This window comes from Esox lucius, chromosome 12, assembly GCF_011004845.1.
Source record: "Esox lucius isolate fEsoLuc1 chromosome 12, fEsoLuc1.pri, whole genome shotgun sequence".
NCBI classification, from domain to species: Eukaryota; Metazoa; Chordata; class Actinopteri; order Esociformes; family Esocidae; genus Esox; species Esox lucius.
The window spans coordinates 33,492,770-33,962,816 of NC_047580.1; the positions used below are offsets into that span (position 1 = coordinate 33,492,770).

The following is a 470,047-nucleotide window of genomic DNA, read 5'->3' on the forward strand; positions in this document are numbered from 1 at the left end:
GGGGCCGTTCCTCCCAATCACGCCCCTCCAGGTGTCACTGTCGTTGCCCACGTGGGCGTTGAAGTCCCCCAGTAGAACAATAGAGTCCCCAGTCGGAGCACTTTCCAGCACCCCTCCCAGAGACTCCAAGAAGGTCGGGTACTCTGCACTGCCGTTCGGCCCGTAGGCACAAACAACAGTGAGAGACCTATCCCTGACCCGTAGGCGCAGGGAAACGACCCTCTCGTTCACCGGGGTAAACTCCAACACATGGCGGCAGAGCTGGGGAGCTATAAGCAAACCCACACCAGCCCGCCGCCTCTCACCATGGGCAACTCCAGAGTGGTGAAGAGTCCATCCTCTCTCAAGGAGTGTGGTTCCAGAGCCCAAGCCGTGTGTAGAGGTGATCCCGATTACCTCTAATCGGAACCTCTCAACCTCACGCACCAACTCAGGCTCCTTCCCCGCCAGCGAGGTGACATTCCACGTCCCTAGAGCCAGTTTCCGTGTCCAGAGATCGGGTTGTCTAGGCCCCTGCCGCCCGATCCTCTTCGCACCGGCCCCTTATGGTCCCTCCTGTGGGTGGTAAGCCCACGGGAGGGCGGCCCCACGTCGCCCGTTCGGGCTGAGCCCGGCCGGGCCCCATGGGGGAAGGCCCGGCCACCAGGCGCTCGCATACGAGCCCCAACCCCGGGCCTGGCTCCAGGGTGGGGCCCCGGCTGCGCCATACCGGGCGACGTCACGGTACTCAAAATGTTTTTCTTCATTAAGGGGGTTTTGAACCGCTCTTAGTCTGATCCGTCGCCTAAGACCTGTTTGCCTTGGGAGACCCTACCAGGGGCATATAGCCCCAGACAACATAGCTCCTAGGGTCACTCGGGTACTCAAACCCCTCCACCACGTTAAGGTGGCAGTTCTTGGAGGGGTTATATGGTTTACACATTTCTGCATTATAACAGTTTCATTTATTAAAATGAAAAACCTATACATCTTGAGCACTTAGCCCTACATGGCATGAACGGTGCCACAAAATCAGTAATAAATAGTTGATATCGGAGGACCAACTACTATATCTAATTATATACTACTAATAAATGCAATTTAGAGGAAATGTATCTAAAAGCACTTACAGTCAGGAAAAATGTCCTTACATATAATTGATCCCAGGAATCAAACCCACTCTCCTGGCCATGCAAGCACCATGCTCTACCCACTGAACTACAGAGGACTGCTAATGTCATATTATTAAGAACAGTGGTCTCTACTAGGTAGTGACCTCAGTTAGCTCTGATACAGGGGAGTTTCCCAGCCCTGTGGAGGTAGAAGAGGGGGTGAACAAACCCACTGATCAGAGTAATGCAGAAACCAATGGAATATGAAATGATTTGCCCATCATAATCGAGGACCAAGTACAAAGCTGCAATTACAATCAGTGGGAGGTAGTTCAACAACATCGACACCAGGATTATCAAAATAATCATGAAGGCCCTCATTTTGAAATGTTTTGACCCCTCCCTGTCTCCTTCCCCAGGCCCGGGCTGTATCAAAACCCTGAGAACTGAGAAGCAGCAGAACAAAATCACAAACAACAGGAGAAGGTTCAAAAGCAGGTAAACTATGTTGGATATTAAACTTTTTGCCAGAAGCACAAAGAAGAAACCATCCCCAAACACCAGCAGCCAGACAGCACCACAACACCCCACTCTGTATCTCAGGGGTTTGTACTTCAGGAAGGTTACAGGATGAACCACTGCCAGGTAGCGTTCCACACAAATACAGCACTGGAACAGGGGTCGACCGGTTAACAAGAAACTCAAACCAAATGTCCCAAGATCAGAGAGTGCAGTACTTGGGATCTGTGTGTTGACTATGAAGAGGACAGAAAACATGCAGAAGAGGATCTCTGACACGGCCATGTTGAGAGTGAAGAACTCTGAGGACATCATCCCTCCTGCTCCGTTCACTATCAGCCACAGGATGTAGCCGTTCGTCGGGACACTCAGGATGAGGTTGAGTGAGAAGGAAGGAACATATATTTCTTCTGTAAGTTGGTAAGCCTCTGAAGTGCTGTTTGTCTCTGAGATGTTCATGTCTGTTCTTCTATACCAGTGTTTGATCTTCAGTGATCTATAATGATGAATAATTATTATGATGTTATCTGTTAGTATTGAACAGTAAAACACAAATCCATAAAAACACAAAATGTAATTATCTACCATCTCAAAACCAAATGTCCCCATTTCACCAATCCTGTGAAATACCACTAGGGGGCATGCCTGCTCCTCTTTCTCATCTCCATTTAGAGACGTGCCTAAAGCAAATCATTTGTAAAATTCTGTTGAAGCCTGCACATCAATATAAGATATGGAGTTGTATCATCTGTGAAAAGTGGGAGAAAAGAACGAAAGGTGTTGCTTCCTGTTTGATTCCAACTGAGACACTGAACCAGCAGCCCTCAAATATCACCCATAAAACACATGATTACTGACATGGTGATTCCAGACACACGTGAACCAGCTAAAACACATGATAACTGACATGATTCCAGACACACGTGAACCAGCTAAAACACACGATAACTGACATGATGATTCCAGACAGTTCCAACCCTAATCAGAACACCTGCTTCAAATCACAACTGGAATTCTTCTTTTTACCTGTTATTAGTTGCAATATGAATGTGGTACCTGAAGGTATTTTTATTCTTCATACTTGGGACTGTTTGGTTTTGAAAATACACTTTATTCCTATTTGTAAATACATGCCAATACATTTCCCTATTTCCAAAAACATCAAATATACATTTTATTATGAATGGTATGTACAAATATGTACCTCCAAATGTCTTGGAAATTAATAAATATGTAATATACAATAATTAACCATAAAGAGTATTTGAAACAAAATACAATACAATACAATACAATAATGAAATACTCTGCATTAGAAATAGTCAGATATAAAAGGAACAAACCTGAATGTTTTGATTTCTCTTCCCGTCTGGAAAGTGTGGATTTGAGGTAACCTTGACAAGATGAAGCTGGAGCGCTCTAAACACACTGCTAAAACCAACACACAGGCTAACCAACACACCCCAGAGTCACCAGGGCCAGTTCTAGGTGCTAATTAACATAAACGGTCACTTAGGGCTCCTGACCACAATTGAGCCCCCAGCTGCAAGGGATCCTGGCACACGACAAGACATGCAGATGACGATATGCTAAATGTAATCAATATCACACCACTGAGTGACTGAATGTGATTGAAGATGCTTTAAAGTGTGCTAAAGACGTGTTTGGGATGTGTTTGGGACATGTTTGGGATATGTTTGGGACGTTTCCAGACATAGTAACATGGTGCAGAAGGTGTTTCAATGTTAGGATCATAGCAAGTAAAAGCTTTTATCAATGAACCATCTTCGTATTTTAAATAAGGTGGCATAATCACTGATTGAGTCTAAGAAGTTGGTTATGTCTTCACACAAAGGCCTTTCTTTAATAAATAAACAAAATAACTTTCAAGTTCACCCATGTTCCCTTTTACATAATATTAGGGTTTGGTTGAAGGTCAAAAACTATGCAAAAATGCAAAAACTCAGATATGAGCAAAATCTTCATGTTTCAACTGACACAGTTCGATGACACGCTTCACCGACACGGTTCACTGATGCAGTTAATTGACAATGTTCACTGACACGGTTCACTGTTATGGTTAACTGACATGGCTTACTGACATGGTTCACTAAAAAAGGGGGACTGACCTAATTGCGCTGGTAATTTATTATAGCAGTAAGGTATCTAAGAGATATGTGATGACCACAAGTATCCAGTCAATCCATATTTCATTGTGCCTAATAATAACTCTTAGTCATAATGTATTAAAGCAAGTAGTCAGAGAGCCCATCCACACACACACAAACACAAACACACTCCCTCACCCCCACACACCCTGCCCCCCCACACCTGTGTCACCTGTTTATAAAGAGATGCTGGCCTGTCATCATTTGATGGGCAACACCTGGCTGACATGCAAATGCTGATATGAAAATTATGATCAGGTCTTCATTCCCAGACCAACAGGCTCCGGAAGATTTTCTTCCCTACAACTTATCCCCTGTTGAACTCTGTAACCATTAATAACCACACCCACCCCATCACTAACCACACCCACCCCACCACTAACCACACCCACCAAATCACTAACCACACCCACCCCATCACTAACCACACCCACCCCATCACTAACCACACCCACCCCACCACTAACAACACCCACCACTTAGTACCGCCTCTCACCCACCCGCCCACCTCTTTGCACCGCCTCTCACCAACCTGCCCACCACTTTGTACCGCCTCTCACCCACCCGCACACCACTTAGTACCGCCTCTCACCCACCAGCCCACCACTTAGTACCGCCTCTCACCCACCCGCCCACCACTTAGTACCGCCTCTCACCCACCCACCCATCACTTAGTACCGCCTCTCACCTACCTGCCCACCACTTAGTACTGCCTCTTACCCATCTAATGTTTTTCAGTTGCTACATGTTCACATCTACCTTGGGACATCATTGCTGCTATTCCTGCATTTCAGTTGCACATGCTACCTTCAATCTGTCTTCTTGCACATTTAGAATTGTACTGCATTTGCCTTCATTACACATCTATACATCACTACTTATAATCACAGTTTATATATTTATTTGTGTTTTGAAAATCCATCACTGGTGGCCATAATAATTGCTGGTTAGTGGTTAGTGAGAGGTGGTTAGTGAGAGGTAGTTAGTGAGAGGTGGTTAGTGAGAGGTGGTGAGTGAGAGGTAGTTAGTGAGAGGTGGTTAGTGAGAGGTAGTTAGTGAGAGTAGGTTAGTGAGAGGTGATTAGTGAGAGGTGGTTAGTGAGAGGTGGGTCTGCAGGGTTGTAGCTGGATGCCTGTCACTCACTGGCTCAAATTACCCCACTCTGGTCCCAGGGCTCAAACCGTTATTCTGGCATTACAAACACAACATCTCATCTCTCATCTTACCTTCATCTGCTTATCCGGTATCGGTCCAGGGGGCAGCAGCTCCAGCAGGGGACCCCAAACTTCCCTTTCCGGAGCCACATTTGCCAGCTCTAACTGGGGGATCCTGAGGCGTTCCCAGGCCAGTGTCGAAATATAATCTTTCCACCTAGTCCTGGGCCTACCACGAGGTCTCCTCCCAGCTGGACTTGCCTGGAACACCTCCCTAGGGAGACATCCTGGGGGCATCCTTACCAGATGCCCGAACCACCTCAACTGGCTCCTTTTGATGCAAGGTAGCAGCGGCTCTACTCCGAGTTCCTCACGGATGACTGAGCTTCTCACCCTATCCCTAAGGGAGAAGCCAGCCACCCTTCTGAGAAAACCCATTTCAGCCGCTTGTACTAGCGATCTTGTTCTTTCAGTCATGACCCAGCCTTCATGATCATAGGTGAGGGTAGGAAGGAAAATTGACCGGTATATCGAGAGCTTTGCCTTCTGGCTCAGCTCTCTTTTCATCAAAACGGTGCGGTAAAGCGAATGCAATACCGCCCACACTGCTCAGATTCTCTGGCCAATCTCTCGCTCCATTGTCCCCTAACATGCGAACAAGAACCCAAAATAATTGAACTCCTTAACTTGGGGTAACGCCTCATTCCCTACCCGGAGGAGGAACTCCATCGGATTCCTGCTGAGAACCATGGCCTCAGATTTAAAGGTGCTAATCCTCATCCCAACCACTTCGCACTCGCCTGCGAACCGGTCCAGTGAGTGCTGATGGTCACAGACCGATGATGCCATCAGGACCACATCATCCGCAAAAAGCAGCAATGAGATCCCCAGCCCACCGAACTGCAACCCCTCCCCACCCCAACTACGCCTCGATATCCTGTCCAAAAAAGTTACAAACAGGTTTAGTGACAAAGCGCAGCCCTGGCGGAGGCCAACCCCCACCTGGAACGAGTCTGACTTACTACCGAGAACCCAAACACAGCTTTCACTTTGGACGCACAGGGATTGGATTGCCCTCAGAAGGGACATCCTCACCCCATACTCCCGCAGCACCTCCCACAGTATCTCCCGTGGGACCCGGTCATACGCCTTCTCCAGATCCACAAAACACATGACTAGGTGGGCATATTCCCAGGCCTCCTCCAGGATCATTGCAAGAGTAAAGAGCTGGTCGGTTGTTCCGCGACCAGGACGGAATCCGCATTGTTCCTCTTCAATCTGAGGTTCAACTATCTGCCGAACCCTCCTTTCCAGTACCTTTGAGTAGACTTTCCCAGGGAGGCTGAGAAGTGTGATACCCCTGTAATTGGCAAACACCCTCTGGTCCCGCTTTTTGAACAGGGGAACCACCACCCCGGTCCGCCACTCCTTAGGCACTTTCCCCGACTCCCACCCAATGTTGAAGAGGCGTGTCATCCAAGACATCCCCTCCAAACCCAAAGCTTTCAACATTTCTGGACGGGTCTCGTCAATCCCCGGAGCTTTGCCACTGTGGAGTTGTTTGACTACCTCAGTGACTTCTGCCATGGAGATTGACGATGCTTCCCCATCAGCCTCCAGCTCTGCCTCCACTATAGAGGGCGTGTTAGTGTAATATCACACTTCAGTGTTAATCCCTATTCACCAACTAAAAACACTGTCGCTCAAACAGACAAAGACCAGACATTAAAATGACTTGACAACCAAAACAAAACAAAATATTTCAGGAAGACAGTCATGAAGTGTAAACATGAAATTGCAAAACAAAGTAAAAAGACCCATGGCAACTTAATATTGAGAGTAATATTGAAATCAATAAACAACTAAACAAGGGAGAGAAAATAGTTTCTTAGACTGAACAACAACATAAACACAACATGCAACAATGTCAAACACTCTACTAAGCTCCTGACTGGTACAGTTGGTCAGTTGGATGTACTACCATATTGGGTAAAAATATGCTGAAGGTGACTTATGAACATTCAACTCTCTGACATCTCATGTGGACCTTCATGTAGTCAACAAGCCAATTGCTCTCTGAAACCTTAAGAAACCTGTAGTATTGTGTTGTGTGACAAAACTGCAGCCTTTTATTGTCCCCATCACAAAGGGTTCCTGTGTAACGATCATGCTGTTTAACTAGATTCTTGATGTGCCACTTGTCAGACTGAAGGATTTATCCTGGCAAATTTGAAATGCAAATGTGAACTAATTTGTGAAAAGAAAATTGAGGGACATACCACGTTTTCGGTGCATAAGGAACATTTTTGGGAATCTGTAAATTCAGCTCATGAAACGTGGGATCAAGAGTATAAATATTGTGTGTTCATAATTTTGTTCAGTGTAACTAAGTGGGAGAAGTTGTTGCTCTCTCTGTTTCATTCCAACTGAACCTTGAGGGACATACCAAGCTTAAGACATAAGATATCTCTGTGAAAACTAAATCACATAACTGTCTAGATTCACTGCCCCCTGTGACGGTGATGTGACGGGCGGCTCTGTCATCTCCTGCTTTTCCCGGTTTCCCATTGTTCACGAACTCACCCCGGACTCCTTCATTGTCTTGTCTCCAGTTGTCACTCACACCAGGTCCCAATTAATTCATCAGTATGTGTTTAAATGTTTCTCCTCTGCTCCCCTCATTTGTCGGTCATTCTTCCCTGTCTCTGCATGTTTTCATGTTCAGTGATGAGTGTTTCGTTTTGTTTAGTTTAAAAATGATGATCTGAATGGTACATACTGTCTTACAAGCTACGACTACATAGCTTATGAGGCAGTATGTACACTTCAGATCAAAATGTTTAAACTAACTGATTTACTCCACGGAAAGGGGAACAATGCAATTGTCTTTGGAAGTGGCAGTTCCATTCAACAATAAAAAAAGAAGAAGTGTTCAAAATGTAGCTGGTGTGGCTTTGATGAGGACAATAAGGTGAGAAATAGTCACAGTCACTGCCTAGGGCCCCCAAATCTATAAAACCTCCACTGCATTTTACAGTGTCAGTTTTCTCTGTCTAACCAGTACTACATATAGGGTTTGGGATTTACAGATTTCATGTAGCCTGAACAAAAAAAGAAACCAGGCAAGCCTAGTTCAGCCGGTCTGTAATAGAAAACATCACCCTCTTGAGATTCAAACTCGGGTCATCCACATTAAAGGCTGTGTCATTAACCACTACACCACAGAGCTGTATATTTGCCAGGTGTCAGTATAGCCTTTTGTCTCTATCCTGAACAAATCCTCTTTTGCCATTGGTCATTTTAACAGTTATATGGCTATTTGTGAATGACATTAATATAGTTAAACTGACTAACGTTTCTTACTAAGTTTACTTCCACCACAAATAGCATCTATGTATGGCGTTTGCCACAGGCTGTTTAACAGCGTATTATCCAGTAATAAGCTTTACCGGTATCTACTAACTTACTGGAATAGTCATATGAATTGAGCAAAAGTCTGCCAAAGCTATTTCATGGCATAAGTGAAAAGACAAGAGAATCGTGGAATCTACCATATATAATAAATAAATGTCTTTGCTCTCAATTGATTAGTACTTATGTCTTCCAAATGAGAGGCACTGTGTTTAACCACTAAGCCATGGCATTACACGTTTCAGTAGTTGCTAGACTCCATTGAGGATTGTGTTAAACTGACTAACGTTTCTTATTAAGTTTACCTCCACCATAGCGTCTATGAACTGTATTGATTTTGCCACTGGCTGTTTTAACATTTTATTAGCCAGTAATAGGCTTACTAGTATCTACAAACTTCATAGGAATAATCAAAAAAATTTAGCAATTTCTAGCAAGACTGAAGATGAACTTTTCCATTCCAGAAACAGTCGCAATATAACCGTATACAGTTTCAGTTAAGGCTTATTGTAACGTACCTACTGTATGTTGTAGCCAGCATATGTGTTTGTCTATCCTGACCCAAAATGCATGCACGGATGCGTACTTTGAAAATCCCCCAGAAACAGTCGCATTATAAACTGTTTTATTCCAGGCTTACGATAATGTAGTCACTGGAGGTTTTATCCAGCAAAGTTTTCATCTATACGAACAAATGATAATGCGTACTTGGCTTCGCCTGCGAGGAGATACGAACTCGGGATCGATAGTTTGCAGGTCTGCTTCTCTAAGCGCTACGCAATGTAACAAGGTATACTCAGTCAGTCAGTCAGTCAGTCTTTCACGTGGGCGACCCGGGTTAGATTCTTGAGAGGGGAGCCACGATCAACACATTCTATTGCAGGCTGGCTAAACTAGGCTTGCCAGGTTTCTTGTTTTTAAATCTGTTCATTCTAGGACAGGCAGCAGATGTACACATTCTCTGTGATGAAGCCTGACGTATTTGTGCCAGTAAAACTTCAGTTTTGAACGTGAAGCACATGCCCTTGACTCAAGCAACTTTGTGATTTCAACAACAGTTAAATGACCACATTTCAAAGTTATTATTAACCACGTTCAATCAAGTGCTGGTAAGACAAAGCAAGTGTGTCACAGCAAGAAAGTCACATATGCCAATAAGTTGTGAGAATTTCAACAAAAACATTCCTTGCTTGATTAAATTCACATGATTTATTTCATTCTCTACATTGTATGGTTTACACATTTCTGCATTATAACAGTTTCATTTATTAAAATGAGCATCTTGAGCATTTAGCCTACATGGCATGAACTGTGCCACAAAATCAGTAATCAATAGTTGATATCGGAGGACCAACTACTAAATCTAATTAAATGCTACTAATAAATGCAATTTAGATGAAAAGTAACTAAAAGCACTGTCAGTCAGGCATGAAAACATTTCCTTACATATAATTGATCCCAGGAATCAAACCCACCCTCCTGGCCTTGCAAGCACCATGCACTACCCACTGAACTATAGAGGACTGCTAATGTCATATTTTTAAGAACAGTGGTCTCTACTAGGTAATGACCTCAGTTAGCTCTGATACAGGGGAGTTTCCCAGCCCTGTGGAGGTAGAAGAGGGGCTGAACAAACCCACTGATCAGAAGAATGCAGAAACCAATGCAATATGACATTATTTTGCCATCATTATCGAGGACCACGTACAAAGCTGCAATTACAATCATTGGGAGGTAGTTCAACAACATCGACACCAGGATTATCAAAATTACCATGAAGGCCCTCATTTTGAAATGTTTTGACCCCTCCCTGTCTCCTTCCCCAGGCCCGGGCTGTTTCAAAGCCCTGAGAACTGAGAGGCAGCAGAACAAAATCACAAACAACAGGAGAAAGCTCAGAATCATGTAAACTATGTTGGATATTAACATGTTAGCCAGAAGCACAGTGAACAAACCATCCCCAAACACCATCAGACAGACAACACCACAACACCCCACTCTGTATCTCAGGGGTTTGTACTTCAGGAAGGTGACAGGATGGACCACCGCCAGGTAGCGTTCCACACAAATACAGCATTGGAACAGGGGTCGACCAGTTAACAAGAAACTGAAACCAAATATATAAAGGTTGTAGAGTGCAGTACTTGGGATCTTTGTGTTGACTATGAAGAGGACAGAAAACAGGCAGAAGGAGATCTCTGACACGGCCATGTTGAGAGTGAAGAACTCTGAGGCCATCATCCCTCCTGCTCCGTTCACTATCAGCCACAGGATGTAGCCATTGGTGGGGACACTCAGGATGATGTTGAGTGAGAAGGAAGCAACATATATTTTTTCTGTAAGTTGGTAAGCCTCTGAAGTGCTGTTTGTCTCTGAGATGTTCATGTCTGTTCTTCTATACCGGTGTTTGATCTTCAGTGATCTATAATGATGAATAATTATTATGATGTTATCTGTTGCTATTGAACAGTAAAACACAAATCCATAAAAACACAACACTGAGTTATCTACCATCTCAAAACCAAATGTCCTCATTTCACCAATTCTGTGAAATACCACTAGGGGGCATGCCTGCTCCTCTTTCTCATCTCCATTTAGAGATGTGCCTAAAGCGACACCTAAATTTCCTGACATTTAAAAAATTCTGTTGAAGCCTGCACATCAATATAAGATATGGAGTTGTATCATCTGTGAAAAGTGGGAGAAAAGAACGAAAGGTGTTGCTTCCTGTTTGATTCCAACTGAGACACTGAACCAGCAGCCCTCAAATATCCCCCATAAAACACATGATTACTGACATGATGATTCCAGACACACGTGAACAAGCAAAAACACATGATTACTGACCTGATGATTACAGACATCCGTGAACCAGCTAAAACACATGATAACTGACATGATGATTCCAGACAGTTCCAACCCTAATCAGATCACCTGCTTCAAATCACAACTGGAATTCTTCTTTTTACCTGTTATTAGTTGCACTATGAATGTGGCACCTGAAAGTATTTTTATTCTTCGTGCTTGGGACTGTTTGGTTTTGAAAATACAGTTTCTTCCTATTTGTAAATACATGCCAATACTTTTCCCTATTTCCAAAAACCTCAAATATTTTTTTTATCATGAATGATATGTACAAATACGTACCTCCAAATGTCTTGGAAATTAATAAATATGTATATACAATAATCATCCATAAAGAGTATTTGAAACAAAATACAATACAATACAATAATACTCTGCATTAGAAATAGTCAGAGATAAAAGGAACAAACCTGAATGTTTTGATTTCTCCTCCCGTCTGGAACGTGTGGATTTGAGGTAACCTTGACAAGATGAAGCTGGACGCTCTAAACACACTGCTACAACCAACACACAGGCTAACCAACACACCCCAGAGTCACCAGGGCCGGTTCTAGGTGCTAATTAACATAAGCGGTCGCTTAGGGCCCCTGACCACTATTGAGCCCCCAGCCGCTAGGGAACAGGGGGCCCCAAATAGAAAGTCCCCCTGAAGACTACAGCCGACACTGGTCACGGCTTTGGTACCCTGATGCCAGCTGACATCACCCTGGCAATAAACTGACCAATCCTGGCACACGACATGACATGCAAATGACGATATGCTAAATGTAATCAAAATCACACCACTGAGTGACTGAATGTGATTGAAAATGCTTTAAAGTGTGCTAAAGACGTGTTTGGGATGTGTTTGGGACATGTTTGGGATGTGTTTGGGACGTTTTCCAGATACATGGTAAAATGGTGCAGAAGGTGTTTCAATGTTAGGATCATAGCGAGTAAAAGCTTTTATCAATGAACCACCTTCGTATTTTAAATAAGGTGGCGTAATCACTGATTGAGTCTAAGAGGTCGGTTATAACTTCACACAAAGGCCTTTCTTTAATAAATAAACAAAATAACTTTCAAGTTCACCCATGTTTGGTTGAAGGTCAAAAACTATGCAAAAATGCAAAAACTCAGATATGAGCAAAATCTTCATGTTTCAACTGACACAGTTCGATGACACGCTTCACCGACACGGTTCACTGACATGGTTCACTGATACAGTTAACTGACATGGCTCACTGACACGGTTCATTAAAAAAGGGGGACTGACCTAATTGCGCTGGTAATTTATTAAAGCAGTAAGGTATCTAAGAGATATGTGATGACCACAAGAATCCAGTCAATCCATATTTCATTGTGCCTAATAACAACTCTTAGTCATAATGTATTAAAGCAAGTAGTCAGAGAGCCCATCCACACACACACAAACACACACACACTCCCTCACCCCCACACACCATGCCCCCCCACACCTGTGTCACCTGCTTATAAAGAGATGCTGGCCTGTCATCATTTCATGGGCAACACCTGGCTGACATGCAAATGCTGATATGAAAATTATGATCTTCATTCCCTAACCAACAGGCTCCGGAAGAGTTTCGTCCCTACAAATCTGTACCCCATACTAACCACACCCTCCCCATCATTAACGACACCCGCCCCATCACTAACCACCCCCACCCCATCACTAACCACACCCACCCCATCACTAACCACACCCACCCGATCACTAACCACCCCCACCCCATCACTAACCACCCCCACCCCACCACTAACCACACCCACAACTTTGTATCGCCTCTCACCCACCTGCCCACCACTTAGTACCGCCTCTTACCCACCTGCCCACCACTTAGTACCGCCTCTTACCCACCTGCCCACCACTTAGTACCGCCTCTCACCCACCTGCCCACCACTTAGTACCGCCTCTCACCCACCTGCCCACCACTTAGTATCGCCTCTTACCCACCTGATGTTTTTCAGTTGCTTCATGTTCACATCTACCTTGGGAACATCATTGCTGCTATTCCTGCATTTCAGTTGCACATGCTCCCTTCAATCTGTCTTCTTGCACATTTAGAATTGTACTGCATTTGCCTTCATTGCACATCTATACATCACTACTTGTGAATTTCTGCCCTCTTCTATTTGCACTTGTTTTTAGATGCTAACTGCATTTCGGTGTACTGTACTTGTACTGTTGAATGATAATTAAGTTGAATGTAATCTAAACATCACTAAATGATGAGTATGACTGATGATAAAATTTTGTCCGGTCCCCTGTCGTTGTGTTATGAATAAAGGACTGAGTGTTCCAGTCAAAAAAGTGAAAAAGTGCAGAAGGTGTAACGTCTCATGTTAGCGATATAGATCCATTTTGGAGTTTGGTATCCTGTACTAGACAGTCATTGATTCTTGAAGAACTTACAGTTGCCTCATGGGCTTTATTCACTGGTCAGACAACAGGGGCTATTTGTCTGTCTTTTTTGTGTTTTTATTTATCTCCTGAACTCCAAACTGAATGTCAGAAAAAAAAAAGCAATTTTGAGCGTGGCATGGTTGTTGGTGCCAGACGGGCCGGTCTGAGTATTTCACAATCTGCTCAGTTACTGGGATTTTCACGCACAACCATTTCTAGGAATTACAAAGAATGGTGTGAAAAGGGAAAAACATCCAGTATGCGGCAGTCTTGTGGGCGAAAATGCCTTGTTGATGCTAGAGGTCAGAGGAGAATGGGCCGACTTATTCAAGCTGATAGAAGAGCAACTTTGACTGAAATAACCACTTGTTACAACCGCGGTATGCAGCAAAGCATTTGTGAAGACACAACACGCAAAACCTTGAGGCGGATTGGCTACAACAGCAGAAGACCCCACCGGGTACCACTCATCTCCACTACAAATAGGAAAAAGAGGCTACAATTTGCACGAGCTCACCAAAATTGGACAGTTGAAGACTGGAAGAATGTTGCCTGGTCTGATGAGTCTCGATTTCTGTTGAGACATTCAGATGGTAGTCAGAATTTGGCATAAACAGAATGAGAACATGGATCCATCATGCCTTGTTACCACTGTGCAGGCTGCTGGTGGTGGTGTAATGGAGTGGGGGATGTTTTCTTGGCACGCTTTAGGCCCCTTAGTGCCAATTGGGCATCGTTTAAATGCCACTGCCTACCTGAGCATTGTTTCTGACCATGTCCATCCCTTTATGACCACCATGTACCCATCCTCTGATGGTTACTTCCAGCAGGATAATGCACCATGTCACAAAGCTCGAATCATTTCAAATTGGTTTCTTGAACATGACAATGAGTTCACTGTACTGAAATGGCCCCCACAGTCACCAGATCTCAACCCAATAGAGCATCTTTGGGATGTGGTGGAACAGGAGCTTCGTGCCCTGGATGTGCATCCCACAAATCTCCATCAACTGCAAGATGCTATCCTATCAATATGGCCAACATTTCTAATGAATGCTTTCAGCACCTTGTTGAATCAATGCCACGTAGAATTAAGGCAGTTCTGAAGACGAAAAGGGGTCAAACACAGAATTAGTATGGTGTTCCTAATAATCCTTTAGGTGAGTGTATATTATTAGGTGTGATAAAGATTTGATATATAAATACATTTGAAAATGTGTTTACCATTGTGCTCAAAATTTGGCATACCCTTGGAGAATTGGTAATATTTGTACCCACATGAGTGAGCAGGCAAAATACATGTATTTTGTTTCTTATGGGATTCCCATTCAACTGTAGGTCATAACAGAATGGCACAATCATAAAACAAAACATGGCAACAAAGAAAAAAATGAACTGACCCCTGTTCAAAAGTCTGCACACCCTTAGATTTTAATAATGTGTATTGCCTTCTTTAGCATTAATGACAGCATGCAGTCTTTTGCAATAGTTGTCTATGAGGCCCGGAATTTTTGCAGGTGGTATAGCTGCCCATTCGACTTGGCAAAGTGCCTCCTGGTCATGCAAAGTCTTTGGTCATCTTGCTTGAACCGCACGTTTGAGATCTCCCCAGAGTGGCTCGATGATATTAAGGTCAGGAGACTGTGATGGCCACTCCAGGACCTTCTCCTTTTTCTGCTGTAACCACTAGAGCAGACCTGAGCAAACTACGGCCCGCGGGCCACATCCGGCCCGTTGTACGTCCCTGTTCGGCCCGCTGAGGCCAGTCATAAATTATAGGGATGCACCGAAAATTCGGCCACCTAATAATTGACACAATCTTTTCTTTCTGTGTTTCGGTTTTTGGTTTTCGGCCTTTGGAAATTTTATTTTGAAAAGCGTTACGTTTGTATTACTGACGTATGGAGGTATATGCGTGCGTGAGCTGAGAGTGAAGGTGAACAGTGACAAGTGACGCTAGCCAGGTTACCCTCAAGGTGTCGGCTCACGCTAAGAAAAGAAAAGTTGATAACGAATGCCGTGTTTTCAACAAGACATGGACTGCCAAGTATTTCTTCACAGAAATTAAAGGTAAAGCCGTTTGCTTAATCAGTGGTACACAGATGTGTGTTAAAGGATTATAATTTGAAGCGCCACTACACGACCAAGCATGAGGATAAATACAGATATCTGTCTGATGAAGAGCGCGCTGGGAGTCTGATGCATTGCTAGCAAAACTGCAAACCCAACAAGGACTTTTTACGAAACTTCACACCCCCAGAGATGCAGCCATCAGGACAAGGTATGTAATTTCTCACAAAATCGCCAGAAAAAGTAAGGCGTTGCGTTGTTGTGCCCGGAGAAAAAGGGCGCATTTGAGAACGTGTCACTCTCCCGACGCACTGTAACAAGGCGGGTTGAGGACATCGCTGGAAACAGAGCGGCCGACTTTGACTATTTTTCTCTGGCTTTGGATGAGAGCTGCGATGTACGTGACACCGTCCAGCTACTCATCTTCTTACGTGGGATAACTGCCGACTTTCAAATCACGGAGGAGTTGGCAGCCATGCAATCAATGAAAGGGACAACCACTGGTAATGACTTGTTCACAGAGGTAAATCCATGTTTGGACATGTTAGGACTGAAATGGGACAAGCTGGCAGGTGTGACAACAGACGGTTGTCCAAATCTGACGGGAAAAATGTTGGACATTTAAAGAGAATGCAGGATAAAGTGACAGAAATTAAACTTTTGCAGAAATTAACATTTTTGCATTGTATTATACATCAGGAAGTGTTATGTAAGACAGTGTTAAAAATGAACCATGTTGTTGATGCTGTAACTAAAACAGTTAACTTCATCCGAGCGAGAGCATTAAATCACAGACAATTTGTGGTATTTTTGGAGGAAAATGAGATTGAACATGGTGACATAAGCTATCACTGCACTGTCAGGTGGCTCAGCCTTGGCAAAGTACTGAAAAGTGTCTGGGACCTGAGGGACCAGATTCAGGATTTCTGTGTTAAGAAAGGACATAACATCCCAGAGCTTTCAGATAAAGACTGGGTGGCAGACCTCTGGTTCGCTGTTGATGTGACTACACTAATGAACAAACTAAATGTCAAACTGCAGTGCAAGGGCCTTTTTGTGCACGAGATGTACAGTGCAGTGAAGGCTTTCATGAGAAAGTTGCAGCTTATCTCAAGCCAAGTGAAGGACAACATTCTGACCCACTTGCCAACACTAAAGGAAGCCAAAAGATCAGCCGATCACATCCACAAGTACTCAACCATGTTAGAAGCACTGCATGCAGAGTTTTCGAGGTGATTTAAAAATGTCAAAACTCTTGAGAGTGAAATGCACAGGGTTTCTTCTCCCTTCAACTGCAGTGTGGATAATGCATCAAGTGATGTTCAGATGGAACTCATTGACCTGCAAAATATATAATTTAGTGCATTTTACAATGGAAGAAGGTTGAGCAGAATTAAGTTCAAGTTATTGTTGGTGTGGCCCTCTGACACAATTCAGGTTTCTCATGTGGCCCCTTGTGAAAATGTATTGCCCACCCCTGCCCTAGAGGGTCAATTTGGCCTTGTGCTTAAGGTCAACTTGGCCTTGTGCTCGAGTGTCCCATGTGCAGCATTCGTGCAGAAGAATGCACATTTTCTGCCAATATTTTCTTGCCATCAATTTCATTTATCACAAGATTCCCCGTGCCTTTAGAGCTCACACTACCCCAAAACATCAGTGAGCCACCACCATGCTTTACAGTCGGGATGGTATTCTGTCCACTATAGGTCTTGTTGACCAGAAGCTGTGAGGCGTGTCAAGGTGTTGTCGGGTATATTGTAACCAGGCTTTTTTGTGGCATTGGCACTCTAAAGGCTTCTTTCTGGCAACTCGACCATGCAGCTAATTTTTTTCAAGTATCGTCATATTGTGCTCCTTGAAACAACCACACCGTCCTTTTCCAGAGCAGCCTGTATTTCTCCTGAGGTTACCTGTGGATTTTTATTTGCATCCAAAACAATTCTTCTGGCAGTTTGGCTGACATCTTTCTTGGTCTACCTGATCTTGGCTTGGTATCAAGAAATCGTTCAATTTCCCAGTTTTTAATAAGTGATTGAAAAGTACTGACGGGCATTTGCAAGGCTTTGGACATCTTTTTATATCATTTTCCACCTTTATAAAGTTCCATTACCTTGTTACGCAGGTCATTTGACAGTTATTTTCTCCTCCCCATAGCTCATTATCTAGCCTGCTCAGTGCAGCCATGTGAGAGCTAACAAACTCACTGACTATTTATACACAGACGCCAGTTGCTATTTAAAAAGCCACAGAAATTCACCTTAAATTGCTACTTTCACCTGTGTGTGTCACCTTGTGTGTTTGTAACAAGGGTTCGTATATTCAAGGGTATGTAAAGTTTTGATCAGGGTCATTTGGTTGATTTCTGTTATCATTATGATTTAAAAAGGAGACAAAAAACTATGTGATAATAAATGGTATGATCACTATCCTTAAATAAAATACTTTTTGTTTGCATGATCAGTCATATTTTCAAAATCAATGCCAAAAGTTCACTATTTCTGCCAGGGTATTCAAACTTATGAGCACAACTGTAAATGTATTAATATAGCAGCACTTCACATTCACTGAGAGCTTATAATTCAAGTGACCCTTACTTGACCAGACCTCCTAATTTTTAACAACAAAACCTCTGGATTCTGAGCAAAGCCTGATGTTTTAGTGACATTAAGACAATGTCCAAAATACAAAAGTGTATTTTCTGATCCTGTTTGATGTACAGTCTGTGCATTCAACAACAGTAAAATACATACATTGAAGTCCAGTAAAAAACATTAATAAATAATGCAGCTTTTCATGAAAACAGCTAATTTTTCGCTCATCAATCTAAATATAATAGAGCAGAATGGAAAAGCAAATACAGTCATTGAGAAATTTGGGGAAATGTTTAAAACAATACAGAAATATCACATTCACCACATCTAAATCAAAACCAGACTTCAACTTTGGTTGGTTACTCGTCGGCCTGGCTCGTCTGTTCCATCGTGAACGGTGGCAGCCCATTCATCAGTTTGCTTCCGCATATTCTGGACATTCTCCTTGAAACGGGTGAGTGCACTGCTAATCCCAGATGCATCGATGCTCCGTTTTTGCAGAGTTTTGTATAAAACAATGATAGGCCTACCTTGGGGCTATATATTTTTCAAGGTTTATTTGTCAAATGCACAAAACAACACAGCCAGGATGAGTTGCACCGAAGAACGTGACAGGAATTGTTTAATAGATTAGGCAACTATTTAGATAGCTGTAACATGGCGCTGCCTTCAAGATAAAACATTATATGGAATTTACCACGACATTTGAGGAGAAAAGGCATTATTTGCATTTGATTGGCCACATCAACTCTGTCCATACTGGTAGGCCATGTGATTCTGCTTGCTTTTCATCTCTGAAAATTGTGTTGATTGGTTATCATTGGCTGCTGACGTCATTTACTTAAAGCTAAGAATGCAGGTTTATAATCACAGTTTATATATTTATTTGTGTTTTGAAAATCCATCACTGGTGGCCATAATAATCGCTGGTTATGTTTGCGCAGGTAAATCTTATTTCTATGCAGATGTTGACGATTGCAAACGTGCATTTGAGATTTGTGTTTAGTAAGAGTAGGTTAGTGAGAGGTGGTTAGTGAGAGGTAGTTAGTGAGAGTAGGTTAGTGAGAGGTGGTTAGTGAGAGGTGGTTATTGAGAGGTGGGTCTACAGGGTTGTAGCTGGATGCCTGTCACTCACTGGCTCAAATTACCCCACTCTGGTCCCAGGGCTCAAACCGTTATTCTGGCATTACAAACACAACATCTCATCTCTCATCTTATCTTCATACGCTTATCCGGTATCGGGTCGCAGGGGTAGCAGCTCCAGCAGGGGACCCCAAACTTCCCTTTCCCGAGCCACATTTGCCAGCTCTAACTGGGGGATCCCGAGGCATTCCCAGGCCAGTGTCGAAATATAATCTCTCCATCTAGTCATGGGCCAACCACGAGGTCTCCTCCCAGCTGGACGTGCCTGGAACACCTCCCTAGGGAGACATCCTGGGGGCATCCTTACCAAATGCCCGAACCACCTCAACTGGCTCCTTTCGACACAAAGGAGCAGCGGCTCTACTCCGAGTTCCTCACGGATGGCTGAGCTTCTCACCCTATCCCTAAGGGAGAAGCCAGCAAACCTTCTGAGAAAACCAATTTCAGCCGCTTGTACTAGCGATCTTGTTCTTTCGGTCATGACCCAGCATTCATGACCATAGGTGAGGGTAGGAAGGAAAATTGACCGGTATATCGAGAGCTTTGCCTTCTGGCTCAGCTCTCTTTTCATCACAACGGTGTAGTAAAGCGAATGCAATACCGCCCACACTGCTCAGATTCTCTGGCCAATCTCTCGCTCCATTGTCCCCTAATATGCGAACAAGAACCCAAAATAATTTAACTCCTTTACTTGGGGTAACACCTCATTCCCTACCCGGAGGAGGAACTCCATCGGTTTCCTGCTGAGAACCATGGCCTCAGATTTAGAGGTGCTAATCCTCATCTCAACCGCTTCGCACTCGGCTGCGAACCGTTCCCGTGAGTGCATAAGGTCACAGATCAATGATGCCATCAGAACCACATCATCCGCAAAAAGCAGCGATGAGATCCCCAGCCCACCGAACTGCAACCCCTCCCACCCCAACTACGCCTCGATATCCTGTCCATAAAAGTTACAAACAGGATTGGTGACGAAGCTCAGCCCTGGCGGAGGCCAACCCCCCCCTGGAACGAGTCTGACTTACTACCGAGAACCCAAACACAGCTCTCACTTTGGACGTACAGGGATTGGATAGCCCTCAGAAGGGACCTCCTCACCCCATACTCCCGCAGCACCTCCCACAGTATCTCCCGGGGGACCCGGTCATACGCCTTCTCCAGATCCACAAAACACATGTAGACAGGATGGGCATATTCCCAGGCCCTCTCCAGGATCCTCGCAAGAGTAAAGAGCTGGTCAGTTGTTCCGCGACCAGGACGGAATCCGCATTGTTCCTCTTCAATCTGAGGTTCGACTGTCAGCCGAACCCTCCATTCCAGTACCTTTGAGTAGACTTTCCCAGGGAGGCTGAGAAGTGTGATACCCCTGTAATTGGCACACACCCTCTGGTCCCCCTTTTTGAACAGGGGAACCACCACCCCGGTCCGCCACTCCTTAGGCACTTTCCCCGACTCCCACGCAATGTTGAAGAGGCGTGTCATCCAAGACATCCCCTCCACACCCAAAGCTTTCAACATTTCTGGACGGGTCTCGTCAATCCCCGGAGCTTTGCAACTGTGGAGTTGTTTGACTACCTCAGTGACTTCTGCCATGGAGATTGACGATGCTTCCCCATCAGCCTCCAGCTCTGCCTCCACTATAGAGGGTGTGTTAGTGTAATATCACACTTCAGTGTTAATCCCTTTTCACCAACTAAAAACACTGTCGCTCAAACAGACAAAGACCAGACATTAAAATGACTTGACAACCAAAACAAAACAAAATATTTCAGGAAGACAGTCATGAAGTGTAAACATGAAATTGCAAAACAAAGTAAAAAGACCCATGGCAACTTAATATTGAGAGTAATATTGAAATCAATAAAAAACTAAACAAGGGAGAGAAAATAGTTTCTTAGACTGAACAACAACATAAACACAACATGCAACAATGTCAAACACTCTACTAAGCTCCTGACTGGTACAGTTGGTCAGTTGGATGTACTACCATATTGGGTAAAAATATGCTGAAGGTGACTTATGATATTAAAAACACCTTCAGAACATTCAACTCACTGACAACATCTCATGTGGACCTTCATGTAGTCAACAAGCCAATTGCTCTCTGAAACCTTAAGAAACCTGTAGTATTGTGTTGTGTGACAAAACTGCAGCCTTTTATTGTCCCCATCACAAAGGGTTCCTGTGTAACGATCATGCTGTTTAATTAGATTCTTGACGTGCCACTTGTCAGACGGAAGGATTTATCCTGTTAAATTTGAAATGCAAATGTGAACAAATTTGTGAAAAGAAAATTGAGGGACATACCAAGCTTAAGACATAAGATATCTCTGTGAAAACTAAATCACATAACTGTCTAGATTCACTGCCCCCTGTGACGGTGATGTGACGGGCGGCTCTGTCATCTCCTGCTTTTCCCGGTTTCCCATTGTTCACGAACTCACCCCGGACTCCTTCATTGTCTTGTCTCCAGTTGTCACTCACACCAGGTCCCAATTAATTCATCAGTATGTGTTTAAATGTTTCTCCTCTTCTGCCCTCATTTGTCGTCATTGTTCCCTGTCTCCGCATGTTTTCATGTTCAGTGATGAGTGTTTCGTTTTGTTTAGTTTAAAAATTAAGATCTGAATGGTACATACTGTCTTACAAGCTACGACTACATAGCTTATGAGGCAGTATGTACACTTCAGATCAAAATGTTTAAACTAACTGATTTACTCCACGGAAAGGGGAACAATGCAATTGTCTTTGGAAGTGGCAGTTCCATTCAACAATAAAGAAAGAAGAAGTGTTGAAAATGTAGCTGGTGTGGCTTTGATGAGGACAATAAGGTGAGAAATAGTCACAGTCACTGCCTAGGGCCCCCAAATCTATAAAACCTCCACTGCATTTTACAGTGTCAGTTTTCTCTGTCTAACCAGTACTACATATAGGGTTTGGGATTTACAGATTTCATGTAGCCTGAACAAAAAAAGAAACCAGGCAAGCCTAGTTCAGCCGGTCTGTAATAGAAAACATCACCCTCTTGAGATTCAAACTCGGGTCATCCACATTAAAGGCTGTGTCATTAACCACTACACCACAGAGCTGTATATTTGCCAGGTGTCAGTATAGCCTTTTGTCTCTATCCTGAACAAATCCTCTTTTGCCATTGGTCATTTTAACAGTTATATGGCTATTTGTGAATGACGTTAATATAGTTAAACTGACTAACGTTTCTTACTAAGTTTACTTCCACCACAAATAGCATCTATGTATGGCGTTTGCCACAGGCTGTTTAACAGCGTATTATCCAGTAATAAGCTTTACCGGTATCTACTAACTTACTGGAATAGTCATATGAATTGAGCAAAAGTCTGCCAAAGCTATTTCATGGCATAAGTGAAAAGACAAGAGAATCGTGGAATCACCCATATATAATAAATAAATGTCTTTGCTCTCAATTGATTAGTACTTATGTCTTCCAAATGAGAGGCACTGTGTTTAACCACTAAGCCATGGCATTACACGTTTCAGTAGTTGCTAGACTCCATTGAGGATTGTGTTAAACTGACTAACGTTTCTTATTAAGTTTACCTCCACCATAGCGTCTATGAACTGTATTGATTTTGCCACTGGCTGTTTTAACATTTTATTAGCCAGTAATAGGCTTACTATTATCTACTAACTTCATAGGAATAATCAAAAAAATTGAGCAATTTCTAGCAAGACTGAAGATGAACTTTTCCATTCCAGAAACAGTCGCAATATAACCGTATACAGTTTCAGTTAAGGCTTATTGTAACGTACCTACTGTATGTTGTAGCCAGCAAATGTGTTTGTCTATCCTGACCCAAAATGCATGCACGGATGCGTACTTTGAAAATCCCCCAGAAACAGTCGCATTATAAACTGTTTTATTCCAGGCTTACGATAATGTAGTCACTGGAGGTTTTAACCAGCAAAGTTTTCATCTATACGAACAAATGATAATGCGTACTTGGCTTCGCCTGCGAGGAGATACGAACTCGGGATCGATAGTTTGCAGGTCTGCTTCTCTAAGCGCTACGCAATGTAACAAGGTATACTCAGTCAGTCAGTCAGTCTTTCACGTGGGCGACCCGGGTTAGATTCTTGAGAGGGGAGCCACGATCAACACATTCTATTGCAGGCTGGCTGAACTAGGCTTGCCAGGTTTCTTGTTTTTAAATCTGTTCATTCTAGGACAGGCAGCAGATGTACACATTATTCTCTGTGATGAAGCCTGACGTATTTGTGCCAGTAAAACTTCAGTTTTGAACGTGAAGCATATGCCCTTGACTCAAGCAACTTTGTGATTTCAACAACAGTTAAATGACCACATTTCAAAGTTATTATTAACCACGTTCAATCAAGTGCTGGTAAGACAAAGCAAGTGTGTCACAGCAAGAAAGTCACATATGACAATAAGTTGTGAGAATTTCAACAAAAACATTCCTTGCTTGATTAAATTCACATGATTTATTTCATTCTCTACATTGTATGGTTTACACATTTCTGCATTATAACAGTTTCATTTATTAAAATGAGCATCTTGAGCATTTAGCCTACATGGCATGGACTGTGCCACAAAATCAGTAATCAATAGTTGATATCGGAGGACCAACTACTAAATCTAATTAAATGCTACTAATAAATGCAATTTAGATGAAAAGTAACTAAAAGCACTGTCAGTCAGGCATGAAAACATTTCCTTACATATAATTGATCCCAGGAATCAAACCCACCATCCTGGCCTTGCAAGCACCATGCACTACCCACTGAACTATAGAGGACTGCTAATGTCATATTTTTAAGAACAGTGGTCTCTACTAGGTAATGACCTCAGTTAGCTCTGATACAGGGGAGTTTCCCAGCCCTGTGGAGGTAGAAGAGGGGCTGAACAAACCCACTGATCAGAATAATGCAGAAACCAATGCAATATGACATTATTTTGCCACCATTATCGAGGACCACGTACAAAGCTGCAATTACAATCATTGGGAGGTAGCTCAACAACATCGACACCAGGATTATCAAAATTACCATGAAGGCCCTCATTTTGAAATGTTTTGACCCCTCCCTGTCTCCTTCCCCAGGCCCGGGCTGTTTCAAAGCCCTGAGAACTGAGAGGCAGCAGAACAAAATCACAAACAACAGGAGAAGGTTCAGAATCAGGTAAACTATGTTGGATATTAAACTTTTTGCCAAAAGCAAAAGGAACAAACCATCCCCAAACACTATCAGCCAGACAGCACCACAACACCCCACTCTGTATCTCAGGGGTTTGTACTTCAGGAAGGTGACAGGATGGACCACCGCCAGGTAGCGTTCCACACAAATACAGCACTGGAACAGGGGTCGACCAATTAACAAGAAACTCAAACCAAATGTCCCAAGATCAGAGAGTGCAGTACTTGGGATCAGTGTGTTGACTATGAAGAGGACAGAAAACAGGCAGAAGAGGATCTCTGACACGGCCATGTTGAGAGTGAAGAACTCTGAGGACATCGTCCCTCCTGCTCCGTTCACTATCAGCCACAGGATGTAGCCATTGGTGGGGACACTCAGGATGATGTTGAGTGAGAAGGAAGCAACATATATTTTTTCTGTAAGTTGGTAAGCCTCTGAAGTGCTGTTTGTCTCTGAGATGTTCATGTCTGTTCTTCTATACCAGTGTTTGATCTTCAGTGATCTATAATGATGAATAATTATTATGATGTTATCTGTTGCTATTGAACAGTAAAACACAAATCCATAAAAACACAACACTGAGTTATCTACCATCTCAAAACCAAATGTCCTCATTTCACCAATTCTGTGAAATACCACTAGGGGGCATGCCTGCTCCTCTTTCTCATCTCCATTTAGAGATGTGCCTAAAGCGACACCTAAATTTCCTGACATTTAAAAAATTCTGTTGAAGCCTGCATATCAATATAAGATATGGAGTTGTATCATCTGTGAAAAGTGGGAGAAAAGGACCAAAGGTGTTGCTTCCTGTTTGTCTGATTCCAACTGAGACACTGAACCAGCAGCCCTCAAATATCCCCCATAAAACACATGATTACTGACATGATGATTCCAGACACACGTGAACCAGGAAAAACACATGATTACTGACCTGATGATTACAGACATCCGTGAACCAGCTAAAACACACGATAACTGACATGATGATTCCAGACACACGTGAACTTGCTAAAACACACGATAACTGACATGATGATTCCAGACATCCATGAACCAGCTAAAACACATGATAACTGACATGATGATTCCAGACAGTTCCAACCCTAATCAGATCACCTGCTTCAAATCACAACTGGAATTCTTCTTTTTACCTGTTATTAGTTGCACTATGAATGTGGCACCTGAAAGTATTTTAATTCTTCATGCTTGAGACTGTTTGGTTTTGAAAATACACTTTATTCCTATTTGTAAATACATGCCAATACTTTTCCCTATTTCCAAAAACCTCAATTTTTTTTTTTATCATGAATGATATGTACAAATACGTACCTCCAAATGTCTTGGAAATTAATAAATATGTAATATACAATAATCATCCATAAAGAGTATTTGAAACAAAATACAATACAATACAATAATACTCTGCATTAGAAATAGTCAGAGATAAAAGGAACAAACCTGAATGTTTTGATTTCTCCTCCCGTCTGGAACGTGTGGATTTGAGGTAACCTTGACAAGATGAAGCTGGACGCTCTAAACACACTGCTAAAACCAACACACAGGCTAACCAACACACCCCAGAGTCACCAGGGCCGGTTCTAGGTGCTAATTAACATAAGCGGTCGCTTAGGGCCCCTGACCACTATTGAGCCCCCAGCCGCTAGGGAACAGGGGGCCCCAAATAGAAAGTCCCCCTGAAGACTACAGCCGACACTGGTCACGGCTTTGGTACCCTGATGCCAGCTGACATCACCCTGGCAATAAACTGACCAATCCTGGCACAAGACATGACATGCAAATGACGATATGCTAAATGTAATCAAAATCACACCACTGAGTGACTGAATGTGATTGAAAATGCTTTAAAGTGTGCTAAAGACGTGTTTGGGATGTGTTTGGGACATGTTTGGGATGTGTTTGGGACGTTTTCCAGATACATGGTAAAATGGTGCAGAAGGTGTTTCAATGTTAGGATCATAGCGAGTAAAAGCTTTTATCAATGAACCACCTTCGTATTTTAAATAAGGTGGCGTAATCACTGATTGAGTCTAAGAGGTCGGTTATAACTTCACACAAAGGCCTTTCTTTAATAAATAAACAAAATAACTTTCAAGTTCACCCATGTTTGGTTGAAGGTCAAAAACTATGCAAAAATGCAAAAACTCAGATATGAGCAAAATCTTCATGTTTCAACTGACACAGTTCGATGACACGCTTCACCGACACGGTTCACTGACATGGTTCACTGATACAGTTAACTGACATGGCTCACTGACACGGTTCATTAAAAAAGGGGGACTGACCTAATTGCGCTGGTAATTTATTAAAGCAGTAAGGTATCTAAGAGATATGTGATGACCACAAGAATCCAGTCAATCCATATTTCATTGTGCCTAATAACAACTCTTAGTCATAATGTATTAAAGCAAGTAGTCAGAGAGCCCATCCACACACACACAAACACACACACACTCCCTCACCCCCACACACCATGCCCCCCCACACCTGTGTCACCTGCTTATAAAGAGATGCTGGCCTGTCATCATTTCATGGGCAACACCTGGCTGACATGCAAATGCTGATATGAAAATTATGATCTTCATTCCCTAACCAACAGGCTCCGGAAGAGTTTCGTCCCTACAAATCTGTACCCCATACTAACCACACCCTCCCCATCATTAACGACACCCGCCCCATCACTAACCACCCCCACCCCATCACTAACCACACCCACCCCATCACTAACCACACCCACCCGATCACTAACCACCCCCACCCCATCACTAACCACCCCCACCCCACCACTAACCACACCCACAACTTTGTATCGCCTCTCACCCACCTGCCCACCACTTAGTACCGCCTCTTACCCACCTGCCCACCACTTAGTACCGCCTCTTACCCACCTGCCCACCACTTAGTACCGCCTCTCACCCACCTGCCCACCACTTAGTACCGCCTCTCACCCACCTGCCCACCACTTAGTATCGCCTCTTACCCACCTGATGTTTTTCAGTTGCTTCATGTTCACATCTACCTTGGGAACATCATTGCTGCTATTCCTGCATTTCAGTTGCACATGCTCCCTTCAATCTGTCTTCTTGCACATTTAGAATTGTACTGCATTTGCCTTCATTGCACATCTATACATCACTACTTGTGAATTTCTGCCCTCTTCTATTTGCACTTGTTTTTAGATGCTAACTGCATTTCGGTGTACTGTACTTGTACTGTTGAATGATAATTAAGTTGAATGTAATCTAAACATCACTAAATGATGAGTATGACTGATGATAAAATTTTGTCCGGTCCCCTGTCGTTGTGTTATGAATAAAGGACTGAGTGTTCCAGTCAAAAAAGTGAAAAAGTGCAGAAGGTGTAACGTCTCATGTTAGCGATATAGATCCATTTTGGAGTTTGGTATCCTGTACTAGACAGTCATTGATTCTTGAAGAACTTACAGTTGCCTCATGGGCTTTATTCACTGGTCAGACAACAGGGGCTATTTGTCTGTCTTTTTTGTGTTTTTATTTATCTCCTGAACTCCAAACTGAATGTCAGAAAAAAAAAAGCAATTTTGAGCGTGGCATGGTTGTTGGTGCCAGACGGGCCGGTCTGAGTATTTCACAATCTGCTCAGTTACTGGGATTTTCACGCACAACCATTTCTAGGGTTTACAAAGAATGGTGTGAAAAGGGAAAAACATCCAGTATGCGGCAGTCCTGTGGGGGCGAAAATGCCTAGTTGATGCTAGAGGTCAGAGGAGAATGGGCCGACTTATTCAAGCTGATAGAAGAGCAACTTTGACTGAAATAACCACTTGTTACAACCGCGGTATGCAGCAAAGCATTTGTGAAGACACAACACGCAAAACCTTGAGGCGGATGGGCTACAACAGCAGAAGACCCCACCGGGTACCACTCATCTCCACTACAAATAGGAAAAAGAGGCTACAATTTGCACGAGCTCACCAAAATTGGACAGTTGAAGACTGGAAGAATGTTGCCTGGTCTGATGAGTCTCGATTTCTGTTGAGACATTCAGATGGTAGTCAGAATTTGGCATAAACAGAATGAGAACATGGATCCATCATGCCTTGTTACCACTGTGCAGGCTGCTGGTGGTGGTGTAATGGAGTGGGGGATGTTTTCTTGGCACGCTTTAGGCCCCTTAGTGCCAATTGGGCATCGTTTAAATGCCACTGCCTACCTGAGCATTGTTTCTGACCATGTCCATCCCTTTATGACCACCATGTACCCATCCTCTGATGGTTACTTCCAGCAGGATAATGCACCATGTCACAAAGCTCGAATCATTTCAAATTGGTTTCTTGAACATGACAATGAGTTCACTGTACTGAAATGGCCCCCACAGTCACCAGATCTCAACCCAATAGAGCATCTTTGGGATGTGGTGGAACAGGAGCTTCGTGCCCTGGATGTGCATCCCACAAATCTCCATCAACTGCAAGATGCTATCCTATCAATATGGCCAACATTTCTAATGAATGCTTTCAGCACCTTGTTGAATCAATGCCACGTAGAATTAAGGCAGTTCTGAAGACGAAAAGGGGTCAAACACAGAATTAGTATGGTGTTCCTAATAATCCTTTAGGTGAGTGTATATTATTAGGTGTGATAAAGATTTGATATATAAATACATTTGAAAATGTGTTTACCATTGTGCTCAAAATTTGGCATACCCTTGGACAATTGGTAATATTTGTACCCACATGAGTGAGCAGGCAAAATACATGTATTTTGTTTCTTATGGGATTCCCATTCAACTGTAGGTCATAACAGAATGGCACAATCATAAAACAAAACATGGCAACAAAGAAAAAAATGAACTGACCCCTGTTCAAAAGTCTGCACACCCTTAGATTTTAATAATGTGTATTGCCTTCTTTAGCATTAATGACAGCATGCAGTCTTTTGCAATAGTTGTCTATGAGGCCCGGAATTTTTGCAGGTGGTATAGCTGCCCATTCGACTTGGCAAAGTGCCTCCTGGTCATGCAAAGTCTTTGGTCGTCTTGCTTGAACCGCACGTTTGAGATCTCCCCAGAGTGGCTCGATGATATTAAGGTCAGGAGACTGTGATGGCCACTCCAGGACCTTCTCCTTTTTCTGCTGTAACCACTAGAGCAGACCTGAGCAAACTACGGCCCGCGGGCCACATCCGGCCCGTTGTACGTCCCTGTTCGGCCCGCTGAGGCCAGTCATAAATTATAGGGATGCACCGAAAATTCGGCCACCTAATAATTGACACAATCTTTTCTTTCTGTGTTTCGGTTTTTGGTTTTCGGCCTTTGGAAATTTTATTTTGAAAAGCGTTACGTTTGTATTACTGACGTATGGAGGTATATGCGTGCGTGAGCTGAGAGTGAAGGTGAACAGTGACAAGTGACGCTAGCCAGGTTACCCTCAAGGTGTCGGCTCACGCTAAGAAAAGAAAAGTTGATAACGAATGCCGTGTTTTCAACAAGACATGGACTGCCAAGTATTTCTTCACAGAAATTAAAGGTAAAGCCGTTTGCTTAATCAGTGGTACACAGATGTGTGTTAAAGGATTATAATTTGAAGCGCCACTACACGACCAAGCATGAGGATAAATACAGATATCTGTCTGATGAAGAGCGCGCTGGGAGTCTGATGCATTGCTAGCAAAACTGCAAACCCAACAAGGACTTTTTACGAAACTTCACACCCCCAGAGATGCAGCCATCAGGACAAGGTATGTAATTTCTCACAAAATCGCCAGAAAAAGTAAGGCGTTTTCTGACGGAGAGTTTATTTCGGAGTGCCTATTGGACTGTTGCGTTGTTGTGCCCGGAGAAAAAGGGCGCATTTGAGAACGTGTCACTCTCCCGACGCACTGTAACAAGGCGGGTTGAGGACATCGCTGGAAACAGAGCGGCCGACTTTGACTATTTTTCTCTGGCTTTGGATGAGAGCTGCGATGTACGTGACACCGTCCAGCTACTCATCTTCTTACGTGGGATAACTGCCGACTTTCAAATCACGGAGGAGTTGGCAGCCATGCAATCAATGAAAGGGACAACCACTGGTAATGACTTGTTCACAGAGGTAAATCCATGTTTGGACATGTTAGGACTGAAATGGGACAAGCTGGCAGGTGTGACAACAGACGGTTGTCCAAATCTGACGGGAAAAATGTTGGACATTTAAAGAGAATGCAGGATAAAGTGACAGAAATTAAACTTTTGCAGAAATTAACATTTTTGCATTGTATTATACATCAGGAAGTGTTATGTAAGACAGTGTTAAAAATGAACCGTGTTGTTGATGCTGTAACTAAAACAGTTAACTTCATCCGAGCGAGAGCATTAAATCACAGACAATTTGTGGTATTTTTGGAGGAAAATGAGATTGAACATGGTGACATAAGCTATCACTGCACTGTCAGGTGACTCAGCCTTGGCAAAGTACTGAAAAGTGTCTGGGACCTGAGGGACCAGATTCAGGATTTCTGTGTTAAGAAAGGACATAACATCCCAGAGCTTTCTGATAAAGACTGGGTGGCAGACCTCTGGTTCGCTGTTGATGTGACTGCACTAATGAACAAACTAAATGTCAAACTGCAGTGCAAGGGCCTTTTTGTGCACGAGATGTACAGTGCAGTGAAGGCTTTCATGAGAAAGTTGCAGCTTATCTCAAGCCAAGTGAAGGGCAACATTCTGACCCACTTGCCAACACTAAAGGAAGCCAAAAGATCAGCCGATCACATCCACAAGTACTCAACCATGTTAGAAGCACTGCATGCAGAGTTTTCGAGGTGATTTAAAAATGTCAAAACTCTTGAGAGTGAAATGCACAGGGTTTCTTCTCCCTTCAACTGCAGTGTGGATAATGCACCAAGTGATGTTCAGATGGAACTCATTGACCTGCAAAATATATAATTTAGTGCATTTTACAATGGAAGAAGGTTGAGCAGAATTAAGTTCAAGTTATTGTTGGTGTGGCCCTCTGACACAATTCAGGTTTCTCATGTGGCCCCTTGTGAAAATGTATTGCCCACCCCTGCCCTAGAGGGTCAATTTGGCCTTGTGCTTAAGGTCAACTTGGCCTTGTGCTCGAGTGTCCCATGTGCAGCATTCGTGCAGAAGAATGCACATTTTCTGCCAATATTTTCTTGCCATCAATTTCATTTATCACAAGATTCCCCGTGCCTTTAGAGCTCACACTACCCCAAAACATCAGTGAGCCACCACCATGCTTTACAGTCGGGATGGTATTCTGTCCACTATAGGTCTTGTTGACCAGAAGCTGTGAGGCGTGTCAAGGTGTTGTCGGGTATATTGTAACCAGGCTTTTTTGTGGCATTGGCACTCTAAAGGCTTCTTTCTGGCAACTCGACCATGCAGCTAATTTTTTTCAAGTATCGTCATATTGTGCTCCTTGAAACAACCACACCGTCCTTTTCCAGAGCAGCCTGTATTTCTCCTGAGGTTACCTGTGGATTTTTATTTGCATCCAAAACAATTCTTCTGGCAGTTTGGCTGACATCTTTCTTGGTCTACCTGATCTTGGCTTGGTATCAAGAAATCGTTCAATTTCCCAGTTTTTAATAAGTGATTGAAAAGTACTGACGGGCATTTGCAAGGCTTTGGACATCTTTTTATATCATTTTCCACCTTTATAAAGTTCCATTACCTTGTTACGCAGGTCATTTGACAGTTATTTTCTCCTCCCCATAGCTCATTATCTAGCCTGCTCAGTGCAGCCATGTGAGAGCTAACAAACTCACTGACTATTTATACACAGACGCCAGTTGCTATTTAAAAAGCCACAGAAATTCACCTTAAATTGCTACTTTCACCTGTGTGTGTCACCTTGTGTGTTTGTAACAAGGGTTCGTATATTCAAGGGTATGTAAAGTTTTGATCAGGGTCATTTGGTTGATTTCTGTTATCATTATGATTTAAAAAGGAGACAAAAAACAATGTGATAATAAATGGTATGATCACTATCCTTAAATAAAATACTTTTTGTTTGCATGATCAGTCATATTTTCAAAATCAATGCCAAAAGTTCACTATTTCTGCCAGGGTATTCAAACTTATGAGCACAACTGTAAATGTATTAATATAGCAGCACTTCACATTCACTGAGAGCTTATAATTCAAGTGACCCTTACTTGACCAGACCTCCTAATTTTTAACAACAAAACCTCTGGATTCTGAGCAAAGCCTGATGTTTTAGTGACATTAAGACAATGTCCAAAATACAAAAGTGTATTTTCTGATCCTGTTTGATGTACAGTCTGTGCATTCAACAACAGTAAAATACCTACATTGAAGTCCAGTAAAAAACATTAATAAATAATGCAGCTTTTCATGAAAACAGCTAATTTTTCGCTCATCAATCTAAATATAATAGAGCAGAATGGAAAAGCAAATACAGTCATTGAGAAATTTGGGGAAATGTTTAAAACAATACAGAAATATCACATTCACCACACCTAAATCAAAACCAGACTTCAACTTTGGTTGGTTACTCGTCGGCCTGGCTCGTCTGTTCCATCGTGAACGGTGGCAGCCCATTCATCAGTTTGCTTCCGCATTTTCTGGACATTCTCCTTGAAACGGGTGAGTGCACTGCTAATCCCAGATGCATCGATGCTCCGTTTTTGCAGAGTTTTGTATAAAACAATGATAGGCCTACCTTGGGGCTATATATTTTTCAAGGTTTATTTGTCAAATGCACAAAACAACACAGCCAGGATGAGTTGCACCGAAGAACGTGACAGGAATTGTTTAATAGATTAGGCAACTATTTAGATAGCTGTAACATGGCGCTGCCTTCAAGATAAAACATTATATGGAATTTACCACGACATTTGAGGAGAAAAGGCATTATTTGCATTTGATTGGCCACATCAACTCTGTCCATACTGGTAGGCCATGTGATTCTGCTTGCTTTTCATCTCTGAAAATTGTGTTGATTGGTTATCATTGGCTGCTGACGTCATTTACTTTAAGCTAAGAATGCAGGTTTATAATCACAGTTTATATATTTATTTGTGTTTTGAAAATCCATCACTGGTGGCCATAATAATCGCTGGTTATGTTTGCGCGGGTAAATCTTATTTCTATGCAGATGTTGACGATTGCAAACGTGCATTTGAGATTTGTGTTTAGTAAGAGTAGGTTAGTGAGAGGTGGTTAGTGAGAGGTAGTTAGTGAGAGTAGGTTAGTGAGAGGTGGTTAGTGAGAGGTGGTTATTGAGAGGTGGGTCTACAGGGTTGTAGCTGGATGCCTGTCACTCACTGGCTCAAATTACCCCACTCTGGTCCCAGGGCTCAAACCGTTATTCTGGCATTACAAACACAACATCTCATCTCTCATCTTATCTTCATACGCTTATCCGGTATCGGGTCGCAGGGGTAGCAGCTCCAGCAGGGGACCCCAAACTTCCCTTTCCCGAGCCACATTTGCCAGCTCTGACTGGGGGATCCCGAGGCATTCCCAGGCCAGTGTCGAAATATAATCTCTCCATCTAGTCATGGGCCAACCACGAGGTCTCCTCCCAGCTGGACGTGCCTGGAACACCTCCCTAGGGAGACATCCTGGGGGCATCCTTACCAAATGCCCGAACCACCTCAACTGGCTCCTTTCGACACAAAGGAGCAGCGGCTCTACTCCGAGTTCCTCACGGATGGCTGAGCTTCTCACCCTATCCCTAAGGGAGAAGCCAGCAAACCTTCTGAGAAAACCAATTTCAGCCACTTGTACTAGCGATCTTGTTCTTTCGGTCATGACCCAGCATTCATGACCATAGGTGAGGGTAGGAAGGAAAATTGACCGGTATATCGAGAGCTTTGCCTTCTGGCTCAGCTCTCTTTTCATCACAACGGTGTAGTAAAGCGAATGCAATACCGCCCACACTGCTCAGATTCTCTGGCCAATCTCTCGCTCCATTGTCCCCTAATATGCGAACAAGAACCCAAAATAATTTAACTCCTTTACTTGGCGTAACGCCTCATTCCCTACCCGGAGGAGGAACTCCATCGGTTTCCTGCTGAGAACCATGGCCTCAGATTTAGAGGTGCTAATCCTCATCTCAACCGCTTCGCACTCGGCTGCGAACCGTTCCCGTGAGTGCATAAGGTCACAGATCAATGATGCCATCAGAACCACATCATCCGCAAAAAGCAGCGATGAGATCCCCAGCCCACCGAACTGCAACCCCTCCCACCCCAACTACGCCTCGATATCCTGTCCATAAAAGTTACAAACAGGATTGGTGACGAAGCGCAGTCCTGGCGGAGGCCAACCCCCCCCTGGAACGAGTCTGACTTACTACCGAGAACCCAAACACAGCTCTCACTTTGGACGTACAGGGATTGGATAGCCCTCAGAAGGGACCTCCTCACCCCATACTCCCGCAGCACCTCCCACAGTATCTCCCGGGGGACCCGGTCATACGCCTTCTCCAAATCCACAAAACACATGACTAGGTGGGCATATTCCCAGGCCCTCTCCAGGATCCTTGCAAGAGTAAAGAGCTGGTCAGTTGTTCCGCGACCAGGACGGAATCCGCATTGTTCCTCTTCAATCTGAGGTTCGACTATCTGCCGAACCCTCCTTTCCAGTACCTTTGAGTAGACTTTCCCAGGGAGGCTGAGAAGTGTGATACCCCTGTAATTGGCACACACCCTCTGGTCCCCCTTTTTGAACAGGGGAACCACCACCCCGGTCCACCACTCCTTAGGCACTTTCCCTGACTTCCACGCAATGTTGAAGAGGCGTGTCATCTAAGACATCCCCTCCACACCCAAAGCTTTCAACATTTCTGGACGGATCTCGTCAATCGCCGGAGCTTTGCAACTGTGGAGTTGTTTGACTACCTCAGTGACTTCTGCCATGGAGATTGACGATGCTTCCCCATCAGCCTCCAGCTCTGCCTCCACTATAGAGGGCGTGTTAGTGTAATATCACACTTCAGTGTTAATCCCTTTTCACCAACTAAAAACACTGTCGCTCAAACAGACAAAGACCAGACATTAAAATGACTTGACAACCAAAACAAAACAAAAATATTTCAGGAAGACAGTCATGAAGTGTAAACATGCCACAGAAATTGCAAAACAAAGTAAAAAAAAAAAACATGGCAACTTAATATTGAGAGTAATATTGAAATCAATAAACAACTAAACAAGGGAGAGGAAATAGTTTCTTAGACTGAACAACAACATAAACACAACATGCAACAATGTCAAACACTCTACTAAGCTCCTGACTGGTACAGTTGGTCAGTTGGATGTACTACCATATTGGGTAAAAATATGCTGAAGGTGACTTATGAACATTCAACTCTCTGACATCTCATGTGGAACTTCATGTAGTCAACAAGCCAATTGCTCTCTGAAACCTTAAGAAACCTGTAGTATTGTGTTGTGTGACAAAACTGCAGCCTTTTATTGTCCCCATCACAAAGGGTTCCTGTGTAACGATCATGCTGTTTAATTAGATTCTTGACGTGCCACTTGTCAGACTGAAGGATTTATCCTGTTAAATTTGAAATGCAAATATGAACTAATTTGTGAAAAGAAAATTGAGGGACATACCACGTTTTCGGTGCATGAGGAACATTTTTGGGAATCTGTAAATTCAGCTCATGAAACGTGGGATCAAGAGTATAAATATTGTGTGTTCATGATTTTGTTCAGTGTAACTAAGTGGGAGACGTTGTTGCTCTCTCTGTTTCATTCCAACTGAACCTTTATTTCAACAGCTCTTAAATGTTATCTGTTCTTGTCCAGGTGAAACGCATTTGGATCCATTTGGGCTGAGAAGTTAACCAGCAGATGAGAAACTCATGACGACAAAAGAAATGACTCTAAGTAGATCCAACCTTAATCAAGTCACCTGCATCAAAACAAAATAGCATAGCATAGCATAGCATCATCTTCCGCTTATCCGGGGCCGGGTGGCGGGGGCAGCAGTCTAAGCAGGGATGCCCAGACTTCCCTCTCCCCAGACACTTCCTCCAGCTCTTCCGGGGGGACACCGAGGCGTTCCCAGGCCAGCCGGGAGACATAGTCCCTCCAGCGTGTCCTAGGTCTTCCCCGGGGTCTCTTCCCGGTGGGACGGGACCGGAACACCTTCCCAGGAAGGCGTTCCGGAGGCATCCGAAACAGATGCCCAAGCCACCTCAGCTGACCCCTCTCGATGTGGAGGAGCAGCGGCTCTACTCTGAGCTCCTCCTGGGTGACCGAGCTTCTCACCCTATCTCTAAGGGATCGCCCGGCTACCCTGCGGAGAAAGCTCATTTCGGCCGCCTGTATCCGGGATCTTGTCCTTTCGGTCATGACCCAAAGCTCATGACCATAGGTGAGAGTAGGAACGTAGATTGACTGGTAAATCGAGAGCTTCGCCTTGCGGCTCAGCTCTTTCTTCACCACGACAGACCGATACATCGACCGCATTACTGCAGAAGCTGCACCGATCCGTCTGTCAATCTCCCGTTCCATCCTTCCCTCACTCGTGAACAGGACCCCTAGATACTTAAACTCCTCCACTTGAGGCAGGCACTCTCCACCAACCTGAGTTCGGGTTGCCCAAAACAAAATACTGACAGTAAACTTTGTAACGAATATGTTGTTACTACGGTTTTTACTGTTCCTTACATAGAAATGAGGGCTACTTAAGTATATAAAACAATACCTTTTTTAATTATCAATGCACAGGGTATTATTTGTTTTTCAAATTCTTACCAAAACCTGTTTAAGGTTATTTTCTAAACACATCCAATATTCAACTACTTTTTCCAATGGTCTTGGTCGGTATTAAGCTGCCTTTCAATATGCTGTACATCCTTTTAGCAATTTTTTTACGAGCACATCAGATTGGTCATTAGTCTTACACTTTTATTCATAGGACAACATCCCGAAATCAATAACTAAAACATTTAAATTGGTAAATCCAAAACATTTTGTGAATCTATCTGAAAAATAATTGTGAAAACATTACTTAAAAACAACCATTAAATACTCTAAACAAATCTCACCCGAGTGTATGGATTTCTCCTCTTGCCAGCTCCAGCCTGTTGGGGCCTGTTATTTGTTTAGTTCCCTTGGCTAGCGAGGGAAATGTAAGCTTCATAGGTCATTATATATAATTAGACAATTTGCCTTGAGCTGTAGATAAAATGTTGTTTTAAATCAAGTTTTCTGCAGCTGTACACTTTTTTCCCTAGGATGTAGAGAACATTCTGTAATTTCATTACATATTACATGCAATTCCACAAATTTCATGGGCAGAATCCTCTTTTGTTTTAGCAATTCTAAGGCTAATTTCCTACAATTCTACATATTAAGCTAATATGTATTCCACAGACATAAGATATGAAAACTAAATCACATAACTGTCTAGATTCACTGCCCCCTGTGACGGTGAGGTGACGGGCGGCTCTGTCATCTCCCGCTTTTCCCAGTTTCCCATTGTTCACGAACTCACCCCGGACTCCTTCATTGTCTTGTCTCCAGTTGTCACTCACACCAGGTCCCAATTAATTCATCAGTATGTGTTTAAATGTTTCTCCTCTTCTGCCCTCATTTGTCGGTCATTGTTCCCTGTCTCCGCATGTTTTCATATTCAGTGATGAGTGTTTCGTTTTGTTTAGTTTAAAAATTAAGATCTGAATGGTACATACTATCTTACAAGTTACAACTACAGTATGTACACTTCAGGTCAAAATGTTTAAACTAACTGATTTACTCCACGGAAAGGGGAACAATGCAAGTGTCTTTGGAAGTGGCAGTTCCATACAACAATAAAGAAAGAAGAAGTTTTCAAAATGTAGCTGGTGTGGCTTTGATGAGGACAATAAGGTGATAAATAGTCACAGTCACTGCCTAGGGCCCCCAAATCTATAAAACCTCCACTGCATTTTACAGTGACAGTTTTCTGTGTCTAACCAGTACTACATATAGGGTTTGGGAGTAACAGATTTCATGTAGCCTGAACAAAACAAGGACCCAGGCGAGCCTAGTTCAGCTGGTCTGTAATAGAAAACGTCACCCTCTTGAGATTCAAACTCGGGTCATCCACATTAAAGGCTGTGTCATTAACCACTACACCACAGAGCTGTATATTTGCCAGGTGTCAGTATAGCCTTTTGTCTCTATCCTGAACAAATCCTCTTTTGCCACCGGTCGTTTTAACAGTTATATGGCTATTTGTGAATGACATTGATATAGTTAAACTGACTAACGTTTCTTTCTAAGTTTACCTTCACCACAAATAGCGTCTATGTATGGCGTTTGCCACTGGCCGTTTTAACAGCGTAGACAGTAATAAGCTTTACCGGTATCTACTAACTTACTGGAATAGACATAAGATAAGAGCAAAAGTCTGCCAAAGTTATTTCATTTCGTGGCATAAGAACATATTTTTTTATTTCATGTCGAAACAACATACTTTTGTCTTTCATACGTGAATGACATTGATAAAATAACAATCAAATAAGGTGACGGTAACTCACTTTTTCATCAAGTGAAAAGACAAGAGAATCGTGGAATCTACCAGATATAATTAATAAATGTTGTTGCTCTCAATAGATTCAAAGTCAGTCCTTCCACATGAGAGGCACTCTCTTTAACCACTAAGCCATGGCTGTGACAACTGCGCCCTCTGCTGCCTCACCTCCCCCTGCAGCGGACGGGCTCCAGCGTTCGACGTCACCGGCCTTCTGACACCACCGTCCGTCTCATCATGCATTTCACCTGTGTCTTGTTTAGCGCACCTGTTCCTCATCCTCATTATTCCCCCCAGTATATATGTTCCCTCTGCTCCCCCTGTCTTTGTGTGTTATTGTCTCTGACTATGTTGAAAGAGCTGTGCGACGCTTCGTGTCTCTAGATACATATATACGTGTTTACACTGGATAGTAATAAATATCCTTCTACCACGCCGTTCTCCTGCTCCTCCTTGTTCCACCCACCGTGACAATGGCATTACACGTTTCAGCAGTTGCTAAACTCCATTGAGGATTGTGTTAAACTGAAAAACGTTTCTTATTAAGTTTACCTCCACCATAGCGTCTATGAACTGTGGCTTTTGCCACTAGCGGTTTTAACAGCTTATTAGCCAGTAATAGGCTCACTAGTATCTACTAACTTCCTATGAATAATCTTAAAAATTGAGTAAGAAATTACTAGCGAGACTGAAGATGAACTTTTCCATGCCAGAAATAGTCGTAATATCCGTCTACTGTATGTTGTAGCCAGCAAATGTGTTTGTCTATCCTGACCCAACACGCACGCACGGATGCGTACATCAAAAATATCCCAGACACAGTCGAGATATAAACTGTTTCATTTCAGGCTTACTATGATGTTGTTACTGGAGGTTTTAACCAGCAAAGTTTTCGTATATACGGACTAATTCATAATGCGTACTTCGCTTCGCCTGCGAGGAGATACGAACTTGGGATCGACAGTTTGCAGATCTGCTTCTCTAAGCGCTACGCTATTTAACAAGGTATATTCAGTCAGTCAGTCTTTCACGTGGGCGACCCGGGTTAGATTCTTGAGAGGGGAGCCACGACCAACACATTCTATGGCGGGCCGGCTAAACTAGGCTTGCCAGGTTTCTTGTTTTTAAATCTGTGCATTCTAGGACAGGCAGCAGATGTACACATTATTCTCTGTGTTTTAGCCTGACGTATTTGTGATAGTAAAACTTCAGTTTTGAACGTGAAGCAGATGCCCTTGACTCGAGCAACTTTGTGATTTCAGTTAAATGACCACATTTCAAAGTCATTATTAACCACGTTCAATCAAGTGCTGCTAAGACAAAGCAAGTGTGTCACTGCAAGAAAGTCACGCATGACAGTAAGTTGGGAGATTTTCAACAAAAACATTCCTTTCTTGATTACATTCACATGATTTATTTCATTGTCTACATTGTATGGTTTACACATTTCTGCATTATAACAGTTTAATTTATTGAAATGTACTCCTTGAAACCTTTACATCTTGAGCATTTAGCCCTACATGGCATGAACTGTGCCACAAAATCAGTAATCAATAGTTGATATCGGAGGACCAACTACTAAATCTAATTATATACTACTAATGAATACAATTTAGATTAAACGTAACTAAAAGCACTGTCAGTCAGGCATGAAAACCTTTCCTTACATATAATTGGTTCCAGGAATCAAACCCACCCTCCTGGCCTTGCAAGCACCATGCACTACCCATTGAACTATAGAGGACTGCTAATGTCATATTCTTCAGAACAATGGTCTCTACTGGGTAGTGACCTCAGTTAGCTCTGATACAGGGGAGTTTCCCAGCCCTGTGGAGGTAGAAGAGGGGGTGAACAAACCCACTGATCAGAGTAATGCAGAAACCAATGGAATATGACATTATTTTGTCAACAGGATCGAGGACCAAGTACAAAGCTGTAATTACAATCAGTGGGAGGTTGCTCAACAACATAGACACCAGGATTATCAAAATAATCATGAAGGCCTTCATTTTTAAATGTTTTGACCCCTCCCTGTCTCCTTCCCCAGGCCCGGGCTGTTTCAAAAACCTGAGAACTGAGAGGCAGCAGAACAAAATCACAAACAACAGGAGAAGGCTAAGAATCAGGTAAACTTTGTTGGATATTAACATGTTATCCAGAAGCACATTGAACAAACCATCCCCAAAAACTATCAGCCAGACAGCACCACAACACCCCACTCTGTATCTCAGGGGTTTGTACTTCAGGAAGGTGACAGGATGGACCACCGCCAGGTAGCGTTCCACACAAATACAGCACTGGAACAGGGGTCGACCAATTAACAAGAAAATGAAACCAAATGTCCCAAGAAAAGAGAGTGCAGTTCTTGGGATCTGTGTGTTGACTATGAAGAAGACAGAAAACAGGCAGAAGAGGATCTCTGACACAACCATGTTGAGAGTGAAGAACTCTGAGGCCATCGTCCCTCCTGCTCCGTTCACTATCAGCCACAGGATGTAGCCATTGATGGGGACACTCAGGATGAGGTTGAGTGAGAAGGAAGGAACATATATTTTTTCTGTAAGTTGGTCAGCCTCTGAAGTGCTGTTTGTCTCTGAGATGTTCATGTCTGTTCTTCTATACCAGTGTTTGATCTTCAGTGATCTATAATGATGAATAATTATTATGATGATATCTGTTGCTATTGAACAGTAAAACACAAATCCATAAAAACACAACACTGAGTTATCTACCATCTCAAAACCAAATGTCCCCATTTCTCCACCCTGTGAAATACCACTAGGGGGCGTGCCTGCTCCTCTTTATCATCTCCGTTTAGAGACGTTCCTAAAGCGACACCTACATTTGCTGACATTTAAAAAATTCTGTTGAAGCCAGCAAGTCAATATAAGAAATGGAGTTGTATCATCTGTGAAAAGTAGGAGAAAAGGACCAAAGGTGTTGCTTCCTGTTTGTCTGATTCCAACTGAGACACTGAACCAGCAGCCCTCAAATATCCCCCATAAAACACATGATTACTGACATGATGATTCCAGACACACGTGAACAAGCAAAAACACATGATTACTGACCTGATGATTACAGACATCCGTGAACCAGCTAAAACACACGATAACTGACATGATGATTCCAGACAGTTCCAACCCTAATCAGGTCACCTGCTTCAAATCACAACTGGAATTCTTCTTTTTACCTGTTATTAGTTGCACTATGCATGTGGCACCTGAAAGTATTTTTATTCTTCGTGCTTGGGACTGTTTGGTTTTGAAAATACAGTTTCTTCATATTTGTAAATACATGCCAATACTTTTCCCTATTTCCAAAAACATCAAATATTTATTTTAATATGAATGATATGTACAAATATGTACCTCCAAATGTCTTGGAAATTAATAAATATGTAATATACAATAATGATCAATAAAGAATATTTGAAACAAAATAAAATACAATACAATAATCAAATACTCTGCATTAGACATAGTCAGAGATAAAAGGTACAAACCTGAATGTAGTCGAGGTTACCTTGACAAGATGAAGCTGGAGTGCTCTAAACACACTGCTAAAACCAACACACAGGCTAACCAACACACCCCAGAGTCACCAGGGCCGGTTCTAGGTGCTAATTAACATAAACGGTCGCTTAGGGCTCCTGACCACAATTGAGCCCCCAGCTGCAAGGGATCCTGGCACACGACATGACATGCAAATGACGATATGCTAAATGTAATCAATATCACACCACTGAGTGACTGAATGTGATTGAAGATGCTTTAAAGTGTGCTAAAGACGTGTTTGGGATGTGTTTGGGACGTTTTCCAGATACATGGTAAAATGGTGCAGAAGGTGTTTCAATGTTATGATCATAGCGAGTAAAAGCTTTTATCAGTAAACCACCTTCGTATTTTAAATAAGGTGGCATAATCACTAATTGAGTCTAAGAGGTCGGTTATGTCTTCACACAAAGGCCTTTCTTTAATAAATAAACAAAATAACTTTCAAGTTCACCCATGTTCCCTTTTACCTAATATTAGGGTTTGGTTGAAGGTCAAAAACTATGCAAAAATGCAAAAACTCAGATATGAGCAAAACCTTCATGTTTCAACTGACACAGTTCGATGACACGCTTCACTGTTATGGTTAACTGACATGGTTCACTAAAAAAGGGGGACTGACCTAACTGCACTGGTAATTTATTATAGCAGTAAGGTATCTAAGAGATATGTGATGACCACGAGTATCCAGTCAATCCATATTTCATTGTGCCTAATAACAACTCTTAGTCATAATGTATTAAAGCAAGTAGTTAGAGAGCCCATCCACACATACACAAACACACACACACTCCCTCACCCCCACACACCCTGCCCCCCCACACCTGTGTCACCTGTTTATAAAGAGATGCTGGCCTGTCATCATTTGATGGGCAACACCTGGCTGACATGCAAATGCTGATATGAAAATTATGATCAGGTCTTCATTCCCAGACCCACAGGCTCCGGAAGAGTTTCTTCCCTACAACTTACACCCTGTTGAACTCTGTACCCACCACTAACCACACCCACCCCATCACTAACCACACCCACCCCATCACTAACCACACCCACCCCACCACTAACAACACCCACCCCACCACTAACCACACCCACTCCACCACTAACCACACCCACCCCATCACTAACCACCCCCACCCCACCACTAACCACACCCACCCACCCACTATCCACACCCACCCCTTCACTAACCACACCCACCCCATCACTAACCACACCCACCCAAAAATGAACAACACCCTCCACTAACCACACCCACCCCATCACTAACCTCACCCACCCCTCACAAACCACACCCACCACTAAACACACCCACCCCACCACTAACCACACCCACCCCATCACTAACCACACCCAACCACCACTAACCACACCCACCCCATCACTAACCACACCCACCCCATCACTAACCTCACCCACCCCTCACTAACCACACCCACCACTAAACACACCCACCCCACCACTAACCACACCCACCGCATCACTAACCACACCCATCCCACCACTAACAACACCCACCCCATCACTAACCACACCCACCCAAACACTAACAACACCCACCTGCCCACCACTTAGTACCGCCTCTCACCCACCTGCCCACCACTTAGTACCTCCTCTCACCCACCTGCCCAACACTTAGTACCGCCTCTTACCCACCTGATGTTTTTCAGTTGCTACATGTTCACATCTACCTTGGGAACATCATTGCTGCTATTCCTGCATTTCAGTTGCACATGCTCCCTTCAATCTGTCTTCTTGCACATTTAGAATTGTACTGCATTTGCCTTCATTGCACATCAATACATCACTACTTTTGAATTTCTGCCCTCTTCTATTTGCACTTGTTTTTAGATGCTAACTGCATTTCGGTGTACTGTACTTGTACTGTTGAATGATAATTAAGTTGAATGTAATCTAAACATCACTAAATGATGAGTATGACTGATGATAAATTTTTGTCCAGTTACCTGTAGTTGTGTTATGAATAAGGGAGTGAGTGTTCCAGTCAAAAAGTGAAAAAGTGCAGAAGTTGTAAGGTCTCATGTTAGCGATATAGATCCATTTTGGAGTTTGGTTTCCTGTACTAGACAGACATTGATTCATGAAGAACTTACCGTTGCCTCATGGGCTTTATTCAACTGTCAGACAACAGGGGCTATTTGTCCATCTTTTTTGTGTGTTTATTTACCTGTACACAACACACGATTAAATCATATATTATTAGGTGTGATAAAGGTTTGATATATAAATACATTTGAAAATGTGTTTACAGTTGTGCTCAAAATGTTGCATACCCTTGGAGAATTGGTAATATATGTACCCACATGAGTGAGCAGGGAAAACACATGTATTTTATTTCTTATGGGATTCACATTCAACTGTAGGTCATAACAGAATGTGTCATGTCCTTGCTATTCCCCTAGCCATCTCTGCCCTTGGCTGGGGCCATAGTCAGGACAGGATGGAAGGTGGTGCCTCTAGCCACCTCTGATCCTTTTGGTCTCCCCAATTGGGGACCATATTTTTACAACATTAAAACAGTCCAGTATTGAAGTCCAGTAAAAAACATTAATAAATAATGCAGCTTTTCATGAAAACAGCTGGGTTAGGTTTAGGTTAATTCACACTTACAACTTTATTCCTAAACTGATTAAATAAAAAATTTCGCTCATCAATTTAAATACAATAGAGCAGAATGGAAAAGCAAATACAGTTATTGAGAAATTTGGGGAAATGTTTAAAACAATACAAAAATATCACATTCACCACACCTAAATCAAGACCAGAAGGCAAAACATTACAACGAGCTTAATAAGAGAAGTGTTGATAGGTGCCTTTACGTGTGTATTTATGTACAGTGAGCGGTGGTGTTTTTATATGTAATTGGTGGGGCACAAATCATTTCAAAATATAGGATACATACCAGTAAAGCTACAAAACTCCCTTTTGCTACTGATGTGTTTATTTAACACATCAACAAACAGCGTGGCTCCTCAAAACACTTAACGACAGAGCGGCTTGCTTCTACCAGGTGTTGTAGTACACAAACTGGAGAGAGGGAGAGAGAGATAGAGAGAGAGAGAGAGAGACCGACCTTCTTGGGTAATTGCTCTCCGTCTCTCTCACACACACAACTAGCCTCCTCTAGGTTGTTCTTATGGACGGATCTTAACAGAGACAGGGCTCAGTGTGGCGGTATAGAGTGGTCAGCTCAGACTTCAACTTTTCCTCGTTTCCTAGAGGCCATTGTTTCACCGCACAGTCAAGCTCAGATGTAGGGAATGGCAGGACAAATTGTGGGAGAGTAAGCTGTCAACCAACTTGGCAGCGATCAGGTGGTCACTTTGTGAAAACCTCTGCTCCACCTGGGAGATGACTGTGTCGCATGCCTCCTTCATCACCGGCGCTGTGTTGGTTACTCGTTGGCCTGGCTCGTCTGTTCCATCCCGAACGGTGGCAGCCCATTCATCAGTTAGCTTCCGCATATTCGGAGCATTTTCCTTGAAACGGGTGAGCGCACTGCTAATCCAAGATGCATCGATGCTCTGTTTTTGCAGAGTGTTGTATAAAACGTCAACTTCTGTCATAAGGAAGAAAATAAAAATCCAGCAGCCTCAGAAAGGCTCAGTTCCATCATACAGCGGGTGGCCTTGGAATGTGTCTCTGTGTTGCCTCAGCAAGGGCCACAACATGGTGGCAAAAGCAGTTAAATCTGCAAAAAACACCTTCAGGATGTGCTCATCCTTGCTGAACAAAGTTACTGCAAGGTCAGGTTCAGCTGGTGAGCATAGCAGTGAACAAACTGGGCATGTGGGTATGTCTCTTTCATTAGCGTCTGTACCCCTCGGACGTTTCCACTCATCACAGCCGCACCATCATAAGTCTGAGCGATCAGCTTTTCTCCCAGCTTCAGTGGTTCCAGCACACCCTTGATGCTATTAGTGAGACCGAATGCAGTTATATCTTTGACTTCCACAAACTCCAAAAATCTTTCTGTCACTGTATTGTCAGGCAACATGTATCGCAACACAACCATCATTTGTGATTTACAGGAAACATCAGTTGTCTCATCTGCTTGTATGATGACAAATGTCTCGTCCACTTGCTTGGCTATCTCCTCCCTGTACACTTCATACATACAGTCTAACAGTTTGTTTTGTATAGTGCTAGACGTCCCTTTGAAGTGCCTCTGAAGTCTCGAATCGCCCTCACACAGTCTCGAAAATGCATCTGAATATTCCAGGATTCAGGGAGTCCACCGACTAGTCGTGCCCCCGCAGTGCGGTTTCACATTTTCCACACAGTTTAATAAGTTATGATCCAACTGAGAACGTACCTGTTTTCCTCCACCTGTTTGTTATGCTGCTCAATGGAGCCTGTATGCACTGTCAACTTGGGCTGCAACATTTACCCTTCCAAGTAAGCCCCATTTCACAACATTGTCCAGATGACTCCTTCTGCCATCATGTTTTGACATTTTGACAATGTTGTTGGTTGGGGAGCAAAACATCGGACTACTGCAGATTTAGTTTATGCGAGAAATGCAACAAATATGTAAATTTTTATATACAGCAATGTCAAAACTATTTTCAAGTGACTGCCGTTTCTTTTTCAACAATGTTTTGAAGCAATTAAAAACATGAATACAACACAAATAACAAAATAGGCTTAGGCATCATTAGATTTTGGGTTATGTTCAGATAAAAAGTCAGATTCTGGAAGATCGGGGGTTATTGGAATAAATGGAATGACTCAATATCTGACAGACATTTAGCATGTAATGTAGAGATGTAGCCCAATCATATTGAAGTAGAAGCAATGGTTTAGAAACCTTTTCCAATGGCACTGTACATAACCCTTAAGGTAAAATGCTAATTCCATTTTGGCCAGCAATATATACTCTAAAAATGATTGATCCCGCAAAATGTGTTCAATTGGTTATAGGTTTTATTTTTTTAATGCCTCTTAATATGAAATGAATCTTAAATTAATTCAAAGTAATCAGATAATGTTACTGAGTTTAAGTACTACAAAAGTTATGTTACTGATTACAAATGTGTACAGGTAACTTGTAACTCTAACGGATTACATTTAAAAAGTAAACTATATGTATGTAGTCTACATATGTCCTCAATTAAGTTTAGATGATTTTAATGGTTCACTATTGAACAAAAAAAGCTCATATCTGATGAACATGATAACTGCCATACATAGAGAGAACGGCTTTTGGATAATTCAAGATGTCAGAATATTTCAAATGTCATCGAACAATTATTTTTAACCTGCTTAAGAGCGGACAGATATCTTGAGAACAAACAATGTTACAAACTAATAGCCATAGCCCGATAGCTTTACATCTGGATAGTATTGTCCATTTAAACGCTGACATTATCAATACATCCAACAAAAAAGGAATAGTTTTCTTACCGGTGACATCTGATCTATCAATAACCACTGTATGCACAAAAACAAAAAGGAAACAATTACTCTTCAGTTTACGATTGTAAGATACTGCAAGCTGATTAGGCGAGAGGTGGTGTTCAGTGGGAGGAAATTAGTGAGAGGTGGTGTTTAGTGAAAGGTGGTGTTTAGTGAGAGGTGGTTAGTGAGAGGTGGTGGTTAGTGAGAGGTGGTTAGTGAGAGGGGGTTAGTAAGAGTAGGTTAGTGAGAGGTGTTTACTGAATGGTGTTTAGTAAGAGTAGGTTAGTGAGAGGTGGTTAGTGAAAGGTGGTGTTTAGTGAGAGGTGGTTAGTGAGAGGTGGGTCTGCAGGGTTGTAGCTGGATGCCTGTCACTCACTGGGTCAACTTACCCCACTCTCGTCCCAGGACTCAAACCGTTATTCTGGCATTGGCAAACACAACAGTAATTTTTAAATTGGTGATGTCTATTAGGGAGAGAGCCCTGAAACAGGGGAGTTTCCCAGCCCGATGGAGGTGGAGGATGAGCTGAACAAACCCACTGATCAGAGTAATAACAAGACAAACACAATATTAAATATTCTGCTCAACAGGATCAAGGCCGAAGAACAAAGACACAATAACTATTAATGGGAGACAGTTCACCAACATCGACACCAAAGTAATCGATATTATCTTAAAGGCCCTCGTCTTGGGGTTTTTGACCCCTCCCTGTCCCCTTCCCCTGGGCCAGGCTGTGTCAGAGCCCAGAGAACTGAGAGGCAGCAGAACAACATCACAGACAGGATGAGGTTCTGAGTCAAGTAAACTAAGTTGAATATTAACATATTATTAACCAGCAGCCAGACCGCACCACAACACCCCACTCTGTATCTCAGGGGTTTGTACTTCAGGAAGGTGACAGGATGGACCACCGCCAGGTAGCGTTCCACACAAATACAGCACTGGAACAGGGGTCGACCAGTAAACAAGAAACTAAAACCAAAGTAAGCTGGAAGTGTGACTGCAGCACTCTGGATCTGTGAGTAGACAATTAAGAAGACTGAGTACTCTGAGGCCATCGTCCCTCCTGCTCCGTTCACTATCAGCCACAGGATGTAGCCGTTGGTGGGGACACTCAGGATGAGGTTGACTGAGAAGGAAGCAACATACAGGTGCTGGTCATAAAAATAGAATATCATGAAAAAGTTGATTTATTTCAGTAATTCCATTCAAAAAGTGAAAAATGTATACATTACTTCCACACAGACTGATATATTTCAAGTGTTTATTTCTTTTAATTGTGATGATTACAACTGACAAGTAATGAAAATCCCAAATTCAGTATCTCAGAAAATGTGAATATTACTTAAGACCAATACAAAAAAATGATTTTTAGAAATGATGGCCAACTGAAAAGTATGAACATGAAAAGTATGATCATGTACAACACTCAATACTTAGTTGGGGCTCCTTTTGCCTGAATTACTGCAGCAATGCGGCGTGGCATGGAGTCAATCAGTCTGTGGCACTGCTCAGGTGTTATGAGAGCCCAGGTTGCTCTGATAGTGGCCTTCAGCTCTTCTGCATTGTTGGGTCTGGTGTATCACATCTTCTTCTTCACAATACCCCATAGATTTTCTATAGGGTTAAGGTCAGGTGAGTTTGCTGGCCTATTAAGAACAGGGATACCATGGTCCTTAAACCAGGTACTGGTAGCTTTGGCACTGTGTGCAGGTGCCAAGTCCTGTTGGAAAATGAAATCTGCATCTCCATAAAGTTGGTCAGCAGCAGGAAGCATGAAGTGCTCTAAAACTTCCTGGTAGACGGCTGTGTAGACCTTGGACCTCTGAAAACACAGTGGACCAACACCAGCAGATGGCATGGCACCCCAAACCATCACTGACTGTAGGAACTTTACACTGGACTTCAAGCAACATGGATTCTGTGCCTCTCCTTGACCAGGTCCTGCCATGTAGTTCTGGGCGAATCCTTCACCTTCCTCATGATCATTGATGCCCCACAAGGTGAGATTTTGCATGGAGCCCCAGACCGAGGGAGATTGACCCTCATCTTGAACTTCTTCCATTTTCTAATAAATGCGCCAACAGTTGTTGCCTTCTCACCAAGCTGCTTGCCTATTGTCCTGTAGCCCATCCCAGCCTTATGCAGGTCTACAATTTTATCCCTGATGTCCTTACACAGCTCTCTGGTTTTGGCCATTGTGGAGAGGTTGGAGTCTGTTTGATTGTGTGTGGACAGGTGTCTTTTATACAGGTAACGAGTTCAAACAGGTGCAGTTAATAAAGGTAATGAGTGGAGAACAGGAGGGCTTCTTAAAGAAAAACTAACAGGTCTGTGAGAGCCGGAATTCTTACTGGCTGGTAGGTGATCAAATGCAATAAAATGCTAATTCATTATTTAATAATCATTCTGGATTTTTGTTTTAGATTCCATCTTTCACAGTTGAAGTGTTACCTATGATAAAAATTACAGACCTCTCTACATGCTTTGTAAGTAGGAAAACCTGCAAAATCTTCAGTGTATCAAATACTTGTTCTCCTCGCTGTAAATGACCACATTTCAAAGGCATTATTAACCACGTTCAATCAAGTGCTGGTAAGACAAAGCAAGTGTGTCACGGCAAGAAAGTCACGTATGACAGTAAGATGGGAGATTTTCAACAAAAACATTCCTTGCTTGATTAAATTCACATGATTTATTTAATTGTCTACATAGTATGGTTTACATATTTCTGCATTACAAAAGTTTAATTTATTAAAATGTGCTCCTTGAAACCTATACATCCTGAGCACTTAGCCCTACATGGCATGAACTGTGCAACTAAATCAGTAATCAATACAGGGGATCAATCAGTCAATCAGCTCTGATACAGGGGAGTTTCCCAGCCCTGTGGAGGTAGAAGAGGGGGTGAACAAACCCACTGATCAGAATAATGCAGAAACCAATGGAATATGACATTATTTGGTCAACAGGATTGAGGACCAAGTACAAAGCTGCAATTACAATCAATGAGAGGTAGCTCAACAACATCGACACCAGGATTATCAAAATTACCATGAAGGCCCTCATTTTGAAATGTTTTGACCCCTCCCTGTCTCCTTCCCCAGGCCCGGGCTGTTTCAAAACCCTGAGAACTGAGAGGCAGCAGAACAACATCACACACAACAGGAGAAGGCTCAGAATCAGGTAAACTATGTTGGATATTAAACTTTTTGCCAGAAGCACAAAGAAGAAACCATCCCCAAACACTATCAGCCAGACAGCACCACAACACCCCACTCTGTATCTCAGGGGTTTGTACTTCAGGAAGGTTACAGGATGAACCACTGCCAGGTAGCGTTCCACACAAATACAGCACTGGAACAGGGGTCGACCAATTAACAAGAAACTCAAACCAAATGTCCCAAGATCAGAGAGTGCAGTACTTGGGATCAGTGTGTTGACTATGAAGAGGACAGAAAACATGCAGAAGAGGATCTCTGACACAACCATGTTGAGAGTGAAGAACTCTGAGGCCATCGTCCCTCCTGCTCCGTTCACTATCAGCCACAGGATGTAGCCGTTCGTCGGGACACTCAGGATGAGGTTGAGTGAGAAGGAAGGAACATAAATCTCTTCTGTATGTTGGTAAGCCTCTGAAGTGCTGTTTGTCTCTGAGATGTTCATGTCTGTTCTTCTATACCAGTGTTTGATCTTCAGTGATCTATAATGATGAATAATTATTATGATGTTTTCTGTTGCTATTGAACAGTAAAACACAAATCCATAAAAACACAACACTGAGTTATCTACCATCTCAAAACCAAATGTCCCCATTTCACCAATCCTGTGAAATACCACTAGGGGGCATGCCTGCTCCTCTTTCTCATCTCCATTTACAGATGCGCCTAAAGCAAATAATTTGTAAAATTCTGTTGAAGCCTGCACATCAATATAAGATATGGAGTGGTATCATCTGTGAAAAGTGGGAGAAAAGGACCAAAGGTGTTGCTTCCTGTTTGATTCCAACTGGAACACTGTACCAGCAGCCCTCAACCAGAAAAACACATGATTACTGACATGATGATTCCAGACACACGTGAACCAGCTAAAACACATGATAACTGACATGATTCCAGACACACGTGAACCAGCTAAAACACACGATAACTGACATGATGATTCCAGACAGTTCCAACCCTAATCAGATCACCTGCTTCAAATCACAACTGGAATTCTTCTTTTTACCTGTTATTAGTTGCACTATGAATGTGGCACCTGAAATTATTTTTATTCTTCATGCTTGGGACTGTTTGGTTTTGAAAATACAGTTTCTTCCTATTTGTAAATACATGCCAATACTTTTCCCTATTTCCAAAAATATCAAATATAAATTTTTATTATGAATGATATACACAAATATGTACCTCCAAATGTCTTGGAAATTAATAAATATGTAATATACAATAATGATCAATAAAGAGTATTTGAAACAAAATAAAATACAATACAATAATCAAATACTCTGCATTAGACATAGTCAGAGATAAAAGGAACAAACCTGAATGTAGTCGAGGTTACCTTGACAAGATAAATCTGGAGCGCTCTAAACACACTGCTAAAACCAACACACAGGCTAACCAACACACCCCAGAGTCACCAGGGCTGGTTATAGGCACTAATTAACATAAGCGGTTGCTTAGGGCCCCTGACCACTATTGAGCCGCCAGCCGCTAAGGAACAGGGGGCCCCAAATAAAATGTTGCTTAAGTCCCCCAGAAGACTACAGCCGACACTGGTCATGGCTTTCGATACCCTGATGCTAGCAATACTCGCCCCTCATTCAGGGGGGTTGCGGTTGGTGGGTGTCCCTTTGGTTGATGCCTGGCAATGTGGTTGGATTGATTTCCTGCCTGTTGGGCCCTGTCCGGGGCCTCCCCCGGGTAGGGCCACAGTGTCACCGGACCCCCCCGTCTCAGTTCCAAGGTGTTACGCTGCTATATTATTGTGCTGGGGGATATGAGGGATGTACTACTAACTTTTCTCAGTTTCCTCCAGTTTTAAATTTTAGAAGGAGATGAGGTCCTGGTCCACACCTGCGGATTACCTGGTTTGGGGGGCCCGTTGCTGTCCCTGTCCTTGTCCACCTGGTCATACTTCTGACTTAGTTTAAAATCAAATAGACTCTGGATTATCCCAGAGAAATGTATTTATTATTCCAATTGGACTCTTAATATCTCACCCGGCACAGCCAGAAGAGGACTGGTCACCCCTCTGAGCCTGGGTGCTCTCTAGGTTTCTTCCTAAAATTCGACCTTAGGGAGTTTTTCCTAGCCACTGAAATTCAACACTACTGTTGTTTGCCCCTTGGGGTTTAAGGCCAGGTGTCTCTGTAAAGCACTTTGTGAAAACTGCTGTTGTAAAAAGGGCTTTATAAATACATTTGATTGATTGATTGATTGATGCCAGCTGTCATCACCCTGGCGATAAACTGACCAATCCTGGCACACGACATGACATGCAAATGACGATATGCTAAATGTAATCAATATCACACCACTGAGTGACTGAATGTGATTGAAGATGCTTTAAAGTGTGCTAAAGACGTGTTTGGGACATGTTTGGGATGTGTTTGGGACGTTTCCAGATACATGGTAAAATGGTGCAGAAGGTGTTTCAATGTTATGATCATAGCGAGTAAAAGCTTTTATCAATGAATCACCTTCGTATTTTAAATAAGGTGGCGTAATCACTGATTGAGTCTAAGAAGTTGGTTATGTCTTCACACAAAGGCCTTTCTTTAATAAATAAACAAAATAACTTTTAAGTTCACCCATGTTCCCTTTTACCTAATATTAGGGTTTGGTTGAAGGTCAAAAACTATGCAAAAATGCAAAAACTCAGATATGAGCAAAACCTTCATGTTTCAACTGACACAGTTCGATGACACGCTTCACCGACATGGTTCACTGAGACGGTTCACTGACAAGCTTCACCGACACGCTTCACCGACACGGCTCACTGACACGATTCACTGATACAGTTAATTAACAATGCTCACTGAAAATGTTCACGGACACGGTTCACTGTTATGGTTAACTGACATGGTTCACTAAAAAAGGGGGACTGACCTATTTGCGCTGGTAATTTATTATAGCAGTAAGGTATCTAAGAGATATGTGATGACCACGAGTATCCAGTCCATCCATATTTCATTGTGCCTAATAACAACTCTTAGTCATAATGTATTAAAGCAAGTAGTCAGAGAGCCCATCCACACACACACAAACACACACACACTCCCTCACCCCCACACACCCTGCCCCCCCACACCTGTGTCACCTGTTTATAAAGAGATGCTGGCCTGTCATCATTTGATGGGCAACACCTGGCTGACATGCAAATGCTGATTTGAAAATCATATCAGCATTTACTATTACTCTTCAGTGTACGATTGTAAGTTACTGCAAGCTGATTAGGCGAGAGGTGGTGTTCAGTGGGAGGAAATTAGTGAGAGGTGGTGTTTAGTGAGAGTTGGTTAGTGAGAGGTGGTTAGTGAGAGGTGGTGTTTAGTGAGAGGTGGTTAGTGAGAGGTGGTGTTTAGTGAGTGGTAGTGTTTAGTGAGAGGTGGTTAGTGAGAGGTGGTGTTTAGTGAGAGGTGGTTAGTGAGAGGTGGTTTTTAGTGAGAGGTGGTGTTTAGTGAGAGGTGGTGTTTAGTGAGAGGTGGTTAGTGAGAGGTGGTGTTTAGTGAGAGGTGGTTAGTGAGAGGTGGTGGTTAGTGAGAGGTGGTGTTTAGTGAGAGGTGGTTAGTGAGAGGTGGTGTTTAGTGAGAGGTGGTTAGTGAGAGGTGGTGTTTAGTGAGAGGTGATGTTTAGTGAGAGGTGGTTAGTGAGAGGTGGTGTTTAGTGAGAGGTGGTTAGTGAGAGGTGGTGGTGAGTGAGAGGTGGTGTTTAGTGAGAGGTGATTAGTGAGAGGTGGTGTTTAGTGAGAGGTGGTTAGTGAGAGGTGGTGTTTAGTGAGAGGTGGTTAGTGAGAGGTGGTGGTTAGTGAGAGGTGGTGTTTAGTGAGAGGTGATTAGTGAGAGGTGGTGTTTAGTGAGAGGTGGTGTTTAGTGAGAGGTGGTGTTTAGTGAGAGTAGGTTAGTGAGAGGTGGTTAGTGAGAGGTGGGTCTGCAGGGTTGTAGCTGGATGCCTGTTACTCTCTGGGTCAACTTACCCCAATCTCGTCCCAGGACTCAAACCGTTATTCTGGCATTGGCAAACACAACAGTAATTTCTAAATCGGTGGTGTCTATTAGGGAGAGAGCCCTGAAACAGGGGAGTTTCCCAGCCCGATGGAGGTGGAGGATGGGCTGAACAGACCCACTGATCAGAGTAATAATAAGACAAACACAATATTAAATATTCTGCTCAACAGGATCAAGGCTGAAGAACAAAGACGCAATAACTATTAATGGGAGACAGTTCACCAACATCGACACCAAAGTAATCAATATTATCTTAAAGGCCCTCGTCTTGGGGTTTTGGTTCTGCTCCCTGTCCCCTTCCCCTGGGCCAGGCTGTTTCAGAGCCCAGAGAACTGAGAGGCAGCAGAACAACATCACAAACAACAGGAAAAGGCTCAGAATCAGGTAAAGTATGTTGGATACTAACATGTTAGCCAGAAGCACAGGGAACAAACCATCCCCAAACACCATCAGCCAGACAACACCACAACACCTCACTCTGTATCTCAGGGGTTTGTACTTCAGGAAGGTGACAGGATGGACCACCGCCAGGTAGCGTTCCACACAAATACAGCACTGGAACTGGGGTCGACCAGTAAACAAGAAACTGAAACCAAATGTCCAAAGAACATAGAGTGCAGTAATTGGGATCTCTATGTTGACTATGAAGAAGACGGAAAACAGGCAGAAGAGGATCTCTGACACGGCCAGGTTGAGAGTGAAGAACTCATGAGGCCATCATCCCTCCTGCTCCGTTCACTATCAGCCACAGGATGTAGCCATTGGTGGGGACACTCAGGATGAGGTTGAGTGAGCAGGAAGCTGCATATGTTTATTCTTTAAGTTGGTAAGCCTCTGAAGTGCTGTTTGTCTCTGAGATGTTCATGTCTGTTCCTTCTGTACTGGTGTGGGAGCTTTAGAGTTCCTGCAATGATAAAAAGTTGTTATGAGGATTCATGTTGCAAGTGGAACAGAAAAACACAAATTAAAGTTTAAATTCACAGATTTTGCTACAATTATAATATCACACATAGTCTCAGTGTTAATCCCTTACAACCAGCGGTGTTGTGGAGGGTATACGCAGGTATTCTCCGTATACCCACTGTTTTGTCAGTGGGCATAGTGTACACTGACTTCTTACTGATGCGTATGAATGTAGTACAGCGAACATATGTGCAATATACAATATTTTTGTGGTAGACAAAGCATGCAAAAAGTAGCATACAAAAGCCAGCCGCATAATTATTACAAACTCAACATTTTACAAACGACCAATAAATAATGTGCCTCAGACCGACGTATGACATGCTGTATAATTGGATTTTGAGTTTTTTGTTTGGAAGGGTGTTTTTGAAGGTGGGGGAGGTCCTGTACAGGGAGTTTGAGGTTGCTAATGGTACGCCGCAGGGGAGTGTGGTCAGCCCAGTGTTGTTTGTGGTGATGATATGTTTGGGGCAGAGGGTCCAGGGATGGGGGTGGCCTTGTATGCAGATGATGGGGCAATGTGGAAAAGAGGAAGGAATGTGGACTGGGTGATGAAGAAAATACAGGACACAGTTATGGGGTGGAGGTGTGGTCATTGACTTAGGGGTGCAGAATGTCAGTGGCCAAGTCGTGTTTTATGTTGTATTCTAGGAGAATGGTTGAAGGGGTGAGATTAAGTCTATATGGGCAGGAATTGGTGCAGGTGTCAGAATTCAAGTACCTTGGGATGTGGTTTGATGAGAAGTTGACTTGGAGGACCCATGTGCAGTATGTTGCTGTGAGATGTCGAAGGGCTATGAACCTTATGCGGGCAGTGGTTGGGTATGATTGTGGAGTGGATAGATGTACTCTGGTGTGTATGTATCAGACGCTGATTAGGTCAATTTTAGACTATGGGTGTTTTGTGTATGGGTATGCAGCTAAATCTGTGTTGAAATGTCTAGATGTGGTCCAGACGACAGCGTTACGGCGGTGTGTTGAAATGTCTAGACGTGGTCCAGACGACAGCGTTACGGCGGTGTGTTGAAATGTCTAGATGTGGTCCAGACGACAGCGTTACGGCTGTGTGTTGAAATGTCTAGATGTGGTCCAGACGACAGCGTTACGGCTGTGTGTAGGTGCGTTTAGGACAACATCGGCTGCAAGTGGAAGTTGGGGAGAGGCCGCTGGTTCTGAGGCGAGATAAACTGGCACTGGCGTACTGAGTCAGATTAAAGGGGAGTGTGAAGGGACATCCAGCAGCCAAGGCTGTGGTTGACTGCTGGGAGAGGGAAGTGGGCAAGGTAAAGGTGTTTGGGTGGGTGATTGGGAAGTTGGTGGAGGAGTATGGATTAAGTGAGAGGGAAGTGGGGCCTACAGTCGCACTGGGTAATGTTCCGCATTGGTTGTTTCCAAAGCCAGGGGTCGATGTCAGTTTGTTAGAGGGAAGGAAGGAGTGAGATGAGGGGTGTGTGGAAAGTTATGTTGGAGAGGGTTACTACAAGTTTCTCCAGATATATACGGCTCATGTTGGTGTGGAAGGTAACGAAGGGGCTGATAGATTGGCTAGGAGTGTGTGTAGGAAGGAGAGAGTGGGTGTACAGGTATCGTTAGGATGGGGGGAAATTTAAATGTTGATAAAGGGGGTAGGTGTTGACTGTTGGCAGAGGAAGTGGGATGGTAGCAGGAAGGGGAGAGGGTATTATGGGGTGCAGCGGACAGTGAGGGTCGAGGTGAGTAATATGGGGTGTAAGAGAGAAGAGGTGATGTGGTGTCGACTACGGTTAGGGAATACAGGACTGAACGCATCATTGAAGGTCATAGGTAAGCATGAAACAGGGCTGTGTGATGGGTGTCGAGTGGAGGAAACGGTTGGACATCTGTTGATGTATTGAACAGTATGATGTTGAGAGGGGAAGGTTGTATGAGAAGGTTAGAGGGGAGGGGAGGGGAGGAAGTGGGATGTAGAGGGGTTGCCCGGTTTGCTCCTTGGGGTTTAAAGCCGGGTGTCTCTGTAAAGCACTTTGTGACAACTGCTGTTGTAAAAAGGGCTTTATAAATACATTTGATTGATTGATGGTTGCTGGGGGGCAGGAAGGGAAGGGGATGGTAACTAAGGCTGTATGTCGATTTCTCAGGGCTACAGGTCTGAGCGGGAGAAAATAGGAAAGGCAGGCCGTGAGCGGCCTCACACTCCGGTACCTTCAATGGATGCGATCAACCATTCATTTAAGAGAAGAAGAAGAAGACGCATGACATAGCTCAGATTGGCTGGTTATTTAGAACCTCATGTGAATTCACTTCAGTCAAATATTTTTGCCTGTCAGAACATTCAGGGTTTTTTTCCCAGGGGGAAAATTATATTTCAATGGGCTTAACGTTACTTCCGAAATGCAATATGAAACGAACTCATCGAACAACTTTGTCATTTGTCCAACCAAATAAACGTAGTCGATCAGCAGACAAAACTGCCAAATCTGTGGGTGCACTTCCAGATTTTGAAAGATTGTGAAAGCAACCGGATCCTCCATGGTACGGACTTGGTACCTCCATTTGGACAGACTGTACCGTACAGTATATCAGTAAATTATGTATTTTTGCCTTAAATAAACTTTTCCATGTACGCCCTCATTAACTGCCTAAGCTAGCTACATTTTTTTAGCTAACTTTACTGTTGACAAATTCTGAGTTTTGGAAATGGTAGCTAGTTCAGTTGGAAAATGTGGGTAGGGAAGCCGACATCAGGACTAGCCAGTTAGCTAGATCAAACCGTACACAGGTTGCTATTTTATATATTTAAATCCTGTGGTGTAAATTGGTCATCTTACTTTTACTTTCACTGTAAATTACTGAGTATACTTAGTTTTTTGTTCTTCATAGACACCAATGATTGGCCAGACCTGTAGACAGTAAAGTGAAAGATTTACTAAAAAACCTATGGTTAGGATGCAAGAAACTGGGTAGGTTGGGGTAGTTCTTAGGCTTGGTTTCCAATGTATCTACATGGTGTTAGACAGGGATGGGCAGTATTTATGTATTAATATGTGTTTCAAATACAAAATACCAAAAAAAAACATTTGTATTTGATGAAAATGGCTTAATATTTTGTATCAAAATGTGTTAGTGTTTTGTATTTTGTAGCTTAAAAATACTGTAAAATAGTTTGTGAAAAGTCTAAATGATGACATCATAAAAATGCTGCCTCTGATTGGTGCCTACTCAGTATTTTACCCAGACTTGTTGAGATCAGAACAGAAAAAGCCAAGGTCTGTGAAGGTCAAGGTGAGAAAAGTGTACTTGGCATCTTTGGAGCAGGATCCCCTAATCAAGCACCTTTTTGGAGGTTTAACACAATCATACCATCCTCAGTTCCAGTAGAGTGTTTATTTTCTTTTGCTGGACTGATCAACCGGCCCCATAAACGACGTCTAAATGCCAAAATAATTTGTGCTTAAAGGCATCAGTAGCAATTTTCAGGACTTGTGACTTGCTTGATTAAAGTATGAAAATGACTTGACTTGACTTTGACTTGAGAAGTTACTTGAGATTTGACTTGACTTGAAGTGGAAGACTCGACAATGACTTGAACTTATAATAAACAAACAGCAATAAAATTATTTTATATGTTGTGGCATCAGCACCAATAATCAGCGTATGTGCCTTTAACGCTGCACAATTCAAACCGCGCCAAACATGGCAGACAGTAACGTTAGTCGAGCTCCACAAATAGTATCGTTTGGATACAAGGACTTTGAACTGGAACGTGTGAATAAAAAAAGATTTGCCAGATGCAAAATATGCATCAACGTCAAATTTCATTCGTTATTTTAAGAACCCCAAGGAAAGGTAAGAAAGTAATCTCTTTATATTCAGTTTCACTAAGATCTATAACGATTAAGTTACTAATGTATTGAATTAATCTTTTGTTTGTCATAATTTGGCCTTGGTTGCATATTATATATATATTTTTTTCTTGTTAGAAATGTGATCATTATCATTACTGAATACGTCTGGTAAATAGATGTAAGGGAATTTCACTATAACAGTGGTATAGCCTGAATTTTAATGTTGATGGGCATCTTAAAATGAGCGGGAATGTATATTATTACACGTAGGCTATAATGTCTGTATTAAATGTGGGCATTTTCAAGTGTTTGTGGACTGCGTGTGGAAACTAAAAAGCAGTGTGCTTACACCATAACAGTTAACTTTACTGCATGAAAGACTAACATGGAGGCGCCGATGTGATTACTAGCACCTAAACATTTCGAAGAGTTATTTTTTTTTACAGCGTAATTACAGCGTACTTACATATTAGGCAGTTTTTCAGTCACAATAATTAGTTTATAAGGTTGTTATTATTAGCCCTTATTACATGGATTGGCTGAATTCCAGTGCAGAATGCGTTTTATTTCTTGATAACAGACCGTTGCCATGAAAAAAAACAGCGCGTTGCTATGGACGCAGCAGGATTCTAACCAGAGACTGAACGGACTATTTTCTTTAGAGGAAGCAATACAATCGTTTTTAAATCAATAAATTCCTTTTGAAATCAATATTTATTTGGTAGGTAGCCATGTAATAAGCGGGATAAGGTATAGCGTGGCGGTTGTTATAGCGAATACAACCCCTTCAGGCGGATTAAAGATCCCTCCGCTTCGTCCCCCCCAAAAATTGTAGAAAAATATTAGATTTTGAAATCGAGCTTCGCACCGAGCGCACGTAAGAAACAGAGGACAGTGTGTGTGTGTGTGTGTGTGTGTGTGTGTGTGTGTTCATCTCTTTAGTACTGTGACTTTACTTGACTTGAAACTTACAAGGACTCAACTTGACTTGCTTAAGGTGAACCCTTGACTTGACTTGACTTGACTTGCTTGATTTATCTGAACTGTGACTTGAGACTTGACTCCAGACTTGATGGTTAAGACTTGAGACTTGCTTGGACTTGACCATGTGTGACTTGTCCCCATCTCTGCATTCAATACACTCCCTCTCTCACACACACACTCACTCAATCACTCAATGTTTAAGGTTATTTCTAAATACATCCAATATTCAACTACTGGTAATATTTTTTCCAAATGTCTTGGTCGGTATTAAGTTGCCTTTACATATGCTGTACATCCTTTTACAGATATGTTTATGAGCAGATCAGTTTGGTCAATTATTGAAAAACATAATCTGAATTTGATTGCCGGTCTCACCACAAGGCCTTAGAAACAGCCTAGTAAACCTTAGAAATACAGATGCTCTTGAATTCCATGAAACAAACATTTTATTTACAGGGAAACATCCAGTAATCAACTTCAAAACACTTCAATTGGTAAAACCATAACATTTTATGAATTTGTCTGTGCTTTTCCTTCTACTTTGTGTGTCCAAAAAATGTTTTCACAAAGAATTATCAAAACAGTATTTATAAACAGCCATTAAAAACAGGTCTGAATGAGAAACAAGAGGCAAATGGAACCCACCTGAGTGTATGGATTTCTCCTCTTAACAAGAAACTGAAGAGTCACTTTTATCCACCTGAAGCCGGAGCTCTGTATAAACACAATCTCACACAGGGCCAGCTCCAGCCTGTTGGGGCCGTAAGCGAGATTTGGTGGTGTGGCCCAAATTTAAAACATCTAATTTGTTTTAGTTCCCTTGGCTAGCGAGAGTGAAATGTAATTGTACACTTTTTACCCTAGGATGTAGAGACTATTTTATAATTTTATAACACATTCCTTTCACTCATTTAATCATTTGTTTTAACAGTTTTAAGGCTAATTAACAATTCTACATTTTGCTATGATGTGTTCCTCACATATAAGATAACTCTGTGAAAACAAAATCAATGGGGTCGCCCTGGAGATGAAGGCATAGCTGGCTAGTCAGGTATTGAACATGGTTACTAATACTACTAGTACCACCACTAATGTTATATAACTGTCTAGATTCACTACACCCCCTCCAAAAAACATCCATATAATTAGTTATTGTCAACTAATTGAGTACTGACCTAGCAACCTGCTCATGCACTAGAGCTGGCGCTGTCCTCACTGTCACACACAAACACACTCCCCTAACCCACACACCCCAGACTGATGGACACCTGGCCAATATGCTAATGTTGACATGCAAAAACGTGATTAACATCACAAACACAATGTGATTTGGAAGATATTGTTAGTACTGGAGCGGCAGGGCTGCATGCTTTTCACATGCAATCAGTTTGTGATGTAAAAATGTGTCCCTGATTAATGACAGCATTGAGTATAGTTACACACACACACACACACACACAAACTTCCCCTTAACACAGACACAAAATATTTATTTTGGGAATGGTTGCTGTTTGCTGCTAGTTTTGTTCTGTGGGTTGGCACACAGGATAGGCAAGCAGCAGGGCTTGACTTTGGCGGGTGGCATTCTACAGTGGGGAGAACAAGTATTTGAAACACTGCTGATTTTGCAGGTTTTCCCACTTACAAAGCATGTAGAGGTCTGTCATTTTTTTTCATAGGTACACTTTAACTGTGAGAGACAGAATCCAAAACACATATCCAGAAAATCACATTGTTTGCTTTTTAAATAATTAATTTGCATTTTATTGCATGACATAAGTATTTGAAACATCAGAAAAGCAGAACTTAAAATTTGGTACAGAAACCGTTGTTTGCAATTACAGAGATAATATGTTTCCTGTAGTTCTTGACCAGGTTTGCACACACTGCAGCAGGGATTTTGGCCCACTCCTCCATACAGACCTTCTCCAGATCCTTCAGGTATCTGGGCTGTCGCTGGGCATTATGGACTTTCAGCTCCCTCCAAAGATTTTCTATTGGGTTCAGGTCTGGATACTGGCTAGGCCACTCCAGGATCTTGAGAAACTCCTCACGGAGCCACTCCTTAGTTGCCCTGGCTGTGTGTTTTCGGGTCGTTGTCATGCTGGAAGACCCAGCCACGACCCATCTTCAATGCTCTTACAGAGGGAAGGAGGTTGTTGGCCAAGATCTCACAATACATGGCCCAATCCATCATCCCCTTTAATATGGTGCAGTCGTCCCTTTGCAGAAAAGCATCCCCAAAGAATGATGTTTCCACCTCCATGCTTCAAAGTTGGGATGGTGTTCTTGGGGTTGTACTCATTCTTCTTCTTCCTCCAAACAGAGCAAGTGGAGTTTAGACCAAAAAGCTCTATTTTTGTTTCATCAGACCACACGACCTTCTCCCATTCCTCCTCTGGATCATCCAGATGGTCATTGGGAAACTTCAGACGGGCCTGGACATGCGCTGGCTTGAGGAGGGGGACCTTGCGTGCGCTGCAGGATTTTAATCCATGACAGCGTAGTGTGTTACTAATGTGTTACTTCTTTGAGACTGTGGTCCCAGCTCTCTTCAGGTCATTGACCAGGTCCTGTCGTGTAGTTCTGGGCTGATCCCTCACCTTCCTCATGATCACTGATGCCCCACAATGTGAGATTTTGCATGGAGCCCCAGACCGAAGGAGATTGACCGTCATCTTGAATTTCTTCAATTTTCTAAAAATTGCGCCAACAGTTGTTATCTTCTCATCAAGCTGCTTGCCTGTTGTCCTGTAGCCCATCCCAGCCTTGTGCAGGTCTACAATTTTATCCCTGATGTCCTTACACAGCTCTCTGGTGATGGCCATTGTGGAGAGGTTGGAGTCTGTTTGATTGAGTGTGTGGACAGGTCTCTTTTATACAGGTAACAAGTTCAAACAGGTGCAGTTAATATAAGTAATGAGTGGAGAACAGGAGGGCTTCTTAAAGAAAAAGTAACACGTCTGTGAGAGCTGGAATTCTTATTGGTTGGTTGGTGATCAAATACCTATGTCATGCAATAAAATGCAAATGTATTATTTAAAAATCATACAATGTGATTTTCTGGATTTTTGTTTTAGATTCCGTTTCTCACAGTTGAAGTGTACCTATGATAAAAAGTACAGACCTCTACATGCTTTGTAAGTAGGAAAACCTGCAAAATCAGCAGTGTATCAAATACTTGTTCTCCCCACTGTATATTTTTTACACAACTCAATACTTTTCGTGCCTAATATTTGAAGTTAAAAAAACATGTATTTTAAGACTTATACGTCAGCCACCCGAATACAGTTATGTCTGTTAGTTTTAACTTTGTAGAAGTGCCTTTGGCCTTTACCCAGGAAGCTTTCAGTGTACCAACATTGCACACCTGAATTTGGGCAGTTTCATCCATTATTCTTTGCAGATCCTCACCAGTCAGTGAACTGTGACAGAGGCAGGTGACCTCACCAGGTTGTGTTCTGTATCTCCAAGACTCACCAGCCGTGAAGGTTCACCTTGCTTCACAAGAGGCTAAAAAACGTGAATCTCCCAGAGGGACAATGCATATCAAGCACACAACAAAATCTATGAATAATGGTTTAATAGTTTTCGACTGACCACATTAAAATCAACATGTCAGTCCCTAGACTGGAATCCCATTGAAAACCTGTGGTTTGAAGTTCGTTTGCGCATCCAGAAAGATTCTACATGAATAAATTATACAAGATCCCTTCCAGTGTTTTCTCCAATCTCATAATTTCTTTTTTTTAACAAGGACTAACCTTTTGTTTAGTTGTGTCCTGTTGAACCCCAGCCAGGCCTCCTGTACCCCAGGGTGAAATCTCCACTTGGTGCATGTATTTATTATATATTCAACCTCATTTATTCAGATGTCTACCTGAGATAAACCTATCTTTCAAAAGCACAGACCATATGGTCAGATTCCCTTAGGCACCAATCTAAGATGATACTCCCAAATTCTTACCCAAACCTTTAGTGGGAGTAATGCATAACTGACCCTAAATCTGCATTCAAGGACACCTATAGTCTGTCTCCAGCTGCAACCCCCCATAGAGACTCAGAGGGGTGACCCCCCAGCTAAACACATTCCCCCTCAGAGGAACCTTGTTATCGCAGGACCTCTGTTCCCGGATCTCTGCCGCGGTCAACACATAGTCCCACACGTTGATGTCCGTCATGTAGCCCATGAAGGCATCGGCGTCGGAGATCCCCAGGAAGCCGTCCTGGTCCTTCCCCAGGATGAAGACCCCGGCAGGACTGAGTGTGTAGCCCCCGCGGATGTACTGCTCCTCTCCAACCAGTCCGTTGATGGTGAGGTCGGCCCCGCCTGAGTGAGAGGACCAGGTGACACAGTAGTTGGCCCACTCGTGGGAGTGGAAGTTGTGGGGAAGGTTGACGAATTCGTTACCGATCCACAGCCCCACCTAGACGGAAACACGAGCGACAGAGTCAGGAAACGGAATAATGAAAGTTGACATTGTTCACACATTGTGGTTGAGTAAACTGTGCGTGTATTCAGAAAATGTCTAATAAATCCACCCCTCCCTGTCTCCCAAACACAGACCCGCCCACCTCATATCCAATGGAGATCATGAGTTCGTTGTCTTTTCCCTGGCTTGAGTACGAGAGGACAGTGTGGATCCCTACAGGAGGGGTCTTCACATGCATGCAGGCGGTGAAGGAATGCAGGTCCATGGGGTGAGTCAGGTGGGCCATGGCGTAGCTCCTCGTGTTCCTCTCTGGGAAGTGAAGCACCATGGGAGGAGACCACAGTCTGGGCTCTGAAGAGGAACAGGAAAAATGAGGTAATGTAGGGTTACTTTAGTTTTGTGCAGGGACTGTGCACACACACACACACACTGGACTCACTGGAAACGTATACTCTTTTACTTTTTTATTACATTGGTGAGCTTGTCAGTAAGCACTTAACTGGAAATGCCTACACCTACTGCATTAATTTCATGTGATGAATAACATTTGATTTGAGGAAATGTTCAACAATGTGACAAAAGCTGATGTAAAAAGTACTTTATAAATACATTTGATTGATTGAAGACAAACCAACATTATCTTGTTGCCTGTAAACCTCTTCTAACAAATAAATGTGTTAATGTTGCAGTGTCTGGAAGCTCTCACTACCCAATTACAGGCCAGTTCAGTGCAGTGCGTAAGTGACTGACACAGATTTGTGTGACAGCCAATGTGATGAACAAAACAGGAAGCCTGTATTAGAGGGGTTCCCAAACCTTTTTGCCCAAAGACCCCATTTCGATATCTAAAAATTATCACGACCCCAACCATGTGAAGAAAAATTATGTAATTGTTATTTTATCATTTAAGACCATGAGAGTCAATTTCAAAACATTATCCCCTGACCCCATTTTCAAATCTGGTGACCCCACATGGGGTCGCGACCCCTAGTTTGGGAACCTCTGCTCTATCATTTACGCACACAAGATATTCATAACAGGATTGATTATGTTCCTTTGATATGTGGGCATATCTGCATCATTTTTCTGTTGATAAGTGAGGCATCTTTCAGGCAATTTGTGGAGCATCAGATCATTTGAGGAAATGGCAAACTATATCAACGCAAGCCTTTAGGAACATGACACTTAGAAATATTTGAGATGGCTAACGTTAGATTAGACCACACAGTTTATGAGTATTTTCCTACATTCAAAGTTTAATTACAGACTTTCTCACCTGACTGTGTGTGTTTTCCAAGAGTACTAATCATGCCCTCTATCGTCAAAAGCTTTGACGCAATTTCCTCTTGATGACTGAATGCTGAAGAGAGAGAATGTGGTAGAGAGTAGTGGAGAGTGAGAAAAATAGAGCAAGGGACAGAGACAGTAAGTAAACGCGACAGTAAGAAAGAGAGTCTGAAAAAAGGAAGAGATCAGTAAGGAAGAAATACAGTGAGGAAAAGAGACAGTAAGGAAAGGGAGCCAGTAAGAGAGACACAGAGAAAACTTTGATTTTGTTTTGAACTTTGTAATTGTAACAGGAGCTGGATAAAGAGTACATTTACTGGGTTGATGTTAGACTTCTGAAGGTGGTTTCATCATCATGTTTTTCTTACCTGAATGCGTGTGTTTTGCTAGAGTTGTAATCATACCCTCAATCCTCAGAAGCTTTGACTCAATTTCCTCTTGGCGACATAAAGCTGAAGAGAGAGAGAGTGATTTGACTTTTTGTTTTCTCATTATTCTTTCTAATGATCTATCTGTGCTGGCAATTCAAGCAAATTGTTTCCCAAAATAAGAAGCCCTTTAAAACAGAAAATGACCGACAGACTAAACAAGGGAATGACACTGACAGAAAGACGGCAAAGTAGATCAGGAGGCAGAAAAGGGGTTACAGACAGAGGAGGTGTTGGGGGGTTGAGAGAGAGAACGCAAGAGAGAGCGAGAGACAGGGAGGAAGACCCAAAACCAGAGAGATAGTGGTAGAGATGGTGAAGTGGAGAGACAGAGAAGAAGACCCAAAACCAGATAGATAGTGGTAGAGATGGTGAAGTGGAGAGACAGGGAGGAAGACCCAAAACCAGATAGATAGTGGTAGAGATGGTGAAGTGGAGAGACAGGGAGGAAGACCCAAAACCAGATAGATAGTGGTAGAGATGGTGAAGTGGAGAGACAGGGAGGAAGACCCAAAACCAGATAGATAGTGGTAGAGATGGTGAAGTGGAGAGACAGGGAGGAAGACCCAAAACCAGATAGATAGTGGTAGAGATGGTGAAGTGGAGAGACAGGGAGGAAGACCCAAAACCAGATAGATAGTGGTAGAGATGGTGAAGTGGAGAGACAGGGAGGAAGACCCAAAACCAGATAGATAGTGGTAGAGATGGTGAAGTGGAGAGACAGGGAGGAAGACCCAAAACCAGATAGATAGTGGTAGAGATGGTGAAGTGGAGAGACAGGGAGGAAGACCCAAAACCAGATAGATAGTGGTAGAGATGGTGAAGTGGAGAGAGATTGTGACTGTAAGTCTGATGTAGAAAGAGAGAAAACAACAGAGAGTGAAAGTAGCGAGAGCATAGGGACAGCGGGAGAGGGCAAGGAAGGGAGAGAAAGGGAAGAAGTGAGGGAAGGAGGGAAGGAGAGAGAGAAACAAAGAAAAGTACATTATTTAGTGAGTATTGAGATTGTTCCAGGAAAGAGCTATTCCCTCGATTACAGATTAAATATGCGAAAGTGGTGTATTGCAAGCCAAGACCATCGCCATTGTTTAGTGTACTTTGCCAAGCAATCGTCAGCCATTTTCTGTGCCACTTCACAACATTGCTACTTGCTATGCTACTTCAGAGATGTTTAGTCTGTTGCAAGGTTCACTGTGTTAGATTTCCACAGGGACTCCGTAGCAGCACATGCCAGTCATTCCTGATAGGCGATTGTTGTCAGAACGTTTCCCCCTGATAAATGGTTAAAATGGCCTTCCCTATGAAAGCTCTGTTCACTTTGTCTGAGCTCTTGCTCCAAGCTGTAGGTCCCTGTTGCAACTTGAATGAAACAGAGTTGTTATTCCATAAATACTTTTTCCAAGATATTTTGTTGTATTTTATTATTTCTGTTGATAGAGGAGAGCTGTGATGAAGACCTTGTGGCTCATACGTACACAGTTATAAATAAGTGATACATGCTACAACAACGTGCAGGTTTCGTTTTTTCCCTGCAATCTAAATGGACACAAGCCACGATATCATTAAAACCCCACTAACAGGCTTCAGGTTTTACACAGTAATCTCTTTATGTGGCACCAAACTAGTTCAATCTTTTTTTCTTTAGATTTCGTCACTTGTAAGTTTTGTATTCCAAAAACAGAATGGAAATCCCAACGTGCTTGAGCTGGTTTTCTGTACATACTGCCTTTCCTCAGACGCGGCACAAAGGAGGACTCGACCACGCGGTCGTTCAGAGGTTGGACCATGCGGTAGTAGTCCCACATGGTGTTGTTGTTCATCAGAGTGGTTTCCAGCTTCTTGATCTGGATGCCAGGGAATAAATGAACCCTTTAGTCAGTCAACCAAACCATTAATCAGTGAACACTACAAATCAGCATATCGGTCAATTAATATATGAATTAATTTAAAATATGAATCGATCAACAAATCATTTAAACAAATAAACCAATCAATCAGCAGTCACCTGGTTGTGAGAGAGGGTGATGGGCGTGTCGAACACTGTCCACAGGACACTCTCGTAGCAGGGAGGGACGGTGAGAGAACCCTGGTACCGGAAGAAGTGATTGAGGTTCTCAGGAAGCATGGAACGTAAATCAAGGCTGGATATGTTCATGGACTGTCCTGTAGAAAACAGAAGAGATCGAAACAGAAACCAATTAAAGTGGATGCTGAGGCTGTGTCCAAGCAGACAAGCCAACTCTGATCTCTTGATCTAACTAAGTCATGCCATTTACTGGGGAAAAGATCAGAATCAGGCTGACCATCTGAAAAAACAGTTCAAATATATTAAAAGCATTATTTTAAAGAAGAAAATCACCTGCATACTTGACCTTTGCCAGGTTATTGATGAAATCTCTGTAGTAGGTGTTTTCAAAATGTCCGTTCTGGAAATGTTTAAAATACTTGATCATTCTAAGATGCAGTTGACAGTGTTGGCATAGGACTCCTGTTCATGCAGAACCTTTAATATATTGGCCCTTATATGGTGTATTAGCTTGCTAGCTATGTTGGCAGTTGTAAAAGCTAGGTTGGATGGGATGGCAAGACAAGTTAATATATCTATATTGTTTTTCATGCCATATAATATTGTGCTAATAGATGATGTTCTCACCACAAAGAAGAAAGCTAGAACTGCCAGTCCATCAGGTTTATCTTTGGCTTCTTGAAAACTGCTGTACTTATCGGAGTTATAGTGGACAAGATGGAGCTGCAACACAAAACAAGACACATGAAGTTATGCTCATCACAGCAATTTGTATATCACCATTTTATATTTCAAGTTGGAATGCTGGAATAAATGGTCAGAGAGCTCTTTGGATTAAAGGGAACTTGTTCCAGGTGATCTATTTTTTTTATTTGATCAAATCAGAACCACCATGAAATGTTTAAAATTTTTGTTGTAGAATCAAGTGCCCCAAAGAATTCAGGCCACTCTGTTGTCAAAGCAGGTCCAAACCGGTCGTTGATGGAGGTCCCTTATAAACTCACCACTGAGTGCTTCATTTTCTCTGCAGAACACCGGTCTGTCCCACTTCTAACATCTATATTAACAAATTCTAATAGATTGAACATTCTTCATTTTAAACCATTGGCCCTTTGGGGTTTGCAATGTCTATAATGTTGGGTGAATACAGTGTGGGGCGTGGCCTCGGGATCACATTTTGACCAGGGTGTGGTGAGGCTACGACGCGGTGGGGCTTCGGCACCCCCGGCACTGCGAATCACCGCGGCTGTGAGCAGAGGGGGCCGGGCTAGAGTGGAGAGGGCTGGGCTAGAGTGGAGGGGGCCGGGCTAGAGTGGAGGGGGCCGGGGTTAGAGTGGAGGGGGCCGGGCTAGAGTGGAGGGGGCCGGGCTAGAGTGAAGGGGGCTGGGCTAGAGTGAAGTGGGTTGGGCTAGAGTGCATTCAGAAACCTCAGAGAAGCGACACGTGTGTTTCCTGGGTCTAGTGGCATCTGCACTGACCTCTGCGATGTATCTGATGCCGTCCAGTGTGTGCTCCGCACCGCTCGACTCCATTTGCATGCCTCCCCAGTGGAGGTGCATCTGGATGGCCGTGTATTGGCCCGGCAGGCCCCTGGTGATCACCATGCTGGGGGGCAGGTTAATCAAAACTGTCCCACGGAGAAACACATTGCCTTGTTAACTCAAGGTGACCCGGGCTGCATGAGTCAAGGGTTAAAACGAATTTAAAACAATGACCGTGATTTACTTAAAATGCAACGATGATAGAATGCAGACTTACAGCTAATACAGTATAACATGTCTGTAATAAAATAAACACAATTTCAGATATTCGGTGTGAAGACACAGAGGTGACATGAAAGAAACAAAACAAGGAACTAAAGAAACGAAATACTATTTTGAGGGAACAAAATGTAATTTTGATGGAACAAAATTATATAGCTAGCAGCACTTTCTAATCCACATAAGCCAAAGTAGCCTTTGGAGCCAAAGTGTTTTTTGTGTATTGGAATCAATATAGTAGATGGGTTAGAAAGTGTTGCTAGCTCTACCATTTATATTGCACCATGAAATTACACCTTATTTTGATTCTACACACCCTAGTGAGTAATTCTTGAACACCATGTTCCACTACACATAGTCTAGTTTTTTCAATATGTTCAATATATGTTTAACAATCCAGTCTGTACATTGTATTTTTGTCTGTTTAAATATTGTTCTTAAAATATGTGTGTATATATGTATTTATATTAAATAAATACATATATATGTTTCTAATAATTAGTATTTTCATTTGCTCAAACAAACAAAAACCGAAAACTTGCCTTTGACTACAATAAAAAAAGAATCAAACACATCACCATGAATTTGAATAATGGCTTTATTAAAAACAAAATCTGATTTAGTGCTGTCGGTATAATATCCTGCTGCTGGCAGAACAATAATCGTAAAAATGATGTGCGATGCCATTTTGACATGTGCTGTATCCTGTCTAGCATGACCATTGAAAAGAATGTATTGAGTTTGAAGTCTGTTTGACATGAGCTGTATGAATTCTGTCTACTTTGCCATCTACTTTGCCGTAGTTTGAGGCCTCAAAATAGTATTTCACTCCCTCAAAATAGTTTTTTGAAGCCTCAAAATAGTTATTTTGTTGCCTCAGTCTTTTTTGGGCTCAGGGGCCCCTTAATCTGCAACCAACTTCTGTACCTGTGTAGCCATTGTTGTTCATGACAAAATTGCCCTTCTGCGCCGCGTAGCCAGTCAGCACGGGCTCCAACAGGTCCGGGTTGTGTCGTACATTCTGCCGCTGGATGTCAATGGGGGACTGCTTCTGGCCACCGCACGCCGGGAAACCCTCTGCCCAGCGCGTCTGGTCGACGGCCCCATCTGATGGAACCCCGACAGCGCAGTCGAGGATGAGGCAAGAAACAATGTCATCGTCCAACCATATTACCAGGTTTCCAAGCTCAAGTGGACTTTTCCTTAAAGAAGGGGGTTTGGTTAAGCTAGCTCCAGAAGAAAACGAGGAGCAAAAAAAGCAGGGAATGAGGCCGGACCGGAATCTCAGGAGTAGATTTTGAATTTGCGTATTACCAGCAACATCAATTAACCACCCGAGGGAGTCGGCAGAGCACGATAAAATCTGGTGAAGCTGCCCATGTGTATTTCCAGCCCCTCGTTAGCTAGCAACACAATCGAGACCCCAACCTAGACTCTTGGTCAGCCTGGAGCAAACACAGAGCGATTTAATCCATGCTGTTAGCTTATTACTTCTGAGTTGGCTGGTTGGTTGGTTGGTTATAGCAACCCTCATTCTCATAAGGATTTATAAGCATTCCCAGGGCTTGATGTGTTGTTTGCATTAGACAGTTCCATTTGTTTGATGTGTTGTGTGGCAAACTAGGTTATGGTTCAATTTACTGCCTTTCAGGAGTTTGGCCAAATCTGGTCAATCTATTGGAATTCTACATCTAAGCTGTTGTAAATGATGAGTAACATTTGATTACCGTATCCAACTACTAAATTCACAAGGAAGGACATTTTGGAAGGAATGGAACCAAAGTACATTTTTCTCCAGGACCTCTGTCTTATGTCCTTGTTGTGGCGTCTGTTTTGTCTGCTTTTCTATGTCTATGAATTATTCTCATACTCTGAAAGCCAAAGTGACCTTTCTTCATTACCAAGCTTTTAGAGGTTTTGCTTTTATATTTAATTGTTAGTCATTTTATTTATTTTGTATTATTTTGATGTTGTTTTGTAAAGCTCACTTGTGACTGTGACTGTAAATGTGTAAAAAAAGAGGATTTGTGTAATAAATGTAACATTATGGTGTTTTCATTCTTGAGTTATGGGAGAAAACACAACTTTGTGTTCACTGAAAAAAGGAAACTTATTGGTTGTAACATGCAATGTGGGGTTGGTTTTTGCTATCAACTCCAATATAAATAAAACAAATATTGTTTTGAATTTGTAATTTTTTTCTTTTATTCATACTCTATTGTTTGGGGACATTTCCACTGCCTGTACACTCTGGCCAAAATAAATCTGTAGGGAATTTGTAATGTGGAGAGCATTGGGAACATAGAGATATCAGAATAGAAAGCTGATGGGGAAAAAAGAATGAACAGGAACATATTTCGATCAGAAAAAGTGTTTTCTTAAGATTTACTAAATGCTACAATGCCTAATGTCCTTTCATGAAATTAAATAAGCTGATGGCAAACAACTTACGATGCGTCTAGTTGTCACAGGTGCAAAGTCTGAGTTTTCTTCTGAACAATGACACAGATTCATAGTTTTGTAAGAAAAGTAAAATATAATAGAACCCTACCTCCATATGTCCACTGTACTCCAAATACCCCAGCTGAGGTGATACCTATGGACATAAAATAAAGAAACAGACTTAAACACTCCATTTCAATGCAAATCCTCTTGACACAAATGCCTCCCAGCTGACACTTCCATACAACAGTCCAAGTCCTCTGGTTCTCCATACTCTCCCTCTCTCTCTCTCTCTCCCTCTCTCTTTCTCTCTCTCTCTCTGGCTCTCTCTCTCTCTGCCTCTCTCTGTCTCTCTCTCTCTCTTTCTCTCTCTCTGTGTGTCAGGAACTCTGACAAATATTTTACAGTTTCTCTCAATTGCTAAAACACCAAACCCCATTGTCTGAACCAAATGCTCAGTTGCCTGAACCCACTGATTGAATCAATCACTCTTTTGGCAAAACCATAAGCACTTTTCACCTGTTCAGACACAACTTGCCAACACATTTTCATTGTGATGCACCCGTGCTGCATAATGGTGAGCACAGGTGTCACCACTTGAACACAACAACTCAAAATGTATCACACTTGTGGCTAATGATGTGAGGGAACATATACAGTAAGCCAGTTCAGAGAGCACTGGTTTGTGAGGCCCTACAATGGATGGAAATCTGAGAGGAAGAGTTCGTGTGAGAGGAGGTCGAGGTGGTTGAGGTGGCCAGCGAAGACAAAGAACAGTAATATCTGATGAAATCAGAGCTACTGTGATTGACCATGTTCTTGTCCATGGTATGAGCATGATGGAGGCTGGACAAAGGGTCCAACCAAACATCAGTAGATTCACTGTGTCCACCATAATCCGAAGATTTAGAGAAGAGAACAGGTAATTACCTTTTTTTGACATTATAGTCCAGTATGTAAATGTTGACAGCAATTACTGTATGACATACTATATACTGTACCACAGTGTACTGTAAGTAAATATGTTTCAGTACATCACTGTACCAATGTACTGTAGTAATGTAAGGGTTGGTCTAACTGTTCGTAGGCCTAGTATTCCATGTATATTTTTTGTAACTCCATGTTCTCTTTTTGTAGAATTGAAAGACTGCCACATGGGGGTGGGAGGACAGGTATGTTCTCCCCACACCAAGAGACCCTAATTGTTGATATGGTCCGTGAGAACAATGCCATTAAACTGAGTGACATTCAGCAGAAGATCATTGAGGACTATGTATATTTTGAGGGTATCAACAGTGTCAGCCTCTCTACTGTTGATCGTGTCCTCAAGCGCATCTGTTGCGATGTGGAGGACGTAGCAGAATCCATTTGCAGCATTTATTTAGAATAGTCAACAGGCAGGGTAAATCAGGGGCAGACAGAACAACGGAGAAAATCACAGAGCAGAAGTAGATCACAGGCAAGGGTCGAGACAGGCGGCAGGATCTTCCATGATTTCTCTGTATTTTACTGCATTAATTGAGCCATTTATCTCCACAAACTGTGCAGGCCCTGACAGAGTAAAGCATCCCCATAGCATGAAGCTTTCACCACCATTCTTCACGATAGAGATGGTGAGCAGTGTTAGGCCTGTGCCAAACATAGTGCTTAGCACTGTGGCTATATTTTGTTCTCATTAAACCTTGAGAATCTTCTTTCACTTGGTCTTGAGATTTGTTGCTGTATGCACTTGGTCTCCCAGCTCAGCCATGGAAGACTAATTCCTTTAGCGTAGCCATGCAGCAAAAAAATTAAGAGACCACTGCACATTTTTCTTTCCTTTCCAAAAAAGTCTAAAAGGAAGGTTTTGAGTGAGGAACAGAAGGGTTAAAATTAAGAGACCACTGCAAATTGAATGCTTCTGTTCCTCAAACAAAACTTTCCTTTTCAATTTGGAAATTAATCTTTTACAATTTTACCTGATTTCTAGAATTTTTTGACTGTGAGATCAAGGAGATAATCAACAATAACAGTTTTGTAAATACTTTTTTGCATCTTTAAGATATGTAACTGAGACCAGAGCCAGAACGAAAAATCTATTGTGTTACCATCCAAATACTTTAGGTATCTTCTGTAAACAGATAACCAAGACACAATACAGAGAATCACACAGTCTCACAAAATATCACAATATCCTGTGTCCTTGGAACCCACTATCTCACAACAGATTGTGCTACAGACGCTCCTGCCAAGGTCATTGTGGACGTAACAAGATATTGCCAACCCAATAGAAACGTCCTCAACGTTCAAGTCAAGATGACACTTGATCCTCACCAGACAAACACCGACACAACCATGTGTATAACAAACGGTTTAACCCTGAAATTGTCTATATATTCCATCACTGTGTGTATGTGTTTGTGAGTGTGTGCATGCGTGTGTGTGTGTGTGTTTTATTTTGGGTTTTTAATTTGCAGAAGCTTCAATGCAGGCATAGGTATATTATTCAAGAAATGATTCATTTAAAATAATCCATGACAGAAAAAAGATTTACAAAGAGCAGATCACTATTTGGCTATTCATCTTATCTGAGGGAACCACTTGTGTTTTCAAGTTCCCGTTTCAGGCTGAGTGACTAAGTCTGTCTTTAAAGATTACAATACTTCCTGTCAGATGAGATAAAATGACTAGTTATCTTTCTCTGAGGGTGACCGTGATCTTTGAGGTATTAAACCTTGAAAGCCAACACCAGCCTTTAGCTCAATCTAAAAACTGAACGATTAACTCCTTGAGGGTTCTATGTTCATTGCCATTCACAATGAAACCTGAAGTGTTGCAGTACAGAATAATTGGTCATCAGTCTTTTCTAAATACTCTCACTGACGGGCAGAGTACAGCAGGTGGTGCCGTCTTTCCTCTGTTGGTCTCAAGGTGACCTCGGGCGACTGGGTCTGGGTGTCATGGAGGATGGATGCTCATCATCGTGCTCCATGTTAAGCTCTAAAATGGACAACCCTTAACTATATGATTCAATACTTTAATTACATAATAAAATGACCACAGAAGATGCTTAATATAGAACTTTATTGGGGATGTGAAGATGTGAATGTGATAGATAGCGGACACTACGAGCCAGCACAGTCTTTGAGATCTTCTGTGCTTTAGAAGCTGTCCTTTTCAAATCAAACTGTAACAGATATGTCTTGTATACACAATTTATACACCTTTGTTCTGTTCATTAGTCATCAGCAGTGAAGAAAGATTTGATATCTCGGGATATATTCCCGAATCATAATGATGAACCGTACAGCATGATGTTGCGTCGATAGTGGGGAGCCTCGGCTCTGTGGGGTTACATTCAGTAGGGAGAACATTTTAAGAAAATGCGTGATTCACAGAGGTACGGCATTACCATAGCCTGCATTCACAAATCGTCTCGGAATAGGTCCTAGCAAATTAGGACAGTGACCATAAAGATTTGAAGGACTGCCAAGGAAAGACGGTAATCGTTCATTGCTAATGTTTGAAAGGATGGGGGATAAATAACCACTGGTGATTAGGTATAGCCAGCTTGACAACGATATACAGCTCTGTAAAAAATTAAGAGACCACTGTACCTTTTTATTTCTCTTTCCAAAAAAGTTGAAAAGGAAAGTTTTGAGTGAGGAACAGAAGTTTTCAATTTGCAGTGGTCTCTTAATTTGAACCCTTCTTGTTCCTCACTCAAAACCTTCATTTCCAACTTTTTTGGAAAGGAACAAATAAGGTGCAGTGGTCTCTTAATATTTTCCAGAGCTGTATACATAGAACGTGTTGCGGTGGTAAAATATCTCAGCAACATCAGGGCGACTGCATGTCTGTGTCACAGGAACCAAAGACTTACTGCCTTTCTTCTGTTATCAAGACTGTGGCTGGCGACTCTACATGAAGTTTCATGATTAGGGTAAGATGTGGCCGTTCTCAGCAGTGACACCCAGTTTTCTGGTCTGAGACACTGTGGTGATTAGGCCAAGCGATCCAGCAAGCTCATGCGGTCTGATCTATTATGATCTGTTGACTGAAATAGTATGAGTCATCACAAACCTTGCGGCAAAACTGAAAAAAGCGGTTCTTGGCGTTCTTACAACATTCATTTCTTCCAAAGGTCATTTTTATCAATTCTGGCTAAATATAAACAAAGCTATGTTTTAAATTAGCCTAAACAAGGCAATTCAAAAATTCCTTTTGGGATAAATGAATGGTGTAACTTGAAGAGGCTACTTCACACCTCAGGGACACCTATAGTCTGTCTCCAGCTGCACCCCCCCATAGAGACTCAGAGGGGTGACCCCCCAGCTAAACACATTCCCCCTCAGAGGAACCTTGTTATCGCAGGACCTCTGTTCCCGGATCTCTGCCGCGGTCAACACATAGTCCCACACGTTGATGTCCGTCATGTAGCCCATGAAGGCATCGGCGTCGGAGATCCCCAGGAAGCCGTCCTGGTCCTTCCCCAGGATGAAGACCCCGGCAGGACTGAGTGTGTAGCCCCCGCGGATGTACTGCTCCTCTCCAACCAGTCCGTTGATGGTGAGGTCGGCCCCGCCTGAGTGAGAGGACCAGGTGACACAGTAGTTGGCCCACTCGTGGGAGTGGAAGTTGTGGGGAAGGTTGACGAATTCGTTACCGATCCACAGCCCCACCTAGACGGAAACACGAGCGACAGAGTCAGGAAACGGAATAATGAAAGTTGACATTGTTCACACATTGTGGTTGAGTAAACTGTGCGTGTATTCAGAAAATGTCTAATAAATCCACCCCTCCCTGTCTCCCAAACACAGACCCGCCCACCTCATATCCAATGGAGATCATGAGTTCGTTGTCTTTTCCCTGGCTTGAGTACGAGAGGACAGTGTGGATCCCTACAGGAGGGGTCTTCACATGCATGCAGGCGGTGAAGGAATGCAGGTCCATGGGGTGAGCCAGGTGGGCCATGGCGTAGCTCCTCGTGTTCCTCTCTGGGAAGTGAAGCACCATGGGAGACAGCACTCGGCTCACTGTGGGATGACAAGGACAGAAGTAATTAATTCAATTTACTTTGTTACTGGTTATTTTTTTTTGCAGGGACTGTGCATACAAATGACTATTTCCATTACTGGTGCCAGTTTTCCCCCGCTGGTCATTAAAAATTCCATGCAGACAGTGAGAAACTGAACACAGTTTAGATGTTGGCCTTTTGAATAAAAGACGTGTGTTCGCAGACATCATGTTTCCCTCCCAGCTGGGTGGCTCATGATTTCTGAGGCTGTAACTCTGGTCACTTTAACAGGTGGAGCTCTAATGGTCAGTTTGTACCTGGTATAACGACACGCCTGTAAATAACTAGATTAGTTCCTAGTTCAAACAGCATTTCATTTTATACTCCCGTTTTATTTATATAGACATAAACATTGCATTTATAAGCTCCATATAACTAAAGTAGTAACAACTTCATAACATTATCATACCATTTTCCAGAAGATCTAAGCTCAAACAGTTACTTCCTTTTGAAACCAACTGACTGGTTTTACACTTTTAAGCTTAATACCAGAGATCTCATTCATCCCATATATCCCACATCTTTCCTACCTGAGTGCATTTGCTTTCCAAGAGAGTTAATCAGACTCTCGATGCGCAGAAGCTTTGTCTCAATTTCATCTTGGCGGCAGAATGCTGAAAAATGAGACAGCGATTGAGAGAGAAAGAGAGAGAGAGAGAGTAAGACAAGGTGAGAGGAAAGAGACACAGAAAGACAGAAAGTGAGACGGAGAGGCAGTGAACGTGGTGAGAGACAGGCCTTGAGGTTGACCCCATTCATATGAGTTGTATAGCACACAACCAGAGAAAACACATCTCCTTTATTAAATGTACAGGGCGATTTGCCTGTATGGTTCATCCATTCCCTATCCTTGATCCAAGCCTTTCCCTTCCCCCAAATGTTGCACACAAACCACAAATGTGAGATAATAGTGTATCCCCTGCAAATTCAGAATATACAGCAGTTTAAATTCCCTATTGTTTAACATGTAGTGATGAATTTGTACGTAAAGCTCCCTTTAATAAGGAATCTAGAGCCACTACCAGTTGATTGATTGCCTGTCATTCACATCAGAGACTGTATCTATAGTAGTGGTTGATTGAGTCCCTCTCATTCACAACAGAGACTGTATCTATAGTAGTGGTTGATTGATTCTCTGTCATTCACAACAGGGACTGTATCTATAGTAGTGGTTGATTGATTCTCTGTCATTCACAACAGGGACTGTATCTATAGTAGTGGTTGATTGATTCCCTGTCATTCACAACAGAGACTGTATCTATAGTAGTGGTTGATTGAGTCCCTCTCATTCACAACAGGGACTGTATCTATAGTAGTGGTTGATTGATTCTCTGTCATTCACAACAGGGACTGTATCTATAGTAGTGGTTGATTGATTCCCTGTCATTCACAACAGAGACTGTATCTATAGTAGTGGTTGATTGAGTCCCTCTCATTCACAACAGGGACTGTATCTATAGTAGTGGTTGATTGAGTCCCTGTCATTCACAACAGAGACTGTATCTATAGTAGTGGTTGATTGATTCCCTGTCATTCACAACAGGGACTGTATCTATAGTAGTGGTTGATTGATTCCTTGTCATTCACAACAGGGACTGTTTCTATAGTAGTGGTTGATTGATTCCCTGTCATTCACAACAGGGACTGTTTCTATAGTAGTGGTTGATTGATTCCATGTCATTCACAACAGGGACTGTATCTATAGTAGTGGTTGATTGATTCCCTGTCATTCACAACAGGGACTGTATCTATAGTAGTGGTTGATTGATTCCCTGTCATTCACAACAGGGACTGTATCTATAGTAGTGGTTGCAGATTCACTGACTATCCCGACCCTGTCTTGAGCTGTTTTCAATACATACTGCCTTTCCCCAGACGCGGCAGAAAGGAGGACTCCACCACGCGGTCATTCAGAGGTTGGGCCATGCGGTAGTCATTCCACAGGGTCTTGTTGTTCATGTCCATCAGAGTGCTCTCCAACTTCCTGATCTAGGGGATGGAGTCAATCAGTCCAAAAAACTGTAGTAGCACTGGTCAACTAATCATTCAGCAATTTATTAATAATCAAATTAACCAATCAAATAAACAACCAATTTAAACAGTTGGTCAATTAACAGATCAGTAGCAGGGTCACCTGGTTGTGAGAGAGGGTGATGGGCGTGTCGAACACTGTCCACAGGACGCTTTCGTAACACGGAGGCGTGGTGAGAGAACCCTGGTACCGGAAGAATTGATTGAGGTTCTCAGGCAGCATGGAACGTACATTGAGGGTGGATATGTTCATGCTCTGTTCTGTTTAACAAAATTAGATCAAAACAGGAAGTGAGCACAGATCAGTGCTGCCATTGATATGTTTACACAGGGAGAATCATTCTGAAGTACTTGATATGTTGACAAATCATACCGGTAAAAATCTGAATTGGCCTGCCTGTGTAAATATGTGCCGTAATCATCATAGTTTGATTATATTCTATTTAAATAATTGCGACCCAATTCTTTAAGCTAAGCATAAGGTTGTGTTTATGAATGCCTTGGAATTAATTAGAATACAAAAACATTTAAAATATAATCATAGCATTTCATAACTTCATGATAGAATATCTGTTGCTTCATACTTCTAAACATTCTTGACAACACCCATTTGGCCTTCCTCGTGTTAAATAGTGACGCAATGTTTTTCTATCAAAGTCAGACGGCAGTCAATCATCATATCAGAATTTGACATCAAATAGTTTCTTCAGTGTCAGCATGGCACTGAAAAAAAATAATTTCACAATGACACCGAGGAAGTCCTGGTTTGACCTGACCTGTTTCTTCTTTATTGTACTATTACAGATCTTCTTGCAGAACATTTGCACTGCGATGAAGAACTTCCAGATACAGACAACCTCTTCACTGTACCTTTTACAACTTTAGGTTTAGACTTAAAGGAGCTACTTGGATCACAATAAAATATGATAATAACACTAATTACTTGCATACTTGACTTTGGCCAGGTTGTTGATGAAATCGCTGTAGTAGGTATTCTCAAAATGACCATCCTGGAAATAGAGAGGAACGGGTGGTCAGTAGAACAAGAATGTGACGGCCTTTCTGTGATCTCATAACAAAGGGTGTGTTTAAAACTGCTGCCCAATTAATATTCTTTAACTTTTGATACATAATTTTAGCTCTGAAAAAGTGTGAAAAGGTCTGATGTATGTGGTCAAAAGAATCGGGCTGCTTTTATAAATGTCGGCAAGACAGGAAAGATAGATATGTTGTTAACTGAGCTACAGGAATGCTTAGGGACTATGGGGTGCTTTGAGTGCTAATGGAAAGTCTTTTAAGATTTATGATTGATATGAAATATTTGGGATTCTGTAATACATACATTTGATAGCTGATTTCTCAAATTTAACTTTGAGAATCCTAGTTACAGTAAATTAAATATTCAAATGCAGTATTTATATATTAAGTCCAATATTGTTGATAATGCATTTGTTGTCCATGTAGTTTAGTTTATAAACAATAATTTTATGTAAAAAAAAAAAAAACAACAACACCAATATATTGATGAAATCTGTTTAAAAAAAAATCTGATTCAGCATCAGGATTCACCAGGGTAATCTGCCATTCTGGAAAAAGTAAAAGAACAAATATAACATTGAACTCGCTTGCAGTCAAAGGATCTGTAGAATAAGTTCATCAACTTAATTGCAAACAGTTGATGTGAATAGTCTAGTTAGGACACCAATGCAATTTCCTGAAAATTCAACCAGAATTGCATACAGCGTTACAACATACTCTTGATCTTTTGATAACTTCTGGGTATGCTACGGTACATGTAAATCAGTTGAAACACCTATTCTGCTACATTTGAATTTGTTTTGTTAGCTTCTAATATAACAAATTTTAAAGACTTTATTCTGTAAATGTACAAGTTGGTGTTACCAACATTGACACCAGAGAACAAGACTTAAAAATAGACTTTTGACTGACATAGATGCCTCTAACATCTGTCTGTAAATGTATTTGGAAACACTCACACAATATATCTGCCCGGGTTTCTGAGTAACTCAGCCCTTCTGCAATTCAACCACAAGTTGCATCCATTGTTACAACACATAATTTATGCTTTCATACCTATATTTCTGGTTTATTTTCATGCATGAATTGTATTGTTGCTTAGAATATATTTTGGACAATTTCTCAGCTAATTTTGCCGGCATTGCCCCATGCAGACATGAGAGAAATAGAAATGTGTTAACATTTTAGGAAATTTCACGCCGTTTATATTTTGCAGCTGCTCTGTTTTCTCTCATCAACTGGGAGGATTTTGTCTTTAGTCAGTATGAAATGCTGATGTTCAGTTCTACAGTGGACAGAATTCGGCTGTCTTATTGTAGAACCTCAGTTTGCCGGTTGACAACATCTGTTCATCTTGCCAATTAAATGTCATAGAAATATATGTTTTATTCCTTAAAAAATGTCTTTAGCATTGTGAAAAATGTATTAGACACAATATTCAAACAACTGAGCCATAAGCCAATGTTAAGTATTCATAACGTAATAACTCTAAAATCATATGGCACAGAGAAATCAAGTCTTTTTACTCAGATATCAAGATGTCTGACAATTACCTAACTAGTATAAGTCAAATATCAATATCATGAAACAGTAACTTTAATAAATGTTAGATAGAACACAAATAAATTAGGGTTGAGAGGGATGAGAGGGGTGAGGCGGTGAGAGGGATGAGAGGGGTGGGTGAGTCAGAGTGGTGGGAGGGGTGGGGGAGTGAGAGTGGTGGGAGGGGTGGGGGAGTGAGAGGGATGAGAGGGGTGAGGCGGTGAGAGGGGTGAACATGTGAGAGGGATAAGAGGGGTGGGGGAGTGAGAGGGATAAGAGGGGTGGGGGAGTGAGAGGGGTGAGAGGAATGAGGGTTGAGAGGGATGAGAGGGGTGAGGTTTTAGAGGGATGAGAGGGGTGAGGAGGTGAAAGGAGTGAGAGGGGTGAGGAGGTGAAAGGGGTGGGAGGGGTGAGGAGGTGAAAGGGGTGGGGGAGTGAGGGGGTGAGAGGGATGTGATGGGGTGAGAGGGGTGGGGGAGTGAGAGGGGTGAGAGGGGTGAGGAGGTGAAAGGGGTGGGGGAGTGAGGGGGTGAGAGGGGTGGGGGAGTGAGAGGGGTGACAGGGGTGAGAGTTTCTCGCTCTTACAAAGCAGCATCATTCTCACTTTGGTCTCTTTTTTTGACAATTAAGGACTTCTTTTTTTGTGAGTCTGTTTATCTAGGACTATAAAACACATAGAACAGGTTCTGCATTTAAATCGTGTTTAATAAAGGTCTCTAAAAGGTTTAATTTTAATTTTCTGTTGATCTTGAGCTTTGCTTCATCACTTTGTTTTCTTACAAAAGAAAAGACCAGCATGCCTGGGTGCGTACACACACAACATATTAGCAGCTCCGAAGCTGCAGTCCATTAGGCAGCTGGGAAGGATGTATGTGCCCTTTGGCAGCTTTACCACTGAGACTGAATGACTGGATGACTCACTACCTTAATAACTGACTGGGAGACGAACTGATAGACAGACTGTGTAACATACTGACTGACAAGGTAGCGAACTGACTGACTGAGCGGGTAACAAACTGACTGGCTGAGTGAGTGGGTAACAAACTAATTGATTGACTGAGTAATATACTGATTGACTGAGTGTGTAACATCCTGACTGACTGGGTAGCGAACTGACTGACTGAGTGGGTAACAAACTAATTGATTGACTTGATAACCTACTGACAGACAGACTGGGTAACATACTGACTGACTGACTTGTTAACATACTGACTGACTGACTGACTGGTTACATACTGACTGACTTGGTAACATACTGACTGACTTTCAGGGTAACATACTGACTGACTTATCAACATACTTGACTTGCAGGATAACATACTGACTGACTTGGCAACATACTGACTGACCGGTTACATACTGACTGACTTGGCAACATACCGACTGACTGGTTACCCCTGAGCTGGAGGCAGGTCTCTGGTCATTCCACTTTAGAGGCCAACCCCCCTCAGCCAGCAGCACAATTGTTCAATCAATGGCCCATTAACCAAACAGGCCGGATGTCCAACACATCATTATACCTCCAGAAGGAGCGATGGCACCGGGTCAGTTGGCTTACTGCCTCAGTGGATCACAAGGCACCTCTTTGTATGTAGTGAGTTTGGACACTGGAATACAAATAACATCAAACATCTGGGAACGTCCCTGGCTCGGTTATGTACTTACAGTTTTCTCTGTATGAAATTCTCCCTAGTTTCAAAATGTCAAAGACATTAATTTACCAGGATTATTATTATACTTGACTGTGCTCTACTGTACTCTATTAAATTATACTATGCTGTTATGAACAAAAACTAATTGTACTGTCCTTCACTGTATTGTACTCTGCTAAACTGTATTGTACATGACTTTACTGTACTTAACTGTCTTCTACTGTATTGTACATTAACAGTACTTTTTTATACTCTGCTGCAAACAACTGTGCTGACTTAAATTGTACTCTACTATATTCTACTCTACGTTTATTCTTTTGAATCTTGTTTTACACTAATTTAATTATAGTTAAGTTTCACAGTATAGATCAGTACTAGTATAGATCAGTACTACCACTGTATTGTTATGAGCTAACCACTTAATTACACATGTCAACCGCCGCTAAATGTCTCTGATTAAAGTGGAAATTGTGTTCAAATGTCAGGAGAGGTTGTTAAAAAACTTTAAGAAATGTACACCATTTTTAAATGATCCCTTAAAGTGATGTGGTCATATGTCCAAAAGGCAAATTTGGTTACAGAGAAGTCTTTGTAGAGAACAAACTTTGTAGTGAATTTTAAGCCTTACGATTTCAGCATTTGGACCCCGTAACAAGAAGACGCCTGGGGGCCTCGCACATCGTTGCACATATAAAAGAAGAACCATCTGTAGATCTCACCTCGTAGAAGAAGGCCAGAACTGCTAGTCCATCAGTTTTATTTCTGGCTTCGTCAAAGCTGCTGTACTTTTCAGAGTTATAGTGGACAACATGGAGCTGCAACACAAAGCGGTCGTATTCAGTTATGCTCATCACGCAAGGTGTAAATCAAATCTCACAATCCTGCTGGAAGGGAATGAATCATGCATGTTGCCTATGATTTTCTTTCACATACAAATAGCCAGCTAGCATGGACTACAACTAGCATGGACTACAACTAGCATGGACTACAACTAGCATGGACTACAATTCTGCATTTCCTGCTTTTCAGGAAGATTATCCGCAACAACAGAGTGATCAAATTAAGATTGCATTTGTTTTTAGCTGCGTGGTTTTAATTTGTTCCCCGTTTGAGTGTCTCTATGTTTTAGCGTCCGTACCAACCTCTGCCATGTATCTGATGCCGTCCAGAGTGTGCTCAGCGCCGCTCTCCTCAAGGTCCCAGCCTCCCCAGTGGAGGTGCATCTGGACAGCCGTGTATTTGTTAGGGAGACCATTGGTGATGACCATGCTAGGGGGGAGGTCGATTTGAACTGCCCAACAGAGAAACAATTTTTGTTGTTGTTCACGTAAAAAAGTAACCGTGCAAATGTTGGTAAGGTTTTCGTGACTCCGGACTTAGAATTGTGCAGCTGGTCGTCAGAAAGCGCTTGACTTGTACCTGAGTGTCCGTTGTTCGTCATGAGAAAATTGCCCTTCATTGGACCGTAGCCCTTCAACTCCAGCTGCAACATGTTGGGGTTATGTCGCACGTTACGCCGCTGGATGTCAATGGGGGACTGTTTCTGGCCACCGCACGCCGGGAACTCCTTGGCCCAGTGCTTCTGGTCCAGGGCCCCTTCTACGTCACGCAGGGAAACAGAGGGACCAACAATGAGGCGAGGAACAACATGGAATGGGGACCTGTCTCAACACCCTATCGTATGTCCACGCTTCTACTACCGAAAGCGTCTTTCCCACGGACACAGGTATTTGGTTAGAGCGAGATGGAGCCAAAGCGTTTGCCTTTCCGACTGCTAGCAGACTGCATAAAGTTCCTCTGTTCTCTATGCACCTTCACAGCCTCTTGATGTCTAACCACAAAGCCACCGAAGCCAACTGGCTGTTGGTTTGTTGCAGAGTTATTGCAGTGTCTGTCACAAACCAAATGGTGCTGATTAAATCCTTTAGACTGCCTAATCAACATTCACTGTCTTGACAGTCTACTGATGTGATCCATGTAATCTGTTCATTGTGAGCTCTGTGCACTGATTGAAACAAATAGCAAAAAAAACTCACTGAAAACGTTCATCAATGTAAGCATGGAGAGGAAGAAAAAACATTGACTTTCATCACAGTTGTGCAGAGTTACTCATATTCATGAAATGTTTGTTTTGACCCAAGCTTATGAATTATACTTTTTTCCCACAATAGCCCTGGATGAAGAAGATTCTGAGACATTATGGTATTTTAAAGGTCTGAGAATTAATTCCTTCAAAGAAAAAAAAAACATAAATCAAAGAACATAAAATGTCAGATGATTAGACCATACCTGAATATGTCCAGTGTATTCCATCCACACCAGCTGAGGCAACGTTCACCAATAAGAAATGAATAAAAAGACTGAAGCACTCCATTTCAATGGAATTCCTATTGACACACTTCCCACTCTTTCCCTCTCTCCTACTCTCTGTCTCTGTCCCACAGCAACTGACACTGAAAGGTATTTAGGCTGAAATTTAAACTTCTTCGAAACAAACGCCTCCCTGTTGCTTAATCACTGGGTGGAACGTGATTACCATTGGCTGACTATCGATTACCACTGGCTGACTATCGATTACCACAGCTTTTTTGAAATGTTTCAAACATTTAATGGCACATTGCCCCAATTCTGGCACACCACAGTAAGTGTGATAGTGGAACGGGTATAGATTGGAGTATCTGGATGAATTGAGGCGTTGGCTTTTTGTGTAGCTCTTAGGCAGTGCAGCTGTTCATTCATGTTGTAAAATCTACTGGATCATATTGTTTTGTTTAGTTTAAACCAAGGATTTCTGTCATTTGGATTGTGATAATACCCAGGGGAGTATTCTTAGCACGTCTTGTTCTTGTTAACGTTTTAGTTTTTCTCTAAACAGACCAGTAGATGTATTTAGTCTGCTTGGATGATTGAGTAGCGGGATAATGTTAACGACACAGTTTACCAATGATTGATTCATTTGATTGTTGTGATAATGTACCTTGTTAGAGGAGATGTCACAGGGTGTACAATCAGCAGATCACCACACTCATTGCTCTCCTATCATGTTGGAAATAAGTTAATATCCATGGTGGATTTGAGGGTTTTTGGACAAAATACTGATGAACAACTACTGCATAGCTTATTTCTTGGAAAATGTCAGAAAGGTGTTTTACCTGAGAAGTGCTATGTAAGGACAAATTGCTTGTCTATGAAAAAAATGTCATATTTCCACACAAATGTAGATGAAAAAGTCTAAATAAAAGGCTTTTTTTCTTTTCTTGGCCAGGGGAACAGGAAAGAAACAAGCTTCCTGTCTTTCCTTAGACAGAAACATGCAGCAAGTAGAGTCTTGTTGCCACTCTCACTGTAATATGCCAGAGGGGACCGAAGCAGTCTGAGAATGTCTGTGTCTTTCCTATATAGCACAGGGCTCTGCATAATGACACAATGGCCCAGGGGTCCCGGTTAAAAAAGTGGACTATGTTTATATGGATACCCATTAGCTGACGCCATGGCAACTGTTAGTCCTACAGGGCTCGACACAACGAAATACATGCCGTGTACTGTATAACATACAATAACATCGCATGCAAACAAGCTTTGCAGATGACCCGCATTCAACAAAAACATTTACATTCAGACATTGCAGACATGACAGGACACAAACGGGGGACGGCTGGTATTGTCTAACAGATGTGCCATTTACACGTCAGTGCTTCACAACAGCCTTTAGACAGGTCTCAGTGCAGTGGGAGTGGAGTAAAGGATTTCATCTGCTGTGCCACCTGTTACAACACGATCACAACCAGGCTCTAAAGAACCTAAAAAGGACCGCAAGCCCTCTACCTGCGTGCGCGTATGTTTTGCAAATGTGCACACGCCTATTGATTCACTTTTTCTGATTAATTTCAATTCCTTTTCTTGCGCCCCTGAAGGATATCTACCATCTTGATCTTCAGACCGGCCGTGTGGTCGTGGTTTGTTTTCCAGAACACTGTGACCTCGGCCATCTGTCTTCTATGTGATCTTAACACGCGTGGTTTGTTTACATGTTTGTGTTCTGTGTGGCCGAGGTGATGGCAGGCTGTTTAGTGAGTACGTAGCGTCTGAATTATCCCGGGTTCTGTGTCAACTATAATCCTCCTGGATTAAGACTTAAAAAGCAACAGCAGAGTGGGACCACGCTCCAGGATCGACATCTGCTCTGAGATGAGACGGACAGTCACCTGTCAAAGGGAAAAACTTCTGGGATTCCGGTTTCAGTCTTTGTCAGTCTTCCCACCATAATAAATGAAATTGCTACCCATCTTTCTCCAAGGGAGACAGTGATCTTTAAGGTCTTTATGAGGATAATGATGTCACCTTGCAAACCAACCGCAGTCTATAGCACGACCCCAAACCTGTCGCGTTATCTGGTTATGAGTTCAACGCGCAGCGCCCTTTCAGATAATTGGGAGAATGTGAAAGTAGATATTATCTCAAAATTGTCAGTTGTGCTTCCGTGGAGGGAGGCATCGAGAGGACAGTGATGTCACTGTGTCAGTAGACGTCAGCTGTATAATTACATTACACAGTATTGTTAGTTCTAAGCCTGAACAATCACGGTAGGCTACATCAGTAGCATGAGAAAGTGCATTTTACATACACATGTACATGATTTAGCAGACACCGTAAACTTCAGGTCAGTGCACTTGGGCAGACATCTCAGATGGTTTAAGCAGACATTTTAGATGGTTTGAGCAGACATCTCAGATGGTTTGAGCAAATATCTCAGATGGTTTGAGCAAATATCTCAGATAATTTGAGCAAATATCTCAGATGGTTTGATCAGACATCTCAGATAGTTTGAGCAGACATCTCAGATGGTTTGAGCAGACATCTCAGATGGTTTGAACAGACATCTCAGATGGTTTGAGCAGACATCTCAGATGGTTTGAGCAGACATCTCAGATGGTTTGAGCAGACATCTCAGATGGTTTGAGCAGACATCTCAGATGGTTTGCTGTAATGTCTGTCTGGAACAGTCAGCTGGTTGGGCAGTGTATTTGTTGTTGTTAAAACCAAGTTGTAGGGCAGATTTTTTAAATAATTGTAATCATTCCAGTGCATCTCATATTATATGGAATTACTTTTGTCAGACTAAAATAAAATACAACTGAATTTCAACTTCAAAAAGTGGAGTTACTGGGGGCTTGCTTCAAGGTTCTAAATATCAGATCAAAACAGTCTTCAGCAATACAAACTAATATGCTAACAATGAACGTGTGTTATAAAAATAACAGAACCAAAACCAGGAAATGAATTTCATTGAGAGCACAATTGCAATAAAACACTTTCCTCTTTGCCTGGAATAGTTTTTTTTACATTACTATAGACTTTGGTTTTTCTGCCTTTTGGTTTCAGTTACTACGTTTCAGGACACTTCCATGTGGGCACTGTGGAGTTTCTGTTGCTATGGTTACTAAGTATACAAACCTAAAACAATGATCCCAGGATTCTATTTTGTACAGCGTGGTGGAAAAGACAGAAAACCCAAGGGGCAAGGGTTCTACTTATGAAAAATATAGGAACATTTGAATAAATATCGCAATATATAATATGTAGAATTGAAATAAACTGTATTTTATCATTTGTACTTGAAATCTACATGATTTAAATATTTACTTTAGAATTAAGCGAGGTTGAAGATACAAAGTCTGGCATAGGGACAGAGGAAAAACAGTAAAAACCATGCATAAAAGGCCTCCTATTTTATAATAAAAAGAATGATTGAGCCATGATAAAAAAAAATTATAAGTTCCCCTTAGGGTGAAGTAAGTATGACAAAAACAAAAAAGAAGAAATGTTTTTTAGTTTTTATTATTTCATCCAGGGACAAGAAAAGTACCATAGTTAAAGAATCACCCATATACATTTACAAACAAACCAGAACATTTATGTAATAAAAAAATGTTTTATTTATCACCCACCTCACACTCCCAAGTTGGTCAACAGCACATAAATTAAAATCAGAACTGTGTGGGACTTCATAACCATCAAGAAGGATGAAGTAGCAAATCTCATCTAGTTAACTCCAATGAAACAGTAGGTCTTCAGTGGCAATAGCAATGATAAACAGTAGTTTTTCCACTAGTAGGGTTCTATCCTTCTCCAATCATTTACATTTTTGATCCAGCTATCAACTGATCAATTTTAGAAATATTATCATACTGGCCATTTTACAAATAATTTAAATATAAGAACACAAGCCAATATGAATGCTTTACTCTTCATTGGGTTCTTTTCTTTTCAAATGGTGAAAAATTGTGAAATAATGAAGATGAGAAATTGAAACAAACAATATTATCCAAGTGACAAAATACAATCACACAAGCAAAGACAGACACTTTACTCTTCCTTGTTATCAGAAATGAGTCTGAGTGGTCTTCGATTCTATCTTCACCTTCCTCTGCCGTGGACCCGTTGCTGCACCTGGACAATGAAATCCAGTTTAAAAAGTAATAATTTATTTATATAACTTTAAATATATATATATATATATATCTTGTTGAATCGTTATTTGTGGAACTCATAGTAAAAATGTTTACATTTGAGTTCTTGTGAGGTGACTCGATGTTCTTCTGTTTGAAAAAGTTACCAACCAAGCTAGTTAGTAGTACTGTACTGTACCTTGCTAACGTTATTTGGCTAGCTAGACAGTACTGTAATTCGATGGGAACCACCAAACAGATTTTAGCTATATGACAGATTTAGGAGTCAAACTGTATCGAGCAAGAAATGGCGGGACGCTCGCGCTGTGGCACATCTGCGCGTGCACAGTTTACAACGTGTGAATGCGTTCGGTCTGTGTTGTGGGAGATTATGTTTGAATTGGTCTGAATTGCGGTGATTGGGGAATTCTTGTCACTCTAAAGATCTTCACGTGAGCGTTGAAATATTTGGATTACGTGGTTTCCGATGGGGTGGTAGTAATGTCATTGTAAGCAACGAAAATAGGAGTTAATATTTCCCGGTTGTAGTTACGTTAAGATTGTTACCAAACTGGTACGAAAGTTGTTACATTGTCAGTAAGTTCTGTAATTACGTTTCTGCTACATCCTGAGGAGGTAAGGAATATTACCAATTATGTGGTCATGCAATTACCTTCGGATAACTTTGCCGCAAAGTTTTGAGAAGGTAATGACATGTTACCAATCTATTACCTATCCGTAACGTCAAGGTTGGTCGTGGTTACGTAACATGTTAGCTGGGTAACTGGCTATGATGTACGAGGACGAGATAGAATTTAAAGTTTTACTATTGGCTACCGTTTAGAGTTCTCATAACCTCACATAAAACCCGGTTGAGCTCCACCCGGAGAGCCATGCTTGTCAACCGCGGGTGGTTCCGACACGTACCGGCAACAAACCGGCAAAATGTACCAACACATAGGCAACAGACCGGCAAAACTCATAAACAGGGAAACACATAGGGAGTGTCAGGAACAAACACGTATGCAGAAGTCAGTATAGGCGCGGTAAGTGCCCCTTCCTCCCACAGTACAACGTAACTGAACGAACTCGCCCGTGACCGACCATAGGGGATGTATTTAGCCATATCGTTAACCAACTAGAATATTTCCACTGACATTCAGACATGTTCTTCGCAAACACGCTAGCTAACATTTTTATGGCACCAATAATCACAAAACACTGACTTTATCAAATGTAACACTGTAGACGGAAATATATTTTAAAACGTTTTAAACGTTGCTGTACATGCCGATAATAAGGTCTTCCACTCTGTGTATCAGGTTGCTATGTACATCGCGAACCAGTATGTGTCAGTATACAGCAACTTGTCAACAGAGGCTTTTCTAAATACTCTCACTGACGGGCAGAGTACACCAGGTGGCGCCGTCTTTCCTCTGTTGGTCTCAAGGTGACCTCGGCAGACTGGGTCTGGGTGTCATGGAGGATGGATGCTCATCATTGTCCTTCATGTTAAGCTCTAAAATGGACAACCTGACTCATCTGAATCACGGTGACATCATAGCCCTAGCCCTGTCTCAGGTTGTCCTTCTGTGATTCGTTGAATCCTGTCCTCTAGGCTCCTCCTCAATGGTACTGCACGAAAAGGTCTAAGGTCCACTTCTGTTGTGTGTGTGTTTGTACTATATGCATAACTTCTCAACGGGAAAAATGTCACCAGTACAAACGTGTTGTAATGTTAACATTGAGTGAGTGGTTTTGTAACTGTACTAAATGAGCTGGCTGCCTGACATTCATCATACACTGACGGGAAACGTTGAGACAAATGTTTAATTAGCATATTTTCCAGGGGTCCTTTTCAATTTGATTGAATTGAAGACTTTACTGCCCATGCCTGTATTTGCTACAGAGATACGATTGGCTGTTTTAATACAAGGCCTGTGGCTTTCACCAAGTGAGCTCCAGAGGTCAAGTTAACGGTTTTAATGAAACTCTGCGACTACTCCTCACATACATCACAAAGCCTTACTGTAATGGCCTAGTTTTACTTTGACAAAGAGGTTTAAGGAAACCTCCGGATTAATAATCACGTTATGTCTCCACGTCACGGAGCGATGTGCAGTTCCCCATTGGAATCCAGCTAGACATAGGATATCCAACAAATGGATGGCGTATTTAACCCCATCCTGAAATTGATAATGGAGGCTACCCAAACCACTTAAACTGCAACGGCCATTTTAGTAATGGGTGAACTAACTACGTTAATTTAGAAAAATGTATGTTACGTATCTTACTTCAGATTAGTCAAATGACTAATACAACTAGTACAGCCAAGAGCAAATACATTAAAACCATCCCCAAAACGTCTTCTGCGTTCCAGCATGGAGCATTTTATGATGGATGTTGTTTTTGTGGGTCTGTTTTACTCTCCACGTGTTAATAGATTCTGTCCAGCTGCCTTACAGGTGTATTTACAAATACATTTTCCCAAAAGTTGTTGAAAAATAATCGACATACTAGATTGTTCGGTAGCGTTAATAGGAATCCCTCTCTTGAACAAATGCCAGATTTTCAAACATCCCGTCTTTCGTCATAACTGTCGATTAATTGGGGTGGTTGGATAAGAAACGCATGGCGTAGTTTGGAAGAAACGTTTGCCCTCCAAATCATCCACTGTATTAACTGAAATGCCCGGTTTAAAAAAGAAATGCTCTTCTATAATACTAGTCTCATGTGAATTCTGGAAATATAATACACTTTTTTCTTTCTGATGGGCTAATCAGGGACATTTTGTGGAGGACATCACCAAACACCCAGATTGTCAACTGAACAGACGTCTAGAGAAGGCTACACTGAGGAGGGACTGGCCAAGTTGCAGAGCACACACTGCTGTGTGAAGCAAAGAAAAGGTCAAGTTTGACAGGTGCTGCTCTCAGTTTGAACAAGAAAATCATAACTGATGAAAAAAATGAATGTGTGAAAGTTAGGGGAAGGCTTTTTTACAACGAATATTTTCTTTCAATGGACTGAACATTGGTAAATGAGTAATTGAAAGGGAGTCACTGCCTATTGAAACTGAAATATTTAAAGTATGAAGTAGGCTGGCATGACAATATGACGGTGTGTTCATTGTCAGATCAGTGACAAGAATGAGGTAAGTAGTAGAAAAAGCGGCCCTGATCTTTCTGCCCGTATGGATTTCTGTGGCTCCCGATGCTCATGGGAGTATTTTTCGTGGGCCACCCTTCAGGGCTCATTTCACTCAAAAGAGATGATTGAAGGCTCTTGGTTACAGTTGGTTACAATTGAAGACTCATGGTTTCACAGGATCATTTTAAAATGTAACTTCTTTAATGTGAAGACCAATAAATACTGTTAAGTCAGATTGGGGCATGTTCAAATGTGCACCATTAGGTCCAGCTTAATTCTCAAGGGTAATTAAAGTGGAGGAAATGGCAGGTAGGTTACTGTTATAAGCAAATAACCTGTCTCTGGGTTACACCTAAGGGACCCCACAGCTCTTGCCAGGCCCAATATCCTCTAAAACCTGAGCCCTCTAAGGGAATAACACCTGTGTTTAAAGCATTGTGTTTTGTCTTCTATCTGTGATCATCTTGTTGTGTCTGTTCAATGTGTTTTTTTTCTGTTTGTTTTTAATCATTGTACCTAAACTGTATGTGTAAACACGTATGCGCAGGGCCCAGCTGTAATAGAGACCTTGGTCTGAGTCTGTGTTCCTTGCTGAAATAAAGGTATAATAATAAAATGACTAGGCTTTGTGAAGCAAAGCCTTGGTGTGTCTTGGTGCTGATCCCCTTAATGTAACACCTGAGACCTCCGTCCGATTGTGGTAGTGTTTAATGCTTATATTATAACTCTAATGTACATACACACAACAGCCCAAAATGGGAGGTTTAAAAAAGCCTGAGACAGGGAGATCCAGTCAGTGGGAACAGACCTGACGCAGCACATGAAGATGGGCAGGTCTCAGTCTCCTTCACCTCTGAAGCGCTCACGTGTGCGGGATACAGACTTAGGGATGAGATCGCCCATATTCAGGTCTTGCTTCCTTTTGGTCACCAGTAAACCAGGAAGTCGGTGAACCACAGACTTGGGATTGCTCATGTGATGACGGCGTGGTACCCAGACCTAAATGCCACGAACGGCGTCGTTGCCTGTGACTCTGTGGGAAAACTATAACGGGCTCAAGATGGGCGTCAGTTTACAAATGGAAACTGGAACAATTATAGTTTTTGGAAACTGGAACGATGATGGAATATTTGACACAGGAAGCAGCCGTGGTGTAAATGGCAGGCCAGATGATGTCTGCAAAACACCGGGAAGAGCTGCTCGGCTCTGTGTTTAAGGCAGTGAGGCTGGCTGCCTACTTGCCGCTCTGTTTCGGCTAACCTTTGCTGGGAAAACTAGGACCTTCCCAGGATATGTTGTTTTTGTATATCTGTCAACCCACCCTCAACCGATGCCACAATGGCAAAAATGAAAAAGGCACTGAAATCGTTGTAGCAGACAGAGTATAGCTTGGAATACAATCACTCGATCAGTTTACTCCAGGACTCGTCTTATACAACTTGATGTGAAAATCCTACACTATTTACACATATGACACTATTTGAACCGCACAACGTCTTCCCGGTTATCTCTCTTTTATGTGACGAAACTGTTAGAAGGCCCACTGCTCCAATGCTTTTGACCTGTCCTTTAACCTGAATGGTTTCTGTCTGGGGATTGTTGGAGCATCTATGGGACTCCATTTAAACCAGAATTTGTAGATATGTGCTTTTTGGAGCAGTCTAAATAGGCCTTTTAACACTGCATTGTTCTTAGCCCTGGGATAAAGTCTCTCTTAGCCCAGGGCTTAGCTCTTAGCCCTGGGCTAAAATCTCCCTCAGCCCAGTGCTTAGCTCTTAGCCCTGGGCTAAGGTGCAGTGTGAACACGTCTAATGAAGGTCAAAAGGTTTGACAGTTATGCCTTATAAAATGCAGTCAGCTGGAAATATGTTTTTTGATGTACCAATGCCATGACATTGATTATATTATTTGACATATAAAGCAATTATTGACACATCCAACCAAGCCTTTCAATTTGAGATATGATACTTGCTGCAAAATTCATTTGGGCCATGAAATAATAGATAATATATTCTGGTTATTTCCTTCATGGCTAATTTCTGGAGTCAAGTCAGAGCGATGGCTGCCAACCCATAATATCAGGCTGCAATTAGATATAGAAGTCAATAAGAAAAGCTGTGTGCTTGGATAAAATATTAATTTTGTCCAAGCGCACAGTGTGTGCAGATATTAGTTTTTCAAGACATTTTTACACCACACAGTCAAATAGAGGGATGTATTCATTTTATGCAATACAGGGCTCAGTGGAAAAGGTCCTAGGGTCTCAGCATTGATTTGACTGTATAAAGGCAAAATAAATAAAGAAACTTTTAATATATATACATTTTTAATTATCTGCAAAGATGTAGTATTGGACCCAATGAGTAAAACACTTTGCGGAGATTTGTTGTTCCCAAGAACAGAAAAAGACTGAAGCTGAACTGGTCTGTTAAACGAACCACGTTTTGGAGCAGCAGTGATCCGCCGCTGATATTCTGCACGTACTCAACTACGCATCAGTTTCCGCATCGTTACGTCACTCCCTGGCACACTTCTGTCGCATCAATCATTCAATAATGTTATGCCTGTACATTAATGCTGCTTGGTTTTAGTGTATGCTATCGCCTAAGTGTGAATGGCGGGAGGGGCGGGTATTTGAGTATATAAACCCACCGAATCAATTGGGATATATAACAACACCGAATCCTTTTTTTCTGGACCTGGTCGTGATACCGCTGGTGAACGTGCAATCTGCCTCGCACTCCTGCCTGGTGAGTCCGTCCCAGCCAATAAGATCGCGAGCAAGAAAACCCCTGTTCTCTGCCTTCTACGTCAGGTTACTCTCTTCCGGACTCTGCCTCTGCCCATTTATCAGTACCGGGAACTGTCACGAGCGCCTCCTTAGTCGACCGACCAAGAGAAAGCGCACTACTCTTGCACGCAGTTAGGCAAAAATAAGGTAAGGACCATCTTGGCCATTTTCCGGCATTCGTTCACTGAGAACCAATAGCATAGATTATAGTTGTACATCTAAAATAACATCCGCAAAGGTTAGACTATTAGTCTAATGTTTGACATTGTAGGTCACATTTGTTCATTATGATCGAACATGTCTATTGAGCTCTGGGCTTTTAATTAGTGGTTTCTTACCGCTTTCAAGCTTTTAGTTTTCGGGAATGCAATTCATGACAGGATGGTCCCTCGTTAAGGCGTGCTACGTCTATTTTTACCCCCCCCGGTCAGCTGGCGAGATGTCACTCCATATAGAAACGGCTGTGAATCCAATTGGAGAAAAGGGCGTCAAGTTGCTTCTATGTTTCTCCTCCGAGGTGTTTCCTGTATAAGGGAAAAAAACGGCCTCACTTCTTAACAGTTTTTGATCGATTTAACCAGTTCGAAGACATGTTTACGCAACTAGTTATCTTTGCGTACAGTTCAACATTTGTGGCAGTGTGACTGGCTACCAGTTGCTGGTTGGCAGGTTGTGCTAGATGTGGAGTGTGTTCAGGATCTTAATGCTGTCTGTGGTTCCAACATCGTTCATGGAAGTTGAGAAACCAAACAGTTTCCTATGTTGCATAATCAAACATGTAACTGCATCTAGACCCATTGCTGGTTTACTGTAAATTTTAATGTAACCCAATGGTTACATTTCTGTTCCCCAGTGGTTTAGGTACATTAGGTGAAACTGAGGAAGAGGCTTCTCATCAAACCCACAGAGATAGTGAACGGAGGTCGTGCCAAGCAGGTCGATGGAATCCAATGTCAAGCCTTTCATTATTTATTTCATTGAAAGGAAGCCATTTTATAGTAGCAGATTTAACTCTCTGTCTCCCCCTGCCTCATTTGAACAGAGAGAACAAGCATGTTTCGGATTATGCTTTTGTTTCTTAATGTCAGATCTTTTCATTTTTAAATGTTGATTGACCTACAGTGGGATGTTTAATAGCACCATGCTGTAATTACAATCTAACAATACTACAGGTTAAAAAGTGTAAAGTTAGTAACGGATATAGATTTCTCTCTGGCTGTCTGTCTCTCTGGCTGTCTGTCTCTCTGGCTGTCTGTCTCTCTGGCTGTCTGTCTCTCTCTTTGTGAATAGTGGTCATCTCTGCTTCCTCTACTTTCTAGCCAGTGGCAAATTTCCACACTGGACATTTAAGGCCAGACATTTTCCATTTGTCCAGTGCAACTTGGTTGGTGGAATGTCTGTCTGGCTTAAGTGGCTTTGGCCAGGACATGGGCGTTCATTCATGCATTTAAAACAGCGGGGTTGGGCGAGCATGTCAGGGCAAATCCAATTAAGTTATTGAGATAAAATCAATACACTCTTCCATATTGGGGGGGGGGGGGGGCACAGTCTGGGTCAGTCAGGGCCTTGGCTAGCTGACCGGTGAGCTGTCCCTCTTTTATTTGCGCACTACATTCAATATGACGCCTATGTGGGAATAAAGAGCCTCTGTGTTGTCTAAATGATCTCCGCACGCTTGAGACCAGTAATGTGAAGTGGACGGCTAAAGGGCTAGGGCTGTGTCACAGCAAGTGTGTTAGGGAAGTTAATCAGTGGTGACATTCAAGCATCCTTGGCAGCCCTGGTATAATATGCCAGAACGATACGGTTAGTGGTAGAACAATAAGGTTAGCAGTACCCAGGTGGCACTCACCTGGGCACATGTTGGCTGCACCAAAGTTTCTGGCAATAGCTGTCTCATTTCCTGTTTCTGGAGTGTGAGAGACGGGATGGTAGGAGTTGGTACCACAGAGCAGGAGAAGACCACATCTTTCCTGTACGGCTAACCATTTTTATACCAACTTCCCTGGTGTCCCGGGTCTGAAATGGTCCATAATCAGAATCGGATGTAAGACGTGTTTCCCCCCTCCATGAACTGCTGTAGAAGGAGGTTCTCTTATGAAACTCACTTGAATGCGTAGTGGGGTTAAATATCACCCTGGACTACAGTTTTATTTCACAAATTCATGTCCCAAATTTAGCCTGGTAATCTGGGGAATCCCACACCTAGTCTGAGGGCCAGGTGGAAGTATCGTCAGCTCGCTCACGCCTGTCGAACCCTGTCAGATCTCCACAAGGCGTCGGGACTCTGGGTCGATTTGGTATTGGGCCACCGTGCTGCATAATCGATGCCCGGTAGCCCCACCCAGACACATTTATCCAGGGCACGCCCTTGCCTTTGCCAGTCGGACTCTCCACAGCACTTGGCAGTGGGATTTCCGGAGATCTCCTAGCACTTTCAAGCCTTCAGAAGAGGCACCACACGCTTTGATTTTAAGGTTGTTTTATGTATTAAGGTCTGGTTTTTTAGGTGGTGGTATTCCTCCTATATTATTTCAGATATTGTTGACTCCCTGTCCTGACTGACCGATTGAGCGGGCCTTCGAGAGCTACTTGACAACTTCTCTTTTATCCTCTTTCATACATCTTTGCATACTGTTTCTGTCCTCTCTCTGTCCCCTGTTTTCACATTGCTCTTCTTTCCTCTCTACTGTATAGGTCCAGAATCATGTCCATCCTGAAGATTCACGCTCGTGAAATTTTTGACTCCCGTGGGAACCCCACTGTGGAGGTCGACCTGTACACCAAGAAGGGTAAGAGATCGTACTAGAGCAGAACTGTCACTGTGCCATAGAAATATAATGAAAAGAATGTGTATCCTTGTTCAGTGAAATAACAGTCGGTGAACTGGTGGCCCACTCTATTCTTAATGTTATGGTCAGAAAACTTTTTTGTCGCTAGCTTAAACATTCCAGACGCTGTTGGTCTGAAATTGAGACTTGGACATTATTTATGCAGTATAAGCCAAGCGTTGTTCAGACACTGTTCTCAGCCGTATGCCCGTTTTTAACATTTGTATATAATAAATGTAACGTTTTAGTAATGCACATTATCTACAACTATATAGCGAACTGTGAGTAACAAATACAGCTTGCAGGTATATTTTCTGGATGAATCATACTTTTTAGTCACGTGCTGGATTAATGAATACATGACAGAAAGGGTTGAATGTATTTTAAATCATTAATCTGTCTGCCTCTTTGGTGAATGTCCTCAATTTACAAAGTGCCTCATGACAGAATTCGTCAGACGAGTCTTCCCCGGCTGGTGCAGGTCTGGATCTGAAAGTGCCGAGTCACGGAGATTCCATTTGCTGGGATGAAAATGTTGTTACCGTGGCAACCCCTTAAACGTTCCTCTTTCTCGTCTCTCTGCGACATCTAAATCTTTTGCAAGACGCATAACCATATAAGAAATACATCTAATAATTGAAGTGAGAACGTTCAATAGTTAAGCTGTATGATTATGTAAGATTGACTTCTCTGCCGCTTCGCAGTTTATTGGAATACAATGGACTCTGATCGTGAGGTTCCAGATGACAGTTTGATTGCAGTCAGGGACACACAGGCTCATTGCTAGACAGACAGACACCAAGCCCAAATGGTGTCAATCAAAAGTGTCCCCTTCAATGAAAATACTTAAACACTTTAGGGGTACTTGTGCAGGCAACAGTGCAAATATAAAAACAATTGTCAGTTAACAGGGCGAACACTGTAATGTCAATTCCGTTCAGCTCTGGGCTGCTCGGTCTCCGACAAGCAGAGCTCGTCTGCCTCCCGGGTTCAGTTAACCTATAGCCTGCACTCGACCCGGAGGCCAATCAGATCACATGGTGTTGGGGGAGTGAAAATAGCCCCTGTCTGTAAGCAGACACGGCCTGGACGGCTCGGTGGCGCTACTGTAACTGTTACTACTGGGAAACCGTGTCCATCCGCATACAGTGGACCAGATGGGACTGAGTAATTTGGTACTTAGAGGTCAGAGCGATGCCATACGAACTGACACTCTTAACTTCATGTTAAGTATGAAGTCATGTTCTCGGTCATGCTGGCCTTTCGTAACGTTTCGAATATCTTTTTTAATCAATTCCATACAGATTTTTCAGATGATTAAACCCACCAACCTGTTTCTGAGCCTGAATGTGTGACTCGGAGTATGTGTGACTGTGGATTTTCTTTGTCTTTCTGCTCTGAGGGCTCTAACAAAGCAGTTAGTTCAACTAAATTAATGAATGAACATCCAGAATGTTAATGAAGCTCTCTGAATGACCTGACCGAAATGGGGTGAGGGCAGTGGGAGTACAAGAATAGAGTACATGCAGGACATCTAAAATTCACAAATTGCGAGTGTTGAATTCAACCCCAAACAGAAAAAAACTTTCCCTGAGTTTTGCTCTCTTTTCGCAGCTTGTGTGAAGGTTGCTTTGGGCTCTGTGATATCTGTAAACAGCGGCTTTACAGATTCTGGTTCAGGATGATTGGAATCCCAGCATTTTATCTCCCCTTAACCGAGCCCCAGCCTGTTATGTCATTGGCCCCAAATAGCGTTCTATCCCCTTGGTAGTGCGCTACTTTCAATCATGGCTCAAGATAGAAGTAGTGTGCTTGATAGGCTACAGGGTGTCATTTGGAATGCCCAGTGTCATTGTCTGCCATCTAAAAAGAGGATTGTTTGAGCTCACAGGAACCAGTCGCCCCAATCTAACAGATTTATTACATAACAGACTTAAATTACACCTTGTACCAGATCGGTGTGCGGTTTTAGCTCTCGTGTCTATTTTTAGACCCAGTAGTCATCAGACAGGATGAAAGTGACTGTCAGATGCTCTTATCTTTTTATTTTTAACCATAAAATAACACATTTTTCTGTTTTAATAAGATGAAAATTGACCCTGAAAATAAAGTGAAACCATCACATATCGCACCGCATATTTCTTAGGGTAGATTGTGACAGATTTTACTATCAGTATTTACTATCAGTATTGTTATTGAGGTTTGAACTTGAATACCAGTGCCACCACTAAGCCTCTATAAATCTGATTCTGTTCATTCAGATTGAGTATAGCAGGCATTCTGTAGTTGATTTCCTGAAGCAGATGATTTGGTGAGCGTGGCCTACATTTGCCTGTCTGGTTAAGCCCTAAATCCTGCCTGATCGCAGGAACCCCGTCAGTGGTTTTACCAGTTTTTGTTTTCACATCAAATGGCAGCCGCAATTGAATTCGCACGTCCTTTCTTTTATTTCGTGTGGTTGAATCCAAAATGGCCGACTTTGGTATATTCTAGTGGCTGCTGCACTGCATCGTGCTCTCGTTTCGTCGCATCAAAGATGCTGCTGCGTTGCACATGCTCAGTGGAGAGTTTCTGTCCCACCCCTTGGACTTGGCTCGGGTGTCTGTCCTCCTCTCCTCCCCTGGGAGCTGCCTTTCATTACGTCAGGACGGAGGGGAATGCTACTTGCACATTGGATGACTTTTATTTCCTGTTGCTTTTATTATTGGGATTAGTAGTTAGTTACAATTGTTATGTTAAGAGGTCTCCATTCCTTCCATGGATGAGTATAGTTTTTTTTTTTTCTTCTACTTTGTTAATAAAATAATAAATAAATGTAAGCAGATTGGATCCTGTAGCATCAGGACATGAAAATGTCTGTATATAAAATAGCTTTGACCATCTAATAATAATCAAATGGCCTTGATTGATTGATTGATTGATTGTTCCTTCTTCAGGTCTGTTCAGGGCTGCGGTCCCTAGTGGTGCCTCCACTGGAATCTATGAAGCTCTGGAGCTGCGTGACAATGACAAGACCCGCTACATGGGCAAAGGTATGACTTCCTGATCCTACTGGACTAGCCAGATAGACCTCCTGTTCTGATTGGCCTAGCTAGTTAGACCTCCTGCAATGATTGGACTAGCTAGTTAAACTTCCTGTTAGTAGTTTAGCAGAGAACCGTGTAATTTAATGGGGAAATTGGCAACATAGTTGTTCAGCATGTAATATTGACTTCACGTTCGATTTCAAACATCCCTGGCCATAGTACAAAGCTCCCTCTTCATTTTTCTTTCCATCCTCTCTCACCCTTCTTTTCTCTGATACTTCATCCTTCTTTCCTCCTCTGTCAGGGGTGAAAAGGGCCGTTAAATATATTAATGAGTTCTTGGCTCCAGCTTTGTGTAACCAGGTAAATGTGCAGTGTGGAGTGACAACAGACGTGGAGATAGAATGAACGACCCCGATCACCCGGATCTGATGTTGACTAAAGCACGACTTTGTAGTGGCTAACTAATCTCCGTAGCAGGCATTCACAGACAATCGCACGTTTTCTTGGAAGTCATCATTAACACAGCAGCCGACGTTACCACCACCCCAAGTCGTTCTGCGACGGGTGGACTGTGGCAGCCATTTTGTTGCTCTACAGCTGACCCGAGTCTGGCTCTGTGGTGGTATGGTAACGCCTGCTGCCCTTGCATGGTGTTTTTCCCCGTTGGGTCATGATGCTCTGCTTGTCCTTCTGCAGGTGTCTCAAAGGCCGTTGGTCATATCAATAACACTATTGCACCTGCACTTGTTCGGCAGGTAGGACCATTTACTGTTTGACTAACATCGACAGTGTTGTGCTTGTGTCCAGTCAGTGTTGCGGAGTGCAGTGGTTCTCAAACTAGGGACCTGCGGACCACTAGGTACGGCGTGGGACGGGGCGTGTGCATCTTGATCTAACAGGACATTTGGTTATCCATCGAATACATTTAGGAGGTGCTGATCTAAATCGACGCTGAGAAATGTCTCTTTGACGCACGCCACCGTGTTTAAAAGTTTGAGCTTTGAAACGCTCACTAAAAATATGGTGCCCGGAAAACCTGGGGGAACAAACATGTTTTTACACTCTGAATTTTCTCTGAAATTCTGATTTAAATTCGGATGAATTTGCCAGAGTGGTCTTCCGGTCCAAAACATTTGAGAACCACTTGCCCAGTGTATGATTTACCAGACACCTGGTGGGGTACTTTTCCATGTATTACAGTTAGGAGGGTAAAATAACATATCGCTTAAAGGCCACATTTACACCAGCCCAATTCAGATCTTTTGCCCAATTCTTGACAAAATAGTATCAAATACAAAAAATGTGTATTAGTGGCAAAACATGAGAATTGAGTTGGCAGTGGCAAGGTTAACAAGCAGCCAAAGTTCATTAGCAGTGTTGTTGATCCCATGGAGTTTGCTGGATACAGGATACATATTGTCTGGCTTTCGTCTTTTGCAGTCGTCTAAGTTGTTGCAAGGACCGTTATAGGAATAAAACACTGTCACTGATCCCTGTTTCCTCACATTGATCCATAGTTCTTCAAGCTTCAGCCGTAGCACTGTGTAGTGAATGAACCTCAGTGTCCGTGTTTCATGCTAACCTGTTTGTACTTTGAACCAACCCTGTGACTGCTTGTGGCCAGTTTTTATCCTCTCTAATGACTGCTGTCTCTGCTTCCGTCTGTCGGGTGTGTTGTTCAGAATGTCAGTGTCTTGGACCAGGAGAAGGTCGACAAGTTGATGCTGGACATGGACGCCACCGAGAACAAGTGTAAGTTGGCCAACTCTACCCGCAGGACAACTTCAAAAGCTTTAGGATCCTATCATTATTTTTAAACATTGTCGCAGTCTATTTATCACTAAATATTCACCAGGCGGGTTCAAAGGTTATGTTGACATAAGTTGACATTGACCTATGTCATGTTTATTCGGGTATGGGCCCTTACATCCTGGAACCCAGAACCAGAACCCCAATGTGCCTGCTTTGTGTGTAAACATGTCAGAAACACTCACGTCCTCTCACATAGCTGTATTTGGAGCCAAGGGTTAGGGTTAACACTCTGAGCTGGTCTTCCTACTAGCCACTTGGTTTATTTTTATTTTATAAAATGTTTTTGCTTCGCTGTTCAGCTAAGTTTGGCGCCAACGCCATCCTGGGTGTTTCCCTGGCTGTGTGCAAGGCTGGTGCCGCAGAGAAAGGCGTCCCCCTGTACCGTCACATCGCTGACCTCGCTGGGAACCCCAACGTCATCCTGCCCGTCCCCGTAAGTAGACGTCGGGTGTTTGGATGTCAGGCCTCCTGTGTGTATCAGAGCTACTCGTATTACACCAGACGCAGTACACATTGACAAAAAGGGGGAATAAATTGTCTGAACAGGCGCCATAGCGATGGCTGACGCGGTAGATGTGTAACAACGTGTTCAGTAGCTGCTCTTACTGTTTTCATATTTGTCGCTGTCCCAATAAACATTTTCCATATAACTGAAGGTATTTTAAAACGTCCCATTTCTCTAATCTAGGCTAGTTATTGTAATATTTGTGTCAGCCCTGTGCCTGCGGATGGTGGTGGTAATTTTCTGTTCGTGGAACCAGTGCCATGGAACTGTAAATAAGAACCCTCTCGCCCGTCCACAGGCCTTCAACGTGATCAACGGTGGTTCCCACGCTGGCAACAAGCTGGCCATGCAGGAGTTCATGATCCTCCCCGTCGGCGCCAAGACCTTCAAGGAGGCCATGCGCATCGGAGCCGAGGTCTACCACAACCTGAAGAATGTCATCAAGAAGAAGTATGGCCAGGACGCCACCAATGTTGGAGATGAGGGAGGCTTCGCCCCCAACATCCTGGAGAACAAAGAAGGTGGGTGAGCTGGAGGGGGTGGACGAAATAGAGGGCAGCTTCGCCCAAGACATCCTGGTGAACCGGGATGAAGAAGGATGAGCGTCAGTCAGTTTTTCAGTAAATAAGTAGATCAATCAGACATTCAAACTCTCAGTCAGTTATTCAATCAGTAGATTAATCAAAAGGATAGCACTTTACGTCAGTCAGTCAAATTTCCCCAGGGAAATGATCTGTACCCGAGGAAAACTGTTGTATCTGTACCCGAGGAAAACTGTTGTATCTGTACCCGAGGAAAACTGTTGTATCTGTACCCGAGGAACATGTCTAGTTTCTTATTGAATCATTAGCAGTACGGCACCACTTCCCTTTGGGAGGGTAACAATGATGTGTGTTAAAGAGGTCCGCTGACTTTGATGTTCTTCAAACTCTTCAGGACTCCTTTGCCTTCGCATCTTTTTACCCATTCACCCAAATGTCTTTTTCCATGATCTCCTCCATCAGCTCTGGAGCTGCTGAAAGAAGCCATTGCCAACGCCGGCTACACCGACAAGATTGTGATCGGCATGGACGTGGCCGCCTCCGAGTTCTACAAGGATGGGAAGTACGACCTGGATTTCAAATCACCAGACGACCCCAGCCGCTACATCACCCCCGACCAGCTGGGAGACCTCTACAAGAGCTTCGTCAAGGATTACCCAGGTCCGTTACCAAGGGTTACCCAGGTCTGTTACCCAGGTCTGTTACCAAGGGTTACCCAGGTCCATTAACGAGGGTTACCCAGGTCCGTTACCCAGGTCCGTTACCAAGGGTTACCCAGGTCTGTTACCACGCTCACCTCTGATTCTCTTGACACTGTTGTAGCCCTGCCCAGTCAAAATGTTGTTTTCTATTGTACAGATTTTGTAAACAATGTCAGTTGTACTGAAGTATTATGGATTAAGGCTGATCCCCATTAGACTGACCAGACTATATGGCTGATCCCCATTAGACTGACCAGACTATATGGCTGATCCCCATTAGACTGACCAGACTATATGGCTGATCCCCATTAGACTGACCAGACTGTAAGGCTGATCCCCATTAGACTGACCAGACTATATGGCTGATCCCCATTAGACTGACCAGACTATAAAGCTGATCCCCATTAGACTGACCAGACTATAAAGCTGATCCCCATTAGACTGACCAGACTATAAAGCTGATCCCCATTAGACTGACCAGACTGTGCCTGGTTCCTGACACCCAGAATAAGACTGAGCTAATAACACACTAAAGATGTCGGTTTAGACTGTAGCTATGGTGTTTGAAAGACAACCAACAATCTGTTGAAATGCTTTGGATCAGATGTGATCACACAGAGAGCCTGAAGTAAATGAGTTGAACAGTACATGTGGTGGTTTAACACATCCATTGTCCTCCCCAGTGGTTTCCATCGAGGATCCCTTTGACCAGGACGACTGGGCGGCGTGGTCCAAGTTCACGGCCGAGACCAGCATCCAGGTGGTGGGGGACGATCTGACGGTCACCAACCCCAAGCGCATCGCCAAGGGCGTGGCTGAGAAGGCCTGCAACTGCCTGCTGCTCAAGGTCAACCAGATCGGCTCTGTCACCGAGTCTCTGCAGGCGTAAGTACTGGACACAGGCTGGCGTTGGCGTGTTGGTCGGGTTATGGCCCGGGGGGTGTGGCCGCTATAACAAGAATATAGTCTTCTCCTCAAACGCTGGCTGTTCCTCCATTCTGCCTCTTCCAATACGCTTTGAGAAGGAGAGCTGTGACGAGATGTGTGCAATTCACAATCTCCACATGGAAAGCAGAAAATGCCCAAGATGCATGCGGCCCTAGATGACATGTTCTCAACTACAGGCTTAGTTTCCTAGACTTACAAAGACCAAAAAGAAATGGCTAATGAACCTGCTCGTAGTTGATCGTCACAGAGCTTGTAAATCCCAAGAAGGGAATTTAATTAATTACAAAGACATACATCGAGGCTCTACTTGTTTGTTGTTTAGCTGCAAGATGGCCCAGACCAACGGCTGGGGGGTGATGGTCAGTCACCGCTCTGGGGAGACCGAGGACACCTTCATCGCCGACTTGGTCGTCGGACTCTGCACTGGACAGGTACGCCTCACGATGGTTACTGTTTATGCGCCACGGTAATCTAGAAACCTAAATGAGCTGAAATGCGATGTGCAGTTGTTTCTGTGAAGATACTTGCTCCATTCCTTAGTGGTGCAATTGCAATTCTAGAGGCGAGTGATATTTACTGTTTAGAAATACTAGCTTTTTGTGAACTCCGGTAACTGATCCTCCTGTTTCCTTCTACAGATTAAGACTGGGGCCCCATGCAGGTCCGAGCGACTGGCTAAGTACAACCAGCTGCTCAGGTGAGCTGAATTTTGTCTGTTACTAGTAGAAAATTGTTACTTCTTAGGGACTTCTAATAAGGGGCCACAAGGGAAATAAGTGAATTCATACACCTGCATACAATTCCTTCCACATACAAAAATTAATTGTAATAGTATTTAATGAACCTTATGCTTCCGTTGACAGGACATGCATATTTAGGACCATCAAAATATACTGGACAAATATCAATGATTGGTGTATTTTATTTATTTTTTCTTGTGTTGTGGTTCAAGTTTTTTTTACCTACAGACAGTCAAATTAACAGACTTCCTTCTGTAGGATTGAGGAGGAGCTTGGAGACAAGGCAGTCTTCGCCGGACAGAACTTCAGGCACCCAATATAAGGAGGTCCAACTGTTCCTTGGGCCTAAGTGTTTTCATCCTGCATAAATACAGTTAAAACAGCCCCGCACACACACAAAGCCGCGCTAGGTCGCAACACCCTGCTTTGACCAGAAGTAGAAGGATGGAACAGCATTGAAACGAAACCCAAGGTCCAAGTGTGTGGCTCTTTGAGCAAGTTAGGAAACCTTAATCTAACCTTTTCTGCACTGACCAATAGTGCCCCACTAACCCCCCGTCCTCTGCTTCTGGCTCCGGAATAATACTGGTCCCTGTTTGTGTCAGTGTCACATTTATCGTACGAACATAAGATAGCAGTTTTTTTCCGCTACTCGTGAGTGTTAGTGATTCTCAGTTGTCTCCTATGTGTTTATTGTAGTGAAGAGCTACTGTAACTTTAGCTCTGTGCTGTTACTGAAGAGGACAGACGAGTATGTGCAATGTGTTGTCTCTGAGCGGAGTGTTTCTAGTGTTGCTACTGTAAAGCGTCGGCAGAATGACAAGAAATAAACCTTTACATCGGACAGACGTCGGTGCCCCCCGTGTGTTTTCTTGTCACAAGCAAATGTGCTAATTTCTTGCTGCCAATCAATGAATGTGGGTATTGCTGTTGGTTTGATATCATTAGCATTGGTTATTTAGAAACAAGGGACGTCATCGATGTTCCTCAAACTGTTAGTGGCCGTTCTTAGGGCCTAATGTTTATAATAGAAACTGGCTGTGAGAGGCAGTAACATGAGCACACGATGCCAGGGACTCCAGCTGGGTAAACTGATCCAGCGGAGCAGAAATGTCTCCTCAGAAAGGCTGGTGGGATCCAGAATTGGGTATAAAGTATATATGGAAGTCATTGTCCAATTGAAAATCTAAAATGTTTTAGCTTGGTTGGTACAATGGAACTGTGCCAGAAAGTGTCAACTCCCATCGATTGAGCATTTGAAATGTTAATCATTAAGTATCAGTAAGAGTTACTCCAGGGTACGAGATCCTGCGGAAAATTAGGTTCATTCTTTCAGGGAGCTTTAGAGACCTTGTTTCACTCTGTGTTTTAACTATCTTACAGGTAACTGTAAACCGTGGTAAATATTGCCTGGGTTTGACAAATATTTTTCTGTTCAATGTTTAGATTGCGCCGGTAGCTGGTTTATAAGAGCAATCAGGCACCTTGGGTGTTTGTGGTAGATGCCCAGTATCCAGTTCCCATGGTTAAGTGCTTCATTCAGCCACTCCTCACCTTAGCTGTGGTGTATGACCGTATAACACACCACTTGTGCTTCTAGATGATTGCTGTTACTCATTAGGCACACATTTCATTAGAAACTATAAACATTTTAACCAGTGGGAAAATGAACTTGCTACCCATACATGGAAAATGCATGTGTGAAATATATCTGAAATGTCTTTTCCAAAACGCATAAAGCAAATAACATTTCTCAGCATATTTCAAAATGTTTTCTGGAATGCATGAAGAATCTATTTTAAATGTTTTTAGTTTTCCCTCTGGGTATGCTATCCTGGTATAGTGTGATTGGAGAACTACCACAATCAACTCGACACCAACTGCCTCCAGTCCAGTCGCTCAAATATGCCAAAGCTTAGGGCTCGAACATTGTCAATGGTTTAGGGGCTAATTAGACCCTCCTTCCAGTGAGTGCGCAACGATGCAGCCTCCATCAGCGAAGTGGAATCCCATCACGCAGTGACGGAGATTTGCGGATACTCTGCCTCGAGCTCTGGCACCGCCCTTACAGTACATCGCCAGTGAGTCATACGCCATCTAGTGGTTACTGCTGGGATGAACTAGTTTCAAAAACCGATTCAAATAAAAACAGAACACTAGGGGTCACTCTTTCCACTCGCAATGAGAGGTATGTTTTTGTTAAAGCAAACGGGCTACATGCAATATGGTACAATGTGTGGTTTCATTTTTAAGATGTCACATCAAATTTTACGCGTGACTTGGCACGAAATGTGTATGTTATGTTTATACGTCACAGATCCAGGTTCATTTGTTCATTGTATGCAACCAACAATGTGTATAAAAACATGATTGTGTGCAACCTAATACCGACTGAAGGATATTACGAATCCAGAATGCTGATTGCGCTTATAACCGGTTTATAATGGCATTATGACACCTTGGGGGTTTTGTGGTATATTGGAAACTTACAACGGCTAAATGCTGTATCCAGGCACTCATTGATGCGGCATATCTATGAACAGCTCTTAGGCGTGGTATATAATGTAGTGTTTTATTACAATATTATAGGGCCAAGTTATACTATGGGATACATGAGCAGGGTGTGTGTTTTCGTTTCAGGCCAGTGGGCTGACATACTTGATTCCCTTAAATCACCGCATCCTGAAACAGAAATCCCCAGGAAAGCAGTGACCACTGAAGACACATACCTTGTCTAATCTCGTCATTGTAGCCCGCATACTCAGCACTGACATCAAAGAGGACGAACTCTGTGGTCAGGTTCTTGGAATTTCCCGTTTTTCTATACAGTAGGTGGCGGTAATTTACCAGTAGATGTAATACCCATCTCCACATCCAAAGATGAAGAAGAGGAGGTGTCATGCTTAGTGGTCCTCACTCTGTGCCTCTTTAGCCAACTGAAGAGAAATACACCGACACCGATTACTACTTCTTTATTCCATAATCCATCATTTTATGACAGAATTATCAAACGTGGTCAGTTGCGTTTTTATTAAAAAAAAGACCCCCCCCCCTCAGTGGTTCGTAGCTGGCTAGCTAGATTAGCTGTGTAGTAGCAGCAGCAGCACTTGGCTTGCTAGCTAGCTGCCTGGCTATTGTTTTGTTGTTGTTGCAGTCAAACCTCAAACAAATCACAGATGTTGTAGAACAAGCTCACGAAGGTAAGTGTTGCAGTAGATGTTGCTATCGTGGTTCTACTCCTGCTTTGATGTCCACGAATAAAAGAGGGTTTGACGATGGCAAATAAAAGAAGTAATGCTGTCTTGTTAGCTAATGTAGCTAATTTTATCATTAGCTTTTATCACGAATTAGCTTGATGTGCCATTGGAGGGTGTCGTTGTTGTGGTGATGACAACGAAATATTATTAGCCTAACTAGCATCAATCAATGTTTAGCTTTTTGGTAAGGGATTGCCTCAATCGGACATGATCTGATTATCTAGTGTTAATTCAACCACATATAATCTATTTATGATCTAGCTAGATAGCTAACGTCAGCTAGCTAACGTTGCAAAATTACATCTACCAGAGAGACCGACTAGCAAGTGCTGCTAGCTATGTAACCATACTGCACCTGCCAGTGCCAGTAGTTAAGTTGGCTGTTATTAGCAAGCAAGCTAGCCAAGCTAACTAACAGCCACTGAAGCTAGGTACTATAAAAAGGATGCTATCTAGTAAGCATCTAAACTTGATAGTATATATTTGGAAGGTAACTACCTTACTGGCCAGGGTTTTATAGTGTATAAATACGCAAAGTTCTACATTTTCGTTAATTAGTTAACTGTTTTGCCTAACTAAGGTAAGTTAATTAGATGGTTAGCACGCTAACAATGCCCTAATTGTCAGAGATGGCTTGCTAGGTTGTCGCTTTTCCCCCGGAATTATTATTTTACTGTAACTGTTAATGAAATCTGTGATTTATGGCTATACATTCACAGTTATGGCCATCATTACCAAACACTACTACATCAGGGTGAATTGGTACCTTTGACGTCTTTATTTGTTCCAACAAACAACAAGAGTTTATACATTACAGTTAATGGGTGATGTATTATTTCCTAATGAGCATCACCAGAATAGGCACAACTGTGTTGGGTAGTTATGATCAGAGTATACATCTTATTAACACTGGATGTCAGTTACCTATACTGTAACAATGAGTCTTTGCCCCCATGCGTTGGATCTTTAAACCGTCTTAATCCCAATGTATTGATTTGCCTTCCAAAGGCCTTTAGCTCTGACAGACAGGGTTTCTGAGTACAACACTGATGTGATTGTAAAGCCACTGCTGTGTGGTTACTGTAAGACTGTTGGACCTCAACACAAGCATTGAATAATAATTGGGTAATGTTACTGTCTGGCACCATTATGTTGAGTAACACACACACACACGTTGGGATACATATAAGGTTTCCACTGTCTACCGTTGCACGAGGCATTTACTCCGGTTAGCCTAGATGTGTTCTGACAGAATAGGAGTAATCAAATGAGTGTTCTAGGCTGTTTGGAGAGGGGGAACACTTCACGTTCAACCCGAGAGGGTAATTTGGAATTGTTTAAGGACTGATCTGAGAGGGTTGTGGCAGCTGATACATCTGGGAAGGATGTGTGAGGGATGTGTGAAGGATGTGTGTGGCGTGCATCTGGAAGACTTTGCCTATAAACTGTCTGTCAGTGTGATGGAGGGTAGCTTCCCCCGTGTGCGCCTGATTCACTGGGCCTGCGCCCCCAACCACAGACTGCTCCCTGCCTGTCCGTGCACTACTTTGGAGAGCCGTGGTGGCTGGTGGCGCACTATGCAGGGGCAAGGGCGTCATTTGGGGCATGGGCGAGTGTTCACTGTGCTTCTGTGGCACCTCTTTGTTGCTTGATTTGTCAATAGGCAGAGTGAGGGAATTGAGTGTTTTCATGCTGTGTTCGTATTCAGCCGGGCTCTCTCTCTGCGCGCGCGCGTGTGTGTGTGTGTGTTGTTCACCTAGATCCCTCTTCAGAAAACATCCTTGCCTCACATTATTTAGGAAGTGAAGGAGTAGCACAACAGTACACCGTTACGGTCTAAGCTCAGTGGAAGTCAGCAGTCAGTCACTGTGAAAGAGCTAACAGAACATCAGCCACTATCCGTGGGGGTAGCTTTTGAAACTGAAGGATGCATGATATTGCTCGATTGTTTTCTATCTGAATAATCCCCGTACTGTAAATGGTCTTTGCGACCACTGCTGTTCTTAAAAAGGGTTCAGTGAATTGCTTACATTTTGTCTGAGCTTGGCGGTTTTTAAATCGTTGTGTTGGTATGTGTGATTCTGTTGGTTGTGGATCATACGCAGGTGAATGGATGTGAGCCTTCCTAACAGTTCACCTGTCTAAGCGTCCTGTGTGCTCTCTCTTCTTGTATCACTGGTCGGACTGTTAGTTTTGGGCACTGCTCTACGCACAAGAAGGCAGGGGTTGGTCTGTCTGAGTAACATTGCATTGTTAGTTTTTTTTGCCTATCTGGATTTGAAACCCACTTCATTGTTATCTGTTGGTTGCATTGTTACCTTGTTGGACAATGTTCTTTTGTCCAGACAGAGCATTCATTTCCCATGATCCCTCCAAGAGCTCTTGATGGAACGTTCAAGTGCTGAACATTCATTAAATATAACTATCTGTCAGAGCCAGCCTTTACTGGCTGGCAGCACGCAGAATGCTGCTCTGACAACAAGCAAGGCGGGCTACTCTCTCTCCTCTCCTCTCTGTCTTCTCCTCTCTCGTTTTTTTTCCTCTTTTTGTCTTTCTCGCTCATTCTTCTCATCAAAATATGTTTTTCTGTCTGCGGTGCTGCTGCCAACAACCAGAGTAATTGACTGTGGTGTATCTCTTCATGTGTTGTTTTAAGATAGTGGGCCAACAAGGGCTGGGGTGGCAGGAATTGGGGGTGGAGGGGTGGGGACAGATGGGGGGGGGGGCCCCCCCCCCCCCCCCCCCCTCGACAGGCCTAAAATGGTGAAATACATGTCGTGTAGCCTGTCAGTTTTCCTTCACCTTGCATAACAAGATCTCCCTGATCACTGGGTCTTCCTGCCTCATCTCTGTTTGATGGAGCACGTTTGTTTGGGTGTTCATCCCTTGGCTTTCAGACGTTCTCAGAGGCACCCTCACTCCCGCGTTAACAACTCGCTGGCGTCTCCTCGTACTCGCCTCGTTTTTCCTCTTTGTGGGTTGTTTTACGTAGATTCTTATTTCACAGTTCTCTCTACTAATGGGTCAGTATGCCCACCTGTCTCCAGTAGGGCCAAGGGCGGGGGTCAGGGGTCGGGGGTCGGGATAGCTGAGACTGGGCTCCATGTGTTCTCTGGAAGGTTAGTTGCGTTCCGCTAACACCTCGTGGTGCGTAGTTCCCCTTGGTTATCCCTCAGAGGGAACGTGAGACTGAGTCCCACAGACCAGAGAGGTTTTCCCCGACTAATTTTACAAAGCCGGTCTCACGTTGTGACGCGTGTTCAGAACCGCCCCAGGAACGCTGCGTTTAGAATGTAGAGCGGACCTGCTTCTAGTGTGTAGAATAAAGAATCACTTCAGCTCTAGTCGCCACATTTCTATCTGCACATGCCAGAATGTTGTTGTACAGTTTCAGGGGTACGCCCTCTCTTTCGACTCCTGGACCTGCTGTAATGTACCATCACACACACACACACACACAGAGGTTCCTGGTTATCTAATAACTGGTGGTGTATTGTGATGCACCCGAAGATGTTGTAGCTGCTCTTTCTGGTGTCGCTGCCAGCCGAGCGTCTTCCTGTGAGTAAACAGCTTAGTGCTCTGTTAAACACCTCTCTGTCAAGCCTTTGGCTCTGTAATAGCCAGTCCTTTCATTAAAGAGGGGGGGGGGGTGTTTTTCTTTCAACCGAGGCCCTCGTCCCAAACGTCACCCTGCTCCCTACAAGTGCACTACTTTTTCAACCGGAGCACTTGAGACACACACGGTTATGTTTCAAGTCCAGAGGCAGTGGCAGACGGGCACTATGTAGAGTGCAGGGCGGCGTTTGGGACGCATGGCCAGCGGAGCTCTGTATAATGGAGGTCAGATGAAGCCGTTATTGACTTATTGGCGTGTGCGCACAGAAACGCGCACGCACACACAATGAAACGCACACTGATACACCTTATTGTTTCGCCCGTTCCAGTTCTGTGTCACATGGCATGATGTCGTCCTGTTGAAAGGTGTGACTCGTTGGGAGGGGGGTTGTGCTTTGCCCCCACCGACTGCTCACATCGTGATGATAATCAATATCTAATCAGTTGAAAATGATTAGGGGCGCGGTGTGTGTGTGTGTGTGTGTGTGTGTGTGAGTGCGGTGTGTGTTTTTAATTGATATGTTTCATAGAGCGAGCGAGGGAGGCTGATCAATACGAAAGATCACAGCAGACAGTAGCGGTCAGGGGGGTCATGCAAACATTCTGCCCAGCTCCATAGGGTTTCAACACTGCATTTGTTGCCTGGCTACCTAGACCTCCTGGCTCATTGGTTCTCTGATTGGCTGGGGATGATCCAAATGCTGATGACATGGATTTCTACCACACCACTTGTCACCACAAATGACTTGAGTGTTGGCAGATTCAGGCTGAGGTTGGTGGGCGAGGTTGAGGCAGTGGACGACAGAGCGGTGTAATCATTTGTTGCTGGTCGTCAGGGTAGCAGGGGGTTGGTGTTCACCTGGCAAGCAGGAAATAAAGGGAAATGGTCCAAAGCCAGGCGAAATGAGGCCTGGGTGAACTACACACAAAACATTCATTTTAGTTCACGTTGCACAACATTCTGCTCTGATGTTCCCTAACGAATGTGATCCTCTATCAAATCGCTGTTATTCTCTCTCAATCTGCAGCCATAGTGGAATGCCCCTCCCCAGCCAAGCATGCTGACTTTGAACAGATTGCGGAGTACTGAAGCGTACGTGTCCTTTTAAAAGGATGATGTTGGCCGCCGAGCATTCTTGCTTGTGTGTAGGACTGTGTTAGGGGTGATGTGTTGGATGTGGTTATAAAGCAGTGGAGGTTAAAGAAGGTGTGTGTGTGTGCGTGTGTGTGTGTGTGTGTGTGTGCGTGCTTGTGTGTGTGTGTGGGTGGGTGTGTGTGTTTGTGCGTGCGCACGTGCGCTGAAGAGCAGGATGTTGACTGACGTTTGAATGGAGGACATGCAAGTGTCTGTGATGTAGGTCATGGTTTCAATCGGTTAATTGGAATGATACGAACCCAGTGTCAATGTTCGCCGTCTCTTAAAGTCTCTCACCATAGTCCCTCGTTGTAATCCAGCCCGTGTCCCTGCTGCTGACGACCAATCAGCGTGGGACGGTAAGTAACACACACCGTTATGTTGCATAGGGTCAACACACACATCATCTGGTTAAAGGTCCCATTTGTAAGAGTTCACCCGAACCATAGATGAAAGCTGCCACCATATGGATAATGCTCACATACTAGTGTCCCAAACTCGGTTGTCATTGTACCACAGACAGGATAGACCAGTGGTTCCCAACTCCGGTCCTCGAGTACCCCCAACAGTACACATTTTTGTTGTAGCGCTGGACAAGCACACCCAATTCAACTCAATGAGAGCCTGATAATTAGTTGACAAGTTGAATCAGCTGTGCTTGGCTGGGGCTACAATGAAAATGTGTACTGTTGGGGGTACTTGAGGACCGGAGTTGGGAACCACTGGGATAGACTATAGAACAAGTAATACCAAACGTTGTAGCTAGCTAGTTCTCATCCAGTTTGTCACTAAGGCTATCAAGAGGTGTAAAGGGATGTTTTTCTGCTTCCTGTTGCACGCCCAGACTGACTGATGTTTTTTTTCCTCTCCTTACATTTCATTGTATTGGCGAGATTGGTCCCAAAGTTCACTTCATCGCAATAGAAAACCTTTTTTTTTGGTGTATTTAGATAGTTTTCTGTATTGTCATTGCTCAGTCCTATTCGGGAGTGATTCAGTGAGGACTCTTTGTGGTTTCTGTCTCCACCTCCTATTCCAGGCACCGACCACACGCATGTTCTGTCTTCCTTACCGGTCTGTATTGGGTCAGGATTGGTCTGTGTGTTCTGTTCTGAAGATGTGTACTTTATTTTTAGGGTCAAATTGCAGTGTGGTCTGTTGTGTTTTCTCGTTTCATTTCCCCGTTTCGTCAAGTAATCTGCTGAGTTCTGGTCAGACTGAGGCTGGGTAAAAGAAAAAAGATTTTCAGATTATTTCGGATTCTTGTTTGGACTATATGTAATAGACTCTGTGCACCAGCGTAGTGAGGAACTTCTGCTTTTGTCTAGAAGTCTACGTTGCAGTTTCCGGTTTACTTACTAATACTCATCCGCATTAGTAAACACCTAAACACAACAAGATGAGTGATGCTGTTGTACGTTGTTGTATGGAGAAAAAAAAAATATATAATATACGTTACTCATTTAAGTTTCAAGGTACAAGTGGGGCATCATTTTAATCAGGAGAATGTCCTCTTTTTAATAAAATATGGCTTGCGCCATTCAATGACTTCAAACGCTAGACTAGAAATAGTCAGAAAAGGTTTTTTTTATATATATACTTCCACGTAACGCAGGTTTAAGCGCAATTAATACCATATAGGACCAGATGTTTACTTACCATATAGGGCCAGTTGTTATTTTTCAGTTTCGTTGTGAAATGAGGTTACAGTAGTAAAATAAAAGAGGAAACCTGTTTTGGTGCTTTTTTGAGGCTATGGAATTTTAAGCTTCATTCAGGTTTGAAGAGGCTGAAAGAAGGTTTGTTTCAATTCACTTGCTATGACGCGCTAGCGTTCTTTTGCCGTTTTTGAAGCTAGGGTGAATTTTTATGCGTTCTATTGTCCTGCCTAATACTACACTAAAAAGGAACACGTTGCTAACTACCTTAGCCGATAGCCGCCCGGCACACCACAGTAAACTACTTACCCTCGTAGTTGTGCAGATAACTCAATACGTAGAGTTTGAATCCCTTGTTCCGCTTGCTTGTTGGAGCAGGGGACCAGGCATCAGCAATTCGATGGACATCACTAATGCTTATTTTAGGCAGGTCTTGGAGACATCTACTAAAAACTGAAATTTAAAACCGGAAAATGATATGCCGACATCTGGCTAAAGCGGAAGTTCGTCCATACTCTTGTGCACAGAGCCTATTGATTCTTAAAATAAATTTTTTCTGTTTACTCTTTGGATGTGTTGAATGAATGGGAGGTTAGAGTTGAAGAACCAGCCGTCGTAACGGACAACACTGCTAATATGATATGTGTTATGACATTGATGGAGTTGCTATAAGTTGGCTGTTTTGCACACACATTACATTTACCCTCACAGGCTGGTCTCAAACGTCCATTTCCCTAGTAGCACTACGGTGAGCCATGCGCTTTAAAGAGAGGCGGAAGTGGCTGGACCTGCTTTTATGCAAGCTGCTGATTGACGCGATGGAGTTGCTGGATGGAGATCCTAGAAAGTAGAAGTAGCATCAGCCAGCAATCTCAGCAGCTCTGCTGTCACTAGTGATGTGCAGTTTTCATTCCTTTTGAACACCTTTTTACCGACTCGAGAGTACCGGCGTCGTTTTGATGGACTCGTCCGATGGGATTGTTCCGTCGAACGGTTTTCGCAGAGTTCTAAATCATCATTGGTTTCATATGCGGTTCTCCAGCTGAGCGAGCCGACCAACGGCTGCTCATGTCTGCAGATAAAAATAGATTGGGCCTGGCAGAATTATAAATACATGTTTATAACTGATAAATGGACGAAGGTATGCAAGAATGACTGCAGATCATAGATTACTGCTTGTGATGATGCACACGTTTATGTAATAACATACAGGATTTGTTAAAATACAGCTGTATTCTTTTAATTTATTGTAAATGAAAAGCAATTCAATGTAATGTTTGGGGCCTTTAGTAATCTACTATGTTAGTCAAGCTAGAGGGCTTCCTGTGTAGTTCATAATCTTCATCCTGAGAGAATCTCTCATAAGTAATATGGGCATTGTAATTATCACAACATCCAAATAATCCAAGTAATTCTCACTGAATCTTAGTAAGAGTTGAATCGGGACTTAATGAATTGAAACCAAATCGGTAGATCAGTGCCTTACCCAGCTCTGGTAGGCAATATTTCATGATTCTCCCTCTCTATTTCAATTCTCACTCCTCTCTCTCCCTGTTGTTCTCTTATCACTTCAGACATCATGATGTTAGCTTATCACCATGGCCCTCAAGCACTCTGTGTCCTTGTCTCTCCTTGGCCACTAAGGCAAACCTATAGTATTACTCTATACTGTGAGGTTGGGTCTAGCTCACAGGGAGGTAAACCTATAGTATTAGTCTGTACTGTGAGGTTGTGTCTAGCTCACAGGGAGGTAAACCTATAGTATTAGTCTGTACTGTGAGGTTGGGTCTAGCTCACAGGGAGGTAAACCTATAGTATTAGTCTGTACTGTGAGGTTGGGTCTAGCTCACAGGGAGGTAAACCTATAGTATTAGTCTGTACTGTGAGGTTGGGTCTAGCTCACAGGGAGGTAAACCTATAGTATTAGTCTTTACTGTGAGGTTGGGTCTAGCTCACAAGGTAGTAAACCTATAGTATTAGTCTGTACTGTGAGGTTGGGTCTAGCTCACAGGGAGGTAAACCTGTAGTATTAGTCTGTACTGTGAGGTTGTGTCTAGCTCACAGGTAATATATCAACCCAATGTAATTGTCTTGGACTAAGTACATTAATTTAAAACCGCTTCTGGAGTTTCCCAGTTAGTTAATGAGAAAATCTGGCAGCTTTTCCGCTTATCTTACGCTTCTGTGTTAGAGATGAGGTTTCAACAGCAATGACAGCTCCGATTTGGGGCCTGGAGGGAATTTACTGTCTGAAATGGACATCATGGCCTGTATCCCATATGGTGCCCTACTATTAGTCCCTACATCTCTACGTGGTGCCCTATTATTAGTCCCTACATCTCTATGTGGTGCCCTACTATTAGTCCCTACATCTCTACGTGGTGCCCTACTATTAGTCCCTACATCTTTACGTAGTGCCCTACTTTTAGTCCCTACATCTCTATGTGGTGCCCTACTATTAGTCCCTACATCTCTACGTAGTGCCCTACTATTAGTCCCTATATCCCATATGGTGCCCTACTATTAGTCCCTACATCTCTACGTGGTGCCCTACTATTAGTCCCTACATCTCCACGTAGTGCCCTACTATTAGTCCCTACATCTCTATGTGGTGCCCTACTATTAGTCCCTACATCTCTATGTGGTGCCCTACTATTAGTCCCTACATCTCCACGTAGTGCCCTACTATTAGTCCCTACATCTCTACGTGGTGCCCTACTATTAGTCCCTACATCTCTACGTGGTGCCCTACTATTAGTCCCTACATCTCTACGTGGTGCCCTATTATTAGTCCCTACATCTCTACGTGGTGCCCTACTATTAGTCCCTACATCTCTACGTGGTGCCCTACTATTAGTCCTTACATCTCTATGTGGTGCCCTACTATTAGTCCCTACATCTTTACGTAGTGCCCTACTTTTAGTCCCTACATCTCTATGTGGTGCCCTACTATTAGTCCCTACATCTCTACGTAGTGCTCTACTATTAGTCCCAATATCCCATATGGTGCCCTACTATTAGTCCCTACATCTCTATGTGGTGCCCTACTATTAGTCCCTACATCTCCACGTAGTGCCCTACTATTAGTCCCTACATCTCTACGTGGTGCCCTACTATTAGTCCCTACATCTCTATGTGGTGCCCTACTATTAGTCCCTACATCTCTACGTGGTGCCCTACTATTAGTCCCTACATCTCTACGTGGTGCCCTACTATTAGTCCCTACATCTCTACGTGGTGCCCTACTATTAGTCCCTACATCTCTACGTGGTGCCCTACTATTAGTCCCTACATCTCTACGTGGTGCCCTACTATTAGTCCCTACATCTCTACGTGGTGCCCTACTATTAGTCCCTACATCTCTACGTGGTGCCCTACTATTAGTCCCTACATCTTTACGTGGTGCCCTACTATTAGTCCCTACATCTCTACGTGGTGCCCTACTATTAGTCCCTACATCTCTACGTGGTGCCCTACTATTAGTCCCTACATCTCTACGTGGTGCCCTACTATTAGTCCCTACATCTCTACGTGGTGCCCTACTATTAGTCCCTACATCTCTACGTGGTGCCCTACTATTAGTCCCTACATCTCTACGTGGTGCCCTACTATTAGTCCCTACATCTCTACGTGGTGCCCTACTATTAGTCCCTACATCTCTACGTGGTGCCCTACTATTAGTCCCTACATCTCTACGTGGTGCCCTACTATTAGTCCCTACATCTTTACGTGGTGCCCTACTATTAGTCCCTACATCTCTACGTGGTGCCCTACTATTAGTCCCTACATCTCTACGTGGTGCCCTACTATTAGTCCCTACATCTCTACGTGGTGCCCTACTATTAGTCCCTACATCTCCACGTGGTGCCCTACTATTAGTCCCTACATCTCTACGTGGTGCCCTACTATTAGTCCCTACATCTCTACGTGGTGCCCTACTATTAGTCCCTACATCTCTACGTGGTGCCCTACTATTAGTCCCTACATCTCTACGTGGTGCCCTACTATTAGTCCCTACATCTCTACGTGGTGCCCTACTATTAGTCCCTACATCTCTACGTGGTGCCCTACTATTAGTCCCTACATCTCTACGTGGTGCCCTACTATTAGTCCCTACATCTCTACGTGGTGCCCTACTATTAGTCCCTACATCTCTACGTGGTGCCCTACTATTAGTCCCTACATCTCTACGTGGTGCCCTACTATTAGTCCCTACATCTCTACGTGGTGCCCTACTATTAGTCCCTACATCTCTACGTGGTGCCCTACTATTAGTCCCTACATCTCTACGTGGTGCCCTACTATTAGTCCCTACATCTCTACGTGGTGCCCTACTATTAGTCCCTACATCTCTACGTGGTGCCCTACTATTAGTCCCTACATCTCTACGTGGTGCCCTACTATTAGTCCCTACATCTCTACGTGGTGCCCTACTATTAGTCCCTACATCTCTACGTGGTGCCCTACTATTAGTCCCTACATCTCTACGTGGTGCCCTACTATTAGTCCCTACATCTCTACGTGGTGCCCTACTATTAGTCCCTACATCTCTACGTGGTGCCCTACTATTAGTCCCTACATCTCTATGTGGTGCCCTACTATTAGTCCCTACATCTCTACGTGGTGCCCTACTATTAGTCCCTACATCTCTACGTGGTGCCCTACTATTAGTCCCTACATCTCTACGTGGTGCCCTACTATTAGTCCCTACATCTCTACGTGGTGCCCTACTATTAGTCCCTACATCTCTACGTGGTGCCCTACTATTAGTCCCTACATCTCTACGTGGTGCCCTACTATTAGTCCCTACATCTCTACGTGGTGCCCTACTATTAGTCCCTATATCTCTACGTGGTGCCCTACTATTAGTCCCTACATCTCTACGTGGTGCCCTACTATTAGTCCCTACATCTCTACGTGGTGCTCTACTATTAGTCCCTACATCTCTACGTGGTGCCCTACTATTAGTCCCTACATCTCTACGTGGTGCCCTACTATTAGTCCCTGTGTGTGTGTGTGTGTGTGTGTGTGTGTGTGTGTGTGCGTGCGTACTGTGAACCTACTCTCTTTAGTGGGCCTGGATAGGAAATGAGGTTGGTGTATTGGGTGGGTTTTGGCCACTGAAGCACTTTCCTTTTTATACATACTTTCATCTGGGAGAGGTTGTCAAGGAGAGGGAGCGTGGAAGAGACAGACTGAAGGAAAGAGTGAAGGAGAGGCAGAGCGATAGATATAGAACAGAGGGCGAGAACAAGAATGAAAAAGAGGATGAGAATGGGAGAGATGAGAAGAGCGGGAGAGAGAGAAATGGAGGGTGAAATGCAATGATCAGGAGTGATGTGAAGAGAAACAGATAAGAGGCAGAGAAAGAGCAGGAGAGGAGAGAGAGAGAGTTACAGTGATGCACGGCAGTGCTATCTAATGGATCAATTTGTAATATATCTGTTGCCTCAAGCTGTTGTTGTTCTGGAGGCAGCTCTACCCAGTGAAGAGGTGTTGGCGCACCACCTCATCTCTCAGCCTAGGAAGGGATGGTTGTCTCGTCTGAGCTGGGCATATCAATTCCCTATCACTCAGTGAAACGCAGCCAAAGCATCGCAACGTTTGACAGTCCTGTTCACTGGGAGGACAGTTTTTTATTATTGTGTAATGTTGAGAGAAAAAACCTGACCTGCTATATATAATCAGGAATGTAAGTGAAATATTCCAATGTTAATATATCCCTGGAATGTTAAGATGTAACGCGTCGCATTTTCAGAAGTCACATTGTGTGGAATTAAAGCTCGTCAAGTGATAGGGCTGGATTGGTGGATTTGGATGGGTCTTAACCAAGAGGACTAGAACTAATGGGGGGGGGGGGGGCTCTGTTAACACAAATTACAGAATGGAATTAATTATCCACTATTAATCACATTGGTGCTGATGGTGTTTGGGACAGGCAATTTATTTGTCCTGAATCATTGTCGTTTCCTGTGTGCATGGCACTAAGCTAGATGTAGTTAGAAATTGAAAGGGAGTATTATTACTTGAGGTATCACATTCCCAAAGGAGCTCACACCAGTAAAAAAAAGAAAGAAAAGAAAACGTTTTATAAGGCACCCCTGATAATTGCAGTGTGACAAAAGGTCTGACATCCACAGGAACTGTTGGTTCAAGCAATAATGATATATATATATTTATATATATATTATTATACATTTTTTACCATGGCTTATTATCAAGGGTGGATAGATTTGGAGGAAGAAAATGGCAGTTTGCTTACTGTTATCTAGTTTCTTGTGCCTAAATATGTTATATAGGCTATCTAATGAACATACTACTACATATGAAAAGGCGTGTGTATAGTGGACACTGGTAGGCGCTGGTGCAGGCTGGTGCACACCCCCTTTGATTCCGGCGGACAGCCCTCTCTCTGCCCATCTGACATTCATACCAATGTGGACTGAAATCTCATGTCAGTGATTATGTAAAATATTGCATCTTTCCTCCTTTGCTGATTATCTTGCACAGTGCAAAAATGTCCTTTAGCGCGGATGCCGCGGCTTGCTACTTTAATTAGCACATCACGTAGCTACGTGTGGAGGTTCCATCTAGCCGTTTGATGGTGACGGCACTAATTGAACAGTAAGTGGCTCCGGATGAGAGCGTATGATAAAGGACTCAGATGCGAGTCTGTTGCTAGCTCCGTAGCCCCCAAACACACCAACTGGTTTTCTGCATCCGCTAGGCTAATGCTCCCCAGTGCAGCCGGGCTACAATGGAAATGGCAATGTTGTTTTCCGACAGTTTGGTCTTTCCTACGCTAAAGGATATAGAAGACGCTGGGGACTGCTCTCTGCTAGCTACCATATGGGCCACGCTAATGACGCTTTACACCAAGCCCTTCTCACTGATCCCACTGGGGACTTGGTTAAGAGCTGTTAGCCATAATGTCACCAGCAGAACCAAGCTAACTGCTCTCTCACACACACACACACACACACACTCTCAGCACTAACCGTTCTGCTCATGAAAGAAACATTAGCCAGCCAGATGTGGAGATGGGGTGGCAGTGCAGTCTATGTCAACACGGTTATTGATTGTATGAGATTGAAAGCAGCACCTTTACCCGTTGGTGGACGCTGACGTGTTGATCTCCAAGTCTGATCTTCTGCAGTTTGACCGGTGGTCTCAAGCCAACGTTCATGTCTCAGATAAGCCCAGTCTTTGTTCACTGTGGCTGCAAATGTAATGAATATTTCTCCTTTTCTTTGTTTTCTGTCTTCAGGTGACCCTTCACCTTGGGTTTTTCACAAGTGTGAAATATACAAGTGTGGCCACTGTCGGCTCTAATTCCTACCAGAACACGAGGCTTTGTATTGAGCCGTAATATATTTCCTAGGAAGGAATATTATCTCTCATTTGGAAGCCATATTTAACATGTTCTTTAAATTAAAGAGCCTGGTTTTGATCCCATCTGTTCTCTTCTGTGGGGTGACAGACCGCCTCTCTAAGAGACTCCCCATGAAGGGCCTGGTCCAGAGCACTCCAGTCAACAGAAGTGCACTATATGAGGAACGTGGTGCCATTTGAGACTCCGCCATACATTCTATCAAGGTTTTAATTAGGGAAGCCGATGTGACATCCGTGATGTTTGCTGTAGCCTCAGGCCGAGGTCTGTAGTAAATGGTTTGAAGTGCTAAGTGTGAATGAGCCTAAACGTGCGCCTGCGCACATTTCTCTATTGCTTCCGTGTAATCATTAACAATGGCATAATGAGTGTTTCTCCACTGCTCCTCTTGTAGTACACAACCATAAATGGGCACATCTAGCGGTTGTAAATGGGCACATCTAGCGGTTGTAAATGGGCACATCTAGCGGGTGTAAATGGGCACATCTAGCGGGTGTAAATGGGCACATCTAGCGGGTGTAAATGGGCACATCTAGCGGGTGTAAATGGGCACATCTAGCGGGTGTAAATGGGCATATCCAGCGTGTGTAAAGGGCACATCCAGCGTGTGTAAAGGGCACATCCAGCGTGTGTAAAGGGCACATCCAGCGGGTGTAAAGGGCACATCCAGCGGGTGTAAACAGTGTAGCTCTGCCCGCGCCTTGCTGCCAAACCGAGGCATTCTGTTGAAAAGAAAATAGCTTCATTGTGTTCTCGCCAATCGTTTTCTTGTTATGATTGAAATTGATGTTTGCGTGGCTGTTAATCAGCAGGAGCTGGTTCTAATAAAACACAGAGGAAGAAAGAGTGGAGGGAGGTGGGGAAGAGAGAGTGTGGGGGGGGGGGGGGGAGGGAGAGTGGGAGGGGGAGAGAGAGAGTGGGAGGGAGGGAGGTGGGGAAGAGCGAGTGGGGGGGCCGGTAAGGGAGGTGAGGAGAGTGGGAGAGAAAGGAGAAGTATCTGCCTGCAAGCTGGGCATTTTGAAGTGTGGAGCCTGGGGACAGGACTTTGTGAACCACAGTTCACTCATCTTAATGATCGCAAGGTGATCCGATGATTAGCAACCAGTACAAGTTACAGTTATTAACTGACATTTGTTCTCTAAAGTACAGAGATTTGGTTTGTGTTTACTAAATACGAGATGGATTCGCTTACTACCGGTATGCCCCTCCTCCATTTGCCTTGTGTGTAATATATCTTAGTTTTATTTTACAGATTTTATAACATAAAAACATCTGGTCAGAGACTTTTTTTGAAAAACTGAGCAATGTTATTTAAAAAAGTTAAACTTATTGGTAATTGTTAATAAACCAATAAAATTTGATTTATTATAAATTTTTTGCATTGTGACATCTTTACTAAATACACCACTCTGCCCTTACAAAGCCACCGTAGTTAAGCTAGCCTGCTAGCTACTCCACACTGCTATAATGAATCGTTGTAGTTAAGCTAGCCTGCTAGCTACTCCACACTGCTATAATGAATCGTTGTAGTTAAGCTAGCCTGCTAGCTACTCCACACTGCTATAATGAATCGTTGTAGTTAAGCTAGCCTGCTAGCTGCTCCACACTGCTATAATGAATCGTTGTAATTAAGCTAGCCTGCTAGCTACTCCACACTGCTATAATGAATCGTTGTAGTTAAGCTAGCCTGTTAGCTACTCCACACTGCTATAATGAATCGTTGTAGTTAAGCTAGCCTGCTAGCTACTCCACACTGCTATAATGAATTGGCTGTAGTTAAGCTAGCCTGATAGGTACTCCACACTGCTATAATGAAGACACCTTAGCTACAGATGACTTTCCTCTCCACTTCTCTGTTACTATCCCTCCTACCTTCCTCGCCACTGGCACCTCCTCCTGCTCTCATGCTCCTCCTCTATCCTATCTAATCATGCTCCTCCTCTATCCTATCTAATCATGCTCCTCCTCTATCCTATCTAATCTGGGTGGATGATGGATGAATAATGGGTGATGGATGGATGCGTTGTAGTCTGGACAAGGTGAATGCAGTTGCTGTACATTGAATCTACCTGACGGTGAGCCTGACCATTTCTGTGTGTCTGCCTGGATATCCCTGCATGTTGGCCTGCGTGTCTGCCTGGATATCCCTGCATGTTGGCCTGCGTGTCTGCCTGGATATCCCTGCATGTTGGCCTGCGTGTCTGCCTGGATATCCCTGCATGTTGGCCTGCGTGTCTGCCTGGATATCCCTGCATGTTGGCCTGCGTGTCTGCCTGGATATCCCTGCATGTTTGACTGCGTGCGCGAGTCCTGCAATGGCACCGTAAAGCCAATTGGTGAGCAGATAAAGTACAAAAGAAGATGGCCTCTGCTCTGTGACGTTGTCTCATTGTGTCTCATCTCCTCCGACGTGAGTATGGGTTCTCTGGCGAGAGGCTGGGGGCGTGGGGGGGGCGGTCATTGATCTCTCGTCATTGATTTGTTGAATCAGCCCCCTGTGTCTGTTCGGATTTGACACTGGAGCGCTTGTCTGTCTTTGTCGTCTAAAGTGTTTGCTGAAACGGAGTGCCGGAGCAATTACTTCTGTCTCCGCCGTCCGCTACGTAATCATTTAAGAAGCTCTTTTGGTGTAATCGTTTGCAGACCGAAGAGGAGCTCATCGAGTGGTGTTTGTTTCTGTATTTAGAACAAATGCAGAGGAGTCAGGCAATGGCTGCGCTGGGCTTTTTTTCATAGAGATGGGTTGGCTGACAACATCACTAGGATGAATGCCTCTTACCAGTGCTGAAGACTTTTGTTATTATGACTCTGAATGGTCAGGTGGCCATAGCAACCATGATGAGCTGCCATGTGGCCAATCATTGGGGGTCGTTTCAGCTCATAGTAACTGTTTCATTAGTCCCTTGTCTTTTTTTGAGGTGTTTTGACTCATGCCACAGCTTTGCTTGTATTTCTGAAATGAGGTTAGATAGATAACCAAGAGCTGTAACATTTTCTTTGAGAGGAGGAAGGAGGGTCCCTCCTCCATCTCAATTTTGTCCAAGTGTTTCCATAGCTCCCATGAAAACCCAGATTTTACACTCTCCACTTTCCCAACACTCAAAAAACACACAAACTAGTGAATTGTCTAAAGTTAACAAGTCACTTGCAAACTTAATACTTTGCCAGAATAATTTTCTGTAAATGGTGAATAAAACATGGGCTAAAAACGTAACCCTGTTTGTGACATCATGGATTCTACATTCATACCACGTTGACAGATAACATCATAACATACCGTCAAAACATGGTCGTCAATACATTCTAACCCGACCAGACATGACCATCAATACTAGTATAAAGAAATGGCTCAAGTGGGAAGATACAGAATAGTGGAAATTTATATTTCTTTATTTCCTATGGTAACAGTTTACTGGGATTTTCGATTATAATGCTTGTGTGAATTATATATAAATACAAATATAATCATTTAATTTAATTGTACAAATTGCAATTTGTTACAGTTTGATAAACTGAGCTAGCTTGCTTGCTAACTAAATTTGTTACTGTAGCGTAGTAGTTGAAAGACAGAAATAATAATAACTAGGCTACTTTTTTGTGGACAAAAGCTACCCAACCTTGCCATCTGCAGATAATATGCAGTAATAACATTATTTGACGATAACCTTTGTTATTTCATGTGCGTTGTGTACAACAATGATTCATAATTTACCATAGCAAGCTAGCTGAGATGTTAATTAATAAAACTAACAGAAGTTTGGCATGTTTTTGTACCCAGCTACGGTTAGTTTTGTTGTTCATTGACTAAGAAACACGCAATATTAAACTAATTGTTAAAAACGTATCATATTGATATTCTACACTACTACTGTTGCTTAAGAAGTGATACCTCCCTCATATTGTTTTTCCCTTTGTGGAACAAGTTACTGCTGCACAAAACGCCACCATGACCAGGGTTAAATGGCTTGACTTTTCCGAACTGGTCGCGGGGAAGATGGTGGACCTATTGGGCGGTCAGTTAGGACTACAGTTCTGTATCCTTTATATCTATGGTTCCACCTGATTGGAGATTGTCCCACTCCAGACCTCTTGCCGTGGATATCTTGGTCCAAGGCGTTTCTCCACACAAGTTGTGTTCCTACTGTTTCACTATTAATGATGGGTGGATAGAGGGGCTCCATTTAAATTAGGATTGTTGTGTTGATATTTTTGGTGGAAAGTAATTCGCGTGCGCGTGCTCGTGCACATCCATGCAATTACATCCATGCAATTACTGGCCTGGTGCTTTGACAGAAAACATGGTGAGGACCAAGAGGAGTGTACGTACATGCGTGCGTGCGTGCGCGGCGCGCACACGTAGACTCCTCTTGGTCCTCACCACGTTCTCTGTCAAGGCACCAGGCCAGTTAATTGCATGGATGTGTATGAGCCTGTGTTTGGGAGGGGGCAGAGGAGGGGTTGTGACTCTGCAAACAGAACATGCGGTAATAAATGAAGTGGCGTCTCCATCTTGCTCCGCTCGCAGCAGCACTGCAGGCAACAACTCTGTAATGGAAGACAAATAACTCCCCTGAAAGACAAGTGATTCCCTGTGCACGTCTTTAGAAAGGGTGAAAACAACTTTGTCAAAGAGGAACCATGGTTAGAAAACATCCTTAATTTACTCTCTCTATTTTCACTCACTTCTTTCTCTCTCCTAAGCGCTGGCAGACTAAGGCGGGGGGGGGGGCGGTGAGGGGGGGTTGGGTTTGCATCATGAAACACAAAGCTCCTCTCTTGTATTCTCTGCCTTTACTCAGTCTCCCCCAGGCTTCACTCTGCAGCGGCTAAACACCCTGGAACGAGTGATGGGCTACCTGAGAGAGAGGAGAGAGATCAGGGAGGAGGGAAGACCGAGAGACAGACACAGAGAGACAGACACATGCGCAGACAGACAGGGAGAGATGGGCTACATTGTTCTTTCGAGAGGACTGAGATCCAACATAATTTGCAGATTCAGTGTGGTCGTGCGACTGGCTAGTAGCTTAGTTGTTGTCTTTGTCCGCTCGCGGTTCTCTCCTTCACCACGTCTGGGTTGCCTTTTACAACAAGACCTGTCCTTTCTGCTGTCTCAGAGATTAGCCTTTGGCAACCTCCTCAGGGAATTTAGCCTGTAAGAGAAACTGAGAGAGAATGATGAGGAAGAGAGGGAGGCAGGGTTGGAGAGGAAGAGGACGAGAAGGGAAGGATGGATGGAAAGGGAGGGGGCTGCAGAAATCGACAGGCGGGTTTTAATTGTGTGTGACATGTGAAATGAGAAACAATAATGTGTGAACAGGCGTGGGGGAGGGGGGTGGGGGGAGGTTGGGGGGCTGCACCCAGGAGACCAGATGAGATGAGAATCTGCCTCCCTCCTCCTAGCCAATTAAAGGCCTAGCAGTTAGATACCATCTATCTGTGGCTTAATATTCTCCTGACAGCACGGTCGACACAAAGTCATCATTATGGCAAAACCTTGCCCATTTCTACAATGTCAGTCACAAGCCTAACCTTAAAATAACACCAAAAGGCAATCCTTTGAATTCCTAAGTCTTTGTGGAATGGAAACGATATAGCACTTACTAATGTGAAAGGCACGGGTGTGTAATAGGCTTAGTACCAATAGAAGGGGCAGCAGATGCTGGTTCGAGCTTTGGGCCAGTAACCAGTAGGTCGCTGGTTCTAATCCACAGACTGACAAGCAAAGAAAAAATGATTTGTGCCCTTGAGCAAGAATCTTTACTCTAAATGCTTTCTCTTGTAAGTCGCTCAAAAAAACAGTCTGCTAAATTATTTGTGTAAAACGCAAAACCATCGTTCCATTTAAAAGTGGCAAAACAGCCATTAAACAGACTTCTTTTTAGAGGCAATATACAGCTCCGGAAAATATTAAGAGACCCCTGCACTTTTTTCTATACTTTCCAAAGAAGTTGAAAAGGAAAGTTTTGAGTGAGGAACAGAAGCGTTCAGTTTGCAGTGGTCTCTTAATTTTAACCCTTCTGTTCCTCACTCAAAACCTTCCTTTTCAACTTTTTTGGAAAGGAAAGAAAAAGGTGCAGTGTTCTTAAAAAGAAATCTGGAGCTTTCCTCTTGCATCTTGTTCCCAAATCAACGTCAGCTGGGCTTGCTCAGCATTTTTGTACATGCCTTTTAATGCAAATATTTACAAACCACATATCTTTTTTGATTTGGTAATTTACCAGTCCTCATCAAACAGCCATGAACAAAAAGGCTAGTCTACTACCCAACTGTGCTCATCAACAACAGATGAGTGTCAACTAGGAATCTAACGGCAGACAAAACCCATTCAGTTTTTCAGCTGCCTGTCAACATTGCATTCAAAGTTCTGCAGTCACTGTCAATGCATGTTTTCTGTCCCGACCTGGTCCCAATCTACACTCACCTAAAGGATCATTAGGAACACCATACTAATACTGTGTTTGACCCCCATTTGCCTTCAGAACTGCCTTAATTCTACGTGGCATTGATTCAACAAGGTGCTGAAAGCATTCTTTAGAAATGTTGGCCCATATTGATAGGATAGCATCTTGCAGTTGATGGAGATTTGTGGGATGCACATCCAGGGCACGAAGCTCCCGTTCCACCACATCCCAAAGATACTCTATTGTGTTGAGATCTGGTGACTGTGGGGGCCATTTCAGTACAGTGAACTTATTGTCATGTTCAAGAAACCAATTTGAAATTATTCGAGCTTTGTGACATGGTGCATTATCCTGCTGGAAGTAGCCATCAGAGGATGGGTACATGGTGGTCATAAAGGGATGAACATGGTCAGAAACAATGCTCAGGTAGGCCGTGGCATTTAAACGATGCCCAATTGGCACTAAGGGGCCTAAAGTGTGCCAAGAAAACATCCCCAACACCATTACACCACCACCACCAGCCTGCACAGTGGTAACACGGCATGATGGATCCATGTTCTCATTCTGTATATGCCCAATTCTGACTCTACCATCTGAATGTCTCAACAGAAATCGAGACTCATCAGACCAGGCAACATTCTTCCAGTCTTCAACTGTCCAATTTTGGTGAGCTCGTGCAAATTGTAGCCTCTTTTTCCTATTTGTAGTGGAGATGAGTGGTACCCGGTGGGGTCTTCTGCTGTTGTAGCCCATCCGCCTCAAGGTTCTGCGTGTTGTGGCTTCACAAATGCTTTGCTGCATACCTCGGTTGTAACAAGTGGTTATTTCAGTCAAAGTTGCTCTTCAATCAGCTTGAATCAGTCGGCCCATTCTCCTCTGACCTCTAGCATCAACTAGGCATTTTCGCCCCCACAGGACTGCCGCATACTGGATGTTTGTCCCTTTTCACACCATTCTTTGTAAACCCTAGAAATGGTTGTGCGTGAAAATCCCAGTAACTGAGCAGATTGTGAAATACTCAGACCTGCCCGTCTGGCACCAACAACCATGCCACGCTCAAAATTGCTTAAACCACCTTTCTTTCCCATTTTGACATTCAGTTTGGAGTTCATGAGATTGTCTTGACCAGGACAACACCCCTGAATGCATTGAAGCAACTGCCATGTGATTGGTTGATTAGATAATTGCATTAATGAGAAATTGAACAGGTGTTCTTAATAATCCTTTAGGTGAGTGTACATGACAACTAAATGGGAGCAGGGCCGGCTCCAGGCATAAGCCACATAAGTAGTCGCTTAGAGCTGCCGAGCGCAAGGGGGCCTCTGACTTCTAGGGAGCCCTCGACTGAGAGGAGGCCCCGAATAACATTTTGTTTAGGGCCCCCAAAATGCTAATGCCGGCACTAAATAGGATTGTGCATGGCTGAGCGCACATTTTAGATTTATGACCATAACATGCTAACTTTGATAACATTCATTATGTTCAGTATAGCTAGTGAATATAACTTCGATAACATTCATTACGTTCGATATAGCTAGTGAACAGTGGCGTCGTTAGCCCTGGGCGTCCAGGGCTATAGCCACGGATCTTGTATGAATAGCCCCGGATCTCAAATGGCCCCGGATCTCACATGGCAGTTGCTCCCAGTTTAAAGTACTCCCATGTTTTGGACAGAAACTGAAAAAATGTAAATGTCAATATGGTCCAGTGAGGGCAGTCATGACCATAAATCCGTAACATGAGTTGATGTACTTTTTTGGGGAGCTAGCTAGCTCAATTTAGACCGCTATATTATGCTATTATTGAACTGTTACTGTACAGTAATTTAGCTTGCAGCGCTTCATATTTTGCCAATATAGTTTGTTAATTTAGGGAGTTCTGGTTACAGAGCGGGTGACTTGGATCCGAATGGGCACAGGTCTTTCCCTGTTTTTCATGGTTCTTTTCGGAACTGATCTGTTTGTCATCGGGACAAAATTTTTTAAATGTCTTTATTAATGCATATCGGGTTGGGTAGGAAATGTAATGTCGGGAAAGATCCGTGAATTGTACTACGGAGCAATAGGCTACTTGCAGTGAAATAGCTAGCCGAATTATACTCATCGCTCATCTTGTATGCGCCTTTGTAAAATGTTAACACAAATACGTGTAGATTTCACATTTATGATTGAATTCATGCTAGTAAAGTAAAATAATCTGAGAAATGGCCCCTTTAACAAAAGTTAACTAACAATTGAGCCATAACAGCATAATGGAGATGAAGCCTGTATGTTTTATTTGTCTGAGAATATCTCAAAAGTATTTGTGTGAGGATACTGCACAGCTTATATTCATCAACACATTAGCTTAAGCCCTGGTCTGGGTACCAGCCTCTCGCCCTCTTAACCTACCATTCACTTTCACCTCTCTTTTGCTCTTTCTCCTTTCTTTCTCTAATTTCCTGTCTCTCCACCTCCCATCCACTCTACTCTCTTTCATGTGGAGCTGCTGGTGGGAAAGCTAGAGGCTATTTGAATGAGTCATCTAGAATTTGTGTATGTGTGTATGTGTGTGTGTGAGAGTCAGCAGCTCTCTGATTTGACTTGGTAATGGAGCATTGATGAGTCTGGAGGGAAATGGGTCGAAGACCACAAAGTACTGACCACATAACACACACCACTGTCAGGTGGTTCCAGGAGGGATGCTAACAGAGTAGAGAAACGAGATGGGAGGAATGGTTGAAGGAGGGATGGATGAGAGGGGAGGAGGGGAGGAATGGTTGAAGGAGGGATGGATGGATGAGAGGAACAGGAGGGGAGGAATGGTTGAAGGAGGGATGGATGAGAGGAACAGGAGGGGGAGGAAAGGTTGAAGGAGGGATGGATGAGAGGAACAGGAGGGGGAGGAAATGTTGAAGGAGGGATGATGAGAAGAGCGGAATGAGAGGGGAGGAGGGGAGGGAAGGTTGATGGAGGGATGGATGATATAGCTGTCATGTTGTGCTCCCAGCTGGCTGCCGCCTATTACTCCTTAAGGACAGTGGTGTGTCTGTCCCTCTCTGTCTGTCTGTCTCTGCCTGTCTCTCTCTCTCTGTCCCTCTCCCTGCCTGCCTGTCCCTCTCTCTGCCTGTCTCTGTCTCTCTGTCTGCCTGCCTGTCTCTCTGTCTGTCTGTCTCTCTCTGTGTCACTCTCTTAGGGCTAAAAGCCAGGTTGAAATGGGCTTTAGTGTGGGAGTTGATGATAAACCTGTGATTTATTTTGTGCTAACTGCCGCTGAGCAGTCTGAGTTAGATTCACCCCAGACCGTGGATCATTTACATCTTTTGTAGGCTAGCTCGCTCCCTCGATGTTCAACCGAGAATATTGAATTCATTTGGAGCACATAAAAGGCTAGCCAGGAGCCTTTAGACAAGACTAGAGTGACAGTGATGGTGCTCTGTTTTCTGTTGAGATATTACCTGACAGTTCATCAACATTCAACACACCCCCATTCACAAACGCACAGACCGACACACATCTATATATATATATATATATAATATAAGCAATTTATTAGACACTTCATGTCTAATCTCAGTTTACTGTGGAAAAGAGGGGAAAGGAAGGTTGGTACTGGATATATTGGATAACTATGCGCCTGTGAAACGCCTTCTAGTGACTTAAAGGGTGGGGCGCATGATGGGGCGTGGCATATGGGTGGGGCGGGGCTGATGGGTGGGGCGTGGCTGATGGTGGTTGGCTAATGTATGTTATTTTGCTAATTCCTGACCCTGTGCTGCTGCTATTATTATACAGGTACTTTAAACCAGCAGACATCTATATGTGTGTGTGTGTGTGTCTGTCAGGAGTTTACATTATGAACACACACACACACATTCTGTATATGCTATATATCCAGTCATGTGTTGGGGCACCAACAGCAGTTGTATGTCTAGTATGCCCTTATTAGTCTGCATTATGTATGCATGTCCAGAGTCAGTGAGCCGCTAGCTGATTGGCTGAGGAGAGGAATGGGGGCGGGGATGTTGAGAGCGCATCATCTTCGGTGCACGTATCCTCGTCCTCGTCCTCAGACCGAAGATTGTCCAGGTTTTTCTGTTTTGCCCCGAGGTCATCTCTCAGGCAGGCTCATGGAGAGTCGAGCCGTCGGGTGGGAGGGGGGTGAGAGACGGGGAGAGAAGGAAAGAACGGGTGGGAGAAAAAGGGAGGAGGAAGGCAGGGGGTGGGAGCTGAACACTGCAATGAAGTCTCCCTGGAGAACCCTATTATACCACAGATATAAACCATGAATCATTTACACACACACACACACACACACACTACTGCACGCCTCTGCTGCCTGCATGTTTAATGAAGGATTATTGCGTTTCATAAACACAGCTTTAAGAAATTAAAATAATATTGATCCTTCCCACATCGAATCAGAAGCGGGAAACTGGAGGGAGATATAATGTAAGCTTAGAAGTTCCTCTCTTTCCTCCCTCGCTCCCAGTCTCCTCATTTCTCCTCCTCTCCTAATTTCTCCCTCGTTTTGGGCTAATAAGGAGGGACTGTGTCACTTTAGAGCCTCTGTTTCAGCCTGTTATCCACGGACGCGATGCTTCAGCGTTCCTGAGCAGATAGCTGACATTCCTGTCACGCTGGAGGTTGATGGATGCTGTCAAATGAAAAACGTTGCTATCATCAACTGCGCGTGCGTGCGTGCGTGCGTGCGTGCCTGCGTGAGGAAGAGTTACGCTGGTAATGTGGCATAAAAATTGATTTAGGTCGAAAGATGTGTCAACATGGTTGGATGGAGAGAGGAATGTAGCGTTTTAGATAAATAAGAGAAACCTGGATGGACTGTGAGGATGGGATATCTCCGCCAAACGTTCAGCGTTGGTGTCCTGAGCGGCGCTTGATATAAACATAATCACTTTCACCTTCATTTTAGATCACACAGCTCGAACCACTGCAAATAAAACACCCCCTCCCTTTCCATTTCCTCTGGCTCACTCTTGTCTCCTCTCTCTAGCCCTCCCTCCCTCCCTCTTTTCTCAGGACTATATCACAGTATCTGTATAAATATCACACTCAGTGATGAGGTGAAAGTGCTTGCGTCTCCACAGGGGGATTAGGCTGCCATTTTGTTTGTCACTTATTAATGAGTCTATCCTGGCCTCTGTGAGAGTGGAAGGCGTTGTTCTATTGCCAGGGACTCGTCATCTCCCATCTCTCTCCCCTTTATCTTCCGCAGCGGGTTTTTCTAGATAACATTCAGCATTTTAAATTGTTTGAAGTCTCAGCAATGTAATTTATTAGGGCGCAGGTATGTTTTTCCCTTGACAACTGTTACCAGCATTAGAAAAACTGACTGTTTTATGTCAACTGCACTATGAAACCACTGGCTGAACGGCTGCTTATAGACAAATTGTTGAATCTGTATTTTTTTTTTTTTACCGTCAAACAAAACGTTGTACGGTACTGTAAAATGGTATTGTATTTAGTAGCCTTGCTGGCTGTCTTCTCCTGGCAGAATTTAGATTGGTAAAATTGTGATTTATTTCATAACTTCTCCTGACAGTTTTTCTCCTGAAATAAAAAATAAATAAATATTTAGCCTGTTAACATTGTGTTGTACTTCATATGTTCACCTGGTTCACCTGGCAGTATCCAGCCTGGTCCTCTTGTCATGTGACAGTGTGCATGGCAACGGAATCCTCAGTGGCCCCGCCCTGCTGCGCTGTAGGAAGCTGCGTGTGTGCGTGTGCGCCTGTGTGCGCGTGCGTGTGCCTGTGTGCGGGGGGTGCGCTTTGGAAATAGGCAGCTTTTTGTTCTGACCTCACACAGCTGTCACTAGCAGAAGACTCCCCAGTTACCACTTCCCAGCAACACACACACACGCGACCTGTCACCCAGGGTCTGCTGTGTGTGTGTGTGTGTGTGTGTGTCACAGCTGCACCAGGGTTTCATCTGTCATTTCATGTGATGAGCTTCTTCATACACACATACAGATACACATGTAAACAGACAGGCATACACTCTCATACAGACACAGAGCAGGCAAAGTGTATTTATTTCTCTGTTGAACCTAATGCTGAGCATTGTATTGGGGAGAGGTTTCATTTGCTAGGGAGGAGGTGTGTGTGTTTGTGGGGTGGGGGGGGGGGGGCGGGGTGCATGCGTGCGTGCGGGTGCACGGGTGGGGGCGTGCCTGTGCGTGCCTGTGCTTAAGCACGGAAAACTCCAACAAAGTAACGACTTATAATTACAGTGTGTGCTCCTGAATGCATTTGTATGCTCCGACATTATTCAACTCCAAACTGGTGGGCGTCGGCCTGGTGGGCTGCAGGGCCTCGCTACCTCCAGGGGGGTGTTTCTGGCCATGGCTTGGCCCGCCCACATGTTTCCAGCTGTCGTGATGTGATTGGTCCTGACAGCTCCTGCTAGGTGGGATGATCTGGGCGTCCTGAGCCTCCGTGTGCAGCATAATACCAGCTAATGCCTGGAGGAGGAGGGCTATCCGTCTTCTCTCCTTAACACACTGTTTATTTTAAACAGTTTTTTCTTCTCTCTGTCTCTTTCTCTCTCTTTCTTACCCACTCTCTCTCTCAACCCCACTCACTGTCTCTCTCTCTCTCTCTCTCTCTCTCTCTCTCTCCCCCCTCTCTGTCACCTGTCTGGCATTTTGATAAAGGGACTAGTGAACTGGGCCTGCCTGTTTGGTTCTGGTCAGCAGGAGAGCTGTCACGACCTTCCTCCCCAGTAGACCCTATTCCCTACATAGTGGACTACTTGTTACCCTTGTGGACTGTGCAGCGTACTTTGTAGGGACTAAGGTGCCATTTGGGATGTAGCCACACCCTCTATTTACTGTAGTGTCCCCTTCACTGTCTTTAGATAATGGGTGAGGCAGTGAGGAAGGAAGGGATTGAGGGGGTGAGGAGGGAGGGAAGAGAGGCGGAGGGGAGAGAGGGAAAAGCGGAAAGGAAGGATAGCCGTAGTGACATCACTCTCTGCTGACTGGGGGGGGGGGATGTAGGGTGTCAGGAGGAGGAATAGATTCATGACTGAAAAGAGTGAGGGAGGTTACAATGTGTCTTCATGTGTCTGTGTCTTCATGTGTCTGTGTCTTCACGTGTCTGTGTCTTCACGTGTCTGTGTCTTCACGTGTCTGTCTTCACGTGTCTGTGTCTTCACGTGTCTGTGTCTTCACGTGTCTGTGTCTTCACGTGTCTGTCTTCACGTGTCTGTGTCTTCACGTGTCTGTGTCTTCACGTGTCTGTGTCTTCACGTGTCTGTGTCTTCACGTGTCTGTCTTCACGTGTCTGTGTCTTCACGTGTCTGTGTCTTCACGTGTCTGTCTTCACGTGTCTGTCTTCACGTGTCTGTCTTCACGTGTCTGTGTCTTCACGTGTCTGTGTCTTCACGTGTCTGTGTCTTCACGTGTCTGTCTTCATGTGTCTGTGTCTTCACGTGTCTGTCTTCATGTGTCTGTGTCTTCACGTGTCTGTCTTCACGTGTCTGTGTCTTCACGTGTCTGTGTCTTCACGTGCCTGTGTCTTCGCGTGTCTGTGTCTTTGCGTGCCTGTGTCTTTGCGTGTCTGTGTCTTCGCGTGCCTGTGTCTTCGCGTGCGTGCCTGTGTCTTTGCGTGCCTGTGTCTTTGCGTGCCTGTGTCTTTGCGTGCCTGTGTCTTTGCGTGCCTGTGTCTTTGCGTGCCTGTGTCTTTGCGTGCCTGTGTCTTTGCGTGCCTGTGTCTTTGCGTGCCTGTGTCTTTGCGTGTCTGTGTCTTTGCGTGTCTGTGTCTTTGCGTGTCTGTGTCTTTGCGTGCCTGTGTCTTTGCGTGCCTGTGTCTTTGCGTGCCTGTGTCTTCGCGTGCCTGTGTCTTCGCGTGTCTGTGTCTTCGCGTGTCTGTGACTTCCTGTCTCTTTGTGTCTCATCCAGTCTTTGTGTGTCTTCATGTATGTCTTCATGTTTGTCTTTGTATGTCATCAAGTCTTTGTCTTTTTCTTCACGTGTCTGTGTCTTCATGTGACTATCTGTTTTTTTGTCTTCATGTCTTATGGCCATTTATTTTGTAGTAAAGAGGTGTGGACAGCCATACAATGAAGTCATCAATCAGGCTCCTCTGTAGACTAGCCAAGTGGTCAATAATACACTGCAATGTGTTCTGCCTAGTCTGGGCAGTTTTTTGAAAGCCTGTGTAAACAGTCATTGGAGCAGAATAAGACTGAGTAGAGAAAAATGATTCCTCCTTGTCAAACACACTGCCTAATTTCTTTACCTTTGTAACGTGTGTGTACTGGAGACAAAGTCATGAAGCTGGGAAAAAATTGGTGTAGGACACAGAAACAAAATAAATCTGTCAATATATCTATATATTAATGTTGTGTGTGTTCACTGAAGATTTAAAAGTAGGGGATTTGTAGAAACATGTATTTCTTATTTCAGTTTGTATTTAAGAAAACACCTGAGGGTAACTGCTTGCTTTGTTAGTCACCCTGTCAGGTAAGAGACGGACAGACAGACGATGAATGAGATGGGAGCTCTTGTTTCAGTTGGTCAAGCTCTAGAGTGTGTGGGCTGTGTGGCCAAAACACATACACACGCACACACACGTTCCTTTTTCTATTCTTCAGGGGACCAGAAAGATGATTCTGTATTTTCCATCAAATTTTAACCATAATCACCTTTATGCTTAAGAATGAACATATCCCTAATGTCAAACTGCTAATGCCTACACCAAAACAAACCTAATTTCATATTTTAAGTTTTTCTCTTAGGTTTTTCCTTTCTGGGGGTCTGATTTTCTTTGTGGGGACTTTTGGTACAATATAACCAGGATCCCTGACACAGAAAGCCAACAGTGTTAGTGCCAGCTGGAATTATGTATTCAATGTATTACCTGAGAGACATTGCTTTAGCTCGACCTAATTGAGTGGAAATATACAGAACAGCACTAGGCTAGTAACATTAAACTAGCACAGGAGGCAAGGTAGCTTAGCACTGCGCTAGGCTAGCTACTAACATTCGGCTAGCACAGGAGGCCAGGTAGCTTAGCACAGCGCTAGGCTAGCTACTAACATTCGGCTAGCACAGGAGGCTAGGTAGCTTAGCACAGCGCTAGGCTAGCTACTAACATTCGGCTAGCACAGGAGGCTAGGTAGCTTAGCACAGCGCTAGGCTGGCCTGAGGAGAAAACAAGCGAGAAAACAAGCTTCTGAATTGAGGGAGCACCCGGCTGCTAGAGCCTATGTGTAGAGTGGGTTATGAATGCAGACCGAGTCAACAGGGGCAAGTTTAGGGGAGGAGCGGCTCACCAGGCACTGGATGTTCTGAAGGATAGAAGATGGCACCATAGATATGCAGTTCTATTCCTATGCAAAGTACCCGGAGCGTCTGTTTGGCTATCAGACCGAGAGGCCAACCATGTTGTGTGGAGGGGAGGGCGGGGAGGCAGAAGACAGGTGGTTTTTGTTAGTTAGCTTAGCTCAGCCAGTCTGTCAGCATCCTCCTGGGTAGGGGGCAGCCAGTCTGTTGTTAACCATACCATACCCATGAGAAGTTGGGACCAGGGCAGCAAATCTAGTAGTTAGCACTTCGATGAGTTCTCTTCTGTGAGGAATAGATGATGTTCGGTTGGACAATTAAATATATTTTCTGTTGAAGCCTAAACATAATATCCCCTGTGCTTTATGTTGTTAACCTAAGAGGACAGACCTTTACTAATGAGACGCACATGCACGTTGAGCCTAATTATGTAATTTATCAAATTGCCTTAGTTCCAATAAATGACTGCATATTACGGCCCCAGGATCAGGGGATTTGAAGCACCCCGTAATGCTCATTAAGCCTATTGATTAGAACCCAGGCTAGCCGTCCCATAATGCTGGGACATTATTACAGCCCGGTCTGCCTGCAGCCAACAGTAATTTTGTCATGAGGCATTTTAACTGAAGATGTATCTACTGACACGTAGCTGACGCTAGCAGAACGTTAGTTCTAACCTCTCCTTCACACTCCATGCTCTGTACCCTCCCCCACACACACACACACCTCCCCTCTCTCTTGCTCTCTCTCTCTTTTTCTCTCGGTAATATTACACCTCTACCCATGCTGTGTAGTGCTGGTCTCCCTTGGCCCTCCCTCACACACACACCTCTCCCATTTTATCCTCTGTTATAGTCTATGATGATTGTAGGAAATGTTTCTGACCTCTCTGTTGCCTTACATAATGCTGATGTATGGGCTCCCTGCACAAGAGGAGGGGGTGGGGGGTGTGTGTGTGTGTGTGTGTGTCTGTGTGTGTTGGTGTTCTTTGCTCAGACAGGCACTAAGCGTGTGGCATGTTTTTATTTTCCCGGGCGGTGCCAGGTGTCAAGGTGCATAACCGGGCTCATTTCTTGGCGTTGGAACGGTGCAGAGAAGCCGTTCAAGCCGGTGTCCAGCATTCAGCCGTCTCTCTGCGCGCCTTCCCCCCTTCAGCTGCCAGGCCTACGGTTGCTGTGTCCAAGGGAGCGCTAAATGCCGGAGCGTTCTGGAGCTCGTTTTCACTAGGATGGGCAATAAATGGGCGTAGACAGCGTTCTGTCTGCAGGGGACAGGGGCTTTAAAATGGGATCTCATTGGGCCTCATTCACAAATATATCTTCCGAAGTTTTTTCTTAAATTTGTTCTTGAGAAAGGTCCTATGTCAGATTCATGACATATTCTTAAACCACAGAATTGTTCGCACCTATGTTCTTAAAATGATGAATATCATGTCCTCGTATACTGAAAGTGTGTGCCAGTTTTTCCTAATTAGCATAGGGGAACACCCTGCCAATCCCCATAAAAGTGCATGATTCTGCAGGGCTGTGCCCCCACACAGAAACAATACATGGTGGCTGAATCTCTAATCGCGTACTTGCATACTATATAGTATGCCAGATTAGTATGTGAGAAGAGTAGTAAGTTCCAAACCATAGTATGCTGAAAACAGAATGCCAAAAGTTCCCAGATGGTCTAATATTTTCGGTGGATTTTTTGAAGGATGCATCCAAGCATGCTTTTTGGGGTAATATAGACCATAACCCCTTGTGCAGTAAAACTGTAGTTTCCACCATTCGCTCATCTTTTCGCTGGACGATAAAGTTAGTTACTTTCACCTGTATTGATAGTTGTTGCATCAGTGTCATTCACAAATGAACGTTGTTGTGACATGAATTAAAATATCTTTGGCAGTGTAATCATCTTCAGTCTCGCTAGCATGGGGTATCTTACTTCCAAGTAGTAAGATACTAGTATTACTGGCTTGTAAGCTATCAAAAGGGCCAGTGGCAAAAGCCATACAGTTCATAGATGCTATTTGTGGTGGAAGTAAACTTCATAAGAAACGTTAGTCAGTTTAACACAATGCTTAATGGTGTCTAGCTAAATATTCAAACTTGACGAGTTGTTAATGTGCGAAAAAATTATCCAATTATCTAATGTTGAGATGCAATTTTATGACAATAGTAGTATGACACTGTAGATTTGAAGAAGACAAAGTAACTAAATATTTGGCACAAACATGTCAGCACTCAGATGTGCGTAAATGTGCTCTTGAGTGTGTAGATTCTGTTCTTACCTGAGAACAAATCCCAAATAAGAAAACATCGGTGAATGTCAGAATCTTTGTGGAAACTGTATAGGTGGGTTTTAAGAAGCAGTTTCTTGCTAAGAATGGTTGGTGTTGAAGTCTAACACTTCCCCGAGTTGGTTTGTTGGAAAGGAGAATAAAACACCAGGAGTCAGGCCAATTAGCGTAACGCATATTCCGTTTATTACAAAAGCTTTTGGAGACAAGTGTTCGCCGCACAATGTCTAAGGATCAACAGTCAAAACATAATTTTATACTTCAACTACGCCCAAAAGATAGAGGCGTTAAGTTAGCAAAGCCAGTGTGCCATTGGCCCAATCCCAGTTCTATTCCTTATAAGGATAACTGCAAGTATCTCTAACCTGTGTCCTGTTTCTCAAAAGACAGACATACTAAATCTTTCTCTCCCCGGCAACCGCTTGAACAGGGTTTTCTATTCTCCTACTTGCACCTTCAGTTTCAACACAGTTACAAACACTTAATATTTTGTTTCATTTCTTACAACAGTTCACTAACTTATACAATCAATACATCTACTTTGGTGAACGAGGCCCTTTGAGTAGTGAATTGGTGGGTGTGTTGACGTGTCGGCGCGGCACGGTCACCGGCGTTCTGACTCTGCGGTGCCACCGCTGGGAACGATGCAGCCTTTATGTGCGCCCGGGGCTACGAGCGGAGAAAACCCCCCAAAACCCTATGCTATTGGACCTTAAATGATGATTACCTGTATGTAATGTGGCCCTGCTATGAGGGCACGTGATTGGTTGACGGGGATTGGGCCGTGGTGTGTGTGTGTGTGTGTGTGGGTTGGCTGACGCTGTGTTCACTGTCGGGGGGGGGGGAGGGGCTGAGGCTGAGCTCCTGTCAGCTCGGCTCAGTCGTCACATCACCGCTACCACCGCCGAAATGTCCGTTCTCCACTCCTCACAGCGGGGCTTGTTGTAGCACGACCGGCAAACAGCTCAAAATAAAAGTGTCTCCACAGCGCCACTGTAATGGGTCTAATCAGTGGTTCTGTGCCAAACACAGCCTCTCCCAGACAACTGCAGCGGCAGCCCACCTCCGGGTATTAAACAAAAGCTATAATTTGCACTGGTGGACCACCCTAAAAACCATCTAAAGAGGCCTAGGAAGCATTCTCAGTCTGCCCAGAAGGACAGGACGCCATTACCACCAGGGAGGGAGACATGTCTCTGGTCATTAGCCTCTTCTCCCTTCTACATCCTCAGGGCTGCTCTTCTATAGCTGCGGCTCAGCACTGTCTGGGGCAGAAGGAGGGCAAGGGAAGAGAGGACGAGAGGGGAAGGAGGTCTGGGAGAGGAGAGGCTGAGAGGGAAGGAGGTCTGGGAGAGGAGAGGCTGAGAGGGAAGGAGGTCTGGGAGAGGAGAGGCTGAGAGGGAAGGAGGTCTGGGAGAGGAGAGGCTGAGAGGGAAGGAGGACTGGGAGAGGAAAGGCTGAGAGGGAAGGAGGTCTGGGAGAGGAGAGGCTGAGAGGGAAGGAGGTCTGGGAGAGGAGAGGCTGAGAGGGAAGGAGGTCTGGGAGAGGAGAGGCTGAGAGGGAAGGAGGTCTGGGAGAGAGAAGGTGGTCTGGGAGAGGCTGTGGTCTATGACCTGGTGAGCGGCCAGGAAGAAGCTGACAGAGGAGCTGAGAAGGAAGGAGAGGTGCTGCTCATGGGGGCTGAGCTGGTTGATTCATGATCTGAGAGGAGGAGGAGGAGGAGGAGGGAGGTGGGGGGTGGGGTAGCTGTGTTGATAAATGTTCTGGCCTGACGGCTCAATGTGCTTACCTAATGGAAGCTTCAGCTTCAGCCGCTCTATCTTGTCACACTGCAATTTCCCCCGCCCTCCACTCTCTCAGCCCCCCCCCCCCCCTCCTGTTTTCAGTCGAGGTAGACAGGCTACACTTGGCCAGACACGGAGCACAAGGAGCCCACATTCCCTTCCTCAAAGGTTAGTAGAGCTGCCTCACGAAGTCCACTAATCATCTTGTAATGGCTTTCCTTTGCGTTGGTGAGGGCAGCGGTGAGGGCAGCGGTAATGACAACGGCGGCCATTTTGGGGCTGCGGTTTCCTACGCGTTGATATATGAAGCAAGAGCACTGCTGATGGTGGCAGTGGCCATTTTGGATCCCTTGTTTCACCACCATTACGGAGCTGGCCGAGCCATGCCCATTTTGTGTGCCTGGTCCCAGGCTGTACCGCTCTGGTCCTGAAGGGTCAGAGGAACCATTGTGCCGGGTGTCTCAGGTCTGATGTAGTCAAGTGAATAAATGGAGAGGATAAAACCAAAATGTTTACAGCCCTCCAGCGCTGGAGGTTATAGACCTGCTGTATGGCCCACTCACATTGGTGACCTGGCAGCCATTTTGATTCAAGGCTGACTGGATTCAGACGACGGTGTGTAGCCTGCCCCAGAGGGAAACACTGAGCAGGTCACTGTGTAATGTATCAGATGGATTCAAATAGGTTATAGGTTGTCGTCGCATCTTGTCATTTTTTGATTTGTGCTACCAAAGCAATATTGAATTCCCACAGCCGACTAAAGCAAGAAAGCAAACAGACTGCGTGGCACTCATTTGGCACACAATAGCCTCTTAAACCACGCCTGGCTTGTCGCTAGGCCTGGGGAATACCTATAGGAATTCTGTAACATCTCAAAACGTGTTAACCCAGTCAAATGCATTGCTTAGGAGGGGCTTATATGGGTGCTGATGAGAATAATGCTTTCAGTACAACAGTAGCTAGCTAAGAGAAGAGGGCAGCAAAATCGCCAAATAAAACCCCAATCGAAATCTGTGGATGTATGTCGTGTTTGTGGTGAACCATATCAGTCTTTGAGAAACAAACGTAACCTTTTCCTAGGCAAATCACTGTTGTTGCAACCGGACCACGCACTCACATTAGAAGATATAATAGGACAGGTAACGCTCTATGAAGCATTTTGGAACTTTTGTGAGGGAAAAGGATAATTCTAAATGGAACAAAAAGAGGTGGCACAGTCTCAACCCCCAGATGTACCAAAAGATTTTCACTTAACGAATGATAGCCTGTAGGTAGGCACGCCGAAACATCTATTTTTTCAGAAGAGCAGTTAAGTGGGAAAGAAATGTTTTTTTTTTCAGAACAGCAGTTGTAATGGCTTTATTGACTCAATGTTATCAATAGGAACTAAAAACTTTCAGGAAATGTGTTCTATTCAGTTTGTATCCAGAAGAACTTTGAAGGCTAAGCCTGCCTTCAACAAGCCTGTGAGTGGAGGTTTTTTGAAAACTGACATTCAGTAGAAATCCTGCTGAAAGTCAGTGGCAACTTTTTTAAATAGGTTTCCAGACATCCAAAAGGAGGCCAGACGAGTTTGGAGGTGTGGCCTCGCGAGAATAGTCACATAATAACTTTGTGGTTATTCAATATTAAGCTTAGCCTACCCATTTCTAAGATGTTTAGTAGGAAAACAGTCTTTGAAGTGCATCTGGCTCTGTGCTGCATGGTCACTCCAGATTAGCCCGGTGTGACCTTGAAGAATTCCTGGGTACTTTTTGAAGTGTTTGGGATCATTGTCCGGCTGGAAGACTACATGACCTGTGATGGAGACCCCACTTCCTGACACTGGACATCGTGTTCCTGAACACCTTGGCATTCTCACATATTTCATAATACTGTCGTATTATGTTAAGAACGGTGGAAACTTCAAGGTGGACTTGAGTGTGTACGGCAGGAGAACCCGCATGTTTCAGAGCCTTGAATTCCCCGGAAGCCTCTGCGGCGATGTTTAAAACGGTTAGCGCCGTTCTTAAAGCAGGGTCTTTGTAGAGCAGTGACTTGGCTCTACGCTAGGGCCTTTTTAGCATGGCTGGCGGATCCAGAGGCATTCGGGTGGTGGGAGGCTTAGTCATCTGAGCTGGCTGTGAGGCTTTGATGTGACAAGCCACGGAGGGGTGTGCTGTTGCGGGCGGGCGGGCGGGGGGGGGGGTATTGGGGGGGTGCACAGAGGATTAGGGTCCAGCGTGAGATTTTGGGTCGTGGTGTCGAGCCCGTTGTGTGTGTGTGTGTGTGTGTGTGTGTGTGAGAGAGAGGGAAATAATGAGTTAGAGAGTATTGAATAGTAACATTGAGCTGATGGTAGTTGTATTAATCATAAGACATTAGTCCTTCGCCCTTTTCTCTTGCATCAAATGAGCAGAATGAGGAGATGCAGGAGCACAGTCCTGGCTGGGTATGACAGCATACCAACTACAGAGTTAACGGGACAGTTTTGCATTAAAGGGATAGTCCTGTGTTTTTACAGCAAACTTTCCATCTGTTCCTGCATACTTTTAGTCAGGGGTTGACAATAACGATAGCCCCGAGCCAGTAAAAAGTCAGGTCCAGAATAATAGAACTAGCAAGTCACTGTCCCGGGCCACTGCAAAGAAATTATAATTGGATTATTAACTCGACATCCTCCAGTTGTTTCATAATCTGGCACATGCACAAAGAACTACCTTGCAGCTCTTTGTGCACGCTGTTGGCCTTTAAGAGTTGAGCAGTGATGTGACGCGTGGCTGTCCGGTATTGTTTTTCAATAAAACATTTAAAAATCTGCGCGTGTTGCTCAGGTGAAGGCAGCGAAGGATAACTACGAGCTTAAAAGAAAGCACATTTTTATCTGCGAAAAAAAATATTTACCTGTTTTGACTTAAACTGAACTCAGATGTACTGTGTCATCTGTCGTAAGTTCCTGGTTAGAGCGGACAAATGTGGGCCTCTTTACAAAGGCACTGACAACTTTCGCAAACAGTCCCTGACCAGCCATGCCAATAGCAAACAGCACCTGGTTAGCATGACAGCCAAGCAAGTGGCTGACAATCTGTCTTCAGGGCCCTTGACTGTACTGGTCAAGAATTTAAATGCACTTGCCCATTGGGTGACTTCACAACATACAACAACCACATACTGTACCTAGTAACTAAGATGGACCAGCCAGTCTCCTCGTTGCCCCGAGGATGAATGAGTTAGTGTTTTGTTTAAAAGTCAAATGTTTTGTTGACTTATCTTTTTATTCATTTTATCATTACAAATGTGATGAAAGAAATATAAATATTTATATTTTAAAGCTGAGCCCTGCTTTTAATATTTGCAAAAAACAATATAGCTTTTTTTGTTCTCTTTTGCACTAGACTTCACAGTAGGTATATTACAGACCTCCATGTGACATTATTATAGACCTGAGGTCAGGGTCTCCATTCTTAATTATCTTAGGCCCAATAACACTGCTGAAAATCAATTACCTCACGACTCAACCTGAAATCATCTGCTGAATATTTTAGTCTGGGACTCAGGCTGTACATATTGGGCTCTAAACTGGCATTTCTTACAAGAAATGTGCTTCTAAGCTGCAAAAAGTGGAGATTTAACTGTCTATAATGCTGACAAGCACAACAGTTATTGACAATAACAGAGCTGAACAGAGCTGAACTTTTACATAGTTCAAGAGAAAGTATTGTGTTTGACTATGTCAGTATTCTTGGGTATATAAACAACTCATTGAGTCGTGGCCCAATTAATTTAGTTTTCTCAGTTTTATTTTTCCTGGAATATGTTTTAGCGGGGTTATCGCCTAATGTTACAAATACTAATGGCAAAAAAACTAAACGGAATTCCAGTTCTATAATTCAATAACATTTCGCACAAGCAAGCCCTGTTGTTCCTATCAGCTGATAATCAAACGCGTGCACCACAGACAGCGCTTACAACATGCTGAAAATCAGTTTGCCAGACATCTTACGTCTTGCTTTTTTGCCCGTAGTGAATAAACAGGGTTGGCATAATTTCAATGTTGCGTTGATTAGATAGTAACCTGGGGCTTGCAGTGTCTGATACGTGTGATATTTGTTGTGGAACGCTTCAGAATTGTTTCGCGAGCTACGTTACTACTTTACCGCAGTCATGCAATGAAGCGGGCTCAACCAGAGTGGATGACCCCTGTTCACACATAAGCGGCATGCAGTTGTTGAAAGCGGAAGCGCTCCATTGCTAGCCATTCAAAAAATGCTTTCCACCTGCTCCTTGCAGCGGGACGGCAGCGCTTGCCATGGCGAAACGGTAGACGGGAAAAAAAATAGAGCAGTGTTATAATTTTTTCCTTCTCCGTAGCAGAAAGCCAATCAGAGTAAAGCGGAAAAACAATAGGACAGCTTGTAGGAGGTGCTACAATCCTGAACAGTCCATCCATAACCCACATCAACACGTTGGATGAACACCTTATTTCTCCTGTACAAGTACACCCTCAAGGTCTATCGAGACAATTTAAGAAACAAATATAGCCTGGTCAAGGATTGCTCAGTCTCGGGCCTACAGTTGCCCTCGATCTGTTAATACGTAAAATGTATTTAGTAGTGCTAGCTTTTGCAATCAACCAAAACGAAACACTAGCAGCCTGTTAGATTTTTAAAACATATGGCATGCACCCATTTTCGTTAAGAACGCGTTTCTGTGGGGGATTTCGCGGTTCTCTTGAATTGCCAGTAGATTACAACAGAGAAATCCGCTCAAATCCCCTGCGTTTAAAGCGAGTTTCATTTTAATGTTTTTGCTTATGTTCGGCCCGCATTTTTTTCTTCATGGCAATAGGCTACTTTTCCCTAAGTAACTTGTTGGTCAAAACAGCAAAAGGCGGGACAATTTCAGCTGCCTGCCGTTGTCACTAGCGGAACGGCAAGTGATTTCACCGCTTATGTGTGAATAACGGCCGTGTCCACTAGGCGTTATAAAGAAATTCGTCTACCGAAATATCGCTTCCAATAAATTGTCGACGGAGTCACGTGATCGTGGGCGCGAGGCAGTGTGGGATACCTGGCAGCGCGAAGCTGGCGTGAGAGGCGCTGAAGAACGGAGCTCCTCTCTATAATATGCAAATTTGTGACGAATTTCGCCAGCGGTAGCCAATCAGAAAAGGTGTCTTCCTCCTTTCTGCTGCTGTGAAAAGTTCCTTCCATAGCCTACTACAGGCCCGGCGCCACGAGGGGGCCAGAGGGGGCTTAGCCACTTGGCTTAGTTGAATTTCCTGCCCCCCAGGTTGTTTTAAATACTCTATAGAAAAATAGCTGATATTTTATTAATTGGGTTTATCATCATTATCCCTTATCCATACCTCTGCTTTAAAAGGGGTTTTGACATCACAGTACTGCTAGCCACATAAGCTTGTTAATGTTACGTCCTTCATTGATAAAAAAACCATAAACTTTTTCAGAACAGACAGACATACACGCCCAGAAGCGCCCAGGGAACAGCGAAACAAGCTAAAATGCTAAACGTCTAGTGGACACGGACTGTGAGGGTTTAGATGTAGTTGTAGGGTTGAACTCGGTCCTCGCACAGCGAATCATTCATTATATGTTCGCTCACAGTTTTAGTTGCGCGTGCAAGTAAACATTTTCACTCTGCAGAGCCCTGGAGTGTTGTGCAGAGCGATTGTATCATCTATATTTAATCAGAGATCATCTCTAGCTTTTGGCCGGTCGCTGTGAGGCTTGATCACCAGGCAGCGAAGTCAATGGTGTTAAAGACTGGTTGACTGAATACATCACGAAACCACGAGCGCGCATAGATGAGACAAGTGGCGGCGTCTTGGCAGATAGCCAAAGCAACAGTGAACGAGCTACGAAGCAGAAGCCTCTGTTATGATTCTGCAGTGTGTTTATATACATCTGGTTAACATGCTTTCAACAAACCACTGCTTTTGCCTCGTAGTTTTGCAAGCATTTGTTGCTAAATGTCGAATAGCCGACCAGTTTGCTCGTCAAAGAAATGATAATATTTAGTGCCTTTAACGTGTGTGTCTAATGATTTACATCCATTAACAGATGTCTCATGCGCTGCATCTGGTGACATGAAGCACATAGTCGGCACACGTAGAAATAAACACAGGCAGACACACACCCATAAATATAGGATTTCCATTGTGAGAGGCAGATTCATGGGCTGTTTGTCTCCTCTGGCAGTGAGTCCTTCCCAGGTATGTGAGTGCATGTGCTTTCTGTTAATGCTGGAGTCTCTATCCCTCTGTCTCTCCCACTCTCTGTGTGTGTGTGTGTGTGTGGTGGTGTGTGTGTGTGGGTGTGTGTGTGTGGGTGTGTGTGTGTGTGTGGGGGGGGGGGGGGGGGGGGGTGCTGAAAGGGAATGTCGGTGTTAGTGAACAGGCAGTCGGCGTCCCCAGTGGAGACCTATTCCTGTTTTAATGCACTGCTTTTGACCAGGACTCCGAGGGCCGTTGAGATAAAAGGAGTTTGTGTGTGCGCGTGCGCATGCGCATGTTTGTGTGCGCATGCGTGGGGGAAGGAGGGGATGGAGGGATCGAACACCTTTCCCCCCACATTGCTAGCTAAGCTATAACTCCCTGACACCAGCTCGTAAAGGTTTTGTATGTTTTAATCCTCATCACGTTATTTCACAAAAACGCCAATTTGAATGGACGCATTTAAATACACATGCTACGTTACATGCATGGCCGCTCTGCTGTGGTCGCAGCCCCTCTGTTGAGGCCAACTCGACGTGAACGCGTCTCGCTACTTTGGCGTGAAACCTATAAACGTATGTACGTACCAACCAAACACAAACTGCCTTTATTATTCTGTCCTTATTGGTTCTACTCTTCGGTCATGCGAGGGGCTCGTCATTGTTCAGGTCTTCTGCTCCCAGATCCTGTCACGCGTTCTCCTGTCTGCCCGTGTATACTAACGCAGCGGTGTGGCTGGACAGGTTTGTGCCCGCGCCGCCACTAACCAAGCTCTCTGCTATCATCACGGTTCTCTTACACCCCCCTGGTTCAATACCGATTTGTGGTGTGCACACTTACCTCCAGACTTCTCCCCGTCACATGGTCCTTTATGAGAAAATTTCATAACTGAGATATCACACACACACACACACACACACACACACCTTTCTACACAGCAAAGTAGGTTAGAGGATGCATACACTAGCCCTGAACAAAGTAAAGTGATATAACTACTCTGTAGGTTCTGCGGCACAAACAGCACCTTGTGCCCTTCATAGTGGACCACTTGACCAGGGCCCTTTAGAACAAAGTACACCAGGGTGCCATTTGGCCTGACTTGGCTGTTCAAAGCCTGACTAGCTGCTTATTTAACGAGTTTGGTAATTGGCTTTAGCTGGGCCCCCTTCTCCTTTCAGTTTCTCCTCTGCTGCTGGTGTGTGCTCAGTCTGCTTCCATCCGTCCTATTGCTGATAATGTAAAGCTCTGTATCTGTTGCGGGGGAAAACTTCTGTTTCCCTCACATCCACTTCACCCACTTCTGTTTTCCCTCACATCCACTTCTGTTTTCCCTCACATCCACTTCTGTTTTCCCTCACATCCACTTCTGTTTTCCCTCACATCCACTTCTGTTTTCCCTCACATCCACTTCTGTTTTCCCTCACATCTACTTCTGTTTTCCCTCACATCCACTTCTGTTTTCCCTCACATCTACTTCTGTTTCCCTCACATCCAGTTCACCCACTTCTGTTTTCCCTCACATTCACTTGTTTTCCCTCACATCTACTTCTGTTTTCCCTCACATCCACTTCACCCACTTCTGTTTTCCCTCACATCCACTTCTGTTTTCCCTCACATCTACTTCTGTTTTCCCTCACATCCACTTCACCCACTTCTGTCTTCCCCCATTAAACAAAGTGAATCAACAGATGACTTGTTTTCAGCTGTCTAATTGTCCTTCTACCTGGGGAAGCTGGACACATGCACTGTCTCCTCAGACCTCCTTTAGATTTCACAGAGCTACCCCTATATACTGCCAAGCGCCACCTTTCTATTTGCCTATATGCCCCTTCCAGAGTGGCAGTCTATTCTGAGAGCTGTCCAGGTTGGGATATATCCCTGTTAAGTAGCTGCTTTTGAACTCTGCTGTGGTCGCAGCCCATCTGTTGAGGCCGACTCAACGTGAACGCGTCTCCCTACTTTGGCATGAAAAGTCAAAAATGAAAAGGATGTTGTCAGAGCACTTTCTAAGCTGGTTTCTCTATAAACAGGCCAGGCTTGTGCGTCTCTTTCTGGTTTTCTGATTTCGGTCCACTCCCTTCATAACACGATAGTGATGTCCAAACATTTCACACATTCTAATCAAAATATCACCCTGCATTTAAAACACGCAGTTACAGGTTAGTTTTCCTCTGGCAAGTGGAAATGGTGATTAGTGATCACTACCATCATCTTCAGTGGAGTGGCCATCCGTCCAGCCAGTTCATTATCCCTGTGTGGTGGCAGTGGAGCAGAACCAACTGGAGGAGTATTGATTATTGAAAAGGTCCTACGAGTCCAGAGAGTACGTACAGTAACTATTGACCATCGTACGTCTTAAAGGGCCTGCCACTGAAGTACTGGAGTATTGGATTCAGTTAGACGGCGATTCTGTCCAGCCCTTAATGATGATGTGTTGTCTGAGGTTCATTCCATTCTGTGGGTTTTTGCTCAGCAACAGTGTGAGGCTGTAGTTCCTCAGAGTGGCCATCGGGTGGCAGAGTAGGGAAGGTGAGGCGGCCAGGGCATCATGAGCTGTAGTCTCGCTCCTCTCCCTCTTATCTCTCTCTCACAACCCCGCTCTCTCTTATATCTCACTCACAATCCCCCTCTCTGTTTGTCCTTTTCCCCTTCTTTCTCTTCGCCCCTTCTCTCTTTCACTTTGGCGTGTCTGTTTTCAGCCTCGTATCTTTTTTTCTCTCTCCCTATTTTACATGTATCCCTGTCTTTCCTTCTCATCTTTTTCTGTTTTTATTTCTCGCCTCGCTCTCTCTCTCTCTGTGCAATGGAACAGGTCGTGTGTAGCTATCTGAACAGACAAGTTGAGGTAGATATAAGGCAAACCTCTCTCTGGAATCCATCACCAACTGGCACCTTCTCTTCTACATTACTCCTCCGTGTATCTGTCAGTCAGTCGGTTATGTGTTTTGCTGATCTCTGAGTCTCACATTATTCCCTGTGTATTGTACTGCCAACGACGGGACCTGCAGAGGGAAAGGGTTGCCATGGGTTTCAGTTAATAGGATCCAGGGGTTTTGATCAAACCTAGCTGTGTTTATTTCTCTCGGGGGTTATTTTGTTCACAAAGAGCTCTGGCTGAAACATAAACTTCCTGTTGCTCCAGTGTTTGTCCAAATGACACCCTGTTCCCTCTTTAGTTCACTACCTTTGGCCAAAGCTTTACGGCATTGCCTATGGACTGTGGTTAGAGCAGTGTTCTTTTTAGGGAATAGAGTGTCATTTAGTCTCACCCTCTTGGAGAGACTGAAGGGATGAACTGTCTTTTGTGTGTCTGTTTCTGTCTGTGTGTGTCTGTTTCTGTCTGTGTGTGTCTGTTTCTGTCTGTGTGTTTCTGTTTGTCTGTTGTTGACACCAGCACTTTGAGAGCTACTTATTATTATTCTGCTGCTGGGATGAATGTTGGGGCTGTTTTAGCCCGGAGAGAGATTCTCTCACACACACACACACACGACACACTGAGACAGACACACCCAAACACACACACACAGATGGCTGTCATGTGAGAGCAGCTCTAGTCTGACTCAATGGGGAAAATCAGGGGCTTACTGAAGTAGCACCTGGGGGTTGCGAGGGGGGGGGGGGGGGGGGGGGGTTGTATATAAGTGACATTGTTGATTCATTCAAGGCACACAGACATGTATTCTAGGGTGGTTTTTGACCTCATAAATAGTACATTTACAGTATGCCTCTAGGTCTATTTTAACTTCAGCGGCGTGATCGGAAGCCAAAGCTATCTCATATGTATCATATGGTCCAGTCTTGCATCAACAGTGGCGTTGATGATCTGTCCTGGTAATTATCCTTCACAGGTCTGAATGAGCGATGGGCTTCGGTGGTATTTCCGTGGACAAAAAAAACAACCCACAAACGCAAACATTTCCTTACATCGACCTTATGGATTTGTTTCCCGGCGTGGCCTCTGCCGTTCCATCTGGAAACTGTGTTTACTCATCTGCCTCCTTTCACACGCAATAATTTCACCAGGACGGCTTCTGGTGAAGCGAGAGTCCTCTTCTGCGTCAGTCTGTGTGGCTTGGCTGAGAGATGAATAAACATGTGTGAAGATGTGCCTGGGTGCCGGCTCAGTGCTGTACTTTGTGATCCTGCCAAGTACGACTGAAAGTCAAAGTAAACAGGACGAGTGTTCCACGGTGCCCCCCCCCAACCCTGTGTAGATTTAATAAAGAAAAATAATAGTATTTTGTAGGTAGCAGGGTGGCATTTGGTTGGTTGGCCATGTCATCCCCCTCCTATGACGGCCTCAAATATAATAGCATTCCTTGGAATAGGTTCCCCTTAACTCACATTTCTTACAACTGTTAATTACCACACTGTTGAAGGCCTGGTTGGGAACAACAGTAATTAGCGTGTGTGAATGCCTCTGGTCTCAGCCTTTGTCTGCTGGGATCGTCTTGAAGCGTGGCTTGACTCTCAGCACAGCTTTTCTCACCTTCCGTTGTCCAGGGAGTCGCTAGCTGGCGTGTCAAGGTGTTGTTGCCTTATGCTGTGGTACGCTGTTGTTCCATTGACTCCTATTCAGGCTGTGTCCACCATTTTGAATTGGAAATGAGGCCCCCTGCTTATCTCTGACTTCCACCAGCTGGGCAACCTGGCTGACCACATTGTGGGGGGGGTTCATTTTGCATGGAATACCTTTTATTGGAAATGAATACATTTGTTATAGGGTCACGCATGTTTATCTGAATGGTGTATAGGCTAGTATATGTTGCGATTAATTTGGTTTAACTACTTCTCTTTCCTGGTCTCTGTCTCCCACCTTCCCCCTCTGTTTTCCTCTCTCCTCTCTCCTGGATTCCTAAACAAGTGAACTAATGCTCCCTCTTTCTCTCTCTGAAGGCTAACAGAGCAGGATGTAAATTATGAAGTGAAGCTCTTCCTGCCTTGCTAACAGCAGGGGACCTATAAGCCAATACAGCAGTGTGTGTGTGTGTGTGGCTGTGTTTGTTTGCACATATGTGTCAGCGTGGTGTGTGTGTGTTCTGGGTCCGTAGCATAAACGATTCCAACACCAGTCACTCAGGTTCTTTGTTCCTAAAGGAGATATGACCTCTGTTTAGAAAAAGACTAGTGGGGTGGGGGGGGGTGCAATATATAGAACAAAGTAGATTTGTATTTATAGAGTGTGAGAGTCATAGTTGCTCAGCACTTCTGTTTTCCCTTCATTGAGTACTTCAGGGTGAGTACTCTGCCTTCATCATGAGATCTTGAATTGGTGTCGTCGGATTGGGATGTTGAATTGGTGTCGTCGGAATGAGATCTTGAATTGGTGTCGTCGGAATGAGATCTTGAATTGGTGTCGTCGAAATAAGATGTTGAATTGGTGTCGTCGGAATGGGATCTTGAATTGGTGTCGTCGGAATGGGATCTTGAATTGGTGTCGTCGGAATGGGATCTTGAATTGGTGTCGTCGGAATGAGATCTTGAATTGGTGTCGTCGAAATAAGATGTTGAATTGGTGTCGTCGGAATGGGATCTTGAATTGGTGTCGTCGGAATGGGATCTTGAATTGGTGTCGTCGGAATGGGATCTTGAATTGGTGTCGTCGGAATGGGATCTTGAATTGGTGTCGTCGGAATGGGATCTTGAATTGGTGTCGTCGGAATGAGATCTTGAATTGGTGTCGTCGAAATAAGATGTTGAATTGGTGTCGTCGGAATGGGATCTTGAATTGGTGTCGTCGGAATGGGATCTTGAATTGGTGTCGTCGGAATGGGATCTTGAATTTGTGTCGTCGGAATGGGATCTTGAATTTGTGTCGTCGGAATGGGATCTTGAATTTTTCTTGTCGGAATGGGACCTTGAATCTTTCTCGTCGGAATGGGATGTTCCAATATTCATGCCATGCCTGGAACATGTTTTGGTCATCTAGGGCCAGTGTGTAGGACTTGTTCCGGCCCCACTGCCAGTGTCCCAAATGCCTCCACAGGGTTCTGGTTAAAGATGTGCCCTATGCAGGGAATAGGTTGCAATTTGGGACGTGCCCTAACTGTATCGTAGCATCGTTATTGTAGCTACGTGTCAGCTACCAATTCAGGCCTGGACGGTAAACCGTGTAGAATGTAAAGGTGTGAAGTCATGTGCTGGAGGAAAACCCCGCCTGTGAAGCCTCAGATTCCTCCGTTCACGCCGCCTCTTTCCAACTCCTGTCTTCCACTCTTCTTCCGCCTCTCCTCTCTCCGTCTGTCTCGGTCGGATCTCTTGTTGCATCACTGTGCCTGGTCATTCCTAGTGAATGGGTTAAATGGAGTCACTAGATATGACCGGAGCCTCTGAGACGGGCCTGCCAAGTCTGCCCGCATCCCAAATCGAAGCCCGTTCCCTAGAGGGTGTGACCAATCTCACTAGTGTCCTACAGGGACCAGGTCAGAAGTGCTGTATAGTCTAGGGATTAGTGTGCCATTTGGGATGCCAAGTCTCTTTCAAAACCTTGGCCTGCTTAACCATCCTACATTTTCTGTTGTTTCAGCTACTGGTTGACTTATTTGTATTGCCAAGCAGCACATTCTGTCCATGGAGAGAACACACACGAGCTCACCCATATATACACACGTTTGCTTTACAAATATTTGTGGGGACCAAAACTAATATTCCCGATTCACCAAACCCTATAAACCCAAAGCCCCGGCATTATCACTAACCCCTGACGCTAATTCTAACCCTACAGTGCTAGCTTCATGTGGCCACACTTCGTGCTCATTTGTATTTTTGGGATTTGTTATTATTATTGAAAATGCCATATGGTTCTTGTGTTTGCACCAGCCTCTATACTATATATATAGAGAGACTTTTTTTTTCTTCCCCCATGTGGAAATGTAACCGCTCCAGTTTGGTCACCGCTCCAGGCGAAAGCGTTGTGCTGTGGGCGGCAGGACGTCTGAATGGCCGGCGGGCCTGAATAGACACAGCCACCGTCCCAGATGCCCGCCGGGACCAGGAGAATGTGGAGTGGTGTACTTGTAGCTGCACTGCTGGTCTCTTTTCATTACCCAGCGCTTAATGGTGGCCAACTTGACAGAGCCCTGTGATTAACAGAGGGGCTGTGAAATCCTGGAGGCGGACTTCTCAGATGGCTGATAATGGGATCGCAGGGACAGAGGGAGGAGAGGGACAGAGGGGAATGGGGGGGGGGGAGAGGAAGTGGGAGGGAGGGAGAGATGTGATTTGTGTTCATTAGGCAGGAAACAGAAGAAACGAGACTAATATTGACAAATATGAAATGGGAAGTTACCATTACCCTTGTTAATATGTGGAGGGAACTCGGCATCTACCCTCTTTCTGTCAGTCCTTCTCCAGATCACACAAAATTATCAAAAAAGATGCATGTTTTAAACTGCAGCACGGCAGTCTAGGTGTTTCCCCACAGGCGTGAAATCTCACCTAAACAGTGAGACTGAGGGGACTGGGTCTGGTGGAACATTAGCTTGCCAGTTTGAATCGACTTGAGAGGCAACGGGTTTTGGTCTCTGCTTTGTTTTTGAATTTTGCTTTGAAATGTGATCTCGGTCCAGGAGTCTACTGTGTGTGTGTGTGTGTGTGTAATGGGGCAAGACATGAGTCTCCTTGGCTAGGAACTGTTTAACAGGGGTAGGGCCATTCTCCTATTGCACGGGGCCCAGCGACCTGAAGGTTTGTAGCACACTAAAGGAAACACACCTACCTCAGTGGTATTGATTGGTGATGCTGCAGTGTTTCTGGAGTGTCCATTTTGGGCTCAGTGTTTCAAGCAAAGAAGCGGTTGTTTTGTGGAGAACGAATTAATGCGGGTGCGTTTTGGGATTGGTGACATTTTCAGATTCAGATTGCAACCTCAGAAAGGATTTGTTGTTTGTTGATCGGAAGATGACAACAAAGCAGAACGTTGTGTCATTTGGAAGCCAGGCAGGAAAAACGTCATTTGGTTAATTACCGTATTAAATCAAACCAAATGGCCTTGCCAGCCAAACCCACTGATGGATTTGTCGATGGCTGCTTAGCGTTTTAGAAAACATTTCTGCCTGCTTGCCTCTGCCACTCTGAATGGGCTGAAGAGACTGAGAAACTAATTAATTCATTATCTACAAATGTAAATAAGAGAATCGGTGTCAAGCCAAAGAACCCCCCCCCCCACCCCACACACACAGAGTGCATTACCTTCCATGTATTTTACATCTCATATTCACACTGATCGTTAATCAGACACCAATATTGTAATCCTCTATTTAATGTCCCCGCAACGCTCATTACAATAAATCTCAGGCAAAACGTGAAGCCTGTGAGTAGCAGATGTAGTATTTCCAATCCGTACATATATAGTGGTGTAATAATAGTTGATTGTGTTCATTTAGGCAGGGGCATGATGTGAAGGATTTATTGAAGTGCAGATGTGTGTTTCCGTGTGTGTGTGTGTGTAGCGGTGAGACGCTCTCCGGTGTCTTTACATTAATATTCCTTACACACAGACCGAGCGGCCGTGTAAGTGAACGTAAATATTGCCTGTTGGGGATACGTGCCGCACTGGCGGATCGGCCGCGCGTCTTGCTTACGGATGCAGTTTTTCGAACGCACGATAATACCCAACGGTTGGCTATCAATCATCTCACGTCCCCATTGGCGTTCCTCGCCTCCTTTGTCCCTACCGGAACGGCGATCATTAGAATCCAGTCCATGTTTTTGTTTTGCTCGGTGTTTTAATGTGTGTGTGTGGGGGGGAATTCTCCTAAACTAGTGTCTGGATAAAGAAAGACTAGGTCAGCCGTGTGGATGCGTCTGTTGAACAGCTGAAGGGGGGCTACAGGCAGCAGCCTAAAGAGAGACAGAGGGAGCGATAGAGAGAACGTGGAGTGTGTTCATATGAAAGGGGGGGAGGAGGAGGGGGAAGAGCGAGCTAGAGAGAGAGAGAGAGAGAGAGAGAGAGAGAGAGAGAGAGAGAGAGCGCGCGTGTGTGGAAAAAGGAAGCAGAGCCTGTGAACGAACGGCGAACTCAGTGATTTCCTACCCTCCTCGAACAAGCGCTCTTAATCTTACTGATATACTCGCAGAAGATATCAAGCAGCTACTACAAGGCGAAAGGGGTGACTGAGGCAACCGTGTTTTTTTTCGGGAAGGGCTGCCTCGGCGATTCGTACGTGATTACATGAGAGAAGTGATCCCAGGCCGTCTTTTGTTGAGGCAAGTGGCTGTTAGCCTGTGTAGCAACCAGGCTACGCTACGGCCAAGCCTGGCAAAGGCTCCTCAAGGATAAAGTGTCTGCCTGATTATTGTTTCAACTCCGGTTTCTTGGATTTGGCCCAGGCCACGGAGTTCATTCGGCGGGGGTCATTCTTGGCGTGGATCGCGTTTTGAAGTTGTTTGCGGCGGTTACTTTGGAACTCCAGGATCATCAGACTGGCGGGTGAGTAGTTGAATACAAAAAAAGAAAAAGATGGGGGAGGAGGGAGGGAGGGAGCGCGAGGGGGGGGGGGGTGTTCTGGGGATTAAGAGATGGAATGTTGGCCAGTGTTTAAACACCAGTTACGTTAGTCATTTTTTCTTACTGCAAGTGTTGCGATTACTATAATACAGTTAATACAGTTACAGTGGTTGCGAGGGCAGGCTCGTGTCGCCGGGAGTCAAATGTTTTTGTCTGTTGTAGCGAGCTGAAAGTTGGCTGCATTGTTGTAAAACTTCGCCGTTCCCACTGAACACCCTGGAAAGAACAACAGACATGCTAGTAGCCTAAACCCTGTTCTTTTTCTTTTTTTCTTTTTCTTTTTTTGAAATGTTTCTAGCTCGAGTCATTCAGAATAAGATTTTAATCTTGTGGAATGGCTGTGGTAATTATTCATCTGTGGAACTATCTGGTGCTTTTGAAGTTTGAGGTTCTTCAAACGACCGGTAGTCTAATCATCTCTGTTAGAGATTCACAATCATCTAATGTGTAAACACACCACCTATTTGTGTCTTATGTGTGAACAAATGAAACCGAATTCAAAAAAATCCAGCATTCATTTGTGGCTGGGAGGGGGGTGCTGTTGATGTGTAATACCTTGTGTTGTTGATGTGTTAAAGTGGCCACTCTAGCTGATTACAGGTCGTTAAAAGAATGTTTAGGTGCTAATGGTGGTTCTCTGGTCTATTTGTATACTAGTAAACATGGACCACTACATTACACTGACTCTTTCAGGCCTTCTCAAGCCCCCCCCCCCCAAGTCTGTGAACTTTGCCCCAGCACATGCAGGACAGAAAGAAAAGACCTAGACGTTTTTTTGGGGGGTGGGGCTTATATTTGAACCAGAGTACAAGTCCTACAGGTCCTAAACAATGACAAGCAGACGTGCGCTCAGTTTTATCTGATGTTGGTGGGGCCCATTGTTGAGCATGGGATTTCAGCGGGTTCCTGCAACACAACAAAAGTATGTCTCTTGTGCTGTAGCAGACCGGTCATCTGATCTGGTGCTGATGAGCGGGACCACTCCGTACAGGAAGGGATTGTTGGTTTAGAGTGCTGTTAAATTGGTCAAACTGGACCGGATCACGGCGTGGCCGGACTGCCGTTGGCTGTTTGTCACACGGGCCGTTTGGACACTGGTCCAGGAGCGTGCTCAAAGACTGTGCCCAGGTCAGTTAGGGGAAGTGGCTGCCATTTGTGTCCGAAAATCAATGTGTCTAATAAGGAATGTGGGTGTATTAAAGTGGCCCTAGCCCCCCCCCCCCCCCCGTTTTAATGACCTCTCTAATGTTACTGATTTAATACTTAGTAGGCAGCTGTGTCTATGTCTCCAGCTTCATTGTTGCCCAGCAACACTGTTGGACACACTGAGTGGTAAAAGATGGGTTCAAACAGTAGTTATTTCAGCCATCTTTCCTGGAAATCACTGCAATAATTGTTTGTCTATTTTAAGTCGCTGTGTTGATTAGGTAAATTATCTTCTGCCCCCCCCCCCCCCGGCTTGCTTGCCAACTGAGCAGTGACCTCTAGCAGCTTGAGTCTATCTTAATGATCGGCTCCATCCCAAATTCCCCCATAATCCCCCTGGGCACAGTTCTGAACGTGGTGCACTTTGGAGGGAAGATTTATTTGGGAGGCGGGCTCTCTCTATCTTAAGAGGAAAGGGCCCTGGGGCCGTCCCAAATGGCCCCCTCCTGCCTGCGTAGCACCCTACTATTCACCGGGCTAGGTCCGTAGTGCCCTGAACTGTGCATGGGTTGGGGATGTCATTTGGGATGGGCTCCATGCTTAGCTGACTAATGTATGGCACAAGGGTTGAAGTCTTTGGAGATAATGGAGATGGGAAGTCGAGACAACTTTCTGTGCTTCCTGTATCGGGTTGGGCGATGTTTGCAACGTCCCCGTCCCACAGAAAATCCAAACATCCTCTATTTATTCATTTATTTATTGTACTCTGGTGTCGGGGCTAAATGAATGGGCTGCTGTTGCTCTGATTGGTTTGCTAATCAGTTAATAAGAAACAGTACAAATGGAGTTCATATCTTTAGTGAACATTTGTCAGTTATTCACAGTACAAATACTGTTTTAAGCGAATTGCCTTAATGAGACATTAATTTGTAGTCATTATTTGTTTTTCTGTACCTGTAGAATGATTTTGGTAGGGCTGTGTCCCCTGTTGAAGCATTCATAAACGCATATATATATTTAGTAGGCCTCTCTTCATGGAGTGTTTGGTTGGTCACTGTGATCATCTGGTTAAGAGGACTCTTTATTAAGCTCTTCTCTGAAGGTTTGGCCTCTAGGGCAGTATTTACCCGGGACATTGATAATATCTGTCTGGGTTTTCCAAGGCTTTCTCAATAGGAGCCTTAGGTTGAGGGGCGCTGGGTATGACTGGTACTCCACCACGTGGTGATAAAGCCCAGTGATAGAAAGGCGTTGTTACGTTAAAAAGAGTGTTATTAAAAAAAAAAATAGATCTAATTTGTCATTGTTTTGTCTACATAAAACTATTAAAAAAAGAATTATGAAAGCTGCCTCCAGGAGCTTTTCTCAGTTGAAAAATAAAAGGACATTAATAAACATTTGGACAAAAGGTAAAACATATTTTGTAAGTTTAAGTGGTTAAGTATTTACTGTTACCTGTTAATGACTAAAAGATATATCAGGAAATAATGCTGCAGGCTAATTGAATTAGCCTAAGTAGTGGGTAAGTAAACTTTCTTAGCTTTGTTTGACGGGGAGAATGTGCCAGGTAGTGTTATGATGGTGGTAGTGTGATGATGGTGGTAGTGTGATGATGGTGGTAGTGTGATGATGGTGGTAGTGTGATGATGGTGGTAGTGTGATGATGGTGGTAGTGTGATGATGGTGGTAGTGTGATGATGGTGGTATGTTAGCTTGGTTATCGTTCGAAAAGAAGAATTGCCAGAAATGCCTGTTTGGTTAATTTCTGTGAAAGCTCCTTCACCCCGATGGTCAGGCGTCTTCTCTACTTTCCCTATAAAGGAGGAGGGAGAAGTCAATCAAATAGGATACAAGACCCATGGAGTTCTGTTGGATTGTGGGCCTGTGTTCCGAATGGCAGCCTATTCCCTGAAACTAGTGTGCTGTGTAGGGAGAAGTGTGAGTAGTGTAACATATAGGACCCGCTTATGGCCTGTAGTTCAGATGACAGATAATTTTAAATAACTTGTTAGAGACGTTGTTCTCCTTGTTGTCAGTGTGTTTGTTGAGGGCTGTGACAAGTGTCCGGGGGGGGGGGGGGTGTTGTGCGCTGTGATAAGTGTCCGGGCGTGTGGGGGGGGGGGGGGGCGGGGGAATGATTCTCCATCTCTGTTTACATTGTGTTGAGTTGTCTGTTTACACAGCACAACTGCTGCTTAGTAGACCCATGCAAACAGTCCACGAAGCACAGAGGATCATAACACTAATTATAGGCATTGCACGCACGCAGACGCGCACGCACACACACGCCCACGCACGCGCACACACACACAGGTTGGTACACAGAACAAGATGGATGGGAGGACAGAGGGAGAGAAGGGTGGGTGCTTGTCTCCGTAGCTGCTGGGAGGACAGCGGAAGGCCTGACAGGGGGTTGGAGGAACCGCACCCCCCCCCCAACCCCCCCCCCCGCCCCCGGCGTGTCCGCCGCTCCCGGCACGCGTGTCCAGCTCGCCATGTTTGCCTTTTAAAGAGACAATCTGGTATTCCTGACTGAAGCTTCACCACCCAGCCTCATATCCCCTCACTCATGGTTCCTTTTGATCAGTGGCCTTTTATTACAGATTGCCTGGACTGAACCGCTGACATTTGGCACCCAGTTCTCCAGCACCGTGCCTCCTCCTGTCTGCTACGTGTTGATGAGGACAGGGCTTTCTCATCACCGGGCGGATGGAGAGTCTCTGTTCTCAGTCCGTCAGTGTGGGGAATGTCTTTGTGTCTCTGACTGTTGGTTTTTGAACAGCGTGATGCAACTTGTAAAGAATTAGAGAAAGGCCAGCTGTAATTGATGTGACGTTGAGCTCGGCGGCCTCTTACTCTCGCTCGCTCTCTCTCTCTCTCTCTCTCTCCTTTCTGTTGTTTTTCATTTCACTCACTGGCTCATCCGAATAACAAGGGTTTTCCCCTCTTGCCTGTCAGTGGGTTTAGGTCGGCCTAATCTTTATTTTTATTTTTTTGGGTGCTCTGGTCTCTGATTCATTGGACGCCTACTGAATGCCACTCCCAATGCTCCCTCATCCAAGGTAGTGTCCACTGTCTAGGGAATAGAGTGCCATTGGCGACGTCGACGCGCATTCTCGTTTGCCTTTGTTTTCCACAGGTTTGGGATGTAACTTCGTTTGGGTAATAATAGCTCTGGTGGTGTACTTTCTACCATAGTAATATCCCTGGAGCCTGAATCTGATGTGAGAGGTTTTCAATGTTTCTTTCCAGTAAATATTGGCCTGTAGGTCTTCACTGATTTAGAATAATTTCTAACCGGTTAGGCTTCAGTTGGGGTGTTTAAGAATAATTAAATCCTGCTGAAAATAGTGAAGATGGGTTACATTAAGGACATCCTGTTAACGAGGATTCTCCAATGCTGGTGACTTAATCGTTCCTGTCAACGTATATTCACCCACCTACACCAGTAATTCACACAACAGATGCATGAAATCCGAGTCCGTCGTTTGGCGTTCGTGCTGGCGTTGATGCGTTCGATATTCTCCACAGAACCAAACCAAGCTCACGTTTAGAAGACGCTGAAGTTTCGCTTCCAGGGATCGATTTTGAATCCTTACTGGCGAAGCAGGTATGGTTTTACGTTGAGCTCACATAGTGCCCTCTTCCCTGTGTAGTGGGCTTGTGACTGCGTTAAGTAGGGGATGGGAGCCACTGGATGGCCGGTAGGACCTCTTCCCTGTGTAGTGGGCTTGTGACTGCGTTAAGTAGGGGATGGGAGCCACTGGATGGCAGGTAGGACCTCTTCCCTGTGTAGTGGGCTTGTGACTGCGTTAAGTAGGGGATGGGAGCCACTGGAGGGCCGGTAGGACCTCTTCCCCTTTGGCCGTTAACGCTGCTATCAGTCTCTGCCTATCTTGCTGATCCATGTTGAGTATTAACCGCGAATAAAGCCCTGAACTCCAGATGCAGTCTAGTCCGCGGTTGCTCTTATGAAACGGGAAAACATTTAAAGAAGCGTTTGGAGTCATGTCCGTCGACCAGGGGGGGAGGAGAAATGCGTTTTTCAAGCCGAAAGACAAACTGTAGCACGTCTTCGGTTGCAAACGAAGCAGTTCAACTGGTCATAATCGGTCTGACCCCAACAACCCTGGGAAGACTGGGGTCGCAGGTACCCCGACAACCTTCGAGGCACGATCTGTGATATTGACGTCCGTTTTTTTATATTCCAAGTGACTGGCCTGCCCCACGACCATTGATCCGGTTGAAATGGAGGAGTGTGGCTTTAATGGCGCTGAGAACAGAGGAGGCCACTTGGACACGTGTGAGGAGGAGGACATCTGGCTCTGGTTAATTCCACGCCCTCTGACCCGGTCAGGTTCTCCTGCTTACCACCTGCCTTTCTGCTTTGTAGTACGTCGGGGCTGACCGCCTGCTTCCCCAGTCTGACCTGCTGCCTGTTTCTGCGCCTTGCCGGTCGCTTCTTGGCTCTCTTGGGTGACTCAATGTAGCGGTCTGACCGTGTCCCTGGACCAGAGTTGCTCACTGCGTCGGGAACCGGGTGTCGTTTGATGCCCGCCCCCTCCCTTCATTCACTGAGGTGTAAAATGTCAAAGACTTGACGAGCCTCGTGCTTCCTCAATCATCTGACTGAAGTGCCACAGCACTGTGGCTGTGAAATAGAACCGGCCCAGATCAGTACCACCAGACATAGAAAGGAAGAGAGATTAAATGGCTGTGTGTGTGTGTGTGTGTGTGTGTGTGTGTGTGTGTGTGTGTGTGTGTGTGAAGGAAACACTACTGTAATGTTAGTCATCCTCACCGCTGAGCTGGAGAACAAAACGATTGTAAGGTTTTATTGACCATTCTTCATTTTCCTGCAGAGACAAAGCCTGCTCAGGGATTAAAGGATTACATTACATTCATTAAGTTGTCACTCGAATAGTAGGTCCGACCCAAATGTGAGTTCTGCTTTTAACTCGACCGCTTCAAACTGAAGACACATCGTGCTCCCGGGGAACAATTAGGGCCCCCCCCCACCCCCCACCATTATGCAAGCTCAGGGATTTCGTCCAGCCGACTACAGTGTCTGTTCAGACTGCCTGGCTGCACTGCCACCCTGCCAGTCCCACTTCATCTGCCAGCCTACCTGACGTCTGATGAGATTACTGTGTCCAGCAGGCAACCACACCCAAATAGACCGTCATTTGTTGTTATACAACTCCAATGATCTCATTAGCGATGTTGGAGATTACGTGTGTGTGTTTGTCTGTGTTTGTGTGTGTGTGTGTGTGGGGGGGGGGGGGGGGGGGCAGCTCGTAGTGTTTCCTAAAGGAAGAAGGGAAAAGGCTAACAGCCTTTGTACCACAGGGCTGACATCTCGTTTAGTCATGTGTGCCACACGTCATTGAAAACCGGCAACGGCAGCTTCTGACCCAGCGGTGGGGAGACGAGCTACACGACGGCGTACACACACTGTCCTTTCATATCCCGTTTTAGAGAGTAAACATTTAATGTGTATAAATGTATCACAGCTTTATTTATGCATAGAATCTGCTGTTAACTCTGAATTATACATCAGGCTCATGCATTATTTATGTCCTCGGGCTTCTTAATGATTAGTCGCCATGTCGGGTCCTGGCAGAACTGGAATATTTGCTGATAAAATTACTTCATTGATCTTCGCTTCTGTTCAGCCAATTGTGTTGTAAAGCTATGTTTGTCCCAATTAGCCATTTTGGCTTATTTTTGAGTTTTAGGGTGTAATCAAAAGAAGTATAATTAGGCATTTTACTTGTGTGTGTGTTTTATTTTTTTTTGTATTTTGTATATTTTTTTTTTTAGATGGCGTCGTAGAATTAACTCAACCGTACCGTGACAAATCAAACCACTGTGCTCAGAATGGGAGGCGTAGGATTTTATACAGCAATTTGTTTTAGTGTTACATCTTCCTAGGTTTTAGATTTTTTACATTCTGTTCATCTACCATCTGTCTTCGGCTTAGCTAGTAGTCCTATCTTATACTCATCAGTAAATCAGGTTGTAGCTATTGATTTTCTTTTGTCTTGAGTGACAATGGCCGCCTCTGGCCACAGTGAGCTGCGTGCTAGCTTTACAGTGTCTCTGGATCTGTTTCTCTTGTACCGTCGGCATGCTTGGGGAGAGCTTTCAAATGGATGTCTTTCTACTCTCTTTGCCCACTAACCTCAAGACCTTGTTGTGGCTAGTTCTGCTTTTCTTTCGCTAAAGGACGCAGGACGTTTTTTAAACGGAACTGTTCTCCACTCACTGTCCACTGCTGTTGACTGGAGCTCTATGGACCTGGGTCAGAAATGGTGCTCTTCAAAGGCAGTAGGATGCTGCTTAGGAACCAGGTCAAGAAGAAGGTCTGACGTTCTCACAGACCCTAAGAGAAGGTTTAACGGTTCTCACTAACGCTAAGAAGAAGGTCTGACGTTCTCACTGACCCTAAGAGAAGGTTTAACGGTTCTCACTAACGCTAAGAAGGTCTGACGTTCTCACAGACCCTAAGAGAAGGTTTAACGGTTCTCACTAACGCTAAGAAGGTCTGACGTTCTCACAGACCCTAAGAGAAGGTTTAACGGTTCTCACTAACGCTAAGAAGAAGGTCTGACGTTCTCACAGACCCTAAGAGCAGTGTTGATCTGGACTTTCAACACATCAGAGTTGTATTAGTCGTTGCCGCCCCTAATGCTCTTACCAATCGCCGTCTGTAACCGGGGCAGATATTGGTGTTTATTCCTCCTCAGAATGAAACAGTATCGATGCGTTGTCAGTCTCTCATCAGTACCACGTTTTCATGTCTCCTTAATTATGTGTCCCAAGACCTTACAACTCTCAAACCTGTGTGAAAGTCATGGAGGCATCGCTCGATAACGTCTTTATTCAAACCGTTGGCTCTGGCTGCACTGTCCCCTGTGATTGAGTGACTGTGCAGTACAGGGTTGTGTTTGAATTACACTGTGAAGAAGTCATGTTCTCGTCCCATTTCTGTGGCTAGCCTCACACTGCTCACATCATCTGTGAGACTGGACAAATAGCCTGACAGATTTTTTTTTTTTTTGTAGCGTATGATCTATTACATTATAATGTTAAATGGCCAGATTGCATTTGAAGCTATCACTTTTGCTGGCTGTTGTCCAATTTGTGACCAGTGGTGGTTTTGTTGTTTGCTAGCTAGCTACCGTTCTTACACACCCCCAATCCTTTCCAAGGTTTTACTGGCATTGACGCGTTCATTTTGAGGGGCCTGGGTAGCCAGAGGCTAAGCATGAATGGATGGTATACAACCATAGTCTGGGTGCTATAATGTGACCATAGTCTGGGGGTAGAAGTCCTCATCCACACAACTTCTATCAGTAGCAGCTTTATTCACTGCTCTTGTAGTAGCTGGTTATTGGTTTCAAGGTGTTGACAGGTGGGCGTGTTGTTGCCACATGAAGTGACACCCACAATAAACCACACCTCCAAGACATCTCATTTAGGCATGTCGTGGCTCCTGCCATTCTTAATGAGCTGTAGGACAAGGACAGATCAGTTGGTGCCAATCTCTCGATCAGCTATGCCACTAGCACTCTACTGGTTTATCTTACAAAGGAAAGCCTTTCCAGATGCCTGGCTGTTACTGCCTGGCTGCCCTAGGCCTTTGGCTGGCCAATCGTGGCACTTACGCCAGGTGTGTGGATCTCAGTACCTCCGAGATTGTTTTACCGATCAATTTTACACAATGTAAATGCTCTGATTGGTCCCTGAAACTGATGGCTTCCACGTGATTGATCTTTGAAACAGATGGTTTGGGTCAGAGCCAAAAAAAACAAACATGGGGGTTTGATATATGATCCAATTGCTGCGATCATTGTTTTTGACACCAGCCCCACCCACCTTGTTTTCACCAATCAAATGACTGGATTGTAAAAAGTCTCAGACCAATTGTCTCTAACCATAGTGCAGCAGATGAGTTGTCAGGCTATAGCTAGCATCTTCGGCTGTCTGGTAAGCGGAGAATGGCATTCTATTGAAACAACATAGATCCAAAGCCGCTATCTATTTAAATCGTCAAAACACAGCTTCCTGTTTTCCTTCTGCAGTCAGTCTCTAACAGTTTCATTTAGACCTTCCACCCAGCGCTTGCCCTACTTCGTACTCACGGTCAGGCATGTAGGCTATTAAATAAAATAAAACGTTTTGTCTTGTCTCACTGTTTTCCGTAATAGCGGTTTGGATGTGTAGCCTAGTCTATCTTCTGTTGAATCCTGTTCCAGCAGGGCCATGCCTGACTCATCACGGCTAATCAGAATGATGGCAGCCAGGCGATGTCTTTGGTTTTATCCTGTGAGATTCATCAGAGACCTTTCCTCTGTTTATAATGAGCTAAACGGTCGGAGCTGTGGATCTGGCTTGTGTCCTAAATGGGACCCTACTCCCTGTTTAGCCTAAGGGTTCCTCATGAAGTGGTTTACTATATAGAAATAGGGTCCTGTTTGGGACGTGCCCTGGGCTACTTTGTGTGGAGGGCCATGATCTCTCTCAACTGGCAGATCACAAGATTTTTTTTTTTTCTCTCTTTCTCTCGAAGCAAATCTCTACCCCCCCCCCCCCCATCTCTGTTTTTCTCTCATCTTCTCTGCTTCTCTCCAAACGACGTACTAATAGCCACCCTTGATATGTGTCAAATGTTTTTATTTGCCTGGTCTTAATGCTGTAACAAGGGAATTAACTGTATGGAGGGGGGGGGTGCTGTGGCGTTCAGCACAACACTAGAGGTAGTGGAGTTAACTCTGCCCAATCAGACAATGGGGGATAAACAATGGGCCAGCGAGAAAAGCAGTGAGCGAGAGAGAGCGCGAGGGGGAGAGAGAGAGAGACAGTATTTCATTGGGTATTGGCTCAGTTTGTGTCTGTTAAAGGTTGGACTTCCATGGAATATGCTGTGAATAAACAGCCAGGCGGTGTAGGGGTGATTTAAGTTGAACCGTCTGGTCCATCTTGACCTACCACACTGTGGAACCAAGGCTACCTCTTCTGGCATGAGAACACACACACACACACACGCTCCCACCACTGACAGGAAGACTGGTGTCATCAGGGTATTTCTAAACATTTAGACGACATGTTAAAAGCTGTGATTTTAAATGAATCATTAAGTACAACAGGCAGGCAGACAGGCAGGCAGAACAAAGGATAGTATGAAAAGGGTGTGGGCCAAATGGCACATTTTTCTCAGTAGTGCACTACTTTTGAGCCTTGTTGTGCTCCCGTGACAACAGGGCTCTGGTCAAACCTAGTGGGCTACATAGTGAATAGTGTGCCATTCGTGCCTGAGGCAGGGTTCAAACGACAGATGCTGAAGGAGATTAAATGTGTGTGGTGGAGCGTAGCTCCTATTTAGAGAATAGTGATAGGACTGTCACTGGATGGCAGGAGGAAGTCCTGCTCCGTGTCCAGGGCTTGTCAGTCTCTCAGACGCACATTTCACCACCACAGTGGATTTACATATTTGGTTTGGCTTTGGAGACGTACAGTTGGGCAACATAATGTCTGTTAGCTGTGTGTGTGTGTGTGTGTGTGTGTGTTCGTGTTCTGTTTCCAGACTTCACATCTGCCATAGTGTTAAAGCCACTTTGTTTAGCTAACCTTTTCTGTGAAAGCCTTTCAAGTGTTCTACGGGTGTAGTCTCCTCGTTTCAGAGATGGAAGTGGATGAATATAGATGTGGGTATTATTGGTGATATGAAAGACTTCACAGAATATACAGTACATGGTTGGATTTTGCGATTGCTGAATCCTGGAGGGTCTGAACATTATAGCTAATCTTCACAGCGAGCCGGGAGGCCGGTCTTCACAGCGAGCCGGGAGGCCGGTCTTCACAGCGAGCCGGGAGGCCGGTCTTCACAGCGAGCCGGGAGGCCGGTCTTCACAGCGAGCCGGGAGGCCGGTCTTCACAGCGAGCCGGGAGGCCGGTCTTCACAGCGAGCCGGGAGGCCGGTCTTCACAGCGAGCCGGGAGGCCGGTCTTCACAGCGAGCCGGGAGGCCGGTCTTCACAGCGAGCCGGGAGGCCGGTCTTCACAGCGAGCCGGGAGGCCGGTCTTCAGTGTTGGGATCTTTGGGCTGGTTGTTGAGGGATTTCTCCCGTTCTGCCAAGCACTGATTAAAGGCACTCTTATAGATAATCCTACTGAATAAACAACTCTTTGTTGTTTGGGAGGAAGGAGTTGCGGTGTTTGTGTGTGTGTCTGTCTGTGTGTCTGTCTGTTTGTGCGCGCATCTGTGTGTGTGTGTGTGTGTGTGTGTCTGTCTGTCTGTGTTCAGGACAGGGGAGGGGTAGTGTGACTTGGATTCTTAAATGTTTATCACCTCTTCCCCAGTCGCTAGGATCCTTTCCCTGCGCCTCTCTCAACGGGAGAGAGGAAGGATAAATATTTAAAGACAGGCCGTGTTCCCAAGGGCACACTTCTGACTCTGTAGAGCACTTCTTTCCACCGGGCCCCAGTAGGTCTGCCCAGGGGACAGGGTGTTGTTTGGGGAGTTCTGGAGCTGTCTGAAATAGAGCTGTTACAGACTCTGCTGCTTCGTGAAGGATCTATTTATACTCCAGTTCTGTATGCTGGTCTGGTACCGGTCTACTAATGACCCCGCGGTCGTCCCGGCAATGACCCCCACGATGGTCCCGGCGATGGCTGTGGGTGATGTACTCCAGATAACCAGTGTTTTGAATGTCTTGTGTTTAGTGAGTAGCCACCTAGGGTTGCTGGACCTCATTTTGTTTCCAGAGGGGCTTTTAGGGGCATTCTAGACACATTTAGTGGAGTGTGAAGTCCGTGGGCCGGGCGGAACTAGCTGAGTTTGCGTAGCCCGGTGGATGTGACTTTTACCTGGACGGGGTGCTCCATGTCCCAGTGCCTCCTAACCGTCACGCACCCATTGCTCCCGGTCTGTGTTTCTATGTGATCTTCTGCTCTGTGTTCGGCCATTTTCTCAGCCTTACATACTCACTGGGATCGGCTGAGGGAGTTGAAGCAAATTATTTGCAGAGCAGCGTCTGCTGATGTTTAGTGTAAACAGGAAATGCATAAAAATCTGTGGATATATATGTTTACTTAACCAAATGAAGAATGCGGACATCGCTCACAACCTACATTCCTGCTCTTCTGACCAGCTGGCTAATATGAAATCCACTGAATGAGGTTTTCAAAATGTTAGATCGAGGGCGTTGTTTTACACATTATGACGGCAAGGATGCTACTGGACTTTTTGATGCAGCTCGTTTGGGCCCGGTTAGAGTCAACATGTGGGTTCTGGTGCCGGGAGTCGGACAGCGTTGTTGGTCTGCACCTAACAGATCTCAACCAGGGTGCATTGTGGGGAGGGCAGGGCCAGACATGACTGTTATTTTTACTATTTGTAAATATGGTTTGGTCGTGCTGACGGTTTAGGTAACTGCTGACTGCAGCCAGAAAGACTTGTGTGTTCAAGCACATTTCAAAGGGCGTTCGTCTCTCAAATGCACTGTAGCATTCTGTTCTCTAATTCAGAAGCCTCCTGATCTCAGTCATTAGAGTTATGGTGTTGATCTCTTGTTTCTTTTTTAAGTGAATGGTTTTATATAGCCTGGGTTATTTGGGGTTTATATGTCTTGGGTTTTTTTTGTTGGTTTTTTTAATGTAGCCTGGGTATGGGGGTTTTATGTAGAAAGGGTATGGGGGTTTTATGTAGCCTGGGTATGGGGGTTTTATGTAGCCTGGGTATGGGGGTTTTATGTAGCCTGGGTATGGGGGTTTTATTTAGCCTGGGTATGGGGGTTTTATTTAGCCTGGGTATGGGGGTTTTATGTAGCCTGGGTATGGGGGTTTTATGTAGCCTGGGACTGGGGGTTTTATTTAGCCTGGGTATGGGGGTTTTATGTAGCCTGGGTATGGGGGTTTTATTTAGCCTGGGTATGGGGTTTTTATTTAGCCTGGGTATGGGGTTTTTATTTAGCCTGGGTATGGGGGTTTTATGTAGCCTGGGTATGGGGGTTTTATGTAGCCTGGGTATGGGGGTTTTAGTACCCTGGGTATTATTATTTTTTTTTTATGTAGCCTGGGTGTGGGGGTTTTATGTAGCCTGGGTATGGGGGTTTTATGTAGCCTGGGTGTGGGGGTTTTATGTAGCCAGGGTGTGGGGGTTTTATGTAGCCTGGGTATGGGGGTTTTATGTAGCCAGGGTGTGGGGGTTTTATGTAGCCTGGGTGTGGGGGTTTTATGTAGCCTGGGTGTGGGGGTTTTATGTAGCCAGGGTGTGGGGGTTTTATAACAGGCGCAGGAAGTGCTCTGTAAACTGACACTCTCCAGTTGTGCAGAGTGGAGCCCCACATTGTCTCTTCATCATCAATGAACTAACAAGGAAGAGCGAGCCTCTAGTCTCAGCACTTCTTTATTCAGGAAAAATGGGATTGTCTCAGCTAGCCATCTTAAGATGGATGCACAGAGTGTAAATGGCTCCAGAAAGGAACCTCTCCTAAATCACTAAAATGTAAATGTTGTCATACTCTCTCTGATAGTTTGGTCGAAGGGAAAGGAGAGAGGGAGGTGGGAGAGGAATGAAGGGCACCACGTTGACCCTGTTATTGTAGAAAGCAGAGAGCAGATGTGTGTCCAAAATGGCGCCCTAACCCTATGTAGTGCGGTTTATTATACTTTTTTACCCAGGTCCATAGGGGTCAGGTTGGTAAGTAGTGCGCTATCTAGGGAACAAGGGTGGCATTTGGGAGTCTGCCCATGAATGCGGTCCTTGTTCCTCATTAATGACTGTTTGATGCTTCTGGAGCAGGGGGGTGGGGGGTGGGTGTAGCAAACATAATTATTCATGGCAGGATTTGCTTAGATGAGACGTTTGTTTTTCGCATCCCCCCCCCCACTCCCTCACACCGGGCGTACACACACACACACACACGCACGCACACAAGAAGGGGGAGAGGCAGCCTGTCAGTTGGCATTCTGGGTAAAGATGTCCTCTCAACCTTTGAAAAGGGACAAGAGGCCAAGGAGTGGTGTGTGTTCAGGGGGGGGGGGGGGGGGGGGGGCTGTGTGTTCTGACTGGGGAAGGACTGGGGGAGGGGCTGTGTGTTCTGCCTGGGGGAGGGGCTGTGTGTGTGTGTGAGACAGGGATGGGATGGAGGTGAAGGGCGGCCATTTTGCTCCAGTGATAAAGGGGAGAGACGGCAGTGGTTTGGAGGAAGCTGCTGGAAGAAACCTAGGACAAGGTCAATGAACATTTCACTGTAACCGTTTGGTGCGTGCGTGTGAGACTAGCCTAGCCAGCGTACAATCACCGTCTCCACAGCAGCTGTTTGTGTGTGTGCGTGTGTGTGCGTGTGTGTGCGTGTGTGCGTGCGTGTGCGTGCGTGTGCTTGTGTGTGCGTGCGTGTGCGTGCGTGTGCGTGCGTGTCGTCATGTAGATTGAAGTGTGTGTCAGAGGTCTGCTCATCCCTTGGTTGAGGTATTTGGATCTAACAGGCAGAAGCAGATCCTAGACTCTGTGTGATTGTCATTTTTGGTTATGTAATGACATGTTAAAGAAGCGGTTAGGAGCTGGTGATCTTTAAGTGGCGCTGTCCTCAGGTGTTATTCATTCCACTGACCTTTTCAAACGCTAACGCACAAATGTGATGAAAATAAACGGTTCAGTGTTCTAACGTCTGGGAACTTAAAGGGTTCTACCTGTAAACCCAAATGGCAATTAAAAAGTGCTATTCAAAGGCGGCTGTTTAACAGGTCCCTCCACAGGGACAGTTTAAGTACCCCACATCCATAAAGCATCTTATTAGCTTAATTTCTTCCACACGCTGCACTCCCCCTAAGGGATGCTCTGGGGAACACGTTGTGTCTTCGTTGGGACTTTGAAATATCTGCATCTGTTACTTGAGTCGTCGATATGTTAACCCAGCAGTCCTTGCGTCTTGATACTGGCTTTACGCTGTGGACTTATTAAACTGACTCACTGCCAAGCAACCAATCGGCAGTCAGCGCCAGGCCTGTTTAACTGATATACTGATAAGGCATGACCTCAAACACTCCTACTGCCCCAGCCGGCCTGTCAAACAGCCTGTTATTAACGGCCATCTTGTTCTTGCTGCCCAGCGAAGGATGTGGAATGTAATCTAATCTATCACTGTTGTTAGACATTAGGACATTATGAGCTTCATGCAGGTGTGTGTGTGTGTGTGTGTGTGTGTGTTTGCTTGAGGCAGCATTGTGTCCTCCCTTGTAGCCCCTCTTCTCTAATGACCCTGGTGTTAAGTAGTGTGCTACACTGGGCGTAGGATGTGATTGGGTATGCAGAGATATTCAGTTAGGGATCAAGTCTCCATTTCACACTCCCCTGGTCACAGATAATCCGCCCATCTCTAGGCTACTGTACACTACCTCTTAGCAGCGTGTGTTGTGTGTGTGTGTGTGTGTGTGTGTGCTTAAAAACCAGCTTTCCACACAATCGTTCTTCCCCAGACCTAGCTCATTGTTCTGGGGTCTGCCTCCGATGTTTTCTGTCAACAGACGGGTTTTCACACAGACGTGTATTTTAAGGTTGTGTGAGCGTGTCTGTTTGTGGTGTCGATGCGGTTTGAAGGCATGTCACCCCCAACTACACTCATTCATTACAGGGTAGATTTACACTCTACTTCTAAACAAAAACCCTTTTTGGGGTTTCTTATATGCTTCATGTTTTAATTGTAGCTTGAACAATCCATTGTTCAGGCTATAATGTGGAATGCACCCTTGAGTAACGCAAAGTAGATTTGTTATCGTTGTTGTCTCTGTCGGTCTGACACATCTGTGTTGTAACCTCCCGGTTTAACGGATTGTCGTCGTGGGCAGCATTTTCAAACCGAAACGACTCCATAGTCCCCGGCAATGTGTGTTTTGTCAGCTCTCCCCTTAGGGTGAAATGGCTCAGGCACACGCACAATAAAAATGCTAGCTTGTCTTGAAAACCTCACCGTGTCGTTATGGCCTGTGAACAGACTCGGCGTCCCCCTGTTGTAGCCAACCTCCCCTGCATGCTGTTGTCTGAGCCACGCCCCTCTCTCCACAGTGTTACTTCCTGAACCGACGTCTTCCCTCAGCCAGGGGGGTGGTTGGTGTTCTTTTTAGGGACCGTTTTTCGGTGGTTAAGGCAGCCGTCGTCTGGCAGGTATACGATATGGTGTGGAGGCGCTGTGGCCACAGACAGGCAGCGTGTGAAACGAAAGCTGTCTCTAATTGGAGGCCTGGTATTATCATCATGTGGTATATATCTCAGGGCTGTGCTTCTGGTTTTTAATGTGTGGCTTTACAAAGCAGAGTCTCAGGCCCCCACCGTCTGTGAGTTGGTCCTGCTGGTCTACAACCTCGGGGCTCATTTGAAATATGGGGAAACCATTCTTCTAATGTGTTAGCAGTAGGAGTCAGTAAGATTTCAGCACTGTGGTGTTTGGTGGGCACCCTCAGATGTTCTGATTGGACAGGCGAAATTCCCCCGCAACCCTCAACAACACCCAGAAGACGCTCGTCTTTTCTTTGTTGTGTGCGTTGGGCAATAATGTGCTGGTGTTTGATATCTTTGAAGAGTAGGATTTTCTTGCGATTATCTCCTGGTGCACATGACTCACGGTCTCTGTGAGGGTTGTGTGATGTCCTGACAAGCAGCCTGCTGTCTTGGCGGGCGGGGCTTAGATACGTTGCGTTGTGAGGTTATGGCTGTTCTCTACTGCTCGGGTTCTTCAGCCGGTGAATGTCAGGTGAAGGAGAATTTCCTGTCCTGAACCCAGTGTTTACAAAGTCCTTCACACCAGCCGTTCTTAACAGTAAGAATGCAAAAGAAAACGGGGTTCTGTGGTAAAACACAAAACATTTCGATGGGCCATATTCCCTGATCTGCATCCTCTCCTCTGCACTACTTCAGCAGGACCACTGCTTAGTGCGCTACACTGGGAATAGGGGGCTTTTCCTTACTGGGCACAGCCCTTTAGGGCTCATGCAGATAGGAAGTCATTCAGACTGCGCCCCACCGTAACACTGCTCTCAACACACACACACACACACACACACAGCTCCGTCAAGAGCACCTCATTTAAAGGGAATCCCAGCTTGCGGAGAGTTAAACAGCCTTCCATTTCCCTGGGAACCCTGTCAAAACACCAGGCTGAGGTGAGGCGTCTCTAAAAGCTCAAAAGGGGTTCCTGTTGCGTCTGGAAATACTGCGTTAGTTTCAGTTAATTTGTCGGCTACTGTCACGTCTGTTGTGGAAAAAGTGGTTTTCCTCCAACACTGTGGCTCACTATGAACACTGACATCATCCCCGCCTCCATCCACCCTTCAAATGGATGATTGCCGCTACACTGTCAGGGCCTCTCGTCCGAGCTCGGGTATCGCTTGAGGATAGAGACCCTCTGTGGCCACGAAACACCTCGGTTCTGTGTGTTTGAATGTTGAGCAGTGGAGGTGTGAGCGGGGCTGGCTATGACACAGGTAGGATGTCGCTGCTGACGCTTGGTGAGATTGGTGCGTGCGTGTGTGCGCGGGTCAGTGCGTGCGGTTCTGAGGTCTGGGTTGTATACCACCTGAGCCGTCGCACCAATCTAAGGCATGTTAGGCTAATCTATACATCGTATTTCTTGTGGGACATTTTAGCTATTTTTGCAGTGTTTTTTTTCTTTGGTACGTTTTTAAGGGATTAAAAGTTAAGAGTTGATTTTCGATAAACCTGGCCTCTCTTATTACACACTTTGAAGTGGGCTAGCTTCCCCCTTACGGTACAGTCACACTTCGCGAAATTTCGGCTAGCATACATGTGGGCGTGTCTCTGAGCGAACTAGCGTCATAACAGCAGGTGAGCTGTGTATTAAGGTTTGGGCATTGCAAATTGGTATGAAGGAACTTCGGTTTATTACAATGGTTAAAATTGGAATTGAAACATATTTTGTAATACATTTTGACATTTTAATTAATATGCCTCATCGACGTAATTCTTACAACCTGCAATGCTAACTAGCAAACCAGCTTGCTAGATTTAGGTAGCCACCAGTCCGCTAATATAGCCATCTATCTAATATAGACTCTGTGCAGCAGCGTAGTGAGGAACTTCCGCTTTTGTCTAGAAGTCTACGTTGCAGTTTCCGGTTTACTTACTAATACTCATCCGCATTAGTAAACAGCTAAACTCACAACAAGATGAGTGATGCTGTTGTACGGAAAAAAAAGAAATATAATGTACGTGACTCATTTAAGTTTCAAGGTACAAGTGGGGCATCATTTTAATCTGGAGAATGTCCTCTTTTTAATAAAATATGGCTTGCGCCATTCAATGACTTCAAACTAGAAATAGTCAGAAAAGGCGATTTATTATATATATATTTTTTTATATACTTCCACATAACGCAGGTTTAAGCGCAATTAATACCATATAGGACCAGATGTTTACTTACTCCTATGCCAGTTGCTATTTTTCAGTTTCGTTGTGAAATGAGGTTACAGTAATAAAATAAAAGAGGAGACCTGTTTTGGTTCTTTTTGAGGCTATGGAATTTTAAGCTTCATTCAGGTTAGAAGAGGCTGAACGAAGGTTTGTTTCAATTTACTTGCTATGACGCGCTAGCGTTCTTTTGCCGTTTTTGAGGCTAGGGTGAATTTTAATGTGTTCTATTGTCCTGCCTAATACTACACTAAAAAGGAACACGTTGCTAACTAGCTTAGCCGATAGCCGGCCGGCACACCACAGTAAACTACTTACCCTCGTATGCTTATTTTAGGCAGGTTTTGGAGACATCTACTAAAAACTGAAATTTTGGGCGACGCGGGTGATCGCCTTAAGTAAACCGGAAAATTATATGCCGACATCTGGCTAAAGCGGAAGTTCGTCCATACGCTTGTGCACAGAGCCTATTGACACCAGAAGCACAAACTCTGGACCACCTGTCTTCATGCTGCTTTTTTTGTTTGCGTCTCTGTAGGAAAACAACTTGTAATCGGACAGCTCGGGGAATACCATTGCTGCTACTGAAAGTGTTTTTTCTATTATTTTCATAATTTCTTTAAAATGGACTGCCTAAAGCAGACAATGGAACTTTATTATTGTGGAACAAAAGTTTGGTTCTTTTAATTGTACGGATAGCCTTTCACAACTACCTATGTAAAATCCCATGATCAGTCAGTCCCTAGCGATAGGCGCAGGTGATTTGCATTAAGTTGGAAAATCTTAATGCAAATCACCCACAATATTTCGGGTGGTCCAGAGTCGATTAGTTACATTCTCTGCCTTATGTTCATATTTTTCTCTCTTTTTGCGTTGTCTTAATGAAGTTATCAAAGCAAATGCAGACACGATGGGCATCTTGGCCAGCCAGTGTCAAAAGGTCATTAATTGAATCATGGTAGCATAACATTGACCAGGGGGTTGATGTACTGTAACATTATACGCCAGCCAGTGAGAATGAAACGTTTGTAGCTAATCATAGAAATAATGTAAAATTGTCTTGTCATGTTTGTCTGTTTGCCCAGGGTTTAGGAATACAAGTATGAATCCATAGCTCAGGGTTAAATCTTAGCCCAATGTCAACAAACATGCTCAACATGACTGTCCTTTCAGTTTGGGGCTAGTGGATGTTGAGGTTAGCTGTGTGTAAGCTGTTCTAAGAACCTATAATTCATGGTTTACTTACCTTGGTCCATAGGCTCATTCAAGGGTTATGAAACGACTAACATTAGAGGAAAAAAGAAAGGTGAAGCTCTACGTTTGCTCGTCTAGGAGCCCAGTAACATGAGTTTTCCTCCTGATATAAGAGCAATGTCTCTTCCTTCATAGGACTGTATATGTTGGCCCAAGATAGAGATACATAAACAACACTCTGCATTCCAAATGGCACCCTATTCACGATTTAGTGCACTTCTGATCGGAGCCAGTAGGGAATAGCGTCCTCTGAGTCGGCTTTCCTGTATCCATGTTAGTATCGCTGTCTTACACACTGTGTTCGTAGGGTAGTATTTCAGTTTCAAATCTTTCTGAAACTCAATCCCAGCCCAGATCCTTGCCAGTCACATTTTGCCACTTCATCGTTCTCTGTGTGAGACATCCTGGTGACAGAGTCATCCTTTTCTAACCCTCTCAGTGTTTTGCTAAGCGTTATTTTTTGTGGGGGCTCAGTATTGATTTTAGAAACGGGCCACATTAAAATAATTTGAATTCACTGTATTGTTTAATAACAGGCATTTAGCTTCTAAATGCACTTAGCATTTAAATGTTTCACAACCATAAAATAATCAATTTGTAAACGTGATGAAATGCTTCCCAGCTCTGCCCTTCAGTCTAGTGATTCTAGTCATATACAAGTCACTGCCAATTATGGGATGTTTATCCTTTGCCCGGGCTGGATTGAGCGACGAAAGAAGAAGATTAATGTGTGTGTGTGTGTGTAACGTGGGAGTGATTTAGAATGAATAAAACATGATGAAGCCTGAAAAGCCTAAAGGTGTGTGTGTGTGTGTGTGTGTGTAGAGGCAGCAGTGTTTAGTAATAGAGTATGGGAATGGCGTGCTAACCGCTAATAGTAACAGAGTATGGGAATGGCGTGCTAACCGCTAATAGTAACAGAGTATGGGAATGGCGTGCTAACCGCTAATAGTAACAGAGTATGGGAATGGCGTGCTAACCGCTAATAGTAACAGAGTATGGGAATGGCGTGCTAACCGCTAATAGTAACAGAGTATGGGAATGGCGTGCTAACCGCTAATAGTAACAGAGTATGGGAATGGCGTGCTAACCGCTAATAGAGATGCAACCTTGGTTGCCAAGGCTCCGCATCCCAGCTGGAGCCCTATGCCCTATGTAGTGCGCTTCCTCTGATCCTCTGTGTCCTGTTGATAGTCCACTTGGTGGGGCGTCGGCTTCCATCTGGTCCGTGCAGGCCAGAGGTCTCATTTAAAGAGGCGACGCTCTGAAGAAACGGATTGTTTTATTGACACCCGGAGCTACTGGCTGCCTGTTGCCGGCTGATTGGTAGGTTGACTGAATGTGTAGCCTGCTGACGGTTGCCGTCTGGCTGGCTGAATGTGTAGTCTGCGGACTGTTGCCGGCTGATTGGTAGGCTGGCTGGCTGAATGTGTAGCCTGCTGACTGCCTAAGTGGCTGCTGGGTTAGCCTCTTTACTCCATTAAAGTAATGCACAGGAAATGAAGTAGGTTGACCCTGAACCCCCCCCCCCCCCCCCCCTTCTCCAGCCCGTGCCTGGTCCTTCCTCTCAGAAGGTCCTGGTGATTGATGTAGAGTAGCTCCCACTCCTACAACCGCGTTCCTCTGCCCACACACTGTCTGCTCTGCGTTTTCTCTCCAGTCCGTGTGCCTGCGTGAGCTGGTGGTTCATTCACCAGGACAACCGTTTCTGTAATGACTCTGACACCGTGCCATGTCTCTGCCGCCAGTCCCAGAGTCACGGCGGTTAAAAGACGAGTCCAGATTGCAGGATCGTTACGGTTCCTTCTGTTATTTAGGTCCGGCATCCGACAGTGGCCAGGTTATTTGGGCACAACGATTGGGCCCGACCTGGGGGCGTGGTGTGGCCTCGTGTTTGGACCCTGGTTGGTGTGAGTAAGGAGGTTAGCGTTAGTTTGGCCGGTGTGGTGTTGATCCGGTGGCCCTTTTTCCCAGCAGAGCCTTTGGTGAGCTGTGGCATCAGATGACAGCTCCTGTCCCTCACAGCTCCCTGTGTTTATGGACACCCGCGGGGTGAGAGAGGGAATTTGGCAGGCCTGTGTGTGTGTGTGTGTGTGTGTGTGTGTGTGTGTGTCGCTGCGGAGCAGCGGTCGTCGTGGTAACTAATCATTAGGTGATTTATAGTCGGCGTGACGATGGTTGGGTTTAATCAACCCTGGTGTTTGTGTTGAAGACGACGGCTTCACGCACACTTCCTCGCTTTCTTTCTCTGTCTCCTTAAGTCTCTTTCTGTCTTTCTCAGGCTTATGGTATGTTGAGGGACAGTGTCACGTTTCTCTTTTATCTGCCCGTCTCGGTCTCTCCCTCTCTCTCTCCCCCTCATCCCACACTGATTGCCAGCTCTGTTTTGTGGGGCTCTAATATAATGTTATTAGCTACCTATTTCTAGTTCTTGTTGAGTGGGATGAAGTCAACAGTGTCAAACTGTGTGTGTGTGCGCATGTGTGTGAATGTGTGTGAATAGTCCCAACAATGTCAACCCTGCCCACCGTGGCGCCATTTTCAGGCTGACATAAACAGCCACAGTATTTAACAGATTACAAACAGTGTCTGACCCCTGGTCAACCCAACCGAGCCCTGAGCGCCGTGTTTCTCTGCAGAAGGGAAGGGGCTGGCTCTTTATGCTTCAAGCCCTGAGCGCTGTGTTTCTCTGCAGAAGGGAAGGGGCTGGCTCTTTATGCTTCAAGCCTTGAGCACCGTGTTTCTCTGTGGACGGGAGGGGGGGGCTCTTTTTGCTACAAGCCCTGAGATCCATGTTTCTCTGTGGATGGGGGGGGGGCTTTTTACGCCATTATTATGGTTGCAAGTGAAACGGGACAAATACAAGCCAGCTTCAATTTTACCCATTTCTTTTTTTTTCTTTATCATTTACCGTTTCTGTATCTAGGAAGCATTTCTTTACTCAGCCCTAGTTTCCACTTCCCTGGCTGCCCTGTTGACATGAGCGGGGCTTTCTCTCGTTCCCACCTTATCTCTGAATGTAATAAAGACTGTTTGGTGTTATCTTTTTTATAAGGTTTTCTTTCCGGATCAAACAGCGCTTTGACAGAGGGTGTGGCAATGGGCGCAGTCAGATAAAATAAATAGCAATCACAAGCTAGCGAACCTAAGAACGTTTGCCAAAGTGAAATGACTGTCAGAGAAACTATGCACATGTTTACAATTGTGTAGTTACATGTGGATATCCTTGCACCTAAAATAGCCTAGCAAGATGAAATAAGGCATAGAAGCTGAGGTGCTCCTGAAGCATTGGCTAGCATGCTACCAACCAATGTATACTTTTGCAGTCGTTAGCATAGATTAGTTAGGCACAAACCAAACTTAAAATCTAAAATTGCTTGAATCTTTGAGAAAACACTTCTTGAATTAACAAATTGATGTACTTAGGTCTTTATCAGAGTTAGCTGATTTAGCGATTAGCTGCTTACGAGGTCACCACCACTGGGGGGGCAGTGTGACTCATGTCAATAAAGCAATGTTTCACATTGTTCGTACAGCACAGGAATGTTAGTTGTCCAAGACAAACACAAAGATCCAGTATTTTTTATCTGGCTTTTGTTGCTCTAGTTTTAACTAAAAGTGTTATTCCATTCCTAAAATAGTTGCACTGTTTGCACAGTGTATTCACAATAACACAAGGTCCACCTGCCTGGGGATTTTACATGGTAAAAAAGTCCTTTGTCTTTACTGTCTGTCTAGTGTCATGGTAGAAAAGTCCCTTGTCATTACTGTATGTCCAGTGTCATGGTTGAAAAGTCCCTTGTCATTACTGTATGTCCAGTGTCATGGTTGAAAAGTCCCTTGTCGTTACTGTATGGCCAGTGTCATGGTTGAAAAGTCCCTTGTCATTACTGTCTAGTGTCATGTGTGGCTGGTAGCTGAGAAGAACAATAGGTATCAATGAGTGGCAGCAGAGCTCATTAGTCGAAAGAATGAGGTGTTGAATCAATGCGGTGTTAAGGTGATACCTCAGTTAAGTATGTACTGATGTGCTGAAAGTATCTGCTAGTATTGATACCTCAGTTAAATATGTAGTGATGTGCTGAAAGTATCTGTCAGTACTGATACCTCAGTTAAATATGTAGTGATGTGCTGAAAGTGTCTGTCAGTATTGATACCTCAGTTAAATATTTAGTGATGTGCTGAAAGTGTCTGCTAGTATTGATACCTCAGTTAAATATGTAGTGATGTGCTGAAAGTGTCTGTTAGTTTTGATACCTCAGTTAAATATGTACTGATATGCTGAAGGTACAGGCTAGTGTTATTGTGGGAATGTTCAACCCACTCGCAGTTTTGCATATTTCTTCCTTTTGAAATGTCATTATTTATGACTCCTCTCTCTCTCTCCCCTCCACAGCTTTTCTGAAACACTGGGGTTGTTGGTGTGGCCGAATTTTCCCTGGATTTGATTGGTAAATTCAGAAGACTGAAGCCCAGGCTCACAGTCTACCTTTCACGGAGGCCCAGCCGTGAGAGGACTGAGGAAGGCACGTGGCGAATCATGACCGCAGACAAAGAAAAACCGGACAAGGAAAAGGACAGAGACAGGGACAGAGACCGGGAGAGGGACCGGGAAAGGGACCGGGAGAGGGACCGGGACAAGAGAGACAAGGCGTCCAGGGAGAGCGAGAGCTCACGGCCGCGACGGAGCTGCACGCTGGAAGGCGGAGCTAAGAACTACGCAGAGAGTGACCATAGTGAGGACGAGGATAACGAGAACGGGGGAGGGGCCGGGGGAGTGGGCGGAGCCAATATGGGTTTAGGGGAGGAGTCGGGGAAGAAAGGGAAGAAGAAGATGATGAAGAAGAAGTCCAGGTATGAACGGATGGAGAACGGCGAGATCACCTCCTTCATCACTGAAGATGATGTTGTTTACAGACCTGGAGGTATGTTACATTAAGTCTCCTTTGATAGAGCATTTTGTGTGATTCTCTACGAGGGTTTTCTTGAAGGTTCTCCGGAAGGTTGTCTCAGTCCAATAAATAACCTCGATCTCTTACCACCGTTTTTTTTGGTCAACTGTTAATTCAGAATGTATTGCTTGTTTTAGCCTAATTCTTTGGCACCTTTTTGTCAATCGACTGCCAAATGAATCGAATCTATCAGCCTCCCATGGAACAAAACAACACTGTCTTATGATTGGTTTTGTCTATAATTGTATTGCTCTTGATTGTTGATTATAAAACACCTACTACTATAACTAACACAGCAGCTGTTATTTCTGCTGTTACTATTAATAATGTTTCCTCCTTGACTCCTATGATCTCACTTTTTGCTTGTTTTGAAATGAGACAATCGTAATGTTTAACATGGTAATATCTAATATGAAAGACATTGCTATTATTGACCCATTACCAGGATTTATCTTTTTGCACAATATGTCAGTACAATACCACTTCATTTGCTGGGACTTTATTTTGAAGTTGCTTTTATAAAGTTTTTAGTTGGAGTCAGTATTCAAATCTAGACCCGTTCCCAAGAAGGAAAAACCTAACGTCTGTTTTGGCCTCAGGTGGCTGTCTCCTGATATATTTGTGTTCTGATCACTTGGTTGAGACAATTGTAGTGATGTCCATGATTTGGTCAGCTTGGCTCTTCCATCTCCGGGTGTAGTAATCCTAGATAGCTGGGGCTTGTGCTGTTCAAGTTTCTCACACGTGTTAACATGCAATGGAGAAGTGTCTTGGTGCAAAAAACGATTTCTTTTTATTTGCATGCTGACACCCTCACAGATTGGGGTCACAGCCAGGGGTCAGGCATTACACTATCAAAACCCCTTCAGAAACCCCCAGCACACTATCAGAACCCACCAGGACACTTTACCAGAATCTACCGGAATAATTAGCCAGAACTATATTAACTCTGATGGAGCTTCTAGTTCTGAGTTTTATTAGTAATCAGAACTAGTTTTAATAGTAATCAGAACTAGTTTTAATAGTAATCAGAACTAGTTTTAATAGTAATCAGAACTAGGCAGTGATCCTATGATGTAATTTAAGCTAATTTCAAACTCTGTCTGATCAAATACAGTTATTTATGTTTAAGTCTTGAAACAGAACTGAATTAGGCGTACAGTTGCCAGCCTCTAAAGGCATAGCTCGTGAAACTTAATGGAGGGTATTTATTTTGACGTAGACCTGTTTTGTCCTCTTGTGGTCCCTGTTCCGTTCTTTGGTCAAACAGGCAACAGGGGCTGGCCTTGGTCCCAGACCGATGTGTTCTGTGATATAATTATTACTCAGCACGGACTAAATAGACTGAATCAAGACCGTCCGTCCCAAATGGCCTCCTGCACCATGTGTGGAGCCCTGTGTGTAGTGTACTTCATGGGGGGGAAATGATCCAGTCTGACACACAGCTGTAGGTCTGGCAGCCTGGTGCACTGGCTGTTTATGAACCCCTGACTGAGGGGAAATGTCAACATCCTGCTCCGCCGGCGGAGAGAGAGGTGGAGGCTGTGAAGGAGAAAGAGGTGTGGAGACCAGGTTCCGGTGGGCGTGGCCGGCTCTGGCCTGTGCCCGTCGTCCACAGTCCTCTCTGGCTCGTCTTATTGTTACCCAGCAGGAAGGAGAAGGTCAGGTATCTGGCGCAGCGCTTTGGCTGCAACGCTCGGTTATTTAATGTGAACACACAGAATTACTACAGAGTCTAGTGTCATTATTCTAGCACCCCCCCCCCGCTGCTCCTTGTAACAGCTAAATGCTGGAGACGTGTGGATTGCCCTTTAGTGCCATGGAGCACAGACACACACACAGACAGACAGACAGACAGACAGACACACGGACGGACGGACACACAGACACACGCATGGACAGACGGACACACAGACAGACAGACAGACAGACACACACAGACAGACACACGCACACTCTCTCCCCTCCCCCGAGCCTCCTGTGAGTAATAATCTGATTCACAGCATTATCTTTGTTAGTATCAGCCAAGCCCTTGGAAAAGCCATTGCTCAGACATAGTAAGGGAAGCTTTAACATGAACGTGTGTGTGTTGGGTATGTGTGTGTGGTGGGCTACCTGCATGGTAGATCAGGACACAAAGCTGCAGCCCGCCACTTCAACTAAACATTCGCAAAAAAAGAAAAACCAGTCACATTTCTCTTTGATGCCCCAGAAAATATTGATGTATCCAAGACGATAAGACGATGTTACGTGAAGATGAAGGAATATTTCCAAATAACCTAGCATGCTAGAAGCCCCCCCCCGAATCAGGAAACATGTCAGTGCCCTCCTCCCCCCGACCACCAGTCACGACTAATGTCTCAGCCCCCCCCCCCCCCCAAACACCAATCAGAACTAATGTCTCAGCCCCCCCCCCCCCACCCAAACACCAATCAGAACTAATGCCCCTCCCCCCAGAACATGTATTTCTAAAGAATGTCCTTTTGACACCTGATCCTTCACTTATCGCTATGGGAACAAAGCTGTGTGGATCAGGGATGCAGCTGGACGGGCACACACACACACACACACACACACACACACACCCTACCAGTGTGTAATCCCCTATGTGTGTCTGTTGGTTGTAACAGTGGTGAGTTACTGACCTCTGTCTGGTTAGTAGTACAGCAGGAAACACACACACGGCTGTCTATTCCTTGCACCTTTCCACCCGATAGATAATTCTACGTTAATTAACTCGGCATTGCGGTGTGTTTGTGTCCTGGTGGTTCCTGCCGCTGCATTGAGATCAGATGTAATTTGTGTGGCTTAATCAGGCACAGATCCTGGTGTGTGTCAGGCTGCATGTTAAACCACTTTAGGCCAGTTTACTGGCACTCCATGTAGACCTGAGCGCCCCTTGAGAGGGGCTTCAGACAGCATGCGGGGGGGGGGGGGGGGGGGGTTAGGAGTGGGTTTACAGGGCCTGACAGTCATATGACTTTCCACACGGCTGATCCATGTCTGCTTAGCCTTTATATCCCTGAAAGATGGGAGTGTTTTTATCTCTGCAGCGTGGTTTAGTGTGCATTGATTGGATAGAGGGGCTTGAAACGGGGGGGGGGGGGGCGCGCATACGTGGGGGCAGGACACAGACACACGACACACACTGACGCAACCTGCGCTATTGATCAGAGCTCTGAGGAGATCTCCTCCCTGCATCTCCGGAGGTTATGTTCCACACGTATCCTGGACTTATGCTGTTGATCCACCCTGCAGATTACACACACACACCCTGCAGATTACACACACACACCCTGCGGATTACACACACACACCCTGCGGATTACACACACATACCTGTCGCCGGTGTTAGCACGCTAGGCTAACAGAGTTCCACTGCAGCAGTACCAGTGGCGTGTTGGGAGATAACCAGGTGTCATTTCCTCTCAGTGTCAGGGCGTATCCTCACCTGAAACCCCACTGATATGGGTCATGGTGGTGCACTGGCGCCATGCAGTAACATAGGTCAGGGGTCACGTTGGGAGGTTTCGCTGACTCAACGTCTATTCCCACCAATGTCCCGAATGGACAGCGTTAGAGGAAATATCGTCTAGAACCCGACGATGCAGCAACCATGACCCACCATGACCCACCATGACCAGCCTTAATGCCCCACCATGACCCACCATGACCCACCATGACCCACCATGACCAGCCTTAATGCCCCACCATGACCCACCATGACCCACCATGACCCACCATGACCAGCCTTAATGCCCCACCATGACCCACCATGACCCACCATGACCCACCATGACCCACCATGACCCACCATGACCAGCCTTAATGCCCCACCATGACCCACCATGACCCACCATGACCCACCATGACCAGCCTTAATGCCCCACCATGACCAGCCTTAATGCCCCACCATGACCCACCATGACCAGCCTTAAATGCGTTAGGCGCAGTGCGGGGTTGAGTCGCGTTAGGCGCGGTGCAGGGTTGAGTCGCGTTAGGCGCGGTGCGGGGTTGTGTCGCGTTAGGCGCGGTGCGGGGTTGAGTCGCGTTACCTTTCTCCTCCTCCACTCCCCTCCCCCCTTTTCTTTCTTTCTGTGTGCGTGCATGCACGTGCGTGTGCCTATGTGTGTGTGTGTGTACTGCTCTCTTCAGATATGCAGGGGCATGCATGGGGCATTAGCAGGGGCATGCATGGGGCATTAGCAGGGGCATGCATGGGGCATTAGCAGGGGCATGCATGGGGCATTAGCAGGGGCATGCATGGGGCATTAGCAGGGGCATGCATGGGGCATTAGCAGGGGCATTAGCAGGGGCATTAGCAGGGGCATTAGCAGGGGCATTAGCAGGGGCATGCATGGGGCATTAGCAGGGGCATGCATGGGGCATTAGCAGGGGCATGCATGGGGCATTAGCAGGGGCATGCATGGGGCATTAGCAGGGGCATGCATGGGGCATTAGCAGGGGCATGCATGGGGCATTAGCAGGGGCATGCACCCAGCATGGATTTGAATCCTGCCCGCTGCCCTTTCAGATAAAAACGCTTTCCCCACTTTCCAGTCTGTGTATATAAAGAGAATACTATGCACCAATGCAAGTATAATAATGTATGAAAGGTTTAGGACATTAACTGTTGCTAAATGTAAATGAAAAATAATTTAGTGCATTTGCATTGTACGTAACAATGAAGCAGGTTTTTTTTTGTCCACAAAGGAAACATTTTATCCATAGCATCTCGAGGGAACCACTACACATTCTTCTCTGTTCATTTTTTCATTTAATTTTATTTTTTACACAAAGGAAACCTTTCATGCATGCTTGGCATATCTAAACTGACTAGATTTATGTCATGGGAATTATCCCCTATGGCTTCAGAGATGAGCAGGTCTCTTATCAGCATTTGTGTAAAGAACAGCTAAACATTCTTCAATAACAAATGTCTGCTAATGATGAGTGAATTTCCACAGTCGCGTAGTGAAGTATTTTTTTACTTAAATCCGCTAAGAAAATGCTTTTATTTTGAAAAGCAGTCTGTTCTTCCAGTCATATCTAGCGGTGGGCCTCCGGTGCTGTGACGTGTGCTTCAGACAAACCGCCTTGAATCCGTTTTCACCAGATGCCGTAAGCAGTTGCCGTGTGATGGCAGTGATCTGTGGGTATTATCTGGCACAAGGCTGATCTCTGGAGAGCTGCACCAAAGTAGACCACGACGCTCAGGGCGGACGCCTCTTCAAGCAGAATGTGAAACAAGCCACATTGCTAGTTTGCTAACTGGCCCTGCTACTCAGAGAGGCGGACGTAGTGGCGGCGTGTCGTGGAACGCTAGCTTTTCTGGTTCCTACCGGTTCTGTAGTCGCCGCCTGGGGTTAGGGCTGTCGGGATTGTCCAGCTAAAGAGAGGCTTGTCCAAAGCCAGTTTCTGCTGACCCATTGCTCAGGCTGGGTGTTCAGTGGTGATGGTGATGTTGAATCTGAGTTGTAGCGTATCCACTTGGTGTACATAAAAGAAAAATCGAACCTGTTTCTATATAATCTATTCAACTAAAACATGCTACCATCTACCGCCATGGTAGCATCTACCGCCATGGTAACATCTACCGCCATGGTAACATCTACCGCCATGGTAACATCTACCGCCATGTTAGCATCTACCGCCATGTTAGCATCTACCGCCATGTTAGCATCTACCGCCATGTTAGCATCTACCGCCACTGTTATTTTTTGTTTGGCAAAACAACAAGTTTGTTTAACTTGTATAAGGCAGAAATAAATCAGGTTTGTTCAAATGTTTGATTATTCTAGTATGCGATTGTTGATTAACACATTATTTTAAATAGCCTACAGTCAGCTATTTGCATTTGTAACAAATGTGCCTGTTTTTATAGTAATCAGTAAGCCGAAGAGGAAAAATTAAGAGTGCATAATAAGGAATAATTGTGGCTGATCAATCGACATTTAGGGAGGGGCATCAGCCCGTCACTTGTTCTAAGCAAACATCGTCTGATTCCGATGGCTGGCTGGTCGATGGGTGCGTCCTGGGTCATAGTGTGCATCATAACATCGTTTGTGGAAATGATTGCTTGTCAAGTTACGACGGAGACAAATGCCTGTGCAACTGAATCTGAAAGGGTAGCGGTGCAGGAACTTGTCCTTTCAGCTGCTCTGATTGGCTGTACCTATGTTGGGTGGGATCAATTCTAAGCCCCATATTGGCTGTGATTTGTGCCTTTGGAGAATATTTCTGCAAGGTTTTTGCATTGACTTTCGTGTCACGTTTTAATCCTTCATTTTGTTTTAATGTGTTGGTTCTGCGTTGACCTAGGGGTCATTGTACATTGACGGATTGGATCCGGCCCATTTCTGGTGAGCCCCTCTAGTAGATGTGTCCCAGATGGCGCCGTCTTCCGTCATTTGCATGTTCTCCAGGGTCAGACGCAGTGTGCTACCCAGGTTTCCATCGGGACGAGGGCCTGGGTTCTCTACCCCGAGGGGCTGTTCAAGCACTAACTCCTACATATTTCATAAGCTGATAGGAACATCCTAGAAATGTTTGTTTTGCTTTCTGTGTTTTTGCTGAGCTCATTCCAAAGATGGTTTCCGTGTGTGTGTGTGTGTGTGTGTGTGTGTGTTCATGTTTTTACTTTTCAAGACAAAAGCGATTTTACATCATTTTACAATGTTTATGAACACATGATGTATGACTTGCTCATGAACACATGATGCATGGCTATGTCTTTTATAAACATGTGAAGGATGATGTTGTCATTTATAAACCGAGGAAGGATGATGTTGTCATTTATAAACTGAGGAAGGATGATGTTGTCATTTATATACCGAGGAAGGATGATGGTTTCATTTATAAACCGAGGAAGGATGATGGTTTCATTTATAAACCAGAGGAAAGATGATGTTGTCTTTTCTAAACATGTGAGGGATGATGGTGTCATTTCTAAACACGTGAGGGATGATGGTGTCATTTATAAACACAGGAAGGACGATGGTGTCATTGATAAACCGAGGAAGGACGATGGTGTTGTTTATGAACACGGAGGATGATGGTGTTGTTTATAAACACAGGAAGGACGATGGTGTTCATCCATCCAGGGTAAATGTTCTGCGGTCTCCTGTAGAGGTTAAGGGACTCTTCAAACGTCGTCTTCAAATTAACCTATTTTGCTCTCATTCCCTTTCTGTCATTGGGTGTGTGTGGGAGTCGGTCTCTGGGTGTGTGTGTGGGTCGGTCTCTGGGTGTGTGTGTGGGTCGGTCTCTGTGTGTGTGTGTGTGTGTGTGTGTGTGTCGGTTGCTCTGTGTGTGTCGGTCGGTCAGTCTGTCTGTATGTGTCAGAAAATCAGGTTACAGTAGCTGTGATGTAGATTTCCCTTCATCTTGTAAAGGACTTCCAGGTTGGAGCAGGCAGAGGGGCTGGGCTCCCCCTCCCCTGCCCGGCGTTCCCTGTAGTCCTCGCCGCCCTTTTCTGGGTGGTGTTCAGTAGAATGCAGTGTAGACAGAGTTTAAACTGGGAATGGACCTTTCGTTTTGTTAATATTACATCCATGTTTAAGTGGCTTTCCTCTGTGTGGTGCCTAATGAGTTGGTTGGCTCCTCCTCCTTGCTGCAGACCCCACCTCTGCCTTTCAAAAATGGCCGCCATTTTGGACCCATGTACGATAGCTCCTGCTATGTTAGGGATTCCTGAATGCTAACTCAGACTGTGTGCATGCAATTTTTATATTTTGCTGAGCAGAATCACTTGAGCTACATTTGATGAAACATTCAGATAAACCTCTTGTTATTCTACTTAACAAAGAGAAGGGAAAATCAATAGGAATAATTGATGTTTATCCGTCTTTGTGAAGGAGGGAATCACTTTTCTGTATGAATGAAGGGGAGAGGTGGCTACATGCTCACTGGTGAACTGATTTCTGCAGGACTGTAACAGAACCCCCAGTAACAGAAGTATGGTGCTTTTCCACTGCATAGTACCGGCATAGTACCAGCATAGTACCAGCTCGACTCGGCTTGACACGCCTCAGCTCGGTTCGTTTCCCCCTGCAGATAGTACCCTGTACCCGCCCATAGTGACATCACTGGAAAACTGCCAAGACTCCACCTCCAACGCGACACACGGGAACAAATTTTGAGAGATCGTCCACCTAACTCTGGTGAAAAGCCAGCATTTACCGACGAACGTGAAGTGCCAAATCAAAAGTAGACTAAATCTGGATAACACTGTTTTAAAAACAGTAAGAAAGTGGAATAGAATTATCACCCTGCAGTACAAATGATGTAACTGCAATGTTCTGTTAGATTTCAGCGTATACGCCTAACAACTCAACACCAAAACATTTAAAACAGCCTACATAACCCCCCCATCCCGATTAAAAGGTATAAATAATTGCCTCATTAATTGCCAGCTGTAATACCACGCCGACTGACTCGAGAGCAGCCTAATGTACACAAGGCAGCGTTTATACTGGTTGTAGTGAGGAAGCACGCGTGAGCCGTAACTTTGGTCTTAATACACTGCAAAAATGGTTAGAAAGCTTAGTAGGCTGCTTCTGTTTGGCTTGACATTACTACTTTGACCAGTGCAGTGTATACCAGTTAGCATATAGAAAAACCCAGACGATGTCATTTTGTAAGATACAAAAACAGCGCCTCTTTGTGGGTCTCTCCCGGGGATAACGAGTTGATTTCAACGCCAGTGCCTTGGTCCAACCCGAGATCCAAACCGAGAGGGGGAAAATACAATCTCTTAAATTACAAGTCTGGTCCTATGCACTGGCACTGGAATTAACCCCTTTCCATGCAAGGACTCCTGGAACAGACCTGCCAAGAGGCGCCGTTCTCGTAAAACCATTCTCTGAAACTGGACGGCTAAGTGCAGAACAGCGTGTTTTGCATTGCTGCACGCTGTGAGTCACTCTTGTCCAATCAGAAGTCTTGCGTGTTTTCAAGTCTCCTTTTGGTATCGCCTCAGCTCGCTTGGAACCTCGACGGAGCAGGTACCAAAATAAGTATCTGGTACCAGGTACTGATAACTTTTGGCCAGTGGAAAAGCAGGAAAGACCAGCCGTTTAGATTTGTTGGTGTGTGTGTGCGTGGGGTTTGTGTGTGGGGGCGCGGGCTTTGTGTGTGTGTGTGTGTGTGCAGGGTTTGTCCGTTTCTGTAGCTGTTCATTCCCATGATAAACAACTCTGCCATATGGGCTTCCGTCAGGAACGCACGACGTGTCCAGCCGTACGTGTCTTGCCGTTATTGTTTTCAACGCATCGAAACTGTTCTTTCCATGAAAACAAACACGATGGCATTTGCTCTGCCTCAGACGACGCCATTTTCCGGTCCCACTCTAGAATGCACTATGAGCTGTGGTTGGTCAAAACAGACAAGACTTCGAATGCTATTGGTCAGAAAGACGACACTGTGTTGTTGCACATGGGGGTGGGGGGGGGGGCGCCACAGACACATTTTAATGCGAGAACTAGTGAAAATTGAAGTGGGAAGAGTGACAAAGATGACAAGCCGACGTTAGCTCTTACTGGCCCTGGGCCAGCAGGCCAGCATTAATGTCGTACACTGGTGTGCGTGCTCGTGGGTGTGTGTGCACGCAAATAGACTGTAACAAAAGCTTAATGTTGTCTTGAGGGCTTTTTAATTTTTCGGTCTCTGCTGCCATTGGTGCCTTATTCCCTGTTTAGTGCCCTGCCTTTGACTGTGCCCTGTGGGGCGTCGTTTCGACGGAGTGCACTATGGGGCGGAGTGAGGATGCATTTGGAACGTGGCCTTTGTCCTGCTTTTACTAATCCTGTTATTCACGTTCCAATTGAATCTGGCTGGAGGAAAACGTCTTTTTGGACCGCACTTCCGTCTCCCCGGTGTCATGAGACCGCTGGTTTGGCTTCCGGCAACGGCTGTTAATCACAGGCCTGACGAGTGTGCGTGTGTGAACGATCTGCTAACGGTTCCCCTTTCTTTTTCAGACTGTGTATATATCGAGAGTCGCAGGCCCAACACACCCTACTTCATCTGTAGCATACAGGACTTCAAACTGGTGAGTCCCAACCTTATCATTGCTCTGCCTTTCTGTCCCTTTAATGCTGTCCATTTAACACTGTCAATTGGCGCCGTCCCTTTGGCGCTGTCCACAGCAGCACATTGAAACTGTCCCCAGCAGGACTTTAACACTGTCCCTTTAACACTGTCCTCAGCCGGGCTTTAACACTGTCCTCAGCCGGGCTTTAACACTGTCCCCAGCAGGACTTTAACACTGTCCCTTTAACACTGTCCCTTTAACACTGTCCTCAGCCGGGCTTTAACACTGTCCTCAGCCGGGCTTTAACACTGTCCTCAGCCGGGCTTTAACACTGTCCTCAGCCGGGCTTTAACACTGTCCTCAGCAGGACTTTAACACTGTCCTCAGCCGGGCTTTAACACTGTCCTCAGCCGGGCTTTAACCTAGGCCCTCGGGCACCAGTCCCCCTCTGATTGGACGTGCCTCTACACTGTTGTTCTGAGGTATGAAGGTGGTATGTTGTTCTGAGGTATGAAGGTGGTATGTTGTTCTGAGGTATGAAGGTGGTATGTTGTTCTGAGGTATGAAGGTGGTATGTTGTTCTGAGGTATGAAGGTGGTATGTTGTTCTGAGGTATGAAGGTGGTATGTTGTTCTGAGGTATGAAGGTGGTATGTTGTTCTGAGTTGTTAAACAGCCCTTTCATGTGCATGTCAAGTCCTGCATTTGTATTCTTTGTTAAACATGTCAATTTGCAAATAAATTCAAAGTGGCTTGAATGTGAAGTATATTCTTAAATTGCCAAGATGTTAGAATTTAAACTAAACTGATTTGAGAACCATCCCTCATATCAGCTCTTCTCTACATTGTTCAATGTTCTTTGAGCGATGTACTTATATTTGTTTTGGCAAATATGGCTGCCGACAAAACACTGATTCATTTTCACACAGTAGAGAAGCGATCATCTGAATAATCACCATGAGAAGACTTCTAGATTCAGACTTACATTGATTTTTCTTTTTACATTTCCGGGAAAATGTGTGGCTGTGTCCGAGAATTCAGTTTTAAATATCCTCTGGGCCGGTATGACTGTCTGTATCCTTGCCTGCTGATGTCCAGAGATCGATTGATTGATTGTGTTAAATGCAACTGGAGACACTTGTCAGAGAAGCTAATGGATTTGATGAAGCTCTTGCGTGTCTTTCGATTCGCCCGGCTTCAGAGTGGCTTAATTGCTATTTTGTAAAAAGAGAAATCAGATGTCGATTTGATGCTTTAAAGGGGCCAGCTCATCAGACTTCCCTGAAGCCAAGGGCACGCTGCAGCCAATGTGAATCGGCGACAGCTGATTGGATGGAACTGCGTTAACATCACCTCTGCCCCGTTTGTGGACTCTAGTATTGTTTCCACGGAGAACAAAGGCCCACACGAAGCAACCCCTGTCCGTCATCGGGGTGTATTAACAAAAAGGGCCTCTTGGAGCTGTGTCTGGGCCCCAGAGGGAGGCCCCAAGGGGCCAAGCTAGTGGCTCCACACAACCCTGGTGATAATTGGAAGGTCACTGCCGGGTCACAACTAGTGAAGGAGGGTTTGGGTCGGAGGGAGTAGAGGCCTAAGTAGATCCCAGGAGACCCATGTTGGTAGATGCCCCAGTAGATCCCAGGAGACCCATGTTGGTAGATGCACCAGTAGATCCCTGGAGACCCACATTGGGTGTAGAGGCCCCAGTAGACCCATGTTGGTAGAGGCCCCAGTAGATCCCAGTAGACCCACATGGAATATTTTTTTCTTCCGCAGTAATATGCAGTGTGCTCACCCACATCCAGTCTTTCGTTTAAAAAATAAATAAAAAAAGAGGACAGAAAAGGAGGTTGCTTTGATATCACCCCAGGACAAAGAGAGGCGCGCCCCCCTCTGACCAATCGCAGTGTGCCAACGTAAGCAAAATAAATAATGTGAGCGAATTGTCAAACTTCCCTTCCCCCTTCCAACACAAACAAAATGTACACAATCCATGCACACCAGAGAGTACCAACAGACGGACACCACAATGCACAAACACACACACACCTACAGACACACATAGAGACACAGACACACACACACACACCACTGACATACAGGCAGGTGTGGAGCTAATTAACATCCACCTGCATTTGTTTAAAACTTTTATCAGTCACTTGTGCATCCCAGCTGATTTTGTTACACTTGCGGGGACATGATTGTGCTCCAACTCCTAAAACAATGCAGTGGGTCAAATAAAATCAACAGGCCGTGAGTGTGGATATTACCCACAACCTTGCTGCCATTTGGCATTTAAAATACTTCAGCAAAACGTTGGCACCTAATTGCTGCGACCAGCCTGGTTTTATTTGTGAGCACCTGTGCCCAGACCAGATAGCTGTGTGGCTCCTGTCTCAACAAGCCTTTTGTTCAGAGTAGAGCAGGGTCCATTCAACTGATCTCAGATTACCTTTCATGTCCTAGATTAATAGTTGGCCCTGTAGGGAAGAGAGGGAGGTCGAGATTGATATGTGCCCCCCAAAGGTGGTGGAAACTGAGCTGCACTTCACTACCTTCCTGCCAAAATGACCACATTACCATGATAAACCATTGATATCTGTCCTTCTTTTAGACAAGAGGGACAGATATCAATAAGCTGTCTCTGTCATGGTGTTGTATGTGGGAGAATGTCATGGTGTTGTCATGGTGTTGTCTGTGGAAGACTGTCATGGTGTTGTCTGTGGAAGACTGTCATGGTGTTGTCTGTGGAAGACTGTCATGGTGTTGTCTGTGGAAGACTGTCATGGTGTTGTCTGTGGAGGACTGTCATGGTGTTGTCTGTGGAGGACTGTCATGGTGTTGTCTGTGGAGGACTGTCATGGTGTTGTCTGTGGAGGACTGTCATGGTGTTGTCTGTGGAGGACTGTCATGGTGTTGTCTGTGGAGGACTGTATTGGCGCTGTCTCTGTCTTGGCGCTGTCTCTGTCTCAGCCTCACTCTGTGTCATCCTGAAGCAGAATGCACCTTTACCACAGAGATCCATAAAGAGACTGTTAGTTAGCTGTTAGCTTGTCCAGCGCCACTGTCCTCCTCCACCTCACTCACCTTAAGTGTCAGCACCAAAACCAATCCATTCTGTTAAATTGGGCTCCATATTGTCTTGTAATGGTGAAAAATACTTTCAGTGTGTTGTGGATATAACCAATCATTATGTTCTCATATTTCATCTAACAAATCGATCATCATGGTAGGTTGTATTTAGGTTGTATCTAGGGTCCCATCCAGACAGTACAATATAGATGCGCCTTCATCATCCCCAACAGTCTTAGGCAGCAAACCCGTCTTAGCCCATGTATGTCGTGCTGTGTGGCTAATGTACTTTTCAGTGTAACCGCTTCAGATATGCAGGCTACACATTCAGAGACAGGGGGCGCTGTTTCGCCAGCTCCAAGACTTCTCCGATTGACGTCTTTCCACTCGCTCGTCCGTATTTAAAAATGTATTTTCTTGCCACGGTGGATTGTTTTTGGGTTTGGGTTCAAGCGTCAGTCCTGCTGATCAAAGCGTATTCTTTAAATATCGTCATTGCTGTTACCTGAGGAAGGACGGTCTTTTATTTTACCAGCGACGCTGTCATATACAGCGACCACCTGTTCAACGTTAAGGTTAAGTGCCTTGCTCCGGGGCATGCTGGCTCCGGGAATCAATCTAGCAACCTTTTAGTTAGATGTTCTAAGCACTAGGCTATCTGCTGCCCAAGTCAAGATTTTAATTCATAAAGGCCCTTCTAAAGTTCAGCAATTCTAATCGATCAATTAAGTGAGTGCTTGGCCTAATTTAATGATGTGAGCTAAATCACAGAAGCTAGCTTTTGGTCGCAACAACAAAGGCTAACTCGCTGTGTGTTTGTGTGTGTGACTGAACACTGCCAAACTGTTTAGTACATTCCCATAAAATTAGAACAAAGAACGTTTCGGTGTCAAGCTTCAGCAGGCAGATAGAAATGAATCCAGTTACTGAGGGGAATCTCACACACACACACACACACGCACCCACCCAACAGGCTTCCTTTGATGCAGTGAGAGAGCGAGGAAGTGTCTTTAGTATCATTATGGCGTTTACGGTGTAATATGCAGCGACTGAGGCTACAGTAAATCCACTGCCGTGCTATAGGCCCATGAAATCACACTGGAAATTATTTTAGTGGAGTGAGATGGAGGGAAAAACACTTTCTTGCTCTCTCTCTCTTGTTTTTTCTCTCAATTCAATTTAAATTCAATTTAAAGGGCTGTTGGCATGGGAAACAGTGATTTTAAATTGCCAGTTCAAATGGAGAATAATTTCCTTGTGGCAACGTATCAAGCCGTGCTGCTGTCACCTTGCAGTGTTTCACCTAGCAAATGCAGGAGGTTATCAATATTTGATTCGGCTTTGAGTGTTTGTGAGTCTTCATGACCTGTGGGAAACGGGTGTCTCACTTTTAGCTGGCAATTAGGAGGTGCAGCTCAGTTTCCACCTAATTTGGTTTGGCAATGCGCTCAAATATTGTCTACTCTCAAGAGCCGAGTCTGCTTCTGGCCGTCTGTCTCCATAGAAAATCCATGCACACCGAGTGTGAATGGATTCTAGGTATTTCTTAATTTAGAGTCCATCTCAGTGGTCAGGTATTCTGTCGCTGTGTCTATCCTCGGTCTACAGAAAGGAAGGTTGTTTTCAGGAAGCTCTTCTTCAGGGTAATGTCTCTGTAGATGAGGATTATTGTGGAAGGTTGAAAGTTGGTGTCCTTTAGGTGGGCGTATTTAATGTTTTCTAGTTGGATGGTGCTGTCCTAATTCGGCTCTACATGCATTATTTAAGCTTTTGCGTTGGACCCTGATAACATTTATGCAAAATCCTGCCTGCAGAGTCTGTTAGGTGTTACTTTTCTCTCTATCGCTTTCCCTCCCTCTCTGTTTAGTGTTGTCAGATAGGTGCAGACGAAAGTCAAAAGGAAGACAAAAGGGGGGCTTCTCTCTGGAGAGCAAGACGCCACAGTCATGGTGGGGGGAGGACAGATCTGTCTGTTGTAGCTGTAGTCAAAGGAGTTGATTGGATGGGGGACAGATCTTTCGTAGCTCTAGCCACAGATCACTGTTGGGGTGGGGGTAGATCTGTCGTTACTCTAGCCCAAGGTCACTGTTGGGGTGGGCGTAGATCTGTTGTAACTCTAGCCAAAGGTCACTGTTGGGGTGGCTCATCCTTCATGGCTGTCCAGGCCTATCATCCTTCATGGCTGTCCAGGCCTCTCATCCTACATGGCTGTCCAGGTCCTCTCATCCTTCATGGCTGTCCAGGTCCTCTCATCCTTCATGGCTGCCCAGGCCTCTCATCCTTCATGGCTGTCCAGGCTTCTCATCCTTCATGGCTGTCCCAGCCTCTCATCCTTCATGGCTGTCCCAGCCTCTCATCCTTCATGGCTGTCCCAGGCCTCTCATCCTTCATGGCTGTCCCAGGCCTCTCATCCTTCATGGCTGTCCCAGGCCTCTCATCCTTCATGGCTGTCCCAGGCCTCTCATCCTTCATGGCTGTCCCAGGCCTCTCATCCCTCATGGCTGTCCCAGGCCTCTCATCCCTCATGGCTGTCCCAGGCCTCTCATCCTTCATGGCTGTCCCAGGCCTCTCATCCTTCATGGCTCATCCTTCATAGCTGTCCCAGGCCTCTCATCCTTCATAGCTGTCCCAGCCGCTCGTCCTTCATGCCTCATCCTTCATGGTTCATGCTTTATGGCTGTCCCAGGCCTCTCATCCTTCATGGCTCATCCTTCATGGCTCATCCTTCATGGCTGTCCCAGCCTCTCTCCTCTCACCACCAGCTTGTTCACACACTCCTCCACCCACTGGAAGATGGAGCTCTGGGAGGAGTTGATCTACGCCATGTGTTGTTTAATAAAGAGAGAGACACAGCCAGGGAGATGGGGTGTGCTGGGTAGAGACAGACTGGAGGGGGGGGGGGGAGTGAGTGAGGGAGGGAGGGAGGGAGACGGGGGAGGGAAAGTTCTCTGTGAACCTGATACCATTGTAAATCTCCACTTCCACAGAGCAGTTTTTATTGGCATGTCACACTGTAGACAAGCTAGAAATTATACTGCCGCTGCCTCCTGCCACCTCTTCCTGTCCCCCGCTACCTCCCTACACCTGCTCCCTCTGTGGAGCTGAGAAGCTGCAGACACCAGACTATATAAACACTTAGACAGAGAAACAAGAGAGAGGCGGAGGGGCTGATGGAAGAGACGGAGGGATGCTGATGTGTAGCGGACCTTGGACGGAGGGGGTGAAGAAAAGAGGGAGGGGAGTGCGTGAAGGTACCATGTCTGGGGGAGGAGGGGGAGGGGGAGGAGAGGAATGGGGGGGATAAATGAACAGTCCATGTCAGAGCAGGTCCAATCCTATTAAAGCTTGACCAATCCTCGCTAAATGTGTTTGCACTCACCCAGTGGCGTTGTCCTGTAATATGACATCATTATTATATTCTCAACAAGACTGAGAGGGGCGTATTTAATCTCCTCAGAGCCTAATGGTCCCCGACACAGGGAAAGAGGGGGAGAAAGCCAGACTTACCGGGATAACTGTTCATTCCTTAGACTAGAAGGACGTTGAAGACATAACCAAGATGGCTGCTCATTCCTTAGACTAGATAGTTTAAGGAATACAGCACAGTCAATCCCAAATGAACATCTCTGTCCTCATGTACCAGGCCTGGCTCAGCTCCACTATAACGACCTCGTGTACCAGGCCTGGCTCAGCTTCGCTATAACGACCTCATGTACCAGGCCTGGCTCAGCTCCGCTATAACGACCTGGCTCAGCTCCGTTATAACGACCTCGTGTACCAGGCCTGGCTCAGCTCCGCTATAACGACCTTGTGTATCAGGCCTGGCTCAGCTCCGCTATAACGACCTCATGTACCAGGCCTGGCACAGCTCTGGGGCAAGAAATGTTATTGTTAGACTAGAAGGACGTTGAAGACATAACCAAGATGGCTGCTCATTCCTTAGACTAGATAGTTTAAGGAATACAGCACAGTCAATCCCAAATGAACATCTCTGTCCTCATGTACCAGGCCTGGCTCAGCTCCACTATAACGACCTCGTGTACCAGGCCTGGCTCAGCTTCGCTATAACGACCTCATGTACCAGGCCTGGCTCAGCTCCGCTATAACGACCTTGTGTACCAGGCCTGGCTCAGCTCCGTTATAACGACCTCGTGTACCAGGCCTGGCTCAGCTCCGCTATAACGACCTTGTGTACCAGGCCTGGCTCAGCTTCGCTATAACGACCTCATGTACCAGGCCTGGCTCAGCTCCGCTATAACGACCTTGTGTACCAGGCCTGGCTCAGCTCCGTTATAACGACCTCGTGTACCAGGCCTGGCTCAGCTCCGCTATAACGACCTTGTGTACCAGGCCTGGCTCAGCTCCGCTATAACGACCTTGTGTACCAGGCCTGGCTCAGCTCCGCTATAACGACCTCGTGTACCAGGCCTGGCTCAGCTCCGCTATAACGACCTTATGTACCAGGCCTGGCTCAGCTCCGTTATAACGACCTCATGTACCAGGCCTGGCACAGCTCTGGGGCAAGAAATGTGGGGTAGGGGTAGGGGCAAGAGATGTGGGGGGTAGGGGCAAGAGATGTGGGGGGTAGGGGCAAGAGATGTGGGGGGTAGGGGCAAGCGATGTGGGGGGTAGGGGCAAGCGATGTGGGGGATAGGGGCAAGCGATGTGGGGGGTAGGGGCAAGCGATGTGGGGCTGTGAAGGGAGGTGTGGGGGGAGATTGCTTTTTGTTCTTGTCTTGTTTATTCATGTTTTATTTTTATTTATTGTTCTTTTTAACATTTCTTTGCTTGCTTTGGCGGCATCAACACATTTTCCACGCCAGTAAAGCAGCTTCGACCCGAGAGGACTATACAGTCATTTTCTGTTGAATAATTTAGCTTTGTGTCAAGGAAGCAGTTATAAAAGCTTTATCAGAATGTTAAGGTTGATTCCCCTCCATACACACAAACACCTCCATTTTGATCTTACTCCTCCCCCTTCATCCCTTCATCCTCCCGTCCCAGAGAGAGGGAGCGAGATGGATGAAAGCAGAGCGAGACAGTCCTGCTGCCTGCACCAGCGGTTTCCATGGCAGCGTTTAGAGAATGCGAATGGAGGGTCCTGTCTAAGAGGACAAGCGGACACTCTACTAGTCCAATCAGCAGGGGCTTTACTGGGATTCTTCTCCTTCCTGTCCAGTCGGGAGTGGTTTTACTGCCTGCAAGTGTGTGTGTGTGTGGTGGGTGGGGGGGGCGGCATCTGAGGGGGGTGGGTGAGGCTGTGGGGGGGCGTCTGTGGGGAGGATGACAGGAGGGATGGCGGCAAGCAGCTAGCCGGAGGAAGAATGGATGATGTCTGTCTTTAAAAATGCATCAACATGCAGACAGAGCTGATTCCCGGACCTGGGTCTTATGGTCGAAGGATGTATGTCACATGTTCATTAAAATCAAGTCAAACAGTGAAGTGTTTACCCCCCCTCGACACAGCTCTCACCCACAAACCTGTTTATTGAACAGAACACTACTAGCTAATAACGTCATGTCATTAGAAAAACTGGCAGTAATGCTACCCCCCCTCCAGTGGCTTTCCAGTATGTGTGGGTGTGTACTGGAGCTGGGTGGGGGGGGGGGGGGTTCTTCATACCACAGACCTTATTGAGTAACATTAATCATAACGGCCATCACAGGAGGCAGGCTGATTGGGTAGTAAAAGGCTCTCTGCCTGCACAGTTCACTCAGCCACACGGCTGCTGTAATGTATTGCCGGGGGGGGGGCGGTTATTTGGTCAAATTAACACAGAGTAATCTAAATCCAGCCAGTATTCATTTACCAAATTGAAAATGATTCCATTACGTTTCCTATTAGCAGTGTTGCTGGCTGGGTGAAACACCGCCTCCCCTCGGCTACTCTGTCCAATCAGGTTCTGTCCAATCAGGTTCTGTCCAATCAGGTTCTGTCCGTCTCTCATTAGGCAGTTTCACGTTTCTGTTTAGTGTCAGTGCTCGTGCCCCCGAGTGCCCCCCTCCTCCCGAATGCCCCCCCCTACCCACCTCCCGAGTGCCCCCCTCCTCCCGAGTGCCCCTCCCCCTCCCGAGTGCCCCTCCCCCCTTCCCATGTGTCGTCCCCCCTCCCTGAGACGGGGCTTCAGTCACCTAACCAATGCAGCAGAATGCCTCCTTCAGCCACCTCCTCCTTCAGCCACCTCCTCCCTCCCTGCATAGAAGCCCTTGGCGGCACCATGTTCTCTTGGAGCACAAAGTGTGTCTGTGTGTGTCTGTGTGTGTCTGTGTGTGTCTGTGTGTGTCTGTGTGTGTCTGTGTGTGTCTGTGTGTGTCTGTGTGTGTCTGTGTGTGTCTGTGTGTGTCTGTGTGTCTGTGTGTCTGTGTGTGTCTGTGTCTGTGTCTGTGTGTGTCTGTGTCTGTGTGTCTGTGTGTCTGTGTGTCTGTGTGTGTCTGTGTGTGTCTGTGTGTGTGTGTGTGTGTGTGTCTGTGTGTGTGTGTGTCTGTGTCTGTGTCTGTGTGTGTGTGCGCGCGCGCGTATGGCGACAAGCAGATACTTATGGGAGCTGAAGTACAATAGCCGGGGCCACTTGTCAGCGTCGACACCTCAGCATGTTCATGGCTGCGAATATGCCAGATCGCTTACGCTCACGGAGGCGACCCTGGAATAAAGATGGTAGAGCTCAGCGCACACACACACACACACTCATGCAAACGCAGTCGCCAAGCCTCCCGTGCTCTGGTGAAGATTGCGGTGGCTCGCCTGGCGCTCCACTCTGTCAATCTGAACCAGAAGATGATGCTACTGATGGCCCTGTTCACTGATCTGTAATTACATTTCAAAATGTCCCGGGAGGGGGGGGGGGGGGGGGTTATGGGAGGAAGGGGGGAGAGGGAGGGTAATATGGAGAGAGAAAGGTGGTCAGAATAACTTTGTCATTTCCTCTCAGAACTCGCCTTTAATTAAGGTGACAGCTAGATCACGTCCAATAGTAGTGACATCTAGCTGGATTGCCTCTAGTCAAGCTGACACCTAGCTAGATTGCCTCTAATCACGCTGACACCTAGCTAGATTGCCTCTAGTCACGCTGACACCTAGCTAGATTGCCTCTAGTCACGCTGACACCTAGCTAGATTGCCTCTAGTCACGCTGACACCTAGCTAGATTGCCTCTAGTCACGCTGACACCTAGCTAGATTGCCTCTAGTCACGCTGACACCTAGCTAGATTGCCTCTAGTCACGCTGACACCTAGCTAGATTGCCTCTAGTCACGCTGACACCTAGCTAGATTGCCTCTAGTCACGCTGACGCCTAGCTAGATTGCCTCTAATCACGCTGAAACCTAGCTAGATTGCCTCTAGTCACGCTGACGCCTAGCTAGATTGCCTCTAGTCACGCTGACGCCTAGCTAGATTGCCTCTAGTCACGCTGACGCCTAGCTAGATTGCCTCTAGTCACGCTGACGCCTAGCTAGATTGCCTCTAGTCACGCTGACGCCTAGCTAGATTGCCTCTAGTCACGCTGACGCCTAGCTAGATTGCCTCTAGTCACGCTGAAGCCTAGCTAGATTGCCTCTAGTCACGCTCACGCCTAGCTAGATTGCCTCTAGTCACGCTCACGCCTGGCTAGATTGCCTCTAGTCACGCTCACGCCTGGCTAGATTGCCTCTAGTCACGCTCACGCCTGGCTAGATTGCCTCTAGTCACGCTCACACCTAGCCAGATTGCCTCTAGTCACACTTGTTTCCAGTATCCTGAATGTGTCCCAACATAGAGAATGAAAACACCTAATGGTGCCATGTCTTTGGTTTTAAAAAAAAAAGCCAAGGTCATCATCTTCCCCCTGAGTGGTCGGTGGAGGAAGAGGGTCTTGCTTAGCCGGTCCCGGTCTGTTAGAGGGAACCTCTGGGAATTGCAGTTCTGGCTAAGTCAAGAGAACCATAACAGAATCATCCCCTTTATACGAAGTGTTAACCGTCCAGATGTATTAGCTAAAGAAACGCCTCATCCCTTAAGCGGAATGGCAGGAAGCGCCTGGTAGTCCAAGCAGATAATTGTATTATACATGGCATCTAATTAAATGTCTATAAGCAGACATCCTTCTGAGAAGTGTGTGTGCGCCCAAGCGTTTGCGTGTGCGGACGGTCTCTCCTCCAGCGTGAACCCCTAGAGGAGGAACTGAATTCTCTCTATTAGAGGGATCGGCAGTGGCATGGGGAGACGGGAGTGTAGAGGGAAGGAGCGAGACGGGAGTGTAGAGGGGAGGAGCGAGGCGGGAGTGTAGAGGGGAGGAGCGAGACGGGAGTGCAGAGGGGAGGAGCGAGACGGGAGTGCAGAGGGGAGGAGCAAGGCGGGAGTGCAGAGGGAAGGAGCGAGGCGGGAGTGCAGAGGGAAGGAGCGAGACGGGAAGGAGCGAGGGGGGCAGGGGAAAGAAAGGCAGTAGATGGACAGATGAGAGTGTGGAGGGGAGAGAGAGAGAGAGAGAGAGAGAGTGTGTGTGCGCGTGTGTGTGTGTGCGCGTGTGTGTGTGTGCGCGTGTGTGTGTGTGTGTGGGTGGGTGTGTGTGTGTGTGTGTGTGTGTGTGCGCGCGTGTGTGTGTGTATGTTCACTTTATCCTTTAAAACCTCTTCAGTGTTGACTACATTTTACAAGTTTTTGTACATTTAAAAATATATATTTCTTCTGGTGTTGTTTTTTTTCAACGGCTTTGGTAATAAAAACATGTTTTCTATGCGAGTGAGAGATATGATAGATGTTACAGAGGGGGAGATGGATGTGGGGGGGGTGTGATGGAAGGTGATGTGTGTGTTGTGATCTCTGCTGGGTAGACAGTCGTGGTGTGTGATGTCATACTGTATTGTCTTAGCTGTTCAGCCCTGCTGCTCAGATCTGTCTCTCTCCCTCAGTCTTCAACTCCCTTTCCCTCGTCTCATTTCTCTCCTGTTTCGCTCGTCTCATTTCTCTCCCCCTCTTCCCGTCTCATTGCTCTACCTCTTCTCATTTCTCTTACCCTATTTCCCTCTTGTCGTTTCTCTCCCCCTCGTCTCGTTTCTCTCCCCCTCTTCCCTCATCTCGTTTCTCTCCCCCTCTTCCCTCGTCTCGTTTCTCTCCCCCTGTTTTCCTCGTCTCATTTCTCTCCCCTTCTTCCCTCGTCTCATTTCTCTCCCCCTCTTCCCTCGTCTCGTTTCTCTCCCCCTCTTCCCTCGTCTCGTTTCTCTCCCCCTCTTCCCTCGTCTCGTTTCTCTCCCCCTCTTCCCTCGTCTCGTTTCTCTCCCCCTCTTCCCTCGTCTCGTTTCTCTCCCCCTCTTCCCTCGTCTCGTTTCTCTCCCCCTCTTCCTAATATTACAAATGCTCATCTGTTTTCAATGATTCAGTCGCATCAGAATAAAAAGGTATGCCTGAGTGATTATATATTTTTGGTTTAATTGCAAATCGTTCCCTTTCATTGCATTTTTAGCAGGAGGATTGTTTAGTTTTTGAAATATCTGCCGCTGCTATTATTAGCAAATAATCAATAGTATCAGGTACCATTGCTGCACTGAGGTAATGTTTATGGATTGAGAAAAAGCAGGACGGGTATTTTCTATCATCTGATGATTAAACACCCAAGGTCTGTGTGTATACGACGGTATTACAGGGGAAGGTCTGTGTGTATACGGCGGTATTACAGGGGAAGGTCTGTGTGTATACGGCGGTATTACAGGGGAAGGTCTGTGTGTATACGACGGTATTACAGGGGAAGGTCTGTGTGTATACGACGGTATTACAGGGGAAGGTCTGTGTGTATACGACGGTATTACAGGGGAAGGTCTGTGTGTATACGGCGGTATTACAGGGGAAGGTCTGTGTGTATACGGCGGTATTACAGGGGAAGGTCTGTGTGTATACGGCGGTATTACAGGGGAAGGTCTGTGTGTATACGGCGGTATTACAGGGGAAGGTCTGTGTGTATACGGCGGTATTACAGGGGAAGGTCTGTGTGTATACGGCGGTATTACAGGGGAAGGTCTGTGTGTATACGGCGGTATTACAGGGGAAGGTCTGTGTGTATACGACGGTATTACAGGGGAAGGTCTGTGTGTATACGACGGTATTACAGGGGAAGGTCTGTGTGTATACGACGGTATTACAGGGGAAGGTCTGTGTGTATACGGCGGTATTACAGGGGAAGGTCTGTGTGTATACGACGGTATTACAGGGGAAGGTCTGTGTGTATACGACGGTATTACAGGGGAAGGTCTGTGTGTATACGGCGGTATTACAGGGGAAGGTCTGTGTGTATACGGCGGTATTACAGGGGAAGGTCTGTGTGTATACGACGGTATTACAGGGGAAGGTCTGTGTGTATACGGCGGTATTACAGGGGAAGGTCTGTGTGTATACGGCGGTATTACAGGGGAAGGTCTGTGTGTATACGGCGGTATTACAGGGGAAGGTCTGTGTGTATACGGCGGTATTACAGGGGAAGGTCTGTGTGTATACGGCGGTATTACAGGGGAAGGTCTGTGTGTATACGGCGGTATTACAGGGGAAGGTCTGTGTGTATACGGCGGTATTACAGGGGAAGGTCTGTGTGTATACGACGGTATTACAGGGGAAGGTCTGTGTGTATACGACGGTATTACAGGGGAAGGTCTGTGTGTATACGACGGTATTACAGGGGAAGGTCTGTGTGTATACGGCGGTATTACAGGGGAAGGTCTGTGTGTATACGGCGGTATTACAGGGGAAGGTCTGTGTGTATACGGCGGTATTACCGGGGAAGGTCTGTGTGTATACGGCGGTATTACAGGGGAAGGTCTGTGTGTATACGACGGTATTACAGGGGAAGGTCTGTGTGTATACGACGGTATTACAGGGGAAGGTCTGTGTGTATACGACGGTATTACAGGGGAAGGTCTGTGTGTATACGACGGTATTACCGGGGAAGGTCTGTGTGTATACGACGGTATTACAGGGGAAGGTCTGTGTGTATACGGCGGTATTACAGGGGAAGGTCTGTGTGTATACGGCGGTATTACAGGGGAAGGTCTGTGTGTATACGGCGGTATTACAGGGGAAGGTCTGTGTGTATACGGCGGTATTACGGGGGAAGGTCTGTGTGTATACGGCGGTATTACAGGGGAAGGTCTGTGTGTATACGGCGGTATTACAGGGGAAGGTCTGTGTGTATACGGCGGTATTACGGGGGAAGGTCTGTGTGTATACGGCGGTATTACGGGGGAAGGTCTGTGTGTATACGGCGGTATTACGGGGGAAGGTCTGTGTGTATACGGCGGTATTACAGGGGAAGGTCTGTGTGTATACGGCGGTATTACAGGGGAAGGTCTGTGTGTATACGGCGGTATTACAGGGGAAGGTCTGTGTGTATACGGCGGTATTACAGGGGAAGGTCTGTGTGTATACGACGGTATTACAGGGGAAGGTCTGTGTGTATACGGCGGTATTACAGGGGAAGGTCTGTGTGTATACGGCGGTATTACAGGGGAAGGTCTGTGTGTATACGGCGGTATTACAGGGGAAGGTCTGTGTGTATACGGCGGTATTACAGGGGAAGGTCTGTGTGTATACGGCGGTATTACAGGGGAAGGTCTGTGTGTATACGACGGTATTACAGGGGAAGGTCTGTGTGTATACGGCGGTATTACAGGGGAAGGTCTGTGTGTATACGGCGGTATTACAGGGGAAGGTCTGTGTGTATACGGCGGTATTACAGGGGAAGGTCTGTGTGTATACGACGGTATTACAGGGGAAGGTCTGTGTGTATACGACGGTATTACAGGGGAAGGTCTGTGTGTATACGACGGTATTACAGGGGAAGGTCTGTGTGTATACGGCGGTATTACAGGGGAAGGTCTGTGTGTATACGACGGTATTACAGGGGAAGGTCTGTGTGTATACGGCGGTATTACAGGGGAAGGTCTGTGTGTATACGGCGGTATTACGGGGGAAGGTCTGTGTGTATACGGCGGTATTACGGGGGAAGGTTCAGTTGCTGTAGCTGGACACCATGACCTTGGTGGTCACCAATGCTGACTGGGTAGACATTTAATGAGATTGCCTGTACTGAACTTAGCAGTGATCACGGACCAGCAGAGTGATAAACAGCCTGGTTCAGTAATGTCTACAGCTGTTATAATGGCCGTATATCACCCCCTCTTCTGTCTGAATGCTTATCTGTGTTGTGTAACATCAAATAGGGTCCCTTGGGAAACAATTGACCACAATGTTTGTTCCTATCTCACTAGGTCCTACCATATTTCTAAATGCATGGTGAATTAGATGGTGGGAGGTGGGCGAGATGGGAGCGGGGCTGGGGGAGGCGTCCATTTTGTGACAAAGGCAGCCTGATCAATAATCTGTGTTGCAACGCGTGAAACGTGGGGCCTGTAGAAGAGAAAGGAGGAGGAGGAAAGAGGGAGAGGAGGAGGAGGAAAGAGGGAGAGGGGAGGGGGAGAGGGGAGGGATGATAACAGGAAGGGATGATAACAGGAAGGGATGAAGGTATAACGGCTTGAAGGATTCAAAGCTTTGATGAGCGTCTCCGTTGTCTCTGTGTGGAGTCATTTCAAAACACTGTGCTCTGAAAAACCGAGAGGGAGTTGGGGGGGGGGGGGGCAGCCGGTGACTGGTGTCTGTTGGACAGAAACCAGTGACAGAGACCAGGTCCTAAATGACACACTACTCCCTGCCTAGTGCACTTGATTTAACCGGAGCCTTGTGGCGCCTGTAGTGTTCTGCATAAGGAACGGGGTTTCATTTAGGATGCGTTTTGTCCCAGGCAGACGGCTGTTTTCCAGTCATGATACACTGTGGTAACCCCAGCAGTTACATCACACACCACTGTTCCTGTTCCTTTGGTAGTAATTAGGCTGAAAGGAGCGCCTGAGACTAGATGTCCCACATCATGGTCTCGACAAGAGCCTGTACATTCCCCCTGAACACCAGCGCAGGGTTCAGGTTCTGTTTTTCAGGCAAATGTTCTCGGTCTCGTGCCTCCCTCCTACTGTTTTTAAACATGTGATTTATGTCTGGGGGCGTGGCCGCTTTGAGAATGGAAACGGCTCCACCAGAATACTCACAATTTGAAATGAAACTCTTATTGTTCTCTGGGTGACAAAGGATTGAGGATGGGATCTAGGATGAACTTTCTGTTTCTCATTCACTTGGTCAGGTCCCTCTATCCCTGTAAAATCAGCTGAACTGTTCCTGTCGTGGTTATGCATAATGGGAGGGCAACACACTGTCCCCAAGAACACACACACTACACACACACTACACACACTCACACTACACACACACACTGTCCCCAAGCACACACTACACACACACACTACACACACACTACACAGTTCCTCCTCCCTTGGTAGCCGGCTCACTGTGTGCTGATTGGTCCTGGTGTGTGAGGAGGTGGAGCTATGGAGAGGATGTATGGGCTACCATGTTGCTAAATGTGCATGTATGACAACGAGGTGTGAGGCCACTGACAGCTGTTATAATGAACTCATAGAGGAGAGATGTGGTAGAGAGCAGCCTTCTGAAGGTGTTGGCGTTTCATTACTTTATTATTGTCGAGGAACACAGACTGAGACTGGGTCTGTTTTCTAGCTGGGCCCTGTACATACAGGAACCATGATTAAAAACCAAACGGAAAACACAGAGAAAACAGACCAGAGGACGACCACAGAGAACACAGGACAGAGTACAGTGCTTTAAACGCTCAGGTTTCTAGTGGATGTTGGGGCTGCCGAGGTCTGCAGTGTCACTTAGGGTTAGTCAACTGAACTAATGCAGTGCTCTTGTCCTCACACAGCGGAAACCGTGTCCGAAACATAGGTAGATATCAAATACATGTAACATACAAGACATCTAATACTCTGGAGGTTCACATACAAGTCATGTACGATCACAACATGCCTGACATGCCAGTCTAGAGGGTTACCGGACTGGACACCCAGTTTTAAAATAGTTACACAATGTGTGTCAGTATGACAAAATGTACTCTGTTCAATGTATGCCGGTACCTTTGAAGCCCTTCAACACATTAATACACGGAGATTCTTCGAAGTCTTATACCTTTGACAAGACACACAAAAATTCAAATCAGTTTAGGTAAAGCGATCACAGTTAATAGAAAGACATCAGTAGATTGTTACATTTACACAGAGGTAATTCATCTGACAGCACAGGAACATGCATTCCCCCGAAGCAGTTACAAGCAACGCAAAAATAAAATCCTCCAATAAATGTTTAAAATGGGCAAGAGGGACAATAGTCCCTCAGACTATTGCGTAAGCAAGGACCCGGAAAAGGCCATCACACCCAATTCTTTGGAGATTGCAGGGACCTCAAGTGTAATCCAGGCTTAAGATTTGGTTTTCTGAGTTGTGTTTCTAACGTTGATAAGTGATGATGAAAAAGGTAGTTTATTTAGAAGTGCTTTATAGACGAACACAAGCATGTTGTTCTCATCTCAAGGACAACAAAGCCCATCCCACACCTTTATATAAACTACAATGGTTCTGGTCTGTAGCTAGCACCCGTAAAAAACACCCAATGTTAAGTAGCATCCAGTGGTTTAAGAGAAGCATGCATGTAGATAATATCCCCATAGTCTATAACAGACAAAGTAGTTGGCACAATTTTTCTATTTGTGGAGGACAAACACGTTCTGTTTCGCCTTCAACAGAGATCATCAACACGTATTTTAAAAGACAGTTGATCATCCAGCCAAATCCCTAAGTATTTATTTGCAGAGTCTTGATTCATTCGAGAGCCATTTAAGCACGTGAGTGTATTTTCAACCAACTTTTTGGACAAGCAGGAAGTCTCTGTTTTGCGGCCATGGGTCTGTAGGCAATATGCTCATGCTAGCTGGGTGTTGATTATTTCATCACAGCAACGATAACTCGTCCCCTTGTGGAGAGGGAGGGGGTGAGGGAGTTGGGTCATAAATAATCTAATCATCTTTGCTTGGCTGTGTGAGGAAAGTCAACACACCTCTAACAACAGCAGAGCAATTCTTCCCCTCTCATCAGCTTCCAGCCGCTGCTCCAATGTCAATGTTTGTCTATTTGTGTTTGTATTTGTAGTTGTGTGTTTGTGTGTTTGTATTTGTGTTTTCATGTATGTGCACGTGTGTGTGTGGTTAGAACAGTTTCATATAGCCTGGTACCTTGGAGGGAGTAGTTCCAGCCTCTCTTACAAACGTGCGTGCGCGCACACACACCAGATCAATTTGTCCTTTTCATTTCCTGTCTTCTGTGCTACAGCTGAATCGTGTGTGTGTGTGTGTGTGTGTGTGTGTGTGTGTGTGTGTGTGTGTGTGTGTGTTCTGTCAGAGAGCTGTTTCAGCTTAGCTGTGGGGTAAACTGACCTGTAAACTGACTGATACATGCCTGGTTTTACTGACCGATACAGGTCTAATGTCAGTGTGTCAACACACCTGGTTTTACTGACCGATACAGGTCTAATGTCAGTGTGTCAACACACCTGGTTTTACTGACCGATACAGGTCTAATGTCAGTGTGTCAACACACCTGGTTTTACTGACCGATACAGGTCTAATGTCAGTGTGTCAACACACCTGGTTTTACTGACCGATACAGGTCTAATGTCAGTGTGTCAACACACCTGGTTTTACTGACCGATACAGGTCTAATGTCAGTGTGTCAACACACCTGGTTTTACTGACCGATAACAGGTCTAATGTCAGTATTTCAACACACCTGGTTTTCTACCCCCTCTTGTAGCGCCCCAGTTTGACAAGCATTTCAGTCACAAAGTGATCAGTCATCATTTGGTGAGCTGTGACTATTAAATGAGTGATCGTGGCTCACCATCATTTGGTACATAACAGACACACACACACACTCTCTCTCTCTCTCTCTCTCTCTCTCTCTCTCTCTCTCTCTCTCTCTCTCTCTCTCTCTCTCTCTCTCTCTCTCTCTCTCTCTCTCTCTGTTGTCTCTAATGGATTCAGAGAAACAGGAAGCAGATCTTAATTAGTATTAGCGAGCTCCCCAGGATGACTCACCCCCTCCCCACTCCACTGGCTGATAGAGGGCTGGTAGACAGCGTGCGCCCATACAGCCACGTTTAATAATGTGTTTCTACATTCAAATGAAACTAGTGGTTTCAACTTCTGGTACCGCAGAACGTCTCCGTCTATGGTCCTCTGGTCCCGATGTAGTGGCGCGAATATTGGTGTATTTGGTGTGTTCTGTGGAGGAGAACGTTGGTGTGTTCTGTGGAGGAGAACGTTGGTGTGTTCTGTGGAGGAGAACGTTGGTGTGTTCTGTGGAGGAGAACGTTGGTGTGTTCTGTGGAGGAGAACTTTGGTGTGTTCTGTGGAGGAGAACGTTGGTGTGTTCTGTGGAGGAGAACGTTGGTGTGTTCTGTGGAGGAGAACGTTGGTGTGTTCTGTGGAGGAGAACTTTGGTGTGTTCTGTGGTGGAGAACATTAGTGTGTTCTATGGAGGAGAACGTTAGTGTGTTCTGTGGAGTACGTTGGTTGACCTGTATTTGGTGTGTTCTGTGGAGTACGTTGGTTGACCTGTATTTGGTGTGTTCTGTGGAGGAGAACGTTGGTGTGTTCTGTGGAGGAGAACGTTGGTGTGTTCTGTGGAGGAGAACGTTGGTGTGTTCTGTGGAGGAGAACGTTGGTGTGTTCTGTGGAGGAGAACGTTGGTGTGTTCTGTGGAGGAGAACTTTGGTGTGTTCTGTGGAGGAGAACGTTGGTGTGTTCTGTGGAGGAGAACGTTGGTGTGTTCTGTGGAGGAGAACTTTGGTGTGTTCTGTGGTGGAGAACTTTGGTGTGTTCTGTGGTGGAGAACATTAGTGTGTTCTGTGGTGGAGAACATTAGTGTGTTCTGTGGTGGAGAACATTAGTGTGTTCTATGGAGGAGAACGTTGGTGTGTTCTGTGGAGTACGTTGGTTGACCTGTATTTGGTGTGTTCTGTGGAGTACGTTGGTTGACCTGTATTTGGTGTGTTCTGTGGAGGAGAACGTTGGTGTGTTCTGTGGAGGAGAACGTTGGTGTGTTCTGTGGAGGAGAACGTTGGTGTGTTCTGTGGAGGAGAACGTTGGTGTGTTCTGTGGAGGAGAACTTTGGTGTGTTCTGTGGAGGAGAACGTTGGTGTGTTCTGTGGAGGAGAACTTTGGTGTGTTCTGTGGTGGAGAACATTAGTGTGTTCTGTGGTGGAGAACATTAGTGTGTTCTATGGAGGAGAACGTTAGTGTGTTCTGTGGAGTACGTTGGTTGACCTGTATTTGGTGTGTTCTGTGGAGTACGTTGGTTGACCTGTATTTGGTGTGTTCTGTGGAGGAGAACGTTGGTGTGTTCTTTGGGGAACGTTGTGTGTCCCTGACCAGGTGTTGGCTGTAGAGGATGGGCTGGAGGTGTGAGCCATGTGTTGGTGTGAATCAGAGTAGATCCCAGTCCGTTGGTCTCTCTGTCCTGGCTGGTCTGGTTCAGATGGAGCCAGATCACTGCTGGGTGACAGACTGGCTGGCCGGGTTCATAATGACACCAGGTTTCATATCTAAATAGCTCTGTTAGAGACACACAGTAATATGTACTCCGAGTGGAAAAGTGCAAAGGTCAGGACTGTGCTGCCTACATCCCAGCTGGGGCTCGGTTCCCCTCCCTTCTGCCCTGTCTCCCCGTTTCTCTCCTCTCTCCTACACCTCCTCTTGTTTGTTGAAAAGGTTGCGCATTGGGCAGGAGCCCAGGGAAAGTCTTTTCAACACACTTAGTTGTAACTGTGAATTTATTTCTGAACTACTGAAACCGCTTTTCCAGTCCAAATCCCTGATCACAATGTCATTGATGTCGAGTTGTTTTTGACAAACGTCATTTTTATATTTGTGGTAATGACGGTTTATGTGATTGTGGTAATGGCAGTTTTACATTGTTGTGGTAATGGCAGTTTTACATTGTTGTAGTAATGGCAGTTTTACATTGTTGTAGTAATGGCAGTTTTACATTGTTGTGGTAATGGCAGTTTTACATTGTCGTGGTAATGGCAGTTTTACATTGTCGTGGTAATGGCAGTTTTACATTGTCGTGGTAATGGCAGTTTTACATTGTTATAGTAATGGCAGTTTTACATTGTTATAGTAATGGCAGTTTTACATTGTTATAGTAATGGCAGTTTTACATTGTTATAGTAATGGCAGTTTTACATTGTTGTAGTAATGGCAGTTTTACATGGTTGTAGTAATGGCAGTTTTACATGGTTGTAGTAATGGCAGTTTTACATGGTTGTAGTAATGGCAGTTTTACATGGTTGTAGTAATGGCAGTTTTACATGGTTGTAGTAATGGCAGTTTTATGTGGTTGTGGTAATTCCGGTTTTATGTGGTTGTGGTAATTCCGGTTTTATGTGGTTGTGGTAATTCCGGTTTTATGTGGTTGTGGTAATTCCGGTTTTATGTGGTTGTGGTAATTCCGGTTTTATGTGGTTGTGGTAATTCCGGTTTTATGTGGTTGTGGTAATTCCGGTTTTATGTGGTTGTGGTAATTCCTGTTTTATGTGGTTGTGGTAATGGCGGTTTTACGTGGCTGTGGTAATGGCAGTTTTGCATGGCTTTTGTAATGACAGTTTTATGTGGTTGTGGTAATGACTCTTGGATCTCCTTAAAACTTTGACTTTGGTGTCATTTTTTTGTAAAACATTTTTTAGGAACATTGACAACTAAGTATATATTTTTCTGTTCACAAATTGTCTAGTAGAACCCCAAACCCCAATCTGAAATGTTAAGCCTTTCGTAAATGTTCCCAGAATTCTTGATGTGTGTCTGTTCTGTTTAAAACATTACACCTCTGTGATTAAACTGGTTCAGTTAGCTGTTGTCTTTTCAGCCTCTGTGATTAAACTGGTTCAGTTAGCTGTTGTCTTTTCAGCCTCTGTGATTAAACTGGTTCAGTTAGCTGTTGTCTTTTCAGCCTCTGTGATTAAACTGGTTCAGTTCTCTTGCCCCCACAGAGGAAGAGCAGAGTGCTAGACAGTGGAAAATAAACACACACTTCCTGTGGCAGTGAGGGACAAGGTCTGCTGCTGGTCTGCTCCATATACACACACACACACACACACACAGACACACATACACACACAGACAGACACATGCACAGACATACACACACACACACACACACACAGACAGTTGTATCCTCCTCTATGACCTGACAGCCACCATGTTACATTCAGTGTTACTCCAACCGAGGGATTGAATCATTACTCTTGTTCTGTAATGGCCATGCGTCTGAAAGCACCTTTCCTTCCTGCTGCAGCCATATGTATGAGAAGAGTTCTGCCCACACAACAGCTGATTGAATGGTGTCCATTTGAAACCAGACTCTGTATGCTGTGATAACAGCTGCCAGCGAAGTACCAGACAGTACACTACAACAGATGAACTACCAGACAGTACACTACAACAGATGAACTACAAGACAGTACACTACAACAGATGAACTACAAGACAGTACACTACAACAGATGAACTACCAGACAGTACACTACAACAGATGAACTACCAGACAGTACACTACAACAGATGAACTACCAGACAGTACACTACAACAGATGAACTACCAGACAGTACACTACAACAGATGAACTACCAGACAGTACACTACAACAGATGAACTACCAGACAGTACACTACAACAGATGAACTACCAGACAGTACACTACAACAGATGAACTACCAGACAGTACACTACAACAGATGAACTACCAGACAGTACACTACAACAGATGAACTACAAGACAGTACACTACAACAGATGAACTACAAGACAGTACACTACAACAGATGAACTACCAGACAGTACACTACAACAGATGAACTACCAGACAGTACACTACAACAGATGAACTACAAGACAGTACACTACAACAGATGAACTACCAGACAGTACACTATAACAGATGAACTACCAGACAGTACACTATAACAGATGAACTACCAGACAGTACACTACAACAGATGAACTACCAGACAGTACACTACAACAGATGAACTACAAGACAGTACACTACAACAGATGAACTACAAGACAGTACACTACAACAGATGAACTACCAGACAGTACACTACAACAGATGAACTACCAGACAGTACACTACAACAGATGAACTACCAGACAGTACACTACAACAGATGAACTACCAGACAGTACACTACAACAGATGAACTACCAGACAGTACACTACAACAGATGAACTACCAGACCGTACACTACAACAGGAAATTAATTTACAGACCTGTATGCTTGGCAAGTTTACTGTATTTTCAGCTGCTAACCGATGAATGATTAGCATGGTCACTGATTCATTAACCATGCAAAAAAAATTTGGAGAGGACATTACGGAGTTGTTCTTTATGGCGGTGTGGGTCTGTCATCAGCAGTCTGTCTACCTGGATGGCTCAGATCACTGGATTCACAGTGGAGTGTTAGACCAGCCTTCAGAGAAAGAAAGCTGCACGCCCATCAGAGGGCCAATAGACAACCCTGCACAGTGGTCTGTCTATCTGCCTGCCTGTATGTGTGTTTTGGGGGAGTCACATTAGTGATCAGTTGACCAACACATTGCCAGCCAGATGCCCCTTCCTCTCCCATTGCATTCTTCTTCTCCCATTGCATTCTTCTTCTCCCATTGCATTCTTCTTCTCTTTCATCAGTTCCTCCGTATCTGTCGTTCTTCCTCCCAGTCAGGCTGGGAGGCCAGGGCAGCTTGTGTAGGACGTTTTGGCTGTTCTGCTCTACAGAGAGGGCTGTTATCTCCTAGCTTATGTGTTATCATATCTCACACACCTCTCCTGACAGAGGCTGTGTCCCAGGAAGGGGGGGGGGGCAGGGATGGAGAGAGAGGAAGAGTGACAGAGAGGGGAGACTTTTTTGTTCGATTTTTATGTTAATCTTCAATATGACATCTTTATAACACTAAGAAATCCTTCCCCAGCCACCACCCTCCCCCACCCCAGACCCATCATCTTAACACCTCAACACAACACACACACACTACACCGCAAACAGGCATATCACCGTACAACACACACACACACTACACACCTCACTATATACCAGAGATGGACCCAAACCCTGGAGGCCCAGACCAAGAGAACGTCTGTGGTCTTGTGACTCTGCTTTATTCAGACCCTTATTACTAAACACCACCATGTTCTTTTGCATCCAAACATAAACAGTCGTATACCACAACCAACAACACTCCAGCACCAATTTACAGTCTCTCCAGCACCCGGGGGGGGACGGAGGGGACAGAGACATGGGGACGGGAATGCCTGAAATGTCCTTAATTCAGCATAGTGGCCGTGTCTCTCTCTGTCTGTCTCTGTCTCTCTGTCTGTCTCTGTCTCGCTGTCTGTCTGTCTCTGTCTCGCTGTCTGTCTGTCTCTGTCTCGCTGTCTGTCTGTCTCTGTCTCGCTGTCTGTCTCTCTCTCTCTCGCTGTCTGTCTCTCTCTCTCTCGCTGTCTGTCTCTCTCTCTCTCGCTGTCTGTCTCTCTCTCTCTCTCGCTGTCTGTCTCTCTCTCTCTCTCGCTGTTTGTCTCTCTCTCTCTCTCGCTGTCTGTCTGTCTCTCGCTCGCTCCCTCGCTGTCTGTCTCTCGCTCGCTCACTGTCTGTCTCTCGCTCGCTCCCTCGCTGTCTGTCTCGCTCGCTCGCTGTCTGTCTCGCTCGCTCGCTGTGTGTGTCTGTGTCTGTGTCTGTGTCTGTGTCTGTGTCTGTGTCTGTGTCTGTGTCTGTGTCTGTGTGTGTGTGTGTGTGTGTGTGTGTGTGTGTGTGTGTTGTGTGGTGGGGGGCAGAACAGTATACCCAACAGGCATTAAATATCTGTACACTGACCTCATGCTGCTTGGTGTGTTGAAGGCACACAGTCCCCCCCCCCCTTGGTGGGGGCCTGCGTTAGCAGGAGTAGTGCTTCTGCATGAAAGATGGCTCTGATAGCTGACATTTCCCCGAGGACCTGGTGTAAGTGTGTGTGTGTGTGTGTGTGTGTGTTTAGATGTGTGTCATTGTAGCGTAGCTTTGAGCTGTGGCCTCCTGAATGTTCTCTTAAACCCGCTCCAGGATCGGCACTGCCAGTGTGAAGGCACAATAAATATTGGATGTCTGTCGGGGGAATAGAGACGTTGTTGTGCCACTTTCATCCGCTCCCTCTCGGCTTTCCCGCGGCTTGGTTTATTTGCCTCTGGGAAGCGCTCCGACTCAGTGCTGCCACTCAGTGGTGGTCCAGTGGTACTGCGCATGAGTGGGGGCTGTAGTTCCACAGATGACCAGTGGGAGGCAGGCCACTAGAGGGACTGTGGCTGAATGTCTGTACAGGGTGACCCTGACTAACGACCCGTGCGCTGTGTCGTTGTTTTAGCATTCTCTGTTATTTCAATGTAATACGTTACAAGATGTCCAGGGGAAAATTTATGTTTTTTTTCCATTGCCGGGAGCAGAGCTAGGCCTGTAACTTGATTAATCTGCTTGTCCCGTCCAATATCCTCTCCTCTCCGTCCACACATGCAGGTTTGAATTATGTGGCCGTGTACTTTATTAAAGCGGCTAAACGCTCTCCAATCCCTCTTTTAATGGCCCTGGCTCCGCCGTGGGGGGTTTCTGGCACCGGGAAGCCGGCAACCAGGTCCAATAACAAACAACCATCTGGAAACAGCAGCACCAGTCTGCGTGTGGCCCAAATAAGCCCCTAATCCTTGTGTAGGGCACCGCTCCTGACCGTGGTTGCTGGGTTATGGTTCCCAGTAGTGCGCTGGGTGGGGAGTGGGGTGTGGTTTGGGACACGGCCTCTCTGCCTGCCAGCATGCCAGTTCGTGACACTGCTAACTAACAAATGTCTGTTTATTTTATTGGAGCCTGTTTTTTCTGACTCTCTCCTCTCTCTCTCTCCCCTCTCTTCAATCTCTCCCCCTCTCTCTTCCACTTCTCCCATGTCCCACTCTTCGATCTATCCCTCCTTTGTCTTACCCCTCTTCCTCTTTTTTCTCTCCCCTCCCTCTCTCTCCCCCCTCCCCTCTCTCTTCTCTCTTCCCCATCTCCTTCCTCCCTCTCGCAGAGTAAGCGCGACCATCTGTTAATGAGTGTGAAGTGGTATTATCGCCAGTCAGAGGTCCCTGACTCAGTCTACCAACACCTGGTTCAGGACCGCAACAATGAGAACGGTAGGCTTGATATTATGCACCCCCCCCCCCCCCCCCCCCCCCGATGCACACAACCCCCTGATGCACACAACCCCCTGATGCACACAACCCCCTGATGCACACAACCCCCTGATGCACACAACCCCCTGATGCACACAACCCCCTGATGCACACAACCCCCTGATGCACGCAACCCCCTGATGCACACAACCCCCTGATGCACGCAACCCCCTGATGCACGCAACCCCCTGATGCACGCAACCCCCTGATGCACGCAACCCCCTGATGCACGCAACCCCCTGATGCACGCAACCCCCTGATGCGTGCACACCTTCTACATCAACAAAGACGCACAGTGTGACGACATCTAGTCATTTTAACACACCAGAGTGTGTCAAATGCTGACTGAGCAGGTGATCTTTTAGGATCCATTCGGTTAAAGGTCTTCCTCAAACAAAAACACAAAGTTGTGTGTTGTCTGACTTTGTGTGTGTTCTCTTCTATCCGGTCAGATTCTGGTCGGGAGTTGGTCATCACGGACCCAGTGGTCAAAAGCAGGGAACTCTTCATCTCTGACTATGTAGACACTTACCACGCTGCAGCCCTCAGGTGAGACGAGACAGCCCGCCGTTTACCTTTCTTATTTGAATTCAGAGATCACAAGGTGTCTTCGCTGTCATTTATTTTGTCCCTGTCAGTTGTATGAACGGCTCCGCTTAAGTGCAACTCTCACTGGATTCGGGAGATCATAGCAAGTCTTCCACATAGACCTCTGGGCCAAGATATATACATGTAGGGCATTTCCCCTTGAAGGATGTTATAACACCACTTGTAACATTTCAGAATTATTACAATCAGAATCTTATTCAGGAAAATATCTTAGCAGTTTTAATTACACATGTCCCCACTGTGCACAGATATTACCCAGAGTGCAATTCTGATATTTGAGTTGGAGCGCTTAAGGTAATTTCATTACATGCTTCCAAACATTGTTATATTGTGTTTCAGTCAGTAGGAAGGGAATACTCAGTGGTGGTGTCGCCAACTGACTTTCTTTATAACCAAACAAAATGTATTGCTCTTTTTTGATCCCATAACAGTTTTCTTAAATTATCGTTTTGTGTGTGTATGTCAGTGATTCCGTTGTGTTCATTTTACCGTGGCGTCCCTTCATGGCAAAATCTTTCCAGCCACGTCAAGAAAAATAGAATTTTACAAAATAATAAAAACGTTTTGTTTGACAAATTTGTCAGGGTACCACATCTTTCTTAAGGGTACTTTTTTCTGCGTACGATTTGAGGAACACAGATCGCGTTGTCGTAGTGTTTGGAGTCACCAAAACGCTCTATGCTGACGATCTGTGCGAGAAGCACTGACGTCCACCGCGTTTGGAAAAAAAATAGTTTTTCTCCCGGTGAGCATCGCTCGCGAAACAACTCCAACTGAGATTCAGCCCATGCCTCCATAGAATGAAGGTCACCATAGGAACGCACAGTGAAGGTAACAGTCGTTTGTTTCCTTGACTACATTAACTTTTCAGTTAAAACACAAATTATTCTCACCTCGTTTAGAGGTAGCGATCAATATTGCTGCCACAGTTGTATCCCCAGTTTTATTGAGAAACAAAGGCAAAGCATGTTTATGTAGCTAACCGTACCATTTTGCCATACTAGCTGTTTCAACTTTAATTGTGACGTTAAGTGGATTCGTTTTTCTTAAGTTGTTTGCTGAAATATTTTTATCCCTTGCAGCAAAAGGGAAAGGGGGTCTGAATTGAATAGTCATTTTCTGAATCTAAATAACCGTATTAATTAGGAGAAACAGATTAGTACCAAGGCAGAGAGGAGAGGAAAAAAAGATATGAAGATAATAGAAGGGGACTAGAGGAGGAAGGTAAAGGAGGGATGGAGGAGAAAAGAGGAGAGAATAGATGGGGAGGAGGGTAGAGGAAGAAAGGAGAGAAGAGATGGAGATCACCCCCCCCCCGAACAACAACCGCAACCCCTCTCTTTCATTTGGAATGAAAGCATGCACTAAGAGAGAAGTAATAATGGCCTACTACTACAAAATACAAAAAACCACCTTCCCCACATAGCCAGGGGGCCCAGAACGCCTGAGACAGACTGCTGTATATCCTATGCTTGTGTCCCACAATCCGAAGGCCACATACTGTAGTCAGTATGCAAATATCTCTTCCACCAACTTATTGTGACGCTGGTATTTTAGCCTGTCTGTCAGTTCAACTGTGTCCCACGTTAAATTGAAGGAGCACTTCCACAAATGAACACATCCCTCTGGCCTTCTCCTGCAACAGTGACTAAACGTACCAACAAACAGCAATATCTGGCTTACAAACACACATACTACCTAAATGTACAAGCTGTCTGTTTGACAGAAGAACTGTGTAACCCTCTGTCTCTCCTGCACACACACACACACACACACGCGCGCGCGCACACTGCATGCTAATCTGATAGGCATCACGACTTAACATCTAACTCCACGCCAGGAACAGAAGGACAGACATGGTTATTGTGGCTGTCTGAAACCAGATGGTCTTCTCATTCTCATGTGATTCTGTCCTCCGTCTCCACACTCCCCCTTTAATGCAAACCATCTGGGAATGTACAACAGCTCGCTCTTCTCCACCTCTTTCTCTCACCCCATGTCCTACCTATCTCTCAGCCACGTCTCATGGAAGCCAGGGATTTCAGGTTAAATTCTCAGCCTGCATTTATGCGCGCACGCACACACAAGCGATTTGATTTCACTTGATAAACACAGGCCTGGAATTCCAGCGGGATGCTGTAATGTAATGCGGCCTGGTGGACACGCGCGCGCACACACACTCTGACCCAAGGAGACAGATGTAGTGAGTCTCACCCTCACACACATATAGAGACAAGGAGATTGATGTAGTGAGTCTCACCCACACACACACACATATAGAGACAAGGAGACTGATGTAGTGAGTCTCACCCACACACACACACATATAGAGACAAGGAGACTGATGTAGTGAGTCTCACCCACACACACATATAGAGACAAGGAGACTGATGTAGTGAGTCTCACCCACACACACATATAGAGACAAGGAGACTGATGTAGTGAGTCTCACACACACACATATATAGAGACAAGGAAACAGATGTAGTGAGTCTCACCCACACACACATATAGAGACAAGGAGACTGATGTAGTGAGTCTCACCCACACACACACATATAGAGACAAGGAGACTGATGTAGTGAGTCTCACCCACACACACACATATAGAGACAAGGAGACTGATGTAGTGAGTCTCACACACACACACACACATATAGAGACAAGGAGACTGATGTAGTGAGTCTCACACACACACACATACCGCAGAGAAAAAGTCACAAACACGTAGACACTTGTCTTCTGGTCTCTCTGATGGTATCATCTGGTGTGGAAGGTGTTGCTCTGTTTGGGTGTGTGAGGAAGAGAAGACAGGGAAATTAAAGGGGAAATACACCCATTTTGACATGACCTTATTTTCACTCATTCTCTGCTTGTAGATCCTGTTTCCTTAGAGAGACTGGTTGCGGAGTCAAGACAGTTTTACAAAAGCTCTGTCGAGTCATTTGTCTTCACACACGCACGCCCGCGCTCCCGCCCATCTGTCCTGCTGCCACACCGTGATCTAGCTGTATGTTGCCCAGTTAGCAACCTGAGATGACCTCTGTTGTATCATAGCAACAATGAAATAATCCCATTATGTTTTCCAAGACATGGGACTTGTAATAATGGAACGTTTGTAATATAATTTCTACCCCAGAATGTCCGGGACCGGCAGGTCCGGGAAAGGCAGGAAAAGTTTTTTCCAAACTGCCCCCTTGGCTGCAATTATTGCTCTCCAATAACAACTGGAGGTTTTTATTCATAATTGATTTCACCGTGTCCGGACAATACCGGGCTACACTAAAATCTCCAGATTGGCTCTCATGTCTATCACTATTTGATCTTCTTTTTAAATGTTTTAATTAAACACACTGAAATAAATCATGGATTTATACTGAATGGCTGTGTGTACAGGACCAGGAAAGTTTAGAGACACTCATGCGAGGATATATTTAATTTTTTTTACTATTTTCCACATTATAGAGTAATAGTGAATACATCTAAACTATGAAATAACACAAAAGGAAACGTGTAGTTAACAAAAAGGTAACAAAAGGGGTGTGGAAATGCATTTGTATTAGATTTGTTGAAGTAGCCAGCCTTTGCCTTGGTGACGGCTTTGCACAGTCTTTGGATTCTCTCAACCAGCTTTGTGAGGCGGTCATCTTGAATACTTTTCCAGCAGTCGAGAAAGAGTTCTTACTTATGATGAGCACCCTGTTGGCAGCTTTTTCATCACTCTTCGGTCCAACTCATCCCAAACCGTCTCTGTTGGGAATGAGGTCGGATGATTGTGGAGCCTGAGTCATCTGATGCGACACCATCACTCTCATTCTTGGTCAAATAGCCCTTTGACAGCCTGGAGGTGTTTTTCGAGTCATTGTCCTTTTGAAAAACAAATTACAGTCCCACTAAGCGCAAACCAGATGGGATGGCATGTCATTATGCTATGGTATCATTGCTGGTTGAGTGTGCCTTGTATTTCTAAATAAATCACAGTAGGGTCACCAGCAAAGCACCCCCACACCATTGCACCTCCTCCTCCAAGCTTCACTGTGGGAACCATATATGTAGAGATTATCCATTCACCCACTCTGCATCTCTCAAAGTCACATGGTTGGAACCAAATATTAAAAATGTCGATTAAATGTATTTATAAAGCCCTTATTACATCAGCAGTTGTCAAAAGTGCTTTTACAAAACACCCAGCCAGAAAACCCAAGGAGCAAGCAACAACAGTGTTGAAGCACAGTGGCTAGAAAATAAAAAGAGGGGCAGAAATTTAGGAAGAAACCTAGAGAGGAACTAGGCTCAGGGATGACCAGTCCTTTTCTGGTTGTGCCGGGTGAACATTTTAAGTTGTCATAATTAGTAAATGCATTTTGGTTCTGTCCAGAGTCTATAAAACTTAGTGGCACTGGAATCGTCAGGTATCGTCTTGATCTTCAACACGGCCAGAAGACTTTGGACAGTGGCAGCAACAAGTCTTTATAGCCTGGTACTCAGGAGGTGTGGGTCAAGACCTCATATCATATAAGTTTGAACAGAGCAGGAGAAAATACAATTTTGAGAGTGCTTTCCTTAGGTTTGCAAGGATTTACACTGTCGAAGGAGAACGGACTCTGCTCCCCCCGGCAGATTAATGTAGCAGCCTAAAACCTTGGGGCTCAGACGGGGGGGGTCCAGTGACACTGTGGCCCAACAGGCAGGAAGTCAATCCACTTACATTGCCAAGCATCAACCAAAGGGACAGCAACCATCCGCAACCACCCTGAAATGGGGCAGAGTATTACCAGCATTGTTCACCCCAAAAATTTGGACTCATCAGATCAAAGATCAGATTTCCATTGGTCTAATATCCATTTGTAGTGTTTTTTGGCCCCAAGCAAGTTTCTTCTTATTGATGACTTTCAGTAGGGGTTTCTTGCACTGCAATTTAACCATAAAAGCCTGATTCACAAAGTCTCCTCAGAACAATTGATCTTAAGATGTGTCTGTTACTTAAACTATGTGAAGCATTTATTTGGGCTTAAAGACATTTATGCAATTGAAATGCACAAAAAATATCTTATGCTGAAAAAGTTCTCCCCTACCTTTACCATCACTTAAAATGGCTAACATGAGTCATATGCAGCAAGATAGGTCTAATGATTACAACAATAATTGGAGAGTTACTTGGGAGGTTCCAACCCGGACGGCTCTGCAGTTATTGGGGCCATGAAACATGTATTTATTTTATTTACTTAAACTGTAAATCTTTTGGATTTCAAAAAACATCTGAGGTTAAAATATATATATTCAGCTTTTATTTTAGGATACTTGTGCACATATTGGCTCTCATTCATGAAACGTGCGTATGATCAAATTTGATCTTAAAATGATCGTACGATAATTTCACAGACCGAGCTGGTATTCATCAATATTATCTTTGTTGTATCCTTATGATGAAACTCACGTCTGGTCGGAGACCGTATTAACCAACGACAAAAATATAAGGTCATGCTTGATTCACAATGAGACCATCTTTATCACGAATAACGTGATAACGTGTTTGTAAGGTTTGAAATGCCTTTGTGTTTGTAATGTGTTAGACAAATGAACTTGCTTTGCCTTGCATTTCCTAAGTCACTCAGGCCGTATCGACATACTTGGAGATCATAAACGGTCGTTATAATTTCGGTGGCTGGCATCTTGATTAGCTAACAGGTCTTAAATTGACTAGTGAGAGGATAAGTAAACCAGTGGTTCTGGGTCGAGCAGTTCCCCTAATAATGGCAGAGTATATACTCTTTTAAAGGACGTCGGCGCTGGGCTGAGACGCAAAAGTGTTCTGTAACTGTGCTGATTTCGTCGTGGAGGATGACGAATGGTTAATTAGCCGTTTCAGGCTTTAATTTATGTTGAAATCTGTCAAATAGACGCGCCAAAAATGAGGAAGTCATCCACCTTAGGTAACCTTGTGTGTTCTGTTATAGACGTGGCAAAAATGAGGAAGTCATCCACCTTAGGTAACCTTGTGTGTTCTGTTATAGACGTGGCAAAAATTAGGAAATCATCCGCATTCGGTAACCTTGTGTGTTCTGTTATAGACACGCCAAAAAGGAGGAAATCATCCACATTCTGTAACCTTGTGTGTTCTGTTATAGACATGCCAAAAATGAGGAAATCATTGTAGGGATGAAACCAGTCTGATCCAAATGTTCTTTTTCACCCAGTATCAAACTGAGCTAGCTAATCTTCTTTGATCTATTGAGAGCAACTTAGTCATTCCAAATCCCTTGCTTTCTTAATATAACTGTAATAACAGCCGTATCCCTTCCTTTCTTAATGTCCTTATAGAAACAACCTCATCGATTCCTTTATGTACTTAGAAAATCATTGTCCCTTCCTTTCTTAGTATAACTATAATAACAGCCTCATCCCTCCCTTTCTTAGTATAACTGTAATAACAGACTCATCCCTTCCTTTCTTAATATAACTATAGAAACTCTTATCCCTTTCTTAATGTGCCTATAATAACAGCTCTCTCTACCTTTGTTATTGTAACCATAATAACATCTCTTCCTTAATGTAACTAAAGTAACAGCTTCATCTCTTCCTTAATGTAACTAAAGTAACAGCTTCATCTCTTCCTTAATGTAACTATAGTAACAGCCTCATCTCTTCCTTAATGTAACTGTAGTAACAGCCTCATCCAGAGTAGGTGTGAATGCTCCAACAGCACTGACCTGGCTAAACGTTTAGTTCAAGTAAGAAGAGAACATTGCTTAATTGGATCTAGTTTCTTTCATGTTTTATGTTCTCCTTTTTAACCCAGAGATTTCCTCATTCAGAAAGTCCTCTTCATTCTGAGACAGGTGATTGTACTTCCCAAGAAAGTTGTGTGTATTTAAGGGCTTAGCATCTGCTTTAGGTTTGTGTATGTATGGATTCATGAAACAGACGTTATTTATGTCTTTAGGGGATGAAAGTACTCCCCCAATCATGATGTCATCTACATGCATGTTTCTTGTCAGTCCTTACATGCTCTGGATACTGTTTAACATGGTGCTTTAAGATTCATCAATTGTAGAGTGATCACTCACCACTGTGTTCTGTACAACACAGTGGACTGGCCCTCACTGTCAACACGGAGGTCCCCTCATTGCTGCTTTTGAATTTATAAAGTTGTTCTTGGTTTGACACCATACTACCTATGTGAACTTATCAGCAAAAAAGTTCTAAAAGCTACTACTTACAACCACAGCATCTCTATTTACTGGCAGTTCTCTCTGTCCACACAGAGATGGGTAGAAAAGCCTTAACATCACAGGATCTCTATTTACTGTCATTTTCCACTGTCCACACAGAGATTGGTGGAAAAGCCTTACCATCACAAAATCTCGCTCTACTGTCAGTTCCCACTGTCCACACAGAGATGGGTGGAAAAGCCTTACCATCACAGGATCTCTGTCTACTGTCAGTTCCCACTGTCCACACAGAGATGGGTAGAAAAGCCTTTAGGGTTTCTGCTCCTAAAGCCTGGAAGGGTCTTCAATCTGACCTGAAAATGCAGGACCTTGTTAGCACTGGGTGTGTTTAAAGGCAACATGAGAATATCTGGTTGTCACGCATCTTTTTGAATTGCTGTTGTATTCATTTGGTTATTCATTAGCATTGGATGGTATGGTTGCTCTATTTTGATTTCCCTGTGTTGTGTGTTTCAAATTAGTTTTTGTTTGTTGGTGCCTGTCTTGGTCAGTAAATCATGGGGTTTCTGTTTTTATTTTGTGACAAAGATTTATACATTCTTTCCATCATCTTTATTTTGGTAAATACCTTCTAAGTTTTGGAGGCCTGCTGATGAGAACCAAACCACCCACTTCCTGGATCAAGGAAGAGTAAATAATGTGTCTTTCCTCTAGCTCATTGAGAATCCTTTTTGACCTGCTAACAGCAACGGTTTCATTAAATCTGTCCAGTAGTTCTTAGTAACGCGTTTGACAATTCTCAATTCCTTGACACAGTGTAAAATGGGACCAAAAGCATTTACTACAAAGGTTAAGTTACACGCGCTGTTTATATGCGCTCGCACTTTCTATTAGAAATCTGCATCTCTCTTCTGATTCAAATCCCTGTCAAATTCAGAAATTTACCTCAGAGTGGTAGGGTGTTAGTTTGGATGTGACCAGTAATATATTAGAGGATGTTGGAATTTGTCTGTTGTCGTTTTCCCCGTGGAATTTCTATTGTCCATATAAGTAAACAGTACCGGCATTGCAAATTGAAACTGCATTCAAATTATTGATGTGGGGATTTCTTGTAAATGTCATTACATCGCCTGCCTTGGTGAAAATGAATCCTGTGCGAATAGGTCTTTATTTACCTTCTGGTAACAACATTTGCCTTTGTGGAGGTGCGTGTTGACCACATCGTAAATTTGAGAAAAAAAATTTTAAACCCGGTTTTTCCTCCTCTCCCAATTCTGTGAAGTTCGATTCGCGAAGCACGTCTGACCTACCCATTCTGCTTGTCATCACACTGCTCCCTCAGACAGGAAGTACTAGTGTGAACCTGCACGCGTGGAGATGAACTCACTCACCTGTTGACCACCATGATAAAGGCCGACCGACCACAAGGTGTCGCTAGGGCCAGACTAGGCGTGGCCACCCTTTGTCCAACTGACCCCACCAAACCTGGACATTTCTGAGCCGATTGGCACAGCTTCACTCCAAGGCCCCTGGGCGTTGTCAGTACGCCGTGACAAGGACTTGACCAGGATTTAACCAGGGTTGACTTCACCGCTGTGTGTAATTAGTAAGCGCCCTTAAAAACTGAATAACGTTGTCCGTCTTGTGTTTCAGGGGAAAATGTAACATCGCCCATTTCTCCGACATCTTCTCTGCGAGGGAGTTCAAAGCTCGCATCGACTCCTTCTTCTACATCTTGGGGTACAACCCGGAGACACGGTAAGACATTCTCATTTCAGTCTTCCAGAAGACGCCCCAAACGCCCCAGTTCAGAGCCTCCGAACCCTGAGTGACTTCAGCCCACTGTGGTGTGTACTGGTTGGTGTGGTTGGTGTGGTTGGTGTGGTTGGTGTGGTTGGTGTGGTTGGTGTGGTTAATGTGGTTGGTGTGGTTGGTGTGGTTGGTGTGGTTAATGTGGTTAGTGTGGTTGGTGTGGTTGGTGTGGTTAATGTGGTTAATGTGGTTAATGTGGTTAATGTGGTTGGTGTGGTTAATGTGGTTAATGTGGTTAATGTGGTTGATGTGGTGGGTTGATGTGATATGTGCTGTTATTTATCTTGCCTGCTCACTTGGTCGCATGGAGAAAACAGACACCTAAATACATTCCATAATGGCGTCCTCAGTCAACTGCCCTGGTGAAACAGGTGTTACATAAACGCCCTTTACGCCATCCTGGGAAAACCATGCAAGGAGAATCTCCAAAGGGCTCAGCTGTTATTGTACAGGACGATGGATACGAAACGATGTTTCAGAGAGATTCAATTCGGTTCATTCATTGGTACGTTGGTGTTTAACTTGATGAACGTTTGATAAACGGAAGGTTACAAGTTTGCGCATTAAATTTACATTTACTAATTTGGTGGTGTTGGGTGGTGAGAAATTCTGCCCCAGAAAACTGGGTCCGTGGACATTCTGGCAGCAGTGTGTGCATAAGACTGGTTCTGAAGAGGATGTGGAAAGAAATAGGAACATGCTGAAGTCGTCCGAGAAGCCGTGACCGGGTTGCTGCTAACACTGCTTCAGTTATTACCATAGTGACCATTGAACGCTGGGTGACGCACAGTGGAGACCGTATTATGGAAGCCCCAAGGCCCTCAAACCTAGAAAACAAATCATATTTGTTATAATATTGTCAAATTTGAAGGAAAATGTAAGGGCCCGTACTGTCACAATTTTTTTGTTTGTTTTTGTTTAACACAGTCTTATGTGGGGTCCTGTTGGTGTAGGATAGATTAACCAAGCTTGTGAGGTCAAATTTTAACTTTTCAATCTGTTGTGCAAAACAAAATGTATCTGGAGACTGCCGATGGTCCTGGAATCTCTGTTTGACCGGACTCATTAGTTACTTAGGATGTTTGGCATCAGATAATGTAATCTAACTATGGTCGAGGCTGTGTGTTCATATAGGCCACTGCTCTACTGGGATGAACCATGGTTCTAGAGATATTCTAACCACAGCACCGCTTGCTGTTTTCATGTAACGGCCTGACACCGCTTGCTATTTTCATGTAACGGCCTGACACCGCTTGCTATTTTCATGTAACGGCCTGACACCGCTTGCTGTTTTCATGTAACGGCCTGACACCGCTTGCTGTTTTCATGTAACGGCCTGACACCGCTTGCTGTTTTCATGTAACGGCCTGACACCGCTTGCTGTTTTCATGTAACGGCCTGACACCGCTTGCTGTTTTCATGTAACGGCCTGACACCGCTTGCTGTTTGCATGTAACGGCCTGACACCGCTTGCTGTTTTCATGTAACGGCCTGACACCGCTTGCTGTTTTCATGTAACGGCCTGACACCGCTTACTGTTTTCATGTAACGGCCTGACACCTCTTGCTGTTTTCATGTAACGGCCTGACACCGCTTGCTGTTTTCATGTAACGGCCTGACACCGCTTGCTGTTTTCATGTAACGGCCTGACACCGCTTGTGATCAAACTAAACATTTGGAAGGAAGTGTATTCATTCTGTAAATGTTTTGGCCTGAATTTCAAACTGTTTTGTCATGAATTGTTTATGCAGCTTAATCCCTGAAGGTTCTAAAGGTTCAGTTTTCTCGGTGGTTGGACTTAAATCTTTTCATAACCAACAGATTGTACCGACATTTTCTTTAGCCCATAAAGGTCATGCAGTGTAAACACACACACACACACACGCTACTTCCATCCCCAAAGGACACGGCTTGGTTGATTCAAGGTTGACACTTTCAATACATTTTAGTTTTCTACCAAAAAAAACAAAAGGAACTGCTGCCTGTACAATCCAGTACAAACAATGGAATAAATATATTGTCAATTATTCTGAAGCTGTCACCGGAGAGAAGGGAATTGCTCAGAAACGTCAATAATATTCATAAACACACCATACAATAAAGATATTATGTTCAGATATTATATGAATATGTGATAATGTAATACTCATACAGATGTCATTATCTCTGTAGACCATTGCACACAGACTAATCCAGTGGTTGTCAATTGACTTGCTGTAAGGTCCAGGAACGACCAAATACAGGCACCACCCAAAATGCAGCATGTGACACTCTACCGAGAACTGGGTGCCAGCCCCCTCTGTCCGCAGCACCCCCTGAAATACAGGAATATACGTTCCTTAAACAACGTTGAATCTTCCTCAGGCATTACTGGAGGTATTAGCCACCCAAACAAGTCTTGTCTGTAGTATTAGAATGAAACGTGTGACCTCCAGGTGACCTGTAGACTGCCATTCTGGCAACCTGCATCCCCAGTAGAATTCCTGGCTGTGTTTTATATGGATAATATATGCAAAAGCTGTTTGTTTTTACCAGGGAGAACTTGAAAATCTTCCTTTTTTTATTTGCTGAACTGCAAATCAATTATATTCTTAGCTGACTTTCCTGGAAAAGTGAAGGTAGCCTTTAATCATTGTTATATTTTTTAAGCACCCTGATTGGCCCAGATGCCTGGCAGTAAGCCACATCATTGCAAGGTTGGCTTTTGAATCCTGCTTGCAGATCAGCCAAGGGGTTCAGGGTTTGTAGTCTATTTTGTCTGCCTTGCCTCTAGTGAGTCTTAGAGGCGTCTTCCTCTAGAGCAGTGTTTCTCAACCCCGCTCCTGGGCCCTGCATGTTCTAGATCTCTCCCTGCTCTGTCACACCTGATTCAAATGATCAGCTGATTATCAAGTCCTTCATGAGCTACATCAGGTATGTTAGGGCAGGGAGAGATCTAAAACATGCAGGGCAGGGGGGCGTCCAGGAGCAGGGTTGAGAAACACAACTCTAGAGGCTGCCTTGCCTCTAGTGAGTCTGAGGCGCAATCCAGGTAGAAGGCAGGGGAATCCGTTGCCTCTGGCGCATAGGGACGCTGGTTTGAACTTCCTAGTTAAGAGAGCAGCGTGGTAAGAACCTAATTGAACGTGCGTCGTAAGGCACATATCTCAACATCAACTGTCTCGTGTCTAGTGAGAGTGGAAGCAGGCCTTAATGACGAATTGAATCTCATGAAATTGGGAGGGGGAAAGTGGGGTTAACTGATCATTTGGTTTTATAAGCTAATGGTCATCATCAAACAACAATGGAGATTAGCATTTTTTTATTTTTATTTTGTGAAAGATTTAACAGTTGACTTTAATACATATCCACGTTTTTGTTGAACAGCATTGTAAGGTCAGTACTGTCCCCTGGAAATCACGAGGAGAATAGAAAACTAGAAACCCTGAGTACTGTTCTATGCGGTCTTCGTCACTTCTGTTTCTGTATAGAACCCCCAGTTCAGAGCCAGGGCCCCATTCAATCACAGGCTACCTCCTCCCGCTCCCCCCTCCCTTCCGTTCCCCCCTCCCTTCCTCTCCCCTGCATGTTTGGTATGCTGCGCATTGTGTCTGTCTGTCTGCAGCCTCCCTTTCCTTCAATTCCAGTGGCCTTGTTTTACTATAGATCAGCCAGACATTAGGAAGGGGAGGTGGATTCCGTATCCTGCCTCGTCTGTCTCTCTCTCTCTCTCTGTGTGTGTGCGTGTGCGTGTGTGCGCGTGTGTGCGCGCCCGCGCGCGCAAGGTCGTAGCACATGCTCAGTGGGGTTCGTGGTAGAAACTGGAGCTCGAGCTCGCTACGCTGTGAGGTCACAGCACAAGCTCAGTGGAAACCACTCGGAGCGATTTTGCGTGGTCGTCCATTTTGAGCACCTAAGCGATAGGTGGGAAGGGGAGTGAGTCGATTCGCGTTCGCGACGACCATCACAGTTCTAGGCAAACTGTCAACATCCGACCGTTAGAGGTTGGTGTCCGAAATGGATGACTTGTTCGCTCCACGGAGGTAGGTTGATAAATATATTCACATGTTACGGCTTAAATCCGCGAGTAGTTTTCTTAAGACAAGTCTGATTAGTCGCGACACGCATTACATCTGTCTTAGTAGTAGTATACCAGACGTGTTAACCCGAATTACTGTCGTTATACATTTAGTGCCGCTTGTTGCGGGTATCAACATAACATGCATGTCTTTCAGTTATTTCATTTTGGCGAGAGCTGATTATCGGTTGCATTGAAGCCGTTCTAGACGTATCCCTGCCAGTTCGACCCGTCTGTAAATGTATAACGCGAGCCGAACGTGATACATTTTAACACATTTGTGTAACGCTGTAGCGTAACACAAAATTTTGCAACCTGTATTATAATTGAGCAGGTTAACTTTTCATCTCCTTTATTTGTGTTGCCATAGGAAAAATAGCAACAGAAGCAAGGCTTGTCCTGACTCCATTTTGCAGTACACTGTCTGTGTTCTCGTGTTTACAATCGAGACGAGATGGCAGCCCGGAGAAGCTTTGTGCGCTCTCTTTCTGCCGCTCTGACCGATGAATGTACCGTGATGTCCAATAAAGAGAGTTATAGGTTTGTAAGACATTTAGTTAGGTTGATGAGAAAAGTTGCCTCTTTCGTTGTATATTTATAATTATGACAGCGTTACAATCGTGCTAGGATTGGTTGGAATTGATAGAAGGGGCGGGGTTTGCGTTGATTGCGGTGGTACTCAATAAGGAGACTCACCACGCTGGATCCGGACAGTTTGTTGTTGTTTTGGTTCATGAGGTAAATCTTCAGAAACGTTATCCAAAGACACACATACGCTTTGTTTGTCTATACAAAGCGGGATATTTATTTATCCCCCTTTTTTGTATGTTTGACTACAAAATAACTGATTTAATATATTAATTTTAAAAGGTTAAATAAAATTAAAACTTTTTTTTTAATATGTAGGTTCAAGTGTAAAAAACAAATTAAATACATTTAAAAAAATGAACCTCTGAATTCTCTAGAATATTACTAATTGCATGCATATAGAAATGCGCCCCTCATAACTAATTAAATTAATCAACTGATTGGTTGCTAAATTAGTAACATAAAAGTTTCAGCTTTTGATGTTTTCTGAGTCCTCCTTTGCCAAAGTATAAAGGGTATTGGGTTAAATATAAACTGGGAACCAAATTATACTGTATTGTTTTAACAGTGTAAATATTATCACTGAACACGTCTTCATCGAATATAATGCCACGTGTTGAGTCAGAACTTTGTATTGCGGCCCTGTTCGTTTTGCTTCGCATCACGGTGGACCATTTTCTCTCCAAAGTCTGACCGACTCTGTCATCTGTCTTGGTCCTGTCCTGACAGCTGCGTGGCCCCACCGGCCTTCTGTCTACCCACTGGGGGTCTGGTCCCAGTCTGCCCGACTGTTGCACACACACAAAACCCTTCCCAGACGTCCTCAGTAGACCGTCACCTCACGTCCAATGTCTCTGAGCTGTGGAGCAGTCACGGGTTGTGTTTGAAAACCTTCCAACGACACTCCTCCCTGCTCGTTGACGTGGTTGTCACGATACGTGCTCTGCTTGCCTTTTTAACAATGTCATCTAATTAACCATCTATAAGGCCACAATGATCCGAGCTGTCAAAAGCTGGTGAGTGCTCACACCTTCCTGCCCCATGGTCAGGGCCTGGACCCAACATCCTTCCAAGGTCACTGAATACATTCCCTGTTAGGTTAGGCCTTCAACGTTCAATCCGAGTCTCAATCCCGCACTGATTGTCTGAGTGAAAGTGTGCGTACGTTTTCGTTCCTACCCTGCGCTAAAACCCCAGACACGACTTCTCAAGTGGTTGACAAACCACGTGTTTGTCAAAGAGGATGCTGGGACGGAAAACAAAAACCTGCCACACAGCTGGCGTCCAGAAGGAGCTGTTGGCCAGCTCATCAAGTGTGTTGTTCAGTTGTTGCTGTCTCTCACACTCTGTCGGTCTTCTCTGTCTCCCGGCTGTGGGTCTCTGATGTACATTTTGGTTATATAACAGACACTCCCGTCCTGAGCAACTTACTGGGGGGAATTGGGGTGGAGTGCCTTGCTCCGTGGTCCAACAGTCTTTTGCCTTGTTTGCCTGTGGATTATAACCGGCAATTATTTCGGATACTGGCCCAGTGATCTGACCACTAAGTCAATCCACGTGATAGCTCTCAACTCTGCTCTCCAGGCATTTGTTCTCTCAACTCTTTTTGTCAGCTCTCTGTCTGGAGTGTGTGTGTGTGAGAGAGAGAGAGTCATTCTGGTGAAGTCTGTTGGAGGCTCCAGGAGAAGGTGGTGAAGGGGTGGTTGAGTGCGAGGTAATCGGACGGATCCCTCGCTCTGAGTTTTGCTCGGGTTTCAGCCCGGATCAGCCAGACCCTCTCCGCCAGTGGCGGACACAGGAAGACGAAGAGAAAAAGACAGGGAGTGAGAGTACGAAAGAGAGAAAAATGGAAGGAAAAAGAGGGAGTGGGAGTACGAAAGAGAGAGAAATGGAAGGAAAAAGAGAACGGGGGTGTGCACGCTCTGCAAATCACTCTGACAGTTTCTGGGCTACCTCAGCCACGCAGCGGCTAGACGGAGATTTTACTGTAGGAAAAATCTTAGCGGCGTTACCTAGGCAACCGAAACGGAGAGCAACGGAAGGGGGATTTTGAAAAAGAACATCTTGTCATTTTCTTTAATCCACTGCAGCTGGAGGGAGATCGCCCGGCGGAGCAACACTGTTATTATTATTAAATTGCTAGGCAGTTTGTTGCTATGGTTACCAGCGTGCCGTTTCGTTTAGTGTGTGTGTGTCCCACAAGCAGCCATTTCGTGGCCAGGCATTCCCCCCCTCCCACACACACACACACACTCATCCCTTTTTAAGGGGGATGTGTTTTTCTTCCTTTCCTGAATGTGTCTCAGACATATCTGCTGGGGTTTTTTATTCAGCTAAGAGGTCTTCTGAATTGCGCAAGAGAACAACATTCCCTTCATCTTCTGAGTTTGTTTCTTGTCTAAATCATACAAACAAGCAACAGAAATATATCGATGTATTGATTCATTTTAATTTGATGTTTAGATTGTAGCACTTATTTGCTAGTCTATATAGTTATACTTGTTTATGTATTTGTCCACTGATTTGGATGAACAATAAGCTCTTTAAGTAGTCATCAACTGCAAAAGATATTCAGCACTTTGGATTTAAAATCAGGTTAAAGTACAGACTCGGCTTTACCGTGAGCGTCTTTGCGTTTATAAACGATGAACTGTGTAGTGATTACAGCAAATGTGTATTGTGTGATTTGAAATCCTAAATGCCATAGCCAGAACAACATGTCTCTGTCCAGATACTTGTACATTTTCTGTTGTGGTGTAACTTTCCTGTGTCTGTCTTCCAGGCGACTCAACAGCACCCAGGGAGAGATCAGAGTGGGGCCCAGTCACCAGGTATGTTGGGCAATGTGGGTTAAAAGAGCTGTTCTGTGCTTCCAGGTTTCCATGAAACATTGCTGTGTGTTAGTTACTGTACTGTAACATTTTCTGAGGGTTTCAAACCCACTGGGCCAGAAACTTACTGGCCCCGAAAAATGTTTTACTGTCCCTCCTTCCAAAAGTAGAAATGTATCAGTGTTACAACATAGAACCAAATACTTTTGTTACTTAACATGATTAATCATTTATGAAATGCATTCTGGATATTTAAAACAAAATATTTTTTATTTCATTTATAACATTTCTGATTTATAAAAATGAATAAAAAGATGAGTAAAAAAAGCCTGACTTTCAAACAAAACACTGACTCGTTCACCCCAGGGCTGGTCTGTCAGTTACTAGATATGTGGTTGTTATGTCATGCAATCACCCAATGGGCATCTGCATTTAAATTCCTGATACAACCAAGGGCCCTGAAGACAGATTGTCAGCCACCCGCTTGGCTGTCATGCTGACCAGGTGCTGTTTCCTATTGGCATGGCTGGTCAGGGACTGTTTGCGAAAGTTATCAGTGCCTTTTTAAAAAGACCCACATTAGTCCACTGTAGCCAGTAACTTACGACAGACGACAGTGCATCTGAGTTCCATTGATGTCGAAACAAGTAAATTATTTTTTGCACTGAGGTAAACATTTTCACTTTCTTTTGAACTCGTTATCCTTCACTGACTTCATCAATTGAGCGACTCGCGTACGTTTTTAAATGTTTTATTGACAAACAATAACAGACAGCCACGCGTCACATCTCTGCTCAACTCTTGACTCATATTACGAAACCGCAACAAAGGATGTCGAGTTTATAATGCGATTATTATTTTACAATCTCTAATTTATTTGCGGCGGCCCGATCAGGACTTGCTAGTTTGATTATTCTGGACTTGACTTTTTTGCTGGCCCGGGCCCATCGTTATTGTCCAGCCCACCGGGCCCATCGTTATTGTCCAGCCCACCGGGCCCATCGTTATTGTCCAGCCCACCGGGCCCATCGTTATTGTCCAGCCCACCGGGCCCATCGTTATTGTCCAGCCCACCGGGCCCATCGTTATTGTCCAGCCCACCGGGCCCATCGTTATTGTCCAGCCCACCGGGCCCATCGTTATTGTCCAGCCCACCGGGCCCATCGTTATTGTCCAGCCCACCGGGCCCATCGTTATTGTCCAGCCCACCGGGCCCATCGTTATTGTCCAGCCCACCGGGCCCATCGTTATTGTCCAGCCCACCGGGCCCATCGTTATTGTCCAGCCCACCGGGCCCATCGTTATTGTCCAGCCCACCGGGCCCATCGTTATTGTCCAGCCCACCGGGCCATCGTTATTGTCCAGCCCTGCTGTATGAGGAGGAGATTGATAGATGAGTAGTTCTCTAACATGTAGCAGTCACATGATCTCATCTGGGACCTATGTAGCGCCGTGATTGGCCACATGCTGCTCACACGGAGACCAAGTATCTGATGTTTCCCAGGCTGTTCGCTGTGTGTTGTTTGTAGTGTGACTGACAGCGTCTCTCATCTCCCCCCTCCCTCCCCCCTGTTCAGGCCAAGCTGCCGGACCTGCGTCCCTTCCCTTGTGAGATCTCCACTGTCCAGGGTCAGACCGTGACCGAGAATGAGGAGCTGGTGTGGATGCCAGGGGTCAACGACTGTGACCTGCTCATGTACCTCAGGGCAGCCAGGTGAGACGCGACCTTTGACCCCTGCTCTGTCTGGAGAGATGGTCTTTTTGTACCGTCGGGTTATTTTATCGACCAGCTTACAAAAGACGTTGAACACGTGCTCCCTTAATAGAAACCGAGTGAAGTGTGGGAGAGTTTTGTCGGGGATGACCGAGGGAGGTCGCACCTCCCTGTCTGCAGTTGTCTACGGGCTTCAGGAGACCCAGGCCTCTCGGTCTGAAGCCCGACTCGGGCGGGGGAGCTCGTACAGTGCTGAGCCGGCGTTGCCAGGACCCCTGGCGTTGTCAGTAGGCTGCAGTCGGGATTTTAACTAGTGGCACTAATGATGCTGCCATACTGCGGTGGCTTTAACGCTGCGCTACTCGGGAATCCCAGATTTGTCTGATTCTAAAGGTTTTTGAGCACTGCACCCCCCCTGACCCATCCTCTGACAGTCTGGGGTTCAGACAGGGGGTCTAGTTCTCTGTCAGCTATCATCAGATATCCAGTTAGCAACCACCCTTATTTGGCAGATTTTTGGCCCATTTAATTTCAAACTTTACGCTCTCCTTGTGCAGTTTTCATATCTTGTTCCCTCAGTATGCGGTTGGTTTGGTGTGTGATGAAAATGTTAAGTTCAAACTCCACTTTCTGAACACTTGTGACTAATTAGCTAAACGGCATTGGAGCTCTGGGTAGGGTGGAAGGTTGTTTAAATGTTGGCTTCCTGTTCCCCAGGAGCATGGCCGCGTTCGCAGGGATGTGTGACGGGGGTTCAACAGAAGACGGGTGTCTAGCAGCTTCACGAGACGACACTACTCTCAACGCACTGAACACTGTAAGTAACAACACTACTCTCAACGCACTGAACACTGTAAGTAACAACACTACTCTCAACGCACTGAACACTGTAAGTAACAACACTACTCTCAACGCACTGAACACTGTAAGTAACTACACTACTCTCAACACACTGAACAACTGTGTTGGCATCAAACCCTAAGTCTTTATACTGCCTGAGTATGTGAAATTACACTCTTTTTAGACTCAAGCTAGAACGCCTGTACGACTGTTTCTGGGTTCAGTTTGGTTTACAAGAAGCAATTATACTTTCATTCTTGCCGGGAAAGGCGAGAGCGGCTTCCTTGAAGCTAACTAGCAGCCTTTGGCTGTATTTGATTCAGCAGAATATTGAGGATAGAATTGTCACTTCAACTGGGGTGGTCACATTTTTGGATGGGATGGCATTATGTTATTACTCAAAGTGAAACTGAACAAATCCAGAGCTTTGTTGCTGAGCAGTTGCTTTAGGCCCAGACATATGTCAATGGGGCACATGGCTTCTCCACTGAGGGGTTAGCTGACAGCTTTCTGGCTGGTGGAAGATGGCGGTTCCAGGCTTTCTACTGAAGTCAGAGCTGCCCTATCTGATCTACAGAGACTAAAGGTCTTTGAATGTTAACATGTGTGGATGGTGTAAGAGCTACTATCCTAGTAAGTACTCAAAGCTAACCATGGGAGTAGCTCTTGCTCTGCAGTGACACTGAAAGAACCACTGGAGCAGCTCCCCCTTTGCTTCATTAAAAAGAACACTCACATACCGTGTACTAACACACATACACACACACCTATGCAGTCTACACACGAGTACACAGTCACCTCACTATACCAACTAATATAGACCAGAGGAAGGAATTGACTTGAATTCTAAATAATTGTAGTAAACAGTGAGTTTATATTCAGATTGTATAAAGCAGAAGATGAAAGTATCTGGTAGGTCACGGTCATTTCCCATTCTAATGATTCTAGTTTATTCTTTGAGGTAGTGATTGGACTAATGCCTTTTCTCCTTAGACAGTTAACAAATCCTCAGGTTTATACTGAAAGCACACCTCTATATGCCCTTTTTCCCACATGTTGCACGGAAGGTGTATATTTTGTACATTCTAACTCTGCTGTGTTGTGTCTGCTTTCCCTCAGCTCCACGAGAGCAGTTACGATGCAGGCAAGGCCCTCCAGCGACTCGTCAAGAAGCCAGTTCCCAAGCTCATTGAGAAGTGCTGGTCAGAGGACGAAGTGGTAAGAGACCGTTTTAGATTTTTATCAAAAAAATACAGTAATTCCATCTGAGGCTCTTGACTGGGATTGGTCCTGTTAAATCACCCTGGAAGTATCCACTAAATGACAACTACAGTTCGTCCTGTTCAGCTCCTATGCGTCCTGATTGGTCAGCTTATATCCTACATGTCCTGATTGGTCAGCTCATCTCCAGTGAATCCTGATTGGTCAGCTCATCTTTCTGAGGAGGAAAAATATGTTCAGTGAAGATTATTTATTTTGGGGGGGTTTTCTTAAAGTACACTGCTAGTAAAAGTGTGAATAAACAATTGTGTTCATAATGACACACATGAATAGCCCACAGTGGATTCAGATGGCTGGGTTTTTTGTGGGGTTGTTTTTTTGGGAAGTCCATTCACTACCACTACGGTCATGCCATCAAGCTTAGTCCGGAACGGATATAAAACTGTGTATGATGCTACAACACTAGAAATGGAAAAGTAGGTCCAATGCGCAAAACTGAAATATTCCTTTAAGAGCAGCTGCATCCTGTTTATTGCCGGCAGAATAAATCTGTGCTGGCTGGGTCTTTGCTCGCAGTGTTACAGATTCCTGTCCAGCCGAACGTCCCATCCTGGCGGTTCAGATGATGACAGTTGAGTTCAATACATGCCCAGTCGCAACATATTTACTGAGGCATCGGTCGTACTAAGTATTGTTTTGTTTTTATCAGTTCCGCTAAAGCTAAACATTTTATTTTGAGGGCTTTAGTCTAGCAAGCTGGTCTACATTCCCTCATCCATCATCCACATCGCTGATTTTCATTTTACAAAGTGGAGTCATCTTCTCCCCAGTACATTGGTGTTTTATGTAAATCTACTTGTCTATTGCCCAGGACCAACGTTTGTGTTCAGGTCTGATAGAAGTGTGATTATGTGATGTGAATAAAGCATCGAGCTGACAGACAGGTGGGATCTCAACACCAGTGCTACCCAGGCATGGCGGCAGGCAGCTGCCACAGTCACTCACCTTGTCCTTTAGTGGTAGTCAACCAGCTGTAAACTCTGTCATTTATACATGCTAGCTCATGGCACCCAACCTACCTGACCACGCCGTGCTAAGATGATCTAAGACCCAGAAGGAGACTGGCCCCTGGGTTTTTTTTGTCTTTCCATAGCCCCCCCCCCCCCCCCCCCCCCACTGTCCACACCCCTCCCACCCAGCGAGCCAGACAACCAACTCAGCCGCCCGCCCACCCAGCCAGTCTCCTACGAACCCAGCCAGTCCCCCAACCAGTTTTCCCAGCCTACCAGATTAACCACCCATTACTAGTCAGTTCTTGTCCATCCAAGGACACTGCCCCCCCCCCCCCCACCCCCCATCAGTGTTGATGTGTCACCAGTTGGTCCTTTACAGCCGCACGCGCGCGCACACAGCCATGAGGGACAGGTGGGAATCTACACTGGCCTTGATATAAAGACACACACACACACTCTGACACCATCCCGATCAACACTGGTGCTTGCTCCTTTATTATCCTACAGCTTGTCTTCGTCCTCCTCCTTCCTCATCCTCAAGGACCGGTCTCATCCTTCTAGTTTGAGATGTGACTGTTAGTGACAGTGGGGGCTGTAAAGAGGACACACTATCAGCCTGTCTGTAGGGTCCCTCGTCACCTCTCCCCGGCCTCGTTCCTCATTCCTACCCCCTCTCCCCCTTATCTTCTCCCCCCGGTTGTCATTTTTGTCCCGTGTCTCCCCCTTAACCCCCCCCCCCACCTCTCTGTCTCTCCTTCTACCGTCTGCTCTTCTACAGCTGCTTCACCCTAGCCCGCTCCTTTTTCTCAGCCTCTTCAAATTTCACTACTGCTTGAAATTGTCCCAGACGCTGTGCCTTGAATTATCTGAGGAGATATGGGGAATAGCCTCTTCTAGATCGCCCATGACAGTTTGACATATTGTTATGTTGTGATAATGTGACATTTTTGAGGCTCCGTGTTGTTTGCAGATAAGGTTCTGGATTAGGGCTTATTTACATTTAGAGGAATTGGGCAATATTTCAATGTAAATAATACGCAACACCATGTGCTATGAACATGATATATTTGGGGGAAGTATGATGTCTTAAGAATATACTTTTATTCTGCAGAAGTATGTTACAACTTTGAGACATGCTAAATTGTCAATTTGTGTCAGCGTAGTTAGCTAGCTAACCAAGCTAGCTAAATATTTATGTTAGTAATGTTCTCAGCTTCTTTGGTCAACGTCTGTCAGTGTCTGTTTATTCACGTTGTCTGAAGTGTTTCTCAAATCCTGAACCTGAATCTGGTTACCTCTCATGTGACTACAGAACACTCTGCCAGAACAGTATATTCACACTGCAGTAATCTGTATGGGGTATTTCCTGTGGAGGGTATTATTTAAACACAACAGGGTTAAAATATTTTCCTACCTAACGCAGATATCGGGTTTTTATTCCGGTCCACACATTTTACGTACTTACAGTACCTGTCAAAACTTTGACACGCAGTCATTGACAGGTTTTTCTTTATTCTTTTTTTTACTGTTTTTCACCTTCATGTATCACATAGATGTATCATGTAGCAACATGTCAAAATACATTTATATTGTAGATTAATCAAAGTAGTCACTCTTTGACTTTGACTCCTTTGCACATTGGCATTCTCTCAACCAGGTAGTCACCTGGAATGCGTTTCTGTTAACAGATGTACCACAAAGGGAATTTGTGTAATTTCTTAATGGGTTTGACCCAATCAGTTGTGTTGGGACATGGTAGACTGGCTATACCAATGGGCCTAATGTCTGTACTGTAGTTGTCCATATTATGGCAAGAACAACTCGAATAAGCAAAGAGAAATGAAATTCCATCATTACTTTAAGGCATGATGATCAGTCAGTCTGGAAGTTTGCTAAAGTGCAGCCGTAAAAACCCATAAAGCACTTTGATGGAAAAGCAGCCAACTTGTGTTGGCTGTATGGGGACCCCCCTTCAAGACTGTTGAAAAAGCATTCCAGGTGACTACCTCATAAAGCTGGTTGAGAGGATGCCAAGAGTGTGCAAAGCTCTCATCAAGGCAAATGGTATAAAATATGAATGTTGGGTTACTACATGATTCCATATACAGCTCCGGAAAATATTAACCACTGCACCTTTTCTTTCCTTTCCAAAAAAGTCTAAACGTTTTTGAGTCAGGAACAGAAGGGTTAAAATTAAGAGACCACTGCAAATTGAAAGCTCAAAAACTCAAAACCTATTTTCCTCCACTGTATGTAATTTCGTTATTTTGATGTCTTCAATATTATTCTACAATGTGGAATTTAGTAAAAATAAAGGCACTTGAATGGGTGTGTCCAAGCTTTTGACAGGTACATTTATAAAGGCCTGAGGTATAATTCAGAGGCCTGTACATGTTGGGGGTTAATGTTGGGGTCCTCAGCCGCTAACGTTACATAATATGGCTGTCCTTTGAAAACCTTGTTTTAATATACTATAAAGACAGTTGTCTTTTAAATTCATGTATGCCATACCTCATCTAATAGCAATACCCTGTTGACCCTGGATTTGTCCGAGTACCAGCTGAATCCAGTTACAACGCAAGTCCACCACTCACCTGAAACACTGTCAGTATCGCTGCCAGCACCTCATCGGCCAATAGGGGGCGCTCTGTCCAACTGGCTGCGTGTGTGTGTGAGCGTGGTGGGGGGAGTGTGTGATCTATTCATCAGGCCGTCCTGGGGCTGAGCTTCGTTTCTGTCACTGGGTGATGAATGACCGTAGCAACTATCCAACAGGCCCACAGGGAGGGGGTGTCCGTGTGGAGAGGGGGTGTCCGTGTGGAGAGGGGGTGTCCGTGTGTAGATGGGAGAGGGAGAGAGGGAGGTGAGGAAAACAGATTCTTTAAAAAGACAACTCACCTGTTTATGTCTGCTGTGGTTTGTAATGAACATCTGGAACAAGCATTACACTCATTATCATTGTGGTTATTGATGTGGCCCAACTGCCTGCTAATAAGGGTGGGTTATTTCAAAACAATCACTGGCTTGTTTGGTGGGGATGTTGTTTTCCATCATTTTTCCATTTTAAGCTGGTGAAAACCTACACTATTCCGCCTTGCCTCAAGCTAACTGACTGAGATATTTGTAGTTAAACTGTCTCTGTTGAGAGATCGATATTAGCTACGAGTAGCGCAAAGCAGGCAATAAAACGTCTTCATTGTGCTGCCATTAACCGGAAACCTGTTCGCATTCACTTTGATCTCTTCGACCACGTGGCTTAAAGTAAGTGCTACGTGTGATTTAATTTGACTTACTAGCTCATCTCAAGTCAGGCATCCACATGGTTATAGGTAGAAAACATAATTATATGAAAACATCGTATTTTATTCCATGTGACAAAGAACTTAAAATGAATGCATTTTAATGAGAGCTTCTCTGCTCATTGTGGGCATGATGAAAACGGCTTGGCGGGGAACATAAAGGCAGAACATTTAAACCCGTCTTCCTCCCTCTTAAAATCTTTGAAACCTAAGACCAGTTTTTGTCTTTCTCATTTACCATTAAGCCTTACATGAGTCAGCGAGTAAAAACAGAGTAGCCCGAAGGGGAAACAAATGTACCGAATAGTTCATATGAATTACCGAAATAATTCACGAGGCTACTATTAAAAGGCTATTTTCGTTTTTCTATGGTAAGTGTGTATCATTTGTGCTTTTACGTTCCTCATTCTGTTGAATTATTCCCGTGTGTTTCGGCCCACCTTAGCCTTCGACGCCACTAGCATGATGATCTGGAAATGTCTTCCGCGTGTCATATTGGCGCCCCGTTCTCTGCTCAGTGCCCTACTTTTCAACACAGTGGGGCAGAGAGGAAGTGCCCTACGAAAGAAATAGGGTGTGGTTTGGTACGCTTGACCCCGACCTGTCTCACAGCTTCAGCCAATCCGCATTCGGCCTGGACATAGAAACACGTCACAGGGGCGTTGGAGCCTGCTCTCACCTCGGTGCTCTTCCTTCGCCCCGTATCGCCACACAATAGGGCACTGTTAGACGCCGCAGAGAGAGACTGAGAGAGAGAGAGAGAGAGAGAGAGAGAGAGACTAAGAGAGAGAGAAAGAGGCAGAAAGTGACTGGGGGAGAAAACGGGGGTAAGTGTCAGCCCCTGTGGAACATAGTAGCCTGTTGTTTCAGAGCGCTCAGCGGCTGCTGATTTGGTAGCTAGCCTTCTCCCTCCCTCCCTCCCTTTTTCTTCCCTCTCTCTGGCTGTATGCTCAGCCCCTCCTTCCCCTCTACGTTTCCTAGCAACGTCTGGCTGGAGCAATGGGTGCAGGGCCGAGGGTGTGGGAGGGGCAGGCAGAGAAAGGGTGAGTGAGGGAGGGGCAGGCAGAGAAAGAGAGAGAGGAAGAGTGAGCCAGGAAGAGAGAGGAGGGAGGGGCTGGCAGAAACAGAAGGGGGAGAAAGAGAGACGAGGAGGGGAGGAACAGGCAGAGAGACAAAAGTGATCGGTGAAGCTGATTGGTGTATGATTTATTAGGTGGGACTGGCCAGACTGAGACGGAATGTCGGCGGGAGGGGAGGTGGGGGATGCAGGAGCGGGGGAGGAAGTGGGGGAGTTGTGTGTGCTGCATCCCAAAACACAGCTTGACCAACTGAGATGTACAGCTATGGACAGCCGTGCCGTGGAGATGGTACAGTGTTGAACCTAATTAGTGTGACGTGATCGGTGCTGGGACTGGGGTGACCTGCTGCCGTGGTGACAGGTGTTCATTGATGTTAGTCACAGCAGGTTCAGAGCTCTGTCAGCCCAGCTAATGAACTGGACTAACACTCGCCAATGCCACATCACACCAGGCAATGAGAAGCTCTCCGTCTGAAGAGATAGTGGAGGTGGATCCAACTGCCTGAAGAGATAGTGGAGGTGGATCCAACTGCCTGAAGAGATAGTGGAGGTGGATCAACTTTCGGTCTGAAGAGATAGTGGAGGTGGATCAACTTTCGGTCTGAAGAGATAGTGGAGGTGGATCAACTTTCGGTCTGAAGAGATAGTGGAGGTGGATCAACTTTCGGTCTGAAGAGATAGTGAAGGTGGGGCTGGCTCCATCTGTTGTAGTTGGCTCCATCTACTGGATAATCACCTGCCTCAACTCCAAATTCCTAATGCTAATCATGTACCCAGACATAGCCAGCCCTAGCATCTGATAGCATGAAACCATCCCTAGCATGTGATAGCATGTAGCCCTGTAACTAATAGTACTCCAGGGTTTGTGTGGTTATGAAAGTCCTGGATTAGTCATAGTCAAGTGACGTTTTCCAGGTCTGGTATAATATATAGCCTAGCGGTTAGAGCATCTGACCATTCATTTAAATGTTGCTATATAGATTTTACTTGCCACCGGACTGACCAGGGAAACTTCACGGGGGACTCCGAACTCTCTTCTTTTGTGATTGCAGGGATTTGCTTTTGTGAAGACGTAAGTGTTTTTATTTGGGGTTTTTTATTATAATAAGTGTGACTGCCGTAAGCAGTATGAAGCTGAAAAGGTTGGTTTGAATGTAGTTATTTGACTGATAGCATAATGCTAATAGTATGATAGCAGGTAGCCAGCTTTTTCCACAGATAGCATAATGCTAATCTTTTTCCTAACCATGTCAGCCATAGCATCTTACCGCAAGTAATAAGCTATGTTGCTGAGGTAGTTCCTAAAGACCAAGAAAAAGCTTATAATTATCATTCTCTATTGAGAGAAATAATTTAATCCAGGCCCACGTTCAAATGTAGTCTTTTAGATAAGCTCTCAGGGTGTATAGTTTGGCACTTGAGAGTTTGAGAAGATTAAAAAAAATAACCTTAAAAGCATTATTAAGAGTCCTCATAACTTCTTGTCTAAATGTGGCCACAGAATAATATACTTATTTTGCAACAATGCAATTCCCTTTTTAAGGGGAACCAAATGGTAAAATCCCTCTTCGTTCTTGAGCAGAGCTTTCGTGTGTAAACAATCTGTGGTTACATAACCGTGGTGACAGTTAACATGAAAACAGCCTGGTGGTTGCGCACACACACACACACACACACACACACAAGCTCGCACACAAATCCATCTCAGGTTTTACCGCTCACTTGTCTTCTTTTACTGTGGCCAAGACCTTCCTACAGACAAACTGTCCCTCCTCCTCGCTCACTCACTCGCTCCTTGCTAACAGCAGTGTGTGTGTTGCTGTGACTGACTGTTCTTCCTAACCCCATGAATACATTAAAACAAGGATTGTAGACTCCCGCTAATGATAGGTCAGTCGCCAGCATCCTGGAGGGGGGGGGGGGGGGGGGGGGGGGGGCTGTGAAAATGATGAGGGTGACCTCTGAGATTGGGGTGCCGGGCCGAGTTGCTCAGTGTGTTCACCGCTCGGGTTAAGAACTCATATAGCCTGCTCTGGCAGTCCTCACAGCGTCACCACAGGCTGGAGCTCAGGAATAAGCCCCGGCAGATGCCAGCAGCATGCATCAGAGCACAGCTCCACTCCATTGGGCTTCGGCTCCATCCCGGGTCTTCCGCCCTGCCGCCGACCAGAGGCTCTCTAGCAGAAAGATCACATGTAAAGCCTTCCCCTTTGTAGTGGGGGAGCACAGAGTGACAAGCTATTTCTTGCTTGTGAAAAAAGAGAAGAAAAAGAAAAGAAAAACACTGTTGTACCTTCGGAGACCTAGTGGATTTGCCCGCTGATCTTTCGCCTGTGTTGCTGTGGCTTGGTCGGAGACGTTTGTGAGTGTTCTCGCCGGGACTTCAACACGCTTATTTCTGGAGTTACTTGTTTGGAGGGAGAGAGAGACGGTTCGCTGAGATTATTAACTGAGGAGCGAACGGTATGGAGTGGGTCTCATCTGCCTCTGGTAGCTGAAAGTAAATCTGTTTATCTGCTTCGCTGGTTGTGAATGTTTTCAGCCTCCTCCGCTTTTCTGCTTTTCTCACCATGAGAGGCGAGGTTTGGGTTTTTAACATATTCAGTCTATTCCTTTAAACTGGTGTTGCTGTAAGGGGCTTTTCGATTTATGAAGATATTAGATCAGATTCAACTTATATAATGGTGGGTCTTGTGAAGTGGCCAAATTTGCCATCGACTTCATCCACGAGTCACTCCTGTCACTGCTGGTTTCTCGTTGAGTTTGCTTTTCTCACATTTTCTATTTGCTCCGACTTGTGGTTGAGGGCTCTGATCTTTGGGCACCGGGGGAAGAAATATGATGTGTGTATTAAAAATGTGCATTTAACCCCAGGAGAACATGCTCCACTGATGTACGCAAGTTATCGAAGTTGAGTTTTCCTTTGAACTTCTGCTTAGTAAGACTCGTGTTTTTCTCCCTGTCTGACATTTCCTGGGTTTTATGTAACAAAAGATTTCCGTCGTTGCTCTTTTCAGACTACATGAAAGAACATAGAAGTATTATCTCCACTCCTGTGTCTGATTGAGGTTGTCATTTCCTCTGCTTTTGCATGGCTGCCTCCTATAGATGTGCACTTCCCTCTGTTAGAGTTAAAACGAGCTATAGACAGGTTTACAGATAACCATCAACTCTCAGATCAACCGCAGAACCAAATAGAAGGGAAAGGAGGTTTTTGCCATGGCGTTGGCCTGTTACTTTGTTCCTGGGTGTGTTTTAGGCTCATGTCATCGGATAGTTTTCCTGATTTTCTTTACCTGATGTCCCCACTCCATTTTTCTTTGGTCTTTCAGAAGCGGTTCATTAAAGGTCTGAGGCAGTACGGGAAGAACTTCTTCAGGATTCGGAAAGAGCTGCTACCCCACAAGGAGACGGTAGGACCCCTTTTTCCTTGGGCTTTGATTTGTGATATTGGCTTGGTCCCTGTGTGCTACTGTACAACATCTCATAGGGGTTCAGGTTTTAGGAAAAGCCTTGTTTGGTGGTGACGGTGACACAGTAACATTGGACAGGACTTCTCAACACAACACGGCTCAGGTGACGTGTCGCCCTCAACTATTTCATGACATTAATCAAAAATCTTGACCCAGAGTGCTTCAACATTAACAATGGGAAAAGTTAGACTGCAAGGAACGTGTCTGTGGGTCGTATTTCTGGGCATTTTCGTTTTCCTTCCCCAAAGGTTTATTGATAAACAGTAAGTGCTTCCATCAGCCAGTCGACCAATCTGCTGTAGTCCTGTCAGATCAGCCTATGGGCTTTCTCTCCAAACGATCATGAGAGGGTTTTCTGGAATACGTTTCTCTTTAGATCACCCAGTCACCATAGAAATGCCTTTCCGTTGCAAAGTTGATTTTAATTTTTATGAGAGCTAAAAAAAACATAAACAGAAATAGCAATACTATTATGGGAAAATTACCAGGTCATTTTTTTTACACAGCTGTGTAATTATTTGTAGAAGCTGAATATTACACTTTATGTGTAATATGGTGGTTTTATTTTACGACATGGTAGGTTAATCACCTTTGTAACTAGCTTACAAAGGTTAGCAATTTTACTTTACTCTTGCTGACATAGTTGAGATAAAGACAACCTGCTATTTAGTTGTGCTTTTGTGCAAATGAAAGGAAATATATTAGAACTAAAATTGGAACTTGAACATGGAATGCCTAGCACAGTGTTCCATTTTCCTGTTAGGCCTATCTTAACTTTTAAAGTTAATTTATGTATTTCATGAGCATTTATCATGAGCTTAATAACAGCTGAAATAATGTTGAGGTAGGTGATCTTTTCAGTGCCTACGGGTGACTTAAATCAGGCAGGAGATATGGATGTTTGATGACACAATGAACCTGTCTTGGTCAAGTAATGTGAGGACGTCTTGGCATGTTCTCTACTGGCAGATGACGTTTTTGTCATTTAGCAGGCTCACTTATCCAGTATAACTTACAGGAAGTGCAGACATTTTAAAAGAGCTAGATGATCCAACCGTTTAGTAGTAAATGCATCTAGTCAGTGAATTAATTATCGGTAAAAGTTAGTGCTGGAAAGAAGACCATACAAATAATAAACATAATCAGCAAAGTTTACAAATGACAAACGACCGAGGTGGGGAACTGATGTTTTGTTACACCGCTATCCCAGCATCCAAGGGAGGGGGAACTGCGTTTTGACTGCGCGGAGGGGGAACTGTCCCCAAGGCATATTGATCCAGCCAGAATGCAGTTTGGACTTGTACAGTTAATACCGTATCTGTCAATTTGTTCATGGTCCTTGGCAGGAAGGATGTCTCTCCATCAAATTTCCATTTTCCTCTACAATCAAATATATTTCCCAAAGCCCTTCTTCCATCAGCAGTTGTCCCACAGTGTTTATACAGGCTCGCAGTCTAAAACCACAGAAAGGCACGGGCGGTAAGTGGTATTGGGTGTGTTTGTGTTAACTCCTCTGGTTCGTTCGACAGGGCATGGTGCTTGCAACACCAAACTGCTGGTTTGAGTCCCAGGTGGGTCAGTAGGAGTTAACTGTAGTGTGTATGCCCTCTTTCCTGCCATTCGCTCTGGAGAAGAGCATCTGTAAAACCGCTGAAATGTTAGTGTAATTATCAGCAGGCGGCTGTGCCAATGGACTCGGCTCCTCCAGTACCAACAATGATTAACCCCCAGCCACTGATTACCCAGCAGCCCCGGAGTGGAAAAGCATGTCTGCTGACTTATGGACCATAGCAACCATCAAAGCGTTAGTGTGAAAGACCATCACAGCGTTAGTGTGAAAGACCATCACAGCGTTACTGTGAAAGACCATCACAGCGTTACTGTGAAAGACCGTCACAGCGTTACTGTGAAAGACCGTCACAGTGAAAGACGGTCACAGCGTTACCGTGAAAGACGGTCACAGCGTTACCGTGAAAGACGGTCACAGCGTTACCGTGAAAGACGGTCACAGCGTTACCGTGAAAGACGGTCACAGCGTTACCGTGAAAGACGGTCACAGCGTTACCGTGAAAGACGGTCACAGCGTTACCGTGAAAGACGGCCACAGCGTTACCGTGAAAGACGGCCACAGCGTTACTGTTTGTGTTTTTTTGCCTGTTTGTGAAGATTGTTCATTTCAATACTTTCAATACTTTCAATTACATCTTATAGCCTTGTCTTACTATTCATAGTCTGTGTCGTAGATATTCCTTGGTGTTACACCTCCGAAATACCTTTTGAATGAATATCCTGATTTCAGAGTAGCTTTAGATTTGCTGGCCTGCACATGCTCAGTTTGTTCAACACGTCAGTAGATCTAATGAGTTCCTTCCCATCAGCTTAGCTTCTTATCGTTGCCATGACATCACCTTCTGTTGAAGAACTTTCTGTTTCTCTGTCAGTTCTTTCATAGCAATGTTTAGCACACACGCGCTTAAAGAAATCAAAGCTCATGCGGTTGGTCTTTAGCTCCAATCACCTTGTGGTGGTGTAATGTACCTTAATCTCCCGGCAGCAGGCTAGATACAGCCTGGTCCTTGAGGTAAAAATGTGAAGTTGCTTCACGTCTTTTCAAGTGCTCCTTTCTGTCCCTGAACAGAGCTCCGTTGAACCTGTGCAGTTGGAGCGTTAGTATTATGTTATGTAGATTTGTGACTTAGGTGAAGCAGGAAGATGGTGTTAGCACTGGCTGTTCCATGCCTTTTGCCTTCCCTGTTGAATAATTCAGGAGTGTGTTGTGGGTTACCTCAGTCAGAGGCACGGTCGTTTGCTCACTGCTTTGTCCTGCGAGACCGCAGAATGAGTGTTTTTGGCATAAAAAGTTGTGTTGATGTCTAGTTGGAGTCAAAGGAAAACAAAGGTTTTGGCCACCGTTGTCCTGTTGCCTGTCTGCTTTGACTTGAAACTCTGCCTTTGGTGTCATAGAAACATCCTGAGAATGTGTGTTACCAGGTGATGGCTCGTACTGTCTACTTCAACTCAACAATTAAAAATAAAAACTGCATTGTGCAAAGGACTATTTATAGTCCGGAATAATAAATATAGTTTTCCCACCGAGGTTAGAACTTCATATTTATTACCTCGAAATGTGTGACTTTAGTCTGATGGTTCTGAAGTAAAAGGATGTTATCTGTGGCAGTGCAGAGGCTTCCTTTCCTTCTCTGGGTTGATGGAGGCCGCTGCTCCTTCACTGGGTAGATGGAGGCCGCTGCTCCTTCACTGGGTAGATGGAGGCTCTCTCACACCAACAGGCCAACCCTGTAATAGTCCTCTCTCGGGATGCAGCCCTTCCATTATAGGGAAGGCTTAGAAACATTTATATACCCTCTGTAAATACCCCTAAACAAACTGTCCTTTAAGAAAGGATGAAGGGCTTGGTAGTCACCAGAGGAGGAGGGGGGGAGGTGGTAGTCACCAGAGGAGGAGGGGGGGAGGTGGTAGTCACCAGAGGAGGAGGGGCGGAGGTGGTAGTCACCAGAGGAGGAGGGGGGGAGGTGGTAGTCACCAGAGGAGGAGGGGGGGAGGTGGTAGTCACCAGAGGAGGAGGGGGGGAGGTGGTAGTCACCAGAGGAGGAGGGGGGGAGTGGTATTCACCAGAGGAGGAGGGGCGGAGGTGGTATTCACCAGAGGAGGAGGGGCGGAGGTGGTAGTCACCAGAGGAGGAGGGGGGGAGGTGGTAGTCACCAGAGGAGGAGGGGGGGAGTGGTAGTCGCCAGAGGAGGAATGTGAGGGGTTAGCTCAGTGTAGACACTGAATTGACCAGGGCTGTCACCGTGGAGACAACAACCCTGTCTGGGTGTGACTGAAGGGCATTGTGATAAATGCCTGCTGTTCTCCACAAGCACACAATACTCTGCTGGCAGCGCTGTAACTCAATACCCGAAGGAAAGTTCCATTTTAAATACCTCCTGTTCCTCCCTGCCCTTTATATCATTTTTTTAATGTTTATATTTATATGGGCTACACCTCCCACAACCTCTCCCACCCACTATTCATGTGGAATGGAGTATCACAATGTCAACGTTTTGTTCAGTAGCTTTTTGTAAGAGAGACATTTATTCCTTTTCTCCATCCCTCTACACACACACTGACATATATTTAATTCCTCTGGCTTGCCAAGAATAAAAAACGGGTGCCTCATATTAACTGTTTTGTTCCCTATTATATGATGTCTTGCCAGAGGGAACCACCAAACATTGATCATGTTCTTCCTGGTTCTGGGGCCACTGGCCGTCTTGCCAGAGGGAACCACCAAACATTGATCATCTTCTTCCTGGTTCTGGGGCCACTGGCCGTCTTGCCAGAGGGAACCACCAAACACTGATCATCTTCTTCCTGGTTCTGGGGCCACCGGCCACAGAGTTCAGAACTGGGCTTGCAATTAATTCCCTCAAGGCTGATTGCAGAGGGCCAGTTTCTTCAACTGGATTTTGCCTATTGCAAAGGCAAATGCATTGGTAGTGAGTTTAACCTCTCATTTTACTTCTGTTCCATATTTTCACTTCTGTTCCATATTTTCACTTCTGTTCCATATTTTCACTTCTGTTCCATATCGCACTTCTGTTCCATATCGTACTTCTGTTCCATATCTTCACTTCTGTTCCATATCGTACTTCTGTTCCATATTTTCACTTCTGTTCCATATTTTCACTTCTGTTCCATATTTTATTTATCTTTATCTAAAGGGGCTATATGTAGGATTTGAATGAGAAATATCATTGTAAAAATAAGGAAATGTCCATAATATCGTGTAATGAGGGTTTCACAACATTTATTCACCAGAAGTTATTTTCTCTGCTTGCTAACTTATAGCCTAGAAGGCTGAATATCTGTTGATCAACAGAAGACATAAGACATACTGATGCCTGTTTATTTGCAAATCACGAAACATCTCTACAGTTTCTGTTCAAATAGCAAAACAAGCACTGCATAGTGTAGAGAACCATTTGGCTATCCAAATAATTTTTAAAATATTTGAAATACGTTTATATTGCCTACACCTCCCACAATCTCTCGCTGTCGCTAAATAAGGATGTGAAACCTAACTCTGGGGCACAACCCTGTCTCATGGGGTACACGTAACATAGTATGCGTACATCCGGGACATTTCTTTAATTAATATGTTCTTTTACGATACATTTCATTACAATATGCATTGCTGTTTGAAAAATGGGTGTCATGTAATGAACTTGCTTAAACATATGGTATGATATTCTCAACCAGTTTGCTTCTGCTGCAATTTCCATAGTTCCATATGCATGGAGAATTCATTTTAATCCTATAAATGTAATCCGATCCGATTACATTTTATTATCCCATCCACAAAATCAGTGTTGAAAACTAGAAGAAAAAAAATTACATCTTATAGCCTTGTTTCATCACAGCTACTCCCGGCAGACACGGGAGAGTCAAAGATCAGGGGGATCAACTCCTCTGAAACACATCCCGACAATCTGTTCTACTTTTGACACTCATCTCCCTCAACCGCAAACCAAAAGCTGCATGCTTAGAGTGCTCGCCTCTGTCCAGTGACTGGACTTGAGTTTGACGGCACTAGAATTGCTGTAAGATTCTAGAGTCACAGTGTGGCGAAGAATCCCTGTCTGACCGTCTGGCCTCTAATGCAAAGGTGCGGAGGGAACTGCAACCACGCGGTCACGGTCGGTTTACCACGACCAAGATAAGGACCCTGGTTACAGGTGGCCTTAGCATGCTGAGCCACTCAAGTGCCTCCATTCCTCTACCATGAAGACATTAGATGTCCGTGTTCTGACAAACGCTACTGTGACCCTGCCTCCATTCCTCATTTCCCAGTAGCTGATTTGGAGTTCTATGTGTTCCTGTCTGTCGGCCCTCCCTCTTGCCCGCTAGCCAACTCTCACGGAATGAACCCTGGTTGCTGCTAAAGAGCGCTGACGGTATTACTGTCTCTCTCTCAGTCCGTCCTCAGCAGCTAGCTGATGTTATCATGGCCTGACCGGGCGCTCGCGGAGCGCCAGGATGGCTGGTGGAGGCGGTGCCGAGGGGTGAGCACCTGGGCGCGGCGCTGAGTTAACTCACTGGGCCTGAGTGACGCTCAGGAATGCTTTCGTATGAAGACACACAACGCGCTGGGGGAAACGGGTGTGTCAGTCTGCTCCCCGTTCCTCCGCCTGTTGGCTAGCTCGTCTGTGTGCGTAGGGCAAGCTCTGTGGCCGCCATTTCCTTTCCTGAGGAACAGAGAGAACGAGCGGGAGGGTGTAGAGGGAGAGACAGGACGTCATGGAATACGAGTTGGCCTCTGCTGCTGAACTGTTCAAACAACCAAAAGTGCAGAGACGGCAGATTGCATGCCTGATATACTTTTCCTCTTAGATGCCTCAGTAGAAATGTCTAGATTGACAACGAGGCTAAGGATATTGTGAACTTCAAAACAGTATCTGAAGAGGTGCCTCAGTTTCTGTTTGTCTTGTTATTCTTGAAATAGGACACGGTTGCGGTCTGACATTTACTCTTTAGTCGGCTTCTTCGGTGCCACAACTGTATGTTATTGTGTTTGTTGCAGCGTTTTCCGTGTTATACTGTGTGTCCTAATAATGTGTATGAACACGCGCGCACGCACACACACACCCATACCAGCTCCAGGCCTTGTTGCCATTTCCGGACCGGAGAGAAAGAGGACCTGGCCAGCCAATAGGGGCCCTGCTGTGCTGTTCTCATCCTTTCACACACTCAGCCTCCACCCCAACATACACACACCCCGCTCTGCCTCTACCACACACACACACACACACTCCAGCTCCCTGTGTTCCCAGCCTGGGGCCAGCTGATGTCTGTCCCTTTGCCATGGTCTGTAGATGTGTCCACATGTCAGACAGGATTCACATCCATGTGTTCCCAGCAGTCAGCAGGGCATTGACAGCCCTTTGCCATGGTCTGTAGATGTGTCCACATGTCAGACAGGATTCACATCCATGTGTTCCCAGCAGCCAGCAGGGCATTGACAGCCCTTTGCCATGGTCTGTAGATGTGTCCACATGTCAGACAGGATTCACATCCATGTGTTCCCAGCAGCCAGCAGGGCATTGACAGCCCTTTGCCATGGTCTGTAGATGTGTCCACATGTCAGACAGGATTCACATCCATGTGTTCCCAGCAGCCAGCAGGGCATTGACAGCCCTGCGGGTCATTAGAAATACTTTGGTTCAGGCACTAATTGGACCTGCTAAAGCAAGACCGGCTTCTCAAATGACATCGTGTGATGTCAAAATAGGGCGCCATTTGGGACACCTCGCACTCGGGAACTGGTTCCCCTGGGAGGCAGCAGCTGTCTTGGATATGAGTATACTTTCTTGTTTATCTAATTGATGTGGCTTATTTGTGAAGAGCAGCGCTGCGATTCGTTGGGGGAAGCCTCCTCCACCCATGTGACTTTAGATTCATTCAGCGGTGTGACTGAAGTGGACAGGAGGCAGTTGTCCTTCGTGTAGTCCCTGGACCCTCGCCTGTTCTGGCTACCGTTGGCACCTCAGCCATGACCAGATGACCGTCGTCGTCGTAATGCTTGGCTTTATTTTGTCCTTTTGCTGTGTGAACTCTGTGTTTTCTGCTCCGGGCCCTCTGTTCAACACCCTGTCTTTTCATCCAAGAACCCTTCTCAGTGTCTTTATCGCTGAGATTAGCATCTGAATTTCTCTTCATAATTATTCTGTCCGTTATTATGTGCTTACCCACGATCTCCTCCAGATAATTTCTGAGATAACACTGAAAATACACATAGTTCATATTAAATTATACAATTTATGTTAAGATTAAGTCTGTTTCTTAATTTCAACTGTTTGTGCAATGCCAGTGTGAATGAAGGGGCTGTTTCATAGTTCTGATGGAAAATTAGAGATTTTACAAATTTGGCTCAGAAGGACTACTTCTGTAGGTAATGTATCATGGGTAAATAGAACACTCGCTGAACAGATTGGAGATTATACAGGAACTATTAAAAGCGATAGTGTTCAGACACCCTATGTACAGAACAAACTTTGTTTTCGTTTTGTTTTTTATGACCAGAGTATCAGATAAGAACGTATTACGGTAATGAGAATTCTGGATAAACATTTACAAAAATGCGGTTGAGTTTTTGGAGTGAATTTAAAATGTGGCACTACCAAACATTTGAAATCTGCTAGTATCGCAGAGGCATCATGGGCTTTTTTTCTAACGTAAATTGCAACCTTTCAAAACCATTTCCTTGAGGGTCTCCGTCGGTGTGGTGTTTATTTTGGGGCGGTCAGACTGTCAGTCTGTCAGTTAAAGCTGACTGATGTAGAGCTGAGGAAACGGGTCGGGAGGACCTCAACTGCCCGTCTGCTGCTAGGCTCAAAACACTGGTTCACAGGGCTCTTGCTTATCAGCCGAACGTGTGGCATAGGGATCGACCGCTCTCCGAAGGGGCTGTGTAGCGGTAGGTCCAATCTGCTTTCAACGGAAAAAGCGCTTACGGCGGTGAAACAGGAAGAGTGCTGATTCTGTGGAGTGTATCCCTGACCTGTGAGAATAGAGCTTATTCACTCATTCTGTGTCAGAATGGCTCGGCGCAGCACGGGGCCACCGCCTCTTTAACCGCCGGGAAAACCACACACTGTTCCTCCTGCCAAGGACACATTTAACGCTCCTTTTCTTTGTCTGTCCCAGTTCAGTGTTTACAGCAGCCATGTGGGGGGGCGGACGGGGCGTTGGGGGGTGCTTTCTGGCGTTTTTGAAGCGCACATTGGTTATTTACCTGCATTGTCTTGTTAAAGTAATGCGTGGAGAATTTGGCTGCATTTGTTGGAAAGACCTGATATATAGTATTTGATAAATACACACACATTTATACAGGGCCTTGGGAAAGTATTCAGCCCCCTTCAGGTTCAAATTTGAAGAAACTTTTTTTTAGATTTTTTTATAGACTTAATCTACCTTTAATGACAGATCAAAAACACGTTTTTAGAAATATTTGCCAATTTATCGACAATAAAAGAAAACCTGATTATTCAGATCCATTACTCAGTACTTTGTAGAAATGTCTTGGGCAGCGATCACAGCTTTCTCTCGGGTATGCCTCTACCAGCTTCGCACACAAAGAACTTAGTGGCGACTCTAACCGTTTCAGAATTTCTCTGCAGTGATGGGCGAAACTGCCAGAAGGACAACCATCTCTGCAGCACACCATCAAACAGGACTTTATGGGGGATACTCCGGGGATACTCCGGAGTAAGGCATATGAAATGCCGCATGAAGGACTCATAAGGGAAAAGATTCTCTGGGGAAACTATTAGGTCTGAGTGCCAAGCACTAAGTATGGCAAAAACAAGGTACAGCTCACCCCTAAGCAAATACTATCCCTATGATGGAATGTGGTGGTGGTGGTGGGAGCATTAAGCTGTGGGGAAGCTTCTCCGCAGCCGCAGCTGGGAGACACTGTTAAGGGAAGGATTAACCGTGCAAAACACAGAGGTCCTTCAGAAGACGGGATGAGGTGTGTAGATTGACGGCCACATCAGGTTAATTCAATCAAGTAGGAATTTAGTCTGCGACACAACGGACGCGCCCAAACAAATGTGAACACTTGCGTTTTTGATGTCCATTGAAAAGTGTTAAGCTCGAGGGGAGGGCGCGAAATCGAATGTGTGTGCCGTAAAATCATTTTATTTCTTAGCGGCAGCCCGAGCAACGGGCTCCTCAGTCATCCGTTCACCCAGTAACTCGGCAGCCTCCTCCTCCACGGGATGACGGACAGAACAGAGAAGGCCGACGTGTTACTAAGGCGCTTAATTCTGTAACGTGTCAGAAAGTCTCACTAATCCCCCACCCCGCGCCACCACACCCGTGTGTATATTTATCCCCAGAATTATACGTCAAAATAAACCCCCACAGGCCTGGCCTGCACTTCGGTGACCGTCCCACTAAACTCGCAGCCCATACTGGAAACAGAACACCTACCGGCAGAGAACCGGGCTGGGTGTTGTATGTACACAGTAAAATGTAGGTGTCGTTCAGCTGTAAGATAAACACTCTGCCTCGCTGTAATGCCAGGCGGACGGCCGCGGAGGTGTCCCTACCGGCAACCTATTCCCTTTGTGGTGCACTTCCTTTCATCCAGGCCCCTCTGTCCTGTTAGTCGACCACTACGCAGGGCGTAGTGTGTCGTTTGGGAGTGTCCTCTGAGCCAGTGTGCTTGGCTGCACTAATGGTTGTTTACACAACTCCAGGACTACCAACCCCTCCGTCACATGCTCTACTGCTGCACCCGCTCCCTCCTCTCGCTCCCTCCCTCCCTTTCTGTCGCTTTCCCGTCTTTTGCAATCCCTCCCTCTCCCTCACGGTCTCCTTCCCTCCCTCCCTCCCTCTCTCTCTCGCTCACTATTCCTGGCTCCTGAAATGTGGGAGTGTTTTTTTTGAAGGGTTAGTGGTTAGTAGTTTTCCGAAGGGTTAGTGATTCGGGGTCGATGGTCCATTGTTATCGAGCCTTGTTTTTCTTCATAATACTGCCCCCCCCCCTCATCTCCTCCGCCCCCCCCCCCTTCCTCCTCCTCCCCGTCTTCATCCTACTCCTCCTCTTCTCCTCCCAAGGCCTTGCCAGTAACGGCCGTTTGGCTTAAAGTCAGGGCTGGGGCCTTTTGTGGCTCCGTCACAAATCTGCCAAGAAAAACACCAACCATCTGTTCAGCCTGTAGAGAGGGAGAGGGAGATGAGGGAGGGAGGGAGGGAGGGAGAGGAAGGGAGAGGAAGGGTGAGATGGAGACAGGAGTTTAGCTTCAGCTCAGGCTGTGTAACACTGTGTACATAAGCAATGGATTCCTACTCAATCATCTCCTGGCCTCACACACACACACACACACACACACACACACTAAACCAAAGAGAGAAAGGATTGCAGCAGCTGTAGAAAAAAAATACTTCAGTTGGAGTGTCCGCATTCAGACGCATTTATCACGTCCACACACACGCTGAATAAGATGCTAGCAGTAGCGTTGTGTAGTGCGGCGTCTGAAGTGGCGTTAGCAGAGATGCAGCGCAGAGGGTGGGGGTTGGGTGGGGGTTCAGCCGTGGTGATATTAGCTAAACCCTTCCCTTGTCCGTGAATAATCCATAGGGCAGAAATCTCCTGCGGATGGGAGCGGCAGAGTTTTAAAAAGCCTTATAATATCTAGCTTATGACGCCGCTGTCCTGTGTTCCTGGAGTCACGGGAGCTCTACACAACATCCCAGATGGTCCCCCTGTTCCTCAAAGGGTTCTGGTCAACTCCAGGGCACTACAGAGACAACAAGGGCGTCATTTGGAACACAGCCTCGGGTGAGATCAAGCACACTCTGTCCTGTCCCGGTCGGATATGGGATGGACATGTCGTCAAAGTGTTTGGTATTTGAATGCGTCGTACAGCGTTTTTCCCTTCACCCCGCCCCTCTCTCAAAGCTAACGATCTGCACCCCGTTTAGCGCTACACACACAAACGCTGTGCCCTCACCCTCCTCTGAACCTTCAACCACTTGGATGGACATAATGCTGAGGTCTGTGTGTCATATTCTCAACAGCCGAGATGAAAGTGCCTTGGCAAAGATTTGAGGGAACCTTCTGGAAATATCACGATGGCTGTTTGCGACGTGGATATTCCACAAGTGAGATGCCATTTGCCCCCTGCAATCGGGAAAACAGTCAGGGTTTTGTGTGATGTTGATCAAGTCTTTACACTTGCTGTAATCAGAAGAAACCCTCTGCCTGCAGGTGGTCAATGTTCGCACATGAACTCTCTATTGGCCGACCGTCTTGCTTGCTTGATGTGTCGCTCAGGCCTGCTAGCGTGAAGGCTACGCCCCCATTCCCCTCAGGGAGAAAATGAAACAGCCAGGTAGCTTCATGTGTCGCTCAGGTAGAACCGCCTTGTGTGTAAGCGTCCACGGAGTCTGAGTGAATGGCACGGAGACACATATCTCTCCACGCATCAGTACACATTAGTACTGCGGACAGAAATCTCTATATAGCGCCAAAAACATGGTTTCCAGTTCAAAAAGTATGAAACACACAACCGATTCTTACAGTATCTTGAAGTTTTTTTGAAGGGAAGATTGAAAACAATCAAACTGCACTGAGCTTGTTTTTTTTGGTCCTTGACTAGGCTTAATCTGTGTCTTCATAACCGTCCCATAATATTTAAATCTCTTTTTACCGATGTTCGCATTTCTTTTTATGACGGGACCCAACACATGAGTCACAGGAACTCTGTTCATATTCTGGAGCGGGTGCCTTGATGGTTGGTGACGTTGGCGTCTGTTGAAGGAGCCCAATCAGTGGGCATATCACACCTGTGAATGCTTCTCAGAGATGCCAGTTGACAGATTGACCGGCTGGTTGGTGTGGCTGTTTCAGCAGGCTGTCAGTCTCTCCGTTTGACACTAATGCACCACATGAGCCTTGAGCCTTGATAGCCCTTTGAAGTTGGAAGCGGTGTGTGTCGGTGGGGATGTCGGTGGTTCGGTTCATTACCAGGGATAACCTGCTCGCCGAACGCTAATTTCACCGTCACCCGACGACTCCGTGAAAGTACGGTGAACTGACGGGTCACAGGTCACGGGGTCAAAGAGGCAATTTGCCTGAGGAAACAACATAATGGCGCGGAACGCTGCAGGACCTGTTGCCCATTTCAGTGCGTGTGTGTTATTCCCAGTATGTTTGTGTTTCAGTGTGAGCAGCGGTTGATGTGTCAGACCGCCTCTCTGAGCCCTGCTAGCCTGCGCTAATGTTTTCACTGTGACAGTGATTTCCGGACAGCCCTTTTGTGCGACGGATTTGTCCCCTTCATTCCCTCCGTCTCTTTCTGGCAGAGCTAACACACACACACACACACACACACACACACAGCCGCTGTGAATGTTTGATTAAAGTTGAATTGACTCCTCCCGCAGCTCGACGAGGAGCCCTTTGGGTCTGTAGTTGTAGCTGTAAAGCTCCTCCGACATGTTCTTTTGTTCCCACTGATCCGCCACCACCCAGCAGCTCTGATCTAAATACCCCGGATTTCAGCCCCTCTGCTCTCTGTCCTGGCCTCACAGTCAGGCAGGCAGGCAGACACACACAGACAGACAGACACGCTGAGGCAGACACACACAGACAGACAGACACTCTGAGGCAGACACACACAGACAGACAGACAGACAGACCGAGGCAGGCAGACCAACTGTCAGAAACACAACCTGGTGATATTCTGGAGTCTTGTTCTCGGGCCAAACTCGGTTCAAACACTCCACCTGTTCTCCTGCCTGTTAAGCTGTAACTGTTTTAGCTGTTGAAACTGTGAATTATTTACCTGGTCTGAAATCAAACTTTCACCTCAGTGTTTATATTTCCGCTGTAAGACGGAGAGCGTGTTACCTGATCCTCATGGCGTTTCTCCTCTCCAGGGCGAGTTAATAACGTTCTACTACTACTGGAAGAAGACCCCCGAGGCGGCGTCTTCCAGGGCCCACCGCCGGCATCGCCGCCAGCCTGTGTTCCGACGCATCAAGACCCGCACCGCCTCCACCCCGGTCAACACCCCGTCCAGACCCCCCTCCTCCGAGTTCTGTGAGTAGCCAATCAAATTCAATTGTGACTCGTCCAAAGGAGCCTATGGGAACGTTGCACTCAGACTGCGAAGGCATGAACCTAGAGAGGATAGAGCTCTTCCACTGGCTGTGCATTCACCATTCGGGCCCCATCCAGTGTGGTTGTGGCAGCAGTACAGTGGTTTGGCTGGTGAACGGTTCACTGGTTGGTTTTGACGGTTCTCTCTCTTTCCTCCAGTGGACCTCAGCTCCGCCAGTGAAGACGACTTTGACAGTGAAGACAGTGAACAGGAGCTGAAGGGATACGCCTGTCGTCACTGTTTTACCACAGGTACGCCGGGGGAACGGGCGTGGGGTGGGGGGGGGGTGCGAGGTGGACAGGGGGTGGGGTAGTTGTTGAATGGGGACGGGGGACAGTCTTCATGATGACCAATATGAATTCCACCTAACACAGTGAACAGCTGGTTCACACATAGAGATAGTTTTAAAGAGGTAGGTAGTTATAAATCACAGTGTTAGGTAGTTATAAATTAGAGGTAGGTAGTTATAAATCATGGTGTTAGGTAGTTATAAATCACGGTGTTAGGTAGTTATAAATCACGGTGTTAGGTAGTTATAAATCACGGTGTTAGGTAGTTATAAATTAGAGGTAGGTAGTTGTAAATCACGGTGTTAGGTAGTTTTAAATTAGAGGTTGGTAGTTATAAATTAGAGGTAGGTAGTTATACATCACAGTGTTAGCTAGTTCTAAATTAGAGGTAGGTAGTTATAAATTGGAGGTAGGTAGTTATAAATCACGGTGTTAGCTAGTTATAAATTAGAGGTAGGTAGTTATACATCACGGTGTTAGCTAGTTATAAATTAGAGGTAGGTAGTTATAAATTAGAGGTAGGTAGTTATACATCACGGTGTTAGGTAGTTATAAATTACAGGTAGGTAGTTATACATCACGGTGTTAGCTAGTTATAAATTAGAGGTAGGTAGTTATACATCACGGTGTTAGGTAGTTATAAAACAGAGAAATAGGTGGCTTGTTATAAAACTTAAGGTGCCTCCACCCTGCTGTCTCTCCTCCCTCTGACTGAGGGGTGATGGGGTTCCACCCTGCTGTGGTTGTGTGTGTGAATCCTGCCTTTGTCTGCCTCAGCCTCTAAGGATTGGCACCACGGAGCCCGTGAGAACATTCTGCTGTGCACTGATTGTCGAATCCACTTCAAGAAGTACGGCGAGCTGCCCCCCATCGAGAAGCCCGTGGACCCGCCCCCGTTCATGTTCAAACCCGTGAAAGAGGACGAGGATGGACTCAGTGGTAAACACAGCATGAGGACCCGACGCAACCGAGGATCGGTATGAGCCCAAGCTTACTTCACCTCCCTGTCCCTCCCTCTTCCTTCACCTCCCTGTCCCTCCCTCTTCCTTCACCTCCCTGTCCCTCCCTCTTCCTTCACCTCCCTGTCCCTCCCTCTTCCTTCACCTCCCTGTCCCTCCTTCTTCCTTCACCTCCCTGTCCCTCCCTCTTCCTTCACCTCCCTGTCCCTCCCTCTTCCTTCACCTCCCTGTCCCTCCTTCTTCCTTCACCTCCCTGTCCCTCATTCTTCCTTCACCTCCCTGTCCCTCCTTCTTCCTTCACCTCCCTGTCCCTCCTTCTTCCTTCACCTCCCTGTCCCTCCTTCTTCCTTCACCTCCCTGTCCCTCCCTCTTCCTTCACCTCCCTGTCCCTCCCTCCTCCTTCACCTCCCTGTCCCTCCCTCTTCCTTCACCTCCCTGTCCCTCCCTCTTCCTTCACCTCCCTGTCCCTCCCTCTTCCTTCACCTCCCTGTCCCTCCCTCTTCCTTCACCTCCCTGTCCCTCCCTCTTCCTTCACCTCCCTGTCCCTCTTTCTCACACTTTGACCATAATCCACTGCTTGATTTCTTACCTTTTTTGTCTGTCTGTGCGTGCGTGCGTGTCTGTGTGTGGGCGTGTCCGTCTCAGATGTCGACGCTCCGTAGTGGCCGTAAGAAGCAGACAGCCAGCCCAGATGGACGAGCGTCTCCCACCAATGAGGACATGCGGTCAGGTGGCCGGACCTCCCCCTCTGCCGCGTCCACCGACAGCACCGACAGCAAGATAGACCCCATGAAGAAACCTAGCAAGGTAGCGTGCACACACTCACGCGCGCGCGCACGCACACACACACACACACACACACACACAGGATTGCTAGCTAGTATTGTCTCGTAGCCCCGCCCCTACTTCAGACAACATGTGATTGGTTGAAGATGACATGGTTCTATTGGTGGATTGATTGATTTTTCACTAGAAGATCAAGGAGGAGGTTCCGTCCCCTATAAAGAGCGTCAAACGACAGAGGGAGAAGGTTGGAGCCTCGGACACGGAGGAGGCCGACACCAGGACCAGCGCCAAAAAGTCCAAGACTCAGGTGAGTGGCTCCTGGTCTGAGTGGCTCCTCTACTGGGAGGCGATGTGAAGAGCCTTCATGTTATAGTCCCGACACCAAGCGCCCCCTGACCCTGTCTCCTTGCCCCCCAGGACCTGGGCCGACCCGACTCGCCGTCAGAATGCGAGGGGGAGGGCGAGAGCTCAGACGGGCGTAGCGTCAACGAGGAGTGTAGCAGTGACGCCAAAGACATCGACCAGGACAACCGCAGCTCCTCACCCTCCATCCCCTCCCCCCGCGACGGGGAGAGCGACTCGGACTCCTCGGCCCAGCAGCAGCTGCTCCTCCTGCAGAGACAGGAGAGGGAGAGGGAGGGGGAGAGACAGGGGCAGGCCCTCCATCCTCCAGTCATCCAGTCCTGTCAGCCGGGGACCTCCAGCGGTCGCTCCACCACGCCCCCACTGCCCCCCAGCTCCGCCCCCTCGCTGGTCCCCAGGGCCCTGTCTCCCTCCACGCCCCCCACCTCCCTCACGCTGCCGCTCCCACCTTCCATGCACCAGCAGGCCGGCCCTCTGTCTCTCATCCAATCAGCGGAGAGAGACCGCCCCCTCCACCCCCAGAGGCTGCCCTCCCCCTTGCCTCATTCACCTCTGCAGGGCATGTCTCAGGCTCCGCCCCCAGGGCCTGCCGGCTCTTCCCAGTTGCTACCGGGCTCACTCCACGGGCCGCTGCCCCGGCCCTCGATGCCACACCCACTCCAGGCGGGCCCCTCCCACCTGTCCCACGCGCTGCCCCCTCAGGGTTTCCCGTTGGTCCCTCAGTCTCAGGTCCCGCCCTCTCCGTTGCCTCTCAGCCAGTCGCAGCAGCCGCCCCACAGGTCCCACACGCCCCCCAGCCAGGCCCAGCTGTTGTCCCAGGGGTCCAGTCAGCCTCCCCGCGAGCAGCCCCTGCCCTCCGCCCCCTCCATGTCGGTGCCCCATATCAAGCCCCCACCCACCACCCCCATCCCCCACATGCCCGGCCGCGACACTCAGTCCCACAAGCACGGCCCCCCACACCTCTCAGCGCCGCCTTTCCCCCAAATGCCCTCCAACCTGCCCCCTCCACCTGCCCTCAAGCCCCTGTCGTCCCTGTCCACTCACCACCCTCCCCCAGCGCACCCTCCCCCCCTCCAGCTCATGCCCCAGGGCCCAGGGGCTCAGCTCCTGCCTCCCCCCGCCCAGCCCCCTGTCCTCACCCAGTCCCAAAGCCTCCCCCTCTCAGAAAGGGAGAGAGGCAGCCAGCACCACCCTCCCCACCTCCCCCCCTCCGGAGCCTCACCGTCCTCTCACCCCAACGCCTCCCAACCGCCCTCCTTCCCTCCTCACCCCTTCGCCCCTGTCCTGCCCTCCCCCAGCGGTCCTCCCCCATCGTCCTCCAGTCTACCGCCAGGCCTCCAGCCTTCCTGCTCTTCCTCCTCCTCTATCGCCATGCCCCTCCCGCCCTCGGTGGGCTCCGCCTGCCCAGGACCCGCCCTCCCCCCGGTACACATCAAGGAAGAGCCTCTCGACGAGTCAGACGAGCCGGAGAGCCCCCCGCCCCCTCCACGAAGTCCCTCCCCGGAGCCTACCATCGTCAACACGCCCAGCCACGCCAGCCAGTCAGCACGGTATGACATCACACACACACACCTGAGGTCTAATGAATGGTGTCGGGTCTGGTGTCGTGACGACCTGTGTGTTCCCGTCATCGTGTAGGTTCTACAAACACCTGGACCGCGGTTACAACACCTGTGCCAGAACGGATTTCTACTTCACACCGCTGGCTGCCTCTAAACTGGCCAAGAAGCGGGAGGAGGCCCTGGAGCGCGTCAAGAGAGAAGCGGAGCAGAAAGCGCGGGAGGAGAAGGAGAAAGAGCGGGAGAAGGAGAAGGAACGAGAGAGGGAAAGAGAACGGGAGCGGGAACAGGAAAGAGCTGCGGTGAGTGTTTAGGACGACTTTGTCTCCAACTTAACATTTGGTGTTTTATTATTATTATTAAACTCCCTGTATGTTATTAACACTTCCTGGATGTTATTAACACTTCCTGTATGTTATTAACACTTCCTGGATGTTATTAACACTTCCTGCATGTTATTAAATGTTTCATGCTTAAAAACAGTTCCGACCATTTTACAGTTTATTTTAACCTCCTTATCCGTTATAAAAATATTACGGCCCTGTCTTGTCCTCTTTAGTAACTGTTATAACAGTGTTACTGCCCTCTCATATCCTCTTTATTAACTGTTATAACGTCCTGGGGTAGTTTTTTTCCCTCTTGCTGACTTGTCCCCATCTCTACGACTACAGAAAGCCTCCAGTTCGGGTCATGACAGTCGAATGGTTGATGCCCAGATGGGTGGTTCGGTCCACATGCGCCCCCCCTTCGACGGCCCCCCCACCACCATCGCCGCCGTGCCCCCCTACATCGGCCCGGACACGCCCGCCCTGCGCACCCTCAGCGAGTACGCCCGGCCCCATGTCATGTCCCCCACCAACAGGAACCACCCCTTCTTCGTTTCCCTCAACCCCAACGACCCCCTCATGGCCTATCACATGCCTGGCCTCTACAACGCCGACCCTGGGATGCGGGAGCGCGAGCTGCGGGAGCGCGAGATGAGGGAGCGCGAGATCCGGGAGAGGGAGTTGAGGGAGCGGATGAAGCCTGGATTTGAACACAAACCACCTGAGTTGGAGGGCATGCATCCCTCTGCCAACCCCATGGAGCACTTCGCCCGGCACGGGGCAATATCCCTGCCCCCCATGGCCGGGCCCCACCCCTTTGCCTCCTTCCACCCGGGTCTCAACCCCCTGGAGCGGGAACGGCTGGCGCTGGCCGCTGGGCCCCAGCTCAGGCCGGACATGAGCTACCCTGAGCGGCTGGCAGCGGAGCGGCTGCACGCGGAGAGGATGGCTGCCGTGGCCAACGACCCCATCGCCAGGCTCCAGATGTTCAACGTCACGCCGCACCACCACCAGCACTCCCACATCCACTCGCACCTACACCTACACCAGCAGGACCCCCTGCATCAAGGTGAGACACTGACCCGCCTGAACACCAATACTACATTATCCTCAAGGGGAGACACTGTCCCACCTGAACACCAATACTACATTATCATCAAGGGGAGACACTGTCCCACCTGAACACCAATATTACATTATCATCAAGGGGAGACACTGTCCCACCTGAACACCAATATTAACTTCTCGTCAGTGTGCTTGTCCAATATTAATAGGATACCATTAATATTACATTGTCATCTGTAGTAAAGGCTACCATCAATACTACATTATCATCACCTCTAGTGGAAGAGAACATCAATAATACATTATCACCTGTAATACATATATAATATAAAATAACAAAGCTACTTGCTGGTGTACTTTACATCCTACAGACGCTCCTATCCAGAGTCTGGTAGGTTGTGGGTTCACGTTAGTTCATTGACCTTTGTATTGGCTGACGTGTTTCAGACAGCCGTGAGCACAGCACACTGGAACCATCTGTTGATCTAAGCAGGTGGTCACTTCTAGTCTGTTGTAATGGCCTCTTCTGTATGCATAAGGTGTAATGTGATGGTGTGTTTCTGAGTGTACCCTGTCCAAGCAGATACTGACCATGAGAAGGTGGTGGTGAATGTCTCGTTTGTCCTCCAGGTTCGGGGGGACACCCCCTCGTTGACCCCCTGGCAGGCGGCCCCCACCTAGCCCGTTTCCCCTACCCGCCCGGCGCCATCCCCAACCCGCTCCTCGGACAGAACCCGCATGAACACGAGATGCTGCGCCATCCCGTTTTCGGTACTGTCAGCTTTTACCTAATTTTTGTCAGTCTGAGAAGATGTCAGAAACACAGCTGAGTACGGCCACGTTCTAGATGAGCTGTCCCACTCTGACGTTCCGCTGTGTTTGTCCTCCCAGGGACACCGTACCCCCGGGACCTCCCCCCCCAGATGTCTGCAGCCCACCAGCTCCAGGCGATGCACGCCCAGTCTGCTGAGCTGCAGAGGCTGGCAATGGAGCAACAGTGGCTACATGGACACCATCACATGCATGGAGGCCCCCTGCCTGGCCAAGAGGACTACTACAGGTCAGAGAAGACACGCACAGAAGTACACACACACACGCACAGAAGTACCCACACACACGCACAGAAGTACCCACACACACGCACAGAAGTACCCACACACACGCACAGAAGTACCCACACACACGCACGGAAGTACACACACACACACGCACAGAAGTACACACACACACACGCACAGAAGTACACACACACACACGCACAGAAGTACACACACACACGCACGGAAGTACACACACACACGCACAGAAGTACACACACACACGCACAGAAGTACACACACACACGCACAGAAGTACACACACACACGCACGGAAGTACACACACACACGCACGGAAGTACACACACACACGCACAGAAGTACACACACACACGCACAGAAGTACACACACACACGCACAGAAGTACACACACACACGCACGGAAGTACACACACACACGCACGGAAGTACACACACACACGCACAGAAGTACACACACACACGCACAGAAGTACACACACACACGCACAGAAGTACACACACACACGCACGGAAGTACACACACACACGCACGGAAGTACCCACACACACGCACGGAAGTACCCACACACACGCACGGAAGTACCCACACACACGCACAGAAGTACCCACACACACGCACAGAAGTACCCACACACACGCACAGAAGTACCCACACACACGCACGGAAGTACCCACACACACGCACAGAAGTACACACGCACAGAAGTACCCACACATGCACACACACACAAGTACACACACAAGTACACACACACACACACACGGAAGTACACACACACACACACACACACACACACGGAAGTACACACACACACACAAGTACACACACACACACACACGGAAGTACACACACACACACACACGGAAGTACACACACACACACACACACACGGAAGTACACACACAAACACACACGGAAGTACACACACACACGGAAGTACATACACACACACACGGAAGTACACACACTCTCTGGGATACCCACACAAACTGAAACAGACACACACACGCATTCTCTGAACACTCACTTGTTAACACGCACTCACAGATGAGGCAAAGACCATCCTCGGCCCCAGATTGTCTTTGGAGATAATGTCATTAAGAAATAAACATAACACAAAATGGATTAATTGGTTCTGTGGTTATACATTCCTGTTGTTTATTAAAATCAGATTTTCATTTCCATTTGTGTGATTTCTGTAAGATCATGCAGACGTTTCAAGTGATCTGCAGTTCCAGAAATTGACTCCTTTTACAGAAAAAGCTGATGGCAAGTGATGTTTTACCTTAAGAAATAACTGTGCTCTTCTCTTTGTAAGGGCAGAGTGAGGGGCCCATTGGGATGTAATGATTTGACATGTATATAAGAGTGGGAAGATTGACAAGATGAACATTGACAAAATATAGAGATATTTTCAAATGCATCATGTTTCATAGAAATGTTACTTTGTTGATGATTTTCATTAAGGCAGATAAACCTTGGCGGCATTTTCTTGTTTCTTATTGGACTAGTTTCCTAAGAGTTGGGACATTGACGGGTTGTGTGTTTGTTTGTGTTTTAGCCGCCTGAAGAAAGAAAGTGACAAACAACTGTAACCAACCAATGGGGACGCAGAGACACGCAGGAAGTTGCATACGCCACAGGAAGTACACTCACAGGAACAGGAAGTTGTCACACAGGAGTCTGTCAATCAGAGGAACTTGACCTCCCGCTCCTCTGACCACTTCCAGTTAGGGAGAACCAAAAGGTGGACGAGCAGAGAATTCCTCTCCTTTCCTGTCCACGGGGGACGTTAGCTTATTTTTATTTTTCCAAGAACATTGAAAAGGACTTTGTTTGGTATAACTATAATAGCCTTGAAGTAGTGACAGCGCCCTCACAACGGAATGTGACTCTCCTGCATGAAAACTACTCTAAAGCTTCCCCACCGTTTTTTGTAGGTGCTAGAAATACAAGACACTTTGTCACTGTGCTTATCGATGGAGAGGACGAGGACCCCAGTGGTCTGGACATTATACCCACGGAAAGATTAACAAACAAAGTGCTATCTTATTTTAATACATCGTTGGAGGTTTTCATAATTTTAACGAAAAGCAGCAGTGTGGTGTTTTTGAGTCTGTAAATAGTATATATATACATATAATTATTATAATAATTATTATTGTTACTAGGTGTGACTCCAAACCCAGTCATTTATAAACCTTCGATATGTTACTGTTCTGAAGCATTACGCCTTGTTTCACAGGGGGGGGGGGTTGGGGGGGGGGGCAGCGGTGGTTTTTGAGGTGATATGCGCTACCGCCAAATGATCTGTGGAATTACACACACAAACACACTATTCCATACATTTTTTCCTCCACCTTTGTTTATTATCCACCTCCAGTCTACGGCCCTGTTCTGTTGAACTCTGAATTAGACACCTTTTATTCTTTCAATCAACGAAAGGCCTAACAGTCCTCCTACGCTTTTAAATTGGTTTGACAGATCAGGCAGATTACAACACTCCAACACCTTAGACTGGAGAAAATGTGAGCCCGGTTCTCGTTTTAATTTAGGGTTTTAAATGATTCGACTTCCATTGCTGCAAAGTGTATTTTGGTATGTCGACAGAACAGACCCGACAGCACGCCTTTTAAATTGTTAAATGTGTTGTGGATGTATAGACGAGGGGCTTTCTAGATGCCGGAGGATTCTGACCCCGGTTTGTTTCCTAGCTGCTACACCTGGGCTCCTCCCCCCGGTAGGCGGTCCTCAGGCTCCTCCCCCCGGTAGGCGGTCCTCAGGCTCCTCCCCCCGGTAGGCGGTCCTCAGGCTCCTCCCCCCGGTAGGCGGTCCTCAGGCTCCTCCCCCGGTAGGCGGTCCTCAGTGCTGTGCCGTTTGTCACTGTGATGCCAACTACCCGGCTAGCGGGAGGAGAAAGCTCCGGGTCCGAGGCACGCTGGTGGGGTTCCTACGCCAGGGTTCCTCTGTCTGCAGAGACCCCACCCAGGGTGTCGGTAAGGGGTGGGGGGGTGTACTGTATGCCATTGACTGTTAGAAGTGTTCCTTTCTGTTCACCTGTCATACCAAAATACAGCCTCACCTTTCCTGTTAGACCCACCTGTCTTGTCAGCCTGTGTTTAGGCTGCTCCTTTTCTCCCACCATGAACGCGTGCTTGTGCGCGTGCTCGGTTTGTGTCATCACTTCCATGCTCCATCTTTACTCTCATGTTCTCTTCCTGATATCCTCTCTGGTTCCTGCCTTTTAGTCCCGCCCCTCCCTCTGTTACTCCTCCTCCGCCAAACCCTTGGATGTTAAGTGTTGTCGTCAGTGGTTTAGCTTCTCGTTTCCATGTGGCAATGGGAGAATGTATACACATTCTGACCGGCTGAGATTTATATATATAACTGGTATCTTGAAGCTTATTGTATATATTAGCAGTCACCATTGGGATGACGACATGTGTAAACAAAAGTAGAAATAATAAGAAAAATTGTGAGTCCTGTGTTCTCTCTCCATTTGAGTATTTTGTAATATTTTTGAAAAATGTGTGGAATTAAAATAAACGACTGAGTTACACCACAAGACAGGTTCGACTGGTTTTCTTTAAATTTCCAGAGTATTTATTTCCCGCTCCCACATCGAGTTGCCAGATGAACAGATGACCACAGAGCTGTGCATGTGGTGTCGTCAATAGACAGGCTGTCATTCGGCCCTGAGAATGTGACAAAGCAGCCATGTGTGACGGCATGATTCAGCCATGGACCGCGGCTGTCATTTTGAGTCAGAGCTTTTGTTCCTCTAAAGCTTCTGCAGACATGAACCTGCATGATGAATCCAGACACATCCACGCGTTGAATGGAATTTCACCTGAGACACAAGAGGAACATTACCCAGAGTTCAATCCCGATTCACCAGGCTAGAAAAGATGCCCTGTCCTCTGAAATCTGGTTTCCCCGAGACGCTCCTGTCGCCCACCCCATCCCCTCCCTGTCCCCCACCCCCTCCCCTCCATGTCCCCCTCCCCTCCATGTCCCCCTCCCCTCCCTGTCCCCCACCCCCTCCCCTCCATGTCCCCCACCCCCTCCCTGTCCCCCCTCCCCTGCCTGTCCCACACCCCCTCCCCTGCCTGTCCCCCACCCCCTCCCTTGCCTGTCCCCCACCCCCTCCCTTGCCTGTCCCCCACCCCCTCCCCTCCCTGTCGCCCACCCCCTCCCCTCCCTGTCCCCCACCCCCTCCCCTCCCTGTCCCCCCTCCCCTGCCTGTCCCCCACCCCCTCCCCTGCCTGTCTCCCACCCCCTCCCCGGGCAGTCATGTAACCAGTCAGCGACGGCTGGGGGGAGGCTTGTGATGGTTTGTTGTTCAGCTCTGCGCCTCCCCACAGCGCACCGCAGGGAGATGAGGGCTCAGCTCTGGCTGGCTGAATAATTGATCTCCTTCCGTGTGTGTGTGTGTGTGTGTGTGTGTGTGTCGCTGTGACTTGTGTCAAAGCAAATCACATCCTCCTCACAATCTGCTGGTGTACCCTTCAGGCCTGACAACCTAGACGGCTCGGCGCAGGAAGCCATCCTGTATGAACACTGGATATGTAAGAGGATGCTGTTGTCTGTCTGATTTGAAATGTGTTACAGGACGACGGCCTCATCCCTCACCCACCAGCCTCCCTCATTCCTCTCCTGCTCTCCCTCCTCGTCATCTTCGTCTCCCTACATCCTCCCCCTATCCTCCCCTCGGTGCCTTCATCCTCGTCCCCGGCGGCCGCCTCTCCCTCTTTACGTACCAGTGGCTCGCTGATTGTTACGGTGTGTGTCAGTGTGGGGACTGTGCTACATGCCTTTAGCTCGTTCAGTTGGAAGACAGGTGAGGTTGCTTCCGGCAGGTAGTCGACTGGCTGCCCTGATGCGGGGTGGTGGGCCTGGCATCATGTTCCTAAAACCCTGGTAGAGGAGGAGTTCTGCAGCTGTGTTGAGTGGCTCAGCGAGGTTTAAAGTAATGTGTTACTTGAAGGGGCAGCCTGTTTTTTTTTTATAATCTTAGAGGCCCAGTTGAGCCACTCCTGCTCTGAGACACTTATTAGTATTACTACTAATGTTAGTAGTACTCATGTTAGTGTTATTAGTAGTACTCATGTTAGTGTTATTAGTAGTACTCATGTTAGTGTTATTAGTAGTACTCATGTTAGTGTTATTAGTAGTACTCATCTTAGTGTTATTAGTAGTACTCATGTTAGTGTTATTAGTAGTACTCATCTTAGTGTTATTAGTAGTACTCATGTTAGTGTTATTAGTAGTACTCATGTTAGTGTTATTAGTTGTACTCATGTTATTGTTATTAGTAGTACTCATGTTAGTGTTATTAGTAGTACTCATGTTAGTGTTATTAGTAGTATTCATCTTAGTGTTATTAGTTGTACTCATCTTAGTGTTATTAGTTGTACTCATGTTAGTGTTATTAGTTGTACTCATGTTATTGTTATTAGTAGTACTCATGTTAGTGTTATTAGTTGTACTCATGTTAGTGTTATTAGTTGTACTCATGTTAGTGTTATTAGTTGTACTCATGTTAGTGTTATTAGTAGTATTCATGTTAGTGTTATTAGTAGTATTCATGTTAGTGTTATTAGTTGTACTCATGTTAGTGTTATTAGTTGTACTCATGTTAGTGTTATTAGTAGTATTCATCTTAGCGTTATTAGTTGTACTCATGTGTTATTAGTAGTACTAATATCAGAATTGAGCTTCCTGTGTAAATGTATGTAGACTGTATCCCCATCAATCCCAGTTAGACACACTTAAGTGTGATTTCATCAGAGGAGCTCTGGTTATGGTTGCTCATCGTAATAGATAGGGAATTTGTCATTTATTCTACATCTGTTTGTTCACTTGGATGGCCATTTGGAGACAACCTCTCCAATCACCTCATCACAGTAATGGGTTTCTCTGTCACTCACTCAGCTACACATATTTTTAAGTGCCTCCGGTTTCCGGTCTGTCTTTGCCAGTGCATCTGTTTATCCGTCAGCCTGTTTTTCCTCTCCCATTATCTACATCCCTGTGTTTCCGTGTGTCTCCATCCCTGTGTTTCCCTGTGTCTCCATCCCTGTGTTTCCCTGTGTCTCCATCCCTGTGTTTCCCTGTGTCTCCATCCCTGTGTTTCCCTGTGTCTCCGTCCCTGTGTTTCCCTGTGTCTCCGTCCCTGTGTTTCCCTGTGTCTCCGTCCTTGTGTTTCCGTGTGTCTCCATCCCTGTGTTTCCGTGTGTCTCCATCCCTGTGTTTCTGTCCGTGTGTCTCCATCCCTGTGTTTCTGTCCGTGTGTCTCCATCCCTGTGTTTCTGTCCCTGTGTTTCCGTCCCTGTGTTTCCCTGTGTTTCCGTGTGTCTCCGTCCCTGTGTTTCCGTGTGTCTCCGTCCCTGTGTTTCTGTCCCTGTGTCTCCGTCCCTGTGTTTCTGTCCCTGTGTCTCCATCCCTGTGTTTCTGTCCCTGTGTCTCCATCCCTGTGTTTCTGTTCCTGTGTCTCCATCCCTGTGTTTCCGTCCCTGTGTTTCTGTGTGTCTCCGTCCCTGTGTGTCTTTGTTCGTGTCTCTCTCTGCCCTCACAGAAGGCAGCTACTCTTGCACCTCAGTTCTAATCCTGTTCCCCACATTCCTTCTGCAGCTGATCTGGATTTCCCTGTCTGCACCGACCGACCGGCAGGCAGGCAGGCCAACACACCCGCCCCAGCTGGCCTGCGCAAAACATTCCTCACCATCCGCGGAAAACACGCACACACACACACACAAAAGGAGAGTGCACTCTTAGGCTGACACACAGTGTCCGGGAGCTTGGCGACTCCCGCCACAATCTCAGCACATGCGTGGCTCATTCGCGTGCCTTTTTCTATCACTCTTTACGTCTCACTTCCAATCTTTCCCTCTGTCTCTCTGTTTTCTCTCCATCCTTCTCTGCAGAACATTCAGTAATATCCCGGGACTTGGTGCCTTCAAGTAGATTTGGTTTCCCTGATTTATTGACCCTGGAAGGCCTGGCTCCTGGCCTAGATTTGGGCTGTGTCCCTAAAGTGTACTACTACCAACCAGGACTCTGTCAAGTGGAGTGCTCTACTTAGTGACCAGGGTGCCATTTGGCTGCTAACTTGGTTGGGGAAACTAGAGCCAGTTGTTCCTGGGGTGTAGTTCATGCTGCTGGCCTCTATAATGTAATGCCATAAAACATGCAGCTGGCCTGCTGGTGGACAGCCACTAACGTTCTGCTGCCTCAGGTCTGATTCTGCACGGCCTTATAGGCAGCAACTGGGGTTTTGTGGATGCTTCTCCCTGTGCTTTCTTTCTGCATACGTGTACAGTGTGTCTGGGGTTACGTGACATTCCCTCTGCGTTGCCCTGTTCAGCTACAGTTCCGGGGAGTTTCACAGTGGGGGGGGGGGGGGGGGGGGAGATGGTGGGGTTCGCGGGTAAAGTGTGTGCTGGGGGGGGGGGGGGTCGCGGGTACGGTATGAGGGGTTGGGGGTACAGTATGGGGTAGTGGGTACTTGGGATGCAACAGAACAGTGGACCCACGGTTCGGTACGTATCGCGGTTAGTGGGCTTAGTTAGTAGTGCAGTTTTGGAATGAATGACGTCATCTTGTTAGAAGTGTTTCCACCCGAGTAGCCGACGCTTGCAGACTGAACTTTGTTAGTGTCAACACTGAATTCCACACAGCAGCAGAAAGACGGCGGCGCCTCTTCAATTTTGCTTCTCTCGCCCGTCTCGCCCATGCTCACCATTAGAGCCAGGATGTTTTAATTAATTGATCTAAATAAAAGACCTTAGAATCATAACTTGTCTTATTTTGTCCTTTTATAAAGAGGTGATGCAAAAAATGATGTTTGGTGTGTGAACACATTGGATTCATTCAGAATGTTAGATGTCAGCAAGACACTTGTGGTGGTTGGCTGCTTTTCTCCCAACATGATTGTTCTAGTACCAAGCTAGGTAATTTAGTACCAAGCTAGGTAATTTAGTACCAAGCTAGGTAATTTAGCTAGCTACACAGTGGACCATTTAACTTCCTGAAACCTGTAGATGCCCTGTGGAGCGCCTTCAGTGAGGTTTCCTACTGAGATGTCACTGCAAATCGTCCATTGGCTGTTTAAGGGGCGGGGGCTGTGGTCACTGCGACAGGAGTCTCATACCGCTTTAGAAAACCCATCATTGAGCGTTACCGTCTGGCCACAATAACCGTGATTTACCTAGGAAAAGGTTTGTTTTTCAAAGACTGATATGGTTCCCCACAAACACGACATACATCCACAGATTTCAATGGGGTTTTATTTAACGGTTTTGCTGCCATCTTCTCTTAGCTGGCTACTGTAACAGTGAAGGCATTATTCTCACGAGCACCTGTATAAGCCCCTCCCAAGCAATGCATTTGACTGGGTTAAAATGTTTTGAGGCGCTAGCGCGAGCAATGAATTTGAATGGGTTAACGTGTTTTGAGACGTTACTGACAAAAACGTTAATTCCAACCCTTTTCCAACAAAAATCCTATAGGTATTCCCCAGACCTAGAGATATTCTAGGCCTGGTTTAAAAGGATGGTGAACAAGCAATGGTCTTACCATGGTCACTACAATATGTAATGAATTCATTTTAACATTAGAGTTAACGTTAGGTATCACAGCACTGGGGTTAGGGTTTAGTTTCGGGTTATAGTTAAAAAATCACTTATAACGTATTTTAACGACCTTGGTTACAACACGACATCTTTTTTCGTTAAATAGTTTATGTATTCCAGTGTTTACTACTCACAATGTTACTATCACTTAAAGTAATATATATTACGAATTTGGTTGTCAAAGATTGTGATAAAATAGTTTACGTACTCCAATGATTCATGCTTCAAACGTTACTATCACTTAACATAATATATCTTAGGAATTCGGTTGTCAAAGTTTTTTGTGAAATAGTTCACGTATTCCAGTGAGACCAGGCTGGACATGCAGAAATGATCCACTGGCAACAGAGTCGAGGAAACGACTGGAATCAAAGATTGATCTCATAGGATTTGGCTTCTCCTCAGCAGTTGAGTTAGACGTCGCCTGTCTGGAGCTCATGTGGCTAATATGGCTGCCTGCTAGCATGAAAGAAATCCTCAGCTAGTTTCTCTGTTTACCGCAGTGCTTTACACTCACCTAAAGGATTATTAGGAACACCTGTTCAATTTCTCATTAATGCAATTATCTAATCAACCGATCACATGACAGTTGCTTCAATACATTTAGGGGTGTGGTCCTGGTCAAGACAATCTCCTGAACTCCAAACTGAATGTCTGAATAGGAAAGAAAGGTGATTTAAGCAATTTTGAGCGTGGCATGGTTGATGGTGCCAGACGGGCAGGTCTGAGTATTTCACAATCTGCTCAGTTACTGGGATTTTCACGCACAACCATTTCTAGGGTTTACAAAGAACGGTGTGAAAAGGGACAAACATCCAGTATGCGGCAGTCCTGTGGGCGAAAATGCCTTGTTGATGCTAAAGGTCAGAGGAGAATGGGCCGACTGATTCAAGCTGATAGAAGAGCAACTTTGACTGAAATAACCACTCCTTACAACCGAGGTATGCAGAAAAGCATTTGTGAAGCCACAACACGCACAACCTTGAGGCGGATGGGCTACAACAGCAGAAGACCCCACCGGGTACCACTCATCTCCACTGCAAATAGGAAAAGGAGGCTACAATTTGCACAAGCTCACCAAAATTGGACAGTTGAAGACTAGAAGAATGTTGCCTGGTCTGATGAGTCTGGATTTCTGTTGAGACATTCAGATGGTAGAGTCAGAATTTGGCTTAAACAGAATGAGAACATGAATCCATCATGTCTTGTTACCACTGTGCAGGCTGGTGGGGGTGGTGTAATGGTGTGGGGGATGTTTTCTTGGCACACTTTAGGCCCCTTAGTGCCAATTGGGCATTGTTTAAATGCCACGGCCTACCTGAGCATTGTTTCTGACCATGTCCATCCTTTTATGACCACCACGTACCCATCCTCTGATGGCTACTTCCAGCAGGATAATGCACCATGTCACAAAGCTCGAATCATTTCCAATTGGTTTCTTGACATGACAATGAGTTCACTGTACTGAAATGGCCCCCACAGTCACCAGATCTCAACCCAATAGAGCATCTTTGGGATGTGGTGAAACGGGAGCTTCATGCCCTGGATGTGCATCCCACAAATCTCCATTAACTGCAAGATGCTATCCTATCAATATGGGCCAACATTTCTAAAGAATGCTTTCAGCACCTTGTTGAATCAATGCCACATAGAATTAAGGCAGTTCTGAAGGCGAAAGGGGGTCAAACACAGTATTAGTAACAGGTTGAGAATGTATCTACTGCAAAGTATTTTTACATCATGTACCCTACTGAAACACATGGTTTCAGGCCAGTCCAACATTCTCAAAATTCAACATACTCTCAGAGGAGGCTATTACCCAGGGTCTATGAGGCTATTACCCAAGGTTTATGAGGCTATTACCCTGGGACTATGAGGCTATTACCCAGGGTCAATGAGGATATTACCCAGCGTCTATGAGGTTATTTCCCAGGGTATATGTGGATATTACCCAGAGTCTATGATGCTATTACCCAGGGTCAATGAGGATATTACCCAGCGTCTATGAGGTTATTTCCCAGGGTATATGTGGATATTACCCAGAGTCTATGATGCTATTACCCAAGGTTTATGAGGCTATTACCCTGGGACTATGAGGCTATTACCCAGGGTCAATGAGGATATTACCCAGCGTCTATGAGGTTATTTCCCAGGGTATATGTGGATATTACCCAGAGTCTATGATGCTATTACCCAGCGTCTATGAGGTTATTTCCCAGGGTCTATGTGGATATTACCCAGGGACTATGAGGTTATTTCCCAGGGTCTATGAGGTTATTTCCCAGGGTTCTGGCCTAGTGAGTCTTCAGCTGTGCCAGGCAGTTTGTTTGTTTGTGGGGAAGGGGGCATAGATGTGTGTTTGTGTGTTTTTGGGGGGTTGTACAGATGGGTGGGCGGCATATTGCCTCTGAGGCCAGTGGACACCAGGGTTACCTGACTTTGCGTGTATCTGTAATGGCCGCCCGCTCATGACTAATAGGCATGCCTGCGTGCTCAGCCCCACCTACCGCCGCGCCATTGGACCAAACGGGATCGACTTGTGTGTGTGTGTTGGGGGGGGGGGGGGTTCTGCTCACCTTCACCACAGTATTCATCTTCTGCTTGTCGCAGGAACAGAGCAGCTCTGCAGCAGCCGCCAGGTGATAAACTTGCTGGCAGATGCAAGCGAGTGCGTTAGAGGCCTTTGAGGTGTAATGTAAGTGAACGTGTGTGTCAAGCATCGCCTGGGGGACATGACAGCCAAACAAGAGGTTTAAGTGCATGCTGCTCCCAGACGCCGCCTCTTTCACCTTGGAACAAGGGAGAGTGAGACCTAGAAGAGGATGGCTGGAGGTGAAAAAATACCACAATGTTTGGCCCTGGATGTTCCTCTACTGTACTTCATCTTGGGTGATCATTGTATCTCACTGAAGATCCAATGTCAATAGTATTCCTTCTAGATTTCCCTCCCCTTCTAGCTTCCCTACAGCCTGATGTTCTGCATTTGTTCACAGTAATTACATTGTAATGGGCCAGTACTTTATTCTTACTATAACTGAGAGTGGAATCGTTCAAATTCACCATGGTAATATTCACACAGTGCCTTTATTATAATCTTCCCATGCCCACAGACTTCTAATTATGAAAACATAAAACACATCTGGGTATCCCTTCCCTATCCTATCCCTTACATGTAGGGTTTTATACAGTAACAAGACCAGTCTGGTAGTAGTTGTAGGGTTTTATACAGTACCAAGACCAGTCTGGTAGTAGTTGTAGGGTTTGTACAGTACCAAGACCAGTCTGGTAGTAGTTGTAGGTTTTATACAGTACCAAGACCAGTCTGGTAGTAGTTGTAGGTTTTATACAGTACCAAGACCAGTCTGGTAGTAGTTGTAGGTTTTATACAGTACCAAGACCAGTCTGGTAGTTGTTGTAGGTTTATATACAGTACCAAGACCAGTCTGGTAGTAGTTGTAGGTTTTATACAGTAAGACCAGTCTGGTAGTAGTTGTTAGTCTTTGTACAGTACCCAAGTACTAAAATACAAATATATCTTATCAATTATTAACATTGAACTTTGGAGGAACTGCAATGTGGGTAGGATTTCAATAAAAATTTTGAATTACCGATTAGATATATTTGTTATATAATCCTGATACTGTGCTTTAGGACATGCATGAAGGTCATTTCAATGGACCACAACTGGCAGGACTCACCTGGAGCGATCCCTATGAACTTGCAAACATTTCTTTTAAGGCTTAACTGTCCACAGGGGTGAGTGGGATTGAATCCCTGACCAGAAATAATTTCCAGGCCTTTACGCAACACAGCTTTAAGCGGACATGTCCCCGAGTGCCATATCACAGAACAGCCTTAGTCGCTATTTTCACCAAACTCTCCCCTCCTGGGCTATTTCCCTCTCCTCCATGGGCTGAGCAACAAATTGCCCGGCTTTCCCTCACTCAGGCTTTCATCTCTGGAGGTTCTCTCCCTTCAGTGAGTGTGGTCTCTCTCTGTGATCTGAATTTGCGCTACATTGAGCTCTCTCCGGCAATGGGATTATAGCTACCAGTGAACAGCCACAGGGTTCTGCCCACTGCCCACACCACGGACCATTAACTGCCTGTGTCAGGAGCCGTGACGCCTGGAAATCAATAGACTAGTGTTGGGTTGTTGAACAGCCTTGTGTTGTTTTGTGTAACAGTGTTGCATAGAAGCATATTGTTGTGTTGTTGGAATAGTGTTGTGTTGTGGAGCACTGTAATGTTGCGAAATGTTTTTTGTGTTGTGGAACAGTGTGGTGTTGTTGAAAATTGTTGTGTTGTGGAACAGTGTTTTGTTGTGGAACAGTGTTGTTTTGTTGAAGGGTATTGTGTTGCGGTGCATTGTAGTGATGTGGAACAGTGTAATGTTTTGAAGTAGTGTCGTGTTGTGGAACTGTGTAATGTTTTGAAGTAGTGTCGTGTTGTGGAACTGTGTAATGTTTTGAAGTAGTGTCGTGTTGTGGAACTGTGTAATGTTTTGAAGTAGTGTCGTGTTGTGGAACTGTGTCGTGTTGTGGAACAGTGTAATGTTTTGAAGTAGTGTCGTGTTGTGGAACTGTGTCGTGTTGTGGAACAGTGTAATGTTTTGAAGTAGTGTCGTGTTGTGGAACTGTGTCGTGTCCTGGAACAGTGTAATGTTCTGGGAAATTGTTGTGGAACAGTGTTGTAGCTATGCTTATTCTGCATATGTCTCTACAGCACCACCTGGAGGTCATATGTGTACTGTCTGATGTGTTTTCCATCCCTCAGGCTTCGGTGGGGCTCTGCTGCGTGGTTGCTGATTTAATGGCTTTAGCAGCTGTTGTGGAGAGGGCTTGCAGCATATGCTCTTCTTAGAACAAAGGGAGGCATGATGAATACATGACCAACAAGAAACAATCGCTGCCAAATTAGCTGATGTTTTCCCTCAGATCCATTGAACGTATGTAGAAATGGCAAAACTTAGGTCCAGACATTTTTGGACACTGACACAATTTTCATAATTGTGTCTCTGTACACCCCAGTGGATTTGAAATGAAACAACCGAGATGCAATTGAAGGGCAGACTTCATTCAAGGGGTTGAACAAAAGTATCATATGAAACGTTTGCAACCATTTTTATCTACAGTCCCCTTATTTCAGGAGCTGAAATGTAATTGGACAAATTCACACAATGATTAATAAAATGTAAATTTTTTATACTTTGTCGAGAATCGTTTGCATGCAATAACCGCTAGAAGTCTGGAACACATGGACATCACCAAACACTGGGTTTCCTCTGTGATGCTTTGCCAGGCCTTTATAGTAGCTGTCTTCAGTTGTTGTTTGTTCATCGATTTTTCTGTCATAGGTTTTGTCTTCAGCAAGTAAAATGCATGCTCGATCGGGTTGAGATCAGGTGATTGACTTGGCCATTGCAGAATAGTCCACTTCTTCGCCTTAAAAAACCCCATGGTTGCTTTCGCAGTATGTTTTGGGTCATTGTCCATCTGTAAAGTGAAGCGCCGTCCAATCAACTTCACTGAATTTGGCTGAATCTGAGCAGACAATATATCCCGATACACTTCTGAATTCATCCGGTTGCTTCTGTCTTCTGTCAAGTCATCAATAAACACTAGTGATCCTGTGCCATTGGAAGTCATGCATGTCCATGCCATCACACTGCCTCCACCGTGTTTTACAGATGTGGTAGGCTTGCACCTTGTGGTGAACCCTCTGTATTTGCTCTTATGAAGAAATCTCTTCTTGGATAATGATAGGCCTGCCTCCTGGAGAGGGTTCTTCACTTGGCTGGATGTTGTGAAATGGTTTTTCTTTACAATGGAAAGGTTCCTATGATCATCCACCACTGTTGTCTTTGGTGGATGTTCAGGCCTTTTTGTGTTGCAGAGCTCACCAGTGCGTTCTGATTTTCTCTGAATGTCCCAAACTTTTGATTTGGCCACTCCTGCTATCTCTGCTGTTCCTGCTATCTCTCTGATGGATATTTTTTAAGGCCAAGGATGGCCTGTTTCACTTGCATTGAGAGCCTTTTTGATTGCATATTGTGGGTTGACAGCAACAGCTTACAAATGCAAATGCTACACCTGGAATTATCTCCAGAACATGTCCCTGCTTAATTGATGAAGAAATAATGAAGGAATAGCCCACACCTGTCCATGGAACAGCTTTTGAGTCAATGTCCAATTACATTTGGTCCCTTGAAAAAGAGGGGGCTACATATTAAAGAGCTGTAATTCCTAATCCCTTCCCCCAATTTGGATGTGAATACCCTCAAATAAAAGCTGAGAGACTGCAATAAGCCCATATTCATTATTAAACAAACTTGAATATATTTTGGTAAACAGCCAAAATGACAAAACTTGTGTCAGTGTCCAATTATTTCCGGAACTAACTGTATGTGCATTTTATATACTATTTCCCTCAACAAAGTCTTGCATTGTTGAAATATAAACAGTACTAGTCAAACATTTGGACACATACTCTTTCAGGTGTATTTCTTTAGTTTTACTATTTTCCATGTTGTACTGCTGTATATATGTGCAAAATAATTCAGAACCACTGACCAGTAGTACAATCACCCTTTTGAGCCACTGAAATGTTGTTTTGACCACATGCTGGGGATAATTGTCATTCTAAAAGTAAAATTTTCATACCAATCTTCAGTTTTGTTTGTAGTATTTCCTTGTATTTTGCTCTATCTATTCTTCCTTCAATTCTTACCAGATGACCAGTCTGCTGATGAGAAACATCCCCACAGCATGATGCTTCCGCTTTACTTTGGGAATGGTGTGTGCCTAAGGCATGAGCAATGTTAGGTTTGTAACACATGTAGTGCTTTGAGGTTTTTGAAAACGTCACTGGCAGGAAGGAAGATGGAGAGGCTAGGAAGACATACATAGAGAGAGACAGGGAGGAAGGGGACAAGCAGTCCGCCGAGCTGGGCCCAACTCTGATTGCCACGGGTCATGTGCGTTTCCACACGTGCTTTGAGGAACAGCTTATTTTAGCAGGGAAATTCTTTTATTATTATTTTAATTTTTTTTGTGTGTCTGGACAACAGTACCAGGTTTTGTTTCACTAGAATACCAGTTCCAGATCTTTCAAGATTAAGGAGTTTCCTGAAGTGGGACCAGAATAGGAGATATACAGGAACACAAAGGACATTTGCAGGGCTCATATGAGGTTAACTCGCTGTTATTCTGAACTCATTTAGCTTTTTGGCGCCCAGAGCTGCTGAGGAGCAGGCTTTAAGATGGTTTCCCACACTCACTCTCAACAAGATCATCCGCAAACATCACAGTTAGCTGTGTCACTGTATAACCAGGGGTCAAATCCTGCTTTGACACGTATGATAAATTCCATTTTATTTTAATAATGCACTGCATTATGTGGTACCATTTGAGGTATGTGGTCAAAATACCATGGCTGAAGTTATATCCAGCACTCTAGATTGTGCAAAAGAACAGCCCTTTATTGAACTATATAATCCATACACAGAAATCAACTGTTATGTAACACCCACTAACATGAGGAGGGAAGTGTACAGGAATATAGAAAATATAGAAATAATTCTCGTTGAGGAAGGCTTTGGTCAGAATTCTGGGTTCAAGTGTCCCTGTTATGGAAAGAATCAGACTGCAGAGAAGTATCATAACATGAGGTGTCTACAAAAAATGAACACCTGCCAGCTAAAAGACAAACCATCCTCGTAGAGCAAACACTAGATTCAACGGCATCATCTCTCCAGCGCTTCTCACCAGAGCTGGGCTGGGGACTTAACATGAGTACCAAGGGTCTCACACTGGTTTGTTTTCCAGTACTGTTCATATACAGTTGCTGGAGTTACTTTTGAGCAGCGGAAACTATGAAAAAGTTTGTGTTTTAAAGAGCTTTTCTCACATCGTCTGTCTGCAACAGACGAGACTGTTCTGTCTACGCCTAATCTGCAGAAAGTTGTAATTAGTCAAGTCAAAGCTTTGCCGTACAGTTCCAGTCTCCACAGTTGAGGGTTTGAGTCCTGGTGCCAGCATATCAACGATGCCCGTTGGCCCAGCATTTTCCAGGGTTGGGTGTTGGACAAGGCTGTCCTGTCGTGCTGTTACGACTCCTTGGGGTGGGTTGGGCACGTGAGGTCAGTTGTGGTTGTTGGCTGGGGACGGTGTTGTCCTCAGTACAGGTAAAGCGTGTGCTTTAAGAGAAACAGTTGGTTTGAATATGAACTGCGGTTGCTGTAAGTAATCTGGCTTCCAAATAAAGTGTATTTGCACCTTTGAACTTGGTTTCAAAACCGAAAAGCCATGCTAAATAAAATAACACACAGCAACGGCAGTGATGGATGTGGAATTATTACGGCTTTATTAATCATCGCTAATCCAAAAAGCAGACATTCAGCAACAGTTGAACATTGTAGCAGCGGGAATAAAACAGGTCAAGAAGAATGGTTAACACTAAATTGGGTTTTAAAGTTTCAAACTCCACACCATGCGTTCAGCTCAGAGTATAGGGACGCCGCTTCATCTGCCGCAGCGTCAGTGGGCGTCTAATATATTATATTCAAGAGTTAATTTATATCACCGAGGAACTCGGTGGCACCTTGCTTGACCAGAAACGGGTCTGGGAATCGTTGCCGGCATGACGTTATCATCAAACTTCAAATAAATGATTGTACGTTTGGAAGACCGAAAATAACCCCCAAAAAATAAACCCCAGAAAAGGAAATAAACTGCCTGTAGTGTCAGAGCTAGAGAAATATATCAACCAGAAAGAAAAATCCAAAAGAGAGAGAAGCGTCAAATCCAAAAGAAGGATGCAGGCCCCTTTTATTGTTTATGTTATACAGATGGACAGTACTGCAAGTAGAACCAATCACAAATCAGGATCATTACAACTTGAGTTACCAGGAAGGGCAGGATGCAAGGCTCATCTGACTCAGTTACCAAGGAGACAAATCAACCCGGCAGAAGACATGTTTATTATTATTGTTCCAGTCCAGTCCCAGCCGGGGCCTTCCAGGTCTATTTTTTACAGTTAGTATCAACAGATCGGCACCCAGGCCATTAAGCAGACCAGTGCCTGACACAACAGTTAGTTAACTTAGTTCAGCATCCTAGTCAGTGTAGCCTCCTTTCTGCCTCGGTTTTTAAAAGCCCAATTTATTGTTATGACAAAACAAAGAATCTTCAATTTCTTAAAACAAAAAAAAAAAAAAACACGGCACTCTAAACACGTCGTGATCGAATCCCAAAGCAAGAAACTTTTTTTGTTACTTCAGGAACACTCCCCAGACATTTACATGGGGTCCATACAGAACAGCATGGGGTTAAGTTGGTGTGTTCAGTGTTACAGAAACACTAATGAAAGCACCAACCAACTCCTCATTCTGTCTACACATATAAGAGTTATAGTGGAGTTATATTGAAGATGACGCAGAAGGACAAGTGGAGATTAGAAAACACATACGTGTGTGTGTGTGTGTGTTTGGGGAGGGGGGTGTGTGTGTGGGGGGTATTCTATGTGTCGGCATGTATCTATGTGATGGTGAAAGCTAGAACATCCAGACATGGGGAGCGAGGGGCCCAGATTCGGAGACATTCCATGGAGGTGTCTTTAGCAGGACCGTTGTGTAGGTCTTCCCCAGTGAGGGGCTCCTGTTTAGGGGGCTAGAGTGGACAGGGTCCAGGGGGATCATGAATGCCATCAGGGCACAGAGTTCAACAGGTCTTGAAGGAAGAGGTCAGGCTCGGGAATGTCCGAGAGAAGACCTGGAAACAAAATAACAGTGTCTGAATCTTCCCACAAGTACATTTCATTTCTTTCAAGTTTGGGTAATTCGAAAGACCTTTTCAGATTTATCGACTGAATGACACTTCGGTCACACCCACAGCATCATTGAGCTTTGACAAACCAGAAGTTCCTTAATGTCTACGCTGCGCTCGCCTTGTATAGCATTCTGTCTGGAACATGTGCTCGATTTACCCAACATCAGGCCGTGTGCAGGACTGGCTGGGCGGTCGTTGCACACCCAGATGAAGCCCGCAGACCAGCTTGTGGACTGACCGTGTAAGAGTGACCGTGGCGTGTGGGAGTGACAACCCTGAAAGACGGGCAACACTAACCTATGACATCTAGGAACTCGGAGAAGGATTCGGCGGGCATTAGTTCGTCCTGGTAGGCCTTCAGCACGCGCTCCGAAGCCTCATAAATGGGCATGTCGTTGTGCCTCACATACTCCGCCAGCGAGAAGGACCAGCCTCCCTCTGTGTTACTGGTGGGGGCTTTCTGTACGGGACGAGAGGACAACAACACTGCATTCTGGGTACACGGTTGAACAGTGTTTGCAGGATGATTTAAAACGAAACAAAAATCACCTGATCACAATGAGCCATACTTTGTAACAGAAATGAAAAGCATAATCTTTTAACATGGCCAATAAAGAAATGGTTGACGTGAAAATGTCTTATTTCCAAAGTTGTTTTCTTAATCTACAGTTGATAAGTCACTCCTACCCTGAACATATCATATATGAGATCCACCAAGCCCCAGAAGAGCAGAGGAGATCGGTACACAGAAAACTCCTTGGACTGTTTGTCTGTCAGTCTGGGGGAAGAGAGAGCGGTTAAAACAGAGCCACATGGTATACATGGACATGCACATCTAACAGGGATACTTGGTAGCTCGTTAGGTAACACTAAAAATGAGCAGCTAGTTTAATTCAACCGGGAGGCAGAGTAGCTTAGTGGTTAAGAGCGTTTAGCGAGTGAACCAAAGGTTGTTCTTTCTAATCCCAGAGCTCAAGGTAAACATTTCTTTCTGACCCTGAACAAGGCTGTTACCCAAAAACTGTTCCAAGGTTGCTGCAATGAATGTGATTATGGCCTTAGACTACATACCTGGTAAAATAAAGTTGGTTCTGAACCCAGCCTCGATTTAACCTATTAAATGACAATAACCCGCTCCAGTTCATGACCAATGAGACAATTCTAATCCAGCTGGCTTTTCTACTGACACCAGGAGGAAATCGTTTCCAAGTCAGGGCACATCTCACTTGTTGGTGCAGACGGCCGAGACCTTGCGTGCGTGAACGCAGATGAGGAGCCGGCGCAGGAAGGTGAGGCGTGTGTTCCTCCAGCGCTCAGGCGACAGCACGTGCATGGCCAGGACGGTGTAGTAGTGGGGGCCTTCCACGTCGTAGCTGGTCTCCACCCACCGGTCACAAGGCTGCTCCAGGAACGACTGCAGGTTCTTCTCTTCACGACTAGTAGCCCGAGTACTGTGTGTGTGTGTGTGTGTGTGTGAAGCAGGGGATTGGTCAGACAGACAACGGAAATAGGATTGCTTTTCAATTCATTTCCTGGTTTTCGCAGAAATCGATGGAATCCGCAGGAGGTTATCAGGGATTTCTGTGGTGTTAGGTGAGCGTTACGTACGTGTTGAGCACATAGAGCACGGTGTGGATGATGTAAGGGATGAGGTGGATGTTGCTCTCTCGTCCTCCCCCTCCCGTGTCCACGCTGAACGACTGCTCTGTGGCGAAACGCAGGAACAGAAGCTTGGTGTCGTGGATGTTGAGTTGGTAGGTGGGTTCCCTCTGGCCTGTGCACTCCTGCAGATATGTGTTGTGTCTGGAAGAGAGATTCAATCAAACCACCTCAGGAGATTAATGCTGTCTGTGTGTAGCAAGAAAACCATGTCAGACAGAATTTTTTACTCAGTTGGGGGGGGAGGGGGGGTGTATAGACCAATCCCAGGAGTGGATTCCAGAGATTCTGAAATGTCTTATTGACAACAACACCTCCTGGACCATGACTGCCATTCTATTCAGAAGGGGGGGGGGGCGTTCAGATGGAGTCGCCTCTCACCTGGCCAGGCAGGTGGCGAAGGCCGATTCAGGGACATGAGGCCCCCAGACCGGAAGGAGTCCATTGCACTTGGTGTTGGCGTTCTGCAACGCGGCGCTTTCCCACTCCTCTCGGCCCCGAGCCAGCCTGAGACGGGGAAGGGTTAGTTACAACGTCACCCCAGGCAGACAATAACACACACAGTACGGCACACAGAAAACAGGACCCGTTCCAGGACTTTGGACTAGCCATGACTGCATCTGTTAGCAGCTTCTAAATTTGCATTGCTAAACACACAAACACACACTTGACCCAAAAAGACTGAATCAACGTCCTTCAGTATCAGCTAAAACACGTCACGTCGTCTGGAGTGTCACCTGACAGTGGAATGTGTAGTGGACTATGTTAAAAGATCAGATTAGACTCAACTTTGTAAGTGAACAAGTACATGTAGGTACAAGTGAGCGTGCGCACGTGTGTTACCTGACGGCCGCGAGGTGACAGTCATAGTGGACAATGTTAAAGTGAGACACTGTGCTGTATCCTTGTTGCTTCCGAGGCTTGTTCTCGAAATCTTCCAGGGCGACGCGCTTCGTAAACGTGTAGATACCCAGCACCTTGGTAGGCTGTCGGAGAGACCCAGGGTCACAGGTCAGTCAACCAATTGAAAGACTCGAAAAAACAAACATAAAATCCTTAATTACATCTAAAATCAGTCCCATTTGTACGAGCCTCAGATAAAGGCATTTTTATTTGACCCCCCCCAGATTAAATGAAACACTCCATCACCATGACAAATGTTTCAGAGGGATGAAGGTGTTCACCTGAAACTTGTAGCCCTCCCGGCAGATACAGCAGGTCAACCCTGGCTCCTCGATCAGCTCCTCCATCTGCTTCAGCAACGATGTCTTGGTGACCACCTGGCCCTTCTCATTGGTCTAGAAACACAACCAGCCACAATCAGGGGTTAGTACCGGTCGGCCGCCCCCCCAAGCCTCCCCCCACCCCCCCCCCCCCACCCGGACGGAGACCCACCGTCATGCCCAGCGTCCCCAGGGCCTTCTGTCTCATGGCCATCGCCATGCGCTTCTTCTCGGCTCGTGTCTCCCTGCGCGCTGCGTCGATCTTCAGGTTGACCTCCGCATGCTCCCTCAGCGCCTCCAGGAGGTTCTCGGCCAGGGTACCAATGCCTTCGTCGCTGGACACCTGCTCCAGCTTGTGAAGGCTGGTGATGGAGTCTGTCCCTATTAACACCTGGAGGGGGAGATCATTTTTTTTGTTTATAACAGGCAAGAGATCTACCTTCTTAACACTAGAACTGCCAAATGCCTACGCCAATTGGCGTTTGAGTTTGTAATTAAAATAAGGCAATTATGAAAGCTACACCCTCCTCCATCCATGATTATGAAAGCTACACCCTCCTCCATCCATGATTATGAAAGCTACACCCTCCTCCATCCATGATTATGAAAGCTACACCCTCCTCCATCCATGAAGTTTCCTAAATCGGCCTGTTACATTGTTCCGTTGTCAGAACTCTAAACTGACATACAGAAAACTATTCAGTGACTATTTACCTGTACAAATGTATTATGCTAAAAAGGTATTCACTAAATGAAATAAACAGATATTGTTTAGCAGTCACAATTCACTAATTCAAGAAAGGTATTACAAGTTACTGTTTTAATGTGAGGAGAAAAAGAAACTAAATCACACACCTATCTACCCTCTTCAAATTTTCTCTGCTTATTTTACTGAAGATTAAGATCCTACAAATGTATTAGGCTAAATCATTATTTTTATTTTAGGAGAAAAAGAGAAACTAAATCGGGCACACATCTGATAGGCTCTGAATAGGCTCTGAATATTTTACTGAAGATTAAGAAGTTGCATACATTCTTATTATTTTTCAGTTGATACATGTACAAGTCTACCTTGAAAACCTGGGGTGTTGTGTGTGTGTGTGTGTGTGTACCTGTGTGTGTGTGTGTGGGTACCTGTGTGTGTGTGTGTGTGTGTGTGGGTTAGATCATACTGAACGAATGGGGACCAAATGTCCCAATGAGTATAGTAAAACCAGAAAAATGTGACCTCATTGGGACCTTTTGCCGGTCCCCGTGAGGCAAAAGTCAATTTCTGGCTCAGGGTTTAGGGTCAAACTTACAATTGATTTTATAGTTAGAATTGGGGTTTCTTTAAGGTCCAGGCGTTGTTGGTTAAGTTTAGGGTTAAGGTTAAGCATTACATCTAGGTAAAGTTTAGGCATAAATGTTACTTTATTGAGGTTAAGGTTACGGTTAGGTTTAAGGTTAGGTTAAGGTTAGGTTTAGGGGTAAGTTTAGGGCAAGGGAGCATGCAATTTTTATTTTCTGGTCCCCATGAGTGTAACTGTACAAACTTGTGTGTGGGGGGGTGTTGTGTGTGTGTGTGTACCTGTGTGGGGGTGTGTTGTGTGTGTGTGTGTGTACCTGTGTGTGTGTACCTGTGTGGGGGTGTGTGTGTGTACCTGTGTGTGTGTACCTGTGTGGGGGGGTGTTGTGTGTGTGTGTGTGTGTGTGTGTGTGTATACATGTGTGGGTGTGTGTGTGTGTGTGTGTACCTGTGTGGGGGGGGGGTGTGTGTGTGTACCTGTGTGGGGGTGTGTGTGTGTGTGTGTTGTGTGTGTGTACCTGTGTGGGGGGGTGTTGTGTGTGTGTGTGTGTGTGTGTGTGTACCTGTGTGGGGGTGTGTGTGTGTGTGTGTGTACCTGTGTGGGGGTGTGTGTGTGTGTGTGTGTGTACCTGTGTGGGGGTGTGTGTGTGTGTGTGTGTACCTGTGTGGGGGTGTGTGTGTGTGTGTGTGTACCTGTGTGGGGGTGTGTGTGTGTGTGTGTGTACCTGTGTGGGGGGGTGTTGTGTGTGTGTACCTGTGGGGGGGTGTGTGTGTACCTGTGTGGGGGTGTGTGTGTACCTGTGTGGGGGGGTGTTGTGTGTGTGTACCTGTGTGGGGGGGTGTTGTGTGTGTGTACCTGTGTGGGGGGGTGTTGTGTGTGTGTGTGTGTACCTGTGTGGGGGGGTGTTGTGTGTGTGTGTGTGTGTGTGTGTGTGTGTACCTGTGTGGGGGGGTGTTGTGTGTGTGTGTGTGTGTGTGTGTGTGTACCTGTGTGGGGGGGTGTTGTGAGTGTGTGTGTGTGTGTACCTGTGTGGGGGGGTGTTGTGAGTGTGTGTGTGTGTGTACCTGTGTGGGGGGGTGTTGTGAGTGTGTGTGTGTGTGTGTGTGTGTGTGTGTGTGTGTGTGTGTGTGTGTGTGTGTGTGTGTACCTGTGTGGGGGGGTGTTATGAGTGTGTGTGTGTGTGTGTACCTGTGTGGGGGGGTGTTGTGAGTGAGTGTGTGTGTGTGTGTGTGTGTGTACCTGTGTGGGGGGGTGTTGTGAGTGTGTGTGTGTGTGTGTGTGTACCTGTGTGGGGGGTGTTGTGAGTGTGTGTGTGTGTGTGTGTACCTGTGTGGGGGGGTGTTGTGAGTGTGTGTGTGTGTACCTGTGTGGGGGGGTGTTGTGAGTGTGTGTGTGTGTGTGTGTGTGTGTGTGTGTGTGTGTGTGTACCTGTGTGGGGGGGTGTTGTGTGGCCAGGCCTCGCAGCAGACGGAGGATAAAAGGTAAAGCAGGTCGCGACAGGAACTTCTTCCACACGTCGGCATCCAGGCTGGAGAGAAACCAAGAGGTCAGACTAACAGCACGATGTTCTGTCATGAGCACAACATTAGACAGCAGTGTGTTGGAGTGCAGAAGGTCCAGACATACTTCTTGGCATTCGGGATGTGTTTCTTCATGTAGTCCAGGGCACTTTGTGTGATGCCTTTCTGCAGTATAAGGTCTTTGAGTTGGTGTCCATTGCTGTTGTTCTTAATGCCAGCAGCGATCTTACAGAAGCAGTCTATGAACACCTTATCATCCGCACTGTGTTCTTCATCGTACCTGGAGCAAACAGAGGAATTCACATTTCACACTTGAGTCAAGGTTGGATAATGTCCAACACCCAGACTAGAACCAGAGAGGCTCCTACCTAAAACCTTCCAAACCAGACTAGAACCAGAGAGGCTCCTTCCTAAAACCTTCCAAACCAGACTAGAACCAGAGAGACTCCTTCCTAAAACCTTCCAAACCAGACTAGAACCAGAGAGGCTCCTTCCTAAAACCTTCCAAACCAGACTAGAACCAGAGAGACTCCTTCCTAAAACCTTCCAAACCAGACTAGAACCAGAGAGGCTCCTTCCTAAAACCTTCCAAACCAGACTAGAACCAGAGAGACTCCTTCCTAAAACCTTCCAAACCAGACTAGAACCAGAGAGGCTCCTTCCTAAAACCTTCCAAACCAGACTAGAACCAGAGAGACTCCCTACTTGTCGAAGCTGCAGCAGGGTTTGAAGCGTTCCACCAGGATCCTCATCTTCTCCAGTTCTCCGAAGGACAGGTACGGTATGATGCGAAGGAGACCCTGGAGGACACTGGGGTTGGAACGGACAAACGGAGTGTTGATCTGATCCAGCAGCATCACCAACTGGTCCTTGTCCCCTGTTAGCAACAGGTTACCCTGGTAGAGAGACAGAGAACACTAATATCAACAGACCACCCTGGTAGAGAGACAGAGAACACTAATATCAACAGACCACCCTGGTAGAGAGACAGAGAACACTAATATCAACAGACCACCCTGGTAGAGAGACAGAGGACACTAATATCAACAGACCACCCTGGTAGAGAGACAGAGGACACTAATATCAACAGACCACCCTGGTAGAGAGACAGAGAACACTAATATCAACAGACCACCCTGGTAGAGAGACAGAGGACACTAATATCAACAGACCACCCTGGTAGAGAGACAGAGGACACTAATATCAACAGACCACCCTGGTAGAGAGACAGAGGACACTAATATCAACAGACCACCCTGGTAGAGAGACAGAGGACACTAATATCAACAGACCACCCTGCTAGTTCCCTACATTAGCTAGTTCCCTACATTAGCTAGTTCCCTACATTAGCTAGTTCCCTACATTAGCTAGTTCCCTACATTAGCTAGTTCCCTACATTAGCTAGTTCCCTACATTAGCTAGTTCCCTACATTAGCTAGTTCCCTACATTAGCTAACATCCAAACCAACAACCGGTATAAAAGGGTTTCCACACTAATTTCCATGCGTTTAATTAGAAAGATTACTGTAGACTATACAGTAATGAAAACAATGACTTCAATAACCATGCCAAGTTTGAATATTTAGCTAGACACCATTAAGCATCGTGTTAAATTAACTTCCACCACAAATAGCATCCATGAACTGTTTGATTTAAAAGGCCGACTAGTGGCAAACGTCTTGGAATTAGGGCTGCAAAATGTATCGAAATATAATCGAAATTGTGACTTTGACATGTGCAATATCCAAATCGTTAATTTGCGCGAATTTCAGCTCCAAAACGTGAATGATATGCGCTTCGTGTGAGGCAATGGACATACATCGTACGTCTGTAGTTGTTTTTCTTGCGGGTGCTGTAGGTATTTTTGTAGATTACTTAAATACCTGGACACACACACACACACACACACATTTTGTTTAAATACTTGGTGTTAGTTTGAGTTAACACTGCAACTGCTAGCGAAGACGTCTGCTTCAAGTTAGCGAGTGGCACCATGATATATTGTCCCACACACAACAGTATGGTTATTAAAGGTTTCGGCTTCAATGTGCCTACAAACTTATAACGGGAGAAAAAAAATAACTCAAGGGTTGAGAAATGTTGCCTAACCAGTAATGGCAACGGCACAAACGGCAAATGCTGCAAATGCCACTGCATTAAATGAGCAGTTAAACGAATAGTTTGAGACAGGCTGCACCTTCAAATTGGTAATAAGTGTAAAATAGAAAACACTGAACTTTAATACGTCGCAATATAAACGGCAACAGTTTTAATTTAGGTTTAATATAGCGTAGACAGCAACGTTTTATTCAATCCTGGATAAATCCTAATGACTGTGTGGTCACAGGGCAAGGATGGAGACCCCCGTCCACGATGTGGTTGAACAACGGTTCAAGTCAGTCATGCACTCAGTAATGGCGCTTTTCCACTGCATGGTACCAGCTGGACTCGGCTCGCCTTTACTGCTTTTCCACTGGCCAAAAGTTATCAGTACCTGGTACCAGATACGTTTTTTGGTACCTGCTCCGTCGAGGTTCCAAGCGAGCTGAGGCGATACCAAAAGGTGACGTGAAAACAGGGAAGACTTCTGATTGGACAAGAGTGACTCAAAGCGTGCAGCAATGCAAAACACGCTGTTCTGCAGTTAGCCGTCCAGTGTCAAAATGGTTTTACGAGAACGGCGCCTCTTTGCAGGTCTGTCCCAGGAGTCCGTGCATGGAAAGGGGTCAATTCCAGTGCCAGTGCATAGGACCAGACTTGTAATTTAAGAGATTGTATTTTCCCCCTCTCGGTTTGGATCTCGGGTTGTGAGAGACCCACAAAGAGGCGCTGAAGTGAGTAGAGTAGAGCTGAGCCGGTACCATGCAGTGGAAAAGCGCCATAAGAGACATTTGCTCTTCTTAGGTCCAACAAAAAATAACTGAAAGGAAGATGTACAAACACCACTCAGCACACCCTTAATGGAGCAGCTCAAAACCTTTTAATTAACACCGACATCTGACGGGAACCCTACGGCCGTGTCCACTGGGTCGATGTGTTTCGCTCACCTTGTCCTCAGATATCTCAGCGTTGGCCTCATCCAGGATGATCTCCATGATGCTGAGGACCTGCTCGGCTATGGACGCTCCTCCACTGTCCTTACTCTCCTGCTCGGCCACCAACGCCTGTGGGGACAGGGGACACGCAGGTTATCCAGCCTGGCCTCCAACCCAATCATGTTCACAAGGTTCATTATTCCACATGAGTATCAGCCTCGGGCAGACACGGTTGAATCATTATTACAGAACATGTCAGTGGAAGTATCGTGTCAAATCATTATTACTGTACACGATTTCAAATAAATAAAATGCCTCACCAGATTGAGAGTGCCCAGCATGACGTTGAGTGTGTTCATCTCTGGCTTGACCAACTGTTGCCTGTTAATCTTCACCTTCACGCAGTAACTGAACAGCTTCAGCAGGACCTGGTGGAGGGTCGAAGGAACAGAAAGGCTATTAAAGCCACCTATCACAGCTGCAGGCCCCTCCCCCACACCGGCCCCGCCCCCTACACATGCCCCTCCCCCCCACAGGCCCCTCCCCCCCACAGGCCCCTCCCCCAGTACTCACAGTGAGCAGGTGTCGTCCCTGCTTGAAGTCCTTGATTCCCGACAGTCTGCTCAGCATACACTCCAGCCCTCCACACTGAGCCATCACCCCGGCCATCTTGTATACCTCCTCGTCATCCTCCTCCTCATCCGTGGTCGAGTCCAGGGACTCGATGAACTCTTCGGTGGCGTCCCCGAGGAGACCCCTCATCCGATAGATAATCCTCATTGGTTCCCCCTGACAGACAGGTCACCCAGGTTAACACTTCATATCCAGGCACAGGCAATTAACTCTATACTTGTTTTAAAAAAATATTACAATACTGAAGAGTTCCTCACCTCGTTGGTAGGACACCAGACCTTCTTGTAGACCTCCGCCACAGGAAGATCTAAACTAATGATCTTGTTGTTAACCAGAAGCTGGGATAAAACAGAATACACAGGAGACCATAAGCACTGTGTAAAATTGTCACCCATCTAGTTTCATAGAACTTCAGGACACACAACAACACGTTGCTCACATACAAGAATAAACCGTCTGAGCCACAACAGAAATCTGGGCAAACAACCATGCCACAGACGTCCTCCAGTCACAGCCATTACTACATCCACCACCACCACGTTACCTCCATGCCGCTGTCGTCCTCCAGTCACAGCCATTACTACATCCACCACCACCACCACGTTACCTCCATGCCGCTGTCGTCCTCCAGTCACAGCCATTACTACATCCACCACCACCACCACGTTACCTCCATGCCGCTGTCGTCCTCCAGTCACAGCCATTACTACATCCACCACCACCACGTTACCTCCATGCCGCTGTCGTCCTCCAGCAGGGCCACCAGGTCACAGTCCTGGCAGATCTTGTTCTTGATGTCCCTCATCAGGGGTCCGATGCCTGGCTCGTTGCTGCTGTAGGGGTTCCCTGGCATACGACCCTGCAGGAAGTCCTCCTGTTGAGGGTCCTTCTCCAGGGTCACAAAGAACTCCGTCACCTCATTCTCCTCCTGGTGGGGTGAGGAGGATGGAAGGTGAGGAGGAGATTCATTTACCCAATCCATTCCTAGGGTTTGGCCCAAATAATTCATCTCTCATCCGTCCTCTCTCTCCCCAATGTTTAAACGTGCATAAAAATGCTAATCAACTAGCGAACGCCTGTGGGAAGATACAGGAGTAACCTCTATGAAGGGTTAACTGTTGCGGGGGTTAAACAGTTCGGTAAACCGAGCGTCATATCGGAGAGACCAGAGGAACTGGGAGGGAAGGACACTAACCGGGTAGATGATACTGCAGAGTCTCTCAAAGATGAACACGGGAGTCCTATAGTCATCCAGGTTGTATCTCTTGGCCGTCTCGATACACACCGCCATGAAGGCCTTGGTCTCCGACTCAGTCCCTGGACACAAAGGGGAACATTTAATACTGACAGGTGGCAAGTGACTCCTCCTACATTTCCAAATGTTCTGCTGCGCTGCAGAAAGGCCTCTACGCTGACCTGTCGTCATGTCCTCCAGCATCTCCAGCAGCATGTCCTGGGTCTCGTCTATGAGCTTGGTCCTCTGCACCACCAGCTTCCGGAGACACAGGTATCCGTTCAGAACTGTCCCCACCAGGCGGCTCTTGAAGTGGCGCTTGATGGACTCCACCTCCACAAAGGACGACAGCAGGCCTGGAACAAACACCCACAGGACGGACGACATTGGAGGATCATTTAAGGACAATGGAATTCAGCCCTTAATGGAACAGAAACGCTGCGAATAACTAGTCCACAACCCGCCCCCCCCACACCCCACCCTGGTGAAATGACAGCAAACAAATTCCATTTGTTAAAAATGTTGATCTTGTTGCCAGTCAACATACCAGTCAGGCTCTTGAGGGCATATCCCTGCTGCAGGTCGGTGCTTAATGTGGCCTCCTCCAGCGCCAACAGGTTGGCAATCTCCTTGGTGATGAGGTTGCCGATGTAGGGCAGGACTCCGCGGGCAGCAAGGTACACCTTCCAGTGAGCCGGCTTGATCAGCTTCTGGTACAAACCCAGATACTCCGCGGCACACTCCCCAGCAGCGCTCAGCTCATCCAGGTAACTGAACCACACACACACACACACACACACACACATTTCAACTTGACAGGGACCATGCCACCACTACACACTCGTAGCAAGCTCAAGATGCAAACGACAAAACTGAGTTAATTAATCTGAATCAAACCAAATCCCCATTAGGCAATAGCTACTAAAGTGTGTCTAGGTGCATGAAGATCCCTCTGTTCAGTCCTTAGAAGAAAATACACTTGTAAGGTTAACCCCTGAAGCAGGTTCCCTCTGGCTCCACATTTCTGACTGTCAACATTAATTTATTAAAGCCCTGGGGAGCACCTTTCATCAGTTCTGTATTTCACTGAGTCACACATTCCCTCGTTGAAATCTGAAGCCAGTATTTACCTGGTGAGCAGATCCAGGACCTGTTGTTTGCGGCTGGGGATGGAGGTGAGGGCCTCCACAATGGTGCAAGCTGCCTGACGAGCTGCCTGAGTAGCTGGCGTGAACAGAACCTGGGCGAGGGAACATGACAGCCTTAGAGGTGACCGAATTTAAAAACCAATCCATTGGTCATCCTGACCCAGCTGGAAAAACCTTTATCCCACAGGGTAAAAGGCTGCGTGTCATTTAGAAAATCTCAAAGCCGCTGTGTCGGTCTGATTCTTAGAGCTAAAGCAGACGACCTCCCGGTGTTCACGGCAGCAGTGATTCCTAGAGCTAAAGCAGACGACCTCCCGGTGTTCAGGGCAGCAGTGATTCCTAGAGCTAAAGCAGACGACCTCCCGGTGTTCAGGGCAGCAGTGATTCCTAGAGCTAAAGAAGACGACCTCCCGGTGTTCAGGGCAGCAGTGATTCCTAGAGCTAAAGCAGACGACCTCCCGGTGTTCAGGGCAGCAGTGATTCCTAGAGCTAAAGCGGACGACCTCCCGGTGTTCAGGGCAGCAGTGATTCCTAGAGCTAAAGCGGACGACCTCCCGGTGTTCAGGGCAGCAGTGATTCCTAGAGCTAAAGCGGACGACCTCCCGGTGTTCAGGGCAGCAGTGATTCCTAGAGCTAAAGCAGACGACCTCCCGGTGTTCAGGGCAGCAGTGATTCCTAGAGCTAAAGCGGACGACCTCCCGGTGTTCAGGGCAGCAGTGATTCCTAGAGCTAAAGCAGACGACCTCCCGGTGTTCAGGGCAGCAGTGATTCCTAGAGCTAAAGAAGACGACCTCCCGGTGTTCAGGGCAGCAGTGATTCCTAGAGCTAAAGCAGACGACCTCCCGGTGTTCAGGGCAGCAGTGATTCCTAGAGCTAAAGCGGACGACCTCCCGGTGTTCAGGGCAGCAGTGATTCCTAGAGCTAAAGCGGACGACCTCCCGGTGTTCAGGGCAGCAGTGATTCCTAGAGCTAAAGCGGACGACCTCCCGGTGTTCAGGGCAGCAGTGATTCCTAGAGCTAAAGCGGACGACCTCCCGGTGTACAGGGCAGCAGTGATTCCTAGAGCTAAAGCGGACGACCTCCCGGTGTTCAGGGCAGCAGTGATTCCTAGAGCTAAAGCGGACGACCTCCCGGTGTTCAGGGCAGCAGTGATTCCTAGAGCTAAAGCGGATGACCTCCCGGTGTTCGGACCGCAGTCTCTCCTCACCTGTCTCAGCCAGTTGTTATGGCCCAGTTTGAGTAGCCGGGGGAACAGGCCCTCTGAGCGCGACCTCATAAACTGCTTCCACTTCCAGAGGTACTTCTCCATCAGGTAGCGTCTCCGCACCTCTGCCTTGTTCTGGGGCTTGGAGGCGGTCTCCTGGCCTGAGGGACGGGAACGGGGGTAACATACAATGTTTAGAAAAGGTATAAACTGTGCTGGCTTCATATCACTACAGGAACACAGTAAACTTTAGGATCCTTCTGGACGACATCAGGTAGGAATAATAAAAGCAAGCACTTGTCAAGACTCACATCTGGCTGGAAGGCACTTTTTCCAGGATTCATACGAGGCTTTGGGGTCCTTCTTCAGCCAGAGCTGGGCCTGGGCGTGGATCTCGTTACAGTAGGGTTTCACTGTGGTCAGAGACTCAACAGCAGAATCCTGAACACGCATGAACACACACAATCACACACATTAGGCAAAGACTACATTTCCATATATACCTTATAACTCTACATCAACTCAGGCAACCTAAACGGTGTAGTGTCACACCTTGTTCTGAAGTAAGGGCCAGGGGCTGACTGACTGGTTTAACACACCTTGTTCTGAAGTAAGGGCCAGGGGCCGACTGACTGACCGGTTTAACACACCTTGTTCTGATGTAAGGGCCAGGGGCCGGCTGACTGACCGGTTTAACACACCTTGTTCTGATGTAAGGGCCAGGGGCCGACTGACTGACTGGTTTAACACACTTTGTCCTGAAGTAAGGTTCAGGGGCTGACTGACTGGTTTAACACACCTTGTTCTGAAGTAAGGGCCAGGGGCCGACAGACAGACTGGTTTAACACACCTTGTTCTGATGTAAGGGCCAGGGGCTGACTGACTGACTGGTTTATACATGCTCCCTCTGGGCGATGTAATCCGAAATCACAATATTAACTTTCACTGTTATGCTGATGACACACAGTTATATATTTCAATGAAGCATGGAGAAGCCCCTAAATTAGCTATTTTGGAAGCATGCGTTTCAGACATTAGGAAGTGGATGACAGAGAATTTCTTGCTCTTAAACTCAAATAAAACAGAAATGCTCCTTTTAGGACCCAAAAAACAAATAGCGTTGTTAGCAGATCTCACTGTGAACCTCGACGGCTGCATGGTCGTATCCCAAAAAACTGTAAAAAACCTTGGCGTTACCCTTGACCCTGACCTCTCCTTTGAAGAACATATAAAATATGTCTCAAGAGTTGCTTATTTTCATCTTCGAAACATCGCAAAAATTAGAAACTTCCTATCAAAAACTGATGCAGAAAAATTAATCCATGCTTTCGTTACTTCTAGATTAGATTACTGCAATGCTCTTATCTCTGGTTATCCAGACAAATTAATAAATAAACTTCAATTAGTGCTGCACACAGCTGCTAGAATCCTAACTAGAACAAAATAATTTGAACATATTACTCCTGTCCTAGCGTCCTTACACTGGCTGCCTGTTAGGGTTAGGGCTGATTTTAAGGTTTTACTCTTAACCTATAAATCAATACATGGACTTGCTCCTACTTACCTTGCTGAAATGATCCAGCCATACATACCTACACGTAACCTTAGATCGCAAGACGCAGGCCTTTTAATTGTACCTAGAATTTCTAAACAAACAATTGGCGGCAGGGCCTTTTCTCATAGAGCTCCACTCCTGTGGAATGATCTGCCAATTAAGGTTAGAAATGCAAACTCAGTGCAAACTTTCAAGTGTCTACTAAAAACTCATCTCTACAGCACGGTTTATAATTAGGTGTAGCCTGGCCCGGGGGCGTGAAGGTGACCAGTAGGCTTGATACTGTCCACCCTTGCTGTCTTGCCAGGTGGGCTCTCGTCGCCACTGGGATGCCCTCCCTCCAATGCCCTTCGGGGGAAGAGTCACTGGCTTGTTGTTGACTCTCTATTGCGCACTTGTGCAGTTGGGCTGTACGCTACTAGCAATACTCGGCCCTCATTCAGGGGGGTTGCGGTTGGTGGGTGTCCCTTTGGTTGATGCCTGGCAATGTGGTTGGATTGATTTCCTGCCTGTTGGGCCCTGTCCGGGGCCTCCCCCGGGTAGGGCCACAGTGTCACCGGACCCCCCCGTCTCAGTTTCCAAGGTGTTACGCTGCTATATTATTGTGCTTGGGGGACATGAGGGATGTACTACTAACTTTTCTCAGTTTCCACCAATTTTAAATTTTAGAAGGAAATGAGGTCCTGGTCCACACCTGCGGATTACCTGGTTTGGGGGGACCGTTGCTGTTCCTGTCCTTGTCCACCTGGTCATACTTCTGACCTAGTCTAAAATCAAATATACTCTGGATTTAGCCAAGAGAAATTTATTTATTACTCCAATTGGACTCTTAATATCTCACCCGGCACAGCCAGAAGAGGACTGGTCACCCCTCTGAGCCTGGGTCCTCTCTAGGTTTCTTCCTAAAATTCGACCTTCTTAGGGAGTTTTTCCTAACCACTGAAATTCAACACTACTGTTGTTTGCTCCTTGGGGTTTAAGGCCGGGTGTCTCTGTAAAGCACTTTGTGACAACTGCTGTTGTAAAAAGCGCTTTATAAATACATTTTGATTGATTGATTGATTGATTTAACACACCTTGTTCTTTTTGGAGGTGGGGGCTGGAGGCTTGATGAGTTTCTGCAGGATCCTGAGACACATCAGAGTGATGTTTTCCACCACGACTGGAGTCTTGATGTTCACCGCCATCAGGAACAGGCTCAGGGCTGGAGACACACAGACGAGCGGGAAAATTAACGCTGGGCCGTAGTCGGGAGAGAGCGTAACGCTAGCAATGACAAGGTAGCGGGTTTGACCCCCTGCTGACTAAACAAGCAGGGGATGGAAAGGGGAGGGGGGAGAGAAGGAGAGACAGAAGATGGAAGAGAAGCCTCACCACATCTCAACCTCAGCTCCCAGCAACCGCCCTCCTTGGAGATGGAGTCGGTGAGCAGCAGCATCTCGTACTGCAGACTGGAGACCAGGTCTGGGTTGGCCCAGTGACCCTTCAGAGCTGCAGATACCTTGTGGATGATCAGGTCGTTCATCTGCTGAGTGGCCTCCGGATGGTCTCTACACAGGAGAACGGGTTCAGTCACGGCGTGCGTGCATGTGTGCGTGTGCTTGATTTCTTTTTCTACGTCCTCATAATAGTAAAACCAATAACATCTGGGACATTCCGCCAGAAAAACTCAACTTTAGGGACTGGATAACGAATAGGGGTTAGGTTTAGGGTCATGAAAGTGTCATGTTTAGGGAAAATCTGGTTTTCAATGGGAATTGCTCATTTGCTCCTCACAGATCAAGTACAGATCAACAGTTCCTGTGAGCGTTTGTCTGTCAGAGTGTGCGCGCGCGTGCGTGCGTGTGTGTGTGTGACCCCACCTTGTGAGCAGACACACCAGCTGTCGGACTTCCTCTCTCATGGCAGCGCTGCCTCGTCTCAGGTTGTACTCAAACAGCTCTCGTATCAACCCCTGGAGGACCAGGATCTGCCGGAGGGCCGGGTTGGTGGCCAGGGCCCTCAGCAGCGTGATGCAGTGTCCGGTCACTGCCGAGGCACAGCCGTAACACTTGGTGGAAGAGGTGTGACCGCAACCTGGACACATTGGGGACGGTAAACAAAGGCTACTTTAAAAAATGAAAAGAAACATTCCTACACACTGAAGAAAGGCTGAAAGGCCGAGAAATTAGTTGACACTATCATGACTACGCAGACCACCAGTTTCACTCTATTCCCTAGACACAGCAGGACGTTGGTTTCACTCTATTCCCTAGACACAGCAGGACGTTGGTTTCACTCTATTCCCTAGACACAGCAGGACGTTGGTTTCACTCTATTCCCTAGACACAGCAGGACGTTGGTTTCACTCTATTCCCTAGACACAGCAGGACGTTGGTTTCACTCTATTCCCTAGACACAGCAGGACGTTGGTTTCACTCTATTCCCTAGACACAGCAGGACGTTGGTTTCACTCTATTCCCTAGACACAGCAGGACGTTGGTTTCACTCTATTCCCTAGACACAGCAGGATGTTGGTTTCACTCAATTCCATAGATTGGATTAAAAAGAATAGTGTGCCGCGTGTGTGTAGTTCCATACCTAGCACAGACAGAGCTCTGTACTGGCTGGCTGTGAAGGTGGGCTGATGTGAGCTGGAGCGAGAGGACTTGGTGGCTGCTTCACGTTGCTGCAGGTCATATTCCAACAGCTCCTTCCGGGAGGCCAGGACTTTCTGGATGAAGGAGCAGGACAGTTAGTAAGTCGACACAACGTCCAAAAACCAACGCACTTGGAACACAATTTGCGAGGGCAACCGAAACAAAATCCAGCGTTATGTCTGCCTTTTAAATGGTATTGAAGAAAACTCCGGGCTCTGACCTGACTTCACCAAACGGTCCCCAAGAGGTCCACACATCCACCCTTAATTTCTGGGGCTCACCTGAATTATCTTGGAGAGCTCATCGAAGGAGGTCTTGCAGTCGCCGCTGTACTCCTGAGCCAGTTGCTGGATGTACCGGTTCACATTGGCCGAAGACGCTCCAAGCCCTGCCCCTGCTCCAGAATCATCCTACAGGTGAGACAAGAACATAACATGTGAACAACTTCAGTCAATACTTGGTCTGCAGCAATGTTCTAAAATGTTGTTATCCGTAAATAAAGAATACAACCTATGGAAAAATATAGAAGACAAGCTAGCAGCTACACAGCAGGGCCCGTAAGCAAAAAGTTGTGGTTTTGAATATTGATCCATCAATGGTAAAAATATGTTGTTGGGCTCTTGAGCAAAGCGCTGATGTTAGTCGCTTTGGATATGACATCAACTAAATCACCGAAATGTAAAAATGCAAGGTTTTTACTCGCAATGGTCCTAAGATGTGGTCGTTTTCACTAAAGTGAATGTGCACCGGAAAAGAGGCTGCGCTAAATGGCTGAACGGTGAAACCTAAAGCTGAAGTTTGTCCACTATATGACTGTAACATGAAACGTAAAGCTGAAGTTTGTCCACTATATGACTGTAACATGAAACGTAAAGCTGAAGTTTGTCCACTACATGACTGTAACATGAAACGTAAAGCTGAAGCGGTGAGCGACGGATGCGGAGTATGTACCAGAGTGTTGTATCTGACCTGTGGCTTCTCAGGGGCAGCCTCGTTGACCTTTGACAGAAGGCTTTCCAGCTGGGGCCTGTGACCCATCAGCTGATGGTACACCCTGTCTGCCTTGTCCAGCAGAGTGTTGATGTTGGTCACCGCCTACAGGGGTCATACCAGGTCAAACAACAACAACAACGACGACCACCAGAGTGTTCATTCAGCAAATAAGGCAAAAAAAAAAAAGGTTAAATGGAAGCCACTTACCTTATTCGTATCGGAACTCTTAGAATATTTACATCTCAGTAGAATGGCTTTTATTTGTATTTCTTAATGCAGTTCTGGCTTGGATTTTAGTCAAAACATTTCTAAACATTTTGTGGAACTGAAAGTGAATGAAAAGGGGGACCTTTTTTCTGTCCTCTTCGTTCTCTATGGGGTCCACAGCACAGCAGGGTTTGGCGTACAGCATGAAGTCAAAACGGGCGTATTTACAGAAGCCACAGGCGTTGCACAGGAACGGGTCCTTCTCATCATAGTTAATGGATCTACAGGAACAAGAACCACGTTCAGTCGGCGCAAACAACCCAAACTACGCCAAAACAATGTCATTTCTGCCCAATTGGACCGACCAAACTGAGGAAAAACTGTAAAAAGTGACTTTAATGATTCTGATATTCTGGGCCGTCTCCATTCAACACGACCAGGTCCGTAATGCCAGCGGCAACCCCATACCTACCGGCACTTGTGGCACTGATAGACATTCTCGCCACAGTTTCCACAGACGCCGGGGTTGGCAGGCACGGAGGCCGAACAGCGAGGGCACTGGAGCGTCTCGCTGGACGCCTGGTAGTTCTCGTAGAAGTCGGAGAACTCGATCATGAGGTTGGACGCCACGATCGGCAGCGGCAGGTCAATCTTCACCTCCGTCTGACCTGGAGTCAGCTGGACCCTCTTGGCCTTGTGCCAACGGGCCGGTCTGGGTACGGGGGCAGACAGAGGGACGGGCATGAACCCAGGGCAGATGACGACAACTCCGTACAGTTTCAAGTGTAATTCAAAATGTTTTACTAAATAAAGCGCTAAGAGAGTCCAACAAAGCAGATATTCACAATAAAATATAAAAAGCATAATCTGTATCAGTGACTTGTTACAAATCAAATACGGCATTTAACCCAGACTACATCCATGTCCAAGCCAGAGGTTTAAACACTCCGGGAAAACACAACCGGGTCTAGCCTTGTGGGCGTTCACATCCGTGACCTGAACTCACTTGTTCTTGAGTTCGACGATGGCCTGCACGGTCCTGTTGTTGTAGTACAGGTTGATGGTCCGGACCATCTTGGTCCTCTTCAGGTCGCCGATCTTGACCGTTACCTTGCCAACAGTGTGGCTGCCGATCAGCTTGACCACCTGTTGCGTGGTAGTGTACCGTGTGTCCACCTTGATGGACGACAGCTTGATGTTCTGACCACACAGAAGGAAGAGTGAGTGTGAGCTTGCGGCGAGGAGACAGTGGAGTTACCACATCAGTACAGTCCTAATCTATGCACTTCACGCCAAAGCGTTCACTCAATCGCTCACTCTGATGCCGATAAATTAGGGCTGTCCCCAACCAAGACTTTCTTGGGGGTCAAACCGAGATTCGAATGATCTCTGACGAATCAAAATGTAAAATCCGTCCCCTGTAAGCCCACAAGTCGTCCATGGGGGACTTCAAGCCGTCTATACGGTCAACTTTAAAGCCTGTGTCCGTAACTCCACTGCCAGACGTGCTACCGAGACATTAACGTTTGGGTACAACTGGGCCCACGTGACCTGGGCAAAACAGAACGCAGATAAATGAAAGGGGATGTCTGATGATGGCTAGCCCTAAGACACAGAACAAATTTGGGAAAAAACACATCCATTCGAAATTAATATATATATTGTTTTGTGATGCACCATTTTTCTTACATTGTATTACCACATGTAAACGCAGAAGCCCATTTGTGAGAGACTGATTACGACGCCCACGTTCCCCCAGCAATGGACAGGCCACCGGCTGACCAATCAAATGTGTCTGGTCGACTGAAAGAGGTGAGCCCTAATATAAATGCACATTCAGACGAGACCAGACACCGAGCGGTTTACTCCGTCATCGGTCCGTCCACCAACGGCGCTACCACGTGGCCACACGCAAACCGACTGGCAAACACATCGCCCACCAAAACTGACAACGTACATTTCAATATTCCATTCAGAAAATCTAGACTAGTTAACGGAAGACGATATAACACGTCTGCCAGAGAGAATGAGATCATCACTCCAGTCTGTCTACAGGGATCTACACATTAGACTTCTGCTAGATGTGAAGTGAGCGTCCTTACGGAGAAGGGCACTTCGGGGTTGTTACAGACAAGGCAAGGGTCACTCTCCAGGTAGAAGCCATCAAACTCCACCAGGCCGGACAGGGTGCTGCAGTGAGGAGACAAAGACACAAGACGATGAGTATTACGATTCAATGCTGGTTGACATTTTCTTTAAGCTTAAACTCAATTATTCTTGTTTTCTACAGGAAACTGCGCCATGGTGGCACCCGTTTATGCAAATGAAATGAAGGCGAGGCGACGGCAGCCGAACAGAGTAGTACCTATAGATGTTGGAGTTGGGGTGGTTGGTCAGGATGTGGTTCTGGGTCCTCAGGATCTCCACGGCTTTCTGGGAGTACTCCTTCAGCTTCTTCTCCGTCTGAGGAGTCTTCAGGGAGAAGTAGCCCAGCAAGTCCACAAACTGAGCAGCCTTCCGTCCGTAGGCGGGCAACTCGGGCCAGATGGCCCAGGTCAGGTCCAATAGGAGCTCCTGTTGAGACTTACTTGAGTTCCTGCCAGGACACAGAGAGCAACAGAGAGGTGGTTATGTATTCACCAGAAGAATATACTTTAAGTCCTTCAATAATCATGCCACCACCCAAGAATTTGGACAACCCCCCCCCCCCCCCACCACAAAAAAAAAACTCAGAGGTTAACATTTACATGGGCCATCTTTGTAGTCGAGCCCTGAAAATGGTTGGGCTGAAGTTGGTGCATTTACAGTAAGGTTTTGCGGTATAAAGTAGGGCCTTCAGGTTTAATGACTCTGCCCGTCCCACCAGGCTGTCGTTCATGTTGGTACCTGTAGATATGCAAGGCCAGACAGTGGGCCTGCCAGCGGACTGCCGAGGAGTTGGACTCCAGCAGGAAGCAGCGAAGGAACTGGATCAGAGTCTCCTTGTCGGCAAACTTGTTGAGCTGGGACACCAGGGCGGTGCACAACTGGTCCTCCTGGCTCCCGACACCCTCGCCTGGAAAAGAAGGACTGGCATAAAGGACCCGCTAACACGGTAAACCAACACCACAGGCCACAAGAAGCAAAGCGTTAACCTTCAAACAACTGAAGTCTCCAGGGAAAAACATTTCTTCAACCTACTATTTTCAAAAGAAAAGTTAATTTGTAGGATCATCCGCTCTTATGTACTCAAACTCGCTGCTCACGGCTCACTCAGTCGGTCTCACCTTCTTTGTCCTTCTCCTTGTCCTCCTTCTTGCTCTTCTTGCTGGAGGACTTGCTCTGGGAGGAGGACGGAGCCCCCGTGCCGGCAGACCCCCCTCCCGAGGAAGACGAGGAAGAGGCCAGGACCTTGCTGCCACACAGAGCACACGACAGCAGCTGGAGAAGCACCGGGGACACGCCCTCGTCCACCAGGAAACTCACCTGGAGCAGGAAGTAAAGAACGGCTGGGGGGGAGAGATCAAAGGACATTAAGATTCAAGCCAACTCAGACTGCCAGGGACATGGTTAAAGCCAGTCGCTGCAGAGGACACTTGGTATAAAAGGCTACAACATTATATGAAGCCATGAACGTACAATCGTCCTTCATACAGAACTTCTGCCAGTTGATGGTTCTCTGGGTGGCAATCTCTGCACAGGCCTTCAGGTGCTCCATCTGCAGACAAGAAAACAGAAACGCTCAAGAAAGAACAAGCAAGCAAAGACACGTCTGGCCAAACATTTCTTGTAGTTTCGGATTGCTGTCCAGCAACCTTAGTGTTCTTTTGTAATGCACTGGGAAGTGAAGACCGCACGCTCCAGGTCAGGGGTCAGCAACAGGGCAACAATTCCTGACCCAAGAGCGACTAGCTACAAGGGGAGACGACAGCTCCACAACGACACTCACCAGACTGATGAGCGTGTCATACTGCAGGGCGGAGCCGGAGGTTGCCGTGACAACGCCGGCGCGTAGGAAGATGCCTTGCTCCTCCAGGAGCTTCTTGATTCCGCGAACGTGGGAGTCCAGCGTGTGGAGGTCTCTCAGCTGACGATACTTCTCCTTGGAACCACAGATGAACAGGAGCAGCTTCCTGACCTGGCGCCTCACGAAAGGTGTCTGCTGGATCATCAGGTACTATGAACGACAAGAGGGAGGAGGGTTAGTGTGTGTGTGTGGGAGGTGACGTTGTGTGTGGGTGTGTGTGTTGGGGGGTGTTGGGGTAGAAAAAAAACATTACCACTTGGTTATGTTGTCAGACAGACAGACAGACAGACATTGAGATCTTTTTTTAAAACAGCAGGAGAGAAATGAGGGAGGTATTAATGAGTGAAAGCGAGAGACGGAGGACAAGAGCGTACCTCAGACAGGAAGAAGAACCAGGAGTGGTCAAACACCGGGGGTTGGATGCGTGGGTTGGTGTCAGCGATCTTCTTGATCTGATAGGGCAGTCGCAGGACCATCTCCGTTAGTAGCTGGGAATAGGCCTCAAACACATCAGATGCATGACCCTGGGAGAGACAGAGAAATGTACATTACATACAGCAACATGACCCTGGGAGAGACAGACATTTATATTAGATTCAGCAGCAACATGTCTCCACTACAGATGTCTGGACAGAAACAATATATAGGCCTGAATGGAGCAGTTTAATTTATTAATTATTCCAATTGGACTCTTAATATCGCACCCGGCACAGCCAGAAGAGGACTGGTCACCCCTCTGAGCCTGGGTCCTCTCTAGGTTTCTTCCTAAAATTCGACCTTCTTAGGGAGTTTTTCCTAGCCACTGAAATTCAACACTACTGTTCTTTGCTCCTTGGGGTTTAAGGCCGGGTGTCTCTGTAAAGCACTTTGTGACAACTGCTGTTGTAAAAATGGCTTTATAAATAAATTTGATTGAAATTTGATTGATTTAATTGACAGCTAGACATTGTCCGTCCGGCGCTACCGGAGCGTGACATCATGCCTGCATTTGCCCTCCTGTCGACAAGACCAGACAAACCTCTAATGCGAAACTCTTTCCGGTGCATTTGAAGGGTCAGCTCTGATTGGCTGTCACTCCTCACCTTGACATACTGCCGGAGGAAGAAGGGGCTCATGTCCGGGGGGGAGGACGATGTGTGGGGTTTGAGGAGCTGGGAGGCAGCCACCGGCTCCTCCTCTCCCTGCTGGCTCTTCCAGAACTCCAGGAGGGACTTCAGAACATGGAGGCAGTAGTCTACGGCCCCCAGGCTGAGGAGAGCCGTGGCTGTGGCGTTGGAGATCAGGGATGAAGACTGCATGAGGGAGAGAAGGAGAACAACATCAATTGGGCTCAGTGGTTTTCCTGCAAACACCAAAGCTGCACTGGTGCAGTGAGAGCAATGGAACAGTCCCCCAACAAGTTGCACTGGTGCAGTGAGAGCAATGGAACAGTCCCCCAACAAGTTGCACTGGTGCAGTGAGAGCAATGGAACAGTCCCCCAACAAGTTGCACTGGTGCAGTGAGACCAATGGAACAGTCCCCCAACAAGTTGCACTGGTGCAGTGAGACCAATGGAACAGTCCCCAACAAGCTGCACAGGTGCAGTGAGACCAATGGAACAGTCCCCCAACAAGTTGCACTGGTGCAGTGAGACCAATGGAACAGTCCCCAACAAGCTGCACAGGTGCAGTGAGACCAATGGAATAGTTCAAACCACCAATACACCTGATTGAAAACAGTAAACCATGATCTGAAAGGGGCATGAGGAGTTATTCATTACTTCAGAGGAGGACTTGGATCCAGACTTGGTCCTGGACATGAAGACAGAGAGAAGTCTCATGATGACCAAATGGACCTCATTGATGGGGCTGCGCTCGTTCTTCTTGGAAACGTCCTGGAATAGTGGGACCGGTTATAACATGGGCAAGAGAATGAATCGTTCAAAAAACACAAACAGACAGACATTTCACACACACACACACACACACACACACACACACACACACACACACACACACACGAAGAGCTTGTTGTGTACCTTCTTGTGCATGCCAAGCTCAGCGATGAGCTGTGCCAAAAGGTCATCCAGGGCTCCCTTGTCCTTGTCGTCCTCTCCATCTAGGTCAGAGGTCAACATCAGCACCACCTAGTTTCCAGGGAATCATACCAGACATGTTAATGTGTTTGTCCAATAAGTCCTGTGTTGAATGAACGGCAGCGTGTCTAGACATTGTCTATGTTACCTGCATGTATGGGATGGCGTGGACGCCCCCGACGCTGTGTAGCTGTGGCAGGTGCTGCAAGAGACGCTCTAGAAGCATCAGACGCACCATGTGAAGCCTGGAAAAGAAAAACAAAACAGGATGTCAGTCTACAAAACCCAAAAGGATGTACTGTCTACAACGGGGGGGGGGGGGGGGGGGGGGGAGACATCCGGTTGAAGATCTTCACACCAACAAGAAACAGCCTAAACACCGACACAAAACACCTGAAACGGCCAACAATCTGACCTGTTGCTGGTGTGGACATCGCCCTCTGTTTCCCCGTCGCCGTCCGACCCGTCTCCCTCCTGCTGGGCCGTGGTGTTGCTGACGGCCCCGATGCTGGAGCTCACACTGCCGGGCCCGGCTGGATGGCCCTCCACCGTCGTATCCCCGTACGCGCTGCTGCGACCCGAGGCTGGTGGGAGACAGGGGGGGCGGGGGGGGGAGGTTAAACGCCACACATCGTCTGATTTCGTTCTCTGCTGGGGTCCTACATCTTGAATGCTAGTGGATCTGACATGATCTAGACCGGTAAAAACTAGTTTAGCGGGGTGGCACTCCCGGAACACCGGCGGCGGCGCTTAAACAGATCTACTCCCCGGTGCACCCCCCCCCCCCCTCACACTCACCACTGTGCTCGCCGGCCACCGAGTCAACGGCCGAACCGCCGCTCTCCGATCCCACGCTGCCGCCGTGCTCCGCAGGGGAAGTGCGCAGTGTGGAGCCGTCCGTGGCGGCCGTGCTGCCCTCGTCGTCCGACGCTGGCGCTGGAAGCATAACCACAGCTGTTACGGGAAAAACACAGCCGGTTCCAGAACCGCCACACCGGATCCCGCCCCCCCCCCCCGACAATCATGCCAATTTTATCCCATTCGTGGAGTGCGTCGCACAAGAACAGGGGAACGTTGTACTATCCTTTGTGAAGGGCGTCTGGCACAGGAGAGTCGCCATGTTTTAACCCAGCGGTAAAGGACGGGGTGTCCATTCTCTATACTACGTAAAGCCCTTTGGCGGACTGAAACATCACCAAATGGATTCTGAAGATGAAGTGGTTCTGTTTTGAGCACCTGTTCAGGATTCCAGACAGTTCTGGCTTAGTGGGGAGGGCCTGGGCTCAGTACCTGATGCTGTGGTGTCAGACAGGGTGCCTGCGTCCAGAGAGGATGAGCTGGGCGCCTGCCCTGACAGACCCAGAGACTGGAGGCCCAGGGCACTGCTGCTGGAGCCTGGAACAAACACCGCCACAACATCAGCAACACCGAGGCAACCACCAGGCATTGGTCCTCTGCTACGGCTAGCAGGAAGCCTGGCCCGACAGAGAGACTGGCGGCCCGGAGTCTTCAAACATCACAACCAAATGCATCCATCGGACCTCATCGCCTCAAAACACCAACGGTCGCCCCCAAGTAACAGAAGCGTTAGCAAAATATGCTATAATCAAATAAGTGTAGAGAACGCATTACCTACTACTTCGCCCACATTGTGTCTGCTCCCCTTGAGCCCCGGAGAGTTGAAGATCACAACGTGTCATATTATGCACGCCTGGCCAAGCCGTCTAATCAAACTGCTCAGGAAGGGTTTGTCAGCACATGCACTCACGCACTCAATGTGCACTCACGCACTCAATGTGCACTCACGCACTCAATGTGCACCATCCTGGCACTGTTGCTAAGCCACGACCGGAACACAAACTACAGGTCACAATGGCGCAGCGGTCACCGACTGTCCACAGCCCCAAAAGTATGTTTTCTTTGTTTGCTTTTCCCGAAGACGAGGAAGACCGAACGTCAGCCTGCTGTGTATGTACGCTGTGAAACGCATGACGCGGCGGCGCGGCGTTAAAGAGCACTGACCTTGCTGGTCCTGCTGTAGACTCAGGGCTATGGCCAGCTCCACCATGGTCTCGTCGTCGGCGTCCGGGGGGATGTCCAGCATGGGGGGGAAGCCTTCGGCGCCGGCCAGCAGAGCCTCCAGGGGAGACGGGTTCCCGTTGTTCACGCTCTCCGCCGTCTCCAGGACCATGGACTCAGACTGTTGGGAGAGCAGGAAAAAAAAAAAAAAGCGAACTGAAAAAATTATATTTTTTGACAGGCGACATTTCTCTTACATCATTAAATGTTTATTTCTACTACTCCAAGTAATTTTAGAAGAGGAAGGTGTGTGTGTGTGTGTGTGTGTGTGTGTGTTCACGCACGGGTGGGAGTGTGAACTAACGGTCGGACCAGAGACGGACAATCTCAGAGACTCACCACCATCTCAAAGAGACTCACCACCATCTCAAAGTCGCCGTGATCAACCTCGCTCTGCTCCTGACTCTCCTGCCGGCCCCCCTCTCCGCCTGTCAGGCCGGACTGCTGCATCTTGTCGTCCCCATCATCTTCGTCATCATCATCTTTATCCCCTGGAAGTAGAGCAAATGGTGACTTACACAGAAACATGGAGAGCAATTCTTAAAAGGCAGAAAAACTGTCACACGATCACCCACCCAAGATCTCCCGAGAGGTCCTACCTGTCAAACCAGGAACTGTTTTAGAGGACAAAATCTTTAGAGTGCTTTAGAGTGCAAGCTGATTGGTGGTGACACACCTGAAGGTTCATTATGGACAGTGTTTTTGAGGGGTTCGGCTGTTTGAATGGGCTGATCACAGGGTTGACATTCCCTTTTAACACCCTTATTAAGCCCAGGGGTCTAGAATACAGCACAATAAAAGTCAAATAATCCCAAACAGAAGAAACTGGACGCCCACCTATAGGAGTGTTGGAGCGAGGGGGAGATGGAAGAGTCACGTGACGCCGTTTGTTCCTGGGTCGGAGGACTCGGATCAGGGCCTGTTTACAGGCGAAGCTCACAGAGGTGTCCTGCAACACAGATCAATATGAAAACCAATCCAATGTATACATTACTGATACAATGTCCACATGGGGTCAACACAGCTACAGCCCCACATGGGGTCAACACAGCTACAGCCCCACATGGGGTCAACACAGCTACAGGCCCACATGGGGTCAACACAGCTACAGGCCCACATGGGGTCAACACAGCTACAGCCCCACATGGGGTCAACACAGCTACAGCCCCACATGGGGTCAACACAGCTACAGGCCCACATGGGGTCAACACAGCTACAGGCCCACATGGGGTCAACACAGCTACAGCCCCACATGGGGTCAACACAGCTACAGGCCCACATGGGGTCAACACAGCTACAGCCCCACATGGGGTCAACACAGCTACAGGCCCACATGGGGTCAACACAGCTAAATTGTTAGTGCAAATAACATTTAGAAAAAACAACAGCAGATTGAAAATGAGGAAGTGGTGTGCACGCGTGTGCGTGTGTTACTGGGGGAACATACGGGGCACAGCAACATCTGCATGTAAATCTTGGAGGCCACGTTGATGTACTCCAGATCACAGCTACAGTAGCCATGGATGATGTCCACCAAGGCGTTCACAGTGGCTTCAATGTGTGTCAGACCTAGACAGGAAAACAAATCCCCATCAAAAAAGGACGGCCCAAAGTACCAGCGAATGTCCTCTAGACAGACGTCACCCATTGATCGGGGAGGAATTGATTACCTGGCAGACAGGCTGGGGCCAGGAAGGCGTTCTTCGGTTTAAGGGCATGAAGCTTCCAGAAGTTATTGACCAGCTGCATGATGAAGTTACAGCCTTCACTGTCCGTCTGCCTCAGAACGTCCTCGGTCATTTCTAAACAAACCAACAAAGGCAGGTTATTCTTCCACACTCAACCCATAACACCCCTTCACAGGTCCGCTTGGTGGAACATGGATACTCCTACAGCCACAAAATAAGCCTTCAATTACTTTACTGAAGAAAGAAATCCCTTGTGGCTGTGGAACCTGACGGTGTAGCTACAGAAGGAGCTTATGCTAAGCTAATGGCGACCCCAGGTCGAGACCCTCACCATCAGTACCGGGCGGCTTGGACTCTGTGAAGTGGACCAGGTTGTTGGGTCTCATGATGGCGATGGAGCGTGCGGTGATCACCAGCCTCTGGAACACATCCGGATCCAGGTCTCTACCATCCCGGCTGCAGCTGTTCAGACACTGAACCGCGTTGCTCAGCAGAGACTGGTCCTACACGGGCAGAAAACCACAGGAGTTAGCGCTGCCCTCGCGATCAACATGCACTGAATCAGACATGGATAAATCTAAAGCCGCTAGAAATTAAATGCAGTCTGGTTGTCAAAATGGCTGTGATCCAGCCTTCGCCTTGTGGTTGTGGTAGGAGGTGCGGCCGGTGTGTGTTTGTGGTCACCTTGTGGTCGTGGTAGGAGGTGCGGCCGGTGTGTGTTTGTGGTCACCTTGTGGTCGTGGTAGGAGGTGCGGCCGGTGTGTGTTTGTGGTCACCTTGTGGTTGTGGTAGGAGGTGCGGCCGGTGTGTGTTTGTGGTCACCCTGTGGTCGTGGTAGGAGGTGCGGCCGGTGTGTGTTTGTGGTCACCCTGTGGTCGTGGTAGGAGGTGCGGCCGGTGTGTGTTTGTGGTCACCCTGTGGTCGTGGTAGGAGGTGCGGCCGGTGTGTGTTTGTGGTCACCTTGTGGTCGTGGTAGGAGGTGTGGCCGGTGTGTGTTTGTGGTCACCTTGTGGTCGTGGTAGGAGGTGCGGCCGGTGTGTGTTTGTGGTCACCTTGTGGTCGTGGTAGGAGGTGCGGCCGGTGTGTGTTTGTGGTCACCTTGTGGTCGTGGTAGGAGGTGCGGCCGGTGTGTGTTTGTGGTCACCTTGTGGTCGTGGTAGGAGGTGCGGCCGGTGTGTGTTTGTGGTCACCTTGTGGTCGTGGAAGGAGGTGCGGCCGGTGTGTGTTTGTGGTCACCTTGTGGTCGTGGTAGGAGGTGCGGCCGGTGTGTGTTTGTGGTCACGCTGTGGTCGTGGTAGGAGGTGCGGCCGGTGTGTTTGTGGTCACCCTGTGGTCGTGGTAGGAGGTGCGACCGGTGTGTGTTTGTGGTCACGCTGTGGTCGTGGTAGGAGGTGCGGCCGGTGTGTTTGTGGTCACCCTGTGGTCGTGGTAGGAGGTGCGACCGGTGTGTGTTTGTGGTCACCCTGTGGTCGTGGTAGGAGGTGCGGCCGGTGTGTGTTTGTGGACACCTTGTGGTTGTGGTAGGAGGGGCGGCTGGTGTGTGTTTGTGGTCACCTTGTGGTTGTGGTAGGAGGTGCGGCTGGTGTGTGTTTGTGGACACCTTGTGGTTGTGGTAGGAGGGGCGGCTGGTGTGTGTTTGTGGTCACCTTGTGGTTGTGGTAGGAGGTGCGGCTGGTGTGGAGGCTGGCCAGGAGACCCTTGGTCTGCTGCTGGACCCCAGACGGGGTGGGCATGGAGAGTAGCAGGGTGGCCAGCTCCAGTGCTGCAGCCTTGTTCTTCTCCTAGACAGACACACATAAAACACTGAGGTTACAGACCAGATATATATCACATCTGTTTCTGTAACAGTATCACTCTAGAACAAGCATGTGTGTATATATATCACATCTGTTTCTGTAACAGTAACGCTCTAGAACAAGTGTGCGTATACATTACATCTGTTTCTGTAATGCTCTAGAACCTGCATGTGCGTATATATATCACATGTGTTTTTGTAACAGTAAAGTTCTTGCCTTCTCATTGGAGGATCCCACAGCGAAGCAGCTCTCCAGTGCTTCCAGAGAGCTCACCACCAATCTGATAGGGGGAAGAGTTGTTAGATGTATTAACTCAATCAGTAATTCCGTAAACAAGCAACACACACCAGAAAGAGTAAATCTAATTAATCAACTCTAAACTGGTCAACTGTCGTAAAAAAAATAATTATCCATCCAATGTTTAAAGCAACAACAAGCCAAGATGTCGTAATGAGTTGAATGATTGTTAGAACAAACATCAAAGTGATGTTATTATAGATGCATTACGCATCTCCACCACACAACCACAGCACTAATGGAGGTCAAAAATAAATACATATCAGGTTGAGGCTTACAGACAACACAGTCGCCCATAAGAGAAATCCAGTCTGGATCTTTTGTTTTCTACAGGGCTCCTGTCTTATCAGCTGCTTTGACGCTTGTTAGGTCTGAGATTTTCTTTTGTCAAGAAAGTCTCAAACTGATATTTCTTTATTATTGATCACCATAGTCACACACATACACCCCCACCCACACCCCCACCCAGACAAGCAGAGTAAGGTGGTACTAACCGGTCCAAGGTGGATAAGGACTCAGTTTCACAACTTTTTTTTATTGATTGTATTTTGGGAGCAAAGAAAAAAAAAAAAAAAAACATGTTGTGAGGATCACAGAAAGAAACAAAGAGAAAGTAAATGACAGAACAGAACAAAAGGAAAGCATGCAGATCACAGTATTCATTATGAGAGCAGCCATGCAGTGGAAACACGCAACACAGAGTGACAGAGAACCTGAAAGTCAGCTTCTATTACGAACTTCAGCCCAAGGCTACGGACTCAGGCCAAACAGGGTACCATCATTCCAAGAGGATCGATATTACTGACAGATTACCAGGACAACAACTTCCTAGACCCAGACACTTCTAGACATTAATAAAGTTGGACCAGGTTTCAGAATGGTGCCAAAGCCATCTATTCAGAGAGTCAAAGCAATTTTTACACCATGTTAGATACTTCCAGAAATGTTGTTGTAACAATATGAGAGCCTACAACAATCCGCATGGATCACATGCTCCCATCGGAGGAACCAATCATTAGAGCTAGAGATCTCTTCTTAAACAGTTTTATTTTCAATCGATCCACGCTAATAAACACACTGGACAACTAAAATCAAATCCAGACCAAAAAGTATATTGTTATCTTACATATTTTACATCTAGTAGGAGCTGGACTAGTTCAAAAACTCGTTTGACATTTGAACCCGTGACCTTTGCCTATGTGACATTAGACACTTACCTCTCCAGCACAGTGCCACTGGTGGATGTTGGCGTGGCGATGTCCCCGTCCGGAGTTCCGTTCCCAGCGTTGAGGTTGGGGGAGCATGCGTTGTTGACGGAGGCAGAGGAGAAGTCGTCGATAGGCTCGTCGGGCCAGCCAAACTGCTCCTTGGTTTTACCGTAGATCTTTATAGAGTCCAGCATGGTGACCCCGGCCGGGTCCACGGACGCCCCGACTGGGTGAAAGGAGGAGACGTCAGGCAAATGTTTTTGGACCACGGAATTTCCTAATTACACGTGCGAGCAGACATCCGCGTCAAGGTAAAGTGTGAAAAAGTATAGCGAATTACGTCACTAGGACGCGCTGAGGCAAGCACACTAATTAACAGAAAGGCGTCTCCTTACTGAAGATGGAGAGCTTCTTGTCGGCCTGCAGAGCCTCCTCCCGGGTGAAGGGGAAGTCAAACCAGCGGGCCCGTGTCATGTTCATCTGCATGGTGCGCCCAAAGATCTCCAGGTAGGAGGGCGCCCGCTCGATGGCCTGAGAGCCCACCTGCACCCGCAAGCCCGTCATCACCATGGAACTGTTGTTGTTCACAGCCTCTATGGTGAAGCCTCCGGGCTGGGGGGGGATTGACACAACAAACACCTCTAATGCAGGCATCTTCCTGTGGTCAACTCTAAGGCTAGCGTACAAATGATTAAATCCGAGCAGGAAGAAGAAACAAGAGTTCTTCTTGTCAGAAGTAGAAGAAAAAAAGGCTACAAAAATTTGGAGAAAAAAAATGAAAATATCGGGTAGAAATGCCGTACTCAAATGGGTTCACAAATGTTTCCCATCTGACTTAAATCCTAGGAAACCACATGAAACCCGTTATGAAGGAGGCATACCTTGGTATTGGCCACATACATCCCAGTGGAGTTCAGTCGGTGTTTGATCTGCTGTCCATTGTAGACCTGCAGCAGGTCGTTTCCGCCAAACTCCACCTCGGTCAGCTGCTGGTTGTGTTCAAAGAAGTCCACCGGGAATGTCACCTGACTGGAGGTACGCGTGGCTGAAAGGGAGATCCGACATTAACATACAAATGAAGCACATTTCATCCCGTTTTCCTCAAAAGGGTTAACAACTTAAAAAGGTCTTAGGAACAAAAACAGTACTGCTGATCACTTAGTAATGTTTAAGTTTAAATGCAGCAAAGTCAAGCACATTTCATGAGTTTTGTTTGTCCAGCTTGCTGAGGAACTAAGAGTCATCGGGAGAGTACAGCGAAATGCCAAGAGACTCACTGGCGGCGGCCGCCTTGCGCTTCCTGACAGGCTTCATGATGGAGATGGCGGAGCTGGGCTGCAGTGACGGCTGCAGCCAGTAGGAGGTGTTCTCCACGTTGGCCATGTAGATCCGCAGGCTGCCGTCCTCACACAGCAGGATCATCGTGGTCCGCTGCTGCTCATTTGACGCCGTGTGGCGGATCGCCACCATGTCCTGGATCTAGGCGGTGAGAGGGGAGGGGTTAGGGCGCCAGGGTTACGCCGACCAACACAGTGACGAAACGCATTAGGGCGAACGGAGGATTGAGACGTTTTCCGCCCGGCCAAACGGCGATCAGGGGTGTTCTACCTTGGCCTTGGCGGGCAGGGTCTTGATCTCCTGGATCAGGAAGGTGTCCGGCTTGACCATGATGACCAGGGGAATGCCGGTGGTCTGTTGGACGCAGCACACCAGGCCGGGATGGTTCATCACCTCGGACCACTGGCACAGGGCCGGGGACGCCTTGCTGCCGCCGTTGGATCTGCCGGGAAAACACCGGGAGCCGGGTCAGAGAATAACAGGGCGGACGTGGGCCTGCGCAGGCGGTCCGGTGAGAACGCACTAAAACAAAGTAGAGCTCGAATTGCTTTTCAACTCAGTGAAGACAGAAGTCTTGAGGCGCTCAGGCCTTCCTCACCCTTTCACACTGATGGCGAAAAGCCTCTGGACGTCGGTGGTGCTCCTGCTGACTGTGGCGGCGAACGACTTGCCCTGGCTGTAGCTGAAGAACAGCATCTGCAGCACGTGGCTGTAATAGACGGACACTCCGCCGCCCGCCACCTGGCCGTTACTGTCCTGGAGAAACACAGGGCAGAGAGAGGACACAGTCAAACCACATCCAAAACCACAGCCAATGGACGCAGACAGAGAGAGCCACGAACAGAGGAAAAATAAGAACGCTGGACGAGGGGCTTAAGCCCCGGCCTTCAGGATTGGATCCCCACTATCAACGAAGAAGCTCCGAACCTTGAGGTCCTCGTGGTTGATCTCCAGCACTGAGGTGACATAGAAGGGTCCGTGCTGAGCGCTGGACGACTCCTCCATGACCTGGGTGTACATGTAGCCAGCGGAGGACATGATAACGATGATGCTCCTCCCCTCCTCGTTGAACAGGAAGGTGGCGTCCCGAATCTTTGAGCTCGGCAGCAGGAAGTAGTACATGGGGCTCAGAGCGTCTGCCGACAGGTCGTAGATCTTAAGAGCAAAACGGAAAAGGTTAGAAGAAAAAAAACACGGACCAATCCCAGACTCACATCGGTGTTGATATTCCAATTTGACAAAAAGTCAAAACAATTTATTTTAAATATTTGAATTCTATTTTTGTTTACTCAGAGTCCGATTTTTACTGTTAGATTCCTTTAAAAGATTGATATCAGCCAATCAGGAACGCTTTCACAGCAAACAGCTACACATCCAAATAGCCACAGGAAGAAACAAGTCAACCTGTCTGTTACAACAAAACGATACACACAGCAAAAAGGCTCTCTCAAGATCAAGACAACGGCACCTTGACGAAGTCAGCTGTGATGATGGCCAGTTCTGTCTGCGAGCCAGGGAGCCAGATGGCCTTGATAATGAAGTTGCCGGTGGCCAGCTGAGGGTGGAGGACCAGGTGGTCCGACACGGAGCCGGTACTGCTGAAGGTCAGCACGTGGCAGTCCTGGAACGGGAGGTCATTTCACCGCGGCGTCAGCAAGGAGGGTTACAAACCACAAACCCTACGGTCCACAAAGTCATCTAGGACTAATCCACAAACCCTACGGTCCACAAAGTCATCTAGGACTAATCCACAAACCCTACGGTCCACAAAGTCATCTAGGACTAATCCACAAACCCTACGGTCCACAAAGTCATCTAGGACTAATCCACAAACCCTACGGTCCACAAAGTCATCTAGGACTAATCCACAAACCCTACGGTCCACAAAGTCATCTACGACTAATCCACAAACCCTACGGTCCACAAAGTCATCTACGACTAATCCACAACCCCTACGGTCCACAAAGTCATCTACGACTAATCCACAACCCCTACGGTCCACAAAGTCATCTACGACTAATCCACAACCCCTACGGTCCACAAAGTCATCTAGGACTAATCCACAAACCCTACGGTCCACAAAGTCATCTACGACTAATCCACAAACCCTACGGTCCACCAAGTCATCTACGACTAATCCACAAACCCTACGGTCCACAAAGTCATCTACGACTAATCCACAAACCCTACGGTCCACAAAGTCATCTACGACTAATCCACAACCCCTACGGTCCACAAAGTCATCTACGACTAATCCACAACCCCTACGGTCCACAAAGTCATCTACGACTAATCCACAACCCCTACGGTCCACAAAGTCATCTAGGACTAATCCACAAACCCTACGGTCCACAAAGTCATCTACGACTAATCCACAAACCCTACGGTCCACAAAGTCATCTAGGACTAATCCACAAACCCTACGGTCCACCAAGTCATCTACGACTAATCCACAAACCCTACGGTCCACAAAGTCATCTACGACTAATCCACAAACCCTACGGTCCACCAAGTCATCTACGACTAATCCACAAACCCTACGGTCCACAAAGTCATCTAGGACTAATCCACAAACCCTACGGTCCACAAAGTCATCTAGGACTAATCCGGTCAGTACCTTGAGCCCGCAGACGGCCAGGTAGTCCTCGTTGCAGGGGTTCCCAGTGAGGCTGAGCACGGTGAAGGGGACGGGGGCAGAGGCCAGGCGAGTCAAGGTCAACTTCCTCTTACTGGAGTCGGCCTGCTTCAGGAGGGCAGACAGCTGCAGCACCGTGATCTGGAGGAAGGTGTTTGTAACGTTATATAGACGACGGATGAAGTGACTGCAGACACACTGAAGCCTTAGTTAGATGTATAAAACAAGGAACAAACTATGAACACAGAAGAAGAAACCAAGTCTCATGGAGTGGCGACCGACGTGGGGCAGTGGCTCATGACCAGTGGTCTCGTGTGACTCGGCACTGCACAGATTGTACTCCAAGTAGCAAACCAGTGGGAAAAGGCAAGTCGCTCTGGAGGGTGTCTAATGTCTAAGTCTAATGTAAATATAAACCAGTGTAATATTGTTAAGTCATCCAATCATTCAAATCTAAGAGACCAACAAGAAAAGCAAGTAAGTTCAACATTTCATGACCTCGTAGTGAACCCTGTGTGCGCGCGTGTGCCCACCTTGCCCTTCTCGTGGCTGACGGCGAGGTGTTGGCGGCGGCCGTGGGGCGACGATAAGACACACATGGCAACGCGCCGCAGCACGTGGGCACTGATGAGCTGCCGGATGGTCTGACCCTGGTCCCCGCTGTAGTTCATACGGACGTTCTCAAACGCGCCCTCCTGGGAGCCCAGCGTTGGCACCTGGCGAGAGGGAAAAACGATGAACCGGAGTACATGACCCAACAGAGGATCACCGCCGGGCAGTGGTTGTCCAAGCTCCCCACGGGGAGCTGCAGCCGTGCATGGTTATTCCTACTCCTGAGCTGGCACCCATGATTCAACGCATCTGCTAATACTCAAGCCCTTGATTAGCCAACATGCTGTGCTAGTTCTGGGGAGGTTTGAAAACCACGGCTGTAGTGAAGGTCGTCCACTCGGCCACCGTGTGGACGAAGCCGGTTCGTTGCCCAAAGATGCATTAAAAAGTCCACAGTTGTAGCAGATTGAAGTCACCAGTGGAACAGATCACAGTGAAATCCCTACAGGCTGCAGTACAAAGCCAAAATGATTGTACCATGAGTTGGTCTGTCATCTCCACATTCTTGTCCAGCGTGTGAAGCTCGTTGAGGGCCTGCTGAGCGCGACTACTGCTCCCCACTGCTGAGGCCTGCTGGAAGTTGATCTGGATGGCATCCATCAGGAAAATCAGCATCTCCAGGACCAGCGCTGCCGTGGAGGAGCCAGACTAGGGAGGGAGAGGTGGTCGTCATTTTAAACAGCCTGCCTGGACTGCTGGATATACGGTATTCCATAAGGGGTCATTCTTCATGCCAAGCACAACAGGGCGAGTACAGAAACACCCCCATGCCTGGCTAATGCCCACGTCTGCCGTCAACTCACCACTTGTGCCAGCAGTTCCTCCTGACATCCCTCGATGTTCTTACACACACTGCTCTTCTTGGGCCGGTCCTCTTCGCCAAGCTTGCCCTCACAGATGGTGACCTATGACGTGAACCATGTTGTTTAAATCAACTTCACAGACCCCAGCACTCAGCTGGTTGTCTTTGGTCTGTCCATGAAGTGTTTTCATGAGGCGAGGCACTTTTTGGGGAAAACACACAATATTCAAACCTTCCATTGGCCCGTGTCTCATCTGTACTGACCTTGCCCTTGTCGCTGGAACCCAGGGAGGTCTGATGGCGAATGGCGCTCTCGGGCATCCTCAGTTCGCTCTGAAAGGCGGACGACTCCTTCATGGCGGAGCTGATGCCGCTGCCAGGGCTGCGTTTCACCAGGGCCTGAAGGAGGGAATGAGGACCCACGGGGTCAGACATCACAGGAGGGAAATGCATCTTGGAACGTCTCAAATGGCACCCTACTCCCTCCCTATACAGTGCACTACTTTTGACCACGTCCCACTGGACAGAGGGTTTCTACAAATGTTTGTGAAGTACGTTGAGTCCATGGTGGAGGCGTTGATTAACACCCACCGCCCACAGCTTTAGGCACACCAATCAATCAGGTATGAGCCCCAGTCACCCCATCTATACGTCACTGTTGTAAAGAGGGGCAATTTGAGTATTTCTGGCCTTTCTGAACAAGTCAGGCCATTGTCCTCGGACCTCTGTCTTTTTTTATTTATTGCGTCATTCTCCATAAACTGTAGAAACTTTAGCGTGGGAAAATCCCAGGTGGTCAGCTGATATTAGATGTTGGAACCACCACATCTGGCACCAACAATCAGCCTACTGTCAGTCTCATTATGTTTGGTTGAAAAACAACTAAACCAGTTGACTATGTCTGCATGAGATATAGATATATATAGAGAGAGAGAGAGAGACAGCAACAACTTGCCGTTTGTTTGCGTTAACTAGCAGGCGTATCTAAAGTGGCCAGTGAGCATATTTTCATGTACATGTGTGGGCCTGTATGAACGCCTTTACATAAACATATGCTCTACAGGTATGCCTAAAATTCAATACAAGATGGAGGATTTATTAATTCTCTGTTTAATTCCCAAACCCCACCTGACGGTTCTCTCTGGAACCCCCTTCAACAGGACTCTGGTCAAAAGTAGAGAACTATGACGAGAACAGAGACACATCTAAGGAGCAGCAACAAGCTCTCAAGACCATAGAAATGCGACCAAATATACAGAAGTCCAGCCTCTCTTCTTAACCATTCCAGTGTCCTCTGTGATGCGCGTTCTGGGGCATTTCTGCCCGCTGGAAGAACCCCAAACTTCAATGGAGTCAGAGTGCAGGACACCGGGATGAGCATTTGACAAATAAAAACACCTCCTCATCACATGTTGATTTCATGATGCCTTGTGAATGTTCAGTTACCCCAGTACCAGAACCAGTAATGCAACCCTGCAGCATTACCTAATCGCGACAATACCTTACTGGGGCCTCAGGTGGCCTTTTCATTGATTGTTACATTTGGTTCTCAGTGAAAAAGCAATTGTCTGTATGGCCTAAGATCGCTAACTTCAATTGGTCGAAAGAACATTTCGCCTTATATAGGTGGGGTTTTCACAAGTCGAATATGGCTTTTGTTAGTCTCCTTCAGCATTTGGGTGTTGTCAAGTTTGTCAAGAGATGTTTAGACAAATTAACACCATGCATAGATTTTATAATGGAAGGCTTCATAATGCCTTAGGGTTGCTTTTGTGCCTTTGGTACCAAGGGCCTTCAATGGGTGTAAGACATCATGAAATAAGCAGATATTTGCAACATTCTGGAGTGTAATGTTCAGCCCGGTGTCCAAAAACAGCACCCGCGGTTTGCTGTGTCTTCCAGCCTGACAAATTCAAATTCACCCCAGAATGGTTCAAGAAAAAAAGCTTGACTGAAAGAAAAAAAAAGCAGTTGGTGGAGGTTGCCTGCTTCAAATTGAATGGGTAGGTATAAGTGATAGAGGATGGGTGATATAGGATGGGTGGGGGTAAGTGATATAGAATGGGTGGGGGTAAGTGATAGAGGATGGGTGATATAGGATGGGTGGGGGTAAGTGATATTGGATGGGTGGGGGTAAGTGATATTGGATGGGTGGGGGTAGGTGATATTGGATGGGTGGGTATAAGTGATATTGGATGGGTGGGTATAAGTGATATTGGATGGGTGGGTATAAGTGATATTGCAAGCCAAAGTTACCGCAGTGGTTCTCTTCCCATGATGACCTGAGGTGTTCGGTCTCACCTGGCAGCTACCATCCTCCTTGGCCCCGCAGTCACAGAAGAAGGAGCCATATTTGGCATAGGAGATCTCGTGGTCTTTGTGACACACCTTGGCACACACTGTACACACACCTACCCCGTCCACCATCTTACAGGTATGGCAGTGGTACCTGGGGGGAGAGGCCGTTCACTCATCACATTAGTGGGAGAGGCCGTTCACTCGTCACATTAGTGTGAGAGGCCGTTCACTCGTCACATTAGTGTGAGAGGCCGTTCACTCGTCACATTAGTGTGAGAGGCCGTTCACTCGTCACATTAGTGTGAGAGAGCGCGCACTTCAATCACAGCATGTTCTTTTAAGGCGTCCAAGTGATAAGTTGTCTCCTGTCATATGGTACCCCTCCATTTTAAAACACATCAGACTGGTGTTGGAATGGGTTACAGGCAGTTTACGCCCCCTAATATTAAAACAAGACACACCCTCCGACATTAGCAGGACAAAGTCTAGGTTGAATGTACACGCTACAGACACAGGGGAGGAGCTTATTTTTACCAATGCTGGTTCATGAACTCCTTCTGGGTGATGGTGAAGGTGCACAGCTTGTTGCACAGGGAGTCTTCGTCCTACAAAGCAAAAGAAACTGAGTAAATGTTTTACAGGGAACACAAACAATAACCGGTCCTGTTGTGATGGGTCAGTTCAGGTAGTGCCTCAGCGTTTCACAGAGTCTCCAACCTCCCTCACCACTGAACACATCCTCCAGGGTGCATTCAGAAGGCAGTAACGTGATGTTTGTCGCCAAGATACATAATGAAGACAGCTGAAATTAATCTGGACATTCCAGAACATCTCAACCATAAACCATCGGCCGAACTTCGTTCTAAAGGCATTTAAGTGGATTTCGCCAGTCTGACATACACCTAACGATCCAAATCAAATCTGATCGCGGAAATCCAGACACACAGCGTGAAACGTCAGGTTTCCGGTGGCCGTCCTATCAACTCCACTAAGAGCCCATCGTGGTGCACCTCCGCCTGAGCTTCGAAGCGGGGGTCCGTACCGAGTCCTCGGCCTGCGAGTCATCGTCCTCCACAGCCAGTTCCTCCACCCAGTCGGAGTCCACTTCGATGGCCTTGTCCTCCCCGTCCACCAGCAGCATGGAGGAGCCCTGCCCGCTGCCCTGCCTCAGAGCGTTCATCACGTCGGCCAGGTAGGAGATGATGTGGCAGGAGCACTCCAGCATGGTGGCGTGCTGAGGGGACAACGGCACGAAGGACACAGAGTTCGCTTTAAACCCCCAAGGCTGTTAAATTGAGGTTTTGAGAATTCAGAACAAAAAAAAAGGTGTTTCTCACTTTGCCCTGGGAGACGTTCGCGCTCACTTTCTCAACAACATTCTTTTGGGTCAGGTACTTTTTACTAGAAAACAGAAGAGAATAATATTGCAAATCTAGCTACATATTTAATAATATTTTCAATGGATACATCTGCGTTTAGACTTTATTTATATGATTCATGCTGTTCCACACAGTTCAACTGCAAAAAATAACAATATTATTACTGATGCAATAAGACGGTGTACATGGTCCCTGAAAAACAAATTAATTACAAATCTCTCACCATCTGGTTAGCCAATCGATGGCCGCACGGTGCAACTGCAGATGCCCCGCCCCCTGTCCAGCACTGGCCAGGGTCGCCATGATAACCATGAGTTCCGGGAAGCCCGCTCCGTCCCCGTTGGCCAGCATGTCCGTCGCCATGGGGATGAGAGTGCTGAGCAGGACAGTACACACGCCCTCGCCCACCTGGCTGTTGTCCCGGACGATGTGTGTGGTGAGCACCTGGACAAACAGATCCGACGTGAGCGCCCGTCCTTAGGCACAACGCACCGCGGAGTACCTGCACACAGCTCTTAGCCACGGAATTTGAGCAAAACACTGCCAACACCTTATGGCGTGACATAAAGGGTATTCGTGCTTTGATATTCTAAAGTATGTTTGAAGCGTCCCCATGAGCAGTAAAGCTGACGCCCTGTCATTCAGAATTTCGAAGGAGCAGGTTAGGAATCCACAGGGTCGTTTCAGGACACACACACACACACACCTGCAGCAGAGCCCGGTTCTCCTGCACCGTCTCCAGGTGCTCCGAGTCCTTTGGGGGAGTGGCCGTCATGCGCGTGAGCCACGACTGCAGCCGGGAGGGCTCGACGCAGGCCAGCTGGGCCAGGGAGCCGCAGAGGCACAGCAGGCTGGGGTTGGGACTCTTCTCCACTGGGGAGGGGCGGGAGGAAAAGAGGTCAGTAGGTTAACGCCTAAGCCGCTAGTCGGAAGGGCACAGCGCGTGATTGGACACGAGCTCACAATGCTGAAAGAACGTGCGGCGTGTCACGTTCCTAACAACGCTACGTGGCCCGTGGTCTCGTCAAGGTTTTTAAGCGTGGCCCGACTGTTTTGGGAAGGCGGCGAGTCGGATGACTTACTGAGCTGGAAGAGTTTGGTGAAGAACTTCAGCACCCGGTTGCAGAACTTCGCAGAGAGGTTTTCATTGGCTGTCGCCATCATGATCTGGACCAGTTCACCGCTGAAATACCAGAGTAAACGGCACATTCAAACACCACGCTGCTATTTGTTGGGTGGTGTAGAACGGACATGTTTGAGAATGCACAATGCCAGGGTCGCTAGGTCCAGACCAGCCAAATGAACGTCATACCTGAAGGAGAAGAACTCCTCCATGGCCTTCCGTACTTGGCTGTTCTCCAGCTGTTTCTCCAGGTACTGAAGACACTCCTCCAAAACAGACTCATCCAACCCACTAGATGACACAGAGAGATGCATGTCATTGACATATCGGTTGGGAGGCTGGACTGACTGGCTGGCAGGGTAAGAGGCTCACTGGCTGACGTTTAGGGTGACCGGCCGTTCAGGCTCACCAGATCACCGGCCGGCCGCCTCACCAGATCACCGGCCGGCCGCCTCACCAGATCACCGGCCGGCCGCCTCACCAGATCACCGGCCGGCCGCCTCACCAGATCACCGGCCGGCCGCCTCACCAGATCAACGATTGCCCGCCTGGCCGACTCCCTGGATTACCTATTGGGGTCGGAGTGATGGGCAATGATGTTGTAGCACCCGGTGACAAGTCTCTCATAGACGCGGGCCAGGAAGGAGTCCGACTCAGCAGGGCCAAGGATTCGCTCCAGGGAGGTGGAGCAGATCTCCGCCACGCTCTCCGTGCTGCTCTCCAGGAGGAGGGGGAGCAGGCTGCGCACTACCTGAGGGGGGTTCAGCTCCTCTGTCCTGTGGAGGGACGGGTTAGAAGAGGTTTAGCGTTGCCCTGCCAGGGTCATGGAAGAATCCCACGTTTCGCCCCCAACAAGAAGTTTGAGGGTGCAACACCAGAAACATGGTATTAATGAGCAAAATCACCACAGATGCCATTTAAGGTACACTCCAGTGACATGATTGTAATTTCAGCAACAAAAAAAAAAAAGGTGAAAGGTGGGTGATCATGTGACCAGCAGTGCCCTTTAAAGCCCCTTGTGCATCTCTCAGACAGCGACTTACACAATGAGGTCCCCAGTGAGGCGAACCAGAGAGAGCAGGATGTGTTTAAGAGAGGAGGCCAGGGCCAGGGACTGGTTACTGAGCGTGCCCAGATGCGCTGCCTGGATGGCACTGATGTAGCTCTCCGAGGGGATGGTGTCGTTGGCAAACGCGTTGCGCTGAGGAGAATAAGAGACAGACGGGATGTTATTACCGTGACCATCAAACCGCTCCTCTGGCGCAGGCGTTCCACCATGTTGTTGTAGCCGCAAACCAGCCCGCCCGATCCACCCGATCCATGATTTGATTATAGGTAGGTTTGACTAGGCGTGCCTCTCTGGAATAGACCCAATAGATTGAAAGAGCGGTTTGAGAAAGCAATCAATTAACAAATAAATCAATCACTAGCCTGGAGGAAGAACATTTTATTACTGGACCTGTATTGGCTCTAAGCTCTCAACCAGGGGTGGGGGACCACTTTTTTTTATGGAGAGCCAAAGATATTATTTTTTCATCCAATGCGTTTGGCACGATCGATTTGCAGGGGAGAAAATAGCATCAATAAAAAAGTACAATAATGTATCGGCCCATTATAATATAAATAATTTAGTTTCGTCTTGATTTTGTTTTATTACCCATTTAAAGAAAATACGCCTTACTAGTGCTGCCTGTCTTTACACAGACGCACTGTAACGTCAGACATGTCAGAAAACTCATCGTCTGGGCCCAGGAGATCAAACCTATTGGGGTTTAATCGGTTCGATCCGTTTTTCTGGCCTCCACAAGGGGTGGCTCAGTCACCCAACCACACCGGCTTCCACATGCCCCTGGGGGGGTACATCCAGAACGTTGCCGGCCCCCTCTCGGGGTACACACCCATGAGCCGATGTTGGGGAACTCGTTGGTGTGGATGCTGTTCCATGTCTCACACAGGGTCTGGACAGCCGAGGGCAGGTTCTGCATCACCGTCTGACCTGAAGGCGGGCAAACACATTTAATTCACTCAAAGAACAACAACTATCCTTTTTAGATCCTTTTTTTGTGTTCAATAAAAAAATATTTACATTCAAAACTAGTTCTCTAAGACAGTATTTCCCAATCCTGGTCCTCGGGACCCAAAGGCACTCACGCACTTAATTGAAATTAAAGACTTGAAGATAGGTTGATTACATCAATCAGGTCTGTAACCGGTAGGGCAACATTTGAATCACGTGTGCAAGTATTAGGCCAAAAACTAAAACGTGCACTCTTAGGACCCCAGGACGGGGAAACACCGCTCGAAGACCAACACCAACAGCAAAGGTGAGAGGAGTTCCAAAATAGTCAGTGCCTGAAGACACTCGACCCACCGCGGAATGACTTCCACACCAACCTGTGCTCCAGAACGAGTCGCGGGTACGTACCAAGCAGGTTGGCTTTACAGCGCATGGAGCCTATTGAGAGCACGGCGGCGTAGCCCTGGAGCTTGGCGTCGGACAGCTTATTGTCTCCTTCCTCTGGAAGACTCATCAGCAGGTAGGACCTGAGACACAGGAAGGCAAAAGCTACAGCTCCAGAGGTTCCCACGAAATTATACACTTTCAACCAACCCTGAGAGAAAGCAGTCTTCATCAGACTGTGAACATTCATGGTTCATAACTTCAGTGCCACCAGCCTCAAGACCTTCCCACCTGACGTCAGACTCGCTAGCCCAAAGATCCATGGCAACTAATACTGAGCTACGTGTAGACCTGAGTTGTGGAACAGCACGGTGAGCAGAGGCAGGGCGGCCGTTCTGACCTGGTGAAGGCTGTGTACACATCGATCAGCTGCAGGGTGGCTGGCAGCAGGTTCTTGGTAATCTCAGAGGACTTGTGCGGGTCCGTCTCAGCGGCCACCTTACTGAAGTGTTCATCCAGGGACACCTGGACCTTGGAGATGACGGCGTCCAGGGTATAGATGGCCTGCAGGGAGGGCACCTGGTACAGGGGCATGATGGAGGTGGGGTCCACACATGAGAATGCAGAGATCTGTGACAAGACATGGGAGAGAGTAGACCAAGGTTATACACATGCACACACACTAATGGCTTGGTGAGTAAAATATATACAATCACTGTCCTGAATAGTAAAACCGCTATTACAAATCAGGGCTCGTCATTTTGTTTGGCAAATCTTTAAAATGCGATAAGGTTTAAAATAAGATGCATATTGCCTTTTTCTTTTTGAGGCTTTTTTTTGGCTTCGTCTTCATACAAACCCGATTCCAAAAAAGTTGGGACACTGTACAATTGTGAATAAAAACAGAATGCAATGATGTGGAAGTTTCAAATTTCAATATTTTATTTAGAATACAACATAGACGACATACCAAATGTTTAAACTGAGAAAATATATGTTGATTTCAAATTTTATGGCATCAACACATCTCAAAAATGATGTGGCATCCCCTCTTCTTTTTATAACAGACTGCAAACGTCTGGGGACTGAGGAGACAAGTTGCTCAATTTTATGAATAGGAATGTTGTCCCATTCTTGTCTAATACAGGCTTCTAGTTGCTCAACTGTCTTAGGTCTTCTTTGTCGCACCTTCCTCTTTATGATGCGCCAAATGTTTTCTATGGGTGAAAGATCCGGACTGCAGGCTAGCCATTTCAGTACCCGGATCCTTCTTCTATGCAGCCATGACATTGTAATTGATGCAGTATGTGGTCTGGCATTGTCATGTTGGAAAATGCAAGGTCTTCCCTGACAGAGACGACGTCTGGATGGGAGCATATGTTGTTCTAGAACTTGGATATAACTGTCAGCATTGATGGTGCCTTTCCAGATGTGTAGGCTGCCCATGCCACACGCACTCATGCAACCCCATACCATCAGCGATGCAGGCTTCTGAACTGAGCGCTGATAACAACTTGGGTTGTCCTTGTCCTCTTTAGTCCAGATGACATGGCGTCCCAGTTTTCCAAAATGAACTTCAAATTTTGATTAGTCTGACCACAGAACACTTTTCCACTTTGCCACAGTCCATTTTAAATGATCATTGGCCCAGAGGAAACGCCTGCGCTTCTGGATCCTGTTTAGATACGGCTTCTTTTTTAACCTATAGAGTTTTAGCCGGCAACGGCGAATGGCACGGTGGATTGTGTTCACCGACAATGTTTTCTGGAAGTATTTCTGAGCCCATGTTGTGATTTCCATTACAGTATCATTCCTGTATGTGATGCAGTGCCGTCTGAGGGCCTGAAGATCACGGGCATCCAGTATGGTTTTCCGGCCTTGACCCTTACGCACAGAGACTTCAAACTTTTTGCAATTTTTCTCTGAGAAACTCTTTTCTGATATTGCTCCACTATTTTTCACCGCAGCATTGGGGGAATTGGTGATCCTCTGCTCATCTTGACTTCTGAGAGACACTGCCACTCTGAGAGGCTCTTTTTATACCCAATCATGTTGCCGATTGACATAAGTTGCAAACTGGTCCTACAGCTGTTCCTTATCTGTACATTTAACTTTTCTGGCCTTTTATTGCTACTTTTTTGGAATGTGTAGCTCATGAAATCCAAAATTAGCCAATATTTGGCATGACATTACAAAATATGTCTCACTTTCAACATTCGATATGTTATCTATATTCTATTGTGAATAAATATAAGTTGGAGATTTGTAATATAAATATAAGTCCATTCCTTTTTAACTCACAATTTGTACGGTGTCCCAACTTTTTGGGTATCGGGTTTGTAGTTAGACGCAATGGTTGTATTTGCTTCCAATAGGCCAATTAATCTGTGAAGTGGTGGTAGCGATTGCTTTGTTTATCAGTTTGCTGTGCTCGTTCACTGCCAAGCTAGTAGGGGTGCGGTTAGGCAAGTAGGCGTTGGGTTAGGCCCTCCCTTGTTTGTTTCTGATCGTTCTGAGTACTTAGGCTTCCTCATTTCCTCACGTGGAGGCTTTTAGCAGCATTTTGTCTAGTGCGTTGTTGCCTGCAACTAAGACCGTTCCGCCAAGTTATTTGTACTGTGTCTCAGCAGAAGACTTTTTAGTAACTTACAAAAATGTAACAGAAGTAACAAAACCCCACCTGTCTAGCAATGTAGTCTTCAGCCAGCTCCACATCATACTTGACAGTGCTGCACTTGGAGGCGGCGACGTCGATCAGCAACGTGGCTTGGTCTGCCTTCATCCCCTGAAGGACCAGGTGCTCCTGAGATCGACCAGGAAACACACAACGTTTTGGAAGGACAAACGACAGACATTTCAGTTTGATCTGACCATGCAGACCGCCTAGATGGAATAAAAACATTAACAACTGACTTGGGGGACGGAGATGGGCTGACGTTAAGGCCCGTATGAATGAGGACAGTCTTTACCCGGCCAACACATCTGCCGACCAATCAAACGTTTGACTCCTTTAAAAGTCACGCTGACGGAAACGCATGACCATTTCAATTGACAGACCAAATGCACCGGCCGGCCACGGGCTGACGGCCACGGGTGTTCGCGCACACCTTGATCCAGTTGATGTATGTGGCGACTCTGAGCCGCGAGGACCAGCGCAGGGTGTGGAGGATGTCGCTCTCGCTGGGTTCCCCGAGGCCGTCCTTCAGCTGTTCTACGTAGGTCCTAGAGGGAGGCAGAACCCCCAGAATCCTCCAGAGGACCAGGAAGTAGTACTGCAGGGAGCACGCCTCCTGGGAACGCATTGTAAGGGGGGGGGACACTGGCGTTAGTTTCAGAAAGACTGAGTGCGTTCAAACACTGCGGAGGACAAAGGGAAGGAGCTGTTTGGCGCCTCCCTCACCATGGGCGTGATGGGCTTGTTCTCCTGCCTCCTGGCCATGTCAAACTGAGAGCCGGCCGACAGCAGGGACACCAGGCAGGAGTACAACTCATCGTACTTCACCGCTCCGTTGAACAGTTTCTGGAACACCTGTGAGAAGTGAAAACACGGCAACGTAATCCCGTCAGGATATCAAGGTTTTATGACGTAAAAATCACAATACACAAGACTTTTCCTCCTAAACACAAAGGCACATTTTGCACAAAAGAAGAACTCACTAACTTCAACACAAGAAGAGAAAGGTAAAAGGTAAGCGTGAGCGCTGGGTCATTCCAACTCTAGACGTTAAAATGCAGCACAGATTTGGTCTGAGGCATGTCTGACAGGGAGTCAGTCTCACCTTGGTGTCCAATCGGTTTCGGTCGTCCTCAGAGGACTCCGGGGACAGAACGCAGTAGAATTTGGGCTGGACAACGGTGGAATCTAAGAGACACGGACGACGAGCCATTTTTTAAAAAGTGTCACACCGCAACAAGTCACGCGACTCAAATACCCATTACAATGACCTGAAGTCCAAAAGCACTGGCGCCGCTGAGAGGAAACAGCGAAACGGGCTTCAGCTGCCACTCGTACATCAATGCGTCGGTGCTACGGACGAAGTAGAACAAAGGCCTTGACTTACTCCTACCTGCAGAGCAGTGCTTGGACCAGTTGTCCTCCACCTCCTTGAAGCCGTGGTAAAGAGGTAGAACACTGCGCTTGGAGCCGTCCTGGACCGAACCCTGGGTCGACGACGGCGGGGTCAGCAGATTGTACTGGACCTGTGTGCAATACAAGTACAACCAGCCAGCCGATTAGCAGACACAGCGGCCCAGATGGACTCGCGGTCAGAGCATTCACCCCGGGACGGCGAGGCGGGACGATGGTTTCTGATTGGCCAACTGAGGCGGGTGGGGGGGGGGGGGGTCAACCTACCTGTTCAAACAGATACATGGGGGCCTTTGAGTACTGGTGGAGCAGGTAGTGGAAGACCAGAAGGATTCGGGCCAGGTTGAGAGGAACCGCTCTGAGCTGGGCCTCCTGGTGCTGGAGACCTGCCACCTGACAGAAGACATGGAAATTGATTAGCATTGATTGCGGATCAATGTTGACTGCGTATTTGTAAGTTTTGATCACTTTTTACTTTATTCGTCTTTAGAGGTGAAGAATTAACAGGCAATTTTCCAAATGTCAATTTCATGCAGGGAATTTCGTCATTATTTAAAGAGTCCCCATTAACACACCTCGGACCAGAGTCCTCATAAACACACCTCGGACCAGAGTCCCCATTAACACACCTCGGACCAGAGTCCCCATAAACACACCTCGGACCAGAGTCCCCATAAACACACCTCGGACCAGAGTCCCCATAAACACACCTCGGACCAGAGTCCCCATAAACACACCTCGGACCAGAGTCCCCATAAACACACCTCGGACCAGAGTCCCCATAAACACACCTCGGACCAGAGTCCCCATAAACACACCTCGGACCAGAGTCCCCATAAACACACCTCGGACCAGAGTCCCCATAAACACACCTCGGACCAGAGTCCCCATAAACACACCTCGGACCAGAGTCCCCATAAACACACCTCGGACCAGAGTCCCCATAAACACACCTCGGACCAGAGTCCCCATAAACACACCTCGGACCAGAGTCCCCATAAACACACCTCGGACCAGAGTCCCCATAAACACACCTCGGACCAGAGTCACCATAAACATACCTCTATGATGGCTTGAGTGACCAGAGAGAGCACGGTGCGTCTCCCCCTCTCAGACAGGTTGTGGAAGAGGAGCAGCAGGAGCTGGAGGTGTTCCACATTCAGATCCTCGTCACTGGGGACGGAGCCCTGGACAGCCTGCTGCTTCAGGGTACCCACAAACCTGTAGGGAGGAGGTACAATCTGGATTGAACGCTCTCTCGGTTTCTTCTAAAGGAGCCCACAGCTCTGAAAATCCCTTTTCAGACAGACTAATTGTTGTTCAGACATTGCGCCGCCCCCAGACATTGCCCTGCTCCCTCGTTGCCATGGAGATTGTGTGGTCCAAAGTCAGGAGTGTCAGCGCCCACGCCAAACCCCGGTATTGACCAATCATCACACAGTATTTAAATGTCTGTGTCGAGCCTCACCTCTCCCAGACCTTCATGCACTCCGGGACATCAGGGTCTCCCTGCAGGCTGGCCTTGTGCTGCCAGATGAGCAGGAGTCGGGACAGCACCGACAGAGACTGAGGGTGGATGTACAGGGGCCACGGGCCCTCAGAGAACGGAGCCACGCCCAGCTGCTGAAGCAGGGTGTTCTGGGGAAAGAAATCGCACTCTCACTTCAGTCCAGACTATTAATTAGGAAATACATTTCAATCAGATTTCCTTGTCATGGACTAACCCTGAACGCACAATGAACAGGAAATGAACGCATTATAAAGAGCCTCCTTGGCCTTACCTGCAGTGCTGGAGAGGGCAGGTCGGAGGTCACCAGGGTGTGGTTGAAGTGATACAGAGCAGAGGTGAACTCCTCATCTGAGGAACCTGGAGGAAAACATCCGGTTAGAACACTCAGGGTTTCAATGCCTGTCCACTCAAAGGCATCAACATTTTAACTCCATTAAAACGCTGTTCTTCACGATCTCTCATGAACTTTGCAGGTTTCATTCCCACCGTTATTGTGAGAGCGTCGGTGAGTAACACTACTTATACATTTATTAAATGGTGCAAATATTGCTACAAACGTGTTTTATTCAGACCAACCTTTTGCGTCTTTGTCGACATCCTTGATGATGCTGGCCAGCGTGGTCATGTGCTGCTCCGTCAGGGAGACAGAGAGGTAGTTCCTGATGAAGTTGTTTCGGGACTTCAGCATGGAAGCGGTGATGAAGTTCAGAATGCTGGAGGCCAGGCTTAGGAACTGAAAGGACCACACAGCAACAGAAAGATCAGTGGAAACCGGTCTGACATGAATCACTTGGTGTTCTAATTACATAAGGAACCTGTTTATAATTACAATAACGCACTCTGGAGGTTTGTGGTATATTGCCAAAATACCAGGGATAATTTCTTTATTCTAAGAACAGCTCTCACCTGTGGTGGATATAGGCCAACTACCTCACCCATTCATGCTTTATTAGTTAGGTATGGCAGTTTACAGTATATCAGACTGACTGTAGAAAACACCGCTAACAGTGAAACCCTAATGCAGATGAATACACCGCTAACAGTGAAACCCTAATGCAGATGAATACACCGCTAACAGTGAAACCCTAATGCAGATGAATACACCGCTTACAGTGAAACCCTAATGCAGATGAATACACCGCTAACAGTGAAACCCTAATGCAGATGAATACACCGCTAACAGTGAAACCCTAATGCAGAAGAATACACCGCTAACAGTGAAACCCTAATGCAGATGAATACACCGCTAACAGTGAAACCCTAATGCAGATGAATACACCGCTAACAGTGAAACCCTAATGCAGAAGAATACACCGCTAACCGTGAAACCCTAATGCAGAAGAATACACCGCTAACAGTGAAACCCTAATGCAGATGAATACACCGCTAACAGTGAAACCCTAATGCAGATGAATACACCGCTAACAGTGAAACCCTAATGCAGATGAATACACCGCTAACAGTGAAACCCTAATGCAGAAGAATACACCGCTAACAGTGAAACCCTAATGCAGATGAATACACCGCTAACAGTGAAATCCTAATGCAGAAGAATATACCGCTAACAGTGAAACCCTAATGCAGAAGAATACACCGCTAACAGTGAAACCCTAATGCAGATGAATACACCGCTAACAGTGAAACCCTAATGCAGATGAATACACCGCTAACAGTGAAACCCTAATGCAGAAGAATACACCGCTAACAGTGAAACCCTAATGCAGATGAATACACCGCTAACAGTGAAACCCTAATGCAGATGAATACACCGCTAACAGTGAAACCCTAATGCAGACTAATATATTGGTAAAACAGCGGTAAAAACACTTAGGACCTCACCAGCTCTGGGTCCTTGCGGCCAGCTAGGATGTTACCATTCTCAGCAGCGTTCTGTTTGGAAGGGCTCTTCAGTCGGGGTGAGGTTTCCAGGGGAGGGGGTGGGGGAGGTGGTGGGGGGGCCACCTTGTCTTTGGAGGGGGAGATGGTCTCCTCAAACCACAGGCCCAGAATGGGTTCGCTGTCATCATCTGGAACAGGGTTTGACACAGACAACCATGTCTCAGTCAGAGTTAAACCATGCCATCCACCTGCTGAATCTATGAACACAGCCTTTATAACCATACATTGGTCTGTTTAAGACTACACTCGGCCTTCATAGTAATACACCCCCACCCCAGGCTTTCACTGCACCACAGAGTTGACAACAATGCATTGAGGTTTATCAGTTGTGTAAGATGACTGAGAACACATTATCATTGACAGCAACAACCTGGAAACAGTTAAGTGTTAACTGCCTTGCTCAGGGACAGACACACATTTTTCAAACGGCTGGCTCTGGAATTCAAGCAAGCAACCTTTCGGTCGTTGGTCAGATGCTCTAAATGCAAAGCCACCTGGCCGCGCGAGGGTGGGTAAGAAAGCATGAGAGAGACGAGGCAAATGAGAAAGACTTAAGAGGGAGCGAGAGAAAGAGGGCGATTGGCCACCTTGGCTGCTATCCTCCTCTGTGCTGCTGAAGTCGTCTTCGTAGTAGGTGTTGGAGTCAGTAGAGGCACTGGCATCACTGCTGACAGACCCCTTCCTCTGGCGCTGCAGGACACAGGCCTGGTGAGACAAACACCGTAGTCACACACACTGATTCTATCCTAACGAGGATCAGGGAGAAAACCTGGACCCCTGTGGGGACGAGTCAAATGTCAAATTGTTGGTTTACGGACAATCTTCTCTGTTACCCAGCAATCTCATAACAAGTCTACACGCACATCGAGTGGTTCCTATGCCCCGTGATCAGCCTAAAATTAACCCCCCAACTCAGCCAGATGCGGGTGGATTTCAGCGTTGGCTGCTGTTTTACCTCAGCGGCCAGGCTGGATCTGGCCACACCAGGCTCTGTCAAGACCAAGCCAGACACCCACTCATTTTTGGGACATAAAATTAACAAGTACAGTATGGGTAAATGCAAGTAGTCATTGATATCACATAAATATGTCATAGCTATTTTCAAACCATTTCTGCTGTTACGTTTTATACCACATATACCCCTTTCTTTAATTTATTTTATCTGAACACACAAGGCAGAGGAAGCTACAGTGTGTAAAGTGGAGCCTACAGGAGGTAGAACGGGGATTGACTCATTTTCAGAAACCCTAATGGAGATCCTTTCTACCTGAAAAACTTCGTTATGCGCCATTGTTGTTATTTACATGCTTAGTGGTTTTTCCACTGTCAGTTTAAACTGCCCAGGCCTGCCATGACGTCACATTCCTCCACCACCGGTCCGACCCAGACTAGCGAGCAGCACAGGAATCACAGGAAGATATTTTTCTTTGAGAAACACAGCATACGTTCATTTCTTGTATTGGTTGGTGCGTGAAAAAAAATTAAAATAGAAAATGGCAGGTAGATTTTTTATTACTTCCCACTTGGCATGGCAGACAGGATAATGAGGCCCAGCAGATACAGAGCCAGAGAGATTGAAAGTGCGGTTTCCATCTGAACACACAGCATTCTTCTAACTGGCGGGGTTAACACACTGGCAGGCTCCCATCTGTAAGAACTACTGGTTTACATGTAATTGTTCACCGAAACTCCAAAAAAGAAATCCGGATTTTTCAAAAAAACTGACAGCAAAAAAAGATAGAGGTCGAAAAACAAAAAAAAATCTGTGAAAATCTTTTACTGTTGCACATCTTCATATGAAACATTTGAAACAGAAGGCCAGCTAGTACTGACCGTCAGACCAAGTGAATCCACACAATGGCAAAAAATATATATATCACCCTCTCAATTGAAGTTCATCATAAAATACCATGAAAGAAAGAAAACAAAACATTTTGTTCCTTTGACCTTTAACCCCCCCCCCCCCCCCCAAAAAAAACCATATAAATCCCCCAAAAAACCATAACAGTATTGTTGCCCAGGTACCTTCTTGTATGAGGTGGAGAGCAGGGCAAACAGCAGGTTGGTGAGGGGAACAGAGTCGATCAGTCTCTGAACCCTCTGGATGGAGGTGCTCTGGGCCATAATGTTGAGCTCTGCCGGGGGTCCGTCGCCAGCCCGACCCTGGGGAGAGACAATGAGAGACGGGCTTGGAGCTTCACCGGACCCACACATAGAGATGCCCCATCACATTACACAGGCCTATTACATCTCTTCAGTAACAGAGAACAGCTGTGATGTTTGTGTGCTGTGGGTCAGCTGAAAACCAATGAATGAACAGTAGTTTGTATGAAACCTTTGAATCCAGTAGAGACCTCATTGATATCAGCCATGATAATTTAAGTTACATATTTTTTCCATAGTCTGATAAGACAATAAGTGCATGCGAGTCATTTTGTACGATTTTAAATAAAAAGGCAGTGATGAAGCAGCGGAAGACATGGAGCGCGTACGTGTGCGCGTGCGTGTAACTCACTGCATTGACTCGATGCAGAGCCTCCACCTGCAGGTCCTGGAACAGGGAAGTGAGCAGCTTGATGGAGTGGTTGGCCAGGATCACTGAGAGGACACCAAAGCCTTGATGTCTGAGGAACACAACGAAACCTTAAAGCCTTTCTAACCTCAGTTAACCTCAGGCCATTGGTCAGATGCTGAGAGCTCCACCCCCACTTCGCCTGAAAATTAGCCTATGGGCCAAATGTCCCCATCCCAAATTCACAAGAGGCATACAGGTGTAAAATTAGGCTGCTCGATATCTCACGCAGACTGTTAACTTCATGTCAGGTACATGGCAAACGTTAATATTAGTATAGTCTGTCAATGCAAGACTACAGTCTCTCTAACCTGGAAGCAAACAGCATCATTTCCATTGGGGGGGGGGGGGGTTTCAACCCGACAGGGCTTTCACCCAGACAAACCGACAACAGGGAACACAACTCAGCCACCCACCCTTTGCCAGGGCCCAGTTTTGGTGAGCCAGCACTGTCCTTGGAGCGGGTGGCGATGTCCCGAACGCGGAGCGCGGCCAGGGGGTCCTTCTCCTTGCCTTTGTCGGCCAGGGCAGTGGGACTCAGGTTGATGATGAGATACAGGCTGTTCAGGAGACACCACGCCCCCAGCAGCTGGAAGTTCTGGTAGTGTTCTCCTCCGGCCCGGCGGGAGTTGCTGATGGCCTGGCCAATCATCTCGTAGATTTCCAGCTGTTTCAGACACACACTGAGATATTAGCCAAATCAACCAAAACTAATCTCGCCAGGTACCGGCCGTATTTCCTACAGAGAAATCAAAGGAAAGACACATGGAATGTCTCCGTTGTTGTTGAAAGACTTCGAGCGAAGAGCGTGTTACTTACACACTTCTGGACGATAGTGGCGGCGTCGTTCTCGTAGTCCTCCTCTTTAGAGCCTGTGGAGGAGGTGCGGAGCTGCAGGCCGCTGCCCACCTGGAGGATGGCCATACAGGTGGCCACGCTCACTCCTGGGACAGACGGGAGGGCGGTCAGACAACATGCACCTCTGTGTTCTGTTTTACCAGGCATCAAATAACATGATGCCTTTGGGGATAGATTTCTCAAACCAGGAATGAAATTCACAACCTAAAAGGCCCACACACACACAACCTAAAGGCCCACACACACACACACACACACACACACAACCTAAAGGCCCACACACACACACACACACACACACACACACACACACACACACACACACACACACACACACACACAACCTAAAGGCCCACACACACACACACACACACACACACACACACACACACAACCTAAAGGCCCACACACACACACACACACACACACACACAACCTAAAGGCCCACACACACACACACACACACACACAACCTAAAGGCCCACACACACACACACACACACACACACACACACACACACACAACCTAAAGGCCCACACACACACACACACACACACACACAACCTAAAGGCCCACACACACACACACACACACACACACAACCTAAAGGCCCACACACACACACACACACACACACAACCTAAAGGCCCACACACACACACACACACACACACAACCTAAAGGCCCACACACACACACACACACACAACCTAAAGGCCCACACACACACACACACACACAACCTAAAGGCCCACACACACACACACACACACAACCTAAAGGCCCACACACACACACACACACACACACACACAACCTAAAGGCCCACACACACACACACACACAACCTAAAGGCCCACACACACATACCGGCGTAGAGGCAGCTGAGTGCCAGGACGGTCATGTCCAGCAGCCTCCCGGGGGTGAGTGGCTCCAGGACCGGCAGAGACAGTGTATCCAGGGCCATGGTCACGTCAATCACCAGTGAGTGGAAGCTAGACAGTTCGGAGACATTTCATTCAGCGAACGCTTTGACCAACACAACAGCTTGGGCATCCAAACATGACACGGACACACACAAAGAACCACGCACGTACACGCGCACGCACACAGAACAAAGACAAGATGTCTCCAGTACACAGTCCTTTCTGACACAACAGCTTCCACTCATTCTAAGGAATCCAATCCAGGGGAAACGGGTGGACCTTAACTGCACCCTCAGTCCTCTCTCCTCACATCCTTCCTTAAAACCCATCGTTCCCTCTGACCTTCCCCGGCCAGCGTGACACGGATCACAGCCATCGAGATATTTCACCCCCCCACCCGACATCACAGCAAAGGGCCCCTGAACGACTCGAACGACTCCGCCCGTCGGCGAGAAACGCGAACTCACCCGTTGCGGACGGCGGTGGCGTCACCGACGGTGGCAGGCATGATGAAGAAGGAGTTGGCCGAGACGGCATCCTGGAAGCGGTTGATGTATCTCAGGAAGTAAGGCAGGTTGAGACACACGCGCAGCAGCTTCTCCGAACCGCCCAGCTCCTGGAGACTGGACACGTTCTGCGACACGAAGGCGCTCTTCATCTTGGCCTGGAGGTTCTGGTCCGCGGCGGTCTGGTCATCACCGTCACTCTCCGTCTACACGAACAGAACAGAACATGACCTCCGGGAACACCAACGGACCCGCCTTGTGAGACACTGACAGGAAAAAGGTCACGCACGTGCACGGACAAAATAAGTAACAGACCTGTGTGAGCCCCGCAGATGAGCCAAGCGTGGAGAGGTCAGGGTTGAACACAGAGGTCAGCTGATTGAAGAAGTTCATCTGCACCTCCTTGTGTCTAAGCTCTGGGTTCACGGGAGACGGCAGCTCCTTCTGGTCCTCCACTACAGGAGGGAGAGACAAGCGGACCCAGTCAGGCTGCAGACCCGGGGATCCACAAACAGCCAAGCGTAGACTCAATCAGGGGTTCTGAACATTCTCCTGGGGACCCCCAGGCGTTCCACACAGACAGACAGAAAGACACACACACAGACAGACAGAAAGACACACACACAGACAGACAGAAAGACCCACAGACAGACAGAAAGACCCACAGACAGACAGAAAGACCCACAGACAGACAGAAAGACCCACAGACAGACAGAAAGACCCACAGACAGACAGAAAGACCCACAGACAGACAGAAAGACCCACAGACAGACAGACACACAGAGTCTAGAACAACACATCAAAGCCATCGGGTCACTAATCATCAGGCCCATGACTGCTGGATTCAGGAGAGTTATTAAAACACTAACACCTGCATGGGCCAAAACTAGTTTCCCCCAGGCTATGTTGGTCACCATGGATGCCTGCATTGTTATTAAAGACGCCTCAGGACTTTTATAAGAGAAAACGTTTACCATCTCGGAGTAACAGTATAAATAGGGGGAAGAGGCAGAAGTAACAAAGCAAGACTCAAGTTCTGCGAAGAGTGCCATTTCATTCAGTCAGTGGAGGGAGAGATATGGCCTGAGAGGGACACTCCCTCCCCCACTGCCTAACCCCTGCCTCCCTCCCACACAGACAGACATAGACAGACAGACATAGACAGACAGACATAGACAGACAGACATAGACAGACAGACATAGACAGACAGACATAGACAGACAGACATAGACAGACATAGACAGACAGACAGACATAGACAGACATAGACAGACATAGACAGACATAGACAGACATAGACAGACATAGACAGACAGACAGACATAGACAGACAGACATAGACAGACAGACAGACAGACATACATAGACAGACAGACATAGACAGACAGACATAGACAGACAGACATAGACAGACAGACATAGACAGACATAGACAGACATAGACAGACATAGACAGACATAGACAGACATAGACAGACAGACAGACATAGACAGACATAGACAGACATAGACAGACAGACAGACAGACAGACACACACTCCAGACACACACTCCAGACACAGACAGACACACACACACACACTCCAGACACAGACAGACACACACACACTCCAGACACAGACACAGACACACAGACACACACACACTCCAGACACAGACACAGACACACAGACACACACACACTCCAGACACAGACACACACACACAGACACACACACACTCCAGACACAGACACACACACACAGACACACACACACTCCAGACACAGACACACACACACAGACACACACACACTCCAGACACACACACACACACACACACTCCAGACACACACACACACACACACACTCCAGACACACACACACACACACACACTCCAGACACACACACACACACACACACTCCAGACACACACACACACACTCCAGACACACACACACACACTCCAGACACACACACACACACTCCAGACACACACACACACACTCCAGACACACACACACACTCCAGACACACACACACACACACACACTCCAGACACACACACACACTCCAGACACACACACACACACACTCCAGACACACACACACACACACTCCAGACACACACACACACACTCCAGACACACACACACACTCCAGACACACACACACTCCAGACACACACACACACTCCAGACACACACACACAGACACACACACACACACACACTCCAGACACACACACACAGACACACACACACAGACACACACTCCAGACACACACACACAGACACACACACACACACACACACTCCAGACACACACACACACACACTCCAGACACACACACACAGACACACTCCAGACACACACACAGACACACACACAGACACACTCCAGACACACACACAGACACACACACAGACACACTCCAGACACACACACAGACACACTCCAGACACACTCCAGACACACACACAGACACACTCCAGACACACACACAGACACACTCCAGACACACACACAGACACACTCCAGACACACACACAGACACACTCCAGACACACACACAGACACACACACAGACACACACACAGACACACTCCAGACACACACACACACACACACTCCAGACACACACACACACACACTCCAGACACACACACACACACACTCCACACACACAGACACACACACACAGACACACACACACAGACACACACACACAGACACACACACACAGACACACACACACAGACACACACACACAGACAGACACATGTGAGAGGGGAACAAAGCTCCCTTTCTGCCAGGGCAGCAGTAGTCAAATAACACTGGTCCACAAACTGATGAGCCCAAACACGGTCTGAACTCCACCGGACCAGCACCAAATAAAGAACAAAACAATATTATCCTTTCAAATAACAATAAACTGAGTAGTTCTGGTCCAGGACGGATATTCGTTTAAAGCGCTTTTAAATTGGATATGATATACCAGATTGGCTGAAAGCCATGGTATATGACAATGTATACCATAGGGATGACAAAAATATTCCATATAAAAACCAAATGAGACATTCAAATCCAGTGTTGTAATTGGTTCTGCAAGTCCCTACGTAAAGACAAGTGTAATAGCCCTACGTAAAGACAAGTGTAATAGCCCTACGTAAAGACAAGTGTAATAGCCCTACGTAAAGACAATCTCCATGCTCTCTAGTCACTTCACCGCTATGCTTTTCATCCTAATTCCCAGACTAATCAGAACCAAGAACCGGCAGAGCAGACATCAGCAGCAGCTTATCTGTCTGACAGGGACGACATCAGCCGCCGCCAGCAGCCAAAGACGACCGAGCCCCTCATGCGCTTATGAAATACGACATAAAACCCACAGGCGCGTCAACGGAGTGACACTGTGACGCCGCATCGGGCAACAGCACAGCCGGAACTAACAGATCCCCACGGAGGCCACATCCAGCGGCGCGGACGGGCAACAACGGGCGGACAGGACTCACCGTCGGAGAGCGTCTTCACGGTCTGCGGCAGCTTGGCCGACTTCATCATGGCGGTGAACGTGATGATTTCTGTCCTGTCCAGACGGCTGCAGCCAGTACACAGCCCCTTTACCAACAGGATCAGGTGTTTCTGGAGAACAGAGGAGTGTAACCTACTATGAGGGGAGGAGGAGTGTAATCTACAACTATGAGGGGAGGAGGAGTGTAATCTACTACTATGAGGGGAGGAGGAGTGTAACCTACTATGTTTACCTCAACATGCTGACCCAAACCACACTCTGCAGGATTGGGTTATTAACTTGTCACATTGTCGTTATTCTGACAACTTAAACTTGGATCTTTCGCCAAAAGAAACGCTCCCTATGTATTTCAGTCCGAGTCCCCTTGACAACAAAATAAGAGGCAACGTACAAAACAATCTTCAGTGATTGGATCGTCGCTGACCAATGAGAGTATCAAACCCAACCATCACCCCCCTCCCCTTGTACTGTGACCCTCAACAACCCAGACTATTTCTGTGACCAAAATGTTTTGTTTTTGTTTTGTTTTAAATTGGTGAGTGTTCAGGAAGGTGTTCAAATTCAAAACCAGAGAAGACATGAAATGAAGGTCTGTGGGCATACCATTTAACCGGAGAAGGAAGATTGGGTCACCAGGACAAGTCACACACAATCCCGATTGGTCAGAGACTTGACTCATTCACATCCGTCATTAACACAATTACACCGATTGGCCCGGAGGGGAGTGGGCTCGTAATTACCAGACCGACCTAACAGCCTGGAAGTTATTTGGGCCAAGAGGCTCTGCACAAAGCCAATTTGAAAGTCATCGGATCAGCTTCAACCATTCATACCACAACACCTACATACTATCGTTCAAGAGAAAAGCATATTGAACGATCATTTGTGAGGTATCACATATTAACCGCTGTCTCGTATATATGGAAAATCTGAGGGATTCCTGATCGGCTGGTTCCAGATCTTTTGGTGCCCACTCACCGCGCCTGGCATGAAAAGGGCCAAAAGAGTTGGCCACAGAGCACAAACAGACCTCGGACCAGGCTAGAGAGGACGGTTTAGGCATTCAATGGCACAGCAACAGACGCCACCACACCTGTATCTCTCACCTGTGAGACGGCGCATGCTTCATCTGGGTTCTCAAGCCGCAGCAGTGAGAACTCGATCAATACTTTACACGCCGCAGCCACAGACAGCAGCTGGTTTCTGGGGACTAGGGGTAGGACGGAGAACAGAGGACGAAGATGACAGATCTGATTTCACAAATAATCCATTGTTCAGAACAAGGCACTGGCCACGTCTTCAAGGAGCAGTGCATGATGAGGACACCATACAACACATTTATCAAGCGATAACAAATGTACCCAAATGTAGGTAGAAACTGGCCTTTTGGTGAAATACTGAAACAATATTAATATAAATCACTTAAAAACAATCAATATAAAACTAGAAGACAAAAGCCTGCCGCTCTCACAGATGGGGCCTTTCTTACAAAACACACCAATTAAGAAAGGAGTAGTCGCTAAAGTAGGAAGAATTGTAGGTATTCTGGAGTTAATGGGCAGTTGCACCTACTTTGTCCACAGACTGTGGTGATGTAATGTGTTGAGAGGGCCACGAAGGACGAGTAGAACGGCTCATACTGTTTGTCATGGTGTAGAATCTCTGATTCACTGCATTGGAATGAGAAACGAGTAAGGAGGGTCATTGCAAAGTTCATAAGGAAAGTGTTACAAAAGAAAAGTTCAGTGCGATTAATTTAAAGTCAATAATAGACCGTATCATAAAGGAAGTATTTGGATGAGACCCAGGTCAAAGCCAGTAGTCACACAAATACATCACAAATGTATAGAACAGATCAGCATGTCCACAGGACATTATTAGTTTGTGGGTTAATGAAGCGCACTTTTAGGCGTTGAGAAGATTCCGAGGGTTGGGGGACAACCAGGTCCAACGGATTCAAATATCTGGTTTGAAATTGAAGAGTCATTTGTTTCATAGCTTCAAAATTATTTCCAAGGTATCACATTTCAGAATGTCAGGGACGTCCGCCGTTCCGTGAATCCGAAGAAGCATCGACGAATCAGAGGTTATATTTCTCAAGCCCATCCCTGAAATTAAGCGGTGAAGCACTTGGACAACATGCTTTTGTATATTTGGATATGAGCACAAATGATTAAAATCAACACGTTGACTACTCCAGCAGTTCTGTTTTTCATTTACTGTATCACCAAATTACTTTGGCGCTGTACAGAATACTCCTGAAGTACCATCTCATGTTAATTTTACCAGCAAGCCTCTGGTCTAATGAATCTTCTCTAGTATCCCGGTGGATAGACTATGTACACACAGAGGGCCTAATACCCCAGGTTGGGAACCACTGGACAAGTCAGTTCAGCTGTGATAGTGTGGGGATATATTTAAGTATGTAAGCTCAGGGATGGGACTGGGCAAATATAACCACTCAAATTCATCTCTGGATGCAAGGACTGACATACAGTCCATGATACTTCTAATCAACATTTGACGCTACAATACACCATGCTCCAAAGACAACTAAACAACAAACCTGGCTAAGCTTCTTTGGGTAATGATAATGAGATATAATGGCACTGAACTCAGGCATTCATTATTTGCATAGCTACATATTCTTCAGAAATTAAACGGTATGTTTATTAACTGACGCTGATTGAATAGGAGTCGATATATCTGATTGTGTAGTTGCTGACCGTTCTTTTGGCTGAGAAGGGGTTACAAAGTCAAATGTTGATCTAGCTAACTTTAACTAGTTAGCCTGCTGGCTAGCCCAGAACAAATTACATTTAAAGGATAATTAAACCGCTGTCAGTTCTTGATAATGATATACATAACTAGTTATAAACATTAAGAACAACCACTGCGTATGATCACAGACCAAAACACACACGCACGCTTAGGTTTCGTTTTCCATTCTTGCATGTCAAGATATACTGACTAGCAGAATCTCGTCAGCTGTGGCTAACTAAAGCCTTTACATAGCAACGTACGTTTGGCTGGTGGACTTGCTGGAGAGTTGTCATGCAAATTCGACACTCTTAAGTATTCAGTTATGGTTTGACATTAATGGTTACTTCAAGTTATGTTGCCGTATACAACGCCAGAGTAATGTTTTAGCTAGCCAACGTTGCTAGTACGTAACGCTACTACACACCCTATTCGGCCTGATGATGAAGCAGATTCCTACTTCGGCTAGCAAGCTGTGCTATAGCCAGTGCAATGTAAACCAGGTGAGTGAAGAAGCTAGCGAAGTTAGCATGCTAGCTAGCGGTTCTATGCAAGTCTTTCTCCACAACACAAGCCTGCAATTCGTAGACATGGAGGGTTTTTACCTGTTTATTATGGATCCTATAAGCTGAGGTAGCTCTTTAGTTTCAAACGCTGTATACGAAGCTGATAAAAGCGGCCGTACAGCAGCAGTCCATTCCGGTTCTCCATCTCCTCCGCTCGACGCCATCTTGAGATTCTGTTTTAGACAACCGACACTTTTTCATAACGTCCCTTGAAAGGAAATGAGGTTTATCACCAGATACAAAATAACAGGAAGTGTCACAAATCAAATAAGCACTAGCTGGCTATAATGAACCATAAATATATATTTATATGTTTATAACAAAATAAGACTATTAACAGTCTTGCTTTATATAATAGAAATAAATGAGAAAGGTATATATATATAAATAGGATTCATTTTTATTGAATGTATGCAATAGTGAAGATGTTTTGCAGGATCCAACTTGCAATACTGTTCAACTTGGATTCATGTTTTTTAAGACATAAATATAATATAAACTATCATTAACACAAAAGCAAATGGGGAGATTTTAAAGAAAATCATTTGAAATTAAAACTTCCAGTGCATCAAAACAAGAATTCAAAAGACCAAAGATGGCCTTACAGAATATAATCACCCCTCCCCCCAGAAAAGATTTAATCAAACCCCTTCAAGTACAACATGCCCTTTCACATGTACACCTACAAACAAAAATACAGTCTTGACACCATCTACACAAAATTTTGAACCCAATTAATAAAATAATCAATATCCCCTAATGCATCTGTACCACAGTCATGTTTAGTCAGGCCTACCTTAAAAAACATATATTGTACAGCTAAACAATATTTCAGAGCATAAGAACACCAAGTAACCACAGATTGCACTTTCAGTGTGGTAAAGGAAAATGTCATTTTTATTCTTTTATTTAAAGAACTTTACAAAAAGCTATCCTTCCAAGGAGGTTATAAAGTTGTTAGTTAATTATTAGTTAATAACATTACCTATGACATTCCTTAAAAGATACCTAAATGTAAATTGTGACAAAATAAATAAAACTAAAAGAGAGCAAAAATGGTTTCCAAAAAATTGAAAACCTTCTTTGAAAAATCAAAAAACAACATTCAAGACAACCCAACCCCACCATTTTAGGACGAGTCATTCAGTTCATCCACCTCCATCGTCTGGGGTCGTTCAGGCAGCAATGTTGAAGTCGACGCTGAAAGGTCAAAGCCGATAAATTTACCGCCAGGCCCTGTTGAGCAGTTTGACCTCTGCCAGGCGTTTACTGATCATGGTGGCGAAGAAGAGGGCGAAGAGAACGCTACTAATCAGTACATAGTCATAGTCATCCTTGAGCACATCAAACTGCTTGGATGGATACACCCTGGTCTGGTAGATATCAAGGCCGTACGCTACCACCTGCAGGAGAAACACAGACACGTTCCAGTGTTTTACACATTGAATCTGAGTTGCTGCTTCATTTCATACATTTTTCCATGTACCAAGCCAGCATACACACTGCAAATAGTGAATAACGTAGTTACTCAACTAAAACAAAGGTGCAAGTAACATCTCATGAATGACAACCACTGACGGACTGATAGATCACTTGGAATTAACTTGATTTAAAAATGTGTTATATATATATATATATATAATATGAATGAGAACCACTTATTTCGGCAAAGTAAATTTACACACACCCAGAGTTACATCAGTCAGAGACAGTGTTACTGTAACATGCAGCTCTTAATGCTCCCAGTGTTTACATCAGCCTTCACCCTCTTATTAATGTCCCTGAAAGTGACACCCACCCACACACCTCTTCAGGTTTTCCAAATGAGTATTTTCCAAATGTGTAATTGGAGGGTAGACCACAGGCGTATGCAGTATTTATATACTATGTAACTTCCTTCCTGACATCTCAGAGCTGTTCAGACTGTTGTGGCTTTTAAAGCAGACGTAAAGACATTTTTCAGCTGGCCTTCACTTCCTCCTAAACTTTATTCAAAATTAGGTTAAATATCATTAGGATTACTTTTACATACTGAAAGTTCCCCACTATATAAATTACTCTATTTGCACACAAAGCACCTTAAACCTGTCCAATAAAAAACCACAAATGACACAGAACAGATCAGCCAAGTCTATGTGGCTGATATAGGCCATGTATCCATGTTCTTCAAAACAAAAGATGTATGCTTGAACATTTTCTGTTACAACAGGAAGAGTAGCTTAATTGAATTGATGTCCTGTTAAATCAAGGAGCATTCACCCACTTCATTGTAACAGATGCATTGTAACAGCTCCGAATTGTGTTTTTGCTGTTATCAAAAGAAACACCAATACTTCAAAATTGCTGTTTAATGCTTTGCGGATAGCGGATGTTAAGCGAGCAGGAGCAAGTAATCCTTAGAGATTTGAATCTAGCCCACTGTTCGACCTTCAGCAAAAGCTCTCTGTTTTCTTACTGACTCACCAGACATGTTGACTCCAGGCCAGAGGGGGCAGTATAGATTCCTTTTAGTCTTGATATGGTCTGATTGTAATTGATAAACCACTCTGTACGAATGGGCATCTCTGGGGCGTAGGGTATAAGATTCTCCTCTCTGTTAAAAACCAAACAAAAAAAGATCAACCACAAATTGCTAACACAGGGTTTCATGAAATCACATGCAACCACTATTTCGTTTGATGGCATAAGATGGCACTTAAAACAAGGTAGTATCATCAGAGAAAAAAAGATATAGATAATTTTGCACATCCAATTTCTCAGGTGCAGGTCAGACAAACAAATCAGATCAAGATGTCCACATCTCCAGTACACTCCCATGGTGAATTATTTCAACACAAAAAAAAATTAAAAATAACTTTTGATCCAAATGGGATCTTTGTCGGTACCATAAAGGCAGACAGGCAAGAACATCTTTCAACAGAAAACAGATAGCTAGTTAATAAAGATTTTTATGGTGATCGGTCTACAGTTCAGACAGGGTTTCTTCCATTTCAGGCCTAATGAACACAAGTCAGGGTTCCTTTTACGTGACTTTGGGGGTGGTTTACTAACCGGCTGTGCTCATTGACGACCTCTGGTCTCCGTGGATCCAAGAACATTTTAGGAAGAGACAAGATGGCTCCTGATGGCAGCCCCACTTTGAGAAGGAAAAACCCAGAGCAAAAATAAATATGGAATATTAGTGGCACATTCAAAATAACTGTTTCCCAGAAAGAGGAGTGCTTCCCCTGCTTTTGAAAGCACTTTGAATGCACGTTTATCTGCTACAGAACGTTCAATTTGCATTTGAAAAGCTGGAGGCATAGGAGTCTGAGAACACCAATCAGAAAAACCAGCTAACAAATGTAAAACATTTTCTCTCCACTAAACAACAGTTAAGTTGCAAAACGTGCCAGACTTTAATCCGTCCAACAAGAAAACCTCCGGGCAACTGAAACATTCTGTTTGGCAGAGTGAAAAAAGCCGGTACTGACCCAGGAGGTGCCTGGAGGTGATGCCCTTCTCGGTGAGCGTGGCCTCCATGGTGGTGATGGGCGACGGGAAGATGTAGCTCTGCTGGAGGACCTGGGGCAGGTGCGGACGATCCAGGCTACTGAACACTGTGCTGTTGTACAGCTCCGTCCCCTCAAACAGCTCCAGCACCGAGAACTCATTACGACGGGACTTGGTGTTCCAGTACTCATACTGGGGTGGTGGTGGGGGGGGGGTTGCAGTGAAGAGACAGACAGAAATGGATCCTTCATAATCTTGGGACACTTATTACACCCCTATTACACCCCTATTACACCCCTATTACAACTACCGTAATTATCATTTTGCTAAGTAAAATGTATCTATAAATAACAACAACAACTCACCACCACCCAGTTCTCAGAGTGGACAAAGTGGATGGGCCCCCTGGCCTTCCTCTGGACAGCTTCGTGGATGATCCGCCCGGTCACACCGTCGACCAGGAACATGCCCACGAAGGCACGCTCGGGGTGCGTGTCGGTGCTCTCCGTCACCACCGCCAGGAGGTTAGGGTTCAAATACTGGAATGGAGGAAATGAACACACCTCTAATGACGCACTGTCACGACGTTAGCCGTTTCTGACACCTCCTCAAAGGAAACAGCTGTAGTCATACTAAAAAGAGAGACGGTGTGACGGAAACGTTTTCCAGAATATCTACTGAAACTTTGAGTCAAAAAGTAGCCGTCATCTTATTCCAGGATCCTAGCCTATCTGGCTGGTTTGGGGTCTCTGTTACCTTGTAGAGGACACTGCGATCGCCCATCACTCGGCCCTGGGAGTGGACATGCTCACTGGGTCTCTTTCCTTTCACCGCCACAATCTTCTGGACCTCAGTGGGCAGGACCACCTCCCAGATCAGTTCTGACGACAGGTCCTGGAAGAACACACACACTTAAACGTCTCTCAATTTAATGTGAGCCTGCACACACACACGCACAAGAAGCATGCGCACGCACACACACCTTACGCAGCCTGAAGCCAGACAGAGTTCCCTGCTCAGAGTCAACCAGGTAGAAGAATATGGAGGAGGCCATCTCCTGGAGCTGCTGCATGACGTTCTTTGTGGACGGGAAGGCTGTCACCTGGATGGACGAGGAGAGAACCAGCATTAAACACTCAACCAAGATGCGTAGGGATGAAGTCTTTCTACAGGACAAATCAATTCAGGTCAATTTGTATGTTGTGTTTAGTTGGACAGCCGTAGATCTTGTTATGGACTAGCAGTTAGATTGTGGCAATGGCAGATATAACACACACACAGACACACACGCATATGCTTACAAACGCACGCACACGCACACACACACACACACACACACACACACCTTGTATTGGTCGTCGACCAACAGAAGGCATTTGGCATAATCCTGGTCAATAACTGGTAACAGCAGTGACTGGAGAATCGGTCTGGGCAGCGCCGGCAGAGAGATCTGGCTCTTCCTGCCAAAGATGGGGTTGAAAACATGCAGGGTGGCCAGTCCAGTGTCCTGGAGCAGACAGAGACAGACAGACAGACAGACAGACACACAGACACAAAGACAGATTACAATATTGACATTACATCTAGTTTATCTGGAGGCCCTTTTATACAAGCAATAACAGAGTATCATATTAACTGACAGTCCTGTTTAACTAGTAACCACCAGCAAATGTAATGCTATCAATGGATACTAAACAAACAACACTGGCGCCAAATTATTTTCTTTAATCATGTAAACTTGTGTTGCAGTGGTTCAACAGCTGCTTCCTACCTTGTCCTTAATGAGCAGAGTGCATTGTGGGGGGTGGGGGAAGTGAGCTGTGGTCCTCTGGACTATCAGTTTGAACGCTGCGTTGGGCTGAACATTCTCCAGGTAGTGCTTCCATAGAATAGTGCCGGACTTACTGTCAATGCCAAAGAGCTGGAACCAAACAAAGAAAAGGTTATTTCTACTGATCAGTCAAAAAAAAGAGGGGCTGGTGACTGATTTGTCTTCTTGCAAAAACAATAAAATGTTCATCAGTTACATTCTATGAGAATCAAACACCTTCGACCCAAAAGGTAAAAAAAAAGGTGACATCGGTGGGCGGCGTCTGCCGTCGCTACACCTAGACACCCCCGGTGACCTCACCTTCCCCGATGCGGTCACCATGACCATCATCTTCTGCAGGTTGAACTCGTCCCGGGACAGCGTTTCTATGGTGACCTCGTTTTTGATCTGACTGCGAGGTTTGCGTGCTTCGTAGAACAGCTTCCATAGGTGGGCCATCCAGGCCTGCAGAAGAATGACCTGGGACGACAGGCGCTTCATCACCATGGGCAACAGCCCGTCTAGGGAGAGACAGAAACAGACCCTTTCGGTGAACGTCGATCAGTCATTATTCCCGGAGTTAAGCGGCGAATAGGAGACTGGACCGCTAAAGGTTTCCTCAAGGTTATTTGGAAGTCAACAGGTTCTTTCTAGCATTTAACAACGAAAGCTCACAGGCGGATTGATACAACGACGAGCGAAACAAATGACAGATCACAAGCCTACGACTGGCAGCAAGCCCTGAACATGTTGCTACTGATCCTTCAAAGTATCTTCAACATAAGCAGAGAAAGTGGGAGAGCTCCCAATGTTACCTTGGATGGCTGGATCCAAGTGCAGCGATTAGAAAAAACAAACGAGAAAGAAGTGAAGCACAGATTGCAACACAATGTATTAACATAAGATAGAGCCCTGGGAAGGTTAGACGTTCCCATGGGCAACCACACACACCAAAATAAATACTTCCACAAAACCAAAAACACATAAGAAATACATTGAAATAATAGAATTCAGGGCAAATGAGTGAGAATGTGTCAACAGCATAGTGTTACAGACAAATGCTTACCACCTATCCTGAATTATCTTATTTCACATTGTCTTTGTTATTAATTTAAAGTTATAGTTAAGTTATACAGGCTCTTATGTTTTTTTTTTTTTTTATTCATTACCGGCTTTCTTGCCAAATTCTCCCTCCAGCTCCGCCTGGGTCCCAGTGAGTGGCAGGTCAACCATCTCCATGGTAACAACATCAGCTAGGGCTTCCTCTCTGGTCCACACCACTCGACCTGGAAACACAAGAGTTGGTTACAAGCCTGGTTGTGCGCAAATGCGCCTGTGTAGGTTTTTTTTTTCATATTTATTTTCCTACCTAAGGCCTCAGCTCCTAGCCAGAAGCCTTAAAAATATGAACTATTTTAAATGGTACTAAATTGTTGTTCCTCACTGAGAAAAACAAGACTGTGCGTTTGTGTTTTTACCCGGTTGCTGTATGAACGTAAGCGCGTGGTCTTCTGTCTGCACCAGGACCCGGTAGCCCACCGAATCGTCCTTCTTCAGGAAGGCGTGGACGTACAGCTGAGGACGGACAACGTCAGACACCACCGTTAAAGACCACACAGTAATCAACCACAGACACATTATTTGTGTGGATCATAAGGAAAGCTTCAGGACAACACAACAGAGAACGTATAACGTGAAGAAGAAAAACAACAGTGTTCCCTTAACACTCCTCTCTCGATGAGTGGTTGGATCGGTAGGTTAACTCAAGTGATCAACGTGATTACCTTTTGCGGTTTCCCACCATTGGCATCCAGTGGAAATATAACGGTAGTATCCAGCAGCCTGCGCCCTGAGTCAGCACTGAATAGGTTGACAGCACAGGCCTAGAGCAGGACACACAGAGACAGAGGTACTCGTGTGTTAGTAACTGACGGAAAGTCTTGATCCGCTCAAATGATCACACGATTCCAAATCCGGGCACCAGAAACAAACTTGGCTTGTTAACCGTTGCCTTCCAGTCTGTGATTACAAACACCGGCTCCTGCAATGGAGATCATCCTTAGGAGATGAGTTATATTACTAACTCCTGGATAAAGAACTGTAGTGTTGGATTTAGATACATATTGTATCATATCTACTTCAGGTCAGTGAGAACGGTGACGACTTACAGTTGTGTTCTTGGGAGCCATGACGGCAGCCACGGTTTTCTCCCCTGTAGTGGCGAAGGAGACCAGGAACGCCTGAACAACAGAGTTAGTTACCCATAACACTCCTCATCTAGAACTTGGCATTCCAACAAACAAAATCAGAGTTCAAAGTATCACCGTGCTAAGATGAAATGCCAGATAATGGCTTCAAAAGGATAATCAAAGACACATCTACATCGACAAAAAACTTGCCAGCTGTTTGAGTGGCACATTTTACAGGAAAGTAATTTGCCTGAGGCACTGCATACTATCTCAAAGAGGGGTGACTGTAATACACACTGGTTGGAAGTCTCTGAGTGGGGCGATGGTAGAGCCGTCCTCACTGAGCTGCAGGAGGATGTGATGGTCTGGCCCCAGCTGGAGAAAGAACTCTGGGAGAGGGGAGCGAGCTGGGTGGGGCTGAGTGGAAACCAGGACAGGCTGGAAGTCTTGGGACACCTCCAGATCCAGAGACTAAAGGAGAGACGAGAAGGGCAAAGGAAAAGAGAAAAAGATAAAGGTTGAAAAAGAGCAAGAAACCAAGAGAATGATGGCGAGCAGTGCGAACGTGATAAAGGTAAAGATATAGTCGTTTCTTTTAAAGGGATAGTTCATACAAAATTCATATATTTTCAAGGTTTACTAACCAAAATATGTTTCAAAAGGAAAAAGGAAAAAGAGAAATTATTTTCAAATCCATTATTCAGTGCTGCCCTAGTCTGTAATTAGCATCGTCCAAATTCATGAATGGAAACGTTTCATACCGCTATCGCAAAGCTTCATTGCAAGTGGAAAACTACTCCAAAACACTTCAAACTACATTCAGTAATCTTTCGCTGTAGCATACATTTTTTAAACTGTACAATGACAAAACAGCCGGCTGAATTCAAACTGGCACTAGCACACTATTTCCTATAGCCACCAGACACAGTTTTTGTTCTTGGGCAGTGATCGAGGTGAGCATGAACTTTAACCTCAACAAGCTATATGAAGATGGGTTGCTTTGCCTAGCTTTTTAAAATTGCTGCTAGTTTACACTTACGTATATTATTGCTATATTATTTTTGATTTATATATCTATTAATTCTTACTGCGTAGGTAGTTGCCATGTCGAAATAATTTCATTGTGCAGGATGACTCTGAGTTATTCGGTGCATCTGATGAATGAACCTTTGGATTTCCTTTGTAAGTATCGATGTTGTCTTTTGTGGATCTTGAGTTAATTCTACCCACTCTGCATTTGGGACAATACCGCTGCCTCGCCCGAGCCGTATTGTGGAAGAATCAATGGAGCTACTTCGCCAGCGAGACAATTCTTGCAATAAATATTATGTTATAATACACAAAGTACACAGATATTGGGTTGGGGATTAGCGTGTTCACCGTCGCCCCATGCTCTCAAAGCTTCTATTCAGTTAAGTCATCAGCTGTGTATTATGGTTAGAACCAGTAAGGCTCTATCCCCCGAAAATGTTTTATCATGTTCGTATTCAGAGTCAGACATAATATATGTATTTTCCTTTCACTCTTAAGCAAATACATTTTGACTGTCCAAGGTGAATATTAAAGACAAAATATATATAACTTGCTTTCTAGCTAGCGAATACAAACTTTTTTTTTACTGTGCATACACTCTCTTCCCGAAGAAACGCATGGATTGATAACATTTTGAACAAAACTGACCGGTAAACACAGGACGTACCAGTCTATTTGAAATGACAATTATACTACGGAAATTAAAACGTTATTTCAAGGAATACAACTTCATGTTCTTTGAGGTAAACAACACCGCAGTTTTCCGCTTGCAATGCAGCTTTGCGATAGGGGTATGTATGGTTTCCATTCATGTATTTGTATGATGCTAATAACGCTAATTACCAACTGAGACAGAGCTGAATAATGGATTGTTATAAAAAATGACTATGGGCCTGAAGGTCCAACTGGGGGTAAGTGGACAAACTATCCATTTCAAACTATCCCTTTAATAAGCATGTTCCAAAACATTTAGCCAACTGAACACAGTCCAGGGTGTCTCTGAGCTGGGCTATAACTGAAGGACACGGGCTGAGAAGTAAATAATATTACAATATACTTAGAGCTGGGGACACCAAGTTGCGAAGATACCTAGACCCATTTACCTGCAGCAGGACCTGTCTGAACTGTGGCGAGTCCTCGGCCTGTATAGCCAGGGTGTAGAGGGCCTGGGTGTAGTTGTCCACACACATCAAAACCCCCCGACCGACCACCACACAGCTGCTCTCGACGCTGGACAACCACGGAGCCTCCACAGACCTCTGTGGAAAACAAGAGGAAATCATCATTTTAAAAGAAAAATGTTTGCCCGGACCACATAAGCGGAGCAGGCCTGGAAGGAAGGCAGGCAGGCAAGGTGGCTGGGTGGCTTGTTTTTTTTATAAAAGCATCAAATCCCAATACATAAACAAACGTAAGAATAACAATACTTTTATACAGGCACCGAAGTATTGTGATAATGTAGTTTCATGCAACCGATGGAAATGCCCAGCGCTCTACTGAAGACTAATATTCAGTTTAATCAGTTACGATTGGACGACAGTTGTGGACCAGTTACCTGTCTGATGATCTCTCCATCCTCCAGGCTGTAGACGGTGATGGTCAGGTGGGAGTGTGGCACCATGCCCAGCACAAAGACCTCCTCACCCCCCCCGGAGTACACGGCCTGGTACTTGACTGTGTCACTGCGAAGGAGAGAACATATTCATTACAAAGCGAACACTGAATGCGACATCAGACTAAGACTAAATGCTGCAGCCACGTGTACGATGTAGGGCATGTTCCAGGTTGGTTTTGCCGTTACAGTGACTAATGTCAGGAACTCGGGTTGTGTAGTTTCATCAGACTTTTTTTTCCACATTTCATATACAATGGATGTACAACAACGGTCTCCTTTGTTCGCGTTCTTTTAAAATGTTTGTTATTAGTCTTCCCTTTCCAATTTTGTATTCCCACCAATTGCTGCCGTGTCTCATTGAAGCCACCCCCAGCAGGCTCTGGAGAGTCAAAGATCGGGATGTGTCTGCTGAGGCACATGCCAAAAAGTAATTCCTGCTTCTCATCCCAAAACCTGACAGCAAGCGTGCTCGAACCCAGTTCTTCTCAAAACAACATCTGAAAACGAACAACTAATTGGAATGCCCAGCCAGGCTGCAAAACAGACAACCTGGATTTGCCACCAGACAGTCTCAGTGTTCTGCCTACCTATCAGGGAGATTCTCCACCCATTTCTGGTGTCCATTGGAGAGGTAGTGGAGAGAGATTGCGGTTTTCTTCAGCACAGCCACATGCTTCACTGTGTCCTGGATGCCCACGAAGCACGCAGCCTGAAAGCTGGAATTTACAGGGATATTGTCAACAGTCAGTACTTGTCGCATTCACGAAACTCAATCATGTTTGTACCTTGTCTCTCAGCTGTGACTTGCAGTTAAATGAAACAGCCACATTCCACCCAAATACACACCTGCCGGTATCCAGCACCACCTCCCAGTTCAAACCGCCAACGTTGGTGTCCCAAGAACGGAGCAGGCGACCATCTCCAATCACCATCAAAGCATCTATAAAAGTCATTTCAAACAGAACAATCAAATGGGAACAGTGATGATTTTAAAAATCAAATGACAGACATCATGCAAGTCAAGGACAGACATGAAGGAACTAAAATAACACCACAGGGAGAGGAAAAAATTGACAAGACACTGAACACATCTCTGTCAACTACCTTGTGCATTGACCAACAGTGTGTCCACCGCTCCCTCTGGTCCCATCTTGTCCACGTGTCGCCAAACTGAAACGGTAAATGCAGAAGAAATGAAAGATTTGAACTGTTTGGATGTCTCTCAAGTTTATATAACTACTAACTCGGTCACAGGTCAAGACCATTTATTGTGTATGGTGTCGAAGGAGAAATGGTAGAATGTTTCTTAAACTATGACACTCACAGAGATCTCCAGTCCTGGAGTTGAGAGATGCAAAGATATTCTTGTCTGTTGCTACAAACAGCTTTTTTGATGATTGTGATGGGGAATCAAAGGAGGCAAAGAGGACCTTTCCCACATACTGGCGTCTCCTGCACGTAGATAACATAATATTTTGTAGCTCATTTGGAAGTGAACGATGTTTGCTATGACAGAGTTATGGGTGTGATTCCCAAAGGAAAAGGCATGGAAAAGGTACAACAAAAAGTATGCTCTCAATGCTTTGTCCCTGGATAACAGTGCCTTGTAAATGACTGCACATTTTAATACTAATACCACTGTAATAACAAGATAATACCATTGTAGACCCCTTGCATTGATCCTTGGAATAAAGGTGAAGCAAGCAATAATACAAGATAACTATTCATATGTGATTAGCTAAATATTTTTACGAGAGAATGTATAAACAGATGCAGACAAAACAGGAACGACATTTCGACTAAACGTTACTGTACTGGAGATCTATTGGCTTTTCTATTCGATAAACCATGTTTGACGCTGTCAATGGTCTGCTCATAGCATGAGCTAACGTTTGCTAGCTAGCTTATAAGCAAAGAATCAATGGACATTATCAATGGACACCCTCAACGTTACGTAGCTACATACCAATCAAACTTTCCAACTTGATCTTCAAAGACAGCTTCACTAACACACACTAAATAAAAGAAGACCGCAAGTAGAGGGACTAGCTTAGCCATTTTAGCAGATGGCTTCATAGAAATGCAATGCCCCATCTGATAAATCCACTTCCGGATCCTTTTTTTATTCGTTTTGTTTGCTGGTGAGTAAATGACAAAATATGGTGCATTAGCGCCATCTACCTAGCCGAGCACAGTGTTCACTCTCTCTCGCTCAGTCCACTGGGGCAGTTGGCACCTTGGGGGAAGACGGTTGGACGATTTCTAACACAACATTGTTTCTATATGCTTGAATTCTTGTCCTTCATTCTCAGTCAGAGTGACTAATATCCCAGTGAATACCAGCACACCATACTCAAAGTAGTAGCTATCAAAAAATAAATGAAATGAAGAAAAAAAAAGTTTGCACATGTTCATGAAAGGCTGTGAAGTTATTTTTCGTTACTCTTTAAAGGGTAGGGTTTGGGAGGTTCAGAAAATGCCAGGTATTGGGGTGCCAGGACAGAGAAGGGCTTTCACTGGACTGAATGGGAGCTGCCTTCATGTAGGTGTAGCTAGGTGTCAGAACTAACAGCTTGGGTAAGGTTTGAGCATTACTAGAGAATGAGGAAGGAATCTGCACCCTCACTTCCACTGGGCTCTTTGATCTGGACCACAGTTTTTCAGAGGCTATTATAATGAAATTGAATTATAATAGATCAGCGATTGTTGTAGTTCTCGGTGATAGTTCTTTCCAGTACTGACGAGTGTTCCCTGGACTATCAGAATCAGCTTCATTCACCATGTGTGTACACATACAAGGAATTTGACTCTGGATTATACAGGCTCATGATAAAAAAACTTAAACAAAGACAACAAGAGTCACCGACTGCAATGTACAGTACACATAAATACACATAATAAACCAAAACAACAACATAGTAAGACTGATTAGACAATATACAGTACACATAAATACACATAACTAACCAAAACAACAACATAGTAAGACTGATGAGACAATGTACAGTACACATAAATACACATAACTAACCAAAACAACAACATAGTAAGACTGATGAGACAATATACAGTACACATAAATACACATAACTAACCAAAACAACAACATAGCAAGACTGATGAGACAATATACAGTACACATAAATACACATAAATACACATAACTAACCAAAACAACAACATAGTAAGACTGATGAGACAATATACAGTACACATAAATACACATAACTAACCAAAACAACAACATAGTAAGACTGATGAGACAATATACAGTACACATAAATACACATAACTAACCAAAACAACAACATAGCAAGACTGATGAGACAATATACAGTACACATAAATACACATAACTAACCAAAACAACAACATAGTAAGACTGATGAGACAATGTACAGTACACATAAATACACATAACTAACCAAAACAACAACATAGTAAGACTGATGAGACAATATACAGTACACATAAATACACATAACTAACCAAAACAACAACATAGTAAGACTGATGAGACAATGTACAGTACACATAAATACACATAACTAACCAAAACAACAACATAGTAAGACTGATGAGACAATATACAGTACACATAAATACACATAACTAACCAAAACAACAACATAGTAAGACTGATGAGACAATATACAGTACACATAAATACACATAACTAACCAAAACAACAACATAGTAAGACTGATGAGACAATGTACAGTACACATAAATACACATAACTAACCAAAACAACAACATAGTAAGACTGATGAGACAATATACAGTACACATAAATACACATAACTAACCAAAACAACAACATAGTAAGACTGATGAGACAATATACAGTACACATAAATACACATAACTAACCAAAACAACAACATAGTAAGACTGATGAGACAATATACAGTACACATAAATACACATAACTAACCAAAACAACAACATAGCAAGACTGATGAGACAATATACAGTACACATAAATACACATAACTAACCAAAACAACAACATAGTAAGACTGATGAGACAATGTACAGTACACATAAATACACATAACTAACCAAAACAACAACATAGTAAGACTGATGAGACAATATACAGTACACATAAATACACATAACTAACCAAAACAACAACATAGTAAGACTGATGAGACAATGTACAGTACACATAAATACACATAACTAACCAAAACAACAACATAGTAAGACTGATGAGACAATATACAGTACACATAAATACACATAACTAACCAAAACAACAACATAGTAAGACTGATGAGACAATATACAGTACACATAATAACACATAACTAACCAAAACAACAACATAGTAAGACTGATGAGACAATATACAGTACACATAAATACACATAACTAACCAAAACAACAACATAGTAAGACTGATGAGACAATATACAGTACACATAAATACACATAACTAACCAAAACAACAACATAGTAAGACTGATGAGACAATATACAGTACACATAAATACACATAACTAACCAAAACAACAACATAGCAAGACTGATGAGACAATATACAGTACACATAAATACACATAACTAACCAAGACAACAACATAGTAAGACTGATGAGACAATGTACAGTACACATAAATACACATAACTAACCAAAACAACAACATAGTAAGACTGATGAGACAATATACAGTACACATAAATACACATAACTAACCAAAACAATAAGATAGTAAGACTGATGAGACAATAGTGCAATCAGCAGAGTATAAAGGGTGCTGGAAATAAATATTTGTGTACAGGTATTATTATTTACATAATGACGGTGGATGTGATCTATATATATCTAGTGTAATGGAGCAGAGTGCAAACGATGCTGGAATGAAAAAATAAGTAATTTTTGTGCGGGTGTAATGTACATGAGGTGGATATGATATATACAATATATACAGTATGAACAGCACTGATTTACAGGATGACAAAATAAATAAATAAATAGTAGACAGGTGGATGTTAGGGTCAGAGTTACTGGGTTGTTATACAGGGATTGTGCCTGGCACTAAGTGTCTGAAGTTGACTGTTCATCAGAGTGATGGCCTGTGGGTAGAAACTGTTCCTGTGTCTGTTCGTTTTGGCGTACAGTGCTCTGTAGCGCCTACCAGAGGGGAGGGGCTGGAACAGGTTGTATCCAGGGTCTGATGGATCTGCAGTGATGTTTCCTGCCCTTTTACTGACTCTGGTTTTGTATAAGTCCTGGATGGAGGGCAGGTTGGCACCAAGGATCTTTTCTGCAGTTCAGACTGTCCGTTGTAGTCTGTTCTTTTCCAGTGGATCAATAGCTTCATGGACAGGTTAAGCTTCTTAAGCTGGCGCAGGAAGTACATCCTCTGTACATCCTATGACTTCAGGGCTGTTGAGAATGGTGATGGGGGCAGAGTCGGGGGGCTCCTGAAGTCCAAAGTCATCCCCACAGTTTTGAGCAGGATAAGCTCCAGGTTGTTCTGGCCACACCAGAGGATTGTGCTTGAAACCACAATAAACCTTACCACACTTTCACGGGTTAACTCCTCTTTGCTGTGTTTTTCTGGTGTGTGGTAATTGCGGTTTTGTACATTTCTGCACAGATTCTCGAAAATGGCAACATTTCTAAAATCAACAGTTGGTGACCCCATTTAAATAAGTTTTTCTGGTTGAACTAATGACTGGCGATAGAAAATCTGACAACCAGCACATTCCAGTGATGTATTCATTCTGCTGAGCGAAATGTTTTAGTTGTTGCCTAAAACGTCCCACCAAACATAATTTTTTGACGGACAAGTTCTTGTTTCATTCAATTTGACAAACCTAAACCTACATTTTCCAAATAGAAACACTTTTTACTAAGTAGTTGAAGGAATACATTCCGGACAGATTTTAGCAAACTCCAGCATTTGTTGTTAGGTCCCCCAGACCTCTTGGCTGTGGGGAACCCGGTTCCCCTTCAGTAGGCTGTCGTGGGTCACCCTGTTCAGCAGAGGCGTCACTAGGGTCACAAAACATTCAAGGCGTAGCCACGGCCCTGCCCTGCCCGAGACAGGAAGTACATCCTCTGCTGGGCCTTTTTAATTATGGTGTCTGTGTTGGGCTCCCACTTTAGATCCTGGGAGATAATGGATCACAGAAACCTGAAGGATTCCACTACAGACACAGGGCTGTTGAGAATGGTGATGGGGGCAGAGTCAGGGGCTCCTGAAGTCCAAAGTCATCCCCACAGTTTTGAACAGGATAAGCTCCAGGTTGTTCTGGCCACAGCAGAGGATTGTGCTTGAAACCACAATAAACCTTACCACACTTTCACGGGTTAACTCCTCTTTGCTGTGTTTTTCTGGCGTGTGGTAATTGCGGTTTTGTACATTTCTGCACCGATTCTCGAAAATGGCAACATTTCTAAAATCAACAACAGTTGGTGACACCATTTAAATATGACTTCTGTAAGTTTTTCTGGTTGAACTAATGACTGGCGATAGAAAATCTGACAACCAGCACATTCCAGTGATGTATTCATTCAATTTGACAAACCTAAACCTACATTTTCCAAATAGAAACACTTTTTACTAAGTAGTTGAAGGAATACATTCCGGACAGATTTTAGCAAACTCCAGCATTTGTTGTTAGGTCCCCCAGACCTCTTGGCTGTGGGGAACCCGGTTCCCCTTCAGTAGGCTGTCGTGGGTCACCCTGTTCAGCAGAGGCGTCACTAGGGTCACAAAACATTCAAGGCGTAGCCCCGCCCCTGCCCTGCCCGAGACAGGAAGTACAGGGTTTTGAATGTACATGCTAGCGACCTACACGTCTACATTGTCATAATGCGTAATCGGAATTATAGATGAATAAATCAGGGGAAAACTATTTTTTCTTTGGTCTATTTGAAATCCAGGCCTAACGACACTCATGTTGTTCAGTGTTAAAGCCTGCCGCCATGGGGCATTCTTTTATGTCCCCATAATGTGTTGAACCCAAGAGTGAAAGGGAAGTTTAGGTAATGTAGGCTAAATAATGCTATAAAACTGTATGACACCGTCGATGACCCAGGTTCACTAACTAAGCCAATGAAAAGTGCTGTGTGCATGATCATGTGACACAAAATAGGATGTTTGTTTAATTTTGTGAGAAATCACTCCACAATGCAGGGAAATTGATAAATATGTTGTCCAGCTCCATTTAGTTCTGCTTTATTTCTCTGTTATTTCTGCTTCATATGTAAACTGTATGTTGATACATTGACTGTCTTTCTGTCTCTGCCTGACCTGATCACAGTCATCACAATTTTTAAAATTGAAACAATAATGTAAAATGAAATAGTATAACTGAATGTCACAAACTATAATGTTAGCAACCTTTTTTGTAGAAAAACAAGTGAACATTGGAGCCAGTAAAACATTTTATGGTAAAAAATGTCAAACCTTTTAGAGGAAAAATATAAAATATGATGTTTTTTTAAAATGCATTACAGTCACTGAGAAATAAAAACTTACGACTTTTAAATTTCTCATTGATTTCTTGTGGACTGCAAAGCATTTTCCAAAAACGCCAAATATTTTTATCTCTTTTTCATTAATTTCAGTGCATTTACAAATATCATTATAATTAACTTTTTTTATTTGTCATTGACAAAAAAAAATTCTAAAACCATCAGAATCAATGGTATTTTTCTTTCTCTTGAACTGCAATGTAGTGATAAAAAAATGTCCGTGACTTTTATTTGTCATTTACAGCATTGATCAAAATGTCAAATAATGTGTAACACATTATTATAACACACTGACACCAATGCAGATACAAAATGTCATTATTTTGACGTCTTCGTCCCTTAAATTTAGCAGTTTATTCACAAAATCGTCACTGTTCATGACAGTTTTTTTTGCTGTTGCAAAAACGTTACTAGGTGACGTTTTGCTGGTTATAGTGGCCTATATTGGCAATATCCGGCCCGTCCTACCGCATTTCTCCATCACAGCTTGAAGCTTCACAGTTTCGTCGTTATACAGTTAGGATCGGTATGCAATATTTGGGCGGAAAAACTGTAATCAAATTCTACTTTACATCGACAAAACGGAGTTAGGACACTTCCTTTTACTCTCAGTTAGCTTTGGAATGTAATTTACAGTGCCCAGTAAGAAAAGTACATAAATGCCAATTCTTCACTCTTCATCCTTGTGTAGCCTACTCTATCCATTATCAAAATAATAAAATCCCAACCAGAGGACATGCATCTAAAGAATTAGGCTATTTATGTTAACGTACCCTTGTACCTCTCCGTTTCTTTATGGCATAAGGCTACTTGACATCTTGATCAGAGAATCGTTCCTTGGGGACACATCTCAATATTATTTAAATATATTTTGATATTGTCAAGTTGTCTTTGTTCATTCGATTAGCGTAGCCTTGATGAAACTCAACATCATTATCGGGTTATCTGTCAGGCAACCGAAAAATACTGAATTTAGGTGTGCGAGTGCTTTTCAGACCATAAAGGGGAATTTTACTTTATTTAAACTTGATGTTAGATCGATCCTCAACCTGTGTATGTATAAATATGCCACGATAAAGTCCATGATTGCGTTCTCTTAAAACAGCTATTACAAAGGTCATATAATTTAGTAGCTCCTATCTAATCATCAGTGGAAGAAATTAGTACGTTTAATGGTGATTTGGGCATTAAAAAAACATCCTAAAACTGACACTGATTTTTAATACTTTATAATAGCTGTTTATACAATACTATATTGACATAATATAAAATGTTATATGGCCCACATACAAGTTTTAATTTGCGGAACATTAAGTTTAAAAAAAGTGAAATTCTCCTTTAATTTCAGCTACCCACACCTTGCCGGCCTGTGAGTGGTAGCCTACTTTCTCTTTAGTGGTGTCTAGCAGAAAGAGATGGGGGGGGGGGGCATTGTAGTAAAGTAGGGGGAAGTTGATATTTACTGTATTTGACACTGTACGGATACGTTCCAAGGATTCCATGCGCACTGAGGCACAGCCTTGTGGAACAGGTGTGTTAAGGCTTTCCGCATCGAAGCACACAGACTGAACGCCCATACACCCTTCAGATATGGGCGACTGTCTTCGTAAGTCATGCCCCTGTTTGGAGACGATATGGGTCAGACTGTTTGGCGTCAAAAAGAACAGTGGATGCGTTTCGAACAATGACTCCAATAACGACTGTGGGGTGGACTCGAGTAAAAATGTTTGTCAGCCGTTACCGAAGAAAGCGCTCAAGCCTCCCCAGGCGCCCCAAAACGCGGAAAGCGCCATTTACATGGCTTTGTGGAGATTTGAGGCACGAGCTCAAGATGAGTTGACGTTCCAGGCGGGAGATCTGTTCAACGTGATCAGTCGATCTGGAGACTGGTGGACTGCCCGTAAAATAGACAAGAACGGGCGCGTTTTAGCGACTGGAATTGTGCCGTTTAACTACCTGGCTAGGGGAGAATCTCTCGAGGCACAGCCGTAAGTATCTACCTCTGTATTTGTGTGTGTGTGTGTGTGTGTGTGTGTGTGTGTGTGTGTGTGTGTGTGTGTGTGTGTGTGTGTGTGTGTGTGTACATATGTGTGTGTATATATTTTTATATGTGTAGTGTAAAGTATGTGAAGTATGTGTCCTTTTATCCTATTTTTGTTTGTTTTTCTCCGTTTACAATTTCGTTAGGTCTATTTAACAATTATAGCTTTGCTTCATCACAGAAATTCCCAGCAGATCTGGGAGAGTCAATGACTCTTGAGACATAATTTGATTCCCACCATGCCAAGCCAATCTTCCAACAAGTATGATGGAGCTTTCAGTAACCCAACCTGTCACAAGACATTTCTGAAGTGCAAAGAGGCAAGGCCACCCTTTCATCCACATCCGCCCCACAAACCTGGCAAAGTGCTCTAGTGGTTAGGGCATCGAACCAGGGTAAGAAAGGTTGAATAACAATAATTCCTGGATGGTGCTTAGTCAATTTGCACATCCCTCCAATGAAGCCCTGGACAGAATGCATCAACCAGGATTAGAACCCTGGTCACTGTCAGAATGCCTTCACTAGGATTAGAACCCTGACACTGTCAGAATGCCTCACCAGGATTAGAACCCTGACACTGTCAGAATGCCTCGACCAGGATTAGAACCCTGACACTGTCAGAATGCCCTGACCAGGATTAGAACCCTGACACTGTCAGAATGCCTCGACCAGGATTAGAACCCTGACACTGTCAGAATGCCCTGACTAGGCTTAGAACCCTGGTCACTTTGCAAAGCTATACTGAGGCGGGATATAAAACCACACAAATACAGTGAAACCAGGTAAATTTTACTTGTTCCCGTGATTTTAGGCCACATTTACAGTGGGTGTTAAGTTACCAATTAGGAATAGGTCATAGGTCATATTGCGGGGAAGGGTCAGGGTAAATGTGAGGTTTAGGGCAAGTGTGGTTTTGATTGGGAATAGTTTTTTCAGTTCCCACAAGGTTGGTTAATGTCTCTGGGTGGGTGTGCATGTGTGTGTTCTCTGCTGTTTAAATAGCTGTTTGCTTGTAGTTTCACATGGGCAACAAGGTGTTTGAGATTAGGGAAGATTGGACTTGGCATGCAAAACCATGTAACTTCTCCTTTGCTGTTCTCAACATAGCTTGGAAGGAAAACAACAGATGTGAGCAGTCCATTTTCGGCACATTTCTGTTCATCGCTCTGGGATAGTCTAAGTCCAGTCTAGGAAGTGTTTCTCATTAGCTGGCATATCGGTTACTGTAAAAAGCAATTGTAAAATGTTAAGCAAATAGGGTACAGTGTAGATATCTATGAAGTATGTTTATTGTATGTACTTTGTGCGATGTGTCAGATAAGGCCTTGAGCCAGAACAGTCCAACACTCCCTGGGATCTTCATCCTGTAGATGTACATCCTGTAGCTCTTCACCCCAGCATAACATAGATTACCTGATTCAGATGTCAGGCCAAGGCTGGATGAGAGACTGAGTTGTGCTAAATTAGGGTTGGAAACCTACAGGACAGTACATCTCTACCCTGTTCTAAACTAACAATATAAAATAGTAGAATAGAATATACCTTTGGTTTCAATTGAATGTCTTGCCTTTTTGGGTTTGTGTTCACTTCCTGATAAAGTAAGATCAAATCACAATGATCTCAGTGATGTGACACATAAACTGTTGGAGACACTATAATAAACAATAAATAATGTCTGTCTGTCTCTCCATCCGTTCTCATCCTCACTCTCCAGATGGTACTTTGGGAAGATGAACCGCTTTGAAGCTCTGGGTCATCTCATGTCCCCTGAGAACCAAGACGGAGCCTTCCTCATCCGTCTCAGTGAGAAAGACAGTGTGGGATATGTCCTCTCAGGTGTGTGCTCTTCCGTGCCACAGGGAGGTAGAGGCAGAGAAAGAAAATTAAGAAGGTGGAGAGAGAGAGAGGGAGATGGATTGAGATGGGGACAGAGGGAGATGGATTGAGATGGGGACAGAGGGAGATGGATTGAGATGGGGACAGAGGGAGATGGATTGAGATGGGGACAGAGCTGGGCACAGTTAATCAAAAAGGGAACTTTGTAAAAAAAATGTATCCGTTAACCAAAAAGTTTACTTTGATAACCATTAATCAGTTAAATCATAAAAATTGTAACGTAAATTAGCTATGACGTTACAATTTATTATTTAAAATGTTTTTTGCTCTGTAAACACCTTAAAAAATCTAACAAAGTGCAAAGCCTTTTTGGGGTATTTTTACAGGCTTTCATTAGAACCCCAAAACTAAAGCTTTTTGCTTTACAGTTAAAAAAGGCTAATTTCATAGTTTTAGCTTTTTACATAGTGCCTTTACATAGTACATCTCCCGAATGGTAGAACTTTTTTCCCCTGTGAAAGAGGGAGGTCTTCTCTCGATAACAGAAGCATTTTGGGTAATTTACCTGATCTACCAGGCCCCTTCATCCGGCTGAAAATGGGTACCTCATTCGCTCTCCACGCGGATGGTAGCTGTCCTTATTGGGCTGTTCAGAGACTGACAATGGAGAAAACCAATCACAGACTGAGTCATAGGTTGCCAGACAAACAATAGGACCACAGATTCTAGAGAGCCATTCTTTGTTGGCCAATCACAGATTGTTTACTTCACGCGAATAGGTGATCGCTAGTAATACAAGGGTTCCCACGTGTGTTTTTCACTCTTGACCTTAATTCTGAAGCCTTGAGACCAGTGTGCAATCTTACCTCAGAGAAATACATTTTTGACTTTGAAAATAGCATTTAGATATTCAGCACATCAAGCATTAGATTTGGTCTCGTTCCCCACTCCGGACTGAAGCAAAAATTGGCTTAGACTTTAGAGGGTTTAAAATGTATTTTTATTATGTTTTTGGGCTAGGGGACTTGATTTTGAATTAGTTAGAGGACTTGATTTTGAATTAGTCCGATAACGATTTTCACAATTTACTTAAGCGTGAAATCGTTAACGAAAATGTTAACTTCGTTAATTAACGAAAAGGTAGAGAGAGAGGGGGAGAGAGGTGGAGAGAGGTAGAGAGAGAGGGGGAGAGAGGTAGAGAGAGAGGGGGAGAGAGGTAGAGAGAGGGGGAGAGAGAGGGGGAGAGAGGTAGAGAGAGAGAGGGGGAGAGAGGTAGAGGGGGAGAGAGAGGGGGAGAGAGGTAGAGAGAGAGAGGGGGAGAGAGGTAGAGAGAGAGAGAGGGGGAGAGAGGTAGAGAGAGAGAGAGGGGGAGAGAGGTAGAGAGAGAGAGAGGGGGAGAGAGGTAGAGAGAGAGGGGGGGAGAGAGGTAGAGAGAGAGGGGGAGAGAGTTGAATTTTTAAGGGAGACTTGAAATTCCTGTTCTCGGATCTTGTCTCGTCCAAAATATTTATTCAGTCTTTCTCATTTGCCTTCTTCTGCCCAATCCTGATCCAACCTGCTGACTGTGTGTGTTGACATACAGTCAAAGACAAAAAGAAAGCCAAGCACTTCAAGATCTGTGAGACCAAGGGCAAGTACAATATAAACCAGACACACTCCTTCAGTAGCCTGATCGACCTGGTGGAGTTTTACACCACTCAGTCTCTGGGTACAGTGGAGTGCTTGGGCAAGGCCTGCATCAGGGTGAGTACCGGAAAACACACACACATGAACACACACATGCACCTGCACACACACACATTAACGTGCGCACACACACACACATGAACACACACACAAAAACATGTGCACATGAACATGCGCACACACACACACACATGAACATGCACACACACGTATGAACACGCACACACAATCACATGAACATACACACACAAATGTTTGTTTTTCGATCCATGTGGGGCCGGGAAAATAATTCTCAGATTCCCCATCGTAGGTTTTTAAACTGTAAATGTACTTTCTTAGTTCCTGGTATCAGGTTTTATTATCTCAGCAGGGATCAGGTGTGTGGTCCTCGTGTTTCATTAAATCAGGATCATGCACACGTACAAGTATTTGATACACGTTACATTTTGCAGGTTTTCCCACTTACAAAGCATTTTTATCATAGGTACACTTCAACTCTGAGTGATGGAATATAAAACAAAAATCCAGAAAATCACTTTGTATGCTTTTTAAGTAATTAATTTGCATTTTATTATTACCGTTCAAAATCCTTTCGCTAACCTTCAACCAAAAATGTAATTTAAATCTTGAATCTATCTGTAACTTCTCTCCCTAAACCTAACATACCTAAACCTAACATACCTAAACCTAACCTCTAACTCCTTACATTATACACTAACCCCACTTGTAACTTTTACCATAAACCTTACCCTGCACCAGCTGTAGACTTTCACATGGAAACATTTACTACAGTGGTAAAACGTGTATGTACACACACACACACACAGTGTGGTTTAGCACAGTGGTTTCTGACCAGCATAGAAACCAGAAGAAAAAACTTCCTCTTTGACCTTTGCAGAAAGAAAAAGAAGGAAAAAAGAGAAACTGTGTGAGACACCAGAGCAGAGGAGAGTGATGGGCCAGTTGGTGGTAGGAGTCTGTATTATGTGGACAGAGAGATGTGAGGAGTCTGTACTGTGTGGACTGAGGTTTTACTCTTAACCTATAAATCAATACATGGACTTGCTCCTACTTACCTTGCTGAAATGATCCAGCCATACATACCTACACGTAACCTTAGATCGCAAGATGCAGGCCTTTTAATTGTACCTAGAATTTCTAAACAAACAGCCGGAGGCAGGGCCTTTTCTCATAGAGCTCCACTACTGTGGAATGATCTGCCAATTAAGGTTAGAAATTCAAACTTTCAAGTGTCTACTAAAGACTCATCTCTACAGCACGGTTTATGATAAGGTATAGCCTGGCCCAGGGGCGTGAAGGTGACCGGTAGGCTTGATACTGTCCACCCTTGCTGTCTTGCCAGGTGGGCTCTCGTCGCCACTGGGATGCCCTCCCTCCAATGCCTTTCGGGAGAAGAGTCACGGGCTTGTTGTTTATCTCTCTGTTGCGCAATTGTGCAATTGGGCTGTACTCTGCTGGCAATACTCGGCCCTCATTCAGGGTGGTTGCGGTTGGGGGGTGTCCCTTTGGTTGATGCCTGGCAATGTGGGTGGGTAGGGTAGGGCCACAGTGTCGCCGGACCCCCCTGTCTCAGTCCCAAAGTCTTACGCTGCTATACTATTGTGCTGGGGGATTGGGTCAGTTCTCCTTCCCCACAAAGTTCTCCTTCTCCACTATAAATCGTAGTTGATATGAGGAATGCATTTTCTGAATTTTCCCAGTCTTCTCATGTTTTAAACTTTAGGAGGACATGAGGTCCTGGTCCACACCTGCGGAGTACCTGGTTTCGGGGTCCCGTTGCTGTCCCTGTCCTTGTCCATGTGGTCATACTTCTGACCTAGTCTAAATTTAAATAGCCTCTGGATTTAGCCCAGATAAATGTATTAATTATTCCAATTGGATTCTTAATATCTCACCCGGCACAGCCAGAAGAGGACTGGTCACCCCTCAACTTGGGTCCTCTCTATGTTTCTTCCTGAAATTCAGCCTTCTTAGGGAGTTTTTCCTAGCCACTGAAATTCAACACTACTGTTGTTTGCTCCTTGGGGTTTAAGGCCAGGTGTCTCTATAAAGCAGTTTGTGACAACTGCTGTTGTAAACAGGGCTGTATAAATAAATGTGATTGATTGATTGACTGAGACATGAGGAGTCTACTATGTGGACCGTGAGACGTGAGGAGTCTGTACTATGTGGACCGTGAGACGTGAGTAGTCTGTACTATGTGGACCGTGAGACGTGAGGAGTCTGTACTATGTGGACCGTGAGACGTGAGGAGTCAGGAGGACATTAGTCTCTCTGCCTCTCTGGCTTTCTAGCCGTAGCGAAGATGCATAGGCCTAGAACAGTGTTCATTTCTACGTTTTCATTGAGTCTATTTTATGATGTTTTCACAAGAGTGTAAACATTCATGTCTGTTTGTTATTCACACCCCCTGTCTCCCCCTCCCCTCCCCAGAAAGAGCCAGTACCCCAGGACTTGTCCCATTCCACGGTGGACGAATGGGAGCTCCCTAAGGAGGAGTTCACCGTGGGAGAACAACTGGGCAGCGGGTACTTCGCCGATGTTCACCGAGGCGTTTGGAAGAACCGCATCAACGTGGCCATCAAGATCCTCAAGAACGGTACCGAACACCTTGTGGATTACCAGACCGTCACTTCACTCTTATCCATTACATGACTCCCTTTCAACGTCAGTGGGTATCGCATGCTTTTTAGATAGCCAGCCTGAAACCCCAAAGAGCTGGGAAGGCAGAAACACAGAGGATGCTGAGAGAGAGTTCCTGTGATCAGAAAGCAGTTAGAGCATCTGACCAGGAACCCACAGTTTACTAAGTCAAATACCGGATTAGGCAACCCACTTCTGTCCTTGAGCAAGACCTTCAACCCATTTTGCTCTTGGACTTCCTCTGCTGACTGTTAAAAATATTAAAAGTGTACCTGTTCAGATAAAACCCTTTGAAACACTGGGTTACAACACACGGCATCTGAGATCAGTTCGGTGACGTCAAAATAATAGTAAAAGGATTTGCTACTAATTATTTGCCCACTGTAGGGATACTGTGTTTGAATGAGTCAACCCGAAGAGTTTCGGTCCTCCGGAAAACACAGCTACCAGCCATTAAAAATATTCCTCAATGATTTCCTTCATAACAGACGGTGTGTGTAAGTGGGTGTGTGTGTAAGTGGGTGTGTGTGTAAGTGGGTGTGTGTGTAAGTGGGTGTGTGTGTAAGTGGGTGTGTGTGTGTGAGAGAGTTCAGTTGTAATCCCTTTCCTTGTGAGAAACACATCATCAGAACATTTTTAAATGTCTGATCTACAAATGCGTCGGCGTGAAACAGAACCACGTTTATTTAGCAATTTTCCCCAACATAATCCTGTTGGAGAGGCCAGAGAACCGCCCCAAAGGCGTGTGGGATATTCCCACCCAGGACACACCTTAGTTTAAAGTCCTACAGCAGGAACTCTCTTAGAGCAACAGGAAATGTGAATTACAAAACAAAAATCTGTTTTAGTGGGTGATATCTTTTTGGTCAGAACTTTTAAAAGCGGAAATGAAAAAATAAAATTGAATACACTCTGCATTCGCAGCATCTGGAGGCAAGAACATGATGCCCGATCTACACATACCTGAATGTAAACAGTGTTGCTGAGAGGCGTGTGGGTGGACGACTTTTGTTTGTCCACTCGTCTGTTTGTGTAAATATTATACATTGTCGTTATGTACCTTGGGCTTGTCAACAGCATGTGATATTGGAGATGCTGGTAGAGCGCATACTATTTATGAGTCACTGCCAGGAAAGTCCCTGGCATTGTTTCTTTTCATTGTGGCTCCCATGTTTTGGGGAAGTTTATTACATATTTTAAACTGGGTGGTTTAAGTCTAGAATGCTGATTGGTTGATAGTTGTGGTATCAACGACAATGTAGCACAAGTATGACATCACATCAGTTTTTACTGCTCTACTTAACTGTTAACTGTTAATAGCAATGATGCATCTCCGTGATTTGTGGAATATTCGCAGTACTTTTTTCAGTATCGCCCATTTTACTACCTGTCCATCGGGAAGGCAAGTCGGATCACAGTGTGTCAAAGGATATGTCCACACTACCAATTACCTCAGTTAGCCTTCAGACACCCGCCACGCCTGAGGGCAGTGCTAGAACGCTGTGATTAACGTAAATCTTCCACACTCAATACTCCAGTGTAATGATACTCTTCCACACACAATACTGTGTAATGATGATGATGATGATAATAATAAATGGAATTTATATAGCCCTTTTCTTAGACTTAAAGTCGCTCTGTGTAATGACACTCTTCCACACACAATACTCCAGTGTAAAGATACTCTTCCACACACAATACTCCAGTGTAAAGATACTCTTCCACACACAATACTCCAGTGTAAAGATACTCTTCCACACACAATACTCCAGTGTAAAGATACTCTTCCACACAGAAACTCAGACATCTTTGTGATTGCAGACTCTGTGAATGACCTGGAGTTCCAGCGTGAGGTTCAGATCCTGAAGAAAATAAGGCACAGACACCTGATCTCCCTGTTCGCTGTCTGCACCTCGTCAGCCCCCTACTACATAATCACTGAACTCATGGAGAAGGGAAACCTCCTGAACGTCCTCAGAAGTTAGTAGTCGATCCTCCATTGTCCCACGATGCAGTTTTCTTTGGCCAGAGGTCGGTCACCTATGCAGTGATTCTGGTTTTGAAAGTGCCCCAGAACAAAAGTTTTTGTCAAAAATATAAGTTGTTTAAGTGATTAAAAAATATACTCTGCTGGTCTCACAAATGGGCCCTTCATGGGCCAGTTTTTCTATGGGGATCAATCTGTGTTTTGGCTATTGGACAGAACAGTTATAGAATGAACAAATTCTTGGCTTTGGTGTGGACTTATGTTCTTAAAAAATATATATATAATAATATTTGAAAAAACGGGGCAAGGTTTTAGAGCTTTTGGAAGGTAGTCGAGCAGCAGTGTGCAAGATGTCATGCTTTTAGGAGGCCTTTATGCTTTTCAACTGGACCTTGTGTCTCTGGTGACTCTTGCCCCCCCCCCCCCCCCTTCCGTCCATGTACCAGGTTCGGAGGGGTCTAAACTGGACCTGATGTCTCTGGTGGACATGGCAGCCCAGGTGGCTGATGGGATGGTGTATCTGGAGCAGGAGAACAGCATCCATAGGGACTTGGCGGCCCGTAACGTCTTGGTCGGGGAGAACTACATCTGTAAGGTGGCTGACTTTGGACTGGCCAGAATTATAAAGGTTGGTAAGATTACAATCCTTCACGTAATTGTATGTGAAATCCTTTTTTAACTACCAATACGGTATTTGATAATAAGGTGTGTTTGTGAATGTAATGGAAGCATGTTTCCACCAAAAATATGGCTCTGGAACAAAAGAAGAGACCAATTTTTTCTTAAATCAGCATCTCGACATGTATGGCATCCATTCCATTCCAGTGTCTGTTATATGTATGACAGCCATTCCATTCCAGTGTCTGTTATATGTATGGCAGCCATTCCATTCCAGTGTCTGTTACATGTATAGCAGCCATTCCATTCCAGTGTCTGTTACATGTATAGCAGCCATTTCATTCCAGTGTCTGTTATATGTATGGCAGCCATTTCATTCCAGTGTCTGTTATATGTATGGCAGCCATTCCATTCAAGTGTCTGTTATATGTATGGCAGCCATTCCATTCCAGTGTCTGTTATATGTATGGCAGCCATTCCATTCCAGTGTCTGTTATATGTATGGCAGCCATTCCATTCAAGTGTCTGTTATGTTCCAACACAGACAGACCTCATTTTACTTAATGAGGTACAGATTAGGTGATTACCTGAACCAAATCTAATTTAACGACTGCTGTGGTCATCACTATTCTCTTGCAATAGAACCAACTGGATGGCAAAAACAGTGCAAGTAGTACCGCAAAGGTAATTTGAATAAAAAATAACTTCAGAATGACAAACGAGTTGAAAAGAAAAGCTTTGAGTGAAGAAAAGAAGGGTTAAATTCTGGCTTTACTGGCAGAGGGATACAGTGATCGTCAGGCTGCTTCAATCCTGAACATTTCCAAGAACAAGGTCAAGCAACAGACATTGGAGACAACAAAGCTACAGCCTGGCAGAGGGCAGAAATGACTGTCCGCTGACCGACGTGACCGTCAAAACACATTCAAATGTCACTCAACAACCTTAGGATGACATCAAGTGACCTACAAAAAGAATGGCAAACCGCAGCCGGGGTGAAGACGGTTCGAATTTGGTAGAGGATTGGTGATGATCTGGGGATGCTTCAGCAAGGCTGGAATCGGGCAGATTTGTCTTTGTGAAGGATGCATGAATCAAGCCAAGTACAAAGTTATCCTGGAAGAACACCTGCTTCCTTCTGCTCTGACAATGTTCCCCAACTCTGAGAATTTGGTTTTGTAGCAGGACATTGCTCCATGCCACACAACCAGGTCAGTCATGGTGTGGATGGAGGACCACCAGATCAAGCCCAAACTCCAGACCTGAACCCCATTGAAAACCTCTGGAATTTGATCATGAGGAAGATGGATGGTCACAAGCCATTAAACAAAGCCAAGCTACTTGAATTTTTGCGCCTGGAGTGGCATAAAGTCACCCAACAGCAATGTGACAGACTGGTGGAGGGCATGCCAAGACACTTGAAAGCTGTGATTAAAAATCAGGGTTATTCTACCAAATATTGATTTCTGAACTCTTTCTAAGTTAAAACATTAGTATTTTGTTGTTGAAAAATGAATATGAATTTTTCTTTGCATTATTTGAGGTCTGAAAACAATGCATATTCTTTTGGTTATTTTGACCAGTTGTTGTTTTCTACAAATGCATACTCTAAATGACTATATTTTTATTTGGAATGTGGGTGTAATGTTGTCAGTAGTTTATACAATAAAACAAAAATTGTAATTTTACTAAAACACATCTATGAATAGTAAAACCAGAGAAACTGATCATTTTGCAGTGGTGTCTTTTTTTTTTTTTTTTCAGAGCTGTATATTAGCCTGATATTTTAAACTCTGTATTTAAAAATGTAGAGTATAGATTGTTTCTGTGTGGGACCTGGTATTTTACTTTTATACCAACTTTTTATATTTCTCACTTCTCTTCTCTTGGTCAGAATATTCTGATTTTAATTATTTCACCACATCATTACTAGGGATACTCTCTTCCTCTAACTTATTCTGCTCCTCTAACTAAAACCATTTCACATCCTCATTTCATTTCTCTATTTTCATAAAACATTCCAAATGTAGAATTGCAGTACTGTTAAAACTCCATGTAGTTTCTCTTCCTACCCGAGTTTTGTGAAACTCTTCCTCGTTTGTCTCCATTCCCCAGGAGCCCGTCTATCAGTCTGAGGATAAGAAGATTCCATACAAGTGGAGCTCCCCAGAGGCCATCAGCCACGGACGCTTCTCTAACAAGTCCGACGTCTGGTCTTTCGGTATTCTACTCTGGGAAATGATGACCTATGGTGGAATCCCCTACCCAGGTATACCATGACCACCTGATCCAACTGTCACACCTCTGTCACACCTCTCCTCCAGACTGGGGGAGCTGACTGATTTACCCTGTGCCGTTTATTCTCTGCGATGCAGGTTTGAACAACATTGAGGTGTACCGTCAGATCATCGCTGGGTACCGGATGCCGGCTCCGGATAAATGTCCAGATTTCATCTACAAGATCATGCTGAGCTGTTGGAGTGACAGCCCTCCAGATCGACCAGACTTCAAAGAACTCCGACACAAACTGGAGAATGTGAACCGCTACGAGCTGGAGTAGTGAGCCTGACCTGGGCCAGGCCTGCAGTGAGCACCCCGGACCACCGGGGGGCAACAGAGTCCAGGATTCTCAGTGGACAGTGGGAATTAGGCATGCATTAGGTACATGGCAATAATGTGGCATTGGATGGCACATAGCCAGGTGTAATTCCGGACAGTAACGAACTGTGAGGTGGTCCGCGTGACCAAATGTGGTCTTAAGTCTGAGAGAATCTGGTTTTCGGCGTAACAATTGTGGGTTCAATTCCTGGGACCAACAGTTTAACTGCATGCAAACATGACTTTAGTTAGCATTGGACAAAAGTGTCAGCTACATGGCATGTATTATTACATTTTCTATCCTAACATGCTATATTATTATTATTATTATTATTTATGCTGTATATTATAACAAACATAGAGGACTTGGCTTTAACTGTGACGGATTGGAAACTCAAGTGATACTTTGGCATTGTTTTTGAAATTGTTTTTGTTTTTTGTTTCTGAACAGATTTTCGCTGTTCTTTAAACACCTTTACTATAATACCATATTTCACTGTTATCTTTAATGTAATTTCCTCTCAATCATACTATGTACTTGACAGTAGTAAAACACTTGCCATATTTAGCATGAGGCTGAAGCTTAGTTCGAGAGATAGAGACAGAATGAGAGACTTTCCCTGTCCCCTCCTACTGCGGTCTTCTTGGTAAAACTAGGTCAGCGACTCTCTTCACGGACTGGCCCACCTTCCTGCCGCTCCGGGCAGAGCGGCCAATCCCTCCTCCCCTGCCTCTCCGGTGATGAAACAGCATTTCTGGGCAACAGAACTGCCCTCGGCTGGTCTGCCTGGTGCTGACACACAAAGTCAGTAGTGACACACAAAGACAGTCGGCACCAGGTCACTGCAGATTGTGCAAAGTTGTAAATACCACAACAGGCTGATTGTCTAATACCTGTAGCTAAGGAGAACACTGGTTTATGTCCTTTTCTTTGTTCTATACGTCTGTAAATAGTGTTCGGGTGTTTCGATCCAATCCTAAAACTACACTTAAGGCATTGCAAGTTCCCAGGAGCTCAGTGGGATCCATCATTGGGAAATGAAGGAAGTTTGGAAGCACCAAGACTTGTCCTAGGTCTGGGCATTCAGCTAATTTACCAGGTAAGAAGGTCATGGGTCAGGGAGGTGACCAAGAAGCCAATGTCCACTCTAAAAGACTCCAATCAGTTTGAGAGAGAGACAACTCAAGGATGATCAAAGGACACAGAGTTCAATTTGGAAAGTTATGACTAAGGGTCTGAATACTTAGGCAAATGTTTAAATTTTCAATGAATTGGTATACATTTTTTTTACAAACAGTTAAGCTTTGTCATTATAGGGTGTGTGTAGATTGATGGCAAATAAAAAATACATTAAATGAAGTCTCAAATAAGGCCTATAACACAACAGTATGTGGAGAAACTAAAGGACCTGGATATTTTCCAAAATCATTGTATGGTCTTTCCATCTCTTGGCCCACTGAATGACTCAAATCTGTGACATATCAAAATGACTTGATTTTCTTCTTAACATCCCGGAGTGCATCTTTAATGCATAATGATTATCTATTAAAGATGATATAGACCATCTGACATCACAATGGTAATGTTTGATATCCAGGGGTGGTGAATAACATTTTTGATTTCTAGCATCACACCATCGGTTTGATGGGTATTGAGTCCTCTCCTCAAGACTTGTGTTTAGGGTGTGTTTATGTTGTACGGCTATAACCCCAAATCCACTGTTTTGTCTGGAAAAATTCAGAGAAAAGTAAATAGTGGAAATTGAAAATGCCAAAAGGGAAAATTAAACAAGCATGCATTAAGGTTCAGGGGGGAAAAAAGTGCAAACTGATAATGTGAGAATTTTTTTTTTATTATCGATAGAAATGGCCTGAGCATGGTTTCCGTTGATCTCATTGGAGCGATGAGGGCACCTGCTGGTACAAGCCATCCAGGTTCATCCACTCTCTGAGTGTCACAATCTCTTGTGAGATTGGGGGCCCGAGGACTTCATCCAAAGTCAACTTTCAGTGTGTCAGAACCGGGTCAGGACCTTGTTGATGCATACTGTCGTCCTCGTCGATCTGGGTTGTACGCTCTGCTGCCGTTGGGCCAACTTGTGCTTGATACGGCCTCATTCGTGGGCGTGTGGGTCAGACGTTGGCTCTGCCAACCGGTGCTGGGACCACGCAGTGCTGCAAGCCGGTCCGGCAGATTAATTGTGGGCAAAGAAGTCCTAGGCAGGCCTCGGCTGACTAATGCCGGGACCATGTTGTTCTAAAAGCCAGTCCCAGGCCTCAGACATGGGTGAGGGGGTCCCACTTGGTAGGCTTTAGCTGTCCCCATCAGCATTAACCAGAGAAAGCGATAAGAAGCATTTAATGAGAAGGCATCTGATTGTGATCTTGCAGCAAGAATCCAGATATGTGTTTCATCTGGATCGAAGTTCTCCCCCTGAAAGTCGAGTCAAAACAAGGGGAAATTATTGAACAGTGTTTTACAACCAAATAGAGTTTTGGGAGGATTCGCAGACTAAATCAAAACTGCTATATAGCAGATATTTTGTCCAGGTAGTTTTCTGTTTTCCCCTAGAAGCAAGGTGAATTGTACTAGCATTAGAACGTGCTCCAGGAGTGCATGGTGAGATTTGCTCATCATTTTGAATGTTTGAAAACATGTTGCCCTACATGTGAAGCTATTTTGCACATTTCTTTAGTAATTCCAGTTAAGGGGTAATACAAGAAATATAAAGAAATGTATTGTGGAATATTGTGAAATGTGTGTGTGTGTGAGTTAGTGAGTGGTTGAGTTGTACAGGTGATGAAATATCCTACTGTATAATAAGTTGGTATACCAAGGGAATATATTTTTGTTTACCAATGATGGGATAACTGTAGTAATACACTTTGGGGGCTCATCCGGGATTGGCGCTAACGTCAAGATTCAACTCAGTTTAGAGGACAAGGCCATGTCACACTTGCTGCACCAATGTTATTTAAGGTATTGAACTGTTTACTAGTTCACCAGCCAACAGTTCCAGTTCTATTGGTCTTTTCCTTGACACTAGGACAGCAGTCCCTGCCCATTTTCCATGAGAGGTACAGTCACTGTGTTTGAGTGACAGACTGTCAGCCCAATGAAAGTTTTGTTGTGGTCTCAGGGGGTTTCTGACGAATATCTTCTGCTGCCTGACATTTCTCAACATCAGAGGAGGTCCGGAAGCATAAACAGAATCTCCGACACAGTTATGCCGCCCAGCTGTTACTATTGCTGTCCATGAGGAGAGTTGAGGAAACCCAGGGAAGCTGTCAGACGGGCAAGACAGATAGGGGCTTCTGTGTCAGCGTCTGAGAGTGTATTTGTATAGTATTTGTATAAAGCATGTTTCCCTCACGTGCTGTGAAGTATTACATACATGTAAGTCATCCAGTGTATGTCATGCAATAAAATGCTAATTAGTTATTTAAACAAGTATTTTTAAATAAACAAGTATTTGATACACTGCTGATTTTGCAGGTTTTCCCACTTACAAAGCATGTAGAGGTCTGTCATTTTTATCATAGGTACACTTCAGATGTGAGAGACGGAATCTAAAATAAAAATCCAGATAATCACATTGTATGATTTTTAAATAATTAATTTGCATTTTATTGCATGACATAAGTATTTGATCACCTACCAACCAGTAAGAAGTCCAGCTCTCACAGACCTGTTAGTTTTTCTTTAAGAAGCCCTCCTGTTCTCCACTCATTACCTGTATTAACTGAACCTTTTTGAACTTGTTACCTGTATAAAAGACACCTGTCCACACACTCAATCAGACTCCAAGCTCTCCATAATGGCCAAGACCAGAGAGCTGTGTAAGGACATCAGGGATAAAATTGTAGATCTGCACAAGGCTGGGATGGGCTACAGGACAATAAGCAAGCAGCTTGGTGAGAAGGCAACAACTTTTGCGCAATTGTTAGAAAATGGAAGAAGTTCAAGATGATGGTAAATCTCCCTCAGTCTGGGGGTCCATGCAAGATCTCACCTCGTGGGGCATCAATGATCATGAGGAAGGTGAGGGATCAGCCCAGAACTACACGGCAGGACCTGGTCAATGACCTGAAGAGAGCTGGGACCACAGTCTCAAAGAAAACCATTAGTAACCCTACGCCATCATGGATTAAAATCCTGCAGCACACGCAAGGTCCCCCTGCTCAAGCCAGCGCATGTCCAGGCCCGTCTGAAGTTTGCCAATGACCATCTGGATGATCCAGAGGAGGAATGGGAGAAGTTCATGTGGTCTGATGAAACAAAAATAGATATTTTTAGTCTAAACTCCACTCGCCATGTTTGGAGGAAGAAGAAGGATGAGTACAACCTCAAGAACACCTTCCCAACCGTGAAACATGGAAGTGGAAACATCATTCTTTGGGGAAGCTTTTCTGCAAAGGGGACAGGACGACTGCACCGTATTGAGGGGAAGATGGACTGGGCCATGTATTGCGAGATCTTGGCCAACAACCTCCTTCCCTCAGTAAGAGCATTGAGGATGGGTCGTGGCTGGGTCTTCCAGCATGACAACGACCCGAAACACACAGCCAGGGCAACTAAGGAGTGGCTCTGTAAAAAGCATCTCAAGGTCCTGGAGTGGCCTAACCAGTCTCCAGACCTGAACCCAATAGAAAATCTTTGGAGGAAGCTGAAAGTCCGTATTGCCCTGCGACAGCCCCGAAACCTGAAGGATCTGGAGAAGGTCTGTATGGAGGAGTGGGCCAAAATCCCTGCTGTAGTGTGTGCAAACCTGGTCAAGAACTACAGGAAACGTATGATCTCCGTAATTGCAAACAAAGGTTTCTGTACCAAATATTAAGCTCCGCTTTTCTGATGTATTAAATACTTATGTCATGCAATAAAATGCAAATGAATTACTGAAAAATCATACAATGTGATTTTCTGGATTTTTATTTAGATTCCATCACTCATCTACATGCTTTGTAAGTGGGAAAACCTGCAAAATCGGCAGTGTATCAAATACTTCTCCCCACTGTACATGTGCATGATCCGGATTTAATGAAACACTGGGACCACACAAGTGATTCCTGCTGTACATGTAACCTTAGATCGCAAGATGCAGGCCTTCTAATTGTACCTAGAATTTCTAAACAAACAGCTGGAGGCAGGGCCTTCTCTCATAGAGCTCCACTAGTGTGGAATGATCTGCCAACTAAGGTTCGATGTGCAGACTTTGCAAACCTTTAAGTGTCTACTAAAGACTCATCTCTTCAGCATGGTCTATGATTAAGTGCAGTCTGGCCCAGGGGCTTGAAAGGTGACCAGAAGGCTTGATACTGTCCACCCTTGCTGTCTTGCCAGGTGGGCTCTCATCGCCACTGGGATGCCCTTTCTCCAATGCCATTTGGGGGCGGAGTCACTGGCTTGTTGTTGTCTCTCTGTTGCGCCTATCGTGCAATTGGGCTGAACTCTGCTGGCAGTACTTTTCAGGGTGGTTGCGGTTGGTGGGTGTCCCTTTGGTTGATGCTTGTCAATGTGGGTGGATTGATTTCTTGCCTGTTGGGCCCTGTCTGGGGCCTTCACCTGGATAGGGCCACAGTGTCACTGGACCCCCCTATCTCAGCCCAAAGGTCTTATGCTGCTATATTATTGTGCCGGGGGAGTAGGGTCGGTTCTCCTTCTCCACTGTAGATCTAAGGAATGCACTCTATACGTTTTCCTTTTCTCCTGCTCTTTTTAAACTTAGGAGGACATGAGGTCTTGGCCCACACTTCCGGAGTACCAGGCTTGAATGACTCATTGCTGTCCCTGTCCAAAGTCCTCCTGGTTGTGTTGCAGATCAAGAGGTTACCTGATGATTTCAGCTGCCACTCTACAACTCCCCCCCCCCCCCCAGGTTGTCCCTGTCCTTGTCCATCTGGTCATGCTTCTGACCTGGACTAGGTTTAACAGACTCTGGACTCAGCCCACATGCATTTATTAATCATTAATTAATCATTACAACTTGTACTCTTAAAATGTTCACCAGGCACAGCCAGAAGAGGACTGGTCACCCCCTGAGGCGGGTTCCTCTCTAGGTTTCTTCCTAAATTTCGGCCTTCTTAAAGGGTTTTTCCTAGCCACTGAAATTGAAATTCAACTCTGTTGTTGTTTGTTCCTTGGGGTTTCAGGCTGGGTTTTTTGTAAAAGCACTTTGTGACAAACTGCTGTTGTAAAAAGGGATTTATTAACACATTTGATTGACTAAGAAGTACTAACCCTAACTGGCAATTAATTTAATTAAACATTCATTAAAATAAACATTCTTGAAGATAAATCTAGATTACATGGGTGACCTACTAATCAGATTTATACAGCTTTTCACAATTTGCTGGCTGCAATGCAGTTGTTACATTTTTTATTTTTGCATTAACTCACTAGCATAGAGAGGGAAGACTGCCTCATACTGGTCTTCCAACATCACTGCCAGTAGCATCTGGTCTACTGCACAGGGACCAACCAGGAATGACCCTGCTGTTCTGCAGAGACCAGCCAGCTGGGGCGCTTGGCTGCTGGAGAGAACATGAGCCAACTAGCGGGCTCTGCCATCAAGTTCAACAGATGGTACATTCTGATGTAATGTCAACCAATATATTTGAACTTTGATACTGTTTCCAAGTCTCTTTCTTTTCTCTTCTGCTATCCTCTTCTTCATGTCACGCACAAATGTATTCTGGTGCTCAGGGCTCCTTACGGACACTACTTTCTATTCACCTCTTATCACTACTTTCTTATCAGTCATTTGTTATAACTCCCTTTATGCAACTGCTTTCTTATCATTCCTTATCAGCTTAGAACAGACCTTACTGCAACCTGTCAGCTTTCTTTGTAAATGCCAGTACAGGGAGAGAGAGACAGAAAAAGAGAGAAAGTAAAGATACTTTAACAGAAGTCAACTCTCCTTAAGAAGTCTTCTTTGGTGTGTGGGGGGGGGGTGTCTGCAACCAATAGAGAGCGGGTGTCGGGTGTCAATGTTCTCCAGGGGGCACGTGAGGAAGGCTGTTGATAATATAAAGTTTTATGAAGTCTGGATGGTTAAATCCCTGCTTCGTCAGGTCGTCCAACGTCCACTATAAACTATTTAGTACACAGACCTGCATGGCTCAGGAATATATGACTAATCTAATGAATCACAACGCTCCTGGGAAAAAGATATAAAAGACAGGGCAAAGACTCAGAAGGTAAGATCTTTATAAGTTCCAGTAAGATTACCGTTTACTAATGACATGGGTGTCGTGCAGAACTTTGAGTGACAATTCAGTAACCAAATATTTCAGATGCTTTGTCTTCTGGTACTAGCACTGCGTGTGCTGAGATTACTTCTTTCCTCAGGAAAATGAACTCGATAGGTGCTTTTCTACACAGGCTATCTCAAGAAGCACTCTGTACGTTGCTTCAAATAAGAGCTAAATCACTGCAAGGTTTCTGTTATGTAAACATTTCGCTAGGAAACTAAATAATTGACCTCTTCCTTGGGACACAGTTCACATATCTTCTTTCTGTGCACTGAATGTTCATACCCAATCAAAACTCAGTCAGAGTTCCCATTTAACCGATGTGATTAGTCATAGGGGTTACCTGAAGCGTGACAGAGTTCCCAGCAATAGTTTGTGTAAAACCACCCAGGGTTACCAAACATTTCATCATCTGACATCTGCTACATGGCTACTGCACATAAGAATAGCCCGGTGTCAGACCTTTTTGAGCTAAACAGCTAACAGTAGAAACGGGTTCTGACCTCGATCCACAGCTGCCCAGGATGAGGGGTCGAAGGTCAAGATAGGTGGTCAGAGGTCCGGAATGCCAGGAGGGCCAGTGGATCTAACAATCAAAACAAAGCTTTGGAAACTGTTGTGGAAAATAGTAACAGTAAAATGCTTGTAGTGAAGTATAACAGTTGTAGTAAAGTGTTATGACGTTTAGAACTGTTATAGTTTCTAAAAAAAAAAAAGATAGGTCAAAGCAAATTTGTTGTTCATCTCTTTGAGACTTTGAATATGTTGATATGTAAGTTATCAGAACCCCACTTACACAGTTATGTTTTAAACAAGCCTTGTCAGGGATCTTTTCAAGGTAATTCTATTTTATACATTCAAATTACTGGCTTCGATTTAACAGATACAACAAAAGCTGTATATCTGGGGTGGAAAAGGTTGTGTAGAAAATGGTCAACGGTTTTTATTTTTCTAGTACTGTAGTTCAAGGGTTCACAACAAAACCCTTGATCTTGGAGATTATTATTGAGATTATAAATGCTTTGAAATACTGTTAAATACACGACTAATAATATATGACTAATATTCCAATGCCAATGGGATCAGAAAATTACTCATTCCACAAAAGAAAAAAGGTAAGTTCGCTGTTGGTCTAGAAAAAGATAAATCGTGTGCCAGATTTGAGAGAAAGCGTGAGGCGAAAAATAGAAGTAGGGTATCAAAATGTTAACGTCAGAAAAAAGAAAACAAATGAGGCACCAGTAACACAGTCACCGCATTGTACTGTGAGAGACCAGCCCCGCATAAACAGCTGACCTTCTCATCATGGTTACTGAGACTCTCGCAGCTGACAGCGAGTGGGTGTTTAGTAGTCAAACCGTGAAACACAGTTGGGTTCCCGCTGGTAGACTAGTGCGGTGTCGTGTTTCTGGTCACGTTTTCTCCGAGTCACAATTAGAAACACAACAACTTACGCCGCGTGGGAGAACCTTGTAACCGTAACAATGAAGACGGTAGGAACCTTATTAGTCAGTATTTAAATTTCGTCAGAGGTCCGCTGTAAATCTTTTCGCTGTGCATACAAGAGGGCCTGGGCACGCTGCCACGACCTATTCCCTACATATGAGTCGGCTTACATAAGTGTAGCAACCCATTTTGGCATTGTTGTTGCGAGGGCTACACAAGCCAGACTAAATCTGTGGATGGGGTGAAGATGACGTGGCTGTCTCCGGAAAAGTGACAACCTGTTCCTTACATAGAGCGCTTCTTTTTCTTCTTTTTTTTTTTACCAGGGCCCTGTTCTCTGTCTTGGCTGATGGCTGTCTGAAATAGTCTACTGAAATAAATTCACAATGCGGAGGTTTAGCTTCATAGTGCGATTGAACTTCGATGCTTTAGCAAGGGTTGCATTCTCGTTATTTTCTGCCTATTTTCTCTGTCCCCGTTTTGAAATAAAAAAGCATTCAGTGTCTCATTTTGGTTACATTTTGACCATGATGTGTTCTCTAATGTGCTGAAAACACACTAGTTTTTCTAGGCCTCATTTGATCGCTAGAATGAATAGGCTTATGTTGGTTATCAGTTATCAGCACAAACTTGCAATAGCCTACTGATATTTAGGAGTATTGGCGATGTTCACGGGCTGTCTGTATGTCGTATGTTTCAGGTCTAGCAAGTCGCAGGCGAAGCAGCTAACTAGGTCCTGCTTTGGCGTCTTGGGCCGCTGGGAGACGCATACAGACCTAACAACATCCATAGTCCTTATTGGATCTACATTTGATTGTTGGGCCTCTGACCGTGTGTGTGTGTGTGTATGTGTGTGTGTGTGTGTGTGTGTGTGTGTGTGTGTGTGTGTGTGTGTGTGTGTGTGTGTGTGTGTGTGTGCGCGCGGCAGTGTTCATACTCCAAGTCAGCGTTCCTCCATCAGCACCACCCGAAACGTGATCGACATGAACCCAGTGACCGCCACGGTCCTCTGGTCTGCTGCTTGTATTTAATTAATCTCCCACCCTCTGGATCATAATGGGTACACAAAGACTGTTAGGCGTGCCAAATGGCGCCCTATTTCTATAGGACCCTGGTCTACAGTAGTGGCCTATGGAGGGACTAGGGTGGCATTTTGGCGTGCAGACACTGATTCTTTATGTAACTCAGAGAATACTGGGTTTGTATAGGGTATAGTATGTGAAAGGTTTAGCGGTAGACAACGATCATATGCCTGAACAAGTGAGTCAAATACAGTGTTTGGGTTACGGATAAACTACGCGTGTGTATTTTAAATTGCTGGAGTCACCGTCTCAACCTCTCATAACTGATTTTAATGTATCGAACCATTCTTCTCATCAAGTCCCACTGATACCGCTGTCTCGTTAGCGAGGTACACCTGGTTCATAGAAAAACAGCTTGAAATCATCAGAACTGCTTTTTTCCCCAGAATTATTATGCAACCTTGTGAAAACAGCCAACTGAGAGACTCTTGACCAACAGGAAAAAGACGTTGCTGAGAAGAGCCTATTTTTCTGGGCATCAGACAGAAAACAAATATTGATCGACTGCACGAGAACAACTTTTATCTTGAGTAAACACCGCTAAGCTTTTTTTAGCCTTTTTTTTAGGACGATTGGTTCCATTATCAGTTGACTCCAGATTTTAGTGATGTTTTTTACTTTACAACTAAATAGTACAGACAGAACATCAAATGACCTGTTCGCATTGACCTCGAGAGATCACTGAAACTCTGGACCATAAAAAGCACTTCCCATTCGACCAGTTCTCTGGATCACTGGCGGAGAATATTAACTAACCAGAGCAGACCGGAACCCTATTCTGCTACTAACACACACAAAACTGTGTTTTGCAGATTAATAAACACAAGATTGAAAGACTGTGGACCAAGGTGCTTTCATTATGTCAACAACTTTTAGCCGTTTCTTTTGTTCCAACAGATCTCTGACGTGACGTCATATCACGTTTTTGTTTGGGAGAATAAACACGGGGTTTGCTGTTAGATTTTCCGTTGAGATGTTTCTCTGTTTCCTCAATAAACATACCTTGTGTAGCGAGTCAGATGAAGGGGGGTTTTCTTAACCAATGATGATAGAGCCTTTTGTTATTAGATTATACTGGAGATAATCCGTAGGTACGATTTCCTACTGGTTTTCTTAGGTTCTACAAAAACACTGACTGAAGGTCATGGTTACCACTGAGCAAATTAACACAAAGATGTATTTCCAATTTCTTTATTAAAGTAATGTAAAGAAGTAATATTGAAGTAAGGTTTTGCTTATGCAAATATTGTGAAAGGTTTTGTTTATCTCAATGAAAATCACTTATTGTGAAGAGTCTGTGTATTATATATGTCAATTATGTTTATATGTCATTCTGTCAAGAGTGATTGTTTTGCTGACCTTTTACCTTGTTTAGTTCAATGTGCCGATTGTCAACCTGGATAAGAGCTGCCAAATGACCAAAATGTTAAAACAAATGGCTTAAAATAGCTGCAGATGTTGCTGTCCTGTAGGTTAAACAAACTGTTTCAAAGGACAAATAAAAGATCCATGATTCTGTGTTTGCCCACCTCTAACCAGCATGTTCCCTCTTTTCAGGGATTTGAACCGTGGACCCCCTGAGCAGAAGTACCATGACTAGTGTCAACTCCCCCGCCTGCCTTCTGGCACGCAACCACTTCTACAGAAGTAACCAGAAATCCTATTTTTAAACTTCAACCATTTAACTTTGCCTCCGCCACGTGCAAATATTGAACTTAAAAGTGTGTGTGTGTGTGTGTGTGTGTGTGTGCGCGTGTGTGTGTGTGTGATAGATAATGACGAGAGTGACAACCGGACACGTCTCACATTCATGGAGAGTTTCTCTCAACCCCTGCACTTTGTCTTTTGACCTGTCACACTATATATACTAAGAACGGGGTGTTCTTCCTCGTCTGTACCCCTATTTTGGTTTGTGTGGACATCCAAATGTATGCTAAACTGCTAACGGAGCTGAGGTTGCCAGTGAAACTTCCCACACACAGGCAGGAATGAGTGCTTGCATTTTTTTTTGGCAGTTTAAGAAAACAGTTTTGAACAGAAGGGAAACCTCAAAACAACTTATCAACAGATCAAGTACACACGCATAACTAGGGAATACACAACAATATGGGCTTTCAGTGGGTCTGCCATTTGGCATTACAACAATAGAGGTTGAAATCCTGAAAATCCTACAGTAAAATAAAATACCAAAACTTACCAGTCTGGAATAGGATTTTAACCTGTCAGATGTTTTACGTGGAACCACATTCTGTTGTATAGGCTACATGAGCATGTCCATAGGTAGAAGGATTTTATGAAAAACAACCTGCAATGTGCACACTATCTTTTTCATTATCATCTTTCTAAAACTGTTTAAAACATTCAGATCGTGATTTATTTGCATATTCATCGTGATTGGTACCTGAGTGCAATCATTCCTTCTTCTGTAAAACACATGAAGGCCAAAAGCTGAAATGTGTTTCATTTTGAATGGTAAATACACTTTCTATTTAGTTTCATTGTCCTCAGAGAGTTGCTGAGTTTACGCTCTTTCTGAGATCAAAAATCAAAGATCAATGGAACAACCTTGAAACCCTTCTTATGAATGTTATGTGTTTCAGATTTGATATATTTTCTATTTTTATCACTTTCCACAGGGTTAAGCCCTACAGAGAGGATGAAGCCTACAGTCTACAGCATCTCTGATTGGTCGATACTACAACCAAAACAGTCTGAGTGGCCAACAATACAACCTAAACAAAAACATGTAACTGTCTGGGTAACCATGACAAGGCAACCAGGTGACTGAAACATCACTCGCTTCAATAAGGTTCTAGAATGGTGATGGTGTTGTTGTTCTTTATTTCAACTGATTTAAATTCATTCATAAATGAAATGACTGAATTCAACCTCTTCATTTTCTACTGCTTGAGTCAGCTCTTGTAAATTGCTTTAAGGTATTAAGCTCAGAATTGCATAACATTTAAATCAATAATCTCAACCAAAAATGTACTGCCTGTGTCTCTGCCAACCACCCCCAGGTGTCTGGGGAGGGACATCTACAGGATGGTGGGTCAATGTAGCTTTGGGCAGCCCAGCACCCCAAAGAGCCCCGGTCAATCGCCCCAGCCAAGCCAACCGAGGGGTCAAGTAGAGACACACAAACGTTTGACCCTGAGGAAGAGACTCAAGAGGTCGAACACATCTGACCTTTCAACACAAAAATGTGGACTTGTGGATTTGATCATGCCCGCTGGACATGTTGTTTGTATAGTTATTTTTTTATATGCAAGTATTCTATCTAATTTCTTACTCCCTTTCATAACTTGGCACCTCCTCTCCTCTATTCCCGTCCTCCTTCCTTCTTCCCCCTCATCTCCTCCTCCCGGCAGTTGTACTGTAGGAATGGGCTGTTCCCCCTGTTGACCTGCACAACCCAAGGTTGGTGGTATTTCCTTTCGGCAGGGCGTGGCAGGTCGAATATGATCTGCTTGCACAATGCCCACCGTCCAATCTCCTTCTAGCAGGGGCACGCTGCTGCATGGAGAGCCAGGGGGACAGGCAGTGGACGAATACAACTGACTCAGCAGAAAGGACACTCTCGCTCTTTCTCTGGAAAGTTTCTCTGGCTGTGTCCCATGTGGAACGCTATTTCCTACCAAGTACACCACTTTGGACCAGGGTCCGTGGAAAATACTGCGTTGTAGTGATAGTGTGTTACTTGGGTCACAGCTCACCTCTCTCCCTCCCTTCTCTCTGGGGCTTTCCCAAACACAAAACAGCAACCCAGTGACCTGGCAAAATGGCTTGGTCTAAAAAGCACTTTTTCCTGTGGTGTGGCCCCATAACCGATGGTCTGGAAAGCGATGCATGTTGTTTGCTTTACGTAATCCGATGTCCGCAGGCTTCCGGTGTGTGGATGGATGGAGAGGAGCACCTCGTTCGTCGATTGCTCAGTCCCAGAGACAGTTTGTGTCTAGTTTTAATGGTCATGAACGTACAAGGCAATCTGCACCAAGGCGTTTTCACAGTATGAACGGTTTTCTTCACAGCATTAATCTACACTGAACATGAATGTACCATGAGTCCATGTGATTTTGAAGCAAAACTGTCTCAAAAGATTCTCATTGTATGCACCTACAAAAATATAACCAACAGATTTTTATAGTGTTTTTTCTGATTGAAAAATAGCAGGGAATGCACTTCGCCACAATGTAGGACTGGGTGAATGGGGTCTTTAGTTAGCTCTGTTGCTGAATGTGACAACACCTTCACTGGAGGTACAAGTCATAGGGTCAGAAATGTACATATTACCCATGGAGCATGAACACAATATAATGTATAGTATACACAGTAATTTAACCAGGTGGAACAACAATTAAGGCTTTGCAAATTCAATGAAGTAGCCATCAACAGTCCTCTGCCACAAGACAATAAACCTCTCGGAGCACTTGTCCATTTTAGCCGGACTCCAGGTGAAGCAAGCAAAGATGTGGTGGTATCGCAAAACACTGACCGGGGCCACATGTACCAGTATTAAAAAGGCACACTATTTGAAGTACAGCCACAATCCTATTCTATGGTTTAATAACTGCAGAAACTCATTCCAATTGAAAAGCATACAACACCCAATAGGGGTGGCAGGAGTAAAGCCAAGAGAACAAGAACTACCAAGGAAGGAGTAGTCAGTTTCACAAGCTGTGTTTACATGGCCTTTCCCTAGAGCACTCCAGGAGACTGCCTCTGAACTTCCAGTTAATGTCAGATTCATGCTTGGTAGTGCCAAGGGCCATATCCAGTTTGACAGAATTTCTGGCTTTATGCTAAGTGCACAGTGAAAGAGACAGTCTGTCCTGGGGGGGGGGGGGGGGGGGGAGGGGGGGGGAGAAACACCTGCCAGAGTGTTACTTCCTATTAAAGGAAACCAGAGGCCGACAGGCTGTGTGAGGCTAATTTTATTGAACATCTGCAATCACAGGGTGACAAAGTGGAAAAGTTTTAACAAAAGTTGTATATGCACCATGATGTTACAAACAAGTGCTTAAATGTAAATAAAAACAATTTAAATTTTGGTCAGATATAAAAAAAACACAAGATCCAAAAACACAACATTCATTGGCAGCCTGTTATATTAAGACAAACCGAACCAGCCCCGCCCCAGCCTCCACACCAGCCTGTTGGGGAACACATGGCGGCGTAAAGGCCCTGAACGCTGCCTAGGGCACTAGTGTCAATATCCCAAATTGCACCCTACAGTGATCATGCCACTATGGGCCCAGGTCAGAAATACTGGCCTACATCAGGGAATAGGGTGCCATTTGGGACAAGGTTTTAAGGAGAAGGGGATATCCGTCCCAAGATCTACGCTAGCACACTACCTAGCATGGAGCAATATGACGAGCATGCACGCCACATAGTGGGCTAGCGTGGAGGTCAGGACAGGTGGGGTGGGGGGGGTGGGAGGGACGCTGCCGCCGTCTCCTAGCGTTGGTCCCCCACTCAGGAGGGGGTTTGACTCCCCGGCTCGGAGCTGCTACCGTCGGCGACCTGCCTCTTCATCACCATCTCCCTGGCAACGCAGGTCACCTGGCCGTTGGTAAGAGCCACAGCTGCCGCCCTGGAAGAGAGAGACACGGCGTCAGAGCGAAGGAGTTGTTTAACCGCACAGGTAAGCCCGTCATGGAGACGATGACTCAAACGCAGGAGTCTGACAGGCACGTCGGTTGTACGACCAGGATGGAAAATGGAGGACGCGAGGTAACGGCCAGATAAGGACCCACAGGAACTTACTTCTGCTGGGCCTCCTCAGTCAGAGTGGTCATTCCCGGCTGGTTCGGCTTCCCGAAGAAGAAACTGGACCACCAGTGCCCGGCGTCTTGTTTGGGCAGACCTGAGGATGGGTCACAGGCAAGTCAGACAACCTGTAACCTGAAACCTAACCCCAAAAAAGGAAAGACTAAGTATAGTTTGTTTGAGACTGAATATAGTATATAGAACACTAATTGCTTAAAACATGTCATAGGAGAAGTCTGAGGATATTTTGGGTACTGAACGTTCCACTCCTTGTCAAGCCAGGACAGGTAGTGCAATCTTGAGACATGTTTCCAGACTACCTTGTTTTATCTACAGAAAGCTTTAGATGACAAGTGACTGACCATTGAGAAATTCTGAAACCACCCCACATTGAGAAAAATCATTAACTGCTGCAGTTCGAGGTTCCAAGACGTTTATAGCCTAGCACACTGAAAATGTGGGTTTGATCGCCACTACACAGACAACAGCGCCATACAATTCAACCCTTAAGCCGTGAAACACTGTCGTCCCTAAACCCATGAACATAATGACACTTTACTCCACCATCTAATACATAAAATAAAATGGCAGGGTCAGGCCTTGTCAATCCCCCAGGTGTCATACCTGGATGGTGTGGAATGACCTCTCCACTGAATTCGGAACTACCACAGGAGCTGCTACTGCTGGACGTGGAGCCAATACGCCCTGGGGAAAGTCACATTGATACAGAAAGATTAGGACAACAACCAGGAAAAATAAGGCTTCATTTACCAGTGCCGAGATACATTTATATCTCAGGTCTTTTGTAAAAATAAAATAAAAAGGATGAAAACTACATTCCAACCGGGGCTAGAGCTGAATCATGGGATATGGCAAACGTGACAGATTCAGATGTAGTAATGTAATCCATGTGAAGTCCAGGCCGAAAAGCTACTCACTTCGATAGTAGTCATGGGTAGCAACAAGAGAACCGCCAGCGTTGATCGCTGCCATTCTTTCGAGCTTGTTAAATCTTGAGTGAGATGGAAACCCTGAAAGAGAAAGCAAAACCAATTCATGATTAAAATGAATGGTTGGCTACGTAGCTACACTTAGGCTTTTGACAACAGCAATAACAAACATGTTCATGCTATGCGTAAGGCAACTTTCAAAAAGCATTTGGACATTTCACATTAGATTAATGAAGCCCCGTGTTTCGTGTTTATGAAATCTGTTTTGAGCTTTCCATCTACTGGCTAGGATGACATTGGAATAGACAAAATACAAGTTAACTTACAAAATATCGACGTCAAGCAAAAATTCTGCATTTCTGGTAAAAGTAACAAAATAACTACCCCTTTACAGTAGCGTGTTAATGTTTCAATTCAAATGTAAGATTCAATTAGTGAAAACGCAGAGAAATTTACATTTTGCGAGTTTGACGGGCTAGCTAGTTAGCTACAGTAGTGCACATATGCTCGAACAACATGGCGACGACCATTCGTTGTTAAAATTGTGAAACATTTATCCCGATAACTACCTTTTACTATAAGTACTGTTGCGTAAAAAGAGTAATGTATTGTGGATATACATACACACACAAACTTGAAAATATCACTAAGGCATAGATCACGATGCCTTCGTGGTGTTATCACACAAAGCAAATGTCAAAAACAAAAACAGCAATTGGGGCCTCCAAGCACATCACTAAACCAGATTAACCAACGAGCATCGATAGTGTAGTATTCTCCATGACAAAATGAATTTAAGAAAAGCTCACCTTTTTTTACCCAGACGTGCTGATGTTTAATAGCACCCAACTTAATCGGCGAGGCTCGGGGAGTAAACGCTAGGCGACGGGGCCCATTTGAAAATAAGTTTTGGGTAAATATAACCCTCCAACGTCCTGCAAAAATGTCTGCAGTAAATTTCTAGCAAGAAAGGGGTGGCAAGACCTTTTATACTCTCTACGATGGCGAGACTGGGCGGGGCTAGAATTTCGGGAACGCTCGTGCAACTCATGCAGTTCTTTCTCAGTTCGATGTTGATTGGGTGAAGTTTTTGTATAACTTCGAAACTGCTTGAGAAAATTGGAAATTATGCGACAAACAAACTTTTAGAGTTGAGTAAATAAAATACTTATTAAATAACCATCATAAACAATGTTAATTTTATTGTAAAATGTTCCTAAACACTTCACTTCCCTGGTGGTCTAGTGGTTAGGATTCGGCGCTCTCACCGCCGCGGCCCGGGTTCGATTCCCGGTCAGGGAATGACTTACTTTTCATATGAATCATAACTATTTGACATTTTACTGTTTGTTCGTTTATTGCTGGATAACACCTATAGAAAGCCGCTGCGACAGATAATTCAGTTCTTCTCATTACATTTAGACCAGTTATCATCACCTCAACCTTGCAAGGTAAACATTTTTTACGAATAACTGAGGGGAAGATACTTTATTTTGTAGACTGCAAACTGGCCACAAGCACAGAAACGATTGACTAGAACATACATTTTAAACCTTGCATACCTCAGTGAAATGTTGTCTATTTGATCTAATCGGTTAGTGTACCCTTTTGTGGTAATACTTGGATATTGCAAGTGGTTTTATTATGGATATTTAAATAATTGTACCTTCAGTACAATAGTATTTAAATACAATTAAGACATGCGTCACGTGGTGTTATTACACAAAGCAAATGTCAAGAACAAAAACAGCAAATGGGGCCTATTCAAGCACATAACCAAACTAGATTAGCCATCATGAGTGTAGTACTCTCCTTGAGATTATCATCACAAAACATTTTCTAGAAACTCTCACCTTATCTTATCCTGATCTGCTGATGTTTAATAGCACCCAACTCAATCAGTGATGTAAGACTTTTGGGGAACCCAGTTCTAGTTTCTTTACAAGTCTTTGTAGTCTGTATTTCCACTCTCTCTGGTCCTGTTTTTGAAAGGTAACTGAAAGCCACATCAAACTGCTGATGTTAAAAAGGATATATTTACTGATCAGCCAAAACATTATGACCACGGACAGGTGAAGTGAATAACACTGATAATGTCATAATCATGGCACCTGTCAGTGGGTGGGATATATTAGGCAGCAAGTGATCATTCTGTCCTTGAAGTTGATGTGTTAGAAGCAGGAAAAATGGGCAAGCATAAGAATCTGAGCAACTTTGACCAAAAGGGACAGCTTGTGTTGGCCAGACAACTGGGTCAGAACATCTCCAAAAATGCAGCCCTTGTGTTGTGTTCCTGGTCGGCAGTGGTCAGTGCCCATCAAAAGTAGTCCAAGAAAGGAACCGTGACAGGATCATGGGCGGCCACTTTGAGAGGTACCACATACCTAAGCACTGTGGCAGACTATGTGCACCCTTATATGGCAACGGTAATACCTGATGGCATTAACCTTTCAGCAGGATAATGCGCCCTGCCACAAAGCAGAAATGGTTCAGGAATGGTTTGAGGAACACAATGAGTTCAAAGGGTTGACTTGGCCTCCAAATTCCCCAGATCTCAATCCAATCAAGCATCTGTAGGATGTGCTAGACAAAGAGGTTCGATCCATGGAGGCCCCACCTCACAACTTACAGGACTTAAAGGATCTGCTGGTAACGTCCTGGTGCCAGATACCACAGCTCATCTTCAGAGGTCCAGTGATGTCCATGCCTTGATGGGACAGGGCTGTTTTGGCAGCAAAATCAGTCATGGCTGATCAATGTATATAATAAAATAATGTAATAACATTTTAAAGTGAACAAGTTGATAAATTCTGCTAAATAAACATCACTGTTTAAAGGAATGCTTTATTGATATCCAAAACATACATGTTTTTTTCTTCGTTTAACTCATCCACCATTCTATCTGATCCCTTCAACTTCTACTGATAGGCTCCTAAATAAAGCTATATATTCAAACTTTCATTCCCTAAATTGGCATGGTTGGCACATTGCAAATGCCCCTAACAATGTGTTTTAACAAATTCAGCCAAGGTGCCCCAAAAATTTACATTTGACCCCAATAGTTTTTTGCAACTTTACACAGAAAAACTTTCCCCATTGCAACGTCAACCAAAGGAAACAGAAACCATCTAAAAATGGCTTGCATTCAAACGGCATCCAAATTCTGATCTTCGGCCAACAACTTGTATTTTGACCGATAGAAATCTAATAATTTCCCCATAAACAGGAAACTGGACTGCCTGTCACAATGCAGCCATTTAGGGAAGGTTTCCCAGACAGATTAAGCCTGGCCCTGGAACCCAAAAAAAATATTCAAGAGATTCTGTGTCCAATGTTGCATTCAGACAGGAAGGCCAAATCTGTTCCTTTTTCCCCAGCCCAACAAATCTTTCGACCAACCACATCGGATCTTTTCATACACGTTCTCACTGGTCTTCAGACCAATTAGTAAAACAAAATAATAGCAGGGATGCTTTACAGAAAAGCAGCCTAACCTGTGAGGGGAACCAGTCCAGATAGTAGTAAACCATCTATGGCATGACTAATAACTCATTTGAAAGAGCGCTGTAGCAGGCAAATATTAAATAATTGGCAACAATTTACAGATGGCAATTAAATACAAAATTCCCCTATTTAATTGAACTCCACCCAAGAGAGAAGGAAACTCAATAACATTGTCTAAATACGACCATCTCAACTAAACAGGACCAACAGGAAAAATAAAAAAATTAATCTCTTGATTGGAACAGAATACTCGAAATCAGGCAAAAACAACAACAATACAACCTATAAGTACTTAAATGTTGAAAATAAAACCGTGCTACCAAAACACCAGCCACCATCACATGGGGCTGCTGGAGGCTGCATAAAGGTCACAGCGTGTTTATTATCATACTATAAAGAGCCTGAAATGGAGCACAGTGGCTGAACAGGAAGTGTTGGTGATCACAACAGTGGACATAATCTGGGCGGGGGTGTGTCCGTTGGGGCATATGGGAGTGCATTTACAAAGATGTCTGTTTGGGTGCTTCTCAAGCCGGGGAGGGGCAGGAGTGTGCCCCGGGAGGCTGGAGGACAGGTTCAGAGGAAACCCCCCCCCCCCCCCCCCCCCCCCCTTTTAAAAGACTACTCTACAACAGAAGGTGACAAAAATAGAGAGACAAATATATATTTTGTAACAGTGAAGTAACATAAGACAAAGCAATGACAGCGTAAAAGTTTAAGGTCGAATCACAAGTTTCCCCATTCCCTAGGTAGCCAACTAATTATACCGCAAAGCATTGCTTTATGTTGTAGTCAGTATAGAAGAAAAAAAAAAAATTAATCTAGAAGGGTCCAAAACTGAGATCAAAGCTGTAGAGCTTGAGTACTTGAGTAAGCTGTAGAGCAGAGTGGGTACTTCACTTCCTTGATTGAGACTCCTCCCCATCATTAGATGTTGATGAACGCCATATTATTGTTTATAATATGTATTCATATATTTATATAGATAAAAGTTATGTAAAAACTTTATGCAAAGCAGTGTAAAATAGTTTTATAATACAAAATGGTTTAACTTTTTTTTTTGTTTTTTTTTTTACAAGCTGTGGTGATCAGATGCTGTGAAAACCTCTTCTGCACTAGTTTGTATTTGTACAATGAGTTGAGATATGAACATGCTTTTCATAGGCGAGAGGGGAGGTGAGGATTAGTTACAAACCGATGCTAGGCCCTGACCCCCCTAGGCACCGGTGTGGATTGAAAGGGAGTAGAAGGGATACGAGGAAGCCATACAGCAACAAAACAACCTAGCCATTCACTTGGATACGTTTTAACATTAGCCTGGCACCTTTCCGTGTCGCAGGAAAAGAAGAATTGTGGGCACACGGCTTCTACCCGTCCAGTCCAGACAAATCGCCACAAGGGTTCCATTTCTGGAGGGCCACAGGGAGCGGATGGGTAGGTTGTCTAGCCTTGGCCTAGGGGTCAGGGGTCAATGTAGTGTTGGGTTGTAGCGGGGCGGGGGGAGGCAGTGGTGAGTAACGGCATGTGGTGTCAGGAGGGGAAGGGTAACATAGGTCAAATGTCAAGGGGGTCACTCTGAGATGAGGCGCATAGTGATGTCACAGTCCAGGTGATGGGAGAGGGAGGAGCTTCAGAAGGGGGCGTTGTCCTGAACGTGGTGTGTTTCGGTCGGTGACTGGACCGCTTCACCGTTTCCTCTCGCTCCGACCACTTTGTACTGTAGAGGAAGATCGAGGAAGAGCAGGGCGAAGAGGCGGAAAAAGCACAGAGAGAATGGAAAAGCATCAACATGATGGGAAATCGGTGGCAAATCATCTTATCTAAAGAAATGTGTGGGAGCGAGAGATGGAGACAAACAGTACCAGTAGGTCACTTGAATGGGTTGATGTGTCCAAACATGTGACTGGTACTGAATATACACACAGTGCAGTCATGTGAGATTGGCATGGGAGTGGGGGGGGACACCATTCAAACCAGCCTGTGCTGCAGCATCAGTAAATAGTTAATGTGACACACGGTGAGTAACATCAAAGCACAACCCCCACTTGTTAGTTCCTTCCCATAATCCACAGGGACCGGCTGATTGGCCGGGACGCCAAACCAGCAGACGCTCTACCCGTTATTTTAGCCACACATCCCGTTTACCTGTGCTGCAGCGCAGGGGCTCTGGATCAGCCCAACTGTCAACAGAACAGATGGTCAGGCTTCAGTCATTTCATGTCTGGGTACACACAGTTGTCTGAGACAGTTGATAAATGTCCAATACAAGCTCAACCCTACACACACACACACACACACACACGTTTATTTGACCAGAAAATAGAAATTGCATGCTCCCTTGCCCTAATCTTAACCCTAAACCTAACCTCAATAAAGTAACATTTATGTCTAAACTTTATCCATATGTAATGCCTAACCTTAACCAACAACACCTGGACCTTAAAGAAAACCCAATTTTTACTATAAAATCAATTGTAAGTTTGACCCTAAACCTTGAGTCGGAAATTGACTTTTGCCTCACGGGGACCGTCAAAAGGTCCCAATGAGGTCAATTTTTTCTGGTTTTACTATACTCATTGGGACATTTTGGTCCCCATGTGTTCAGTAAGACCACACACAAACACACAGACACAAATTTACTTGAAAGGACAGTTGAGGATTTTTCCAGCGTGACCCATTATCTGCAGACAGTGTCTAAAGAACATCTTTATACCCTATCAGACATCACCTCGTATGAATACACCAGGTAATTTTCCACCCAACAAGCGTAAGCACTACGACGGAACGTCTTTGGACAGAACAATTCCTGTAGACTTCCAGTAACAGATTAGATCCTGGGTACTATAGATAAAGGTTCCACGTGGCAAAATCCCAAACTCCCCTTTAACATGTTGGTCCATTCCAACTTGAGTTGTGTCCCAGGGTGACGGAATGCACCATGTCACCAACATGTCAACAGCCACGGTCAGCTCACCTTGATGTTGCCAACTTTGTCCTCAAACGACTTGAAGGTCGGAGAGTTTCTGCAAAAGCAAAGCGAGGCGTTACAAAACGTCCCACAGATGACGTCATGGCAACAGCTATGAACTGGCCACACACTCACAGGTCAGGGGGGTCACGTCAATAATCATGATAGGGTTTGTACAACCTACGGGACTCTACAATCCTCACCAGGAACCCCCGGTCACAAGAAAGTAAGGACTCGCAGACATACAAAACCCCCAGCTCACACAGACCAGACAACAGCAGGTGTCCATCCGGAGACAGTAACATCCTTACTCATGCATAAAATACTTTTTAAAAACGAGATGAAAGTGTGTGAGCTAATTTACCTCATCGCCGGCATACTTATGGAATGTCGAATCGAGTAGTTGCTACTTTGTAAGCGTTAACAGGAAGGGAGACAAAGAAGTGAGAGTATTAGTGGCCGAGCAGAGAGGACAGACAGACACTGATTAAAGCAGGCCAGTAACAGGAAGTGACACATCAGAGCAGTCAGTTGCCGCAGTAACAGGAAGTGACACATCAGAGCAGTCAGTTGTCACACAGATGGCGGTGTCACCCGCATGTCCGCATCACTGTAGGGTCGGTCCCTGCATGGACTGAGCCAGAGGTCATCTCCTCGGTTAAAGCGGTCCATTACGGTCTAACTCATTGGCTGATCCCTCCGGATGTCCCAGTTGAGGGTGGTTAGGAAGGATCAGCCAACGAAGCTGAAAGACTACAGTAGAACTCAGAGGTCTTCAATGGCAACCACCATGCTTGAAGGGGTTTTTTTCCCCCCCACTTAGCATTTCTGTCCTTAAAGCATCTCTGGGTCATTCACTTAATGTTACATTAGAAAACACAACCACAAGGTAGGTAACCTATGGCATGAAGTTAGCAGCGTGTCTGCAGTCACAGTTTTTAAGATGAACTGAAGAAACAGGCAGGGTTATGGCTGCGTTTGGATGAGCTATGGATGACCCAGTCATACAGGGACCAACACTGTCAGACAAGGGCTGCACACAGTCCACGACTGCCACCTGGTGGTCACCTCAGTCAAACAATCAGAACCCATAACAAAAAAAAAAGGATATAATTCAGTCAAGTAGCACAAATGAGTCTTACCCAAAGGAGTTAGAGAAAGGCAGGGCTCTGTAGGACCAGGTAGCGCAGCATTTAATGGAAACAAAAACAGGGTTGAGGCACAAGCTGGGGCGGGCACAGCCATAGAGAACGACAGAGGCCTCTACCGGCCAAAACGCAGGTTCAGTACAGGGAGTGCCATTGAGGGCAACGAAGTGCCGGGAGTCCCTCCTTCTAGCGTGCACGTTGGAGGCATACCCAGCCAACAAAATGGAGATTCACTCAACAGCACTGCTTTATAACAGGGGATGCTTTCACTATCGTTCTCTATGAGCAGAGCTAGCCAAAAGGACAGTACAAAATTCATTCATCAAACAAGGCTCTGGTCAAAGGTGGCCCACAGTGTGGGGAACCATGTGGCATGTGGGATGCAGCCGGAAAGACGTACTCAGTGAAGGACAGACAAAAAGACACAGTAAAAAAACAATGATGAAGTGGGCCAAACTAGCCAAGGAACCACAGGTCAAATGGCACATTGAGACAGAATGTACCCAACATGCAGGAAGGAAAACAAAGAGACAGGAAGTATGGACATCAGGACAGGGCAATGGATCTGGAAACAGGAACATGGCATCAACACACTAAGTTGTGAATGGACAGGGGGGAAAACAAGCGTTGCCAGATGATTAATTCAGCATGCCATTAAGCTGGGATAACAATATAACAGCAACCCAAATATTGTTATTGAAGCGCAACTCTAGCACATTGGATTTAAAATAATGACTGAGGTAAATGTGGAGACTGAGTGTTATTAGTTAGAGGGTAATTACATCCAGGCAGTACAGTGTAGGAACATATGTTCGTATACATTGTCCCAACATTAAAGACATCATATTAGGTACTTTGGGTCGTCGAATGTAAAGGATTCACTGCAAAGACATCACCAGACGCTAGGTGCCTTCCCTGGTGATGCCCTGCCAGACATTTACTGATCCTCAGTTCAGTTTGCCTGAGGACATTTTTGCCTTCAGTCCTGCCTTTAGCAAGCGAAACACACCCAATTGGATTCCAGTCCCTGCCAGCCGTTTGTTTGTGGTCTTTGTCCTGCTGCAAGGTGAAGCATTTTGCTAATGGTGAGAGTCAACACATCCACATCTACCTCCTGGAGCTGGTGGTCTGTCGGACAGGTCTATGCCATGTAGAAAATGCGCGGTCATTACCAGATGGTTAATCTGATGTATGAAAACATCCTCAAATTAAAGCTGACAGTTTGCACTTTTTATCAGGAGCCCAAAGCCAAAACAAAACTTGCCTCACTGTACAAATACTTATGGACAACACTGTAGATTGACTGGGAACATGGATGAGGAAAGTAGGTGAGGAACATGGATGAGGAAAGTAGGTGAGGAACATGGATGAGGAAAGTAGGTGAGGAACATGGATGAGGAAAGTAGGTGAGGAACATGGATGAGGAAAGTAGGTGAGGAACATGGATGAGGAAAGTAGGTGAGGCGGACTGTGAAACAGCAACATTAAAGCCCCTCAGACAAAGAACCATGGGGGTCTTTTTAGCTAGTTTTAAAACCTAACAGGATAGCGCTTCAAGAAGTGTAATAGAGAAGTATTCTTAATCATGAAGGAAACAGGGGAATTGTTCCAGGACGCAAAGCCTCATGACACGCTGACCTCCGGCTTTAAACATGACCACAGTTAATCTAAATATTAATTAGGTACAAGTCAGAGCAAGCAAATAGGTTTGCCTTGAAGGTGACGTTAAGTCAGAGCTAGAGTTCGTTGTTAATACAACTTGCTAATACAAGGACATTCCTATATTAAGTGTGTTAAGACCGTTAATATGGCGATGTGCCAGTTTGGGAAGACCTTAAATAAGCTTTGCCAGAGAGCAAAAATGGATACAAAACGATTATTCCACACAAAATTCCATAGTTTGGCATTCTATCGAAAGAAGCCGTTGCTCTAGAATAGTTTAATTGGCTTATGATCTGGTAACTGAGAAGCACAATTGGAGAAGACTACATCACTAAAGTGCCGGCCAAATGCGCCTCTGCCATCAGCCCGCTTTCAAAGTCAGATACTTCTTCTAGCCATTGTAGGTCAAACCTGGGCAAAACAGCCTTTCCAAAAACATTTCTATATGACCCTAAGCACAATGAAATATGAACTTAAAACCAGGGGCGCATCCGCTCATAACACACACTGGGTCCCTCCTTTCCTTTATTCTGGCAGATATTTGCAGGTTTAAAAAAAAGAATGCTCTATAAATACTACGAGCTATGAGAGTTGACTCCCAATTTTGCTGGATGGACAACCTCTTTCCTGGAGAGCTAATATACCAGAGTTGAAGCAATACCCTGCGGCAAACCTAGCTCTCCAGGAGTGGAACAAAAAAACCTTACATTGGAAGGGATAATACCAATACAAGAAGGGGATGTGGCAACTTTGTGCCCAAGTCTGTACCTCATATCTCCCAGTTTCCTGCTTAGGGCAGAGCCCATGGTAGAGAAGGCAGCAGTTGTTTTCTGTCCAGCCACTGACAGGGTCTCCTGAGTCTTTTTATACCTGGGGGGGAGGGGAAAGAAAAGCGAGAAACAGAACTTGTCAGGACATGACTGAAAACCAGGCTCATTTGGTTTGGAACAGGTCACAACTCTCAGCATTAACACTTTTTCGGCCACCGAGGGATTAACAGGTCCGACAAACAGAACTAAAATAGATCCAGCAGTAATTCGCCAGGAATAAGCTAAGTGGAGTTAGTATCCAGTAATTAGTTGGACTCAACAAACAAAACAAAATACTGCAGGCATTGAGCCAACTTAACAGTTCGAAAATACATTCCTGTGGCCAGGAAGGATCCACTACCACAGCCAGACAACACAAACCGGTGCCTCCCAGGAGTTTATTCAGGGGTGGAGGATTCGGGGGGGGGGGGGGGGGTTTCAGGGCCATCTCCGATGGCATTTTTAACCGAAAACTAGATAGAAAATAGCAGAGTTTAGATATATTCATTTTACATAGCAGTACTGACCTAAAGGTGGAATCTACCACAGCATTTACTGCGCTTAGAACACAGAGTCATAACAGAGAAGTAAAATAAGAGGCTTCTTAGCAAGGAGTAACACAATTAAAACCCATGAAGAGGCAGGTAACTCTCCAGCTGGGCATATTGTGAAGTAACACTGAGGTTGAACCCAAACCAAGTCCTGAAAGCACACTAATGTCAGGTGACAAGTCTTGCCCCAAAGAAGGATTTAATCAGAACGGATTCGTTAACATATTATCTGAAAACACAATAAGTACTGCGCAGCTTCAAGAAATATTCACAATATCGGCTTTTGGGTCTTCAGTTCAATGAAAGACAAACGGCAGTAATTTCAGCAGTGTTCTCAGTAGATCACCATCACCAGCAAACCAACCCTTCACCATTCAAAAAGCCGCTCAAAAGAAGAAAAAAAAAAAAAATATCTGTGCAAACAATTCCCACAAACCCCCCCGCAGATGTTAATGGTATGAAGAGTAAGACACACACACCCCCCCCCCCCCGTCATCTGAAACAAAAGGAATGAAGATCAGGCGCAACAAATAGGCTAAATGAACGTAGGCAAAATAAATTCAGACAAAACTAAAAAGAAACAACAAAAGGTAAATGTAACTCACGCTTCCGATCTGGCAATGTCGTCCAAAGTTGCAGACGCTGTAAGATATCTACGGACAAATAGTAACATTGAAAAATGAAACAACTAACTGACCGCTCACATGGAAAGACAGGGCAAGTTAGAAACTTATCAACTTTATTTTTTAAATATGAACTTTTCAAAAATTACACTGAAATAGTCATACCATAATACAACTATTCACAACTAGCACTTCCACACTGGCTTACAAAAACTCCTTTATTTGCGAAGTTTGTCTGAAACACTGAATTGACAAATGGCCAGTTCTGAGATCTTGCTTTTTTTTGGGTTCAGGATATAGCGCAAGGGCAGTAAGAATCAGAGATCGTAAAACCTGAGCTCTGCAAATCCTTTTTAGGGATTTGTTAAACCCTTTGGAAATACTAAATCAAACATCTTGGCACTCCGAAGACGTCATACAACATATGACCTTTTGTAGCCCTTGTGTGAGTAATTTGCAGGGAGGGCAAACAGTGCCTCAAACAAACTCAGGGCGGCATAAGGTACAGTCGTCGCTACATTAGCCTGAGTGGAAATGGCGGCTGTGACCAGGTCCACTGAGCACCATGGAAACAGCGAAGCACTATGTTAGCATAGCCGTTGGGCTAACAAATAAAGCAGAAACCCTAACATCCTGAACGCTGACAGAAAGATCTGTCTGGTCGCCCCTAAACCGTCCCGGCATTCTTCCACGTCCCTGCTGTGGGCGTGACAGGCCTTTGTGCCAGACAGCCATATCTGTCGGCCGTAGGTGGTTTATCTCCGGTACTCCCTCCCTCTCTTTCAGTGTCTTAAATTCCAATGTCCTCCACTCCTCTCTAACACAGAGCACCACGGCAGGTCGGTGCAGTTCATCTAGTTCAGAAAGTGTGTCCGTGTGTGTCCCCGCAGCAACGGGCCAAGCAACCCGCCAGGCCTGTTGCTGCAGGCAATCAGCCCCCTAGACAGGTGCAGTTTTCCGTAGCGATGGTGGTGAACATGTGGGAGGTATACTTGTTGCACCCGCCCACACGCATTAAACGAAGGCTATAAAAGGAGGAACACCAGTATATCTGCCCTCCTATTTTTAAGCACAACCAAAATTAACGACAAAGGCAACATGATTAGTCACTGGCCGCGCTCAGGATTTTGACAACAAAGCCCATTGAACTGCCTCCCTAGAGTCAGATTAACTTGGTGATACTTCCTGTATACAGGGCGCAGTGGCATGATAATGTAAGTGGTACTGCTACATGTCAATACTAACCAGCATGTCTGCTAATCCTGTAGACTTCTAGCTATTGCACTAATCCTAGTTGGAAACTCATCGGTCTAACACAAAGGAATCCAAAACATTCCTTACTCTGGGGGGGGGGGGGGGGGGGGGGGAGTAGAGAATGGGCATAGTTGACCAAAGCCAACATTTACCACACAGGGAAAAAGGCTGGACAAAGTGACAACCAGACAGGTCATGTGAGGAACAGTCATTTCTAACCATCATAAATAAAAAAGATGTGCTCCAGTGAGCTGTAGGTGTATGTCCCAACCGTTTATAGGAAGCGTCTGTCTGTTATTACCGTGAGCTACACTCAGTGAGACACCGACAGCCAACTGAATGAAGGCATCTGAAGCACGAGCAAGAGGCGCAACAGCGGGTGGCAGCGGAAACCATGGAAACAATTCCCCAGATTCCCACCGATCAAACAACCGATCACAACACACTTCTGTTCCCACAAGGACAATGCTGACAACAGAATGGATGCATCTAAGCTGGTGGAGTTCACCACAGCCAAAAGTAAGATAAAAAGGCATTCATTTAGAAGGAGGGCAGTGCAAATTGAGTTATGGCACTTCTCAGTGCAGGGCTTCGATATCAGAAATATGCTAAAAAAAAACGGCAATATTGCCCAATAGGATCTGGCTGGTTTACACTGGGCCAGGCCCCCCTACCTTTCCAAGGGTCGGCACATTCGGCTTCACCGTCATCCCATTGGAAACATCTTCAGCCCGATTAGCCGATCCTGGGCTAGCCATAAACATCTTCAGCCCGATTAGCCGATCCTGGGCTAGCCATAAACATCTTCAGCCCGATTAGCCGATCCTGGGCTAGCCATAAACATCTGCAGCCCGATTAGCCGATCCTGGGCTAGCCATAAACATCTTCAGCCTGATTAGCCGATCCTGGGCTAGCCATAAACATCTTTAGCCTGATTAGGTTATGGGACTTCAGTCTCAACACACCCCATCTCCGGGGCAAACCACCAAATGCAGTTTGGATGAGAAAGACAATATGAACGAGAAACAGGTGAGCTTCTTCTTACTGCATAGTTCCACAACGTTCGCCTGCTGAACAAGGCCTCTCATTTAACCTACATCCGAAGGTCAACGCAGAACGACGTCGACGCAGCTCGCCATGGTATCGCATTATTAAAAGAGCAACCCACGTAACACCTGGTATCGTGAGAATGTGAGTTTTCGCACACGAGCACAGGAAACCACCCCATTCCCTACGGACAAAGGACAAGTGTTTCAGAATCCAAACTACATACGGGTTGGATATTATGACAGCAGGGTCACACTGAAGTGATAATGCACTGCCCTGGGCAGGTGCTGTCACACATGGGGAAGCTAACACTGGCAGCACATTGCAGGCCAACGGTCTCACAACGCAGAGCTGGGAACTTCATTCCACTTGTCTCTGTGGTTCTCGCATAGCTAGAAACAGAATCGGTGTTAAAACCACAGCTGCAGAGCTTAGCGCTCAGCTTCATTTCCCCAAAATCAATCTGGATTTGAGCTATCGGATTGGACAATGCACACCGGCATCACTCTATGAATCAGGCATTCGCGAATTACACTCACCTATAGGATTATTAGGAACACCATACTAATACTGTGTTTGACCCCCTTTCGCCTTCAGAACTGCCTTAATTCTACGTGGCATTGATTCAACAAGGTGCTGAAAGCATTCTTTAGAAATGTTGGCCCATATTGATAGGATAGCATCTTGCAGTTGGAGATTTGTGGGATGCACATCCAGGGCATGAAGCTCCCGTACCACCACATCCCAAAGATGCTCTATTGGGTTGAGATCTGGTGACTGTGGGGGCAATTTCAGTACAGTGAACTCATTGTCATGTTCAAGAAACCAATTTGAAATGATTCGAGCTTTGTGACATGGTGCATTATCCTGCTGGAAGTAGCCATCAGAGGATGGGTACGTGGTGGTCATAAAGGGATGGACATGGTCAGAAACAATGCTCAGGTAGGCTGTGGCATTTAAACGATGCCCAATTGGCACTAAGGGGCCTAAAGAGTGCCAAGAAAACCTCCCCCACACCATTACACCACCACCAGCAGCCTGCACAGTGGTAACAAGGCATGATGGATCCATGTTCTCATTCTGTTTACTCCAAATTCTGACTCTACCATCTGAATGTCTCAACAGAAATTGAGACTCATCAGACCAGGCAACATTCTTCCAGTCTTCAACTGTCCAATTTTGGTGAGCACGTGCAAATTGTAGCCTCTTTTTCCTATTTGTAGTGGAGATGAGTGGTACCCGGTGGGGTCTTCTGCTGTTGTAGCCCATCCGCCTCAAGGTTGTGCGTGTTGTGGCTTCACAAATGCTTTGCTGCATACCTTAGTTGTAACGAGTGGTTATTTCAGTCAAAGTTGCTCTTCTATCAGCTTGAATCAGTCGGCCCATTCTCCTCTGACCTTTAGCATCAAGGCATTTTCGCCCACAGGACTGCCACATACTGGATGTTTTTCCCTTTTCACACCATTCTTTGTAAACCCTAGAAATGGTTGTGCATGAAAATCCCAGTAACTGAGCAGATTGTGAAATACTCAGACCGGCCTGCCTGGAACCAACAACCATGCCACGCTCAAAATTGCTTAAATCACCTTTCTATCCCATTCTGACATTCAGTTTGGAGTTCAGGAGATTGTCTTGACCAGGACCACACCCCTAAATGCATTGAAGCAACTGCCATGTGATTGGTTGATTAGATAATTGCATTAATGAGAAATTGAACAGGTGTTCCTAATAATCCTTCAGGTGAGTGTATATCCGAAGGGAGCAAGGGAGGTTACCTCAGGAAACTGAATTTGACGATGACTGAAATTTTCAACATCAAAATTGGTACACTGACTGAAACAGTCTTATTTCGGGGGCAAATCTGAGTAAATTCAGAACATGTAAGTGACTACAGAACGGTATGCAATCAATCGTAAAAAGATGATCATTCGACAGCCCTACATTCAACCAACTGTCGGGATCTTAGGAAGCCCCGAACACAGCAGGGTCAACCTCATTCCCCAGGGGGCCTAGTGCCAGCTGGTTTGTGGCGTGGCAGACAGTCAACTCGTTGATGGCCGTTCTTGACTAATCAGTAACCTTAATGAATCTCTCAGTTAACAAGACATGACAAAAATCCAGCAAACACTTGGCCCTCCGTGGAACAATCTTCACACCTGCGTTCTAAGATCACCAAGGCCTCTTCACCGTCACTCAATCTAAGATGCTAGAATATGAATCCTGCTACTTCTATAAATCAAACACCTCTTTAACCATGTAACAGAATGCACTAGAACGCGAGTCAGCCTAAATGCAACAGGACTTGAGCAGAGCGGGAGAGCAAGGGTGACTAAGGGTGATGTAGTCTAACAGGTGATTCCAAAGACCCAGGAAGACATCCGCCTTAATGTTCACCTCAGAGTGCCAATTAGGCCTGGACTGGCACTCACCAAGCCACTCTCCAAACACTAAAAGCCCTGACTCCATCCGACTCAGCCAGAGTAAAACCGAGGGAATCTAGCCACTAATGCTTCAGTTGGAAGGTGTACAGCACTTTGACAACTTAAAAAAAAAAAAAACACGTCTTAAAATATATTCGATTGACAGATGATACTGAGCCGAGTGAAAAATCTATTCAGAGATCCTACCACAAGCAAAATGTATTGCATAATTTGAACAAGCTAAACACAATGAGATTCACTTCGTGCCCTGTGGAAATGTACCAGGGCTTTCACTTGCTTGTTCACCTCATTAGTCAAACTACAAAGACAGAGAATTCCTCTAAGATTCCTCTACTCACGCATTGGAGGTCTGGACATCCTGCCACCCCTTGGTGAGGTTCTGTTTGAGCTCATTTAGGGGGCTGAGACCCAACTTCCTCTTCAGCTCTGCAGAGTGTTTCTCTTTGGCCAGGAGCACCTGTCTCAAGGTGTTGATCTCCTCCTCCACCTTGTGGAAAAACAGGGCACATAGGTCACTAGTTAACTTAGTGACTACTGAAGTGACATTCTTCCTCTAGGGTGAATAGCCTTAGGAAGTATACTCGTTTTGGTTTTTATATTCACTCAATGGTTTTTGTGGATTAGCAAACTAAACTCAGGCTAACAGGGCTGTAATTCAAATGGGGAACATACAATTCCTCAACAAATTTCACCAAAATATAGAAACTACATAAAAAAGAAAAGAAGGTTGCACTTAAAAAGAAAAACATCCCGCCACCCCCGGCAGGTGAAACCTGGTTGACCCCACGTCTCAGGGGAAAGACTGGAGGCCAGAACAAACACGGACACGCCCGTAGGCACAGCGGACCTTGCCGTACCTTGCCCAGCTCGATGCGGAGCTCCTCGGCCTCCTCCTCCGTGAGCCCCGGGGGCAATGTGCTGACAGACGACACGCCCACAGCACCCCCCTGCGCGGAGGCGCCGGACAGGGCATCGTCGCCTGCCGCGTGGCTCAGGCCCTTGTTGGGGGAGTTCAGGTTGATGTCTGGGTCGAGAGAGAGAGTGGGGGCGGGGGGGCATGCTGAGATGAATTGATTGAGGTGTTAGTGTCACGAAGAGTTACAGCACGAGCTCTCTGGGTCTTCAGTCACATATACAGACTGTTGGAATTGGATTCACACATACAACAGGGGTTTGGGCTAACAAAAGCAGAAATTACACCGAAGGAGAATGGGAGGCAAATTACACAGGCTTAAATCATTCTTCTACAGTAACTGTAATGTAGCTACGGAAGCGGCAGCCTTTAGTTTTGAATGACCTTTGGAGCCTTCATTCAGTCCAGTGACTACCATTTATCTGGCCACGATGGCTGAACTGAGATACATTATCCTTGTGCCAGGCCCGTTGGGGCCATCCTATCTTGCCAAATCGTCTGGCCTTTGTGGTGGTCTGTGAGGGAGGCATTGTAGCAAGACGGGGCTACAGCGTTCCGATAAGCTATTCACAGTGAACGAGGCTACTCTTTTTCTAAGTAAGAATAGCAGCATTAGCGTTCCTATAAAGAGATGGGTAGGAGATGACTGGACCTAATGTTGACTATAATATCACAATGACCAATACCACCACCACTCGTTTAATGGACCCTTTTTTTTTTTGCGTACTATATAAATCCTTTAAATGCTCGTATTATTCGACTCGTTTTATTATTACTGTACAACTTACAAATAACTTTGACCACAGCAGTAGGAGAAAACGTTATTACATTCCCAAATTGAGGAATTTCAGATCACAGCCAACTCGATGTGACGATAGCATCTTTGAGGTTGAATGTAGGTTAACCTGATCTCGTCCTATCAACTGTGACGAGTACACAAACCTACAGCAACAGGAAGGGAGAAGGCGAAGAAACAGCAATTCAGCGTGGCATCCAAATCTCGATAACCATTGGTTGTCTTTGGCAGGGTCAGTGTGAGTTTAATTGGTACCTTAATAAGTTGGCTAGACAACCGCATCTTAGATTCATAATTACGGACTAGAATACACAACAAAATTGCCTAGTATTCAGTATAGCCTAAGCTGCAGCCATCTGCCTTAGTAAATTAGCAAGTAAACAAGCCAACTTTGTAACGTTTGCTAACTAACAAAACAAGCAATTTGTTAACTCACTACGCTATTTGCCACGCCCGATAGGATTGTTTATTAGCTACGTGGCTAGCCAACAATTTAGGTGTGTCAATGCGGACTGGACCATATCAGCTGGCAAGCTAATAACTTAGCAAAAGCCAGTCTGCCTGCGTTCTTGGCTAGTTAAATAGCTAGCATGCTAACGTATTACGGTCTCAAAGTTACCGTTGTTGACACAAAAGCAATTAAAAAGAAAATCCCCAGGTCGCATATCTCTAAAAACAACAATAAATCCGATTACATTGACCGAGGACTAAGTAAATGAGAAAATAAAGGAATTGCATAAAAGAAACTCGAGCTCGGTGTCCTCCTCTACCCTTGCGTATTTGACATTTTAAGAACCGCTGTGTTGCTGCATCGGGCCCAAGACAAGTTCGTGATCACATCTGCTGTGTATCGCACGCATAATCACGAAGAATAATTCGTAAGATTGCCCCTTAAACCGCGGCCAAACGGCAAATAAACTGTTCAACAACAATCGGGTCATCGATGTACGTTACCTTGACCAACGGGGTCCATTGCGTCGAATGAGGGTTTGAGCGTTTTACGTTAGAAATGTCCGTTGGGTAATGGAAAAGGGTGGCTAGCTAACACAGGGGCGTCCACTCAATCAATCGAAAGCAGCGAGCCTCTCCCGTCGTGTGACAGGATTCCACAACAACAAACTCGTCGATGGAGATCTACACGAACAGGTACTAATCGCTCCAACAACAGCCAACTCAGCTCGATGAACTTCAAGCTTGCGCCTTTTCCGGCGTCTGTGGATGACGTCGCCAAATAGTCTCTAGTCCCCTACCCCCATTTTACAATTTGACTGGTCAGGTGTCGTGATCGTTGTACACGGTGTGTCTGTGAACATCTTGATTTTCAGTGGGATATGGTGTTGGATTACAACAAGGATTTTAATAGGTTTTGTTTGTCTGCCGAATAACCTTTATCTGAATAATCTTTATTCGCTAAATAAAGGCAGTCAGAAATGTACTTGATGTAATGGTGTTCCTAGCGGTCTCAGTTTGCATATGTAGATGTTGCCACCAAAAACAGGGTAGTTGCCAGGAATCCTGGGCCTCTTGAAAAGTAATATGCTTGGGCCCTGCTCACTTATAGACCAAGTCAAGGCACTGTGAACCGTGTAATTCACATAGTAATTTGCTGTGTATTTATAAGGAAATATGAAGAAAATGTATCAGCCATTTTATTTCATGTGTAATATTTATAAAGTGTTGTCTATACAACGAACAACAGGTAATGGAAACAACAGCATAGCATGCGTCAGTGAACCAGCAGAATAAAACCAGATATTTTAAATATGTGTTTACCCTATAGATAGACACACACACACCCACCCACACACACGCCTAAACAATAAAAATGTCCAATGAGGTAAAACAGACATCATTAATACCTATTTAATCATATCCAACCCCAACACATACAGCATATATTAAACCCCAGTCCAGTAGCCACTGCATTCAGACATGCAGGATGTAGTCAGTGGAAGGAAAGGTCATAGGCTGTCTCTGTGTCTCACCGTGTGATAGGCACACAGACGTCTTCGTCGCCATCATCATCTTCAATTGTATCTACAAACCAGTCTTCAAGATGGGCAGGAGCTCAGCAGAGTGGATTCCCGGGCACCTCAGCTGTTCTAACTCCTCCTGCAGAACATCAGCTCTGAAGCTCTGTGAAGCTAATTGTAAACCGTACCGGCCCCTATTTCAGTCCGAGTCGAGCACAGCTACCGACGCCTGTCCGGGGGTCCACCGGGCAGTTCTTCTGTGTGGCAGGACAGTGGTGCGGTCACTTCCTGGAGAGAGGACTGAGCCATGAGAACGGGAGGCTAAGACCAGGGCCCTCGCCGGAGGGACTGGTAGGGTTGGAGGATAGGGGTGAGAAGAGAAGACCCGAGGAGGTTATCGAACCCCATCTACAGGGAGGAGATGGACAAATGTCTTCAATGTAAGGTGCTACAGATAAGGACTGTCGAATGTAAACATGGGCCAATTAGCTACTGAAAATGTGGGTCAGACATTCAGGAGAGAAAATGCTGCAGCATTTTCATACACATAGAAACGTGTGTTGTGCTTGTAAAAAAAGCAAAAACAAATCTGTCAGTATGGCCAGCCTACCGTTATGCAACGTGAACGTTTCAGTAAATGCTGAAAGGTTTTGTGAGAGAGGAAAAGAAAACAGCCTTTTACATTTAGAAATTTTGTAGATGCTGTTATCCAGAGCAACTGGAAGTTTGTGCATTCTGAGATAAGACAGCAGCAAAAGCATCAACTTAAGAAACCAATTGTTGAATTGTCTGTTGACTCAGCATCTAAAAGTATTACAGTGTGGGTGTTGTCCTTCTCAGATAGTTAGATTACATAAAGAGGAGCCTCTATCAGTCTACACTTGTATTCCAGAGCCAATAACAACCATGTGACTGGCTTTCTGACTGTCATGACACTGTTGCGCCAGAAGGTGGCAGCAGTGGTGTTGGTGCAGCTGGGATTAAAATCACTATCAATTGCCTAAAATAGTGAGTCATAATTAGTCATTATCCCCATGAAACCTAGCAGCATAACACACAAGTGCAGCTCTTTGCGTTATTCCGCCATTCGTTTCTTCAACAGGGGATTTTTGTGTGTTACCCTACGTGAAACAAATATGTTATTTGAAGTAGATCAAAGAATCCCATACGGAAGAAATAAACGGTGAAATACCGCAAAAAGCCTCACTCGTGCTTTGTCACTAGGTTTTACGGGGTGAATGGCTATTTCGCTGTATGTCCAGAGGTACTGGAGAAGTTCCCACCACAGTCCATAGTAACAAAAATCTGATTCCACAAGCACAAAATGGTCAATGTATTGCACTTTGGGTTGACAGTGTGGTTAAGGTTAATGTCAGAGATTAAAATAGCATTTTAGGAAGATGATGTGGAGAAATTGGCTTTGTGACCATGGAAGGTAATGGCTATCGATTAAAGGTGGTCCAGATGTGTCACAAAGCACGGGAGTAACTATTGCCCTTTAAACTTCGTAGCTGCTGCTTCCCCATTTAAAACACAGCCAAGCCAAAACTATTAATCAAGCCATATCTGCTGCAAAGTAGTCAACAAACCATGGTTGGCATCTACAGTTGAAATTCTAATGTTTAGTAAGTCAAACAGCCAATAAAACATAAATTTTCTGAAAACAGACATAACCAATGGTAATGAGTTATGCCCATCCTATTACCTGTGCATTTTGCAGTAGGTTTATTAACCCGGCAACTACTGGGCAAATTGCATTTCTTTCTTTCCCACCAGAAATACCCATAGACAACATACCCAAACATGATGCCTTGATTGTTAGTAGACGACAATGTTGCAGGAAACGGTAAAAAATTGTAGTTTGTGTCAAACGTTAACCTTCACATGCTATTACCCATTTAAGTTTCAAACATTTCGAACACCCATAAACTACGGCTACTTTTCTTAACGTTTCTCAGTACAAGAGTGCTCCTCTAGAATCAGTTCCATGAGACAGGACGTCTAAAATCTGTTTATACCTGGTTCTAACATTTGTCTTTGTTTTGATCTTGTCCAGATTCTGACTGGATCCACATTATTGTACCCGGATCCCATGAGTGTAGATCTCATCAGGTTAAGCTCTGGACGAACGGATTCACATTATTGGCCAGGAACAAACAAGGTTTCTCAGACCAACCTTCGTCTGGTTTTATACAAGTAGCCCAATTCTGTTCCTTTTTCACAAATAAGTATTTCGAGCGATTAGAGCACTCGACAAGTTCCGATTTGAAATGATCAGATGGGATTGGTCAATTGCTAGAACAAAAAAACTGGACTGCCTGTGTAAAACCAGCCTTTGTGAATACCACAGTGAACGGCCTCCACCAGACCAGTACCTTAGGATCAGTAAACCCGCTGTAGAGAGATGGCTTCTGGTCTGCCCTGCTATATACAAGCAAGACTCTTGATGTGGGCCCACAGTCTCTGGATCATGATGGCCAAGGCCAGGAAGAAAAAGAAGAGGGTGACATTCTGGGGAGAGATGGAATCGGAGAATTGGCAATTATGGAAGGAAAGTGTAGGATGTGAAACAAAATCGCAGAAAATTAAGATCATGACAGAAGTGGGTAAGAAATACAAGGACCATTCAGCAACACAAAGCCAGTAATCAGCCAGTAAACAGCCAGTAAATAGAGTCCATAAAGTGCCGGTGAAAGAGCTTAGGTGATACACTGACAGCCACGGTGGCGTGACGAGTGACAGGATGGAAGAAGACGACGAAAAGGGGTTGGACGAGCAACGGTGGATGTTGCTGGTGGTTGATTGGCCAGTTATAATGGCTTAAACAATCTGATTGGAGCAAACTGACCTGTGGCGTGACGCTAAGGGTCACAACCCCCCACATGGTGAAAACCCCTCCCTCCCACAACCTGAAGCCGCTTTCCCCGGGCCCAGACTGGAACATCGACCCATCCAGGGAGCCTCCATATACCCGCCAGCGTTGGTCCTCAGAGGGCTCGGGGGGGGGGGGGGGGGGCATGGAGGCATGGAGGCAGGGATCGTACCCAGCCACAGAGGCATGTGTTGAGGCATGACAGGAGAACTCTGGGGTTGGGCCTGAGTCTGGGACTGTGGCAGAGGTAGGCATGCCGGTTTCCTGTCGACCGAAAGTTGGGAGGTGCCTCCACTTCCGGGTACCCCCGGTGCCTCTCCCAACCACCCCCTCTTCGGGGCTCCCCACTGCCCCGCAATGACTGTACGAACTGGGGTACAGTACAGAGTCTTCACAGGCCCCAGCCAGCAGGTCCTGGTGCTCCAAGTCGCCTTCTGCATGGGTTTCCTCCTGCCACAGCTTAGTTTCTGAGCGAGACCCTGAGGTGTCCTTGTGTGGAGTGGAGGGAGAAACGTGTTCTTCAATGGCACCCTGTTGCCTGGTGCACACTGACTAGAAACCTAGCTCTGGCCAAGAACTGGTAATTGGCCATGGGATTACATGTCACTCAGCAGGGACATTTAGGACAAGACGGGCTATAGAGGTGACAGGGACATTTAGGACAAGACAGACTATAGAGGTGACAGGGACATTTAGGACAAGACAGACTATAAAGTGACAGGGACATTTAGGACAAGACAGACTATAAGGTGACAGGGACATTTAGGACAAGACAGACTATAAGGTGACATGGGGACATTTAGGACTAGAGACACTATAGAGGTGACAGGGACATTTAGAACTAGAGACACTATAGAGGTGACATGGGGACATTTAGGACTAGAGACACTATAGAGGTGACAGGGACATTTAGAACTAGAGACACTATAGAGGTGAGATGGGGACATTTAGGACTAGAGACACTATAGAGGTGAGATGGGGACATTTAGGACTAGAGACACTATAGAGGTGAGATGGGGACATTTAGGACTAGAGACACTATAGAGGTGAGATGGGGACATTTAGGACTAGAGACACTATAGAGGTGAGATGGGGACATTTAGGACTAGAGACACTATAGAGGTGACACTGGAACGTTTATGACTGTTTGACATAATCACTTCATTAACACGTGTGATATGTAGAAACGTCAATCATCACTGTGCCAAACTGGATCAGAATAAAAAGGCTAAGGACCGTACCTGATACGTGTTCAGACCCTCATGGTTATGGAACTTCTTTTTCAGTGGGTCTGCAATGCAGCCTTCTGCCTGACCTCTGACCTCTGCTTGGTCCTCTAGTTCCCAAACCTCTCCTGCAGACTTCAACTCCAACACAGGCTCCAGCTCTAGAACATCTACTGGTTCTAGAACATCTACTGGTTCTAGAACATCTACTGGTTCTCGAATATCCAGTGGCTCTAGAATTGCCAGCGGTGCTCCAACTCTAATGGACTCGTCAACTCTTTGTGTCTGGTCTGGCACCAGCAATGGAACTGCCACTGGTTCTGAAATTGGCTCAGGTTCTAGATGTGACTGTGGACTTGGCACCAGTACTGGCAACGCCACTGGCTCTAGAAATGGAGGTGTTTCTATTACAGGCTCTGATTCCAGGTCCAGAACTGGTTCAAGTTGTGGTTCTGCTTCTGGCTCCTCAGGAACCTCCTCTTTTTCCTCCTCCATCTCCTCTTCCTCCTCCATCTCCTCCTCCTCCACCTCCTCTTCCTCTTCTTCTTCCTCCTCCTCCTCGTCCTCTTCCTCCCCCACTACAATGAAAGGAGCCAGTTGAAACAGGATACAATAGACGTCTGTCCCTGCTAGCTGTCCCAGGACATACACGGGATACAGAACATTTAGAAGCACCAGCCTAATGATAACCACAATTAATAATACAAAGATAATTCCAATTATAATAACAATGATACTCGGTATAATTATGTTAATTACATTATTAATGACTGTAATTGAAATGACATGAAGACTAAATGTGCACTGCGTGTGGAAGATAACAAGGCCATCGAAGAGGCAGCCTCTGTACCTTTGATGAAGTCCAGCTGGTTCAGCGCCCTCTCTGCTGCCATGAAGTTGACCTGGTAGTGGTCCAAGTCGCCATAGCCAGGCTCCAGGGTCTCCACAACAAAGCCACGGCTGGCGTCCTTCACCCTGATCACCACGGACCACGAGGGGGCAGAGGTAGAGGGGAACACAGGTGAATGGGACAAAGAGAACGACTGGAGAAAGCACAGATCAGTAGAATGACTAACGGAGAGAAGTCACTCACTTTGCAATCAGCTGCTTGGAATTCTGAGGGAAAGAGGACAACGTTAGAAATAATCCACGCAGGACATTGAAGTACATTCAAGTAATAACTGCATTGCTAGACAAGTATAACTATTTTGTATTTTACTGTATTGTGTTATACTGTACGTTATTGTACTGTTCTGTACTGTTCTGTACTGTACCTCGACAAAGACAGCCATGTCTGATTCCTCCACGGTGGTGTTTGCGGTCTCCACCAGTTTGGTGTTGGTCTCAACGTTCCCTCTGAAGGATCGTACCAGTGCGCTCACGTGGCCCGTCTTCTCCTCCTGCTCGTCCGTGATTTGCTGCGACATGATCCTGCGTCGCTCCTCCATAATCGCACGCATCCGGTCGAACTTCTCACACACCGCCCGCCTCTGGGTCTCACTGTTCTCCTGCAGGAACAGAGACACGCGGTCAGACCTGGACTGCTTCACGGCGACCGTGTTAGGACGTTGAACTAATGGATCATCCAAGCGCTGACCTCAACATTGTTGCATGTAATCTGCAGCTCATTGATGAAGGCTTGGACACGGTCGTTGGATACTGCCAAGCAGCCAACCTCTTCATTCAGCTCAGCCTGTTGGGAAGAGAGGAGTGAGGAGCAAATGGGAGGAGAGGAGTGAGGAGCAGTTGGGAGGAGAGGAACGAAGAGCAGATGAGGAAAAAGGAGAACCCACATCCACGTACAAAATTTAAGAAAATCAAAAAAATTATCTTGACTACTAGGGAACATCGTCAGTAGCTAAACATTTGCTGTTGAAGAACAGGCGCCAGGTGATGGTGAGGTCAAAGTTCGACCGTAATACCGCTCACCTTCCGCTGCTGGTAGACCTCTGTTAGCGGTTTCACCTGGCAGGCCTTGTGGGCCCCAAACACCTTGCAGAGGGAGCAGCGTGGCACCTGACAGGTGATGCAGAAGATATTGAGCTTCTCCCCCTCGTGCTCCTCACAGCTGGGTTCTAACACGGGCTTGGACGCCTCAGGTCTCGAGCTGAAGAGGATCATGGGAAGGAGACGAGAAGTCTGGTAAGTTGGGATGGTGGTTGTCAAACATCTGCTGGGGGCGCCCATCCAATCCATGTATTTGATGAATTCCAGAGCTAGCACACCTGAATCAACTTGTTTAAAAATGATATCAAGCCCTTGACTACCAGATTCAGATGAGCTAGTTAAGGGTAACAATAAAATTGTGAGATGACTGGTGAACCCCAAGAGCGATTTTAGAGTAAAATCTTTTTAGATCACAAAAAAACGTAAGCCTGTCTTTCTACATTACCAACAACAACCCAGTCTTTCTACATTACCACCATATACTCGATTCTTATTTTTCTACATTACCAACATAATTCTCAGTATATCTTTCTACACTGACAACATCATTCTCAGTCTATCTTTCTACCAACCAAATCAACAGAACAGAAAAACATCAGCCAAAAGGGCAGACATTTCAGGAGTGAAATCCCCCCTCATCTCTGTCATTCATTACCTCACCTGGATGACTCCTGTTTGTAGACGTCAATTATATTTTCGACCAGCAGGTTGCGCTGTAGCCCATAGACACCATGTCGGTCCAGAACTACTTCACGTCTGCAGGTCGGGCAGCGGAACCTCCCTCCTGTTCCCACCTGGAAGAGAGAGGGCTAAACACCTTACTCAGCATGCTGTCCATATACACACACACACACACACACCCACTGAGGCAGGGCCGGCCCGAGCCTTTCGGGGCCATAAGCAACATTTTATTTGTGGACCCCCTCTTCCCTATTGGTAACTAATTAACCTAATTAGTTTAACCGAAACACAAGCTCATTTGCAGCAACTACCTGGGAGCAATTAGGCTGAACTGCCTTTCTCAGGGACAGAATGAAACATTATCAATGTTTCAGTTACTGGCCAGATGCTCACCCACCTGAAATGACCACCATGACCACCCGAATCCATTAGAATATAGAACATAACGCATGTTTATAAATATCTACGCATGCACATCTTACTCGGGACACAGCGATGGGTTCTCTGTAATCTAGTTTGCTGTCACAGAGCCTGACATAGAAGATGGCTGCGGGATGTGAACGTGAAGATTTGGAGAGCTGTACAGATGCCTGGAACACATACAGTGTTGGAAAACATCCACCCATAATCTTCTCTCAGAGTAATTGCAAAGTGTTGAAGGAAACACCCCTTCCAGCTGTCCTGAAAACAGCTGTTCGGAACATACCTGAGAATTAACATTTAAAGCCAAAGATCATTACCAAGAATAATCTAATAACCTGACCAGCTGGTAGATACACTGATTTAGGATCTGTTGCCGGGGAAGATTTCTAACACAAACCCATGCCCCTAGACCCCTTCCCTAAGTCCTTATTCCTTCACAAACATCCAACTCCTTCCCTAATCTCTAACTCCAGTCCTAACTCCTAACCTAACCCAAAACTCCTTCTCTAACCCCTAAATAGTAGAATATAATAATAGTAGAGGTCCTAGGAAATGAACAGATCAGGGAATGGTAGAGGTCCTAGAATCCCGGAACGGTAGAGGTCCTAGCAAATGAACCCTAACCCTAACCCTAGGAAATGAACCCTCACCCTAACCCTAGGAAATGAACCCTAACCCTAGGAAATGAACCCTAACCCTAACCCTAGGAAATGAACCCTAACCCTAGGAAATGAACCCTAACCCTAACCCTAGGAAATGAACAGATCAGGGAACGGTAGAGGTCCTTTAACAGGCTGCTGCATCTTACATAAAATCCTAACTGGGCTTAGGGTTTTCTGTAGGGTTAACTGGGCTTAGGGTTAAGGTTTTCTGTAGGGTTAACTGGGCTTAGGGTTAAGGTTTTCTGTAGGGTTAACTGGGCTTAGGGTTAAGGTTGTCTGTAGGGTTAACTGGGCTTAGGGTTAAGGTTGTCTGTAGGGTTAACTGGGCTTAGGGTTAAGGTTGTCTGTAGGGTTAACTGGGCTTAGGGTTAAGGTTTTCTGTATGGTTAACTGGGCTTAGGGTTAAGGTTGTCTGTAGGGTTAACTGGGCTTAGGGTTAAGGTTGTCTGTAGGGTTAACTGGGCTTAGGGTTAAGGTTGTCTGTAGGGTTAACTGGGCTTAGGGTTAAGGTTGTCTGTAGGGTTAACTGGGCTTAGGGTTAAGGTTGTCTGTAGGGTTAACTGGGCTTAGGGTTAAGGTTGTCTGTAGGGTTAACTGGGCTTAGGGTTAAGGTTTTCTGTAGGGTTAACTGGGCTTAGGGTTAAGGTTTTCTGTAGGGTTAACTGGGCTTAGGGTTAAGGTTTTCTGTAGGGTTAACTGGGCTTAGGGTTAAGGTTATCTGTAGGGTTAACTGGGCTTAGGTGACTAACAGGGGAACGGGAGCCTTATGGTCTGACTTCAAAGTCTGTCAATGGATTCATCTGGACTGGTTAGGCAAAGGGTTAATGTTTGGGATAGGGTTAGGCCCCCTAGTGGCTGGTATTGAAGGCATCCCCAGATGTCCCAGAGACCCAAACCCAGACGTCCTTGGAACCCAAAGACAAACGTCTACTTCAGACTATTTTTGCCTGGGTTGATAGGAACTTAAAGGTGGTGTGTGGTTGGTTAGTGAACCAAAGCATTACAAACAGGAAGTGATATTCATTGGCGAAGTCGATTTGGGAAGTATTCGCTAAATGACATCGATGTAAATGTCTAACCAGGATAATTTTTACAGCAGTGCCTATAAATTGTGTCTTTGGCTTTTAAACACAGATTGGTTTAGAGGTGATCCAATCTCTGATTTATTTTGAACAACACCCTTTCTTTTTGGTGACAAGTAAGTGACTGCAATGGACTGAAATATCTTAAGGAGAGCGATAGAGCAGGAGAGAAAGATATCAGTTTGAGTCATCAATTAAAATCTTTGCAGTAGTTCAGTTTAAAAAAAGAAATTGACAAACATTGACAATGGCCTTCCTGTCAAACATGTGACCCCCACCAGTGTTCTGCAAGCATCCTGACGGACTGACCGGGACATTACCGTGTAAAAGTCACAGGCGCCTGAGAGTCCAAGTCAAGTCATTTGTTTGGATCGTGATGGGACAGTTAAACAAATACCTTTGCACGGTAATGTATTTATTGTTCTAAAAGACTTTAAACCACACACACACACACACACACCCACACACCCACCCACCCAACCACCCACCGTTTTTTCAGAGGGTTTCATAAATGTTTTTGTTAGGGAAATGAAATGAGACATTATAAATTACTAACTTTAAAAGCATTGTGCCTGCTTTCAAAAGCAATGTCTGCAGCAACAATGAAATCAATACATAGCATTTATATATTTGAATTACGAAGCTGTACGAAACATTGTCCTGAGACTTCAGAAAATGAGGTTCGGAGTCATGAGGTTTCAGCGTCATATTGTCTTCCCTGACATTCATTGACACCTCTTTCGTCCTCATGTTGACAGATACAGTATCTCACAAAAGTGAGTACACCGCTCACATTTTTTTAAATATTCGATTATATCTTTTCATGTGACAACATGAAGAAATGACACTTTGCTAAAATGTAAAGTATTGCGTGTACAGCACGTATAACAGTGTAAATAACTCAACACACAGCCATTAATGTCCTAACTGCTGGCAACAAAAGTGAGTGAAAAAGTCCAAATTAGGCCCAAAGTGTCAATATTTTGTGTGGCCACCATTAATTTCCAGCACTGCCTTAACCCTATTGGGCATGGAGTTCACCGTAGCTTCACAGGTTGTCACTGGAGTCCTCTTCCACTCCTCCATGATGACATCACAGAGCTGGTGGATGTTAGAGACCTTGCGCTCCTCCACCTTCCGTGTGAGGATGCCCCACAGATGCTCAATAGGGTTTAGGTCTGGAGACATGCTCCGCCAGTCCATCAGCTTTACCCTCAGCTTCTTTAGCAAGGCAGTGGTCGTCTTGGAGATGTGTTTGGGGTTATTATCATGTTGGAATACTGCCCTGTAGCCCAGTCTCCGAAGGGAGGGTATCATGCTCTACTTCAGTATGTCACAGTACATGTTGGCATTCATGGTTCCCTCAATAAACTGTAGCTCCCCAGTGCCGGCAGTACTCATGCAGCCCCAGACCATGACACTCCCACCACCATGCTTGACTGTAGGCAAGACACCCTTTTCTTTGTACTCCTCACCTGGTTGCCAACACACACACTTGACACCATCTGACCACAGGATATTGTTCCAGTAATCCATGTCCTTAATCTGCTTGTCTTCAGCAAACTGTTTCTTGTGGATCATCTTTAGAAGAGGCTTACTTCTGGGACAACAGCCATGCAGACCAATTTGATGCAGTGTGCGGCGTATGGTCTATGCACTGACAGGCTGACCCCCCACCCCTTCAACCTCTGCAGTAATGCTGGCAGAACTCATACATCTATTTCCCAAAGACAACCTCTGGATATGACGCTGAGCACATGCACTCAACTTCTTTGGTCGACCATGGCGAGGCCTGTTTTGAGGGGAACCTGTCCTGTTAAACCGCTGTATGGTCTTGGCCACCATGCTGCAGCTCAGTTTCAGGGTCTTGGCAATCTTATAGCCTTGGCCATCTTCATGTAGATCAAAAAAAAAAAATCGAATCCTCAGAGAGTTCTTTGCCATGTGGTGCCATGTTGAACTTCCAGTAACCAGTATGAGGGAGTGTGAAAGCGATAACACCAAATTTAACACACCTGCTCCCCATTCACACCTGAGACCTTGGTACACTAACGAGTCACATGACTCCGGGGAGGGAAAATGGCTAAATGGGCCCAATTTGAACATTTTCACTTAGGGGTGTACTCCCTCTTATTGCCAGCGGTTTAGACATTAATGGCTGTGTGTTGAGTTATTTTGAGGGGACAGCAAATGTACACCGTTATACAAGCTGTACACTCACTACTTTACATTGTAGCAAAGTGTCATTTCTTCAGGGTTGTCACATGAACAGATATAATCAAATATGTAAAAAAAAATGTGAGGAGTGTACTCACTTCTGTGAGATACTGTATCAACAGCACACAGAGCCCAATCAGTTGGAACACACCTGAGTTATCTGTTCCAATCAGTTGGTGTCCTTAAATGGAGGGGCTGTGTATAATAAGGGTTATCTTTTCCAAACGGTGAAACCGATAGGTCAGAGGTTCTGCGAGGTCCGGAGCCTGCTGGTTTTCTGTTCTACCTCATGGTTAATTGCACCCGCCTGCTGTCCCAGGTCTGAGTAAGTTCCTGATGAGGGGGCTGCAATCACCGAGAACAGGATTACTTCCTTCGCGTATGCCGCGAGTGTGGCCTAGCGAGGGCTTTGTCTTTGGCATGAGTCAGAGCCTAACGCGGGCCAAACCAACCAATCAAGGGTAGGCCATGTCCTCCCTCATACACACCAAGCTCCCCAATAACCTTCATCACCCGCTCAAATTAGCAGTTCATAATCCATTCACCTGTCAGAGATCTGTCGATACCGTGGCAACGAGCGTCCATCCTGTCAGAGGTTAAACATTCCCCTTTCCATACTTTGAGTATCAGTGTGGATAATAGGGTCTGGACAGACTGAAAGCTGTGTGTGTGTGTGTGTGTGTGTGTGTGTGTGTGTGTGTGTGTGTGTGTGTGTGTGTGGCCATGACAGTATGAAAAGCCTTCCTCCCCCCTCCTGATCCCAAGCATGTGTAAACTGTATAACAACACAGCAGTTTAGCCACTTACAGTATGACAGGGTGTAGTAAAGTAACAGAGTACAGATGTTTACAGTTGTAGTTCAGTAGAGTATAGACCTGTTTCACTCTACTATTAGCAACTATTCTCTAGTTACAGGGATTTAAACTGACCTGCCAGCATCCAGAGTAGCGGTGCAGTACAGTAAGAAATACATGGAACCAGATTTTCTGCTTGTTACGTGTGTCCAACAATGTAATTCACTATCATCTGTCAGAGATGCATGAGGACGTCAGACCTGGTAGTCGTGTTAACACGTATACAGACAGAGAATCTCTCCTCAACTACACAGAGCCACAGGGTCTATTTTAAATACCTAGAAGATCTATTTTCAGCATCTTAGTGCGCTAACTGAAAAGGTTATAACAAGACTTCAATGCCCCCCCCTCCCGGCAACCTGCCTTGCTGCCTGACCTGGGTCAATAAGAAACTCTTGTTTCATTCCTGTACTACTTGTTTCACCACGGTGTGCCCTTATGTAACCTTGGCTCTTACCTGGTAGAGTTCGTTGGCACACTTCCGGCAGAGGTTGTGCTGGCAGGGCAGGATGACCACCGGCTTGGTGAACACGTCCAGACAGATCGGGCAGAGGAGCTGCCTCTGTAAGGTCCCCAGGGCAGCCTGGTCTCTGTCCTTGTCCCGGGGGTACAGGCTCCACTCCACAGGGACAGACATGGTGGACTGACTGACTCCAATCCAATCCACAGTAAGACGAGATACAGTATCACACCGACACACCGACTGACACACTGACTGACCGATCTGACTGACTGAGATCCAACAGGCAGGTACGAAGTCATACAATATATTTCACTGACTGAATGATTGCCAAACAGATTGAATTAACACCTGGCTGACGGACTGACTTTCCAATACAAAGGTACATTACACAGAAAGACAAGGTATCAGAAAAACCGACTGACCAACTAAACACAGACTGACAAATGAACTGACTAACTGGACTCACTCACAGACTGAATTCCAGCACTCACTGGAGAGCCCTCCGATAAGATAAGAGGATATTACCAGAGATATTCTCGGAGACGTTAGTTTGCCTGTCCGCAGTGGCGCAGTCCAAAAGCAGGAAGTCGAGGTCAGATCGGTTCCTGTGAAGTCCCTCTCTCTCCGTCTCCTAACGCTTCCATGTCATCCACCCTCCCCACACCTCCATCACAACACTCCACCCTTCTTCATTCTGACTTCCTGTGATCAGTCCCTCTCTGTGGGTGCTTCTGAAGCTCTGAAGCTGGACTGGCGCCTTCCTGAACCGTCCACTACACTGGGAGAGCCTGAGACCTCAGGAGGTTTTTTCTGTCAGAGGGGGTCGGGGGTGTCATGTTGCCTCAGTGGGCCGCGTCCTAATGTACTCGGGCCATATTGGGCACCTGTTGGTATGCAGCCTGTAAGCGGCAGGTCACACCAACGGCCTTTCTACAGTTACTCCTATCAGTCATGCCCAGCAGTGACGCTAGTGTGATCTGGCACAGTCCAGCTATGTGGCAGGTTCACTGGAAACAAGACTTTTCGGAGCGTTCCAGGCATTTTCCGTTGTCCCAGTTGTACTCTCCCCAGCGTTGTGAGATTTGACAGTTTGGGAAGAGTTACTGCGAAAAAAGAGGTTGACATGTTTGAGGGCCCAGGGTGCTGTGTATGTTAACATGATCGGACACACCCAGCGTTGAAGTTGGTGAAACTGATTTACTAAATATACAACAGGTTCCTAATAGAGAACAAAAAATAAATGAAGAGACCACTGCACCTTTTTCTTTCCTTTCCAAAAAAGTTGAAAAGAAAAGTTTTGAGTGAGGAACAGAAGCGTTCTATTTGCAGTGATCTCTTCATTTTAACCCTTCTGTTCCTCACTCAAAACCTTCCTTTTTCACTTTTTTGGAAAGGAAAGAAAAAGTTGCAGATGTCTCAGGAGGCACTGGTCAGCTGGGCTAGTAGGCAGGGCTAGTCAGCCATCACAGACCTCCCATGCAAGAGGTGTCTGCACAGGGCGTGCGGGCGGCATCACCAGGAACCCTTCACATCCATGCCACAAACTGTTTGCCCTCCTGCCATCAGTCAGGCGATACAGGTCTCTTCGTTCCGACACCAGCAGGCTCAAGAACAGTTCCTTTCCAACTACTGTAACACTACTGAACTCTGTGACCCATCACTAACCATACATAACCCCCCCAGGTGTGCATGCCACTTTGCACATTCAATTTCCCTTAATTGCACATTTAGTGTTGCCATTTGTACTGCATTTGTTTTCTTTGCACATCTGTACATTCCACTTGTAACATACATATACTTAACACTTATATTATACTTAATACTTTAATTTTCTGCCCTCTTCTATTTGCACTTCTGGTAAGATGCCAAATGCATTTCATTGTACTGGTAAATTTTCAAAGACAAAGTTGAATCTAATCTTACAGTCAACTCAAAGTATTTTCTACAACAATAACTCACCAATGAGACATGTCTGAGCATCAGAAACATTTATTTTACATCAGATAAATTACCGTAATCAATTCTCTTGATCATGCTAAAACAAAACAATTCCTATAAGTACTTTCATTGTATGCATGTGTACAGGAGATCTTAGCCATCCACTGAAATGGCAAACTCTAGTTACATACCATTTACCTAGCTATATTAATTAAAAAGAGAAAATAGAAGAATGCATCATTATCTTTTCACTTTACTCGCACTAACATTTTGTTTTATTATTGTTGTTTGTAAAGTAAATGTTGTTTCATGATCTGGTATAGGTTTGTATGGATAAATCACTCAGAAAATACTTCACTTGAATGTAGTATTTCAACATCTCAGAGAAAGGGAAAAACAAAGCACAACAAGGGACTTGGTGGATATAGCAAGTACATTTTCAATGTCTTCCATTTGTTCATTACAACCAATCAAATCAATGTGAGAGGGCTGGTCAATAAAGAACTGGAATCAACTGAAATGCTGATCTTGATAGGAGGGCCATTTTAAAAGTGAACTAAAAAAAGGATAGCGAGAATAAAAAAATACGCTATTGCACTTCCTTGCACTGGAGCTTGACTAACAAATAAAATTAAAATTCACAAAATGTAAAACACTGAGAAGTTAACACACAGCTTCCAGACATTAGGAAAAAAAAAATCTAAAACCTCAAAACACATGATACCCATTTCATTACATCACGTACAACCACCATGCTGCTTAAAGATGATTGGCTAGAGTCTGAGTGACTTAAGTCCCAAAGGGAGTGGCATAATCTGGAAACTATCCTTAAACTCCCAGATCAGGAACATTTTTGGGCGTTTGGGGATCAACTGTCTGGTGATAGAAAGGCTAGAAGACTTGTGATGATGCTGGAAAAGCTACAACATGATGATGATGATGATGTAGTTATATTGTTGTAAACTGGTTTTAAATCGGATGAATCCTAAATTGCACCTTATTCCCTATAACAGTGCACTTCGTTTGACTAGAACCTTATAGACCCTGGTCTAATAGTGCACTAAACTGGGAATAGAGCACCATTTGGGACGAGACTACAGAGCTGTAGCCAATGTTCAGAAACAACCACTTTGGATATATAAAATACTATCCTCCCTTCTCGAATGACATAAATAAGAAGAAAAAGAAACTCCTGAAAAAATAGAATCAACACTTTTGGTTGTTTTCCCGAAATGGAAATATACACAACTTAGTTAAATCTAAACATTTACACAACAATGATATTATCAATACTTCGTCACAGACAATAATAAAAACTAAAACAAGTAATCTGAATGGATTAGTGCCCTCGGGATACAGTCAGGGTATCAGAGAGAGTAATGTTTTGAGCACATCTTACACCTCCAACACTGAACCCTCAACCTGCACGCACGCACACACACGCGCACACACACACACGCACACGCACACCATTACGCATGAACACACACACACAGCTGCTAAGTGACAAGTATGTTAATAAATCCTTCAGAGCTCAAGGGTCTTGTTCTTAAGGATGAACCAGACAGGTGTGGTGGTTGTGGGGGAGTTAGAGTGACAGCTTAAACAGACACAGGACTTGAATATGAGAAGAGGAAGATGACAGAAGGAAGGTGAAGTGAAAGAAGAGTGGAAGCATTTGCTTGACGACATGGAGAGAAAAAAAAATAAATCTACATTTCATAGACTGAAAAAAATAAAATGGAAATCCTTCTGGCCAAAAGACACAGTCCAAATGACAACTCTACAGTACAGTACTGTAAACACAGACCCCTGGTCCTTTACACTAGGGTTGTGGGTTCAAAACCCATGGGTGGTGGGTGGGGGGGGGTTACATCCACAGTAATATTAGATGGGTTTATGGAAACAGTGGTTAAGCTAAATTATACAAAAAATTAAACACAGTGGAGGGATTCTACAGACCCTTTCTACGCAGCTTCTCATACACCTGAAGTCCTATGACGTTCGTTGACCACAAAAAGACAAATGAAACCAATCTAAACAAAAAGCAGTGCAGCAGTTTTGTCCAAGAGCTAATAATATTATGTGCCTCTATATTGGGACGTGGTCAGGGAGTCGTGATGGTTGTTGTCAAGACAACGGCCTGGTTGATGTGGAGCGTTTATCAGAGTCATGAAAGGGAAAATCCACTGCTGGGCACTGGTTGGGATGTATTCTCTCTGCTTAATGACCGACAGAAGGTGTATTCATACATAATTTGGCATCACACCAATATTGTTGAGATTTGGCGCCAGGATAGTGACATCACCGTTCAGTAGAACAGTCCAGTTCAGTAGCAATTATTGTTACCTTGGCGTTTTACTAACTGCTTATTCACGCCAGAGGTGGCTGGCCTTGATCAGCAGGGGTACAAGACTTGTCTCAACAACGTTCCTGTCAGCCATGACAGTGCAGGACAGGTAGGGTGACTTACTTTCTCCGGCTCCGTGAAGAGCCTGACTGAGGTCCTACTTCCTATGAACACTGAACACTGTGTTCCGCTTAAAACCAGGAAATGCAGACGGCTAGTTTCTACCAGCGAAATGCAGAAGAATGAGGAAATGCACTTTGATGGCGCATATGAAGTCATAATTACGAACATCTATGTGTAAATAAAACAGCAGTGGAATTTCCCTTTAAAAAACAATCAAGATGTATAAGCACTGTGGCTCAACCAGGCCTTAAACATCTACTGTCTGTTTGAAGAGGAAGGGTGATTTCAGGGGGGACAGCCCCAAAACATCTACTGTCTGTTTGAAGAGGAAGGGTGATTTCAGGGGGGACATCGACTGCAGTCAGATCTCTCTTATGGTCTAAACAAAAACGGGTGAACATTTACTAGGAATAGCAGGTTCCATTCTCCAAGGTGATTTTAGTCAGAGGCCACCCGTCAAACGTTGAATTCAAATTCAGAACTGAAGTCGATCAAGTTTTACCACAGAAGAAAATGAAATGGGATCCGGTAATTAAATGTGCTGCTGAGAATGGCCTAGTTACAGGTACTGCCAGTGCTCAAGAAATTCAAGAAGCGATGCATGATGAAATCAGATCGCCTCTCGCCACCACTCACCAAGACACAATCGTCAAAACAAATCTACAGTACAGCGAACTGAATGTGTGAATCCACAGAGAAGAGACGGAGCTGTAAAACAGGGGGAATCAACAGTCCAGGAGAGGATGACCTCAACACACACACACACACACACACACACACACACACACACACACACACACACACACACACACACACACACACACACACACACACACACACACACACACACACACGTTAGAGAACGGTACTATTTGTCACTGTTAAGGTCCCAAGAATTCTGAAGATGCCTCTTAGCATTGTGGGTAAGATTCAACAGCGACCGACAGCTCAGCCTTGGCTTTGGGCGATGACTGTCCAGTGTACACGTGGCAGAACGTTTATTAAAATGACCCCGATGTCACATTCCTTCAAGGTGTAGGAAACAGAGGCTTTATAAAGACAGTAACGCCCAACTCCAGCCCAGATGGAAAGTACATGGAAACAGAAAGTAAAGCCAGAGACAGACAGACAAAACCTGTATTGGATCTGAGTCTTATCTGTGTGCCGAGTGTAACTAGAGAGACGGATGACAGATAGGAGATGCTGGGAATTAGTGTGGCGTGATTGTGTGCGCACTTGAGTGAAACAGGGTTATTGATTATTTCAGGTAAATATTTCAAGCAGAAGCGAGGAGTGAAAACTAAAACACTGACGTGTTCCTCCTCCTTAAACTCTCTCTCTCCAACCCGCCATTTCCTCCTTCTCCTCCTGTGTTTCAGCTGGGGGGGGGGGGGGGGGAGAGTGTTTGCGGAGCTGAAGGGTGCAGAGGGGTCAGAGGTACAATGAGGTGCATCGGGGGGGGCTCTAGTTCCAGTGCCAGTCAGGTAGCCGGGAGTGACTGCCGGGACCAAAGGGTGGAAGGACAGGGAAGTAGGGGTACAGGGTGTTGATTTCGGGGGTCTAGTTGTATCCAGTGTCGGTCCGGTAGCTGGAGTGGCTATCTGACGTGAGCCTGGTGGTTTCTGTTCCGGAAGGCTGCGTCATAACAGGGTCACCAACACCGTCTGGGGGAACCACGCACACACACACACACACACACACACACACACACGGATGGACACGCACACACACACACACACACGGACACACACAGATGGACACACACACACACACACACACACACACACACACGGACACGGATGGACACACACACACACACACACACACGGACACGGATGGACACACACACACACACACACACGGATGGACACACACACACACACACGGATGGACACACACACACGGATGGACACACACACACGGATGGACACACACACGGATGGACACACACACGGATGGACACACACACGGATGGACACACACACGGACACGGATGGACACACAGACGGACACGGATGGACACACACACACACACACACGGATGGACACACACACACGGATGGACACACACACACGGATGGACACACAGACGGACACACACACACGGACACGGATGGACGGACACACACACACGGACACGGATGGACGGACACACACACACGGACGGATGGACACACACACACACAGACGGACACACACACACACAGACGGACACACACACACACGGACACGGATGGACACACACACGGACACGGACGGATGGACACACACGGACACGGATGGACACACACACACACACACACGGACGGATGGACACACACACACACACACACACAGACGGACACACACACACGGACACGGACGGACACACACACACACGGACACGGACGGACACACACACACACACACGGACGGACACACACACACGGACAGATGGACACACACGGACGGATGGACACACACGGACGGATGGACACACACGGACGGATGGACACACACGGACGGATGGACACACACACACACACACAGACGGACACACACACACACGGACGGACACACACGGACACGGATGGACACACACACACACACACAGACGGACACACACACACGGACACGGATGGACACACACACACACACACACACAGACGGACACACACACACGGACACGGATGGACGGACACACACACACGGACGGATGGACACACACACACACGGACACGGATGGACACACACACACGGACACGGATGGACGGACACACACACACGGACGGATGGACACACACACACACGGACACGGATGGACACACACACACGGACACACACGGACGGATGGACACACACACACACACACACACACACACACACACACAGACGGACACACACACACGGACACGGATGGACACACACACACACACACACACGGACGGATGGACACACACGGACGGATGGACACACACACACACAGACGGACACACACACACGGACACGGATGGACACACACACACACACGGACGGACACACACACACGGACACGGATGGACACACACACACACACGGACGGACACACACACACGGACACGGATGGACGGACACACACACACGGACGGATGGACACACACACAGACGGACACACACACACGGACACGGATGGACACACACACACACACACGGACGGATGGACACACACACACACACACACACACACACACAGACGGACACACACACACGGACACGGATGGACACACACACACACACACACGGACGGATGGACACACACGGACGGATGGACACACACGGACGGATGGACACACACACACAGACGGACACACACACACGGACACGGATGGACACACACACACACACGGACGGACACACACACACGGACACGGATGGACACACACACACACACACGGACGGATGGACACACACACACACACACAGACGGACACACACACACGGACGGACACACACACGGACACGGATGGACACACACACGGACACGGATGGACACACACACACACACACACACACACACACACGGGGACACACACGGACACGGATGGACACACACACACACACACACACACACGGACACACACACGGACACGGATGGACACACGGACACACACACGGACACACGGACACACGGACACACGGACACACGGACACACGGACACACGGACACACACACGGACACGGACGGACACACACACACGGACACGGACGGACACACACACGGACACGGATGGACACACACACACACGGACACGGATGGACACACACACACACACACACACACACACGGACACGGACGGACACACACACACACACACACACACACACACACGGACACGGACGGACACACACACACACACACACACACACACACACACACGGACACGGACGGACACACACACACACACACACACACACACACACACGGACACGGACGGACACACACACACACACACACACACGGACAGATGGACACACACACACGGACGGACACACACACACACACACGGACGGACACACGGACGGACACACGGACGGACACACGGACGGACACACGGACACAGATGGACGGACACACGGACACAGATGGACGGACACACGGACACACACACGGACACACACACGGACACACACACGGACACACACACGGACGGACGGACACACGGACACACACACGGACGGACGGACACACGGACACACACGGGTTTAGTATGAGATTAGTCAGCCTGGTAAAAAATAAATAATTTACCTACTAACATACAACATGTATAGATAATTACATGGACTCCTCAAGCACAGAGTCACGCTTTTAAATCAACATCATATCGGTCAAATGTCACCATGAATAGCTGCATAAAGTAAGCATGCCCAGGCGTTTAGGCCCTGGGTGACCCCAACATTTAAAAATCAAACCTTGTCTGGGGACACTAGAAATGAAATCCGGGCCAGTGGTCTAAACTTGGCCAACCTACCGAACCGGGCCAGTGAATTTGACCCCCGGACCCGCTCACCTCTCTCATCGGACTGAAGCTGTGCCTCCAGGTCCTCAGGGGAGACGTAGAACTCGGGCTCCTGGTCCGCGGGGGGCCGCGGTTTACACTTCCCACAGCAGCAGTTACAACAGCAGCACAGACAGCAGCAGAAGTAACAGCCTGTGGCCAGGCCACAGAAGATGAACAGGCCCTGCGGCACAAGAGAGAGAGAGAGGAGGTGAATGGAGACACGAGAGAGAGAGAGAGGAGGTGAATGGAGACACGAGAGAGAGAGAGAGGAGGTGAATGGAGACACGAGAGAGAGAGAGAGGAGGTGAATGGAGACACGAGAGAGAGAGAGAGGAGGTGAATGGAGACACGAGAGAGAGAGAGAGGAGGTGAATGGAGACACGAGAGCGAGAGAGAGGAGGTGAATGGAGACACGAGAGAGAGAGAGAGGAGGTGAATGGAGACACGAGAGAGAGAGAGAGGAGGTGAATGGAGACACGAGAGAGAGAGAGAGGAGGTGAATGGAGACACGAGAGCGAGAGAGAGGAGGTGAATGGAGACACGAGAGCGAGAGAGAGGAGGTGAATGGAGACACGAGAGCGAGAGAGAGGAGGTGAATGGAGACACGAGAGCGAGAGAGAGGAGGTGAATGGAGACACGAGAGCGAGAGAGAGGAGGTGAATGGAGACACGAGAGCGAGAGAGAGGAGGTGAATGGAGACACGAGAGCGAGAGAGAGGAGGTGAATGGAGACACGAGAGCGAGAGAGAGGAGGTGAATGGAGACACGAGAGCGAGAGAGAGGAGGTGAATGGAGACACGAGAGCGAGAGAGAGGAGGTGAATGGAGACACGAGAGCGAGAGAGAGGAGGTGAATGGAGACACGAGAGCGAGAGAGAGGAGGTGAATGGAGACACGAGAGCGAGAGAGAGGAGGTGAATGGAGACACGAGAGCGAGAGAGAGGAGGTGAATGGAGACACGAGAGCGAGAGAGAGGAGGTGAATGGAGACACGAGAGCGAGAGAGAGGAGGTGAATGGAGACACGAGAGAGAGAGAGAGAGAGGAGGTGAATGGAGACACGAGAGAGAGAGAGAGAGAGGAGGTGAATGGAGACACGAGAGAGAGAGAGGAGGTGAATGGAGACACGAGAGAGAGAGAGAGGAGGTGAATGGAGACACGAGAGAGAGAGAGAGGAGGTGAATGGAGACACGAGAGAGAGAGAGGAGGTGAATGGAGACACGAGAGAGAGAGAGGAGGTGAATGGAGACAAGAGAGAGAGAGGAGGTGAATGGAGACACGTAAACTCATCGGCGGGTTTTAAATGGGGGGACATTTGGCACCGGTTTCCTTTTAGTGCAACACCGTTTACAGTTTGAACTGGAGGTCCAACTAGCCGCCATCCCAGACAAACCCTCATTAGGCATGAAATGTGTCAGTCTCACACACACACACACACACACACACACGTTGACGTTATCCGCAAATACGACACGCTGTCGGCTCACCTTAGCCCACCAGGAGGAGAGGACGAAGTAGGTGTTGACGTTCTCCTCCCCAAACTGCTCAGCCACGTAGAGTCCCAGGGAGCCATACTTGTCATAGATGTTCCTCTTGGTGCAGTCGTTCAGGATGGCGTGGGCATTGTTGATTTCCTTGAACTTCTCAGCCGCCTCAGGATTGTCTGGGTTCTTGTCTGGGTGGAACTTCAGAGCCAGCTTCCTGGTTGGACAGAAAACAGGAAGTGGTCATGAGAGGTGTGTTCTTGTCTAGGTGAAACTTCAGAGTCGGCTTTCTCATTGGACGGAGGACAGGAAGAGGCCATGAGGTGTGTGTAAGTGAAACATCAAAGAATTTGTGTATTTTTATTGACCATGGCTGCCCTCTAGTGGACTGTCTCAAAGTGAACACGCTTTTCCTCCATCAAACTCCTGCCAGAGCACAAAGCCAGACAATAAAACCTAATGCCCGAGATCTGTTGAAGAGCTGGCTTGGTACTTTGATATAGTCTCTTCAGGCTGGTAGCTGAGCTTTTCTGATCTCTTCTTCGCCTGGAAGCTCCACGAAGACGTTTTCCCACAGGTGTGCACAGTATTTGACTACGTTAAGGGAGATGTTGTGCATAGTATTTGACTACGTTAAGGGAGATGTTGTGCATAGTATTTGACTACGTTAGGGAGATGTTGTGCATAGTATTTGACTACGTTAAGGGGGATGTTGTGCATAGTATTTGACTACGTTAAGGGAGATGTTGTGCATAGTATTTGACTACGTTAAGGGAGATGTTGTGCATAGTATTTGACTACGTTAAGGGAGATGTTGTGCATAGTATTTGACTACGTTAAGGGAGATGTTGTGCATAGTATTTGACTACGTTAAGGGAGATGTTGTGCATATTATTTGACTACGTTAAGGGAGATGTTGTGCATAGTATTTGACTACGTTAAGGGAGATGTTGTGCATAGTATTTGACTACGTTAAGGGAGATGTTGTGCATAGTATTTGACTACGTTAAGGGAGATGTTGTGCATAGTATTTGACTACGTTAAGGGAGATGTTGTGCATAGTATTTGACTACGTTAAGGGAGATTTTGTGCATAGTATTTGACTACGTTAAGGGAGATTTTGTGCATAGTATTTGACTACGTTAAGGGAGATTTTGTGCATAGTATTTGACTACGTTAAGGGAGATGTTGTGCATAGTATTTGACTACGTTAAGGGAGATGTTGTGCATAGTATTTGACTACGTTAAGGGAGATGTTGTGCATAGTATTTGACTACGTTAAGGGAGATGTTGTGCATAGTATTTGACTACGTTAAGGGAGATGTTGTGCATAGTATTTGACTACGTTAAGGGAGATGTTGTGCATAGTATTTGACTACGTTAAGGGAGATGTTGTGCATAGTATTTGACTACGTTAAGGGAGACGTTGTGCATAGTATTTGACTACGTTAAGGGAGATGTTGTGTGAAGTTTTGTCCCACTGTGTAATATGTAAGTAGGATGTCTCGATGTCCTTCTGTGCGGCTACAGTGCTGGTTATGTAATAACGGCATCCTTTAGCGGTGTACTGCAGTGTTGCAGTATTAGTGTGCTGCCTGTATTATACCTGTAGGATTTCTTGATATCCTCAGGCGTGGCGTTCTTGTCAACCCCCAGGACCAGGTAGAGTGAATCTCCAGATGTAGAGAGGGAACGTTGCCTCTGCTGATCTGCTGCCATGACGACCACTCCCTCCCTCTGTCTCTCTCTCTCTCTCTCTTTCCTTCTCGTTCACACACTCACTCACTCTATCGCTCGCTCGCTCGCTCGCTTGCTCGCTCGCTCGCAGCTGCACCCCTCTAAGAGAGGGAAAAGGAGTGGGAGGAGAAAGTTAGTGACACTAATCAAGTAAAAATCTGACTGAACCATCAAAGACAGACACAGTTTGAATGCCACCGTTTTTGGTCTGAGTGGAAAACTAAACACATGTTTACAGAAAGCAGTGAAAGTTATTCCTAGTGAAGCCCCAGGGCTGCCACTGCCCACGACTGGTCAGAGGGACTAATTATAACATCCACGTCACAAACATTTGCACTATTTTCACACACAAGGTACTGCACTAAGGTGCTAGCATCGGCCTATTTAAAAGGTGTGTCCTTCTAAGTTTGTGAGAGCGGGTGTCTGTGTAAGAGGAAATTGGGTAAAGAACCCAAAACAGACCGGGAACAGAGAGAAGGGAAAGGGGGGGTTTAGTTGGTTAGTATGGAGGAGTAGGAAGTGAGGGAGGGGTAAAAGGGGGGAGGGTAGGGAGCTGCAGCTGAGAGCTTCGTACCAATATCATGGTACATGCTATCATGGAAACCAGGGCTAGTTGCTGGCAGTAAGTCAATGTCTTAGCTTTGTAAGACGCGCGTGCGTGCGGGTTAGGTCTTACTGAACGAATGGGGACCAAATGTCCCAATGAGTATAGTAAAACCAGAAAAAATTGACCTCATTGGGACCTTTTGCCGGTCCCCGTGAGGCAAAAGTCAATTTCCGGCTCAGGGTTTAGGGTCAAACTTACAATTGATTTTATAGTTAGAATTGGGGTTTCTTTAAGGTCCAAGCGTTGTTGGTTAAGTTTAGGGTTAAGGTTAGGCATTACATCTAGGTAAAGTTTAGGCATAAATGTTACTTTATTGAGGTTAAGGTTAGGTTTAGGGTTAGATTAGGGTTAAGTTTAGGGCAAGGGAGCATGCAATTTCTATTTTCTGGTCCCCATGAGGGTAGATGTACAAACTTGTGCGTGTCAGAAGGGGACTGTGAGCTTGTACAGTTTGAACTGTGAGGTCATGGCAATTCAAACGGAGCGAAAAATTTGAGAGGGTTGGCACCCTGATGTACCTGTTGGTCTCATTCAACCACCCCCCCGCACTCAACACAATACAGATTCCCTCAATGGCTTTGAGTCGAAGTTAGCCTTAACTGCAACCTCTTGCTAAAACGTCTGTCACATATGTTCAAAATAAAACTGCTGTTTATTAGAAGATTTACTACTTTGTGCAGCGCAGCCATTGGGCTAAAGTTAAATGTCTATGACCGTACTGCAGGCCTACACTGTCAATTACTCACCACTGGGAACTCTGAAATCTCCCAACATCATGAGTGCTGTCACTACTGGGAAGTCAGGGAAAACCAGGCTAGAAGCCTGAACATGTTCTTGAACAACTTGAATTTGTTGAATCCTACGTGTTTTGACTTTCTGAAAATCGTGGACACTCGTCATTCCCAGTAATCTTGACCACACCCTTCTGGTCAACTGCGTGGTGGTCGGTAAAGCGGCTCTCTTCACATGCCATCGCTCCTGTTGTGGTGTTTTTATTTCTTCAGAGTGGAGATACAGCAGTGTTTGAACTAGAGCTTTCCCCCTCTTGAAATTAACCAAATTAGACCGAAAACGTTTCTGCTGGGACCAACAGGAAAGAGGAACCAGACAAACTGTGGCTCGGTCGCGGGTTTGGTCAGAAACCCCGGACTCATTGGGGCCAAAATCAATCGAATGGTAACACTAGTATGTGCTACTGAATGACCAGCGCATTACAGTACCCTAGGTACGTTCCTTCAGTCCTCAGATTTGGTGCCTGCACTAAGATATGGCCGTTCCCACAAACAGACAAGACATTTTGGTTGACGATTAATTGTCATATAAACAATTGCAATGTAGGATTTAAGGGTATTTTTGTTCATTTTATGACACCACTTTGCAGGCTTGGAATCAGAAACAGCGCAGCGCAAAACAAGCATGGCTGTAAGCGCGGCTGCCAATGGTAGTAAAGTGGTGCATGAGGTGCTGAAGAGCCTGCAGGCTAGCTGTCCACTACCGCGCATGCATACACACACAGTAAAACTACACCTTTCACGAATCAGCCTCTGTTTATTCCGCAAACAAATAATTCCCGCGCTTCATCGATACCACGAACACAGCGCAGCTGGTAGCTAGTCAGCTGACTCACAAACACAGCCAAGCTCATTCATAACGGTTCGAGGCGTCTCCACCTGATCAGTGACAAGATACATTTAAGGCTGTATTTGTTATTATTTTACAGGTAGCCTATTTCTCCCGGAATATAATTTATGTCCATTAAAACTGACTTTGATAACTATTATGGTAAAATACGCCAATTATAATTTCGAAAATGGAAAGTTCATGCTTTCAATGGAATACGGAAATATTTGGTATCTGAACCTATAGATAGTAGAACAGGTTAATATCTAGGTGGAAAGTGTCTGCACATCGGAATGATAGTGGTCGGCAAAGCGACGTATATTAAACTTAAACTCGTTTTTCAAATAGCTTGTTCTAAAACTATTGTGTACTGCTACTTAACGTTACAAAAGAGTGGTTCAAGATAATGTACAAGGACCGTTCATTTTATTTTCAAATGTTAATATGCAATGGAGATACACAAAGACCAATTTGAGAAAATGTACAAATTCTCAAAAATGTCAGCCTTGATATATACAGTACCAATCAGAAGTTTGGACACCAACTCATTCAAGGGTGTTTCATTTTACGATTTTCCACAATGTAGAATTAGAGTGAACACACCAAAAGTTTTAAATAATACATAAGGAATCATGCAGTAACCAAACAAAGTGTTTGTAAATGTATATTTTAGATTCTTCAAAGTAGCAACCTATTGCCTTGAGGACAGCTTTGCATATTGAGGACATTAGCCATCGGCTAAGGTGCACTGTAAACACGCCTAATTGAGGATAGCTTTCCACAGCTTTGCACACTTTGGCATGACACTGACTCTCATGAGAACTGCCACAGGAAACTAAGACTCAGAATTACCTCTGCTGCAGATATGTTAATTACAGTTACCAGCTGCAGAAATCGGCAGTCCAAATTACCTAAAATATAAACGTATTTTGATTTGTTTTACACTTTTTAGGTTATTACATGATTCCATATGCATTATTTGATAGTTCTGATGATCACTATTATTCCACATTGTGGAAAATGATAAAAAGACATACCCTGTAATGAACAGGCGTGTCCAAACTGTTGGACATATTGGACATTCCATAGCCATAACTAGTGCCTTCGCCAGGTGACTTCCAGTACGCTAAGCACAGCTGTATCCTCATTCACCCTGCCTTGACTTGAAATCAAGACAAACAACTTCAAGACTTTATTCAACTTTATTAAGATACTGTATAAAAAAAAAATAGATTATTTCTCAGAATAAAAATGTATTGTTTACATAAGTGTTTGTGTGTATGTGTGTATGTATGTGTCTGTTTAAGTCTTTCTGTGTGTGTGTGTGTGTGTGTGTGTGTGTGTGTGTGTGTGTGTACGTACACATCTAGAGTGCTTAACTAAAACCCTGACCAGATGGCTGTTTTCCAGACACATGGTCTTAACAACCCCAGCTAGGCCTCGGGGAGCCTGTTTCAACACAGATACAACACAGATTGACCAGGCATGGACTCAACTGTCTGTGACTGGCCGCACAAAGGCCAGGAAGGTATTCAGTCACTCAGCCAGTCAGTCAGAAGTGGGTTTGGCCAATGGTCAACAATCAAACATTAAAGACCACGCTATTGACCGCATAGGCATTGTCGCATAAAAGTTGCAAATGTCCTGCAATTCTAGGTGTTTCCATGGTTCAGTCCCAGTTAGTCATCTGCAGATCTCCCCTGGTGACTTTTAAACATGGAAATTCTCTCAGTACCTCCAGCCATGCAGGAACAGAAACTATAATGGCACAGATAAACAGACGGGACCTCTCCGTCTCCAACTCTACTCAACCGTACTGACTGGCTAACATTTATAGCCAGAAACGCCCCACAAGCACCGTTTTCTGTCCACCAGGAGACATTGCTGGCAAAATAGCAGTTCAGCTGCAAGCAGTGTAACACCACACAGAGCCATGATCATCTCTGTAGACTTGATTTGGGACTTGATTTGTTTAGGACTACAATCAAATGTTTTGAAATAAAACAAACATAATTGTTTAATTGTACTCCAGGTTGGGAACCACAGGTCTGCAACAGCAGTGGAATCCATCATCCTAAACCATGATGACAGCAGTAAGCCCTCACACTCACAGCCTGACAGGAGGATGTCTTTTTACAGTAAGAGAAATTGCCATCACAGCGTGCCTGTCCTTTATTACCCACAACGAGGCTTTTTGTTTTTCACTGAGTCATGATGACAACATACCGGGACTACTCTGCTGGCCTGCTTCACGAGGCTAGAACTAGGTCACTCTGTGGGGGTAGGGTCAATCAGGGGGTCAAAGCCCGGCTACAGAATCTCCAGCTGGTCTCAGTTCAACACTTGGTTCAATTACAGATCATTAATGAAGACCTCATCCTACCTGCTATGGTCCGAGACAACAACAGTAACTGAAGATGAGAGGAAACACTACAGCTCCACTCCGAACGTGAAATTCACTCAAGAAATTCACTGTCTGTCAGAACAGCATGCTGGATTCAAACCCACACAAGAGCAGTACGTGTCCCATAGAGATCAGAGTAGACACCCGAGACCACCAAGGACACAGGAAATGTGTGTGACATGTCTGGAGCACACCACCAACCCCACCTGATCTGTCAGGCATCATGAAGAAGCCAACTGGGAAATTCTAGTGGCTGTGCCAAACATCGCAAAATGAATAAATGATGGACACAAAATACAGTGTATTGAAAACAGGTTTGTACAATTGCCATCGTCCTATTTGCCATGGCTAAAGGAGCTCCAGGACTGTGATTGTTAAGGCACATTTGAGGGGTGGAAGAGTGAAAATCATATGCACACCATCTGATATGCAAAAATAGACTGGATTACTGTGAAATCCTTACACATCTGAGACAGAAACATCACACACACATACACACTCAAACACACACCTCCTCTGAATTCCTCCCGCTCAACATCTGTCTGCTTTTTTTATACCTTGGATGCATACCTTCATCTCTGCTCTCATTCTGTTCCTGTGCCCCTCTCTGCACCCCCTCTCGCCAAGCTAGCCTTCACACAGGCACGGTGCAACCATGGGACCCTCAAGGTGTCGTTCTGACATGGTCTCAGACCAGTGGGTAGGACACACAGGAGGGGTCAAGCACATGCATTCTCTTAGATTTGACGTTAATGGGGTGTCCTGACCGTGACCACTTAAGGTCAAACTGACCGAAATAGCAGGGATTGTTATGAACTGTGTCATGGCTAAAATTCCCATCTGTGTGTCATACTGTGATGGCAACCTAATCACCCCCAACTTCCAATTGGCACATTCCTCCCCTCTCCCTTAGAGATAAAAGCACAGGTACTACCGTTTATGCAATCAATCATTTTAAATTAAAGTTACTCTGGATAAGAGCAATAGCTAAATAGCGCAGATGTACATGTGAAAATTACAGCCATTGTCTGAGGTTTAGAAATAAAACAAATCCATCCTAATAAGCGTTAGGGTTGGCAACTACATCTCCTGTTCCTACAATGCTTCTAAATGTCACAAGGGTATGGCACCCCTAGCAGAATGCTCATGCAGAGAATAGTTGATTAGCGTTCAATGCATTCCCATAGTCATACAATAGATTAATATGACATAGTGCATTCTATTACAGCAAATCTCAAAGAACGTTTAACAAAAATGAGTTACTGTGCAGGTTGTTGGTCTTGAAAGCTGAGTGCTGAGGCTGTCCAGGACGGACAGCGTAACAGACAGAGGGGAAAGACCCCACAGACCCAGACAGACAGACCACCACCGGAGCATTGATAATTACGTCAGCTTTTTTATTGTTCGTCAGCACATCAACTCTGAACAACGCTTTTTGATTCTGCACATGATGGCAGGTAAGAGGTAGCCTAAATACGCATCATTTACTTGAATTTTTTTGATTAAATAATTCATATTCAGGCTACTTCACACACTGATCAAAAGCACAATAAGACAGCCTTGTTCAACTACAGCAGACCGGTCAGAGTTATTTCAGACTGACAAGAACTGCTAAAATTAACACAGCAACATTAACAAGTTAAATAGGGAGAACAGGGGCCATTTGAGCCATGTCCACAGCAAGACCAGCAGCTAGCGTGGGCAACCTGTGACGCCGGAGTGTCTTGGTGTGCGCGCGCACGCGTGGTGGACGGGGATTCCCTTTCACTCCTATCACCTGTCACACTACACAACCAAGGTCTTGCTCTGTGTCCAATCAATGGAAATAACCTGGTAATACGATACTGCAGCTACAAGCACAAACACAACTGCTGATCTAAACCTCCGCGTACGCACGCACGCATGATCGCTCTGTTCTACAACCTCACCAAGCAAACAGAAGTTTCTGAAGCAGGACCAATTTATTAGCGGAGGGCGAGCGACAAACCTGCATGTTGGTCTAAGTTCCAAATAATACTAATTTGCTTCATAGTGCACCAGCTGAATGTGGCCCTCATCAAAGTTACTGTATTATCTTAGGAACAGGGTGCATTTTGGGCGGGGCCACAGTATTGGATGCTCTCTGATGAGGGTGCACTTTGGCAATGCTTTTATGGTGATTAATTCAACCTATTTTGGGCCTCATTTCAAGGTGGGGTGACATCGGTTTTGGGAAGGATGTCATCCATTTTGATCTGTGTGTAGGTCATAATGAAAGTAAAAATTTTACAGAAAGAGAGACAGAGGGACAGAAAGCGAAAGAGAGAGAGAGAGAGAGAGAGAGAGAGAGAGAGAGAGAGACAGAGAGAGACAGAGAGAGACAGAGAGAGACAGAGAGAGACTGTGAAAGAGGATTAAAGGAAGTAAAAGTTTAACAGTGTAGTGTATGGAACAGATAGAGAAACTACATATTCCCGTTAAAATGCTCTTGAAATGCCTGCAATAAAGTTTATCCTCTAAATCTCCCTTTCATTCAGAAGCAAAATATTAACTACAACTTGCAACATGAAGGACATGAAAAGCGAATAGCATTCTAAACTGACATTCAGATAAAGACTGAAACAAAATGGTATATATTGTTGACACTGGCTAAGTCTAGTTAACCCTGAGAGAACTTGAAATAACAGTAGGCCAAGTCACCCCAACGGAGACCCCCTCCGTCATAATGAACCATACCTGTATTTACTGTACTGAGCTAGGATATATTCTATACACCTTAGCAAACCTTTGAGATTACTTGGCTTCTTCACGGTTGACAGAATGAAACAGCAGCATTGAGTTTGCCCCATCAGGCTAACATTTTAGGGAGTCATGGAGCTTAATACATGCCCATGATTTGTGGATGCCTACTGACACACACTTGGGCCTTAGTGAAGTTAGGACAACCAGTAATTATGTAATTCATTATTAAAAAAACGGAATCATTACACGCTAACATGTATTAACTGATTCAGTGTTTAGCTATTTCGCAGGAACTAGATTACAGGGTCACGGTAAGGCAAGCTAATCTGAACCAAGTCCTAACGAAAGCAAGGAATTTTTGACAATTACATTTTTTTATTGTTGTTTCCTTGGAGCAGCCATGGCAATATTATTATAATAGCTACGTAATACAATTATTATATTTGTCGTTACTAACATCGAGAAGTAGTAGCTTGGTAACAACCGATTTCATCGCCAGATTTAGGGAATATCCAGATTCTGAACTCACCGATGCAAGATAGGTCATTTACTATCCTCTTAATCAACGTTTAGTTATATCTAATTTATATCTAATAGTATGGTGGCCACAGTATATATATTTACACATTTTTTTAAACCAAAGCTACCAAACACCTTAAACATAATGGCTAGAAAATAAAGATCGGTGGAGTGGAATGGTAAAGCGGATAATCTCTTGCAACGGCATCAAAGGAATACAGCATCCATGTTGGTTTAGCACTTATCTAGCTAGTAGTAAGCTAGTATGCTAACTTAGCTACCACCAACACGAATCATTAGCTGTCTCGCTAATTCAAGGACAGCAGAGAAACCGGCTCACATGGTATAGGCAACATACTATAAAAAAAAATAAACGTCTTACCGTCTACTTTGGTACAGCGGATTTCCTATTTAAATGTTAAAATATGTTGGGCTATGATTGTCGCATCCTAAGCAACAGTCCAGGTTAGCTTATCTGGTTGATTTAAAAACCACGGTGTAAGCTAGCTAGAAGCTGTACTGGCTGGCTGTCAATCCCACACCCACGTCAGCCGGTGCGAGGCTACCCACAATAAGGATTAGGCACTCGTGGAATTTAACTTCGCCTTTACAGTTAAAGTCCCGAATGAATAGGCAATAATGTAAAAAATAAATAACGGTGAATATTGTTATATAAATTCAACAAAAGTAAAAATGTTAATTCATTTGACCACTGTATGTAGAGGACAGACTTGTATAGGACAGTCTTCAGATTTGCATTGGCCAATACTTGTGTTGCAATTTACTGCAGTATCTATGGATGGATATGCATTAATAGACGCTCATACACTATAATGCTTATCGGACCGACTCGAAAGGGATGTCCACAGTAAAATTATGTAAATAAGAACTACAAAGCTAATATATGTTAACACCAATTGTAGCTTTCTTTTTCTGTTGGAGTCACTGATTCGGCTGATACCCCATTTAATGGAGGAAACATCTGTAACGGGCCGTCTACTGAAACATTATATTGCCCGAATGCAGTGCTAAAGTCTGTGGGATTTAAAAAAAAAAAAGGTGTGTTTTAGTCCACAGTTACAACCATTTCAAACGATTGTAACTTTTCTGGGTTCGATATATTTTTTGTGTGCTTTTTCGTTGAATGTATATTAAACATTTGTGGAAGATTACTCGTACACGGACATTGAGGATTTTTGTGATCTGACTATTTCACATGTACAAGTAGAGTGAAAAATCGTTTTCGGAGTCTCTTCACTATATTAGATCTCTACCTTTTATATAAAAGGACGGTAAAGTGTCCATTTAATTGACGTGGTGACAGAATCAAGTGACAAATGAACGATATGAACAGATTTTCCTTCTGGTGTATGTGGCTGGAGAATGACCATCCATAAAGATAAAAGATTCCGAGGAAAATACTTTAAGCTCTATTCAAATTAAAGTTAACAAAAACATGAACGTTTCTGCGATGAAAACGAACCCAACGGCTCCACCAGCATTGACTATTATAATGTGTATAATATCTGGAAGGAAACTATTTGGGTGATAAACAATGTTCAGTACATTTCTATCACACATTCCAAAAATTTTTAGCATCACATAGGTCAAATATGGCATTGTGTCCCTGTTTGTATTGGTTTGCGTACTATTCAGTGGTGAACATTTATTTTGATTTTAAAACTTGTTACTATTGTGTCTAGCTTCACATACAACCTACGTCATGGCTGAAAAGCAGGTGGTGTCACTGAGGTTCCAGGGAATCCGATCTGAGTGACATCCTTAGCACGTTTTAAATGAGGTTTCCTAGTTTCCGCAAAGCCATGTGATATTTTTGTATATCACACCCTACAATTTATTAATTAAATTTGTCTTATAATTAATTGGTTTTATTTTAATTTAACACAAATACGTGAGTAAACTTTTGCAGTTTACAGTAAAACGGAATTGCTTATGCAACTTATATAAATTATAAGAAAATAAAATGATGAAGGTAAGACATTGGAGTGTAAATTATAATTTAAATGACTGCAGATGACTACCGAGAAAAGTAATCCAAAAACTAACCTCTTCGCAAAACTTGTCATTAATGCTGATTCACTCAAATAAAAAAAATCGATGAGTCAGTTAACGCGTGATACAGTTGTGTTTCGGGGATGTGAAAGTGACTAGGTTAAAGAATTTATTCTATTCGGTCAAGAGAAACAAAACGTCTTTTTAAAAGAATTCACACAATATCTTGTACATTTTTATATTGTTATCCCTAACTTTATATTACTAACGAAATATAAACGATATTATTAAATGCCAGTTACTAATAATGTAACACATATTTTATGATAATTCCACCTGCTATCCTCTGTCCCGCTGTATTTAGTGTAATGTCATGCTTTTTGTCTGTTCCTTGTATGCTTATTTGTCTTTTCTTTTGTATTTATTTGTATTTAAATTATTATTATTAATAATAATTATGTGGACTATCTTGCTTGAAATTGAATGCCTTTGGCCAGATCGTCATAGAACATGACAATTAGTTATTAATTCACCTGGTTAAATCACGTTTCCAAAAAAATATAACACGACGGGATTCTTAATCTAAAGGATTTCAAATCCGTGACCCGGAAGATTACTTAAACAAACTAGGCATCCATCTTGCTCAGAAGACGCTGATCCCAGTTCAGTGATTAGATTTGTAGTTAACTTGTAAACACTACACATTATATTTCCATTCTGTAGTTTATAAGAAAGATTATTTCATGAATCTTTAATGGGAAAAGGTATTAGACTGCAGAAATGTTCGGTGACGAGATATTTCAGAAACAATTATCCACCATTATCGAAATAATGGTTGCAGCGTCAGTTTCAGAGATTGGCAAAATCTTCGACGAATGTTCTGCTGCTGTTATGCCTCTAAAGTTGGTCCAGCAGAATCAGGAAAGTAGTTTGCTTAAGAGCAAACTTCAACGTGTGCACAGAATCAAGACAGTGAGTACAGTTTCTGCCATGTGACCACAATCACATTTATCGCTGTCTCTACATTTGAACTTGCTGGTGTCTCTGGCCATGGAGATGGTTAGACGACTTCACTCGGAAAATGTGTTCTAGCATGGACCTCGCCATTGAATAAATCTGCCGTTCACTTAAAAGGTACACACGTTGAGGCGTGGCTTAACATGACAAGTCCCTGGGTAGGGATACTACGATGGGCTTTCATTGTCATTACAAGGTTAAGGTTCCTGACTATAGTTTTTCTTTATTTGGCATAGTTCCATAAACACTTGTTTAGATATGGTACATTTTAAACTACCCGTAAATCTCAAACTGACTCCTGTCCCCTACATGGTCTAACTGCCCTCCATGGTCACGTTTTTATTTTTTATTTCACCTGTATTTATCCAGTTAGGCTAATTGAGAACAGATTCTCCTCTGTTTAAAAAGTAGACCAATAAGTACGCTGAGGTGGCATAGCAATATTAATGGGACAGTGACACTGAGGCTTACCTGAGCGTGTGTTAAAGTGCAAATAACTGTGCAGATTTATGATGTGCAAGTACGCTTTGGCACAGCAGATTAACTGGGGCATAAAGTGTGCAAATGCTGAACTGGAGGAGAAATTAACATGAGCAATGATCGAGCATCTTTAACAATTGTTTGTGAAAGGCAGTGAGGAAGGTGAGACCTTCCAGTTTCAGGATGTCTTGCAATTCGTTCCAGTCAGTGGCAGCAGAAAACTGGAAGGAATTAAGGCCAAAGGAGGTATCGGCTGTAGGGATGACCAGAGAGATATATCTGCCGAAGAGCAGACTACAAGTGGGTTTTGCTATAGTGACAAGTGAACTTAGGTAAAGCGGGGATTTCGAAAACCTTTGAAAGATGGGCAAGATGGATATAGGTCTGTAGCAATTTGGGTCAAGAGTTTCTCCCCCTTTGAAAATGGGAATGACTGCCGCAGCTTTCCAATCTCAAGGAACTTGTGACAAAATATATGTTAGGTTGAATAGGCTGTTGATGGGGGTAGCGATAATGATGGCAGATAATTTTAGGAAGAAAGGATCCGGATTATCTAGCCCAGCTGACTTTTAGGGGTCTGTTGCTGATAGAACTCTGAGGGTGACTTCCACAGTGGGGGACATGGGGTTTAATAAATTCATCAACTTAGGGACACACTTTGGACATACAATTAATGTTCCACTGTTACTTAGTAAAACCAGCATGAAATTCTAATTTACCAATCATTTAAGAAATAAACATTTACTGATGATTGGACATTTGATTTTGCCAATATTTTGTTTTGTTTAGGTGTCATGTCTCAATCAGATCGATCGAAATGCAAATTTTAATATAATTAGGCACGCCTACCCATTCTCTTGGGTGAAATTGCGCATATGACATCTCATGTGATTCCACTACGACAGCTACTTGCTTGTTGGAGGCTGTAGCGTTGCACAAGGGGAGGGTATAATTAGCCCCCACACCCTGTATCCTTTTCCGTCTCACAGCTTCAGAACACTTGTGAAAATTCTCCCAAATTATGCAACAACATCTGGAAATGGCACATGATCAGCAAATGTTTTGAAATGTTACCTGAATGTCTGTTGTCCATTGAATTGCTTTTACTTAATATGTTATCTTTCAGAGGCAGTTTTGCTCGTTCATGGAGATGTTGGGTAAAACATCAATGGAAAAAATGCTAATGTTAATAAATGTGAGCATGGTCAAAACTGAGAAGACTGCCACAGTCGTGACAAAACCAAGTAAGTATTTCTGACCTGCTGATCGTGTGAATGTTTTAAAAATCTTGATGAACAATCTCTTATAAGCTGCCCTCACCCCGGGGAGACCAGCTCTTCTCTGGGCTTTTTCTAGGTTTCTGCTTTTCTGAGGGAGTTTTATTGTCATTGTGCGCCACAATATGAATTTCTTGCTCTTTTGGGTTTTAGGTTGGGTATCTCTAAGCACTTCATGACTGTCGCTCATGTACTGTATGACATTAATCATACTGATAGTCCGTTAAGAATGTGGAGAGTCCCCAGAAGAACTCAACCGAATTTATGACAAAATATATTAGTCTAAATTAAACCGAGAGGAACTGCTAGGGCTGTCAGGCAAATTCAATAAGTGTCTCACACTAGTGCAACTTGTACTTGTAATCGTTGTTACTAGATCAAAAAAACTGCCCAATTATAATGAATTATTGTTTCAATATAAACTTTTCTTTGTCGCAGGAATGCTTTAATAATGGGTTTAATTGCATGTCTTTTTGCAATACTCGTACTGCTTTGTTGTAGGAGACTGTCTTCATTTCCATAATTACTGCACAGTCCTTCGCTCTGAAAAGTCTCGCTGGATTGAGGATGACCTTTGCCACCAATCCTCACCGGTGTCCGACTCAAATGGGCAGACGAACACAGGACCAAAGTCCAGCAGGGATGGAGGACAGTACGAAGGGGAAGCTTCTGCAGAGGTGGCTGGGGGGACAGATGGACATGGTAAAGTCAAACGGACATTTTGTATGCTGTGATTTTCTGAAATGTAGTACCTGGATCAGTCATGTGATGGCATCAATGCCCCGCTATCAATTAATAGATATTTGACTAAGAGTTTTCTATACACAGATCAAGCCTTGTCCAGGACTAAAATTACATTCCTTTGGAGATTTTCCATTGAGTTTGAATCCAGGACTAGGCTTTATCTGTGACTGGGAAACTATGGGAAAATGTTCATGATTAAGTACCTTAGAACATCTTATGTAATTTGTGTTCCAGTGCATTTATCTGCCACCAATAATATAGTAAAGGCCTTTTTGAGGGCACGTGTTCGCTGTTGAAATTATTTCTGGGATTGTAAATGTTATCCACCCTCTCCATTCAGGCATGTAACGTTGTAGCTTGGTTTTACATTTTAAATCTCATCTACCTTAATGTTATTTCCAGATGCGGAATTGCTCTTTGAATTTGATCATCAGGAAGAAGTTCACCCTAATCCCCAGCCCTCCGACCCCCAGCCCTCCGACCCCCAGCCCTCCGACCCCCAGCCCTCCGACCCCCAGCCCTCCGACCCAGATAAATGTAATGGTCAGCCCTTGAACCAGGAGCAAACCCCTGGGAGGATTGGGGACATCCAGAATGAGACCTGTGGCAAGCTGTTCAGTTTATCTTCGTCCTTATATTATCATCAGAGGACGGTTCACAGGAATCCCAAAGCAGACCCATCAAATGAGAAGTATTGCAGTGAAACCTGTGGCAAGCTGTTCTATTCAACTTCATCCTTATTCAATCATCGGAAGACTCATGCTGACAAGGCATTTGGCTGTCATGTGTGCAGCAAAGCATTTCGAGAGATAGCGAATTTAAAAAGACATGTGAACGTACATGTGAGAAAAGGCCAGGTTACTGTAGAAAAAGCATTTCTATGTGGTGTATGTCATAAGAGTTTCTCACGTCCGTGCAATCTCAGAGATCACATGACCATTCATACTGGAGTGAAACGTTTCAGCTGTAGAATATGCTCCAAGAGTTTCCATCTTTCAAACAGTCTCAAAGATCACATGACTTTACATACCGGAGAGAGACCTTATGTCTGTGGTCTATGCGACAAGAGTTACTGTCGTGCAAGACAGCTCAAAGCACACGCATTTGTCCACACTGGCGAGAAACCTTTCACCTGTGATGTATATGGCAAGCGTTTCCATCTCCCGCGCTCTTTTGAAAGACATAAAACCAGCCATACTACACAAAAACCTCCCTGTAAAACTTGTGGCAAATCCTTCAGCGATGCTAGTGCTCTCCAGCGACATATGGCCATCATCCACAGTGGAAAAAGAAAGCGCCACTACCTCGGTGAAGACTGTGGCAAACATTTTTCTCAGGCAAAAAAACTGAAATGGCATATGTGTATACACGCCAGTGAAAAACATTTTGTCTGTGACGTGTGTGGGGAGAACTTAAGCAGTCCAGTGACTCTCAGAAGACACAACCATTCTCACGCGGGGCAAAAGTCACATTTGTGTACAACGTGTAGTAAAGGTTTTTCCCAGTTATTCACCCTCAGGATACATCAACGCGGTCAAACTGGGAGGAAGCTGTACTTGTGTGGTATCTGCGGGAAGAGCTTCACCACGTATGCCTACATCAAGAAACACAAGGAGATTCACCTGCCCAGGCACCTTTCTTCAAGACCGCCACGGGAGAAGTTTGCACACCTCTGTAGTCACTGTGGTAAAGGCTTCCACGAAAAAACTATTCTGAACCTACACATGGGCACTCACACAGGAGATAAACCATTCACCTGTCAAGTCTGTGGAAAATGTTTCACTTTTAAGGCTACTCTTACTGGCCACATGCGCACTCACAAGGGACAGAGGCCGTTCAAATGTGCCGTTTGTGGTAAATGTTTTGCATTTAGGTCTGTTCTGATAAACCATGAACTAATTCACCCTGGGGAGAGACCATATGCTTGTGATGACTGTGGCAAGCATTTCAAACAGAGATATCATTTAGCATCTCACCAACGTGTGCATACTGGCATCAAACCCTTTGTGTGCAACAAATGTGGAAATGCATATGCCTGGAGACAGAATCTCAAATTTCATAAGTGCAGGGTTAAATAGAAAACGGACCATGGTGTGAGAGTATTCTGTTTTGTTTCAGATTTTGATACTACCTTTTCTTGTATTCTGATTTATTCGTTCCCTTATATATTTATTTTTATTTTTCTGTTGCACTCTTATAGTACTGAATAGAGTACGAGTAAGTCGTCTATAATGAAGTGCAGCCAAATAAAGTGAGTGAAATGTTTTTTGATCAATCTCCTTTGATTTAAAGCAAGTCAAACCATTAGCGGATATATGGGATTGTACTGTTCCATTCTAGACTGGCAATAATAATTAGGTGTGTTCAGGTGGATCCAAAACACTATATTCGGCATCTTGGGTGTTTGTGACTACGCGAATAAACTAAAAACCTAGAATTATCAGCATTTAAGGAAATTCCACTCGTAATGGGAATACGCTTCCAGTGGGTGGCGCTGGTGTTATTTGTCTTTTCTCGGTAGATTTGCGAATATTCTACCATAGAAGAAATCGATTCATTCCCTCGGTTCCCCTTTCACAAACAAGACGAAAGTCCTCCAGTAACTTTTTTCCTGCACAACTTGAGGTAATTAAAGAAAACCCTATACATAATGCGGAATTTAAAGCGATTAAGTATTCATTTATGTTTGAATTTAGTTTGAAATGTATTTTTCACGGTTTAAAAAGTTAGTGCCATCAGCTTTGAGTTTAGCCTAGTCATGATGAGCTAATGCCAGTAGCTACAAGGCAAACTAGTTAGCTAATGCTAACTGACTAGCAGAAATAAAGATACAGCTAGAAACGCTTTTTGTTAAGTCCTGATGTGACGATTCAAACGGTATTCAATAACAAGTTGACTAGCTTTTACGAAAATGACTGCAATACTTTTTTGTCGTTTCTTTCATCTAGCTAGCTAGCTACTATATAGAAATAACTACGGTATCAATTAGCTAGCTTGCTACCTAACATTAGCATTCTTTTTTTTTGTCATCTCATGACTGTCAGTAGAAATTAATTGTGATTCATTAAGCGACAGTCAAGTCAATTAACCACAGAGTAATCTATACCTGATACATGTAATTTATCAATAACTGGTGTCTCTTCACAGACAGGTCAACAACCGAGTCCACGTAACCGCAGAGAACCGACCGGAAAACATGTCGTCAGGCGCTCTATTCCCTAGCCTAGTTTCGGGATCCCGGGGCTCGTCCAGCAAATACCTGGTGGAGTTCCGTGCCGGTAAAATGACCCTAAAGGGTAGCACAGTGACCCCGGACAAACGCAAGGGTACTGTGTATGTTCAACAAACCGACGATTCCCTCATACACTTCTGCTGGAAGGACAGGGGCTCCGGAAACGTTGATGATGTGAGTGGCGTTTTTGTTGATGTACTGAAATTAAAGGGATTAAATCCAGTGTGCAGGGATACATGTAGTTAAGGCTGCATTTGTCTCTCAAGGTAAACAGAGTAATCAGTTTGGATTTGATGTTTTCTAAATGGAACACACTTTTTTGAAAAAATGTTTTATCTATTGCACCTTCAACAAGAACCCAAAAATGAATCACCCGATACGAACCCAAAATATCTCCAGAAAAACCGAGGCAAATTGTCTTTCCGTCAAGTCCTGTCCGCTTATTCTCACCTGGTGGTTGTCCTCTGGTCTGTTCTCAGGACCTGATAATCTTCCCCGATGATTGTGAGTTCAAGAAGGTGAGCCAGTGTACAACCGGCCGTGTGTTTGTGCTGAAGTTCAAGGCGGGATCCAAGAGACTGTTCTTCTGGATGCAGGTGAGATTTATTAACATGACATGAAGACTGGATGTCTGGATGGGTCTGTTCTTTACGATGTCTGGATGGGTCTGTTCTTGATATTGTCATTGGTCTGGGTGGGTCTGTTCTTGATGTTGTCATTGGTCTGGGTGGGTCTGTTCTTGATGTTGTCATTGGTCTGGGTGGGTCTGTTCTTGATGTTGTCATTGGTCTGGATGGGTCTGTTCTTGATATTGTCATTGGTCTGGATGGGTCTGTTCTTGATGTTGTTGTCGATGGCTCTTCACCAGGAGCCCAAGTCTGACAAGGACGAGGAGTATTGCCGTAAAGTGAACGAGTACCTGAACAACCCTCCCATGCCAGGAACACTGGGCAGTGGAGGAAGTGGCAGCCACGAGCTGTCGGCTCTTGGAGGTATGAAACACTGATATATATTTTTTTTAATGCCCTGAATATTATCCGTGACCCCTTTTTTGCACGTCTACTAGCTCTGACTGATGTTCCATCTACACGATCAGCCATAACATTATGACCACTGACAGGTGAAGTGAATAACACTGATAATCTCGTTATCATGGCACCTGTCAGTGGGTGGGATATATTAGGCAGCAACTGAACATTCTCTCCTCAAAGTTGATGTGTTAGAAGCAGGAGAAATGAGCAAGCGTAAGGGTCTGAGCGACTTTGACAAGGGCCAATTTGTGTTCGCTGGACAACTGGGTCAGAGCATCTCCAAGACTGCAGCCCTTATGGGCTGTTCCCAGTCTGCAGTGGTCAGTACCTATCAAAAGTGGTCCAAGGAAATAAAAGCAGTTAACTGGCAACAGGGTAATGTACAGCCAAGGCTCACTGATGGTCGTGGGGAGTGAAGGCTGGCCTGTGTGGTCCGATCCTACAGATGAGCTGCAGACCAGTCAGGGTGACCATGCTGACCCCTGTCCACTGCCAAAAGTGCCTACAATGGGCACTGGAGCATCATAACTGGACCACAGAGCAATGGAAGAAGGTGGCCTGGTCTGATGAATCACATTTCCTTTTACATCACGTGGATGGCCGGGTGCGTGTGCGTCGCTTACCTGGAGAACACATGGCACCAGGATGCACTATGGGAAAGGCAAGCCGGTAGAGGCAGTTTGATGCTTTGGGTAATGTTCTGCTGGGAAACCTTGGGTCCTGCCATTCATGTGGATGTTACCTACCTGAGCATTGTTGCAGACCATGTGCACCCTTTTATGGCAACGGTATTCCCTGATGACCCTGGCCTCTTTCAGCAGGATAATGTGCCCTGCCACAAAGCAAAAATGCTTCAGGAATGACTTGAGGAACACAACGAGTTCACACTGTTGACTTGGCCTCCGAATTCCACTGATCTCAATCCAATCGAGCATCTGTGGGATGTGCTGGTCAAACAGGTCTGATCCATTGGAGCTCCACCCCACACCTTACAGGACTTAAAGGATCTGCTGCTAACGTCTTGGTGCCAGATACCACAGCACACCTTCAGAGGTCTAGTGGAGTCCATGCCTCGACTGGTCAGGGCTGTTTTGGTGGTCATAATGTTATGGTTATTAGACAGGTGGTCATAATGTTATGGTTGATCGGTGTGTTTCCTATTTAGTCTTGTCCCACGTATCTATCTGTAGATGATTACACAGACTGCAGGTGTCTGTGGAGAGCAGCGTCTGCTGAATTACTGAAATGTACCTGACCACCAGCTGCAGTATTTCCCTGATGTTTCATCTGCCCCACCCCCACCAGGTGAGGGTGGCCTGCAAAGCCTGCTGGGTAACATGAGCCATAACCAGCTGATGCAGCTGATTGGTCCGACTGGCCTGGGAGGGCTTGGTGGTCTGGGGGCTCTGGCCGGGCCGGGCCTGGCCAGTCTGTTGGGCAGCGGAAGTCCTGTCACCAGCGCTCCCACCTCGAGGTACACCGACGCCGCGCCTTCGTCTCATTCTAGCTGCTGGTTGTCCAAAGCCATTGCTTTGGGTGTGAGGTGTTCCAAATCCCATTGGTGCTCTGTTTATAGAATTGGTTAGCTTTTTGCAGAAAATGGGGGGAAATTAAGCATTGACAGAGATTTTCCTTAATTTACATAGTTATATTTTCTGTTTTTGTTTTCTACTGCAAATCAATACACGAGTGTGTTCCCACACTGTTTGGTGGAGAATTGTGTAATTCCAGTGAATGTGTCCCTGCCCAGCCCCCGTACTCCGTCTGTGGCCGCCACGCTCTCCTCCGGCTCTGCCACAACCAGGGCCAGCTCGGCTGCGGCGCCCGCTGCTCCTGTGACCCCAGCCGCCACTCCTGCCGCACCCCCCACTGTGGCTCCTACCACCCCTGCCGCGGCCTCGACCCCAGTGACCCCGGCGGCGGTCGGCTCCCCCACCCAGCCCATCCAGCTCAGCGACCTGCAGAGCATCCTGGCCACCATGAACGTGCCCTCCATGTCCGCCGCCGTGGACTCCGCTACGCAGGGAGGCGACGGTAAGGAGACCACAGTCAAGATCTGTCCTTTTACAGAAGATTTGGCTTTTGTACGTGTGCTTGTTTTGGGCAGAGATGCTGGGATTTCGGTTCTGTCGCTCGGTTGCTTTGTTGCCGTGAGGCAGCAACCCGATGATGACCAGGTTGAACTGGGGGCTGTTGACTGGTTGAACTGGGGGCTGTTGACTGGTTGAACTGGGGGCTGTTGACAGGTTGATTAGCCTTAATTGCATTATAATGGGCTTGGAAAAAACTATATGGCAAAAGTAAGCTAATATTTAGTAGAAAACGATGTTGCTGTCAATTAAAATGAACTTCACATTGACAGACAATGGCGATTTTTATTTGGCTAGCAGTCTGTCAAATAATTGCTAGAGAAGCTAGCAAAAATTTGATGGATTCCCCAAAAAATAACTAGACAGTTTTAGCTATTCTGAATCTAAAATCAATTTAGGTGACATTATGATAAAGGGTTTAGCTACTAATTATTTCCTTTCTTTAAAGGTGGTATCATGTTTTCAAGCCTTAGTAATGGATTTAAGAACATATCTTCATCAGCTCCAATTGAGGAAGCATTGTATATAATTCTCAGTTGGACGTCAACCTCAAAACACACGTTCGTAATGTGACAAATGTGCTAATGGCGCTGGGCTTGCTGTGAGCTAATGGCGCTGGGCTTGCTGTAAGCTAATGGCGCTGGGCTTGCTGTAAGCTAATGGCGCTGGGCTTGCTGTAAGCTAATGGCGCTGGGCTTGCTGTAAGCTAATGGCGCTGGGCTTGCTGTAAGCTAATGGCGCTGGGCTTGCTGTAAGCTAATGGCGCTGGGCTTGCTGGGTCTAAGGTAACAGTGTTATCAGTGTGCCGTTTGACCCCCTCAGTGGACCTGGCCAGCGTGTGTACTCCGGAGGTCATGGCCCCCATCCTGTCTAATGCTGAGGTGCAGCAGAGACTTCTGCCTTATCTGCCTTCTGGAGAGTCTCTGCCTCAGAGTGCTGAGGAGATCCAGAACACACTGACCTCCCCACAGTTCCAACAGGTAACACACTGACCTCCCCACAGTTCCAACAGGTAACACACTCACCTCCCCACAGTTCCAACAGGTAACACACTCACCTCCCCACAGTTCCAACAGGTAACACACTCACCTCCCCACAGTTCCAACAGGTAACACACTCACCTCCCCACAGTTCCAACAGGTAACACACTCACCTCCCCACAGTTCCAACAGGTAACACACTCACCTCCCCACAGTTCCAACAGGTAACACACTCACCTCCCCACAGTTCCAACAGGTAACACACTCACCTCCCCACAGTTCCAACAGGTAACACACTCACCTCCCCACAGTTCCAACAGGTAACACACTCACCTCCCCACAGTTCCAACAGGTAACACACTCACCTCCCCACAGTTCCAACAGGTAACACACTCACCTCCCCACAGTTCCAACAGGTAACACACTCACCTCCCCACAGTTCCAACAGGTAACACACTCACCTCCCCACAGTTCCAACAGGTAACACACTCACCTCCCCACAGTTCCAACAGGTAACACACTCACCTCCCCACAGTTCCAACAGGTAACACTCACTCACCTCCCCACAGTTCCAACAGGTAACACACTCACCTCCCCACAGTTCCAACAGGTAACACTCACTCACCTCCCCACAGTTCCAACAGGTAACACACTCACCTCCCCACAGTTCCAACAGGTAACACTCACTCACCTCCCCACAGTTCCAACAGGTAACACACACTCACTCACCTCCCCACAGTTCCAACAGGTAACACACACACACAGTTAAATGTAACCCTCCTGTCTGTTTCATTGTCTGTCTTTTGCTGTCAGGCGATGAGTATGTTCAGCAGTGCTTTGGCGTCAGGTCAGCTGGGACCTCTGATGAACCAGTTTGGTCTGCCCTCTGAGGCCGTGGACGCTGCTAACAAAGGAGGTGAGGAACACACACACACACACACAGGTAATCAGGGGACCATCCTCACTCAAACACACACCCCGCCGGGGGCCAGAGATGGTGTCGAGTGGACGGCAGCGTCCCCTGGAGGCTGCTGAGGGGAGGACGACTCATGGCTGAACGGACTGAATAATGTATTGCACTGAGATGAGGTTTTACCCAACGCCTCATTCCAGTCATTACGTTTTTCTACTCCAATTCTGTTTCAGACGTGGAGGCGTTTGCTAAAGCAATGGAAGGCAGCGACAAGAAGGATGAGAAAAAAGACGACGACGAGGATATGAGTCTCGATTAGATCCCGCCTGCGCTCGACTCGCCAGATGTTTGCTTTCTGTTATTTGTTTCTCAGTTTGTATCTTACTGCGTGTTCCTTGTCTAGTGCGCTACATTTGACCTGGGTCTGCAGGGCTCCAGTGAGAAGTAGTGCACTCCTATGGAATAGGATGCCATTTGGGACGGACTGCCACTCGTCTGGGAAGTGTGTGAACGACTGCACCTCTGCATTTCTCCGAAACACCTGCCTATGAATAAAATCAGCATTGAATAGCTTCTGTATTCGCTGCATTGACTTCAACAAAAAGATTATTTTGAATGAACATGACTTAGATCATAAAATATAAAATATATGAAATAATTTATTTAAAGCCGGACTTTGGGATTGAAACGCTCTTACTTAGTTTAACAATGGACAACAGGTTTGTCTTCTGGGGCTTATCAATGTTGTTGATAAACACCCTAACCTGATGCTGAAGACTTATCGATACATTTATTTAAACTGTGATGTAGAGTTTTGAAAATGTGTATGTAGGTCTGTCTATACAAGGAACAAATTTGCTTCATGAATTCTCATGATGAATAATTTTGAATCCCTACTCTGGGGCAGAATCTGCATTTACATTTCTGTGTAACATCTCTAGATTCTGCAATGCTCTTTTTTTCCCAACTACTCCATCAAACAGCCTGGCCACTACAGACCAATCAATTATGTGAGTGGGGTCTTATTCAGATGTTAAAACTTGCCCAAATTGTTGACCAAATGGGGAAATATTGTAGGTGCGCTGGGGGATATTAGTCTAGTTAAACTGTGGTTCAGTTTGGCCCAGTACTGGCTCTCGTACTAGAAACATCTTTCATGAAAGCACATTGGCTTAGAGAGGCCATATTTAAGAGTGCTGGAAGAAATTGGCACATGGATGTGGCATACAAAGGTTAATGCCTATCAATCCAGAAGTTCAGGGGGAGTGTTTAAAATACTGCATGAACATCTTGAAGCTTATACAAAAAAATATATAGACACGTTTTTTATTAATTACGTTTTTACAAATGACTTTATGACAAATTATTTTGTCTTATTTGAAATGCACCACAATCGTGTATTTTATTGAGTTTGTCAGCATAAATGGTAATCTACCATCGACAAACCAAACAAAAAATCTTATCAGGAACACTACTTTTTCGGCTTTTGTTCAAGCAATTTTCAGACAGTGGATTTTCATTATTCTGCATCTGGAGCCTTCCTTCGGACGCCCAGTTTAGAGACGTGACCGCAGGATTCAACCGACTTCCCCCAAACAACTATTTCCCCAAACGGTCGACTCTAGGATAACGGTTTAACTCGTAAACCACCGTTCTCGCTGTGCTGGAGGGCAGAATGCACTTGGGCCATGGCAGGTTTCTTTTTTTTTTGAGTAAACGATCAATACATTTCATAGCCTTTTTTGCTCATCTCTGTCAACGGGGTCAATAATTTTGGAGCGCACTGTATACACAGTAACACATGGAGAGACATTATTTCCATTCCAGTCATTACGTTGATCCTGTTCTCCACTATGTTTCCGCGAAATAGCTGGAGAAAGGCACCTAATCTCAATTATTTCTCATCCCTAATTAGTTTCACGTACTGTAGAAGCATCTAACGAAAGTTTTCGAAAGCAGTGGCCGGAAGGTCAATACATAAAATCAGCTTAATTACTTATGTATCAAAGCGTTGACACGAACAGTCATTACCAAGGGTATCGTTAGTAAATGAAAAACAATTACAAAAACAAAATGGTCAGTGCCCTTTTTGTATCAAATAAACATTTATTTAAAGACGGATTTGAGGATATGAAAAACGGTTAAACTCCGCTTATTAAAAATAATTTATTTCAAAACAGACAATAACGTTGGAAGTTCATTGTTGCTGTGGATTAATTACTTATACCAGATGAAAAAATATTCAGAGGACTTGTATTATGAAAAAACGTATTGCCAGATAAAGAACAGAGGTGACTGCTGGCCACTCGCAAATTGGAAAAATAGGACAGATTTGGACAGAAGTTGTAGAGCTTATAAAGATACTGCACGTCTGTGGCCAATTATCTTATTAACCTTTTAAAGAAATAAATTAAGTGGTTTGACGGTGCATTAATCTGTTCCAAAGTTCAAAGCAGTCTGACTATAAAAACACAAATACGTAAGAGAAATATAGCTTATGTTATTTGAGTGAGATACTATATGACATAAAATTTAAACAGTAGTTCGGAGTTTTAAACTCTTATAAATCATACATTTCCCATAATACCAAATATATAAAATGTGCAATTATTCTATTGGAGGATCGTGGTGACATGCCGGAGCACAATAGGAGCCTGGAAGGTTATACGACTCTGAAGTAATTGGCTGTACATTTCCCAACACTCACTGGTCGTAACGGGGTTAGCATTTTTATCTTGTATACTTCTGAAGGTAACACGAATTGGGGCATTAAGAGTAGAGAGGCAGGAAGAATTAAACAGAGAGACGCTACGCAAATACTTCAATTTTGACAAAACTGCAGATAAAAGCTTTATAGTCCCAGGTTCTTGAAATGCTTATCCTTTGAGTGATAATATAATTTAAGGGATGGGTCACTGTGTTACTGAGGGTTGGTTTCACGGACAGTACGGTCAAAATCTCTCTAAAGTCTAAGACAATTCCTCATAAAAGCTTATTGAAATCCGACTGTCACATTACAGGTGTTACATGGAATAAAATTATTACTGGTCTGTATTGAAATGCAGGTTTGTACCATAATATCTTTAAGCTGTCTGTGAAGCTGTTCCTGAGAGATGTAG

The 470,047-nt window shown here is 45.3% G+C and overlaps 12 protein-coding genes and 1 non-coding gene across 48 annotated transcripts; 5 read left to right on the forward strand and 8 right to left on the reverse strand.

The window, feature by feature from the left end:
• Positions 1 to 64,760: 64,760 nt before the first annotated feature.
• On the reverse strand, positions 64,761 to 73,732 carry LOC105030454 (neuronal pentraxin-1). Its single transcript, XM_029124251.2, has 11 exons — positions 73,565 to 73,732; positions 71,941 to 72,120; positions 70,732 to 70,880; positions 69,881 to 69,976; positions 69,587 to 69,653; positions 69,233 to 69,390; positions 68,951 to 69,071; positions 67,168 to 67,251; positions 66,789 to 66,872; positions 65,655 to 65,863; positions 64,761 to 65,506 (listed from the first exon to the last, which is right to left on the reverse strand). The coding sequence occupies exons 1-11, from the start codon at positions 73,725 to 73,727 to the stop codon at positions 65,093 to 65,095; spliced, it is 1,725 nt and encodes a 574-aa protein (XP_028980084.1). The 5' UTR covers positions 73,728 to 73,732; the 3' UTR covers positions 64,761 to 65,092.
• A 3,441-nt stretch (positions 73,733 to 77,173) lies between these two features.
• Positions 77,174 to 87,230, reverse strand: ca6 (carbonic anhydrase VI). The gene is made up of 10 exons (XM_010904326.3): positions 87,064 to 87,230; positions 86,194 to 86,373; positions 85,917 to 86,065; positions 85,494 to 85,589; positions 81,486 to 81,552; positions 80,646 to 80,803; positions 80,374 to 80,500; positions 79,042 to 79,125; positions 78,265 to 78,470; positions 77,174 to 78,116 (listed from the first exon to the last, which is right to left on the reverse strand). The coding sequence occupies exons 1-10, from the start codon at positions 87,146 to 87,148 to the stop codon at positions 77,703 to 77,705; spliced, it is 1,566 nt and encodes a 521-aa protein (XP_010902628.2). The 5' UTR covers positions 87,149 to 87,230; the 3' UTR covers positions 77,174 to 77,702.
• Positions 87,231 to 97,132: 9,902 nt separating this feature from the next.
• On the forward strand, positions 97,133 to 109,121 carry eno1a (enolase 1a, (alpha)). Of its 4 annotated transcripts, none has more exons than XM_034295988.1 (12): positions 97,133 to 97,311; positions 99,862 to 99,956; positions 102,932 to 103,027; positions 103,326 to 103,384; positions 104,707 to 104,776; positions 105,136 to 105,269; positions 105,640 to 105,862; positions 106,346 to 106,543; positions 107,268 to 107,469; positions 107,855 to 107,963; positions 108,171 to 108,229; positions 108,531 to 109,121. In XM_034295988.1, the coding sequence occupies exons 2-12, from the start codon at positions 99,872 to 99,874 to the stop codon at positions 108,592 to 108,594; spliced, it is 1,299 nt and encodes a 432-aa protein (XP_034151879.1). In that variant the 5' UTR covers positions 97,133 to 97,311; positions 99,862 to 99,871; the 3' UTR covers positions 108,595 to 109,121. The 4 variants fall into 4 exon arrangements, with proteins under 4 accessions (XP_034151879.1, XP_034151876.1, XP_034151877.1 ...); XM_034295985.1 differs by lacking the exon at positions 103,326 to 103,384 and adding an exon at positions 103,721 to 103,779 and having other exon boundaries at positions 97,140 to 97,311; XM_034295986.1 differs by lacking the exons at positions 97,133 to 97,311; positions 103,326 to 103,384 and adding exons at positions 99,513 to 99,641; positions 103,721 to 103,779.
• A 2,212-nt stretch (positions 109,122 to 111,333) lies between these two features.
• Positions 111,334 to 275,279, forward strand: rerea (arginine-glutamic acid dipeptide (RE) repeats a). Of its 8 annotated transcripts, none has more exons than XM_034296123.1 (23): positions 160,273 to 160,728; positions 185,030 to 185,558; positions 195,566 to 195,636; positions 221,757 to 221,862; positions 222,354 to 222,450; positions 231,336 to 231,440; positions 238,922 to 238,970; positions 240,548 to 240,684; positions 241,402 to 241,501; positions 242,644 to 242,742; positions 251,468 to 251,548; positions 265,061 to 265,223; positions 265,443 to 265,535; positions 266,352 to 266,551; positions 267,179 to 267,340; positions 267,507 to 267,626; positions 267,737 to 269,232; positions 269,321 to 269,543; positions 269,913 to 270,636; positions 271,233 to 271,403; positions 271,524 to 271,692; positions 272,918 to 272,983; positions 273,276 to 275,279. In XM_034296123.1, the coding sequence occupies exons 2-22, from the start codon at positions 185,174 to 185,176 to the stop codon at positions 272,937 to 272,939; spliced, it is 4,773 nt and encodes a 1,590-aa protein (XP_034152014.1). In that variant the 5' UTR covers positions 160,273 to 160,728; positions 185,030 to 185,173; the 3' UTR covers positions 272,940 to 272,983; positions 273,276 to 275,279. The 8 variants fall into 8 exon arrangements, with proteins under 8 accessions (XP_034152012.1, XP_034152016.1, XP_034152014.1 ...); XM_034296124.1 differs by having other exon boundaries at positions 272,927 to 272,983; XM_034296121.1 differs by lacking the exons at positions 160,273 to 160,728; positions 272,918 to 272,983 and adding an exon at positions 111,334 to 111,472.
• Positions 275,280 to 288,687: 13,408 nt separating this feature from the next.
• Positions 288,688 to 353,634, reverse strand: ubr4 (ubiquitin protein ligase E3 component n-recognin 4). Of its 9 annotated transcripts, none has more exons than XM_029124220.2 (104): positions 353,489 to 353,634; positions 351,696 to 351,793; positions 351,230 to 351,333; positions 350,104 to 350,233; positions 346,924 to 347,063; positions 346,570 to 346,814; positions 346,047 to 346,171; positions 345,137 to 345,261; positions 344,734 to 344,984; positions 344,261 to 344,369; positions 343,771 to 343,908; positions 342,333 to 342,450; positions 341,686 to 341,873; positions 340,423 to 340,579; positions 340,118 to 340,203; positions 339,805 to 339,974; positions 339,398 to 339,557; positions 338,604 to 338,729; positions 338,317 to 338,449; positions 338,029 to 338,111; positions 337,650 to 337,778; positions 337,357 to 337,539; positions 336,930 to 337,052; positions 334,650 to 334,879; positions 334,274 to 334,392; positions 333,747 to 333,844; positions 332,892 to 333,049; positions 332,418 to 332,624; positions 332,038 to 332,139; positions 331,808 to 331,908; positions 331,432 to 331,598; positions 330,949 to 331,169; positions 330,684 to 330,747; positions 330,389 to 330,580; positions 329,881 to 329,951; positions 329,305 to 329,497; positions 327,313 to 327,447; positions 327,050 to 327,151; positions 326,724 to 326,894; positions 326,168 to 326,350; positions 325,617 to 325,775; positions 324,468 to 324,620; positions 323,927 to 324,154; positions 323,598 to 323,755; positions 323,270 to 323,441; positions 322,939 to 323,140; positions 322,543 to 322,706; positions 322,057 to 322,273; positions 321,671 to 321,887; positions 320,948 to 320,980; positions 320,373 to 320,436; positions 320,007 to 320,141; positions 318,692 to 318,863; positions 318,343 to 318,474; positions 318,120 to 318,241; positions 317,510 to 317,621; positions 317,012 to 317,163; positions 316,616 to 316,793; positions 315,884 to 315,988; positions 315,392 to 315,529; positions 315,009 to 315,177; positions 314,742 to 314,838; positions 314,537 to 314,644; positions 314,279 to 314,392; positions 313,601 to 313,810; positions 312,893 to 313,042; positions 312,441 to 312,668; positions 312,131 to 312,209; positions 311,779 to 312,000; positions 311,399 to 311,567; positions 310,878 to 311,108; positions 310,615 to 310,702; positions 309,519 to 309,712; positions 308,985 to 309,224; positions 308,655 to 308,793; positions 308,264 to 308,407; positions 307,594 to 307,722; positions 307,254 to 307,386; positions 306,536 to 306,749; positions 306,048 to 306,223; positions 305,750 to 305,877; positions 303,430 to 303,559; positions 303,122 to 303,279; positions 301,897 to 302,006; positions 301,314 to 301,537; positions 300,949 to 301,122; positions 300,728 to 300,849; positions 300,263 to 300,460; positions 299,790 to 299,870; positions 299,473 to 299,688; positions 299,220 to 299,327; positions 298,912 to 299,028; positions 296,570 to 296,760; positions 295,971 to 296,144; positions 295,773 to 295,872; positions 293,228 to 293,446; positions 293,017 to 293,130; positions 292,676 to 292,818; positions 292,214 to 292,339; positions 291,782 to 291,976; positions 291,400 to 291,624; positions 290,861 to 290,951; positions 290,471 to 290,633; positions 288,688 to 290,116 (listed from the first exon to the last, which is right to left on the reverse strand). In XM_029124220.2, exons 1-104 carry the CDS (start codon positions 353,611 to 353,613, stop codon positions 290,052 to 290,054), a joined length of 15,579 nt encoding a protein of 5,192 aa, XP_028980053.2. In that variant the 5' UTR covers positions 353,614 to 353,634; the 3' UTR covers positions 288,688 to 290,051. The 9 variants fall into 9 exon arrangements, with proteins under 9 accessions (XP_028980053.2, XP_028980059.2, XP_028980058.2 ...); XM_029124226.2 differs by having other exon boundaries at positions 329,350 to 329,497; positions 338,311 to 338,449; XM_029124225.2 differs by having other exon boundaries at positions 308,282 to 308,407; positions 317,033 to 317,163; positions 338,311 to 338,449.
• Positions 353,635 to 353,827: 193 nt separating this feature from the next.
• emc1 (ER membrane protein complex subunit 1) lies at positions 353,828 to 365,700 on the reverse strand. Of its 2 annotated transcripts, XM_010900338.4 has the most exons (23): positions 365,554 to 365,700; positions 364,912 to 365,039; positions 364,692 to 364,757; positions 364,434 to 364,527; positions 364,175 to 364,303; positions 363,528 to 363,654; positions 363,076 to 363,231; positions 361,238 to 361,411; positions 360,920 to 360,991; positions 360,536 to 360,634; positions 360,230 to 360,326; positions 359,921 to 360,037; positions 359,567 to 359,575; positions 359,073 to 359,272; positions 358,713 to 358,862; positions 358,287 to 358,448; positions 357,924 to 358,043; positions 357,698 to 357,835; positions 357,307 to 357,480; positions 356,923 to 357,133; positions 356,501 to 356,585; positions 355,913 to 356,042; positions 353,828 to 354,852 (listed from the first exon to the last, which is right to left on the reverse strand). In XM_010900338.4, exons 1-23 carry the CDS (start codon positions 365,679 to 365,681, stop codon positions 354,673 to 354,675), a joined length of 2,946 nt encoding a protein of 981 aa, XP_010898640.2. In that variant the 5' UTR covers positions 365,682 to 365,700; the 3' UTR covers positions 353,828 to 354,672. The 2 variants fall into 2 exon arrangements, with proteins under 2 accessions (XP_010898640.2, XP_010898641.2); XM_010900339.4 differs by lacking the exon at positions 359,567 to 359,575.
• A 6,764-nt stretch (positions 365,701 to 372,464) lies between these two features.
• Positions 372,465 to 398,443, forward strand: ptk6b (PTK6 protein tyrosine kinase 6b). 3 transcript variants are annotated; one of them, XM_020051872.3, is made up of 12 exons: positions 372,465 to 373,073; positions 374,841 to 374,962; positions 376,545 to 376,705; positions 379,103 to 379,268; positions 381,134 to 381,292; positions 381,746 to 381,927; positions 384,033 to 384,186; positions 384,293 to 385,615; positions 395,855 to 395,944; positions 396,934 to 397,077; positions 397,318 to 397,717; positions 397,801 to 398,443. In XM_020051872.3, the coding sequence occupies exons 1-8, from the start codon at positions 372,676 to 372,678 to the stop codon at positions 384,475 to 384,477; spliced, it is 1,527 nt and encodes a 508-aa protein (XP_019907431.2). In that variant the 5' UTR covers positions 372,465 to 372,675; the 3' UTR covers positions 384,478 to 385,615; positions 395,855 to 395,944; positions 396,934 to 397,077; positions 397,318 to 397,717; positions 397,801 to 398,443. The 3 variants fall into 3 exon arrangements, with proteins under 3 accessions (XP_019907431.2, XP_019907430.2, XP_019907432.2); XM_020051871.3 differs by having other exon boundaries at positions 397,318 to 398,443; XM_020051873.3 differs by lacking the exons at positions 395,855 to 395,944; positions 396,934 to 397,077; positions 397,318 to 397,717; positions 397,801 to 398,443 and adding an exon at positions 386,380 to 387,921.
• Positions 398,444 to 399,213: 770 nt separating this feature from the next.
• Positions 399,214 to 401,985, reverse strand: ppdpfb (pancreatic progenitor cell differentiation and proliferation factor b). The gene is made up of 5 exons (XM_020051874.1): positions 401,830 to 401,985; positions 401,008 to 401,102; positions 400,694 to 400,774; positions 400,067 to 400,166; positions 399,214 to 399,893 (listed from the first exon to the last, which is right to left on the reverse strand). Exons 2-5 carry the CDS (start codon positions 401,060 to 401,062, stop codon positions 399,776 to 399,778), a joined length of 354 nt encoding a protein of 117 aa, XP_019907433.1. The 5' UTR covers positions 401,063 to 401,102; positions 401,830 to 401,985; the 3' UTR covers positions 399,214 to 399,775.
• Positions 401,986 to 402,249: 264 nt separating this feature from the next.
• Positions 402,250 to 402,321, forward strand: trnae-cuc. The gene has a single exon. It is a non-coding gene; the product is annotated as a tRNA-Glu (tRNA).
• A 1,524-nt stretch (positions 402,322 to 403,845) lies between these two features.
• Positions 403,846 to 419,970, reverse strand: tpd52l2b (tpd52 like 2b). 14 transcript variants are annotated; one of them, XM_020051702.2, is made up of 10 exons: positions 419,690 to 419,970; positions 417,884 to 418,086; positions 417,365 to 417,513; positions 412,267 to 412,314; positions 411,070 to 411,171; positions 408,634 to 408,660; positions 407,856 to 407,900; positions 407,498 to 407,546; positions 406,669 to 406,703; positions 406,137 to 406,240 (listed from the first exon to the last, which is right to left on the reverse strand). In XM_020051702.2, the coding sequence occupies exons 1-9, from the start codon at positions 419,706 to 419,708 to the stop codon at positions 406,695 to 406,697; spliced, it is 651 nt and encodes a 216-aa protein (XP_019907261.1). In that variant the 5' UTR covers positions 419,709 to 419,970; the 3' UTR covers positions 406,137 to 406,240; positions 406,669 to 406,694. The 14 variants fall into 14 exon arrangements, with proteins under 14 accessions (XP_019907257.1, XP_019907256.1, XP_019907254.1 ...); XM_020051698.3 differs by lacking the exon at positions 406,669 to 406,703 and having other exon boundaries at positions 403,846 to 406,240; positions 407,856 to 407,897; positions 417,884 to 418,050; positions 419,690 to 419,965; XM_020051697.3 differs by lacking the exon at positions 406,669 to 406,703 and having other exon boundaries at positions 403,846 to 406,240; positions 417,884 to 418,050; positions 419,690 to 419,965.
• Positions 419,971 to 420,368: 398 nt separating this feature from the next.
• LOC105027957 (E3 ubiquitin-protein ligase TRIM63) lies at positions 420,369 to 433,916 on the reverse strand. The gene is made up of 10 exons (XM_020051706.3): positions 433,130 to 433,916; positions 427,414 to 427,562; positions 426,736 to 426,913; positions 426,404 to 426,499; positions 426,081 to 426,314; positions 425,900 to 425,922; positions 425,657 to 425,781; positions 424,822 to 425,384; positions 423,084 to 423,219; positions 420,369 to 421,116 (listed from the first exon to the last, which is right to left on the reverse strand). The coding sequence occupies exons 1-9, from the start codon at positions 433,307 to 433,309 to the stop codon at positions 423,133 to 423,135; spliced, it is 1,635 nt and encodes a 544-aa protein (XP_019907265.1). The 5' UTR covers positions 433,310 to 433,916; the 3' UTR covers positions 420,369 to 421,116; positions 423,084 to 423,132.
• A 5,017-nt stretch (positions 433,917 to 438,933) lies between these two features.
• On the reverse strand, positions 438,934 to 453,712 carry LOC105027958 (dnaJ homolog subfamily C member 5). The gene is made up of 5 exons (XM_029124299.2): positions 453,534 to 453,712; positions 445,150 to 445,381; positions 443,547 to 443,760; positions 442,073 to 442,244; positions 438,934 to 439,210 (listed from the first exon to the last, which is right to left on the reverse strand). Exons 2-5 carry the CDS (start codon positions 445,260 to 445,262, stop codon positions 439,107 to 439,109), a joined length of 603 nt encoding a protein of 200 aa, XP_028980132.1. The 5' UTR covers positions 445,263 to 445,381; positions 453,534 to 453,712; the 3' UTR covers positions 438,934 to 439,106.
• A 2,110-nt stretch (positions 453,713 to 455,822) lies between these two features.
• On the forward strand, positions 455,823 to 467,503 carry adrm1 (adhesion regulating molecule 1). 2 transcript variants are annotated; one of them, XM_010900348.3, is made up of 9 exons: positions 461,198 to 461,307; positions 461,830 to 462,088; positions 462,394 to 462,510; positions 462,783 to 462,906; positions 464,251 to 464,419; positions 464,696 to 464,979; positions 465,858 to 466,015; positions 466,829 to 466,931; positions 467,162 to 467,503. In XM_010900348.3, exons 2-9 carry the CDS (start codon positions 461,879 to 461,881, stop codon positions 467,245 to 467,247), a joined length of 1,251 nt encoding a protein of 416 aa, XP_010898650.1. In that variant the 5' UTR covers positions 461,198 to 461,307; positions 461,830 to 461,878; the 3' UTR covers positions 467,248 to 467,503. The 2 variants fall into 2 exon arrangements, 1 of the variants encoding a protein (XP_010898650.1); XR_004576614.1 differs by lacking the exons at positions 462,394 to 462,510; positions 462,783 to 462,906; positions 464,251 to 464,419; ... (2 more) ...; positions 466,829 to 466,931; positions 467,162 to 467,503 and adding exons at positions 455,823 to 456,136; positions 457,788 to 457,905; positions 458,440 to 458,640 and having other exon boundaries at positions 459,085 to 461,307; positions 461,830 to 461,872.
• Positions 467,504 to 470,047: the final 2,544 nt, after the last annotated feature.

What these genes read in the sequence shown, in the direction of transcription:
- tpd52l2b (XM_020051694.3), bottom strand. An exon ending in AGGAAACTGGGAGATATGAG is followed by an intron (nt 408,661 to 411,069) that starts GTACAGACTTGG and finishes CTGGTCCTACAG; the next exon opens with AGCCCTGCCTTTCTCTAACT. An exon ending in CCTTTCTCTAACTCCTTTGG is followed by an intron (nt 407,901 to 408,633) that starts GTAAGACTCATT and finishes ACGCTTACAAAG; the next exon opens with TAGCAACTACTCGATTCGAC.
- ppdpfb (XM_020051874.1), bottom strand. Translation starts at nt 401,062, where the DNA reads ATGGCAGCGATCAACGCTGGCGGTTCTCTTGTTGCTACCCATGACTAC. An exon ending in TACCCATGACTACTATCGAA is followed by an intron (nt 400,775 to 401,007) that starts GTGAGTAGCTTT and finishes GACTTTCCCCAG; the next exon opens with GGCGTATTGGCTCCACGTCC. An exon ending in GGTCATTCCACACCATCCAG is followed by an intron (nt 400,167 to 400,693) that starts GTATGACACCTG and finishes ACCCATCCTCAG; the next exon opens with GTCTGCCCAAACAAGACGCC.
- ca6 (XM_010904326.3), bottom strand. Translation starts at nt 87,148, where the DNA reads ATGGAGTGCTTCAGTCTTTTTATTCATTTCTTATTGGTGAACGTTGCC. An exon ending in GCCGCGTCTGGGGAAAGGCA is followed by an intron (nt 79,126 to 80,373) that starts GTATGTATTGAA and finishes CTCATTTTTCAG; the next exon opens with CATTCTGCCGCCAAGATGAA. An exon ending in TGATCTCCATTGGATATGAG is followed by an intron (nt 78,117 to 78,264) that starts GTGGGCGGGTCT and finishes GTTTCCGTCTAG; the next exon opens with GTGGGGCTGTGGATCGGTAA.
- rerea (XM_034296121.1), top strand. Translation starts at nt 185,174, where the DNA reads ATGACCGCAGACAAAGAAAAACCGGACAAGGAAAAGGACAGAGACAGG. An exon ending in GGGTACAACCCGGAGACACG is followed by an intron (nt 231,441 to 238,921) that starts GTAAGACATTCT and finishes TCTGTCTTCCAG; the next exon opens with GCGACTCAACAGCACCCAGG. An exon ending in GCAGGACCCCCTGCATCAAG is followed by an intron (nt 270,637 to 271,232) that starts GTGAGACACTGA and finishes GACCATGAGAAG; the next exon opens with GTGGTGGTGAATGTCTCGTT.
- adrm1 (XM_010900348.3), top strand. Translation starts at nt 461,879, where the DNA reads ATGTCGTCAGGCGCTCTATTCCCTAGCCTAGTTTCGGGATCCCGGGGC. An exon ending in CGAGCTGTCGGCTCTTGGAG is followed by an intron (nt 462,907 to 464,250) that starts GTATGAAACACT and finishes CACCCCCACCAG; the next exon opens with GTGAGGGTGGCCTGCAAAGC. An exon ending in ACCAGCGCTCCCACCTCGAG is followed by an intron (nt 464,420 to 464,695) that starts GTACACCGACGC and finishes GTCCCTGCCCAG; the next exon opens with CCCCCGTACTCCGTCTGTGG.
- LOC105027958 (XM_029124299.2), bottom strand. Translation starts at nt 445,262, where the DNA reads ATGGCAGCAGATCAGCAGAGGCAACGTTCCCTCTCTACATCTGGAGAT. An exon ending in TCTCCTCCTGGTGGGCTAAG is followed by an intron (nt 442,245 to 443,546) that starts GTGAGCCGACAG and finishes CTTGTGCCGCAG; the next exon opens with GGCCTGTTCATCTTCTGTGG. An exon ending in GCTTCAGTCCGATGAGAGAG is followed by an intron (nt 439,211 to 442,072) that starts GTGAGCGGGTCC and finishes TGGTTCCCCCAG; the next exon opens with ACGGTGTTGGTGACCCTGTT.
- LOC105027957 (XM_020051706.3), bottom strand. Translation starts at nt 433,309, where the DNA reads ATGTCTGTCCCTGTGGAGTGGAGCCTGTACCCCCGGGACAAGGACAGA. An exon ending in ACATGGCTGTCTTTGTCGAG is followed by an intron (nt 425,923 to 426,080) that starts GTACAGTACAGA and finishes TCTTTCCCTCAG; the next exon opens with AATTCCAAGCAGCTGATTGC. An exon ending in AGGGTCTGAACACGTATCAG is followed by an intron (nt 423,220 to 424,821) that starts GTACGGTCCTTA and finishes ATCTCTCCCCAG; the next exon opens with AATGTCACCCTCTTCTTTTT.
- ubr4 (XM_029124219.2), bottom strand. Translation starts at nt 353,613, where the DNA reads ATGGCGTCGAGCGGAGGAGATGGAGAACCGGAATGGACTGCTGCTGTA. An exon ending in TGTCGACAAAGACGCAAAAG is followed by an intron (nt 340,204 to 340,422) that starts GTTGGTCTGAAT and finishes GTTTTCCTCCAG; the next exon opens with GTTCCTCAGATGAGGAGTTC. An exon ending in TCCTTATCCACCTTGGACCG is followed by an intron (nt 320,437 to 320,947) that starts GTTAGTACCACC and finishes TCCCCCTATCAG; the next exon opens with ATTGGTGGTGAGCTCTCTGG.
- LOC105030454 (XM_029124251.2), bottom strand. Translation starts at nt 73,727, where the DNA reads ATGGAGAACCAGAGGACTTGGACTGTTGTATGGAAGTGTCAGCTGGGA. An exon ending in TCACCCTCTCTCACAACCAG is followed by an intron (nt 69,072 to 69,232) that starts GTGACTGCTGAT and finishes CCTGGCATCCAG; the next exon opens with ATCAAGAAGCTGGAAACCAC. An exon ending in TGATCTCCATTGGATATGAG is followed by an intron (nt 65,507 to 65,654) that starts GTGGGCGGGTCT and finishes GTTTCCGTCTAG; the next exon opens with GTGGGGCTGTGGATCGGTAA.
- ptk6b (XM_020051871.3), top strand. Translation starts at nt 372,676, where the DNA reads ATGGGCGACTGTCTTCGTAAGTCATGCCCCTGTTTGGAGACGATATGG. An exon ending in TGGGCAAGGCCTGCATCAGG is followed by an intron (nt 376,706 to 379,102) that starts GTGAGTACCGGA and finishes TCCCCTCCCCAG; the next exon opens with AAAGAGCCAGTACCCCAGGA. An exon ending in TGGTGGAATCCCCTACCCAG is followed by an intron (nt 384,187 to 384,292) that starts GTATACCATGAC and finishes TCTGCGATGCAG; the next exon opens with GTTTGAACAACATTGAGGTG.
- emc1 (XM_010900338.4), bottom strand. Translation starts at nt 365,681, where the DNA reads ATGGGGCATTGCATTTCTATGAAGCCATCTGCTAAAATGGCTAAGCTA. An exon ending in CACTCAGAGACTTCCAACCA is followed by an intron (nt 360,992 to 361,237) that starts GTGTGTATTACA and finishes TCTGTTGTTCAG; the next exon opens with GCGTTCCTGGTCTCCTTCGC. An exon ending in TGGTGACCGCATCGGGGAAG is followed by an intron (nt 358,863 to 359,072) that starts GTGAGGTCACCG and finishes GTTTGGTTCCAG; the next exon opens with CTCTTTGGCATTGACAGTAA.
- eno1a (XM_034295988.1), top strand. Translation starts at nt 99,872, where the DNA reads ATGTCCATCCTGAAGATTCACGCTCGTGAAATTTTTGACTCCCGTGGG. An exon ending in CGACCTGTACACCAAGAAGG is followed by an intron (nt 99,957 to 102,931) that starts GTAAGAGATCGT and finishes TTCCTTCTTCAG; the next exon opens with GTCTGTTCAGGGCTGCGGTC. An exon ending in GACCCGCTACATGGGCAAAG is followed by an intron (nt 103,028 to 103,325) that starts GTATGACTTCCT and finishes CTCCTCTGTCAG; the next exon opens with GGGTGAAAAGGGCCGTTAAA.